General features: G+C 40.8%; 4 protein-coding genes across 5 annotated transcripts in view; 1 reads left to right on the forward strand and 3 right to left on the reverse strand.

Moving 5' to 3' along the window:
• Positions 1–6,388, reverse strand: part of LOC117822070 — a 9,599-nt gene extending 3,211 nt beyond the window's left edge. The window contains exon 1 of the mRNA XM_034696696.1: positions 6,067–6,388. Coding sequence (XP_034552587.1) covers positions 6,067–6,388 — 322 coding nt within the window. The remainder of the gene's footprint in view (positions 1–6,066) is intronic.
• Positions 6,389–84,094: 77,706 nt separating this feature from the next.
• nphp4 (nephronophthisis 4) lies at positions 84,095–427,908 on the reverse strand. 2 transcript variants are annotated; one of them, XM_034696560.1, is made up of 30 exons: positions 427,736–427,908; positions 427,358–427,546; positions 423,713–423,850; positions 377,449–377,618; positions 376,828–376,892; positions 348,176–348,325; positions 338,104–338,240; positions 298,009–298,184; positions 290,004–290,133; positions 248,470–248,688; positions 243,077–243,215; positions 232,736–232,788; positions 208,908–209,045; positions 199,998–200,155; positions 197,735–197,926; positions 191,693–191,880; positions 164,040–164,200; positions 162,860–163,043; positions 143,001–143,135; positions 137,499–137,698; positions 135,030–135,253; positions 114,881–115,070; positions 112,173–112,256; positions 101,444–101,600; positions 101,269–101,345; positions 101,041–101,126; positions 98,466–98,637; positions 95,520–95,699; positions 91,621–91,764; positions 84,098–84,423 (listed from the first exon to the last, which is right to left on the reverse strand). In XM_034696560.1, exons 2-30 carry the CDS (start codon positions 427,532–427,534, stop codon positions 84,283–84,285), a joined length of 4,365 nt encoding a protein of 1,454 aa, XP_034552451.1. In that variant the 5' UTR covers positions 427,535–427,546; positions 427,736–427,908; the 3' UTR covers positions 84,098–84,282. The 2 variants fall into 2 exon arrangements, with proteins under 2 accessions (XP_034552452.1, XP_034552451.1); XM_034696561.1 differs by lacking the exon at positions 427,736–427,908 and having other exon boundaries at positions 84,095–84,423; positions 427,358–427,534.
• An 8,368-nt stretch (positions 427,909–436,276) lies between these two features.
• On the forward strand, positions 436,277–447,163 carry dffb (DNA fragmentation factor, beta polypeptide (caspase-activated DNase)). The gene is made up of 7 exons (XM_034696200.1): positions 436,277–436,446; positions 439,818–439,944; positions 440,028–440,213; positions 442,745–442,824; positions 442,902–443,075; positions 443,159–443,259; positions 446,117–447,163. Exons 1-7 carry the CDS (start codon positions 436,324–436,326, stop codon positions 446,364–446,366), a joined length of 1,041 nt encoding a protein of 346 aa, XP_034552091.1. The 5' UTR covers positions 436,277–436,323; the 3' UTR covers positions 446,367–447,163.
• On the reverse strand, positions 446,515–452,609 carry c11h1orf174 (chromosome 11 C1orf174 homolog). The gene is made up of 4 exons (XM_034696201.1): positions 452,471–452,609; positions 449,761–449,835; positions 449,251–449,667; positions 446,515–448,946 (listed from the first exon to the last, which is right to left on the reverse strand). Exons 1-4 carry the CDS (start codon positions 452,480–452,482, stop codon positions 448,803–448,805), a joined length of 648 nt encoding a protein of 215 aa, XP_034552092.1. The 5' UTR covers positions 452,483–452,609; the 3' UTR covers positions 446,515–448,802.
• Between the last annotated feature and the right edge of the window lie 1,988 nt (positions 452,610–454,597).

Genomic DNA, 454,597 nt, shown 5'->3' on the forward strand with positions numbered 1-454,597 from the left:
TGTTTGTGCCAATAAAGCAAAATTGAATTGAATTGAATTGATGACAATGAGATGAGTAGTAGTAGTAGCTGTTGCCGCTGGAGTCCAGTACGTCCGTATCAGCTGGAGTCTGGAACGTCCACAGCAGGAGGACGTCTACGGCAGCTCAGAGGAACCTACGAGACAAGGGAGCTCAGGGACTCCAGAAAGGTCTATGGTTAGTAACTTTCCCCCGGTAGTCTAAGCCTATAGCAGCATAACTAAGAGCTGGTCAAAGCCTGAGCCAGCTGTAACTATAAGCTTTATCAAATATACTGTTAGTTGTCAGTGTATGAACTTAAACAGTATAACATTTTGTTCACTCATTGTAAGACAGATACAGTGTGCACTCCATCATGTTTGGTGGCAGGGCATCCACTTGAGGGGGGGGGACAATCCTTTTCCCCAGCCTGCAAACATGTGGATTTTAAACTGCCATGCTAATGCTACCTAGCTGTCATGTCCTACATTGAGTCTCTGACAAAGACACTGAGAAACTTAACAGAATAGGATCAGATTGTTGGGCATGTGTTATGAAAGACTGGAAGAATGATCCCTCTCACAGAACCCAAAGATAACAATTGCTGCCTGGTTGAATCACCTGGTGAGAGAGATCACATTTGCAAAAGATACCAAGAATTAAACAAAACTAGCATGTTTAGAGTAGCATGTTGAGAGTAGCATGTTAGTAGCATGTTTAGATTCAGATGTTTGTAGGTTTTCAGCAGCCCTTTAGTGTTGTTGCTCGTGGTTTGTTTTCCCCTCAGCGTGAACTGGATGTGATGTGTTCTGGGATGTTGACTGCATCTGTATGCACTGATATATTGATAAGCTGCTGTAAGGGGTTTGAAAGGTACCTTTTAATTTAGTCTTTTTCTTTTCTTTTACTTTTTTTTTAACCAATGAGATCTACCCTCTGCTGAGACCCACTTCTTTAATCCCCAGCCCCTGCTGTCAACGTGTCCTTGGGCAGGACACTGACCTCCCGTCTTCAAGACTGTCTTTGTAGTGGAGGTATGAGGTGTTGCACTGAGTGGTTGTTCGACAAGAAAAAGAGGTATAATCCATTTAACAAAACCTTGCATTTAGTTCAATTGATATCAAATATGTTTTAAATACGCAATTTCTTTGCTATAAGATAATGGAATGTGAAAAAGAAGAAAATGAAATATGAAAAGTAGTAAACATTTGGCATAGACTCCTCATATGCAGCTTTAGCTGCTTCAAAATTCTGCTACTAGAATGCTGACAAAGACCAGACAGAGAGCCCACATCACACCAATATTTAAGTCTCTGCATGGCTTCCAGTATCTTTTAGAAGATTTTAAGATTATTTTGGTTTTCAAATCTCTTAATGGTCTTTATCAGATTTGCTTTTATAATAGGAGCCTTTGAGAGCCCTCAGGTCTTCAGGTAGTGGACTTTTAATTGTGCCAAAAGTAAGAACAGAGACTCACAGTGAGGCAGCTTTTAATCATCACGGCCCACGCCTGTGGAACACCCTACCTGAAGATCTGAGGGCTGCACAGAGCATCAACATTTTTAAAAGCAAACTCAAGACCAACATTTTTAGTCTCACTTTAACTGAGTTTTATTCTTATAACAATTTTATTTCCCCTTACTTACTTACTTACTTTTTTATTTATTATCTAGTTCAAATTTGTGTCACTTTTTATTTTATTCTATTTATCTATTTATTTATTTTAAATTTAGTATCTTATGTTCTTTTAATGGTTCAATATTTTAGTGTTTTATTATCTTAGAAGTGTATTTTATTTTGGTGAGTTTAATTTCCTGTGTTGAGTTTTAACATCTTATATTTCCTCCAGTGTTTCCTCATCACGATATCATGAGTGTTTCCTCAGTTTGTTCAGCAACTTCTTTTTTATTTTTTATTTTTTTATTTTATTTTATTTTCATTATTATTATTATTATTATTATTATTATTATTATTATTATTATTATTATTATTATTGCATATATTGTGTTCTTAACCTTAGGATTGTGGGGTGGGTTTGGGATCGGGGCTAGGGTTCGGATTAGGATGGGGGGTCTTTTAATTTTTATTTCTAAATGCTTTTGTTTTTTATTTATATTTTTTTGAAGTTGTTTTTATGTACAGCAATTTGTGTTCAATCAATCAATCAATCAATCTTTATTTGTATAGCGCCAAATCACAACAAACGTTATCTCAAGACGCTTTTACAAACAGAGCAGGTCTAGACCACTCTATGTCAAATTATGAACAGAGACCCAACACCAAGACAGGGTAAGACTCAGTCTGACCCCACCTTAATCCATCATGAGCATTGCACATCGCAGTATTTAGCTAGTTACAGTGGTGAGGAAAAACTTCCTTTAACAGGCAGAAACCTCGAGCAGAACCAGACTCATGTTAGACAGACATCATGCCTCGACTGAGTTGGGTCTGGAAAGAGGGAGAGAGGGGAGTAAGAGAGAGAGGTGACAGTGATGAGACGAGTAGTAGAAGCTGTTGCCGCTGGAGTCCAGCACGTCCGTATCAGCTGGAGTCCAGATCGTCCACAGCAGGAGGACGTCTCCAACAAATCTACGAGACAAGGGAGCTCAGGGACTCCAGAAAGGTCTATGGTTAGTAACTTTAATGGGACAGGCAGAGTTAAAGTAAGTGATGAAGGGGTTGGGGGGAAGAAGGTGAGCTAGGATCCCAGTGTGTCAGTGTGCCAGTTCCCCCGGCAGTCTAGGCCTATAGCAGCATGACAAAAGCTGGTCCAAGCCTGATCCAGCTCTAACTATAAGCTTTATCAAAAAGGAAAGTTTTAAGTCTACTCTTAAAAGTGGAGAGGGTGTCTGCCTCCCGGACCCTGACTGGTAGATGATTCCAAAGGAGAGGGGCCTGATAACTGAAGGTTCTACCTCCCATACTACTTTTAGAGATTTTAGGTACAACTAGCAGGCCTGCATGTTGGGAGCGTAGAGTTCTAGAGGGGTAATAGGGCACTATGAGCTCTTTAAGATACGAGGGTGCCTGATTTTTAAGAGCTTTGTAGGTTAAAAGAAGGATTTTAAATTCTATTCTACATTTTATTGGGAGCCAGTAGAAGCTAACACTGGAGAGATGTGCTCCCTCTTCCTAGTTTTAGTCAATACTCGAGCTGCAGCGTTTTGAACTAGCTGAAGAATCTTTAGAGACTTATTGGGGCAGCCTGATAAGAGGGAGTTACAGTAATCTAACCTGGAGGTAACAAATGCATGGACTAGTTTTTCTGCGTCGCTCTGATGTTACATGTTACAATGTCATTGTATGAAAAGTGCTTTATGAATAGTCTGACTGATTGATTGATGTCTAGTTCATCTCATAAACACAAAATCTTTCCTCTTGCTTTGCCCACATGTTCAAACTCCTGCTGGTCTTAAAAAAAACCCTGTAATGTAATGACTATGTTATCACTGTAGCAATCTCTGAATACATTCCTGGATATTAAGGCAGAGCTCTTGACAATTGCATATTTTCATGCTGAGCATCGTAAAGGTGTTAGAGCCATCAAAGAGGTTTGAGGTTTTAACGTTAAATTGTTCTTGGATTATTATTTTTCCACCTGGCCTTGGATTTAAATCCCCTCCCCTATGGGCAGATAAACAGATTACAGCAGGCGGGATTATTAAGGATAACACTGTTGACTTTTGAGGAATTTACGGAAAAAGATTAACCTCACTGACTCCTATTCTTTTCTTTTTTTTTTTTTTTTACATATCTCCAGGCTGAGGATTTTTGTTTCATCTATTCTGGAACCCAGAGTGGATACATGTTTTATTTCAGCTCAAATAAAATGCCAGTGAAGTGATGAGATTTTACAATATACTGTAGGATGATGGAGAATATGAAAGAATGTGACGTTATGTAGTTTTATCTTACTTTTGTTCATGTTGTACTTCTTTCTTTCTTTTATCAGCTCAGTTTATGAAGAAATGGGTTGCACAGAATGGATGCATTACCTTCACAAAAGACAAAACAATTCTCATAACAGACTGCTTACCATAAAAATTGACTCTGCATCTCATAATGATGGGATTTCATAAAGACTTCACTGATCTCAGCCACAGAAATGAAGACAATCCAACCAATCAAACGTTCATTTTCTAGGGCTTATCCAGGCCAGGTAGCAGCAAACTGAGCAGGTTAACTAGACCGCTCTCTCCTCAGACCCAATTTGCAGCTACTCTTGGGGAATCAAGAGGCTCCAGACAGATGAGCTATTCAATTCCTTTCCCATGTTTCTATTCCCAGCATCTTCTACTAGTTATACATGCCTTGAAAACCTCAAAGTGAAGGCACACAGAAGGCATGCTAATCAGATGCATCACCTACCTCATGGAAAGAAGCACCTATCAGCCACCTCTGCTAAATACGTTACACTTAGCATTATTTTACTCATCCTATAATTAGAAGTGCTTCAAACTATCACTAAATTCATGCTCTCATACTTCCCTCATACTGCCACCTTTCATGCTTGAAAGTTTCAAGCAGTCCACTCTTTTCCTTCAAACAACCTCAGACTTGGAGTTTCTAAATCTAACCCCCACCATGTAACACCCAGTTGCAACCATTGCAGTGCATACTGGGAATAATGTTTTAATCCAGTAAAATAATGTAATGAAAATAAGAACCACTACCTGGGGCTGTAAACCAGCTGGAACCAGGAGCTAACTAGGATCATAATTCAGACTGAGTTTGGATCAAGCGGCAACCTCCGGTCTTAAAATATGAAGTCCATGCAGAAGTGTTATAAACTGCAATTCATCGAGAATCCACTAGAGGCTGGCTGCAGGAACACCAGAAACCACATACACACCCATCAAAGAAGACGATCTTTACAGCAGAAATAAACATGTTTACAGACTGGTTCAAAAAACAGCTTGGCTCTACATAGCTAATCTCTCTATCAGCACACACTGTACTGACTTGACTGACAGGCAGGAACACATAGCTGTTGGCTAGGAGGCTCAAACCCCGCCTCTTTACGTCACAGTCTTTTGGATGAGTTCAGCGTTTCCAATATGGCTCCCGCCAATGATCTCCTTCAAAACAGCGCTCAGGAACAGATGGGTGACGTCACGAATACTAGGTCCATTTTTTATGCAGTCTATGGTTTGGATCCATCACAGGCCAGTCTGTCCACATGAACCACTTTATGTGTGTGGGACGCTGCATAGCTGTTACTGGGCCAGTCATAATATTAAGGTGAGTGTGATCCATAAATTAGATGTAGGCTACTGTGTGTGCACTTTCATTAGCTTCTGCTATCTTTGACTGGTTGAAGCACACTGCCTCTGATGCTAGTTGATGACTCTGTTGCATTCATTGCTGTTATTTAATTTCCTCCACATAGACACATGCTCAGTCTGTGGCACACTGTTATTAGCAGGGCTCCACTCAAAGAAATAAATTGTTGGGTGAACTTTATAAAATTATTGAAAGAATTTCCACCTAATTAAAATGCTTTCATTTAGCAAGACACAATTTTGTTGAACCAACTAACTGTAAATATTTTAAGTGAACATAAAGTATTGACGTTACCATTACTTATTTACAATGTTTGGGTCCAACTTAATGTGTAAAGGTTGTTTCAACATATTTACTGAGGTAGGATCTGACTTCCTTGTCTTGGGTCACAATAACTTGTGTAGGGGAGAGTGGGGTAAGATCAGCCAATTTTTACTTATGTTGCTCTCTAGGCTAGAAATAAATAGACAGAAGTACACTTAAAACATATAATATATTTCAGGATGTTTCCTATCAATTGCAATTGTAAAAATGCTTCTAGTACAAAGAACCCTGAAAATATGACTTCCCAAAAAAAAGTGTAACTGTGGCTCAACTTGCCCCAGGTTAGGGGTAAGTTGATCCAAGTCAGTGGGTAAGTTGAGCCATCATGAGGTAAATTGACCTTCTGATTTTTTTAGTTTAAACCTGAGCCATCTCGACCTAAAACAATATAATTCATACTATCAAGATATAAGTTAGCCTTTGCAGACTTTCAGAATCATGTAATTTCATGCACACCCTACCTGCTAAACCCTTTTCGTTCCAGTTATTGGGTACAGGAATGTTGTTCCTCTCTGCTAGTTCTAATGCCAGTTCACAGCATTTCTTTGGAGTAAGGCCGTGGAACTGCTCAGCTAGCTTTTTTATGTGGTCTGCTAGATCCTTCTCCACCTCCTTTGTGAAGACCCTCTTTGCTTCTGCTGTTCCACTGTACCCTACTGATTTTACTTCCTTTACCTCCTTCTTTTTTATGTATCTCCGCAGGGTTGACCTGTCAACATTTCTGTCTTTAGCCACTGATCTGATGGATTTTCCACCCTTGACATCAGCTGCTGCTCTCTCCATCTCTTCAAGGGGTGTTGAGCCCCAGTTGATCTTTCTTTTGTAGCTCCTTGGAATGATAGCTTTTCTAAAATGTTTAAAACCAAATCAGGTGTGTCATTCTACACTGAAATACAGTTTTATACTTCAGAGACTTTACTTAACTTCAGTGCATGGTGGCGAGGTAAATTGAACCAGTGGCTCAATTTACCCCACAGCATATGGCTCATTTTGCCCCATAGACGCCATTTTGGAAAAAACAGCCTAGCTAAGCCATTTGGGCTAATCTTTAGCTAAATGCTTCACTTGGTTTTATACGTTAGCAAATCACCAACATGCATAATATGCATTTTTAGACCTATATACATTTGCTTTGAAATAATATTCATTATAGCTGACATGCAGAAAATGTACTTCGACTAGTAAAAACATGTTTTTTGTGAAAAAAAATACCAACCAATTGTCCCATGTGCTTCTCTTGAACAGTGCCAGGTACAAATGATGGGTGCTTCCTGAATTTATGGTCACATGACAACAAATGTACACAGTTGCCTAGAAACAAGGGGTGGGTCAACTTACCCACTGGCTCATCTTACCCCACTCTCCCCTACTATGATTATAGATAGCTTATTATTTTATTTTTTTGTAAGTTATATTTTTGGGCTTTTTTGCCTTTATCGGACAGGACAGCTGAAGAGAGACAGGAAACATGGGGAGTAGAGAGTGGGGGAAGACATGCGTGAAATGGTCGACCGGCCGGGAGTCAAACCGACAACCTCTGCAACAAGGACTATAGCATCGATACGCGGGGCGCTTAGACCGCTAGGCCACCAGCGCCCCAATTGCAGTCAGTCACAGCCGCCCTGTCCCAACTCCCCGTAATGGCTCTTCTTTGCCAGAGGCACGCGACCTTGGCTGATGAATAGGGCCTGTCGCACGTTACTGCCACCTTCTGCTCTGGAGAGGTATTGCAGATTGGATTCCTACCTAAACCCATTACGTTGTGTTGACATAAAGCAATCTTGTAGTTTGAAGGATTTTGCATGTCGTGTTAAAACTACATGATTTAAAAATGTTTCACCACTAAACATGAATTTATATAATAGAAGCTACATGTTATACTTATGTTGATAAAACAGACACCCAGGTTGCTTCTTTTTTTTTTTACTGTACTTAGCTAGTCATTCTGGGTACGTGTAGATTAACCCAGTCCCTCACTGGTGACATGTCACATGTCACTTATTTGGTTGCATTTCATTAAAGCACAAGCCTTCCTCTTATTAATTCTCTTCCTTTCTGCTCCACCTTTTTTCTTCTTTTCCATTTTAACTGGCGGTAACGTCATCTCTCTCTCTCTTCATCTCCCTTTATCCCTCTCTCCCACTCGGTCTCAGCAGATGTGTGTCTAACATGAGTCTGGTCCTGCTGGAGGTTTCTGCCTGTTAAAGGAAGTTTGTCCTTGCCACTGTAACTTGCTAAATGCTGCAAAGTGCTCTGCTCATGGTGGATTAAGATGAGATCAGACTGAGTCCTGTCTGGAAGATGGGACTGGATCTGATCCTGTCTTGATGTTGGGTCTTTGATAATAATAGAACATAGAGTACGGTCTAGACCTGGGGTCTCATTTATAAAACCGTTCGCACGCAAACTTTACGCAATGCTTTGTTTATAAATCACAAACCACCTGGAGATATGCTCACATAGTTCAGCCTTGTGTTCCGCCCTTTTCACACCCACATTCAACCATATACGGTCAATGCAAAGAGCTTTATGAATGAACATGCATACAGATGAGCCGGAAGATCACAGGTTCGTACGGTGAATCACGGCAACAACAGAGAGGAAGACGGAGAGAATAAAGTTTCTGACACACAAACCGTGGTCCTCCAGAATGAAGCAGAGGTCAGAGAGCACGCATTGTTTGTTTCTTACAGCAGCAGAGACACAATACCAATAAAGATAAAAATAAAAACATGGAGTGACTCCTCGTCGCTGCAGCTTTCATGTATCCGTCAGCAGTGCCAGAGCATCCATCATTCATCATTACCCACAGGTCTCGCTGCAGTGTTTCATGTTTACAGGACACACACTTTTATTTCACATTACAGAGAGCTCACGTCCTTCAGAGATCTCCTCTCTCTGATATTATCTGACAGAAGTTTGATCCATGGTATGTAAGTGTTAATGTGCTGGTTTCATTACCGGCAGCTTGACCTGCGCTCTGACTGAATATGATGATATGTAAGATAATAACTGGGAGAACCGGGCATGGCTTTACTCCACATTGTTCTCATTAACACAGTAAACACATGCAGGTGAGGAAGATGTGGTGAGAGTGTGAGGCAGCCAGGGCCGTGTCTCTGCTCTCCGTGTGCGTCGTACAGCAGTCTTTATTAAAAGTATAACTACACTCAGTGACTCTGTACAACAGTCTTTATTAAAAGTATAACTACACTCAGTGACTCTGTACAGCAGTCTTTATTAAAAGTATAACTACACTCAGTGACTCTGTACAGCAGTCTTTATTAAAAGTATAACTACACTCAGTGACTCTGTACAACAGTCTTTATTAAAAGTATAACTACACTCAGTGACTCTGTACAGCAGTCTTTATTGAAGTATAACTACACTCAGTGACTCTGCACAGCTTTAGAAACATTAAAACATGACTGTCACTTTGCTCCGTGGCTTGTTTACGTCTTCTGATGTTACTTTGGTTTCACCTCCAGACAAACACGTTAGGATACGGCCCGTTGTGTTCCTCTACACTTTGGAGAAATGTGAAGGTGAGACGAAGCTGATTGAATATTTGATGAAGTTTAAGACAGGCTGCCCCAATAAGTCTCTAAAGACTCTTCAGCTAGTTCAAAACGCTGCAGCTCGAGTATTGACTAGAACTAGGAAGAGGGAGCACATTTCTCCAGTGTTAGCTTCTCTACACTGACTCCCAATAAAATGTAGAATAGAATTTAAAATTCTTCTTTTAACCTACAAAGCCCTTAAAAATCAGACACCCTTGTATCTTAAAGAGCTCATAGTGTCCTATTACCCCTCTAGAACTCTACGCTCCCAACATGCAGGCTTGCTAGTTGTACCTAAAATCTCTAAAAGTAGTGTGGGAGGTAGAACCTTCAGTTATCAGGCCCCTCTCCTTTGGAATCATCTACCAGTCAGGGTCCGGGAGGCAGACACCCTCTCCACTTTTAAGAGTAGGCTTCAAACTTTCCTTTTTGATAAAGCTTATAGTTAGAGCTGGATCAGGCTTGGACCAGCTTTTGTTATGCTGCTATAGGCCTAGACTGCCGGGGGAACTGGTGCACTGACACACTGGGATCCTAGCTCACCCCCTTCCCCCCAACCCCTCTCATCACTTACTTTAACTCTGCCTGTCCCATTAAAGTTACTAACCATAGACCTTTCTGGAGTCCCTGAGCTCCCTTGTCTCGTAGATTTGTTGGAGACGTCCTCCTGCTGTGGACAATCTGGACTCCAGCTGATACGGACGTGCTGGACTCCAGAGGCAACAGCTTCTACTACTCGTCTCATCACTATCACCTCTCTCTCTTACTCCCCTCTCTCCCTCTTTCCAGACCCAACTCGGTCAAGGCAGATGGCTGTCTAACATGAGTCTGGTTCTGCTCGAGGTTTCTGCCTGTTAAAAGGAAGTTTGTCCTCTCCACTGTAACTAGCTAAACACTGCGATGTGCAATGCTCATGGTGGATTAAGGTGGGGTCAGACTGAGTCTTATCCTGTCTTGGTGTTGGGTCTCTGTTCATAATTTGACATAGAGTGGTCTAGACCTGCTCTGTTTGTAAAAGAGTCTTGAGATAATGTTTGTTGTGATTTGGCGCTATACAAATAAAGATTGATTGAGATTGATTGATTGACAAGCTTTTATCTTTTAATGACAGCTTATTGGAAACGACTCACCACAGACACATTCAAATAGAATATGTAGATTTTAGTGATGATGGTGCCGCGGGTCTGTTAATGTTGTTATTCAATAAATGAAATGTGTAAAAAGCATAGAGAATATAATCTGACTTCAGTTCTCCCTCTCACCAACTGCGTCACCAATTTCTCCCTGCCTCTAAAATTTATGTACGCCTGGGTCAGAGTTTGTTTACCTGTAGTCACATTTTCACGTCAAGTTTGTTTTTAGAAATCACAAACTTGGCTTGAAAACTGGCGTACGCCAATTTCAGGCCCCATTTTGTGCATAAGCAACCTTTATAAATGAGACCCCTGCTCTGTTTGGAAAGAGTCTGAGGATAACATTGGTTGGGATTTGGTGCTGTTTAAAAGGTATAAAGGGTATAAAGGTCAATTGATTGATGATAATTCTGTCCTGTGTTAATTGAGGAGCAGTGAGTAGACAGTTGCCATGAGCGTCTCTATGATTTCATATTTGGCAGATGGGACACTACAGCAACTGACTGGCTGAGCACAATAAACCAATGAGAGTCACACTCGCATGTGATGATGTGAGCTTACAGAGAGGTCTATTCTTGCCGTTCACACTGAGTGCTCATGGCAGGCCGAACAGACCCTGAGGCCACCAGGAAATGTCCTGGTGCTCCTGATGTACAATCTGTGTGCGGCTGGTATTGGATGCTGAAAATGATCAGCCGATACAGCCTGATCATTTACAGCATCTCAAAACAATCAACAGCTCTTCCTGCTCTGCAACGTTTCTGCATCCAACCCCCAGGGTCCACAGGTTGGCTGCTCCATGTGATTCTTTTGGGTTGTACCCAGCTGAGTGTGGGTGAGCCCCTGGCCTCCCACACAAAGCTGGCTAGGGGCAAGGTTTTTATGGTGTTTCTGTAGACTCACACGCCCCAACTCAACAAAAGAAAACACTATGAAGCTCTCACTTCCTCTGATGGTGAGATAATGATTCAGCACAGAACATTCAAAACCTAAGGTATAAATAAGCTCCCCACCCCTGGTCTTAATCAGGGCCAATTACACACACACATACACACCTGACCCCCTGCACTGAGACAATCCCCACACCTAACTCCAATGAGAGGCCAGTGGCTAATTTTGAAGTCAGTGTTTTTTTGTGACAGAGGGATGAAGCTGACAGGTTTGACTAGAACTCATGTCTTGTGTGCTTCTTTGTTCAGTCTCAGTGTTTCCTGTTTCATTTTGGATCACTTGTTCCTTGTGGGTCTGGTTTAGTTTTACTTCCTGCCTTTGTTTCCCTCAAGTTTCGATTGCACCCTGATTATCTTCACCTGTGTCTCATGTCACACCTGTGTTATATTACCCTGTGTGTATTTAGGCTCTGTTTCCCCCTTGTGTTGTCAGTTCATTGAAAGTCTTACCTGAGTTTGTTTCCCTCCCTCTTCAGTGTCTTCAGTAGGTTTTCTTGTGGATTCTTATTCTTTGGATTTTGATTTAGGTTTTCGTTGATCACCCGTTTCTTTTATTTATTAAAACCTCAATGCAGTTTGGGTCGTCCTTTTGTTTTCTTCAAATCATGAGAAAGGTCTTGAGAAATGAAGCCAACAAAGAGGTGCTAAAAAATGCCTTTCCTCATCAGCTTGACCAGGGATTTCCACCAGACCTGTGTCCGGTCCGTCTCCAATCCGCTGCAGTCTGGCTCCGTGCTCTCTCGTCCGTCAACGCCCACCGGTTGCGTTTTCAGAACGCATCACAGAGCAGAACCTCTGGACAGCTGGAATCATGTGACAGAGGTTTTCCCACAGTAATTACTGAATCAAGGATTCTCCTCCTCCTCTCCTCGCCTCATCCATGTTGTCTTTCTGGTCCTCTGAAAACCTCTGACCTGTTGACTCCAGGCCTGGCTCCGCTCATCATGACTTTGGTTTGTTGTTGTAGTTAAGTGAAATACGATCTGGTGATAACACAGAGTGTTTTATTCTGAAAATTAACCAGATGTTTTCATTTGTTTTGGTGAAACCTGACTTCCTGTCCCGCTCCATCTGCTCTGTTGAGATTGATGCGTCGTGCTCCGGCATCCAGCAGAAATAGAAGTCTTGTGTATCTGCTGCGACCTGCCGGATCAGAGACACAGCCGGAACGCGATGGAGCGGATCCAGTGGAAGTTAACACATTGACTAGAATAGAAACCTATCAGATCTGGTGCCGTGACAGATCAGAGACGGACTGGACACGGATCTGGTGGAATTTGGCGATGAGACTTACTGTAATAGCCTGACGATGGAATCTGACGATGGATAAGATACATGAAAATAAAACAGCATAGGTTGCACTGAGTTTTCACCTCATGTTCACGATGTAAACTGCAGACAAACTACTTAAAGGGCCAGTACAACGTTATACTAAAGGAACATGTTTATAACAAGAAAACACTTCTCTTTAATTACTTTTTATGAATATTTATATATTTGTTTTTCCTTTTATCTCATTTAAGCAGAAAACCTGTGTTTTTTTTTGTTTTTTTTAGTCATGGTGTATTTATTGAGTTTTCCATACAGACAGACAAATACAACAAAGACAATACAGAAATAATAAAGAGAAAACCTGACAAAATTAAATACAACTGGCTTCCAGTCACTGGACAGCCAAGACAAAATGATATTAGAAAACAAAAAGCAAAATAAAGACAATAACAATTTAAAGGAGAAATATATAAATAAATTACATAAAAATAAATTAAAAAGTGCACCAGATTGCAGAGTTGGAGATTTTTACAGAGCCATACCCCTTTTTATCCGTTAAGCGGCACTGTCAATCGTTCCACGTAGGAAATAAAAGGATACCATATTGTATCAAATTTCCCAGCTGATCCCCGTAGTGTGTGTCTTATCTTTTCGATTTTGAGAAAATACATCACCTCACAAATCCACCTGCTGAAAGTAGGAGGACGGTCACTCTTCCAATTCAAGAGAATGAGACGCCTCGCAAGAAGGGCTGAGTAGGCTATACGACTGTGGTTTTAAATGTTTTAGATGAAACTTAAATTACAAAAGGCTACATACTTACCAAGGGAATTTACAGCCATACTCCTTATTGCTGTTTACATTCCTCCGAGCTCCAATTGAAACCATGTCATTTTGACCAATTACTTGTCCACACATTGGACCAACAGGCATTGACATGTACGTCACATTATTCCTTTTTTCAATATTCTAAATATAGATCTCCTTAGTTCTGTAATGCTGTATAAACATTACTGGATTATTATGTCTGCTACATCTGTCACGTTACATACTAGAGACTTCCTTGTGTTTAGCTACGGATAGACAGCAGCTTTATCAACACTCTGAAGCCTGTACTACAAAGAGTGCTCCACATACCCTCTGGTATCTTTGTGTCATCTAGCTTCTACTTACCCTGACAAAGGGGGTCGCAGTAAACGGTCTAATGAAGCTGTTTAAAGACACAATAAATCAACCCGGAGCTGCTGTGAGCATGTTGACATGAAAGGGGAGGATACAGAAACATACAACCCATCACAAACATGATCAAGTTTGCCATCTGCAGATTATCATATTTATAAAGACGTGAAACACATGATCCAGATGAAAATCAACACAGCTGCGAAATGCAGGAAGGACTGGAAGAGAAGACGTGAAGATATCTCATTAAGGCTTAAAATATCACTTTCCTATCATTAATCAAACTGTCTATAATAACACTCATTACATCTTTTAATTGGTTGATTTGATTTATTCCTGTGTATGATGGTTTGGTGTGCATGACATTTTAAGATTCAGAAATACAGCACAGACAGAATCATATTCAGATACATACATGTTTAACTTCTAATAAGTACAACTCAAAGGCTCTGGTGTTAAAGCTGACATATCATGCAAAATGGACTTTTTAATGGTTCTCTACCTGACATATGTGTCCCTGTCTATAAACCTCCAGAGAATGAAAAAAATCCATTCTGCCCCTGTTCTGATTTCTCCACCTTTCTGTAAATGTGTGTGAAACCAGCCGTTTCAGACTTCCGTGTTTTCATACGTCATAACAATATCCGGTCTGTCACGGGGTCAGAGATCGGAGCTTGTTCAGCCCATAGACTGTATAAAATACAACTCAACCCCTCCTCTGTTTTTCATTACCTGCACATGTGTGCTAACAAGGAGCTTAGGAGGGAGACATGCTAGTTGTAGGCTGTCTTAATCAACACAAAGGTCGGTTTTACTCCCCACGTCTGCAGATTTGAAGATCTAGTGGATGATTTTTATTTATCATGGATAAGTGCTAGCGCTAGTTAGCATAGCTACATAGCTACATGTCGTAGCTGTAGCTGTGTACCAAGACACACGTCGACATACTGACAAATAAAACAACAAGAAACACTAAATCTGTGACCAATCCTTCATAAAGGTCCTGCTGCCTTTCTGGCAGAGGTCGGTTTTACTCCCCACGTCCCCAAAGACATGTTTTGGGGACCTCTTAGAAAAATATATATTGATGAAAAAAGCGTGATATGTCACCTTTAAATATTTTAGTCTGTCAAATAATGATTTCATGAAAGCACCAATAATAACTTTCACAAATATGTAAGATCATATAATTAAACAAAGTGTCCTGTCAGTCCCTCCCCACCTCCTCCCTCCATGGTTTATGTATTTAATCCCTGTGTTGAAAATGTTTAGGACTCCACATTAGAGACTCCGGTCTAAAAATATGAGTCCAATGCAGAAGTGCTAAAAACTGCAGTTGATTGAGAATCCACTTGAGGCTGGCTCCGGAAGTACCAGAAACCACAACACATCAATTCAAAGAAGCCGATCTTTACAGCAGAAATAAACATGTTTACAGCCTGGTTCAAAAGATGAGTGTAGTCTGGATAGCTCTTTTCTCGATCGACACACACTGTAGGGGGGGTGAATTTTTTCATAACGCGGTAATTTCAAAGATATTGAGATTACGAGTCTTCCAATGAGAGGCACAGCTGACTTGATTGACAGGCGGGATCACTGTAGTTGTGGCTAGGAGGCTCAAAGCCCGCCTCTTTGCGTCACAATCACTCAACAGAAGTAATGTTGAGTTCAACATTTCCAATATGGCTGCCGCAGCCGACTAGCCTCAAAACAGCGCTTCAGAAACAGATGGGTGACGTCACAGATACTACTTCCATTATTCTTACAGTCTATGGCTGTGTTGTGTCTATTGACCAATCGGAGGCTGTGTTTCAAAATTTCCATCAACTATAGGCTCTGAGTCATCGCTGATCTCAAATAGTGTTTGTATGCCATCAAGAGTTCCATTACAGGAATACCCAAGATAACTAGAAGTACAGTATTAACCTATATATATATATATATATATATACATACATACATACAGTGGGGCAAAAAAGTATTTAGTCAGCCACTGATTTCGCAAGTTCTCCTACTTAGAAAGATGAGAGAGGTCTGTAATTTTCATCAGAGGTACACTTCAACTATGAGAGACAACATGAGAAAAAAAATCCAGGAAATCACATTGTAGGATTTTTAAAGAATTTATTTGTAAATGATGGTGGAAAATAAGTATTTGGTCACCCACAAACAAGCAAGATTTCTGTCTCTCACAGACCTGTAACTTCTTCTTTAAGAAGCTCTTCTGTCCTCCACTCGTTACCTGTATTAATGGAACCTGTTTGAACTGGTTATCTGTATAAAAGACACCTGTCCACAGCCTCAAACAGTCAGACTCCAAACTCAACCATGGCCAAGACCAAAGAGCTGTCCAAGGACACCAGGAAGAAAATTGTGGACCTGCACCAGGCTGGGAAGAGTGAATCTACAATAGGCAAGCAGGTTGGTGTGAATAAATCAACTGTGGGAGCAATTGTAAGAAAATGGAAGACATACAAGACCATTGATCATCTCCCTCGATCTGGGGCCCCACGCAAGATCTCATTCCGTGGGGTCAAAATGATCATGAGAACGGTGAGCAACAATCCCAGAACTACACGGAGGGACCTGATGAATGACCTGCAGAGAGCTGGGACCAAAGTAACAAAGGCTACTATCAGTAACACACTACGCCGAGAGGGACTCAAATCCTGCAGCGCCAGGTGTGTCCCCCTGCTTAAGCCAGTACATGTCCAGGCCCGTCTGAAGTTTGCCAGAGAGCATATGGATGATCCAGAAGAGGATTGGGAGAATATCATGTGGTCAGATGAAACCAAAATAGAACTTTTTGGTAAAAACTCAACTCGTCGTGTTTGGAGGAAGAAGAATGCTGAGTTGCATCCCAAGAACACCATACCTACTGTGAAGCATGGGGGTGGAAACCTCATGCTTTGGGGCTGTTTTTCTGCAAAGGGGACAGGACGACTGATCCGTGTTAAGGGAAGAATGAACGGGGCCATGTATCGTGAGATTTTAAGCCAAACCCTCCTTCCATCAGTGAGAGCATTGAAGATGGAACGTGGCTGGGTCTTCCAGCATGACAATGATCCCAAACACACCGCTCGGGCAACGAAGGAGTGGCTCCGTAAAAAGCATTTCAAGGTCCTGGAGTGGCCTAGCCAGTCTCCAGACCTCAACCCCATAGAAAATATGTGGAAGGAGTTGAAAGTCCGTGTTGTCCAGCGACAGCCCCAAAACATCACTGCTCTAGAGGAGATCTGCATGGAGGAATGGGCCAAAATACCAGCTACAGTGTGTGCAAACCTGGTGAAGACTTACAGGAAACGTTTGACCTCTGTCATTGCCAACAAAGGTTATGTTACAAAGTATTGAGTTGAACTTTTGTTATTGACCAAATACTTATTTTCCACCATCATTTACAAATAAATTCTTTAAAAATCCTACAATGTGATTTCATGGATTTTTTTTTCTCATTTTGTCTCTCATAGTTGAAGTGTACCTCTGATGAAAATTACAGACCTCTCTCATCTTTCTAAGTGGGAGAACTTGCAAAATCAGTGGCTGACTAAATACTTTTTTGCCTTGGCTCACAGACCAGGCTTGGTGAAAATGTTATGGGTCTTGCCCACAACTTCACAAAAATGTCTCCATACAAACCTTGAGACAATTTGCCAGAAGAATTGAAAATCCTAATAGCTCTCATGCAAAATGTTTATTTGAATCCATCTGAAATTAACATGTAAAATAAGAGTCCCAAGATTTACACACTTACATGCAAACATTTACCTATCACCATGACCCCCATTGCCAACATGAAAATTACATTTTACACTCCTTCATGTAATTTTCTTCCTCTGTTGAACATATTTACTTCATATTTGGTCAGGAAAAACTTCACATCTTCATGGAGCATTAATGTTCAGAGTGATTTTGTGTAAAAGGTTGGGTCTCTGGCTGCGTATTAAACACTAAACTTATATATATTTCAGAGCACTCAATATCCAATACTCAATCACCAACTTACCCATTGACAATGGATAAAGAATGAGCAGGAACCCTTACAACATGCTTTGTGTTGGGGGCATAGAAACACGAGCTGCCTTCCTGTGTCCTGTTCAAGGCAAGGCAAGGCAAGGCAGCTTTATTTGTATAGTGCATTTCATACACGAGGGCAACTCAATGTGCTTCACATTAAAACATTAAAAGCATTGGAAACATTCAGACAGGCATAAAAGAACATAATTAAAATGACAAATATGATAAAACAGAAAAGAAAAGGAAAATTAGAAATATATTAAAAATTACATTAAAATTTTAATTTAAAGTGGGTTAAAATAATCTAAGATAGGAAGGCAGTGGTAAATAAAAAAGTCTTAGTCTTTGATTTAAAGTGGTGAGAGTTGGAGCAGACCTACAGCTTTCAGGGACTTTGTTCCAGATATGTGGTGCATAATGACTAAACACTGCTTCACCATGTTTCATTCTGACTCTTGGGACTGAAAGCAGACCAGTACCTGATGACCTCAGAGGTCGAGGTGGTTCATAAAGTAGTAGCAGACCAGCAATGTATTTTGGGCCTAAACCATTCAGTGCTTTATAAACCATCAGCAGGATTTTAAAGTCTATTCTCTGACAGACAGGAAGCCAGTGTAGAGATCTAAGAACTGGAGTGATGTGGTCTACTTTTTTGGTCCTTGTTAGGACTCGAGCAGCAGCATTCTGTATGAGCTGCAGTCGTCTGATGGACTTTTTAGGGAGTCCTGTAAAGACCCCGTTACAGTAGTCTAGTCTGCTAAAGATAAATGCATGGAGGAGTTTTTCTGCATCCTGCTGAGACATGAGTCCTTTAATCCTTGATATATTCTGAAGGTGATAGTAGGCTGACTTTGTAATTGTCTTGATGTGTCTGCTGAAATTAAGGTCTGAGTCTATGATTACACCAAGGTTTCTGGCTTGGTTTGAACATTTCATCATTGCAGATTGGAGCTGAGCAGTAACCTTTAACCTTTCTTCCTCCAAAAACAATCATTTCAGTTTTTTCTTTGTTTAACTGAAGAAAGTTCTGGCTCGTCCAGTCATTGATTTGTTCAATGCATTTACTCAGTGTTTGTATGGGACTATAATCCCCTGGTGATATGGTGATGTAAATGTGTGTGTCATCTGCATAGCTATGGTATTTTATTTGGTTGTTTCTTATTATCTGACCTAAGGGGAGCATGTAGATGTTGAATAGTAGAGGCCCCAGAATGGATCCTTGAGGTACTCCACATACGATTTTCATCCGCTCAGATGTGTATTTACCTATAGACACAAAATAGTCCCGGTCATTTAAATAGGACTTAAGCCAATTTAGTACTGCACCAGAGATTCCCACCCAGTTTTCAAGTCTGTCCAGTAGTACCTTGTGGTCAACTGTGTCAAAAGCAGCACTAAGATCAAGTGATACCAAAACTGAAATTTTGCCATTGTCTGTGTTTAAATGAATATCATTGAGGACCTTGACAAGGGCGGTCTCTGTGCTGTGATGTGATCGGAATCCTGATTGGAAGACATCAAAACAGTCATTTATCATTAGATAATTGTTCAGTTGTTGAAAAACAGCTTTTTCAATAATTTTACTTAAAAAAGGGAGGTTTGATATCGGCCTATAGTTGTTCATTTCTGATGCATCTAAATTGTTCTTCTTCAGGAGTGGTTTAATTACTGCTGTTTTCATGGCCTGGGGGAAGACACCTGTAAGAAGAGACATGTTGACAATTTGAGTTCAAATGTTGTTGTGTTTTTTCTTCAGATCTGTCTGAAGTGGAGGAATAAAAGAAATGTGGTCCGAGGGCGATCTGTGCAGACAAATCTTGAGCCTTCTCTAATTTTAACTGAGAAGGCAAAGGAGAAAAAAGTTAATGTATTCTTTTTACAAAATACAAAACCTTTTTAAAAAGTCAGAAATTAGAGAACTCCATCCAGATATCATGTCACAAGTCAAATGTGAATGAGTCATTTAGGGCTTTCTTGTTGTTATCAACTCATAACTATGCAGAACACATGTTTTATACCAAAGACAGTTTATTCATCCACACACCACCTTCAACCATGGCCATTAACAGAGCCGGAGCTAATCATCCTGCACACTCCATACTGCTCTAGTGTCTCCCTCCATCTCTGCCTCCTCCTTTCTCAGTACTTATACATTACTATTAATTAATAGTGTGTTGGATAAGTAGGGGTATGTAGTGCAGGTTGTCTTTGTAATTGCTACTCTGAGCATTCTGGGATTACAGCCACATGCTTCATCATGATGAGAGTGGTCTGACTGGAAGGATCAAAATTGGCATTGCACCCGTTCAATACTTTGTTTTTATCATGACCTGCCATAAACCCGCTCTACTTTAATACTGTATTGATTTGGAATCAGTCAAGAACCATTCTTGAACTTTCATTCGTAGCATGGACTCTATGGATTTGTTATATGCACTATAAAAGAACAATTTCCACATTATGTTAAGGTCCTTTTTCACTTCTCTGAATGGATTTGGCATTTTAAAGATAAAAATAACTAGACCCGCTATGACACAGTTTACATGATAGAGCATTCATTTCACCCAGGTGAACAATGCACATACACCAATGCATGCTTTTGCTGATATACATTTTGTTATATGCTGTGTTTATTCATAAAATGTGATAGAAATAGCATCAAACTAATCAAACGTTAGGTGCTTTAGCAAACATAGGACTGGGGCGGCAGTAGCTCAGTCCCTAGGGACCTGGCTTGGGAATCAGAGGGTCGCTGGCTCAAGTCTCAGAGTGGACAATGCTTGGCAAGTGGACTGGTGGCTGGAGAGGTGCTGGTCCATCTGCCAGGGCACTGCAGAGGTGTCCTTGAGCAAGGCACTAAACCCCCAACTGCTCGGGTGGCGCTAGTTTTCGCACATTTCTCCAGTGCTAGCTTCTCTACACTGGCTCCCAATAAAATGTAGAATAGAATTTAAAATCCTTCTGTAGGAAAGCCATTTAAACGTCCTCAGAAAGTCAGAATATATAACAGTTGTATCATTGTGTTTCTGTGTTGTTACTGGCATATATCTTTGTATTCATTCACTGGGAAGGTCACTGTCCCTTTAACAGAGCAGAGGGTTAACAAGCGGCTCCAGTAAGTCTGGGTCTGTGAGGCTCTCAGTGTGTTCATGACTGGTGAGCTACAGACTTCAGGGAAGATTTGTGTGTCATTGCCAGATGTAAGTACCTCAATTTAAGTATGTTGTGACAATTATTATGCCAACTTTGAAATGTGTTACAGTTTCTTTATTGTTGTGCTGTGAGCTGTTTTGTGGAGGCCTACAGATTTGATTACGTGTTTGATAACAGTATAGTTACGTGTGCAGTGTTTTTCTCTCGTTGTGAGCTATCGTTGCTAATCTAATTCTTATTGTAGTTGTTGTAAATTGTTTATTGTATCTCCCACAGATACCACATTCATCTCTGAATAAATCACCTGAACTAGAAGCTCAGCCTCCGCGAGTCTTTTACAGGATTCACACCACCATAGTGTTCACCGCTCTATTCCGCGCAACTGTAGAGGCCCTAGACCTCTGTTACACCTTCTTTTAACCAACAAAGCCCTTAAAAATCAGGCACCCTCGTATCTTAAAGAGCTCATAGTGTCCTATTACCCCTCTAGAACTCTACGCTCCCAACATGCAGGCTTGCTAGTTGTACCTAAAATCTCTAAAAGTAGTATGGGAGGTAGAACCTTCAGTTATCAGGCCCCTCTCCTTTGGAATCATCTACCAGTCCGGGTCCGGGAGGCAGACACCCTCTCCACTTTTAAGAGTAGGCTTAAAACTTTCCTTTTTGATAAAGCTTATAGTTAGAGCTGGATCAGGCTTGGACCAGCTTTTGTCATGCTGCTATAGGCCTAGGCTGCCGGGGGAACTGGCACACTGACACACTGGGATCCTAGCTCACCCCCTTACCCCCAACCCCTTCATCACTTACTTTAACTCTCCCTGTCCCATTAAAGTTACTAACCATAGACCTTTCTGGAGTCCCTGAGCTCCATTGTCTCGTAGATTCCTCTGAGCTGCCGTAGGCGTCCTCCTCCTGGACTCCAGCAGCAACAGCTTCTACGACTCGTCTCATCACTATCACTTCTTTCTCTTACTCCCCTCTATCCCTCTTTCCAGACCCAACTGGGTCGAGGCAGATGGCTGTCTAACATGAGTCTGGTTCTGCTCGAGGTTTCTGCCTGTTAAAAGGAAGTTTTTCCTCACCACTGTAACTAGCTAAATACTGCGATGTGCAATGCTCATGGTGGATTAAGGTGGGGTCAGACTGAGTCTTATCCTGTCTTGGTGTTGGGTCTCTGTTCATTATTTGACATAGAGTGGTCTAGACCTGCTCTGTTTGTAAAAGTTAATTTAGCTCCAAAACGTCATAAAAACGTAGAGTGATTTTTTAAAAGTCACTTTTTTTCATCACATTTAGAGAAATATTTGTGATCTTCTTCACATTTAATTTTGTTGTGAAAAATATATTAAGTTGAAATAATTGTTAAATCCAAATGCTAAATGTAAATCTAAATCTAAATATTAAATCTAAATGTTAAAACTAAATCTAAATATTAAATCTAAATCTAAATGTTAAATCTAAATCTAAATGTTAAATCTAAATCTAAATGCTAAATCTAAATCTAAATGTTAAATATAAATCTAAATGCTAAATCTAAATGTTAAATGTTAAATCTAAATGTTGCTCTGCGATCCTAAATATTTAGCTGATATGCAAATTCACACTGCAGCCCAGCGGAAATACCAAAATAAAAGCTTCAGAAAGAGATACAGACTTAGCAATAGCAACTTAGCTTGTTCGTACCTTAGACTGGGTTAGTTCTGTCTCTGAGTGTTGTGAAATCCCTTTATAGCCTCCAAAACTGCCTATGCAGCATTTTTACAGCGGGCAGTCCGGCTATAACCCGTAAGAGTCAGTACTGACAGACTATAGTTAGGATATATGTATACATTTTTGAAGCTTTTATTTTGGTACTAACAGCGCCCAATACAAATTCACACTGCCGCCCGGCGGAAGTACCAAAATAAAAGCTTCATAAAGCGATACATATATCCCAACCATAGTCTGTCAGTATGACTCCTACGGGTTACTAGCCGGACTGCCCACCATAAAAATGCCGCATAGGCCGTTTTGGAGGCTATAAAGGGATTTCACAACGCTCAGAGACAGAACTAACCCAGTCTAAGGTACGAACAAGCTAAGTTGCTATTGCTAAGTCTGTATCTCTTTCTGAAGCTTTTATTTTGGTATTTCCGCTGGGCTGCAGTGTGAATTTGCATATCAGCTAAATATTTAGGATCGCAGAGCAACATTTAGATTTAACATTTAACATTTAGATTTAGATTTAGCATTTAGATTTATATTTAACATTTAGATTTAGATTTAGCATTTAGATTTAGATTTAACATTTAGATTTACATTTAATATTTAGATTTACATTTAACATTTAGATTTACATTTAACATTTAGATTTACATTTAATATTTAGATTTACATTTAACATTTAGATTTATATTTAGCATTTGGATTTAACAATTATTTCAACTTAATATATTTTTCACAACAAAATTCAATGTGAAGAAGATCACAAATATTTCTCTAAATGTGATAAAAAAAAAGTGACTTTTAAAAAATCACTACGTTTTTATGACGTTTTGGAGTTAAATGTGGAGAAATGTTGCTGTTAATTTCGGTGTGCACAACTTTACAAACGGCGCCCCATATGAGATCACGTTTGTTGTGATTTGGCGCTATACAAATAAAGATTGATTGATTGATTTATTGATTGTTGATGGCAGCCCCCACACTCTGTCATCTCTCCTAAGTGCATGTCCATAGCATGTTTGTGCATGATTGTATGCATATCAAACTATGTGTGTATGTAGCACGATCAACAAAAGAACACAAGTGAAAAATTGAATTTCCCCATGGAGATTTACCTTTACCTTATCTAACACTGTTTTGTTTCCATTGCATTTACCTCTCAATGATGAGTGGAGTTCTCGTGAATCTCAATCAAAGAGTCAGTGTATAACACCGTAAAGAAGGCTTGTAACAACTTCAAGTCTCTGAAGCAGGTGTCTTACCATATGCTGCATTAATTACACTAAAATCTTTAATGACTTATAACGTAGCTCGTTACTGAGCTGTATGGCAGCATGCCCTCTATCCCTTTTCTCTGGCCCTGGTGTTATTTATAGCACACATTAAAGCCTTAATAGATGGGGAGAGACGTGAGTGCTCGGTATAAAGCAGAGAAGTGAAATTTCATGTTCAGGGAGGCCCAGGGAGGGTATGAGCTGGAGTAAATCCAATTGTATTAGAATTATTCCCATGTAGAACTGACTCAGAAGCAGACCAAAAAAAATAGTCCATAGGGATTACTTTCTCCGCCACTATGCACAGGCAGTGAGGAATTACAGTAACTTCAATTCAAGGATAAAGGAATGGTTACTGGTCCTGGTGCTGGCCATGCAATCACTAATATTCTCCCAGAAGAAGCAAACGTGTATTTCCGAGGTCTGATCAACCCACAGGTGATTAAAGAGTTGGTAGTGTAATAACACAGTACATGCTCAGTCCATTAAGAGGTCCTACTGCTCTCTTAAGGGGGGCTTTCAGCACCACAGACAGCAACACAGCAGGAGGCAGCTGAACCAGAGAGAAAGCAAACCCTGACCACAGCAGACCAGATCCCACACATTACCAATGTCTTAGAAGCCTGGACAACCGAATGTAGCAGATCAGTGAGATGCTTGGCAGTTTCATAACACAGTCACTCAGCTGTTGGAGTGATTGTTGTCCTGGTTTACCCATGGCTGAAAGACTCCCCCTGTGGAAAAAGTGTTACCTCCTCTCTCTGCAGATCTCTCTTGTTCATGTAAGAGGTGAATTCTGACAAAAATCACACCCTGCTGTCTTTTAATGATCACTGGTCTCACACACTGTAAATCTTTGCAGCCGAAATGTAACACGGGACGTCCACCAGATCCGTGTCTATTCTATCTTCAATCCGCTGCAGAGATGCTCTCTCATCCATCAACACCCATCGGTTGCGTTTTTGGCCCTACAGCTGGAGTCATGTGACCAAGGTGTGCCAGCAGTAATCACTGAATCAAGGATTCTCCTCCTCCTCTCCTCCTCCATGTTGTCTTTCTGGTCCTCTGAAAACCTCTGACCTGTTGACTCCAGGCCTGGCTCCGCTCATCATGACTTTGGTTTGTTGTTGTAGTTAAGTGAAATACGATCTGGTGATAACACAGAGTGTTTTATTCTGAAAATTAACCGGATGTTTTCATTTTGTTTTGGTGAAACCTGACTTCCTGTCCCGCTCCATCTGCTCTGTTGAGATTGAAAAAAAAATAGAAGTCTTGTGTATCTGATCCGGAGGGCTCCGACCTGCCGGATCAGAGACGCAGCCGGAACGCAACGGAGTGGATCCAGTGGAAGTTAACACATTGACTTGAATAGAAACCTATCAGATCCGGTGCTGTGATAGATCGGAGACAGACCTGGTCAAATTTGTCCATAAGTGAGGGCAATTTCTGCAGCATGTAGATAAACGCCTCATCTGACACCAGACTAATGGCAGCACTGCCTGGTTTTCAATTAACTTATAGAAATATCTATCTTATGCTTACTCTTGTTGGTCATGCATTCTTTTCAGTCCTCAAGCAGAGAAACACTCCTCACAGGTGCTGTGAAGTTCAATAAAAACAAAACAGAAGTTGTTTTTCTCTACATATGTCCTGTACTGTCACCTTTATACCAGTGACCAGCCCATCAGAGACTAAAACACAAATATCAACTCTGAATGAAATCGCAGAGGAGCAGAGTCATCCATGGACAGGCACTGTGATAGTGATTCAACAGTGAGAGATGACTTCAGGCGTGTGTGCCACAGGGTTTCCACCCTGTTTTATGTATTTTCTTTGTGCTTCTGTTCAAAACTTATAAAAGCTGAGGTTGTAAAGTGCTTGAGTGCTTTCTGAGTAAATGTAAACGCTAAGTGGTATCTAAGTCCTCATGATCATTCTGTATCCTCAGGAAAAGGTATAAGAAATAAGTCTTAAGAAGCATTAACATATTATTATTAACATCTTCTTAAAAGTAAGGCCTATTACAGAAGCAGAAACTGTGGGCAATGATAGAAACATTTGGAAGTGATCAATGGAAAGGAGTGGCCTGCTCAATCTGAGCCCAGTTGGTGTGTTGTTATTGTACTTTGATGCAGTCACAGATTAGCCGACACCACATTCAAGCATACGGTGAGTTATACTCACACACTTGGTCCCAGAACACCCTGGGTCAAAGATTGATGATCTATTTTGTTCACCACAGATTTGTTGTATCATCAAACCTTAATGTGTAGTGAAGGTGAACTGGGAACATCTGCTGTTCAGCTGCCACACTGAATAAAGAGGGTTCTCAGACTCAGTCAGCCAGGGCTCTACGAATGGAAGTAGAAAGGACCCGGGTGGCTGATTTGAAGCAAAAACTTGGTGAGAGGGGATTTAAGAGAAGCTACTGAGGAGGACTTTCAGTTCAAATAGGTTCTGATAGAGTTCTCAGAGGGGAGGGGGAGCGTGTTTTACTAACACAAATTTGGAAGAAGAGCACACTGAGGAACTCCAAAGCCAATCTGGCACATCTGCTGATTAAGTGTTTCCAAGGGAAGCTTAATCAATATCCTCGCTACAGGTAATGTAAGTAAGTAAAAACCTCCTCTGTGACAGGCAGTAGGTGAAGGTGAGATCCATCCTGAGGTGCTGAAGCCATATTCCAGGGAGCTGGAAAGCAGCCTCTGGACGATTGTACGGCCTTGATGCAGATGACGTCCTGATGGTGGATCACTGGACCAACTCTTTACCCTCACAGAGCAGCAGGGACGTTGGGTGGGTTATTAGAGTTTCTGTTATGTGAGCTTGGAGATAGTGATTGTGTCACTCTGGAGGTCCTGTGGGTGGTACTAGGGAAATATGGGGTACTGAGGCCACTCTATGAGCATCCCCCTTTTGTCTGTTGGTTGCATCAAACTGTGATCTCCTGCAGGTCAGGTACTGCAGCAGCTTGCAGCTCAGCATGAAGCAGTGGAAATGAGATCAACCTCTTGAAGTCTGGGGCTTGGCTCTCTGCTGGGACAGGGTCCATTCAGCTAAGGTGTGAGTTGTTGTAAGCAAGGGAGTTTTGGTAACTTGATCAGGGTTTTGTCCACTGAGGGTGAAATACAAGGCGAGATATGAGCAAGTTGGTGCAGAAATAAGAGGGACACGTGAGATTCAGTAAACTGTCATGATTAAGACGGAGCTGACACAGGAGTTTCAATTGATGAGCCAGTCTGTGTTCCAACCCTCAACTACGTACATGAAAATAAGCTTTGGGTAGTGACTAAAACTGAGTCTGGTTCTGCTCGAGGTTTCTGCCTGTTAAAGGAAGTTTTTCCTCTCCGCTGTAACTAGCTAAATACTGCGATGTGAAATGCTCATGATGGATTAAGGTGGGGTCAGACTGAGTCTTATGCTGTCTTGGTGTTGGGTCTCTGTTCATAATTTGACATAGAGTGGTCTAGACCTCCTATGTTTGTAAAAGCGTCTTGAGATAACATTTGTTGTGATTTGGCGCTATACAAATGAAGATGGAATGATTGATAAAACAATGAGACTGAGAAACTAAATGAGTTTCCTCTGCAGACTGGCTGGGCTCAGCCTTGGAGGTACAGAGCTCAGTCTTCCAGGGGAAGCTCAGAGCTGAGCTGCTATTCCTCTGCTTTAAAGGGGCCAGTAGAGATGGTTCAGGTATCTGATTGGGACGCCTCCTGGGTGCTGTACCCTGGAGTATTTCAGGGAACAACCAGCTGGGAGGAGACCCCGGAGTAGTCCCAGAGCTTGTTGGATGAGTTATATGGTAACGCCTCAGGACCCCAGAGGGAAAGATGTGTCTGGTTAGCTTTGATAGCCTGCTGCCAGAACAACTCAACTCGCTGTAAGCTGAAGTAAGTTATTAAATGAAGAGATTTCACCAAAGCTGTGAGAAACTTTGCAAATTCCACAGCCAATTCAGATCTGTCTTATCTTGTGATTATAGTCCCTTTGCCAATACTTTAAGATTGGTAGTAACTTCCTAGTTTCTAGAAGATTAGTGTGCTGGTGCAAGACCTAGTCTGCCATGTTATCGTTTGCTCTCTCCACATCCAGGAGCTGCAGCTGGCTAATGTGGCTAACTACCTGGCACCACTAGCTTCAAGCAACTAATACAACCATCACCAATCTGTCAAAGATAATTTGAAGTTTATCTTTGTCTTTTATAACATTTAAAAATTTGTACTATTGAGTTCTCAGCAAATAAACTGCATTACCATTTCATTTGAATTTGCGTGCAAATAATTATGGGATATGTTGGGCCATGATTATGTTGGGACTCCTGTTGTATCCTTCGCAGCTGGGAAAAGTAGGACACATTTGTCAGATGCATTCAGGGGGAACTTTCAAAGCAGCCATCGACGCGTTCGGTCTTCAAATCCAGCCTGGAACGGCTGCAGCCCCTGAATTGAGACACAGCTGCTGTCTTCTAAATCATGGCCTTGTGATGACTTATTGTCAGAACTGCAACCAAGATACACAAGAAGTGTTTCGTTTTATTGAAGGTGTGAACTTCCTTGGTTGCAAGTTATTGGCTCCGTCATTGGATGAGAATGGTAGCAGATTAGTCGAGCCATCTGGACATTAGCCTCCTGCTGCCATAGGTCTTTGTTGGTCTGGAAGAAAAAGGAAACTAAGCTGCTAAAGGGAAAGCAACCTTTGAAGTCTCATAAGAGAAAAAATGTTTTCATTTGGTCAGTTTCGGTCGAGAGACGACTGCCTTGACGGAAAGCCTATTTCAGAATACTGTGAAGAGTTGAAATGTTATTAGTCACACAGAAGGGTTGATCTGACTAAAGATGCTGCTGGGTGCTTTGTAGGAAATGTAGAACTCATTAACAGATATTAGATATCGAGATAAGTCACCACTGCAACTCATGGTTAAGTGCAACATGAAAACACTGGAGTACCCATTTACAGCTGGACTGTTAGTGTTTAATCATCTACACAAATACAGCTCCTGAAGGATTCAAACTCCCCTAAATAACAGTAACCTAATAATGAACCTGTTATCTTGTGGATGCAATCGACAACTCAATTAAGAGACTGATTCTACTCTAGATACAAAGAGTCTCGTCCCTAATGGGTGGATCCTTAACTGTGTGTGAGCGCTCTTATCTGTTGTAGCCAGAGTCAAATATAGTACAGTTAGCTCACTAAACCACAAGACTTCTATCTACAGTTGAGTCTCTGAGTCTTGTGTTTCAGTGTGGACAGGCCAACATTTATATGAACTGTGAGCCTGTCCGCACACATCAGATCATTGTCTGTCTTAGGGGTAGATGAACCTCCAATGACCCAGAGCTCTGGACCCTGAGTGAGGGTCTGTGGAAGGGGAAACTTGGCCGTGTGCCCAGAGCCAGGACACGGAGTTTCTGTGGTCTCAGGGCATAGAAACTCCACTGACCTTACGTAACATACAGTACTCTCAAGTCTGCAGAGCTAACAGATCAAATACAGGCTTGATTCCTGTTTTAGGATTGTGACATGCAGGGTTAATAAATTCAAGAATGAGAGATGCTGGGTAGTTAAGTAGTGTAATTAGAGGAAGTGTTTGAGATCACAAAGACGTCTGGAGCTTGTAAAAAGGAAATGACAACACCCACCGGCAGGAGGAAAATCAAAAGCTAAATAGGAAAGGACAGCTTGATGACAATACAGTCAGCAACGCTAACACAACTCACATTAGAGTCTATTCTGTAGATCCACAAGTCATACTCTGCCCTCCGGCATGCAGATTTCAGTTCCAGTAAAATGACATGAGCAGCCACATTTTGACTAGTCTTGAAAACATGTAACAGTTGACATGAGTTCTTCTTTCTTTCCTTTGTTCATCATACACTTTGAGGGCATATCCTTTCAAAATGAATTCAGGTAGCTGCTCAGGAGTTGACAATGTATGCAATTTTTCACATTTTGATGAATAATAACAAAAAGACCAGCTCCTTCTACAACTGTAACAACAAGGATATCTGAATGAAAAATACAAGACACAGTAGACCACAGCCTGCTGATACAAGCTTTACATCAAATTGGCTTATCTAAACATGCAGCTGCCTGGTTTGCCAACTACCTATCCAATAGAACACAATGTGTTCAGGTGGCGGGAACTAAAGGGGTGCCCCAAGGTTCAGTGCTGGGACCCATTTTATTTTCAATTTACATAAACAATCTCTGTAACAACTTGTCAAATGCAATGTATCATTTTTATGCAGACGACACCATTATTTATTGCTGTTCAACCTCATTTACTCAGGCGTTTGAGTCTTTACAGGCTGCTTTTAATGTTATCCAGTCTTGTCTGAATGATCTAAAACTGGTTTTAAATACAGATAAAACCAAGTTCATGGTTTTCTCTCACTCAAAGGCGCTACCACAGAACACTACAAACATTGTTACATCCAAAGGAAATCCTATAGAGCAGGTTTTAAATTACAAGTACTTGGGTTTTATCCTAGATCAGGAGATTTCATTTAAAGCCCATATTAATAATTTGCGTACTAAACTTCGTGTGAAGCTTGGGTTCTTTTTTAGAAACAGAACCTGCTTCTCTCTCAGGGTCAGAAAGAAACTAGTGACAGCGACCTTCTTACCCATTCTTGACTACGGGGACGTGCTTTATCTGAGTGCGTCATCCAAATGTCTCCAGTCTTTGGACACCGTTTTTCATTCGGCACTGAGATTTGTCACTGGCTGTAGTCGTCTCACCCACCATTGTGATTTGTATGTGAAATCAAATTTGCCTTCTCTGAGTGCACGTAGGTATAAACACTGGCTGACCCTAATCTATAAGGCTCTTTTAGGCTTGATTCCTCAATATTTGTGCGCTTTAGTGCAGAGAAAAATCAGTTCCTATACCCTGCGTTCCAACACTACTCTTGTTTTATCTGTTCCTCGGGTAAGGACTGAATTCGGAAAAAGAGCTTTCAGCTTTGCTGCCCCTATGGCATGGAACGCTCTACAGACTTCATTGAAACTCTCTGAACTTATGACTCTTGGAGCCTTCCGTTCTATCCTGAGGGACAGACAGCGTGAGAGCACTGAACAGTGCCTGTGTTTTAAACCTTAAATTATTGTTTGTTGTTTTGTTACAGCTTCCACTCCTCTTATTCATACTGTAAAACACTATGTATTTATAAAGTGTACGTTTTAATTTGTGCTGTCATTTTCGTGTGACTGTTTTGTGACATGTGCTGCTGACCTCTTGGCCAGGTCACCCTCGTGAAAGAGATCCTGATCTCAATGGGTTTTACCTGGTTAAATAAAGGTTCAATAAAACAAGGCCAATGGAAGAAGATGTCTACGCTAAGTTGGAAGGATTTTGGAGAGGGGGTTATTCTGAGAAGGATAGAGCTTAAAAAGATAATGATAAATAAATAAATACCTCAGGTAAGGTCTCTACGGGTAAGGGCTGACGCAGGTCTGTACGTTTTTTGTAAGATATCAGGGTGTGGACCAACCAGCAGGGGCAAAGGTCAGATTGGCAACAGGACATGACTGAGCAAACCGTAACAGGTCCTGAAGCAGCAAGTTTGTGTGCAGTTAATGTGGTTTGTTGAACAATTGCAGTGAAAGTAAGCAGGAACCTTGGCAAATAGATAACCATTAAGTCTGAGGGACAGGAGATCAAGAGTGAGGAGAGGGAGCACCATCAACGCTCCACGCCCCAAGTCTCGGTTCTGGCAGTTCCTCATACCTACCTCTATCCATGCTTTAACTGAGAGTCCCTGTGCTTTTATTTGGGAAGGTGCAGGCCAGATCTATGTGTTGTTGTGATTGTAACACCAGGGTTCGATGTGTGGTGGTTGGATCACTCTAATAATAAGAAACAGCAGGATGGAGATGGATAACTTTCTCTAGAGCACTTAACTGTTGCCACACTTGATTGGCATCACACCAACACTTCCTTGTTACTCAATCACATGTCACAAAACCAACCAATCAGAGGCTAGGATGACGAAGCTCCAGGTAAACGTGTAAACGAGGACGAAGAGTTCCAGGGTCTATTAGCCCAAGAACTACATTCCCTGGAACGTAAGTATTCCCCAGGTTCCTTTGCCCCCATTGTTGTCTGCGTTTCGACCGCGGGCTGAAGTCCCGGGTAGATTGTGCAAATCAGGCCAGTGACGTAAGGAGGGAAAAAAAGTAAATGCACTACACCACCAGACCAGTAGAGGGCAGTAACACAAAGAGGAATGCCATTCATCACATATGACACCATAGAAGCAGACGGACAGGCAGGTATCATTATGAGCAACACAACAGTTAGCCTGTTAGCATGAAGAGACTCAGCTGGTCTGTTTTAGATGGTGCTATATTTCATCACAGATGGATTCACTGAATCAACACGTGAGAGGAGATAAGCGCGAGTAGCAAAGACGTTTCAACACGGCTTTAAAATCCTTTTGAACTCAAAAAGCCGTGGCAGAGATGGACCGGTGTTTTGGTTTAAACAGCGTCCCTGTTAAATGGAGACTTTCAGTCGGATGCATCCCTGAACTAAATTTAGACCTTGGTTTCTCTGGTCGAAACGTAAGTAATTCCGGGGTAAAGTTCAAACATTGTAAATACACAAATAATAAGTTCTACATTTTGATGTAAATCTTTCACTGTATGAATAATGTAAACATATTTTATCCCTAACTCAAATTATGAAGTGACTTTGTTAAACCTTTATATTAACTACACACTTTTAAGCATTAGTTAAGCATTAATAAAGTATTAGTTTAGACTTAACTCATCATCTGTAAAGCATTGTTCATACATTAATACTCATTTGTATATGATGTACAAACACAGTTATAAATGTTTTATTATTGATGAATATGACTCTCTATAATGTGTTAACTAACTCTTTGATCATACTTTATAAATGATGGATTCACCAATTACAAATGAGCTGTTATGGTCATTATAAACCAGTTATAAACACATTTACAGATTATGATTCTAACATTTAGTAAGGGTTAGTGAACATCTTATTACACAGCAAATTATGATTAATTAAGGTAGTCACAAAGGACTTATAAGCTGTTTGTTCATTGTTTTGTGAGCTGATCTAAAGTGAGGACTTTTTATGCTTTACAAAGAATTCATTAATGAGATTTAAGACCAGCAGCACCTTAAAACACAGAGTATTAATGTATGAACAATGCTTTACAGATGATGAGTTAAGCATTAATTAATACTTAATTAATGCTTAACTAATGCTTAAAAGTGTGTAGTTAATATAAAGGTGTTACCGTGACTTTGTTGTTAAATTTTACACGTGAAAAAGGTACAAAAGCCCACTTTATGACTATGACACTTTCCTGCCTGGGTGAAAGGCCCAAAGTCAGTCACACGTGTCTCACTCCTAAGGTTTATATTCCAGATGTTTTCTGCATCACTGTAAGGGGAAATATTCTGTTTTAACTGAAGGGTTATACAAGACAAGGAGAGAAAACAACTTCATTTATCAGTTATTTCCGATGAAATTATGTTACTGATAGAATTAAACTAGAGACAGTAATAGAGCCAGTCTTCCGGCAAGAAACATTTTTACATCATTCATGCTCTTTTTGATTCGGTCACATGTAAGACTGATACATTCTGAATGCTGGGTTTGATATGTGTTCCATCTTTCATATTTTCACTGAAACATTCAGCCAGATGAATTATTGCCAGTGTTCAAAAGACACCGTTTTCAATTCTAGAGTAATAAGGAGAGATTTCACAAACAGATCATAAATACAGATGCAAAAAACACAGCGGCTCCCTATTAGTGGAAATGGTTTATTTGCCGGCATGACAGTGCATCAGTATCATTACTTCAGTATCAGTATCTTATTTATCAGATTTGTTTTTATCATATGAGCAAGTGAGAGCCCTCAGGTCTTCAGCTAGTGGACTTTTAATGGTACGAAAAGTAAGAACTAAGACCCACGGTGAAGCGGCTTTTTATTATCACGGCCCACATCTGTGGAACGCCCTACCTGAAGATCTGAGGGCTGCACAGAGCATCAACATTTTAAAGAAAACTCAAGACCGATCTTTTTAGTCTCACTTTAACTGAGTTTTATTATTCTTATATGTTTTAATTCACCTTACTTTATCTATCTATCTATCTATCTATCTATCTATCTATCTGTGGTGCACCCAAATATGTGCAACCACATTTGTTGTGTATTGAGTAACTGAACTTTGTTTAATAAGCACTTAGTGTTTACAAACATGCTCTGATAATCAAGACAGGTATTATTTTACATTTATGAGATGTAGTCCTGTGTGAATATTGATAAGTCAAAGAGAGAAACAGTAAACGGAACCTTTGTCACTGTAGTCACGCACCTCAGTTGCCTACTGTGGACGGACGTCACGCCCCCCTCAGACGGAATCTGAAGAAAGATACCAGTTCTTCTTGCTCTGAGACTTTGCTTTTATTCTACAGGTTAGTAGTGACTCAAAATCGCTATAAAATGAAAGCTTTAAGCTTTGTGTTACTTCTGTGAGTGACAGGCTGTAACGTTTGTATGAATGTGATGACTCTAGAGTTAAGTTTAAGTGAACCGCGGTAAGCTAACGGCCGCTAAGCTAACGGCGTTGCGCCGGAAGTCTCGCGTGATTTCGCGCCGTTATCGCGAGAGTTCGCCAGCTCACGCGAAATACTGTATAATCTCACAGTGCTATGTGTGTTAGTTTGTTTACACTTAGTAATGTGCTCCTGTTTATTTTGCAAGGCTCCTGATGTGACTTAATGTGTTTGATGATTACAGAATGTATATTTGTTTGATGTATTTGGTTAAGACAGTCATGTTAAGCCAATTAATTCACAGTCTAGTTGCAATGTCCATATATGATTAAGTTACAGCACTTATATAAGAGTATGGATGAGTAATCCTGAGTTTTTGCACTATGTTCATTGAAGTCAATGAAAGATTAAAGGTGCCATATGTGATTTGTAAGTCGAGTTTGTAAGTCCCCTTAAAAGTGTTTTAGGCAACAGTTTTGAGTATTTAAACATGCTTATTGTGACAAAGGGAACTTATTTAGTGTTTTTTTTAGAGTTTATATTTACAGGACAAGGAAATGCACTGACTGTGAAATGTAAATAGGTTTAAGAAATTAAAAGACGGAATCTGGAGAAAGATACGAGTGCTTCTGTTCTTCTTGCTCTGAGACTTTGCTTTTATTCTACAGATCCGTTCTTTTTGTTATTGTTGTCACCGTGCCCGGGACCTGTAACATATCTATCTATCTATCTATCTATCTATCTATCTATCTATCTATCTATCTATCTATTTATTCATTTATGCATTTTTTAATTATCTATTTAAAAATGTTTGTCACTTTTTATTTATTTTATTTTATTTATTTATTTTATTATTATATTATTATTTAAAGTATAGCATCTAATTTTCATTGAATGGTTTAATATTTTAGTGTTTTATTATCTTTTATATTTTGGTGAGTTTAATAAGAGTTTACAAAGTGCACATGTGTAGAGAAACAAACCTTAGAGCTTTAAATCCATGTGGCAGCTGTTCCAGCTGTGATCAGCTGCTGTAATTAATGGGTTCTGCTTCATGTGACGCTTCAGAGGAAAGGATGTCTCATTTCTCTTAAAGCATTTCTGTTGTTTCTCACATACACAGAACAGTATAAGCATTGTTTTGAGGCCATATTACTAAATCACCAAAAGTATGTATGTTTTTTCTTTCCTTTTTGATAAAGCTTGTAGTTAGATCTGGCTCAGGCTTGGACCAGCTCTTAGTTATGCTGCTATAGGCTTAAGGCTGATTTAAACTTCTGCGTCGAAACGACGACGTAGCCTACGTTGGGGGTCCACGTAGCTCCTGTACCTACGCAGAGGTCTACGGACGTGCACCTCCTCCAAAATGTAACTACCCGTAGAATCGACATGGACCTCAAGCCCCGTGATTGGTCCACTTGGTGGGATTGTGTTTCCCCCATTTACAGGATCCCGGGCATCGGCCGCACATCGGCCCTGTATTTCATCTCCTCTCTATTCTTCATGTAATCATGTCTGTATGATAAACAGCAACATGTATCAGCTGTAGATTAACAGAACACGCTCTGAATCTCTGTGGAAAAGTAAACAGATCGTAGCGGGGCCGGAAGCAGGAGACCGGCTATCAGAGAGACCACACTGCTTTCAAGCATTTCGGAGGTGAATTGCTGCGAGACACGGACACATCGACACACAAGTATGTGGTGTTCATGTCCGCGTCGGCCCCTGCTGTGTAGGGGAGACGCAGAAGTATAAATCAGCCTTTAGACATGCCGGGGGAACTGGCGCTCCGACACACTGGGATCCTAGCTCAACCCCTTCCCCCCAACCCCCTCATCACTTACTTTAACTCTACCTGTCCCATTAAAGTTACTAACCATAAACCTTTCTGGAGTCCCTGAGCTCCCTTGTCTCGTAGGTCAGTCCCTCCAGGATTTGGCAGGAGTTTTTTGTGATTGTTGCGTCCCAAAAAAGCCTGAATTTGCAACAGTTTTTTGAAAAAATTGCGGTGAAAGTTGCGTTGTTTTTTTTTTTTTTGCTTTTTTCCCCCAATAACATCTCAGGGGCAAGTAAATATGCTAAATTACAGTTGTTTTTAGAAAACATCCTTGATGTGGCCACTGACTATATTTTGATTCTCTTGATTCACAGAAAAATGCCATGAAAGGACTGTATTGCACATTTACGACAGTCCCTGAATGCACCTCACTGCGACTGATGCACAGTCAGTTCACGGCACTCTGAAATTAATCTACATCTTTGATGACAAGGAGTTGATCAAAACTTACTGAATGTGTCTGATGTTTCACCAAACTGGATTAAATCAAGCTGTAGATGAAGAGCTTTTTACGGTAACCACGGCAACAACGTCAAACATCAAATAGTAAACAGACGCCCCCCAGTTGTGTCTTTGTCACTAACGCACACCGGGGGTAAAAATCATCAATGAAGATGAGACAGATGCATGGAGGAGGGAGAGCTGGTTCATAAAGCACACCTGCTGCAGGTAGAGACCAAGCAAACACTGAGCCCCTCAATCTATAAATAATAACGTTGTCATGGTCACTTGTCCTGCCTGCTGTCCCCTCTTTTCACCTGTTCTCTCTGCGTGTTTTCAATCAATCAATCAATCTTTATTTGTATAGCGCCAAATCACAACAAACGTTATCTCTAGACCACACTATGTCAAATTATGAACAGAGACCCAACTTCAAGACAGGGTAAGACTCAGTCTGACCCCACCTTAATCCACCATGAGCATTGCACATCGCAGTATTTAGCTAGTTACAGTGGAGAGGACAAACTTCCTTTAACAGGCAGAAACCTCAGGCAGAACCAGACTCATGTTAGACAGACATCATGCCTCGACTGAGTTGGGTCTGGAAAGACAGATAGAGGGGAGTAAGAGAGAGAGGTGATAGTGATGAGACAAGTGTTTTGTTGCTGAAAAGTGGCGATCAAGTGAGGACTTGCGTTTTGTGTTCCAGGGATGTCAAATTGATGACGAAACCGATGACGCACAGGGGCTGAGATTGATGTAATTGGTCAAATTTGCGGGAAAGTTGCGGTGATTGTAAAAAAATTGCAGGGCCCCGAAAAAATTGCGCTGATTGGTTGAATTTGCGTTTATAGTTGCGATCGCGAAATCGCAACTTCCTGGAGGGACTGGTAGGTTCCTCTGAGCTGCCGTAGACGTCCTCCTGCTGTGGACGTTCCAGACTCCAGCTGATACGGACGTGCTGGACTCCAGCAGAAACAGCTACTACTACTCGTCTCATCACTATCACCGCTCCCTCTCTCTCTTATTCTCCTCTATCCCTCTCTCCAGACCCAACTCGGTCGAGGCAGATGGCTGTCTAACATGAGTCTGGTTCTGCTCGAGGTTTCTGCCTGTTAAAATAACGTGTTTGTAAAAGCGTCTTGAGATAACATTAATTGTGATTTTGCGCTATACAACTTTTGTGTGGATTGATGTTCAAAGTACATACTCCTTTTAGGTCTGTTGGGGTCTTAGCAAACTCCTAAAGGTGTAGTTTGGTCTGGAGTGGATAAAGGAATGCTCCTGTACTAGTTGCTAACTCCTGTTGTTTGGTGCTTGTCAGGTAGCACACAGTTGTTTCATGAGAGCTGTTTTCCAGATAGAACTGCCTGCTGCTGCTGCTGCTGGAAACCAAGTTGATTAAAGCTTGCTAAAACACTCCATGAGGCTGACAGGAGCCGCAGAGTTGGGTATAATTATTTGTTGTTTTATTGCTGTTGATTGTGACATTTTGTACTGTGAAAGCTGTGTCACAATGCAGACCTCTAACACCAGTTTTCAAACAGGAAAATGAGCAGAAACACAGTATGAGGATGAGTCCGCCAGGGGTGATCTGAATAAGGTGGAAAATAAGAGAGGAAATAATTCCGCTAACATGAATGTTGACAGCTAATTCTTATTGACAGGCGAACCTCCTGCCGGACTGGGTCAGTGAGGAAGCAGGAAAACCTCCAGGGGCCTCATTCTTTGCTTTAACGAGTCCCTGCTGACAGCGAGGGGCGGGGAATGATTTAAGGTGAGAGCTTTCCATTCGGTGTGGGATTTTATGGAAAGGTTTTGAACTGCCTCCATTCCGCTGTAAGAAATTACCTGAGCTCTGACCTCTCACTTGATAAGGTGGACACACAGGCGAGGGCCCAATTTATCTACCAGGGCCCTGCTGCTCACTCATGAATATTTACAATCTGTCTAATGCAGCGCACTTAGGTCAATTGGACTGCTCTAAATCAACAGTGAAGCTATAGGTTAATAACTTGTCGTTTATTTTTGTCTCCCTGACTAATCTGATTAGGTTACAATACATTTTCCTGCTGCAGTCGATCACAGGGATATGAATTGAAGTGCACAGAGTCCAGAGATAATCTTTGTGTCTTTCTGACACACAACGCTTTGACTTTAAATGCTATGTGTAAATGTAAAAGGACAAGGCAGAGGCAGGAGGCAGCTTCCAGTGTCTCTGATGTGACTGATAATGTTTCTGTACACCCTTGCCTCATTAAGTAGCTCGCCCTGGTGTGCAGTGCTTACAAAATGAGGCAAATCGGTCTCCAAAAGGTCTGAGCGTGTGAAGTCAAAGGAAAAATAAAGGGTATAGCTTGGGGCTTTGAGCACGGTGCTTACTGCTTCTATTTTCTTTTTTACTATCCGGCAGAAAGTACATGCCCAGTAATGCTGTCATGATTTGTCCTCTCCCTCCTTTCTTACAGTAAGTATTTTACACCAGAAATCCAGTGGCTGATTTTCTAAAGAGACTTGATTAAACCTGGGGCGTGGGGAATGATTTCACGCTTTAAATTCAAGTCAGGCTAACACTTTGGTAATTTAAATCCCTCTACCGTGGGTAAGGTAATCAGATTGAATAATTTCACTAAAGTGCATCAATTAATTTCAGTTCAATATGAGAGCAAGCAAACTCAATCTGAACATCCTTGTGTTTTTTTTTCTTTTATTATCTTGAAAAAAAAAAAAGGATTCCATGATGTAGTGCTGATCATAATTATTTTGTTCTGACCTTCCAGCTGCTTTAACTCCACATTAATGCTAAAAGATGCTTTTCCTATTACAGTGGTGAATATATGTTTTTGATACACCGCCGATTTAGCAAGTTTTCCCCCTTACAAAGAAAGGAGAGGTCTGTGATTGTTATCGTAGGTACACTTCAACTGTGAGAGACAGTATCTAAATGAAAATCCAGTAAATCACAATGCATGATTTTAAATAATTAATTTGCATTTTACTGCATGAAATAAGTATTTGATCACCTACCAACCTGCAAGAATCCTGGCTCTCACAGACCTGTTAGTATGTCTTTAAGAAGCCCTCCTATTCTCCCCTCATTACCTGTATGAATGTCACCTGTTTGAGCTGGTTACCTGTATAAAAGACACCTGCCACACACTCAATCATTCAGAACACAACCTCTCCACCATGGGCAAGACCAAAGAGCTGTCTATGGACACCAGGGACAAAATTGTAGACCTGCACAAGGCTGGGATGAGCTACAGGACAATAGGAAAGCAGCTTTTGGCTAGAAGGAAAAAAATGTTGCTGCATTTATTAGAAAATGGAAGAAGGCTTTTCTGCAAAGGGGACAGGACGACTGCACTGTATTGAGGGGAGGATGAGGGGGACATGTATCACAAGATTTTAGGCAACACCCTCCTTCCCTCAGTAAGAACACTGAAGATGGGTCGTAGCTGGGTCTTCTAGCATGACAATGACCTGAAACACACAGCCAGGGCAACAAAGGAGTGGCTCCGTAAGAAGCATTTCAAGGTCCTGGAGTGGCCCAGCAAGTCTCCAGACCTGTACCCAATAGAAAATCTTTGGAGGGAGCTGACACTCTGTGTTGCCCAGTGACAGCCCCTAAACCTGAAAGATCTGGAGAAGATCTGTTTGGAGGAGTGGGCCAGAATCCCTGCTGCAGTGTGTGCAAACCTGGTCAAGAACTACAGGAAACGTCTGACCTCTGTTATTGTGAACAAAGGTTTCTGTACCAAATATTAAGTTCTATTTTTCTGTTGTATCAAATACTTATTTCATGCACTGAAATACATATTATTTATTCAAAAATCATACAATGTGATTTTCTTTATAGATTCTGTCTCTCACAGTTGAAGTGTACCTACGATAAAAATAACAGACCTCTCCATTCTTTGTAAGTGGGAAAACTTGCTAAATCAGCAGTGTTTCAAATACGTCTTTTCCTCACTGTATTTAACCTGACTGCTTATGATTGGTGGAGCACAATGACCAGATTTGATTGATTCAAAGTAGAAGAGTATCATTTTCTACAACTCCTAAAATGAATGCTGTTTCTTGCTTCAATGCACAATCTGTTACCACAAGAGTGAAGCATCAATTAAATCATTGAAATGAAAGCATGATAAATCATGCTGCATGTGTGGAGACTCTGTAGGGACCACATTAAAGACAGGTGATCGACAGGAGGTTCAATATTTGATAGTGAAGTGGACTACCTCAGAGCCTCCCTGCATACTCCTTATTTTGATTTTTTTTTTTTTTTTATTAAATTTTAAAGGGACAGTGAATATTAATGAACATTTTGGTAACACTTCCCCATGCACTGCGATCGCCCCGTGAATGTTGATGCTTGTAAAGATATCAAACAGGAATATGTTAGACCCTCAGTGTTCCCTTTGATCCGAACCACTCATTTAATAAGCCTCAGCAAGCAATGTCTGTAACAGCATATTTTCATCTTAGATATATCTCCAGAATACGTAATTACCCTCCACCTCTCTAATGTATGGAGACAGAGCCATGCTTCAGTGCTACAGTCCTGTATTCTGCGTCAGTATTCACTTTGTGTAACCACTTCTCCTGTAAAATTGTTCAGAGGGCACTTGCTCAGAACAGAACTACAACGGCTTTATTGTTCTATAAACAAACATGGACTCCATCTTTAAATGACTGCAGGATCACTGTCTGCAAGAGAAGCACATGGCTATGGATGGAAGGAGTTGTAACACTGAGGTATTCTGAGTTTATGCTGCTCAACTTTTTGATCAACTCTTCCCGTTGCAGTGATTTCCAGTTCTTATTTATGAATTTAACTGACACTCAAACTAAAGATAATTAAGTGGTTTAAGAACATGTCACTAGCAACAGACACTAGCTACACTCATCACAATGAACCTGGCTGGGATGAGCTACAGGACAATAAGCAAGCAGCTTGGCGAGAAGGAAAAAAATGTTGCCACATTTATTAGAAAATGGAAGAAGGCTTTTCTGCAAAGGGGACAGGACCACTGCACTGTATTGAGGGGAGGATGAGGGGGACATGTATCGCAAGATTTTAGGCAACAACCTCCTTCCCTCAGTAAGAACACTGAAGATGGGTCGTAGCTGGGTCTTCAAGCATGACAATGACCTGAAACACACAGCCAGTGCAAATAAGGAGTGGCTCCTTAAGAAACATTTCAAGGTCCTGGAGTGGCCCAGCAAGTCTCCAGACCTGTACCTAATGGAAAATCTTTGGAGGGAGCTGTGTTGCCCAGCGACAGCCCCTAAACCTGAAAGATCTGGAGAAGATCTGTATGGAGGAGTGGGCCAGAATCCCTGCTGCAGTGTGTGCAAACCTGGTCAAGAACTACAGGAAACGTCTGACCTCTGTTATTGTGAACAAAGGTTTCTGTACCAAATATTAAGTTCTAGATTTTTTTCAAAAATCATACAATGTGATTTTCTGGATTTTCTTTATAGATTCTGTCTCTCACAGTTGAAGTGTACCTACGATAAAAAATAACAGACCTCTCCATTCTTAGTAAGTGGGAAAACTTGCTAAATCAGCGGTGTATCAAATACTTCTTTTCCTCACTGTATTTCACCTGACTGCTTATGATTGGTGGAGCACAATGGCCAGATTTGATTGATTCAAAGTAGAAGAGTGTCATTTTCTGCAACTCCTACCATGAATGCTGTTTCTTGCTTCAATGCACAATCTGTTACCACAAGAATGAAGCATCAATTAAATCATTGAAATGAAAGCATGATAAATCATGTTGCATGTGTGGAGACTCTGTAGGGACCACATTAAAGACAGGTGATCGACAGGAGGTTCAATATTTGATAGTGAAGTGGACTACCTCAGAGCCTCCCTGCATACTCATTTAGATTTTTTTTTTTTTTTAATAAAATTTTAAAGGGACAGTGCATGTTAATGAACATTTCAGCATTGCAGTAATGTAAATAAGCAAGAGTTAAATGGTAAATGGACTTGTACTTATATAGCACTTCTCTAGTCTGTCTGACCACTCAAAGCGCTTTTACACTACTCGTCACGTTCACCCATTCATACCCATTCACTCACTGATAGTAGAGGCTGCTATGTAGTGAGGAACCATCAGTATTACTCACACACCTCTAAACAACAGAGGGAGCAATTCGGGCTTCAGTGTCTTGCTCAAGGACACTTTGCCAACCTTCCGATTGATAGACAACCGACTCTACCCACTGAGCCACAGCCGCCCCCATAAGGCTAACTTTTATTTATAGTCCCTGTGAGGTCAAAACAGAGTTCATAACAAACGATCAACAGATGGAAACCGCACATCATGATAGCATGACAATGAAAACAAAAATACATCACAAGAGCATATAAGCTATACAAAAGTGCCAGTAAGTGCAATAAAGTGGCGTTCAGCGTAATCGGGAGATATGTCCAGAGTTGGACCAAATAAACATGGACCAACATATCAGAATATCACACAAGTAAAAATGTGATATTTAGTGTGTTACATTAAACCCGTAAAATAACACACACACACACACACACACACACACACACACACACACACAGACAGAGAGAGACAGAGACAGGTAGAGACAGAGACAGGGAGAGAGACAGCAATGGATACAGGTTGGTGATTACAAACCTGAGGGGTATACTATGAAGACGGATTTGTGGTTATCGAGGTAACTTCAGGGTTAACTCTGGATTTTCTGTACTACAAAGGTGGTTCCCGTTTTACCTGGGTAGATCACCATGGTTACTCATGCTGAACTCCTGTTCAGGATCAGAGATCAGTTTGGAGAAAACTCCGTCCACTGACCAATCAGCTCGCTCGATCACAGAGCTCTGTGGGCTGTCTACCTGTATGATTTTATATATAAATACTGATGACAGTTATATGCTTGTCTTTCCTGACATCATACTAAAACAGAGTGTGAAATAATAGTCAGATTAAGTTTTTGTCCTGGATTAAATACAAAATTGCGCGTGCTTATTACTTTGAATGATGTTCTCATTTTATTAGTCCTATAGGCTAACAGCAGCGCTCAGTTTGATATCGTCAGGGCTGCAGATGTAATTTTATGTCTAAAACTTACACACACGACACAAAATGAAATCAGAGAGAGAGAGATCACTGTCAGGGAACAAACAGAGTTATTATAGTCAGATATATCTAATGATGAACAAACAGAGTTATTATAGTCAGATATATCTAATGATGAACAAACAGAGTTATTATAGTCAGATATATCTAATGATCAATAAACAGAGTTATTATAGTCAGATATATCTAATGATCAATAAACAGAGTTATTATAGTCAGATATATCTAATGATCAATAAACAGAGTTATTATAGTCAGATATATCTGCACTAATGATAAGAAATAAGACGTCATTTTCACATTCAAACAGTTTTTGTCCTCTCTCTCAGTTCTTCCTTCATGTTTCAAACACAGCTGTGTTGAAGTTAATCTGGATTGTGTGTTTAACTCCTTCATATTTTCCTAATATCAGTGCAGTGTTTGAAAAACATGTGGATGTGCTGACGGCAGACTGTCCGTGTCTGCGATTGGTCACATGTTGCCTTCTCCGCCCCGTTCATGTGAACGCGCTCAGGGTGATTCTGGATTGACTCAACATGTTGATAACTAGCTTCGTGTGACAGATAAGCACGATCTCCTTTGTCAGGTTCAGTGAAGCCGGATCAGGAGAAGATATCTAGGAAATGCTGAACTCACTTCGTAGTATACCCCTCTGTGTCTTGAGCCGTCGTTTCAGATGGGTTGTGAATTTTTTGACGTAAATGGGGCATTCCCTTATTGTGACCTGCATTTTGTTCCAGACCTCACCTCCCTTAACAGACAGTGCAAGCTCTGGTCGCGGTTCTGTCACTAGATTCAAGTTTAATATATTCACAGAGAGGCGGTGGAGCAAGTCCATGTAAGATTTTATAAATCGAGCAGGAAACTTAAACTTTTTAAGATTTTCAAAATTGAGGAGGTGATGTTTCTGAAGTAGGACGCAGTGATGGAAACTCAATCAATCAATCAATCTCTATTTGTATAGCGCCAAATCACAACAAACGTTATCTCAAGATGCTTTTACAAACAGAGCAGGTCTAGACCACTCTATGTCAAATTATGAACAGAGACCCAACACCAAGACCGGATAAGACTCAGTCTGACCCCACCTTAATCCACCATGAGCATTGCACCTCACAGTATTTAGCTAGTTACAGTGCTGAGGACAAACTTCCTTTAACAGGCAGAAACCTCGAGCAGAACCAGACTCATGTTAGACCGCCATCTGCTGAGACGAGTTGGGTCTGGAAAGAAAGATAGAGGGGAGTAAGAGAGAGAGGTGATAGTGATGAGACGAGTAGTAGAAGCTGTTGCCGCTGGAGTCCAGATCGTCCGTATCAGCTGGAGTCCAGATCGTCCACAGCAGGAGGACGTCTACAGCAGCTCAGGGGAATCTACGAGACAATGGAGCTCAGGGACTCCAGAAAGGTCTATGGTTAGTAACTTTAATGGGACAGGAAGAGTTAAAGTAAGTGATGAAGGGGTTGGGGGGAAGGGGGTGAGCTAGGATCCCAGTGTGTCAGTGTACCAGTTCCCCCAGCAGTCTAGGCCTATAGCAGCATGACAAAAGCTGGTCCAAGTCTGAGCCAGCTCTAACTATAAGCTTTATCAAAAAGGAAAGTTTTAAGCCTACTCTTAAAAGTAGAGAGGGTGTCTGCCTCCCGGACCCTGACTGGTAGATGATTCCAAGGGAGAGGGGCCTGATAACTGAAGGTTCTACCTCCCATACTACTTTTAGAGATTTTAGGTACAACTAGCAAGCCTGCATGTTGGGAGCGTAGAGTTCTAGAGGGGTAATAGGGCACTATGAGCTCTTTAAGATACGAGGGTGTCTGATTTTTAAGAGCTTTGTAGGTTAAAAGAAGGATTTTAAATTCTATTCTACATTTTATTGGGAGCCAGTGTAGAGAAGCTAACACTGGAGAGATGTGCTCTCTCTTCCTGGTTCTAGTCAATACTCGAGCTGCGGCTAAACTAAGTGGCTTTCTGTCAAAGACTTTTAGTGCTTTTTTGAAAAGAGGTTCTATTGGTTTGAGTGTTGTTGCATTTGTTTGTTATACAGTATTCTATATGAGACTCCTGATTTTATCTTATTCTTTGCAAGAGCAAATTTCAACCTTACAACGTGAAGTTGTGCAGACAACACCAAATTACCATCTCAACCCTGATTAACATGTTCCTCCCTGTAAAGTTGAACCTTTGCCCTTTAAGCAGTCATTACTCATCTAGACTTCTCAACAAATCATCAAAGGCATGCTTCTCCCTCCGCTCTAACTTAAAGAGCATCGGTAATGTGACTTTTTTCCAGTCTATATGAAAACACTCGTTTACCCAGGCTTGATCGGGCCCTTTAATTTACCAGAGCAGCATGATGTACGGAGACTCTCTGTGCCTCTCATTTCACATATAAAAGGCTTCTATTCAAACACAGACAAGCAATTTATATAATACTCTATAATGAACTCTAGCTGCATGCGTCATCATAAACATCTAGAAATGCAAAAAACTAATTCCAAAGCAACTCCACTCACTCACACACCTGCAGCACACGCTCAGGATAACATGTTTCAACAGCACAAGGTAGAATGAGCTGAATGTGATGAATTGAAAAATATAAGAAAATAACATATATAACTGAATAAAAAATAAAGAAGCTCTTAATTTAAACAAATACAAGCAGCCCGCTGGGTAACACGTCCCCATGCACTGCGATCGCCCCGTGAATGTTGATGCTTGTACAGATATCAAACAGGAATATGTTAGACCCTCAGTGTTCCCTTTGATCTGAACCACTCATTTAATAAGCCTCAGCAAGCAATGTCTCTAACAGCATATTTTCATCTTAGATATATCTCCAGAATAAGTAATTACCCTCCACCTCTCTAATGTATGGAGGCTGAGCCATGCTTCAGTGCTACAGTCCTGTATTCTGCATCAGTATTCACTTTGTGTAACCACTTCTCTTGTAAAATTGTTCAGAGGGCACTTGCTCAGAACAGAACTACAACGGCTTTATTGTTCTATAAACAAACATGGACTCCATCTTTAAATGACTGCAGGATCACTGTCTGCAAGAGAAGCACATGGCTATGGATGGAAGGAGTTGTAACACTGAGGTATTCTGAATTTATGCTGCTCAACTTTTTGATCAACTCTTCCCGTTGCAGTGATTTCCAGTTCTTATTTATGAATTTAACTGACACTCAAACTAAAGATAATTAAGTGGTTTAAGAACATGTCACTAGCAACAGACACCAGCTACACTCATCACAATGAACCACTACAGATAAAGAATGATGTGTCTCTTGAGGACCATTATAAAATTGTTGAAGACATTTATCTCACACTATACAATCATTAAGTGTAATGAGCATGTACTGTTGAAATGATATACATCATCGGGGCACATAGGAAATGTTTAGAAGGGGTCTTTTATGCCTATTTCCATCTGGGATTCCATTTGAGTAGCTTTATTTGATTTACAGTTCTGCAACAAGCTGTTTCAGCTCTGGTCTCTTTAAAGCTGCTGTGAGGAACTTTTGGTTTGTATCGATTCTGGCGCCCCCTTGTGGACAACATGATACCTCTTATCTCTTATTCTGTACATGCAAAATTTGTATCATCAGACAATAACCTCATCCTGTTGTGTTTAACATACCAATGTATCACACGGTGTGATTATTTGCCATGAAAATAGACATAACGGGGTGTTTCTGAAGCGAGATGTCCATCATCTGATCTGACACCTACCCCCTCAGAGCGGTGTCAGGCATTAAAAATGACAACAGAGAAGCTGTCAGTGTTGTTGTGGATGGTCTTGTTTACTTTTGAAGGTCATAAAGAGGCATCAGTATCAGTTTCAGTCTGTTTCTCAACCACTTAAAAACTCCTCATAGTGCCTTTAAGCCCCTCCCCCAGATGACTACCTCATTCTGATTGGGCGGCTCTTTATTTGTTTTTATTTTTCATTTATAAGGACCGTGCATATTAATTAACACTTGTGTAAATATGCCAGAATTAGACAAAAGGCTAGTTTATTACATCCGTTGTCCCTTGCCAGATGTTAAAAAGGCTCCCTAAAAAAAATCAAGATTAAACAAAAAAATAAAAATAAAAGAAAGTCAAATAAAATAAAATAAGAAGATAGAGGAGAAACCAAAATACAAACAGAAAAATAAGAAAAGAAAAGTACAAATAGCACCATATGATTTAAACTGACTATAAGCTACATATATAGAGATGACATGACAGTTTTTGAGAAAGTGTCCATGGACATAAAATACACGGAGCAATCAATCAGAAAGCAGCAATGAGGAAATGTTAAAGAAGACACAAGCAGACACAACAGGACAACAGTTAACAGTGCTGTACATATGTGCATCAGACAGTGACTATCAATCATTAAACTAGCGGCATACAGTTCACATGGAGCAACGTATAGACTGAGCAACAGATGCACACAACAAATCCACAACACAAGCAAGTTGAAAAACACAGGACAGATTCACAACAGATACAAACACTGTTGATGGTGAATGTCTTCACTGGCTTTATCTGCAGACAATCCTTATTCCCAAAATCAACAAGTACATTAACTACTGTGTAAAAGTATGGGGGAAACATCAAGTGGCAACCTCCGGTCTAAAAATATGAGGCCAATGCGGAAGTGTTGAAAACTGCAGTTCATCAAGGATCCACTTGAGGCTGGCTCCAGCAGTACCGGAAAACACAGACACACCAATTCAAAGAAGCCGATCTTTACAGCAGAAATAAACATGTTTACAGCCTGGTTCAAAAGACCAGTGTAGTCTGGATAACTCATGTCTCTATCAGCACACACTGTACGGGGGTTGATTTTTTTCCTAATGCGGTAATTTCAAAGATATTTAGATTACGAGTCTTCCAATAAGAGGCACAGCTGACTTGATTGACAGACGGGAACACTGTAGCTGTTGGCTAGGAGGCTCAAAGCCCGCCTCTTTACGTTACAATCACTCAACAGCAGTTATGTTGAGTTCAACATTTCCATTATGGCTGCCGCCGCCGACTGGCCTCAAAACAGCGCTTCAGAAACAGATGGGTGATGTCACGGATACTACGTCCATTACTTATACAGTCTATGGGGAACATATACAAAGCTATCACAGACCCCATCTTCATCCTAAAAGAGCAATAAGAATTAAAGCCGCAAGCTGCGATGAACGGGCCCTCGCACACCTGCAGCCACCGCCTACGCGAGCCGCCGCCACATGTAAACCGCCGCCTGATATTTGCCATCACATGATGCGAAAGCAAGATCTGAGAGCATATGCAGCCTTAGGTGGTGCAAATGTTCCAAGTTTTTGGCAGATTGCCAAGAAAACCTCCAAACTTGACAGTGTGCCACGCCCACAATTTTAGTCTGAACAGAATTCCTTTTATCATTTTTACATTTTCACATTGAAATCTGTATGTATTTTCATGCACTGCCTGATAGTCAGCATCGCCTGTTCTGGCCACTGCCTGATGCTTTTTGGAGAATTTGGCATTTGAAAGTCTTAAAAAAACATTTCTTTGGTTTATGCAGAGACTTTCGCTTTAATTTGAATGCAAAGTTATTTGGAGAAGTGTTTCGGCGGTTTGATGTTAGTGTTTGGAAGTTTGTTTTTACTGTCCTGGTCAATAGAATGTAAAATACATATTATTCACATTCAAAGCTGTATGTGCGTTTGATGCCCCGCCTCAACACATGCCACGCCCACAATTTTGGTCAGAACAGAATTCCTTTAACACTAATTTAATCGTCAATATGTCTGCTATAGAATGTGTCTTGTTTGGACTGAATCGGAGAAAAACTCTAGGAGGAGCTCTCAAAAGTATGCACCCTTATTTAGGCGTCATTCTTCACATTCAAAGCTGTATGTGCGTTTGATGCCCCGCCTTAACACATGCCACGCCCACAATTTTTGTCTGATCAAAATTTGTTCTGATAATTTTTTTCTCGTCAAGGTGTCTACTATAGGTTGCCCTTGGTTTGGAAAGGATCGGAGAAATGCCTTTGGAGAAGATAACGAAAGTACCCTTATTTTGTGACCCCGTTTTTCCTGTTCAAAGCTAGGTGGCGCTCTTCCTGTTGAGTTTGGGATATGGGTGCAAGAGGCTTTTATGTGCGTCCTGATGCCATGAATATGCGTACAATTTTTCAAGCATGTAGCTCAAAAAACTCGATGCATAGGGTGTTATTTTTACCTCTAGGGGGCGCTACAGACATTTTTTTCTACAAGACCTATAATAACTTGCAGGCCTGATGAGTAACAACTAACCATAAGGGGGCGCCACATCCTCAGGTTTGAATCCACTGAGCCAGCACCTTGGTCAGCTGTTGCTGTTTTTAAAATGTGTTTTATAATGAAGTTAACTTTATTTGACTTCATTCATTTTTCCCTCCCAGTCCTTGATTCTCACTCTTGCACTCTATGCACTTTGCATATTATATGTGTGAGGTTTGATACCACATTTTATACAGTTCTCGTGTGTTATGTTGTTATTGTTTGAATTTGGCATATTTTGCTTTTTTTTTTTTGTTCTATGACATTTTTAAAAAAACACCAAAAAAAACCCATGTAATTCTTGAAGTGAGTCAGAGGCAAACGGAATGGAATGAGTACGCATTGTAAAGACAATGATGTACTCTGATGTCACAAAGGGCACTATGTAAACCAGCAGCTTTTCCTCAGTCTGATCATTTTGAATCTGTTGTAGGTGAGATTAGTGAGACGTCCACATTCAACCAAACGATCAAAATGCCGAAACAATCGCAGAAAACCACCAAGGCTGCTAAACGCAAACCGAGACATCAGGAGGAACCCATCGATGTTTCAACACTTCATCTGGACTTAAAAAAACATGATGAAGTCTTGAATGCAGAGCGGGAAATCTCTCCCAAAAAGAAGAACAAGAGACCCATACTCACGCAAGAGTTGAAGAATGAAAAGGAGTTCACTGCACGAAATCCACAGGACCAAGGGGACCAAGAGGAGCCGTGTAATTCCACTGGTGATGAAACTCCTGTCCTAGACGCTGAGTTGATTGAGTCCATCAAGAGAATGCCAAAAAAGCTACTTCAAGAGGAGTATCTGGAGCTGATGAAGGACTATATCATCACCAAGGGGAAGCTGGAAGCTTTTGACGCTGATATCCAAGGCCAGCAAGTTATCGTCAACCTAACGGCTGAACGGGATACCCTCAAAAAGAAAATGAAAGAGATCAACATCCAGAAGGGAGAGGCCATCAAGAAGCAGGAGAAACTCTTGGAGGAGGTGGATGAGCTGAAACAGAAACTCAGCCCCCAGGAATGTCCTTCCCAAGAGAACCCGGTGCTGAAGAACACACTCGAAAACATCCAGGAGGAGTTCAAAAACAAGCTCATCCAAGAGGTTCAGGGCACCCTTAGAGTCTCAAACCAAGAGTTCAGTGAGAGGTATCAAACAGAGGTCGCCACTTTCAGACATCAGGCTGAGATACTTAATAGTGAGCTGGAGAGGGAAGTCCAGGCAAATGCAGACAGGATGGTTGGAGACCAGCAATTCATCAAGAACTTACAAGTGGAACTGAACGCCCAGCATAGAAAAATGACAGAAACCAACATCTCCCTGCAAAACACCCTGGACAAGGAGAAAGATCACATGAGAGAGATAGAGGAGTTGAGAATTCAGCTCAACTCTCACAAACAACTTCTGAAAGAACATGAGGAGCTGAAAGAGGAACACAAAACCACCAAGGAGAAGTTTGACGCTGAGCTTCAGCTAGAAAAACAGAAATATATGCTTCTCCAAAAAGAACACAAGAGCCACAAGGCAATGGACGACCAACAAGACCAGATGAACCTGACAGCTGAGAAGGAAGACCTGATTAAGAGTATGAGTGAGAAGGAGGAAGAAGATAGAGAGATTACTGAAGCTGTCAAAGTCCAAGAGGAGGCTGAGGACTCAGAGGAGCAGATCCCCAAGCAGGAGTCGTCTATCACTGAGGGACCAGCCATCCAACTCCAGGAGGGGCCTGAGGACTCAGAGATCACCAGTGCTGAGACTTCTGAATCAAGTGCAACAACCCTCACCCCCCAGGAAGAGCCCCAAGATTTGACTGGAGTCACTGAGATAGCGCCTCAAGTCAAACCTTCATCCTGGAAAAGGTTTCGACATTTTATTGGATTGAGGAAGCCAAAGTCCTGGAAGAAGAAGAAGAAGAAAGAGCCTACAATAACTCCTCAGCCCCATCCCTCTGACCCCTAACTAACCTTCCTCCCCCATTTCCTCACCCCCATCTTCACCCTCTTCACCCTTTTCTGTCTTAGTGGGTTTCCCCCGGGTAACTCCGGTTTCCCCCACTAATCAAACAAATACAACAAACAATTAAATAAAACAACAACTAAACAAACAAATGTGGATTTTTAAAGTGTCTCTTTTATTACAGAGAAAAAGTATAAGTTTTTCCTAATTTACAAATGTGTGTCATGAGTCTTCATACAGTCAAGTTAATTATTATACTGTTGTCAGATAGGTATGAATTTAAAATCCTTAACCTACATGAATAAAGCATAACACTACCATTAGGTCTTTTTTTTGTTAAGAGTAATGTCAGAACCAGGCTCTGAAGGTTGATTCAAAAGTGTTTCAGTGTGTGGGGGAACAATGAACCACAATGTACATGCACATGTACATTATTCACATTAAAAGCTGTATGTGCATTTGATGCCCCGCCTCAACACATGCCACGCCCACAATTTTAGTCAGAAAAGAATTCCTTTAACACTAATTTAATCGTCAATATGTCTGCTATAGAATGTGTCTTGTTTGGACTGAATCGGAGAAAAACTCTAGGAGGAGCTCTCAAAAGTATGCACCCTTATTTAGGCGTCATTCTTCACATTCAAAGCTGTATGTGCGTTTGATGCCCCGCCTCAACACATGCCACGCCCACAATTTTTGTCTGATCAAATTTTTTTCTGATAATTTTTTCTCGTCAAGGTGTCTACTATAGGTTGTCCTTGGTTTGGAATGGATCGGAGAAATGCCTTTGGAGAAGATAACGAAAGTATGCACCCTTATTTTGTGACCCAGTTTTTCATGTTCAAAGCTAGGTGGCGCTCTTCCTGTTGAGTTTGGGATATGGGTGCAAGAGGCTTTTTTGTGTGTCCTGATGCCATGAATTTGCGTACAATTTTTCAAGCATGTAGCTCAAAATAACCCCTATAGGGAGGGGTTTTTGAAAACTGTAGGGGGCGCTAGTGAGCACATTTTTTCGACTTTTTTTGCGAAACCCATAAAATGTCGCAATTTTTCCCCAGGACTGATGAGTGTGTTGGATGAGGTGAGACTACGTGCATTTTCAAGTCACAAAAATCAATTTTCCGTCGTTTTTTTTTTATGCCCCGCCCCAAAGTCAGACACGCCCACAACTTTCGTCTAAACAAAATGCCTTTACTTTGTATTAATCGTCAATGGGTTTACTATAGAATTTGCCTAGTTTGGACTGAATCGGAGAAAAGCTCTAGGAGAAATTAGCAAAAGTATGCACCCTTGCACAGACCCATTTTGGCCCCATTTTTTCATGTTCAAAGCTAGGTGGCGCTCTTCCTGTTGAGTTTTGAATATGGGTGCCACTGACTTTTTTGTGCGTCCTGATGCCATAAATATGTGTAAGATTTTTCATGCATGTAGCTCAAAAAACTTGATGCGTAGGGTGTTATTTTTACCTCTAGGGGTCGCTACAGACTTTTTTTTACGAGACCTATAATAACTTGCAATTTTCACCAGGCCCGATGAGTGTGCAAAAATACTCGCACTTTCATTAACGTTCAGGGGTCCAAAACTGCAATCTCCTATAATATGAAACCCTTAGGGTTACAATAGGGCCTTCGCCACCATCGGTGCTCGGGCCCTAATTATATGTAAAAAATCTAACAGAGAACGCGCAAACCCACTATTCATCAAACTGAAAACACTGAAATGTAAGGATCTGGTTGACTTCGAAACAATCCAGATTATGTACAGAGACACAAATCAACAACTTTCTGACAGTATCCAAAGGTTTGTTACACATAGGGAAATTAAATACAACCTTAAAGGAGCATACATGTTTGAAAAACCAGCAGCGAGAACAAATTTAAACCTACATTGTGTCTGGACTAAAGGGGCAAACCTCAGGAACTTTATTGCTTTTAATTTGTCTTTCAAGATGTTTGAAATAAATTGAATTGAATTAAAACATGAGCCGAAATGAGCTTTCTCCGCAGGGTGTCTGGGCTCAGCCTTAGAGATGGGGTCAGGAGCTCAGACATCCAGGAGAGGCTCAAAGTAGAGCTACTGCTCCTCCGGATCAAGAGGAGCCAGATGAGGTGGTTCGGGCATCTGGTCAGGATGCCTCCCGGACGTCTCCCTGGGGAGGTGTTTCGGGCATGTCCGACTGGGAGGAGGCCACGGGGAAGGCCCAGGACACGCTGGCAAGACTATGTCTCTCAGCTGGCCTGGGAGCGCCTCGGTATCCTCCCAGAAGAGCTGGTGGAAGTGGCCGGGGAGAGGAGTGTCTGGGCTTCCCTGCTGAGACTGCTGCCCCCGCGACCCGGACCCGGATAAGTGGAGGAAGATGGATGAATTAAAACAAGTCAATCATCAATCAATCAATCAATCAATCTTTATTTGTATAGCGCCAAATCACAAAAAATGTTATCTCAAGACTCTTTTACAAACAGAGCAGGTCTAGACCACTCTATGTCAAATTATGAACAGAGACCCAACACCAAGACAGGATAAGACTCAGTCTGACCCCACCTTAATCCACCATGAGCATTGCACCTCACAGTATTTAGCTAGTTACAGCAGAGAGGACAAACTTCCTTTAACAGGCAGAAACCTCAAGCAGAACCAGACTCATGTTAGACAGACATCTGCCTCGACCGAGTTGGGTCTGGAAAGACAGATAGAGGAGAATAAGAGAGAGAGGGAGCGGTGTTAGTGATGAGACGAGTAGTAGTAGCTGTTACCGCTAGAGTCCAGCACGAGTCTGGAACGTCCACAGCAGGAGGACTTCTACAGCAGCTCAGAGGAACCTACGAGACAAGGGAGCTCAGGGACTCCAGAAAGGTCTATGGTTAGTAACTTTAAAGGGACAGGGAGAGTTAAAGTAAGTGATGGGGGGGGGTTGGGGGGAAGGGGGTGAGATAGGGTCCCGGTGTGTCAGTGCGCCAATTCCCACGCAGTCTAAGCCTATAGCAGCATAACTAAGAGCTGGAACAAGTGCAGGAGAAGACGATGTCCTGGTTGAGGTTGGGGCTGTTGCAGTGGAGGAATTCCCCCTGCCGTGATCCAAGCTTACATACCGTGGTTTTGCCACATCCATTTTTCTCTAGCAAAGAGTTTGTAAATGTAACCCTGCAGGTATCATTTTTAAACTCAGTACTAGTTTTCTTCTTAAACTTAACTTGTATGCATCTTTAAAAAGACAAACAGAACATTGTTTTATAAAATGTTCTGTTTATTAAACAGAGCTGGGCACAGGTCCATAAATTCTGTTAATAATTGGCGTTACTTTTCCAATAATGATGTTAGCTTCACGTCTCATGATAGTAGAGGGTGGAGGTGTATTTTCATTACAGATGCCACAAGTCTCAATATAATATAATATAAGGTCCACTGATCAGTATGCACTTTTGACTTGCTTTGTTTGTTTGTTTGTTTGTTTGTTTGTTTGTTTGTTTTGCTTTGCTCTCTCTAGCCTCCATGCATTATATTCCTCTCTAACTGACTGTGTGTGTTTGTCTGTGAGTCCATGCACTGCCTACCAAATGCTGCTCACTCAAGGCAGTGCAAATATCACCACTGCTATTAATGTTGTTTTTATGGATGTGTCATCAATTTTGACATTAGGTTATATTAAATAAGTCTGAAGCATTAATGTGCATTGTAGCTTTAACTCACCATCAGTGTACCCAGCTTCCACTGTCTCTAAAATGCAAGAAGAAGAAGAAGAAGAAGAAGAAGAAGAAGAAGAAGAAGAAGAAGAAGAAGAAGAAGAAGAAGAAGAAGAAGAAGAAGAAGAAGAAGAAGAAGACGACATACTTTAATAATCCTCAAGGGGAAAGTCATTTTTTACTGCATGTTCCCATCAAGTTTAAAGTAGTGAGACTCCAGCAATGTGAACTGCTGTCCTGGACACCAAATCAGGCCGTGGTAATTTAAAGAGGAGACAGCATTAATTTCAACATGTTCATCATTTTCTATGTGTCCCTGTTAAGAGGTGAACATGAGGGAAACACACAGAACTGCAGACTGAAGTGAAAAACATTTCCAGTCAGTTTCTGGCTGTAAGACCATTCAACATTGGAGAACATCACATTTGTAACAGGACTGAACTCGACAGTTTGGCTTGAATATATTAATCCAAGTATGAGGAAGTTTGGGTGTCTTGATAAATCACTCCTTAATGCTCAGGATGTCTGTACGCCCTGCACTGTGTGAACCTTGTGTCTCTTATTCCTGCAGGTGGTTCTGTTAGCTCAATTAGCCGCACCTGGTCTTAGAAACTCTGGTGCTGACAACAGTAGACCAGAGCCTCTGAAGTGGGACTGCTGTCTTGCAGCCTCTGAGTCATGCTTTCTGTGTTCTGTGTTCTGTTTTCTTCCTTTTTTCTAACTTGGTGTTAAATTAATGTTTTTTTTTGTAATAGTCCCATGGATTTGAGTTTTCATTTAAACTTGTTGATGTCTTGAAGCTAAGAGAACTTTAATTTCCCCTGACCTGTAAATGCACCTTAATCTGTTGAAACATTTGGTGTAATTCTGCTTCATTGAGGCTGTAAGAAGATTGAAACAGGAGCTGAACCCTTCAGCATGCATGACTGACCGTCCCTGCCTAACGGCCAAATTCCACCAGATCCGTCTCCAGTCCGTCTCCGATCCGTCACAGCACCAGATCTGATCGGTTTCATTCTAGTCAATGCGTTAACTTCCACTGGATCTGCTCCGTTGCGTTCCGGCTGCGTCTCTGATCAGGCAGGTCGGAGCCCTCCGGATCAGATACACAAGACTTCTGTTTGTGCCGGATGCCGGAGCACGACGCATCAATCTCAACAGAGCAGATGGAGCGGGACAGGAAGTCAGGTTTCACCAAAACAAAATGAAAACATCCGGTTAATTTTCAGAATAAAACACTCTGTGTTATCACCAGATCGTATTTCACTTAACTACAACAACAAACCAAAGTCATGATGAGCGGAGCCAGGCCTGGAGTCAACAGGTCAGAGGTTTTCAGAGGACCAGAAAGACAACATGGATGAGAAGAGGAGGAGGAGGAGAATCCTTGATTCAGTGATTATCCTGAGAAAACCTCGGTCACATGACTCCAGCTGTCTAGCGGTCCTGCTCAGTGCTGCGTTCTGAAAACACAACCAGTGGGTGTTGAAGGACGAGAGAGCAGGGAGCCAGATCGCAGCGGATCAGAGACGGACTGGTGGAAGTCCTGTGTAAAGCCAAACTGCCGAGGCCCATATGAACAAACCCTAAAATTATCAATAGGATCTACTGAGTCAGGGTTTTTCCTGCATGTTAACTTAGAAGATGTACAGCCCCTGCCTCCTGCAGAATCACATAGGTGTTTTCATGGAGGCCTCGTTTAGGACCTTACTTTGTGGATTTGTCATTTTTAACTGTAGTTAGAGCACAAGGCCTGCAGAGAGTCTTGTCTATGCATTAAAAACTATGCGTCCCACTGATTGTTGTGTCTGAAAATCTAAGATTAGTAGGAGGGTCTCTGGATTTACTCAGTACTGGATGACTCTGTGTACCATGATGCATTGCGGTTTGTGTCTGGTTTAGGATTCCGCACACATCACTGTATCTTGTATGTAAAGGTAGGCTTATCTTCCTTACACAACAGAAGAATGGAGCATTGGTATGACTTTCTTTAAAGGCTGTACTACAGGAACTGCCGTCTTATTTATGCTCCTTACTGACTCCTAAAGTTGTCAGTGGCTGTAATCTTCGGTCCCATGAACAAATTATTTTTGTTGTACCTCGGACTCGCTCTGTCTTTGGTAAAGCTACAGTTGACTCACACTGTCCTGCTCTACTCGGGGAATCTGTGTTCAGCTCTGGAGTGACCCAGCACTTGGTACTTTGGTCATTATTGTGCTACTTTCTTGCCTGTACTTGATTATGGCGATGTTGTGTACGTGTGTGCTTCATCCAGCTGCCTGCAGACCTTGGTTAGATGAATCGTTACACCCCTATTATCGTGGCGTTAAAGCTGACAGTTGTTGAGCAGAGGTTGATCAGTAAAGAGAAGTAGAGGAGACGTCAAAGCAGGTGGAATGCATGGCTGCTAAATCAGTGAAAGCAGAGAACGATGGCAGCGATACCAGAGACGTTGTAAAAGTAGAAATACAACACAGACTGAGTTGTTTCAACTTGTAGTTATATTTTTGAGGAGGTTTCTGCTTAGGCACAGGGCTAAATCACGCTTCAAGGGAAGCTTACACTCATATTCAAATATGTCCATGTTCAAATCTATCTGTCTGCCGCCCTCTCTCTCTCAGGCACCTTTTGAGTGTACGTGTATTCATTATCAACTAATTTAATATTCAGCGCCCTCACGTCTTGTTTACACAGTGTTAGCATGTCATTAAAAAGCTCTTACATGCAAACTATTGTAGAGGAATAGAGCTACTTGTTACTGATATATATATTCACAGAGGCAGAGAGACACAGAGGTAAGAGTTCATAATAGTAGGCTACAGGTCATGTTTACAACTTAGCATATCAATAGCTGTATTCCAGACCCTGGGGACTGCCTTGAAAAGAAGCATATACCTGTAGTGGATACATTCACAATAAAGTTTTCCCACTGCAATATATGTATATATATATATATATATATATATATATACAGTCATGGCCAAAAGTTTTGAGAATGACACAAATATTACATTTTCACAAAGTCTGCTGCTTCAGGGTTTTTAGGTGTTTTTGTCAGATGTTTCTATGGTATAATGAAATACAATTAGAAGCATTTCATAAGTATCAAAAGCTTTTATTGAGAATTACACAGAATTCATGCAATAAGTCAATATTTGCAGTGTTGACCCTTCTTTTTCAAGACCAAGACTGATGGCAGTCCATTCTTGCATAATCAATGCTTGGAGTTTGTCAGAATTTGTGGGTTTTTGATTGCCCACCCGCCTCTTGAGGATTGACCACAAGTTCTCAATGGGATTAAGATCTGGGGAGTTTCCTGAACAAGGGCCCAAAATCTTAATGTTTTGTTCCCCGAGCCATTTTGTTATGACTTTTGCTTTATGGCAAGGTGCTCCATCATGCTGGAAAAGGCATTCTTCATCACCAAACTGCCCTTGGATGGTTGGGAGAAGTTGCTCTCGGAGGACGTTCTGGTACCATTCTTTATTCATGGCTGTGTTTTTAGGCAAGATTGTGAGAGAGCCCACTCCCTTGACCGAAAAGCAACCCCACACATGAATGGTCTAAGGATGCTTCACTGTTGGCAAGAGACAGGACTGATGGTAGCGCTCACCTCGTCTTCTCCGAACAAGCCTTCCTCCAGATGCCCCAAACAATCAGAAAGGGAATTCATCAGAGAAAATGACTTTACCCCAGTCCTCAGCAGTCCAGTCCCTGTACCTTCTACAGAATATCAGTCTGTCCCTGATGTTTTTACTGGAGAGAAGTGGCTTCTTTGCTGCCCTCCTTGACACCAGGCCTTCCTCCAAAAGTCTTCGCCTCACTGTGCGTGCAGATGCACTCACACCTGCCTGCTGCCATTCCTGAGCAAGCTCTGCACTGGTGGTGGCGCGATCCTGCAGCTGTAACACCTTCAGGAGACGGTCCTGGCGCTTGCTGGACTTTCTTGGGCGCCCTGGAGCCTGTTTGGCAACAATTGAACCTCTCCCCTTGAAGTTCTTGATAATTGGATAGACGGTTGACTGAGGTGCAATCTTACTCGCTGCTATAAACTTCCCTGTTAGGCCCTTTTTGTGCAATGCAATGATGGCTGCACGTGTTTCCTTGCAGGTAACCATGGCTAACAGATGAGGAACAATGGTGTCATGCACCATCTTCCTTTTAAAGTGTCCAGTCACTCAATCATGACAGATTGATCGCCAGCCTTGTCCTCATCAACACCCACACCTGTGTTAATGTGTGTGACACCTGTGTGTCATTGAAATGATGTTAGCTGGTCCTTTTGTGGCAGGGCTGAAATGCAGTGGAAATGTGTTTTTGGTGATAAAGTTCATTTTCAAGGCAAAGAGGGACTTTGCAATTAATTGCAGTTGAGCTGATCACTCCTCATAACATTCTGGAGTATATGCAAATTGCCATTATAAAAACTGAAACAGCAGACTTTGTGAAAATGAATAGTTGTGTCATTCTCAAAACTTTTGGCCATGACTGTATATATGTGTGTGTGTGTGTGTGTGTATGGTTCAGGCTGTGAATGATGACACTTTAAACCATGCTAGAAGGAGACAATAATAACCAGCTATATAATGTTTCAATTGAATATTTTCACCTTAAAAAATGTAAGATAATCTCTTTTTTTTTTGGGTGCATTAAAATACACTTTAAAATCGTATTTCTTTTATTAAACAGGTTGCTTGTTAAAGTGTTTGCTTGAGCCTCTCTACACATGCACATGTGCACACAGGTTGAAGGTGTTAGCTCCTATTTAAGCCAGGAAAATACACTATGGGCCTGTTGGGAGCAGAACAGAGGAGGGTAAGGTTTTTCATATTAAAGTCGTGTCACACAGGAGCTCAGAATGAGTTTGCTGTTTCCTGTTTGCTTTGCAGCTTCTGCAGTTGTTGCTTGGTAGTGCTTTGGATTCTTGACAATTTGTATTTCAGCCAGATACAACATGGGAAAAAAAGCAAGAGCCTGTGTCTAAATAATATAATAATAGGCTGCAGAGGGACAAATAATTCAGGGGAGGATCCAGTGAAATATTGTGATATATGGTGAGGGATTAAAGTAGCATAGAGATTTTCAAAATGAAGATCTTATAATCAAAAAACATTTCATTTCTGTGACGCAAGATAGATACTCATTAGGGAAACCAAAAGGTATTATTACTAATCCATTGACTGTTTTACTTTCCAATATTCAGACAGGTTTTTTCAACATAAGTCCTTCACTTAAAAAATGGCCAGACTTACACAGGACTTCCACCAGATCCGACTCCGTGCTCTCTCGTCCGTAAACACCCACTGGTTGTGTTTTCAGAATGGAGCACGGAGTAGGATCTCCGGACATCTGGAGTCATGTGACCGAGGTTTTCCCACGGTAATCTTCTCCTCCTCTCCTCATCCATGTTGTCTTTCTGGTCCTCTGAAAACCTCTGACCTGTTGACTCCAGGCCTGGCTCCGCTCATCATGACTTTGGTTTGTTGTTGTAGTTAAGTGAAATACGATCTGGTGATAACACAGAGTGTTTGATTCTGAAAATAAACCGGATGTTTTCATTTTGTTTTGGTGATACCTCACTTCCTGTCCCGCTCCATCTGCTCTGTTGAGATTGTTGAGCAAGAAGTCTTGTGTATCTGATCTGGAGGACTCCGACCTGCCGGATCAGAGACGCAGTGGAAGTTAACACATTGACTTGAATAGATAACTATCAGATCCGGTGCTGTGACGGATCAGAGACGGACCGGACATGAATCTGGTGGAATTGGGCCGTTAAAGTTAGGACCACCTTTAATTTCTTTCTGCACACTATACATGAGTATAAGACATGGCTAATGTCTATCACATTATCAGCACATGGAATGCAGAATCAATCAATCAATCTTTATTTGTATAGCGCCAATTCACAACAAATGTTATCTCAAGACTCTTTTACAATCAGAGCAGGTCTAGACCACTCTATGTTTTATAATCAAAAAAAGAGCCAACATCCCATTATAATCTTTTTCACTATTACACCAGCAAAAAAATGCTGCCATTGAAGGTGCAGTATATTCAATAACAAGTCTCACGTCTCATTTGGCCTATTTATGATCAGGTATAACAATTGCAATGCAACAAGTGCAGCTTAATGTTTCTTTGTTAATAATGCCACACTTATTACCAATATGGTCAAAACAAAGTTTTATATCTAACTGCATGATACATGGCTGTATTTTGAGGCCTTTGTGCAAACTAGCTTCCTCAAAAACAGGCTAATGTAGCATTGAGTGCTTCAAAAGTGTAATCACAAGGTACACTACCAGTCAAAAGTTTGGAAACACCTTCTCATTCAAGGGTTTGTATTTATTGTAATGATTGTAAACACTGTAGATTAATACTGAAGACATCCAAACTATGAAAGAACATATATGGAATTATTGAATGAACCAAAAAGTGTTAAACAAAGCCGAATCTGTTTTATATTTTAGATTCTGTAAAGTAGCCCCCTTTTTCCTTCATGACAGCTTTGCACCCTCTTGGTATTCTCTCAGTCTGCTTCATGAAGTGGTCTCCTGGAATGGTTTCTATTCAAGGGGGAATATTTTGCTGACGTTAGTAATGACTGCTCGTAGTTGTTGCTCTTGAGTAAGGCCTTTCACAGGCTGAACAGACAGACTTTTTATGGAGTAGTAGCAGAGCTGCAAATCCAATATCATACTGGGCTCCGTTGAAGAAGGCACAGCCTATTAAGTGGTGTGAACAACAAGCACAGAGATAAAGTGTTGTTGAGAAAAGAAAACCGGTTTGCAATGTTGTCTGGTTCACTCTCCTTTTGAGAAGGAAAACAACTTAAACTCTCCTTCAGAGAAAAGGGGCACTCCACGAGATGGACCGAAGAACTCCAGGAGTGGTCCTGTGGAGGGTGGTCGAGCAGAAAATACCCCAGTGAAACCGAGCAGGTGGATGGGAAGGGCCTTTGACTTGGTGTGGTTCGGTGCCTGGGGCAGATGACTGTGACAGAAAGTATAATAGGTCCCCCCTTAGAGTAATACAGACATACGCTTTGGAATGGCAGCACAATGTGTGTATGCTCTCTGATGATGGCTGTAGCCTCTGCAGTGCTTTATTTGTCTTTAATGGTTTTATTGTGTAAACCTCTGATGTCTCTGAACCCACATGGCAATACAGACCTACGGCACCCATTAAAACACAGAAGTCAAAAGATTTCAGTGGTGTAAAAGCTTCAGGTCTCACAGTTTGAACATGGCAGACCATGAACTACCGTGGTTTCTTGCAGTTACTATTATGTTCTTGGAGTGGCTTAAATTTCAGGTTTTATTCCTCCCCTGTAGCAATCAGCCCACACCAGCACAAGCCCTCATATTTCTACAGTCTGAAGGTACCCTTAACATCAATCTTCTCAGTGGGCAGTCGGCCTCAGTTTAAACATAATCATAGGCTGCTGTGAAAAAAAAAAAAAGAAGAGGAAAAGAATTGACTTTTAAATTAGTCTGATGAAACGGACAAAATGTAAATAGTTGGTTTTGAGGCAGTTCCTCTAATTCTAAAGTACAACTATTTAAAACAAGACATGATGAGAAGCGTTGGCGGAAAATGTTCTACTGCAAGGTCCACAGGGCCATCTTAACCAGGGGGGGTATCACCTTGGGGACATAAACGTCCTTAGCAAACTGCATGTTTAAATCACCAGACCACACCGTCTGGAGACCATTCAATTCCACAGCACATTTCATGGGATTCTGGCAAGTGGCTGGCGGTAATTTGCTCTGGATTAAAATCATTATAAAATGGAGACACTCGGCTAGTCTATTCAGTCTATTCATATGATAATAACATAATAAAATACCTTTAAAAAAGCCAGATGAAATGGCATGCTGTGACGAGTAAATGATCTGCATATACAACAGTATTTCTAATGTCAGTGCAAGACATTACAATTCAGGCACAGTCACCATTACAGCTCAATTATTATCATTACAGCACTCTGCCAGTGCCTCTTATCTTCTGTGGGGGGGAATTTATCATCATTACCATTGTGTCAACATGAGTCCTGCATTATCTGCATCAGGGTGTTAGCTTAGCTGAAGTATGTTGTATGTACAAGCAGACCATAAACACAGGTAACCTAGTATACATTCTTAAAAGCAAACTCAAGGCTTAGTTGAGTTTAACAGTTTTATTTCACCTTACTTTATTCATTTGTTCATTTATTTATTATCTAGTACATTTTTTTGTCACTTCTTATTTATTTGAAGTATAACATCTTATTTACTTTTAATGGTTTAATATTTTGGTGTTTTATTCTTTTAGAAATGTATTTCATTTTGGTGAGTTTAATTTCCTGTGTTGAGTTTTGACATCTTATTTTTTCCTCCAGTGTTTCCTCATTAAGATATCATGAGAGCGTTTCCTTGGTTTGTTCAGAAACTTCTTTTTTATTTTTCACTTATTTCTTTATTTTATTTTCATTGTTATTATTATTGTTGTTGCATGTATTGTGTTCTTAACCTTAAGATTGTGTAGGTGGGTTTGGAGTTGGGGCTGGGGTTGGGATTAGGATGGGGGTCTTTTATTTTTATTTTTATGTGTTTTTTTTTTAAATTTATTCTATTTCCAGTTGTTTTTATGTACAGCACTTTGTGTTACAATGTCATTGTATGAAAATTGTTTTATAAATAAAGTCTGATTGATTGATTGATTGATTGATTGATTGATTGATTGATTGATTGATTGACTGAAATAAACTAAGACTGTAGCCGGTGTTGTAAGCTGCTGTAACAAAATAATTTCCTCCAATGGAGGACCAATAAAGTATATCTTATCTTATCTTCTTATCTAAACCACTTCACGTTCAGGCACCAATGATCCTGGTCCTTGGATTTATTCTCCGGGGTCTGGTTAGTTCTATGAGGATTGACTGTGTTACATTTTAGAGCAGACACACTGCTCTGACCCAGTGGTAGAGGAAGGTCAGGGGTCCGAGCTCAGGCCCTGCTGCCCATGTGCTGAAGTGTTGGGCAAGACACTTCACCCCAAAACTGTGGCTGTGCCAGTGTGTGTGAATGGGATTAGTTAATGTTGATGGGTTCTTTATATAGCAGCCTCTGTCATCAGTGTATGAATGTGGTGTGAATTGGTGAATGTGAAATGAAGTGAAATAAAAGCAATATGAGTATTCAGAAGACTAGATGAAGTGTTATATGAGCACAGTCCATTTACCAGGAAAATAAACAGTTATTTAGATAGATAGACAAAGACAAATGATCTTAGTTGTGTTATAATGATGGAACCCACAAATTGACTACAAATTCACAGTGGAGCACAAAGAACTCAGAGAAGGAAGACACTGCGTTAACAGGACAAAGACTGGTATGTGCCTAGCTAACTGACTTGGGGCCCGATCTACTAAAGGTTTGCGTGTATAAAAACACGTGCAAACTTGATAGCGAGCAAAGCTGACGTACTAACAGGGAGCACCGAGGATTGCGTCTGTCAAATGAGCAAAATAGCACTCGCAAATCATTTAGCGTGTTTGCCTTCATGAATATGCAGAATACATGTAGATCATCAGAACGTGCAAAATACTGGGAGGAGGAGATGCAAATGTAATCATTTAGCACACGCAATGGGATTTATCAAACCTGAAGCAGATAGCGGGCACTGTTTTTGCGTGCAAACTGGCACAGCGTTACACACACATGGCTGCGGTCACTGTAAAGCTCATCATAACTTTACAACATGCCCACAAAAGCTGGGCTTACAAGCATTACTAAATGTTTTAGTCAATCAAACCAAGAGATCAAAATAATAATAATAATAACAATAATAATAATAATAATAATAATAATAATAAAACAACACAAATTCAAAGCAGTTCAGCACCACGGATAGCGACCGCATCATTCTGACACCCACTTTAACTTGTTCATATAATGAGAGCACAGTAGGTCACTGTATCAACAGCTATACAGTTTAGTAAAATTGGCACAGCGGCTCACATCTTCACATACAAACAAAAAACAATATGAACTAGGCCTACTCACCACTGTTTGGACGAGCCTTAAGCTCCGTGGACTTGTCCACGATGCACTGTATGTCCATTTTCTTTGATCTGTCATTCTCAATAGATAACATGACATGTCCATTCAGTCTATTCTGTCCCATCGTGCTCATCAAGGGGTTTTTAGTTAGTTTTAACTTGGAGAATGAGCGCTCACTGAGCTGCGCCAGGCAGCTCTGCGTGACTCCTCATCTCGTGCTTGCAGCAGTGTGTTTGGGTGAATTGACTCAAATGTGTTCACAGTTCCATTTAAGCTGGTGAATCTCAGAATCAGAATCAGAATCAGCTTTATTCCCCAAGTATGCTTGAACACACAAGGAATTTGACTTTAGTAAACTGTGCTCTCTTTGTACAAGGCATAAGAATAAGAATAAGAACTACAATAAAAAATAAAATAAAAAATATAATAACAATAACCTTAGCTATAAATACAAAGAAACAACAAATAGGCATGACTAATATGTACAGGCTAAAATAGTATGATAAAGTGCAGTGGTAAGTAGCAGGGTGCAGTGGAGAGTAGCAGGGTGCAGTGGTGAGTAGCAGAGTGCAGTGGTGAGTAGCAAGGTGCAGTGGTGAGTAGCAGCTTTGGGATAGTTGCTGGATGATAATATCAGGCATTAAAAACGTTCACCCGAAAGTTGAGGCGACTGTCTTCATCCAAGTGACGCCTAACTTTTCTAGAGCAAGAGTGGCAGACTAAGCCTCATCAAATCGCTCTCTAAACTCCATCAAAACACTGATTGCATTTTGGAGTAGAGTAGATGTGTTTATTTCATCGGCAGATCTTTTTCTCACATCATTCACCTTTTCACAGATGGCCTCCCAAATCACGTTTCTAACGCTGAGATGTCTCTGCTGGTTTATTTCCCTCCTCCACAAAGACCTCCAACTCCATGGCTTCAAACTTCATTTATACATTTTAACTCTCCATGGTGACAGCCGATAGCACACGCAAAATCCTCATAAAATAGGGCGGTCCGCACCACTTTTGCACTCGTTATCATTTGCGCACGCAGTCTTAGTAGATCACCCGCAACACGCCCAGAAATAACACGTGCAAAATTATTATTTGCACACGCAAATTAGCGCTCGTTATTTGGGATCTTAATAGATCAGGCCCTTGGTGTTTATCTCTCTCTGGCTCTCTCCCTTTCTCTTCCATACACACACACACACACACACACACACACACAGCCACTCTCTCTCTCTCTCTCTCTCTCTCTCTGTCTCTCTCTCTCTCTCTCTCTCTCTCTCTCTCTCTCTCTCTTTCTCACACACACACACACACACACACACACACACACACACACACACACACACACACACACACACTTAAACACAACAAATATTGCCTGCAGGAGGTCAACAGTTCAATCACAGCACAGCACTGCGACCTGGTCAAAGAGGCTCACTGGGCTTTATGCTTTCCTAAAGGGTTCTGATAAAGCAGCAAACATCCAGCATGGAGAAATGAAGAGAATGCAGAAGCACAAAAAGCTGAAGTTCCTCGATGGTCCACTTGAGGCTGGCTCTGAAAGCCCAGGAATACCTGTTCACACCATAGACTGTATAAATAATGGACGTAGTGAGCTGAGTGTACGTCCATGTTTTCATACAGTCTAAGACGGTTATTGTGTTTCTCTAATATCTCCTGACGATTATTCCTCACTCGTTCAGTTTTTAAAGAGATTTAAATAAAAACCAATCACATGACTTATCACCAAGAATCTGTCGGTGTGTTTTTGTAACCCAGGCAAGAAAAAGATAATAAAAGAGGTGATAAAGCTGTAAAACTGTATTTTTGATTTACATGAAGATTGACCAATCAGTGTCATTCATTGTCTAGCTGATGGTGAACTCCCAGCATTAGCAATGTACCTGTGTTCACCTCAGCTAAGATTTAGTATGTATTTAAGTTAAGGAACAGTAGTTATATGTCACTTTTGATAAGTTTTCTTTATGTTTGAATCCATTTTGTTCTCCTGCTGTGGAGTTAGTTCCCGCTGTGGAGGTTGCTCTTCCACACAGAGCATCCTTGTTTCACAGTGGAGTTTTTGGAGAGAGGTATCACAATGTGCCTTATAAAGTGTAACAGTACAATTATTAGAGTTGCTTGTAACTTTAAAACAAGGTAATTTCTGTTATGAATACAGATACTGTTACGTAGTTATGAGTATTTAGATTGAGTTACAATGTATTTGAATTAAGAATGTATGATTTTAATGATAATTAAACCATAGGTTACACTGGTACTTGGTGCATGCTGAGTACTAGGAGTTAGGTGTAGCCTGTGTTGGACTGATGTGTGGATGTAATTTTCTTTGTATTGATGTGTGACCTGTCTATACAGGACTGTCTCAGAAAATTAGAATATTGTGATAAACGTCTTTATTTTCTGTAATGCAATTAAAAAAAACAAAAATGTCATACATTCTGGATTCATTACAAATCAACTGAAATATTGCAAGCCTTTTATTATTTTAATATTGCTGATTATGGCATACAGCTTAAGAAAACTCAAATATTCCTATCTCAAAATATTAGAATATCATGAAAAAGTATACTAGTAGGCTATTCAACTAATCACTTGAATCGTCTAATTAACTCGAAACACCTGCAAGGGTTTCCTGAGCCTTGAAAAACACTCAGCTTGGTTCAGTAAACTAAATCACAAGAATGGGGAAGACTACTGATCTGACTGCTGTCCAGAGGACCATCATTGTCACCCTCCATCAGGAGGGTAAGACACAAAAAGAAATTTCTCAAAGAGCAGGCTGTTCACAGAGTGCAGTTTCAAAGCACATTCACAAAAAGTCTGTTGGAAGGGGAAAATGTGGCAGGAAACGCTGCACAACCAAGAGAGATGACCGCAGCCTTAACAGCATTGTGAAGAAGAGCCGCTTCCAGAATTTGGGGGATCTTCAAAGACAGTGGACTGAAGCTGGAGTCCAGGTATCAAAAGCCACTGTTCACAGATGTGTCCGGGAAATGGGCTACAATAGCCGTATTCCCATGGTCAAGCCACTTCTGAACTCAAGACAACGGAAGAAGCGTCTGACTTGGGCTATGGAAAAGAAGCACTGGACAGTTGCAGAGTGGTCCAAAGTCCTCTTTTCAGATGAAAGCAAGTTTTGTATTTCATTTGGAAGTCAAGGCGCCAGAGTCTGGAGAAAGGCTGGAGAGGAGCAAAATCCAAGTTGCTTGAAATCCAGTGTGAAGTTCCCACAGTCAGCGATGGTTTGGGGAGCCATGTCAGCTGCTGGTGTTGGTCCACTGTGTTTCATCAAGTCCAGAGTAAATGCAGCTGTGTACCAAGAGATTTTAGAGCACTACATGCTTCCGTCTGCAGAAAAGCTCTATGGAGATGATGAATTCATTTTCCAGTATGATCTGGCACCTGCCCACAGTGCCAAAACCACCAGTAACTGGTGTACTGACCATGGCATTACTGTCCTCGATTGGCCTGCCAATTCCCCTGACCTGAACCCCATTGAGAATTTGTGGGGTATTTTGAAGAAGAAGCTCAAAGACACCAGACCCAACAATGCAAATGAGCTAAAGGCCGCTATTGAAGCATCCTGGGCATCCATAACACCTCAGCAATGCCACAGGCTGATTGCCTCCATGCCACGCCGCATTGATGCAGTAATCCGTGCAAAAGGATTCCCAACCAAGTACTGAGTGCATTAATGGACATTTTCAAATGTTTGATTTTGTTTTGCTGTTATACTTTTTTTTTTACTTGGTCTGAGGAAATATTCTAATATTTTGAGATAGGAATATTTGAGTTTTCTTAAGCTGTATGCCATAATCAGCAATATTAAAATAATAAAAGGCTTGCAATATTTCAGTTGATTTGTAATGAATCCAGAATGTATGACATTTTTGTTTTTTTAATTGCATTACAGAAAATAAAGAAGTTTATCACAATATTCTAATTTTCTGAGACAGTCCTGTAGGTCAGGTTTTGGTAAAGGGACGGAGTACTGAGGAGATTCGGCACCCCGAGTTCATCCATCGAACAAGGATCATCCACAGAAGAAAGAATTTCCAGTTAACTGGATGGCGAGCCAACCTACAGAACTCTGAAAGGAGATTGCAAAGACTACCTCATCTAAGACCGATTTCCTTCGGTGCTTCTCTTGGTGCGGTAGGACAGATATCGAAACACACACTCACCTGGATTGGGCCCCAACGATCGATCCAACGACTTAACAAAAAGACTAAAACAAACTGACACGACTGGACTCAAAACACTTTGAAAGGGGGGAAATTATTTTACGCGCGCACTTTATTTTTCTTTTGTTATTGTCATTTCTAAATTGTGCTCTGTTAACTTGACACTGCAGTTATTGTGTTAATACACGCATTGTCAAAAAGCCATCTTTGTGTTGTGCCTCTTTACTAATAATCAGGCCCTGGGCTCCAGGCGTCCCTAGACTTCTGATATTGGTCCACCTTTAATATTTTGTTGAAATTGTTCAACGTAACCAAAAATAGGGGAAGGGTTACATTTTCTTGACGGCAGGGTATAGAGGCCACTCATCTTTAAGATTTCAGAAGAGAAGAGCCAAGTTTGAAACTTTTGTTTATTTGTTGTTGGTGTTGTTTAATTTTTGTATTATTTGCATGCCACTGCTCTCCAGAGATAACTACTACTTGAATTTTCTTACCTCACATGAAGACCTATGTTTATATGATGAAGATGAAATGATTCAATCGTGGACTTTTATCAGGCTGAGCTGAATTTCTGAAATTAAATCAATTTTGCGAGGGTTGAGGTCAGTGGCGGTTTGTCAAAAAGGGGGCACTGGAACTACTTCTACTGTCCACTTTAATATAATCTAATGAGATAATCTGAAATTGATTTGCTAGTATACTGTGTGCCTGGTTACTCTGGTAGCTCTTGTCAGCCTTCAGTGAGAATGTATTCATCAATGGATTGGTTTCTTTCTGGGTGGTCTATCAGCTTTCCATACAGTGTGTGCACCTGTTCTCTAACGTGATTGGTCCTTTCTTTACACAGGCAATGTTAAATAGAGGCACAGCTGACCCCCTGCATGGCATCTTCAAGCGCACTGGCAGAGAATTCAATTGCTTCTTTGAAAAATGACCCTTTCACCAGGCATACACGTGAAGAAATAAAGAGGATAAAGGAGCTTGGCTGGACCGACCTGATTTACAAATTCGGCAGTAGACAGGTAACAAAGGACGATCTTACACACAGGGCTTCTCCCGCTCCTGCTATGAGACATGGAGTCGGCTAATTGGACGTGGTGTGAGTAATGCCCTTTACTGCTTTCCCTGTTTGCTGTTCCAAAGCGTCTGCACCACATTATTGTGGACAATGACGGGGGAATAAGAACTAAACAAACCTCCGTCTGAAAAATGTAAACGGTATGAAAGCAGTCGAGGCCATCCAAACACTTACACTTACACTTTTTGAGAGGAGGTAACATTTTGGCTGTGAGCACAAGGTACTGACTTAGTTATGACTGACCAGTGAAGCAAGACCTGCAAAATGCTGGCAACAGACTCGTACCCCTTTTGTCAAGCACACCAAGAGTAGGAAAGACACAGTTGTAGATTTATTTTCATGTATTAGATAGATAGATAGATAGATAGATAGATAGATAGATAGATAGATAGATAGATAGATAGATAGATAGATAGATAGATAGATAGATAGATCTTTATTTGTCCTTAATAAGGAGATTTGTTGCCACCGTCTGTACAGGAATACATGTATGAACACAATAACAATAAACATCCACCCAGCCTCACAGTAGTGGTGCACCTCATCCCACATATATACACACCGGACACATATAAACACACTAAACTCATATGAACACACAGGACACATATAAACACACTAAACTCATATGAACACACAGGACACATATAAACACACCGGACACATTACAGTGGCATTTTATTTAGCAGTGCTATTGCCGATGGGACGAAGCTTCTGCCAAACCCGGGCTCGCCTACAGTAAGGGGATCTGTATCTGCGACCGGAGGGGAGTAGTGTGAAGACCGAGTAGAGGGGGTGTTGGGGGTCCAGTGTTATAGTGCGGGCTCTGCATATGATGGCTCTGTTGCATTTCTTGCTAAATCTGGCATACTTACATCTTCTATTTCTTTACCAATATTAATTAACATGCTCTCTCAAATCAACAAACAAATGCATGCAGGCCTGCTCTTTGTACCAAAAGTCTCTAAAAGTAGTATGGGAGGTAGAACCTTCAGTCATCCGGCCCCTCTCCTTTGGAATCATCTACCAGTCAGGGTCCGGGAGGCAGACACCCTCTCTACTTTTAAGAGTAGGGTTAAATTTTCCTTTTTGATAAAGCTTATAGTTAGAGCTGGGTCAGGCTTGGACCAACTCTTGGTTATGCTGCTATAGGCTTAGACTGCCGGGGGAACGGGAGCACTGACACACTGGGATCCTGTCTCCCCAACCCCCTCATCCCTTACTTTAAAGCTGCTGTTGGTAGTCGTGATAGAAACATCAGTTCAGAGAGAGATTTTGAATGTTAACACTACCCCTCCCCTCTCTGCTCCCGTAACCCCGCCCACAAAAGATCATTGTGCGTGCTCTATGAGGAAGTAGTGGCTTCCCCGCTAATCAGGGCGACGTAGTGGGGCCGCCACTCGACCAATCAGGGCGAAGGAGTGGAGATTAGCTATGATTGGTCCATCATAACAGGAACAAGGGGACTAATAGCATTGCTTTATACTAGGGATGACCACAATTAATCGATTATGGATTAATTGATTGTTAAGAAATTACTCGAAACACACATTTTTGTTTTCAATTCTCCGTCACGTGGAACAAACATCATGTGGTCTCATATTACACTCATCTATCATGAAGGTGTTTTAAGTTTAAAGCATGTTTCGATGTGAATCAGCTGTTAAAGGTGTTGCGCACAGCGGAGACGCTCAGCTGGAGGCTGCGGCTGTGCGTCAGGTCTCCACGTTGCGCTTTTTTTAAAGAGGATCAATACAAAACTGCTGCCAACAACAACACGGACACAAAGAGTGACAGCTTTAAACAGGATATTTTAACCTTTGGATACGAAGGCAACAGACAGGTGGGAAATTCAGGTACGCTATGTTTGCAGACCAGCAGCATCAGATCCGTCTGAGCTTTTCTGCAGCTGGACTGATTCAATCAATCAATCAATCTTTATTTGTATAGCGCCAAATCACAACAAACGTTATCTCAAGACGCTTTTACAAACATAGGAGGTCTAGACCACTCTATGTCAAATTCTGATTATGACCCGGTTGCGCTCCCGGCTGACACCTGATTGAATACACATGATTATTTTTCTCAATAAGAACGAGTAGACAGAAAACTGGACACTGTGAGTCTGAAGTACTTTTCTGTTAGTAGTCTCAGCCTTCAGTTTATAAGATTATGTACACGTAGAATATTTTAATGAGCCTGATCGTTGATATTCTGCGTGTCAAACTTGTACCTGTATTCAATCCCGTCAGTGATATGCAATTTGTTGCTATAGAAAATATAATTTAGGGGGAAGACCCTAACCCAATTAATCGATAATTGATCATTAACATTTCCAAAGATGGATCACGGAAAATACTTAAAATGTACATCCCTACTTTATACATAGGCATTGGAAAACACAGAGATTTCACAATAGTCTCAAATTACAGATGGGTATCATGACCTTTTCTCCAAACCTAGCAGAAAAAAAAGTAACGTTTTTTTACACCATTTCTACCAACAGCAGCTTTAACTCTCCCTGTCCCATTAAAGTTACTAACCATAGACCTTTCTGGAGTCCCTGAGCTCCCTTGTCTCGTAGGTTCCTCTGAGCTGCCGTAGACGTCCTCCTGCTGTGGACGTTCCAGACTCCAGCTGATACGGACGTGCTGGACTCCAGCGGCAACGGCTACTACTACTGATCTCATCACTATCACCACTCCCTCTCTCTCTTACTCTCCTCTATCCCTCTTTCCAGACTCGGTCGAGGCAGATGGCTGTCTAACATGAGTCTGGTTCTGCTCAAGGTTTCTGCCTGTTTAAAGGACGTGTTTCACAGACATGTGGTGATGATTGAAGCATGTTAGTGATTATCCCCAGTGGCACAAGACATCTGTGTGACTGTGCCCCGTTCAACAGATCGTTTGGAGAGTCATTTTACAGTCAAATTTGAGTTACCCATGAAATTTTAACTTTGAAGGAGGCTAATCTAAAATATAACATGTGCCTGATCCTCAAACCACTTGTAAGTTAGAGCAGAAACATCAAACACAGCCAGGGAGCAAACGAGGAGAGGGAGGAGGAGACAGGCGGGAGAGGACCTGTGTTTTACCCTCCATTAGACATTAAACTACCTTACCATTAAACTCTTTCATTTGGCCTTTTCCAAATGGAAACACAGTCTGCTTTGTTTACTTGTTTCCAAACAAGTAATCAGAGCACACATGAGGGATCTATCCACCAAGAAAATATGAACTGAAGAAAGCTCTATCTAAAGCTCTCACTATACAGGCCAGGTTACTGGTGATTCAGGATCATTTGCCATCAGAGGTTATAGCTCATTACCTTTTTTGTTAGCTTGTGCTTTGTAGCATGGGTGGGTGGTGAAAACAGCTGTAGACATGTGCTGTGTGTGTAAGGCTGCCACCTACTGAGAGCTGTCTTCACACTGGATGTGTGTTTGCACTGAGAGGAACAGTAATGCTCCCTCACCCAAACACATTCCCTCGGTGCTCGGCAGTCATGGCTGAGGGAAGGTCCTGCTGTGACGGGTAACGAGGTAATTGAATTTCAATTTGTTAATAGCTCCTTCTTGCACTTCACATCTAATCTGACCCATTTCTCCCTCCCGAGATGAGATGAGACAACTGCTTTCACTTCATTTTGCCTTTCATTTTTCTCTCTTTCTTCTCCCTCTTTCATTGTAAGAGCAAAAGCACATTTTACATTAATTCCATGTAGAAATTTCAATGATGAGTTTAAAGAAGTTTGTTGGGACCTTCAGAGCATGTTGCAGCTCTAACCACCCCTCCTTCAGTGATGCCACAGCCTGTGTTTTGCTGTCTCCAGCTGTAGAAACATCAGCTGTGATATCACAGTTTAGAGCAGAGGTTCCCAAACTTTTTAGACCCAAAATATAGGTGCCAAAGACTGTGACCCCCACTGTCCCTCAAAGTGATTTAATGTGGCTTTATTTAGCTGGTCTGCAGAAAACCTATATAATAATAATAATAATAATAATAATAATAATAATAATAATAATAATAATAATAATACATTTTATTTTGGGCGCCTTTCAAGTCACCCATGGTCACCTTACAGATAATAAAAACAGTCATCATTAAAACATCATAGAGACAAACAAACAAACAAACAAACAAACAAACAAATGGAAAGAGTCATAAAAAAACAAAAAACTAGTGAAGTGCAGAGAGTCCAGTTAGAGGGAGTAAGCCAGTTTGAAAAGGTGAGTTTGGAGTTGGGATTTGAATGATGTTGTGGAGTCCGACTGTCTTATGTGTGGGGGGAGGGAGTTCCAGAGTCTGGGTGCTGAGCAGCTGAAGATCTCGGGCATTCATGGTACTGAGGCGTGATGGTGGGATGGTTAATAGTCCAGCAGAGGTTGAGCGGAGGGAGTGTATTCATGAAGGAGGTTGCAGAGGTAAGTGGGGGGCCAGATTGGTGAGAGCTTTGTAGGTGAGGAGAAGGTTTTTGTAATGGATGCGGTGTTGGACAGGGAGCCAGTGAAGTTGGATGAGAACAGGAGTGATGTGGTCAGATGATTTGGTGCTGTATGAGCATGTGGCTGTGTTTCCTGTGCTGTTATGAATTAACCTGCTGCTATTAGGGATGTAACGGTATTGTAAATATCACAGTATCTCGGGTTCAAAATGATCACAATAATGCCGTGGCATGTGACGGTATCAAACAGGAACTCGGGAGTACTCCCCCAAGTGTAGTTTTTTTCTGACGCTATTGAGTGGGTCGGTCTGAGAAGCAAACATCATCTCCCATGATCCCCTGCGCAGTGCAGGAAGAGATGGTGGAAAGCACAGAGGGGGAGCAGAGCGGAAAACTTTAACTAGTGGAACCTCCTGCAAAGTTTTTTTTTTTTTTTTTTTCTTTTCTTCTTTTTTTCTTTTTTTTTCTTTTCTTTCTTTTTTTTTCTTTCCTCTTGTCTGCATATATATTTCTGGTTTGTGTCATGTTTGTCACAAACTGTCAAATATTAATGCAATTTATTCTTGCAGCAAAAGAAAAGAAAGAAAACCTTTTTCTTCTGTGCTTGTGACTGTGTGCATGCAACCATCACCATCCCTCTTAGAACTCTGGCCTATCTTTTATTGGCAGCTAATATCATGTTCTGTAAAAGAGGGCGTGCACACCTAGGTGGGCCAAATAAAATAAAATAAGAGAAAGTAAAAGAAAGATTACATAAGGATATACAAAGGGACAGGGAGAGAGAAGGAGAGAGAGACCTAACACACTTAGATGGAGAGGGACCATCTCACCATGATGCCAAAAAAAATCCGTGGGGTGATACTAATGATTAAGCAACCCTTAGTGTCCACAATCATTACTGAAGCTTGGGTCGCAGAGGGTTGCCGCCATGCTGTGTTCTATTTGTGTAACGAGACCACCACTGGTGCAGATGACACCACTTGGGTCAGATGAAACCACTTGGGTCAGATCAGCCGAGCGGTACGGCCCGGCACCCGGGCCGCGAGAGCAGTCAGACCGAAGGACCCAACCCGCCGCGGGAGACCCAGGCCAGGGGACAAGCCAAGGACCCAGACCGGAAGCAAGCAGGTACCGCCGGAGCACCCAGGGCGACCCCCAGGTCACCCAGTAGGAGGAAAGGGGGGCGAGGGGGGAGAGATCCCGCAGCCCCCCCAAGGGACACCCCCACAAAACCGCCCCCACAGCCCCCCAAGACGGAGCCAAGGGAGCCACCAGGGCCGAGGGGGCCCAGCACCAGGAGCAGACAGCCAGGCAGATGGGCAGGACCAGGACCAGAGCCCGCCAACCGGCGCACCGGAGCGGTGGGAGGGCGGAGGCGGCAGGGCCAATCCCCCCCGCCCCCCCCCAGACGGCCCGACCACTCCCCCCAGCCACGCCTCCCACCCACGCCCTGCGACTGATGGACCAGGCCGCGGGGGCATGGAGGGACACCCCAATGGCTGCCGTAGTAACACCCCCCCAGCTGCGCGCCACCCCACCCCCCAAAGAGGACCGCGAGGGAACCCCGGGAAACCCGGCCCCAAAGGCAGCCGCGGACCAGGCCCCCACAGGGGAGGGGGCAGCAGGGGGACGGAGGGTGACAGGGACACCAGCCACCCACCCAGCCCCGATGGACCCCCTCCTGCGAAGTTTAAATCAGAAGTATGGACACATTTCGGTTTTGCAGTAAACAAAAACGATTGAGGAGAAAACATGATGGACATGCAAAAAGAACTGTATGCAGACACTGTCAGACCGCCATCGTCTACGAGTCGGGGAATACAAGTAATATGAGAAGGCACTTGATGGATCATCACCCTGCAGCTGTTTCAGTGGTGGACAATGAGGGATTTAAAAGGTTGGTGAACGCTATTGAGCCAAGGTACAAAATTCCAGTCAGTTTAAAGACACTCAACTGAAAGGTTTTATTTATTTTCTTGTTACTTGAAACACTGGATGTGCCTGCACTGTTCTTTGCACTTGAAAACACCTGTTGGTAATAATAACTGTGATTAGAACATCTGAGCATTATGTGTGTGTTCAATTACAGTAAGTGTGTTTATCCTTATCATTCCTGGCACTTCATTTTCAACACTATGACATTTTTTCAGTCATCTTATTTTTTTGACAATACCGCAATAATACCGTACCGTGGCCTTAATACTGTGACGATATCGTACTGTGAGATTTTGATATCATTGCACCCTTACTACTACTGATGCTTTTGATAATTAACTGTTCACTAACAAGAAACTTAGTTCAGTCAGACAACTCACGTTTAAATTGTTTATTGTAGCAGCAAATACATATTCATGTTTGGCGCCCAGGCTCCGGCCTCATCACTCCCTGCAGATAAGTTTACATGCAGACATTGAGGAGAGATGAGCAAAACATACTGAACACCCCCCGGAGCCTGCAGGTGGAAGCTGGGGAGGCGGCGGGGAAGAAGAAAATATCAGAAATATGCATGCAGCAGCAGAGGCGTTGACAGGCAGAGGGAGAGATGGGAGATTTTTCCCCAGTTTAAATAGACCGCCAATTTGAGAGGCAGAGGGCAGGATTGGATGATGGTTATGAGTGGGACATGTGACGTGTATGGCATTGCAGCTCGAGTTGTCTGCCTGAACTAGCTCGCAGGCGTCGCTCCATGAGTCATCTGGCAACAAAAAAAGACAGAAAACTCATTACATTTTCTATTTCCAAGGTTTTATTTCTAGTTTAGCAACTATTTTTGTCAATAGATTTTACTACGATGGGTAAAATTGACTATTTTTAGATACCTTTTGTTATCAATTTTGTTTCAGTATTTCTTTGTACACCACCAGTTTAAAAATTATATATAAGCAATATAAAACCAACAAAGAGAAGAAAAATAAATACAAAAATAAAATAATACTAATTATAAATAAATAACAATAATAATAAACAGTACAAATAAAAAGGAAGATTAACATAAGAAAACAAGGTAATAAACAAAAAGAAATAATAATACATATTTTCAGATAACTTTCAAAAAAACATTCTGGAAGACATCTCACGACCCCCCATTTGTGTCTTACGACCCCCCAGGGGTTCCCGACCCACATTTTGGGAACCCCTGGTTTAGAGCATGAGGAGCCATGAGCATGTTTTGACTTTCCTTTCAGAGATTTTTGAGCGGATTGCTGTAGAAACACTCTCCCCTCACTGTATGATTGCCAATCTAGGCCAGCGGTGCACATGAAGAGGAGGGCTGGTTGCTAGGTTGCATATTCCTTCAGTTACAAACCTCTTTGATACCTGTGTCGCTGTTTTCTCTCATGGACATGCACCCACTCAGATGGATCCGGCAAGGAGTGTACACACACAAAAGGCTGTTAAACACACAGACATGCACCAGCAGGTAGGCGTGGTTCACTCCAAATCAAGGCAATAACAGGTGGCCTTTCCACCTAACAAAATATCAAGGCAGCTTCTCCGCTGGGCAGCTACATGAGCCGTCTGAACACACTAACAAGGTGAGCAGACGATGTGAGCTGTTGTGGCTGGTGTCTGTGCTCCTTCAGGAGGAACCGACAACAACTGGACTGGCAGCGCTAATAAGGTGTCAGCGCAGCTCTGCCCCTCGCTGAGAAAACAACCATGCAGCTCACTCTGAAGGCTGCTGCTCCAACCACCATGCACATATCAAAACTGCTACGGGGGAGATTTTTCACACAATACAACCTGCCTCATCAGTCGACAGTGAGTCACATGGTAGGGCTCCAACAGAACGCAGCACCTCAGCCCTACCACAGAGACGCTGGTTCTTCTGCCCAAATTGGGGATGGATGGCAGCACAAGATGTTCTCCACACACAGGTAGTCAAGCATGGAAACATGACAGCTGTTCACCATCTCCATCCCGACAGACACAGAGAACATGCTGTAAAGACTGTGATCAAAATATTTAATACCTTGTGCTGCAGATTTTGGGACAGCTTTGGACATTTCAAATCCGTCTTGCTTGGAAATGTGCACAGTAGGCATGCATTAAAAAAAGGTTCTGTCATTTTAATAATTTGTCTTTGGGGCTGTGAATTCATACTTTCCTAAAATAACTAACACAATCTAAAGTCCTCATTTTGTACAAACATCCATAGGTGTGCTTTAGCTCAAAGGGAGGATACAGTTCAAGATTTCTGTGTCACTGCCAAAGGCTCACATTTGAGTTGAGTCCCCCAAGTTGCAAAAAGTCAGAACTTTCTGTGCAGACTGTATAAATAATGGACACAGTGTCCGTGATGTCATCCATCTGTTTCTGAAGCGCTGTTGTGAGGCCAACCGGCGGCGGCTGCCATATTGCTGCTGTCAAGTGATTGTGTTGTAAAGAGGCGGGCTTTGTAAAGAGTGTTCCCGCCTGTCAATCAAGTCAGCTGTGCCTCTCATTGGAAGACTTGTAATCTCAATATCTTTGAAATTGCCGCCTTAGAAAAAGATTCACCCCCTGTACAGTGTGTGCCGATAGATAAATGAGCTATCCAGACTACACTCGTCTTTTGAACCAGGCTGTAAACATGTTTATTTCTGCTGTAAAGATCAGCTGTTTTGAATTGGTGTGTATGTGGTTTCTGGTACTTCCAGGGCCAGCCTCAAGTGGATCCTCGATGAACTGCAGTTTTTAACACTTCCGCTTTGGACTCATATTTTTCGACCGGAGGTTGCCTCTTGGTGCAGAATGAAGCACGGAGGAGCCTCCTATAGAGCCAGGTCGCTACCTGAGTGCCAAATGTGCTGCACTTATACAGCTCCTTTCTTCTGACCACTCAGGGTGCTTTTCACTGTATTAACCAGCAACCTTTTCACCAGCATTAACCCCGAATCATCCATACAGGAGTCAAGTGCAATCACAGCCACTAATCACATGATCATTCACCTCCTATATACTCTGTAGGCAGTGCCACTGAGTGCAATCTTTGGTGCAGGACTTAATAAGAATGGTTTTAGGTCACACAGACAGAAGGAGCCAAGAACTGAACCACTGCTTTATAAAGTACCCACTCTACCTCTTAGCTATAAAGGGTCAAACAAAAGTGGACACAAAGACTGGGACTAACATGGATGCATTGATGAGACTGATGAAGTTAAATATATTTACAACTGTTTACAAATCTGAATAAAAGAACATTTTTCTCCTGGTTGGATCAAAACACAATTAACTCCTTCCAAAGAGAGACTGAGATTTCTTTTTAAAAATTGCTATATTTAAGGCCATCCACAACCTCGCCCCCTGTATGTCTGATCTCCTTGGCACTGCCACCCCCTCTCTCTCCCTCAGGTCTTCTTCCTCCCTCCACCTCTCTGTGCCCCCTGCCCCTCTCAGTGCCATGGGGAGCAGAGCTTTCAGTCCCTCTGCTCCCCAACTCTGGAACTCCCCCACCAGACATCAGAACAATTGATTCACTACCCCTCTTCAAATCAAGCCTCAAAACCCATACTAGCTGCATTCTCTGTATAATTTCACTACTTCATTTTAACTTGGTGTTACTTTTGGTTGTTGTCTTTATTTATTTTTAATAAAGGGTAACACTTTACAATAAGGGTCCCTTAATTAGCATTAGTTAATGCATTATAAAGCATTAATTAACAGTTTAATAATAGTTTAATAATCGTTACAATGTATTACCTAACATTAACTAACACATTAGTTAGTGCATTAATAAGCAGTTCATTAATGTCCACTGCTCAGAGTTAATTAATACATTATTAAGCATTAATAAAAGTTACAAAACTTAATTAGTTAACCATTAGTGAATGCTTTCTGGACCCTTATTGTAAAGTGTAACACATGCATCACTTAAGTAACACATTATAAATGCTAAACTGCCTCATAAGCATCAGCATAAGCATAAGCGTGTGCATCAATTTTAAGTGTCCTCTGGAAACACTTGTGTTGTGTTGCTGTCTATTTGCAGCACGTTTTTCTAATGTATTGTGTTGTGGTCTTTGCATCGCGTTTTCTAAATGCTGCGCATGTGTTGTCAAATTGATGAAGATGTTTTCTTAATTTTCTTGTGTTTTGTCTTTTTGCATGTGTTTTCTTAAGTTGCAGTGCTGTGAGCTCTCAGGGCCACCGTACTTCTCTGTGCCAGTTGAGATGTTATCTGTGATTATCTGTTTTATTCTAAATAAAATGTGTTCAATTCTTTATATGTGTTGCTTCAACTACATTTCAACTCATTTTGCTTCAGTGTATGTGTTACCTAAGGGATACATGTGTTACACTTTACAATAAGGGTCCAAAAAGCATTCACTAATAGTTAATTATGGTTAAGTAATGCTTATGAGGCAGTTTAGCATTTATAATGTGTTACCTAAGGGATACATGTGTTACACTTTACAATAAGGGTCCAGAAAGCATTCACTAATGGTTAACTAATTAAGTTTTGTAACTTTTATTAATGCTTAATAATGTATTTATTAACTCTGAGCAGTGGACATTAATTAACTGCTTATTAATGCATTAACTAATGTGTTAGTTAATGTTAGGTAATACATTATAACGATTATTAAACTATTATTACTTAATGCTTAATAATGCATTAACTAACGCTAATTAAGGGACCCTTATTGTAAAGTGTTACCTAATAAAGTAATAATAAAATAAAAATATCAAGTTATGGTGGCGTCCTTTTATTGACTGCTCAATCATAGTGCCAATCTACCAAAACGTAGCTTTTGGAATAAACGTTGGTGGAACAGGGGAGGACAGCAGAGCAGAACAGCGCTTTGTCTTCTGATTTCTAATTGGTCAACCCCTCTACCACCGCTACCGCTACCGCCCCCGCCCCCTACCACCGCCTTTCCCAGCAGCGCTAGCTCAAACTTTCACTCACAACAAAAAAACAATTGCGGACAACGGCAGCTTGTCTCCTCAGTCTCCCGCTGCTTTGCCTTGGAATCCATTAGTCTCTTTTATTTTTTCACTGCAGGACAATGGAGGAAACACGTTTGGTTTGTGTTTTTGATCACGGCGACCCCGCCCCTCGCCCCTCACGTGAGTGGTTCTAGACCAGCAAAGAGTTGGAGCCGCTCTGGAACCTGTTTTCCTGGCCGGGAGCCGGTTCACTCAGAGTCGAAACACGAAAAACCGGTTCTCAATTGAGCACCGGCCCCGAACCGGCCCTGAAACTGTCTCGCTCAAAAAGGGGTATTAGCGTCTACACAAGTATCAGAATTTAGCTAAACCAAGCAGGCTCACTCATTCAAGAAAGATATTTTTAATGCTTTGAGTCTGTACCTTGTGAAAAAATGTACATGGTCTAACTAACTAAAGCTGCAGAACCCTCATGTCAACTTAACCATCATTTCATTACACAGGATGAGGAACGTGTGTATATTGCCCTTTATCCATTACACACTATTCATGCTAGGAAAACATGTACTTCAGGGCCGGTGTGGAAAGAGGAAACCTAATAGCAACCACCTACTCTTTCAACATACATACAGCACATAGCAATCCTATTTAAAGTGAGTAAGATGCAAACTCATCCTTTAAGCTCAAGTGTCCCTGAGTACCTATTACTACAAGAACAAGGAAGTCCGAGGCGAGGAGGAACAAATTGAATGAATCAAGCTCGAACAAGAATCTCAGTAAGCTGTTAATATGTGAACATAAGAGGAGAAGACAATGAGGCTTCGGTGTAAGCCCAAATGTTACATGAAGTGCGAGTGCTCGGATGCGATCTTTTTATTAGCCTTTGCTGCTGTAGTGAAGCTTATTTTGCAGCCTGCATTCTAATGAGAGAGAAGGCGATGAGGGAGGGGATGGAGCATGAGGGGGGGGGGGGGGGCTTATGTAACTTGGTGTTATATAACCCAATGTGCACGGCCTTCTCTCTCTCTCTCTCTCTCTCTCTCTCTCTCCCTCTCTCTCTCTGTCTCACACAGCGAGACACACAGCGGGGCAAGCAGCAAGGAGAGGATGGAGGGGTTTAAAAGGGTGCTGGTGTTAATGAGGGCGATCTGAAGAGATATGCGCCTGGCTGCAGAGACATACCTCATTACAGCACTGTTTCTAATAATGATGGTGATGAGGATAAGTTGTTTTGGGATGCAAGGGGACCCAGAGAGTGGACCCCTAACTGGTCTTAGACCGAAAATCCAGCCATCAAGTGGCATTCAAGTGGGTGTGCTGGGTAATTAAAGTCGATAAAATGTTATTGCTTTCACCCTCGGCCCACCTGCCGACATTTTAGAAGAGGACAGATGACAATTGGGATTTAGCCTTGACACTGATGTTGCAGCTTTCCTGCTTTGCTGATTAAAACAAGAAGAAACAGAACCTTCTGATAATTTAGTCGATTTTTCTGTTTTCTTGTTACCTAATTTCCGCTGCTAGTCATCAAAGTCAGGTTCCCGCCTCTCTCTCGCGTGTAACTTGTGCTAGATTGTGTCTTCTAAGCTTTTTGGAGTTCGCTGATTCTCCTGCTTATTTTGAAACCATCATGTTTGATTCTTGAGATGTGACCTTATTTCAGTGAGGCCCAGCAGGCACAAAGCTTCTCATTCATTCATACAATACAGAGCTCGTACAAAAGACTCCAAATTTCAATTTCTGTGATAAAAAAAAGCATTTATTCTGTCTGACATCTGATCTTATACAAAATGACACACACTAAGTAGAAAAATTACAGCTCGTTTGTACTCATTCCAGTTCATTTGACACTGGGGAAATATATGTGAAGGACAGATCAGTCAGCGTTTTCAGGGAGCAAGCTGTTTGGAATGAACGTCATCAGTTTAGGAGTAGTTGACCTTCACGCAGAACGTCTCCTCCGTCTTCTCCTCCAGGTTGTTCACGTACACCAGTATCTCCACTGAACCGGGACTCTGGCTAGGGGCGAACCGTAGTCCAATGGTATAACTCTCTCCCCCGCTGATCTGAAGAACGTGAACACAATAAAACATACTTCATATTCATCTCCATACAACGGTGCTTTGTGGCGGTGAAATGTTAAAACTCTTTCTGCACCTCCAAACTCCACAGAGGGATGCTGAGGACCGACTCTGCATGAAATCATTTAGTATAATTGGAAGTGGAAAGGTTGATCAGATTCTGGATTTTAGATCTGCTGTTCAGTTTCAAACTGAGACAGTAAAATGTCATCAGTTGTTCCTTTTTGCCTGTGTTGAAGTGCTTCTTCTTGTAGCCGGAGGCGACTGCACCTTTGCTATCAGACCCTTTGGAATTACTGGGTGGAGACGTGTTGGAGGAAACCAGAGGAGCTGTGTGCTCTTACACCTCTTCTGTTTCTCCTTGTGTTAGTTCAATTAACCCTTTATTCTTTCTTGTTCTAATAAGATCCTACACAAAGCTGTAGATTATATATTCATCACGTCACTTTATCATACTCTGTTCTTATTCTGCTGTTGTAATGTGCACTCTGACAATGTGTTCATAGGTGGTATACATCTAAGTGTTAAATTGCTGTTGTTAACCAAGATACACAGCCATTTCCATCAGCATATTCTATGTGCACTGCATCAGAAGAATTTCAGGCCTATTGAGGTGCATTTCAAACAAGAGTTTCGGGGTCTTTTAGCCCCCAGAACTACTTTCCCCTGAACTAAAAGGTTCCTGTGCCCCCATTGTTGTCTGTGTTTCGACAGCGGGCTGCAGTCCCGGGCAGATTGTGTAAATCAGGCCAGTGACGTATGGAGGGGAAAAAAGTAACTGCACTACACCATCAGACCAGTAGAGGGCAGTAACACAAAGAGGAATGACATTCATCACAGATGACACCATAGAAGCAGACGGACAGGCAGGTATCATTATGAGCAACACAACAGTTAGCCTGTTAGCATGAAGAGACTCAGCTGGTCTGTTTTAGATGGTGCTATATTTCATCACAGATGGATTCACTGAATCAACACGTGAGAGGAGATAAGCGCGAGTAGCAAAGACGTTTCAACACGGCTTTAAAATCCTTTTGAACTCAAAAAGCCGTGGCAGAGATCGGACGGTGTTTTGGTTTAAACAGCGACCCTGTTAACTGGAGACTTTAAGCCAGATGCATCCCTCATAAACGTCTTTAGACCATCATTAAATATCTGATGAGGATATTTTGAAATCTTAATAAAAACTAAACTAGTTTGCATTCCCAGGACCTCCCTCTGTGTTTCAACAGCTGTGTAAACTCCACAAACACTGACACATTCAGCTGAAGGTCTCCAGTTTACAGGGTCACTTTTAAAACCGTAACACCGGGAGAGACGCATTCACGGTGGGCTGAGAGAAGACTACTGTTACAAGCTGCTAAATCAAGAGAATCACAGCTTCTTCTTTTGAAAAGTACACACACATACAAAAAAGATAGAACAAATCAAAACTAATGAAAGAAAGAGAAATCAAGAGAATCACAGATGGAAAAAAATGACTGTGAATGGTTTTTGGAAACATTTGAAAAAAAAAAAAATTGAAGGAAAAAATAAATAAATAAAAAATTTTGACAAAAAAAATTTTGAATTTTTTTTTTTTTGAAAAAACATTTTTGAAAAAAAAAAATTGGAAAAAAAATTGACAAAAAGAAAATTGAAAAAAAAAAATTTGAAAAAAAAAAAATTGACAAAAAGAAATTTGAAAGAAAAAATTTGAAAAAAAAATTTTGAAAAAAAAAAAATTGAAAAAAAAAATGGACAAAATAAAATATGCAAAAATGTATTTCCCTCAAATTTGAAATTGTGCTACAAAAACAGAAAAACTTGAAAAAAAGTGAAAATTTTGCGCCTGCGGTTAAAACATGTAAAAAGCAATGAATGAATCACATACACACACATACAAGAAAGATAGAACAAATAAAAACTAATGAAAGAAAGAGAAATCAAGAGAATCAAAGATGTGTGTGATGTTATTGTGGACAGAGGGAGGAATAAAAACACTGTGGTTAATCTACCAATCAGACCCTGCCCCCCAAAGTCCCGGGATCTTTGAAAAGTACTACCCCCCTAGCAGGGGCTTTTTAGGGGGGAGATTATTTACCCCTGAACTAAATTTAGACCCTGGTTCCTCAGGTCGAAAGACGTAGTTCTGGGGTAAAGTTCCTGCCATCGACAAATGCCTTTTGCAGCTATTAATTCCTTCAGCTTTGATGAGACGTGGCAAACCTGCGCTTGTGAGCTCAGAGTGGTCTGCCTTTGTGGAGTAAATTGGACTTCCTGTGCAGAGCTCATAAAAACTTGTGGGCCAAGGCCGAGCTGACCTTTGAAAACAAAGAGGCTCCTGGCCACATGACTTGAAAATACCATGTACACTGAGTGTTAGTCATTAGTCATGCTGCAACACTGTTTTTAGCATCCTCCCAAATATACTGAGCGCGCTAATGGAAACTGCAATGTGATGTAGTGAAGTGGTTGTGTGCCAATAGGTGGGAAGTTGAAGTTGTTTATCTCAAATATGACACATTTTTAAAGTTTTTTTGCTGATAAATGTTAAAAAAAGAATAAATATTAAGGGAGCATGACAACCTTACTGTCGGTCCTTTGTTTTCATTCTGCTGCATTATATAGTCAATCAATCAATCTTTATTTGTATAGCACCAAATCACAGCAAACGTTATCTCAAGACTCTTTTACAAACAGAGCAGGTCTAGACCACTAGACCCAACACCAAGACAGGATAAGACTCAGTGTGACCCCATCTTAATCCACCATGAGCATTGCACCTCACAGTATTTAGCTAGTTACAGTGGAGAGGACAAACTTCCTTTAACAGGCAGAAACCTCGAGCAGGACCAGACTCATGTTAGACAGCCATCTGCCTCGACCCACTTGGGTCTGGAAAGAGGGATAGAGGAGAATAAGAGAGAGAGGGAGCGGATAAAGAGAATCAGAAACTATAAAATGAAACAAGGAACCCTCCATTACCTTAACATTCATTCCTTAATTATATAACCTCTTGATATCAAATTTAACAGCTTTGTGTTGCCACCAGTTCTTCCCAGTGTTTTGAACAGATATATTGTGAAGCCAACAATGGATTCATTGATCAGTTTGGGGGATTTATGATGTAATCTCTCTCCAAAACATAGCAATATAGATATCTGCCTTGCCTGATATTATCCTAGCAGGGTAGTTACTTTAGAGAAGAAAAGAGTGTCTTCACATTTGCTTAATGCTGTGGGCACAGTAAATACTTTATAAGACACCTGCAGCCGTGCTGACAAGATGAAAAACACAATGGGCCTTTTTCAATCTCCCCACCTTCTTTTGTCTTATTGATGCAGTGTCTGCTGGACAGCAGCAGGGAGACTCCTAAATAGTTTATGTGGAAGCAGACTCCCATTGCATCTCATTCATTTATTTGCTCATTTAAAATGCTGCTTTTCCATTTGTTTTTCCCTTTTATCTACCTTAACTAATGAAATGCAGTGACAGTAGTGGCTTCTGTTCTTCAAGTCTATGTGTGTGAGAGTCAGCTATTAGAGACACTGAAGCTGACAACATAATAAAACATCAGCAGTAATGTCTTTGCTGTGTTCCCTCTGTTTCTGTCTGTAGGCTAATGAGAAAGTCATTCACTTGTCTAACAGCTGAGTTATAAGCAGTCAACACGTGAGGTCAGGAATCAGTAATGCTTTTTACTCTCCTGTCAAGATGACACAAAAGTCATAAACAGCTCTTCTCATCAGTCACAGCTGACACTTAAAGTTTATTTTCCTGTCATTAAGTCTTTTTTCACCTTCAGCGTATCAGGGGAAACTTTCTCCTCTGAGTCTAACACTGTCAGTCTAGAAGGTTCTTCATGGGGGTGCTGCAAAGTCAGTGGGGATGCAGCATAGCCAAATCATGATTTCAGCTGAGAGAGAACCAAATCTGATTCTGAGGCTGATACCAGACTAAATGTCAGTGAGTGACATTGCTGAAAAAAATGCAATCCTAAAAAGTCTATCACCTCAGGACCACCTCATCGGGCTCTGGCTGCTCTACAGCTCCATCATTACCCTGTCACAGTTGAAATTCCCAGTGGAATTAAGAGTTACGGTACAGTATGTCTGCACAGGAGGCAAAGCAGACACGTTGTTCAGTGGTCCATCTTCATGTTCCTTTGTAACACTCTGAGCATGGAAATAACACATTTCAAGTAATCGTGTTTTATGTTCCTTTTTAGTCTTGCTTTTAACTTAGTTTTATTCTTATAAAGTTTAATTCACCTTACTTTATTTATTTACTTATTATACAGGTTCAAATTTTAGTTACTTTTATTTATTTTATTTTGTTCTATTTATTTATTTAATCTATAACATATTGTTTTCTTTTAATGGTTTAATATTTTAGTGTTTTATTACCTTAGAAATGTATTTTATTTTGGTGAGTTTAATTTCCTGTGTTGAGTTTTAACTTCTTATTTTCACCTCCAGGTTTTCCTCATTAAGATGTTCAACTCAACTCAACTTTATTTATAAAGCACTTTAAGAACAACAGCAGTTGGACACAAAGTGCTGTACAGAAACATAATGGATAAAAACAAACAATAAAATCATAAAATCAATAAGAACAATAAGATAAAATAAAGTTGAAAAATAAAAATAAAAAGGCACTGAAACAAGAGCAGGGTCTCATGCTGAGTCGAAAGCCAGGGAATAAAAATGGGTTTTCAGACGACTTTTAAAAGTGGACAGTGAGGGGGCTTGTCTGACGGCTAAAGGAAGATCGTTCCACAGTTTGGGAGCAGCGACAGAAAAAGCCCTATCCCCCCCTGAGCTTCAGCTTGGACCTCGGTACCTCCAGGAGCAGCTGATCAGCTGACCTGAGGCACCGAGCAGGGGCGTAGAGATGGATCAGCTCAGAGAGGTAGGGCGAGGCGAGACCATTTCAAGATTTAAAAACAAATAAAATAATCTTAAAATGGACTCTAAAATGCACAGGCAACCAGTGGAGGGAGGCTAAAATGGGCGTTATGTGCTCCCTTTTACGTGCTCCAATTAAAAGGCGAGCGGCTGCATTCTGGACCAACTGGAGACGTGCGAGGGAGGACTGACTGATTCCTAAATAAAGTGCATTGCAGTAATCCAGCCGGGATGTGACAAAGGCATGGATTACTGTTTCAAAGTGCTGTCGTGCAAGGAAAGGCTTCACCTTTGCCAGCTGCCTAATGTGAAAAAAGCTGGACTTTACTACAGAGCTGATCTGCTGATCCATCTTAAAATCACTGTCAAGCTTAAAACCCAAGTTTGAGACTTTCGACTTAAAATAGACGGCCAAAGGGCCCAGATCAACCGGAGGGACTTCACAAGGGCCACTGGGACCAAACACCATTACTTCTGTCTTCAGCAACTTCTTTTTTAGTTTTCATTTGCTTATTTTCTTTTCTTTATTTATTCATTTATTTATTTCATTTATTTCATTTATTTCATTAGTTTCATTAATTTTATTTTTATTGTTATTATTTGTATTGTTGCATATATTGTGTTCTTAACCTTAGGATTGTGGGGTGGGTTGAGGTCAGGGCTGGGGTTGGGATTAGGATGGGGGGTCTTTTTATTTTTATTTTTATTTTTATATATGTATATATATATAGTTTAATTTATTCTATTTTAAGTTGTCTCTATGTACTGCACTTTGTGTTACAATGTCTTTGTATGAAAAGTGCTTTATAAATAAAGTCTGATTGATTGATTGATTGATTGATTGATTGATTGATTGATTGATTGATTGATTGATTGATTGATTGATATACTACGTCAGAATTTTAAGGATGTTAAAACATGCTTTTACTCCAATAATGCACCTGTGTACACATGTGAGGTATGAGTCATTTACTGTGGTGTTATTTGTGCTCCTTCTTCTGCCTGTGACAGATAATTTTAATATAAGCTAGTGCTCAACTCAAGGGATCGGTCTAAATATTTCCTGGTTGAAAATATCATCAGCCTGTAGGCTCCCATATGGATCCTTATTTGGCAGAACATGTGACAGAAAAATCACCAGACTGTAATGCTTGTGTTGTCACTGTGGAGACAGGAGCAGAGAATATGCAATAACTAATCATAAGCAACCTTGAAAAGCCTTTCCAGGTGTCACATACTTAGCCCTACAGCAGAAACAGATAATAAATAAAGGTCATCCTGTGAGGTAACTGAACCTTGCTGCAGAAAAGACTTCAAAGTTGTATTTATAGTCGAGCTCCCTTGTCTTGTAGGTTCCTCTGAGCTGCTGTAGACGTCCTCCTGCTGTGGACGTTCCAGACTCCAGCTGATACGGACGTGCTGGACTCCAGCGGCAACAGCTACTACTACTCGTCTCATCACTATAACCTCTCTCTCTCTCTCTCTTATTCTCCTCTATCCCTCTTTTCAGACCCAACTCGGTCGAGGCAGATGTCTGTCTAACATGAGTCTGGTTCTGCTGGAGGTTTCTGCCTGTTAAAGGAAGTTTGTCCTCTCCGCTGTAACTAGCTAAATACTGTGAGGTGCAATGCTCATGGTGGATTAAGGTGGGGTCAGACTGAGTCTTATCCTGTCTTGGTGTTGGGTTTCTGTTCATAATTTGACATAGAGTGGTCTAGACCACGTTTGTTGTGATTTGGCGCTATACAAATAAAGATTGATTGATTGATTGATTGACTGACTGATTGATTGATTGATTGATTGATTGATTGATTGATTGATTGATTGATTGATTGATTGATTGATTGATTGATTGATTGATTGATTTGAGTCAACTACATCACTCACATCATCAGTGACAGAAGCTGCGTCTGCACTGGGTTGAGCTTGAATAGTGTTGTTTGGTGGTACTGTGGTATCTCTCAATATATAACATTTATTTTGAGTTCATTATTTTTCCTTCTGTAGTTATTTTCTATCATTTTATCCAAAACTAGAATAAAAAAAGGACAAAAGGAAGTATCCGACCATTCAACAGGTCATTTTTCTGATCTCCTCTCATGCTGATTAATTAAGGGTTAATGACATCACATGGCAGCATTCATCCTATGAAACCATCTGTACTAATGCTGGTCTTCGTGTCCTCCAACAACAAAGATAAAGTGTAGTCAAGGAGAAATGTTCTCTCTGGTGTTATTCAAGCTATTGATTTTCTGAGAGAAAGAGAACTGCATGACTTCCTTCCTTATCTCACCTGGAACTGATCCTCTTTGAACTGGAGCAGGTCTGGATGGTCGGAGCGGAGCAGGAATGTGCGGCTGCGGGTGTAGGGGTTGGTGTAGGTGATTTTCCTGGAGCTGCCACGCCCGCCACCAACTGGGACGCTCACTTCAAATGCCTGCACACACACACACACACACACACACACCCACACACATCCACACACACACACAGAGAGAGCACAAACAGTCAGTTAGTGCAGTAACTGGAGTCACTTAACCACGAGGCTGTGCCAAGAGTGTCTCGCTGTGCTGCTAGTCTACTGTCAGTTAACTCTTGGTGCATTAGGACTTTTGTTGAACATGTTAAAGATGAAGACACTCCTTATATAGATCATTCACATGTAGAAAGGCTGCCCTAAGCTCTGCCCCATGAACCTTCATTCCTAAAACACTTAAAACTGTTATCTAATAGTCATATTTGGATGTCCTGAAGACTACCGTCGATACACTTTGAAGCTGTTTGATGTTACAGCTTTCACTTCCTTATCAAAAAAACAGAAAACAAAACAGTTATTTAAAGCTGGGGTTGGCAGTCTCAGAAAACTAGCATGAATTTGAATGTAGCATTTCCTCAGGACTCCGTCTAACCCCACCCCTCCTCCCTCAGAGCTCCTCCAAAACGACGCCCCCCCCCCCCCCCCGCTCACATGCACGAGCACCGCTGACTTGCGACCATATGATGGTGACTGATTCAAAACCGGTCCTCACCAAAACATTATCATAGAGAAAGTTAAAAACACAAACAAACATGGCTGCTGTTAGTACTCACAACTGTCATTCTAGCATTATCCAGTTGTACTGGTGACACGATATCAGGAGAAAAGTTATAACACATATATAATACTGTAACAACTCGACTGTTTGTTAAATATGTTCAGTGTAGATGTTCTTAATTCCTACAGTGTTGACAGTCAGTGAAGGCATCAGGAGAGGTGTAGAGTGTGTGAGCTGGAGAGAGGAGAGTCAAGAGGAGAAGTTCTTCATTCATTCAAACATTGGTTGTTGTTTTGTTGGTTGTCGTGATCACGGCCGACAGTGACCGGTTATTAAAACTCAACGTGTTCACGAATCGGCTCGTCATCACTACAGCGTCCGGACGGACGCTACAATAAATATACATTTTCTGTAGGACTTAGTAAATGTCATTCATTCTTCTGCTTGTCAGAGCCCCCATGGTGAGAGCTTTTTAGACTCTGATCCGGACTACAGTCCTGAGAAAAGCCCCTCATCGGGTCAGAGGGGACAGGCCCGAGGTGGAGCGAGAGGGGCAGTCAGTAGAGTCAGGGGAAGCAGAGGCAGGAGACGGATACTCAGAGTACACGCCGGGGAAATGTACGCGCAGGAGGCGGGCAGAACGGCAGGACAGGATTTGAATGGTTTAAAATTTTGGCACCCAAAAAAAGGTGATTGGTTGGTGTTTTCCCAGGTTTACTCCGGCTGTAGATAGCAGCTTTTCTTCACTCTTTTTTAAGAACACATTATGTATTGATTACCATCAGGACATGAAGATCATTTTAACCAGTATAACAAAAAGTGGATCTAAATCTGATTACCAACCCCAGCTTTAATAGTGACCAGCTGATGAAACTTAACAGGATCAGGACCTTGATGGAGAAGCTTTGTCCATATGCTGTCAATATGTTTCTATTTGAAACAACATCACAGGGTCCTTAACTGATAACACTGTTGACCAAAGTATAAGAAGACCCTGACTTTAAAGACCCCCCCCCCCCTTTCACGGCCCCCTGTAATGAAAAACTTTTGATGGAAAATAATGATGAAACAAACTCAGTAGATAAAAAGGTCAGTTTTTGGTTTTGTCACCTTTTGAATGAAATCATATCTTTGTTTCTTCTTCAATTAAATTGTCCCATTAAGATGGAATTAAATGTAATCCAGTGTCTCCTTTAACATTATCAATAATAATAATAACAATAATAATACATTTGGAATTTAAATTCCGTTAATATTAAAATGACCTGTAGCCTATGGCAGGGGTTCCCAAAGTGTGGGTCGGGACCCCCTGGGGGTCCCAAGACACAAGTGGGAGGTCGTGAGATGTCTTCCAGAATGTTTTTTTTAAGTTATCTAAAATATGTATTATTATTATTATTATTTATTTTTGCTTTGTATTTTTGTTTCTTTGTGAAGCACTTTGGGCTGCATGCTTGTATGTATGAACGGTGCAATCTAAATAAGATTAGATGAGTTTTTTCAACTCCTTCCATTTCCCCTTTTCTCAATAAAGGCTCAAAAAGCCTATAAAAAGGATCCCTATAAGATGCATTGAGAGTTGTTCCGACTGATAGCAGCCCCTGGAGTATGACCTGCATGCGCATGAATAAAAATGATGTAGACAGTTATCTTCAATGTGAAAATAACCTTTGACACTGTGTTTGGAAAGCAAAGTGGCAGTTCAAGTAAGGATTGATGAGTCTAATCCAGGATACAGCTGTGCTTAGCCTTTGATTGACACTTCCCATGTGAGGGGCAGGAAGGTTCAGCTGACCCAGCAGAGCACCAGTATGGTTCAATAGGCACTAAATGTGACTGAGTCACCAGTAGCTTCAAGGTAAAGAGACCTTTAGAGGAGCTGTCCATCATGTCACTGTACTCAAGAAGGGCCAAACTTGAGCTGCAGAGAGAAGTGAAGCTATAAAACCATGTTGTCATTGACCACACCGCAAATGGACTATAACGACCAAACGATTTGAGGTGCTGACACTGAAGTCATCACAAGAAGAAAAATGGCCATATGCGTTTATAGACCGCAGGAACTTTACCCTGGAACTACGTGCGTTTCGACCGGTGGACCCAGGGTCTAAATTTAGTTCAGGGGTAGATAATCTCCCACCTGAAAAGCCCCTGCTGGGGGGTAGTACTTTTCAAAGGTTCCAGGACTTTCAGGGGGCGGGGCCTGCAATGCTGATTGGTAGTTTAACCGTGTTTTTTTATTCCGCCTGCCGTCCACAATAACATCACACACATCTGTGATTCTCTTGATTTCTCTTTCTTTCATTCATTTTTATTTGTTCTATCTTTTTTGTATGTGTGTGTACTTTTCAAAAGAAGAAGCTGTGATTCTCTTGATTTAGCAGCTTGTAACAGTAGTCTTCTCTCAGCCCACCGTGAATGCGTCTCTCCCGGTGTTCTGGTTTTAAAAGTGACCCTGTAAACTGGAGACCTTCAGCTGAACGTGTCAGTGTTTGTGGAGTTTACACAGCTGTTGAAACACAGAGGGAGTTCCTGGGAATGCAAACTAGTTTAGTTTTTATTAAGATTTCAAAATATCCTCATCAGATATTTAATGATCGTCTAAAGACGTTTATGAGGGATGCATCCGGCTGAGAGTCTCCAGTTAACAGGGTCGCTGTTTAAACCAAAACACCGTCCGATCTCTGTCACAGCTTTTTGAGTTCAAAAGGATTTTAAAGCCGTGTTGAAACGTCTTTGCTACTCGTGCTTATCTCCTCTCACGTGTTGATTCAGTGAATCCATCTGTGATCAAATATAGCACCATCTAAAACAGACCAGCTGAGTCTCTTCATGCTAACAGGCTAACTGTTGTGTAGCTCATAATGATACCTGCCTGTCCGTCTGCTTCTATGGTGTCATTCTGCTGATTGGCATCCCTCTTTTTTACTGCCCTCTACTGGTCTGGTGGTGTAGTGCATTTACTTTTTTTCCCCTCCATACATCACTGGCCTGATTTACACAATCTACCCGGGACTTCAGTTGAAGTGGTTGAACACAGACAACAATTGGGGCACAGGAACTTTTTAGTTCAGGGGAAAGTAGTTCTGGGGGGTAAAAGACCCCGGAACTCTTGTTCGAAATGCACCTTATGTGTTTTCGGCAAACCTTCTCATACCTTGGACAGAACAGGCCGATGGGTGTTGAGACAGAGCAGCCAGGCTGTGACGATCTGTCGTTGCTCCACATCCACCGCGTTCACGTAGAAGAAGCGACTGCCTGCTTGCCATGGTTGCACCTTCAGCTGCAGCTCCTGAACTGCCGCAGGAGGCAAAAGGAACACGCTGTCCGGGTCCACCTTAAGAGAAGAGATTGAGGCTGGAGGTAAATTGATTGAGTTTGGCAGTAGGGTGTGAAGAAGTTGTGTATTGGGTGGAATGAAAAAGAGACAATAAAGAGAAATAGAGGCATTGAGCAAATGACACAAAGAATTCGACACAGTGTGGAAGAAAAAGGCATTTTATAAGTGGTAGAAAGAAGGTGTAGAAAAGGACAGAATTAATGGAAAAAGGTGGTTAACAGAGTCAGTGGAGAAAAAAGGAGGCGTACAGATTACAGGAGCGAGTGGGTGAGGGAGAGGGTGAATGAGGTATGTTGAAAAAGCAAAGAGAGGGGGCAGACAATGAAATGGGAGAAAGTAGAGGCTGGAAGTGACAGAGAGACAGAGGGATGTGAGAATGAGATTTACTGTGCAGCTCCTTTTCAATCTGTGGAGAAAAGCAGAGCTATTCTCTGGCGGTGAGCTTTATCCTATTTTATAAGACTCCTCCGATGCATTCCACAGTGAGCTAACCTGCCGAGAGTCAGATCAAAGCCGCAGCTGATGCATACAGTGAATTAAAAAAAAAGAAAAAGACATCTGTCACTCCTTCAGCCAGTCCCCCTTCTCTTTCATGGAGAATATGTTTATGCTGCAATGTGTAGCTTTGAAACGGTGACAGTCCATCACTCCTCTTTTTGTTTCTGGATATGAGAAAGTATTATTCAATGCTCTTTATTGCCGCTCTATGAGAAGCATCGTAAAACTCTCTCTCCTCTTGGGTCGGCTCATGAATAAGAAATGCTGTATTTTAAAAATACAGGGGTCTATCTGACACCCTGGAACATGGTTTATACGTTCAGGGTGCACAGGACCGTGCTAATGCTTTTGTATTGAGCTAACTTGTGTCACGACACGATCAGGCATGATTGTAGGAAGTCGTAGGGGATCCTATTAAAATGTGAAAAGACATGAAAAGAACATTATACAGTCTTGATAATGAGTCAAATATCAGCCTGGGGTTATAACCCACAGTATTGTCCCTATTTTATGGAACACTGCTGAAAGAAAGATGCGCAACAAAGTCTTTCTGATATCTGATCATAACACTGCCAGCACAGGAACGTCTAACATCTGTTTTGTATGATCTGAGCTGATTTGATTCATGTTCACTCTCCTCTTTATGTTGATCTAACGTGCGTCAGTCTTTCCAACTCATTAAGAAAAGACAATATGGAGGAGTAAAGAGCCACGTAAAAGGAAACAGCATCGACACTGCAAGAGATGTGTGCACATGTAGATCTGCCATGAACACCGACTTAACCACCAAAGATCAAAGAGTTCAATTTCAATTCAGTATCAGAAACATATCTTTAATCACAGAGCCAAACACTCTGTATGGACTCCTGCTGTTGTTGGCTGTCATTAGGAATCTCTATTAGAGGTCTTCACAGACACAAACTTTAAACCAGACCTGACACCAACTTGATCCTGAGGTTCATAAATGAATCTTAATACAAAAGAAAATGATCAGCAAGAAACCAGGGAAAGTTAGGCTGGATCCACACAGAGACAAGATTTACAAGATGTAATTCAAAATGTAGCTGTTGCAGGCAATGGAAATATAAAGAAAACAAAAAACATACACACAAAAAAACAAAACATGATGTTCCAATAATTAATGAGCTGCTTACATTCAAATACATGTAATCCCTGAGCACTTATAACCCACTACATGTACTTAAATAAGAACTATTTTATAACTGCCATCAGTGTCATGTAAACAAGAGAAGACCTTGAAGACGCTCTGTCCAGAGTCACTGCAATCAAACCAAGCAGCAACCTCTGGTCTCAAAATATGAAGCCCATACGGAAGTGTTATAAAATTCAATTTATCAAGAATCCACTTGAGGCTGGCTGCAGAAACACCAGAAACCACATACACACCCATTCAAAGAAGACGACCTTTACAGCAGAAATAAACATGTTTACAGCCTGGTTCAAAAACCGGCTTCGGTCTGAAGATATTAAGATTACTAGTTTTTGCCCAAATAAGGACATGACTGACTTGACTGACAGGTGGGAACACATAGCTGTTGGCGAGGAGGCTCAAACCCCGCCTCTTTACCTCACACTAAGTTTGGATGAGTTCAACATTTCCAATATGGCTCCCGCCGACAATTGGCTTCAAAACATCGCTCAGGAACAGACAGGTGAGGACACGGATACTATGTCCATTATTTATCCAGTCTATGATTCAAACCCACAGTAACACAGTAACACCCACCCTGACCTGTCCATTGATAAATATGAAATGGACCTGACATGACTCTCCAACTAGGTTGGGGTATGTGCCACAATATATAACATCAGTCGATTCACCGAGCCTCTGGTGGATTTAAATTGTAAAGTAAAAAAAAAGTTCACACACAAATGTCATGAAGTGTTTCCAGAGCAAAGGCTTTGCACAGGCGGCCACCCAGCCACACAACCTTGCCAAATATGCATACAGAGTGGCTGTGGTCGTAAATATGGCATTCAGTGGGCCAGGCCAGCAGTGACAGGGTCAGGAAGAGCCGGGTGACTGATTTTACTCTGATTGTACAGACTCGTGTCAACTTGATTGATTTATTGTTTGAAAGGGGAATTGCCTGAAATTGACTCTATCAATCTTCTAAAGATAAAAAGTCCTGGTGTTGAAGACTATCACTGGGCACCAACATCCTCTGAAAGGGAAAAGGTATTAGTGCAAACAACTGACACAAAAAACTTGGCTCAGGTTAAGTCACTCTAAAAGAAGCATACCTCGATCTCCTTAGGGTGCGATGAGAAACATTTGACCTTGCGGACAGCCTGCTTCCCCCTCAACACCAGGGATTGACAGCTTCGCTGGCCAGTCACACAGCTGACATCCACCCGCTCCAGGAAATGCACATAAATCTGCCAGATCTGGGAGGGTGCTGCCATCCACTTATCACTACAGAGAAAAACATCATCAGGAACAATTAAGCTGAGGCCCACTAGAGATGCAGCAGGAACAGCATGAGGTCGAATACGAGGAGGGCTGATCTAGTGCTGTGCTCGCATTTTAATAAGCACCAGCATCTCCATCACCCTTCTCCTCCTCCTCCTCCTCCTCCTCCTCGTCTCACTGCTGAGAAGAAGGGATTCAGTCTCAGTGGCCCTCTGAGTGCGGTGAGTGGGCGGCGATGAACCTCACCTGTCACTTATTCAGTCCTGCTCTGTGACAACAGCACTCAAGGAGCGTTTGGGGATATTAAGAACAGAATTCATGTGATGTGGGTTTTTGAAGGCAGAGAAAATCTCTGGTGTTTGATAGATGGAACCTATAAGTGCTATTTTCAGCTAATACTTGGCAATTTGAACATGTTGCACTGCCAAACCTCATACATTTCACTCTGGATTGGATGTTTCCTGTTTTAATCAAATCTTAATATGCTCCTCTAAAAGAAGGTTAAATGACCATTTAAAGGAAACACATGACTGAGCCTCACACCTCCAAAGACACCAGAACTCCCAGGTTTAGTCTGCATTGAATTATAGTGTAATTGGACTGTTGTTTGGTTATGGCTAAATAGTGAACATTAGGGGTGTAACGATTCATCTACTACATCGATGTATGGATTTATATTCCTATGATCCGACTACATCGATCTGTGCTCGGCAAGTGGGCCTTCCAGACGACATATATCAATTCAATTCAGGCTGCCTGTCTGTGGCATCATCGCCACGCACCAGCAGACAACCAATCATAGCATGGTGGATGGCAGAGGAGAAGCCGGCGAGCGAGAAATGATCAAGCCACCATTGCAGTCCAGCGTGTGGAAACACTTTGGCTTTTGCAAAGACAGAGATGTTCTAAATAAGTCGCTCTCTGTTTGTAGGATATGTAAAGGTCAAGTAAAGTTACCACGGCAACACTACAAATCTATCCAACCACCTACTACGGTGCCATGGGATTTCACACAACGCCAGCCGTCCAGACACCTCATGCAGCGTTCATCAAGGTAACATCAGGAGACTAGGACAAAACTCAGCTCGGGCCAAAAACATCACAACAACAACAACAGGAATCTAGGACTGTCCAGTATCAAGGGATTCACAGTCACACTGGTGGAACTTTTGGCTAAGAAGTTAGTAAGGACGATATTTGTTCATTTAGAACGATACGATCCGAATGGATTTCAAGTCACTTTTTGGATCGTATCGTTCTTAATGAACCAATATCGTCCTTTTTATCAGCAACCAGGAATCATGATACAAATCGAATCATTCTAAAAAAGAATCATTACACCCCTAGTGAATATGCTTCATTTTAAAATGACACAAAGTCCAGAGGAGCATGTTGTATGCCTTTATGGGACATTCATACATAATATGTAGTTATGAAATGATGAACAATTGTGAATAAGTTGAATTTACTCATAACACCCTGACCAACAAAGTGAAGAAAGGTTGTTTCACTGTGTATAACATTAATATTCTCACTGCATAGGGATCTAATGAAGCTGCCATGTGCAGTCAGTGTGCTCTGTATTTAACCTGTCATCATTAGCTGTGCACTTGATTCTCTCAATTTCCTGTACAGATTTTTCTTTGACTCTGATAAGGGGGAATCCTGTGAAGAAAAAGTTAAGATGCCGCAGTTTTTTACTCTTGTGCAGAAATGTTTTATGAGCATATTTCCATTTTGTTTGTCTTCAACCCACTTGCAATAGGATATACTTATGTGAACACAAGCTGGATGATGATGCAACCCTTCCGTCTGCAGACAAATTAGCAGGACAATATTTTTATAAAATGTCCTTGCACATTTCCAAAGATGAAAGAAGTGCATTCAGCACATTAGCCTCACCTCAAAGCCAGAGAATATTAACATGAATACCAGAAACTCATGAAGGTGACAGTGAAAAGTGCTTCCAGTAGAGAAGCAATCTAGTGCGGACCAGTTATGCAAGATATACGTAGCCAGTCAAAGCTCCTTCATACCCATTGTATCAGAGTCTAAAGGCTTTTTATTTGAGGCAGATGTGGGCCATGCATACAAAACAAATCTCATATAATGTTGCTCTTATCCTGATGGAGATAAGTGGATGGATTCTATAACTTCAGGCAGTCAGACCACCAAATCTCCATCTGATAAGTTAATTAATTCAAGCCTGCGTGAACAATTTAATTACTCCAAAATAGATTTCTCTTCAGGTTAAGCTCTGTGTGTGTGTGTGTGTGTGTGTGTGTGTGTGTGTGTGTGTGTGTGTGTGTGTGTGTGTGTGTGTGTGTGTGTGTGTGTGTGTGTGTGTGTGTGTGTGCGTGTGCGTGTGTGCGCGTTCATTGTGCTTTTTGGGTAGATAATACGTACGTAAAAACCATCACAAAGAACATTTTTATGTTTGGACTGGGACTCCCAGGCACTTTCAAGTACACATCCTGCGGCTCCCCTGGCACCTGGATAAAAAACAAAGAATTGAAGGATAAAAATTGCAGGAATCAAAGAGACTGCATGTCAGCACTTTCAAATAAAAGGCATAGTGTAAGTGCAAACTTTTTAGGTTTGATAATTTGCTGTTAAATTCCTTCATTCTCTTACCAGCATCCTTGTCTGGCAGATGACGTTTGGGTCACTGCAGCACACAGATATGTGATTCCTAGCATCTGGTTCTCCAGCTGGTCAAACCAGGGACAAGACAGAGATGAAACGGTTATGTACCAATAAAACAGGTTCCACCTCGTAAAACCCAAACTGTCAGACCCTCCCGTGCTACCTGTGGGGTTGTGCCATGGTGGCAGGCGGATGGCTTTCTTCAGGAAGCAGAGCTCAGGGTGGTAAAGCCGGAACGTCTGATCGACAACATGAGGCGTCGGCTCCACGTTGACTTGGCAGATGGCCATTGGTTTGCCATCTTCTCCTTTAAATGTAACCTGAGGGGGGAGGTGAAAAGTCAGCAGTGTTCACAATAGTGTTCACCTTGGGTCTTACCCAAGTGGCAACCTCTGGTCTCAAAATATGAAGCCCATGTGAAAGTGTTATCAACTGCAGTTCATCAAGAATCCGCTTGAGGCTGGCTGCAGAAACACTAGAAACCACATACACACTGTGGCATCACGAGGGGACAAGTTGTGGATGGGTGCTATATACCACTGTAACTAGCTAAATACTGCGAGGTGCAATGCTCATGATGGATTAAGGTGGGGTCAGACTGAGTCTTACCCTGTCTTGAAGTTGGGTCTCTGTTCATAATTTGACATAGAGTGGTCTAGACCTCCTATGTTTGTAAAAGCGTCTTGAGATAACGTTTGTTGTGATTTGGCGCTATACAAATAAAGATTGATTGATTGATTGATTGATGATGATATATGATCCATGGATATCAGCACCCAGACAAAATGGCCGCAAGTAAGCACACTACAACTCCCAGCGGCCACCACTACCTGGACAGCTGCAGGTGCTTAAGAGCCTTGATTGAGGCAGGACAAAGGAGCTGGAAATCAGACTGGGAGAGGGGAGCACACGGCTGGAAGAGGAGAAGGAACACTGAGAAATGACCACAGGAAAGTGACTAAAAGGAACCTTGTTTTTTTCATAACAGAGACTTTAAGTTGAATGGACTAATTTTTTGATTACTTTCAAAAGGAACTATTTTCTCCTGCTTTAAGTTACCATTGAGACCTTGTTTGAAGATTACCTGAGTTACCTTTTTGTTTCGTGTGATTATACCTGTGGTTGAATAAACCCTTCCTTTTTGTTGAACCTGACCTGAGACTGTTTTGGATTGATTTTACACTTTCCCACCTCATACCGCCCTAGAAACCTCTCATGATGTCACAGCACCCATTCAAAGAAGACGACCTTTACAGCAGAAATAAACATGTTTACAGTCTGGTTTAAAAAAACGACTTGGGTCTATGTAGTTCATTTCTCTATCAGCACACACTGTACGGGGGTGAATTTATTTCTAATGCAACGGTTCAGAAGATATTAAGATTACAAGTTTTTGCCCATATAAGGACGTGACTGACTTGACTGACAGATGGGAACCATAGACTGTATAAAATATGGACGTAGTATCTGTGGCGTCACCCATCTGTTCCTGAGAGCTGTTTTGAAGCCAATCGACGGCAGCATCCATATTGGAAATGCGGAACTCAACCAGGCAGACTGTGACGAAGTGTGAGCCTCCTAGCCAACAGCTACAGTTGAAACCAGAAGTTTACATACACTGTATAAAAAGACACATCATCTTTTTTTTTTCTCACTGTCTGACATTAAATTAGACTAAACGTTTCTTGTTTTAAGTCAGTTAGGATCACCAAAATTATTTTTATTTGCTAAATGTCAGCATAATGAGAGAGATCATTTATTAGAGATTTTAGTATTGCTTTCTTCAAAGTCAAAAGTTTACATACATTTCCTGAGTATTTGGTTGGATTGCCTTTAAACTGTATGACTTGGGTCAAATGTTTTGGGTAACCTTCCACAAGCCTCTTACAATGGTTAGCTGGAGTTTTGTCCCATTCCTCCTGACAGAACTGGTCTAACTGAATCAGGTTTGTAAGCCGTCTTGCTCGCATACGCCTTTTCAGATCTGCCCACAAATTTTCTCTAGGATTGAGATCAGGGCTTTGTGATGGCCACTCCAAAACATTGACTGTTGTCCTTAATCACTTTGTTACTAATTTGGCAGTATGCTTAGGGCCATTGTCCATTTGGAAGACCCATTTGCTCCCAAGCGATAATTTCCTGGCTGATGTCTTCAGATGTTGCTTCAATATTTTCACATAATGTTCTTTCTTCATGATGCCATCTATTTTGTGAAGTGCACCAGTTCCTCCTGCAGCAAAATACCCCCACAACATGATGCTGCCACCCCCATACTTCACAGTTGGGATGGTGTTCTCAGGCTTGCAAGCTTCCCCCTTTTACCTCCAAATGTAACGATGGTCATTACGGCCAAACAGTTCAGTTTTTGTTTCATCAGACCACAGGACATGTCTCCAAAAATTAAGGTCTGAATTTCCCATGATGTCTCACAAGGAAGCAGTGTGTTTGAGTTTAGTGCCTTTAAAACACATCCACAGGTGTGCCTCCAGTTAACTCAATAGTTGTCAATAAACCTATCAAATGCTTCCAGAGCCATGACACCATCATCTGGGCTTTCCCAAATTGTTTAAAGGTGACATATCATGCAAAATTGACTTTTTAATGGTTCTTTACCTGAAATATGTTTCCCTGGCATGTCTACAAACCCCCCGAGAATGAAAAAAATCCATTCTGCCCCTGTTCTGATTTCTCCACCTTTCTGTAAATGTGTGTGAAACGAGCCGTTTCAGACTTCAGTGTTTTTGTTACGTAACAACAATATCCGGTCTGTCACGGAGTCAGAGCTCGGAGCTTGTTCAGCCCATAGACTGTATAAAATAATACTGAATCCCTCCCCCGTTTTTCATTACCTGCAAAAATGTGTGCTAACAAGGAGCTTAGGAGGGAGGCATGCTAGTTGTAGGCTGTCTTAATAAACACAAAGGTCGGTTTTACTCCCCACATCTGCAGATTTGAAGATCTAGTGGATGATTTTTATTTATCATGGATAAGTGCTAGTGCTAATTGGCATAGCCACATAGCTACATGTTCATAGCTGTAGCTGTCTACCAAGACACACGTCGACATACTGACAAACAAAACAACAAGAAACACAGAATCTGTGACCAATCCTTCAGAAAAGGTCCTGCTGCCTTTCTGGCAGAGGTCGGTTTTACTCCCCACGTCTGCAGAATTGAAGATCTAGTGGATGATTTTTATTTATCATGGATAAGTGTTAGCGCTAGTTAGCATAGCCACATAGCTACATGTTCGTAGCTGTGTACCAAGACACACGTCTACATACTGATAAATAAAACAACAAGAAACACTAAATCTGTGACCAATGGTTCAGAAAGGTCCTGCTACAGGCGCCTCTCCGTCAGGATCAGATTCTGGATCAGATTCAGAGGGTTGAAGTAACGCAGGTCTGTGAGCAGCCGTGTATATTCAGCCAACATGTAAACATTAGATCAACGTGTAGGACAGCCGAGGCACATCCACTTCCTGAGGGGGCGTGGTCAGAGGGAAAACAGAGTGTTCTGATGAGGAATGAAGAAGAGGACTTTTCAGGCAGACCAAAATCTGATTTCAAAGTGTTTTTTTGAGCATAAACTTTAAAGACATGTTTTGGGGACCTCTTAGACCAATATATATTGATGAAAAAAGCGTGATATGTCACCTTTAAAGGCACAGTAATCACAGTGTATGTAAACTTTTGACTTTGAAGAAAATAATACTAAAACCTCTAATAAATCATCTCTCATTATTCTGACATTTAGCAAATAGAAATAATTTTGGTGATCCTAACTGACCTAAAACAAGAATCGTTTAGTCTGATTTGAGGTCAGACAGTGAGACAAAAAAGATGATGTGTCTTTTTATACAGTGTATGTAAACTTCTGGTTTCAACTGTATGTGTTCCCGACCGGGAGTCACGTCAGTCATGTCCTTATTTGGGCGAAAACTCTTAATCTTAATATCTTCTGAACTGTCACATTAGAAAAAAATCCCCCCCCCCCCCCGTACAGTGTGTGCTGATAGAGAGATTAGCTTGAACCAGGCTGTAAACATGTTTATTAATGCTGCAAAGATCGTCTTTTTCCCATTCATGTCTATGTGGTTTCTGGTGTTTCTGCAGCCAGCATCAAGCGGATTCTCAATGTATTGCAGTTTATAACACTTCCGCATGGGCTTCATCGTTTGAGACTGGAGGTTGCCGAGGAACACATAGCTGTAGGCTAGGAGGCTCAAACCCCGCCTCTTTACGTCACACTAAGTTAGGTTGAGTTCAGCATTTCAAATATGGCACCCGCCAATGATTGGCCTCAAAACAGCTCTCAAGAACAGATGGGTGACAGATACTACATCAATTATTTATACAGTCTATGGTCTTACCTTCGGCCACTACACTCAGTTCAGCAACAATAACCAACAAACCAGTAACAACATAGTGTGAGGTTCAAAACAAGATTATGACCAGGGCAATGAAAACAAGACATTATCCTAACCAATCTAACAAAAAACATTGGCTTGCAACCCCATTATGTAATCCTCTACATATTTTAACCCCTTGTCAAAACTCTATGGTCTTACTGTCCACTTACTCTGCATAGGAGCTTGTATTACTTTTACAAACAAAAGGAGGATGCAGAAATGAAAAAAAAAGTATAAATTGTACACCAGAAAAAATTCTAACTGCAGGGTTTCATCTCTAAGTATGGATGATTTTTTTTAACTCCTAGCACATCATGGCCCACAGCTTGGGACAGACTGATCCAAAGGTAAACATTTCCTTTTATATTGAACTTTCCAACAAAAAACTGCACTCACAAACTCCAAGTACAGAAGATCAAGGCTGACTGTGAGGGATGTCAGCTATGGTTTGGTATCAATACTGCATGTGTACTTGTTTGTTTTGTAATGTGCCTTATTATTAGTGCTGCTGTTGGCATGCTCCATGATATCAACATTGAACATGTTGAGAAGAATAAATAATTTGAACAGATTACAAATGAAGTCATTTGATGGAAATACAAACTGAGGTTGAGATAGTTTGATATGAGTACAGCTTGAGGTTTGTGCTGGCACCAGTACAAACCTATTTCTTGAGCTCATTATTGCTTTTCTTTACAGCTTCTGTTTGTGTTTGTGTTAGAAGAGGAAAGAGAGAGAGAGAAAAAGAGAGATACACACACAGAGAGAAAAAGAGAGGGTGTCCGTATGTAACTCAACAACAGTATTGGTCCTGTGTCATTAGACAGAATATACCTACCGATTCATTAGCTCTGTTTAGTGACATAAAGAGACTCTTCAGTGGTGTATGAAAACTGGGCTTTTCTTCTTGGGGCACTATAGCTCTAAACAACATATGCAACTAAGAAAAAAAGCAACCTTTCAGAAGATGTATTTAAAAATTCACTAGAGAGTACGATGGTGATGGAGAACGCTGTTTGCTAGTTTTGAAAGTTGGCTTCAATCCGACTTCTTAAACCCCCACAGACCATCTGAATGTGCTTTGAAGTTTGCTGCATTCAAATCGCCCTCAGGATCTGTGCAAATCAACACAAATGTGTTCATACATATACATCATTTACATATGCTTACATATGATAGCTGACATATACTCAAACATATTGGAATTGCTAACCATCTCACGCACCAATCAGATGGGTACATGCTTCTGATGATATGTTACACATAGCTAGGATTCATTTTAGATATTATACTTTACATTAAAAATAAATGTCAGGATATGAATTATGAAATAGCATTGACTCTGAAACACCACAGAAGCCAAATTACAAGCAACAGAACCAAGTTTTTATGGAGCATTTCAGACAATTATTAGCTTTAGAGCTTCAACAACTAAGGTTAGTAATGTCTCTTAATCCTGTAAAGCCTGAACCTTCAAATCAGTGTTTATTGGACCTTCTGAAGAATAAAAAAAAAAGAAAAGAAAGATCAATTTTCATATATGAGTTTTAATTTGTATAATATTTGATAAATCAGGCATCTTGGTGCACATTTGTTGCTCAAAGTTTCTTCTTTTTTAAACAAATTGAAACATATAAAAACAACATTGTTAGTCTATTAAACTTTAAATTCCTTCAAATTTTTCCCAAAGTAATTTCAAACATAGAACTTTTTTTTTTTCCATATTGCACGACAACCTCATACATATTCTGTATCTACTACACAGCAAAAAAGAATTGTTCAGTTTTTAGTGGAATTCAATGAGCAAAAGATAATTATTTACTAGGGAGCCATAGCAACATTCAACCAGTCATCAATCATCATGATGCAGCAAGTTGTATATATAAAAATACAATATACTAGTTTATACTCTAAATATACCTCATTATGTCATTTAAACATGTTCTTAAATAATAAAAAGACTGTATGTTGCTTTATGGAACGCATAATGTATGACATTTAATGAATTGATGATTGACAGGTCTGCATATAAATGACCTTATATACCTGCTGTATTAATTTTATACACACATTTTCAATACGGTTTGTCTATAAATGAATTAATGAAATATTAATTAGTTTAACAATGCATCAATCCAGTAACTATTCCTCTTGAAGTTTCAGGAACAATTTGAAAGTTTTTTTTAATCCAAACTTTTTCAAACTTGGTAAAAATATCCCTGAAAAATCTGGGGTGGGTCTCTGATCCACAGCTGACATTTTGGATGTCTCAAGCGACGTCCTTCTGGTGCATGAATTACTCACACCTGGTGGATTATCCGTGCACTGCATGTATCTGATCATATACATCAGGTTTTTTCTGAAAACATATATCACACTGATGATGTAGAGGTCTCAGAAACTGATGCATCAAATATGATATGCTTGGTGTTATAGGGTTTAAGATAGCATCGTTAGCTTGATGGTGAAGCTGTCTGACATTGTGAGTCTAATACCCCAGCGACTACATTGTATGAGACTGTGGGGCCATCACGGTATGAATGTGGTGTGAATGGGTGAATGTGACATGTAATGTAAAAGCTCTCTGAGCAGTCAAAAGATAGGAGAGAGAGCTATATAAACACAGTCCATTTACCATCTATTAGACTTTCTGTGGATGTTCATGGCACTGAGAAGATTGTTTTTTGGTGAGCTCCTGACATTATCTCATATCACTTATTCTGTCATTATAAGGTCAACTTGAATTTTATGTAACACCTAAATCAAGGAGAGACAGAATCTGCTGTGCATATTCATATATCCAGTCTCAAGCCTCCAAGGAGATTCAAGCTTGGCAGTTGGTGGAATTATTTTGTGCATTAGTTTGTAGAAATAAGGAGACTGAGAGGACTGAGACGAGTGAGAGAGAGAAAGAGGAGAAAAGGAAATACTTTATCAATGGAAACACAAAACCTCAAGTCAAAATCTAAATCTTAATCTTTGGTGCTTAAATGTAATGAAGGCAGATATCTTGTAAATGTTAATACATTCAAATACCTAAGTGTGTGGTTAGACTCTGAACTGAATTATAAAACACATAATGAGAATATTATTAAAAAGTTAATTATTGTAGCGGTGTCCTGCATCGATCCAGGCAGGGCTTTACATTCAATGTTCGAAAAAGACTTGTCACAACTCATTTCCTATCATGGATTATGCTGACATTGTTTATAAAAATGCAACTAAAATGAATCTTCATCCTCTCAATGTTGTTTAAAATAACAATTTATTTTTATAACGATTTTCATTATTATTATTTTATGTGTTTAATCAATGCTCCTTTAGTTTATTGTATTCTATTTTTCTCTTGTTGATTGTAGCTTGTTTAAGGTTGTACCAACCCCTGTTTTGTTGTTGTTGTTATTGTTGTTGTTGTTGTTGTTGTTATTGTTGTTGTTGTTGTTGTTGTAACTGTCGTCGTCAAGTTGGTTGATTGTTTGACTGTCCGTGTTTTTTTTGTTTTTGTTTGTTTGTTTTGAAGGATTCATGTTTTGTTATTTTTACATCTATTATTATTATTATTATTTTGTGTGTTTAGTCAATGCTCCTTTAGTTTATTGTATTCTATTTTTCTCTTGTTGATTGTAGCTTGTTTAAGGTTGTACCAACCCGTTTTGTTGTTGTTGTTGTTGTTGTTGTTGTTGTTATAGTTGTTATTGTTGTTGTTGTAACTGTCGTCGTCAAGTTGGTTGATTGTTTGACTGTCCGTGTTTTTTTTTTGTTTGTTTGTTTGTTTTGAAAGATTCATGTTTTGTTATTTTTGTATCTATTATTATTATTATTTTGTGTGTTTAATCAATGCTCCTTTAGTTTATTGTATTCTATTTTTCTCTTGTTGATTGTAGCTTGTTTAAGGTTGTACCAACCCCTGTTTTGTTGTTGTTGTTGTTGTTGTTGTTGTTGTTATTGTTGTTGTTGTTGTTGTTACTGTCGTCGTCAAGTTGGTTGATTGTTTGACTGTCTGTGTTTTTTTTTTTTGTTTATTTTTTTTTTGAAGGATTCATGTTTTGTTATTTTCATAACGATTATTATTATTTTGTGTGTTTAGTCAATGCTCCTTTAGTTTATTGTATTCTATTTTTCTCTTGTTGATTGTAGCTTGTTTAAGGTTGTACCAACCCCTGTTTTGTTGATGTTGTTGTTTTTGTTGTTGTTGTTGTTGTTGTTGTTGTAACTGTCGTCGTCAAGTTGGTTGATTGTTTGACTGTCCGTGTTGTTTTTTTTTGTTTGTTTGTTTTGAAGGAGTCATGTTTTGTTATTTTTATATCTATTATTATTATTATTATTATTATTATTTTGTGTGTTTTTTATCAATGCTCCTTTAGTTTATTGTATTCTATTTTTCTCTTGTCGATTGTAGCTTGTTTAAGGTTGTACCAACCCCTGTTTTGTTGTTGTTGTTGTTGTTGTTGTTGTTGTTGTTGTTGTGGTTGTTGTTACTGTCGTCTTCAAGTCAGTTGATTGTTTGACTGTCCGTGTTTTTTTTATTTTGTTTGTTTGTTTGTTTTGAAGGGTTCATGTTTTGTTGTATATTTTGTATAGTATTGTTTTCTATTTGTCATTGTCTGTCTGGGACCCCCTCTAAAACAAGATGGCACATCTCAAGGGGTTTTTCCCAATAAATAAATTTCTTTCACGTGCACTTAAAGGATTCTAAGAACACCCACCAATGGACAATGTCAGAGTGTGGGGGCTGCACACTAACAAGCAGCTCCAGCAGTTGGGGGGCCCTGTACTGTGCTCAAGGGCACTTTGGTAGTACCCAGGAAGTGAACTGGAACCTATTCAGCAGCCGGCTCAATTTCCGTACTTGGACTGTTCTGGGACTTGAAGCAGCAACCCTCCACTTCCCAAGCCAAGTCCATACAGTCTGAGCTTCTGCTGCCCCAAAGCATGGGTGTAAGTATATATATATATATATATATATATATATATATATATATATATATATATATAAATAACACGCAAAAAGATGAACAAGAAGTGGAGATTTGTACAACTGATCTAAATCTCTAGTTATGAGTAATGAGCTACAGTCTGAAGTTAACTTTCATTTTGGTATCCGTTTCACGGTCTCAGACGTTGATCCCTGCCAATCAGCAGCAGTCCATTATGTCAATAGGTCATAATAGTGGGCCCATGCTGTCCTGCAAGAGTGGCCCATATCCCGCTCTGATGATGTGTGCTGACTGACAGCCGTGCCAGGGCTGGCATCCTGACAGCTCTGCTGTTGGGGCTTGTCAGTTTTAGCGGGACACAGATTTGATCCAGACCCCACCCCTTTGACCTCTTGACAGGATTTTTGCTCAGAGCAGCAGTGCTGACACTGACGCGCAAACACACACACATACTGTAGGCAGACACACACAGGCTTGGCAGACTGGCAAATATTTCATCACTCTGTGCAATGGGAGAGCTTCAGGGTACTGTACTCAACACGAACAACAGGATTATTGCGAGCTACTGCAGGTTAGCACATACACCATCTGATATATTTTTTTAGCAGCATAAATCTGACAGTAATATAAGCCCAGATGTAAGCTCACACGTGGAGAGAAAAGAGCCCAAATTTCAATTTGAAAGGATTCACGAGGAACAGAAGTTAATGTTGCTGACAGCTGTAGCACACAGGGGCTGCTGAGCACATTACATCAAATGGAGACACGGAGCACGTCGACTTATCTTTACATGTGAACAAGCACATTCTCATTGTTACTCCCCTTCATAAACTCTTCCATATCATGAACGGTTGAACAAGTGCATGATGTGAGAAAGTAACTTCAGCGTAATGCCATGTATGCATGCTTCATTTAAAGTAGATTAGCCAGGCGTGTCGAGCTGTCCTCCAATTAGAGATAGTTTAACTCCCCAGCCTGACATTTGCCAGTTTGAGAAGATAAACAATGTTCGCGTAAGATAAAAGTAATTTTCAGCATATAATTTTGCTTGACAATCTTGTCTGGCTAGTGTAACTTTTTAAATAGTTGACACTTCAAAGGGTTCTTTGTGTCTGAGCTGTGACTGTGTGGGAGTGGAGAGGAGGGAGGAGGCGGTGCACTGCCACTTCGCACAGAGTTGTCTGAGCGTGTGTGTACACTAGATGTTTTTGGACTTGGGGATGTTAACCCTACTAAATACTAATTCCAAGCTTCAAACTGTATGCTTAGTTTTGATGGCTTAATGACTCCTACTCATCTGAATCTTACAATTAGTTTAGATACACCAGGATGCTAAAAATGTTACAAACAGACCACATTAAAGCTCTTTTCATGGCAGAAAAACATAGTGTACATTCACATTGTAACTCAAATCCATAGCTTACTATAATTCCAGCCTGGAGACAAACTGCTAAGGGATTAAGAGGCAGAAGAATACAGGAGATAAACATGGTTCAATACACAGAAACAGTATTGAACCATCATAAGACGCACATGCTGTACCTTGATAGTCTTGGCAGCAACAATATTGGACAGATTCTTCTTGGCCACACGAAAACCTTTGCCTGTGGGGAGGAAGCTCGGCCCCTGTGAGGATTTGGTTAGAGATACAACTGTTATCAAAATTGATCATCAGTCAAAAGCAGCATATGACTGTAGAGGAAATATTATACAAACTGTAAATGATCACAGATGCATAAAAAGAATCAGAAGGAGATATATGACTGCTCTTTTGGTATCACATACATTCTCAAGCCTGAGCTTCTGTTACCTGCGTATGACTTTCTTAGATCAGATCATTAGTTAATATTTCTTAAGGTCTGAATTTCAACATCTTATTCTCACAGTGCTTTCATACCAGCAACACTTCTGTGGACCACTCAAGGCCAATCTATTGTTGAACGATTTTCTTGAAATGGAATCAATGAGACAGACGTGGGAAATACTGTTTTATCTAAAGACTTTGATTTGATCTTTTAAAAATGGTAATTGAAGTACGTGACGTCTACATCTGAACACAACCCGCTCAACAATCTTCCTGGGATTAGAGCAAAACATGTGACTGATGAAACACATTAATGTTTGACAAAAACCAACTGACTCTAAATGTGGTTTTAAAAGCTATAGAATTCATATGGAGCTATTTTTGTTGCAAAAGTATTTGTAAATGTGTATTATGATCCACAAATGCGAACACAGATTCACAAATGTGTACATGAATCCACAAACCTGTACACAGATCTGTAAATGTAGAAGTTACAAATGAAACTAGTGATGACTCTCTTAAAAGTCTAAGTGTTTTTCAGCAATGACCTAAAAAAACACACAAGTCCTCGCTTACAACTGAAGCGTTCCTCTCATTGGCTGTCTGTCTGCACATGACTTTTGCTACAGTTCTGCCATGTGTCATCCACAAATGCGTACACAGATCCACAAATGTGTAATAAGATCCACAAATGTATAATAAGATCCACAAATGTGTAATAAGAACCACAAATACGTACACAGATTCACAAATGCACACAGATTCACAAATGTGTAATAAGAGCCACAAATGTGTAATAAGATCCACAAATGTGTAATAAGATCCAGAAATGTGTAATAAGATCCACAAATGTGTAATAAGAACCACAAATACGTACACAGATTCACAAATGTGTAATAAGATCCTCAAATGTGTAATAAGATCCACAAATGCACACAGATTCACAAATGTGTAATAAGAGCCACAAATGTGTAATAAGATCCACAAATGCACACAGATTCACAAATATGTATTAAGAACCACAAATACGTACACAGAATTACAAATGTGTAATAAGAGCCACAAATACGTACACAGATTCACAAATGTGTAATAAGATCCACAAATGTGTAATAAGAACCACAAATGCGTACAAAGATTCACAAATGTGTAATAAGATCCTCAAATGTGTAATAAGATCCTCAAATGTGTAATAAGAACCAGAAATACGTACAAAGATTCACAAATGTGTAATAAGATCCTCAAATGTGTAATAAGATCCACAAATGTGTAATAAGAACCACAAATATGTACAAAGATTCACAAATGTGTAATAAGATCCTCAAATGTGTAATAAGATCCACAAATGTGTAATAAGAACCAGAAATACGTACAAAGATCCACAAATGTGTAATAAGAACCACAAATACGTACAGATTCACAAATGTGTAATAAGAGCCACAAATGTGTAATAAGATCCTCAAATGTGTAATAAGATCCACAAATGTGTAATAAGAACCACAAATACGTACAAAGATTCACAAATGTGTATTATGATCCACAAATGCGAACACAGATTCACAAATGTGTACATGAATCCACAAACCTGTACACAGATCTGTAAATGTATAAGTTACAAATTGCAAACTAGTGATGACTCTCTTAAAAGTCTAAGTGTTTTTCAGCAATGACATAAAAACCCACACAAGTCCTCGCTTACAACTGAAGCGTTCCTTTCATTGGCTGTCTGTCTACACGTGACTTTTGCTACAGTTCTGCCATGTGTCATCCACAAATGCTTAAAAACACACTTGTGTGAGGCGACGGTTTTAATGCCCCGAACTCAGGCTCACAGGCGCCGGCTGCCGTGCTGTGTCCCACTTTGCTCTCACTAAAGACGTACCACTTGTTGTAATGTGGGCTTCACTGCTCTTTGTCTGGAAGGAAGACCTTGATGGATCGTCCGCCACCTGCTGGAAGTACTAGTTTGTGGTTTTGAATCAGGTTTCAGTGGTAGTATTACCTGTCTTGTAAAAGGAAACTTAAAACAGCGTAATATTAGGTAAATGTTAAAATTATACGCTTGTTCAGCTGTTACAGCCCAAAAGCTGGCGCCTGTGAGCCTGAGCTCGGGGCATTAAAACTGTCGCCTCATACAAGTGTATTTCTATGCATTTGTGGATGACACATGGCAGAACTGTATGAGTGTATGCATTTGTGAATCAGTTCATGCATTTGTGGATCTTTGTACACATTTGTGGATCTTTGTACACATTTGTGGATCTTTGTACACATTTGTGGATCTTTGTACACATTTGTGGATCTTTGTACACATTTGTGGATCTTTGTACACATTTGTGGATCTTTGTACACATTTGTGGATCATAATAAACATTTACGAATACTTTTGCAACAATAATAGCTCCATAAGTTCAGCAGTCCTATCCAACACTGACATTCACTTTACCTGGACAGCCATGGTGTGGTCACAGAGAAAGCTCTGGTATTTCAGGGGAATATGAATGCTCTCTTTTGGCCGGAGGTAAACTCTGGGTCCTGGGGCATCCTCCTCCAAGTGGAACATGTTGTCCTCCAGTGGGGTCGGAGTTTTGGTTAGCGCTTTGAAGTACCCCCACTCCTCTGTGTTAGTGAGAACACTAGATAGAAAGATAAAAGGACGTAAGTGAGATGAAAAGAAACCCTCTCTCTTTAAGGGATCCATCAAGGATTAGAGTTGGACTTGTTACACGATCAGAGAAGAGGGAAATGTTCTCTTCATCCGACTGTCTAAAAAGACGGTGCTGAGTGGAGCAAGAAACATATTGATGTCTTAGTTTTATTTCAGTCTAGCTAAAAGAAATAATAATAATAATAGCGGCACAAGAAAGGCCATGGGATTATAGTATAAAAAATGAAATATATACGGAAGCACTCATCATTGTTTTGTGTGTGCAGAAGGGAAGTAGGCTGACGGTCTACACTTTGATGTATAACTGAATATTCACAAAACACTTTGTGGTGAATTGAGTTTTATATTTTTGAGTTGAAAACCCAACAGACACCAGCATGCTTTAAAATAAACACAATGTATGACAGAAATAAAATAAGTATCCTTGAAATCTAGTAAGGCACACATTCTTAAAGCTGTGAGTCAATGGAGAGCTACAAAAAGGGAATGCTTGAATGAAACGCTGCAAAAGAGGTTGAGACGGTCTGACTTAAAATGTGCTTTGAAGAGTTTTTAAGTGGTTATGAAACAGACTGAAATGAATACTAATGCCTCCACATGACCTAAAAAAGCAAAACAGAAGAAGATAATGTTTAGATAGTTCTTGAAATGTCCATCAAGCTTCCACCAGGCTAGGCTAGGCTGTTTACAACAAGCTGCTGAATGAGTCTCTACTGACACTTTCAACGGCAGAGCTTCACCAGAACTGATATGTTGCACGGTTAAAAAAGAGATGGACTGAGATGTTTCTGCAGATAAATCTCTTTGCTGACTCTGTACAGGACAGAGAGATCAGCGAAGAGATGAGGTCTGAAGCTTTGACCACATGGGCCGACAGTACCATAAAATTAAAGTTCCACACAGCTGCTTTAAGTTAAAGTTAGACTTAGTAGAACGCATGGGTCTCTTCCTGTCCCATTAAAGTTACTAAGCATAGACCTTTCTGGAGTCCCTGAGCTCCCTTGTCTCGTAGGTTCCTCTGAGCTGCAGTAGACGTCCTCCTGCTGTGGACGTTCCAGACTCCAGCTGATACGGACGTGCTGGACTCCAGCGGCAACAGCTACTACTACTCGTCTCATCACTATCACCACTCCCTCTCTCTCTTACTCCCCTCTACCTGTCTTTCCAGACCCAACTGGGTCGAGGCAGATGGCTGTCTAACATGAGTCTGGTTCTGCTCGAGGTTTCTGCCTGTTAAAAGGAAGTTTTTCCTCTCCACTGTAACTAGCTAAATACTGCGAGGTGCAATGCTCATGGTGGATTAAGGTGGGGTCAGACTGAGTCTTATCCTGTCTTGGTGTTGGGTCTCTGTTCATAATTTGACATAGAGGGGTCTAGACCTGCTCTGTTTGTAAAAGAGTCTTGAGAGAACGTTTGTTGTGATTTGGCGCTATACAAATAAAGATTGATTGATTGATTGAATGATGGGTCAAGCTGCAAGATCACTGTTGGCTATACTCCCACAGTGTAGCTGTAATGGGGTGTTCACACCAAACGCGAATAACATCATTTGTGCGAATGAATTACATGTAAAGACAATGTAGAGACGCCAAAGAGTAGTGTACTGGCGACGCAAGAGTGCCCTCTTACTGATCTCCAGACAGACCACCAGAGTGCCCTCTTCTTGATCTCCAGACAGACCACCAGAGTGCCCTCTTCCTGATATCCAGACAGACCACCAGAGTGCCCTCTTCCTGATATCCAGACAGACCACCAGAGTGCCCTCTTCTTGATCTCCAGACAGACAACCAGAGTGCCCTCTTCTTGATCTCCAGACAGACCACCAGAGAGCCCTCTTCCTGATATCCAGACAGACCACCAGAGTGCCCTCTTGCTGATATCCAAACAGACCACCAGAGTGCCCTCTTCCTGATCTCCAGACAGACCACCAGAGTGCCCTCTTCCTGATCTCCAGACAGACCACCAGAGTGCCCTCTTCCTGATCTCCAGACAGACCACCAGAGTGCCCTCTTTCTGATATCCAGACAGACCACCAGAGTGCCCTCTTCTTGATCTCCAGACACACCACCAGAGTGCCCTCTTCCTGACATCCAGACAGACCACCAGAGTGCCCTCTTCCTGATCTCCAGACAGACCACCAGAGTGCCCTCTTCCTGATCTCCAGACAGACCACCAGAGTTCCCTCTTCCTGATCTCCAGACAGACCACCAGAGTGCCCTCTCCCTGATCTCCAGACAGACCACCAGAGTGCCCTCTTCCTGATCTCCAGACAGACCACCAGAGTGCCCTCTTCTTGATCTCCAGACAGACCACCAGAGAGCCCTCTTCCTGATATCCAGACAGACCACCAGAGTGCCCTCTTGCTGATATCCAAACAGACCACCAGAGTGCCCTCTTCCTGATCTCCAGACAGACCACCAGAGTGCCCTCTTCCTGATCTCCAGACAGACCACCAGAGTGCCCTCTTCCTGATCTCCAGACAGACCACCAGAGTGCCCTCTTTCTGATATCCAGACAGACCACCAGAGTGCCCTCTTCTTGATCTCCAGACACACCACCAGAGTGCCCTCTTCCTGACATCCAGACAGACCACCAGAGTGCCCTCTTCCTGATCTCCAAGGACTTCAACCATGTATTTTTTTTCTACAAAGCTTATAATTGTATTTATATAACTTATTGTGTATAGAGCAACTATATGACCGAATCCCCCCCTCCTCCTTAGGAGAAATAAAGTATTTCTGATTCTGGTTTCCTTGATGTGTCCACGGGAAGCCTTAAAAAAGAACTTAGATAACCAACCTGATCTTTTCAAGGTATCCAGCAAAGCATACAAAACAATACAATCCACTTTGGTACTGAAAACAATACTGACCTTCCATTCTAACAAACCAATGCAATGTTTAAGCATGCTGTATGGTCAAGAATTGAACAATTGAAGTGAGCTAATTCCACGGTCTAGCAGTCAACACACAAACACAAAGCTTTCTTGTTCTCTTTTTTTCTAAAGGCTTTCAGAGAGGTATATAAAGGTCACTGATCCTGCCCCCCTTTTCATTCCTTTCCACAACAAATGGATTTCCAGGGAGAGAGCAACAGGAACATATAACAGGTTTCAACAGAGGGAGGTCTTGTTTGCTTTTTTTCTTTTCCATGCACAAGTACATAAATGGAGAGCTGCTTCAAACATCAAAGGAGTCAAACAATAGGCATGGAGAGGGGAATTTCTCTCAAAATGAGAGCAAAGGTGTATGAATCTTTCAGGGGCATATCTCACTCACATTAGAGTTTGAGGCAACAGTCAATTCCATGAAACTTATTTTAGGATTCTTAGCTGTTAACGGGGATATAAAATATTTTGCCTGTGGCTTATCACGACAACAAAGAGCCTATGATTGTGTTTCATCTGAGCCTCAATGAAAAAACAAGGGTTGGTTCATTTTTACAGAAAGAAAACAAAACAAGGTAGGAAGTGAAAAGAACAAACAGAACGGGGCACATGGGGAAAAACAGAGAACAAATGATGATGATTAAAAAGATATCAAGAGAAAGGATTGAATGCATGTAGAGTTGAGGAAGCACAGAGGAGAAGACAGATAATGAGAAGGAGAAACCCTGAGAGAGAGAGAGAACAGGAGCAAAGCTGTGTGGAGCTGTTGTCTCCTGTCTCTTTATAACCAGCAGCTGTCACGGCTCACACTGGGCTCTGCTGGGCTGTGTGTAAAGGTAGCCTCGTAAAGTGAATAAAGAAACCTGACACTGAATTATCAGGCTGAGGGTCAGACTGTTCTTTTTTCTTCATGTGGAACAAAGAGCTAACCCAAGGCTTTGCTTGTGTGAAAAAAACAGCCTCTGTCAAACACTGCTTTAAATATTTACAACGCGATAACAGCACAGTTGCCTTGGTGCACTGACCAAACCAGGTTCATGCAGCGCTGAACGAGAGAGGTAGGAAGACAGGTTTGTTGTGTGTGTAGATATTCTCTTTTAATTTAAAGACTCAGACGCTTAGAATGAAATATATGACAGGCCCTTATTAAAAGTATTATATCAGACGTATGGACTGCTTTGTAATGCCAATGTGTGAGCATATGGTGCTCCCAGAATGCAGCATGCTTGTGGTACCTATAGTCTCATAAAGTAGTACGGAGTAAAACCTGCAATCATCAGGCCTGACTCCTTTGAAAACATTCACCAGTGGAAATCTGGGGCGCATATGCCCGGTCTACTTCAGAGAGTAGTCTTCAAACTCTTCTTTCTGAGGAAGCTTTTTAAAGCTTACCTCTGACCAGCCTCTGGCTATGCTGCTATATGCTTATGCCAGGGGACATGACGCACACAGGTCCAGACACCTTATAATACTCTCCCACTGTTCTCATTCATGCCAAGTAACGTGTGCAGGTAGCTCTATATCCTGAAGTAGGTTTTGGTGCTACCATGTCTGTAGATAATGGTCGTTTTATTTAAACTGCTTCAGCCTGCCTTCCCTTGCTGCTTCCTCATACGAACCACTTTACAACCCTCCTCCATCCCAACTCCTCCTTCCTGCTGTGTCATTTTAACAGGGTCATATGTATTGTCGCTGATGCTCGCTCTGGTCTGTAATTGTGGGGGTCTTTGCTGCTGCTCTCCCTGCCTTTGTTTTTGCGCTTGAAAGAGAGGGGAGGTGTTCTCTCCCCACCTCAGGCTTTGGCATTCCACGTAGGCACATGGAAGGGCAGGAAGTGGTCGTTGTAATTTTGACTATACTATGCTGAGAGTAAGTGTGCCCCTCCTCAGCAACCAATCTGCATTACAAATCCAACCATGTGAAACATTAGCTCAAACAAAGCACATAAAAACAAAGTTAAAAAGGGGTATTATGCTTTTTTTGTTCAAGCTTTCTGCTGTCCCTCTGGTACCTCTGTTGTAATGTTATATGGTTTACAGCTAAAAATAAATCTTATTCTTCTCAAACTGGTGTTTAAAAAAAACTAATTTCAGCCTCCATGTGAAACACTTTGTTTTAGCTACTGTCTCTTTAAGGCCCCCTGCTCCACAAACCCCCTTTACTCTGATTGGTTAGCCCTCTGGAGGCCTGTTGGAGGCGGAGCTACGGGCAGAACTTTTCCATTGATATTGCCAGGGGAATGCTGTTCCCCGTATTGCCAACATAGGCCTGATTTACGCCGAGGCTACTTCCGTGTACAGTATTTCATCTCCTCCTCTCTATTCTTCATGTAATCATGTCTGTATGATAAACAGCAACATGTATCAGCTGTAGATTAACATAACACGCTCTGAATCTCTGCGGAAAAGGAAACAGAGATCGTAGCGGGGCCAGAAGCAGGGGACCGGCTATCAGAGAGACCACACTGCCCTCAAGTGTTTCGTCGTAGGTTCCTATGTGTAGTTATAAACATATTTGGAGTGTTTTTTAACCTCTTTTTGTCTCTCCCTCAACATAACACGTCTCTCCACAGCATCCATTACAATTTAAATTATGTAAATTAAGTGATGACATCATTTAGTGACTTCTAGCGACTTTGAGGACAGCCAATAGCTACTTTCCTCACTGAGGAGTTGGCCACACTGGGTGTTTCACTGTGCCTGTAACACACACGAACCAGTTAGGAGATCCTAATGTGATGACCTCATCATCTTAGAAAGTCTCATGAAGATCTCGTGGTATCTTAAGAACTGTTACAGACAAATTCAGATATTACTTCAACATTAGCATTCATAGACATTTAAAAATGTGCACACGTTCAGTATGGACTTCAAACATTGCTACTTCATATCTGTTTTAGATATAAGAAAGTGTAATACCCCCTCTTTAAGTCAAGTTCCCCTGCTAGACATACACTTGAGGTCAAAATTATTAGCCCCCCCAGGAATTCTGGAACATTTTCCTTAAATTCTGCCCAATGTTTGAATCATTGATAAAACTTAATATAAGCAAACATTCACCAGTGTTCTTTAGTTGCTTTGGTACATTTGGGAATGTAAAATACATTTTTAGGATAACTTTATATCAAATATAGTGAAAAATGGGATGGTCAAAATTATTAGCCCCCCTGTGAATTTTTACTTTTAAAACACCTGAGCAGTCAGCTGGTTTCCTAACAACACCTGTAGGTCTGTTGGCTTCCTAGCAACACTTGAGCATTCAAACAGCATTGAGATTTACTTAAGGGACTCCAAACAGGGCACTTGAACACGTTAATGTTATGCCAAAGACAATAGAAATCAGTCTTGAGCTCAGAAAGAAGATAATGGAGGCTCATAATAAGGGGGAAGGCTATACTGTAATTTCCAGGTGTTTTACAGTGTCTAGAACAGCTGTATGTTGCATCATTGCAAAGTACAAGGAGACAAACTCTGTTAGAAACAAACCTAGGCGTGGTAGAAAACACAAGATTTCAAGAACTTTGGAGAGGAAAGTAGTCAAAGATGTCAGCAAGAAGCCCCGGACATCTGCCAAGGTGATTGTTGCTGACCTGACCTCCTCTGGAGTTGATGTTTGAAGGAGCACAGTTGTGAGGGATCTTCATCATAGTGGGCTTCAGGACCATCGTCCCAGAAGAACCCCTTTACTCAAAGAGCGGCACATCAGAGCCAGACTGAGGTTTACCCGAGAACATTTGAAAGGTAGAGATGAGTTTTGGAAGTCCATCCTTTGATCTGATGGAACTTTTTGGGCATATGGATGTTGTTCATGTTTGGCCAAGAAAGGGAGAGTCCTTCAACCCTTAGAACACGGTCCTCAGAATTAAACATGGTGGAGGGAGCATCTTACTGTGGGGCTGTTTTGCAGCCTCAGGCACAGGAAACCTTGTTTGGGTGCATGGCATCATGAAAAAAGAAAGTTATGTTGACATTTTGAGGGATAATGTGAAGAACTCTGCTCTTAGTCTAGGCTTTGGTCGGTGCAGGGTCTTCCAGCAAGACAATGATCCAAAGCTTACGTCAAAATTGGTCAAACAGTTCTTAAAGGACACCAAAACCAAGGTCCTGGAGTGGCCCGTACAGAGCCCAGATCTAAATCCTGTGGAGAATCTGTGTGCTCAAAGTGAATGTCCATGCTCAGAAACCATGTATTTTGGACCAGCTGGAACAATTTGCATTGGAAAAATGGTCCAAAATCCCTCCAGAGACATGTGCCAACCTTGTAAAGAACTACTTGAAGAGGTTGTTGTCAGGTGTGGCTCAGAACGGGCGCACTATTGACTACTTAGGGTGAGGGGGCTCATCATTTTGGACATGCCATTTTTACCTTTTCTTGTTTCAATTCATTGCATCAACAAAATATCCCAGTCAAACATAGTGAACATTTTGTCTTTGTTATTTTGTAAACACATAAACTATAAACACTTGTTTTTAATGCTCATTTTCATGGAGAAATCAAGGGTTTATCTGATTTCACAAGGGGGGCTAATCATTTTGACCTCAACTGTAAGTGTGGTTAACATGGAGGTAAACTTAATGTCGGACTGTGTTGATGAACTTGACATGAGGCCTGGACTAAAAAGTAGATCATCAGTTAGCAAGGTAACAGTGGTTCACTTCTTACCTGTGTACACCATGATAATAACTAAAGCTGCCCTCCAAACCTGCTTTGGAGCTGTTCGAGATTAGAGATGAAACCCGTATAGACGAACAACCCACTGACTTATCAATTCTCTTGATCCCAGAGCTCAATGAGTGGATCAAGAGGGGAGGGAAAGAGTGTTCAGAGACCAGCACAATCCTAGCTCTCCTGGTTGTTGTTTTTTTTTAACATAAAGAGATAATCATTTTTACTTCATATAATTTACCCTCTCATAAAGTCCAATTGAAGCACTAAAGCTGTGTCCTTGTATTTTTAGGATAGAGAGGGTTTTGTCTGCCTAACACCCAAGTATTTTTTGTGTTGTGGATTTGAAATGGCCGGTGTAGTGGTTTAAAGATTAACCCAACACTCTTACATGTCAACATAGTCAAGCAACAGTTTTGGGTTGATGACCGGTCTATTTGACCTGTTACTTTGAATCCTTCTGTTAGGCTATGTGAGACCAGGTCATAAAAACACATCTGTGGAATGTGGAACTCAGTTCATAGTTCATTTCTCAGCTGCTCTGTTGTGCAGCTACTATGATGACATCTCCTTTGAAACAGCGAAACATCATCATCGACGTGTGAAAGTTGCCTGCCATCAAATCAAATCTCTTCACACTGGGCTCTTCTTGTTGTAGTCAGTCCACCAGGTCTTAGACTCTGTCACATGAGGATGTCACTCTCCACTAATCTGATTCTATCTCTCAGGTGAGCGGGGCAGTGAACCGTGTAGTCATATAAGGGCTCTAAGGCTGTCATACTGTCCATCCTTAGGCTAAAGTCTCAAGCATGTTATACTCCACACACCTTTATGTCAGACGAAGCAGTTCAAACTAGTCAGTGGATCTGGATGAGGAGGGGTAATATCAGCTGGGGGCCAAAACAGAATAAGAGAAATACCCCCCCCCCCCCCTTCCCCCTTTAGATGGTTTGATCCAAAAGACGCTGCATGAGATGTTTTTTGACAGCAGGTGTCACAGACATCGAGCGACAGGTAGATCTGTGACACCGGTAGCTGGAGTGTTTATTAGACAAATTGTTATGATTTCAACAAACTTCTGCACCTTCCTTTATAGTGTATAACCAGTGTGTGTTTCTGTGTCTGTGTGTACTGATGCATTTTGATTCCAAAAACTCATGTTTGAACTAAAAGTAAACAAACACTTCAATCAGAGTGGAAATGTGATTAAATGGTTATAACCACAGAAATCTCTGGGCTGCAGTTGTTTAAAATATACAAAATCTGAAAGACAAACTTTGCAGGGAGTTCAGGAGAAGAGATAAATCAGTGTTGCAGGCCTCACTGTTGAATCAGAGCAGAACTTTCCTTAAATGTAAAAATTCTATCCTGAGAAATACTGAGCACTCGGTGTGTAATCCAAGGAAATCTAGGGAGGTGAACATGAACAATAACTGTCCTACTACAAACCAACGTATAGACTTCTCAGCCATAGTATGGCTTCATATCCTCTATAGCTATAAATAGTATGTAACAATAGCTACATAAAAGTACTGTGGAGCTTCAATAAAACACCAGTGTCATAAAAATCTGCTGTGGTCACTGCTGTGCCAAGTCAACTGTTTCCACCTCCACACTGACCTGCGTTTGACTCTTAAAAACCCACAGTCTTGCAGCACAAAGATATGCTTAAGCTTTCTTGTTAATTTCTGTATCTCTGGCTCTTAGTGGGGGCGGCAGGCGGCTCGGTGTGAAGAGTGACGCCGCCTCTTCAAGAATGAAATAAATAAAGGAACAGGGTGCAGGGCTGACGAGAGGACAGATGCAGGGATTGATGACTTTCAATTATATCTGCTAGGCCTGGTGGCTGGGCTAATGCCATAATGATTCATCCATGGCGCACTCCAGCCTTTGTTGATCAACATGATATATGCTAATCCAAAGCAAAGGCGTGAGCAGAATCCATAACAAAGGATCTGTACTGGGGGATTAACGACAATGCTAACTTAAGGAAACAAACACAACATTGATACCAAGAACGGGTGATTCAGGAAACGTCAGCCATAATGGCTGCTATACGTGGATTAAAGGGGGTATTTAGTATCTCACAAGCATGCAAGAATGTCCGCATTTGTGTCAAGGACAGTTCTTTTTGCTGCTGAAGGAGCGAGAAGCTACTTTGTGTATGAGCCTTCAGCATGTGTTTAAATAGTGGAGTGAACTACAGCTACAGAGTGCTGAGGAGGTTAACAGAGCTGAAGATTCTCAGTGTTTTCTACTTATTCATGCAGATACACACATGCAAACTGTGCTTTAATGTTGCAGACACTTGTACAAACAGTTCTTCAAATTGTGTACTGAAGTTGGATGTATGGGGCATGCAAACAACATACACATATTCTTCAGATTTCAATAAACACTGAACCAATGACATGCAAACAAGATGTGTCTAAACACTGCACACATGCATACGAACACATGAATACATGTTTTTACATAATGTCACAAACAAACACGTGCATCATAAAACAGCAAGCAGGCAGTGAAGAGGACTCCCACAGCCATTCACTGCACATACACAAGTACAGACATAGACTTCAGGTTTTCTGTGCTGGTGTTTCATTACCTCTATAAACCGACTGAAAGTACTTTTTATAAAGAAATACAATTAATATTATGCAGAATTGAGTTCAGCCTTTTGGCCCGGCCCTCCACAATATTTTCAGTTTCTCATGTGGCCCCATGGAAAAAATAATTGCCCAGCCCTGCATTAGTTGGTCCCAAGATGTGATACAGTTCTGGAGTGAAATATAAAGTTACTTCAGTAATCTGCACACAACTGTTTCATCAGGGCGACTATTAATAGGCTGCTTGTAACATTACTGCCAGTGGAAAACTTCAGCTGTTCGCCATGAATGAAGTCATTTCTTGTTCTTGCTGACTTTGAAATTGTTCAGTTGATAGATTCTAATAGTGAGAAATAATTAACATTTTAAATTCATTGACTGCTCCTCCAATTATGAAATGAATTTGATTGATTTTTACCCAAATTGCTGGGATATTAAAAAGTACCAAAAATGATACAATGAGAATATGGAGAACACAGAAGCACATAAAAAAAGTGTAAGTGATGCAAAGTCATTAAAAAAACAACAGGAACAACTGACAGGTAATAAAAACCCAACTCAGGAAAAGCAGTTTCTCTGTTCTGTTGCAGCATTTCTTTTAAGAGCCTTGAACTCTCCAAGAACAAAAAAAATCATTACGCTGTAGAGTGTTAGGGAGGTTACTCCATGACCAGGGTGCAAAGTAGGGGAAAACTGCTCAACCAAGTCCTGAACCAATCCTGGGTACTTGTTAGTCCAGAGAAATCCTAACAGCTGTTGGATATCAATATGAGATTACACAGATATTAAGGTGAGAGATCCCAGTGTGGCTTTGTAAATACAAACATATCACTGCTGATGCCCTTGAAAGCTTAGGGAAGGCCAGGAGACCAGAGGAACACAGACATGTGGATGTGCCATTGAGCTTGAAACAAAACAGACTGGAGTAAATAAGAAATATCTTTTAGTAAAGATATTGAAACTGTAAAATATATAAGTTACTTAATTATATCTTAACTAAAGCAGGACTTCTTATCAGATCATGCATAGTTACATTTCATTCATGATTGACAATGTCGTAGAAGTGAATTCTGGGTAATTTGATGATTTTCAGATGTTAGATTTCAGGTTTTCAGGAAGATCTGAATCCCTTTATCATCACTTCCTTTCACTCTTTTCATAGAGATACCCTCTTGAGAATTAAAGGTGACATATCATGCAAAATGGACTTTTTAATGGTTCTCTACCTGAAATATGTGTCCCTGGCATGTCTACAAACCCCCCGAGAATGAAAAAAATCCATTCTGCCCCTGTTCTGATTTCTCCACCTTTCTGTAAATGTGTGTGAAACCAGCCGTTTCAGACTTCAGTGTTTTTGTTACGTAACAACAATATCCGGTCTGTCACGGAGTCAGAGCTCGGAGCTTGTTCAGCCCATAGACTGTATAAAATAATACTGAATCCCCCCTCCGTTTTTCATTACCTGCACAAATGTGTGCTAACAAGGAGCTTAGGAGGGAGGCATGCTAGTTGTAGGCTGTCTTAATAAACACAAAGGTCGGTTTTACTCCCCACGTCTGCAGATTTGAAGATCTAGTGGATGATTTTTATTTATCATGGATAAGTGCTAGAGCTAGTTAGCATAGCCACATAGCTACATGTTCGTAGCTGTAGCTGTAGCTGTGTACCAAGACACACGTCGACATACTGACAAATAAAACAACAAGAAACACTAAATCTGTGACCAATCCTTCAAAAAGGTCCTGCTGCCTCTCTGGCAGAGGTCGGTTTTACTCCCCACGTCTGCAGATTTGAAGATCTAGTGGATGATTTTTATTTATCATGGATAAGTGCTAGCGCTAGTTAGCATAGCCACATAGCTACATGTTCGTAGCTGTGTACCAAGACACACGTCTACATACTGATAAATAAAACAACAAGAAACACTAAATCTGTGACCAATCGTTCAGAAAGGTCCTGCTACAGGCGCCTCTCCGTCAGGATCAGATTCAGAGGGTTGAAGTAACGTGATCTCTGAGCAGCCGTGTATATTCAGCCAACATGTAAACATTAGATCAACGTGCTGGAGAGCCGAGGCACATCCACTTCCGGAGGGGGCGTGGTCAGAGGGAAAACAGACTGTTCTGATGAGGAATGAAGAAGAGGACTTTTCAGGCATGCCAAAATCTGATTTCAAAGTGTTTTTTTGAGCATAAACTTTAAAGACATGTTTTGGGGACCTCTTAGACCAATATATATTGATGAAAAAAGCGTGATATGTCCCCTTTAAAGCATTTCAGACCCTAAAATGAAGTCACCTGATCCTAAATGTTCAAGGTTCAAAGTTCAAGGTTTTATGGTTCACTTTATTGTCACTTGATCATATCAAAACCAAGTGGCAACCTCCGGCTGAGAGAATTGAAGCCAATGTGGAACTGTTAAAAACTGCAGTTCATCGAGGATCCACTTGAGGCTGGCTCCAGAAGTACCAGAAACCACATACACACCAATTCAAAGAAGACAATCTTTACAGCAGAAATAAACATGTTTACAGCCTGGTTCAAAAGACGAGTGTAGTCTGGTTAGCTCATTTCTCTATCAGCACACACTGTACGTAGGGTGATTTTCTTCAATTTCGAAGATATTAAAGCTGCTGTGAGGAACTTTTGTTTTGTATTGATTCTGGCACCCCTTGTGGACAAATTGATACCTCTTATCTCTTGTCCTAAACATACAAAAGTAGTGTTTTCAACAAAACACTCATCCTGTTGTTTTTTAACAGTCAACTTTATCAGGCAATGTGATTATTTTCCATGAAAACAGTCAAATAAAGGCTGTTTCTGAAGCAAGATGTCCATCATCTGGTCTGGCACCTACCCCCCCAGGGCGGTTTCAGGCATTAAAAATTACAACAGAGAAGGTGTCAGTGTTGCTGCTGATGGTCTTGTTTGCTATTGAAGGTCATAAAGAGGCATCAATATCATTTTCAGTCGCTTTCTCAGCCAGTTCAAAACTCCTCACAGGGCCTTTAAGATTATGAGTTTTCCATTACAAGAGGCACAGCTGACTTGATTGACAGGCGGGAACACTGCAGTTGTTGGCTAGGAGGCTCAAAGCCCGCCTCTTTACGTCACAGCAGTTATGTTGAGTTCAGCATTTCCAATATGGCTGTCCTCGACGATTGGCTTCAAAACAGCGCTTCAGAAACAGATGGGTGACGTCACAGATACTACGTCCATTATTTATACAGACTATGGTTAAAACATTAAGAAGGAAAACGTTACTCAGGTCCAGCAGTGCACCAAATACCTAACAAGCTATAAATAAACCCGTTAAATCAGGGGTTCCCAAACTTTTCAGCCCGCGACCCCAAAAATATATGTGCCAAAGACTTGTGACCCCCACTGTCCCTCCAAGTGGTTAAATGTTGCTTCATAATTTATTTACTTCATGCTTCAAAATTAGTTCAAAACATGTGGCTGTGTTTCCTGTGCTAATGTGAATGAACCTGCTGCGACTGATCCTTTTGTTAATTATCTGTTAGTTATCCCTAACCCTAACTTTAGGAGTCATCTGGCAACAAAGAAAGGCAGGAAACTCATGAAAAGTACTTATTTGCATGGTTTTATTTCAAATGTTACTTCTTTATGTGTCTAAATTTGTACAATAATGGGTAAAATAAGCAAATTTAGATTACTTAAAAAAAATACAAAATCTGGAAGATATCTTACGACCCCCCCAGGGGGTCCTGACCCATACTTTGGGAACCCCTGCTATAAATAACTAAATAAATAACTTAAAAACCTAAAAACCTATCATAAATGAATAAAAAAACATAGTTAAAAACCAGCATTTTAAAAAGAAACGTTTCTGTCTACCTTATGAACCAGCCTCATTTAAATGCTGAGGTCGGGGAATCAATGAAACACCTTGAAATCAGTGTCCTGGCGAGCCCGAATGACTGTTTCTCACTTCTACCTCATTTCTACATCAGATCTAATAAGACCTGCAGAGATGGAATAAACCCCCACTCTCTTTAATTGGTCGTATTTCCACTGACAAAGTCAATGTTCTCCTGAAAATAATCTATTTGCCATGACCCCTGTTAATCCACCCCTGGGCTGGCTCTCCTCCCTTAATCAATAAAGTCAATACATTTCACTGGGAAGAAAAAAAGGGCCCAAATAACTACACTCCATAATTCCCAAACAAAACGTCCCGTCACTGAAAGTGCCTCAGACCTAGCCAATAACTGGAGTTCTGCCTGATACTGGACAGCCTATCTGTAAGGCTGTGTTATTCATGGAGACATCAGTCAGAGCCGCTGGCTGAGCAAACTTTAACACTATTATTCCGCCTCTACCCCGGAAAGTAAACAAAGTACTTAACTGTGCCAGTTGTGTTTCCCTATCATGCTCAGCATACACAGTTAAAAGGGGCCAAAAGATATCAAAACCTCACACTGTTTCAATAGGCTTCAACTATCCTGTCCCACCACACCTCAAAAAAAAGTCTAATCGATGCACTCAATTTGTTCTTTAAAGGTAGAGATGGGAATATTTAACGATACTGCTCACCCCTCCTGTCTATGAAGTAAGTGGCCGTTAAGTAAAGAAGCTCCTGTGATGCATGATAAGTATGATCCTCCATTTGTCAAGTGTATACCATTACAAATGTGTATCAATGCAAAATGCACACAACAACAACCACTCTCTTCTTCCTACTCTATTAGAGCGTTCACACATCTGTGCAAATTAATTACATGTAAGTTCTACACAAGTTTTGGTCTGGTGGTGCAGGAAACACTGATTGTTTGCACAAATGAAGCAAATTATGCTTATACTAATTTGCGTGAAATGAAAAACCTGAACTCCAGCGAATCTATCACGCCGCAAGAGCCAATTAGCGTGTATCTTCGGTGACGTTTGGTGTGAGGTACGGACCGGTGGAGGTTCATTCATCTGGAATATATGGGATACATTGATCTCTGTGCAGCTTCTCTGAGCTCTGTGACTCTACCTGTTTTTATGGGATCAGGAATAAACAGGAGCTGACTGTGAGGACAGAGAGGGAGGAGGATTATCTGCTGAGTTGTGAAAACCTTTATCTGTCACTAGATTCTAGCTATCGGTCGTAATAGGAAGTTAGCTCCGCCCCTTTAGCATAACTGGCTTTACCATTCAGAGTAGTCAAGCTCAACCTTGTTTGATGACAACAGACTGGTGTGGCGTGGGAACCCCTCCCCTCTCGCGCAAATTTGGACCGTGTGCACTCGTGTACACGTGATTATGACATACGAATTGAGCGAGTCGTTAGCACAAATTAAGCAAGTACACACAAAACACGTTGGTTTTGACGCTACGGTGTGAACGTGACATAACATATTTTTGGCAGAATAAAACAAAATGCTGTATAGTATGTCCGTTCTGTGCTACTGTAGAAACATGGCGGTGCAAGATGGCGGCCTCAGTGGAAGTGGACCCGCCCCTTATCTAAATATAAAGGGCTCCCTTTAAGTTAACAAAAACAAAATAACTTACAGTATATACTGTGGTAATTATACACTAATTTAAACATATTTATGAATATTATATTCCATTTCTGAGAAGTCTTTTCTGCTATATGTTGCTTAATTCTACACACTGCACCTTTAAAAAGTTAAAGGTAGTCTTTGTGTTGGTTTAAAGTAAAATCAAATATTACATAAAAGAGTTTGATGATATTTTAGGACCCTGCCCATAAACACGGATTCTAAACAGACTCACAGTTGGACAACTTTGAGTTTATGTAAGTTATATTTTCAGGGCTTTTGTTCCTTTTTTCTAAAACAATTGCGAAATAATGGACATAGTATCCGTGACGTCACCCATCTGTTTCTGAAGCGCTGCTTCGAATCCAATCGGCGGCAGCAGTCATATTTGAAATGCAGAACACAACCAAACTTTGTTCAAGCTAGTGTGAGGTAAAAAGGCAGGCCTGTAGCCTCCTCACTAACAGTTATAGTGTTCCCACTTATCTTTAAAGTCAGTCATGCCCTTATTTGGGCAAAACTCGTAACTTTAATATCTTAAAAAATGAGTAAAAAAAAAAAATGAGAGAGAAATGAGCTCTTCAGACCTAAACTGTTTTTGAACCAGGCTGTAAACATGTTTCTTTCTGCTGTAAAGATCGTCTTCTTTGAATGGGTGTGTATGTGGTCTCTGGTGTTTCTGCGGCCAGCCTCTAGTGGACGCTCGATGAACTGCAGTTTATAACACTTCTGCATTGGCAAGACCGGAGGTTGCCGCCCTATTTTAAAAGAACAGGACCGTCAAAAGAGCAGGAAACTGGGGGAGAGGATCGGCAGTGACATGTGGAAAAGAGCCGCAGGTTGGAATGGAAGCCAGACATCTCCCACATGAGGTCATAGCCTCTGTACACGGGGCGCACCACTAAACCACCAGGCAAACCATCGCCTTGGAGAATTATGAATATTTTGAATCGTAAATCTTGTACATGTGTTGATCATATCTGCTGCTATTCTCCCACTATGACTTTAACTTTGACTATTAAAGGTGACATATCAGGCTTTTTTCATCAATATATATTGGTCTAAGAGGTCCCCAAAACATGTCTTTAAAGTTTATGCTCAAAAAAACACTTTGAAATCAGATTTTGGTCTGCCTGAAAATCCCTCTTCTTCAGTCCTCCTCCTTTGGTACACAGCTACCAACATGTAGCTATGTGGCTATGCTAACTAGCGCAAGCACTTATCCATGATAAATAAAAATCATCCACTAGATCTTCAAATCTGCAGACGTGGGGAGTAAAATCGACCTCTACCAGAAAGGCAGCAGGACATTTCTGAAGGATTGGTCACAGATTTAGTGTTTCTTGTTGTTTTACTTGTCAGTGTGTCGACGTGTGTCTTGGTACACAGCTACAGCTACAGCTAGAGCTAGAGCTACAGCTACAGCTACAGCTACAGCTACAGCTACAGCTAGAGCTAGAGCTACAGCTATATAGCTGTAGCTATGTAGCTGTAGCTGTAGCTACGAACATGTAGCTATGTGGCTATGCTTATTAGCGCTAGCACTTTTCCATGACAAATAAAAATCATCCACTAGATCTTCAAATCTGCAGACGTGGGGAGTAAAACCGACCTTTGTGTTTATTAAGACAGCCTACAACTAGCATGCCTCCCTCCTAAGCTCCTTGTTAGCACACATGTGTGCAGGGAATGAAAAACAGAGGAGGGGTTGAGTTGTATTTTATACAGTCTATGGGCTGAACAAGCTCCGAGCTCTGACTCCGTGACAGACCGGATATTGTTGTTACGTAACAAAAACACTGAAGTCTGAAACGGCTCGTTTCACACACATTTACAGAAAGGTGGAGAAATCAGAACAGGGGCAGAATGGATTTTTTTCATTCTCGGGGGGTTTGTAGACATGCCAGGGACACATATTTCAGGTAAAGAACCATTAAAAAGTCCATTTTGCATGATATGTAACCTTTAAAGGTAACTCCTCATAAGAAATAGAGCAGCTGTTTTGGAACAGAGAAGGAGCTCAACCATAGTTGAAAGAACAGAGTTACACATGGATATGTCTCATAGTGCAGGAGGTGAAACAGTGTAAATGTTTGTTATGCCACAGAGAGGAAGTTGCGTGACCCTGTGCCGTGAAAGCCTATCAGCACTTAGATATTCTTGGGGTATTTTGGTTGCATCAGAAATGGCTTGTTTGCTTGTCCCTGTGTACAAATCTGCATCATTACAAAGTTATTCCTGCATCTTTGATTCATTCCTTGCTAAAACAAGTTTATCTGTTTATTCTGGGCTCATACTTCTGCAGTAAACTCGAGCACAGCCTCTGTGTGACTTATTGCTTAGAAAATCTGAAGCCTGCTACAGACAGATGAGCAGGCGTTCCCCGGCTGAAACAAGACGCCATTACTCCTGGAAACACATTCAGGATGTGTGAACACAATGTCATGGTGGGGCTAAAGTCCAGGAGATGCTGTCAGATGCCCCTTTTCGACCAAGGCAGTTTTAGGGATGGCGCTCAATTGAGATCCGTTTTTTTGTGTTTCGACTGTGAGTGAACCGGCTCCCGGCTAGGAAAACCAGTTCCAGAGCAGCACCAACTCTCTGCTGGTCTAGAACCGTGAACTGCTTCTGTCAGGGGGGAGAGGGGAAGGGCGGGGTTGACATGTTACAATGTTACAATGTCATTTAGCAGACGCTTTTATCCAAAGCGACGTACATACGAGAACAAGAACAACACAAGCAAAGATCTAGACAAGAGGAAACAAGATCAGTAAGAGTAACAAAGTGCTTCAAGTCCATTTGGGTGCAGGTACTGCCAAGCAGTGTAAAGGCAATGCACAAAAGTAAGTTTGTAAAATAAGGAACATCTACAATGAAGCAACCAAACAATTTAAGACCTTCCATTATCATCATCAACAATTAACATCACCACAATAATGACCAAAGTACCAAGTGCTGGGTCCCTCAAGAGCTGAACACAGATTCCCAGAGTAGAGCAGGACAGTGTGAGTCCACTGTAGCTGGAAGACATGATCTGCCACTGGGGACAACAGTGGAGAACAGTCTAGCTAAGTGCGCAGTGCTTCCTAAAGAGCAGGGTCTTTAGCTGTCTTTGGAAAGTAGAGAGGGACTCTGCAGATCGAATGGAGTTGGCCAATTCATTCCACCATTTAGGAACAACAGAAGAGAAGAGTTGAGCTAGTGATTTTGAGGCCTTGTGTGGTGGAAGCACTAGGCTCCTTTCAGAGGCTGAGCGTAGCGGGCGAGAAGGGCAGTAGACCTGGATGAGGGGTTCCAGGTAAACTGGAGCGGTTTTGGTTACTGCTTTGTAAGTAATGATTAGAGTTTTGTATCTGATGCGAGCTGCAACTGGAAGCCAGTGTAGCGAGATGAGCAGGGGAGTGACATGAGCTGTCTTAGGCTGGTTGAAGACCAGACGTGCTGCTGCGTTCTGGATCATTTGCAGAGGTTTAACTGTGCATGCAGGGAGGCCTGCCAGTAGAGAGTTGCAGTAGTCAATGCGTGACATTACAAGAGCTTGAACCAGGAGCTGTGTTGCGTGTTCTGTCAGGTAGGGTCTGATCCTCTTGATGTTATAGAGGGAAAAACGGCAGGACTGAGCAATCGAGGCAACATGAACCCTGAAGGTTAGCTGGTCATCAATCATGACACCCAGATTTTCGGGCAGACTTAGTGGGCATGAGGTTTTGTGATCCAAACTGGATATTGATCTGTGGGTCCATAGTGGGACTGGCTGGAATGATAATAAGCTCAGTCTTGGACAGGTTGAGCTGTAGGTGACGTGACATGATCAAAAACACAAACCAAACATGTTTCCTCCATTGTCCTGCAGCGACTAAATAAAAGAGACTAATGGATTCCAAGGCAAAGCAGTGAGCGGCCGAAGAGACAAGCTGCCACTGTCCTCCATTGTTGTTGTTGTGAGAGAAAGTTCGTGCTAGCACTGCTGGTAAAAGCGGTCACGTAAATCTGACCTCATGACGTTCCTCTTCCACGGGCTCAAGCGGGCGGAAAAACAAACGGGTGCTGTGTTGGTTCACGAGTTCATCCAGCTCTGAACCAGCGCAATCACCAGCCCGGAAATACAACCCGGTTCGTGTTGGTCGAAAAGAGGTAAGAGAGGTTGTGTCATACAAACCTGTAGAAACCGCCCTACTCTTAAAACGTTACACATAACTCAAACATGAACACTTTTCCAAGATGAACCCTTTGAAGCTCATTACAGAGCGATGGTCTTACCTGAGCTCAGGGTCGTCGCTGTGGATGGTGACAGTCTGAGGGATGTTATAGGGATTCTTCAGGACATACTCCATGTACTCTGCAGAGCCCAGGCTGGCATAGAGCAGGTGCTGGGTGGTGATGGCCTGGCTCAGCATGTTGGCGATGCCTTCTGCCTTGCTGCGCTCTTGGTTGGGTTTGCTCTGATCCTGCTCTCTGGCTAACTGGGCTTCCTTACTCCAATCCTAAACCCCAAAGAACAAAGGTATGTACCGTCAGAGTCAATCCAGTGTTAATCAGATAAAACATCTTAAACTAATGTAAGATATGTTATTACAAACTTTTTTGGTGTATTCACTCTCCATTAGGGATGTCAACAATTAATCGGCTATCGATTAAATGAGGCTAGACTGACATCTGTTAGTTGTGTTGCTGTGTTCCCACATCTCAGCACTAACTTTGTTATTAGGCATGAAAGTTGAGGTCAAATCAAAGAAAATAAAATGTAAGTTTTTTCTCTGTGACATATAACTGACTGTTTGAGGCATTGTAGGAACATGCATTTAATTGGAGCAATCCCTCTACAGTGTATGCTCTCAGCTCAGCAGTAAAGCATTGCAAACATAAACTGATTTTTAAAATCTGCTGAGCCATTTGTGTAACAAATTTACCTTCATATAAAAGCTTCAAATTCACTTTGTTGTTAAACTGACCTGACTAATAGGGAAGTGATTTATCTCTTCTCAGTTAGTTTTGGAATACTTCACTTTACACAAAATAAAATAAATATCTGTGTAGTTCAAGACAGCATTGAGAGTGTGCAGCATTTAAACAGTCTTTTTATTCTGAGCAGAAGGATGGAGAGAAGGATTATTATTATTCCAAACACCCCTTTCTGTAATCTGTACATGCATTGAGGGAGCTCTGATTTGATTGGAGGAGGGAAGCAAGTCTTTGTGTAAGGAAGCCCTGAAAGGTAAATTCCTCCAGTCTGGCTGTCTCAACAATTTTTCAATATGAGCCACATGTTTTCATGTGATTGTCCAAGAGACCAATCATTTCAGTACAGGAAACAAAAACAGCACAATGCCAGGGATTCTGGCCTGTAAACACACCTGACTTTAAATTCATGAAACATCTCAAATCAGGTTTCATAATCTTATAGTTAGAGCTGGATCAGGCTTGGACCGGCTCTTAGTTATGCTGATATAGGCTTAGACTGCCGGGGTAACTGGCACACTGACACACTGGGATCCTATCTCACCCCCTTCCCCCCCAACCCCCTCATCACTTACTTTAACTCTCCCTGTCCCATTAAAGTTACTAACCATAGACCTTTCTGGAGTCCCTGAGCTCCCTTGTCTCGTAGGTTCCTCTGAGCTGCCGTAGACGTCCTCCTGCTGTGGACGTTCTGGACTCCAGCTGATACAGACGTGCTGGACTCCAGCGGCAACAGCTACTACTACTCATCTCATCACTATCACCGCTCCCTCTCTCTCTTATTCTCCTCTATCCCTCTTTCCAGACCCAACTCGGTCGAGGCAGATGTATGTCTAACATGAGTCTGGTTCTGCTCGAGGTTTCTGCCTGTTAAAGGAAGTTTGTCCTCTCCGCTGTAACTAGCTAAATACTGTGATGTGCAATGCTCATGGTGGATTAAGGTGGGGTCAGACTGAGTCTTATCCTGTCTTGGTGTTGGGTCTCTGTTCATAATTTGACATAGAGTGGTCTAGACCTGCTCTGTTTGTGAAAGAGTCTTGAGATAACGTTTGTTGTTATTTTGGCGCTATACAAATAAAGATTGATTGATTGATTGATTGATTGATTGATTGATTGATTGATTGATTGATTGATTGATTGATTGATTGATTGATGATCAAAGTATCAGAGGTAAGAGTGTAAAATTGTGAAGCACATGCTTAATTTGTGGTCTAGCATGCTAATACAGTGGGATGGGGATATTCCTAGACTCAGTTATATTGGATTTACCATAAAGTCAAATGTTCAGATCAACATTATAATCCTGAGTGTTACAATATTCACCACAGTACTGGCTGGTACAGTGGTGTTTAATAGCTGAAACACAGTTCTTCATAAGTGGAATTGTAATGTGTAAAAGTCTGAGACAGACATGCACACCAGCCAAATTACATTTAACATGTGCACCCAAGGGTGAAAGTACAAGATGTGCCTTCAGGTAGAAGAACAATTAACGCCTCCTCCTGCAGTCACTAAAACACAGAGGGTTGAAGGGCACATTGCTACGAGAACTGTAACAACCCCAGGTTGTCTCGGAGAGGCTTCACACGTCTATAAAAGCTCCCTCATGGAACAGTTTCAAGCTGAATGAAAGCTGCTGCTCTGCTTTAGTCGTGCGCTTGAGATGTAAGGAAAAAAGACACGCAGGGAAAGACCATTGTGTTCCTGCTTCAGAGATAAGCTGCTATTCTTGTCCCCCCCCCATTGGCTATGTGCAAAGTTTGACCTTACCATGACCTTAGCTGCTTTAGCATCTTCCTTGCCCTCCCGATGATGCACAGCAGCCATGCAGTCGAGCTTGCGACTCGCACCGTCAGTCTCGTTTAGGTTGTGCTCTCTGGGCATGATGATGTTGCCTCTGATCCCATGTTTGTGCAACGGCACACGATCCCCATCTATCTCCAGTCTGTGTGCTTGTGCAGTGTTCCTTGCTGTGAAAACGGAACAAGCCATACTCATGAATGTATTTACTGAACAGAGTGGAATCTAATCTCTTTGCCATTTTGACCATATGTTCTAAAAACCCTCCAAATGTCCAAGGGAGAGAGGCACTGACAGATTAAAGTATTGTTGGAGCAAGAGAAACAACAGCTTGTACACAGACAACGGTCCAGTAAAACAACTGGCATCGCTACAACTGAGAGGAAGCCTTACTGATGGAAAAACAGACTTGCTCTCTCCCAAATTATGCTTCACCCTCCATCCTCTGCACGTACCAAAATGTCCAATTAAAATTTCTGGTTCATCTACTTGTCGCTAAACAATTTATCCTTATTTGGAAAGCCATTTTATTCAAATCTCCACAGAGAGTGCCCACCAATGATGGAGTTTACAGACATCCAACACCCACCCAGTTTCAAGAAGCGCACAAACTGCACATTATCTATCAGGAGTTACGATAGATCCCTGAGCAGTCAATTTGTGCTGGCAGCTGGTAAAGAAATGCAGTGCTACTTACTGTGGTTTTAGAAAGACTGATGTTTTGGGCATGACTTTATCTTTAGAATAGATTTTAAGATTCTTTTATTGGTTTTTAAGTCTCTTAATGGTCTTGCTCCTTCTTATTTATCAGATTTGCTTTTATAATAGGAGCCAGTGAGAGCCCTCAGGTCTTCAGGTAGTGGACTTTTAATTGTGCCAAAAGTAAGAACAAAGACTCACAGTGAGGCAGCTTTTAATCATCACGGCCCACGCCTGTGGAACATCCTACCTGAAGATCTGAGGGCTGCACAGAGCATCAACATTTTTAAAAGCAAACTCAAGACCAACATTTTCAGTCTCACTTTTAACTAAGTTTTATTCTTGGAACAATTTTATTTCACCTTACTTTATTTATTTATTATCTAGTTCAAATTTCCGTCACTTTTAATTAAATTAAATCAATTAATTTATGTTAAGTATAGCATCTTCTTTTATTTTAATGTTTTAATATTTTAGTGTTGTATTATCTTAGAAGAGTATTTTATTTTGGTGAGTTTAATTTCCTGTGTTGAGTTTTAACATCTTATTTTTCCTCCAGTGTTTCCTCATTAAGATATCATGAGAGTGTTTCCTCAGTTCATTCAGCAACTTCTTTTTTATTTTTCATATATTTATTTATTATTATTATTATTATTATTATTATTATTATTATTATTAGTAGTAGTAGTAGTAGTAGTAGTAGTAGTAGTAGTAGTAGTAGTATTATCAATGTTGTTGCATATATTGTGTTCTTAACCTTAGGAATGTGGGGTGGGTTTGGAGTCAGGGCTGGGGTTGGGATTAGGATGGGGGGGTCTTTCTTTTTATATATAGAATCTTTCTTTTTTAAAATCTATTCTATTTAAGTTGTTTTTATGTACAGCACTTTGTGTTACAACGTCATTGTATGAAAAACGCTTTATAAATAAACTCTGATTGATTGATTAAGTTAATTGAGTCACATATAGACTGACTGAATTTCCCTCCACGGGATAAATAAAGTATTCCTGATTCTGATTTATCGATTCATTTTCAATTTTTTCAGTCAACATTGATAAACCTTGGCCTCCCATTTGAAGGTCCTGTGTTTGATAATCAAACATACTGGACTTAGTCACTCTCTATACTCTACACTCGTACATTATAACTCCCTGAAGCCATCCAGAAACCCCAGGAGACTAACTTCTTCCAATGTTCTGGGCTGTTCAGCTGAGCGGTGTCACATGTCCAGGGGGGTCACATGTTTGATGCACTGATCGGTGCAACAGAATGATGAGTTGGGTGCTTTTTGGTAAATGAATGGTTGGTGGTAGTTTTGTCCTCGCCACTGTTGCCAAATGTTGCAGAAGGCAAGTTAAAGTAATACTGGGTCCCTCTAAGGATAATAACATAATGATTGATGCACTGAGTTTGTGCAGTTTGTGTCTAGTTTCTGAAAAGATGATGTCTGGAAACTGAAAAGTTAGTGTCTAGTTTCAAAAAGCTGGTGTCTGGTTGCTGTAAAGTTGGTGTCTAGAAACAGGTAGTTGGTGACTGATTTCTAAAGTTGGTGCATGGTTTCTAAAAACTTGGAGTCTAGAATCTGAATAGTTGGTTTGCAGTTTTGATGGGGATTTGAATAAAATGGCTGTCTATAAGATCATGCAAATTCCCGCAGCCATTAAAAGACTTTGACAAGAGAATTTGCGTAATCCCATACTTTGAACAACACTCAATTCAGCTCTGCTCACATTATATGTTTGTCATCTTAAAACAGCTTTACCCTAATATGATAGAGCACGCTTTGCAGCATGAAACCAGATAAACCTGGACTTACTAAAAGTGGCCACCAATCTTACTGAAAGGAGCAGAGCAGATAAGTTAAATGAGTTCTACGTTGATGAACACAAAGATGATTAGATAGAACAGACACAGACGGACATAATTAGAGCGAATGTGTTTAAGCTTGATTTTAATCTTCTTAAACACATTACCAACCTTAGTATGACAACAGATTTATCATATAACAGCCACTGCCATTTTTCTTACCTACTAATACCAATGTAGTTATATTAGAGGCTGCATATGGGGCCATGATACTTTTCTAGGCATGACAGAAAAGTGTCTGAAGTCATTTACTGAAACTGTCATGTACCAAAAGCAGATATCAGATTATGTAGCAAACTTAGAAGCTGTGAACTGATTCATGGATGAACAAAGATTTTATAAGGCAGCCTAGATTTAGATGTTGGGCTGCACGGTGGTGCAGTGGGTAGTGCTGTTGCCTCACACCAAGAAGGTTCCTGGTCTGAGTCCCCGGTCAGGCAGGTGCACTTCTGTGTGGAGTTTGCATGTTCTCTCTGTGCATGTGTGGGTTCTCCGGCTTCCTCCCACAGTCCAAAAACATGCTCTTCAGGTTAATTGGTCACTCTAGATTGCTTTTAAGTGTGTGTGTAAATGGTTGTCTGTCTCTCTGTGTTAGCCCTGTGATAGGTTGGCGACCTGTCCAGGGTGTACCCTACCTTCTGCCCGAAGTCAGCTGGGTTTGGCTCCAGCCCCCCGTGACCCCGAATAGGTTAAGCGGTCAAGATAATGGATGGATGGACATTTAACAACCTAAGCTTGTTAATGTAAAGTACACTACCAGTCAAAAGTTTGGAAACACCTTCTCATTCAATGTTTGTATTTAGTGTAATGATTGTAAACACTGTAGATTAATACTGAAGACATCCAAACTATGAAAGAACATATATGGAATTATTGAATTTTTAAAAAAAAGTGTTAAACAAAGCAGAATCTGTTTAATATTTTAGATTCTGTAAAGTAGCCCCCTTTTTCCTTCATGACAGCTTTGCACACTCTTGGTATTCTCTCAGTCTGCTTCATGAAGTGGTCTCCTGGAATGGTTTCTAATGAACATGAGCCTTGTCAAGAGTTCATTTGTAGAATGACTTGCCTTCTTAATGTGTTTGAGACCATCAGTTGTGTTGATCAGAGGTAGGGTTAGTACACAATGGATAACCCTATTTGACTACTGTTGTAATCCAGATTATGGTAAAACCAGATTATTTCATAGTTTTGATGTCTTCAGTATTAATCTACAATGTTGAAGATAATTACAATAACTAAAAACCATTGGATGAGAAGGTGTGTCCAAACTTTGGACTGGTAGTGTGATAAAGAAAAGTATTGTCTTAAGATATTAAGACATTATAAGTGGTTGAGGATCCTGATACAGCTGATACTTGCTTCAAACAAGACCACTTGTGACTTCCTCATGTGTTTCTTCCCCATGAAGCTTATGTTTTGTTGAATAGTATATGTGTATTTGCTTGTGTCTTCCTTTCTGCAGATTGGGCACAGTGGGAATGGCGTTTCCTTCCTTTTGCTTGTGTTTTGCCAATTAGCATTATTTATTTCTGCAGCTTCGGGGAGTTGAGCATTATGCACTGGTAGAATGAAAAAGAGGCATTTCTAACCAACTAGACGCAATCATCAATTACCATCATCACATTATGAACACACAGAAATACATGTAGAGGGGAAATGATCACTGATTACTTACGTTTTTTTTTCTTTAACTGTGGCAACAATGTGATACCTAAAATTTCCCTTTTACTTTTCTAACACATTAATCCCTGAAAACACCTTTATCTCATTGTTTCCCTCTCCCAGTGTCACTCTTAATCCCTGGACATTTTTCCAAAGTCACCTTATCACAGAGGCATTGGAGCAACTGCCAATCACCTGACCAGATAGTGTCTGGCTACACCGCTTAGTTTGGTGTCAGACAGACGGGAGTGTGACCGAGTGCACACACACTCACACACACATACATAAACACACACACACACACACACACACACACACACAGCATAGTCTCAGTGTGGCTTACTGTTGCAACTAGACTCCAGTGAAAGCAATTAAGTACAGTGTATGTTCAAATGCTACGGGATGCTGTGGTGCAGAGAGGAGTGGGTTTGGTGTGTTAGAGACATAACAACAGTGGAGAAGGGTAGGTGGTGGGAGGAGCTGAGATAGGCAAGTAACAAAGCAAACAGTGGAGGGGACCTGTTTGCACTGTAATAAGAGCAATGAATAAATAATGGCAACAGTTGAGGGAAAGCATTTGGATTGAACGTATGCATGTATTCATTAAGTACATGTTTGTTTGGTCATACTCCTATATGCAGATTTTATATCAGTGGGCTGAGCAAATGTTTGTGAATGTAATTACACAGCATTATAAAGGCCCTTTCTACTCAGGGTGTGATATAATTCTAGACCTGCCAGACTTTCTTTCTAACAAGCAATTATCCCCTTATTTGCAAATTCTTCTAATGTGATGCTTACTCTTTGTGTGTGTGAGTGTGTTTGAGTTGTAGTCTATATTTTAAGGACAAATTCAAAAATAAACACAAGTTGACTGGTGGTGGCTTCCCTAATTGAAGAAAAAAAATGTTTCCCCCAGTGTGTGCATCTCTGCTTGGACTCTGTATGCATGCAAGAACACACTGCCACACACACACACTGCCACACACACACCAAAATGCAAACAGGGCTGTGGCTAGCCACCAGAGATGCTTCTGCAAGCTCAATTAGGCTGAAAATTGAGTGGTTCAGCAGTGCAGCCAACAGAAGGATGGGGAATGGATCGGGTTGGGTTGATTAAGTCAGGAGCAAGGTCCCCGCCCAAATGTAGACACTAATTGCTCCATGTGCTGGAACATGCATATGCACCTGTGTGCTGAGAAACACATCAGACACCCTGACGTGGAAAGGGAAAGTGCTTGCCGTTAAGTTGGAGGATGTTTCTGGAAGACAGGCTTCCTCCTCTGAATCCACCCGTGACCTCTCGAGGTGTGATGATGTGAGAAGGAGCTGGCATTGCGTCTGCTGCTCTCCTCTTGCCGGGGTCTACGGGGCACCCTGTGGAGGAATGATAGAGTTTTTAATACAGTTTATAAAAGTCATTCAAAAACAAAAATACACATTTTAAACAGGCTGAAGGTCGTCTTTCACAAGATGCCTCTATTTTTATCACTGTCACGTCACTTCTGCACATCACGCAACCAGCTCCACTTACAGGTACTTTAGGAAATAACTGCTGATATATGCTGTCTTTGGTCCAGCCTGTAGAAAGATCTACTAGAAGAGTTAAGTGCACCTGTCAACAACCTTTAAATGAAGTCTGAGTAATACCTTTTTGGATCAGCTCATAACCCCTCAAATTTCAACCTGCCCTCTTTCACTCTGCTACAGTTCCCTCTCTGTCCAACCATGTTTCAAGTTCTAATATTTCTGCTCTTCACTCATTTTTAGTTCCACAATATTGTTTAATTATATTAAATAGTTGCATGTTTTAATCATTGACTGTATATGAATATGGATGATGTTTCTTCATCTCTTTCCACTGTAAAAAATGAAGCAAATATACTGCAGCAAAGTGCACTGGCATAATGCACTTGCAATGTTTTTTGAAGCCAAGGCATGCATGTGCAGAAGCGAGCTGGCAGGTGGAGCCGTGGGATTGATGTCACACCCCTTCAGTCAGCAAAACCTTCAAATTTCACCAATAAACATAAAACAGATCCTTCAGGTCAGTGGAGTCAACAGCAGGATAGATTCTTAAGGTGGTTTGAATCATAGACTGTATAAATAATGGATTATCCGTGACGTCACCCATTCTGTTTTGAGGCCAATCTGCAGCGGTTGCCAACAGCTACCACTTGTCCCACTTGCCAATCAAGTCAGCTGTGCCTCTCATTGGAAGACTCATAATCTCAATATCATTGAAATTGCCGCTTTATGAAAAAATTCACCCCCCGTACAGTGTGTGCCGATCAAGAAATGAGCTATCCAGACTACATTCGTCTTTAGAAACAAGCTGTGAACATGTTTATTTCTGCTGTAAAGATCGGCTTCTTTGAATTGGTGTGTATGTGGTTTCCAGTACTTCCGTAGCCAGCCTCAAGTGGATCCTCGCTCCAGTTTTTAGCACTCCCGCATTGGACTCATATTTTTGACTGGAGGTAGCCGCTTGGTTTGAATCAGATGCTCATGGTCATGGAAAGCTTAATGACGCTGAAGTACGCTACAGGATCACGCATTTGTCAACAGAGCTGTAAATCATGATGTCATATCCACTCTTTATGGCCTCAAACACTCAAAGAAACTTCTCCAAAAATGGACACTTAACATAAATCTGCATGATACAAACTAACTGTCATGACATAAAGAAAGTTTGAGAAAAATGTATTCGGCTTGTGTTTTATTTTTCTAGTTTGGCCCATGTCTCATCTGTTACAATGGAGGAGGCAGGGCTTTATGACCTATTGTGCAGGCACAGTCACAGAGGGAGCAAATGTGATATAAATCTTCTTATTACCCGGCTTTCTTACTGATCTTCCAGAAGGGTAAGAAGCTTGCTTCTGATTGGTCAAAACCCCTTGACAACAGTTATGAACTTTCACTAACATGAGCACCACCAGAGAGAAACTGATCACACGTCATGTCAAATCAATCCACAGAAAAGAGTTCAGACACATTTAGCTTCTGCTTGTTGACACCATAGACCGTAAGGTGAGGGGAAACCGTTAGCTTACATTAGCATCATATTGGTAAACAATGTGGCTAAAGCGTTAGCTTCGTTTAGCAAGCTAAATCAGCAGGCTACGGACATTTTCATCTTGGATCCTGTCCATCAGTCTGATGAAGGAGTGGAGCAGGTGAGAGAAACTTTAGGTTAGTGATCTCTCCAAAGAAAGTTAAACCATGAGCAGTGGTGATGATAGCAGCAGGGTTCAAAGTTGTGACATTAGTTTCTTTTTAAAGGTGTGTGAACCACAGAGCTCAGAGAAGAAGGAGAGCTGAATGAGGACAGTTTCATGTTCAATCCACCGCAACAGGCAGAGAAGAATCCATCACCATGGAACGATCACTGACGAGGAATCACTGGGACTATTTTTAAAAACTGTAAACAGAAATCATTTAAATCAATTAAATCATCTTTAATCAATGATTTTAACAGTGTTTGTATTTTAAGTCAGTAGCTGGGTAATAAGAGGGATAATGTGTGGTTAGCAGGTTGTTATGGGAAAAAGAACCCCGACAGGGTGAGACAAGACGAAAAGAGGAGGGGTCTTAAACCCCCTGACTTATACAGTCTTTGGTTTTCAATTTTAAGTTTTGAACGACTGTTGCTAAAGCTGCTGTTTTGTATTTGTTTCTGCAGATTAAAACATCAACACTGAATGGGGGTTTAATATAATATTTAGTAGAACCTATCCAGTGTTTATACTTCAGGACATTTGAATAAATGTGTAAAACTTGTATTATTCAAGGATGCCTCACAACACCAGGGAATGGGTCTTTTGATGAAGACCGGCCTGTCGGCTCACTCTGATGAATTTCCACCTGATTAATGTACATTGTGCCTTTTCAAATAAAGACATGTAATAGTTTTAGGTGCTTAGCTTTTTGACAATAGTGTCCTATTTATTACAAAGAAGAATAAATATTGAGAGAGGCTCCACATCTGACTAAAACACAATTTCCTTTGTGATAAATGGGAATAAAAGAGAATTGGTTAACAAGGCGAATAATAAGCCAGTGACCAGGGGAGCGTTCAGAGAGGAATAAAACCCTTGTTTCATCTTCAGTTTCAGGATCATAATAAGAGACGCTTACAAACTCTGCAGGTTTTGTGTTGATTCACTGTATTTAAAGACTCATTCTGTGCACCTCCAGCAGAGGCTGGTGACATGGGTGTTTGCCACTACTTGAACTCACATGCCAGACAAAGATCCAAAGCCTGATCTGGCCTGTTTCCTAAAGAAACAACAGCTTTTTGGCCAAAGATCTCTTTGAAGTCACATGAGAAACAATACATTTTCAGTGTAGACAGCGCCAAAGTGGACAGTTTCCAGGTTAAACCCTGGATTAGGAAACTTGAGGCACGATCAATACATGAGTACGAGCCTGCAGTGGTTAATTAGTGGTCTGAAATTGCCAGAGAAGTCTGGACACAGAAAGCCTGCCACGCTCTGAGTGTTACGCTGATTGATGGTAAGTGTTGGCTTCTGCCCGGTTTGGCTGTGTGCTTGGCTTCAGGGATTCAGAGGGACAATTAAACATTAAGATACATAAATATCTGCTGCAAACGGTCACAAACATATGCAGAGCGGGAGACTGACCACATCATTACAGAGCTTTGGATATTCAGATTGTTCTGCACATAATAAGTTTAGTCGGTACAAAAGCTTTATGTCATTGTTAAGATGGCTGAGCTGACAGTTTGGGGTTATTCTGCAAAGCCTGCCGCTTTACAACCAGACTGCCTTCTGTTTTCAGGCTTATTTGTCTCCCCTTCTGTTCCTAAATGGCAAAATCATCATTTTCCCTCTCTTTTTAAAGGCAAGTGGATAAGTAAACACTCCAGGGTGTGCTTGTACACAGACAGTGAATGATGGTCGATATTAGGTTTGCTTCGAACATTAATTCTCCCTGCGCCGAGCCCCTATGGATAGTAGCTCTGGGAGAAAGTTGCTTATTCTTTTGAACAACGCTTCATACACAGAAAGCCCAGCAATGGAAGTGTGACAGATAATTGCTCACAGGGTCAACACAGCCTACAGCCTACAGACATGTACCATCTCCACAGAAGCACTTGCTAAGAGAATACTTGTAGATCCATTGCACATCCTTTACTCTGAGTATGAACTTTTACCGTCTGGAAGACGGTACAGAGTCCCCAAGTGTAAATTGAATCATTTTAAAAACTCCTTTGTGCCGATCTGCATCAGAGTTTTAAATAGTAAATAGCCTGATGTAGCTCTAGTGAAAGTTCAGACAGGAAGACTATAAAAGCAATCACAGCAGTTGTTTAACTCTCCTCTTCCTTTGTTCAATAGCTCACCTGCTTCCACGGAGCTGTCATTGGTTAATCAGCGGCGGCTGTCATCCAATAGCTCAGTGGCATGCCCTTATCGTCAGCCTATCAACTTTCTGCTGTCTCTTTAAATGTGTCTCTCTCTCCAGCTTGGTCCTTCTTGCATTGATGGTGCGCACCCCTCCTCCTCCCCATCTCCACCTGGTCCCTGCAAAGTCTTCAATTCCTAGGATTCATCAACCACCACCACCAGTGTCTGGACTATAGGGGGATTTCTTCTGCTGCCAAACTCACACATCCTGCGCTCACAAAATGAGTCCTCACGCCAAAGATTTCTGTCAAGTTTCATTATTCATTAAGTTGTTATAAATAACATTTAATCTTCAAACTGTGTCTCTCCTGATTGAACTATGGTTGAGACAGTGTTATGGTGTTCTCACTGTGTGCTGTATGAATGTGTATTATTTATTGTGTTTTTCTTATTTTTATTTATGTGTTCTTGTGTCATTGTGGGGATTTTTTTAAAGGGCAGATAACATGTGCAGCACTGATGTCAAAGACAAATTTCCCTACGGGGACAATAAAGGACATTGTATCAAATCCTATTGTATCGTATTGTATCGTATTGTATCGTATTGTATTGTATCGTATCGTATTGTATCGTATCGTATTTTATCGTATCGTATTGTATCGTATCGTATTGTATTGTATCGTATTGCATTGTATCATATCGTATCGTATTGTATCGTATTTTATCGTATCGTATTGTATCGTATCGTATTGTATCGTATTGTATCGTATTTTATCGTATCGTATTGTATCGTTTTGTATCGTATCGTACCGTATCGTATTGTATCGTATGTTATCGTATCGTATTGTATCGTATTTTATCGTATCGTATTGTATCGTATTTTATCGTATCGTATTGTATCGTATTTTATCGTATCGTATTGTATCGTATTGTATCGTATTTTATCGTATCGTATTGTATCGTATTGTATCGTATTTTATCGTATTTTATCGTATTGTATCGTATTTTATCGTATCGTATTGTATCGTATTGTATCGTATTTTATCGTATCGTATTGTATCGTATCGTATTGTATCGTATTGTATCGTATTGTATCGTATCGTATTGCATCGTATTTTATCATATCGTATTGTATCGTACCGTATTATATTGTATCGTATTTTATCGTATTGTATCGTATTTTATTGTTTCGTATTGTATCGTACCGTATTGTATCGTATTGCATCGTATTGTATCGTATTGTATCGTAATTTATTGTATCGTATTGTATCGTACCGTATTGTATCGTACCGTATCGTATTGTATCGTATTGTATCGTATTTTATCGTATCATATCGTATTGTATCGTATCGTATTGTATCATATCATATCGTATTGTATCGTATTTTATCGTATCGTATTGTATTGTATCATATCATATCGTATTGTATCGGATTTTAGCGTATCGTATTGTATCGTATCGTACCGTATCGCATGTTATCGTATCGTATTGTATCGTATTGTAGCGTATTTTATCGTATCGTATTGTATCGTATTGTATCATATTTTATCGTATCGTATTTTAACGTATCGTATTTTATCGTATCGTATTGTATCGTATTGTATCGTATCGTATTGTATCGTATTGTATTGTATTGTATCATATCGTATTGTATTGCATCGTATCATATTGTATCTTATCGTATCGTATTGTATAGTATCGTATCGTATTGTATTGTATCATATCGTATTGTATCGTATTGTATCGTATTGTATCATATCGTATCGTATTGTATCATATCATATCATATCGTATCGTATCGTATTGTATCATATCGTATTGTATCGTATTGTATCGTATTGTATCATATCGTATCGTATTGTATCATATCATATCATATCGTATCGTATCGTATTGTATCATATCGTATTGTATCGTATTGTATCGTATTGTATCATATCGTATCGTATTGTATCATATCATATCGTATTGTATCATATCATATCATATCGTATCGTATCGTATTGTATCGTATTGTATCATATCGTATCGTATTGTATCATATCATATCATATCGTATCGTATCGTATTGCATCGTATTGTATTTTATCGTATTGTATCGTATCATATCGTATCGTATCGTATCGTATCGCATCGTATCGTGTCGTGTCGTTTCGTATCGCATCGCATTGCATCGTATTGTATCGTATCATAAATACCACAGGTCAAAGGATTGTTTGGCTCCTTGGTTGTCTGTTACACCGAGGCCAGTGCTCACAATACACTTCAAAACAGTTGACTGAAGAAGAAATTAAAACTAAAGTTTACAGCTCTTAAAATTACAGTGTACTTTGACACAGTGCTTCCATTACTGCCACCGGTTACTAAGCTTTGGAACATCACAACATCCCCAACTGAAGTGCTTAATTGTAGTGTGAGAAGTTTCAGAGTTTTCTAAGAGGCTCTAGGATACCTCACTTGGGATGCTTTTATTTGAAAAATGGTGAGTGCAGCAATTTAGTGGCTTTACTGCCAAGAACTGACACCTCAGTGAGCTTGTGAGAGTCTGAGAAGGGGAGGCTAAAGTACCATCCAAATCTTTTAGAGGCAGAGTCCCTCATAAACAAACTGATAATGGGTGGCAGCTAAATGAGTAATGGGGGGGCTGATGTTGCCATGCAAACAGACACAGACAGCGCAGCTCTGCAGATTAATGGGAGAGGTGTGTGCCGTCCCAATGCATTCCTCATATCATCCATCACCCTTCCCTGGCCACACTTCTCAGGCGAATGTATTTGTTTGAGTAATATTTCCTAATTATTACCATGAAGACAATACTTCAGCTGTTACATAAACATCTCCAATCAATAAGAAAGCCATTGAGATCTCATTGCCAAAGTCTCATTATAGGCCTTTCAGCCAGCTTTCTTTGTGTGGAGAAATGCTCTGATGATGAATCTATCTCAACCAAACGGCTGCGAGGGGGAGATAAGATGAACCCCTGGTGCTACTGCCCAGAGTAAAAACAAATGATGAACCTGATGTTGACCCTCTGATTTAATCATTTCATCATTTTAATTAATCAGCTATCACTAGAGCCATCATTAGCATCACCAGATAATAGGCACAGTAGTGCTAATCCAGGTTGACGTGTATGTCTTGCTCTGTGTAACACTATCCATCCCTAACTGCACTGGCATGTTGTTAAGACACAGCTGATGATCCTCATCACTGAAATGAGAGCTGATACTCCGGGTTTGTGTTGCAGAGAGAAAGCCACTGCTGATGCGTGTTGTCTGTGTGGAGAAGAGTAATTGTGAACAAAGTGCCAGGGGGCTGAACTCTATCACATTTATTGACTACCTCTCTCTGTTGCATGACAATAACACTACTCGGCACTGCCCCCACCTGCCCGCCTTCTTTGCTCTGCTGGCAGTTCTTGAGGTTAAGGCCACAACAAACCACTGATTTACTGGCCCCAAGAACAAATGGGAGCAAGCACCTGGGGGTTTCAAAGCAGTCTGCAATATTCGATTTCTCCTGCCTCCCTGTTCCAGGCCACTGACCTTTCAGAATAAGCAGAATCCCCTCACCTCAGGGCTCAAAGCAAGGTTGATAAAGTCGGGCCTTAATGCCTCAACAGCTAGACCTTTTTAATGAGCGAGGCATACTGTCCCTCTCTAAAGGCTGATTTATACTTCTGCGTTGAATCAACGGCGTACCCTACGCCGGGGGTCCGCGTAGCTCCCGTACCTACGCCGAGGCCTCGGCACGTAGCTGACGTGCACCTCCTCCAAAATGTAACTCCCCGTAGAGCCGACGCGGACCGCAAGCTCTGTGATTGGTCCGCTCGGCGGCTTTGTCTTTCCCGCATTTACAACACTTCCGGGATCCCGGACATCGGCCGCACATCGTCCGTGTATTTCATCTCCTCCTCTCTATTCTTCATGTAATCATGTCTATATGATAAACAGCAACATGTATCAGCTGTAGATTAACATAACACGCTCTGAATCTCTGTGGAAAAGGAAACAGAGATCGTAGCGGGACCGGAAGCAGGCGGCCGGCTATCAGAGAGACCGCACTGCCCTCAGGCGAATTGCTGCGCGACACGGACACACCGACGCACAAGTATGTGGGGCTCATGTCTGCGTCAGCCCCTGCTGCGTAGCGGAGACGCAGAAGTATAAATCAGCCTTAAATGTGTTCTGGTCTGAGGTATTTGGAACGTTGACTATTGTAACTGGGGTAAGACTGGTCCCTAATGCTTGTACTGTTTTGTTTGGTGTGTCTCCTCCTCTATCTAATCTTTCATGTTAGCCTATATGACTTTGTGGGCCAGATGGTTGAAACTGTTGAAATGGAAGTCCTCTGAATTAAGAGTGTGCTTTATTTTCTCAAGCTTGTAAAGATTAGGCTGACCCTAAGTGGCAAAGCTCATATCTTTTTTTTTTTTTTTTTTTTTTCCTCTTGTCTGCATATATATTTCTGGTTTGTATCATGTTTGTCACAAACTGTCAAATATTCATGCAATTTATTCTTGCAGCAAAAGAAAAGAAAGAAATCCTTTTTCTTCTGTGCTTGTGACTGTGTGCATGTGACCATCACCATCCCTCTTAGAACTCTGGCCTATCTTTTATTGGCAGCTAATATCATGTTCTGTAAAAGAGGGCGTGCACACCTAGGTGGACTAAAAATATATATATAAGAGAAAGTAAAAGAAAGATTCCATAAGGATATACAAAGGGACAGGGAGAGAGAAGGAGAGAGAGACCTAACACACTTAGATGGAGAGGGACCATCTCACCATGATGCCAAAAAAAAAATCCGTGGGGTGATTCTAATGATTAAGCAACCCTTAGTGTCCACAATCATTACTGAAGCTTGGGTCGCAGAGGGTTGCCGCCGTGCTGTGCTTATTTGTGTAACAAGACCACCACTGGTGCAGATGAAACCACTTGGGTCAGACCAGCCGAGCGGTACGGCCCGGCACCCGGGCCGCGAGAGCAGTCAGACCGAAGGACCCAACCCGCCGCGGGAGACCCAGGCCAGGGGACAAGCCAAGGACCCAGACCGGAAGCAAGCAGGTACCGCCGGAGCACCCAGGGCGACCCCCAGGTCACCCAGTAGGAGGAAAGGGGGGCGAGGGGGGAGAGATCCCGCAGCCCCCCCAAGGGACACCCCCACAACACCGCCCCCACAGCCCCCCAAGACGGAGCCAAAGGAGCCACTAGGGCCGAGGGGGCCCGGCACCAGGAGCAGACAGCCAGGCAGACGGGCAGGACCAGGACCAGAGCCCGCCAACCGGCGCGCCGGAGCGGGGGGAGGGCGGAGGTGGCAGGGCCAATCCCCCCTGCCCCCCCCAGACGGCCCGACCACTCCCCCCCGCCACGCCCCCCCACCCACGCCCTGCGACTGATGGACCAGGCCGCGGGGGCATGGAGGGACACCCCAATGGCTGCCGTAGTAACACCCCCCCAGCTGCGCACCACCCCACCCCCCCAAGAGGACCGCGAGGGAACCTCGGGAAACCCGTCCCTGAGGGCAGCCGCGGACCAGGCCCCCACAGGGGAGGGGGCAGCAGGGGGACGGAGGGTGACAGGGACACCAGCCACCCACCCAGCCCCGATGGACCCCCAACGAGTAGGGCCGAGCCAAACACTAAGGCCCCGCCAAACCTGATCTGTGTGTGTGAGATATGATTTGAATTTTGTTTTGTTTGTTTTTTTGTTGTATGTATGTTTGCTAGTGAGGTGGATTAAAATAGGGGGGGCAGGAAGGGAGGCGGGAGAGAGGGGGGAGAGCCGCAGTGCACTACTGCATCACAATCCGCCCCCCCCCCCGTGTATAAAACCCGCCCCCCCGACCCTATATCTTTACCTATATCAGTATCTAGTGAGGTGCATTAAAATAGGGGGGGGGGGCTTTAAAACAATCTGGGATCCTTTCTTATCTTATGTAGATAGCTCAGCTTGCTGTATGTCTTCAGATTGAGCATCACCATGGTATGTCTTAGTATGTTTAGATTATTGCTTTCATTGGTTTATTTTTAATATACTTGCCTTTTGTCTTGTGTTCTCCATTTCTGAAGTTCTATTTAGTTAATCTGGAGGCAGTATGTGTCGGGGGGGGGTTAATTGTTGTTTTGTATTTAGTATGTCGTCTGTGTTTTTCTTTGTTCCAAAAAAAAAGGAAAATGTACGAACCTCTAATTTTGGATGTGATCATTTTTTTATGTGAAAATCAATAAACAAAGTTAAAAAAAAAAAATCATAGAAATGAGCGAGACATGCTGTATGTGTTCCCTCAGGGAGGTCACCGAACAAACTAATTGTTTGGTAAATTTCACTCATATTTTGTTCCAGCAGTGGCAGCTTTAAGGCAGGATTCTCTTTACTCTCCTCTGCTGCGGCAGTCAGTCTCTCCAGAGTCTCTTATCAGGCTGCTGCAGATGAAGAGCACTGTGAGGTTTGGAGAAGGTTCTAATCTGTCTTCTCAAAGCCATAGCAGAAACATGTGTTCTGTTGAGTGTGAGAGAGCGTGCATGTGTGTGGACAGACTACTCGAGACAGCAAGAGAAAGTGAGAGTTATTTCAAAATGATACAAACAGTGAAGTCAGCAAAACTATTTATATCCACGGGTTTGCCTTTTTTTGCCCCTTGATGAGTCTATTAATCGGTTGGCAGCTATGACAATAATGATTTGTGTTACTTATTAAAGACATAATGTTTACGATCCCAATCTCTGCAGAGCCTCATACAGGATTTCCACCAGATCCATGTCCGTTCAGCCTCCAATCCGCTGTGGTCCGGCTCCGTGCTCTCTCGTCCGTCAACACCCACCGGTTGTGTTTTCAGAACACAGCATGGAGCAGGACCTCCAGACAGCTGGAGTCATGTGACCGAGGTTTTCCCACAGTAATCACTGAATCAAGGATTCTCCTCCTCCTCTCCTCATCCATGTTGTCTTTCTGGTCCTCTGACAACCTCTGACCTGTTGACTCCAGGCCTGGCTCCGCTCATCATGACTTTGGTTTGTTGTTGTAGTTAAGTGAAATACGATCTGGTGATAACACAGAGTGTTTTATTCTGAAAATGAACCGGATGTTTTCATTTTGTTTTGGTGAAACCTGACTTCCTGTCCCGCTCCATCTGCTCTGTTGAGATTGATGCGTCGTGCTCCGGCATCCGGCACAATTAGAAGTCCTGCGTAAGCGCCGCACGAGTGTCTGCTTGTTGCAGCAGCTCTCTCTTCATTGTTCTTTTTTCATATCTGATTAGTTCTCTTTGTATTTGGAGCCTGTCAGGACTTTTAATGACTCATTTGTTGGCCATAGACACCAAACTGTCTACGTTTGCAGTAGTGTTTTTACTCTTTTTGTTCCTGTGTGTGTCCTGAGATCCTGCGTGTAACCATGGTAACATTGTTTACATACGAGCTCAGCTGTTAGCAGCCCGTAGCATGTCGATGCTAAACGATGCTAGGCTCGATGTTCCCTGCGAGCTGAGGAGAAGGAGGCAAGGACGACGTGCTGGTACTGAGGTGCAAGCTAAAGAAGACGACATGGACCTGTCCTTCCACCCACCGTTATGGGGAATGTAAGATCTATCTACGATAAGGTGGATGAGCTAACCCAGCACCAGAGGGAATACTGGCAGAGTAGCATCATGCTAACAGAGCTAACACCGGACACGAACGCCACATTGGAAGGACTTCACCTGCTGTGGGTGGACAGGATACAGGAGAGCAAGACTGAACTAACTGGTGAAGAAGGCCAGCTCAGTCCTGGACCCTGTGGAGGTGGTGGCTGACAGGAGGATTATGGCCAAGCTGTCGTCTCTGATGGACATATTTTTTTATATATATATATTCTTGTTGAAATTCTTGTACTGTACTCTTTTTTGTTTGCTGCTGTAACTCCATGAATTTCCCCGTTGTGGGACGAATAAAGGAGGATCTTATCTTATCTTATCTGATATGTTGCATTCCGATCTGCCGGATCAGAGACGCAGCCGGATCACAACGGAGCGGATCCAGTGCTCCGTCCAAGTCAACACATTGACTAGAATAGAAACCTATCAGATCCAGTGCTGTGACAGATCAGAGATGGACCGGGTATGGATCTTGTGGAAGTCCTGTGTTAGTCTATGTCAAAGGTTCTGATGACTCATAGGAACTCAATGTAAAATGTCACAGCGCCTGAAAAAGAACCCACGGCTGTTCAAGAGGGAGCAAAGCCACGTTGTCAGTATTCATGTTTGTGATTTTATCGAGTCACCACACTTTGAGCACTACAGCATGTCAGGAAAGCCACGAACACACCTAAATCCTAAACATATATTCTACTTCAATCCATGCTTGGTTCTGACTGCGCATTAATCAGCGTCTGATGGGGACACTGGCTGATGATGATGACTCCACAGAGAACAAACACCAAACTCTGCAGCTCCCCCATCTTTATGCAACATTTAACATTGAACATGTTGTAGGGCCATGTTTTGTTTTTCTGCCATAAAGTTTCTGCTGTTAGAAAGATGCTTCACATCATCTGCTTGTAGTTCTTATCATTGCATAGGTCTGATTCACTTTCTGAATCTCTGTTCGGTGTTAAAACTGAGCAATAAATAAAACATGTACAAATATCCAAAATCAAATTTTCAAATAAATGTGATGTTGGTCTATGCCTGCTGCATGCACTCGCTGGCACTGTTGTTGTACCCTTTTTGATAGGACAGCCTACGGTGACCCTGAAGGCCAATAGTAATAAATATTTCAAAAGCACAAAAAAATAAAAAAATCACTGCACAAAAATACATTTCATACATCACAAAATAAATTTCAAGAAAACAGAAAGGGTAGGACCATGGTACTTGTTTGTGATTGGCTAAACCCAAGTCTGTCCGGCATCAATCATTTATCATTTCATTTTTACACTGGATACATAGCAGAGCCAGCGCAAAATCACAAGTGTCTACCAGGATGGAAGAACAGCTTGAGTTGAGCGCAATACCTCAATCAATCAATCAATCAATCAATCAATCAATCAATCAATCAATCAATCAATCAATCACTCACTCACTCACTCACTCACTCAATCAATCAATCAATCAATCATTCAATCAATCAATCAATCAATCAATCAATCAATCAATTAATCAATTAATCAATTAATCAATTAATCAATCAATCAATCAATCTTTATTTGTATAGCGCCAAATCACAACAAACATTATCGCAGGAAGCTTTTACAAACATAGGAGGTCTACCCACTCTATGTCAAATTATGAACAGAGACCCAACACCAAGACAGGATAAGACTCAGTCTGACCCCACCTTAATCCACCATGAGCATTGCACCTCACAGTATTTAGCTAGTTACAGTGGAGAGGACAAACTTCCTTTAACAGGCAGAAACCTCAAGCAGAACCAGACTCATGTTAGACAGCCATCATGCCTCGACCGAGTTGGGTCTGGAAAGACAGATAGAGGGGAGTAAGAGAGAGAGGTGATAGTGATGAGATGAGTTGTAGAAGCTGCTGGAGTCCAGCACGTCCGTATCAGCTGGAGTCCAGATCGTCTGCAGCATGAGGACGTCTACGGCAGCTCAGAGGAACCTCAACATCCAAACAGTTGTCCAGGTCCCAGCAGAGCAGATCTGATGATAATGTAACAGCTCTACTGTTTGTTAAATGTGTTCAGTGCAGATGTTAATAATTCCTACAGTGTTGACAGTCAGGGAAGGAGGGAGGGGCGGAGGTGTGAGAGCATGAGAGAGGAGAGGCAGCGCAGGAAAAGTTATTCCTTCATTTAAAGATTCTTGTTTGCTTTGTTGGTTGGCGTGATCACGACCGACAGTGACCGGTTAATAAAGCTCTTGTGTTCACGAACCGACTCTTCCATCCTGATTGACACAGCACAGAGCTGGAGCTGACATATAGAGGAATGCACAGCTCATTAAAATTTGAGCATAACAGAAGGGTTAAAGCTTTCTCTTCAGGTCTTGAATGACCAGGGGGACCAGGGAGTTATCTGGCTTCCCCGACTCGAGTCGGGGAAGCCAGATAACTTTTTATGACCTTCAGCTGCAGAGAGACGTGAAGCCACGTCTGTCTCAGAGAAGGAGATGAAGCTGCACCTTCGACCTCCTGAACTGTTTTACAGATCTGTATCACAATGTCTGAGCTGGGCGTGAAGCTGTCTGACCTTCCTGACAGAACTTCAGCCTGGTGTCCAAAAACAGCAGCTCACCAGAGCTACCTTGGAGCACTACAGGTGTTACAACAGAATGCAATCAGCTTCCAAAGACTGAACTCTTGTGCAGCTTTCAGCGGGTCAAACAGCCTCGCTTCGATGTTTCTTTTCTCTTGCCTTCCTCTTTATTTACTGCTCAGCTCATGTGGATGTAACAGATGAAATCGATAGAGCAGTGCAGATTTTCACTGCATTCGCCAGCCGATCAGTTTCGTGGGACGAGCATCACCTCCTCCAAAATGTAACTACGCGTAGAGCCGACGCGGACCGCAAGCTCTGTGATTGGTCCGCTCGACGGCTTTGTCTTTCCTGCATTCACAGCACTTCCGGGATCCCGGACATCGGCCGCACATCGACCGTGTATTTCATCTCCTCCTCTCTATTCTTCATGTAATCATGTCTGTATGATAAACAGCAACATGTATCAGCTGTAGATTAACAGAACACGCTCTGAATCTCTGTGGAAAAGGAAACAGAGATCGCAGCGGGACCGGAAGCAGGCGACCGGGTATCAGAGAGACCGCACTGCCCTCAGGCTTATCGGAGGAGAATTGCTGCACGACACGGACACACCCACGCACAAGTATGTGGGGCTCATGTCCGCGTCAGCCCCTGCTGCGTAGGGGAGATGCAGAAGTATAAATCAGCCTTAAGAGAGAGAGGTGATAGTGATGAGACGAGTTGTAGAAGCCGCTGGAGTCCAGCACGTCCGTATCAGCTGGAGTCCAGATCGTCTGCAGCATGAGGACGTCTACGGCAGCTCAGAGGAACCTCAACATCCAAACAGTGGTCCAGGTCCCAGCAGAGCAGATCTGATGATAATGTAACAGCTCTACTGTTTGTTAAATGTGTTCAGTGCAGATGTTAATAATTCCTACAGTGTTGACAGTGAGGGAAGGAGGGAGGGGCAGAGGTGTGAGAGCATGAGAAAGGAGAGGCAGCGCAGGAAAAGTTATTCCTTCATTTAAAGATTCTTGTTTGCTTTGTTGGTTGGCGTGATCACGACCGACAGTGACCGGTTAATAAAGCTCTTGTGTTCACGAACCGACTCTTCCATCCTGATTGACACAGCACAGAGCTGGAGCTGACATATGGAGGAATGCACAGCTCATTAAAATTTGAGCATAACAGAAGGGTTAAAGCTTTCTCTTCAGGTCTTGAATGACCAGGGGGACCAGGGAGTTATCTGGCTTCCCCGGCTCGAGTCAGGGAAGCCAGATAACTTTTTATGACCTTCAGCTGCAGAGAGACGTGAAGCCACGTCTGTCTCAGAGAAGGAGATGAAGCTGCACCTTCGACCTCCTGAACTGTTTTACAGATCTGTATCACAATGTCTGAGCTGGGCGTGAAGCTGTCTGACCTTCCTGACAGAACTTCAGCCTGGTGTCCAAAAACAGCAGCTCACCAGAGCTACCTTGGAGCATTACAGGTGTTACAACAGAATGCAATCAGCTTCCAAAGACTGAACTCTTGTGCAGCTTTCAGCGGGTCAAACAGCCTCGCTTCGATGTCTCTTTTCTCTTGCCTTCCTCTTTATTTACTGCTCAGCTCATGTGGATGTAACAGATGAAATCGATAGAGCAGTGTAGATTTTCACTGCATTCGCCAGCCGATCAGTTTCGTGGGACGAGCAGGCATTCGTCACGGTTTTATACTCCCCTCATCTGCTGCTGCAGCTCTCTGCGTGGGAGTGCTGTTTCCTTCCTCATCACCTCACATGGCAGCAAAACTAAAAACCTCTGTGTTCTCGACACACATTTACAGCTCTCAATTACTCTGATTAAGCCCCCTGCTTTAGTCCTTTACGAAGAAAATTAATAAAAGCAGCTGCACAGATTGATTAAAAGAGCCTGACAGCATATACAGCCCGGCCATTTATTGAATTACTTGTCAATCCCACCTCGAGGTGATTAAAGAAGATATCTTTTTGTGTTTCGCTCTTTTTCATCTTGCAAATGCAGTCTGCCACTCACATTCAGCAGGACAGCGTTACTCTGAGGAGCTCCTGACAGGGAGAGTGGAGAGCAACATTAACGATATGCCGGAGAGAGAGAGAGAGAGAGAGAGAGAGAGAGAGAGAGGAAAGAGAGAAAACCGAGGCATAGTGTGTTGTCAAGGTTGCACTGCTTGTGAAACATAATGGCATAGGGAGACACATCATGACTACATAATTATATAACCTAACACGCAGCATACTGTGTGTTTTATAAGCATTATGTGACTGATACAGTTTATTAAACGTCAAACTGGAGGGGTTTATTAACTTGAAGTCCTTCTGTTGCAGAGAAAGTAGGTTACAAATATTCAAAGCAGCCTACATTAGATCAGCAGGAGTCAGAGGAAGATTTAAGGCGTTTTTCCATCGAGGGAACTTTACCCTGGAAAGACGTGCGCTTCGACCGGTGGACCCAGGGTCTACATTTAGTTCAGGGGTAGATAATCTCCCCCCTAAAAAGCCCCTACTAGGGGGGTAGTACTTTCAAAGGTCCTGGGACTTTCTCGGGGCAGGGCCTGCAATGCTGAACGTGTCTGATTGGTAGATTAACCGCAGTGTTTTTATTCCACCCTCCGTCCACAATAACATCACACACATCTGTGATTCTCTTGATTTCTCTTTCTTTCATTAGTTTTGATTTGTTCTATCTTTTTTGTATGTGTGTGTACTTTTCAGAAGAAGAAGCTGTGATTCTCTTGATTTAGCAGCTTGTAACAGTAGTCTTCTCTCAGCCCACCGTGAATGCGTCTCTCCCGGTGTTCCGGTTTTAAAAGTGACCCTGTAAACTGGAGACCTTCAGCTGAACGTGTCAGTGTTTGTGGAGTTTACACAGCTGTGGAAACACAGAGGGAGTTCCTGGGAATGCAAACTAGTTTAGTTTTTATTAAGATTTAAAAATATCCTCATCAGATATTTAATGATCGTCTAAAGACGTTTATGAGGGATGCATCCGGCTGAAAGTCTCCAGTTAACAGGGTCGCTGTTTAAACCAAAACACCGGCCGATCTCTGCGATCACGGCTTTTTGAGTTCAAAAGGATTTTAAAGCCGTGTTGAAACGTCTTTGCTACTCGTGCTTATCTCCTCTCACGTGTTGATTCAGTGAATCCATCTGTGATGAAATATAGCACCATCTAAAACAGACCAGCTGAGTCTCTTCATGCTAACAGGCTAACTGTTGTGTTGCTCATAGTGATACCTGCCTGTCCGTCTGCTTCTATGGTGTCATCTGTGATGAATGGCCTTCCTCTTTGTTTTACTGCCCTCTACTGGTCTGGTGGTGTAGTGCATTTACTTTTTTTTTCTCCATACGTCACTGGCCTGATTTGCACAATCTACCCTGTTGTTGTCTACTTCAGCCCGCAGACAACAATGGGGGCACAGGAACCTTTTAGTTCAGGGGAAAGTAGTTCTGGGGGCTAAAAGACCCTGCAACTCTTGGTTGAAATGCACCTTTAGAGCAAATCAAGAGCAAATTAAAAGGGAATTAGATTAGAATCTTATGACAAACAGGAAGAGGGTATATGACAAACCTGCCTGTTTCACACACATGAGGAAATGAAATGCCCTGGTCATTCAAGACTTTATTGATCTCATTAAAGAGTATTTTCATACAATAATGCTTTGCTTAATTAAATTAGCACATTAATTAAAATGACAAGAGCCTTTCAAAATACAAGTTTAGCCTCAGAGAAAGCGCTCTGCTTCTTTAACTAATCCTGTCACACTGCCAGAAACTCCCTCTCATTCTCACTGTCTGTGTCACGGAGCATTTTCAAGCAACCTTCCTTCACCTCTCAATTTGAAATCCAGAAGCTGTTCCTGCACAGTGTCAACACAGAAATACAGCCTGCCTTTCAGCACGGACTGTCTGCATTTTTGTGTCCATCCACCAAGGATTTAGGAGTCCTAGAATTTTTCCAATCCATAGAAAATCCATGTAATCCCTCTATTGAACTTCAAAACCACCAAAATGTCAGTTACAGGCTTCTGGCATGATGTCATTGATATACTCTACCTGTCCACCTCTCAAATCTGTCACCCTGCCTCATCACACACCCTGTCCACGCTCGGCTACACCAGACTGTCTGTACGTCTGCGTGAGCACATGCCTCTTTTGGAATGTGTGACAATTTGACGTGCACACGTGAATGCGCGCGTGTCTCTGCCTGCATGTCTCGCTGCATCAAATCTCTGTCAGAGTCTTAATACAGGAAATCCATCTGTCTGTGGGTGTGTTCCCCCTAAGGCATTAATGACCCAGCTTCACATCCTTTACCACCTACCAAATTAGAGCGCTGATTTATTATAGCTTAATGAAAGACGCAGAGAAAGAAAGAGAAACACAGAGAATACAGGAAGAAAACAAACAGCCAGATAGACAGCGAGGGAGAGAGTAATGAGATAGAATGGCAAGAGGTAAATAGATGAAAAGGAGAAAACAGGAAGACAGTGATAAACAGCAAAGCGAGAAGTGGGAATGTGAGGAAGGCAGCGACAGATGGAAGCAGAAACAAAGAAAAGTGCTTGCGAGTCCTTCTTCCACAAATTGATTCTGACTGTCTGCCAGGGCGCTTGATGGATATCTGGGCCTTGATTGGAATTTACATGCCAGACACAAACCTCTCCCTTCCATCTCAAGCACTACCAATAACCTAGTGTGCTCTCAACCTGCTTTGAGTGATAAGTGCTGGCATATTTAGCCTCAACAATGGCAACTGAGTTCCCGAGGCCTGTCGAGTGATGTATTGTCTATGAGAGAAAGCATCGTTTCAACAGTTGATAAATGGCAAGGAAGCTATCGTCAGCTGCCATCGCGCCGCAGGGGCACGCCAGACCCAAATTGGATGAGTGCAGTGGAAGAGGAAAGGTGCTCAGTTGCTAGACGGAGTGGAACTATCACATCAAGATATTTCATTTTGGCACAGTGTTTGCTTTGCATGCCTGCACACCTCCTGAAAAAAAAGGTAACTTTCAACAACAGCAGCTCAGCTCAGGGGATTCACTGTCATCTCCCAACTCTACACATCAATAAGGGTAAACAGACAACATTACTTCATAATCTGAGGCGCCAAATGGAATATGACCTGAATATGAGAAAAGTCTTGTACATTTTTCAGGAGTAGACAAGATTTAGGTGATAATGAAAACAGGATTTTCTCCTGACAGTCAAACAAACACAAGTTATTCTTCCCCTGGCTTATCCAACATTTATCGTCCCTTTTTTGGTGATGCAATTACTTTGCCATTCCCCACAGCTCTTATCCCAGGATTTTACACTAAACCATGTTCAATCCCAGCAAGCACTGGACCAGATTTAGTCTATTTGATTCTCAGGTTTCATCACAGGAGTGTGTACAAACTACAACTTCTACATAGAATACAGAATGTAATGCTCACTCTCCAGCTGCTGCATCAAAGTGGATCTTCACAAAAGTCTTGATATAAATGTTAATAAGTCATTTCACCATTATCAAAATCAGGGACAGCGTCTGACAGTACTTGCCTATGTTGCCCGTGCGTATGTGCAGATGGCCTCTGACGATGGTGTGAACCGTGACAGGGCTGATGGTGGACTGTTGGCCTAAATTTGCACTCGTCAGCAGGGGGTCCTCTCCCACATAATCGGTGGTCAGCACCTCCACCTCATGCAGGGCCTGCACTGCTGCTTTCCCCTGACGCAGGAGATACTGGTGGATGTAAAAGAGGGGCACGAGAAAAGGGAAAAGATGTGTTTTACACGCAAATATAAAAAACAAAAACAATAAGAGACGACACACGCGTGAGGAAATTAAAACAGATTTAAGCTTGGAATGGTTAGGACACTTCTAAAAGGTTGTAAATATCTTCTTTTGTTATTTATTTTTAAGTGCCTTAAAAATTTTAAGACACTAAACAAACAGATTTTTCACCAAGGCTGTTAAATCAGGTTTCTGGCTGATAAATAAATAGCAGGGCTGAAGAGATCAACACTGAACAAGCCCTCGTCTCTGGTTCTTTTTTTCCCTCAGACGTGAAATTAGAATGCTTGCATGGATTTCCTGAACACAGAGCACACAGGAAGAAACACTTCATAGTTTGGGTTTCTTATCAACATCAACTAATAAAGAAGCACTTTTTAAAAGCACGTCTGTTCTTTCCTTAATAAATGAGGTGAAGTAAAGTTTGTATAAATCATCAGAACATAAAAAGGATGAGTTGTACCTTGTCTGGTGCTGCCTATCACTTTAACATCTGTTCAGTGTTTTAAGGAAACGTATCACCCGGCTTTCTTACTGATCTTCCAGAAGGGTAAGATGCTTGATTCTGATTGGTTGACGATTATTAACTTTCACTAACATGATCAACATCAGAGACAAACTGATCACACGTCATGTCAAATCAATCCACGGAAAAGAGTTCAGACACATTTAGCTTCTGCTTGTTGACACCATAGACCGTAAGGTGAGGGGAAACCGTTAGCTGAGGTTAGCATTAAAACAAGCACGTCTTGTCAACCAAGTCAGGATTCTATTTTCCCTCACTACCTGCTAACCATTCATTATCCCTTAATTAATGATTGTATAGTTAATGAATTTTCTATTTGACATTCAGTTGTAAGTATTAGTTCTCTGCAGGACCTGGTTCACCCTTTAAAATGTCTTCAAAGCATCACATTGCAATGGAAAGAAACCTCAGTCCTCTACCTTGAGCTCGATGGCCGTCGAGCCGATGAGGAGCAGTGAGTTGCTGTCCCAGATGTCGATGTGCATGGTGTGGAGAGCCAGGTAGCGCAGGAACCAGCGCTTCTCTCCCGGCCTCAGGAAACCCTCATCAACTCTGAACTGCACCTGTAGGCCTGGAGAGTCTGAACAAGGAGAGAGGAGACTTCAATATGAAGGGCTGCAGAGAGTGTATACTGTTCAAAACCCTGAACTAAATATAAGAGGGATTACACTGTTAATCCTGGATACATGTGAACACCTTGAGCACTGAAACAAAGAGTAAACAAACAAAATGTGTCCTTTTCTATATTATTGGATGGCAATGTCTATAACACCATTAAAGGGGACATATCACGCTTTTTTCATCAACATATATTGGTCTAAGAGGTCCCCAAAACATGTCTTTAAAGTTTATGCTCAAAAAAACACTTTGAAATCAGATTTTGGTCTGCCTGAAAAACCCTCTTCTTCAGCCCTCCTCAGAACACTCTGTTTTCTCTCTGACCACGCCCCCTCAGGAAGTGGATGTGCCTCGGCTCTCCAGCACGTTGATCTAATGTTTACATGTTGGCTGAATATACACGGCTGCTCAGAGATCGCGTTACTTCAACCCTCTGAATCTGATCCAGAATCTGATCCTGACGGAGAGGCGCCTGCAGCAGGACCTTTCTGAAGGATTGGTCACAGATTTAGTGTTTCTTGTTGTTTTATTTATCAGTATGTCGACGTGTGTCTTGGTACACAGCTACGAACATGTAGCTATGTGGCTATGCTAACTAGCGCTAGCACTTATCCATGATAAATAAAAATCATCCACTAGATCTTCAAATCTGCAGACGTGGGGAGTAAAACCGACCTCTGCCAGAAAGGCAGCAGGACCTTTCTGAAGGATTGGTCACAGATTCTGTGTTTCTTGTTGTTTTGTTTTTCAGTATGTAGACGTGTGTCTTGGTACACAGCTACAGCTAGGACATGTAGCTATGTAGCTATGCTAACTAGGGCTAGCACTTATCCATGATAAATAAAAATCATCCACTAGATCTTCAAATCTGCAGACGTGGGGAGTAAAACCAACCTTTGTGTTTATTAAGACAGCCTACAACTAGCATGCCTCCCTCCTAAGCTCCTTGTTAGCACACATTTGTGCAGGTAATGAAAAACGGGGGAGGGATTCAGTATTATTTTATACAGTCTATGGGCTGAACAAGCTCCGAGCTCTGACTCCGTGACAGACCGGATATTGTTGTTACGTAACAAAAACACTGAAGTCTGAAACGGCTGGTTTCACACACATTTACAGAAAGGTGGAGAAATCAGAACAGGGGCAGAATGGATTCTTTTCATTCTCGGGGGGTTTGTAGACATGCCAGGGACACATATTTCAGGTAAAGAACCATTAAAAAGTCCATTTTGCATGATATGTCATCTTTAAAAGACTGATTAGGGAGTGCAGTTTCGCTTTGATGTCTTTTTTTCCAACATGTCAATAAAAATAAAATAAAACAACTAAGATAAAAAAAAAAATTAAAAAAAATCCCTCAGCAAGCATTTACACATTTTAACTTACATCTGTGTAAAGGAGTTAAAAAAAGATTTAATCCTACCCATTTATAAATAAATAAACAAATAATCAAATTTTAATTTTATTGTAAAAGTAAAAAATCACTGTTAACTTTGTATTTTTCTGTATCTGATAAAGAATATCATCTGATCCATAGATTCATTTGAAATTCAAGGTGCAATGTGACATGCAGTGGCAACCTTAGCAGAAACCTTCTTGGCCACTTCTGCAGCACGTGATATTTTTGACTCAAGCTTTCTAAAACAGGTTTACTCCGAAACAGATGGCGTATAAAATTAAACAAACTGAGAATTTATCAAAAATATATATAATATACAGGGGTGTAACGATTCATCTACTACATCAATGTATTGATTTATATTCCTATGATCTGACTACATGGATCTGTGGTCGGCAAGTTGCCCTTCCAGACGACATATATGGATCTAACATCGTTTTAAAAGGTAATAAATGGATTGTATCCATACTAGGAAATAACACATTGGATTTAAGCACGGCACTCCAAACGTTACCCAATTCAGGCTGCCTGTCTGTGATGTCATCGCCACACGCCAGCAGATAACAAAACAGAGTGCAGAGGAGAAGCCGGCGACCGAGAAATGATCAAGCCACCATTGCGGTCCAGGCACCTCCTGCAGCGTTCATCAAGGTAACATCAGCTCTGCAGAAGCCTCAGACCTCTCCAGCATGTTTAGTCAGAGACGAGGACAAAACTCAGCTCGGGCCAAAAACATCACAACAACAACAGGAGTCTAGGACTGTCCAGTATCAAGGGATTTATCTCACAGTCACACTGGTGGAATTTTTGGCTAAAAAGTTACTGAATCGATTTCAAGTCACTGAATCGTTTTAGATCGTATCGTTCTAAATGAACCAATATCGTCCTTTAATCGTATCGGCAACCACGAATCATGATCCGAATCGAATCATTGTTAAAAAGAATCATTACACCCCTATTAATATACAGTATATACAAACATAAATCACTTCTCTAGTCACTAATAACTTCTATTTCCACAAGCGACCATACTATAGAAAACTAAACAAAGCTACGGTTAGAAAATATGTTGCTCCTTGTCCTGCTCAGATTAAAGCACACACTGCAGTGCACATGCTCAGTTGCTCCCACTTAGCAGCACCAATTGCCTGCAGCATGACAATTACAGGGACATACACTCAAATGACTCTACGGCTCTAACATGACATAAGAAATCACAAGAAGTTGCAATGGACAACCATTACTACACAACGGAACTAAGCCATCTTACTACTGACAAATCATCCACTAAACCTTATAAACATATAACTTAAAACATTTCACTCATGTTCTACACAAACTAATGTTTCCAAAACAGTCCCTACTTTATAAATAATACCTCATTTAACCCTTAGTGCAACAGAAACAGCCTGGTTTGGGATGAGTTGTGTGTTGAGAGGCAGGTGAAGAGGACAGACAGCTGCAGAGCATGGAGGAGCTCTGGAGGAGATATAAGGGGGTCGGTTTCTGGAGGAATATTTACACAGAGCCACCCGGGACTCTGCTCTGACCTGGAGCCATTCACCAACCAAGTTCATTTTGTCAAACTTTTAGGATTAAAAAGTGGAGATATGTTCAATCTCACTCCACAACCCATCTGCAGGAGTGAGCCGCAGAGGTGCCAGTCGGTTGTTATAATGTAATTAGTCTCTCTTGGTCCATGTTGACTGCTAACTGGAGTAGCAATTTTAGCCTACCCTACTTCATGAACATACAGCGAGGTGAGGAGGAAATGAAGAGAGACTGCAGGGAAATAACAGAATGAACCACAGTCTCCAGTGAGTGATGAGTTCACTCAGAGGCTGAACTGAACACAAACTCAGACACACACACCGTCTGACAGTCGCTGCCTGCCGCTGCTGGCGAGGAGCTATTTCTTCAATCTGCTGAGTGACCTTAATCCATGTTACATAATTATTTGCTTGATAGCTCCCCTGTCAGTGGATGCTTCCTAAAACACCAAGTTAAATACGCTGCAGGTAGCTGAAGTCTGAAGGATTTGACTGAATTTGAAGACTGAACTCTGCCATCTTGCTTTTGCAATGCTGCGTGGGAGGGTGCTTGTCTTTATAAAACAGTGGGCAAAGGGCAACAACCTCCATGCTGGAGCTCGGGTGTAAGGCTGAAAGGTTTAGTTGGTTTATTTATTACTTGCCTAAAGGTGCTGTAGGTAGTTGTGATATAAACATCAGTTCAGAGAGAGATTTTGAATGTCAACACTACCCCTCCCATCTCTGCTGTCATAAAACAGCAGAGATTATTGTGCGTGTTCTATGAGGAAGTAGTGGCTTCCTAACCAATCAGGGTGACTGACGTAGTGAGGCCACCACTCGACCAATCAGGACAAAGGGTCGGGGAGTAGCTCTGATTGGTCCGTGATAAAGGGAATGAGGGGAATAATAACATCGCTTAATACAAAGGCATTGGAAAACACAGAGTTTTCGCCATAATCTCAAATTACTCCACTTACTTATGAGTACCGATGGCTGTTATGTTCTTTTCTCCAAACCAAGCAGAAAAAAATATTTTTTTACACCATTCCTACCAACAGCAGCTTTAACTGGACAACAGTTTCTATGGGACAATGATCTGTTGATGTATGAACACTGGTTATTTCAGCCCTTCTGCAGATGACACACACATTTACATCACCATATCACCAGGGGATTATAGTCCCATACAAACACTGAGTAAATGCATTGAACAAATCAATGACTGGACGAGACAGAACTTTCTTCAGTTAAACAAAGAAAAAACTGAAATGATTGTTTTTGGAGGAAGAAAGGTTAAAGGTTACTGCTCAGCTCCAATCTGCAACGATGAAATGTTCAAACCAAGCCAGAAACCTTGGTGTAGTCTTAGACTCAGACCTTAATTTCAGCAGCCACATTAAGACAATTACAAAGTCAGCCTACTATCACTTTAAGAATATATCGAGGGTTAAAGGACTCATGTCTCAGCAGGATGCAGAAAAACTCCTCCATGCATTTATCTTTAGCAGACTAGACTACTGTAACGGGGTCTTTACAGGACTCCCTAAAAAGTCCATCAGACGGCTGCAGCTCATACAGAATGCTGCTGCTGGAGTCCTAACAAGGACCAACAAAGTAGACCACATCACTCCAGTTCTTAGATCTCTACACTGGCTTCCTGTCTGTCAGAGAATAGACTTTAAAATCCTGCTGATGGTTTATAAAGACCTGAATGGTTTAGGCCCAAAATACATTGCTGATCTGCTACTACTTTATGAACCACCTCGACCTCTGAGGTCATCAGGTACTGGTCTGCTTTCAGTCCCTAGAGTCAGAATGAAACATGGTGAAGCAGCGTTTAGTCATTATGCACCACATATCTGGAACACACTCCCTGAAAGCTGTAGGTCTGCTCCAACTCTCACCTCTTTTAAATCAAAGACTAAGACTTTTTTATTTACCACTGCCTTCCTATCTTAGATTATTTTAACCCACTTTAAATTAAAATTTTAATGTGATTTTTAATATATTTCTAATTTTCCTTTTCTTTTCTGTTTTATCATATTTGTCATTTTAATTGTGTTCTTTTATGCCTGTCTGAATGTCTCCAATGCTTTTAATGTTTTAATGTAAAGCACATTGAGTTGCCCTCGTGTATGAAATGCGCTATACAAATAAAGCTGCCTTGCCTTGCCAAAGCTGCCTTCTGTAAACTGAGGCGTGGACATTCGTATTAAAATCCAGGGGTTTGCATCTGAAAGTGATGTTTCCTCTGTATTTTGAAATGTGACCAGTTCCATGGAATATTAAGCTCACAGCTTTCCTGCATTAGTTTTGATGATTCTTTTGAAATGTCGGCCTCTGAAAGTCTTAATTGTGGAACTTTAGCACTTCTCTAGTTTTTGAAATGCCACTCTCCATTGATGTGAATAGCAAGACGATATAACAACACCATGGACACAGACAGATGAACGACCCGACTGTGGAGTCACAGATCCGATCGCTATTCCAGCCTTTCCTCCCATCCAGATGGCTTTAAATTTGGTGGAAGAGCTATAATCTGCACCCAGCTGTCAACTTTTGTGGACAAATCTGAACTGGTGCAGCAGCAGTCTACTCGGAGTCATTAGGTCTGATGATTGCACTGCAGGGGAGTACAATAACAATGTAGTGCAATGAGGGTGTATGAGGCCATTCCAGGAAATCAGAAGCCCCCTAGGGTTCCCATAATTCAGGTTGATAATGGTGCCCAAAATACCATCCAGAAACCTCAAGAGTGATTTTATTAATGGTGGGATAAAGTCGTGGCTTTAATCAGCAAATCCACACTCTTTTTTTTTTCTTTAGGAGTGGATTCCCCTCTTTATCCCAAATAAGCAAATACTAAGCACACCAACTGGAAACTAAAGGAAAGGAATCAAAGACTGGTTTAAAATGGGGGAGACAATGACAAACCTATGACCTGCCATGTAGGGGGTAAGGACTGGCTCAGGAGAAACACTGAAAAACCTGAAACCAGGTGAGTTTTGTTGTTCTTCTATTGACAGACATTCGCTTTAAAAAGCACTTAAAGGGTTATATATGGTCGTCACATGAATGACTGGTCAGTGCAACTAATTATTGATATTAACTATCAATAATTACTGATGTTTTTATTATGTAGGCCCATAGTGTGGATTAATTGTTGAGTACAAGCTGTAATGCATGAACCTGACACCGGCCAGGTATGTGGCTGTTGTTGATGCGCCTGCTCTCGCTGCTCCACGGCCCAGGTCTACAGTCATGGCCAAAAGTTTTGAGAATGACACAAATATTGCATTTTCACAAAGTCTGCTGTTTCAGTTTTTATAATGGCAATTTGCATATACTCCAGAATGTTATGAAGAGTGATCAGCTCAACTGCAAATAATTGCAAAGTCCCTCTTTGCCTTGAAAATGAACTTCATCACCAAAACACATTTCCACTGCATTTCAGCCCTGCCACAAAAGGACCAGCTAACATCATTTCAATGACACACAGGTGTCACACACATTAACACAGGTGTGGGTGTTGATGAGGACAAGGCTGGCGATCAATCTGTCATGATTGAGTGACTGGACACTTTAAAGGAAGATGGTGCATGACACCATTGTTCCTCATCTGTTAGCCATGGTTACCTGCAAGGAAACACGTGCAGCCATCATTGCATTGCACAAAAAGGGCCTAACAGGGAAGTTTATAGCAGCCAGTAAGATTGCACCTCAGTCAACCGTCTATCCAATTATCAAGAACTTCAAGGAGAGAGGTTCAATTGTTGCCAAACAGGCTCCAGGGCGCCCAAGAAAGTCCAGCAAGCGCCAGGACCGTCTCCTGAAGGTGTTACAGCTGCGGGATCGGGCCACCACCAGTGCAGAGCTTGCTCAGGAATGGCAGCAGGCAGGTGTGAGTGCATCTGCACGCACAGTGAGGCGAAGACTTTTGGAGGAAGGCCTGGTGTCAAGGAGGGCAGCAAAGAAGCCACTTCTCTCCAGTAAAAACATCAGGGACAGACTGATATTCTGCAGAAGGTACAGGGACTGGACTGCTGAGGACTGGGGTAAAGTCATTTTCTCTGATGAATCCCCTTTCCCATTGTTTGGGGCATCTGGAGGAAGGCTTGTTCGGAGAAGACGAGGTGAGCGCTACCATCAGTCCTGTCTCTTGCCAACAGTGAAGCATCCTGAGACCATTCATGTGTGGGGTTGCTTTTCAGTCAAGGGAGTGGGCTCTCTCACAATCTTGCCTAAAAACACAGCCATGAATAAAGAATGGTACCAGAACTTCCTTCGAGAGCAACTCCTCCCAACCATCCAAGGGCAGTTTGGTGATGAAGAATGTCTTTTCCAGCATGATGGAGCACCTTGCCATAAAGCAAAAGTCAAAGCAAAATGGCTCGGGGAACACAACATTAAGATTTTGGGCCTTTGGCCAGGAAACTCCCCAGATCTTAATCCCATTGAGAACTTGTGGTCAATCCTCAAGAGGCGGGTGGACAATCAAAAACCCACAAATTCTGACAAACTCCAAGCATTGATTATGCAAGAATGGACTGCCATCAGTCAGGATTTGGTCCAGAAGTTGATTGACAGCATGCCAGGGAGAATTGCAGAGGTCTTGAAAAAGAAGGGTCAACACTGCAAATATTGACTTATTGCATGAATTCTGTGTAATTCTCAATAAAAGCTTTTGATACTTATGAAATGCTTCTAATTGTATTTCATTATACCATAGAAACATCTGACAAAAACACCTAAAAACCCTGAAGCAGCAGACTTTGTGAAAATGTAATATTTGTGTCATTCTCAAAACTTTTGGCCATGACTGTACACCAGCACAGTGCACAGATGGAGTAGGAGCTGTGAGGCAGTATCTTGATCTTGAAATATAGAGTTCGTTAGAGAAGTCACAGTTAACGATGGAGGTCTCAACTTTAACCAAATGTTCAATAACCCAAGTAAGTACACCTTTACAGTACATGTGTGTGTGCTGTGGCCTACTGTTTAAAGTTGACTGACGACAATAAAACAGAGATTCTTCTCATTGGTTCCACATCCACTCTAGCCAAAACTAACAGCTTCACTCTAACTATCGACAACTCCAAAGTCCCTCTCTCCCCCAAAGTCAAGAGTCTGGGTGTCATCTTGGACAGTACACTCTCCTTTGAAGTCCATATCAATAATGTCACCCAGTCTACTTACTTTCACCTGCATAATATCAACTGCCTCTGCCCATCCCTCACACCTAACAACACCGCTATTCTCCTCAACTCCCTGGTCTCCTCCTGTATTGATTATTGCAACTCCCTCCTCTTCGGTCTTCCCCACAAACTTCTCCATAAACTTCAACTGGTCCAGAATTCAGCTGCCCGGATCCTAACCAGAACCCCTTCCATCGAACACATTACCCCTGTCCATAGACTTTAAGACCCTTCTGCTCACATTCAAAGCTCTCCATAACCTCTCAACTCTAAACCTCTATGATCCCCTTCAAACATGCACGTCTACCTGCACTCTCAGATCCTCTTCCTCCATGCTCCTCACTGTACCCCATGCTTGCCTAACCACCATGGGGCCTCAAGCTTTCAGCCGTGCAGCCCCTAGTCTCTGGAACTCCTTAGCACTAACCATCCATAACTCAGACTCTCTTCCAAATTTCAAATCTCACATCAAAACCCAGCTTTTCAGAACAGCATACTCTCTGTAAACTCCTCACATGCATCTTTTTTATTGCATTCACCCTCCATTAATTGTCTCATCACTATCACCTCTCTCTCTTACTCCCCTCTATCTGTCTTTCCAGACTCAAATCAGTCGAGGCATGACTGTCTAACATGAGTCTGGTTCTGCTCGAGGTGTCTGCCTGTTAAAAGGAAGTTTGTCCTCTCTGCTGTAACTAGCTAAATACTGCGAGGTGCAATGCTCATGATGGATTAAGGTGGGGTCAGACTGAGTCTTATCCTGTCTTGGTGTTGGGTCTCTGTTCATAATTTGACATAGAGTGGTCTAGACCTGCTCTGTTTGTAAAAGCGTCCTGAGATAACGTTTGTTGTGATTTGGTGCTATACAAATAAAGATTGATTGATTGATTGATTGATTGATTGATTGATTGGATTGATTGATTGATTGATTGATTGATTGATTGATTGATTGATTGATTGATTGATTGTGTTCTTTTCATATTGTATTGTTTGTTTTATCCAGTGCTTTTTTTGTCATATTGTGTTTTTATTATTGTTACATTTGTAAGGTGATCTTGCGTGTCCTGAGAGGCGCCCATAAATAAAATGTATTATTATTATTAACAGCACGACGCCGTTCATCAGCCTTAAAATGTCAATCTAGGCGTAGGTTCATCCACAGAGTGACTGTAGCTCAGCGGTGAAGCTGGACATCTCTTAATTGGAAAGTTGAAATCTGAAAATGAAACACTCAAACAACGCCGGTTTGTCTTTGTGAGCTTTATTTAGGCCTTCAGTGAGCTTTGCAAAGCGGTCAGCTGGCAGAGTGATCTAACAGGCGAGACAAGGTCTGCACAACGGACCCAGAGTGAAGATTCAGCATGGTATTTATCGTCTCCAGAGTAGATGATGATCTCATCGTTAAACATGAACTTTGTTTTGACCTGCCGGGGACTATGGAGGATAATTAGCCTTATGGCTAACTGGCTTATTTACATGGATGCTATGCTGAAATGTTCAATAATATGCACTGTCCCTTTAAATAAAAAAATAAACATTAAGAGCTGTGAGACAAACCAGAGAGCTTTTGGCGACCTTACCCTTCCTGGTCACCTTCTTGACCTCTCACATACTATCTCCTACTATCATGTCTGTATTTCTCCCATCACACACCACATTCATACACTGCTGGCAGAGGCTGCTATCATAAAGAGCCTGCTAATATTAACTAATCCAGTTCACACACTCCTGGCACAGCCACCGGGGGCAGTTTGAGGTCAAGTGGATTGAACCCTTAACCTTCTGATTGAGAGACGACTGACATAACCACTGAGCCACAGCCGCAAACAGCAAACCCTCTCATCAGGAAGAATATCATCTAACTACTTCTGTTCAGTTTAACTCTCCTCACTACTGCCACAGTTTAAACACAGCAGGATGATTTTGAGCATGTGGGAACTCTTCTTATATTTAACAGGACAAGGACATCAAATATTCTGTCAACTATGATGTCACCATGTCATTTCTGAGCCAGTCACCCTGAAGTCTGTTTACTGCTGTACTGCAGTCACATGTCCATTGTCAGAATGACATGACTGCTGTTATCAGTGATTAGTAATAGGTGTAATATCAGAATGTTCATTATAAAATGTACTGATGTTAGGTTTAATGTACTGTAAGTCCTTCTCTCATGCAAACTAGATCTGGAACTGCAATTCAAAAAATCAAGCAGATCAGGAACGACCCAACAAACGCAGCCTTCTAAACACTGTGAATTTAGGAAGTGGCTAACAGTTCCCACTGGATCAGTCTCAAACAATGTCATCAGACACACCATCATTGTCCCAACAAAGAAAGTATGCTAGCTTTAGCAGCCTTAAAGTTTTGAATGTAGAGTGGTAGTCAACACTCTGTACTGGGCATAGGGTTGCCACCTTGGATTTGTGAAAAAAAAGGGACACTGGACCAATTGTTTGGGGCGGAGGGCTCGGCCACTATGACCAGTTTAGACTGACCAAATGAACATTAAATTGGGACATAGGACACTGGTAAGCTCTGCCGCTGCAATCTTGTCTTCTTCTGGTGAACCTTTTTTGGTCATAAAGTTGCAATGGCTGCCTGTTTTTGTTTGTTTCATTCCACAGCTTGATGCTTTTTTGTTTTTGCATGGATTTCCAATGTGTTTTTCTCCTCATATTTAGGAGATTTTCGCCGGATAACAAAACACGTGGCAGAAAAATAGTCTCACTGGGTCGTCCTTACCCATTCGCCCAGTCAGGATTGTAACTAGTATATGGTTTATTCACACTCTGACAGTGTCACCCAGTCAGGATTGTAACTAGTATATGGTTTATTCACACTCTGACAGTGTCACCCAGTCAGGATTGTAACTAGTATATGGTTTATTCACACTCTGACAGTGTCACCCAGTCAGGATTGTAACTAGTATATGGTTTATTCACACTCTGACAGTGTCACCCAGTCAGGATTGTAACTAGTATATGGTTTATTCAAACTCTGACAGTGTCACCCAGTCAGGATTGTAACTAGTATATGGTTTATTCACACTCTGACAGTGTCACCCAGTCAGGATTGTAACTAGTATATGGTTTATTCACACTCTGACAGGGTCACCCAGTATGGATTGTAACTAGTATATGGTTTATTCACACTCTGACAGTGTCACCCAGTCAGGATTGTAACTAGTATATGGTTTATTCACACTCTGACAGTGTCACCCAGTCAGGATTGTAACTAGTATATGGTTTATTCACACTCTGACAGTGTCACCCAGTCAGGATTGTAACTAGTATATGGTTTATTCACACTCTGACAGTGTCACCCAGTCAGGATTGTAACTAGTATATGGTTTATTCACACTCTGACAGTGTCACCCAGTCAGGATTGTAACTAGTATATGGTTTATTCACGCTCTGACAGTGTCGTCCAGTCAGGATTGTAACTAGTATATGGTTTATTCACACTCTGACAGTGTCACCCAGTCAGGATTGTAACTAGTATATGGTTTATTCACACTCTGACAGTGTCACCCAGTCAGGATTGTAACTAGTATATGGTTTATTCACACTCTGACAGTGTCACCCAGTCAGGATTGTAACTAGTATATGGTTTATTCACACTCTGACAGTGTCGTCCAGTCAGGATTGTAACTAGTATATAGTTTATTCACACTCTGACAGTGTCACCCAGTCAGGATTGTAACTAGTATATGGTTTATTCAAACTCTGACAGTGTCGCCCAGTCAGGATTGTAACTAGTATATGGTTTATTCACCCTTTGACAGTGTCGTCCAGTCAGGATTGTAACTAGTATATGGTTTATTCAAACTCTGACATCGTCGTCCAGTCAGGATTGTAACTAGTATATGGTTTATTCACACTCTGACAGTGTTGCCCAGTCAGGATTGTAACTAGTATATGGTTTATTCACACTCTGACAGTGTCGCCCAGTCTGGATTGTAACTAGTATATGGTTTATTCAAACTCTGACAGTGTCACCCAGTCAGGATTGTAACTAGTATAGGTTTTTTTGTGCTGGTGTCTTGCATGTATTTGCTCCATCTCCTTCCTCGTCAGTCGTCTCTCCTTCCGTTTCAAAAGGAGACACCAAAAGCTAGTGAAAAGAAGACCTCAGCGTGGAGTACGTCGTTCAATTCAGCTTGCTGTCTCTCTCTGGTCAAGTTTCCCGCCCTGTTTGGGCTGCTTTGAGGTATAGGGCCCGAGCGTGTGACATACGCATAGACGGGGAAGAATGTTTAAATAGCCGCAGAAGCACGGGGGACCTTTCTAGACTACAGAACGAAGGAAATCAAATGAGGTTTTTGAAGGGACAGCTGGTGAAAAACAGGACGGGTGGTAACTCTAACTGGACACACTGGAACCCTTAAGGCTGATTTATACTTCTGCGTCGAATCGACGGCGTAGCCTACACCGGAGGTCGGCGTAGCTCCCGTACTCACACAGAGGCCTACACACATAGCAGACGTGCACCTCCTCCAAAATGTAACTATGCATAAAATCGACACTGACCGCAAGCCCTGTGATTGGTCCGCTCGGCTGCATTGTATTTCCCACATTTACAGCACTTCCCGGATCCCTGCTCATTGGCTGGACATCGTCCGTGTATTTCATCTCCTCCTCTCTATTCTTCATGTAATAATGTCTGTATGATAAACAGCAACATGTATCAGCTGTAGATTAACAGAACACGCTCTGAATCTCTGTGGAAAAGTAAACAGAGATCATAGCGGGGCAGGAAACAGGTGACCGGCTATCAGAGAGACCGCACTGCTTTCAAGCATTTCGGGGGAGAATTGCTGCACGACACGAACACATCGACACACAAGTATGTGGTGCTCATGTCCGCGTCAGCCCCTGCTGCATAGGGGAGACGCAGAAGTATACATTATTCTTTAGTTAGCCATGAGTACCATTTCTGCTGTTTTGACCGAATTTAACTGACATTACACAATGTTTATTTATGGGAAAGAGCCACTAAGGCATAATGCATGCTGAAGTTAGTGACAGCACTTTGTTATCTTTATTTGTCACTTCCCTTATTTAATGCATACCTGCCTACATTTGCTGTGGATAGGGAGCACGAGTGATCTACACTGATGTGGTTTCTCTGGGTGTCTGTCATGTACATCGCCATGCAAGCCTTATGTGACTCACAGGTGTGAACACCCTTTTCATTTTTGCAGGACTGTCTCACATCATAAGTGCTGGAGCTGCAGATATCTAAGATTTTGTGTGCAGTCCTTGCATTCCCACGCCCCAAAGCCCTGTATACAATATTACACTGTTTCTAATAACAGTAGAAAAAAGTCTACTTTGATTGCTTTGTAAGTGTTGTCTTAACTTGAGATTTGTCTGCTCCTCTGAATTGAAGTTTCTGTTGAATCAACAGGGAAATGAGTCATTAGGAACATCCTGATATATTTCTGCTGGCGTGTCCCTCTTACTTAAGAATTGAAGCGTTTTAGGCTTCAGAAGTGGCACAAAAGCAAAGTGAGTCGCTCAGAGTTGCCTTGTGACCTGCTAATACTCGATATCAGTACCTTTATAATGACCCCATCACTTGTAAACTAACAGTTATTAAACGACCCTTCATAAAATGTGACCTCAAAATCCCATTGATGCACATTCTTACAACTGCTGCTGCTCTGAGGGCGACGGCTGGGCATAAATCTAATAGCCTTTTACTATCTATAGTACCCCATTTGTTATTTTGTCCACTCCAGCAAGGTCACATGCAGGGACACAGACACCATCCATTTCATTTTGATCAAATCAGTTCTAAGTAAAAGCCCAGATTCATTTTTAGAATGTAAAACGAGCGCCCTGTGACTCTCTGATGACAGTTCTGTAATGTAATGACTTGGAATCTGACTCAGCCTCTGACTCTCAGCGGTTGAAATGAAACTGACCCCCTCAGTGATCCAGCTCAGCTGGTGAGTGGGTACAATGTACGGTCAGCAGCAGACCAAACCCAACCTGCTGCAGCATGGTAATGTTATTGCATGTGTGTATTAAAGGTGTGAGTGTGCTTTGACTCCCAGAATTCTATCCTCGCAGCATCCCTCCAGCTCTGTATCAAAGCCCCCATGCTGTCTTTATTCCCTCAAGCTGAATGTGCTGAGAAGCAGCTGGATGGATAGAAGTGGAGTAATGAGGACCTTTAGGTGACAACCCTGCTGCGTTAAAGAGACCAGCTACCCCCTCTGATTCTCTTCACACGTGAATTGATACAGAACTCTTTGCTGTTTTTCAAATACACACACTAATAGTATATCCATAATGCATGTTGTCAGAACTGCAGCATATTGTGAGGCCACTGTGATACCACCAGGTGCTTTTTAGGGTTCAATTATAAAGGTTTGATGAGGGCATATGATAACTGTTAAGTAAGGGTTATATTAAATCAGGCTGTGCATATTTGTGAAGCTCTTAGCAGGTAGCTTTCACTAGCACCATTCCAAGTGACGGAGATGAAAATGAATATGTGTTTAGTGTATGAGAAGTCTTACCAGTTGCACCACATGTTATGGAGCTTTTTATAGCAAATGAACTTCATCAGCTGTAAGTGCTGTGACTTTATTTTTTTCCAATATTTGTAAGTAATAAATAATTTCATGTTTTGAATACATAAATAAGAGTTACCATGAGAAAAGTCAAAAGGTTGAAAGCACTGAACAATTACCTTTTAAAAGTGGAACTAAAGTTCTGGGTTTTTGATTCCGCTATGACAGAGTTCAGGGACGGACTGCATGCAAAGGCAGATGCTCCTTAACTCCCATGCTTAGCAAGACAGTCATGCAGCATGATCGCAACAGCTCATGGTTACAGCTAAGAAGACTTTAAGGACATTGCAAAGGATCAAGAATGGCTTCTATACCTCTTTGCTTTCTGAGCACTCAAAGCGCTTTTATACTACTCGTCACACTCACCCATTCACACCACATTCACTCTCTGATGGTAGAGGCTGCTAATAGGAAGGGACCATCAGTGTTAATCTCATTCATACCCCAAACTTGGGGGTTCAGGGTCTTGCTCAAGGACACTTTGGCATGAGACTGCAGGAGCTGGGATCGAACTGCCAACCTTCTGATTGAGAGACAACCCACTCTACCCACAGTCGCCCCTGATTAAAAGAGCCTCTTTTCACTACAAGAAGCCAACGATGTATTTTATTTTAGATTATGAAAACGCACTTTAATTTATGATTGTACTAAAAACCTTTTATTACTTTTATACTGATGTTTATAATGTACAATGTGATGATGCAATTTTGATTTGTTCATGTTAACTGCAGGTCTCACGGCGTCTTGATGCTCCACAGAATTAAACGTCCACTTAAAAGAACTAACCTGTGTCTGTGTTGTTTTGATGAGAGCTACATTAGCTTTGCTGACTCAAGGGATTTGATGATTATCTTTATTTCTGGGTACTTATAAAACTCTCTCTTCTCTTAAATTTAACTGATTCCGTTTAAAATAAATTAGAGTTTTTTCTTGTTGAAACTAATGCTCAAGAGCATTAGTTTCCACCAACTGGAAGATCAGGGCTTATAACTCCCACCTTTCACATGTCACATGTCCAAAATTGCATGTATCCTTTAGGAACATGGGGACCAACTAGAAGGATAAAAAAGACTAAATAAGTGTGCATCCATTTCATCTGCTGTTTATGTAATGTTGTTTGAAATAAATTCAGCTCAATACCTCAATAAATGACAGCATCAGTCATGCTAACACAGGTGATAGTGCACAGTGAGTGGGTAGTTATGTAAACTAGAATCCCAACAAGGTGAGACAGGACACCAGCGAGAGGCAGAGTGGTATGTCTCACCCTGATGAGTTTATAATTTACATAACTACCTGTTCACCATGCATTATCCATTACCCAGGTACTGACTAAGGTCAAACACTAATCCACCTTCCTGCAGCACACACATCAAACAAAGCATTTCAATGAGCTGGCAAGCTAAAGCATTAGCATGCTAATAAGAATCATTGAACTGAGCATGTCCGTTGAAGGTTAGGTGAAACAAGGTGAACAGGACTTCTGCAGGAATATTTGTACCCTGCTTATTTGTCCTAATAATTCACATTAAACTGAACATTTCAATTCACGGTCAAGTCATGGTCAAACATTAGTCTGCTTATTAGTCATTATTCACATTGAATTGAACATTTCACCAGTGGTTACTTTGGAGGAGGTGAATGGACCTTCTGCAAGATTATAAATGTTGACCTCTGTCCTCATTCAGCTCTCCTTCCTCTCGGAGCTTTGCAGTTGGCACATCTTTAAGAATAAAGGAGGCGGAAGTCACGACACTCTCGCTATCATCACTACCGCTCATGTTTTAAGTTTCTTGAAATCGGTAACGGCAGCTTGGCTGCCTACGCCGGGATTGACAAGCAGATATTCTGAGCTCTTTTCCATGGATTGATTTGACATGCTTTTTGTGATCTGGTTTTCTCTAGCGTTGCTCTTGCTGTTCAATGTTAATCAGTGTTGTGAAGGGGTTCTGACCAATTAGAACCCAGTATTTAACCCAGCTGTGTGATCAGTAAGAAGGCCGGGTAATAACATGATTGTGGGTACACGACTTGTTTGGTGATGTTCATGGCTTTTTTGAGATGCAGCAGGAAGGAGAGAGGATTGTGATGTTCTTGTTATTAATTAAGAGAAGCCTCCACAATGGTTATAATAAGCAAAAACTCTGCACTGATAGGAGAAATACATTTCATGAAGCCGGCTGCAGCTCCTTAAACGGGTTAAAGCAGGTTACAGTGAAGGTTTTTACAGAGTGAAATCCTCCCACACTGGAATGTTTTTTCTAATGAGATATCTGAAAAGGAAAAAAGACACACTGCCAAGGGTAAACACATTTCATCCAAAGTAGACAAAAGCACACGGCAATGATAGAAGATATTTACCAAAAGGCCATCACACTCTTGTTCGGCAGTATTCATGGAATGATAAAGAGAGCAGAAAGACCAAAGCAGTCTTTAGATTTCTGATCTGCTCCAGAACTCCTTTTCCTTTAAAAGAACCTAGACTCATGCGCACCCCCCTCTCTCCCTCCCTACTCCCTAGCCACCCGCCAACTCTCTCCCCTTGGCCCATTAATTCTCCCAGCATGCTTTGGGCTTGTGTGCAGTGGACGGGTTGCAATGAGAACACAGAGGGAGAGTGGGAGAGGGAGAGAGAGCGTGAGTGTGTGTGTGTGCTGTGTGTATTTGTGCTCACAAGCAGGGAAGAGCTGACAGATCTGGCCCAAGGGTTCTAAAGGGTTGTGTTCGTGTGTGTAGTTAGGTCTGCAGACAAGGAGTGGCACCAAGCAGACACCCCCCACCACCCCCCTCCCTAACCTGAATGGCCTGCATGGTGTGTACACAGCAGACGAGGCTGGCTGAGAATCCTGCTGGGGATCAACAACTCTCAACAACGCTGTGAAGGCTGCAGGCGGAGAAAAAAGCAGCAAGGATGCACAGAGCGGAGAGACAGATGTAGAGGCTGACGCAAACCACAGCATCACGGTAGACAAAGGCTATATTTACCAATGTATCTGCAGGAACAAATGTTGGTCACTGAGGGTGTCTCTCTGCTTTTCCAGGGATGTGATGCACTTCATTGGATTCATGTTTTTTTCTAAATTAGTCACATGTCTCATGGATTTCTACAGGTGCTCCTAAAATAAGCTGAACATGAGGTGAGTGCATTCACATTTGGCATCGCCTCGAGTTAGCAGCCCACGTATTTGGATTTTAAAGGTACAGGATACAATAGCCAGTGAGTACATAAAACATGATATAGATTCTGAAGAGAGGCTTTATCCTTTAGAAGCCTCAACCTAACCAAGCCCTATTAGAACCGTAGCGTTATCATATGATGAATTGCATTTAATTTTGTTTCAGCAAAAACAGCAGACTGACTGAGACTTTCCATCAGGGGCATTAACAGGAGGTCAGATAAGAGTAATTAAATCGTATCATCTTGGGGATATCTGGATTAAGAGGAGGAAAAAAAATGCAAAAAAAGTCAAATTATTGTTGCTTCACTGAATGCATATGTCATAGACAGTGCATATGTTTTCTAATATAATATAGGAAGAGGGAGCACATTTCTCCAGTGTTAGCTTCTCTACACTGGCTCCCAATAAAATGTAGAATAGAATTTAAAATCCTTCTTTTAACCTACAAAGCCCTTAAAAATCAGGCACCCTCGTATCTTAAAGAGCTCATAGTGCCCTATTACCCCTCTAGAACTCTACGCTCCCAACATGCAGGCTTGCTAGTTGTACCTAAAATCTCTAAAAGTAGTGTGGGAGGTAGAACCTTCAGTTATCAGGCCCCTCTCCTTTGGAATCATCTACCAGTCAGGGTCCGGGAGGCAGACACCCTCTCCACTTTTAAGAGTAGACTTAAAACTTTCCTTTTTGATAAAGCTTATAGTTAGAGCTGGATCAGGCTTGGACCAGCTTTTGTCATGCTGCTATAGGCCTAGACTGCCGGGGGAACTGGCACACTGACACACTGGGATCCTAGCTCACCTTCTTCCCCCCAACCCCTTCATCACTTACTTTAACTCTGCCTGTCCCATTAAAGTTACTAACCATAGACCTTTCTGGAGTCCCTGAGCTCCATTGTCTCGTAGATTCCTCTGAGCTGCCGTAGACGTCCTCCTGCTGCGGACGATCTGGACTCCAGCTGATACGGACGTGCTGGACTCCAGCGGCAACAGCTTCTACGACTCATCTCATCACTATCACTTCTCTCTCTTTTACTCCCCTCTATCTGTCTTTCCAGACCCAACTCGGTCGAGGCATGATGTCTGTCTAACATGAGTCTGGTTCTGCCTGAGGTTTCTGCCTGTTAAAAGGAAGTTTTTCCTCACCACTGTAACTAGCTAAATACTGCGATGTTCAATGCTCATGATGGATTAAGGTGGGGTCAGACTGAGTCTTACCCTGTCTTGGTGTTGGGTCTCTGTTCATAATTTGACATAGTGTGGTGTAGACCTCCTATGTTTGTAAAAGCGTCTTGAGATAACGTTTGTTGTGATTTGGCGCTATACAAATAAAGATTGATTGATTGATTGATTGATAATATGGTGATACCTCACTTTGGTAGTGCTCAAATAATACGCCTCTGTTCCCTGATGTCTGAAACATATGGCATTTTAATTTCCTTGAAATAAGACTGATGAGGTCAGATCAGAGCTGTGTGATATGTATGAGACCTGTTGGCTCTAACGGCTAAAATCCACCAGATCCGTGTCCGGTCCGTCTCTGATCCGCCGTAGCACCGGATCTGATAGGTTTCTATTCTAGTCCATGTGTTAACTTCCACTGGATCCACTCCATTGCGTTCCGGCTGCATCTTTGATCTGGCAGGTCGAAGCCCTCCGGATCAGATACACAAGACGTGCCGAAGCACTATGCATCAATCTCAACAGAGCAGATGGAGCGGGGCAGGAAGTCAGGCACCAAAACAAAATGAGAACATCCGGTTCATTTTCAGAATCAAACACTCTGTGTTATCACCAGATCGTATTTCACTTAACTACAGCAACAAACCAAAGTCATGATGAGCGGAGCCAGGCCTGGAGTCAACAGGTCAGAGGTTTTTTAGAGGACCAGAAAGACAACATGGATGAGGTGAGGAGGAGGAGAATCCTTGATACAGTAATTACTGGTGGTGTTGACGGACGAAAGAGCACGGAGCCAGACCGCAGTGGATCGGATACGGACCGGACACGGATCTGGTGGAAGTCGTGTGTTACTGCCTTAAGTATTAAGATCAGTCTATTATGATTCCCTAGGACCGGTTCAATAACTTTCCCCAGGACCAGTTCACTAACTTTCCCCAGGACCGGTTCACTAACTTTCCCCAGGACCGGTTCACTAACTTTCCCCAGGACCAGTTCACTAACTTTCCCCAGGACCGGTTCACTAACTTTCCCCTGGACCAGTTCACTTACTTTCCCAAGGACCGGTTCACTAACTTTCCCCAGGACTGGTCCACTAACTTTCCCCAGGACCAGTTTACTAACTTTCCCCAGGACCGGTTCACTAACTTTCCCCAGGAACAGTTCACTAACTTTCCCCTGGACCAGTTCACTTACTTTCCCCAGGACTGGTCCACTAACTTTCCCCAGGACCAGTTTACTAACTTTCCCTAGGACCGGTTTACTAACTTTCCCCAAGGCTGGTTCCGTCTGACACACAGAGCTGAGCTCCTCTGCGTTCACATACTCCACTTCAGCCTCCTCTGCTCCGGGCGTCCCATGGTCCTGATGCCCCGGAGACTACGGAGTGATAAAACTAATAAATGATAGAAGTCCTGATAATAATAATTTTCAGATTCTGGAGTTTTGATGTCTTTAGATTCAGAGTCAGACGGCTCAAACATGCAGGCTGTGAACTCTCTCTTGACCTGTCAATCAAAGAGTTAGGCCACGCCCACACAGTCCTGAGAAATGCTCTGACCTGTAAAAGAAGCTGTTTTTGAACAGAGTGACTTCAGAGTTGTGGATGTTTATTTTCACTCAGATTTTTGTTGAAGCTTGATTACACATTACATTTTGATATTCTATGAATTTTAATATTCCATTTACGTTTCCAGAGGCTTTAACGCCGTCATGTAAACAGGAGCTACAGCTCATTTTTAATTGTGCAACAAAGACAAAAACATTGAGGCAGGGTCCCATCCTTAAAAACTTTTGTTAGCTTGGACTTCAGGGGATAATTTGTGCAGATCTCAGCTGTCAGTGGCACAACATCAATGGAGAACTTGAACCCCTGGTAGGTTTCACAGCATTACGAGTGAACTGGTTCAATTTTAAAAACAATAGACGGCTTCCCTTCAAACTGAGTTCATCTTTGCAGATCCATCAGAAAACAAAAGGGAAGTTACGAGCATGTCAGTCAAGCACTGTCTGTACACACCCACGCAGTCCTGAGAAAAGTTCTAGTCACGAAGCAAATTAAAACAGCTGTGTGGGTGGAACCTGGCTGAGTGGGACATAAACAGGATTATTCCTATCCCTGGCCAATAATTGCTAAAAATAACACAGTTCGTGTATTGATCTGCTCACTATTCACAAAGTCCAGTGTTCAACTGTTCTCTTTGAAGAAAAACAGTCCTATTGCATCAAAAAAAAAAGGCTTTTTCCATTGCTCTCTGGTGAATTCTTATAATTGTTACTACCAACAACAGAGCATTTTAACTGCCTGCACCTAATTGGAAAAATGAGCTAACTCACTTGAGGTAAACAGCAGGATGTAGAGAGTTAGGTAGTAAAGGGGCTGATTGTGTGCTGTTATATGAGTCATAAAATGTTGGGGGGAAACATATCAGTGGTGGGAAGAAATTACAAAAGTTGGAAATGCATTTAATGCTTCTGAAGGAAACCAACAACTGAAGTGGGCTGTCAGAGAAGTAGGATTTAAACATGCTCTCATTAAACGAACAGCAGACCTTCAAGTGTATTGTTAAAGGTCATTGAGTTGAACGGGGCTTCTGTGTCATTTGCAGATTGAGACAAGACTAAATGAGGAGAGGATGACACCATGCAGGGAAACAAAACAAAGAGGAAACAGAAAATGACAGCTTGTTTTTAAAAAGGCCAAACTGACTGCCAATGGTTCACCTCATTAATAAAGTACAGAGGAAGAAGCAGACAGAACCGTCTCCAGGTATGTCAACTGCAGACCACCGAGAAGAAGACAACAAACACAGAGTTTCCTTCTGTGTGATTGTTGGGTCACATGTCTTCACAGTGACCCAGAGCACAGTGACAGAATGGCTTTAAGTGTGCAGGAGAAGAGCTCAGAGGATTGACATTTTGCAGTGTGTTATATATAAAAAAGGAAATCGTGACCTTAAGTCTGTTAAGGTACCAAGACTTGAGCTTAACCATTCATAAACAAATCCAACACGTGAAAAGAACCAAAACTGCACACCCCCAATGGGCTGTCTATGCTGCTACACATGGGTTGTATCTCTGCTTTTTAGCATGACCAGTTTGTTTGGAATAGGACATTTATTAAAGTTATTTTTTCCCAGACCAGTGCCGTGGTTTGGTCACGTTTATGGATTTTTGTACTCGTCACCAAAGAGCACCTTTGCAATACTTTGTTTGGATTTCAAATCGCTTTAAACTCTCTACTTTTACAAGAACTAACACTGCACTTGAAGAAGGAAAAATTGCCCTTGACTACAAAACCTCTTTATAGTATTATTCGGTTGTTATGTTTTATCGGCATATCAACAGGCTAAAAACCCTCCACTTTTAGCCCCCAGAACTACTTTCCCCTGAACTAAAAGGTTCCTGTGCCCCCATTGTTGTCTAAGTCCCGGGTAGATTGTGCAAATCAGGCCAGTGACGTATGGAGGAAACAAAAGTAGATGCACTACACCACCAGACCAGTAGAGGGCAGTAAAACAAAGAGGAATGCCATTCATCACAGATGACACCATAGAAGCAGACGGACAGGCAGGTATCATAATGAGCAACACAACAGTTAGCCTGTTAGCATGAAGAGACTCAGCTGGTCTGTTTTAGATGGTGCTATATTTCATCACAGATGGATTCACTGAATCAACACGTGAGAGGAGATAAGCGCGAGTAGCAAAGACGTTTCAACACGGCTTTAAAATCCTTTTGAACTCAAAAAGCCGTGGCAGAGATCGGACAGTGTTTTGGTTTAAACAGCGACCCTGTTAACTGGAGACTTTCAGCCGGATGCATCCCTCATAAACGTCTTTAGACCATCATTAAATATCTGATGAGGATATTTTGAAATCTTAATAAAAACTGAACTAGTTTGCATTCCCAGGAACTCCCTCTGTGTTTCAACAGCTGTGTAAACTCCACAAACACTGACACGTTCAGCTGAAGGTCTCCAGTTTACAGGGTCACTTTTAAACCGTAACACCAGGAGGAGAGACGCATTCACGGTGGGCTGAGAGAAGACTACTGTTACAAGCTGCTAAATCAAGAGAATCACAGCTTCTTCTTTTGAAAAGTACACACACGTACAAAAAAGATAGAACAAATAAAAACTAATGAAAGAAAGAGAAATCAAGAGAATCACAGATGTGTGTGATGTTATTGTGGACGGAGGGAGGAATAAAAACACTGAGGTTAATCTACCAATCAGACACGTTCAGCATTGCAGGCCCTGCCCCCCGAAAGTCCCGGGACCTTTGAAAAGTACTTCCCCCCTAGCAGGGGCTTTTTAGGGGGGAGATTAACTACCCCTGAACTAAATTTAGACCCTGGGTCCACTGGTTGAAACGCACATAGTTCCAGGGTAAAGTCCCTAGTACTAGGGTAAAGTTCCTCTGGTCAAAAACGCCTCTTTATTTGGAAATGGGAGGGGTTCTATAAGAAGAGTGCCCCTTCAGCCTTTTCATAGACAACCAACATGGCAGCTTCCACTGCAGGGACGTCTGCTTGATTCCACTAGTCCAGCTAATTTAAAGGAACTGGGTGACGCATTTTCATTAAAAGAACAAATATTCTGCCACTCTCCACTATGTCACACATTGCGGCGCTCTGATTGTAGGTCTGTCCAGTCACTTCCAGAGGCACTTCAGCATGCAGCTGTTGCTAAGTTACTGTGCCCACTGGAAAAAGGAAATGACTTGAACGGATCCAGATCCATTCAGCAAGGTGAACTGGTCTGTTGATTTCAGGGGATATGAGTTCAGTCAAAAGATAAGACACAGACAGGCATTGAGGAGGAGAGGGACAGGACACGGTGTGCAGTGTAGTAAGAGAGGAGAGGTGCAGGTTTCAGGGTGGTGAAACCTGATTGGACACCTCAAAATGAAATGCAGAAAGTGACTTTTGGTAGCAATCATTGTGGACACTCAAAGTTAAAAGATACAGCGACACAAATATTCTTACAACCTCTCTAGGTGTTCATGATGCTCTTAATGGGTTTGTTTTTTGGAGCCTAAGTGGTTAATTGATGATGACCTGCTGATCATAGCTGATTAGAAAAGTAAAGGATGATGCATAGTGAACAACTGTTTACTAAAGACTGTATGAAATGATTTCCTAGGATTAGATTTCTTCTGTTGAAAATAATCTGGCATGCTCATGCTTTGATCTGAGAGGAGCTGATGGAGATATTGAGACTTTTAAACGTAAACTAAAAACGTATTTATTCAGTCTGGCTTTTATGTAGGGTTTAACAATTTTATTACCTACCTTTTACTATAATATTGATTTAAATGTTGCTTTATTATTTTAGTAATTTTAACTGTTATCTTATTCTATTTTTATGTATTTATTCATTCATTTATTTAATTTTATTTATCTACTCAGTTTTATTGATATTTTTCAGCCTTAGTTTTATTTTTCAACTCTTATCCTTACCTTTTAAATCTATTTATTTTAACTATTTTTATTTCTTAATTTTGATGCTTTAACTTATTTTAATTACACATATTTTATTTTGGTGTGCATTGGTCTCTATTTCATTTTATTTTTATGTTGTTCTTATTTTTAATTTGTATTTTTATTAGTTTTATTATTATCATTATTATTATCTTCCACTAAAATGTCTTAGCATTGTTTCATTTCTGCTTCTTTCTTGTTTTCAATCGCTGTAAAGCACTTTGGGTTGCATTTTATTTGTATGAAAGGTGCTATGTAAATAAAGCTTGATTGATTGATTGATTGAAATGGGTGCACAGCAGGGGTTAACTCTTCAGCCTCCCGAAATGAAGCTAGTTGTCAGTACTGACATTAAACTGAACATTTCTTAAAGTGAGCAAACTTGGCTGTTTTTATTAAATTGAACTTTTCCACTCAATGTGAAGTACAACAGGTAAAAAGGTCATTATCATATCACACACTTTGTTCTCTTAAGTTAATAATTCATGCCCCATCTTCAACCTTGTAGATGTCTCAGTCCCTGTCTCTGTGTCTCTAACCTCTCTAACCTTTCTCTGCTGTTTGTGTCACTTTGTTTTGCCAGAGGAAACTTTACCTGAGGGTCTATTTCTTAATAAAGAACTGTTTTCTAAACAAGAATTTTTAATTAGAAAAGTTCAATTGGATAATGTTAATGCTAATATATAGCTATTGAATCAGGGTGACAGAAGCAAATGGAAACAGGTACATGTCCTGGATGTGTACACGTGCTTCCCCTGTGTTTAAGTGTAGTGGTGAAATGATTTTAAAGTGCTTATGTGATGCTGAAGGTAACAGCTGCACGAGTAAAGAGTCAAAAGACATATGTGTAAGTTAAAGAGCAACATCTGTAATGTTTGTGAATGTAAACTAACATTATCCAATTCCAGCTATGGATCATTTTAAAGCAGGTAAAGCTGCAGTGAGACACCCCAGAGTGAGAGGAAGTCACTTGTTTTTATTGTGTTGCTTTTTGTTCCACTCTATTTAACCGTGGAAGTCAGTAATTGTGTTTTAAAATGTGCAAAGTCTCACTTTAAATAACGTCTAGTGCAGCTCTGTGATGTTTCAGGAGAAAAACTAGATGTAAAAACAAGTGGTGTCCTTGGTGTTCTGTCTGCAGTCTTCTCTGATTCAGTAAGTAACTGCATAGAAATGAGACTTTCACTTTTTATTATTCCTTCTTTTGTGCTCTCTGTTAATTACCTCCCAACTTTAATGAATGATCATCCTTGCACACCCGCATTGATCCAGAGAACTGTTTCTGTAAATGTTTGTGCAGACTGAGTTTATGATCTCATTTCTAATTGATGGAACTTGTATTTTTGGTCGCATCCAAAACAAAAACTTCTAGTTTTCAAATGTTCACAGACCTCTCTCAGACAGCACCTTCCTGCAATGCAGAAGAACTAAAGAAGGTTGTTTGTGTGCAGAATCTCCTCTGAACAGAGTCACTTCTCAAGTTAACTAACTCAATTAAAATCCTGTGTCCTCCTTTAGGAAACCCATTTTTCAACTTTTTATTCAGTAAGATTTCCAAAATAAATGTGTCAGATTTTTATACCTGAACAAACAATCACCTAGTAAAACACTGAGAACAGCTGAGAGTGAACACTCAAATCATAACCCAGGTCTAATCAGTAAATAGGTGGAAGGACATATAGCTTTACAATTTATAGAGGGATTTGTCTGGGTGCAGGAGGGATTTGTGGAAATGCACCCAGGATGATATAGATTTAGAGAGAGACACAGAGACAGACAGAGAAATATTGACTGAGCCAGACTGGGGTGTCTATCTGGGGAATGTAGAATATGGGTAGGCGTAGGTAAGGGTTTGGTGGTGTGGGTGGTGGTGTGGGAGGTGGTGGGCTGTTTGTGTGTTCAATATAACACTCTGTCAGAAGCTGTAATATCTCTTCCATTTCATTAGCTGCTACATGACGAGTCCTGACATCAATCAGCACCCTATCAGCTGATTGAAAGGGAAGTGTCTGAGTATCAGAGATCACGTGGAGCATCATGGAGAAGCTTTGCAGTAAACCTGGAGAGCAGAAACTCAATACCAGTAAAGCTTATGCAAAACTAAAAATGAGTATGATGTTTTTAATCAATGACAGGAAGTCAGTTTGGGCATGGCTATGTTGCTTTTCTATATGTTTAAATTTTCCAGCATTCAGGCATGAACCATAGACTGTAGAAATAATGGACGTAGAATGCGTAATGTCACCCATCTGTTCTGAAGAGCTGTTTTGTAGCCAATCGTTGGCGGGAGCCATATTGGAAATGTTGAACACAACATAACTGCTGAAGAGTGATTGTGACCTAAAGAGGTGGGCTTTGAGCCTCCTAGCCAACAGCTACAGTGTTCCTGCCTGTCAATGGAGTCAGCTGTGCCTCTCATTGGAAGACTCATAATCTCAATATCTTTGAAATTACAGCGTTATTACCAGTACAGTGTGTGCCAATAGAGAAATGAGCTATCCAGAGTACACTCGTCTTTTGTACCAGGCTGGAAACATGTTTATTTCTGCTGTAAAGATCGGCTTCTTTGAATTGGTGTGTATGTGGTTTCTGGTACTTCCGGAGCCAGCCTCAAGCGGCCTTACATTTTTAGACCAGAGGTTCCTGCTTGGCATGAACCCAAAACAGCCTGGATTTAAACATGTCTTTACTTGATTGTATACAAGTGTGACAGAAAAGTAATCTCAAGCAGGAGGAAATGTATATCAAAAACCTGTTACCCACTAAGATGCTCAACATGCATCAGAGTTGAAGGTAAGGACTCATGTAACATGGTCTATGTGGGGCCACACTCAGAGGCGAACTAATGGCATGACTCTCCGTCTCAGGAAATGATCTGAGTTTTGTTTTGCACCCGTGGATCCTTACCCGAGTTGACAGTGCCATCTTTGTTGATGGAGGCCAGGACACAGGGCAGCAGATTGCCAGCTTTCTGTTGAACTTTTCCACTGGTCAGCAGTTTGAGCTGCTGCGATGTGACTGGCGGGAAGCGATAAAACTGGAAGGTGAAATAGATGTTGTCCGGCCAGTCAGGACCGACGCCCGCTGTTGGTGTTCTGTCAAGAAACAGAGGTCAGTGATTACTGTAATAACCAATCATAGAGGAGAAAAAGGCAACGCAGCAATGCAGCGTGCAAATAAATGTACAAGTGATTGAACACTAACTGTGATAGCTTTACTACAAAATCTATGTGGGGAGTAGAGTGGTACAGATTTTAGAAAATTAATGATTGAAAATGTCATAAAAAATATGGGTATGCTAATTCAGGACATCATTTACTTCAGACAGCTCCAGGAAAGTAAAAACCAAATATGCATGCTCTGCATGTCCTATCAGAGATGACAATTCAGATTTATAGCTACTTGAAATATAAAACCCACTAATCCAAATAAGGATAAGAAAGAAGGGAATAAATCATGTCTTAAAAGTGGCCATAAATTGTCTCGCTGATTGAGTAGGTACACACTCAGCAATACTCTTTTTATTCACAATAAGAGGACAGTTTGGCTCCATTCAAAAATCCCTTAATACATCTCTGAAGGTTACAAGACAAATGTTATTGGTCGAGGTAAAGATGTGTATGAATATGGCTGTACTGCGCCAATCAATCAATCAATCAATCAATCAATCAATCAATCAATCAATCAATCAATCAATCAATCAATCAATCAATCAATCAATCAATCAATCAATCAATCAATCTTTATAAAGCACCAAATCCAAACAAACGTTCTTCTCAGACTCTTTCCAAACAGAGCAGGTCTAGACTGTACTCCATGTTCTATTATGAACAAAGACCCAACATCAAGACAGGATAAGATCCAGTCCCATCTTACAGACAGGACTCAGTCTGATCTCATCTTAATCCACCATGAGCAGAGCACTTTGCAGAATTTAGCAAGTTACAGTGGCAAGGACAAACTTCCTTTAACAGGCAGAAACCTCCAGCAGGACCAGACTCATGTTAGACACACATCTGCTGAGACCGTGTTGGAGAGAGGGATAGAGGGAGATGAAGAGAGAGAGAGAGAGATGATAAGAAAGAAGGTGTAGTTTTGTTTCACTGAGGAGAAACAATCTTTGTGACGAGGGGAAACGTCTGGTGTTGGTTACGTTTTTCACACTATCATCACCCTCTGAGTGTGATTTCACACACGGATATGGATCCAAACACACATGTTGAACAGCTGACGGCTCTCAAGAAGTCCCGGTGAGCCTGCAAACCATGAAAAAAATGAGCAAGCATATATAAATAATACTGAGCATTAATTAATGAGCAAGTCTCAGGGTGAGCTGCTTCCTGTATCACACTGGTGAACTGATTAGCAATCATTCACCTGGTTTTCAATAATGAGGGGGTAGAAAAGTACTTGAAAGCCAGCAGGGAGTCCTGGGGGGTTCCAGAAAAACCACAGACAGACTATCAGAGGAAAGATTTCAAAGTGGAATCTAATAAAAGGGATGTGCGACCTCCCAGTCAATCACAGCATTTGATAGTCTGCTGGTAACAATTCTATTCTACATCGTTGCAGACGAGCTGGCATTAATATTCATTCTGTAAACAGACAATATGGATAATTATGGCACCCGGGTGAGCGGTAGAAATTACATTGCCATGCACATACTCTCTGCTTGCCTAAGTGCTGCTGCTGTCTAAATTCCTGCCTGCCCTACCTGTTTGTCATAATTATGAGGCAACCTCCCACCCACACTACAGCAGCCACAGGGAGACACAATGTATGTTTACATACAAACTGTGTCAGGTTGTGCTTCAGATTGCCTTGGGGTAGACATAAAAAAACAGAACAATAAAATAACCTTTCAGGCCTCCACAGCACACAGATTAATGTGAAATCCCACACTTTCTGATATTAAAAAATATGCCTTTTTCTTCCCCGTGTTCATCTGATGCATTGGAGTTTAAAGTCACCCAGAGGCTGTGAATGTTTGTTGTTTTCATCTTATATGTTGTTATAACTAGCTTCCATTGCTGCGTTTCCTTGCAGGAAGGAAATGATATAATTCCCTGAATGGAATAAACAGGAAAGTGATGCTGTGCTCGAGAAAGCTTGTGATTGGAAAAATAGAGCCATAGCTGAGTGCTGAAGAAAACAGTTTTGTGCATGACTTCAATGTCTTTTCATGATGTGAACACCCACAACTACAACAGTACATTAGGTTGAACCAGGACACCAGTCTGTGAAACTAAAATGCCAATGTTTATGATGTTTGTTGATGTTTTTGCCTGCAACAAAATGTGATTGTCACTGTTTATCCATGATGTGCCTCTTTACTGACACTTTTAGTAGCTCAACATGGTTTTTATGCTCCCGGTTCCCTCTCTACTGCAAAAAGAAACAGCAGGACGTTTAATTTGATAGAATCATATAACATTGTATCATATAATCAAATTTGGATCACATCAGACGGACAAAACCAGGGCGTAAAATTAACTTTTTACCTCAGCTGCCATTGGCTAGTGACCTCCAAAAAAGAACCAGCCAAAAATATTTTTCCCGGTCCAATTAAAAAATGCCTTATTTGATTTAAAATAATAACCATACGTTTTTATTATGAAAATCCAACTTAAGCATCACATAAAGAATACAGACAGCTGTCACTGACTTGATGACATGGGTTGAGCTCACAGGCTGCAAGGTTTTTAAGCTGTCACTGTGGCATTTTGACTTTTCATGGTCCCTAATACCAATGAATTGGTTGTGCTTCTGTTTGCCCTTCGTATGTTTGCTGCAAAGACTGCAGCTCATGCTGTGGTTTGTCGGGTCATAAGTCAGCCAGGACAGAGGTTGACCAGCCTCGTCAGTGTTCCAGTTTTCTTAGAAACATGGTATAGTGACATTACTCCGTTTAGCTGTCTGTTCCTCTTCTTGATCGTCTCCTGCCTCTTTGTTTATCCTTAGTGTTTGTGGTGGCTTCACACCGGGAATGTTTCACCACATCTTCCTCCAAACGCTCTTTTCCGCCGTGCTTCTTCAAGCAAAGGGAATGAATAGAACTCCAGTAGCTGATGTGACGCTGTTCCCTCCGTACCAAATCACAACACAAGTACAGCGCGCCGCAAGGGTCAAAATAGCCTGACAGTCTGCAGAAATGGGCAAAAGTATGAAAACAAAACCTCACATGCAATACAACATTTTCCATCTGCCACTGGTGGGTGTGTGTTTTTGTTTTACACGCAAAACAAAGTTTTTTACCCGCCATTGGCGCTTGGCGGGTGTAACTTTACGCCCTGGACATACAAACTGAACAAGTACAGTCATGGCCAAAAGTTTTGAGAATGACACAACTATTAATTTTCACAAAGTCTGCTGTTTCAGTTTTTATAATGGCAATTTGCATATACTCCAGAATGTTATGAGGAGTGATCAGCTCAACTGCAATTAATTGCAAAGTCCCTCTTTGCCTTGAAAATGAACTTTATCACCAAAAGCACATTTCCACTGCATTTCAGCCCTGCCACAAAAGGACCAGCTAACATCATTTCAATGACACACAGGTGTCACACACATTAACACAGGTGTGGGTGTTGATGAGGACAAGGCTGGCGATCAATCTGTCATGATTGAGTGACTGGACACTTTAAAAGGAAGATGGTGCATGACACCATTGTTCCTCATCTGTTAGCCATGGTTACCTGCAAGGAAACACGTGCAGCCATCATTGCATTGCACAAAAAGGGCCTAACAGGGAAGTTTATAGCAGCGAGTAAGATTGCACCTCAGTCAACCGTCTATCGAATCATCAAGAACTTCAAGGAGAGAGGTTCAATTGTTGCCAAACAGGCTCCAGGGCGCCCAAGAAAGTCCAGCAAGCGCCAGGACCGTCTCCTGAAGGTGTTACAGCTGCAGGATCGGGCCACCACCAGTGCAGAGCTTGCTCAGGAATGGCAGCAGGCAGGTGTGAGTGCATCTGCACGCACAGTGAGGCCAAGACTTTTGGAGGAAGGCCTGGTGTCAAGGAGGGCAGCAAAGAAGCCACTTCTCTCCAGTAAAAACATCAGGGACAGACTGATATTCTGCAGAAGGTACAGGGACTGGACTGCTGAGGACTGGGGTAAAGTCATTTTCTCTGATGAATCCCCTTTCCGATTGTTTGGGGCATCTGGAGGAAGGCTTGTTCGGAGAAGACGAGGTGAGCGCTATGTTCGGTCCTGTCTCTTGCCAACAGTGAAGCATCCTGAGACCATTCATGTGTGGGGTTGCTTTTCGGTTAAGGGAGTGGGCTCTCTCACAATCTTGCCTAAAAACACAGCCATGAATAAAGAATGGTACAAGAACGTCCTCCCAGAGCAACTTCTCCCAACCATCCAAGGGCAGTTTGGTGATGAAGAATGCCTTTTCCAGCATGATGGAGCACCTTGCCATAAAGCAAAAGTCATAACAAAATGGCTCGGGGAACAAAACATTAAGATGTTGGGCCCTTGGCCAGGAAACTCCCCAGATCTTAATCCCATTGAGAACTTGTGGTCAATCCTCAAGAGGCGGGTGGACAATCAAAAACCCACAAATTCTGACAAACTCCAAGCATTGATTATGCAAGAATGGACTGCCATCAGTCAGGATTGGGTCCAGAAGTTGATTGACAGCATGCCAGGGAGAATTGCAGAGGTCTTGAAAAAGAAGGGTCAACACTGCAAATATTGACTTATTGCATGAATTCTGTGTAATTCTCAATAAAAGCTTTTGATACTTATGAAATGCTTCTAATTGTATTTCATTATACCATAGAAACATCTGACAAAAACACCTAAAAACCCTGAAGCAGCAGACTTTGTGAAAATGTAATATTTGTGTCATTCTCAAAACTTTTGGCCATGACTGTAGAGCGACTGTCATGTGGGATATTCTGCCAAGCTACCATAAAGCCCTGTGAGATCAGGACACAACGTTAGTTTTCATTAAAATAACTGCTAATTTGATCCTTTAGGGTTACCTGGAATCATGTGGAATATCAAATATAAATCCAAATCACTGTTTTGAGTCTGTTATCTTTTCTCTGATTCAAAGGATTAAAGTACCCTGATGTGAATCTATGGGAAGTCTATATTTATTCATAAAGAACCTAATATTTTGACCTACATACAGCGGAAAAAGAAAAAAAAACCCAAGCAGATTTTTCTATTCTCACATAATATTGAATAATTATGCATTATGTCTTTTTACATGGAGAAACGACAGAGTTTTGAGGCTGACACATAAGAAGTCAGCAGTACGGTGCCGAGTCTATGATGAACACCATAGAGTTGGGTGTATCAAACTGCTGACAGTGCTGATGACAAGATAGAAGGACAAAAAGAGTTGTGTGTTTTGTACCCATCCTTCAGCAGCCTCCTCCACTGTCAGCCCCTGACAGAGGGGACGCTGGCTCCAGGGCTTTTGTGATGAGCCACTGACAGAAGCACTATTCAGCCTGTGCTGACGGGAAATGTGTTTATGTGTTTTTCAGCAATTGTGAGCGTATGCCTCATGCTGTGTTTGGATACGTACTTGACATGTGTGTAAAGTGTAACTGGCAGGACTTTAAGCATGCGTGGCTTAAGTGCATTGAAGATTTGGCTGCAGTTCATAAGAAAAAGTAGAAATTTCAAGGCAGGTTGGGCTTTGTCCTTGACTGTGAACCAAAATGCATAAAGGATGTATCTATTCCTTCAGACCGTTAAATGGCCAGTGGCTCTGTGCACACTGAAATGCAACTCAAATGCTGTCATATCAGTGACTGCAATGGCAGTAGTTCTGACAGTTCTTGAGACACAGATTATTATATCCACAGTAATGCTTAAGGAGCATGTAATCACATACAATCTATCCTGCTCAGCCATTGTGCAGCTGAGCCACTATCAGTCAAAGGCAACACTGAAGCCTCATGTGGCCCAGCACGGCAGGTCTCACCTGGTAAAGGCCAGAAACTGGAACACCAGCAGGTTGCCCTGCAGAAGGTCAGCCTCCTCACGTTGGGGGTCAAAGGGCATGGGCTCAGTTGGGTCCAGGACTTCTGCTACCTGCCCACTGTGATCCACAATGTTGGGGAAGCCAGCAGAGTAAAGGTGAGCCAGTGAACTCCTGGAGCTGACTGTGCAGGAACTAAAGGAAAAGGGTTGAATTAGAGGAAAGTCACAGAATCATGAAAGCACATCCATCACTCCCCAAAGCTCAAAGACTCCTGACTCTTTATGAGCAGCAGGAGGTAATGCGTTTAGTCCCCCATGCACCAGCCTCACTCGGGTGATTTGTGGTTTTAAATGAGGCAGAAGAAATGTTTGGGTCTAATTTGAATACTGCGCTGTTTTATCATTTCAGACCCAGCTCACTTTATCTTGGATCAGTTCCATTCTAACTCATGCAAAATGTTATATCTTTTGGGAGATAATTTCAGTGTACTCACTTTATCCTGTTAAACAGACTTCACAAAATTGCAGTGAAACACTGATTAGACAGCATGAGGTTGTCAGCAATATTCGTCAAGCAGTGGCTTGAAGAGTATGCGTACAGGGGAGACGGAACCAGTGCCAAAGCGCTCCCTCAGGATTTTCAAGCATAATTGGAAGTTATCTCTAATCATGATGGCCACCTGTTTTTCCACAACTGTGGATACATTCATAACTTATACTTTAAATGCTGACACCGACCGCGTTGTGCAGGATAAACACAGTGCACAGATGGCTGGCAAAAGTGCAAGCACAGGAAAATAAACACCAATATTTGAACTTATCATAACTTTCTGTGTCCAGCTGATGAACACAGGAACTCACAATGTCACATTTGTGAAAGGAGGAAGTCTTGATCAAACCAATTAAGGCAACAGCAGTTGAATAGACAGTTTATTGGTTTCCCCTTCTTTACAATTTCATGCTTTCCCTCTCTCCACTATCGCTCAAAGTTGTATCTCAATTTAGCTCAGTAGATTAATATTTAAGCCATCATTTTTGTATTTCAAATAAGATACATCAGACACGCAGAGCAACTTCAATTAAAGTTCTTTAGACTTCATTGTTCTTTTCAAAGAAGTGGGTCATTCCACGCTGAAAACAGTCAAAAAGATGTTTTGGCTCCGAGTGAAAAGGCATGGATGTTTCAGACCAGTGAACTGAACAGTATCGTGTCTGGATCCAAATGCTGGGATTGGGAAACTGTTTCAATGCCAGCTGTTTATGAACCGACTCTCTTCACACATGTAATGCCTTGTTTCTGAGATCCTGTGCCCATTATTTCCAGGGTTTACTTCCTCTTTAGGGGCACCCACCTTAAAAAGTTTGCCTGCATTACAACTGCCGTTATGATACTCTCCAAAGTCTGTTATGAGCTGCATTGTAGGCTGCGAGCTCAGTTCATTGCAGTCTTAACAATAAATCAACTTCCAAACCTCTCCCGTACTGCTGGATTTAATAATGACATTTAATGCCGAGAACATCACCCGAAGTGGGATGTAAAGGCTGACAAAATGACTCCTTTAAATTGGCTCTGAGCTGAAGTTTTCTACCAAGCCAACACATGCTGCCAATTAGTGTGCCGATCGATTCCCTCTGTATACAGCCAGACAGTGAAGCATTGTGGTAATGAAGGACTGTACCGGGGTTCACATACCAGGCTAGATAAGACTACAGCATTTTCAAAGGATGCTAAAAGTGGATTCATTTCATCGTGTCTTGTGTCACTCTCGTCACCCACCCATAATGCATTGGGGGGGGGTTAGCCCCTGTGGTGAGGTGCGGATCAAACTAAATTAAATGAGGACAAAAAGAAAAATGTGCTGTCAAAAACTCAAGCGCCACATGTAATAATCTCTGGAAGCCAGTTGGAAAAATCCTGCTGAAAAGAATGTCCTTTTCAAAGATAGCTGCTGACTACCAATTTAGTGTAATTCAAAGCACTGATTGATTTACGACGCTATAGACCTTGAGGATCCATCATTATATTGGCCGGGGTTTAGCGTTTCACAAATAACAGCTGGCCTTTTTATGGCGATTTATGTTTCCCAGCTGATTCCAACTCCAAAATAGCAGAAGTGGTGCTTTTCCTGCTTCTCATTCACAATCAGAGATAGAGACGAGGATAAGAGAACAAAATGGACTCTGGGTTTGAGTCCAGTTTATGCAAATACTAACCTTCTTTGTCCATGCCTGGAGCAGACAATAGAGAATAGAAGGGGGCTCACCTGGGCTCATTCATCCCCACAGTGATGACAGGGGCATGGACAGGGGTGAAGGGCAGCTCTTCAAGTTGGTCCCCTTCATCCAGAGCTGAAGGTGAAACATCCCCTCTTGGCTGAAGGGCCGCTTCCATGTGGGTGATGTTGCCGACACTTACTGCTGCCTGGACCAATAAGGGATTATACAGACACAGGGAATGATTATTCACTCGGCGATATATAACAGTGATAGAAAATGTACGATAACAATGCTGAGGTGCTGAGGTTCAAAGTTAAAGAGATTGTGAAGGGTGAAGGTGTCTGGATTGAATGGTGAGGTTTAGGTTTGATGGCCTAATGCACATGGTGAAGTTAAGAATTTTTTTTTTTTTATTCTTAATCGAACATTTATGTCAGTTTCTTTCAATCAATCAATCAATCAATCAATCAATCAATCAATCAATCAATCAATCAATCAATCAATCAATCAATCAGACTTTATCGATAAAGCGCTTTTCATGCAATGACATTGTATCACAAAGTCACTGTACATAAAAACAACTTCAAATAGAATACACTAAAAACGATATAAAAAGACCTGACCCCAAACCCACCCCACAATCCTAAGGATAAGAACACAATACAAGCAACAATAATAAAAATAACAATACAAATAAAATAAATAAATACAATTTAAAAAAAGTTTCTGAACGAACTGAGGAAACACTCTCATGATATCTTAATGAGGAAACACTGGAGGAAAAATATGATGTTAAAACTCAACATAGGAAATGAAACTCACCAAAATAAAATACATTTCTAAGATAATAAAACATTAAAATGTTAAACCATTAAAAGAAAATTTTAAGTACATAAATAAATAAAATAGAATAAAAGTGGCCAAAATTTGAACAAGATAATAAAAAATGAATAAATAAATAAGCAAATAAATAAATATATAAATGAATAAATAAAACTATTATAAGAATGAATGAAACTCCGTTAAAAGCGAGACTAAAAAGGTAGGTCTTGAGTTTGCTTTTAAAAATGTTTATGCTCTGATCAGCCCTCACAGGGGGCTCACAAAGTGCTGCTCAGTACAGCAGTGCTGCCACTGGTGGCAGGAATGTATAGTAGCTAGCTAACTGAGTTGAATTGAATAACCCTTTACAGCAGTATACATTTGTTTTACTTTACACATATTATTATTTTTTTATTTAAATTTGACTCTCCATTGTCTATAACCAGAGACGGTAATGGACGTAGTCTCTGTGACTTCACCCATCTGTCTCTGAATCAGAGTTTTGAAGCCTATTGTCAGCGGCCGCCATATTGGAAATGCTGACTCAACTTCACTTCTGCCGAGCTAGTCTGACGCAAAGACATGGAGTTGAGGCGGTTTATTTAGCCTCTTTGCTAACAGCTGCAGTGTGCCTGCCAGTCTAGTTAGCCATGCCCTCATTTGGGCAAAACACTTGGTTTAAATATCTTCTAAACTACTGAGTTATATCAAAATGTTCCCCCCTTGTGTGTGCCGATAGAGAAATGAGCTCTACAGACATAAACAGTTTTTTGAACCAGGCTGTAAACATGTTTATTTCTGCTGTCAAGATCGTCTTCTTTGAATGGGTGTGTATGTGGTTTCTGGTGTTTCTGCAGCCAGCCTCAAATGGACACTTCATGAACTGCAGTTTATAACACTTCTGGATAGAATTCATATTTAGAGGCTTGAGGTTGCCACTTGCCTATAACCTAAAGACTTTATATCCATATGCATCATACAGATGTATAAACTATGCATCTATGAAATAACTAGTTTACTACACAGTAACAACATGAACTGTCATTAAAGTTACACTCAGAAAGGATTTCAAAAAATGACTTTATTCAACATCATTTTTGTCAGTACGCATGAAAATAACTGGAAAAAGTGGTGTATGTAATAAAGTCTCTTAACAAAGCTCCGCAGTGGTGTGAATAAAGCCACTGATAGGGTTGTTAGAATTGATTCTGAAAATGGTCCACCACTCTGGCTGCTCCAAGCCCACACTTACACTTAAATCACATGTTTTCCTAACAACACGGCCATATGTCACAGAAGTCACAAAGTGCTGCCTGTTACATGTTTACGCTGACCCTGTGAATGCCTGCATTGATTCTGAGTGCCCATCTGTGCATGGTGTTGAAAAGCCGTTTTCATTGACAAACAAACGTGAAGATAGGCCATCTATCCTCCCCTCTCAGCGGTCTACTCAGTACAGGAGCACAGTTATGGCTTTCACTCGGATATGCGTCAGAGTTAAACGCTGCAGGAAGACATGTTCTTGGTATTTTTAAAATAACATGAGTGGATGTCTTGTCTCATCACTATCACCTCTCTCTCTCTCTCTTATTCTCCTCTATCCCTCTTTCCAGACCCAGCTCGGTCGAGGCAGATGTCTGTCTAACATGAGTCTGGTTCAGCTCGAGGTTTCTGCCTGTTAAAGGAAGTTTGTCCTCTCTGCTGTAACTAGCTAAATACTGTGAGGTGCAATGCTCATGGTGGATTAAGGTGGGGTCAGACTGAGTCTTATCCTGTCTTGGTGTTGGGTCTCTGTTCATAATTTGACATAGAGTGGTCTAGACCTGCTCTGTTTGTAAAAGAGTCTTGGGATAATGTTTGTTGTGATTTGGCGCTATACAAATAAAGATTGATTGATTGGATAACCAGGGAATGTTTGAGTCAGAGGGGATCACTTTATGTACAAAGCTCAGTGGCCGATTTGATTTTACCTGATGTTTTTTACCCTCTGTTAAACTGTCTTTCTTTCCTTTCTTTTGTTTTAAGACCACTGTGTGACTACACAGTGATCCTCGTTACCTGCAAAGACCTTGATAGCACACTTGAGCACAAGTTATCTTGACATGACGCCAATACATCACCAGGGGAAAGTGCAGCATGTGTCAATGCATTTTCTGAAGCTAAACAAAGGCAATATCTGAGAACGATCGTGAAGACTTGAGTCAGCACAGAAAGTATAACGCATGAAAACACAAAATATAAGGTAAGCACATTCACTCGGGCAAACTTTAAAAGCACCTTTTCAAAGCTTCCAATACTTGCTCTCATTTATTCCTTACCCAAACGATAAAATCAAGTTCTATTTCATTCTATTTCAGACAATCTGGTAAAAACACTAAAACCAAAAGTGTGTCAGATCCTGTCTCGATGCTCAAACGCCATCAGCTTTTAGGATTTAGATCTTCTAACAACTGTCAACAGACTTGCATTCATTTCTCAACATCTTTATTTCCAAAATGAAGACTGCTGATCACATATTTGTTGCTGGAGGAAATGAATCCTGGCTCACGTTTGTAATGTTTTATATTTTAGCATATGTATTTCAGAAACCGTCACCACAAGGGGAGACTCTTCTCTTCTTCACTTTCCCCAGGTTACCCCAGGTGAGATTACATCCTACACAAAATGAAAGACAATACTGGAAATGTTCAGGGATGTGAAAGTGGTGATCAAAGTGTTAAGTCACACCGTGCAAAAGAGGGCAGATCTGTTGAAAAAGCAGGAAGCGTGCAGATAAACATGTCAGGAGAAAATAAACTGAACACGGTAGTCTTTGTTTGACCTTGAATGATGACATTCTTGTTTTCATATAATTACTACACCATTATAGTCAGGTATAAAACTACAACATTATTTGAAGGGAGCTTCCAAAGAACCATGAAATTAATTGTTGACTTTCTTTTATTTATTGTTTGAAGATGATGTTTAAAGTGTCCTGGCATGAAAAAAAGGACCACAAGTGTGGCAACTTTTAATTCAGGCAAAGTGCCACTGACAGTCAATTTCTCATTTTAATTAAGGTAGAGGAAACAGGGAGGCATCAACAACACCATTCCTACGTGATTAGTTAAATGTCAACCACTCGAGGCGGTCGGCTTTTAATCTGCATTTCAGTTACCCACTTTCTTCTTTTTGACTCTACTTTCTTTTTCATTTTCTTTGTTCTTCACAATATCATCTATTTGGGAGAAGAAAAAAAGAACTGTTAATGCCTGTGGATCAATTTAACTTTTCACATTTTTTTGAGGCAAACATTAATCCCCCTCTCATTGTCATTGACAGATACGGAGCTACAGGGGTATTAGCACAGATAATTAGCTGAGGAGTGCTAATGGTGTCATTTTCCAGTCAAGTGTTTTTATTTTTCTGAGTCTTCAAAATATGAGCATGGCTCCATTGGCCTATCAAAAGACACGCATGGCTGTGCATTATTGAGCTTTCCATCAAACATGTTGGTAATAACCTCAGCCAAAGTCGTGCTCCAACATACACATCCATGTTCCTGCAATGATCCAACAGCAGCCTGCTTTATAATAACCTCAGAGGAAGCCCAGGCGTGGTTAAGATTGCATGTTTGAAAGGTTAGAAGTAATAGCTTTGAGCCTGCTGCCATTAAACCTACACCATGTCATGGAATATGAGAAACTGCTTTTGATAAGCAGGTGTTCAGATTATGAACAAGGACAAATGGAGGTTTAAACAATAAATTCAGTAAGCTGGTTTAATAGCTCAATTTATGGACAGAGAGTGACACAGAAACTCACTCTCAGCAGCAGAACTGAAAACTAATGGCGGCCAGTGGACACAGGAAATAATACATAATCCATGACTTTAATGTTGATGTTGGCAGCAATTCAGTCACCAACTGAGCATCGTGTTGTATCATTTACACAGTGTGAGGCAGCTACCACTTTCAAGTCACTGTCACCTGAGTTTAGAGGAGAAAAGAATCTAAACTGTGCCAGGATGTGACTTTAACACAAGTTTATTGAAGTTCTGATATTCTGGAAAAACCTTAGTCATCTGTAAACAGATAAAACTTCAATTAACTAACACTGACTCTGTACTCTGTGCCATATGGTCAATAAGCAATGTTTGCTGATGTTAGCCAGGTTTAGATAAATGTCACTGAGTAACTGATATTCAGTCTTTATGTTCGTCTGCCACACTTTGTTTTGTCATTCACCATTATGCCACATTATCCACTTGTAGCGACAGAGGCAGATGTTCAGCAGAAGGTAAAGAGGCTTTAACTCTAATAGCTTCCAGATGAATTCCCCGAGCTCTTGGCATCATAATATCTACACATCCCCAAAGGCCAATCAGAGCAAAATGGATTCCACTGTTTCCCTTCAGTCCAGGATTTTACCCTCCAGCTAAAAACCAGGGATACAAATACACGTATATAAAAGGAGGATGAAAAGGAATAAACTCCTTCATGTGCAGTCATTCTTAAATCCCAGCATACCAAAACATCAGCTTTTAAAGGTGACATATCATGCAAAATTGACTTTTTAATGGTTCTTTACCTGAAATATGTTTCCCTGGCATGTCTACAAACCCCCCAAGAATGAAAAAAATCCATTCTGCCCCTGTTCTGATTTCTCCACCTTTCTGTAAATGTGTGTGAAACCAGCCGTTTCAGACTTCAGTGTTTTTGTTACGTCACAACAATATCCGGTCTGTCACGGAGTCAGAGCTCGGAGCTTGTTCAGCCCATAGACTGTATAAAATAATACTGAATCCCTCCTCCGTTTTTCATTACCTGCACAAATGTGTGCTAACAAGGAGCTTAGGAGGGAGGCATGCTAGTTGTAGGCTGTCTTAATAAACACAAAGGTCGGTTTGACTCCCCACGTCTGCAGATTTGAATATCTAGTGGATGATTTGTATTTGTCATGGATAAGTGCTAGCGCTAATTAGCATAGCCACATAGCTATATGTTCATAGCTGTAGCTGTAGCTGTAGCTGTAGCTCTAGCTCTAGCTGTAGCTGTAGCTGTAGCTGTGTACCAAGACACACGTCGACATACTGACAAATAAAACAACAAGAAACACTAAATCTGTGACCAATCCTTCATAAAAGGTCCTGCTGCCTTCCTGGCAGAGGTCGGTTTTACTCCCCACGTCTGCAGATTTGAAGATCTAGTGGATGATTTTTATTTATCATGGATAAGTGCTAGCGCTAGTTAGCATAGCCACATAGCTACATGTTCGTAGCTGTGTACCAAGACACACGTCGACATACTGATAAATAAAACAACAAGAAACACTAAATCTGTGACCAATGGTTCAGAAAGGTCCTGCTACAGGCGCCTCTCCGTCAGGATCAGATTCAGAGGGTTGAAGTAACGCGATCTCTGAGCAGCCGTGTATATTCAGCCAACATGTAAACATTAGATCAACGTGCTGGAGAGCCGAGGCACATCCACTTCCGGAGGGGGCGTGGTCAGAGGGAAAACAGAGTGTTCTGATGAGGAATGAAGAAGAGGACTTTTCAGGCAGACCAAAATCTGATTTCAAAGTGTTTTTTTGAGCATAAACTTTAAAGACATGTTTTGGGGACCTCTTAGACCAATATATATTGATGAAAAAAGCGTGATATGTCCCCTTTAAAGCAAAAGCTTATCCATAAATGGTGAATCAGAATAAACCCCAGAGGAGAAGTTCAATTGTTAATTCTTCAGTCACTGTAATCACTGGTGGTATTGAATTATTCTATCAGCCTGTAATCCCAGGCAGAGTCCAATAAAGAAACAAACCAACACAACATCTCCAGCAGCAGAACAGTCTTTAGAGTGTTGGGGAAAAGAACATCAATACATTTTGATGACATTTCTAATTGAAAACTTCTTCAGCTCTGATCTCTGAAGTTACTGGATCTGCTCAACTGACCTCTACATGTGGATGGTTCAATACGTTTTCTACACAGATTTAAATGACAAAGTAACCAACCTATGGTCCTAAATAACTGCTACTAACCAGTTTCATTTTACTTAAAGCTGCTGTTGGTAGTCGTGATAGAAACATCAGTTCAGAGAGAGATTTCGACTACTACCGTCCCCTCTCTGCTCCCGTAACCCCGCCCACAAAAGACTGTGTGCGCGCTCTATGAGAAGTAGTGGCTTCCCAGCTAATCAGGGCGACATAGTGGGGCCGCCACTCGACCAATCAAGACGGAGGATTAGAGTTTAGCTATGATTGGTCCGTCATAACGGGAACAAGGGGAATAATAACATTACTTTATACATAGGCATCGGAAAACGCAGAGATTTCACCATAATCTCAAATGACTTCACTTACAGATGAGTACAGATTGGTATTATGACCATTTCTCCAAACCCAGCAGAAAAAAGTAAGGTTTTTGACACCACTCCTACCAACAGCAGCTTTAAATTCTATCTTTATGTAAACAATTCAGCTCGAAATTGCTTTTTTAAGTAAATTTTGTGCGTTTCTTGGACTACAGAGAGACGGGAGATGTGATGAGCTTTGCCACGCTGTAAACCCGAACAGGCCTTCTAACTCATATCCATTAAGGGTACAGCACTCAAAACCAGATATTTAGTTGAACCAACAATGAATTATTGAGTTATCTGAACGATTAATGTTGTTTTAATTATGTGTGGATTTGTTTTATTGAGTTAATATTCATGTCCAAATCACAGCTTTTGAGTGTACAGAGGGACGCTGCGTATGATGTCATCAACGTCACCACATAAGTCTTCACACACTTGAAAAACCACAATGGCTGTATAAATCAGCCTTTAGAAGTACTTTTCAGGTTTACAGGGCAGCTTTCTTCTGACCTTTAAAGAGTCTAAGGTCTAAAATCCACTTTCATGTGTAGCATACAAATTCAGAAAACTGCTTCAACATGAGGGCAAACATAGTGTTTGAAACAATAGCACCACGCTTCATATACATTCAGGTTTAGCCCAGGCATGACAACATTCAGATTTTGTCTCAGCTCAGTGAGATTTAACCACAGCTCTTATTGTGCAGCATGCTGGAGCCTTAATATATGCATCTTTGTGGGCGTACATAGTCTAAATTAGCAAAGACAAGGTGGCTTTCAAAGGCAAAATGACTGTGCCTGCTGATTCACAGCAGCAAACACCTACGACTGGGGGAACAGGTTAGCCTCACATTATTCCAGGAAATTATTCAGCAGAGCTATTAAAACCATCACAATACAGCTGACTGTCTCATCTTTGCTATCCCCTGGCTGCTGTGACTGGGACTTGTTAATATGCATTAAGCTCGGGAACAAGTGGAGACAGTTTCTAACACTATATATTAATCTGTACATGCATGACTTTGTACAGATGATGGGGACAGATTCACAGTCCGAGACTGGTTTTTACACTTACAGAGGTACCATGAACTGGGATTGGTGGTTCATAGAAAGACCAGTAGATCATTTAAAAAATAACTTTTAACAGGTTTAAACTGCAGTCTACAATAACAGGCTGCAGCTGTTGTGCCCCACAAAGGTCAAGAATAACTGTCCACAATGTGAGCTGATCCTCAAATGAGCCAGAAAAAAAAGTGGGGGGAAAAAAAAAGAGAGAAGCATTTTTTAAAGCGGTGCCGGACAAAGCAGATTAAACACATTCTCCCATAGGGCAAAACACAAGGTTACGCAGGATACCGGCTACTTTTGGAAAATTGAAGTAGCCTTTGTGGAAAGATTTGAAAAGCCAAGTCAAAGAATATTGTTTCTTTTGATTATAAAGATGAAAAGGAGTAGCTCCAGCACCTCCAGCAGGTCCAAAGACAAAGCCTGTGCAGTCTGGAGTTCAGTTTAGAGGTTGTGTGCGTGTGTGTGTGTGTGTGTGTGTGTGTGTGTGTGTGTGTGTGTGTGTGCCCAGATGATGATGAGCAGAGTGCAGACTAAAGGTGAGTGTGTCTTTGAACTCTTCTGAGTGACTCTCCTCATAACCTTGGAGATTAAATAAAGGCTCACCATGCTCTGTGTTATTCTTGCTGGTTTTTTTTTTTTAACCCTTGTGTATTTTCCTCTGCATGCGCCTGTGTTTGTGTGCGTGTGTGTGTGCTTGCGTGTGGTTGAGTGTACAGGGGTGGAAATCTTACGACATGTGACAGCTGGTGGGCCGGTGCCGATGGGGAAGGATGAAGCAGAGAAGGAAACGACTGTTGCCATGGTAACACCTTGCTGGAGCGGCTGCCGGTCGGGCGGTGTGAAGTCGCTGCCAGCTGAGACAGAGAGAGCTGCAGAGAAACAATGCAAATGATTTGCTTTTATTGTTATGATTATGAACAACGGGGCTCAGGAACACTTTACCATGAACGTGTCGCCTCAGATGACATCAGCAGACGATTACACCGCCTTACATCCTCGCTCCACCCACCACCCTTCAACACCGTCAACACTCAGCAGGTCCGACTGTTTGTCTGTTTCTTGTTTCTGAAGCCTTTTGACTGGAGACAGAGTAAAGCTAATAAATGGAGCGCTGCCATTGGCCCCTACAGTTTACTGATGGGTTATATAAGTCGGGTAAACAGACGGGTCCCGGTATGTGAAGAGATAACTTATTTAAACGCTGAAATCTTTCTCAAAGACTTGTGAGCACCGCTGCCTCTTCACTCACCCTCCACAGAAAATGAAGAATGTTCCAGCCTGGAGTGCACTACCAGCGCCACTTACATACAAGAGCCCGCAAGTACAGACCACTTGTATAACAATCACCAGGGACAGATGAACTGCTAATACTTCGGAGTTACAACATGTTTACCTGAACTGCACAGAATCTCTGGAAACTGTGGAAACAAATAGTTACCTAAATTAAAATGAAAAAGCACATTTGAAAATTCAAAAACGCTTATTGATTTTCCAAATATGGATGCATTATGTAACTCATTACTAAAATTAATATTCAATAATCATATTTGCATTTAAATTTTAACCTGCAACACTGCTAATTATTGCACACAATTAAAAAGAAAATGATATTTGCTTTTTAATTTTCCAAAAAGTGCACGGCTAAATTATTAGCATAAATCAAAAGTTAAAAAGAAAATTTGAAAATTAAAATGCATTCACACAAATTATATTTATCAACAAACTATTTCTGTTAATGCAATTTAATTTTCAAATTTTCTTTTTCATTTTAATTTTGGTACCTCTTTGCTTCCTGTGCCTCCATGGAAAAAACAGCTGCTGTCACCAAAATGATTTTAACTACACAACTTTTGAAATAAGAAATATTAAAGCCAAACTTCTATTTGACGTTTGATACAACATAAAACAAACTGCACAAGATATCAATGTCGTGGTTAAAATGTGATGTTACATGAATTCTCCCATACCTCTATTTATTACCCGGCTTTCTTACTGAACTTCCTGTTGTGTAAGAAGCTTGATTCTGATTGGTCAAAACCCCTTGACTACGGTTATTAACTTTCACTAACATGAGCAACACCAGAGACAAACTGATCACACGTCATGTCAAATCAATCCACAGAAAAGAGTTCAGACACATTTAGCTTCTGCTTGTTGACACCATAGACTGTAAGGTGAGGGGAAACCGTTAGCTTCAGTTAGCATCATATTGGTAAACAATGTGATAAATCAGCAGGCTACAGACATTTTCATGTTGGATCCTGTCCATCAATCTGATGAAGGAGTGGAGCAGGTGAGAGAAACTTTAGGTTAGTGATCTCTCCAAAGAAAGTTAAACCATGAGCGGTGGTGATGATAGCAGCAGGGTTCAAAGTTGTGACATTAGTTTCTTTTTAAAGGTGTGTGAACCACAGAGCTCAGAGAAGGAGAGCTGAATGAGGACAGTTTCATGTTCAATCCACCACAACAGGCAGAGAAGAATCCATCACCATGGAACGATCACTGACGAGGAATCACTGGGACTATTTTTAAAAACTGTAAACAGAAATCAATTAAATCAAAGAAATCATCTTTAATCAATGTCCGCCCGCCGTCTACAGAGAGAGACACTCTATATATGTATTTTCATGTACCCTCTATCGCACATGCCTCGAATCACCCCCCTGAAAAGCCCCTGCTAGTGTGGTAGTACTTTTCAATGGTACCGGGAGTTTCTCGGGGCAGGGCCTGCAATGCTGCAGGTGTCTGACTGGTAGATTGACTGCAGTGTTTTTATTCCTCCCTCCGTCCACAATAACATCACACACATCTGTGATTCTCTTGATTTCTCTTTCTTTCATTAGTTTTTATTTGTTCTATCTTTTTTGTATGTGTGTGTACTTTTCAAAAGAAGAAGCTGTGATTCTCTTGATTTAGCAGCTTGTAACAGTAGTCTTCTCTCAGCCCACCGTGAATGCGTCTCTCCTCCCGGTGTTATGGTTTTAAAAGTGACCCTGTAAACTGGAGACCTTCAGCTGAAGTGTCAGTGTTTGTGGAGTTTACACAGCTGTTGAAACACAGAGGGAGTTCCTGGGAATGCAAACTAGTTTAGTTTTTATTAAGATTTCAAAATATCCTCATCAGATATTTAATGATCGTCTAAAGACGTTTATGAGGGATGCATCCGGCTGAAAGTCTCCAGTTAACAGGGTCGCTGTTTAAACCAAAACACCGGCCGATCTCTGCCACAGCTAACTGTCGTGTTGCTCATCATGATACCTGCCTGTCCGTCTGCTTCTATGGTGTCATCTGTGATGAATGGCATTCATCATTGTTTTACTGCCCTCTACTGGTCTGGTGGTGTAGTGCATTTACTTTTTTTTTTTCTCCATACGTCACTGGCCTGATTTGAATAATCTACCTGGGACTTCAGCCCATGGTCGAAACACAGACAATAATGGGGGCACATAAACCTTTGAGTTCAGGGTAAAGTTGGTCAAAATGCACCTCAAGACGTTTGGTTGGTTAAAATTCTGATTAACAGCCGATGAGCTGCAGATATTTTTGAGTTTATTGGACTTCTGCAGTGTGCATTTACACAGTGCTGTAACTTCAGTGATAATTGAAATGTTCAGTCATGTTGACAGGATTTTGTAAGTCCAAGTTCAGACAGTCAATAGTTTGGACTAAAACAGCCACCCTCCTCGTGATAAATAATAATATTAATAAAGAGAACTCGACTCGGACTCGGACTCAGGTAGTGGGAACTCTCTTCTGATGACTCTTTCTTGAACACTGAGGACTCGAGACTGGACTACAACACTGCAGTACTAGCAAAAAGAGATGTGATTGTCATTGTGGCCTTGATTTCAATTGTACTGCATAGCCCTATTGACTTATTGCTGAATTTTACACACAACAAATGAAAGTAGACAGTGCACCAAACAAATGTCCTCTGACTTATTCAAACACACGGCCCACTTATCTACAATTTATTCCAGAACTGATTGAAGTTTATAAGATAAGAGACATTTCCCTGAATAGGCATCATCTCTCTGCAGAATAAGAAATGTCAGCACAGTAAGTAGAGTTTCAGCCTAATCACAGACTGCACTCACCAAGCAGTGAAGAGTGAACGTAAAAACCTTATTATGACTTTAACTTCCTCTTGATTAGATCTGATCATCTTCTCTGCTTTGTCTTTTCAATCAAGACTTCTTCTGCGATGACAGCTTTGCATGAATTTCTTAACTTCCTCTGTTTTCAAATGCCAATAATCCAGACACCTTATTCTAAAGAGTCACTCAGGCATTGCAGCATAAGAAAGCCATGTGAGCATGGGGTTTGATTCTAGCTGGGAATTTGACATGTGGAATTTTCACATCTGCATTCCTCTCATCTTCATCGTCTTCTGCTCTAGTTTCCATTAGCATCGGCAGCAAAGGAGGTAGATGAGTTCAGACAGCTACAACCACCTGAAGATCCTCTTGGGGGACCCTGAGGCTTCCCAAGGCTCCACAGGATATTTAAAACCTCTGGCATGAGTCTGCCCTTGGGTTCCCTCTCAGATGGATTTTCCCAGGGAGGTGTCTAGGAGCCATCATTACCAGATACAAGAACTACATCTATTAGTGCTTTACACAAAAGGAGCAGGAGTTCTGCCCTGAGATTAGGCCGAGTTTCTAGATATCTTAGCGTTTTTAGCCTTTTGATGATGGGAATGTCTCATTTCAACTGCTGAACAAGGCTAACCAGTACTCCCTAGTTCCTCCTGCTTTATATTCATAGCTGCACTGTTTCACCTGAAGTGGGAGTGAAAGCTGAGCAATTTGAGTTGTAAAGACTGCTTACTGCTTTTGTAGAGTGCTATTTAGATAAAAGTCCCAAGATTTGTCTCTCACCACAGGGAAATATTCCACCAAAAGAGGAGGTTTGTTGGGCAAATGGCGGCTGAAACACTGATTCCACTATGGTCTTCAGGACATTACATTTATTTAGATTACTCTCTTTTCTAGCGGTGTAACGATTCATCTACTACATCGATGTATGGATTTATATTCCTATGATCCGACTGCATCCATCTGTGCTCGGCAAGTTGGCCTTCCAGACGACGTATATCAATCTAACATTGTTTTAAAAGGTAATAAATCGATTGTATCCAGACTAGGAAATAACACATTGGATTTAAGCACGGCAGACTTTATATGGATGTGTTGTTTTTGCACTTTTAATGATAAAGATGTTAAAAGTTACTCAAATCCACCCTTTCAAAAACAAACAACCTCTCCATCCTCATTGACAACTCATTGAGAGCCTTCAGCCGCTCTGCCCCCCCCCTCTGGAACTCTCTCCCCCAGGACTTACAAAATTCCATCTTTCCCACCACCTTCAAATCGCGCCTCAAAACTCACCTTTTCCGCCAAGCCTACTTGTTTTAATCTGTCTGTATGGGACTGGAATGACTTTTGGAATGTCATTTTTCTAGTGTTTCATTGTTTTTCTATTGTATTTATGTATTTATTTAGTGTTAAGTGTTGTTTTTACTGTTGGTATGTTGTAAGGTGACCTTGAGTGTCCAGAAAGGTACCTATAATTAAAATGTATTATTACTATTATCATTATAGACATTCTGCATAAACTTGCTCCAAATCTACATTAAAGATATTCTATATGATGGTGGCTGAGCTGAGTTGACTAAGATTTAAAGGTGACATATCACGCTTTTTTCATCAATATATATTGGTCTAAGAGGTCCCCAAAACATGTCTTTAAAGTTTATGCTCAAAAAAACACTTTGAAATCAGATTTTGGCATGCCTGAAAAGTCCTCTTCTTCATTCCTCATCAGAACACTCTGTTCTCTCTCTGACCACGCCCCCTCAGGAAGTGGATGTGCCTCGGCTCTCCAGCACGTTGATCTAATGTTTACATGTTGGCTGAATATACACGGCTGCTCACAGACCCGCGTTACTTCAACCCTCTGAATCTGATCCAGAATCTGATCCTGACGGAGAGGCGCCTGCAGCAGGACCTTTCTGAACCATTGGTCACAGATTTAGTGTTTCTTGTTGTTTTATTTATCAGTATGTCGACGTGTGTCTTGGTACACAGCTACGAACATGTAGCTATGTGGCTATGCTAACTAGCGCTAGCACTTATCCATGATAAATAAAAATCATCCACTAGATCTTCAAATCTGCAGACGTGGGGAGTAAAACCGACCTCTGCCAGAAAGGCAGCAGGACCTTTCTGAAGGATTGGTCACAGATTCTGTGTTTCTTGTTGTTTTATTTGTCAGTATGTAGACGTGTGTTTGGTACACAGCTACAGCTACAAACATGTAGCTATGTGGCTATGCTAACTAGCGCTAGCACTTATCCATGATAAATAAAAATCATCCACTAGATCTTCAAATCTGCAGACGTGGGGAGTAAAACCGACCTTTGTGTTTATTAAGACAGCCTACAACTAGCATGCCTCCCTCCTAAGCTCCTTGTTAGCACACATTTGTGCAGGTAATGAAAAACAGAGGAGGGGTTGAGTTGTATTTTATACAGTCTATGGGCTGAACAAGCTCCGAGCTCTGACTCCGTGACAGACCGGATATTGTTGTTACGTAACAAAAACACGGAAGTCTGAAACGGCTGGTTTCACACACATTTACAGAAAGGTGGAGAAATCAGAACAGGGGCAGAATGGATTTTTTTCATTCTCGGGGGGTTTGTAGACATGCCAGGGAAACATATTTCAGGTAGAGAACCATTAAAAAGTCCATTTTGCATGATATGTCACCTTTAAATGAAGGACTCCACATTTCTGATGACTGCACCACCCCATCAAATGGAAATAATCAAGGGTTCTTGTGACTCATTTTATGCACATTTTCCCAAATGTACCCTGAAAATTGTACGTCCTTGGGAACGTTTGAATCTGTCCTGGAGTTAAAGATAAAGTTGCATGGGCTTGGGCAATGTTAGACTGCACAGCTTTAGCGTGTAATGACTGACCCCAGGCAGGTCAGTAGAGGTTGTGCTAAAAGTAGCCACTGATCAAAAGACAGGCCGGGTCACCCCACAGGAAGCTGGGGCACAATCACAGAACTGTGTCAAAGTAAATATTGCTCGTCCTCTGTTTTCTATGAAATGCAGAAGAGGAGTATTTGAAGTGCACAACTTCTTCAATCAATCAATCAATCAAGCTTTATAGCACCTTTCATACAAGTTAAATGCAATTCAAAGTGCTTTACAGTGATGAAAACAAGAAAGAAGCAGAAATAAAATAATGGCATGACATACAGAATTAAAAACACAAAAACAGATTTTAAAATAAAGACTAATGCACACCTACAACAATAAAATATGTGTAATTAAAAGAAGTTAAAGCATCAGATTAATATCAAGAATTTAAATAGTTAAAATAAATAATTAAAAAAGGGTAAGGATAAGAGTTGAAAATAAAATGAAGGCTAAAAATGTCAATAAAACTGAGTAGATAAATTAAAAGATATGAATAAATAAATAAAAGCAAAATAGTGAAAATGAATGAAATAATAAAACAACTTTAAATCATAGTAAAAAGTAAGTAATACAATTGTCTGTCCGTCTACCTCTCTGTATGTCTGTCAATACATCCATCCATGTGAGAGTCAGTCAGGACTGTAGCTAACTACTATTTTGATAGTTGACTATAGTCATCAAGTGTTCAAATGATTCATTGGATAATGAATTAAACTAACTCTCAAGGCTCTTAGCTGTTAGTTCTTAAATTTAGGATTACTCTTTCAAACTCAAAAAAATACTGTTAAAAGTCTTGATCTGAGCCGCATTTTTATCTTCACTTTAAACACAACTGGTATTAATCTGAGACATGATTTTGTTTGAAAGTATTACTCTAGGAATAAGGTAGGAGCTCCATTGTTTAGTGGTAGGAGAGAAAAAGAGGTGAGAAAAACAGATAACGTGTTCTAGGGAAAGGTTTTGAGGTGAGAGACTGGGAATATAGAGTAGAGGAAATCAAAGAACACCTAACGTGTGTGTTTAGTTGAATGTGATAGTTGATGTTTCAAAGAGAGACGTTCAGTGTGCCTTCTCTCACTAATTACCAATGTGTTCCAATCATAAGCAGGGTGCGCTTTCACATTTTGCAAGAAGTTTTTCTTTTTTAAGTTTTAGGACACAATTTTGCTCTCTTTCATTGTCCTTCCTGGTCTCTTTTTGCATGTACACCTCTCAGCTGAGATAGTAAGGATGTGAAATGGCTTACTTGTTAGAAACCCTGTCTTGCAAATGATGTCAAGTCTGCTCACGAGCATGAAAAATATGGGCATGATGTGGCTGACAGATTAAAGGTGACATATCATGCAAAATGGACTTTTTAATGGTTCTCTACCTGAAATATGTGTCCCTGGCATGTCTACAAACCCCCCGAGAATGAAAAAAATCCATTCTGCCCCTGTTCTGATTTCTACACCTTTCTGTAAATGTGTGTGAAACCAGCCGTTTCAGACTTCAGTGTTTTTGTTACGTAACAACAATATCCGGTCTGTCACGGAGTCAGAGCTCGGAGCTTGTTCAGCCCATAGACTGTATAAAATAATACTGAATCCCTCCTCCGTTTTTCATTCCCTGCACACATGTGTGCTAACAAGGAGCTTAGGAGGGAGGCATGCTAGTTGTAGGCTGTCTTAATAAACACAAAGGTCGGTTTTACTCCCCACGTCTGCAGATTTGAAGATCTAGTGGATGATTTTTATTTATCATGGATAAGTGCTAGCGCTAGTTAGCATAGCTACATAGCTACATGTTCGTAGCTGTGTACCAAGACACATGTCGACATACTGACAAATAAAACAACAAGAAACACTAAATCTGTGACCAATGGTTCAGAAAGGTCCTGCTGCAGGCGCCTCTCCATCAGGATCAGATTCTGGATCAGATTCAGAGGGTTGAAGTAACGCGGGTCTGTGAGCAGCCGTGTATATTCAGCCAACATGTAAACATTAGATCAACGTGCTGGACAGCCGAGGCACATCCACTTCCTGAGGGGGCGTGGTCAGAGAGAAAACTGACATTTCTGAGGAGGACTGAAGAAGAGGGTTTTTCAGGCAGACCAAAATCTCTGATTTCAAAGTGTTTTTTTGAGCATAAATTCTAAAGACATGTTTTGGGGACCTTCTTAGACCAATATATATTAATGAAAAAAGCGTGGTATGTCACCTTTAATGACGGTTAAATTTGCAGATAACCAATTTTGTCATCACTTTTTGTCAACTAATTGTTGCATCCCTAATGTCTGACTTTTCATCTATCAGTCCATCTACACTCACCAGCCACTTCATTAGGTACACTTGTTCAATTGCTTGTTATCACAAATAGCTAATCAGCCAATCACATGGCCGCAACTCAATGCATTTCGGCTTGTAGACGTGGTCAAGGCAACTTGCTGCAGCCTACCTGAGTATTGTTGAACATGACGCTGAGTTCACTGTACTCCAATGGCCTCCAGAGTCACCAGATCTCAATCCAGTAGAGCTCCTTTGGGATGTGGTGGAATGGGAGACTAGGAAGGTGTGCCTAATGAAGTGTATTTGTGAGTGTATTTGTCTGTCTGTCATTCTATCCAACTGAAGCTATCTATCTGTGTATATATTCATTAATCCATTCACCTGTTTGTATGTATCTCTGAGTGTGTCAATACTCATTAAGTAGAAGATAAGAGAGTAAACAGCAATGGTACAGTCTCAAATCACTGAACTAGATATTTAAAAGCAGAGTGGTTTGACTCATAACACAGGGAGTAGATATATTCAGATATATTCACAGAGCTGGTCATTCTTCAGTTTACTGGCTTGCCAATCCTATATTATGTGTAGGCGTGATTCTGAAATGAGCTGTGTTGGCCGTTAGGATTGTTCCAAGTGTCCTCGCTGTTAAAATGTCCTAAAATGTCAACACCAGTGGGCTGTCACAAGTCAGTCCTCACAAGTATTTCAAAGCCATTTCACATTCTTCACACACACACACACACACACACACACAAGCACACACAAGCACACGCACACACAAACACATACACAAACACACGCACACATGTTATCTCACATTGAGTCACTACGTCCTGCACACAGTGTGAAAGACACCACACTCCTCTGCATGTGTGATTTGCGCGCACACACACGCTCACACACGCACACGCAAACACACACACACACACACACACACAGATAATAGGAAGAGCAGGGCAATTAGAGGTGGCACAGCTTTGTCTGCCAATGTTCTGAACCCAGCCTGTTTGCCCTGACAGCCAAGCAGATCATCTGTTCATATTCTGGCATCATGGGACCTGCATGTGTGTAAGTGTGTGAATGTGTTAATGTGTCAGAGTCACTATATAAAACTGAATTTACAATAGATGTTATCCTTAATATTATCTTTCCCTTTTTGCGTGTACGTTGTGGTTTTATGTGTGCTTCACAAAAGAACCTCATAAATGTTCATTTGGCTTCTGCTCGTGACTCTATGTGGCAGAGAGAGAGAAGACCATGACATGAGGTTAAGCTCATCATGTTTCTCAAAGACAGAAAGTGAGAGACAGGTATTGTGTGAAAGGGAGGAGGATTAAGAAGGACATCGAGTGAAAGAGATGGGGAGATTACTGGGATGCAATATTGGGAACAAAAGGTGGAGGGAAGAGGAAAATATTAGAGATTCATGAGAAAGGAGGAGCACTGAGGCGGAAGAGGGAGACGGGAGCTGTTAATGCAATCAATAAGGAGTGATAATTGTGTAGTGAGTGTGTGACGAGAGGAAATACAAAGTGAGGGCATTCAGGACACGGGGAAGTAGTACAATCGCACATGGGTGATAGATATGAGCAACGAAACACTGAAAGTAAGAGATCAAGGGAGGGGCTGTCTTCAGGCACACTAGCTTGAGTCAAGGAATAAGGTTAAAAAGCCTTTAAGTGTTCAGAGCATATTTAATTAAATCACTACAATCAGGTAAAACACACAGACAGGTTTTGACCCTCAGAGAAACTACATCAGCTCCCTTGTCTCGTAGGTTCCTCTGGATCTCTGCTGCTGTGGACATGCCAGACTCCAGCTGCTACAACTACTACTATCCGTCTCCCCACTATCATCTCTCTCTCTCTCTTCATCTCCCTCTATCCCTCTCTCCAACACGGTCTCAGCAGATGTGTGTCTAACTTGAGTCTGGTCCTGCTGGAGGTTTCTGCCTGTTAAAGGAAGTTTGTCCTTGCCACTGTAACTTGCTAAATGCTGCAAAGTGCTCTGCTCATGGTGGATTAAGATGAGATCAGACTGAGTCCTGTCTGTAAAATGGGACTGGATCTGATCCTGTCTTGATGTTGGGTCTTTGTTAATAATAGAACATAGAGTACGGTCTAGACCTGCTCTGTGTGGAAAGAGTCTGAGGAGAACATTTGTTGTGATTTAGTGCTATATAAATAAATAAAGATTGATAGATAGATAGATAGATAGATAGATAGATAGATAGATAGATAGATAGATAGATAGATAGATAGATAGATAGATAGATAGATAGATAGATAGATAGATAGATAGATAGATAGATAGATAGATAGATAGATAGATAGATAGATAGATAGATAGATAGATAGATAGATAGATTGATTGATTGATTGATTGATTGATTGATTGATTGATGTTGAAAGAAGAAGTGGAAAGACAGAAATAGACTACATGATACCATAAAGATTAACATAATAAATGTGAATAATGTGAATATTATTAAATGTCAGAATGAACAATACTGTTTTCATAAAATAAATAAAGCCACATCCTTTTATAAATTACAAAATCAAAGACATTAATAGTCACTTTGATAACTGAATAGATAAACTGTAATATATAAATAAAGAGGGTGAAGGGACAGTGGGTTGATTGATTTATAGAATGGTAGATTTATTTATGTATGTTTACATCTATGTCTGTATTTATTATGTATGTGTTTATTATGTATTTATTTATCCATCTATTATTTATTATTTATTTATAGATGTGGTTTGAAATCTAACTCCTCATTAAGACTTAGATAAACCATGGCATCAAATGTAAAGATTCAATAAGCCTCTCATGGAAGCAGTTTGTTTGCATATAACAGACAGCTCTCTCTGATTGCAGTAATTTTATTAGATATGCCCCTGAACAATTAAAGGCTTTTTAAGTGTATCCTCCACTGTGCAGCTGTGAATTTATAATATGTCCTGTATCACCACCATCCTCAAATTTTCTCAGTAGAAGTAATGGAGCAAGTCTCGAGAGACTCTGCGAAGAAGTCAGAAGATATGACTCTTCATTGTACGACTCTTTCTCACCAAACTACAAAGACTACCGTATGCTACCAAACTCTTGGAGCACGATGTCCACTAACATTGACATGGAGGGATCCAATTCAGCAATGTCCTTCAAGAACACCTGGCTTTAATATGGAGTTTACCGCACTATCAACATAATACATTATAATACATTTTATCTATATAGCACCTTTCAAAACACAGTTACATAGTGCTTTACACCAAGGGTACAAATGCACGGGCAGATTAAAATAGCATTAAAAGTATGGAAAAACACTAGATACAGGACCTGAACTTGTCCTCCCACCCTTCTTGGTTCTATCTGGGGATGTCTGGGATCCATCCCTTGAGGGGGGGGGGGGGGGGGGGGTTATGTCATGAGTTGCTTTTCTTTTGTGTTTTATTTGTTCTTTTCTGTCATTTTCTGTTTTCATTCTGTGTTGGTTGTGTGATCTTTGGCTTGTGTTTTTTCCTCCTTGTTGATTGTCCTCACCCGTGCCTTGTTGGTCTCACCTGTGTCCTGCTACTCGTTACCCAGTGTGTATATAGTCTCTGGCTATTTTTGAAACCGCCTACTATACTAGCAGTAAGTACTGATTTGGCCAAAATTCAGTATGTAGTATGTGAACAAGAGCAAAATCTGCAGTACGCCAAAACTCCCCGGATGTCTACTGATTGGGGAAAATTTCACAGTATGCATCGGACCAGTCTGCCTCACGTACTGTTTCCCACAATGCACAGCGCTTGTTCTGCTTTTTATTCCTTCTATTCTGACGGGGGGAATCCGTTTTTGGGTAATGTGAAAGTTATCAAATTCCATATAAACCACTTCTTAACTTTTTAAATCATCAGTGGATGCTAAATAAGCAGTTTCTCTATCGGCTTCGCAGTTGTTTACTTCTGCTGTTTGAAACCTGAAATCCAGTGACGTCTGGCCCAGCATGATGCATGACAGATCCAACAGAACAGTCAGACTACACATTTTGGGTCCTCTACTTTTCTGGTTGCTGCACCGTGACAGAACTGTTAAAAGTGTGTGAAAAATACAGTCAGGTTGTGCTGAAGTTACAGTGAGTAAAACAATTGAGCCAATAAATCAGGTAAACTGGATTCACAAAAAACAAACAAATTAAAATCTACACAAACAATACAATTTAAAAAGGCAATCAGCAAATTTACTCTAAAAATGCCTTTCTATAAAAGTGACTTTTGAGGAGTGATTTAAAGCAAGGTATTGAGTGAGCATGAGCACAGGGTAGATAGGTAGGTACTTTCCCCACAGTAAAAACATTACTGATATAATATTTACATGGTAGCTACAGGCATTGGGATAAACAAGGTTATAAAGGCTGATTCAGAAAAATCTTTAAACGTCAGAGTGCCAGCATCAATTAGATGCGTAATCCAAGATTATACTGCCTCTGTTATCAGTAATATAAAGAAGCTCAGTATACAATGCGACCATGTGTTTTTAAAGCACTAATTATCTGTTGTTCTTTGTCAAAGAGCTCAAACTGTGGCAACCAGAGTGCATATATCCACATAGAAGAAGTGTTTGACATGACTGGGCTCTAAAAGAAGAACCAGCCCTCTCTGAACTTTGCAAAGGTCTGATGTAAGAATGTTTACAAGTACAAATATGACTCTGACTTCAAAGTACTGTTTATATTTAAACCTCTTATATAAGACATTAAAGGTGACATATCATGCAAAATTGACTTTTTAATGGTTCTCTACCTGAAATATGTTTCCCTGGCATGTCTACAAACCCCCCGAGAATGAAAAAAATCCATTCTGCCCCTGTTCTGATTTCTCCACCTTTCTGTAAATGTGTGTGAAACCAGCCGTTTCAGACTTCAGTGTTTTTGTTACGTAACAACAATATCCGGTCTGTCACGGAGTCAGAGCTCGGAGCTTGTTCAGCCCATAGACTGTATAAAATACAACTCAATCCCTCCTCTGTTTTTCATTCCCTGCACAAATGTGTGCTAACAAGGAGCTTAGGAGGGAGGCATGCTAGTTGTAGGCTGTCTTAATAAACACAAAGGTCGGTTTTACTCCCCACGTCTGCAGATTTGAAGATCTAGTGGATGATTTTTATTTGTCATGGATAAGTGCTAGCGCTAATTGGCATAGCCACATAGCTACATGTTCATAGCTGTAGCTGTAGCTGTGTACCAAGACAAACGTCGACATACTGACAAATAAAACAACAAGAAACACTAAATCTGTGACCAATCCTTCATAAAAGGTCCTGCTGCCTTTCTGGCAGAGGTCGGTTTTACTCCCCACGTCTGCAGATTTGAAGATCTAGTGGATGATTTTTATTTATCATGGATAAGTGCTAGCACTAGTTAGCATAGCCACATAGCTACATGTTCATAGCTGTAGCTGTGTACCAAGACACACGTCTACATACTTATAAATAAAACAACAAGAAACACTAAATCTGTGACCAATCCTTCAGAAAGGTCCTGCTACAGGCGCCTCTCCGTCAGGATCAGATTCTGGATCAGATTCAGAGGGTTGAAGTAACGTGATCTCTGAGCAGCCGTGTATATTCAGCCAACATGTAAACATTAGATCAACGTGCTGGAGAGCCGAGGCACATCCACTTCCTGAGGGGGCGTGGTCAGAGAGAAAACAGAGTGTTCTGAGGAGGAACGAAGAAGAGGACTTTTCAGGCAGACCAAAATCTGATTTCAAAGTGTTTTTTTGAGCATAAACTTTAAAGACATGTTTTGGGGACCTCTTAGACCAATATATATTGATGAAAAAAGCGTGATATGTCACCTTTAATAGAATTTGCTTCAATAACACAAAGTACAAACTATTTAAGCACCAAAGAAATCATATCCCTCTTAACGGCTGCTTTTCAGACTGGTTATCAGAGTAAGTTGGACATTTTCCTCTTTCAATAACAAAATAAGAATAGGTGCAGTAACACCTCCTCATCCTGTAAAACTGTTTGCTATCTAACACTTCCAAATGGTTTGGCAGCACTTAGAGCAGCTTTAGAGTTTCCATTCAGGATTTTCAAAACTTAACTCCAAGGCCTCTGCACTGATATAAATGTACAGAATGTAGCTGAAACCCATAATGCCAATATGCCCTCACAAACATCTGAAGGCTCCATTATAAAGATTACTTAACAATGAATGTTTGGCAGCACGCTGGACCTTTCACCAAATAATTAAAGGCGAAAAGCTCCAAAGCGTGGGACACACACCAACATTAATGGAAATCATCATAATTTCAATGAAGATAATTTATTTTTCCTTCATATAAAATCAATATACACCACCAGTAAGTAATGGGTTTGGCTTTCAGTGACACACATTGCTGGAAGCCGCACATTCTGTCCAGCAGACGACCAACAAGAATTCAGTACGGATCACAAAGAGCTCAGTGACGTTAAACTCTACAGTGTCACAGGATGGCAGATGGTGAATTTTGGGGTTCTCCTAGATCTTCTGAGGTCAACTGTAAGTGTCATTATCGTGGAGTTGAAGCCCCTAAGAACAACAATAGCTTAGCCACAAAGCATTAAACTATGCAAGGTCAATGAATTAGCAACTGCTGATTCTTGCAACTCATGAAAAAACATTGTCATCAGTCATATTTGTATCTATAGAGTTGACGATTTCACTCGATCCTGCTGATTGTCTGCTGGGTCAACCGAGCTGCTGAATGGAAGTCCTGTGTCCGGTCCGTCTCCGATCTGCTGCAGTCCGACAGCTGGAGTCATGTGACCGAGGTTTTCCCACAGTAATCACTGAATCAAGGATTCTCCTCCTCCTCTCCTCATCCATGTTGTCTTTCTGGTCCTCTGAAAACCTCTGACCTGTTGACTCCAGGCCTGGCTCCGCTCATCATGACTTTGGTTTGTTGTTGTAGTTAAGTGAAATACGATCTGGTGATAACACAGAGTGTTTGATTCTGAAAATTAACCGGATGTTTTCATTTTGTTTTGGTGAAACCTGACTTCCTGTCCTGCTCCATCTGCTCTGTTGAGATTGATGCGTCGTGCTCCAGCATCCAGCAAAAATAGAAGTCTTGTGTATCTGATCCAGAGGACTCCGACCTGCCAGATCAGAGACGCAGCCGGAACGCAACAGAGTGGATCCAGTGGAAGTTAACACATTGACTAAAATAGAAACCTATCAGAACTGGTGCTGTGACGGATTGGAGACGAACCGGACACGGATCTGGTGGAATTTGGCCGTTATGTCACCATGTGGGACGCCAGTGTGTTGGTTGGAGTTGTGTAAAGCATGCCTCATACATACATTTAAATTGCATGAATGCCCTTACAGTAATCTTTGGTGCTCTGACTGATGGCCCTGTTGTGGATCACTGGCCTTAGCATGAAAATGAGGTTCTGCTAAAGGGTTAAAATGTAGGGGTGTAACGATTCATCTACTACATCAATGAATGGATTTATATTCCTATGATCCGACTACATGGATCTGTGCTCGGCAAGTTGGCCTTCCAGACGACATATATGGATCTAACATCGTTTTAAAAGGTAATAAATCGATTGTATCTATACTAGGAAATAACACATTGGATTTAAGCACGGCAGACTTTATATGGATGTGTTTTTTTTACACTTTTAATGATAAAGACCTTAAACGTTACTCAATTCAGGCTGCCTGTCTGTGATGTCATCACCACGCCAGCAGACAACAAAACATAGCATGGCGGACGGCAGAGGAGAAGCCAGTGAGCGAGAAATGATCAAGCCACCATTGTGGTCCAGTGAGAGGAAACACTTTGGCTTTTGCAAAGACAGAGATGTTCTAAATAAGTCGCTCACTGTTTGTAGGATATGTAAAGGTCAAGTAAAGTTACCACGGCAACACCACAGATCTATCCAACCACCTACTAAGGCGCCATGGGATTTCACACAACGCCGGCCGTCCAGGCACCTCTTGCAGCGTTCATCAAGGTAACATCAGCTCTGCAGAAGCCTCAGACCTCTCCAGCATGTTTAGTCAGAGACTAGGACAAAACTCAAAAACATCACAACAACAACAGGAATCTAGGACTGTCCAGTATCAAGGGATTTATCTCACAGTCACACTGGTTGAATTTTTGGCAAAAAAGTTACTGAATCAATTTCAAGTCACTGAATCGTTTCAGATCGTATCGTTCTACATGAACCAATATCATCCTTTAATCGTATCAGCAACCACAAATCATGATATGAATCGAATCATTGTTAAAAAGAATCATTACACCCCTATTAAAATGATATAACCTCTCTCATTTTCTAGTGACAGAAGGATGACACAACAATGGAATCTGTGGAGTCATTCAAAAAACACTGGTCAGAAATCTTCAATCCTTTTCTTTAAAAAGACATCAGAAATGAGAACAACCCACTACCTCATGTGTGAGAGAGAGCTGTGAAAATGTAGTGTGACTGAGTCATCACCAGCTGCCAAACAGCCCTCTGCCAGCAACTAACTAAAACATGGCCTAACCTCTTGCCCGCGGACTACAAGACCACCTGGGTCAACAGAGCAGGAGCACGACCCTGAAACACGACCGCAGCCCGATGCGAGAAATCATCATCAAAGACAAACAGACTCAGCTGCTTTCCCAAATGTTGGCTATAAATACCACAGGATCCTTAGCATTCTCCACCACCACAAACTGAGAGAGTCAAGGATCAATAATTTATGCGCGCAAGAGAAGTCAGATCCAACAAAGCCTACAGACAGAACGGGAGCGTAGGGTTTGTTTACAGAGCCATTTCAGAGAGGGATGCCATTGATTAATCAGCCCTTGACAGGCATGTTGAAGAGGAGAGAAACATTTTGTCGAACAGGAGAAAGCGTTTTTAAAGACTGCAATGGGGGTATTTTTATAACAGCGTTTTTGAAACCATGGGAGACAGAGATAGAGAGACACAGAGAGACTGTATTTATGAATTTTGCAGCAACACCAGAGTCGTGATGAATTGTCGGGTGACTGCCAACAGCAGTGGCATGGCTTCACATGCCATTTTTGTTTATTTCTCTATGCAGATTCACGGATGGCCATCAGATTTACCTCAATGTGATAAACACAGAGCAGACAGGTCGCTAATGATTGCTCTCTTACCCTCTTGTGTACGAAGAAGTGTTTGTGTGTGTGTGTGTGTGTGTGTGTGTGTGTGTGTGTGTGCGTGTGTGTGTGTGTGTGTGTGTGTGTGTGTGTGTGTGTGTGTGTGTGTGTGTGTGTGTGTGTGTGTGTGTGTGTGTTGGACCATATTATTCAGTTGCAATACACTGTGCAAATAACACATCATTAAAATCCTTGTATATATATCTCCTTCATTCGCAGCAATTTTGTACATAGGTAATTCTAACTATTCTGGGGTTCTGTATATACTTTATTCTTATTATTTTATCATAATTTAATTTTATCTTGTGTTTTTATTTTATTCGTATATATATATATCTTATTTTTTTATTTTTTTATTCTATTTTAATGATCTTTATCTTATTTTGTTTTATCCGTATTTATATATTTTTTTATTTATTTTATTTTTTATTTGATTCTATTTTATTGATCTTTATTTTATTTCATTTTATTAGTATATATATATCTAATTTTTTTATTTTATTTTTATTTTATTCTGTTTTATTGATCTTTATCTTATTTCATTTTATTAATATACATATCTTATTTTATCTTTTTTTTTATTGATCTTTATCTTTTTTTTATTTATTATTTTCATTTGATTCTTTTTTATTGATCTTTATCTTATTTCATTCTTATTTATATCTTTTTTTATTTATTTTATTTTTTATTTGATTCTATTTTATTGATATTTATCTTATTTCATTTTATTAGTATACATATCTTATTTTATCTCTTTATTTTTTTTAATTGATCTTTATCTTTTTTTTTATTTATTCTTTTCATTTGATTCTTTTTTATTGATCTTTATCTTATTTCATTCTTATTTATATCTTTTTTTATTTTATTATATTTTTTCCGATCTTTATCTTATTTTGTTTGATTCGTATTTATATATATATTTTTTAAATTCTATTTTATGGATCTTTATCTTGTTTTATTTTATTGGTATTTATATCTTATTGTATTCCTTCTTCTATTAATATTTTGGCTTTCTTTCATACTGTTTTTAAGAGCTCTGTAATGACCAAATTTTACTCCCCAGGATAAATAAAGTATTTCTGATTCTGATTTACTTTAAGCTTCTGTAGAGGATTTTTCCAGGTTATTTAGATATGGTGGGACAAGCTGAAAGCACCATTACTCCATCGCAGTTAGCCGTTATATTTAATTGTTAGAAAATCATTGTTTTCCAATAACCAGCAGACAGAGGAACTCAAGCATTCATCTGTAATTGTGTTTCTCTATTCGGTGTTTGAATATTAATTTCAGTTTTGTTACGCTTGGACTTCACCACATCCCGAGGAACGCATTAAGCTTTTAAGTTGGACCTTCAACATTTATCTGCAGGTCTTTCAGAACAGATGCTTCAATGAATTAGGAATTGAAAAAACAAACTGTTCATGCAGAGGGTTATAAACAATCCAGCACCACCATCTTCCAGTGTCATCTCCTAAGAGATGCCTGGTATGATCACAGTCATCTCTTGTTACCCACTGGGAGCTGCCCACTTACAGGCTTCCACCGCCCTCGCTGCGTAATCAGAATGAAGGTCGATTTGTAGAGTTCATGGGTGCAGCGCTCCCACAGCTCCGAGCCCCCGTTGGTTCAATTTAAAATGAGTCGACAATACAGACTGAGGCTCATTTTGGCCCAGTGAGCGAACACTGAAACAGAGCTGATCTCGCCTCCTACTCTGCACTGCACTGCACTGCTTGTGTGTGTGTGTGTGTGTTTGTGTGTGTGTGTGTGTGTGTGTGTGTGTGTGTGTGTGTGTGTGTGTGTGTGTGCATCTGTGTTTTTGTGTGTCCCTGGCCTCGTCCTGACAGAAAGCAGCATCCATCACAACTCCCCGTCTCCACTGGCACATTCACTCAGGCTGAGGGATGACGGTAACGCCCCGTAGCTAAGCCACAGACACACAAAATACACACACAGCAACACACAATTTTTGGTATGTGTTACATATGGTTGATGTGTGATATCTTACTTAGAATGGGATATGAGTCAGTCATCATCGCCCACCTCATATCTGAAGGACGGATGATTATGGTGCAGTTAAATTTATTATCATAGGACTGATCAGCACTATATCAGCCGCCTGTGGGAAGCTTCCAACATACACTGATGCTAATGTGACATTTAATCTGATTCGATGCAGCTAAGCATGATAATTATCATCAGAACTGTGCCGGTTTCCCAGGTTTATGTGGTGATTTAAGCGCTCTTTGATTGACATGCAGATATTTTGTTGTCTTTCCCCAAGAAAAATACATTTCCACAAGAGACACATCCACTCATCTCCGTTTCCCTCTGCCAAGACAGCTGCATACATATTCAGCTAAACTCTAGCTCCGGGATATTTTGATAGATCCAATCTATAGGGGATCTAACACCAGAGAGTCCAAAGATTAAAAGAAACGTCACATTGTTGTCAAGAGATCTAGGACAGATACTGCATTCCTCCCAACAACTGAAGTTTACAAACCTGACTTAAAATCTCTGCCATAAAGCAGACAGGGTGGCTGTGAGTTAGTCTGAGTTATGATCTTTGTCCAAACAGCTTGAAAGTGCTGTCGACTGGAAATGACTCCAGGTGACTCTTAACTGGAATTTAATTGTGTAATGTTTGTAATGTTCTCCTTTGAAAATTACAGACAGGAGCCTTTGTAACCTCAATAAACACCCTGATATACCCTGAATGTGTCACTATTAGATGGTCATCAGGTTTAAACACAAAGATCAGACTTTGTGGGTTAAGACTAAACTGCATGTGATGAAAGTGTAACCATCTTTTGATTTGTACCAAGAAGTGCTGTGCCGTTTAAAATGCATCATATTATCAAACAGAATATATGTACAGTCCAAAGAGGTTCATCAGGTCTCACATCATGTATTGTTACTGGACCAGTGTGTTTTCTTTTTACCTTGACATGTTTTGACTACACACTTCCTGCAGTCTTCTTCAGAAGAGTCAGGTGATGTTGTTGTGATGTTGTCCGTCAGCTGATTTATAGAGGCTTGGTCTTCCTACCTGAACCGGCAGGACGACCACCCCCCCCCTGTTGTCCAATAGTCTAAGTACAGTATCCCAGGTGTGCGACAGCATGTAGACCCCCTCATCCCGGTTTACCGTCCTCTGGGGCCGCTTCCTGATCTCTACAGCCTCCCTTATCCAGCACTGGTATCTGTTGCTCTCAAGGCTGATTTACATTTCGGTGTCTCCCCTACACAGCAGGGGCTGACGCGGACATGAGCTCTACATACTCGTGCGTCAATGTGTCTGTGTCGCGCAGCAATTCTCCGCCGAAACGCTTGAGGGCAGTGTGGTCTCTCTGATAGCCGGTCGCCTGCTTCCGGTCCGCTACGATCTCTGTTTACTGCAACTCTCTACTGGCAGGCCTCCCTGCATGCACAGTTAAACCTCTGCAAATGATCCAGAACGCAGCAGCACGTCTGGTCTTCAACCAGCCTAAGACAGCTCATGTCACTCCCCTGCTCATCTCACTACACTGGCTTCCAGTTGCAGCTCGCATCAGATACAAAACTCTAATCATGACTTACAAAGCAGTCACCAAAACCGCTCCAGTTTACCTGGAACCCCTCATCCAGGTCTACTGCCCTTCTCGCCCGCTACGCTCAGCCTCTGAAAAGCGCCTAGTGCTTCCAGCACACAAGGTCTCAAAATGACTAGCTGGACTCTTCTCTTCTGTTGTTCCTAAATGGTGGAATGAATTGGCCAACTCCATTCGATCTGCAGAGTCCCTCTCTACTTTCAAAAGACAGCTAAAGACCCAGCTCTTTAGGAAGCACTATGCACTTAGCTAGACTGTTCTCCACTGTTGTCCCCAGTGGCAGATCATGTCTTCCAGCTACAGTTGACTCACACTGTCCTGCTCTACTCTGGGAATCTGTGTTCAGGTCTTGAGTGACCCAGCACTTGGTACTTTGGTCATTATTGTGGTGATGTTAATTGTTGATGATGATAATGGAAGGTCTTAAATGGTTTGGTTGCCTCGTTGTAGATGTTCTTTATTTTGCATAAAAAAATAAAATAAAAAAAAATCCTTATTTATTTTTGTGCATTGCCTTTACACTGCTTGGCAGTACCTGCACCCAAATGGACTTGAAGCACTTTGTTACCCGTACTGATCTTGTTTCCTCTTGTCTAGATCTTTGCTTGTGTTGTTCTTGTTCTCGTATGTACGTCACTTTGGATAAAAGCGTCTGATAAATGACATTGTAACATTGTAACTTTGTAACATTGTAACATTGTAACATTGTAACTTTGTAACATTGTAACATTGTAACATTGTAACTTTTCCACAGAGATTCAGAGCGTGTTCTGTTAATCTACAGCTGATACATGTTGCTGTTTATCATACAGACATGATTACATGAAGAATACAGAGGAGGAGATGAAATACACGGACGATGTGTGGGGATCCCTGAAGTGCTGTAAATGCAGGAAATACAATGCCCCCGAGCGGACCAATCACAGGGCTCGATTCTACGTGTAGTTATATTTTGGAGGAGGTGCGCGTCAGCTACATGGACCTCCAGCGTGGACTACACCGTCGATTCTACGCAGAAGTATGAATCAGGCTTCAGAGTGGATGACCTCCACCTTTCCCAGTCCATGATGTCATTCTCTCTGGTGCAGTGTTTGAGATGGTTGATTTTGAATTTACTTAATCCGCTTTTGTTTACGACTAAACCTCTATAAATCAGCTGACAGACAACGTCACGACAAGACTGAAGACTGCAGGAAGTCTGTAGTCGAAGTCAAGGTAAAAAGAAAAAACACCGGTGTAGTAAACAGAAGTGTCTTACTGTATCGATATAGTTCTGTAGGATTAATGTAACGCTAAACAACCCTTGGCCCCCAGTTAGCATATTTCTCTTGTCACCGCCTGTTCCTCTTCACTCTGCCTCGCCTCTCTCAATGAGCAAACCCCAAACTAAAGAGCCCGCATCTTCCCCTGCTCATCACAACAAGTCCTGTGTGCAGCCACAACAGGAAGACAGATAAAGATTGGAAGCAAGGCTACCAAAGAGGGGCCAGCCGGTAAAATGAAATCATATCCAGTATGTAAAATCATTAAAAGATTGAGAATTCAGAGAAATCTATGTACAAAAGAGACAAGGCCAAAATCCAGTACTGGATGGCCATGATCTTCTGCCTTCAGGCAGCACTGTATTAAAAACAGACATGACTCTGTAGTAGAAGTCCCCACATGGGCTCAAAATCACATCCAAAAACCGTCATCTGCAAGTTCAGACACTGGTTTCATTTGTTCCCAGAATTTTAGAGTACTGGGAAAAGAAGAGGGAAACTTTTCTAAAATATGTTGCTGGGATCAAATCTAACATTTGATATGTTGTCTTTGCACTACTTTCAATCAGAGTTTAAATGATTTGCTGACAATCAGATTCCTTTCTTAAACAGTGTACCCACTTTTTGGGAATCAGGGTTGTATATAGAAAAGTCCACACTGTGAAAAATACATTGTTCTGGGGAGGGATACTGATGTTGAGTATAAGGACAAATTGTCACCTAACTCTACTGTTCTCTGCTCCTCAACAGAACACTTTAGACTGTTTTGGCTACATGTCATTCTCCTTTTAATAACTCTGTTTCCCGCCGTATAAGGAAACTATTCCCAACAAAAAACCCGTCAATCAAACCATTGAACAATGGGCTGCCGATGGCAATGGCACCAGTGGCAGTCAAATAAAGCTGGGGAGGATTGTCTGACAGTCAGTAGTGAAGGAGTGTTTTTCTTTTGTTGGGTAAGAAAGCAGACAACAAAGAGAATTCTTGATTTACTAAATGTATTGAAACACAAATAAATGCTGCTAGTGTACTTTGTTTAAATGAGTTGATAGTGTCTCAGATTGCTTTCCAGGTATCATAAGTCTACAACCTGATACCAATAAATACATAAAAAATGTATTTGGAGATTAAATGTTTATTATAAGGACTTAGACAGGTGGAACATCACACAGAACCTTTCTGACACAGAACTATCTGTGCTTTTTGGCACAGTACTATGTGTTTAAGGCCTAGAGTTTAGCTGGCTGTATAATTTAGTAGGGGCAAGGTGTCTTACCCCGGGGCCTTGAGGAGATTCTGGAGGAGAAGCTGCTGGAATGTATTTTCGACCTGGAAACACAAGAAACAGAAAAACACTATATAAAATACAACAAGCATTTACAATGTGTGGACATTAGGGATGGGCAATGATATTCGAATATTCGTTCACTTAGTAAAAACTGACGATTTACTTTGAATATTTTCTCATTTTAAAAGTACAATTTTTCATTGTTTTTACCGGTGCCTGGTTGTAATACAGTACTCCCTCCAGATGGTGGGTACAGAGCGTCTTAAAGCTGTTGGCTAACCACATTAAGTAACAGAAGAAGAAGAAGAACGCTAACTGCATTAAATAGCAAAAGAAGAAAACATTAGTGACAGTCAGCGATGTTCTCTGTTTCTGAATCTCAAAATACTACAAACGTATTTCTAGAGACTGAGCATGACTGTAACATGTAAACACACACGCCATGCTACGTCACAGAAACACAGACATAAAGATAGAGACAGACGCTGACAGTGCAGTGTGTGTGTGTGTGTGCGTGTGTGTGTGATTATGATTATTTGAATAATCGTTGAATAGATGCCAATGATTATCGAATAGTATTTTGGCTTGAAATGCCCATCCTTAGTGGACAATGTAATCATTTGCATCTGATTGAAGTTATGTACAACCATCTGAAGTTGAATGATTTACAGGCAGTGATAGGAACAGTCACTGTACTGTTCTGTTAATTATACAGTGTGGTTAGTCATTGATGGAGCATCAGCTCGTGAGAGGGAATGGGAAATGACAGTTAAATGTCACCGTCTCAGAGTGCTCTCCTGGTGATTAGACTTGTAATCAGGTGGCATCCTGAGAATAAACTGTAACACTGTTTAATGAGTGACTTTGGAAAAGTAAAATACCTTCAGTCAACACTGGGACATCCCATTACCTATCATCAGAAACAGATCTATCCAGATTCGAACAGAGCAGGAGACAGGGATGGATGTCACGCTGAGTCTAAAGCCTCACAATGCTTCCTGTAGTTTTGGTTGGTAGCCATGGTAATGGTGAACTGAAAGGCTCTCGCGGCATCGCTTTGTCCTCATCTCCCACTCTCTCTCGCTCTCTGTGCTGGGCTTGACTGGCCTTTTGGATATTGCTTCGGTTGCCTCGGGGTGTCTTACTGTAGCTCCCATCTGTTCACAGAACATGCACACAGAGTGGACACGATGCAGGACTGCCCCCTCACTGTGAAACATCTCGAGCTGCTAGGAAATGTGTTGCACCTCATTAGCAGGACTGATGGCATTTGGCAGTTTACTTGTAATCAGTTACCCTGCTCATACCCGGTACCAACATCCTGCCTCCTGAGGGATGGGATCACAAGTGGACCGCCTTGACTGCAAGTGCAAACACACTCAGGACGCAGATCTGATCACTCAGGTCTCATAGGAACGGGTTCTCTGTCCACGGTGGTGTTGCAGCTTGCACCCACATGCGTACTGGACCACATTAGGGACTCTCCTCATACCCAAGGAAACAATTATGTAGACTAACAGAACACTCTCCTCTCATATTTGGCATATTTAGTTTTTTTCCACTGTGAAAATCAGATTTTGTATATACTTCCCATGTGATTGATTCCAAGCATGTACGATAGAGGGTACATGGAAATACATATATAGAGTGTCTCTATTTATTCAGTAGGGGGACAGCATTTCATTAGGTGCATTTAGACCTAGACCTTTTAGCCCCCAGAACTACTTTACCCTGAACTAAAAGGTTTCTGTGCCCCCATTGTTGTCTGTGTTTCGACCGCTTCAACTGAAGTCCCGGGTAGATTGTGCAAATCAGGCCAGTGACGTATGGAGAAAAAAAAGTAAATGCACTACACCACCAGACCAGTAGAGGGCAGTAAACCAAAGACCAATGCCATTGAGCAACACAACAGTTAGCCTGTTAGCATGAAGAGACTCAGCTGGTCTGTTTTAGATGGTGCTATATTTCATCACAGATGGATTCACTGAATCAACACGTGAGAGGAGATAAGAGCGAGTAGCAAAGACGTTTCAACACGACTTTAAAATCCTTTTCAACTCAAAAAGCCGTGGCAGAGATCGGACGGTGTTTTGGTTTAAACAGCGACCCTGTTAACTGGAGACTTTCAGCCGGATGCATCCCTCATAAACGTCTTTAGACCATCATTAAATATCTGATGAGGATATTTTGAAATCTTAATAAAAACTAAACTAGTTTGCATTCCCAGGAACTCCCTCTGTGTTTCAACAGCTGTGTAAACTCCACAAACACTGACACGTTCAGCTGAAGGTCTCCAGTTTACAGGGTCACTTTTAAAACTGGAACACCGGGAGGAGAGACGCATTCACAGTGGGCTGAGAGAAGACTACTGTTACAAGCTGCTAAATCAAGAGAATCACAGCTTCTTCTTTTGAAAAGTACACACACATACAAAACAGATAGAACAAATAAAAACTAATGAAAGAAAGAGAAATCAAGAGAATCACAGATGTGTGTGATGTTATTGTGGACGGCGGGAGGAATAAAAACACTGCGGTTAATCTACCAATCAGACACGTTCAGCATTGCAGGCCCTGCTCCCCAAAAGTCCCGGGACCATTGAAAAGTACTACCACCTTAGCAGGGGTTTTTCAGGGGGGAGATTATCTACCCCTGAACTAAATTTAGACCCTGGGTCCACCAGTCGAAACGCACGTAGTTCAGGGGTAAAGTTCCTCCGGTCGAAAAACGCCTATTTTTGAATGTGTGCTGGTCCTGTGCTGATGCAGGGAGAGGGTGAGACAGTGAGTTAGAGGTGTGACTATAGAGCACTTTATCAACGTTAAAACAGTGCAGTGAAGATATAGATGATTTTAAGGAGACAAGCAGATGTTAACGGATCTGTGTGTGTGTGTTTGTGTTTGTGTGTGTGTGTGTGTGTGTGTGTGTGAGTGTGTGTTTGTGTGTGTTTGTGTGTGTGTGTGTGTGTGTGTGTGTGTGTGTGTGTGTGTGTGTGTGTGTGTCTGTGTCTGTGTGTGTGTTCGTCATGCTCTGTCCAATGCTGAATAAGGAAGGCATTTGCTTGTGTGTTTTCACAGCCCACTATAACGCATGACCTACATTTCAATATGCTTTTATTGACACGACTGGGAGATGAGACTCACGAGTGGTTCATCTGAGTTTATAATAAAGCAGCCGTGAAGACCCAGACCATTCTCAATGTGGATCACTATTAACAAAGATTAAAGGATGAAGTGGAGTTTTATTCTTATAACAGTTTTATGTCACCTGACTTTATTTATTTATTTATCATTATTTATTATTATTTGTAATTATTTATTTATATATTTATATATTTATATATATATGTATTTATTTATTTATTTATTTATCTATTTATTTATTTATATATGTATATATTTATTTACTTATTTACTTATTTACTTATTTATTTATGTATCTATGTAGTATTTATTTATTTATTTACTTATTTATTTACTTATTTATTTACTTATTTATTTATATATGTATTATTTATTTACTTATTTATTTACTTATTTATTTATTTATTTATTTATATATTTATTATTTATTTACTTATTTATTTATTTATTTATTTATATATTTATTATTTATTTATTTACTTATTTATTTATTTCTATTCATTATCTAGTTCAAATTTTAGTCACTTATCATTTATTTCATCTTGTTTTATTTTATTGATTTTAAGAATAGCATCTTATTTTATTTCAATGGTTTAATATTTCAGTCTTTTATTATCTGGAAATGTTTTTTATTTTGGTGATAATTTATTTCTTCTTTTGTATTTTTCATTTATTTATTTATTTATTTATTTATTTATTTATTTATTTATTTATTTTTGTTATTATTATTGTTGTTGCATATATTGTGATCTTAGGATTGTGGATTGGGTCTTTTTATTTTTATTTTTATTTATATATCTCTTCTTCTTTTAATTTATTCTACTTTAAGTTTTTTATGTAAAGCACTTTGTGTTACAATGTCATTGAATAAAAAACGCATTATAAATAAAGTCTGATTGATTGATTGATTATCTTTCACCAATAATCCACAGACCTGGAGGAACTTCAGGTTACATGTTCCAACTGTTTTTATATGACATCAACACTTCCCCTGCTTGTCCCTGCAGCTCACGATCACAGCTTTAGTATTTATTATTTTCTTGTCTCTTTTTTTAGCTGGATGGTTTTCATGGTGAATGAAATTCGATGTCATAGATGAGTAATTTTGCGCAGTCTGAATGTTCAAACTGAGAGCTGACCACTTGTGATCAGATCACCCAGGGGGCATGATAGTACTGCTAATGAGAGGCCTTCATACCTGCTCAGAAGATTAGTATATGTGTAAGTGGCAGATTCCATCATCTATACATGCACATGATTTCTTCCAGCTTCATCCTTGAAGCACAGATTGATGTTTCATGGTCATGTACACACAAAGGGATTCCCCATCTGAGTTAGAGATCAAAACAATGTAGACTTAATAAAAATGTCTACCCCTCTGACTGACACGTCAATGAATCATGAATACTTCGTGGTTCATTCTGTAAACACAGGATAACAAAGGGAACACATTGGAACACAATGTTACAAATGTCACTGACCTCTTTCTGAATGAGTAAATATGTATGCATCAAAGACAAACCCTACAGAATTTCATGTTCGTTATAAAATCTACCTGCAAGGGAGCGCAGTACATTTGAGGGCATGTTCACACACCCACACACACACACTCTTGGAAACTCAAAGTAAAGGATGATTAAGGTGCTAAAATCAAAGAGTGACAGAGATTCATTATAGCAGTCTCCTCTGAACACCAGCCCAAATCATTCAAGCAATCCTGCGAGGACGTGAGCGCTGATTAAAATATCATTAATAGTCTCTGCCAAAGGCCTTCTCTATACAGCCGTGAAGTAGACCCTGATCAGCGTTATTCTTCTCTCCAAAAATACGTTAACAACATCATTAGCGGCAAAATCAGCAAAAGTACTACTGGGGTCCACTTAAGTTCTTCCTGCTGTCACTGGGATTGAGTGTCTGTGTGTAGTGTTTACTACACTTTAAATTAATTCACTGACAGGCACAGGGCAAATCAGCAGTTTGGGTTTCAATAAGAGATGCAGACAGTGGCACATCGTTTATCATGGGCTGTGTGCAGGATGGAGAATATTTAATCAGAACTTTGTTTCAGCGGGAGGCCTTTAAAAGCTACGATTGGAGGAGTTATTTTCGGAGGGATATTCTGGAACGGTCATGCTTAATTGGGACCCGTGGAATAAAGAAGCCTCTGTTCAGAGATTCAGCAGCATGCACTGATAACCTCCTTAATATCAGAGGGAAAATATAAAATGAGGACATGGTTGGGTTTATTTTTTCTCTCCTAATCACTGCACTTATAGAAGCAAAGAAGAGCCGATATGCGTGGTGGCACGATTTGTGGATGTATGATGTTTAAAGGTGGTTTCAAAGCACACTGAAGCTTTCCTGCAGACTTATAAAGGACGCTGTGTACCATTACCACTGCAACCTATGTAATTGAGTCTAAAGAGTATATTACGATTTTTTAAAAGTTCAAGCAGGCTTAGAGGGATTTATTGGAGACTAAAATAAAGTTGGTTAAAGCATTAAAAAGGACAGCATGGCTATGCGTGGTAATACTCCAAAATACAGATTATTCTTTAAACAAATATAATTACATTTATTTACACAAGGGGGGACTGGAGTTGTCCCACAAAGCTGGATTATGACATCAGCTGGATGGGTAAAATATTAAACCTGCATAAATCCCTAATTCTTATGCCTTTTAATCCAAAATAGTCAAACCTTTTTTTTTTTCCCCAGGCTGGATGGAAGGGTGGCCTTTTTTAATAAATGTACACAGCAGGAACAGACTGTTTCTGTTTAAAACAAATCAAATCATTATAATAGAAAAAATTAGCTTTCGGCTGCAGCTGATAATCAGATAAAAAACCTCTGAATGTGCATCTTTATCAGCTTAAACACAAAACAGTTACCAAAATCAACACAACCTGAACGTTCCTCACAGGAGCTCCAATAACTGCAAAAACTAGTGAAAAATGATACTCTTATGGTTTAAATCATTCACTGTGAAGCTTTTATGAAATGGCTTATCGACACACAAATGCTTCAACTACATTTATTGCATTAAAACCTAATCACAGAAACTTGTTAATTGTGCTGTCTTACTCAAAAAGAGAAGAATAGAGCTTGCATGAAATGAGCAGAAATTAAATATCACTATATATCGATGATGTACATCAAAGATACGGTTAACTTATCACAGCAAAAACAAACAGGCACTCTGTTGGCAAAGTAAAGTGCTGAAAAATGTCTCGTACACTTAAACCGAGATGAGTGCTCGGGTCAGAGTCTTTCAAAATGAGCTGAACTACGCAGCAGAACTGACCCCTGAGACTGTAGCCTAGCTTACGTTCTGTTTCTCCCTGCAGTTTCTCATTAAAGGGGAAGAGCTGATTACCATCCATGGCTAGTGCAGTTATTAGTTACATACAACTCATACAACCTTACTTAAAAAAAAATTCATACACCTTTAAAGCAGTGTTGTAGTACTCGAGTCCAGGACTCAGACTCCGAGTCGAGTCACGTTTTGCAGGACTCATGACTTGACTTGGACTCGAGCACTGATGACTCATGACTTGACTTGGACTCGAGCACTGATGACTCGTGACTTGACCTGGACTGGAGCGCTGATGACTTGGACTTGGGGTCAGACTCGAGCATTGACTGCAAAAGGACCCGGATGATAGAGAGGAGGACTCGGGCTTCTATATTGATCCAGACTGTTTTAATGTTCATGTTAGATTTTGTATGTTTCATAGGATGTATTCCGTTCAGAACGAGGGCTGACAGGAGCGTTCACTTGCATGCACGTGCACGTGACGTCTGCCAGGATTAAAAGACGCTACCAGCCGTGCGTTCTTCTTTCAAAGATTTCACAGTAAATGCAGCGAGAGCAGAGAGACATGTTGGAGATTTAAGAGACCCATCAAGGAAAGAGACCAGCTCAAACTTTAACAGACATCTGTCCAGGATGAACCCAAAAGTGAGAGAGATGCTAAAGTTACTGAGACCGTTCATCACTTTACTGTGTTAGTATAACGGTAATATTAGAGACTAAAATAACTAAACCAAAGTTATTAAGTTGATTGGTGAGTTAGAATTCTGATTAATAGTGTTAGGGCAGAGTTTATTGGACACCAGCAGTGATGCCAGTGCAGCAGAATCTCTGAGCGCGTCCCCTCATCAACAGAAGGGCGGCGCGCATTTACGCACGTCACACAGCGCTGTGACTTCATTTATAAATTCATCTCCAGACACACCTGCAGGATCTCATTAGAATCTCACTGCAGTGGCAGTCAGACCTCGTCAATTTACTAAAATCAAAACTGAAAATCAAACCGGCCACAGCGCTGGGGGAGAGCGGATCGTACAGGATCAGACACATTTTAAATGTCCAGTAAAAACTTTAGATTCTCTGAAGTCTTATTAAACAAGATACATTCTCATTAAACAGTCTGTAGCGTCCTCGTGCTCTAACGTCTTCTGGTAAGAAAAACCCCCAACAACATTCACCTCTCCCTGTGTCCGCCCCTCCTATCTTACCTGCCCATCCAGGTGAAAACCATCAAACTATCAAAATAAGACTAAAATAAAATCATAATAATGCACATGACATTGCCCTTAATATAAACAACAACATATAAATGACATAAAGTACAATGATTAGGAATATATAAGAATAATTCATATTTATGGCATAAAATGATGGAAATAGCACCAACACTAATGTTAATGAAATACATGTGTTTCCTACACATCCAAAAGGTCCCACACAGCCAGACCAGGTCCACACAGCCAGTCCAGGTCCACTCAGCCAGTCTAACAGTCAGTAGTTTGGATTCAAACGGCTGTCCTCCTTGTAACATATGATATTACCGGTGAGGACTCGACTTGGACTCAGACTCAAGTAATGAGGACTCGACTCGGACTCTGATTTTTTCTCTGATGACTTGGACTCGACTCAGACTCGGATTTGGGGACTCGACTACAACACTGCTTTAAAGAACAAGTCAGGTTTTAACAACTTAGCTCCTCAGAGGAACTGTTGTCTTTGCTGATGTTATTCTGTACATGTGTAACTTTCACCCTGCTGTCTTTAACAGTCAGATTTACCACTCACCATGAAGCTTTGCTGTTGGAAACGTAGTGATTGTAAACATTTAATCAGTATCAGAATACAGAAAGAAAGAAAGGATCAATCTTGCCGCTGGTGATCTTGTATGCTTTTGTGGGTCATATAAAGCAGGGGTTCCCAAAGTGTGGGTCAGGAGCCCCTGGGGGGTCGTGAGGCAACAATGGGGGGGGTCGCAAGACGTCATCCAAATTTTTTGTTATTTTAAAGCAATCTTAATTTGCTTATTTTACCCATTATTGTACAAATATAGACAAAAATAGTAGTTGCATTTGAAATAAAACCCTGCAAATAAGTACATTATATGAGTTTTCTGCCTTTCTTTGTTGCCAAATGACTCCTAAAGTTAGGGTCAGGGTTAGCTAACAGTTCATTAACAACAGGATCAGTAGAGGAAGTAGAAGTCACAGCCTGAGGGACGCACCATCCCATAATTTTTTATTTTAGGTGAAGGTTTTATGAGCATACCGCATCAAGTGAGGACACTGAGATATGCTGTATGGGTGACACCATCGTTCAATGCATATAAAATATGTTATATATATAATATGTAATTAATATATATGTAATTAATATAATATGTAATACATACAATATGTAATTAATATAATATGTAATGAATATATATGTAATTAATATAATATGTAATATATATAATATGTAATGAATATATATGTAATTAATATATATGTAATTAATATAATATGTAAAACATACAATATGTAATTAATATAATATGTAATGAATATATATGTAATGAATATAATATGTAATATATATAATATGTAATGAATATATATGTAATTAATATAATATGTAATTAATATAATATGTAAAACATACAATATGTAATGAATATAATATGTAATGAATATATATGTAATGAATATAATATGTAATATATATAATATGTAATGAATATATATGTAATTAATATAATATGTAATTAATATAATATGTAAAACATACAATATGTAATTAATATAATATGTAATGAATATATATGTAATTAATATAATATGTAAAACATACAATATGTAATTAATATATATGTAATGAATATATATGTAATGAATATAATATGTAATATATAATATGTAATATATATAATATGTAATTAATATAATATGTAATTAATATAATATGTAATTAATATAATATGTTATGAATATATATGTAATGAATATAATATGTAATATATATAATATGTAATGAATATAATATGTAATATATATAATATGTAATATATATAATATGTAATTAATATAATATGTAATTAATATAATATGTAATTAATATATATGTAATGAGTATAATATGTAATATAGTATGTTATGAATATATATGTATGTGTATGAATTGTATGTGCTTTGGCAATAACATGTCTTTGTTCACGCCAATAAAGCAAAATTGAATTGAACTGAATTGAATAGAAGCAGGTTAATTCACAGCAGCACAGGAAACACACCTACCTGTGCATGTAGGTAAACTCATTTTGAAGTATGAAGTAAATGAAGTATGGAGCAACATTTATCCACTTCGAGGGACAGTGGGGGTCGCTAGTCTTTGGCACCTATATTTTGGGGGTCCTGGCCTAAAAAGTTTGGGAACCCCTGATATAGAGACATCAGTGTTAACTTCAATCTGTCTCAACCAGCTGAAAAGTCCTCATAGGAGCACCATTCCAGGTGCTGGTATTAATCACAGGTATATTGTATTAACTGGAATAACTTCTAAGGTCTCATTAAGGACATGCAAAGTCGAGCTACTGGTCTTGAACGACCTTTACCTATAAAGTGGACCATTAAAGTCTTCTCCGAACACTTTGAGCTGTTTATTGTATGAAGCATGCTAATCATGAGATGAGCTAGGATAACACTGCTCAGGTGGGGATTAATTATAACTGTGTCTGATTAAACCTGACTGTGTCTCTGGTTTAAGGTGCACCAACATACTGTAACAAGTGCAGAACTCTTACTGGTCAAACAAACAGACAAAACTTGAGGGGAAAAGGAAACTCATTCTAGCTTGCTCTGACTCAGTTCTTCAGAAAATAATGGACATGACAGTGTTTACCTTGAGCAGGTGATGTAGGTGACTTTCTCTGACTTGACACATCCTTCTGCTTTCTCCTCAGAGACGCCTTCGGGCTGAATTCTTTCTTCTCCATACCAGAAGACAGCCAAAATGATATCATGTCTCTGGCCTCTGGGATCTTCATGAGAAGGAAAAAGAAATGTTTGAGATAATTCCTGAGCACATAAACAGAATACAAACGGAGTTACAGCCTCTCATGTGTGTGCCTGCAACAAATACATGAGATGCAGGCTACGGAGGTAAGTGTTCACCACAAAAAAATTTAAATAAGTTGGAGTCTTGGCAAAATTGTACTTTTGTTTTCAATTTTGAGAATAAAGACGAAAGATCATTTTTACTTTATTCTTAGAATTCTTAGTTCAACCTCAAAATTCTAATTTAGATCTCTAAATTCTGACTGTTTTTCAGAGTTCTTAGATTAACTTCAAATTTCTTAATTGAATCATTAAACCAGAATTCTGACAATAATCTAAGCATCCTGGGAAAAGTCTGTATTCTGATTCTGATTTTAATCTCAGAATAAAAAAGGAAAAAATGTACCTTAAAAACTGTTGTTTGGGGGCAAAGCTTCAGCCTAATGGTTAAGATGCACATAGCAATAGAGGGCAGCCAGGGTTCAATTCCAGCCTGCGCCCCCCTCCTGAATGTTATTCCACCACACCCTCTCTCCTGGTTTCCTGCTCTATCCTCTGTCCTCTCCTCTATAGATAAAGGTGTAAAAGCCACCAAAATGGAACTTCAAAAATGTTGTTGGCTTGCATGGCCTCAAAAAAAGTGTTTTCAACTGCTCTAAAAGAAAGACTGGAAAGGGGCATCATGGCTGCGCCGCGCAGGTCGCAGCCGATACGTTCCCATTCTAGGCAATGCTCTAGTGTACACAGGGCGCACTGCAGTGCTTCTCAGCTCCGTCTCGGGAGCGCCGCTCCGCCAGAGATACGCATTGAGTCTATTTTCGACCGAGGATCGCATACAACATCCGCCGATCTCAAAATAAAACATCACGCAACAGGACTTTAAGATGATCACTGTGTCTGAAGGTAACAGGACTTTAAGATGATCACTGTGTCTGAAGGTAACAGGACTTTAAGATGATCACTGTGTCAGAAGGTAACAGGACTTTAAGATGATCACTGTGTCTGAAGGTAACAGGACTTTAAGATGATCACTGTGTCTGAAGGTAACAGGACTTTAAGATGATCACTGTGTCAGAAGGTAACAGGACTTTAAGATGATCACTGTGTCTGAAGGTAACAGGACTTTAAGATGATCACTGTGTCAGAAGGTAACAGGACTTTAAGATGATCACTGTGTCTGAAGGTAACAGGACTTTAAGATGATCACTGTGTCTGAAGGTAACAGGACTTTAAGATGATCACTGTGTCAGAAGGTAACAGGACTTTAAGATGATCACTGTGTCAGAAGGTAACAGGACTTTAAGATGATCACTGTGTCTGAAGGTAACAGGACTTTAAGATGATCATTGTGTCAGAAGGTAACAGGACTTTAAGATGATCACTGTGTCAGAAGGTAACAGGACAACAAAGTAGAGTAGAATTATTCATATTAAACTCATCTAAACCTGCAAAAACTAAACTTTATAGTCATGCAGAAAACTCAGTGATGATTGAAGCACAAAGTAACAGAATACTTTCCAAATGATTGAACCACAGATAGGCTCTGTAACCTGTTGTTTGAATGTAGTTCTCTCTATGCTGGACCCAGCTGATCCTGGCTGCTCTACGCTTCAAACACACATCCTGGGGATCAGGGCACAAGACCCCGGGCGGACCAAACTCAGCCGCAATGCAACGCGGCGCATCCTATGTAGATTGGGGGTTAGTGAGTGAACTACACTGCAGGCTGGAGGATTTGTTTACAGTGGAAAAACAAACAAACACATTAACAGAAAGGTGTCTGCACCCTCACTGTGCTACTTGTGCACTATGAAAAACTGCCAGCTGGTCAGATCTCCTGTGAGTCCAGATGCTGTCTCACTACCTCCCATAGTATTTAAAAATAACCCCCTGCCCTGACTGATTCAATACAGGACTAAATGTGTCCTAGCACAAACTACTTCAATAAACATGTTTCCAGACAGATTTCCACATGACACAGCAGAGAAGTATAAAACCTGAGCAGAAAACCAGGCCATGCCATCGTTGCCCTGGATACAGAGAACAGTCTCCATCACTGTGGCCAAGACACATTAGTGAACACGCTGCAAAACAAACAGGGACAAACGAGGAGAGGGAGGCTCCATGCTATTTCAGAGCTGCACTTAACAATGTCCATTTGTGATCCGCTCACTTAAGATGCATGTTAATCCCACGTGCAAGAACGCCCTCTCTCTCTCTCTCTCTCTCTCTCTCTCTCTCTCCATCCTAGCACGTGATTGTCAGTTGACCCTTTGTGCGACAGGAGAACAAACAGAAGCACGAGCAGCAGAGTCAGAGGAGATTTTCTGCTATTGATTGCGGATTAGTCTGCTGATGTTTCAAACACAGGAATGGAATGGATCTGAGGTCACGGTGACCCTGACCTTAAACAACCGTGTCCAATCAGTGAATCCTGCACTCAAAGTCAGTCACAACCCTGCAGGCGTTCCTTTGCTATCATGTTCATTAACCTTTTCATACCTTCTGTGTAAAATCACATTACAAACTCATCCTACCGAGCATTCACAGGAAACAGGATCGGAATTAGCGGAATTAAGAATTCCTGACTTAGGACAAAAAGTTAGTGCAAAACAAAACTAGAATAAACAAAAACAAACAGGAATAGAGACATGTGGAAAAGGTGCACGGAGGTAGGTGGCTACAAGATGACAGCCTCTGAGATATTTGACATTTTAGACATGTAGTCAAGAGTTGGTGGTAAACTGTGAAGAAGGGCATTTTGTTGTACTCTGATCTCGTGTAAGATCTGCATTGTATGTAGGGCTGGGCGATAATTCAATAACCATAATTATCGTGATATAATTTCTCAATATAAGTATAACAAATATTCAATACAATTTTGATATAAATAAACCTGTAATTACACCAACCAACCACTGAAATGGGGGTGCTAACGAGCCTTAAACGCTAGTTGCCACCCATTAGACAGAAAAAGAAGACGGCTTTGAACAGCCAATCATGTTGCCGGGTTAGAGGTAGGCGGAGCTTAAAGACGTTTGGAGCGGAATGTAACACAGCTGAGACGAAGGACAGAGACACTGAAGAAAACTCAAAACCTAGCAGCTCAAAGCAGAGTCGTTAGTCTGACACTGAGTCGACTCTGAGTTAACTATTAAAGGGGACATATCATGCTTTTTTCATCAATATATATTGGTCTAAGAGGTCACCAAAACATGTCTTTAAAGTTTATGCTCAAAAAAACACTTTGAAATCAGATTTTGGCATGCCTGAAAAGTCCTCTTCTTCATTCCTCCTCAGAACACTCTGTTTTCCCTCTGACCACGCCCCCTCAGGAAGTGGATGTGCCTCGGCTCTCCAGCACGTTGATCTAATGTTTACATGTTGGCTGAATATACACGGCTGCTCAGAGATCACGTTACTTCAACCCTCTGAATCTGATCCTGACGGAGAGGCGCCTGTAGCAGGACCTTTCTGAAGGATTGGTCACAGATTTAGTGTTTCTTGTTGTTTTATTTATCAGTATGTAGACGTGTGTCTTGGTACACAGCTACGAACATGTAGCTATGTGGCTATGCTAACTAGCGCTAGCACTTATCCATGATAAATAAAAATCATCCACTAGATCTTCAAATCTGCAGACGTGGGGAGTAAAACCGACCTCTACCAGAAAGGCAGCAGGACCTTTTTTGAAGGATTGGTCACAGATTTAGTGTTTCTTGTTGTTTTATTTGTCAGTATGTCGACGTGTGTCTTGGTACACAGCTATAGCTACAGCTATGAACATATAGCTATGTGGCTATGCTAATTAGCGCTAGCACTTATCCATGACAAATAAAAATCATCCACTAGATCTTCAAATCTGCAGACGTGGGGAGTAAACCCGACCTTTGTGTTTATTAAGACAGCCTACAACTAGCATGCCTCCCTCCTAAGCTCCTTGTTAGCACACATTTGTGCAGGTAATGAAAAACAGAGGAGGGATTCAGTATTATTTTATACAGTCTATGAGCTGAACAAGCTCCGAGCTCTGACTCCGTGACAGACCGGATATTGTTGTTACGTAACAAAAACACTGAAGTCTGAAACGGCTGGTTTCACACACATTTACAGAAAGGTGGAGAAATCAGAACAGGGGCAGAATGGATTCTTTACATTCTCGGGGGGTTTGTAGACATGCCAGAAAAGAACCATTAAAAAGTCAATTTTGCATGATATGTCACCTTTAACTTCATACACTTCATACACTTCATTAAATCTACTTTCAGGATGTGGGTAAAGGAAGAACACAGAGACTACTTCTACTGTGAACACGTTTAATGTCCACCACGACCGTAGGACAACTGAACACTGAATAACCATGATGCCTTCACTGCACTTCAGTTTATTTTATTTTCCTTATTCTTTCTTTCTCTTTACTTTCTCTTTATCTATTTACCTCTTTATTTTCTCTACTTTCTTATTTCTTTCTGTATTTCTTTTGGTGCCTTGGTCCACAGTATCCTGTAACATCTTGAGTCCTCTGCCTCCCTGCCTCCCTCCTCCTTCCACCAAAGATCAACAATGGACAGAAAAGGGTAAAAACACCCTGAGCTGTCCCACCAGGCTCAAGAACAACCGTACCGTACACTGTGGGAAGCAACATCACTCTGCCCGTAACCCTTAGTAATCTTAAAGGGAGAGCACAACTCAAACAATACTCTATAAACTAATACACAGTTTGATATATCTCTGTATATATCTCCTGAGAAAAATAAGAATGTACAAACTAAAACTTCACATAAATCTCATCTTACATTAAAGACCTGCTTCCTGTTAGCACCATCAGAAATGATGGATTCAAGAAGTTCATCAGAAACTAAATCCAGATACAAACTAACAAACTGTCTTCAACTTTCACTCAGGAGCAAAAATCTGACTTTACATTTAAATGAAATAAAGATTTGATATTTATTGTGATAATTATTGATATCTATTGATATTAAATATGCTATTGTGATATCATTTTAATATCACCCAGCACTTATACGGCATTCTATAAATAGAGAGATTCTATAATATGTGAATGTGCCACACTGCTAAAAATACATTTAGGAAACCATGAATTTCTGTGTCTTCTGGGAAACATCTGTGTGACTATTAAAGTTTCTGGAAACAGCATCTTGTCTCAACACCTCTCAGCACGCTCTTCACATGTTGTTCCTTTGACAAAGACGTCCCTGTGTGGTGTTGTGTTACCTGAGCTGTGCCTGCGGCTCTGAGTGGCACCGGGCTCTGAGTCTTGGCAGTCATCTCTGTGCTGTAGACCATGACTCCGTGAGGGTTTGGCTTTGCACCTCCTTGCAGAACGAGCTGCGTCTCTTCCCCATTCCAGTCAGCCGGCTCCTGGAAGGGGCACCACACCCCCCAACGAAGGCTCTGCAGGAAGGCCGCTCGGGACGTGGATGTGGTAGAGAGCTGCGTGATGGGAACAGTGACAACATGAGGAGACACGACGGCGGCGACATGATAATTACTGTTTGCATATATAATGACAACTTTGATTAACCTATCTATAACTCCACAGAGGAAATCCTGTCTTTGAAGTCTGTCTGCGGCATCCGCCTGTATAATGTTGCTTTACTAACAGCCCCTCTTATTTTCTCATAACCATCCATCTTCTATATGTTAGACTGTTTTATGATTCTGCAGATTTTTTTATAGAACGTTACTTCAAAATGAATAATAGGACCAAAAGGCTTCCTCTGTGAGCCGTCTTATTGGAGCTGACGTTGTGTGCATTGCGCTCCAAACAGAATAATACCTGATTGGTGGTGTCTTTTTCCTCCTACATTTCTATAACCAAGAATACAACATCAGTGTTATCCCAAAGGAGTGACACATCTGTGTGTGAGAGACAGTTTCAAATCGTGACGGCTTTATTGGAATCTGATTTGTGCATGCAGTGTGCGTATCGAAATGCTTCTTCAACCCACAAAACATGCAGCGAGAGCTTGGATTTGAGCTCTGAGGTTTCCCTTCACACCAGGGTACAAAGACTGAGTTGGTCCTTCATTGACCAGACTGTCATAACTCACAAATAAGTAAATGACAAACTTTATAGAGCAAGCTTTCAAGACTACAAAGAGTCACTGTGCGACATTGGAAAGAGAACATATAGTTGTCTCTTAATCCCCTTCAGAAATAGCTACACATGGAAGCATGTTTGATGCTGTATACTGCATGGCACTAGAGATTATGATGACAGGTGCTCAAATAATTGCATAGCAGCAGTTTTCAGCCTAATGTAAACCTACCATAAGACAACAGATCAGTGTTAAATTTTTTTCTTGGGTTTATTCTAGGGATAAGTGATGATTTTTGAATATTTGAATACTCAATCATTTATACAAAATAAAGAGGAGTTCATGAGACTATCATCTCATCCTAGAGATACATTTTCCTTTATATCATTTCACCAGACCTAGCTTTAATGCAGTACAACCAGCACAGGGTGGCCTATCTGGAAGCTATCTGGGTGCTCACAGACAATAAATAACAAAAGAGGAAGAAAGAGTTAAAATGCCAGGAACCATAGAAAACAGAAGACACTGTCAGCCAATTAAGTTCTGTGAGAAACCTTCTTGAAAAACATAAATGAATGAATGGATGGATGGATGGATGGATGGATGGATGGATGGATGGATGGATGGATGGATGGATGGATGGATGGATGGATGGATGGATGGATGGATGGATGGATGGATGGATGGATGGATGGATGGATGGATGGATGGATGGATGGATGGATGGATGAATAAATAAATAAATAAAAATGAAATCATGAGTAAACTTTTTAAAGTTAGATTTTAGATAGTTCAGCTGCAGAGAGATGGAAAATGTGGGGAGCAGAGAGCTGGGCAAGATATGTGGCAAATGGTCTAGGCTGGGAGTTGAACCCGCAACCATGGCGCCCCCAAGTGCAAACTTTACAAGGTGTAGTTAGCAAACCATAAGTCTCCAAAGACTAGTCTGCACAGAGACAATCGTTTATACAAAATAAAGAGGAGTTCATGAGACTATCATCTCATCCTAGAGATACATTTTCCTTTATCATTTCACCAGACCTAGCTTTAATGTAGTACAACCAGCACAGGGTGGCCTACCTGGAAGCTATCTCGGTGCTCACAGCCAATAAATAACAAAAGAGGAAGAAAGCTTTAAAATGCCAGGAACCATAGAAAACAGAAGACACTGTCAGCCAATTAAGTTCTGTGAGTAACCTTCTTGAAAAACATAAATGAATGAATGGATGAATGGATGGATGGATGGATGGATGGATGGATGGATGGATGGATGGATGGATGGATGGATGGATGGATGGATGGATGGATGGATGGATGGATGGATGGATGGATGGATGGATGAATGAATGAATGAATAAATAAATAAATAAATAAAATGAAATCATGAGTAAACTTTTTAAAGTTATATTTTAGATAGTTCAGCTGCAGAGAGATGGAAAATGTGGGGAGCAGAGAGCTGGGCAAGATATGTGGCAAATGGTCTAGGCTGGGAGTTGAACCTGCAACCATGGCGCCCCCAAGTGCAAACTTTACAAGGTGTAGTTAGCAAACCATAAGTCTCCAAAGTCTAGTCTGCACAGAGAGCAAGGCACCCAGCTGAAGGAGGGCAGACTATTCGATTAGTCGTCCCAGTGACACTCAAATAGTGTTTTTGCTTGAAATGCCAATCCCCAGTTTATTCAGACAGTTGAGAGAAATGATGTATTCTATTACCTGCTCAGTGTTAAATAATCAATAACAACATTAACGTTTAAACCGAGCAGCAACATAAAAAAAAGTATTCTCAGTAATTAAGAAAGCTCTATAAAACAGGTCACATTTTCTTAAAAGCTTAGAGCTAATGAACTGCAGAGGGTCTGCCTGTTCTCACAGCTGACTGCTCTATACGGTCTATTCAACGTGTCACTGAACACTAACCCAGTGTTTTATGTACATTTCTTTTAAGAGTAGCTTTGTTGTGTTTGAACATGATTTACAATCAGTCCCATTGCACCTCCACTTCAGCCAACTCAGAATAAAACTCCCTTAGTCTGAAATCATCCACAGGGGACTGTGAGGTTCTGCTGAATCCATTAATAAGCCGGTCACTCTCAGACTACTGTGATCAATCATATGTAGTGCAGTAAAGAATACAAAAGCAGTGTGATAGTACACACAGTTTAAAGACACACTGGAGCATATAATGGTTCACTCAATGCTTACATTTCCCCTGAGCATGTTTATTACATGTAATACCATAAACCTACAGTGTGGGTCATTATTCAATTAAGAACAATCTCTATTCTAAATGTCAAGCCGTGTCCGCTGGGGGGAATCATGGAAACCAGGACTGCATGCAGAGGCCTTAAAGCAGACTATAACAACAGAGATGCTCTTCATGTGCTTTCTGACACTAACAGAGCAGCCTTTCTCTATAAAACAGGATCATCTGGTCACATGGGTATGAGCTGCTCTATTATGGGTTTTTCAAAAGGGACAATTATTACACTCAACTGAGAGTCAACTGTTCAGATTCTGGGGTTATCTAAGTTTGTATACAGGACATGGTCTTTTCATGTATGACTCACTAACAGAAGTACAATAAGTCACAGAGAATACTCACATCTGATTTAAACACTATAGTCAGCTGTTATAATAACAACCCATCTCTCAGGCTTGAGAAACAGTGGAAAAAGTCCTTACCATGCCGAATACTGAAAAGTTGTTGTATCTATTTCAATTACTTTTCTACTATTCTAATTATTATTAAAAAATATTATTTATACAATTATTTTTTACTATTTTTATTTATTGGTATGTATGTATTTATTTTTCAAAGGAATATATTATATTATATTTTTTTATGAAATATTTGATCATTAGATCACACAGTAGATCTGTGTTACTTATATTAATAGAGTTAATGGCTGAATTTTTGTTTATATTATTTAGATTTATTCATTTTTTAAATATTTATTTTTTCATTTTTCATTTTATTTTAAATTTATAAAATTTGGCTTTGGGCTATGGACTATTTTTTTTTTTCTTTTTTTGTTAAATTATATATTTGTGCATTAGACCTGCCTCTGAGTCTAATTGCTGCATTGTTGTTAATACAATTTTTATTTTTACTTATACAATAATTGTTTTTATAGTTTATTATTGTTATTTTAATTTCTACAATTACTAAATATAATTATTTGTTACTCAAATAGTTATTTCAATTTATTAATTTAACTTTTTATTATTTAGATTGAATTATTTTGTATGTTATTTTTTATTTTTCCTTATGCATTGTATTTTTTATTTTTCTATTTTCTCTTCTTTCTTCTAGGGACTTTTTTTTCTCTTTTTTTTCAAATGAAATATTTGTGCATGAGATCTGCCTCTGAGTCTAATGGCTGCATTCTTGTTTTGTATTGTTTTGACTGAGTCTCAGAATGAAAGTTTAAAAAAAAAGCTACGATGTTACAGCAGCTTTAAGAACCAACCACCTTCAGCAGCTTTAAGGGACAGCTGAAAAAGTCCTCCCCACGCTGAATGCCATCAAACATTCAAAAGAGAAAAAAAAGATCCCCAGTAACCTCCACAAGGAGCACACAGGATGAAAACATTGTTTTTCTTTATTGATTTATTTATTCTATTTCCTCCTGCAGCCACAGCTCTTTATTCCCACAGAAACTGAACAGTTCATAGTGACACACTAGTTCATTGGCAGAGCTTTAGTAGTCTCTCCCAGGAGAGGAGAACCGGGGTGGTGTATGACATTGCATGAAACAACTAAAGAAGGAAGAAACACAAAGGTAAAACAACAGGAACTCTGAAAAATGGGTTAGAATCTCCCCTCCAGGTACGACTGCTATCATCATACTGATTTCATACTCATGTGAAAGCAAGTTAACTCCATCCACAAAGGACCACTGAGGAATTTTAAAGCTTATAATCACAAGGTTTGTTTTTTTTTGTTGTTAGTGTCATTTTTCTCATTCTACAAACACTTTGAGTCCATTCAAAGCCATGAATCTACAAAGGAATCATATAATCCGAACGCTGAATAGAAAAGGTTTCTGCCTATTACAAGACCTTTCTGAACATCACCTACGATCAGTACAGGCAGAGTGCAGAAGACACATCTGGTTCAATCCCAGCAAAATGTCATGTCACAGCCCATCATATTACTACAGGTGTACAACATGGGTACTTGAAACTGTTACTGCAATGATGAGAGTGATCTATTTTTGTGTTGTTGATTAATAAAATAATCTGCTTGTTTTAAGAAGAATCTGGTTTACAGAGACTGCTCTCTGATAAAGTCAGATAAAGTGAATAAATACTCCTTTGAATGTTGTAATCTGTATAAATATTCCTTCAAATAGTGAAATCCTTGATGTTTCAGAGAAATGTTGGTGTAAACTGGCCGTTAAGACTAAAAGACTCCAGAGCTCGCCTCTCATTCATCCAATCACACTGAGATTGCTGTAGAGCTGCTATTCAAAGGCCCATTCTGGCTACGGAGAGCAATTTGACCAAAGTCCTCCAGACTTAAAGACAAAGCAGGTTTGTAAGTCTTACCTTTCACAATATATGTTTAAGGTTGATTCAGTGAAAGTGCACAATAACAGGGTTTGGAATCTGAACAAGCATCTGGTCAAAGGAATGAATGCTGATAGTTGGTAGAAAGTGTTTATCTGAAGTACCTCCACCAAAAGAGGTTTTGCCATAATTCGCACTGCCACAAGAGGTCCTTGTCAGGTAAACAAAAACATGGATAACTTTTTGACAAAAAGAAATATTGCTGCCTTTTGGTCTCTGTTGGGGACATTTTCAAAATGTCAAATTATCATACATTATGCAGAGCCACTTTGCCGTCCAGTTAGCTTGCTATCAAAGCACAAAGTCAAGTGTTCAGACAGGTTAATGGAACTGGCATTCTGAAAATCACAACTGCTTGTGCAATTTAACTAAGAGTGGGGCTGAGAGTGCTGGAGGTATAAAGGTTAAAGACGTGTCAGCCCCATTGTACAGTTCCCAAACAGAATAAACAAACCCGAGCACACACGGCAAACATTTTGTCAAGCCATTCCTCGCCTTTATCAGATCTCCACAGTCTGTTTGATTTGTGCACCACCTTTAAGGAATAATGTTAAATCAGGGCTGTCGAAGAATATTCAACGTTTGTCTATAAACGGACATTCAAATGAGAAAATTCATATTTGATCCGTGGAAAAAGAAAAAAAAAACACTTCCATGCAGCTCTGTGAAGTTCTGTTGTGGGCTTGGTCGCAGCCCTGATAGCTCTGCATGAGAGAAGATCACAGGAGTCACAACCTTTCTAATGAGGGTAGAGACTTTACAACGTAACTGGGCAACAGAGAGAGGGATTTGAGCTCCGAGCCGGGTTTACGTTAATTACCAGCTTTGGACAGTTTCACGTGCAGATGTCAAGCAAATAAAGATACCTTTGCCCAAAAGACCCCATCAATAATAACCACTGTCTGATGCCTGCACACATTAACTACAGAGCAGTATCTGATTTTTTACTTTCACCCTAACCCCACCAATCATGTTTGGTATAGCGCTAAAGGAAAAACTGTAGACCCTGAATCCTGTTAGGTTGTAAAGAGTGCTCAACAAAAGCAGCAGGCAACACGTCTCTGCCTTTTTTAAAGGATGAGAGGAAACATAACTGATCTTAAACTCCCGTTCAGGGAAGAGGGTAAAAGGTGACTCCCATTTTGGGGCAAGAGAAAGGATTGATGGTCAGCCTGCACAATATGAGCGGATGAATCAACAGCTCTTGAGCGCGGTGCCGATCGGCATTACAGGCTCCCAAATGTTGATCAGGATCAAGTTTGGAGAGATTTACACCAGGAGGATCTGCTCTGCTTGTGCTGGATTTGAAGAAGGAAACATATTACTGAAGGTCGACAAAACGGACATCAGACATAGTATATCACACAGTATGATTAAAGTAATATATCAACAGTAACACATATGGTGGAATGATGAGCTCCTCTCAGTACAGCAGGTTGGCATTGACACTCTGTCTCTCAGTGCATTGCCTAGTTGACAATTAAATTAATATATTCACATGTTTGCCTGAGTTGAATTTGTTGGATCTAGACTAGAATTTAAAATCCTTCTTCTGACCTACAAAGCTCTTAATGATCAGACACCTTCATATCTTAAAGCTGGGGTTGGTAATCAGATTTAGATCCACTTTTTGTCATTCTGGTTAAAATGATCTTTATGTCCTGATGGCAATCATTACATGATGTGTTCCTAAAAAAGAGGTAAAAAAAACCTGCTATCTACAGCCGGAGTAAACCTGGGAAAACACCAACCAATCACCGTTTTTTGGCTCCCCAAATTTTAAACCAATCAAATCCCGTCCTGCCGTTCTGCCCTCCTCCTGCGCGTACATTTCCCCGGCATGCACTCCTCCGAGTCCCCGTCTCCTGCCTCTGTTTCCCCTGACTCTATTTACTGCCCCTCTCGCTCGTCCTCGGGCCTGTCCCCTCTGACCTGATGAGGTGCTTTGCTCAGGACTGTAGTCCGGATCAGAGTCTAAAAAGCTCTCACCAACAAACAGAATAATTAATGATGTTCAGTAAGTCCTACAGAAATGTAGATGTACTGTAGCGTCCGTCCGGATGCTGTAGGGACGACGAGCCGATTCGTGAACATGTTGAGCTTTAATAACCGGTCACTGTCGGCCGTGATCACGACAACCAACAAAACAACAATCAATGTTTGAATGAATGAAGAACTTCTCCTCTCCTCTCTCCCGCTCACACACTCTACACCTCTCCTGATGCCTTCACTGACTGTCAACACTGTAGGAATTAAGAACATCTACACTGAACATGTTTAACAAACAGTAGAGCTGTTACAGTATTATATATGTGTTATAACTTTTCTCCTGATATCGTGTCACCAGTACAACTGGATAATGCTAGAATGACAGTTGTGAGTACTAACAGCAGCCATGTTTGTTTGTGTTTTTAACTTTCACTATGAGAATGTTTTGGTGAGGACCGGTTTTGAATCAGTCACCATCAGATGGTCGAGAATCAGCGGCGCTTGTGCATGTGATCAGGGGGGGCGTCGTTTTGGAGGAGCTCTGAGGGAGGAGGGGAGGGGTTAGACGGAGTCCTGAGGAAAAGCTACATTCAAATTCATGCTGTTTTTTTCCGAGACTACCAACCCTAGCTTTAAAGAGCTCATAGTGCCCTATTACCCCTCTAGAACACCACGCTCCAACATGCAAGCCTGCTGGTCATACCTACAGTCTCTAAAAGTAGTATGGGAGGTAGAACCTTCAGTTATCAGGCCCCTCTCCTTTGGAATCATCTACCAGTCAGGGTCCGGGAGGCAGACACCCTCTCTATTTTTAAGAGTAGGCTTCAAACTTTCCTTTTTGATAAAGTTTATAGTTAGAGCTGGATCAGGCTGGGACCAGCTCTTAGTTATGCTGCTATAGGCTTAGACTGCTGGGGGAACTGACACACTGGGATCCTATCTCACCCCCTTCCCCCCAACCCCCTCGTCACTTACTTTAACTCTCCCTGTCCCCTTAAAGTTACTAACCATAGACCTTTCTGGAGTCCCTGAGCTCCCTTGTCTCGTAGGTTCCTCTGAGCTGCCGTAGACGTCCTCCTGCTGTGGACGTTCCAGACTCCAGCTGCTACTACTCGTCTCATCACTATCACCGCTCCCTCTCTCTCTTATTCTCCTCTATCCCTCTTTCCAGACCCAACTCGGTTGAGGCAGATGTCTGTCTAACATGAGTCTGGTTCTGCTCGAGGTTTCTGCCTGTTAAAGGAAGTTTGTCCTCTCCGCTGTAACTAGCTAAATACTGCGAGGTGCAATGCTCATGGTGGATTAAGGTGGGGTCAGACTGAGTCTTATCCTGTCTTGGTGTTGGGTCTCTGTTCATAATTTGACATAGAGTGGTCTAGACCTGCTCTGTTTGTAAAAGAGTCTTGAGATAACGTTTGTTGTGATTTGGAGCTATACAAATAAAGATTGATTGATTGATCATAGCGTTAGTGTTTTATTTTTTATTAAGTGAGGCTTATAAAGCATGTTTGGCTTCAGAGCTTATATGTAATAGTTGTTCTATTGGCTGGCAGAAACCAGTCTTCAGTAAACTCTAACCCGAACAAATGAGCAGTCATGAGTAGTTGTAATGGTTTATCCATAAAGAGAGAGAGACTCATATACACTACTGTAGTGTTATTGCTATGACATACAATATAACCCACACAGCAGGTAGAGGGAACCAGTCCACAGAGTATCTGGTCCTTGCATCAAATGTAATATTTTAAACATCTAAAGAAGACCTCTACAAAACTTCAGATCAATATTTAATTACTGTCAAGAAGGAGTTTGTTTCATACTCTAATTTTACCCCTACAGTCATTAAAAGCATTTTTTTATTGTTAGTCCAGAAATGTACAGCTGCCATAAACCAGATATCATCATTTTTTCCCCATTAAGGCGCTGCCTGTTCTCCATGTAATGGGGTTGAATTTGTACCGTTCTTAATATATAAAAAAACACATTCAATCCTGGATGTCTACTTTTAAAGCAGTGAGTTTGTACAAATAATCTAACTAGGGTAGGATCATTTACAGGCGCAGGCAGCAGTGAAAATAGTGTGGCAATTTATTCTATCTGTCACTTTTGTTCAAGCACTCACTGTCGCTAACATGTCTGTGTTCCCATAGAGCATGAGTAAAAAGAGCAAAACGAGTGTCGGGAACATGCTCACCACTCACTCCTTGTATTATTTAATGAATATTCGGTTGCAGAGCTGATTCTGGAACAGCCCGCCGCCTGAGCTCTGAGAGAATGAGGGAGACAAAGGACCAATCAGAGGCCTCTTCTGCAGGGACGCCTATAGCCTGGGAAAAAAGCTTTTATCTGTTCCACTGCAACGCTTATCACAGACTGAAAGTCTTCCAATCATAGGAAACTGAGAATAACTCTGCACTGAGCAACTGGATTAAAAAGGAGGAGAAAAAACATGAGCCAAACTGCCATTGAGACGTAAATGTTAAAAAAGAAAAATTACATATATTTAAATGCAAGTGAAGTGAACTTGGATCAAATAAGTATGAATTTAACCATTAAAATATTGAATTTAAAATACTGAATACCATCAACACAAACAGGGCACTTTAGGAATGAACATTGTACAAAATGAATCACTTTTAAGATGCAAAGCTGCAAGTGACATGAATCACTATCATAGCTCAGTGCCATGCTTTTTAAGGGCTTTGCAACAGTTTCATCTACATATAAACTGCATGAAGCGCTGACAGCTTGAGCTGGCAGACAATAAGACTACAGACATCTCAAAGAGATTTTTGCAGCTGTTCTCTGAGTGAACAAACAGTGACAATAGTTTCTAAGCCAGGGAGGAAATTCACATTATACATAATCCTTGTACAAAAACACTGCTGATCACTCTGCAGAATACATAAGCTTAAGAACAACAGTATGTAGTTTGTTGATCATATGACAGCAGCATCAAGTGTTACATCAGCACGCGGGTGAGTCAGTGTGACGGCATTGTGGCGAGGATATGGAGCTGTAGGAGGCGGTTAGCTGATGTATGCATGTGTGGAAGGCCTCCAGTGAGAGGAGCGTTGCCCACAGGGTCAGACACATTGACTCATTTCGAGCACCACAGTAACTCAGTGAGTCTTCGTCAATTGCAGAGCCTGCGAGTGACACAAAGGAGACATCAAATCAATTACATTTGATTTCAGTGCAAATAAAGTATGCCTCCTTGCACTTGCACTGTTTTGGGCAGGAAATATTTCAGTTCATCAGGGAATGTGCCATTTGAATTAAAAGTTGCTTTTAAAACCATTTGCTGTGGCGCTTGTCATTATGTCAGACAAGGCAGGATGATCAATAGACAATTTCCCTCAAGTGATTACACTGCTGATTTAAGTGTTAAGGGCTATATATAAAACAGAAGTCATCAACTTTCACGCAGAAAGCAACAAAGCACTTGTTTCAGTCGTGAACTTGGGTGGAAAAAGAAACTCTAGCCTAAAGCAAAAACATAGAACATCTTCATAAAGTGGTATTGAAAACAATAACAGGGGATGTCACTGCACACATAATTGCTTCAACTGGTAAAGTGTTTTCAGAGGGAAGAATCCATCAACCCTGTTTGGAAGTGCAAAAATACATTATACTGCAGCATCTGTAGAGAGAGAAAACAAATGTCTCTGCTTCAAACATATAACACAGTGGAAATAAGGGCTCCCATGTCTGTAACCAGGAGCGAAAAAAGTAATCATCCATTTTTTGGGGGGGACATAGAGGAGAGGAAACGAGGGGAAAACCACAAGGTAACGCATACTGAGACAAAGACAGCTGCAACCCCATTTTCAGCAGATGAAAAGAATTGGAAGCAGAGACACAACAAGTTAAATTCAACACTCACTGATACTTCTGTGCGTCAAAATATTCCCCCAGATATTAAAAAAAGACAGCTTGGTGTTAAACTAGACGCTACATAAAGCTGCACGAACATGGTTTTGGCGAGACTGAAATAAAATGGCAAGTCATTCAGTATCTTTGGCCTTTCCGAAGCACAGCATAAATTAATCCTAAATTAGGGAAATGTGAGCATTGATGGGAGACAGAGTCTGACAGTTATTTCTATTACTTCAGTCTGTTGTGCTGCTCAAGTCATTATTTCAACCAAGACCCTGTGACAGGCAGCGGCCCTCAGCTCCAGCTACTTATTCTCTCCAATGAGATGCCCCAGGGAAAGTGAGGGAACATGCACTGAGATCATTAACTTAAGAACACTAAACCACTCACACTTTCATCCATCTGCAAAAGTAGACCAAATTGACCCAGCAGGCGGCTATGCTCTATTGGGCTCACCAAAGCCAAAAAGGCTCGGAAAGACTCACTCCAAGCTTTGGATCCAGCTTTCATCAATGGCAAAACTTTAAGATGTTCATGAATGGCATGTTCCCAGCTCAGTCCAATTTACTGTGAATATGCACATGTTTTATCAGCAGCTGGTGCTCTTCTTCAAAAAATCCTGAGAGAACTTATTGGCAGATTTTCCTCTCACTTTAAAGACAGTAACAGCATAGACAAACACCAAAAACCTGCTCTGGGCTCTTCAGCAGAGCTCAGAGAGTGAGTCCATGTGTGTTAAGAATTTCAATTCATAGGGTTTTATATATTATATTCATATATATGAATATCTCAATCAATACTAAAGGATAACAATTCAACTCTACACATAAGGCCAAATGAGTCCGGTGATCATGAAATCCCAAAGCAGAACAACATGAACAGGGTAACAATCATGGACTATCATATACCTGTTTGACAAAGAAGCAAATGTAATTCAGTTTAAAAGGAAAATAATCAACTCCCATCATTTGTATGGGAGGTAGGATCTTCAGTTATCAGGCCCCTCTCCTTTGGAATCATCTACCAGTCAGGGTCCGGGAGGCAGACACCCTCTCAACTTTTAAGAGTAGGCTTCAAACTTTCCTTTTTGATAAAGCTTATAGTTAGAGCTGGATCAGGCTTGGACCAGCTCTTAGTTATGCTGCTATAGGCTTAGACTGCGGGGAGAACTGATACACTGGTATCCTGTCTTTCCCTCTCTCTCCTCTGTCTGTCTGTCTGTCTCTAACTCTACCTGTCCCATTAAAGTTACTAACCATAGACCTTTCTGGAGTTCCTGAGCTCCCTTGTCTCGTAGGTTCCTCTGGATCTCTGCTGCTGTGGACGTGTCAGACTCCAGCTGCTACAACTACTACTATCCGTCTCCCCACTATCATCTCTCTCTCTCTCTTCATCTCCCTCTATCCCTCTCTCCAACACGGTCTCAGCAGATGTGTGTCTAACATGAGTCTGGTCATGCTGGAGGTTTCTGCCTGTTAAAGGAAGTTTGTCCTTGCCACTGTAACTTGCTAAATGCTGCAAAGTGCTCTGCTCATGGTGGATTAAGATGAGATCAGACTGAGTCCTGTCTGTAAGATGGGACTGGATCTGATCCTGTCTTGATGTTGAGTCTTTTTTAATAATAGAACATAGAGTACGGTCTAGACCTGCTCTGTTTTTAACACATCTTGGGATAGCATTTGTTGTGATTTGGTGCTATATAAATAAAGATTGATTGATTGATTTGTTCTTTACTGCAGGCATGTAGGGTAAAAATGAATGATTTTATAAATGTGTTTATTTTAACAAGCATCACAGCCTCACAGAGCCCAAGAGAAGAAGGACTAGGGATATGGGTTTTTGATTTTTATTGATACTGATTCCATTATCAAAGCTCGTTAAAGATCCTAGTCTTTATTGATTACATTATCAATACTTGTTCCAACATTTGATGAGGAGACAAGACGACAACACATTTCTAGAGCTGACCTTGAACACATCGTAATGTAACCTTATGTCACCTCATAAAGCAGCTAACTAGCTTTGAGTGGAGGAGGAGAATGACTGACCTGCAGCAGCAGCAGCAGCAGCCAGAGTTGATGGAGATTTTTCCACCACAATTGTGTGACAGTTGAAGGTGCATTTTGGTTCAGTTTGATGCACAATACTGATGTGCTTGGCTTTGGAAGTCGTCTCCACAAGAAATTATAAGAAAAATAAAATGTATTTCAGTTGCTCATTATCTTTTGCTTTGGACAAACTTAATCCTCTTTCCATGTTCAGTCATCCTTGCAAGACAGTGACCACCAGAATTCTACTTCATGTAGTTTAATACCCACTGGCTGGCAATTCAGTTTTATTTAAAAACTTTAAGAAACAATCGATGGATGTTTGTGCACCAGTGATTTGATCTGAATGATGTGACTCGACCTGACATATCACGTTATGATGTAGGACTATGGGACGCAATAGAAAAATTGATAATCTCAGATTTTCAGGTTTTGACAGATGCAAACCCGGGACCTTCAAAGGACTCATTTTCGATCCCTATCCCTGGAGGATAGAAGAGGGGGGGGGGGATTTGTCTTCACCACACATGTTATAATATGTTCCTTAGATGACAAAAATACATGTTAGGGTCTGGTCAGGTCTTTAATACAATACATCTTTTATTTAGGAAATATGTAGCCATCCAACTTTTATCTGCTTGTATGCTTGATTATTGTTTCAGAGATGGCTCCTCAGTATTCTACATTTTCAGAGAGCTCTGTCAACAGTGGATGCTCAAGGTGCTTCAGAAATGTTCCAAAACACTGCTGTTGATTCTGTTGCTCTTGGTTACCTAGCATATATAAAACTGTGTGAAACCGTTTATGAGAGCAGATCGGCCTATTAAATGTTGCTAATGGGTGTTTTAATTCCTATAGTATAACAATTGATAGTTTTTATCAGTACATAGTAAAACAACTAATAGTCCTTTAATTTTCATGCCATGTGGTGTTCACTGTAGCCTGTAGGAGGAAGAGGAAAAAGAGGCTTCACAGCAAGGGATGGCAAGGACTCCACCAAACTAACCCCTTAGCTAGTTTAGACCCCGGTTTATAGCATTCACACCGTTTAAAGGATCTGAGAGCTCTGCAGCCAGATCATCATCTGAGATTATTTATGCAGTTTAATCAAAAAATTCTTCCTCAGCTATTTTTCTAATTTAAAATTATATGAAAGAAGATCAGGTAATTATTAGGGATGGACATTTGGCAGTCTTGTTAACCAGCAGCAGGACGAGGTGCTGCTAGTAGCGGGCACTGTCAGCGTCTGTCTCGATCTTTATGTCAGTGTTTCTGTGACACAGCGTGGAGTGTGTGTTTACATGTTACAGTCATGCTCAGTCTCTGGAAATACGTGTGTAGTAGTGTGAGATTCAGAAACTGTCACTAATGTTTTCTTCTTCTTTTGCTATTTAATGCAGTTAGCATTCTTCTTCTTCTGTTACCTAATGGGGTTAGCAAAGATGCTCTATAGCATCCATCTGGAGGGAATACTGTATTACAACCACGCATGGGTAAAAACAATAAAGTTTTACTTTTAATATGAGAAAATCAAAGTATGTCTTCAGTTTTTAATAAGTGAACGGATATTCGAATATTCAAATATCATTGCCCATCCCTAGTAATTATCTGCTCTTTGTAGGTATCAGAATGAAAATGTACCACTCCAAACATATTGTGGTTTCAAACTGCAGAGGGAGTCTAATTAGATGGAAGATAGGATCTAATTCAGGAGGCTTTGTCCTGGGCAGTTATTGTGTTCACCAGATTCGCCATCAGATTATCTCCAGCAAATGGTGAAATAGTACATATAGCTTCCACTAGTGGGGAAAAACAATCTCAGGTTGAGCATGTGTCTGAAGACTGTCCTAAGTTTGAGATGTTCCCTGGATGTTCACATCTGGCTCAGCTTCAACACTAACTATTCTCCTGATTAAGTCCTCCACTTTTCCCTGAGAGCAGTGATCATAACCAAGAACCAGAGACGATTAAAGCATGATTGCTATTTTTATCTGTGATGCGTTTCATAAAACATCAAAGCCCACCGAGTTAAAGGCTGCAGATACTTATCAGGTCTGAACAGGCAATCTGACTTGATGCTTGATGCAAATAGAGTAAGCAGTGGGAAAATAAAAACCAAAGATGAGAGTCTGTGGGTAGTAATACACATTCTTCTAAATAAATAAATAAAGGAATACATAAAGGATATTAAGGTCTAAACTTAATGTTCAAGTATATTGCTGCCCGATTTGAAATGAAACCTTTTAAATTACACCATTTCCCTGGGATAGAGTTGACGCCAGAGGGCAGAAAGAGCCGCTGTGTTACCGACAGGTAAACGACAAAAGTGTAATGACTTTGGGCACCATCAGGAGAACAAATACAGCGTTCAAGTCAAATGCCATCTCCAAGTACAGCATGGGGAAAGCATCGCTAATATGTTCACAGTTCAACATTTTTTATGGCCACTTACTACCAAAATATCTGGATGTGGTCTCTGAGGAGTCGTGATTTAGAATGTGCAGCAGTGAATCACAAGAGCTGACTCTTTGCTGCTGCTGCTGCTGCGGCTGCTGCTTGGGTTTCAAATGTCTCCGAAATTCCACTGACCTCTTTAAACGACTGCTGTGCTGAATGGAAATGTCTCCGTGCTGAAACCCCTCAATGTGAGAAGCAGGGCCTAAGTCTGAGGTGGCCAACCATTATATGTGCAAACATCATCTCCACTGCCTCTGTGGCTGCTGCCAGGGCCATGCATCCGTCTGGAGAAGGATAGCACTGCTGGCAGGCACTGACAGGGTAAGACTCACTGTGGGCCTGTCGCAGGGGGAGATTGATGCACTTCTCAGTGGGGGGAGGGATGACATTCATTTTAATTAGGCGGGTGAAATAATGTCTCTGCGGCATGTAGCCTCCCTCACCATGTCCTAAACTTTCCTTCTCGTCGAGAGAAAGGGAAATGGACCTCCAGGGTGGAATGACCTCCAGAATAGGCCACAAATCAGCTAAATATATCACATCAAATCCCAATGACATTACTTTGCTTAAGATGTTTGATTAACATTTAATTAACATTTGTATGACATTTCAGATCAGAACCAAACAGAAATCCGACTGGTATCTTTGAGGACAGGGTCTGCACCAGAGGGAGGACTTCGTGTTCACATGACATGTAAAGTAAGTAGTCAAGGAAACAAAAACCCAGGGAGGGGTTTATGGATTCAGGGGATAGTGTCACTGTAAAGAGGCCGTTTTAATGAGCATGTGATTGGGGAAGAGCTTCACGAGACGCTTTTCATTCAGCAAACATCATTAAAGCCTGCAGGGGCCTGCAGTAACACTGGAAATGTGCACATACACACATGAGCTGCACACATCAACACACGGCCACTTAAGGGAAGTCACAGGAAAAACACACAACAATCTATACTGCATGTACCTGTCGGTGAGCCAATTAAAATCCAAACAAGAGGCTCAGCGGCACAGAGGAGAAGCTGTACACCAACACCTTTAATAAACCCAGCCGCTAGCCATGTCACTGTTTCTGCTGCACATACTGTTTATCTTCTTTCCCCCGCAGTGACATCTGAGACAGAGCAAGGAAGAAATAGATAATTAGGAGTGAGGTATTTGTAATGTATCCCATCTAATGGAAAGCTTATCTAACACCAACACAAACACATTCTCACTGTGATTCTTACTTACAATTACTAAGCCTTCAGTTTAGAGTCCACAGCAAGCGTGACACACATTTGATGCATATCCAACAGTGGATTGTTTTCTACACTCAGCTACTTTGAGTCTTCACTATGCTGTTTCTACAAGATTATACATCACTTCTAAATGTTGGAAACGAGGACTAACACTGGCAAGAGGTGGGGAATAAATCATGTTCTATTGGATTATGATGTTGGCTTTAAGTTATTATGGAAACTTATTACCGGGCTTTCTGACTGATCTTCTGGTTTTGTAAGATGCTTGATTCTGATTGGTCCAAATTAGGGATGTAAATTTCAAGTATTTTCTAGGGATGCACCGAATATTCGGTCACCGTAAATTTTGGGCCAAAAATGGCCCTAAAGTGCATTTTTAGGTTTTCGGCCGAAACACTTTTTTCACCGAAACAGACTGTTGTGATGACGCAAGCAAAAACCACGTATGGATTACTTTGTGCAACAGCGAGTCCTGCAGTGCAGATCACGAGTTCCATGCGACATTCACTTCACACCAGTGGGTCTTAAAGAGAACCCCTGCCCTTTACAGCAGTCTCCAAACCCAGAAGCCCCAACTCATGTTGCATTCAAATAGATTAGATAGTAGACCACAGATAGACACCTTCTGAAGCAGGGTAAGATAAGAGAACTGATCTGATATAGGGAAATATTCCTTTGTAACAGTGACTCAAAGAGTTAGAGAAGAGAAGAAAGAGGGATCGAGACAACATTAAAAAAAGATTAGTAACAACAATAAAAACCTTAGAAACTTTGTGCACACAATGCTTATAAAGACACAGTGTGTAACATCATATTATGATGAAGTATTGAAGTGGGATAGCACAAAATCGAACAGAAATAATGATCAGGAAAATTGCCTGTTCTGAATTTATGATATCGACAGGGCAGTAACAGAAAACAAACACAGAGACAGGGAGAAAGGCAACTCAATGAAACCGTCATCCCCTGGTGAGTCTCTTCCTGGCTGAGGGAGCTAAATCACATGTGATTATAAATATTTAATCATGTCAATGAAGATAATTCCATAAGTAAGGGATAATGTATGGTTAGCAGTTTGTTATGGGAAAAATAATCCTGACAGGGTGAGACAAAACCCTGACGCAGGTCTTTGGCGTCCCTGTCGGGATTAAAAAACATCTTGGCTCTACGTAGCTCATTTCTCTCTCAGCACACACCATGTACGGGGGTGAATTATTTTCTAACGTGACGGTTCAGAAGATACTAAGATTACAAGTTTTTGCCCAAATAAGGACATGACTGACTTGACTGACAGGCAGGAACACATAGCTGTTGGCTAGGAGGCTCACACTCCGCCTCTTTACCTCACACTAAGCTTGGATCAGTTCAACATTTGCAATAAGGCTCCCAGTGATGACCGGCTTCAAAACAGCGCTCAGGAACAGATGGGTGATGTCACGGACTCTACATCCATTATATATACAGTCTATGGGCTAACCATATCTGATGCTGTGTTCACCCAGAGGTCATCAGAGTTTATAATAACGCAGTGAAGATACAGATGATATATGGAGGAAACCAGCAGATCTAGCGTGGATCTGCCCGTGTATTGGTCATGCTTTGTACCTCACTCAATCAGGGGCGCAATTTGTCTGGTAATTCCTCATCCAGCCCACTCTGATCTATGATCTATGTTCTCACATGCTGTGACTGATATTGACAAGTTTGGGAGATGAGCCCCATGAGCAGTTCATCAGAAATGCTAATCATACATGGTGGTGAGATTATAAATGTTTTACAACTTGGATCTTTAGTAGTGTTTCCACAGTTAACAGGAACTCAAGTCTACAGTGAAGTTCTTATGTCACTAATAATCCACAGAGAAACATCAGACTTCATAAATAAAATCAATAAACTACAAAAACCTACAAGATATAATACAACATTTGAAATCCTCATCCTGCTGCCTTGATATTCTACCATCACCATTTTTCAAAAAGGTTTCAGACTGCATGACCTCAGATCTGCTTCAAATTGTCAACATGTCTCTTCTTTCAGGTGTCTTCCCCCAGGCCATGAAAACAGCAGTAATTAAACCCCTCCTGAAGAAGAACAATTTAGATGCATCAGAAATGAACAACTATAGGCCGATATCAAACCTCCCTTTTTTAAGTAAAATTATTGAAAAAGCTGTTTTTCAACAATTGAACAATTATCTAATGATAAATGACTGTTTTGATGTCTTCTAATCAGGATTCTGATCACATCACAGCACAGAGACCGCTCTAGTCAAGGTCCTCAATGATATTCATTTAAACACAGACAATGGCAAAATTTCAGTTTTAGGATCACTTGATCTTAGTGCTGCTTTTGACACAGTTGACCACAATATACTACTGGACAGACTTGAAAACTGGGTGGGACTCTCTGGTGCAGTACTAAATTGGCTTAAGTCCTATTTAAATGACCGGGACTATTTTGTGTCTATAGGTAAATACACATCTGAGCGGATGAAAATCGTATGTGGAGTACCTCAGGGATCCATTCTGGGGCCTCTGCTATCCAACATCTACATGCTCCCCTTAGGTCAGATAATAAGAAACAACAAAATAAAATACCACAGCTATGCAGATGACACACACATTTACATCACCATATCACCAGGGGATTATAGTCCCATACAAACACTGAGTAAATACATTGAACAAATCAATGACTGGACGAGACAGAACTTTCTTCAGTTAAACAAAGAAAAAACTGAAATGATTGTTTTTGGAGGAAGAAAGGTTAAAGGTTACTGCTCAGCTCCAATCTGCACAGATGAAATGTTCAAACCAAGCCAGAAACCTTGGTGTAGTCTTAGACTCAGACCTTAATTTCAGCAGCCACATGAAGACAATTACAAAGTCCGCCTACTATCACCTTAAGAATATATCAAGGATTAAAGGACTTATGTCTCAGCAGGATGCAGAAAAACTCCTCCATGCACTTATCTTTAGCAGACTAGACTACTGTAACGGGGTCTTTACAGGACTCCCTAAAAAGTCCATCAGACGGCTGCAGCTCATACAGAATGCTGCTGCTCGAGTCCTAACAAGGACCAGAACAGTAGACCACATCACTCCAGTTCTTAGATCCCTATAGTAATATAATAGACTTTAAAATCCTGCTGATGGTTTATAAAGCACTGAATGGTTTAGGCCCAAAATACATTGCTGATCTGCTACTACTTTATGAACCACCTCGACCTCTGAGGTCATCAGGTACTGGTCTGCTTTCAGTCCCTAGAGTCAGAATGAAACATGGTGAAGCAGTGTTTAGTCATTATGCACCACATATCTGAACACACTCCCTGAAAGCTGTAGGTCTGCTCCAACTCTCACCTCTTTTAAATCAAAGACTAAGACTTTTTTATTTGCCACTGCCTTCCTATCTTAGATTATTTTAAACCACTTTAAATCAAAATTTTAATGTAATTTTTAATATATTTTTATTTTCATTTTCTTTTCTGTTTTATCATATTTGTCATTTTAATTGTGCTCTTTTATGCTTGTCTGAATGTCTCCAATGCTTTTAATGTTTTAATGTAAAGCACATTGAGTTGTCCTCGTGTATGAAATGTGCTATACAAATAAAGCTGCCTTGCCTTGCCTTGCCTTCATGTTCAAACAACGTTTCCAGATCATGTCTGCATCATCATTGTGTTGCTGTTGTTGTATGTGATGTGTTTTTTTACAGGTTAATGAAAGTGAATGGGTTCTGTCTTTTATTGCATTCAGAGCTGGAAGGTGGAATCTGATCACAGGTGGTCACTGGAGATTCATATGGAAGCGCGTGATAATACAAAGTGTGAAGATTTGATCACCCAGGACCCCCTGTGGGAGAGAGACACACAGAGGGAGAGGCAGAGAGTGATACAAATGTCCTGATACTTCCTTGATGTTTACTTGTGTGGGAAATGTCAACCCATAGTTTTATTTCACTACCGAAAAAATGGGTGTATAAGATGCACTTTTAATACCTGTTTCTGCATCTGAAGAGTGAGCTGTGTCTTATACACTGTTGAACCAATATAACAGTGTAGAATGGAGATGAAGGTATGTTATTGTTAGCTTTTTTTTCTATAGAAGCACCTCAAAAACAGATAAATACCAGTGCAACTTATATTATTAGGATGTTGTGGTATTTCTGCACGTTAGGCTGAGATCTTTCAGAGTCCTTTTTGTTGGGTAGTATGATGCCAAAGTGTGGTCATAGCAGCTTAGCTGACAATGACCACTTTTCCTCTAAATTGGTGTCCTGATACACTACCAGTCAAAAGTTCACACACACGTTCTCATTCAAGGGTTTGTATTTATTTTAAATACAATTGTAAACACTGTAGATTAATACTGAAGACATCCAAACTATGAAAGAACATATATGGAATTATTGAATTTTTAAAAAAGTGTTAAACAAAGCAGAAACTGTTTTATATTTTAGATTCTGTAAAGTAGCCCCCTTTTTCCTTCATGACAGCTTTGCACACTCTTGGTATTCTCTCAGTCTGCTTCATGAAGTGGTCTCCTGGAATGGTTTCTAATGAACATGAGCCTTGTCAAGAGTTCATTTGTAGAATGACTTGCCTTCTTAATGTGTTTGAGACCATCAGTTGTGTTGTTCAGAGGTAGGGTTAGTACACAATGGATAGCCCTATTTGACTACTGTTGTAATCCAGATTATGGCAAAACCAGATTATTTCATAGTTTTGATGTCTTCAGTATTTATTTATTTTTTATCCTTTATTTAACCAGGTAAAACCCATTGAGATCAGGATCTCTTTCACGAGGGTGACCTGGCCAAGAGGTCAGCAGCACATGTCACAAAAACAGTATTAATCTACAATGTTGAAAATAATTGAAATAAATAAAAACCATTGAATGAGAAGGTGTGTCCAAACTTTGGACTGGTAGTGTATATCGTAAAACATGAAATCAAGGATCAACAGCTACTTTCCAGTCAAGTTCAGTATTTTTGTGGTCACCTGCAAGTTGCCCCTTAATGTAAACCCTCAAAGATTTGGTTTGTGAATGTGTCTTAACTATTAAATCAACAAAACTTCACAAAAAAACAAGCGGCAACCTCCAGTGTAAAAATCTGAGGCCAGTGCGGAAGTGCTAAAAACTGCAGTTCATCGAGGATCCACTAGAGGCTGGCTCCAGAAACACCAGAAACCACATACACACCCATTCAAAGAAGACGATCTTTACAGCAGAAATAAACATGTTTACAGCCTGGTTCAAAAAAAGAGTGTAGTCTGGAAAGCTAATTTCTCGATCGGCACACACTGTAAGGGGGGGGTAAATTTTTTCTAAAGTGGCAATTTTGAAGATATTAAGATTACCATTTTTTCCATTATGAGAGGCACAGCTGACTTGATTGACAGGTGGGAACACTGTAGCTGTTGGCGAGGAGGCTCAAAGCCCGCCTCTTTACCTCACACTAGCTCTACAGCAGTTAGGTTGAGTTCAATATTTCCAATATGGCTGCTGCCGCCAATTGGCCTCAAAACAGCGCTTCAGAAACAGATGGGTGACATCACGGATACTACATCCATTATTTATACAGTCTATTAAAAAAAACATTCTTAAAATAGTAACTTTTTCCTTTTTTAAGAGTCTAATATCCATGTTGATATAGCAGCCAGGTCACATTTGAATGCTTTCAGATGATTTGGTCGATGCATTAAATCCCAGCTGGCAAACATTCCCTCTGTATATACAGAAAGTGACAGAATATTTCCCAGTGCTACAAACTTTCTGTTCAGTCACAATTGTCGCCAAGTAGAAATGCAAAGTCTCCCTGAGTTCTGTATCCTCTAATCAGTCTCAGTTTGTTCTGTTTTTTTAATTATTCTCTCTGGCAGCTCTGACAGCCGACAGATGTTTTTGTTTTTTATAGTTTTAGATCAAACCACAGACAGAAAACAACACAACATTCATGAAAGCTGTCCAATGTGCTTTGTTGGTGACCACCACATCAAACATGTTGGGTATAATGATGACTTTTGTCTTTCAGTTTTCCTTTCAGAATGATGCTTTATATAATATATGAGAAACGGGCATGCTGCCAACTTCAGTCCTGTGTGTCTGCATATATCCAGATGAAGGCTCAGTAAAGGGCAAACTACTGAGTATGTTTAAAGGTCATGCGTTAATGGTTACACTTTTTCCGCCGCGCAGTAATCGACTGTGCCACTCACACAGCCCAGCCAGGGTCAAAGGTGGCACAACCTGAACACATGGTGCGGTTGACACATTCATTACTGGTTTTTGCTGTCTCAGTTACTCAAACAGAGAACCCATTTTAGTACATGACTCAAATCAAAGCTGTCAACATCTCTCTCCAGCAGCACGAGTTTGCTGTAGTGTAACAGCTCAAGAGTCGCCAATTACTGTTCCGAGGACGTGATTCTCTTCTGACAGTCTCTTAGAAACGTAACAGCGGTTAGCAAGAAGATGAAATCAAGCATCACTCCTCTACATGTCCCTCCCCTCCCCTCTGCCTATCCATCTATCAGTTTCCCCTCCATCTCTTTGAAGCTCTGACCCATGAGCAGGCACTCATTCCCTGTGTCAGTGATTTGGATGACTGCAGCTGTCACACCTCTCAACAAATTGTTTCCTGGCAAAAAGACAAAGTCGAACGAGTCAGCAGCGCCCTCCTGCCTCCTCTCTCCCTGGACCAGCCCCTCCATTAGCAATGAGCTAGTGCTTGTCAGCCGGAGAAGGCAGACCACAATAAGTCCCATCATTTTGCATTAAGCCGTATGCAACTGTATTACATGGCTCAATTGATGAGCAGTGCCGAACTAGCAGTGGTTGCACAGAGGAAGCAATCTACCAGGAGGAACAGGCTAAAAGTCTCCGATGAAGTTACGACGGGGATAAATTGATGCTGACAGACCATAATTAGGGGAGCTGTCGTCGCTTGGCGTCAGCTCTCAGTGACCCAAGTATACTCACAGTGAGTAAATCATGTACTGCGGAAGGCGTACACTAACACTTCGGAGATGATAACTGAATACATCATGTGTTATGAAGGGTGCTATTGTTTTTTACTTCTTAAACAGATGAGTACATCAAAGAGCTGCAAGTTAAGCAATTAAAAGTGTCAAGCTATTATGAAATTATGGGCTGTAATAAATGATTTGGTCAAATTCATTCATGGTAATCTTTGTGTTTTAATGAGCAGGGATAAAATAGAGTTTAATACTGGAATCTAATTATAAACACTAGAACACTTCTCTCTGACCGGCCCTCTGGACTATCTTATAGTTCTCTGCTTTAAGTCCAAAGCTGGTTCTTGAACCAATGTAAAACGTGGCTTCACTTGACATATGAAGTGTCAGTTGTAGCCCCTGTCCCAGTTCAGTGATGGTCTTATTGGATGACCAGGAGTTTTAGCTTCATACAAGAACAAGTCATCTCATTAACTCCAGCTGCTGACTGGCTCAAGAGTCCTGACGCATAAAAGTCTGTGAAGGTTGAAGGCTAAAACTTTACACACAAGACGAAGGTCAGAACTCCAGCCAGCCTTGTGGCACACAGGATATATTTATTGTCAGACCAATGTGTTCCAGCTTGTGGTTTTTGTCAGATCATCAAAGAAGACCTCTGATGCACCTATCAAGTTCAAGACCAATTACAGTGTCACCCGTACCCGTTATGACGACTCATCCTGTGCTGTCATTTTGGGAATGTGACTGGCTGTAAGCCATGTGGCCACATCCCAAGCCGATCTGCATGCAGGTGACCCATTGACTGAGGTGTATTTGACTGCACATGATTTGTAGGACAAGTTCTCCAAACATAGAGACATATCATTAGTGATAAGCCTTCATGTGCACAGTTTCACTTTGTGAACTGTGCACACATTCAAAAGCCTCTCCTCAACCGTCAGCTTTTTTTGGAGGTTGCAAAGAAACCGTTAATCACTTGTTTGAATTTCTACTTTTGACTGCTCAGACAAAAGAATAACAGAGGAATTAGCACAATCTCACAATTGCGTCTTGCTGGAGTAGTTTTACAACAATGCAGAGAAGCTGTAATTACAAATGATCATTGTTCACAGCTGTGTCTATTTACTGCACCTGTATCATCATCATTAACTCATTAGATGCATCTGCAAACTGTCACTGACAGTCATTGTCATGTTCACACATCAGATGGGACGTAAGTGAACTATGCTTCAGCATTTCACAATAAAGGATCGAGTGCAAAGACGATCAAATTATCCTTGGAATATTGTTGAAATAATTCTATAAAAAAGAATCACACAGTAGCTTTATTGGCCTTTGTTTTTTTTTCATATGTGAACTGCAAAAATCAGAGAACAAGTTAAAATGGTGAAGAATTTGTTCCCATAAAATGTGCTGACAGGAGCATCAATTCTATGTGGAAGTACTCCATTCATTTTTACAATGTCGTGGAAACAGAAGTGAGTACCAAGGGCGTGGATTTAGTCTAATGGCTAAATCCCGCGCAGATGACATGGTTGGCCCGGGTTCAGCTCTATTCACTGTCCTCCCCTCTCCAATAAAGGTGCAAAAGCCCCAAAAATATAACTTGAGTACCAATAAACTGTTTCACCCCATGGTTCTGCTTATTATCTGTATGAACTGATACAAGTGTTGACTTTTCATTCCTTGTGGACTCAAATGTTACACTGATCAGCCATAATATTATGACCACCGGCCAAAGATTACATAGGTCCCCCTCTTCCCCACTTAGTGCCCAAACAGCCCTGACCTGATGAGCCATGGACTCCGCTAGACCTCTGAAGGTGTGCTGCAGGATCTGGTACCAGGACATTTCAGCATCCTTCAAAAGAAAAAACTGAAGTGATTGTTTTTGGAGCCAAGGAAGAAAGGTTAAAGGTTACTGCTCAGCTCCAATCTGCAACGATGAAATGTTCAAACCAAGCCAGAAACCTTGGTGTAGTCTTAGACTCAGACCTTAATTTCAGCAGACACATCAAGACAATTACAAAGTCAGCCTACTATCACCTTAAGAATATATCAAGGATTAAAGTACAGGGGCGCTGGTGGCCTAGCGGTCTAAGCGCCCCACATAAAGAGGCTATAGTCCTCGTCACAGGGGTCGCGGTTCGATTCCCGGCTGGTCGACCATTTCCTGCATGTCTTCCCCCACTCTCTACTCCCCACATTTCCTGTCTCTCTTCACTTTCCTATCAAATAAAAAAAATAAATAAAAAGGATTAAAGGACTTATGTCTCAGCAGGATGCAGAAAAACTCCTCCATGCATTTATCTTTAGCAGACTAGACTACTGTAACGGGGTCTTTACAGGACTCCCTAAAAAGTCCATCAGACGGCTGCAGCTCATACAGAATGCTGCTGCTCGAGTCCTAACAAGGACCAGAACAGTAGACCACATCACTCCAGTTCTTAGATCCACTGGCTTCCTGTCTGTCAGAGAATAGACTTTAAAATCCTGCTGATGGTTTATAAAGACCTGAATGGTTTAGGCCCAAAATACATTGCTGATCTGCTACTACTTTATGAACCACCTCGACCTCTGAGGTCATCAGGTACTGGTCTGCTTTCAGTCCCAAGAGTCAGAATGAAACATGGTGAAGCAGCGTTTAGTCATTATGCACCACATATCTGGAACACACTCCCTGAAAGCTGTAGGTCTGCTCCAACTCTCACCTCTTTTAAATCCAAGATTAAGACTTTTTTATTTACCTCTGCCTTCCTATCTTAGATTATTTTAACTCACTTTACATTAAAATTTTAATGTAATTTTTAATATATTTCTAATTTTCCTTTTCTTTTCTGTTTTATTGTATTTGTCATTTTAATTGTGTTCTTTTATGCCTGTCTGAATGTCTCCAATGCTTTTGATGTTTTAATGTAAAGCACATTGAGTTGCCCTCGTGTATGAAATGCACTATACAAATAAAGTTGCCTTGCCTTCAAATCCTGTAAGTAGCAGGTGTAGAAGCTGGGGCAGTCTTGGATCATACTTGGTTCTCCAACACATCCCACAGATACTGGATTGAGCAGAGATCTGGGGAAATGGAAGCCGGGTCAACCCCTTAAACTTGTTTTGTGTCTCCAGGCTTCTTCTCTCTATTGCTCCATTGTTCTTATTTTAATTTGCAAATTGAAGGATTTTTTCAGCAGTGGGCACCCTGGCCAGTCTGTGACACAAACTTCAACACACCATCGTGTGTCTGTTGACACCTTTCTGTCAAAACCAGCATTATCTTTTTTGGCAGTTTCAGCTCCAGTAGCTTTTCTATTGGATCAGACCACATCCTTCAGCCTTCATTCCCCACAGGCACCAGTGAGCCTTGGCTGTCAATAACATTGTCACCACTTCACTGGTTTTTGTGTTGGATCACTTTTGGTAGGTACAGTTATCTAGCCATCACAATTTGGCCCTTGTCAAAGGCACTCACATCCTTACACTTGCCCTTTTTTCCTGTTTCCAATGTTCAATTTTCAGGACCAACTGTTCACTAACGTACCCCGTCCACTGACAGGTTCAGTTTTTACAATATAATCAGACTATTCACTTTACCTGTCAGCGCTCATAATATTATGGCTGATCTGTTGAAGTCTACAAAGAAAATTCCAAGTTATGTCAACTGCATGGGACTTTACCAAGCAACATCTGTTTGATTCTTCATAAGGGAGACCTGAGCTATGTCTGTGGTGTAAAAGTTCAACTATGATGTTGTATCTTCTTTACTCATTTATACCAGGCTTAATGCCACTAAATAATCCAGTAAACTAACAAGTAGTTGCAGTAATGAAACTGCAGAGGAAGCAGGGACTCTAGCCATCGATTAGGCAGTGATGTTGCAAGGTGAGCGTTTTGGATCTCTGGTGCATTGAAATCTGAAAACTCATTACCCATGCGTCCTGGGAAAGCACCTCATCTCTACCATGGGAAAGGATATTGTGATCAAGGAGCGATGGTTCAGCTACTTGGGCTCAAGCGCTGAATGTTTCCTCATGGGCCCAAATCTTTCAGGCTATTAATGAAGCTATAACTCTGAGTCAACCCCCGACGGTCTCTGTGGCTTACCTGCCTTATACATAAAGAACTATTGCTAATGTGTAAATATTAGGGCTGTCGAAATTGACGCCATAATAACGAGTTAATTCAAATTCTCCTTAACGCCAATAATGTGTTTGACGCACGTTCTGTGTATGACCTTCGGCCCGCCCCGTTGTTTGGGAAATCAGGAATGGATACAGCAGTAAGATGACATTGTGGATGACTAGAAGAAATGAATTAAGAGGGTGTTTTGAATGTTCAGCTTTAAAGCACTGCTAGATGGTTCTCTGGACAAGACCAAAGTTATCTGCCTGTACTGTCGATGTGACGGAGGCGCATGGACAATGCTTCTGTTGTTGTGATGCATGAGCTCAATCACTTTGTGTTGAGCTGCTTATAAAAACAGGATGTTTAGTTAGTTGGATGCTACATGGTGGTAGTGTAACGCCGTAACTTGTTTAAACTCTTCAGAACTGTTAAACTTCAACAGCGTTAACTAGAAACTAGATGAATTATACTGAAGGGCTGTGGGGAAGAAAGAGCACGGGATAACTTCTGCTGTGCATCGTGATGCCTTTAATGACTCATCCTCAACATAGGACAACAGCACATCGAACTCATGGGACATCTTCACTTCAACTCGAAACCATATCACCCTGAGCAACCTTAAAGAGGCAGTGCAATATATGAAATAGAAGTATTTTGAACTTCATTAAAGACCAAAATAAATCTCATCTTACAGTAGTATTACTAAGTAATGTTACATTCAGGTCAAAATGCCCTTTCAGCATATTTTGTGAGCATGCAGTACCTCTGATGTTGTGTGGCAATTGTTCTGGACAGTATTTGTCATTGTTTTGGAATGCTGCAATAATAATAAACATGCATTTGCATAAAGCAAGCATATTTGTCCACTCCCATGTTGATAAGAGTATTAACAACTTGAACATTTTCCCTTTAACCCATTTAGACCGGATGCAACGTATACGTGTATTTACCTTTAAGGCCGGATGCAACATATACGCGGTTATCCCTTTAAGGCCGGATGCAACGTGTAGGTCATTTCAGACGGTGTCATCATTTTCAAGAGATGTGACTAATGAAATGCACTGTGATTCGCTGAAATACACATAGTGGAATGACGTGCATGTTTTGGGAGTTTTTTTCAAAGACATGTGACCAATGAAATGCGCTTGCAGGAAAATATATTTTGTAATCATTTTAATTTATATTTTTAATATTTTTGTTGTTGTATGATTTTTTTGAACATTTTGAATGCACATAAGAGCAAAGTAATGATGTTCCAATTAAAGCCCAATCTCTAAACTATCAAATGGTTTTCATGTCATGTTTCTCTCTGCTCCAGAGGCTGAGATAGAAAGGTTTTAGTGAAATTTGACAACTCAGATTTTTTTCCAGAAAATCTTCAGGTTTTTCAGAGGTTGTGTACAATTTATGCGTAGGTTTTTAAAGGCGTTTTTAGCAGTCGTTTTAGGTCTTAATGGGTTAAGGTACATTTAGAACAGATAAAAAAATGTGCGATCAATTTGAGATTAATCGCCAGTTAACTATGGACATCATACGATTAATTCTGATTAAATATTTGAATCGACTGACAGTCCTAGTAAATATTGGCATCTGTTCTTTCATCTTAACTTAAAACGAGTTGTTGACTTGTGTGAATGTGTGAATGTGGGTGTTCAATTCCGTACAACAGTTTCCCCTTGGTCTGCACGAGGATAGATTGATACCTAGTTAGCTGAAGGATTGATACACATCAAAAGGACAGGAAGTGGATCGCATTTTGACAACATTTGGATTCAGTAAATCATGATCATTTTATATGTTAATGAATGTGCTCATAACAGAAAGACTGAGGTGTTAACGGTTCAATGTTAGCCCACTATCATTAGCTCCCTAGTCTTAGCCACGTTTAGTTTGCACACTACATTTAGTTTTTGTAAAGCTGTTCCCCATGAGAAGAGAGCTCACTTGAGTACCCAGTGAAAAAGTGTTGCACCGTCTCTTTCAGGGCCCTTCGAGTGATGGGCCTAGGTTTAGCTGTTAGCTATTACTGGATCATCTCAGCCTGTACTGTTCAGCAACGTAATGGTGTTGCCTCTCCAGCCAGCCAATCATATACTACATGGGTCAGGACTGGTCATCCAAGTAACCAGGAAACAATATGCTTGTCAGATGGATCATCACAGAAACAGGTAAGCCCATTTCTGGGATAGTTTGAATGTTGGTTGCTGCTGAGTGCTGCGATAAATAGTAAGTCTACAAGTTATGTTACCTTAAATCAGAAACTTCAGGCTGCTTCTGCCTAGATGAACATACTTCATTGTTAACATGCTGCATTTTTATTTTAGATCCTGGAAACAGAGAAATGACACAAAATAGTGTCGGCTCTAAAGTTAAATTCAATTATTCAGTTGTCTTTTATTTTCAACCTAATTCAAGTACAGTTTATTTGGCATTCTTTATCTCTATTGTGTCTAAAATAGATTGAAAATAGTGCAAACACCTGGGCATGCTATTTTTCTAACACTCAGACGTCCTCCATCCATCCATCCATCCATCCATCCATCCATCCATCCATCCATCCATCCATCCATCCATCCATCCATCCATCCATCCATCCATCCATCCATCCATCCATCCATCCATCCCATTGCCAGTGAGTTCATTTTCTTTTATAGGAAGCAGCAAAACAACACGTTAACAATGCCAACAGAGTAAATGGTAAAACATATTGCTATCAGACTATTTAATCAATCTTACCTGAATATATACATACATTATAAATATTTTTACACTACAATTTCTCAGGACACAAACCATTGGGGAACCATTATATTTCCCAGGGGCCATCTTAAATCCCTACCTGTGGGTCCCGGGGACTCACTACATTGGAAATCTATCAACATCACTGAGTGGGCTGTAACAACTAGGTTAATGGTGGAGTGGGAAGATATTTGGAATAGGCAAAGTGGTAAAACCATTTACTCAATTTAGTCAGTGAATCAGTTTCTTTGACCTTCTGTAACGATTTCTCAGCCTCCATGCATATATAATGTGCATTTATCTTAAAGGTGTTGTGTTTAGAACTGCCAGCTAGAAGGGTGGGGAAACGTTTTGCATGGCAAGGCTATGATTGTCTCAGTATTTTGGGGTGTTGAAGTAAATGAGCAAAGCAGAGAGTAGAGAAACTAATTAAAACTCTCAAATATGCTTCCAGGAAAGGTTCTTTTCCCTTCACAGCCTCTCTGGGTTTGTTCTTCAACAGCAAGCGGAGTAATGGGAAAAGTTGGGTTAGAAGGAAAATGGGACGACAGACCATTACAGCACATGTACTTAGAGAGCTGCTCCTTTAATGACGGAGTTAGTAGAGAAAAGACAGACACTTCAACGACATACAGCAAACCGAGAAGACCGAGAGTGGACATCACATGTTGGACTGAGAGAAAAGATGATTATTTAAAGTTCAATGACCCCAGACACTCGCAGAGAACAGCATATAAGACCAATTCCCCGCTTCCTTCTTTTCCCCTGCCTTCTTAATTTAAATCGTTATCTCCATCCCTCCGACTGCTGCTAAAGAGCATGAAAGAAGCCGCTCAAAGGCTGAGAGAGACAGAATGTTACACAGAGAGACAAGACAAAAAGAGCAACCCAATCATAACTAAAATCAAAAATACCAAAGAGAACAAATGACGACACAGCATGATTTTCTTTCTTCATAACCAAAGGCATTCGGTTGAATTCTGTAAAAGGAGGCCATTCTCGCTCATGCGGTGAGATGGGCTGGCTTTTCAACGCAGCGAGGATGAGACAGGCAGTCTCAGAGCGCAGAGTGATTGCCTCTGGATTGCAGTGGTTCTGTTTTTAAGAGAAAAGGATTTCAACAAAAATGTTTTACTCATTTCACCCACCTTAGCCCCCTCCGAATACATCAAAAGACATAATTCTATTTAATCAGAAGAAAGAATTACTGTAAAACTGCATGTTCCTGCCTTCCATCCAGTGAGGCACCGCCTCACAGCAGAGGATGCTCTCTCAAGTTGTGCTACACAGTACCATCTAGTGGCACCAGCAGAGGCAGGGAAACATAGGACACAATGGTAAACAGCTTTTGTACACCATTATAGTGGACTCACAAATACAGAATCGCAGTATATGTGTCACTCATGAGTGCATCCACATATACAATGAAAGATACTGCTGTGCTGTTGTTTGTGTCATCTGCCTTTAGACTGCACAACAAAGCATGGCTGCAGCACTGACTCCATGAAGGTTATTCACTTCATATGTAGTTAAGTAAATAACCTTCATGGAGGGTGAAGTTGAACACTTAACATCTAACTTAATGTCTTTTTGACATTTACAGTTAAAATGTCTTCAACTATCTCTGTCAGGTCTCAGCTTCAAATGCAATTATTAATGTTCTTGTTATTTTAGCTGTAACATCCACTAAATACCCAGCATGTTCACACACTGGTACAATTTAAAATGTTTTACCAGTGAAGAATAAGCATTTAAAAAAAAGATCATCTTTTTATATTATTTTATTTAGATACAGTAAATTGGTTTGAACGGGGCGGCAGCATTTCTCCTGGATTGCCAGACCTGGGAGGGAAGGTTGCTCTGACAGTCTCCTGGCTGACTCTGATCAAAGGGCTTCGGCTGAGCACAGCCTAGAAAAAGAGAGTTACAGGAGGCATGGTGGAGGGTTCTGGAAATTGCGTTGGCTATATAAGGAATCTTTTATTTTGTTCCACTGTTTCATCAAGAGGAATTCAATGCTGCTGTGGGCAATAATGAAGAAACATGGAGGGGGTGACTGGGTCTCATCTAGACCTGATGGGTGTTTTGTTAGTCTCTATTTATAGATTCTGCACAAGATTAAAGGATTGTAGGCACGAGTCTAGATTTAGTGTGGAATAGCAGTTCAAGTAGCAGGCTTTGGCCGTACACAGGAAGACAGTCTGTGTGGAAATCAAAAGACAACAAATGCAATCAGCTGTACAGCAATCCTGGAACCAATCCTACATAGCGCAATGACAAATTCACTTTAATCAAGGCTCCACACCCCCTGTAATGATTTTATCTCAATACTAACTTTTTTTTTTTTTGGCTATCAAGTTGCTAGTCGAACTGTTAACATTGGTGACACACCACCTGAAGTCCTGGCCACGAGTTTTTCATAAAGAACCGCTGACTAGCAGAAGCATTGGAAAGTTGGCCGTTGTTCCCAGAGGCATGAATGCCAGACAGTCGATGGGTTCCGAGATCGGTGTAGTGTGGTGTGACGTTGGTGGACACATTTGCCTATCTTTGATGCCATTCAAAATAATAATCAGCAATCGTCAATAATCAACTTCGTTGTATCATTAAAGTGCAGTTTTTTTGGGACACTGGGACAGCTTTCAGGAATTCCTTGTACAATGTTGTAGAAAGTTGGACACGTGGATTCAAAGTCACCAAAGTGAAATTGGTTGGACGTTGGCAGTGAAGGAGGCCTTTATGCTAAAGAAAGAGGCCTCGTGTGACCGCTATAAAGGACTTCTGTTTGACTCTGGGCAAGTTCTGGAAAAGACAAAGCCCTGATCATGCTGTTCTTGAGGTAGAAGAGACCAACGTGCCCAGTCTGGGTCTCTGTCTGGGCAGAGTCTGAAGATCTAGAGATCACTGAAGTAGTTAAGAAGCCCCTTGGTTGCAAGGCACCAGATAAGACTGACGGTAACAGTAAAACTAAAGACACATATGCATGATACATTCTAAAAACAACACTGTATCCGTTCATTAGACATGTAGACGTTAATGTATGGCTCTTTCACTTCATCTGTATTGTAATTGTCCGGTGTTCTCTCACTCCCCTCCTACTTGTTGTATCCCATTGCATGTTTGTCATTTAGTGTGTGGTTCTAAATGTGTCCTCCGTCACTCAGCCGAATAAATGGTGTCTTAAAACTGATGTTTTTTTTCCTCCACTGCAATAAATGAAGGAATGTCCTCTATTGGAATCAATAGTGTTATCTTAACTACCTGAATCCTGAATAACAATCTAGCTGTACAAAATGAAGTGAGAACACACAGACAGTGCAATCAATAGCCATAATCACAGCACTGACATGTTTTGTTAGGACAGAATAGCCTCTGGGACTACAGTAAGGTCAAAGGCCAGGTCTCTGGTGCATCCAAACTGTCTTAAGACTTGATTTCATTCAGAGCCACTTGATTGATTTTAGAAGGGTCAGGTAAGTTCCACAAAGTGCTGTCGTCAGTCAGAAGCCTTGACTCGTGACGGCTGTGGCTCAGGGGCAGAGTAGGTTGTCTTTCAATAAGAAGGATGAAGGTTTTGATCTCAGGTCCTGATTTCCATTTTCCAAAGTGTCCTCGAGCAAGACACTTAACCCCTGAAAACTTGCTCTAGTGGCTGTGCCAGTGGTATGTAAATAGTATTAGCTCTCAGCCTCTACCGTCAGTCATTAACATGCATTGTTATATTGAGCTTCAGTTATAGCTCAATTAAGCAAATGTAATTGGAACACTGTCCTGGTCCCAGTATGTAAGCACTGATTTATTGACAAACATATGTCTGCCTCCACAACAGTGGGTGGTATTATGCTCTTTAGTAGCTAGAAACTATTGGACCTTTTCCGGTTCACCTATTACTCCACACACCAAAACATTTGATCAACACATTTGTCATTTGGGAGAACTGGCGCACTGACACACTGGGATCCTATCTCACCCCCTTCCCTCTAACCCCCTCATCACTTACTTTAACTCTACCTGACCCATTAAAGTTACTAACCATAGACCTTTCTGGAGTCCCTGAGCTCCCTTGTCTCGTAGGTTCCTCTGAGCTGCTGTAGACGTCCTCCTGCTGAGGGCGTTCCAGACTCCAGCAGCAACAGCTACTACTACTCGTCTCATCACTTTCACCGCTCCCTCTCTCTCTTATTCTCCTCTATCCCTCTTTCCAGACCCAACTCGGTCTCAGCAGATGGCTGTCCAACATGAGTCTGGTTCTGCTCGAGGTTTCTGCCTGTTAAAGGAAGTTTGTCCTCTCCACTGTAACTAGCTAAATACTGTGAGGTGCAATGCTCATGGTGGATTAAGGTGGGGTCAGACTGAGTCTTATCCTGTCTTGGTGTTGGGTCTCTGTTCATAATTTGACATAGAGTGGTCTAGACCTGCTCTGTTTGTAAAAGAGTCTTGAGATAATGTTTGTTGTGATTTGGCGCTATACAAATAAAGATTGATTGATTGATTGATTTGTCATTAGGGTGGCAGTAGTCCGGTCCTAGTTTGTTTCTAAGGCACTGCCGGGATGCCCCTGGGCACGGCACCAGACCCCCAACTGGCAGCCCCCTCACTATGACATCTCTTCGTGAGTGCATGTCCACAGGCTCCAGTTTGAGCATGAATGTGTTTATCGGACTATGTGTGTGTTGAATGATCTAACACCAGAGTGAAAACAGCGATTAATAAAGTATATCTTTGAGTTAGCCAGAGGCTAACTGTTGGTATGTTGAACAGTGAAGACATGGATAACTTAACAGCTCTGTTCGTACGAAACAGCGTTGTTTACTTCCTTCTTCTTCTGTTGAGGTTTTGTGGACTTGCCTGCTTCAGTCTCCTCATGTATGCTGTTTGACTTCCAGCAGAGAATGCCTTGGCCAGTTTGGGTCAGATTGTGGTGAATACCAGCGGTGTGAAATGGGAAGTGTTTCTGACAGTGGACACCTGCTTTGTATGAAGGCTTACATCAGCTCAATACAGCCACAACACTTCAAAGCATCACATCTCTGGACATCTCTGAGGGACATGTGCATTGTCCTTTCACAGAGAGAACAGAGAGACTGAGTTTAGCATTCAGCTGATAACACGGAGGCTTTTTGCGAGATGCAGTGAGACATGGGTAGAGGTTTACAGTGTCGTGGCAGCTGCTCTCTTCAAAGGAGTATGTATCTACCTTTATCAGTCACCACCTAAGACAGATCCGGCTCTACATCAAGATTGTAACACATACACACATCATCAGAACACAAACACACACTCCACTCCCACACTTAAGACAGAAATTACTCTCCACCTGCTAAACATCTCAAACATCATCAAACATTCATGCCAGTGAAGGGCAAAGGTCTTTTTCTGCCACCCACACAGCGGGTTTTTTAAAGCTATTTTGAGATGATCTCTCAACTTGAATGAACTTTTTTTTTTCTTTCATTATAAGTGTAAGGAAAGTTTAACTCATTGGCAGCATGACTACTGAGAATACATGCCACAGCAATATCTATCAGATTAAGATATGTGTTTGCTGAGATTACATTTTGGAAAGATGTAGAAAGAGCTAAAAGACTCATAACACACACTTGGTGAATCAATTAAGCTACATTTCTTTCTTTAGATTATACTTTAAGAACTTCTTTCTCCTCTATGACAGAGATCTTATCTTATCGTCCTTGCGCCAACCCTGCATGCAGCCTGTTACAGTTGCTCCTCTTCGTTCATTCTTCTTTCTGATTTTTCTTTTCTTTCTTCATCAATCTTTGTCAGATTTTTCTCTGGCAGTTTGCTGAAGTTGTGACCTCTTTTGGCCTTCCGTTGGGGAGAGTTGGGGACTGTTTTTCACAATGAAATCACCCCGCTTTGTTTTTGTTTTTACTCATACTCAGCTGGTTGAGCTGAAGCCGGCCGGCTCACCGGCTCTGGATGTTCCTGCAGAGCTCTGGAGATTTGGGACACATGGCAGAGGACACATAGAGCTACGAGGGGGAAAGCTGGTATAAGAAGCGGGCGGTTTATGGAGAGGAGATAGAAGACGGTCTTTCCTCTCTCACCATGGGCAACGTGAGATCTCTGGATAATAAGACGGACTTCCAGACCGTCTGGGCAGACCGGGATAGCAGTGAGAGCGCTGTGGGCCTCCGACCATATTATCTGCACAGGGAGATCTCACATGTCACAATGGTAGCTGTTTACATCCCCCCTCTGCCAACCCGACTACGGCGTCCAACGTTCTCAACGCTGCCATAGCCAGACTCCAGAGAGACCGCCAGAGTGCCCTCTTTCTGATCTCCAGACAGACCACTAGAGTGTCCTCTTCCTGATCTCCGGGGACTTCAACCATGTATTTATTTATACAAAGCTTATTATTGTATTTATATAACTTATTGTGGATAGAGCAACTGTAATGACTGAATCCCCTCTGGAATAAATTAAGTATTTCTGATTCTGATTCTGATTTTTACCATAGAGTGCAGCCATTTGGGGGGAAAAGTACATCTTGGTTTGTTTGACACTTTGTTGTGAAACCTTGTTCCCTTTGGTGCTTTTATCAGTCTTCATAAAATATTAAAAAGAGGGGCAGATTTGAAGGACAAACTTAATGCTACATCCACTGGACAGTGACAAGCCCCTCTCCCCTTTAGTCGTGGTATATTTCCTGCTCTGGAATATGCTCATCTGCTCTTTCCAATACACGTCAGAAGGTCCATAGAATAATTATTATCATCTCTGGCATAAAAAAGGCCTAAAAGCATCCATCAACAGTAGACTGATTGGCTGTCAAGTGGTTGTATAGGTAGGGATCGGTGAATTACAACATGAATGCAACTGTTCCATGATTTCTCCTGCTTTTAATTGGTGATCTGGTGACCTCTGCTTGTGTAACGCACAACACACAGAACCAGCCAGGCTTTGGCATGCATTAAGTGTTAAAGGCTCACCCACACACATAATTATCACAGTCTTTCTGAGGTTTTCTGTGCCATGAGTGGTTGTTAAGTGGTGCTGCTCCAATTTAGAAATGACATCCCGCTGACTGTGTTGACTGTGTCAGTCTGTAACAGGCGTCAGTGACTGGTCAGTGTAGTTCATGGAGACATGACATGACAGCACAAAATGTTCTTTGAAGAGGAAAAGTTTTGTGGACACAAGCTCCAGATATGACGTGTCCTGATTTAATAATTTGATGTAAACAATAACCGCTGTTATGTTGCAAAACATTTCGGAGTGCTTCTGCTTTACCAATAATGGCATCACATAAAACGTATTAAAAATGTCATAGGTAATTAGCTTCCAGAATAAGAAAAAATAATTATTAATGTGCTCTGCAAAAAAAAAAAATTCAATTCAATCTCCATCTTGTCCATAATGACCATATTAGCACTGAACAACAATAATTGGTAGTTATTCCAGGATTTACTGATGCCTGCTCTCTGCCTTTACACAGATAAATCAACATGATGAATTGTTCACATTTTAAATACAAGCCCCTCAACATACTGATTACTGATTACTGTCAACTGTTGCAGATAGCAGCCTAGTGAAGAGAGATTGTGTCTCAGCCTTTCTAATTTATGTACACAGACTCTGAAAATGCAAAGTGTGTAACCAAGAACCAAATGAAAGCATCGTATTTGGTATTGAACATCTACTTCTTCCATAGACTGTATAAATAATGGACGTAGTATCCGTGACGTCACCCATCTGTTTCTGAAGTGTTGTTTTGAAGCCAATCGTCTGAGGCAGCCATATTGAAAAAGTTTAATTCATCATAGCTTCTGTCGAGGGAGTGTGAAAGAGGCGGGATTTGACGCTCCTCGCTAACAGCTACAGTGTTCCCACCTGTCCATCAAGTCAGCTGTGCCTCTCAGAATGGAAAACTTGCAACCTCAATATCTTTGAAATTACTGCGTAATGAAAAAGTTCACCCCCATACAGTGTGTGCTGATAGAGAAATGAGCTATCCAGACTACACTCATATTTTTGAACCAGGCTGTAAACATGTTTATTTCTGCTGTAAAGATTGTCGTCTCTGAATTGGTGTGTATGTGGTTTCTGGTACTTCCGGAGCCTGCCTCAAGTGGACACTCAATGAACTGCAGTTTTTAACACTTCCGCCACTTGGCTTCAATTCTCACGGTCGGATGTTGCCACTTGACTTCTAATAAGGCATTCATTTTCCAACATGTGCTTCTGTTGCTTATTGTCCAAAGTGCATGTTATGAATAGATTATCAGTTAGGCTCAAGTGGAGTTAATCTTGGGTTTCACGTGTTATCACATGACTGCCTTCACTGCGCCATCTTTAGGACTCTTTTCTCATAAATGTATGACTTTATTCTTGTAACTTTACGTGTTTATATTTTTGTAAATTTATCACACTTTTAGTTTATCCTTAATGTGGCCATAATCCTCCGCTGCAGCGATGTATTGTAGCAACAGTAAAGCAACAAAGACTGGACTGACTTCATTCTTATATGAACACATATCAAAAAAGTCACGTGATGTAAACCCTTGAGAAGAACCCGTCAAATCAAGATTCCTTCCTTCACCACAATGTCTGAACAACACTGTGCAGTGTGTAGAGGAGGTGAGTGAAGAGTAGACTGACGCCGTTTGTTTTTCCATGGAGCAATTTGAGTCACAGCCAAATGCTGCGTATACAATCTCAATGAGATCAGCGGTCACCAATGCAGTACTTTAGAGCCAGTACCTGGGCTCTGAGTTTGAGAAGTCGTAGCATTTCTAAACTGAGCCAAATCCTACTGCACATGAAAGGTTAGGATAAAACCTACAGAAACCACTGACACACTTGAGAATGATATGCTGAAACTCTGCTCACTGATGATGGCTGAGGAGTTTTTGGTGTCTGATAGCTTTATGGATTTTGTAAAATTCTTCTTGTTCCACTTGTCCACAGGTTGCAGACATGGAGAGGAACGGGAAGTGTAGCAAAGGCAAAGGAATAAAAGACTACAACAGCGCTCCAACACAGAAAAGTTAACCATGCTGGATTTTAAATACTATCCATTCATTTTAAATCTCCGCTTAAAACCCATTTTTACAGACCTGCTTTTCTGTGACTTCATTCTTCTAACTGCTTTTACCTCTATTTTATTAAGTGTTTTAGCTTTTACGGGGCTCTCAAGTTTTGAACTCAGTTCAGAGTGAGATTTTGAGACTCTTTAGCTCTCATTATATGAATCAAGTTCTTGTATATAGGCTGTATTTTATTCCTTTACCATAACAATTTTGACTGCCCTCTCTCCTACTCTCTCCCTAGCTCTCTTTATTTTTCTGTAAAAGTAGTCATGTCGTTCAGTAAGTATCCTACAAAATCTATTGATGAGATGACTTACTGTCCACATTTAATACGGGGCTCCAGCGTCTTCCTATCTGCGTGGGTCAGTCTGCATTGCGCATGTGCATCCTTTATTTGGCACGTTACGTTGTTGCGTTGTTTTACCCGGATACAATGATGCTATTTTTGGATTGGCTGTTGGGTAGCTATATTCCTTTCTTTGTTTTTTATAAGCTGGTGCGTGGCAAGCTCATTCTGAACTCTACAGGAAACAAATGTAATTCCTACCTGTTCCACAGTTTAAAGAAAAGCGGCACAGCTTGGTGGGCATCGACCTTGTAATTATTCTGTGTGAGAAATACAAGGTGTGGCATGTGAGTGTGTGAACAGGTTGAAATGTGTGTCTCACGCCCAATGCCTGAGACTTGAGAGCCCTGCTTTTCTCCAACTTATTAATTGTTTTAAATTGTATTTGATTATGTATTGTTTGAATTTATTTATTTTTTCATTTATTATGTTGATGTTCTTAATTTATTCTTTTCACTTTTTCTAATTTTCCCGATGTGATGTCGTCCTCTTATTCTGAAAACCTCTTTTATTGTCCTTTTAATGCTTTTATTTACTTATCCATTTTATGTATTTATTTATTTATTTATCTATCCTTGAAAAACCTCTTAAACAAAGATGTATTGGTGTACTGTCACACCACTTCTTTCTGATTAATATACGTGTATTCTTTTTAACCTCACGTTGTATTCTGTTCTGCATTGATTGAATTCCTCCTCCCTGTCTGTCAAAAGGTTTACTTTGTTTGTCAAAGCACTCTGTAAATATTTGTTTTTAAAGGTGCTATATAAATAAAGTAATTATTATAATTATTTAAAAAATCAAGAATAATTTGGTGCCAAAATGCACTTAACGTCTCCCCTGTAGTTCAGGAGTATGCTCAGTAACACTGACTATAAACACATCCTAAACAAAGAGAACACTCAGTGTTTTTCTCAAACCGTCCTCCATTAGATATGTGGATAAAATGTTGAGATACAAAGCAAGCTGCAGCTCAGGGAAGTCACCATGACTGTATTTGTTTCCTCACTATAAGCCGTCTCTCCATACCTCTTCATTCTTGTTTGTTTACTTGTAGCCCAGGATGCCTGCAGTGATTTTCTTCAGGATACACCAGCAAGACATGGATGGAGTGATATTCAAAGGACAGGAGGTGGTATGAGAACACAGGCTGAATGAAGAGAGGGCAGCGGGTTGTGTCGAGCTTGTTCGAGTTTCATTCAGAGGTTGATTTCAGGATCTTTGTTTCTGATTCAAATGAGGTAAGGTGTGATTCGTATAACATTTACTCATTTCGCATTTCTCCTACCATCGTCTCTGGGCCAATTGGAGCAGAGAAGACGTACTCCAGCTGGAAGACGATTGCCAAAGCATGATGATTGGCCAGCCTGAGCTCCAAGCTGCTGCGAAGACCCAGCGTCTCAGGAAGAGTTGATGAGCTGAGGAGAGAGCAAAGAGACACATAGAGAAGGTGTGACGGGTGTGTTAATAGAGAGAGGCGAGGGAATGAGCTAAAATAGCAGCGACATAAAGAGGAATCGTGACTTATATGCTTCGAAGACGTCTAGAGAAAATGATAATGCCTCATTAGGATCTAGAGTCCCCTTATTTCCTTAAATACAGTTTTATGTTTCCGATCCAAAGAAAATAAATTCATGAGCTGGAGGAGTTACACCCGCTTGCTAAATTTTCCCTGGCAAGCTCCGGCCTCCTGTGTGAGCAGCAGAACAGCACCCTTGGTATTCGTCATTCACAGTTTGCATACACCATAGGCGGGAGCATACTGTGGAGTGCTGGCGTGTCACAAGGTGGGGCCGAGTGCCTTTTCTTTTTGCGCTTCATGAGCTCTCTAGAGATTGGAACAGGCCAGCACTTCAGACTAGTTCTCTTTTTTCCTCTCTTCTTTCTGTGCTGTCTGGGAGCAGCAGGCAGAACACAAGCCAGACAGACTGTCAGCTTTCACTGGCAGCATGCAAAGGAGTGGTAAACATCGCACTTATAGGCTTTATTTGACGTTATCATAAAAGAAAAATCACTTTCACAGGAAACACAAAGGGCAGAATATTTGATATAAAGCATTATTTTGATTAAGGCAGTAATTACAGTAATTCGATGTTTAGTGGGCTAGCATGCAGTTGTGTTTATAACACACTTGGCATAATTTCCCCCATAATCCTGTGCTTATAAGTCTCTGTAATTATCTAATTAATCTCCAGATCTGCTAGTGTTTCATTTGAGGGAGCAAAAAGGAGCATTTGATTCAGATAGACATTGAAAGAGGAGCTCAGCTCAATGTCTGCATTTCATCTGTTAAGTTTACAGAGAACATAAGAGCATGTTTGACTTAAGCCTTTTTAATTCTGTTCATAGGTTCTCATTCTGATATTTTAGGGGTGTTTTGGCTTTATTGATAGGACAGCTGTAGTTAGACAGGAAATGTGGGGAGTAGAGTGGGGGAAGACATGCAGCAAATGGTCGCGGCCGGGAATCGGACCTGCCACCTCTACGAAAAGGACTATATGTGGGGTGCTTAGACCGTTAGGCCACCAGCTCCCCCTGTTCATTGGTTCTATCCATCACTTTTACAGCAAACTTCAAAAACCATCCCTCTAATGACAGTGGAGACTACTGCTTACAAAAGCAACCTTACACAGACAGAGTATAATAAAACACATCCAGTGTAATCAGTGGCTTCTTCCACTGATGGCAGCTGACAGCATGTGTTTGCACGTCATTATGGTTTCAATCAGTCAGGTGTTTTGAAGACAACACTGTCTTCATTGGACAAACCAAGGCACATAAAGTGTAGTGCTCTCAGGAAAACTTTGAACTTTTGTTACTAAAGATCATTATCATGCTGTCATACACCCGGCTATCACATGATGTTTGAATATTGGATCCTGTCCTGACATCAAGGCCACAGAAGCAGAGCTGGTGAGATGTCTAACTTGTCTAACTTTACCTTTGTTGGAAATGTTCAGTACATTTTAAATAATACAAATCAAGCAGGCTACTATCTGATGGGCCTTCACAGTGTATTGAGACATCCAGCTAAATGTAAATTATAGCCACTAGTAGGCAGATAACAATCCATTACAGTTGAAGCCTCAGTGCCTGTGGAACGAGAAACTATTTTTCAAGCTGTTTACATGTATCATTCATAAAGGTGCTCTCACACCTGTTACTGGTTGCTGGTTACATTTGTCCCTTTGTTTTTTTTGTGTTCACACTACAACATTGTAAAGAGGGCAGGAGCACACACTATCACAGGTCTGTCCTGATGTCATTATGTCACTCTTTTTCTCATCACGTATGTAAAACCATGCTATGCATACTGGTCAAACTTTGCATTGTGGGAAGCTGACCTGCTTCAAGACCATAGACTGTATAAGTAATGGACGTAGTATCCGTGATGTCACCCATCTGTTCCTGAAGCGCTGTTTTGAAGCTGATGGTCAGTGGAGGCCATATTGGAAATGCTGAACTCAACATAACTTACTGTGAGGTAAAGAAGCGGGCCTTTAGCCTCCTAGCTAACAGCTACATTGTTCCTGTACTTTACAGTGTCTTAATATCTTCTGAACCGTCACATTAGAAAAAAATTCACCTCGTACAGTGTGTGCTGGTAGAGAAATGAACTATTCACACTAAACTCATTTTTTTGTGCCAGGCTGTAAACATGTTTATTTCTGCTGTAAAGATCGTCTCCTTTGAATTGGTGTGTATGTGGTTTCCGGTGTTTCTGCAGCCAGCCTCTAGTGGATGCTTGATGAACTGCAGTTTATAACACAACATGGGCTTCATATTTTGAGACTGGAGGTTGCCACTTGTTCAAGACGCTAACTAACATTAGCCTGCTAACCTATCAACAAATGAGGAGACAGACTAAGTGTAAAACATAGATGCAGTCCCAGTGACGGCACCCACTGGTTTCTGAAGCAGTGTTTTGATGGTGGCTGTTGTCATATTAAAATGTTGCCTCAACCTAACTTACAGTCAACCTAACTTACAGTCAACTTAACTTACAGTCAACCTAACTTACAGTCAATCTAACTTACAGTCAACCTAACTTACAGTCAACTTAACTTACAGTCAACCTAACTTACAGTCAACTTAACTTACAGTCAACCTAACTTACAGTCAACCTAACTTACAGTCAACCTAACTTACAGTCAACCTAACTTACAGTCAATCTAACTTACAGTCAACCTAACTTACAGTCAACCTAACTTACAGTCAATCTAACTTACAGTCAACCTAACTTACAGTCAACTTAACTTACAGTCAACTTAACTTACAGTCAACTTAACTTACAGTCAACCTAACTTACAGTCAACCTAACTTACAGTCAACCTAACTTACAGTCAATCTAACTTACAGTCAACCTAACTTACAGTCAACTTAACTTACAGTCAACTTAACTTACAGTCAATCTAACTTACAGTCAACCTAACTTACAGTCAACTTAACTTACAGTCAACCTAACTTACAGTCAACTTAACTTACAGTCAACCTAACTTACAGTCAACCTAACTTACAGTCAACCTAACTTACAGTCAACCTAACTTACAGTCAACCTAACTTACAGTCAACCTAACTTACAGTCAATCTAACTTACAGTCAACCTAACTTACAGTCAACTTAACTTACAGTCAACTTAACTTACAGTCAACTTAACTTACAGTCAACCTAACTTACAGTCAACCTAACTTACAGTCAACCTAACTTACAGTCAACTTAACTTACAGTCAACTTAACTTACAGTCAACTTAACTTACAGTCAACCTAACTTACAGTCAACCTAACTTACAGTCAACCTAACTTACAGTCAACTTAACTTACAGTCAACCTAACTTACAGTCAACTTAACTTACAGTCAACTTAACTTACAGTCAACCTAACTTACAGTCAACTTAACTTACAGTCAACTTAACTTACAGTCAACTTAACTTACAGTCAACTTAACTTACAGTCAACCTAACGAGAGACAGAGCAGTGATGTCGAGGTGGGCCTTTAATCTTAAACAATAAAAACAAGTAAAAGTATCAAAACTAATGAGTTATAATTCAACCCCTATATAGTGTATGGGTTACTACGAAATGAAATCGAATATGGTGATATCTAAAACACTTCTTATCATTCTTTTAGAATAGGTCGCAAAAAAAGTTCCTCAATCTAAAATTGTCCTTGATTTTTAATTATAAGACTGAAACTGTACTGAATTATCAAAAACACCATCCATCTCAGCTTCACCTGGACATTCTTGGTGATATTTTGAACTGTTTTATAGCCTGTGCATATTATCTGACAATAAAAGGAGGCAGCGTGGATATATATTGGTAGGATTTGTATAAACATCTTCATAGCTTGCAGGAACAAAATGTTGGAGATACAGGCATGACACACTCGCACAGTGTCACAGAAATAGACAGAAAGCCCTGTTTATTTAGCCAAAACAGTTCTGCTCAATAGCTCACTGATGCATCCTGACAACTCATTAACTGAAACTGCAGGCAGTTGTTTACTGGAGCTGGTCAAAGGTTCACCTATTCAAAACATTTATGTTGTATTACAATCCCCTCAGGTGCAATGGGGTGTCTGTGACACCTGGTGAACCCAAACCCTTTTGGACTTTAAATGTTACCAATAGACATGTTTTTTCTTTTGCAGTGTACGGATCAGCCGGGGTCCTGAATCCTGGTTCCTGAATGTGTTCAGATGTAAAGGTTCAGATGTATGAGAGTCTCTTTCACAGTGATTCTAATTAACGGTACTTTAATGCTTACATTAAAATTCTATGAGGGTCTCTATGTCACAGTACAATTACTCCTTTTACCTTCACCTATGGCTTCAGCTGGCTGTTGCTCTGTTTCTCAGGCTTTGTTGTTTATGACTTGCCAAAACCATTCAATACACATTCTTTACTGCTGATATAAGGCTGACTGGAGTGACCTTACACCAGCAGATACACTCCGACATGGTTTGCATTCAGAGTCATCTTGACTCAATAAAACCCAGGGGAGCAGGGGAGAAGCAGCAAGGAGCTATATCTCCTTGATTGGATAAAATAAAAGTTCTTATATGCAAAGGAATTCATTTCAAGGCTGTTTTATGAGAGTGGAAGTCTGTATGGCGTGGATTACTGTGTAAATTATGAGGCTGCTGTGAAGTTAGGACGAATGGGTCCATATAAAGCATACAGGACTTTTTCTTTGACTTTGGGTTAATTGACTACCAGCAAACTCACCAGCATCTCAGTGCTAACCTGTATCATTAAAGGCAGAGAAGCTTTAATTCTTCTTTTAATTTCACCATGGCCACTGTCTACTGTCTACCGTCTAACGTGTGGGGCTTGAAAATGAAGCCAATGTTGAAATGCAAACTCAGCTGTTTCTTCGTGAACACTTAAAGCTGGGGTTGGTAGTCTCAGAAAACTAGCATGAATTTGAATGTAGCATTTACGTCAAGCCCCCCCCCCGCCTTCACTCAGAGCTCCCCCAAAACGACGCCCCCGCTCACATGCACGAGCGCCGCTGATCACGACCATATGATGGTGACTGATTCAAAACCGGTCCTCAGCACATGGTTTGTGTTTTGCACTACGTCAACTCATGTCTCACTCAGCGGTAAGAAAACAGTAAAACATTGTCATAGTGAAAGTTAAAAACACAAACAAACATGAAATGTACGCTCTGCAGGAGGCGGGCAGAACGGCAGGACAGGATTTGATTGGTTTCATCATTTGGCTCCTGATGGCAGGGATTGGTTGGTGTTTTCCCAGGTTTACTCTGGCTGTAGATAGCAGCTTTTTTTTACCTCTTTTTAAAGAACACATTATGTATTGATTACCATCGGGTAGTGGTGCAACGGATCATCGTTGATCCGTGATCCGTACGGATGCCTCTCCACGGTTCGGCACGGACGTGGTCCGCGGATTGGTTGATGGAAAAAAAAAGGTTGCGCGTCAATTCACTCGTCAAGCGCAGTGGTAGTCATGGCAAGTGAAGGAGCAGAGGAACATTATAACCCTCCTGCATCTTGGAAGTCACATGTATTGGAGCATTTTGGTCTCCCTGTGAAATACAGCGAATGCTGAATGTGATTGAGCCACGTTATGAAATTCCGTCGCGCACCCACTAGACCAGAGGCCGTCAATACACGGCCCACGGGCCGCATCCGGCCGCCTATTTGTGGCCCCCGAACTGTTACTCCTTCACTCTGTGTTTTGGTCGGGTCACCGCATGTTTACCGGGATTTTTTCCTCCATGTCAACGATACGCAGACAGGCTGTTACTGGGTCACGTAGAGTCCAATGCTGCGAGTGCAATTTTTAACTTTCACTTTCGTTTATGGAGCAGTTCACATGTTGGCACTTTGCCAGCTGTAGGACCCTAGAATGCATGAAAACGGTGTGTTCAGTTTGCTGCTCAAAGAAAAGTGGACGGTGAAAATCAGCAAATGAAAGAAGAATGGAGTGAATTGAAGTTCCTCTGCTCCTTCACTTGCCATGCCTTGAAATGCAGTGAATGAGGCAGGACTGGCCCACAGATAGGGTGCTTTGCACATGCAGTACATTTTGAGTTGAATGTTGTTTTTATTTCATGGGCAAAGAGTTTTACAAAATAAATAGAGGGACAAAGTTGTATTTGTCTTGTCTTCTTTCTTTTTTTTTTTTTTTGTTGATCCGAAAAATGATCCGATCCGTGACTCAAATCCGTGATACGATCCGAACCGTGAGTTTTTTGATCCGTTGCACCCCTACCATTGGGACATAAAGATCATTTTAACCAGTAGAACAAAAAGTGGATCTAAATCTGACTACCAACCCCAGCTTTAATAACTGGTCTTTAATTTACATATGAAATACTGTTAGCTGTATACCTTTGTTCCTTTATTCCTTTATTCAGATCCCCATTAGCTGCCACTAAAGCAGCAGCTACTCTTCCTGGGGTCCGCATAAAACAAACATAACATACAAAATATACATGAAATACAAAAACAGAAAATGTTAGGAACATGAAATAGAAAAACTGGAACCTAGCTAAGTGCACGGACACACACGTGGACACACCAAGCAGCAACCTCTGGTCTGAAAATATGAAGCATCATATCTAAATCTGACTACCAACTCCAGCTTTAAGGCTGATGTTCTGTATTTAAATACCTAACTTACAAACTTAAATCTCTTCCCACAGGAAATATGATGGCTTACTTGTTGATGAACCAGTTAACGACTTAGCTTTGATCGTTAAGCTTTGAAAACTCTAGCTTTTGTCTTCACATCTTATCACTGAAAACTAACATGGCCATGTCCAAAGCACTAGACCTGAGGCTCGCACTAAACACTCAACAAACCATTGTGTGATGTCATGTGGGCTACATCCATTACATGTACAGCCTGAGCTTCTAACCCAATAGAAGTTCAGTTAATTGAATGAAATTTGATTGACAGATATCCTTTGACCCATGGGGCAACAATTGTTCAGTGTAAAGATTATCTATTAGAGGCGGCTGTGGCTCAGTGGGTAGAGTGGCTGGTCTATCAATCTGAAGGTTGGCGGTTCGATGCTGAAGTGTGTGAATGAGTATGAAAGAGATTAGCTAAAACTGAAGGTCCCTTACTATAGCAACATCTACCATCAGTGAGTGAATGATGTATGGATGGGTGAATATACGTACTAGTCCATGTACCATTTATTGTGAGTATGTAGCTGTTTTGGATGGATGAAATTGTCTCACTTAAAATGATGATGTGTTATTTACAGAGACCCAACATTAATCCGCCATGAGCGAGCACTTCTAAAATGACTAATCCAAATTACCTCTAGGGATTGTTGTGAGTGGACAGCCCAATGTTAAGAATAGATAGCACAAAAGTCTTGAACAGAGCTGGGCAGAGACTTTTTTTTATCTAAAATATTATAAAAAAATACTTTTGGTCAGATTCAGAATGAGGACTCTCAAAGAATGATGAAGAGTGTATCCGTGTAATAACTGGAATTCGATTGTATTTGAGAGGAGAGTCTGATTGCTGTATCCTTAGATGCAGAGCATGTTGAAACCTTTGGTAGACTTGTAGACTTAGACAACCAAATCCTTTTTAATGCTCAGCATCTAAAGCTGGTAATGTAATAATGAACTACTGCGCTGAATATTAAAAGTACAAATACATTCATTAATGTAACAGGATATTTTGTGTCTCTAAATGTTCAATACACGTTTTCTGTTCGACTGTAAACTCCCTGGACTCTTATTGTATTGAAAACATTTCTGCAGACATGGATTTCAAACACTGCACCATCTTGTTCATTACCTCTCCTTGCTCTGCTTTGAGGTGCTGTCCGATCTGCTCCTGGCGCCTGAGGAGAGGAGCTCCAGCACCACCACTTGGGGCTTTTCCAGAAAACACCAGCCATTGTGGACCCCGACATGGAGCCTCCTTTCCTGGATGACAACCGTCCTCAGTGTATCCTCAGGTCCTGGCTGTTTCTGAAAATCAGAGAGAGGAAGGTTGAGCTTGTCACAAAGAGACACAATGACAATATACATTCCTATCTATTACTTTGATCAGGGCATGATGTTTCAGGGTGAGTCACAAAGACAGAAAACCTTCTGACAGCAGAGGTGGATAACATTAAGATGCTGGAGCTGCTCTGTTGTTGGTATGTTATTTACTGCTTTAATATCATACTCTTGTGCAGAGAGCCTGGAAAACCATTTGTTTTCCAGGATTTGTGCAGAACAACTTAGTACTGAGTAAGTATTAAAGGTGACATATCATGCAAAATGGACTTTTTAATGGTTCTCTACCTGAAATATGTTTCCCTGGCATGTCTACAAACCCCCCGAGAATGAAAAAAATCCATTCTGCCCCTGTTCTGATTTCTCCACCTTTCTGTAAATGTGTGTGAAACCAGCCGTTTCAGACTTCAGTGTTTTTGTTACGTAACAACAATATCCGGTCTGTCACGGAGTCAGAGCTCGGAGCTTGTTCAGCCCATAGACTGTATAAAATAATACTGAATCCCCCCTCCGTTTTTCATTACCTGCACAAATGTGTGCTAACAAGGAGCTTAGGAGGGAGGCATGCTAGTTGTAGGCTGTCTTAATAAACACAAAGGTCGGTTTTACTCCCCACGTCTGCAGATTTGAAGATCTAGTTGATGATTTTTATTTACCATGGATAAGTGCTAGCGCTAGTTAGCATAGCTACATAGCTACATGTCGTAGCTGTAGCTGTGTACCAAGACACACGTCCACATACTGATAAATAAAACAACAAGAAACACTAAATCTGTGACCAATGGTTCAGAAAAGGTCCCGCTGCCTTTCTGGCAGAGGTCGGTTTTACTCCACACGTCTGCAGATTTGAAGATCTAGTGGATGATTTTTATTTGTCATGGATAAGTGCTAGCACTAATTAGCATAGCCACATAGCTACATCTTCAGAGCTGTAGCTGTAGCTGTGTACCAAGACATACATCGACATACTGACAAATAAAAGAACAAGAAACACTAAATCTGTGACCAATCCTTCAGAAAGGTCCTGCTACAGGCACCTCTCCGTCAGGATCAGATTCTGGATCAGATTCAGAGGGTTGAAGTAACGCGATCTCTGAGCAGCCGTGTATATTCAGCCAACATGTAAACATTAGATCAACGTGCTGGAGAGCCGAGGCACATCCACTTCCTGAGGGGGCGTGGTCAGAGAGAAAACAGAGTGTATTGAGGAGGACTGAAGAAGAGGGCTTTTCAGGCAGACCAAAATCTGATTTCAAAGTGTTTTTTTGAGCATAAACTTTAAAGACATGTTTTGGGGACCTCTTAGACCAATATATATTGATGAAAAAAGCGTGATATGTCACCTTTAACCACACCATGTTTTACACCAAAGTGTAAAGGAAATCACTTCAAAACCCTGAAATGTCTTCAGCTCATTAGTTCATACTTAAATATGAGGAAATCTTGAAGGAATATCAACTGACTTTAGAAATAAAGAACAAGTGAAACACATGAGTAATTCAAATCTCATGTTGGAAACAAGAGAGAATAATGGCATCTCTCATTGATCTCTATGGAAATCACAAGGACTATATCAAAGAGTGTCTTAATGATCTCTCTTTGTATTGTCCTCAGGTCATTCTGCATCCTTGTGGACTGGCAGTCAAACAATCCTCTGGAAGTCATCCATAGCTTATTGCTACATTATTGGTGAGTTACAATTTACAAGAGTTTTAATCTGGATATTCTTTCAGGGACAATTAGTCAGGTTTTGACAATGTTAGTGACTCATTAAGTACCTGCAATAAAATGATCACATTTCTACCAAAGGAGCAGACTCAGGATTTAAAACAAGAACAGACCAAGATAAGATGTTAACAATAGAGATGGTCAATGATTTTAGAATATTCAAATATTGGTAAAAAAAACAAACATTTAAATTGAAGTGTTACTTTGAATATTTTCTCATTTTAAAAGTACAATTTTTCATAGTTTTTACCGGTGCCTGGTTGTAATGCAGTATTCCCTCCAGACGGTGGGTATAGAGAGCATTAAGAACTTACTGCATTAAATAGCTAAAGAAGAAGAAAACATTAGCGACAGTCGCTGCGATTTTCTCTGTTTCTGAATCTCACACTACTACACACATATTTCCAGAGACTGAGTTGCTAGCACTTCTGCATGGGCTTCACATTTTCAGACCAGAGGTTGCCGCTTGGTGTGTCCGCGTGTGTGTCCGTGCACTTAGCTAGTTCCAGTTTTTCTATTTCATGTTCCTAACATTCTCTGTTTTTGTATTTCATGTATATTTTGTATGTTATGTTTGTTTTATGTGGACCCCAGGAAGAGTAGCTGCTGCTTTAGTGGCAGCTAATGGGGATCTGAATCAAGGAATAAAGGAACAAAGGTATACAGCTAACAGTATTTCATATGTAAATTAAAGACCAGTTATTAAAGCTGGGGTTGGTAGTCAGATTTAGATCCACTTTTTGTTCTACTGGTTAAAATGATCTTTATGTCCTGATGGTAATCAATAAATAATGTGTTCTTAAAAAAGAGTGAAGAAAAGCTGCTATCTACAGCCGGAGTAAACCTGGGAAAACACCAACCAATCCCTGCCATCAGGAGCCAAATGATGAAACCAATCAAATCCCGTCCTGCCGTTCTGCCCGCCTCCTGCAGAGCGTACAGAGTGCAAAACAAACCATGTACTGAGGACCGGTTTAGAATCAGTCACCATCATATGGTCGTGAATCAGCAGCGCTCGTGCATGTGAGCGGGGGCGTCGTTTTGGAGGAGCTCCGAGGGGAGGGGGGGAGGGGTTAGACGGAGTCCTGAAGAAATGCTACATTCAAAGTCATGCTAGTTTTCTGTGACTACCAACCCTAGCTTTAATGTATGAGATCATTTCAGACAGCTTTAACCCCAGCGCCCTTTTGTTTAGGTATTGATCCTGGTGACTCTTATATAGACAAGATATGAAGAGTTCATTTGCAAAAACCGTTAACTTACTTTTGAAAAATTATAAAAATGTTTAAAAAAACATAATTTTTCTAATACTAGCTTTTGGTATGATCAATCAACTGAGGTTGGGTGGCTTTGACTAAGTCAGAATGACTTTACTAATCAGAGATAACTTGAAAATGTAACTTTATTAGGAATCTATATCATAAAGAAATATGTTTATTGAAAATGTATAAAAACAGAGTTATCTGGTTTTGAAAATGAACTCTTCATATTTTGTTAATATGGTTTATGGCCTTATTAGAAAGTATGGGACAGATCAGGCTTACGCAGCTAACATGCAACCAACACGCAGCCTGTGTGAATACCACGGCACAAATCAGAATCATCACACTCCACAGCCGTCACGTAACCGACACACACCCTGCCTGAAGCCAGGATTAGAAGACAATAACTGAGCACTGAGCCCTCAGCCCATCACTAATAATATGTCTGAACCGGTCAGTAAAATGAACACTCAGACAATGCCCAAGGTCGTTAACAGTTCCAGTCTTAGTCAGACGTATTGAGCAGTGACACATTGAAACATGACAATGTGGTAATGATTGAATTCAACCTCCTGGATCATGTTCGGATTATTACCAAAGTCAGGGGGTCTCACTCTGGGTTTTCATAGGAAGGAGAGACAATCATCTAAGTGAAGTGTTGGCCTGTTTATCAATCATCTGTTGTCTCATGTTTCCATGTTCTCTGATCTAAGTAGCTCCTTTAAGAGAGAACAATGTTGTATTATGTAATATAAATTATAGGGTGAATGATGACAGGAGGAGCAACGTTGTAATTAACTTGAATACTCTGATAAAACAACTGTATGTCACATTCTATGGACACCATGATTACTTTCTTTTTCATTATAAACTGTGCTGATTAACAAATGTATTAGCCAACATTTCCCCAGGCGTAGGTGGAGCCTATACCACCACCTTGAAGCTGCTGTCATTAGCAATGCACAGCTGACTGACAACTGCTGGATGATTGACTGTAAACTCTCACACTCCAAAGTGCAGAGCCGCGCTGTGCTCACCTCTCTTCCCACTCCTTCCATTTGTTTCATTTCATTCTTTCCCCTCTCTCCATCACAGCTCTCACTCCCACTCTCCCTTTCTCTCCCTCTCTTTTCTTGTCATTCTCGCTCTCTGTCCCTCTCACTGCTTAAAACCTTCTCCATATCCACCCACACCTTCTCGATCAAATTAGCATATCAATTCAGCTTTGGGTTTTTTCTTTTTTCCGTTTTTTTTTTTCTTTTTCAAGCAGCAGCAGCAGCAGCAGGAGCAGGAGCAGGAGCAGCCGGCCAGCCTGCCTAGATACTGTACAGCCCACATACACAAACACTGCTAACTGCTCTCCTCATGTTACATCTCTGCACTGACTGACTCCTTCCCCCTCTCTGTCTGCCTGTTTACCATCTTCTATCCTCTTGTTGTCGTCGCTCGTTCCCTCATGGACAACAACAGCCGTGCTCCGTGATGTGACATGTTTTCCTTCTTGTATTGGAGCTTGAATATGAGGGTTCTTATCATAACCTTGAGTGATTCCTTAAACTCCCCCCCTCTCCTCTCAAGTGTGCTATTACATGGCAAGAGAGATTTATGTTGGTTACACATAAGGTGCATTTCGACCAAGAGTTCCGGGGTCTTTAAGCCCCCAGAACTACTTTCCCCTGAACTAAAAGGTTCCTGTGCCCCCATTGTTGTCTGCGTTTCGACCACGGGCTGAAGTCCCGGGTAGATTGTGCAAATCAGACCAGTGACGTATGGAGAAAATAGAAAGTAAATGCACTACACCACCAGACCAGTAGAGGGCAGTAAAACAAAGCTGAATGCCATTCATCACAGATGACACCATAGAAGCAGACGGACAGGCAGGTATCATTATGAGCAACACAACAGTTAGCCTGTTAGCATGAAGAGACTCAGCTGGTCTGTTTTAGATGGTGCTATATTTCATCACAGATGGATTCACTGAATCAACACGTGAGAGGAGATAAGCGCGAGTAGCAAAGACGTTTCAACACGCCTTTAAAATCCTTTTGAACTCAAAAAGCCGTGGCAGAGATCGACCGGTGTTTTGGTTTAAACAGCGACCCTGTTAACTGGAGACTTTCAGCCGGATGCATCCCTCATAAACGTCTTTAGACGATCATTAAATATCTGATGAGGATATTTTGAAATCTTAATAAAAACTAAACTAGTTTGTATTCCCAGGAACTCCCTCTGTGTTTCAACAGCTGTGTAAACTCCACATATACTGGGTCACTTCTAAAAATGTAACACCGGGAGAGACACATTCACAGTGGGCTGAGAGAAGACTACTGTTACAAGCTGCTAAATCAAGAGAATCACAGATGTGTGTGATGTTATTGTGGACGGCAGGCAGAATAAAAACACTGCTGTTAATCTACCAATCAGACACGTTCAGCATTGCAGGCCCTGCCCCCCAAAAGCCCCGGGACCTTTGAAAAGTACTACCCCACCAGCAGGGACTTTTTAGGGGGGAGATTGTCTAACCCTGAACTAAATTTAGACCCTGGGTCCACTGATCGAAACACACGTAGTTTAGGGCTTAAGTCCCTCTGGTCACAAAACGCCTATAGGAGCAGTTCTGCTTGAGAACAGCAGCATGAAGCTCTGACTTGATAGACTTGGTATTGATGACTTAGAAATGAATTCCCACAGAGCCACATCTACAGGTCCATTGTGGAGTGTTTTGTGGAAGTTTACTTTGTATCTACCTCTAACAGGAACTGGTGACTCACTAATGCAATGCTCTATCTATAGTTTGTTTTGAATCATGTCAGCTCTCACTTGGCTTTGGAGGTGGTTATATAACCGTCTTCCAGCTGGATCACATAGGCTAAAGCTCCATTCAATTAAGGATTGCTGTCTGAGTGCCAAGACTAAGATGTGCCCTCACAGAGGAGCAAACATCACATATTGCAATCCTCGTACTTGGATGCTTGCGCTGTGACATTTGGGATAATAACAAACTACCGCAGAAAATTAGGAGAAAGCATCCATCAGATTCCTGTGTGCAGTATGTGGTTCAGGACCAAATGGAAATGTGAAGGACCTAGACCTTGAACACCATTTTAAAGCTACTGTGATGCGTTGTTGTCTGGTTATGAAACAGACTAAAATGTATCCTGATGAGCGAGGGTGACCGTCAGCGTGGAGGAGGACATTTTCTACAATTATTTTCATGCCTGAAATGACTGCTGCTGTGTAGACAAAGTGAGTGACTACACTCAGCTGGAAAAGCCTTGTCTTTATATGTTTAAGCACACAGACAAGCAGAGAGTGACACATTCAAGTGTAACAAGAAAGCAGGGCTTCCTTTGTTGTTCATAACACAATGTTCAGATCCTGCTTTGTCCACAGGGGGGCGCCAAAATCAGGCTATTTATATTTGGTTAATTTGCGACTGATTTCTCAGTCTGATAAATACACATGTAGATCACTTATCATCTGGTCTTTCTTGTAAATAAAAAAGAGTTCATCTCTAAAAATACTTAATAAGTCATCAATTACTGATACAATGATGTTGCTCGGTATGTGTCCTGTATATCTGATGCATTCAAATCTAAAAGGACGCAGTGAGCTCACCACCCTTTGTAAACACAAAGACAGCTGGGAAAGATGCTTTTCATTTAAAGTGCCTTGTTTGTTGAATAGAGATTCCAGATGTAGATCACGAGGACAGGAGTTGAACACTTAATATTAATAAGTTATACAACTCAAATGTAGTATAAATTCTAATTCAGCGTGTTTTGTGTTGTATTGTACCGTATAGTATCATTGTATCATTGTGTCGTATCATTGTATCGTACAGTATCATCATATCGTAACATCCTATTGTATTGTATCATTGTATTGTATTGTATTGTATTGTATTGTATAGTATTGTATAATCATATCGTATAGTAACACGGTATCGTATTGTAGCGTATGGTGTGCTAACCCATGGTATTGTATAGTATCCTCGTATTGTATCATCATATTGCATCATATCCTATCATATCATTGTATCATATATTATCATTTTTATATCGTATCTAATTGTAAAGTATTATCGTATCATATCATTGAAGCGTATAGTATTGTATCATTTCAACGTATTGTATCGTATTGAATTGTACAGTATTATCATATAGTATCATCGTATTGTATCGTATCCTACCGTATTTTATCCTGTCTAGTATCATTGTAATGTATTTTAGCATTGAATAGAATTCTATTGTATAGTATTATAGTATTGTATCATCCTATCCTATTGTATTGTATTGTTTTATCTATCATATTAAGTATCATTGTATTGTATTGTATCATTGTATCGTATCATTGTATCATATTGTATCATCGTATCGTATCATTGTATCAATGTATTGTACCATCGTATTGTTTTGAATGATTGTATATTGCTATTGATTATATTGTTCTGTATCATATCACATTGTATCATTGTATTGTATCATATCATCATGTAGTATCATTGTTTTGTATAATATCATCATACTGTATCATTGTATTGTACCATATCATCATATTGTATCATTGTTTTGTATCATATCATCATATTGTATCATTGTATTGTATCATATCATCATACTGTATCATTGTATTGTATCATATCATCATATAGTATCATTGTCTTGTATCATATCATCATACTGTATCATTGTATTGTATCATATCATCATACTGTATCATTGTATTGTATCATATCATCATATAGTATCATTGTCTTGTATCATATCATCATACTGTATCATTGTATTGTATCATATCATGTAGTATCATTGTATTGTATCATATCATCATACTGTATCATTGTATTGTATCATATCATCATATTGTATCATTGTACTGTATCATATCATCATGTAGTATCATTGTATTGTATCATATCATCATACTGTATCATTGTATTGTATCATATCATGTAGTATCTTTGTATTGTATCATATCATCATGTAGTATCATTGTTTTGTATCATATCATCATATAGTATCATTGTATTGTATCACATCATCATGTAGTATCATTGTATTGTATCATATCATCATACTGTATCATTGTATTGTATCATATCATCATGTAGTATCATTGTATTGTATCATATCATCATGTAGTATCATTGTATTGTATCATATCATCATGTAGTATCATTGTATTGTATCATATCATCATGTAGTATCATTGTATTGTATCATATCATCATGTAGTATCATTGTATTGTATCATATCATCATGTAGTATCATTGTATTGTATCATATCATCATGTAGTATCATTGTATTGTATCATATCATCATACTGTATCATTGTATTGTATCATATCATCATGTAGTATCATTGTATTGTATCATATCATCATACTGTATCATTGTATTGTATCATATCATCATGTAGTATCATTGTATTGTATCATATCATCATGTAGTATCATTGTATTGTATCATATCATCATGTAGTATCATTGTATTGTATCATATCATCATGTAGTATCATTGTATTGTATCATATCATCATACTGTATCATTGTATTGTATCTTATCATCATGTAGTATCATTGTATTGTATCATATCATCATGTAGTATCATTGTATTGTATCATATCATCATACTGTATCATTGTATTGTATCATATCATCATGTAGTATCATTGTATTGTATCATATCATCATGTAGTATAATTGTTTTGTATCATATCATCATATAGTATCATTGTTTTGTATCATGGAATCCCACCTCAATATAACTGACACCGCCCTTTCCTGTTTAAAATCACACCTCTCCGACAGACAACAGTTCATCCATATCAACAACTGCTCCTCCTCCACTGCCCCTCTGTCACAAGGCGTCCCCCAGGGTTCGGTGCTTGGTCCTCTGCTATTCATTCTCTACATGCTCCCCCTTGGTCACATCATACGCAAACACGGTTTCCGTTTTCACAGTTATGCCGACGACGTCCAAATTTACATCTCCACCAAATCCATCACCTCCGAAACCCTCACCACACTCACTGACTGTCTTACCGGACTTAAAACCTGGATGCAAAAAAACTTCCTTCAACTAAACTGCGACAAATCAGATATCATCATCATCGGCCTCAAATCCCTCACCACAACCACCCAAAACTTCTCCCTCACATTTGATAACACCACTCTGACTCCATCAACCCTGTCTTTTGTTGTGTGCTATTTGTGAAGTGTCTTTGAGTTCTGTGAAAAGCGCTATATAAATAAAATGTATTATTATTATTATTATTATTATTATTATTATTATTATTATTATATTGTATCATTGTATTGTATCATATCATCATATTGTATCCTTGTATCGTATTATCGTGTTATTCTGTTGCTTAGCGCCGCTCTAGTGGCTGCTTGTTGCAGCAGCTCTCTCTTCATTGTTCTTTTTTCATATCTGTTTAGTTCTCTTTGTATTTGGAGCCTGTCAGGACTTTTAATGACTCATTTGTTGGCCATCTACACCTAACTGGCTACGTTTGCAGTAGTGTTTTTACTATTTTTGTTCCTGTGTGTCCGGAGATCCTGTGTAACCATGGTAACATTGTTCACGAGATCAGCTGTTAGCAGCCCGTAGCATGTCGATGCTAAACGATGCTAGGCCCGATGATCCCTGTGAGCTGAGGAGAAGGAGGCTAGGACGATGTGCTGGTACTGAGGTGCAGGCTAAAGAAGACGACATGGACCTGTCCTTCCACCCACCGTTATGAGGAATGTAAGATCTATCTACGATAAGGTGGAGGAGCTAAACCAGCACCAGAGGGAATACTGGCAGAGTAGCATCATGCTAACAGAGCTAACACCGGACACGAACGCCACATTGGAAGGATTTCACCTGCTGTGGGCGGACAGGATACAGGAGAGCAAGACTGAACTAACTGGTGAAGAAGGCCAGCTCAGTCCTGGACCCTGTGGAGGTGGTAGCTGACAGGAGAATTATGGCCAAGCTGTCGTCTCTGATGGACATTTCTTTTCTATATATATTCTTGTTAGATTCTTGTTCTGTACACCTTCTTGTTTGCTGCTGTAACGCCATGATTTTCCCCATTGTGGGACGAATAAAGGAGGATCTTATCTTATCTTATGGTATCATCTAATTGTATCCTTGTATCGTATCATTGTATCGTATGGTATCATCATATCGTTTTGTATCCTATCGGGAGGATAAAAACATTTTGGGGGGACCCGTTCAGTTTCCTACAGACCCAATTAAGTCACCAATCATGCATCACTACACTGAAAACTCTGAACATCCTGAACCTAAAAGATTAATGTGTTTTTAAACAGCCATTTCTACTTGATGCCTGAAATGATCCTCTTCAACATTTGTAATCTACATTGACACTTCTGTGTATTTTTGTATATGATAAAGATGCATATTATACATAGCTCCTTTTTTATTTTAAATCAGTGTACTCTATTTTAGCGCTCACATATGGTGTATGCAGTCAATGTATGCATGAAAAATGTAGCTTTCAGAGAGTGGCAGCCAGCAGTGAGAGGAAAACAAGATATCTGTAAATAACTGCTTTCAGGGACATCCAGATTATAATTATGATTATGTCACTTCCTACACTGTCTGTCTGCGCTTGCTTTTTTTTCTCCAGCACAGCCAGAGCCAGGGAGGAGGACAAAAGAAACAGCTTTGTCTCTTGTTGGACAGGTCTGCCAGGACGTGTTGCAGGGTGGAAATAAAGGAAAGACAGAGAAGTTGTTTATAAGAGAACATCACTTAAATTGCTGCTTTCTGTTCTCTGCATCTCCGTCCTCACTCCCCTTCTCCACATTTCTTTCATTTATTTCATTGCTCCTTTTTCTCACTCTGTCAGTTTCTCTCCCTCTCTTCCTCTCCTGCTTGCTATCGTCTTTCTTCTCCCTCTTGCCTCTGTCTGCTGCCGTCACAGATTTCTTCCTCCCTTGACTGAAATATGAATATTTTAGAGCTAAGGAGCTTAAAGGGAACAATGAAATGGTCTCCGAGTTAAATTATACTCCATTTCCAGAGTAACAGAAGAGGGACTTTACTGAGATGAGCTCACCGCTGCCACGTGGGTGTGTCTTTCTCTATTTCACACACACCCATAAGCTTGTTGTCTCCTGCTTTTATGTCATACTTCTGAAATGTCCACAGATCTCTCTCCTGTAAAACCAGGAAGCAGTATTGGTCTGATTTAGTGCTGCACAATGTATCTTAAATTTACCGTCATCACGATATCAACATGAGCGATATACATATTGCAAAAGACTGCTTCAACAGCGATAAATTTAACTCTGTGTGCCACGCATTCCACATCTGCATGACAATGTATTTGGCCAATCAGATTGAGTCCTACTGCCCTATATGCCCGCCCCGTACGCCACAACAATAAACGTTCGTCAACGACTCATTTTTTCTTGACGAAGAAGAGACTATGATGAGCTAACTTATAAACGAAAACTTTAGTGGCGGACTGTCGGACATTAAGAATCCATGTTTCCCCCTGTGCTGTGCGTCTTTAAAAATGTTGTGATGACTTCCTGTGACAGGCTGAGTTATTATCTGAGGGGCTCAGTGTTAGCTTGGTCTCTACCTGCAGCAGGTGTGCTTTATGAACCAGCTCTCCTCACCTCCATGCATCTGTCTCATCTTCACTGAGGATGTTTACCCCCGGTGTGTGTTAGTGACAAAGACACAACCGGGGGATGTCTGTTTAATATTTGATGTTGTTGCCGCTCTCACCGTAAAAAGCTCTGTGTCTACAGCTTGATTTAATCCAGTTTGGTGAGACATCAGACACATTTAGTAAGTTGGATCAACTCCTCATCATCAAAGATGCAGATGCATTTCAGAGTGCCGGGAACTGACTGTCTGTCCAGTGCGCCTGTCACTGCAGGTACATTCAGGGACCGTTGTAAAGTGCAATGCAGTCCTTATATTGTCTTCATGGCATTTTTAATTAGAATCAAGAGAATCAAAATATCTTCACAGTGGTCACAACAAGAATTTTTCTTTTTCCTTTTTAGCAGTGAGAGGCTGAATTATGTTACTGAAGATATTACACAAAAGTGTTAGAAGAGAGAAATATTGACTCTTTGAACACTTGGTACAACCCTGATACTGATATCTGATCGACAATAAAACCATGTTGTTTGAATTGAAATAATGCTTATCTTTTTTCCCCAGTGTCTGTATAAGCTACTCACTGGCTGGGGTCTATGTTAGCAGCAAATCTAAAGCAGAAATACATTAACATTGTATTCTTAAGTATTTGTTTATTTATCACAAGTCATACCGTCATTGTAATATTCAATAACGTTATGGTATATTGCATGTTTTCCTAATATGGTGCAGCCCTAATCTGATTCAGAATTTACACTGGACGGTAAGACGAAGAGGAAGTCTTCTAACATGCCTAAATGCTGTTTGTATCATTAAAGAAAATGGAAGGGGAGGCAGAATGAGACTAATTTGCATGCTTTTGGAGGCCGTTTGTTTTAGAGCTTTGTTAACAGAGTAAACAAAAGCAGTGCTTTGTAGGAGAACAGTCGAAACTTGAAGTGTCGTTGGTGGGTTTTTGTCCCACAATTACAAGAGTCACCACAGAGTGGGTGGTGAAACCAAACATTCTGCAAAACCATTTAATCTCCCGTTGAGGAAATAAACGGGAGGAAAATGAAGTGAAGCCTGCCGCACACTTTTATCTGAGAGGGTTACCACCAGTAAGACTGTTAGTCTGCAGTAAATCAAGAGCAGGCTAAAGCCAACTTTATACCACACAGCCTCAAGGGCTCAACTCAAATGTTTCTTCAACAGCAAAACCCACTTTTTAATGTGTCTGCAATCTCCAGGAAAAATGACCATATTCCTTTGAAATCTGTGTTGGGGATAAAGTGCTCGCCAGCGAGTCAAAGATAACTCTGGCAGAAAAACACATCTTATCTTGGAGAGAAGAACTGCACAGAAAATACAGGCGATACATTTTCTGGAGAGGATTGTAGAGCATAATGTTTGCTGAAGAGGGTTGCATTTGATTCCAGTCCACATGAATGGTATTAACTTTGCCTGTTTTATTTTGCAGGATGTGATTCTTTATCCTCCTCGCCTCATCGGAATTTCAATCCACAATGAAATGACAAAACTCAGTAGTACTCAGAAGTGGAACATTATTTCCTCACTTGAGTCTTCACACCTAAAAATGGCAATATCAGCGTACGATATTAACAACAAAGATTCCCTTAAATTCAATTTACTGCTCCGATTGTGCTCGGGGGGAGGCGTGAGAGAAAGACAGGATGAGGATGAGAAATTAGTAAGCAAAATTGATTTAGCCGGGGACACTGTCGTTTGTATAAAATGAAACTCCTGCCAAAGAAAGAAAGTCATTTAGAGCAAGTTTAGAAATAATAGCAGCGGGGAGAGAAATGTAAAGTAGGCGGCAGCTGCCTCATTGTGCGTGTTTGAGGGAAATGAGTGTAGATTTTCAGAGGAGAATAAATGAGTTTCTGAAGGTTATTTCTTTGTGCTCAAAGGGCAGGAGATGAAGTGAGAGAGCAAGCTCCGTTTATTAGCTTCAGCTGGGACACAGAAAGCTCCAGACAGCAAATGGGACTTGACCCGGTAATCACTGACTAGGGACTTCATAAACGGCCTTGACAGGGCTTAGTAAAACTGATCAATAGCAGGGTCACAAGTCCCAAAATAGGCTTCTGAAACCTGTCACCCACTACAAGGAGTCCAATATCATGTCATTCACATCCCACGACACAGAGCTGTTCAAACTGTCAGTAACCGATAAGGACTGCTAGAGGGAGGGACGACAACAGCAAGATATGATGACTGGGAATATTCATGAATGTGAAAATGCCACCTTTGACTTTGGGAACAGGATATACACACCTGATGTAGTTTCTTCCCATAACAACCTGCTAACCATACATTATCCCTCTTATTACCCAGCTACTAACTTAAAATACAAACACTGTTAAAATCATTGATTAAAGATGATTTTATTGATTTCAATGATTTCTGTTTACAGTTTTTAAAAAATAGTCCCAGTGATTCCTCGTCAGTGATCGTTCCATGCTGGATTCTTCTCTGCCTGTTGCGGTGGATTGAACATGAAACTGTCCTCATTCAGCTCTCCTTCTTCTCTGAGCTCTGTGGTTCACACACCTTTAAAAAGAAACTAATGTCACAACTTTGAACCCTGCTGCTATCATCACCACCACTCATGGTTTAACTTTCTTTGGAGAGATCATTAACCTAAAGTTTCTCTCACCTGCTCCACTCCTTCATCAGATTGATGGACAGGATCCAATATGGAAACGTCTGTAGCCTGCTGACTTAGCATGCTAACCGAAGCTAACGCTTTATACAGATTATTTTGATGCTAATGTAAGCTAACGGTTTCCCCTCACCTTACGGTCTATGGTGTCAACAAGCAGAAGCTAAATGTGTCTGAACTCTTCTCTGTGGATTGATTTGACATGACGTGTGATCAGTTTGTCTCTGGTGTTGATCATGTTAGTGAAAGTTAATAACCGTAGTCAAGGGGTTTTGACCACTCAGAATCAAGCTTGTTGCACAACTGGAAGTTCAGTAAGAGAGCCGGGTAATAAAGTCAAATAAGGAAGAGGAGGAGGAGGAGGAAGGCAGTGACAAGTGCCCCGTACCCCGCCACAGGTAGCTCCTGCATTAGCTGATGATATCAAGGTGCAGACGGGTCATGTGGATTTCTCCATTCTGCGGCCACAGCACTGCACCGCAACGGTGTGGGAAGACAGAAGAGGCCAAAAACAGAAGAACCAAGCAACTCTCATTCCATTCAAATGGTTCAGAAATAAACAGCAGCTCTGAGAAACAAACGTTTCGTCTGTGTATCACCTCCTGGGGGGTGTGTAACCAATTTATAAGCATTGAACGCCAGGTGACAAACCAACCAAAAAGCAGAGTGAAACATATCAATACAAAATTAAATTGATAATCGAATCAACTGGAGGTGAAAAAAAAAGTAAATAATCTTGCTGTCAACATGAAGACTCACCAGCCAACAGTCACACCCAGAGTACACAGATGTGGAACAGCTGATATGTAATATAAGCAGGCCTGCTGGTCGTACCCAGAGTCTCTAAAAGTAGTATGGGTGGTAGAACCTTCAGTTATCAGGCCCCTCTCCTTTGGAATCATCTACCAGTCAGGGTCCGGGAGGCAGACACCCTCTCTACTTTTAAGAGTAGGCTTAAAACTTTCCTTTTTGAAAAAGCTTATAGTTAGAGCTGGATCAGTCTTGGACCTGCTCTTAGTTAGACAGCTATAGGCTTAGCCTGCCTGGGGGAACCGGCACACTGACACACTGGGATCCTATCTCACCCCCTTCCCCCCAACCCCCTCATCACTTACTTTTACTTCCCCTGTCCCATTAAAGTTACTAACCATAGACCTTTCTGGAGTCTCGTAGGTTCCTCTGAGCTGCCGTAGACGTCCTCCTACTGTGGACGTTCCAGACTCCAGCTGATACGGACGTGCTGGACTCCAGCGGCAACAGCTACTACTACTCGTCTCATCACTATCACCATTCCCTCTCTCTCTTATTCTCCTCTATCCCTCTTTCCAGACCCAACTGGGTCGAGGCAGATGGCTGTCTAACATGAGTCTGGTCCTGCTCGAGGTTTCTGCCTGTTAAAGGAAGTTTTTCCTCACCACTGTAACTAGCTAAATACTGCGATGTGCAATGCTCATGATGGATTAAGGTGGGGTCAGACTGAGTCTTATCCTGTCTTGGTGTTGGGTCTCTGTTCATAATTTGACATAGAGTGGTCTAGACCTGCTCTGTTTGTAAAAGCGTCTTGAGATAACATTTGTTGTGATTTGGCGCTATACAAATAAAGATTGATTGATATAAGATGTTAGAGGCTACTTCCATTGAGATGCTTTTCTAATTCTTCACAGGAGAGAAGATGAATTCAGACGTACGTGGTCAAAAACAACAGGAAGGACGTGTCATCATTATGTCTGTCTCTGTGCTCTCTCCATGTGAAACAGCAGTCAAAGCAGAGTTCAGTTAAAATGTTAAACTTAAACAATGTATGACTCAGAGGCTAATTATGTCTCCTCTCACTTATCTAGACAACATAATTACTGATCTCCCCTCTCTTTTCTGAATATCCATATTATCTCACAATATATCTGATAATGTGTTGGCCCCAGCTTATATAGCTGCTTATTTGTGTATGAATGCACACAAACACGAATACACACAACAAACAGAGGGTGGGCAGTGTGTGTTGATACCATGTTTATCATGTAGGACGCCCATAACGTCAGTCCATTTCAATACAACACGGTTAGATGTGTTCGAGTCTGGCAGTGGTCGTATGCATTCACATCATAGACTGTATAAATAATGGACGTAGTATCCGTGACGTCACTCATCTGTTTCTGAAGAGCTGCTTTGAGGCCAATCGGTGGCAGCAGCCATATTGGAAATGTTGAGCTCAACATAACTTGTGTTCAGCGAGTGTGAGGTAAAGAGGCGGGCTTTGAGCCTCCTAGCCAACAGCTACAGTGTTCCCTCCTGTCAATCAAGTCAGCTGTGCCTCTTATTGGAAGACTCGTAATCTTAATATCTTCAAAATTGCTGTTATGAATAAATTCACCCCCCGTACAGTGTGAGCTGATCAAGAAATGAGCTATCCAGACTACACTCGTTTTTTGAACCAGACTGTAAACATGTTTATTTCTGCTGTAAAGATCGGCTTCTTTGAATTGGTGTGTATGTGGTTTCCGTTTTTTCCGGAGCCAAGTGGATCCTCGATGAACTGCAGTTTTTAACACCTCCACATTGGACCGGAGGTTGCCGCTTGGTTCACATATAATTGGTTGTGTAGCATCATGTAGCATCTACCCGCAGCTTGATGGCCTGTTTTTCAAACCAAGTGCTTACTATAATATCGGAGGAATAAGAATTTAAACACAGTCCAGGCTAAAAGCCACACAGCTGCAGTTTTAAGATGCAGAAAGGACAGCTGGCACACAATCACAGACTTTGTGAAGGCGTATGTTGAGGCTTATGTGATAACTGCCTCTAAGGGCACAAGGAGATCAACAATTATTTGTGTGTAGCTCACTCTGTTCAATGATAATGTACTGTCAGGGCCTGACAGTCAGATGGACTTTGAATCTTATACAAAATAACAATGAAAAGTACAATGCAAATAGTGAGGAGTTACGTTTTCGACCTTGCAATTACAACAGGGAAGGTAAAAGTCACTGTTGTGCATCAATAAAAAGCACTCCCTAAATACATAAATAATAAGAAGCCTACGGGAAATGGAAAGCTGGTTTGTGATGGTCCTTGCCCCATCACCTTTAATTATCTGCACACCAGAAGAGAGGATTTGTATTTAAAATCTTAAGACTAAACAATCAGTCATTTCACCATGCGCATGCAGATAGTAACATCACAGGATGTTAGATGTCGACCCCCTCCCCTCGGAGCTCCTCCAAAACCACGCCCCCGCTCACATGCACGAGCGCCACTGATCACAACCATATGATGGTGACTGATTCAAAACCAGTCCTCAGCACATGGTTTGTGTTTTGCACTACATCAACTCATGTCTCACTCAGCGGTAAGAAAACACCAAAACATTCTCATAGTGAAAGTTAAAAACACAAACAAACATGAAATGTACGCTCTGCAGGAGGCAGGCAGAACGGCAGGACAGGATTTGATTGGTTTCATCATTTGGCTCCTGATGGCAGGGATTGGTTGGTGTTTTCCCAGGTTTACTCCGGCTGTAGATAGCAGCTTTTTTTACCTCTTTTTTAAGAACACATTATGTATTGATTACCATCAGGACATAAAGATCATTTTAACCAGTATAACAAAAAGTGGATCTAAATCTGACTACCATCCCCAGCTTTAATGCAAAACCAAAACTGCACAGTTTCCCCTGTTTGATGATTAATCTACAATAAAGGCCTGACTGATATCACTTCAGCCCCTCTCTTGAGCACAAAGAGGACTGACTGCTGTGCACATTCTGTGTCTGCTGCCTGTAAAAAGCCATCATTCATGCGACGCCCCTGCCGTCTCTGATACCCCGGCATGATGCTCACGGCAGACACTCAGCAAAGAGAGGCAGCGTGTAAGTGTTTCCCCGCCATCAGCAGCACCTTCTCCCAGCGCTCATTAATGCTGAGGTTACAGACAGAGTGTTCACTTACAGTGCTCACACCTGCAGCGCACATACACAACGTGGCATGAGAGTCGCATGCAGCATGAGACGGTAATACTTTGTTTGATTAGAAGTATCTATTGCGGAGCTGGAGCCACAAGTTTAAATCAGGTGGCAACCTGGGCATGAGGAATGAAGCCCATGTGGAAGTGTTATAAACTGCAGTTCATGGAGCGTCCACTAGAGGCTGGCTCCAGAAACACAGAAACCACATACACACCATTCAAAGAAGACTATCTTTACAGCAGAAATAAACATGTTTACAGTCTGGTTCAAAAAACAGTTCAGGTCTGAATAGTTCATTTCAGAATAGGTACACTGTACAAATAGGGAACACTGTAGCTGTTGGCTAGGAGGCTAAAGGCCCACCTCTTTACCTCACACTAGCTCGACAGAAGTTATGTTGAGTTCAACATTTCCAATGTGGCACCCGCTGACGATTGGCTTCAAAACAGCGCTTCAGAAACAGATGGGTGACGTATATACTGTGGAATAGGGAGCATATAGAATAAACATTTCTTTGATCATTGTTAGAAATGATCCATAAACAGAGGGAAGCTGCATTTATGTGCAAAGTTTATGAAGTAATATGACTTTCTACCTGTGGTCTCTGTGTCTCCATGCAGGCGTCAGAGGTCTGAACCCAGAGTGATTACATCAGGAGTGTTTATTTTAAAGCAGACCCAACGAGTGGAGAGTGTGATCATATTCAATATTTGAATGGTATACAGTGTATGTACCAGTGTTGGAGTCGAGTCACCAAGCCTCATGACGAGTCGAGTCTCAAGTCCTCAGTGTTTAAGTCTGAGTCACCACAGAAGAATCTGAGTCCAGTCCACATTTTTAATATTATTATTCATTACAAGGAAGGCGGCTGCTTTACTTCAAACTATTGTCTGTATGAACCTGGACTGACTGTTTTTTTGTATAAAGAATTTAACATTAAGTGCAGATTTAGACTAATGGTTATAACCAGCACCCATACAGTGGACGGCCTGGGTTGGATTCTAGCCTGCGGCCCCTTTCCCGCATGTCATCGCCCCATTCTCTCTCCTGGTTTCCTGCTCTGTCTACTTTACTATCCTCTATAATCAGAATCAGAAATACTTTATTTATCCCAGGGAGGGAAATTCGGTCATTACAGAGCTCTTATAAACAGTATGTAGGAAAGTCAAAATATTAATAGAAGAAGGAATAAAATAAGATATAAATAAGAATAAAATAAAAAAAAGATCAAATAAAATAGAATAAAATAAAAAATTAAATAAGATAACATAAAATAATAATAATTAAGTATATATAGAAGTGCAGAATAGCTAGTTTACCTTTTTAAAGGTGTAAAAGACCAACAAATATAACATAATAAACAAATAAGATAAATAAATAAAAATACAAATAAAAACATTACGACTGTAGGTTCCTCTGAGCTGCCGTAGACGTCCTCCTGCTGTGGACGTTCCAGACTCCAGCTGATACGGACGTGCTGGACTCCAGCGGCAACAGCTACTACTACTCGTCTCATCACTATCAATCAATCAATCAATCAATCTTTATTTGTATAGCGCCAAATCACAACAAACGTTCTCTTAAGACTCTTTTACAAACAGAGCAGGTCTAGACCACTCTATGTCAAATTATGAACAGAGACCCAACACCAAGACAGGATAAGACTCAGTCTGACCCCACCTTAATCCATCATGAGCATTGCACCTTGCAGTGTTTAGCTAGTTACAGCGGAGAGAACAAACTTCCTTTAACAGGCAGAAACCTCGAGCAGAACCAGACTCATGTTAGACAGACATCTGCCTTGACCGAGTTGGGTCTGGAAAGAGGGATAGAGGGGAGTAAGAGAGAGAAGTGATAGTGATGAGACAAGTAGTAGAAGCTGTTGCCGCTGGAGTCCAGCACGTCAGTATCAGCTGGAGTCCAGATTGTCCGCAGCAGGAGGACGTCTACGGCAGCTCAGAGGAATCTACGAGACAAGGGAGCTCAGGGACTCCAGAAAGGTCTATGGTTAGTAACTTTAATGGGACAGGGAGAGTTAAAGTAAGTGATGAGGGGGTTGGGGGGAAGGGGGTGAGCTAGGATCCCAGTGTGTCAGTGTGCCAGTTCCCCCGGCAGTCTAGGCCTATAGCAGCATGACAAAAGCTGGTCCAAGCCTGATACAGCTCTAACTATAAGCTTTATCAAAAAGGAAAGTTTGAAGCCTACTCTTAAAAGTGGAGAGGGTGTCTGCCTCCCGGACCCTGACTGGTAGATGATTCCAAAGGAGAGGGGCCTGATAACTGAAGGTTCTACCTCCCATACTACTTTTAGAGATTTTAGGTACAACTAGCAAGCCTGCATGTTGGGAGCGTAGAGTTCTAGAGGGGTAATAGGGCACTATGAGCTCTTTAAGATATGAAGGTGTCTGATTTTTAAGGGCTTTGTAGGTTAAAAGAAGGATTTTAAATTCTATTCTACATTTTATCACCGCTACCTCTCTCTCTTATTCTCCTCTATCTGTCTTTCAAGACCCAACTGGGTCTCAGCAGATGTCTGTCTAACATGAGTCTGGTTCTGCTCGAGGTTTCTGCCTGTTAAAGGAAGTTTGTCCTCTCCGCTGTAACTAGCTACACCGTGTTCCAAATAATTACGCAAGTTGCATTGCATAAATTAAGTAACTACATTATTAGTGTTTTTTAATACAGTGCAGCCCTTACACAGTCCAGTTTAAAGAAGGGGAACAAATGCTGCTTTGATTACACACTTGTGTTATTGTTACCATGATGACTAAGGCAGGGTGAAGGTGAAGTCCTGGTTTGTTGTGTAGAACTGTCTCACCTCCTGGTAAATACAGCTGCCCTTCATGTGTGACTCTGTTAAAACAAACCTTCATGAAATACAGTCAGAAGTTAGACTCAGTGTTTAGTAAGCAGTCTAAAAACATCTGGTTCAGTCCACCGGAGCTGTTCCAGAGCCTTTTTTTTAGCACCTTCAAAAGTCATCAACTTTTTGTCAGGAAGTTTTTTCCTGTCAGAACTTTGCGAAATGAACGTGTAGGCAGTTGTAAAAGGTAATAATAACTCTACAGATGGTAACTGTCATCTCAAGGGGTGTGTGTGAGAGCACAGAGAGAGTGAGTGTGAGAGAGAAAGACAGCAGGTGAAATTATGTCCCACGTGAGTTTTGTATAAGCCAATTACCAAGTGAGTTACACAACTCCGACATGTTTGTGGTACCTTTGAAAACCAGCAAACACAAGACAAACGCCTCTCGAAGTTTTGTCTGTTTTTGACAATCACACGTCTGTCGTGCAGGCACAAAGAAGATGCTAGTCGACTGTTAACATGTTGTTTTCCACAAATTACTGACACATTTGTCAGGGCGTTTGACTACACATCTGCATCTATGTTAATAAAGTCCATGTGCATGAGTGTGTGTGTTTGTGTGTGCGCGCGTGTGAGTGTGTCAGATGTGCTGCTACCCACACAGTGGATGTTAGCTCCCCCATATTGAGGGTGAGTCATCCATGGCAAGAAACAGTGGCAGCTTCATTAGCATGCCGCTCTCATCCTCCCACTCCTCTACTCCTTAACAGATTTTAACTGGCACAGCACTTCCACCGATAAATCACAGTTGCCCTACTGCTGAAAAACCAAAAATATTAAGGCAGAAACACAGTCACACTGCTGCCTTCCCATTTCCCAGGCTTTTCCATACCTCTCTCGTATCTCTGCACGACTTATCTCATGTTACTTTCATCCCCAGAGAATCGCTGCTTCAACTTGGAGTGAAACCTTTAATGCTGTGACGTTCCAATCAGCTGGAAACGGGAATGCAATGTCAGAACCCTACGGATAAATGTGGCATTATTTTATATTTTATAAGCCTAAACAGATCCCAGGAGGTACTAAAAATAAATAATTAAATAGCTGTAAATAAATAATTAGATAACTAAATTAACTATTTATTATTACCAATAAATAAAAAATAAATATACACACTTACAGATAGAAAGAGAGTGAGCGCACGAGAGAGAGAGAGAGAGAGAGAGAGAGAGAGAGAGAGGGAGTCAGTGAGAGGGAGAGAAAGAGAAAACACTGGTTTGTGATGTGCAAACATCCTTAGTAACAGGCAGAGGGATAAGATAAAACATTTAGAGGAGTCGTGGGGCCCAATGTGACATTTTTCATAGGGCCCAAATTTGTGATAGAGCTCCCAGTAAAAAGTCACAGATCTGGAGTTGATCTTTTAAAAGGGCTCCTCAAAAATAGAACGCAGCTGCTCACTATAATCAAAAGCTACTTCACTGAGAATATCATGATAACATGATGCATTCATTTCACATAATGAGCCACATATTCACTTTAGTTTTGCTGTATGAAGTATTTACAGCAGCAGGATAGTGTGTGTGTGATTGACTAAATATTTAGAAATTAAATTCATTATAAAAAAACAACAACAACAAGAAGTAGGCACATGTTCACAGTAATGAACAAACATCACTCAGTGGCAGATTTTTGGAAAGCATTAAGTGCTATGGCACATTACACAGGACTTCCACCAGATCCACTGCAGTCTGGCTCCATGCTCTCTCGTCCATCAACACCCACCGGTTACGTTTTCAGAACGCAGCACGGAGCAGGACCTCCGGCAGTAGGTACTGCCTACTACATACTGCATGTGAAGGTAGTCTGTAGTCTGACTGTTCTGTTGGGTCTGTTATGCAGCATGCTGAGCCAGACATCGCTGGATTTCCGGTTTCAGGAAAGTTGAAGAAAACAACGACCAGGCTGTTAGATAAACTGCTTCTTTAGCATCACTTATGATTTAAAAAGTTAAGAAGTGGTTTAAATGGAATTTAATAATTGCCACAGCACCTATGGAGTTCCCCCATCAAAAAAGAAGAGAAAAGAAAAAGCGGAAAGAGCGCTGTGCATTGTGGGAAACAGTACATGAGGCAGACTAGTCCGATGCATGCTGAGAAATTTTCCCGAATCAGTACGACATCCGGGGAGTTTTGGCATACTGCATACTGCATACTGCATACTGCATACTACACACTGAATTTTGGCCAAATCAGTACGTACTGCTAGTATAGTTAGCGGTTTCGAAAACAGCCCAGGATTCTCCTCCTCCTCTCCTCATCCATGTTGTCTTTCTGGTCCTCTGAAAACCTCTGACCTGTTGACTCCAGGTCTGGCTCCGCTCATCATGACTTTGGTTTGTTGTTGTAGTTAAGTGAAATACGATCTGGTGATAACACAGAGTGTTTTATTCTGAAAATTAACCTGATGTTTTCATTTTGTTTTGGTGAAACCTGACTTCCTGTCCCGCTCCATCTGCTCTGTTGAGATTGATGCGTTGTTCTCCGGCATCCGGCAAAAACAGAAGTCTTGTGTTTCTGATCCGGAGGACTCCGACCTACCGGATCAGAGACTCAGCCAGAACGCAACGGAGCGGATCCAGTGGAAGTTAACACATTGACTATAATAGAAACCTATCAGATCTGGTTCTGTGACGGATCAGAGAGGGACCGGACCTGGTGGAATTTGGCCATTGTCTTTAGCTTCACATCTAATTCACAAAATTAGAGGACTGAACTTTTCTCTGTTGTTAGCCCTGTAATGGGATTTGTTAATAGAATTGATAGAAAAGATTTAATTTTCCAAAAGGGTCCAAACATGCTTTTGATGCATCAATTGTTCAGTGAGTGTTTGAGTGTGTTAATGTAATTCATACCTGGGTCATCTTCCCAATCAGCATTGCTTTTCTTGTTGGTAATAAATGTTTTCTTTAGTGACATTCATTCTGTGTGAACAGTGAGGTAATGTTTTTAAAGGAGTGCTTGCTTCCAAACAGGCAGATTGGTAGGAAGATACAGTTTGTGCCAGTTGATTGAAGTCAGTGCATGAGCTATAGAAGACATCACAATCTGTGGAATCAAAGCAAGCTCACAAGCTGTTTCCAATCCAGCATTCACTGTTTTTACTGTCCATCCTGTCGCTCGCAGAGAGCCTTATATATTCGCAGACGTACAGTACTACGGTCTAATGCCCAGAAGGGAGCAGAGACAGGAATTACAATGTAAGGCACCAAACATCGCACAAGTCAATAGTAGAAATGTTAGATGTAGTTTCAGTGATGACACTTTTGGGTGCAACGGGTCGTAAAATCTCATAGTTCGGACATATCATGGATCTGTGTCACAGATTGGATCGTTTCTGGATCGGTTCAACCCCTCCTCACTTAGCCATGACTATCACTGTGCACTTAAAGGCACAACACATTACAATGCATCCCCATACTTCTCAATAATGTACCACATCCTCAACTTTCACTATAGACACATTGCCTTAAGTCCACAGCCGCCTTTAACACAGTATTTGTTTCCCCTCAGTGAAATATAGCAACATTACAAACACAAACAAAATATTTCTTTGAAGAAGTTTAGTATGAGCTTGAATGTTGAAAACATAAGCTGTCCTCATTGTGCAGAAATGTGTGTATCTTTCTCCCAGGTGTTTTTGCAGCACATGATGTGTGAGTAAGACGACACATTTAGAGACTTCATAAAACTTCAGGTTTTGGATCAAGTACGTCTCAAAGACGGTTGAAAAACATGTTATTGTATCACGCACAGGGCTGCATGGTATGATGGAGTTTGTATAATGTGGATAGGGAGCCTTTCCTACAATGATTAAGTTTACAGATACACACTACAGTAAGATGTGGGATAACACGACTGACATTGAGCTACTGATTGTCGTCACAACCCACCACCAGTTTGTGTTGTTCTTATAAAAAGCAGACTTAATGAAATCGAGAGAAGTCAAACTGCATGTGATACCAAGTATTTCTTCCTTCCACACTGAAACATCAACACTTTACCTCTTCTGTGTGCAAGGTCACACAAAACCTGCATCCCAACATTTATCGAAATAAAAAGCAGAGTGGTCTGAACACTCCGGCAGCAGATCTTTCTTTAAATTCTTGGATTGGATTGTAAGATTGTAAATGGACTGTTTATAAGGTGGCAGAGGCTGCTGTGCAAAGAGCCCATCAGTATTAATTAGGGATGGGCATTTCAAGCCAAAATACTATTCGATAATCATTGGCATCTATTCGACGATTATTCTAATAATCACCCCCCCACCCCTGTCCCATTAACTCCTCGTTTGTGTGGCAGTCTCGTTAACCAGCAGCAGGACGAGGTGCTGCTAGTAGTGGGCACTGTCAGCGTCTGTCTCTTTATGTCAGTGTTTCTGTGACGCAGAGTGGCGTGTGTGTTTACATTTTACAGCCATTCTCAGTCTCTAGAAAAGCGTGTGTAGTAGTGTGAGATTCAGAAACGGAGAAAATCTCTGTGACTGTCGCTAATGTTTTCTTCTTCTTTTTAATGCAGTTAGCATTCTTCTTCTTCTGTTTGTTAACGCAGTCAGCTAACAGCTTTAAGATGCTTAGTAGCCACCGTCTGGAGGGAATACTGTATTACAACCAGGCAGCGGTAAAAACAATGAAAAATTGTACTTTTAAAATGAGAAAATATTCAAAGTAAATCTTCCCCACTGAGCCAAATAGTCCCCCACCGCCCCCATTGTACACCATGATGACTAACTGTCCATCAATCTCCGGATCACATGCACTGGAAACTCTGGGGACATGAATCCATGGATCAGCTGTCACCTGTACCCCCACCAGTTAGAAATGCTTTGTCAGTTATCTAAATCCCTTTAACTGATCTATATTTGGAGGCCTCCTGTGTATTGGTTACATCTGTAATCAGCTGAGTGGCTGAGGTTCATCTATGGATTCAAAGGCAAAAAAAGGAACTGAGGAAACTCCCCTGAGAAGTAAAACGGTCAAAGCAAGCGGCAACCTTGAAAATATGAGTCCAATGCAAAAGTGTTAAAAACTGCAGTACATCGAGGATCCACTTGAGGCTGGCTCCGGAAGTACAGGAAACCACATACACACCAATTCAAAGAAGCCGATCTTTACAGCAGAAATAAACATGTTTACAGCCTGGTTCAAAAGACGAGTGGAGTCTGGATAGCTCATTTCTGGATCAGCACACACTGTGAGGGGGGTGAATTATTTCATAACACCGCCATTTCGAAGATATTAAGATTACAAATTTTCCATTGTGACAGGAGTTCCCAAACATTTCAGCCCCCAAAATATAGGTGCCAAAGACTCAGGACCCCCATGTGTGTCCCTCAAAGTGATTTAATGTGGCTTCATTTAGCTGGTCTGCAGAAAATGACCCTATATGAGCATGTGTCTGTATTTCCTGTGCTGTTATGAATGAACCTGCTGCTACTGATGCTTTTGATCATTAACTGTTCACTAACTCTAAACTTAGGAGTCATCTGGAAACAAAGAAAGGCAGAAAACTCATTACATTTTCTATTTTCAAGGTTTTATTTCAAGGTTAGCTACTATACTTGTCGATAATTTTTACTTTAAAGGGTAAAACGTACTTTTTTTGGATAACTTAAAAAATAAAAAATTCTGGAAAACATCTCACGACCCCCCATTTGTGTCTCACGACCCCCAAGGGGGTCCCGACCCACACTTTGGGAACCCCCTGCATTATAAGAGAGACAGCTGGCTTGACTGACAGGCGGAAACACTGCAGTTGTTGGCTAGGAGACTCAAAGCCCGCCTCTTTACCTCACACTCACTCTACAGCAGTTAGGTCGAGTTCAACATTTCCAATATGGCCGCCGCCGCTGCCGATTGGCTTCAAAACAGTGCTTCAGGAGCAGATGGGTGACGTCACAGATACTACGTCCATTATTTATACAGTCTATGGGTCAAAGTCAAATGGACAGAAGCTGAAGATGTAAGTATTTATCCCTGAACACCACAGGTGTACCTGAGGTCATTCATGATGAAGCAAACCCATCCATTAAAACATGGTCCTCAAAGCGCCTAATGTTAAGAACCTTATGTGATCTGTTTCGATCAAAGCAAGCAGCATATTTTTTTATCTATCTACTCAGATTTGTTCCCCCTTACATCTGGCATAGGCCTTTAGTTATCTATCTGTTGGGAGACAGATCATACGTTTTGGAGAAAAATAGTTGGGAGTGGCATCTATTACCTAATCCATATAACATCAGTCTGTGAGGAAGGCACCCTCCTTTCCTCTCTCCCACCGGTGCTTTTTTGACAGTATTCCACTCACAGCATTAAAGCTGGTACTTCAAAGTGTTTGGTAAAGTGCAGTAGATTATCACTAAATGCCAGTGGTCTAAGGCAAAGAAGTTACTCTTGTCTTTAGGTGCTCCTGTTGACAACCATGCCGCTGCCATCATGGTTACCACGGGCAAATTGGCTTAAAAGAGTCTTAAGTATGGGGGGGAGACAAGCAGACTCCGCTCATGTTTAAAAACATTTCCATATACACTCTGAGGCGATGAAGTTTAGAAGTTAAAAGGTGAACGCTAAGTGTTTACAGCAGATAAACATTAGGAACAAACACTCTCCAGATGCACTAATGTAAAGGATATCAGTATTAGAGGCTGATTTTAGAATCAGTGTTAATCACTCATACTGATTCAAATGTGGTTTTAGGTATCAGCAGGTACGCCAGTCAAGGTCTGATCCAGAAGCAAAACTAAAGGTGCTGTTCGACTGCAGGAACTTTCCTCAGGAACTAGGGACCTTATGAGGAACTCTGCATGGGAGGAGCAGTTCTGGGGGAGCACTTTTTAAAGGTCCAGGAATTTCTGGGGGGGGTGGGGGCTGCATTGCTGAAGGTTTCTGATTGGTAGAGTAGCCTCAGTGTTTTTATTTCACCCTCTGTCCACAATAACCTCACACACACCTGTGATTCACTTGGTTTAATAACTCCTGAGCATTGGTCTTCTCTGAACCTGATAATGTGAATGCGTCTCTGTCAGCTCCCGGTGTTACAGTCTGAAGTGTGATCCTGTGAACTGGAGACCTTCAGCTGAACGTGTCAGTGTTTGTGGAGTTTACAACAGCTGTTAGAAAAAGAAGGAGTCCTCTGGAATGCATCCTAGTTTAGTTTTTATTACATATTGGTTGGTAGTCAGATTTAGATCCACTTTTTGTTATACTGGTTAAAATGATCTTTATGTCCTGATGGTAATCAATACATAATGTGTTCTTAAAAAAGAGCGAAGAAAAGCTGCTACAGCCGGAGTAAACCTGGGAAAACACCAACCAATCCCTGCCATCAGGAGCCAAATGATGAAACCAATCAAATCCCGTCCTGCCGTTCTGCCCGCCTCCTGCAGAGCGTACATTTCCTGTTTGTTTGTGTTTTGAACTTTCACTATGAGAATGTTTTGGTGTTTTCTTACCGCTGAGTGAGACATGAGTTGATGTAGTACAAAACACAAACCATGTGCTGAGGACCGGTTTTGAATCAGTCACCATCATATGGTCCTGAATCAGCGGCGCTCGTGCATTCTATGTTGTCACCTTTGTTACATGGCCTCTGTCTTTTTCTTTTTGCCCTCTGCTGGTCTGGTGGTGTAGTGCAATTACTTTTATATTTTCCCCATACCTCACATGACTGATTTGACTAATCTCCCGGGGACTTCAGGCCTTGCAAGTGGGCCACAGGAACTATTTAGTTCCTTGAAGAGTAGTTCCTGGCATTGAAAGTTCCTGGTACTTTTTTACTGGTTTGCCCAAAAAATCTCTGAGAAAACTGTGGCTAGTTAAGAACGCTGCTGCCAGAGTTTTAACACAAAAAAAGAAAACAGATCACATAACTTAAAACTCTGCACTGGTTACCTGTTTTATATTTTAAAGTTATTTTATTTGTTTTTAAAACTCCTAACAGCCTCACTACTCCATACATTACAGCTCTCCTATCACTGAGGTCCTCGAATGCTTCCCTTTTAAATGTTCCTCATGTCTCCCTCACACAGAGAGATAGAGAGAGAGAGAGAGAGAGAGAGAGAGAGAGGAAGATGAGGAGGAGAGAGAGAGAGAGATAAGAACAAACTTCAAGAGAAAACGATAAAATAACCTATAAGATTATACATGCCTTAACACAAAAAATCCAGACGAGAGAGAGAGAGAGAGAGAGAGAGAGAGAGAGAGAGAGAGAGAGAGAGAGAGAAAGAGAGAGAGAGAGAGAGAGAGAGAGAGAGAGAGTCTGAACTCTGCCTCTGGACATCAGAACAGCGAGCTCTCTAGATGTTTTTAAAAGTAAACTTAAGACTCATATTTTGAATCTAGCTTTTGATTTGGACTAATTTATTTGTATCCCTAGACTGCATTATTAGAATAATTATTGGTTATTATTGTTTTACTGAGTTGTTTATTTCATGTGTTTTTATTGTGTGCTTTTATGATTTTAAGAGATTGTATTATTACATTTCGACTACATTGGCTACAAGCTGTTGCCTATTTTTAGCAACACCTATATGTGAAACCACAGGACTTCATAGACAATCCATTTCTAGGCTGATAGAATACAATCACTCTGGAGTGCTCCATTCTTGCATTCTAATTATACTGTGTAGAATCAATTAGGTCCATCTCTGTCTTTTTACAGTCAATAAGGTGTGCCTTAGAGACCAGTTGGATCACCAGACAAGTCATGTTTTTATCTACGATTTCTTCGATTTCTTGACAAATATCATCGTGTTATACACACAAGTCATTTTAAAGACCCGGTCATGAAGAGATGAATGAGCAGCATAAAGTTTCTTTGATCAGATGACATTCTTTCTTAAACAAAAATCTGTATTGTAAGTGATGGAATATACACTGTTTGTTCTTATAAAGAGTCCAATGTAAGGCTGTGCATCTCTCCTTTTCAAGACGATCAGACTCAGGGTTCATTCATTCAAATATAGAAGGATTTTGTCCAATTACAATACATTACTTACTTTTTACTGCTATAGTGATTTAAATGTTGCTTTATTGTTTTATTAATTGTAACAGTTTATTTTATTTCATTTTTATTTATTTATTTATTCATTCATTCATTCATTCATTTGTATATATCTACAGTTTTATTGATATTTTCAGCCTTAATTTTATTTTCAACTCTTACCCTTACCCTTTTTTAATTTATTTATTTTAACTATTTATATTCTTAATATTAATTTGACGCGCTAACTTATTTTAATTACACATGTTTTATTGTTGGTGTGTGTGCATTAGTCTCTATTTTATAATCCGTTTTTGTTTTTTTCTAACTCGACTGTTCAGAAGATATTAAGATTACGAGTTTTTGCCCAAATAAGGACATGACTCACTTGATTGACAGGTGGGAACACATAGCTGTTGGCTAGGAGGCTCAGACCCCGCCTCTTTACCTCACATTAAGTTTGGTTGAGTTCAATATTTCCAATATGGCTGCCACCGATGATTGGCCTCAAAACAGCGCTCAGGAACAGACGGGTGACGTCACGGATACTACGTCCATTATTCATACAGGCTATGAGTGAGACACAGTCCTCTTTAGATATGATGAAGAATAAATAATGATAATGAACGACATCAACAATGAGGAGAGTTGAACACTGCAGACTGGACACTCGACTCGAGCTTGAGGTTTGGTGACTGGTCTACAGCACTACACTAGGTCAGATTCTAGTGGCTGCTGATGATTCGCAATCAGGACTGTGTTAAAGTGGTCTTAAGTTGACCTTTGACAGCATGGTATCAAAGCAGTCAAGCCATCACCATCCTTTAATACGTCTAGATCAATCCTGCAACAGTTTGAGACTTCACATTGCATTACAGTCTAACACAATACATAATAAAAGGGCTGTTCCACCTGCTGACATCAACACTTTATATTGATCTCGCTTCAACTCTGTACTGCCTCCCGTACTACTTTTGATGCAGTCTAGGACAACCTGGTCCCACCATCACACCTCTGTGACATTTGCACTGAAGGTGTGATGTTACAGAGGCATAAATATCCCGCCTTGAAGCGGTGATATAATGGGGCCGGTGTCTCAGAGAGGTCACTTTGTTCACCTTTGTCATATCCTCTAAATTTGCTGCTTTTGAAAGTAAAAACTGAGCAGAAGGAAAAAAGCAGTGTCAGTCAGACTTTGAAAGTTTATAAATCTACTTCTTCTCATGCAACTGCTTTGTATTCTGTCTTGTGTGGCTTAAAGGGTCCATTACTAGTAGCAGTTTACTTCATCTAATCATTGGATTGTCAAGCATTACGAAGGCCTGCATCTCATGAATATTTGATGTGAGCCAAGTGCATTAAACCTATTCCTCTGCGCTGCATCAGTTCCAGTGGTTACAGGTCTAATTATGACACGGTGCAGGCGCTCAGCTGGCACCTTCAGAGCTGCAGCCAAACTTTCTGTCCTCAGAGAACAATGTACAAGACACCTCCTTATTTTTCCAAAATGCTCAGCCTTCCGTGGTTTTTATAGTATGGCGTCCACAGGGGCAGCCCTGCTTTGAGGGAGCTTTCTTCTTTTAGGACAAATGAAAACTTCCTGGAGCTTTTGTTGCCACAGTCTTTCTCCATTCATTAAATCAGCCTACGGCGTTTTGTTCTGCCTGCGGCGGGGCTTCGGTCCTCGCCTGCTCCTCTCCCCCTCTTCATTGTCTTCTGTTCTCCTGAGTCTTTTGATCACAAGCCAAGATGTTACATAATTTCTGACACGATCCCAGGCCCTTTGTTGGAGAGTGATTCTCAATGAAGATGTAGGTAAGCAGTCGCTAAAGGTCATTTGAGGTGATATACCCTCTTAGCTTCATTCAAGCTAACGGGAGGAAGACGGAGGAAGATGAAGAGTGTTAGTTTTTCATGCTGACTTCAGAGTGTGTATGAAATGTTCAAGAATGCAGTGTAAATTAGCCTGGTGCTCATTAAAGCGAAGCTATAGCTACAGTAGTTCACATGACAAGCACATCAACGAGCGTACGGGCTGGATAATAAATTGGAAAGTGGACTGTAAAAAGAAGTCACTCTGTGATAGTTTGTTGGGCTAAAAATAGAAATACTTAGGGGGAGATTATGTGAAGACAGTATGTCAGACTAGCAGCCAGCATAAAGGATTCATCTCATGCTGCACTGTACATTCATCCGCAACCCCATTCCTCTTCATTTTCCTCACCCTGCTTTATGCTTCCATACCAATTTAAGCAAAGACACACTGGCACAGAGGCAGAAACACACACACACACACACACACACACACACACACACACACACACACACACACACACACACACACACACACACACACACATATTCACTCCCACATCGGTATAACTGAGTTGGCGGGTGAGGTGTCAGCATCACTTCAGAGACAGCTTGATGACAATCCAGCTGGAGTCACACTTTTAAAGGTCACACAGATCTCTCTCTCACACACACATACACACACACACACACACACACACACACACACACACACACACACACACACACACACACTCATTTTCAGCTCTGTCTGTCTGACTTTCACGCACACATCGAGCACACACACACACACACACACACACACACACACACACACACAAAGGTGTACTTTAATTAAAAGCTGCAATCAAGCCGACTTCTGGGTGTAATAACACCTCTCACAGACATGAGAATGTCGTCATACCAGTTATAAAAGTCTCGAACATTTAACTACTGCACACAACTTCAGCAAGCTGTGAAAGTCTTCAAAAAATAACTTCTCACGTACACGAAAAAAGCAGAACATGTCAATGACATCATAGAGGGAGAGGAGGACAAAGCTGTAATTTTCTTTCTGCTGTTTGTAGTTACTAAGGATTACTCAGGTCACTCTTTTCCAGAGGTTATTTTCCAGGACATTTCCAGGACATTTTCAGCGATGATCAAGCTGGTATGACAGTCTAAATTTAATTCCTAAATAACCAAGTAAATATTATGGGCTACTCTCATCACAGCTTTCTCTTTTCTCAAAAAATATAAAATTAGCTAAATAAAAAAGACAAGCACCAGCAAAGGAATCTGGAAGCTGCCTTTAGTTGAGTTTTTACCAAAAAGTTCTATTTTGGTTTCACCTGACCACATGATATTCTCCCAATCCTCTTCTGGATCATCCATATGCTCTGTGGCAAACTTCAGACGGGCCTGGACATGTACTGGCTTAAGCAGGGGGTCACGCCTGGCGCTGCAGGATTTGAGTCCCTCTCGGCGTAGTGTGTTACTGATGGTAGCCTTTGTTACTTTGGTCCCAGCTCTCTGCAGGTCATTCATCAGGTCCCTCCGTGTAGTTCTGGGACTTTTGCTCACCGTTCTCATGATCATTTTGACCCCACGGGATGAGATCTTGCGTGGGGCCCCAGATCGAGGGAGATGATCAGTGGACTTGTATGTCTTCCATTTTCTTACAATTGCTCCCACAGTTGATTTATTCACACCAACCTGCTTGCCTATTGTAGATTCACTCTTCCCAGCCTGGTGCAGGTCCACAATTTTCTTCCTGGTGTCCTTGGACAGGTCTTTGGTCTTGGCCATGGTTGAGTTTGGAGTCTGACTGTTTGAGGCTGTGGACAGGTGTCTTTATACAGATAACCAGTTCAAACAGGTTCCATTAATACAGGTAACGAGTGGAGGACAGAAGAGCTTCTTAAAGAAGAAGTTACAGGTCTGTGAGAGACAGAAATACTTAATTTCCACCATCATTTACAAATAAATTCTTTAAAAATCCTACAATGTGATTTCCTGGATTTTTGTTCTCATGTTGTCTCTCATAGTTGAAGTGTACCTCTGATTAAAATTACAGACCTCTCTCATCTTTCTAAGTGGGAGAACTTGCAAAATCAGTGGCTGACTAAATACTTTTTTGCCCCACTGTATGTGAGTTGATTTCTTGTTGTGAAAACTGCATCATCACAGAAGCTTCTAAAACTCTGGTGAGTCTATATTTAAACCTTGCAAACTGCCATGACCCTCGGGTACTGACTGAAAATGAAATTCCAAATTTGGGATATATGAGCAGCTTCATTTCAGCGAGATAAGACACCCTGTATCAGCCTCTAAATTCAAACGGATTGTTTTTGATTCAAGGGCGTAGGTTTGTATGCGGTATTGACCTGACCAATCGATATTTTGGGTGGACTGAGTTGTCCCAATAAATCTTCAAGCTCCCTTTGTACTATGTTCTTGGAAAGAGGGAGAAAGAGAAAGAGCAGTCACTTTTTGGCTCCTCCTGCCAACTTTAAACAAGAACTGCTTGGTTCATTATGAGCTTCATGCTCATGATAACAACAGAGACAATGTATTGTAAGCAGGTATTAAGGAACTGTCTTCTATATGAAGTACATTCACTATGCATTATCCTGCTTATTACCCAGCTACCAATTAACCAGGTTGAAACCATAGACTGTATAAATGGATGGAAGGAAATGGATGTAGTCTTGTTAGCAAAACTCGTTATTTTAACATCTTCAAAAATAACAAGTTATATAAAATTCACACCCACACAGTGTGTGCTGATCAAGCGGCAACCTCCAGTCTCAAAATATGAAGCCCATGGGGAGGTGTTATAAACTGCAGTTCACTGAGGATCCACTAGAGGCTGGCTATCAGAGACACCACACTGCCCTCAAGCGTTTCAGAGTAGAATTGCTGCGCGACACGAACACATCGACGCAGAAGTATGTGGTGCTCACGTCCGCGTCAGCCCATGCTGCGTAGAGGAGACGCAGAAGTATAAATCAGCCTTTAGTATTTCTGCAAAGTGTAGCACATGCAAAACAACGATCGGGAAGTGACAGGTGAAGAAAACATTGCAACATGGCAGCGACTGATGCAGCCCCTTCACATTGTAAAATCTCTAAAGTCGCAGAGCATTTTACTCAATTCATTTTACTCAATGCTGCAAAGACAGAGCGGATTGCAACATCAGTTTACTAGAACCTCCTTTTTCATGGGAGCACGTTGGAAATTCACAAGAATTTGAGGAGAAGACGCAATGACATTCAAATTAACGGCCCACAAAGTGTGTGTGTGATTCTTTCATTTTCACTCCCTCACCTTCAAATCTCTACCTTACAACACTTCATCTCTTCTCTCCTTCTTCACTCTTTCTCTTCTTCTTCCTCTCAGTGGAGCAAACTTTTACCATGCTACACATTCAAATTTAAATGACTTGTCTTACATGTACTGAGATTTTTTATGGCAGTTTTGGAGTTTAAAAGAGTTATTTTAAGAAGCTGATCGCTAAATAAGAACCATTAAAGCTGGGGTTGGTAATCAGATTTAGATCCACTTTTTGTTATAATGGTTAAAATGATCTTTATGTCCTGATGGTAATCAATACATAATGTGTTCTTAAAAAAGAGTGAAGAAAAGCTGCTATCTACAGCCGGAGTAAACCTGGGAAAACACCAACCAATCAGCCTTTTTTGGGTGCCAAAATTTTAAACCATTCAAATCCTGTCTTGCCGTTCTGCCCGCCTCCTGTGCGTACATTTCCCCAGCGTGCACTCTGAGTCCCCGTCTCCTGCCTCTGCTTCCCCTGACTCTACTGACTGCCCCTCTCGCTCGACCTCGGGCCTGTCCCCTCTGACCCGATGAGGTGCTTTGCTCAGGACTGTAGTCCGGATCAGAGTCTAAAAAGCTCTCACCACGGGGGCTCTGACAAGCAGAAGAATTAATGACATTCAGTAAGTCCTACAGAAAATGTATATTTATTGTAGCGTCCGTCCGGACTCTGTAGGGATGACGAGCCGATTGGTGAACACGTTGATCTTTAATAACCGGTCACTGTCGGCCGTGATCACGCCAACCAACAAAACAACAATCAATGTTTGAATGAATGAAGAACTTCTCCTCTTGTCTCTCCTCTCTCCAGCTCACACACTCTACACCTCTCCTGATGCCTTCACTGACTGTCAACACTGTAGGAATTAAGAGCATCTACACTGAACATGTTTAACAAACAGTAGAGCTGTTACAGTATTATATATGTGTTATAACTTTTCTCCTGATATCGTGTCACCAGTACAACTGGATAATGCTAGCATGATAGTTGTGAGTACTAACAGCAGCCATGTTTGTTTGTGTTTTTAACTTTCACTATGAGAATGTTTTGGTGAGGACTGGTTTTGAATCAGTCACCATCATATGGTCGCAAGTCAGCGGCGCTCGTGCATGTGAGCGGGGGGGGGGGGGCGTTTTGGAGGAGCTCTGAGGGAGGAGGGGAGGGGTTAGACGGAGTCATGAGGAAATGCTACATTCAAATTCATGCTAGTTTTCCGAGACTGCCAACCCCAGCTTGAAGTGATTGTGCAAGTCAAAGTCCGATTGGTCGAGTAATCATTTGGATAATGGATGACTAGTCCAGAGAGTCAGTTTCAGCCAGAGTGTGCGATCTGCTTGTTCCAGACATTGCTTTTGCTGTTCAGGATTAATCACTGTTGTAATAGGGTTTTGACCAATCAGAATCCATTACTTAACACATCTGGGTAATAAGATTCATTAGTGTATTATTTGATTAGCCTTAGATCTTGTGTCCACGTTGTCTGACAGTGCACCACACCTCACCTTACCCTCCCCTCTATCCTTCCTGCTTTCTTCAGCTAGACACTCTTGTTTTGAAGTTGCTAAGTTTTGTCTGGTATTGCATGTAAGTCTGTTTAGATTGCTGTAATGATCATAGTCTTGACAGCGGGGCTGCCAGTGGAGCCAATATATGTGCCTTGGTAAATTTTATGTAGATTCAATGTCAATCTGACAATTAAATTAGGATTCTTTTTTAGTCCATCTATAAAGTCATGCATTAACAGAGTTCACGCCAGTCCTCATTTGGTCACATAATCCGTCCCTTCCAGTGACTTTAATTGCTGCTTCTTCCCATGACGGGAATCTTGGAGTGACTGTACTCAAGCAGGATAGGAAAGAAACTTGGGGAGGGCTGATCCTCCATAAAGACTCCCTTTATGTATGACCAAATTTAAATTGGCTTGCTTGTCCCTGCAGAACTGACTTCCTCTTGTGGTTCTGTCAGCAGTTCTCTAAGGGAAGCAAAGCTGGACTCATAAAAGATGCCACCCTCACACATGGGTCTGATGGTGGCCCTGGGCAAGGTCACATTGTAGGCTCCATATTTTATTAAAGGGGAAAGAAGAAAGAAGAAAAAAGCTAAACAGCCTTCATTGGCGCCCTCCATTTGTACTCTTTTTAATTCTCAACTTAAATCGAGTTATGTTAGCAAAGGTTATGTGTACTCCAACGTTTCCTCTGCACATCAGGGATATGAGCATTAAACACAGTGCTGCCAATGATGTCATTTTAATCCATGGACCAAGAGGTGACAGTAACACTAAGATACGATTCAGAAGGCAAGCAAAGCCAGTGGTGAATAAATGCTCGAAGACATGAGTGTAAACAATGATGGATTTAAAATACCAGCTACACAACAAGTAAGGACATGCACCACGCGCCTTTCTCAGACCTCCAGGACATGGGCGAAGCATTTGGGTGACTAACTCTGCATGTCAGCATAATTAGTGTTTGTTTAAAAGAAAATGCCAGGGAACCTCATCCACACTACAGCACACAAATCCAGCTATCGTCATGACCAGAGACTAGTATACTACATTAGCATGTAGCAGCATAAACTGAACAAATATATAGACATAGAAGAAGCCCTGGCATCCATTGGCTATTCAACTGTGGTTTAGACTCTCTGCATTCAGCAGTTTGACGGCTGCATTGTCTGCTTCCCAGAGTCAGATGTAAACACACTTGGAGGGTAAGAGGGTAAGGTGGGTAAGGAGCTGAGGGTTAGTGCCAAGTTATCAAAGCTGACTGACTGACTGACTGATTTACTGACTGACTGACTGACTGATTTACTGACTGACTGACTGACTGACTGACTGGCTGACTGACTGACTGACTGATTTACTGACTGACTGACTGACTGGATGACTGACTGACTGGCTGACTGACTGACTGACTGACTGACTGACTGACTGACTGACTGACTGACTGATAAATTTACTGACTGACTGACTGACTGACTGATTGACTGATAGATTTACTGACTGACTGACTGACTGACTGACTGACTGACTGACTGACTGACTGACTGACTGATAGATTTACTGACTGACTGACTGACTGCTAGATTTACTGACTGACTGGCTGACTGACGGACTGACTGATAGATTTACTGACTGACTGGCTGACTGATAGATTTACTGACTGACTGACTGACTGACTGACTGACTGACTGACTGACTGACTGACTGACTGATGATTTACTGACTGACTGACTGATAGATTTACTGACTGACTGACTGACTGACTGACTGACTGACTGACTGACTGACTGATAGATTTACTGACTGACTGACTGACTGATAAATTTACTGACTGACTGACTGACTGACTGACTGACTGATAAATTTACTGACTGACTGACTGACTGACTGACTGACTGACTGATAAATTTACTGACTGACTGACTGACTGACTGATAGATTTACTGACTGACTGACTGACTGACTGACTGACTGACTGACTGACTGACTGACTGACTGACTGATAAATTTACTGACTGACTGACTGACTGACTGACTGACTGACTGACTGACTGGCTGATAGATTTACTGACTGCCTGACTGACTGCCTGACTGACTGACTGACTGACTGACTGACTGACTGACTGACTGGCTGATAGATTTACTGACTGCCTAACTGACTGCCTGACTGCCTGACTGCCTGACTGCCTGACTGACTGACTGACTGACTGACTGACTGACTGATAGATTTACTGACTGGCTGGCTTGCTGGCTGGCTGGCTGGCTGGCTGGTGTCCAGATAGGACAGTAAACAGCACAGTAACAGTGATTTCCGTCACACCCCTTCATGACAGAGTCCCTGAGAGGCTGAGGCTGGAGGGTTGAGTCCAGTGAACAAACAGAATGATTACAAGGCTTTTCTTAAAAACAATGTATGGACTATGTCAGCTACCGTTTGCTCCATTTAACAAAGTCTAAACATTCCCTGGAGGCCCTGCATTTGAGTTTGAGGATCTGGCCCTGCAGTAACCAAACACAGCAGGAAAGAAATACAGAGTGACAGCATTGTCATATCAATTCTCATCCCTACCAAAGACACATCTCACTTAGGCTGAAGTGAACAGATAGGCCCATGCAAAGCCACTGTACAAATAATTGCTAGTCAGTAGCTACACCTGTCATATACGGTTAACCATCTGGGTTTCAGGAGACAAGGGAAAGGAAAGAGAACAGATAAGCTCCATTTAGTTTGGGAGGTGATGTGCCTTAAATTGTAGTGGCAGCTGTAAAATGGCTTGTGCCTGCACACTAAAGAAATGGAAAGTGAGATAAAGGAAAGCATAGGGCTGGAGAAAATAATCTTGGCAGCGGTGCATCAAGGCCATTGTGGCAATCTTTAATTTGAGGGGTGTAGTGAACTGTTATCCCCAAAGGGTGAAATGTTATCAGGATAATGAATGTGCATCCATAGAAACCACAAGGCCATTTGTTGATTCCTCTCTGTGCATCATATACATCTCAAAGGTAGAGGCTGTCCATACTGTGGACTCTATGTGGATCAAAAGACAATTCAAAATGTTGGAGGAACTCTCATGACAGACTCCACACTGTCCTCAATGTGTCATGAGCATGAACTATCAAGGCTGTGTGTGTCATGGAAGACTGGCCTTACTGTGTTATGGCAGTCAGCATTGATCAGCTGCAGCAGCTGGCTCTCAAACTTCTCCAGGGACGGCTGCAGGGAGACGGTCACTCTGTTTAGGGTGAAAGGCAGCATCTTGAGCAGCTGAGGCTTCAGCAGAGCATCACCTGGTGACAGTGTGAACATAACAAATACATCATGATGTTGTGACATTAGTATGATTATTGAACAGAAGCCTTTTCGGTAACACTTTATATTAACTACACACTTTTAAGCATTAATTAAGCATTAATTATTGCTTAACTCATCATCTGTAAAGCATTGTTCATACATTAATACTCATTTATATATCATGTACAAACACAGTTATAAATGTTTTATTATTCATGAATATGACTCTATAATGTGTTAACTAACTCTTTGTTCATACTTTATAAATGATGGATTCACCAATTACAAATGAGCTATTATGGTCATTATAAACCAGTTATAAACACATTTACAGGTTATGATTCTAACATTTAGTAAGGGTTAGTGAACACCTTATTACATAGAAAATTATGATTAATTAAGGTAGTAACAAAGGACTTATAAGCAGCTTGTTCATGGTTTTGTGAGCTGATCTAAAGTGAGGACTTTTTATGCTTTACAAAGAATTCTTAATGAGATTTAAGACCAGCAGCACCTTAAAACACAGAAGTCACAGATATTGATTCAACAGAATAAGGAAACAGACACAACACATGGACTTAAACTTGTATTCATTAAAAGGAAACAACCTCTGTATAAAACCACGTTTATCAAAATAACTCTTCATATGAACTTAAAATACTCTGCAACTGAAAAAGAAAATCTCTCAAACTTAAAGTGCTCACAGTGGAAAAACTCAAATAAAATATGACATATCAAATATATAAAAAGACACAGTAACATTTAAACGCTGGCTGTATAAAACCATTTGTAAACACAAGTTAAAATGCAGCTGCAAAACTGAACAATATCTGTGACTTCTGTGTTGCAAGGTGCTGCTGGTCTTAAATCTCATTAATGAATTATTTTTAAAGCGTATAAAGTCCTCACTTTAGATCAGCTCACAAAACCATGAACAAGCTGCTTATAAGTCCTTTGTGACTACCTTGATTAATCATAATTTGCTATGTAATTAGATGTTCACTAACCCTTACTAAATGTTAGAATCATAACCTGTAAATGTGTTTATAACTGTTTTTTAATGACCATAATAGCTCATCTGTAATTGGTGAATCCATCATTTATAAAGTATGAACAAAGAGTTAGTTAACACATTATAGTCATATTCATAAATAATAAAACATGTATAACTGTGTTTGTACATGATATATAAATGAGTATTAATGTATGAACAATGTTTTACAGATGATGAGTTAAGTATTAATTAATGCTTAACTAATGCTTAAAAGTGTGTAGTTAATATAAAGTGTTACCGACTTTTCTAAGTGGGGCGAGCGATTCTTATCAGAGATGCCACACTGAGGTCATTTCTCACCTGTAAATATAATGTATTTAGAATGTTTGCAGAGTGCTGTGACACTGCCGCAGCTGGTGTTTATAGTTGCGTTGCAGTAGTCCAACAAAGAATTGTCAACACACTTTTAATACAGCAAAACAACAAAAAGGGTGATCTGCTTTTTGGATTTATCTGTGTTTTTAAAGCTCATAACTTCATTCTGCCTTCATCTCTGATGTTTTGTGAAATGACAATAAAGGAAAATGGAATCTTGAATATATGCTTTGTCATTGCACAAATAGAGATTAACTATGTTCTAACTGACATATGGAGCAGAAATAACATTTTATCAGCACTATTATTGTTATAATTTACATCATTATTGGCCTAATCCATGTGTAATCTGTGTGTACCATGAAACACCTGGATCACTGGCTAATCCAACAAGTTTGGTTGTTAAGTGTGCTTTGTGTAAAATACAGTTTATTTTTTACAGTTTATTTATTTTATTTATTTTATTTATTTTATTGTATCTATGTTATCTTATTTATATTAATTTAATTATATTCTATTCTATTTTATTTGATCTTATTTATTCTATTTTTATTTATATCTTATCTTATTCCTTTCTTACATACTGTTCATAAGAACTCTGTAATGACCCGGATAAATAAAGAATGTGTGATTTCTGATTCAGATTTTTCTGATGCAGTATCCTCATTACATGCTAGCTGTGCATTCCTTTAGTCCAATGAAAGAAATGTGTTTTTTACTCAAAGCCCTGTCTTTTTAAATTGGAAACAAACAACATGTCATGGAAACACCCACACAATAGCTTGGCTGCAGATATTCGGCTTATTTTCAACATTGCCAATTATGTTGGTTTGTTTTGTTATCTTTACAGGGGAGCTGTGAGAAGTGTTTTTCTGGAGCTGGGGGCTGTTCTGTCCTCTTTGCACGTTGGCTCCACCAACAGTAGCAGCAGTTTGCTAACCCACAACCTAACTAACAAAGGTTAGATTACTTGCTATGTTGTTGTTGTTTGCTCTGCTGCTACACCGCAGTATTGCTCAGTGCAGTGTTTGCAAAGGGTTTTCAGACCACCATGATTTTAACTATACAATATCAAAAATCTCTCTGAGATGTTCTGTACCTGAGTCCATGTCAGAACATAGAAGAAGCTCAGAATAAATACAAATATATATTTCAAGTTAATACTTCGATTGCAAGGCAGGTGAGACACCATTATCAGAAACTTTACACAATGCAAGAGTGTGTAAATCCCACAACACTGAACCAAGCTGGATGTTTTCCCCTCTGCTGACAGCTCTGCCCTGTGCAATATGTTTGACATTGCATTGATTGTGAAGGAGCAGCTGTTGGACACTATATGTTAGAGTCTCTTATTCGCCATTCAATTTGACAAGGCCATCAATGCAGCCAACTGCTCACAGCTAATTATTTATGTGAGCTACATCAAAGAGCTAAATGTCCAGGTGGAGTTTTTGTTTTGTCATTTTGTGCCAGCTCACACCTCAGCCTGGAATTACTTCATTAAAAGATAACCACATTGACTAGAAGCAAGGGCAATAAAGGGTTGCCATCATCTATTTTCTCTCCTTTGTAATTAGATTTGTGCACTTTCTTTCTTCTTTCTGTTTGTCCCGTGAAATGGTTCTCAATGCGTCTGTGCACCGGCATGAGGGGGTCATGAATTTCTCACCCAAACAAACTCTTCTTTGATTATGAAGTACAGGACGGGGTGATCGCGTTGGGCTTTCTGTCTGATTCATGATGCACAACTATGAATACACTCAGGAAAAGTTGAATCTGTGGTGTGCTTCTTTGGACAGGGCTCAGTGGAAATGTTAAAAAGTTGCAACCTTGTTGGGTGATTCTGAGAAAGTGGCTGGCCTTTGCCTCTGCATATCAGGTGGCCCCTGTGAATTTCAAGTGGCTGCAGGAGCAGTTTGGCAATCACTTTGGAGAGGAAATTGTAGGGATTCAGTGGGCGAAAAATCCATTCAGCTTAGCGGCAGAGCCCTGTGATGAACCGATCATCCAAGAGGAGGCCCTACTCGACCTAAGCTCTAATGTGGAGTTACAACTCAGGATGCTTGACGGGTTGCTCACACACTTTTGGCTGTTTTTGGAGAGGAAGTTCCCATCTTTTTCAATAATAGCTATAGATGCACTTATCCCTATGCACTGTATCTCGCAACCCACGGATGGGTTGAGAAGTATTGGCAATATGTGTTTTTATAAGTGATTCATTCATCCATTAGTGTGTTTAGTTTCCAGGGGAAACTAAAATTTAGCTCCACAGGTCAGAATAACCCTTCTTCAAAGTATGCACTGCATACTATACGGTTTAGAATATTTTCCCTTTTTAACATTTTGACTTTTTCCTTGATTTCCACACTAGAAAAATAAACCAACAGAGCTGTAATGTTAATAATTAATCACTTCATGAGATGTAATTGAATTGTGGTGGACACTCATTGGACTGATGGTTCAAAACAAGCGTTTCGAACCTTTTAAGGCCGCCCCCCTTCACATTGAGGACTCTTGTGAGTTGATGTTCTCTGAAGGGAGAGTCACTGCTCTACCCTTTGAAGACTTCTGCTGCCGAAGATGAAAACTGAAAACACTGTCAAGTAAAATTAATGTGTGAAGAAAGTTGTGCGACATTTGTGAAATTTATCAGAGTGACCCATTTCTTTAAATTTCCCCTAACATTCCCCATCATCCTATGAAAATGCATCATGGCATCCCAGATGTTCTGAAGTGAGGAGGAGAGAGGTCAAGTGGAAAATGCATGATACAGTGTTTTTATGCCATGAGCCATGCTGAAGCTCTGTATGTGTGTGTGTGTGTGTGTGTCTTATCTTAGAATGTGAGCTGAGCTTCTTCAGATTTCTTTATTGGTAGTGTCAACTCGGTGCCAAAGGGCTGGTTTCCAGAAACACTTGCTGCTCATGGCAGCTTATTAACGCTCTGCCTCACCCCAGACTTAATAGATGCTCCACTTCAAAATGTTACACACTCCTAAAATGTCTGTATTTTTAACAAGGTCAACAGCTTCCTCCATGTATGGCATTGTAAATCTGTCAGTCAATAAGTCACCCAGTCAGTCGACCACTTCATGGATCTGTTTACTTCCCCTCCGATGCCATCAGCTGAGGCATACTTGGTGAATGAAATGATTGAACATCTGTTTTAAACCTAAAGATGTAATCTGATGAACCGAAGGGATCCCTTGATTCTTTACACAGCTCTACTATCCGAGGAGAATTTATCCATGATTGGTTTATGCAGTTTGGTTTTCTTAATGTGCATTACAACATCACAGAGGTCAGGGGCTCACATTTTAGGACGGTGTATTCTTTCAGATTAAGCTTGGTAATTACTAAGACTACAGAGATAAATGAGCCCAGCTGCAGCACCCTCATTTTCATAAAGAGCCACCAAATAGGATCTGATGCTGCATCGCTCAGGATGTCTGGAAAGTGACTGAGCAGAAAGAGAAAATGTTTTACTTTGCAGTGTGGATTCATCCCCAAGGATAAGACCTGGTGGTAATGAAATACTGAATAACCACAGCTGTCAGTCCAACAGACAGAGCGGTGGAGGAACACCTAAGAAAGCTTGAATGACCTGTGTTGTGCTGTTCAGCAGATTCGTATAGAAACCTGCATCCTTTAACTCACACTTCTCTTTCTTTTTTAACATCCCCTGAAAAAAGCTGGAGTGTTACACAACCTCTGTTCTGAAACCTAAAACCATGCAGTGGTTTTTACGCCTGTTTCTCTGAAGCATTGCATTTCAAACACAGTTTCAATCCTGCAGGGAGAAACGGGTGTTATCACAGTTGTGCTACCTTTTGAGCCGAGGTCTAAGTTCATATGGGCGCTGCAGAGTCCTCTTTGGCCTTCAATACCCCAGACTAAGAAAGAGACAGCTCGGCACCACAGGTAGGGAAGGGGCGGGGCGCTTACTGACAGTCAAGTGCTTGGTCTAGCTGGATTTTGTTTTGCTGAGTTTGCTGTTTAAACTGGAGGCTCAGGACATATAAGGGGGAACTGGAGGTGGGTTCACAGCTTCTGGAGGACAACATCAGACCATATGATTGTTTTGTAGGTGTAAAATACGCTTTCCTTACCAGAACAGCAATAGGAGGAGGGATGTTTGAATAAAAAGCAACATATTGAACCGCTGAGATTAATCCTTTCAGGAGAGGACTGAGTTTATTGGATGTACTTTTGCTTGCTAGGACACATGAATGATTCAACTGACTTCAGACTTGCTTACAGAGATTCTTGGTGTATTTTTCTGGCTCCATTATTTTTCTATTGAAGGATTTTCAACCAAGTGTTGGAGTCCGGAGTCACCTTCTGTCCTGGATTTGGAATTTCAGAACTTTATACATAAAACTTGAGGCGACCCACATGAAAATGTCTCTTTATCTTTAAGGTATATTTCCTGGCTTCATTCAGAGAGGATAGGACAGTAGATTGAGCATGGGACTGGGAGAGAGTGGGGAGTGGTGTGCAGGAAAGAGGCCGCAGGTTGTAATCAAACCCTGGCCACCCGCTTGAGCACTATAGCCACTGTAGACTTTAGACTTTATTGTCCCCTTGGGGAAATTATTTTCCACAGCACCTTCTGCGTTTCCACACATAGACATTCACAGTACATACACCGCAAGCTCAACAAACTATCCACAGAGGCATCAACAGTCAAACAGAGAAAGTGGTATCATTCAGCGAGGCCTGTTGTTCAGGGTCACTATAACAGCAGAGATCAGGCTCTTGCCAAGGCGAGCCATTCTGCACCTCTGTACGATAAGGTGGGTGTTTAGTGGATGTGTGATGTCCTGTTCTTTCGAGGTTGCAATGCGTCTGATGTCCCTGTGGTTTAAGTCTGTGAGGTTTGGTGTATTTTAGAGGCTGTGGTGGTTATGTGTGTGAGTTTGGCCTTGTTTTTAACAGACAACATGTTGTAGAAGCAGGTGTACATGGGGCGCATCTTAACCACTTGGCCAAACTAGTGCCCCTACGATGGCACTCAAAGAAGCAAGTTGCTTTTTCTAAAGCAGGGATACACAGCAGTCTAGTGGGGTCACTTTTTAATTCTCTTCTCCTTCATTAGCTTATGATCATGCATTTATAGAAAACTATGGTATACTTTTAAGGAGTTAAAACTTGGGGAGTGCTGGTTGAATAACTCCCTAATCGAAGAATAACACCTGTGGGGGGATGTAGCTCAACTCTTTGAAAGTTGGTTGTAGGTGTCCTAATCCTTACAACTGTCAACGCTAACATAGGCTGACCTCAACTACCAGACAGGTAGCTGGAATGGTGGTAATACCAGGTACTGCAAGGAGCTACACTGACTTATATATTCTGGATTTGACTGTACTTCGAGCTACCAGCCTCATAGGGCTTATGCTGAAGAAGGCAGTCCGTGGCTGAATGAGGGGTCTGACTGGTATTTCAAGAACGCATATTTTTCTATACAAACAATGTATTTCAAAGTCAGCCTACTATCACCTTAAGAATATATCAAGGATTGAAGGACGTATGTCTCAGCAGGATGCAGAAAAACTCCTCCATGCATTTATCTTTAGCAGACTAGACTACTGTAACGAGGTCTTTACAGGACTCCCTAAAAAGTCCATCAGACGGCTGCAGCTCATACAGAATGCTGCTGCTGGAGTCCTAACAAGGACCAACAAAGTAGACCACATCACTCTAGTTCTTAGATCCCTACACTGGCTTCCTGTCTGTCAGAGAATAGACTTTAAAATCCTGCTGATGGTTTATAAAGACCTGAATGGTTTAGGCCCAAAATACATTGCTGATCTGCTACTACTTTATGAACCACCTCGACCTCTGAGGTCATCAGGTACTGGTCTGCTTTCAGTCCCTAGAGTCAGAGGGAAACATGGTGAAGCAGCGTTTAGTCATTATGCACCACATATCTGGAACACACTCCCTGAAAGCTGCAGGTCTGCTCCAACTCTCACCTCTTTTAAATCAAAGATTAAGACTTTTTTATTTAACACTGCCTTCCTATCTTATCTTATTTTAACTCACCTCAAATTTTAATTTTATTTTAAACTTATTTCTAATTTTCCTTTTCTTTTCAATGTTAATTATATCTGTCATTTTAATTATGCTCTTTTATGCCTGTCTGAATGTCTCCAATGCTTTTAATGTTTTAATGTAAAGCACATTGAGTTGCCCTCGTATATGAAATGCGCTATACAAATAAAGCTGCCTTGCCTTGCCTTGCCTCTTCCAACTAGATATATAAATTTTAAGTTTTTTCCATGATCAATTTTTGGAAATGTTAACGATCAATTATTGACTAATCAATAAATAAAAACATTGTTATTCTTCTGTTAAAAATAATGCCATATACGTTGTTTTCCCCCTACATTATATTTTCCACAGCAACAAAATGCATATCACTGACAGTACTGAATACAGGTCCACGTTCAACACCCTGAATATCAACAAGCAGGCTCATAAAAATAAAAGATTCCCAGTGGACATAGCTTTATAAAGTGAAGGCTCGTGATACTAACAGAAACATACTTCAGACTCACAGTGTTCAGTTTTCTGTCTACTCTATCTTATTGAGTAAAATGAGCATGTGTACGTGGTCAGGTGTCAGCCGGGAGCGCCACCGGGTTAGAATCAGTCCAGCAGCAGAGAAGCCCAGACAGCTCTGATGCTGCTGGTCTGTAAACACAGCATACCAGCAATTCCCACCAGTCTGTTGGCTTTTTATCCAAAGGATAAAATGTCCTGTTTAAAGTCGTCAACCTTCGTGTCCGTGTTGTTGTTGGCAGCAGTTTTGTATTGATCCTCTTTAAAAAGCGCTCGTGGAGACCTGTCACTCAGCCGCAGCCCCAGCTGAGCGTCTCCGCAGTGGGCAACACCTTAAAGCTTTAACTTGTGCTTGTTTCCTGTTATCCCTGAACCTTTACCCCTCATGAGGCTGTGCCTTTCTCCAGGTCTTCACTGTACATAATCATTTGTTCTTAATGACTTACCTGATGAAATAAAATAAATACAATAAAAACCAGCTGATTCACTGAAACATGCTTTAACTTAAACACCTCCCTGATAGCTGAATGTGATATGAGACCACATGACGTTTGTTCCACGTGACGCAGAATTACAAACAAAAATGGGTGTTTCGAGTCATTTCTTAACAATCAATTGAGCGATATTTGATTAATTGTTTAAATCCCTAAATCCAAGAAGAGTTGAACTATCTTTTGTCATATGTTGTATTCCCTCCTGGATATATCCATATGCTTGGTGATGAATCCACCTCTGCTATGCAGCAAATGTTAAAAAGGTCAACATTGCCTCTTTAACTGTGAATATATTTGATCAGAGGTTCTCTGAGAGAAAGCAGCTCTGTTTAAAATAAAGCTTCAATGATCAAAGCTGCCAAATGCCGATCCCTGGACCCACAGAGAGATGCCAGTGCATGTGTCAAACAATGTAACAAAAAAACACTTTCAATTTGGATACTTGGTGTAAACTGGATCAGAATGGATGGAAGAGTGAATTGCAGCCGATGGATGATGCAGGATAGGCTGTGAAGTCCACAATCACCCCTCTCAGACACAACAAAGAAAAATAGCCTTTGTGATAGTAATCTCTGCAAGAGTAATGCAGCCATCAAGCGTTTCATTGCTTTCCTTGTCTCTGGAGCGCAGAGTTGGACTGTTCTGAATGTGGCGTGAATATCAAACTGGTGGCTGTGGTCTTAAAAGGCAGCTTAGGTCTCTGCTGCTCACAGCCCCAGAACATGAAGAGGATTAGCCGGCTACCATACCTCCCACTGACTCCCAATGATTATAGCTCTGCTCTGTCAAACTTCATTACATTCCCCCTTAGAAACTTACTTTCTAAGTACTGCAGACATTTTAACTTCTGATGGGACTAAGTTCCCAGAAAATGCCACTATCAGCTGCCATGATGACAGTCGTGTGTTATTCTGACAGTCGGAAAAAGGAAAGTGAGTTTTGGGGGAAGCATGTTACGTATGTTATGTAACCTGATGTGTGCCAAAGGTGTTGGGTTGAGCCGTGTCATATTTGGATTCATCTAGTTGAGTTCAGTGGGCCTTTTTGTCTTGTTCCTCTACTTCAACTCTTGTTGACAGCTGAAAAGGAGTATCTGTAGTGTTTGAATCAAGGCAGCGCCACTGTTTTTTCTAAATATTATACAACCCCTCAGTTGCATAAACAGAAACAGCACAACAACGTATGGCTGGTTTCACTAACATAGATTTCTTGGTTAAGTTTGAAAGAGTACATGTTGAATGAAAAAGAGCCTATAACCCTGCAGGAACAGGAAAACTGGGTGAAAAATGCAGACAGAGAATATTTACCATGTAAAGCCATTCTGCAGTTTAGCTCACGAGGAACGGAAATGAAGGAAACAACTATGTTTCTTCCAATAACAGTCTTCCTACCTTGTTGAATAATGAAATGGGTCAAAGATCTTTGAGAGCTGTTCTTTCTCTTTATTTAATGTAATAACTGTGTAATAACTCATCGACCCTACACTGTCCTTGTATGATGTTTACCTGTTGGAGAAGCAGCAAGCCCAGGGATGTCGTCATCTCCAGATACCAGGACATTCTCTGGAAGGAGGTGCATCATGGAAACCAGGGCAGGGTGGTTTTTTATCACACAGTCCATACGTGCTCCTTCCATAGTCTTCAGTAGACTGCCATCTGCAAAAACAGACAGAAAGATTTGTGCAACATTGTACTTCACATGCAAACTGCAAAGCTGAACAGTAATAAGTTGCAGATATTAAACCCCACCACCATTCCATAAAAAAAACAAATCATCTATCTCCCAGGGGCATCCGAGTCAAATATTTCCCAAGAGGCAATAAGTCACCGTAGAACCTGACACCCCATAAGTAGACACTTCCATTTTTCTATATTCCATTTGGGTGTTTGTGACCTAGGTGCAATGTTCCATTACACTGCGAACATCGTTTTCAAGGGCCTGAACTGAAATGACAACCATTCAAGTTGGAAAACATGCTCCTCCAGAGCACTGCAGCGTGGACGAGAGGCGCGCCGTATGAGCAATGAGGTAGATATTGTCATCCTTCAAGCGGGTCATCCAATGACAAGTGATGACTCACATTTCATGCCATCAACACAAAGCGCACTGCATGTGGAAGGTGAGCAAAGTGGAGTTTGATGTGCTACGTATGTTGGCTTCCTTCAAGCCTGAGCAGCGTCATGATCCTTCACAATGACAGGGTTAATGATTGCACCTTCAACATCATCAGTGACAATCAATACAAGGAGCTCAATTCAATCCCAAAGCCCATGTCAACAAGCTGACAGTGAGCAATCTGGAGGGGGTGGTTATGGATAGAAAGTGGTGGTGACGGTATGAATCACGTGTGTGCTGGCATGTGTTTAAGTTCATAACTATCATGGGAAACCATCTTTGTGATGACAGTGATGGCAGTTTGTTTGTTGTTGTTTCCTTCATGTATTTAATGACATGGTTTAGGATAATGGTTTACATGTTCAAAATGAAAATGTGAAATATTCTGAAACTAAGAATGGATTTATGACTTCCAATGAGAAAACAGAAATGGCGAGACATTTGGACTTTTTCATCTTGCTGTCAGAGCTTGTTGTGTGCCTGGTTTGGATGTTATCTAAAGAGTCTAAAGGAACAATGATCAACCATGGTTTGATGACATCATTTACAATGCATTACAATTTTTGTGAAACAACAACTGTTTACAAAACTTAATGTAACTGATGGGTTCTTGTGCTGCTTAGGTTCTCTTCTCCTGCTGTTGGGTCCTTAAACTTTATCTTATGATTTACATTTTGATGAATAAAGCTGATTTAGTTCTTCTTTGATCTGGTTTTTATATTGAATGGTTAATGGCTGGTTGGACCGGTGGAGACTTTTGTCTTCCCTGTTATTCTGTTGTAAGACTTTTCTGCTTTTGGGTTGTTTACATTTTCCTTGTTTGTCTAAGCACTTTGTAAACCTATGTTTTCAAAAGGTGCTATATAAATGATGTTATAATGCTAATAATACTAATAATAATGCTAAATTATTGTTGTTATATTAACAATAATGATAATAATTAAAAATTAAATAAATAAATAATGATAATAATAATTATAGTACTATTAAAAATAACAAATGATAGTAGATAGTAGTAGAAGTACAATTATAATTATCATTGTTATCATTATTAATAATAATATTGTATTATTACCATTATAATATTATTATGATCAGCATCATTACCCTAATAATTATTATCAATAATAATAATAATAATAATAATGTTCTTGCTATTGTTTATTATTATTATTATTAATAGTATTAATATTATTAATAGTAATATTAATATTATTGTTATTATTTTCATTATTATTATTAATATCATCATTACTTTTATTATTATTCTCATTATTTTTATTATTATTATTACGATCATTATGAAAAGTATCTGTTATATCGGTACTATTATTATTATTATTATTATTATCATTATCATTATTTATTATGTTGGTATCAATAACAATAGTAGTGACGATAATAACAATAGCAATCATAATAATAATAATATATTTTTTATTTATCATTTTTGTTATAATAATAATAATAATAATAATAACAATAATAATAGTTATTATTATTATTATTATTATTTTTTTTTTTTTTTTATTATAATGACAATTATATGTTATATCATTATTGAATATTCTTATTTGTATTGCTATTGTTATTTATTTTTTTATATCATCATTATCATTGACCATGTCTTTCGTGAACATCAATACAGTGATTATCCAAAGATTAAGATAATTGCTTATTAGAAGTGCACAGCTTGACCAGCTGGTTACCACAATCAGATGATTTCCAGCCTGTCTGGCTGCAGGTGTCCAGCTGATCCTCTTAAATACAGCAGTCCTGAGCCAATTTCAGATTTATCCACATAAGCCGTAAGTTTAATACCATGCTCTCAGTGACACAAACACTGATGAGACAGCTACACACAGAAGCTAACATGTGAGGCCATGAGGTGTCCATCAGATTATTCTGTACTGAAAGCCCAGTTAGAACCCATCAGATATCAGATTCTGTTTGTTATTATAGTTGTCTAAGTCCTCACAGAATTCAAACTCTGCATTAAGTAAAGTTATTGCCTGGGTTTGTTACGCACAGAGGACGCAAACACAGTCAACACACAGCTATATTTATTATACGTCCTCAGACATCCATCAGGAGTGAAAAATAGAGGACAAAAAGAAGGAGCATCCGTCCCAAGCGAGCAGAGTGAAGTGCAGCCAATACCATGATTTATGTAAAAACAGCCAACAGCTTCATGCCTGGCACTTCATGTCAGAGGACATTTCAGATGAGGAAATCGTTGAGATGTGACATCCAGAGGATCACATTAACTAAAGAGAGCAGCGACAGAAAGTTGCTCCAAGTTGTGTGAGAAACGATTAATTTCCAGCAGGACAATCACCCTGAGCAACATCAAAGTGGTGTCAGGTCTGTTTGAAGTCCAGGGAGAAGCCAGGAGGGCTGAGAGGAGAGGCTCGTCCTGCGCCGTCACCATACCTAAAGCTTAAAACATTTTAGGGAAAATGTGAAATGAGAAAAGATGAGACACACTGTAACTTCACAAGACTCTGCTGGATCCTCTGAAAGAGCGCTGGATTAAAGTGAATTTTAAAATTCTCCAAAATCACAGAGAATCGATCCTGGGTTTCAAGCTTTGACTCCCGAAATGATAGGAGCTAAATGTAAGACCACAGACTGTGATAGACAGACAGAGAGTACAACTTTAACTCACATATCCAGTGTGTTTTACCTGTGACATGATACACAAGCAGTAACATCATACTTTGGATTGATCTGTCCAACTTCTCTTCATTAAGATCTGAGGTTTTTACTGAACAGGATCATTCCTGACATTAAAACCTGACATGTTTAAAACTATTAGTCAACAAAGCTCAAATTATAAGTGTTTAAAACACCAATGCATATGCTGCACGACTAAAGCAGAGAAGATTGGGGCTCAGGTACATGAGGTATTTTGCTTGCTTGACTTCTCAACAAAAACCTCTTTAAAATATTGAAATGTGGTTACATTAATATATGCTGATATTTTTGTAGTTATTTTCATAAACATCTGATAGCTCAGGACCTTCAAGGAAGACTCGGGGCATCATGATTCTCCGTCTTTTATCTGATCTTTAATAAGGAGCCGTCTTGGCAGTTGGTGGATTTATTTTGTGCATTCATTTACAGAAATAGACACAGGAGCCTGAGAGGATGGAAAAGAAGAGGGAGAAGAAGAAGCAGAAAAATGAGTACAAGAACAAGAAGTAGAATAATTAAATGAAGAAGAAGAAGAAGAAGAAGCAGAAGAACAAACAAAGAAAGCAGCACCCTCAGGTCTTGAGAAATAAAGAAGTGCAAAAAGCTCTAGTTCTCAGAGTCCACTTGAGGCCGGCTAGAAAAGCCCCAGACACCCCACGCCCACAAAGCCCCTCTTTAAAACAAAGATTCACAAGTTTACAGCCTGGTACAAACAAATATATGTATTTTGGTCTGAATAGCTCATTTTTCTAACCGCTGTAGGGGAGGGGAATTTCTTTTATTTTATCACTATTTTGATTTGTAGACATAAAGGTGACGAGTTTTGCAAAATTAGGAGCAGCTGACTTGACATATGGCTAGGCACATTGTAGCTGTTAGCAAGTAAGCTAAAGGCCTCAATTTCATCTTTTTGCCTCTTACTATCCAATATGGCGACCACAGACGATCCAAAACTCCACTTTAGAAATGAATAGGTGATGTCACCGAGACTACATGCATGATTCTATGATATGATGTGGAGACATGCGATAAACAAATCTTTCTTTTTGGAGGGGGGTATTTTTGTTTATGTTTTGGCTAGGGATGTCAACAATTAATCATGTAACGATGAATAGATTATTAAGAACTTACTTGAAGACATGTTTTTGTTTTGATTTTCCATCACGTGGAACAAACATCATGTGGTCTCATACTTGGTTCAGCTATCAGGGAGGTGTTTGAAGTTTAAAGCATGTTTCAGAATCATTTGACTGAAGGTGTTGCTCACAGCAGAGACGCTCAGCTGGGGGCTGCAGCTGAGTGACAGGTCTCCACGAGCGCTTTTTGTCTCCACCGCCCGACTGATTCTGACCCGGTTGCGCTCCCGGCTGACACCTGACCACGTTCACATGCTTATTTTTCTCAGTAAGAAGGAGTAGACAGAAAACTGGACACTGTGAGTCTGAAATATGTTTCTGTTCAGTTCCCTTGTTGAAGTCTGAGCCTTCACAGAGATTATGAGCCTGCTCCACACGTTGATATTCAGTGTGTTTAACATTTTGAACTCCTCAATACGATCTGTAGATATCTAATACTATCAGTTATATACACTGGGTCATGAAGGAAAATTAGATTCAGGGGAAAACCTATTTGGCATTGTTTTGGACATGGAAAACGTTTACATTTTTTTAATGATTAATCGATAATTGATCATTTAATTTCCAAAGATCAATACGGAAAAACCTTGAAATTGACATCCCTAGTTGTGGCTGCAGTTTACATAATTGACCCAAACAGATCCCTCCCCTCGTCTCCTCTTTTTGCTGCACATGTGGAAACCTTATCACTTGAACCAAAAACACATCTAGAACGTGAGGAAATGTTTTTCTCACATTAGAGCAGGTAATGATTAATCTCTTGGTTGATGCTTGATTTAAATCACTCAGAGAGAGTTGATGAGTCCTAACCTCTCTGCATGTTTGAACTGTAACTGTTAGGGTTTCTGACACAGAGGTATTTTCAGGGTTAAAAAGAGAAGAGGGAAACTTTTTCAGAAAATGCTGAAAACGGTCTAAAGATTCAGCAGAATCTGATAGATTGGGGAAAATGATTCCTCAGGGTTTGGAGCAGAACATCAAAGGCAGGTTCACCTTTGGTTTTACAGTTGAAATGAGGACAGGATAAAAGGCCAAGATTTCAGGATCAAAGTGGTCAAGAAGTGAAATGTAAGAACAGAAGTAATGTGGGACTAAAGGCCAGAGTGAGTTAACAAACTGAGGAGAAGGAATAACAACTCTTTACAGGAGAGAAGAGGAGGCTGTGTTCATGTACGCCAAATTTACCAAGGAAGCATCTTTAGACAATGACCTTATTGGAAATAGTTTAAACTGAAGAAACTTAAGAGCGAGGGGCATTTCTTTTTTATTTTTTAATAAACTAAAACATAAATATGGAAAGCTTGTGGGTTCAGAGAAAGGTTGGGTAGACATTTCAGCAGAAGGCAGCTTTCATCCGTTTTCAGGGCAGAGCCAGCGCCTTTATCTCTAAAGTCAATGATAGGGGATTGAGAAGGAAAGCAGATGATGGAGTATATTGCCGTATATCCTTCCCTCCCTGTCCATGAGTCATGCCAGCAAAACCCTCCAACTCTGTCTAACACATAACTCACTACAAAAAAAGCTTATGTCCAAAATCCTAAAGGGGAAAATGACTTGAAATCTCTGAGGCTGCAGCCCAACTTTAACTCTGTTTCACAAACATTTTCAGTGTGGACAGCATCTCTCATTGGAAAGTTCTCTCACCATAAAACACAGCTGCAAACAAGGTCTGAAATAAGGGGCTAGAACGGGAGGGAGAAACCAAACATAGAACCTTCTTGACACAGATGGTGGCCAGGTGTCTCCAACTTTTTCATCATTTATTTCTTGTTATTCATTATGCATCCAGCTTGGGCTTCAGTCAGATGCTGTGCATAGATTAGAAAACTAGACCAAAATGTCCTTACAGCGGTAGTCTGGTACCTCAGAGTCAGTTGAGCAACAACTTGGCAAGAGATGTGAAACCAAGGAAGTGGGGAGAGAAACCCAAAAATGGCTCAGCATCAGTCAAACAGAGGCAGTGGTTTGGGGAGACGGCTCAGTGGGAAAGAAGAAATGATAAAGATGAATGCCATTGGGGTGATTTTTGAGAGGAGGCTTTACTGCCAACTTAGCTTAGAGTTAAGAGATTTAAAGTGATGACTTGCAGAATTAATTTGTTCCTATGTTTGGAGCTAAGTATGAAATACTTAAACGTCTCATTTAGACCCCTGTGTCATCTGTCAAGAAGTTTGAACTGATGAACCAACTGATACAAAACTGCACATTTACACCTTCAAGATTCTTCGGTTCAAGTGTCGGCTGCTAAAGACTGATAAAACATTTACCATGTCATCCATACAAAGAATGTGATTATCTGTTCAGGGTGGCCTGAACTAGGGATTGGCAAAGATTTTCAAATATTTGAATATTCGTTCATTTTGTAAAAATCAAAGAGTTACTTTGAATATTTTCTCATCTTAAAAGTAGAATTTTTCAGCGTTTTCGCTGTGCCTGGTTGTAATACAGTATTCCTGACAGACGGTGGCTATAGAGCGTCTTAAAGCTGTTTGCTTACCGCATTAGCAAACAGAAGAAGAAGAATGCTAACTGCATTAAATAGCAAAAGAAGAAGAAAACATTAGTGACAATCGCAGCAATTTTTTCCCCGTCTGCAGAAAATGAGCCAACCTATATGAGCATGTGGCTGTGTTTCCTGTACTGCTACTGAGGCTTTTGATAATGAACTGTTTACTAACCCTAAACTTAGGAGTCATCTGGAGAAAAGAAAGGCAGAAAACTCATTACATTTACTATTTTCAAGGTTTTATTTCAAGGTTAGCTACTTTTTGTGGATATTTTTACTGTAATGGGTAAAATGTACTATTTTTAGATAACTTTGAAAAAAAAAAAGACATCTCACGACCCCCCATTTGTGTCCCCCCCCCCAGAGGGTCCCGACCCACACTTTGGGAACCCCTGCTCTACACCATGGAACACACACCTTGATCCACAACCACTGTGACACTTTCTTGGCCGCACTAATGTTCCTAGTGGCTTTTCTCTCTGACATCCCTCTGATGCCAGTGAGGAGGACTGCCCTGGAATTTAACTGCCGCCAACCCAAATAGATTCACAGTGGGCCTTTCACTCGTTCCCTCTGCAGGCTTCAATCAGCTCAAGGTGTTTGGCCCTCTTTCGTTCATGGTCCTCCTCCATCTGGTCTTCCCAGGGGACGGTAAGTTCCAAAAGCACCACTTGCTTTGAACAGTCAGATGATAAGACCCAACTGGCCTTAGTGATGTTCTTGCATCATGCTGTGGAAACTCAAGCTGCCTCCTAAGGTCCACTTTCAGCTGCCAGTCACTAGGCCCAGGATAGCTGCCTCTGCCTGAGGTTTCTCCCCTGCTCTGACGAAGGCGATGTTATGCCTTGCTGTGACCTGATGTTTGCTCTGTTGGATCCGAGTACAGATGGTATCAGCTTCTGCCTTCAGCACCTATTCATGGCATCATGTGTACCTCCCTTCTCCCACTGCTTCAGGGCAGCAGCTCAAGATGTGCTCCAAGGAACCTCTTGCCTGGAACAGCGGGCATGTGACATAACACTCCCCAAAGGTAAGCAGCAGAACACCACACATGCAGTAACACGATCAGTTTGTAAAAAAACTCCTGAAAAACGCCTGATGGCCCTGGACCAAAGGAGGTTAGAGTAAAAGAACGGGGCTCACAGGATGACGGACCAGAGGAGGCTCAGGTTAGAGTAAAAGTGTGAGGCTCACAGGATGATGGACCAGAGGAGGCTCAGGTTAGAGTAAAAGTGTGGGGCTCACAGGATGACAGACCAGAGGAGGCTCAGGTTAGAGTAAAAGTGTGGGGCTCACAGGATGATGGACCAGAGGAGGCTCAGGTTAGAGTAAAAGTGTGAGGCTCACAGGATGACGGACCAGAGGAGGCTCAGGTAAGGGTAAAAGAACGGGGCTCACAGGATGATGGACCAGAGGAAGCTCAGGTTAGAGTAAAAGCTTGGGGCTCACAGGATGATGGACCAGAGGAGGCTCAGGTTAGAGTAAAAGTGTGGGGCTAACAGGATGATGGACCAGAGGAGGCTCAGGTTAGAGTAAAAGTGTGGGGCTCACATCATGATGGACCAGAGGAGGCTCAGGTTAGAGTAAAAGTGTGGGGCTCACAGGATGATGGACCAGAGGAGGCTCAGGTTAGAGTAAAAGTGTGGGGCTCACAGGATGATGGACCAGAGGAGGCTCAGGTTAGAGTAAAAGTGTGGGGCTCACAGGATGATGGACCAGAGGAGGCTCAGGTTAGAGTAAAAGTGTGGGGCTCACAGGATGATGGATCAGAGGAGGCTCAAGTTAGAGTAAAAGTGTGGGGCTCACAGGATGATGGAACAGAGGAGGCTCAGGTTAGAGTAAAAGTGAGGGGCTCACAGGATGACGGACCAGAGGAGGCTCAGGTTAGAGTAAAGTGTGGGGCTCACAGGATGATGGACCAGAGGAGGCTCAGGTTAGAGTAAAAGTGTGGGGCTCACAGGATTACGGACCAGAGGAGGACGGACCTTTTCTATTCTTTACATGTGGATTTTTTTCCTGGCTTCTGGCTGGGAACCGGTGGTTTTAAATACTAGCTTTAGAGAAAAACCTGTGCTAAAGTCTGTGTCCAAGTGTACATCTCGAGTGGGGTGAGGATGCATACAGGAGTGACAGCAGTGAAGCTGTCTCCTTACAGCTATGACACACGTGTGCACAGGCGCTTATGAAATGTTGCTGCCGTAGCAGTAATTAATGTAATGACAAGACTCACAGACAAAACCCTGATAAACCAGGAAAATGATGTGAAAGTATGTGACATGATCTCTTGGCAACATGATCTCTTGAGACAGTATTTTAACAGGCCTGATTGCCAGTGAGACATCCAATCAACTGGCCCTGAGTCTGTCAATCATGCTTGCGGGCCAGTGGGCCAGTTATAATGTCCAGTAATGATTGAAACAATTCCTTTAATAAAGGTGAGCTCGCTGAAAATTTCTCCATTTGCCACAACATGAAGTCATTTTGGTACGTGTTGTGCATCAGCTATCTATGATCTGTAGCTGGGCTGAGCCACACTGCTCTCTGTTATCCTACTGAAGCACTCAGCAGACCTCTCTGTTAATGTTCGGAACATCGATTGATGGAGAGAGCATGATGCTCAGCCTCAGCTACTCTATACCTTACTGAGCATTTTAAATACAGATGGACACAATCAGTTCAACTGATCAACATTAAGGAAAAGTTATATTAGCCTGATTATAAAAATAATACATTTTAAGAATATTTTCCCAAGCCTACGTACGGGAACATCTACTTAGTATAGAAGTAGCCTCGCTGCTGTATCAGAGGCTGGAGGCAGTCAACAACTGACAGTCAAATCAAGTAAAGTAGGATTTAATAGCACTATGAAATGCTAATTTGAACTGGAGGATACTCTAATATTAAATCATATGAATAAAACATTAAAATAAAAGTTCGGTCCTAGTTACATGTGAATAACAAAAAGGCATAATAAAATAAAGTGCTTAATTCTAGAAAAACATAAATATTTTGTCCGTGTTGTTTCGGTGATAAAAGTCTTTTGGCTTGAAATGCCCATCCCTAGAGAATACCTGGACCCCAATGACTGGTCCAGGTCCTGATTGTGGCTCGCAAATCAGTGACAGAGACATTGCACAGTTAAATGAATTGCTTCTATAGTCGGTTTTGATAATTTTTTATACCTTTAACAGATACAGTTTTTCACATAAAGCATGTATTAAAGGCCTGTTTGGACTCTGCTGTTAAAGTTGTTCAGTTGTTGAGTTTGCCCTTGCTGAATTCCATAAAGATAACTGCTGAAGTTTTAAAACAACACTTGCGTGGGACGCTTTAGACCTCGATGTGCAGTGAAGAGTCATTTGAAGACACTAACACCTCTTTGTCTGCAGACAGAGAGGCTTTTAAGTATATCAGTGACTAAATTTGTTACGGCACTACCTTTCTATCTCCCCTCTCACAGACTTGTACACAATAAATTAATGCATCATGGTGTTACTTCAAATTAAGATATGCTAATGTGGACACAATGTACCATCTGTTTGTCCTCTCATCACACTAAGAGGGCCCCAGAGCAGCTCTTTACCCACCCTCCACCCTTCTCTCCACTCCTTCCCCATCTCTCCCAGTTGCTTAGGAAGAGAAGCTTAGATCAAGCCAAAGGGCTCTCTACCTCCTTGAGTGCTTGTTACCACCCCTCTTCTTTTCCCTCCCATCCTTCAAGACAGTCAAAAGCCCCGAGGCAACTTCCTTTCCTCTATCTTCTCTCCTATTCCTATTTCCTGCCTCTTGACCCTGACTCCAGCTCTGGAAAATAGAGAAGTTTTGACTGCCCTGTCATGGCACTGTTGTTTTTCTTCTTCTCAAGTTTCCCTGCTTCTTTTCATTTTCTAAATCCAACTGACTTATCTCAGGTGTATTCAGATTATCTATAACAATCGAAAGGTCTGGGTCAAATTTGCATCTCATTAAGTACAAACATAGTAATCTGAGGCAGGAGTTCCTAAAGTGTGGGTCGAGACACTAAAGAGGGGTTGCAAGGATTTTTCTACATAATCTAAAATGTAATGCTTTGGATGTGTGTGAGCCGCGTTACGGCTGTGCAGCGTGCTTGCTCTGTCTGATGGCTCGCGCCCTGGTCTACAGGACGAGTGTTTGGAGCGTAGTGCAGCTCAGAGCAGGCAGGATCAGCTGGGTCCAGCATAGAGAGAACCACATATAAACAACAGGTCACAGAGCCTTTCTGTGGTTGAATTTCTGCTCATTTGGAGAGTATTCTGTTACGTTGTGCTTCTATCATCACTGAGTATGCTGCAGAACTGTTGAGTTTAGTTTTTGCAAGTTCTAAAGCTGCAAAAACAAAACTTAACAGTATAAAAGTGAGTTTAATAATAATTAATAGACGTCCTCCTGCTGTGGACGTTCCAGACTCCAGCTGATACGGACGTGCTGGACTCCAGCGACAACAGCTACTACTACTCGTCTCATCGCTATCACCTCTCCCTCTCTCTCTTATTCTCCTCTATCCCTCTTTTCAGACCCAACTGGGTCGAGGCAGATGTCTGTCTAACATGAGTCTGGTCCTGCTCGAGGTTTCTGCCTGTTAAAGGAAGTTTGTCCTCTCCCCTGTAACTAGCTAAATACTGTGAGGTGCAATGCTCATAAGGTCGGGTCAGACTGAGTCTTATCCTGTCTTGGTGTTTTCTTTTAATATACTTTCAGTTAAATTATAGCAATGATATAATCATTGTTGTGAGAATATGTTCATCCATCCTGCCTTTCGATGTTTCTATAGAATCGCTGTTCTTCTCTTCTGTATTTTCTTCTCTTTTCATGTATTCATCTTTTCTTTCTCCCTAGCTCTATCCATTAATGAGCTTATTCCAGAAGGAAAAGCATGTGTGTGTGTGTGTGTGTGTGTGTGTGTGTGTGTGTGTGTGTGTGTGTGTGTGTGTGTGTGTGTGTGTGTGTGTGTGTGTGTGTGTGTGTTTGTGTGTGTCTCAGCCAGTGGCAGAGAGCCTGGCAAGGCAGTAGAACATAGAAACACACCGTTTTTGGCAGCCACCTACAGTATATACTCTGCATGTCACTGCTTACTCTGGCACCCAATTAAATCCCCCTACACACACACATACACACACAGTAGTTCATATATATACAAAAACATTGGTCCTTTTTTGCTCTGAGTTAATATTTCCAAAGGGGTTGTTTGTTAAGGCTAACATTGACATCCCCAAAGTGGAATAAATGGACTTCATTTTAACAGAATTGGAAGATCTCAAAGAATGAATACATGATGATTAAAATAGTGCATTCATAATTGAGAGCTGTATTGAAGTGTGAGCCCTGGGCGTCTGTGCCAAATCAACCCTTAATAACAGGTCACAAACCTCCCCTTCAAAAGAGCTCAGTGTGTTCCATCTGAACAGCTGAGCACAACAAGCATCTTCGTTAGGAGAGGTAAAATTCATCACTCATGTTGAGGTCAATAAATATCTGGAGTAGGGCTGGGCGATAATTCAATAACGATAATTATTGTGATATATGTTTTTTTTATATAAATATGACGAATGTTCGATAAAAAAATTGATATACATAAACCTGTAATTACACCCCCCATCCACTAAAAATGGAAGGGGCGCTAGTGAGCCTTAAGTTGCAACCCAACATTAGCAGAAGAAGATGACGGCATTGAACAGCCAATCATGTTGCAGGGTGAGAGGTAAGCGGGGCTTAAAGACATTTGGAGAGGAATGTAAACAGCTGAAACAAGCAACAGCAACACTGAAGAAACTTAAAACCTAGCAGATCAAAGCAGAGTCGTTAGTCTGACACTGAGTCGACTCTGAGTTAACTATTAACTTCATACACTTCATTAAATCTACTTTCAGAGTGTGGGTAAAGGAAGAGCACAGAGACAACTCCTGCTGTGCATTTCTAACACGTTTAATGTCCACCACGACCGTAGGACAACTGAACACTGAATAACCATGATGCATTCACTGCACTGTGGGAAACGACATCACTTTGCCCGTCAGCCTTAAGGCTGGCACACATTACAGGATTCTTCAAACCTTCACACATTTAGAGACCACACACTTGATGACAACCAAAGACAGATCGCACAAGATCTCTGTCTTCTGATTTTATAGTGTGTGGTGTGCACTACAGAGCACACCACACACTAACCCATTCTTCAGCAGAGTATCAGGTTCTTCACACTCAATACTCCAAATCTCACGTAGTAAAACGTGACTTCGGTGTAAACAAACATGGCGGACCAACAGGAAGAGGCAATGATGATTGTTTTCAGCCTCTTACTTTCTGAAAAAACACAAAAAAAAGAAAAACAATTATGGAAAAAGTCATGGAGACGGCGGGAATGTGGGCTGTACAGCGCAAGTTGTATTCATCACAGCGGTGAGTTTTCACCGGCGCCATGTTTGTTTGTTTTTACTTCCTCTTTCGTCAGTCAGCTGAGTCAGCTCGCGTCTTGATTGGCTTTTGCTCCGGTACACGTGACATTACACACTGTGCGTGCTCGGCTCCTCTCGGAGCATCCCACACACTACAGGATTTCTAGTCGCAAATATTAAACATGTTCATTATTTACGTTCACTCTGAACACACCCCACACCACAGGAAAATAACACACCATGTCGTTTGCAAACATCAGAAAATTGGGCCTTTGTTGGCTTTGATCGTAAGGGGGAGATCGGGACAAAAATCAGCCCAACTATCCTGTAGTGCATATGTGTCAAACTCAAGACCCGTGGGTGGCATTATCTCCCTCTCCCCCAAAAATGGCTAAACGAAAGGTGGACTTTGAAAACAGGGGGGTTCAAGACAGGTAGGAGGCAGAGTATTATGCATGTGCGTAACAGAGGAACTTTTGGGATTAAGATCAATGCATGGCACAACTACGGGGAAAGATCTCTTTGAAGAGGTATCCAGATGTGTACATGAAATGAGGCTGCCTTTGGATAAACGTGTGGGACTGACAACGGATGGAGCGCCCGCGAAGTACAGGCAAAAGAGTGGACTAGTGGGCAGGATCCGGGAGAAGATGCGGGAGGAAAACAGCGCAGGTGAGCTGACAGCTGATCACTGCATCAAACACCATGAATCACTGTGTGGCAAAGCCTTGAAAATGGACCATGTGATGAGCACCATAACACGAGCAGTTAACTTCATAAGAGCCATATGTTTAAATCAGCGCCAGTTCAAGTCTTTTCTGGAGGAGCTAGGTTCAGAATATGGTGACTTGCCCCATCACACAGAGGTGGAATATGGTGACTTGCCCCATCACACAGAGGTGCGATGGCTAAGCCAAGGAAAAGTGCTGTAAAGGTGTTTCAAGTTGCGTGAGGAGATCTGTCAGTTCATGGAGAGCAAAGGGAAAGACACAGCAGAGCTCCGTGATACAAAGTTTCTGTGTGAAGAAGCGTTTCTGTGTGACATCACGAGCCATCTCAACGTGCTCAACCTGCAGCTTCAGGGGCGGGGCCGTGTGATCACAGACATGTATTGTACGCTGCAGTGAGGGCTTTTAAAACCAAGCTGCGCCTGTGAGAGACGCAGATGCTGCAAGAAAACTTGAGCCATTTTCCGTGCTGCCGAACTACCTGTGTGAACAACTGTTCTCTTTGATGAAGTTAAACAAAACATCTCACAGGAGTCGTCTTACTGATGAACACCTTCTCAGCTCAGAGCCTGACCCCAAACATTGATAAACTTGCATCCAAGATGAGATGCTGAGTATCTGGTTGAGACTAGTGTGCATCACAGAGCAGCCGACGGAGCTGAAATATGTTTCCTTTTTGCACTTTTTCTCACTACCACAGGGCATTTTTGGTTTTTCTTTGCAGAATTTTTTTTGCTTATGTTGTTGGCCTGTGGAAAAATATTTTCAAAAGAAATTAGTAAAGCTCGTTCATTAGATAAGCTGCAGATTGAGCAATAAGAAATGAATGCAACATATTTTTCATTTTTTAAATGTTTATAGGCAATAACTAAAGCTTTGCTAGTTCAATGTTCAATATGTGCAATAAGTTCATTTCAATAAGTTTTGCAATAAACATTAAACCAGTCCGGCCCTTGACTTGCACCGATTTTTTTATTTTGGCCCTCTGTGTATTTGAGTTTGACACGCCTGCTGTAGTGTGTACCCGCCCATGGTAATCTTAAAGGGGAGAGCAAAACTCAAAACAATACTCTATAAACTGATACACAGTACACAATTGTATATATATTTGTTGTAAATTTAAATCAATTTATGCAAATAACCTCAATCTGAGGAAAATAAGAATCTACAAACTAAAACTTCACATAAATCTCATCTTCCATTAAAGACCTGCTTCCTGTTAGCACCGTCAGAAATGATGGATTCAGGAAGTTCATCAGAAACTAAATCCAGATACAAACTAACAAACTGTCTTCAACTTTCACTCAGGAGCAAAAATCTGACTTCACATTTAAATGAAATAAAGATTTGATATTTATCCTGATAATTATCAATATCCACTGATAGGAAATGTTTTATCGTGATAACATCATTTTCAATATCGCCCAGCACTAATCTAAAGCTCTGTTTTTTAGGGGACAGGTAGATCTACTCGTCTCTTCATAGGAAGTTTATATTTAGTACACAACTGTGAGCACTGTTATTATAAAAAACATAGCTTTTGCCTGAGTCCCAACCATGCTGTCAACCATTCAGTCACAACTACAAGAGGGAACACTGCTTGGACCGTATCCTTGTCTGGTCCTGTTAAAGGCAATGCAGGTAACCAACATCCAACGGTTCTGTCTATGTTCCAGGAGGCCGGCACTCAACTTATCATCAAAAAAACTGGCCATAACATAAAAATCATATACATCTTGCTGCATGCCAAGTCTTCAGCTGGCCACGACATCAGGCACCACTATGGTTCAGATGGTCAGCTGTTTTTTTGAGTCTTTAGCTGACTGGGATTTCGTATCCAATATTTGATTTGCCTTAGTGCTGGCATACCATTCCCTTAACATGAAACATACTTTCATAGAGATATGGGTCCAAAGAGGAGGTTCAAAGAAAACTCAAGGGCATATTAAGAACTAAAGATATTTAAAATGTTGTAATAGCTTACTTTGTATGTCCTGAAAACTGAAATAATGTTCCCTACAAAGATAGAAATTATTTAGATTTTATTTTATTATTTATTTATCTATGTAGTCATATATTTTAGGTGGGTTGGGTGAGTTACTCATCAACCATAAGTGAACTACCAATTATAGATAAGTTAACGCTCTTCCTGTATTTGTGGATATCTAATCACTACTTCATATAAACAGGCCTTTTCCTCTGGTACTCTGGTGTTACCTGTTCTGGACCTTGACCCTGTATGTTTCCACACACAGTGCATGGTTTCAGATCAGCTCTTTGCTAAATAGAAGATACCACATGAAAGAACAACATGCTATATATGGTGAAGGATACTCTTTTGAACCAGAGGACATAGAGTTTCAAAGACGAGATTGACCAACAGAGACCAGGAAAAAATGTCATGATCTCATTGTTGATATTATATTCCCTGCAGCTCACCTCCACTGGCTGTATAAAACATGGACCTAGTCTTGGTGATGTCACCTATTGGTTTCTGAAGTGGAGTTTCGTAAGCTCTCAACAGCAGTACCTGTATTGGAAGGAACCAGGGACTGGTCTGACTGTTGTTTACTCTATATACGGTCATACATTTATTACAGATGAGTACCCCACATCACCACTTGAAAAATTTAACTTGTAACCCTTGGCAGATTGATTGGCATTGTGTTTTGACTATTATAACAATAATAATTTTAAAAAATGATAATAATAATCTTTATTTCTATGGCACTTTTCTAAACAAAGTTACAAAGTGCTCCACAGAAAAACAAAATAAACAAAGAAAAGAAAGAAAGAACAAAACAAATACATATATATAAAATAATAGTAATACATTTCAAACATACATTTTAAGAACATAGGAACTCCAAAGTACTAGAACACATAACAAGACATCAAGAGCAGAATAACATGTTTACATAGTTATGAAAGCCTTTAAAAATATATGTTTTAAGAAGTGATTTAAAGTTGCATACAGAAGTAGCATGCCTTATTTCAGCTGGTAGGACGTTCAACAGTTTAGCGGTCCTTGGACTTCAAACAGGCTCTGGGAACAACCAACAAGTCCATGTCAGCTGATCTGAGAGGACGGGCAGGCTTATATCAAGTGAGAAGGTCTGTGATGTACTGTGGAGCCAGATTAGAGCTTTGTAAATTAGTAATAACATTTCGTAATGTGGAATTTAACAGGAAGCCAATGTAAAGAAGCCAGAATTTGAGCTATGTGATCTGATTTTCTTGATCCAGTGATTAATCAGGCGGCTGCATTTTGAGTTAATTGAAGGCGGTGAACAGAGGTATGAGATAAACCAGAATAAAGGGCATTGCAAAAATCCAATCCAGACAAGGTAAAGGCATGGACAACCATGTGCAAGTCGTTCAATGATAAAAATAATTTGAAATCATTATTATGCAAATTGAAACTAATGGAAACAAAGTTAATGTAATACAGTTTGCACCAAAATCATTTAAGAGCTTATATGTATGTATTTGTTTTTTACTTATTTCATTTTTTTATGTTGTGTTTTTGGGCATTTTAACCTTGAGTGGATAGGTCAGCTGAAGAGACAGGAAATGTTGGGGAGTAGAGAGTGGGGGAAGACATGCAGCAAATGGTCGAGGCCGGGAGTCGAACCTGTAACCGCTGTGACGAGGACCATAGCCTCACATACACCTCTAGGCCAACGGCGCCCCTTATGTATGCATATGTGATACTTAATGTAATGCATTATTTACTCTTTAGCTTGTATTGGGGGTCAAGTTTGAACATGGGAGGAAGAACTGGAAACATATCAGATGATGTATTTGTTTAAAAGAATGGGCTGTGTAGATGTACTGTTTGAACCTGGACAAAGGTGGAATTCTTTAATGTGCCATATCAGCTTTATTGTTCTTAGTGTACATGCATTAATATAACTACAGTTTATGTTTCATTGTGTTTTTTCCTTCCTTTGTCGTCTCATGTGGTTAAAGAAGTTTGCTTCGTTGCTTTCGGGCACACTCTTATGCATATGGTTAGCTCTTACTTAACATCATTTACCATAAATCAAAATTATTCACAAACAACAGATGCTGATTCTGTCCTAAGAGCAGACCCTTAGCTTCTGTTCCAGAGACTTAACTTCTGTTTTCCACTTGTATGTTATTCTTCTCCTATAGAATTCAGCCACAATGAAGTCGTTTCTGAACATGTTAATTATGGATCGTCCATGTCTTGATTAATAGTTGGAAGTCAAGTCGTTGTATCGCCTTAAACCAAAACCCTTTTAAAACATGGAGTTCTTTAGACTGAGAATAAAGAATATGTGCTGGTGTTAAAAGGCTGTTCACTCAGTATGAATGTTGTGTCAGCCACAGATGAACCATGATGGCCTTTGAGATATGGTTGTTTGGGCATCCATTGTACAGAGCATCTGGAGTGGAAAGGTTTGGAATATGTTTTATGTAGGCAGCTGTGATGGATCCCGCCTTTCTTTAGAGAGAGTCTTGACTGGGGGGCATGTTGGCACCAGTACTCCTTTTTCTTTTTTTGCAGGCCTGACCGCTCATTGCATTGTGTTCCTGTCTGAATTAGCAGCCAATCCAAACCAGACAGTGAAGGATGCAAGACTATTCGACATTGATTTGTTTAGCACAGCAGCAGGTTGTGTGGTCTAAGGGCTTTTTATTTTTTTGCAAACTACTTCATTTTTTCTAACACATATTAACTGAAGAGGACCATCTTCTCCACTACACACAGTGAAACAGATAAAAACTGCACTTTCTGCAGCTCAATTTTACGGCTGTCTTTGGCATCTCATGCAAAGGCTTACTGTCGGCTGGCACAAGCCTGGATTGTCCCTTTGGATGGCTGCCCTACGTCTCTTGCTGGAAAGGACAGTCCAACATAAGTGCATTTTAGTGTTAAACAAGAAGCAACTAGCACAATGAAGAAAAAATGTTGATGTGGCTTGGCACCCTCCATGCGTGGGTTGCCAGCAGTGGGGTATTGCAATATTGTTATCAGGACAGCCTTGGAGCAGGCTGGATTATTATCTGCAGAGCTGGATTAGCAGCTCCAGTGGAAGAGTAACTCCTTGAGATGGCACAGGAAGTATGTCCTGATATCATGGGTGTTCAATGCCTAGCCTGCTGCCTCCTGTCCGTCAATGAGCCTTTGTTTAACATTTGGTCTGAATGTGAGCGGCCTGCCTGAGTTCAGTGTGACAAATGTCTTGGATGGTAGTCTTGAGTGCTGATCTCAAGCACACAAGATTCACACATTTGTCTTCAGGGAGTCACGGTGCTGCAAGATGTAGTGCAGACCAGTGTTGTGTTGTGACCTGTTATACCCCTGTGTAGTGCTCCAGCAAGGTCAACATCAGTCTTCTGGGGGATTTCATGACTACAGATATCAAGACAATGAGCCTGTGGTAATACCAGACTGTAATGGATTGTTTTTTGGAGACTTGGATACTTATGGAGTATTTTACAGCACAGAGGGACACACAGCTCCAGTTATTCATTGTAGATATTTGTCAGCATGTGGGCGAGGAGGTCAGCTTCCATTGGCTACTTTAATCTCCTTGTCAGTGTATCCTTGGCCTGGATGTATAGGACACTGTTTCCACTTAAAAGTCCTCTTTTAGATTTACAAGGATACACTGTGAACCTAGGTGTGTTGTTATTGTATTTGCAGAAGGTTTAAGTTGGTACACACATGTTGACCAAAAACTGATGTCAAACTGTTCAGTCCCAAATTTCAAAAGGGACAAACCAACAGTCAATCTTAGCAAATTTGGACTTTTATACCTGTACTAAATTTAGTGTCACAATCCTGAAACAATAAAAACTCATATTATTAACATATTAACCACTTTCCCTTTCACAAATTATTAATCTCACGTTCAAACAGGTGCATCTATACTTGACCACAGACAGTCTGACTTGCCGCCTAGTGAAGATGCAAATATTAGTATTTCATCCTTTCAGTCCAGAACATGATATTTTTTCAGACACTAACACCAGAGCATCTTTTGACCTACAAGTACCCTAAATTGGGAAATTCCAATACCTAAGAGTTTTGATGAAAAGTATTGAACAGTATCTTAATTTCATTTTACCATGCAACACTGGTTTGTGTGTTTTTTCTTGATGGGGTTAAATGTAATACCCTGTGTTTTGTTACTTTAGTTCCTCAGACAATGGATGGCTCTGTTAAGGGGCCTTTCAACCAAGAGTCCCGGGGTCTTTTAGCCCTCAAAACTTCTTTCCCCAGAACTAAAAGGTTCCTGTGCCCCCATTGTTGTCTGCGCTTCAACCGCGGGCTGAAGTCCCGGGTAGATTGGGCAAATCAGGCCAGTGACGTATGGAGAAAACAAAAGTAAATGCACTACACCACCAGACCAGTAGAGGGCAGTAAAACAAAGACAAATCCCATTCATCACAGATGACCAAATAGAGACAGACTGACAGGCAGGTATCATTATGAGCAACACAACAGTTAGCCTGTTAGCATGAAGAGACTCAGCTGGTCTGTTTTAGATGGTGCTATATTTCATCACAGATGGATTCACTGAATCAACACGTGAGAGGAGATAAGCGCGAGTAACAAAGACGTTTCAACACGGCTTTAAAATCCTTTTGAACTCAAAAAGCCGTGGCAGAGATCGGCCGGTGTTTTGATTTAAACAGCTACCCTGTTAGCTGGAGACTTTCAGCCGGATGCATCCCTCATAAACGTCTTTAGACCATCATTAAATATCTGATGAGGATATTTTGAAATCTTAATAAAAACTAAACTAGTTTGCATTCCCAGGAACTCCCTCTGTGTTTCCACAGCTGTGTAAACTCGACAAACACTGACACGTTCAGCTGAAGGTCTCCAGTTTACAGGGTCACTTTTAAAACCGTAACACCGGGAGAGACGCATTCACGGTGGGCTGAGAGAAGACTACTGTTACAAGCTGCTAAATCAAGAGAATCACAGCTTCTTCTTTTGAAAAGTACACACACATACAAAAAAGATAGAACAAATAAAAACTAATGAAAGAAAGAGAAATCAAGTGAATCACAGATGCGTGTGATGTTATTGTGGACGGAGGGAGGAATAAAAACACTGAGGTTAATCTACCAATCATCAATCAATCAATCTTTATTTGTATAGCACCGAATCACAATAAACATTATCTCAAGACGCTTTTACAAACATAGGCGGTCTAACCCACTCTATGTCAAATCTACCAATCAGACACGTTCAGCATTGCAGGCCCTGCCCCCTGAAAGTCCCGGGACCTTTGAAATGTACTACCCTCCAAGCAGGGGCTTTTCAGGGGGGGGATTAACTACCCCTGAACTAAATTAAGACCCTGAGTCCACCGGTAAAAACGCATGTATTTCCGGGGTAATTCCTTTGGTCAAAAAACGCCTTTAAAGATTCTAAAACTTAAAGCAGGGAAGATGCTGATTTAGAGCTGCTCTTTTACAACTTTTGTAAACCTTACAACCTTTCAAGATGTTTAAAAAGTTTGACCACTGGGTAGTCGGATGTTTGAAATGTCCTCCCTGGTGGTTGTGAAATCGCAACACAAGACTAAGCAGGATTTTGCCATCTGGTATAAGCCAAGAATGTGTTAATAATACTGGTTCCCTGAGGTACCAAGAACCATGTGCTCACTCCATTGTAGCATCTAGTGTTTAATTTGCAGGATGCATATTCACAGGACACAAAATATAATTTGATTGGTAGCAAAACTTCAAGAGACTAGCAAGTCTTAAAAACTATAAACCATCTTGAAGGCAGACCCCAAAGAATAAAGAAGCAGAAAAGGGTACAATCTGTTTGACAATAACCATACTCTCTTCAGTATTTTTGCTTGGTTTCCTTCTGACTCTGTTTGTTCACCTAAATGAACTGAAACCTGCCAAACTCAGCAAAGTGAAGAACTGAAGAGAGAGCCAGAGCAGGACAGCTCTGCGGCACCGTCGGCTGAGAAACTCAAGACGGAACAAGTTTAAATCCAGTCGAAAGCTCGCTGCTTTCACTGGAATTATGTTTGTCCTAGCATTTATGATGTAGAACTTAAATATCTGATTTTACCACTGCCTTCACCACTGTGTGAATATCTGTTTAAACAATCGCTGAGAAAAAGTGGAGAAATCAAAAAAGGGATGTTTGCATAGACTTTGTGGTCTGTTTACAACTAAAACCTCCAATCATTTGACACCACAAAGGCACTTCTCTCTAAAAGGGAGTTGTGAAATTCACTACACAATAAAAGTATCTTTAATCTATGCAAACAAGCGCCAAAACGGGTTCTGAAACTGGGTATCTATTGGTTCCCAGAGGCTAAAGCATTAAAGCCTGTTGTATCCGACAGCCCCGACATTAGTGCTTCTTTTATCTGTGCTTTTCAATATTTTGGTGTAATGTATTATCACACTGAAGCTTCCCCTCTGCTCTCGATGCCTGGGCTGAGCTTCACACACACATGGGCACAAACACCCACATGCACACAGACCTTAAGTGGTAAGTGAAGAGCAGAGAGGCCGTGGTGGAAACAGGAAAGTGGTGAAGATAGCACAAAGGAAAAGATGGCCTTAGAGGAAAGTTTGAGGCTAGATCCTCATACCTGGTGTAGATTACTCTTCTTTATGACTCAGCTGTGCTAAATACTTGATCCTGATAGGTTGAAACCGCACTGTGGTTATTTCACATGGGGAAGTGTTACTTGATCCCACATGTCAAATCAAACCATAGAAAGGGGTCTGGCACATTTCAGCTCTGCATGTTGACACTTAAGCAAAAACATTGGTTTCCAATAGCATTCTTAACTGGTTAACAACATGAAGGATGCTTTACATATTCCTTTGAATATTTTTAGAGAGTATACAAATCTAGATTCATGGTCGATTGCTGACCAGACACCAATAGAGAAAGGAAGAAGAGAGGAAGACAACAAGGCAGGAACAAGAGACATCAATTTGATAGAAGTAGACAAACAGGAAACAGAACACGATATGGGCTTTGGCAGGTTGAGTAAAAAGTAAATGTCAACAGACTTAAAAAGTTATGGGACAGAAGACCTCAATCAGGTGCTGTGGTCGTTTTATGCATCAGTTCGAAATGCCAGCAGATTAAAGGAATATTTCAGCTTTTTAAAGTGTGCTGCATGCAGAACAGCAAGTCTGTGTTGCGCCCACAAATACTACAAATAAAAAGTGCTTTCTGATGGCAAATTAAAGTGCTAAACAATGTCTCAGTTCAGCGTACACTTAAGCCAAAATGAGTGCTTGGGTCGGAGTCCCTCAGAATTAGCTAAATGACACAGATTGGACTCCATCTGCAGATAACTGTAGCCTAGCTTGGGGGCTGTTTCTCCTGACAGCTTCTCATTACAGAGTTATTACATTATACAATTACAAATGTCATGTAACTCATACAACCCTATTTTTAAAATGGAAATATCCCTTTTAACCTTTATGTTTTGTCTTTATTGTGAATGCAAATGCTAAGTTTAATGTTAATTTAAGCTGTAAGTAAGGCTGTTTGGAACAGACTGTTGACATGTAGAGAAACCAGTTAGAAGTCAGGTTATAAGTGGTATTTAGTATAATGAGCAGGTTGTTGTAGCAGATTGGAAACCAGCAGAATAACACAAGATAAGACCTTCTCGTCTGTGTCCTGCTCAACTCAGCAGCAAACTCTGGACGCCAGAAATTAAGCCAATGTGGAAGTGCTAACTGCAGTTCCTCGAGTGTCCACTTGAGGCTAGCTCAACAAACACACCAATTCAAAAAAGTCGATTTTTACAGCAGAAATAAATATAATTACAGCCTGGTACAAAAAAAAATCTGCTTTTAGCCTGAATAGCTCACACTAGGGGTGTAAACAATTAATCGATTATCGATTAATTGATTGTTAAGAAATGACTCGAAAAACCCATTTTTGTTTTCAATTCTGCGTCACGTGGAACAAACATCATGTGGTCTCATATTACATTCAGCTATCAGTGAGGTGTTTAAGTTAAAGCATGTTTCCATGTGAATCAGCTGTTAAAGGTGTTGCGCACAGAGACGCTCAGCTGGCAGCGGCGGCTGTGTGTCAGGTCTCCACGAGCGCTTTTTAAAGAGGATCAGGGGTACAATCTGTTTGACAATAACCATACTCTCTTCAGTATTTTTGCTTGGTTTCCTTCTGACTCTGTTGGTTCACCTAAATGAACTGAAACCTGCCAAACTCAGCAAAGTGAAGAACTGAAGAGAGAGCCAGAGCAGGACAGCTCAGCGGCACCGTCAGCTGAGAAACTCAAGAGGGAACAAGTTTCAATCCAGTCGAAAGCTCGCTGCTTTACGCAACTGCTGCAAACCACGACACGGACACGAAGGTTGACGACTTTAAACAAGACATATTAACCTTTGAATACAAAGCCAACAGACTGGTGGGAATTGCTATAACTATGTTTGCAGAGCAGCAGCATCAGAGCCCGGTTGCGCTCCCGGCTAACACAAGACCAAATACACATGCTCATTTTACTCAATGAGATTGAGTAGACAGAAAACTGGACACTGTGAGTCAGCAGTTCTTTTCTGTTAGTATTATGGTCCTTCACTTTATAAGACTATGTCCACGGATGATATTTTTTTATGAGCCTGGTTGTTGATATTCAGTGTTAAACATGTACCCGTATTCAATAGGGATGGGCAGTGATTTCCAAATAGTCGTTCACTTTGTAAAAACCGAAGAATTACTTTGAATATTTTCTCATTTCAAAAGTAAAATCTTTCATTGTTTTCACCGGTGCCTGGTTGTAATACAGTATTCCTGCCAGACGGTGGCTACAGAGCATCTTAAAGCTGTTTACTGACTGCATTAAATAGCAAAAGAAGAAGAAAACATTAGCGACAGTCATGGCTATTTTCTCCGTTCCTGAATCTCACACTACTACACACGTATTTCTAGAGACTGAGCATGGCTGTAAAATGTAAACACACACTCCACGCTGCGTCACAGAAACACTGACATAAAGAGACAGACGCTGACAGTGCTGGCTACTAGCAGCACCGAATGCTGGTTGATGCGACTGCCACACAAACGGGCTGTTAATGGGATGTTTGTGTGTGTGTGTGTGTGTGTGTGTGTGTGTGTGTGTGTGTGTGTGTGTGTGTGTGTGTGTGTGTGTGTTGCAGGGCGATTATTTGAATAATCGTGGTATAGATGCCAATGATTATCTAATAGTATTTTGGCTTGAAATGCCCATCCCTAGTATTCAATCCCATCAGTTATAAATTTTGTTGCTGTGGAAAATATAATTTGGGGGGGGGGGGGGGGGCGCATTTGGCATTGTTTTTGACGTAAGAATAACAATGTTTATTTTATTGATTAATTGAGAATTGATCATTAACATTCCCAAAAATTGATCATGGAAAACACTTCAAGTTTACATCCCTAGCACACACTGTATGGGGGGGGGGGGATTTTTTCATAACTCAGCAGTTTAGAAGATATTGAGATTATGATTTTTCCATTATGAGAGGCACAGCTGACTTGACTGACAGGCGGGAAAACTGTAGCTGTTAGCGAGGAGGCTCAAGGCCCGCCTCTTTACCTCACACTAGCTCGACAGAAGTTAGGTTGAGTTCAACATTTCAAATGTGGCACCCGCTTATGATTGGCTTCAAAACAGATGGGTGACATCACGGAGACTACGTCCATTTATTATACAGTCTATGTTCTCAACCTGTCGGGATTCCAATCCACTAACCTTCTCTCTTAATTATCCCTTTGGTGTTCTGCTGTGTTGAAATAGTCCATGTGACCCTATCCACCATGTTCCTGTGTTAGGCAGCTGCATGTATCATATGTGCAGATGAAGTATAATGAAAACATCTATACATGCATACACCCAGTAGAGTACAAACAAACACATTACATGTTGCCTGTCTGTGTTCACTGCTGAAATGTAATTGAACCTACAGCCGGCAGCTTCTGGGATTATCATTCAGTGTTTGATGCTTCCCATCATGTTAACTTGGTAGGCATTTGGAAAAATAGCATTTCTATTTTACTATTATTGGATTCAACTTTTAACCCTAACTTAATTTGCAACACATCAAGAAGTAATGAAGATATTATTCTTATCTGAAGACACGGTATTTTACAAAACAAAGTCTGGGAAACTGAATAATGTGGAATTTGTTATGAATGGAGAACAAAAATAAAGTCAGGCTGCTGGGCATGTTTTCTCATTAAATTTCTTCCTCACTATCAAACATGAGTGACCCTTGAAAGAAGTTGTCCTTTTTTTTCGTTCCAGCACAGAGAAGTTTTATACTAAACTCTAGTTTCTCTCCACAACTTTACAAATTTAAAATGCTCCACATCAAACAGCTGAAACACAGAGTATCTGTCCCTGTCACAGCGGATGAGAATAAAAGTGATAGAAAGAAAAAAAGAAAAGAGTTCTGACCATAAAAGAGCATCAGGAAGAGTGGCAGCGCTATGGCCCATGAAACAAAATAGCAACGTTCCGCTAAACAACAGGCATGTGGTTAATAATTCAGTGAGCATAAAAGTCTGTTTGAGGGAAGGTTTTCTAATATTCATGTGACATGATAGCCAAGACAGGAACTCTGGCTCTCACTGGGCACCGTGTTATTCATACTGTGAAGCACTACAGTGTTTTGTAATTCATAGCTTTGGTTTTTAGGCCAAGCTAGAACATATCTAGACCAACACAGAGTTTCAGTACCATGATAAATAATTCAAGAAGAGTTGTTCTCCCATGCATCACTTATGTTAGACTAATATTCCAGGAAAATCCATCAAATAGTTGAGTTTCTCCAAACAAGTGACATCAAAAGCCTGAAGAATAAGCACATGGATGGAGGATACGTAAGAAAACCTAACATGGCAGCTGACCCAGTTTTCTGTGATGGTACCAGGCGAACGTGAGATCCTTGACAGAAAATCTTTGGGTTGTTTCCCTCAGAGGTAGACTCATGTGATGCCTACTGATCAGAGCCGGACTCTGGATGTTTAGCTCACTATCTCACAGTGTTCTTCCTCACATTGCATTTCACACTGCTCCTTTTAATGTTTTCTCAAAGCACGCAGCGTGCTTGGTAGGGGGCGTCTCTTCTTGAGTTTCCACACTACATATTGATTTTGTTATTTGTTCTAATAATCTACTCATTCTACATCATATTGCAAAAAATCAGCCATAACATAAACATGCATGCTGATGTTTTCCCAGTTTGACTTTGAGAGTGTGCTGTTTGTGTGCTGCTTCATTCTCTCACAAGCTAAATTGTCACAGCAGATGCCCTCCTCTAAGGATTACAGTCCCCAAAGATTACACCTGAAGACTTAATCCCTTCCAGCTCTATGAAGTGTGAGTGAATCACCGGTATGATATTACATTTCTGGACAGCTCTGCTTGCTGTAACATAGCCAAGAACAGAACTGAGTGGAGGTACTGCACCCATTGTTGTTGACAGTGTTGCCATGTTTAGGTGTTTAAGGTGTTCTTATCACCTCAGATACCCCTTTTCAACTGAGGCACTTTCCGGGCCGGTTTGGAGCCGGCGCTCAATTGGGAACCGTGTTTCGACTGTGAGTGAACCGGCTCCTGGCCAGGAAAACAAGTTCCAGAGCAACTCCAACTCTTTGCTGGTCTAGAACAGCTAACTGCTTATGTCAGGCTGAAGGGCGAGGGGCGGGGATGCCTTGATCAAAAACACAAACCAAATGTCTTTCCTCCATTGTCCTGTAGTGAAAAAATCAAAGAGACTAATGGATTCCAAGGCAAAGCAGCGATCAGCCGAGGTCCGCCATTGTTTTTGTTGTGAGGGAAGGTTCGCGCTAGAGCTGCAGGGAAAAGCGGTCACATAAATCTGACATCATGACGTGCCTCTAACGGGTGCCATGTTGGTTCATATCAGCTCCGAATCAGCCCGGAAATACAACCCGGTTCGCTTTGGTCAAAAAGAGGACAGAGATGTTTCTAAAATGTGGTTCATTTTAACTTTAACAGACATAGATGCGACTTTACATGCTTTTAGAATTGATTTTAAGATTTTACTCATTACTTTTAAAGCTCTCCCCGGACTTTCTCCCAACTTTATAGCAGACCTGTAAGAACTCGAGCCAACACTGACATTGAGATCCTCGAGCAGAGGTTTAATAAAGTGTCTGAAAGGCCAAAATGAAAATAAAGGAGACAGAACTTTTTGCAGGGAGGGGTCCAAAATTCTGAAACGACCTACCCGAGGAGATCAGGTCTGCTGGGTCAGTGGTCTCTTTTAAATCCTTTCTTAAACATACTTCAATCGCAGAGCCTTTGCAAGTTTGAGTTAAATGGTTTAAAAATATACATCTAAAGATAATTATCTTCCTTGAGAGAACTTTATGTCTTTTCAAATATTCCTTTATCCTACCATGTGAGATTTTATGACCTGCTGTTTTATTTTGCTGCTCACATAAATAAACACCATTATATTTATTACCTGGAAAATACAGGTAACGTCCCGATTAGATTTGCAGAACAAATACTGGTAAGATATGATATACAAAAAGGTTCTTACAGTCAGTTGTGTCCTTTAGCAGGGGGTGGAGGAGGTTTCTTGGAGATCCATGGTATAGATTCAACCTAGGAGATAAAATGACAGCACTCTGAATCAGTGACCGCATAAATAGCTGGATGGATCTATGGATAGATGGATGGATGGATTCATGCATGAATGGATTAACTGATGGATGCATGGAGCGATGGATGGATGCATGGCTGTATGGATGTATGGATGGATGCATGGATGGATGGATGTATGGATGAGCAAATGAATGACTGAAGCTGCTGTACATGCTCTGCTCATAAAATTGGGTGTATTTTCTGAAACTAGTGTCATTTAACCAAAATAGCTCCCTGAACATCCCTTCTTAATCCTGACTGCTGCAGAAGAGCAAATCCAAAACAGCTTACACAAAGTAGTAGTTCTGCAAGCATGCAAGAAATGTAAAATTAGTACAGCTGTGCTACAGTTTGCTGCAAAAAGCTTAGCATGTTTAGAATATACCAAACAAGCTTGCAGTCCCCTGGGTGATACTCCAGCAGTGACTCCTTCACCACATCGATACATGTCCTTCAACAATCTCCTCATGAGGAACCTCATTAATGCAAGGCTGGTGTAATTAAGAATGCTAATCACCTTCTGTCCCCATCAGCAGGCTGAGCCTCTGGCCTGTTGATAAAGAGCTCCAGGACAGTGAAGCCTCGCCCCAAGGCCTGCTGGGAGCCGTCTGGCCTGGGTGACAGGGATACCAGCTCCAGAACCATAACCATGCTGGGGAACCGCAGAGACGTATGGAAGTACAGGACCTACAGAATAATAAAACACATGTGAAGAAGAAATTATTATTCTGCATCTCTCATTCGTTCAGCTTCGATCGGATCTTCAGCCAGCGTTCCAAACAGAGGCTATTGTTGATTTCAAACTTCGTCCAGAGAGTCCATTGAATTTAGCTGTATCTGTGAGTCAGAGCAACTTTAAAGTTGGCAACCTATAAATGATATCTTTACAAAAAAGTATCATCATACCACAAAACATTGGTGTTGTATCTGTTAACACAGGGTTAAAACAAGTGTGTGTTCTGTTAAAACTAAGAGTGAAAAAACAAGCACTCCACATCAAAGAGACTTTTGGATGTATCCCCTGTCCACCCTCATTACAGGCAGTATCAATAATTCAACATTTCAAATATGAAATGTAAAATTGGAGGAACATATCCTACAAATAAAACCAAAATGTCAAATTAATGGGGAGAAAAAAACATTTGGGATTCTATTTATTGCATTCGTACACTGTCACATGGACCTGCACATTTCTGCACAATCCTTCAATAAATGTAGATTATAGTCATCAACCAAAGCTTTTACATGTGTTCCCTGTTTATGTATCTTGGGGAGGGGTGTTACCCAAACATATGTATGCTGTTAAAGCTAGGGTTGGTAGTCACAGAAAACTAGCATGAATTTGAATGTAGCATTTCCTCAGGACTCCGTCTAACTCCTCCCCCCCTCCCCTCGGAGCTCCTCCAAAACGACGCCCCCGCTCACATGCACGAGCGCCGCTGATTCATGACCATATGATGGTGACTGATTCAAAACCGGTCCTCAGTACATGGTTTGTGTTTTGCACTACGTCAACTCATGTCTCACTCAGCAGTAAGAAAACACCAAAACATTCTCATAGTGAAAGTTAAAAACACAAACAAACAGGAAATGTACGCTCTGCAGGAGGCGGGCAGAACGGCAGGACAGGATTTGATTGGTTTCATCATTTGACTCCTGATGGCAGGGATTGGTTGGTGTTTTCCCAGGTTTATCAATCAATCAATCAATCTTTATTTGTATAGCGCCAAATCACAACAAACGTTATCTCAAGACGCTTTTACAAACATAGGAGGTCTAGACCACTCTATGTCAAATTATGAACAGAGACCCAACATCAAGACAGGGTAAGACTCAGTCTGACCCCACCTTAATCCATCATGAGCATTGCACCTCACAGTATTTAGCTAGTTACAGCGGAGAGGACAAACTTCCTTTAACAGGCAGAAACCTCAAGCAGAACCAGACTCATGTTAGACAGCCATCATGCCTCGACCCAGTTGGGTCTGGAAAGACAGATAGAGGGGAGTAAGAGAGAGAAGTGATAGTGATGAGAAGAGTAGTAGAAGCTGTTGCCGCTGGAGTCCAGCACATCCGTATCAGCTGGAGTCCAGAACGTGTGCAGCAGGAGGACGTCTACAGCAGCTCAGAGGAACCTACGAGACAAGGGAGCTCAGGGACTCCAGAAAGGTCTATGGTTAGTAACTTTAATGGGACAGGGAGAGTTAAAGTAAGTGATGAGGGGGTTGGGGGGAAGGGGGTGAGATAGGATCCCAGTGTGTCAGTGTGCCAGTTCCCCCAGCAGTCTAAGCCTATAGCAGCATGACAAAATCTGGTCCAAGCCTGATCCAGCTCTAACTATAAGCTTTATCAAAAAGGAAAGTTTGAAGCCTACTCTTAAAAGTGGAGAGGGTGTCTGCCTCCCGGACCCTGACTGGTAGATGATTCCAAAGGAGAGGGGCCTGATTACTGAAGGCTCTACCTCCCACACTACTTTTAGAGATTTTAGGTACAACTAGCAAGCCTGCATGTTGGGAGCGTAGAGTTCTAGAGGGGTAATAGGGCACTATGAGCTCTTTAAGATACGAGGGTGCCTGATTTTTAAGGGCTTTGTAGGTTAAAAGAAGGATTTTAAATTCTATTCTACATTTTATTGGGAGCCAGTAGAAGCTAACACTGGAGAGATGTGCTCTCTCTTCCCAGTTCTAGTCAATACTCGAGCTGCAGCGTTTTGAACTAGCTGAAGAATCTTTAGAGACTTTACTCCGGCTGTAGTCTTTATGAACAAACTAAGACTTTGTAAAGCCGTATATATGTTAGGGATGATCAAGTTTATACCACTACATGATCAAACGTTGCCACCACCCCTAGTCGACACCAGAATAACAAGTCAGTTAATCAAGTTATTGTTGTGCTGATCATCTGAAGTGTCTGAGCTGTTGGGCTGCCACACACGACTAGCTGGAGCTTTAGCTGGCTGCTATCAGCTGGCACAGTGTGGTTTGGCATATTTGGATTTTAGTAAATGGAGGGTAAGTTGTATGTAGGCTGTGTTCGGTTTACTCAACCAGAGTGAAAAGTAACCAACACAGTGATGAGGATATTATCATGCAGGGAGGACCGCAGGCTGGTGCTTCCAGTAGGGATGGGTAATAACTTTTGAATATTCAAATAGTCATCCACTTTGTAATACAGTATTCCCGCCAGGCGGTGGCTACAGAGCGTCTTGAAGCGGTTTGCTAATCACTTTAAGTGACAAAAGAAGAAGAAGAATGCTAACTGCATTAAATAGCAAAAGAAGAAGAAGACATTAGTGACAGTCTCTGTGATTTTCTCTGTTTCTGAATCTCACACTACTACACATGTATTTCCAGAGACTGAGCATGGCTGTAACATGTAAACACACACGCCACACTGCGTCACAGAAGCACCGACGTAGAGATCGAGACAGACGCAGTAAAGGCTGATTTATACTTCTGCGTCTCCCCTACGCAGCAGGGGCTGACGCGGACATGAGCCCCACATACTTGTGCATCGATGTGTCCGTGTCGCGCAGCAATTCTCCGCCGAAACGCCTGAGGGCAGTGTGGTCTCTCTGATAGCCGGTCGCCTGCTTGCGGTCCCGCTACGATCTCTGTTTACTTTTCCACAGAGATTCAGAGCGTGTTCTGTTAATCTACAGCTGATACATGTTGCTGTTTATCATACAGACATGATTACATGAAGAATAGAGAGGAGGAGATGAAATACACGGACGATGTGCGGCCGATGTCCGGGATCCCGGAAGTGATATGAATGCGGGAAAGACAAAGCTGCCGAGCGAACCAATCACAGAGCTTGCGGTCCGCGTCGGCTCCACGCGTTGTTACATTTTGGAGGAGGTGCACGTCAGCTACGTGCGTAGGCCTCGGCGTAGGTACGGAAGCTACGCGGACCCCCGGCGTAGGGTACGCCGTCGATTCAACGCAGAAGTATAAATCAGCCTTAAGTGCCCGCTCTACTACTAGTAACTGCTCGTCCTGCTGCCATATTTACCTGCAGACTCTGCGATCCCATCTTTTATTTTTACAGTGTTACATATGTTGTGCTCATTTTTGACTTTTCTCAGAGTTTTTCTCAGCATCACTCTTGTCGAGTAGTCGGAATCAAAGTTTCTGTTTAAATAACAAGCAAATGAGTGGCTTCAGACCATCCTCCATATGTAAATGCAGTCTATGTATTTATTTATGTTGAAACCACACTTCACTACAATGAAAGACTGCTTCAGAGACCTGCGATCTGGAGGAGTTAAAGGGTTTTTAAATAGCATTCTGAGAGCCACACCAGGGACTTGCACTAAAAGTTGACACATCTGAATGAATCTCCATTTTGCAGATTTTAAAATGATGGGCCTGGGTGACCGCTGGAGACACTTATAATCTCCTATTGAAGAGGGGAGTGTGTCACCTTGATGAGGAGACTCTTCAGTATTATGTGGGAGTGCGACCTCACTATTTTTAGCCAAGTTCAGAGGAAGAATGAAAGCCTGCTGAGAGTTTGTTTGTAGTCAGTGCCAGGTAGGTGCAATTGTTTATGGGCTCTGATCTGCCACTAAAACAGGGAATAATAGCCTACCTACAGCAGAGCTGCACTGATTTACATGCACAAAGGGCTGAATATGATAAAGAGACACACAAATTCTCTGTGATCCACTGGTCCCTGTGCACAATAAAGCCTGTTATTTTTTCTAAACCATAAAGACGAACATGACACTGTCAACAGGAAAATGGAATAAGTAGGCATGAGCTGCCTTGAAATACAGAGGCAGTGTTTCCGAGCCCACTGTGGCAGAGCCTGTTCATCTTTAGACCCAGCTCCCCGCCACCAGATAGCTGTATATTCAAATTCTAAACCTCTGGGACCTTCCTATTTCAGCTACAGCAGTGTTTTATCTCTGTGCACTGTGAGTTTAAATTGCTAGTTTTCCAAATACAGACACTCCTGAATACAAATGGAAAACGTGGGAGGCAGAAACAAAAACGTCTAGCCATTGTTTGATTTACTTATTCGTTGATTTTATCCTTTGTCCTCACACATTCGCTGGACTTTGCCTCGCTGACATGATGGTTGAATTGCTAAATAGCTAACAAAGCAGGGTCTGCTAAGATAAAAGTGGTGTTGATACAACATTAGAAATAATGATCAAGGCTTTGTTCAAATGAAATGATGAAAGGACGAGTAATAATGATTAAACACAGAGGCATTTTATTTGGAAGGAAATGTTTTATGATGAGCTGTCAGAGGAGACTTTGAAATGAAAGTATGTTATAACTATCTCTGATATCTGATCACATTATTAATAAAGGGAATGCAAACACTTTCAGGTCAGAAGCATTTACTCTGCATGTTGGCCGAGTTGGAGTTCAGTCAGATCCTCCAGCAGCACAAAAAAAAGACAGTGTGAGATCATAGGGTAAAAATATCCCTCTTCCCAAGATGCATGTCATCTACTTTTCATGGACTGAAAACTTTACTTTTACCGACTTTATTTATTTATTTCCCTACAACCTTATCTCCAAAATCAAAGCCTCCTCTTTGAATGAACTTTCCCTGAACCTATCCAAATCTGTGAAAACAAGATTGAGGGAGGGAATCCATATTTTATGTCATGTTCAGTCAAACCCCCCCACCTCCTCCTTTGATCATTTGCATCGTGGTCAAAGACGCAGTCCCCGTACTCTCAGTGATCCGAATGTGGACATTGTTTGTGACCGATTTCCAATTCAAAGGTAGAATTCCTTTTTCATCTCGGCTAGCGCTTTGATGCACCTCCAAATTGATTCTGTTCCAATCTCAGGGAGAAAAAAAACAGAAGAGAGATAAATAAAGAAACGCTCTGTCTCCCAGAGGAGTAAATATCTCCCTTGTTTGATTTGCAATGATTCAGAAACACAACAGCCAGGACTGATAAAAAACGGTTTGAAAAAGGCAAGCTGAAGTCAGGTTAAACACTGTCAAGGATTTTGGATTGATATGTTTTACTTTAATTTATCTCCTGCCTGCTCTGTGTGTTAGAAAGGAAGATCCTGCTGAATCATAGACTGTATAAAAAATGGACATAGTATCTGTGACATCACCCATCTGTTTCTGAAGCGCTGTTTTGAAGCCAATCGTCGACGGCAGCCATATTGCTGCTGTCGAGCTAGTGTGACTTTAAGAGGCGGGCTTTGAGCCTCCTAGCCAACAGCTACAGTGTTCCCGCCTGTCAATCAAGTCAGCTGTGCCTCTCATAATGGAAAAATTGTAATCTTGATACCTTCGAAATTGCCGCTGTTAGAGCCATATGTGTGTCAATATTATGTGTGGACTGTTTGTGTGTTTGATGCACTTGTGTGGACACTAGGTGGCGGGTGTGTCAAACCAGGTGTTAGAAAGCATATAGGGAAGAAGACCCAATCAGTGGCAGGTGAGCTGCCTACCGGGTAGCAAACAGTTTTTGACCGTCTCGATCGTCTCGATCGTCTCGATCGTCTCGAACGTCTCGTTCCGTCTTGTTCCATCTTTGTCATCGTATTGTCTACAATAGACGTAAGCCTGTAATTCTACAAGTTCGATTAGATGCAAGTGTGGATTGATCGGCTGTGCGTGTATTGTGTGTCTAATAAACCCGTTGATGTCAATGCACGAGCGGACTTCATTCATTCATCCTGACGAGGAGGACGAGTCAACTGAGTCCCGGTAAAGCAGCCCCTCAGTGGCTTATAGGTGTTTGTTTTGTTTGGCGAAAGCAAGCCACTACAGCCGCGTTATGAAAAACTGATTGGTTGCATTATAAAAATGACTTCAGATGAGCAGAGGATTTATTGCTGGGCCGCACCATAGCCTGTATTAATAATTGACGTAGTATCCGTGACGTCACCCATCTGTTTCTGAAGAGCTGCTTTAAGGCCAGGCGGCGGCGGCAGCAGCCATATTGGTAATGCTGAACTCAACATAACTGCTGTCAAGCTAGTGTGAAGTAAAGAGGCGGGCTTTGAGCCTCCGAGCCAACATCTTCAGTGTTCCCGCCTGTCAATCAAGTCAGCTGTGCCTCTCATAATGAAAAAATTGTAATGATCTTCAAAATACCTTCAAAATTGCCGCATTAGAAAAAAATGTACGCCCCGTACAGTGTGTGCCGATAGATAAATGAGCTATCCAGACTACACTTGTTTTTTGAGTCAGGCTGTAAACATGTTTATTTCTGCTGTAAAGATCAGCTTCTTTGAATTGGTGTGTATGTGGTTTCTGGTACTTCAGGAGCCAGCCTCTAGTGGATCCTCGATCAACTGCAGTTTTTAACACTTCCGCATTGGACTCATATTTTTAGACCGGAGGTTGCCGCTTGTGCTGAATAGATCAAGTTATTCAGATAAAAACCAGAAGAGTGCAAAGCTAAGGCTGGTTCAGTGCGGCCGGAGCGGGAGCCACCAGCCGCGGGAATTAAGGCCAATGCGGGAGTGTTAAAAACTGCAGTTCATCCTGTGTCCACTTGAGGCTGGCTCCGGAAGTACTGGAAGTCACATACACACCAATTCAAAGAAGACGATCTTTACAGCAGAAATAAACATGTTTACAGCCTGGTTCAAAGAACGAGTGTAGTCTGGATGGCTCATTTCTTGATCAGCACACACTGTGAGGGGTGAATTTATTCATAACACAGCAATTTTGAAGATATTGAGATTACGAGTTTTCCATAACCAAAGGCACAGCTGACTTGATTGACAGGCGGGAACACTGTGGCTGTTGGCTAGGAGGCTCAAACCCCGCCTCTTTACGTCACACTTTCTCAACAGCAGTTAGGTTGAGTCCAATATGGCTGCCGCCGCCGCTTGGCCTCAAGACAGTGCATCAGAAACAGATGGGTGACGTCATGGATACTACATCCATTATTACGTAGATTATTTCTACAGGTTATGATGCGGCCCAGCGATAAATCCTCTGCTCATCTGAAGTCATTTTCTAAAGCAACCATCAATAACTCTCCTGCGAGGGTACAGTATGTTCCAGATTCTTTATATCTCTCAACAGTGAGCTACCTCAGCTGACCTGTACTGCTCAGATGCTGCTTCACACATAGCAGGGCGGGAGGATGATGGCGCTCTGGCATGGACCACCTCTCCTCGCCATAGTAAACATAATGTTCAGTTATGAAGGTGGCAGGAAGACGGAAGCCAGAGTCACCTTCATCTCTCAGCGGTGAAGAATCCTGCGATGTTTCTGTTCTCACTATTGATCAGGTACAAAGAGCCCCACTATTCTATTATCCACACAGCTTCCTGTTCCTGCCAGGAATGCAATTTTTCCCTACTATAAAGCTCCTGAGAGGAGTTTGTAGCTGGTTATAAAACAGACTGGAATCAATACTGATGCCTCTATATGAGCTACAAAAGCAATTGAGATCATCACTGACAAGACAAGACTGATTATCTCTATACTGTTTTTATTCACGCCTGAAATCACTGCCGGGGGGTGGATGTCAGGTGAGGTGAATTACTACAAACTGCCCAAACAGCTGTTTATTTAGTGATTCTATTTACGCTTTTCACACCTAAGGTCTGTATATGATCATTTCACTGTTAAAATGAAGTCGTAGAAGATTTTTTGGGGGTCAAATATTCCTACTAGGAAACAATCAGTATAAAGATGAGCATTAGGGCAGCAGTAGCTCAGTCTGTGGAGACCCAACTACCCTGGGACAGCTGTTTCATACCATGATAGTAAAGGTTTTAATTGTCCCTCATGATCTTGTTTGTCTTTGCAGGTCAGAGCCTTCAGTATAAAAATCAGCCTGTTTCAAACCCTGTTAAAACTCCTCATTGAAGCTTTAACAGTATTCATTCAAACTCTATGTACAGCCATCTAAGCTGGATACACTGATTCCCCTCTGCCAACACACGTAATCAAAGTCCTGGTTTATTGATGGTTGTTTAAGAGTGCTCTCACACCATTAGCTTGATTGCTTTGTTCCAATTTGGATCATAAAATTATTCATTGTTGCATTTTCCCCTCGTTTTGTGTTCACACTGCATTATTGTAAAGCAGGCCAAAGCACACACCACCACAGCGACGTTCTTACATCATCATCTTGACCGCTTATCCCATACAGGGTCGTGGGGGGCTGGAGCCTACCCCAGCTGACACTGGGCGGAAGGCGGGGTACACCCTGGACAGGGCACCAACCTATCACAGAGCTAACATGACAACAGGAAACCGTTCACGCACACACTCACACCTACGGGCAATTTAGAGTGAGCAATTAACCGAGTGAGCATGTTTTAGGAATGTAGGAGGAAGAGAAGTGGGAGAGACTACCCACTGCAGAGAGACTACCCACTGCACCACCATGTAGCCCTGTCCTTATCCTATCAAACATTAGCAAGTTAACCCACCAACAAATTGATTCCTGTGTTGACTAGATTGATTTAGAATATCTGATTTTCAGCATTTTTACCTGTTGTAATACAGTATTCCCTCCAGATGGTGGATATAGAGCGTCTTAAAGGTGACATATCATGCAAAATGAACTTTTTAATGGTTCTCTACCTGAAATCTGTGTCCCTGTCTACAAACCCCCCGAAAATGAAGAAAATCCATTCTGCCCCTGTTCTGATTTCTCCACCTTTCTGTAAATGTGTGCTGAAACCAGCCGTTTCAGTTTTCAGTGTTTTTCATACGTCATAACAATATTCGGTCTGTAACAGGAAGTCGGAGCTCGGAGCTTGTTCAGACCATAGACTGTATAAAATACAACTCAACTCCTCCTCCATTTTTCATTCCCTGCACACGTGTGTTAACAAGGAGCTTAGGAGGGAGGCATGCTAGTTGTAGGCTGTCTTAATAAACACAAAGGTCGGTTTTACTCCCCACGTCTGCAGATTTGAAGATCTAGTGGATGATTTTTAGTTTTCATGGAAAAGTGCTAGCGCTAGTTAGCATAGCCACATAGCTACATGTTCGTAGCTGTGTACCAAGACACACGTCGACATACTGACAAGTAAAACAACAAGAAACACTAAATCTGTGACCGGTAGTTCAGAAAGGTCCTGCTGCAGGCGCCTCTCCATCAGGATCAAATTCTGGATCAGATTCAGAGGGTTGAAGTAACGCAGGTCTGTGAACAGCCAACATGTAAACATTAGATCAACGTGCTGGACAGCCGAGGGCACATCCACTTCCTGAGGGGGCGTGGTCAGAGAGCTCATTCTCATTTAAAGGCACAGACACAGAAAACAGCATGTTCTGAGCAGGGCTGAAAAAGAGGGGTTTACAGGCAGACCAAAATCTGATTTCAAAGTGGGTTTTTTTAGCAATAAACTTCAAAGACACGCTGAAGGTCTCCAGTTTACAGGGTCACTTTTAAAACCGTAACACCGGGAGAAGAGACGCATTCACGGTGGGCTGAGAGAAGACTACTGTTACAAGCTGCTAAATCAAGAGAATCACAGCTTCTTCTTTTGAAAAGTACACACACATACAAAAAAGATAGAACAAATCAAAACTAACGAAAGAAAGAGAAATCAAGAGAATCACAGATGTGTGTGATGTTATTGTGGACGGAGGGAGAAATAAAAACACTGCGGTCAATCTACCAATCAGACACGTTCAGCAGGTCCTGCCCCCCATAAGTCCTGGGACCTTTGAAAAGTACTACCCCCATAGCAGGGGCTTTTCAGGGGGGAGATTATCTACCCCTGAACTAAATTTAGACCCTTGGTCCTCCGGTCGAAATGCACATAGTTCCGGGGTAAAGTTCCTGCGGTAGAAAAGTGGCTTATGTTCTGTACACCACAAAATGAAAGAGTAATCTGCATCCTGCATTATATGTCTTGGATTTTTCAGGATCTAGTTGTATTGCTTGTCTTTTTTTTTCTATTTTGAATAAAAAAAGTATCATGTCTCTGTCCTGCACTCTTTTTGTAGCTCAATGTATGTAAATGGCGTCTGAATGAAAAAGCTCTTGAAACTTGAGGAAGGAATAAAGATGGAGCTCCAGCATTCCCTGTGAGGTTTAACACACAGTGTGTCAAAACATCACACTGCATGACATTTCACTTATCTATTTTTATATTGTTCTGGGAAGTGATACTGCACACCAGGAATGTACCATAATGTGATGTGTAGTATTTTGTTGGAACAGGAAACAAGGCGAGTAAGTTCTGACAGATGTTGACTGTGTTTGTTGTTGTTTTGTTTTGTTTTGTTTTGTTGCAGAGTACATGACTTATTGAAGGACTTCTATGAATTGGGGATTTATGAATTCTGCATACTTTTACACCCCAAGCTATGGAAACATATTTTGTTCTCACATTTAAATATTTAACAGACAATTACTTCACTTTGCCTAACAAACTTCCACATTTTCACTTTTTCAAGACTAACATATGCGCTACTGTTTTCCCCCAGAACTGAACATTGAGGCGATGTTATGAGATCCCGCTCCTTCCCGACGCCACAGGAGGACTGAATGATGTCATTGAGAAAACAGCTTGCATCTGCAGCAGTGCCAGGCACAACATATGTCGAACCTAATGAGAGGTTATACTCCGCAGTGACTGTCAACAAAGCACTAATCGATTCTCGCAGGGGTAAATATCCTCCCCCCTACACGAGGAGCACAGAGGGGCGAATGGCAATGGGGTGACATTAAAACATCATCAGCACAGAGGCATGTAGCCCGAAGTGACTGTCACTCCCATCAACCAGCCTGTCTGCTGCTGCTTCTGAAAATCTACTCAGGCCCCTGTGTGAGAGACGGAGAAGTGAACCAAGGAAGGAGAGGGACAGATAAGCATGACAGAGCTGTGTGGTGAGATGTGCAGCTAAAAAAAAAAAAAAAACAAGCGACAGAGATAAAGAAAAAAGCTGCTAACCGTGGTTACAGATGCATGGAATTACAACAACAAATAGAAATAAGTACGTGTGTATTTAATCAATACAACATTTTATTGCAAATTGTGTGCGAACAGGTTGATTGGGTTTAGCTGAGCGCCGACTGTCTAAATCAGCTGTCTGGACAATTACTGGAGATTAGTGCATGCACAGCTAAGCAAGTTACGAGCAAGTCATTATACAGGATCCAAATGAAGCTCTCCTGGGAGGCACGAGGCTCTGCCTTCAGTGTTTTAGATTTGTCTCATAAACTGTTTTAATGAATTAGGCAGGAGGAAGCAGGAGAGCAGAGGCTATCAAAGGTAATCTGAGGTTTATACTGTACTTCATGTACGGGAGAATATGAGATCATTTCATCTTTGGTGACACACATTTGTTAGAGTTTTCAACACGCCCAGCTTTCAGTGGTACATTAAATAATCTCCCACTTGTTACTCTGCTGCTGTATCAAATCAATTCATACTCTTTAAGCAGATAAAATAAAGTCAGCTCATAGGCTTCAATTAGCTCACATACCTGGATCTGAAAAAAATCATTTTAGATTTTAACATGAAATTCTTAATGCAGTGTTCTTACATTTAAAGGTACTGTGTGTACTAAAGGGAATATGAAGGGATTTCTAGCAGCTAGATTATAGATTGAAACTAGGGATGGGCATTTAGGGCAAGAATACCATTTGAAAGTCAGTGCCAACTTCCCCAGAGTACATTTGAATGGTCCCCCGATCGCCAAGCAAATATAAGGGGAAAGAGGAATATAAGAGGAATTATATGCTGCTAGGCTTCAGCTTGAATCACTTTTTTTAAGAATCAGAATCAATAATGTGTTCAATTAACTGTCTTAAAAACACAAGTAGAATTACTATTATTATTGTTTATTTACTTTTTATTATTATTATTATTATTTTATTTTTTATTGTTATTCTTATTGCTTTTTTTCCTTTTGCATTTTTTTATGTTTTAAATATTACCCTATTTATCTTCTTGTAGTTTCACTATTTTTTATATTCCTTTCTATTTATTCATCTTTTATTTAAACCATTATCATTTATTATTATTGGTTGCTTTTTCATGCATTCACTTATTGTGTTTCTTATACCAAAAACATCACTTGCTTTAATTGTTTACATTCATCTTTTGTAACGAATGTGTAAAAATTCGAATGAACATAAAAGTAGAGATGTGATGAGTTTCATCTTTTAGAGGCAGCCCTTAACTGACTTCATTAACTACATTTTACTCACAGCTCTATACCTCTTTATTCTCCTTTCATAGCTGGTTTAGTACAGCCACTAGAACTGCTATGTATTCTGCTGAAAGGTGAAACTGAAAACTTTATTGCAGCAATAATCAGTAACTTGGTTTTGCATAATATCAACAAAAAAACTTTTGTAATAGCTTCATAGAGTCCTATTACAGGCTGTTGGTGCTAAACAAGCACAATGCTCCTCTCAGAGAGCTATTTGAGGGTAAAAGCTGAAGCAAAAATCTTCCTGTCCTCTCGGGGTGGTCATTCAAATGTTCCATCTGTGGGCAACTGGGCAAGCCCTGAAGGAGAAATCACGGGCATTTGAAAAAACAAAGAGGATGCAAATGGGCAATGGTTCTGCATAGAGAGGTCCAGAGCAACTGGAGAGTAATTGACAGGGCCCCGTTGTTCAACCCCTGGCGTCTTTCCAAAAGAAAAGCAAACAGGGCATTTCCATTTAGCCGACACGCTGGCTGGGAGGCCGAGAGCAGGAGTGTTTGCTACCTGGGATTTAGATAATGTGCCAGCTCCACGTGTCTGCATGCATGCATTAACTATTCACATGGTATGCATGTACCTGTATGAATAGATACTGCATGTTCTATACGAACAAAGATAGCTTTCATACAGCTCTGAAAAGCACATGAATACTTCATCAAGCTTAAATGCAGTATATAGATGTACATGTCACTGTGATCTCCATGTTTCCACCACATATGTGATCAGCACGTCCCTTCATCCAGACAATGGGTGCACGATAAATGAGCAAAGTCGAAGCTGAGCTCATGAAGAGTGGTAAAAACCACACGAGAACACTCAGAAAGCTCCTTGGCTGTAACGCTTTGAAACTTGTTTTGGCAGCTTGGAGGTGAAGGGGAGAAAGAGAGAGAGGGGAAAGGGAAGAGAGAGAGATACAGTAAGTTACTTGACAGGCACAGAACCAGCGGGTATCAGCATCACAAATCCTCTCGGTGTGAAATTCTATGACTGTCAGCAGCACAGGAGAGATGAGAGATGGCGGTGCGGATGATAGAGAGGCAGAGAAAATGACAGGGATGCGGGCTTCAGGGTTCCCTGGAGCCAATAATATCACTGGAACACATCTGCAGCGATGTGGGGCTGGCTTTGCATATATGTGACAGTTTAATCGAATATGCTTTTAGGAAGTTTCAACACATTTTTTGGACTTGATGTGAAACTGGCCCTTTGAAAACGCTGGCTAAACACACCCAGTCCACTGGCACTGCATTAGAGTGAAGGCTAATTAATCCCAAACAAAGACAAAACTGCAACAGTGGCAGCAGAGTGATGCACCACCAATGAATGAACAGATTAGTAATGCATGTCCCATGAGTCAATGTCAAGTCATAGAAAGGAAATCCAAAAATAAATCCAAATTAGTCAGGATGTAATATAGATTTGCTGACGTGCTCATTAGGGTTTTGTAGGTGGGATTAAGCAATGAGGCGTTGTGTCTTCACTCCTGAGTCAGATGCAGATTATAGAACACTTAAAAAGCAACAACACAGACCAATGTTAGAGCAGGAGTCAGACTGATGCAGCAAAGTCAAAATAACAGCTCTTGGAATTACACTTTTGAAGAGTCTGTGAGTCTTCATACTGACTCAGGCGAATCCAGTGTCGATTAAGTGATTGTTAAGAACTTACTCCAACACTCATCTTTGTTTCCTAAACAAACATGTTGTCTAGGGATGTAAGGATGTGACAGGGCCACATGATAAGAGGTGTTAGGAAACACTCAACTCACGATTCCATTGGAATCCCGATTTTTGGCTCACGATACGATTCACTCATGATTCTTCTCGCCCAGGTCGTTGAGAATGTGTAATGAGAATTCTCAATTAACTCACCTGGTTAAATAAAGGTTGAATCAAATAAATAACGATTCTCAAGAAAACTGGATTGAACTCAAAATGTAAATAACTTATTTTATTTCAGTCCTCAGATATGGACAGTTGAAATGTATATTTGTTCTCTTATATTTCTTTGTAAACAAAGTCATCCTTTTTAATTTTGAAGGTGTGTTGTAACTCAAATTAAACCACTGCACACTTTTTTTCCCCCAACTTGCGAAAAAAACTAAAATGAGCGTACAAAAATACCTTGTTGGAAAATTTAAGAACAATTCTAGAGAAATGGAAAGTGAACGATTCCCAAATGAAAGTATTAAATATTAAAAGAAATAAGGTCAATCTCTTTAAATTAGGGATGTAAATTTCAAGTACTCTCCATGATCGATCTTTGGAAATGTTAACGATCAATTATCGTTTAATCATTAAAAAAACGTTTTCCATGTCAAAATAATGACAAATGTGTTTTTTCCCCCTAAATCAATTTTTCCTGCAGGACACAGTGAATACTACTGACAGTATTAAACAGCTACAGATCATATTGAGGTGTTCAACATGTTAACACTCTAAATATAAACGTGAGGAGCAGGCTTATAAATAATCTCTGTGGACTCATGGTCATAGAGTGAAGACTCAGACTACAACATGTGGATTTACTGCAACAGGACAACTGAACAGGATCAGATTTCAGACTCAGTGTCCAGTTTTCTCCTTCTTATTGATAAAGATAAGCATTTAAACGTGGTCATGTGTCAGCCAGGAGTGCAACCAGATCAGAATCAGTCCGGCGGTGGAGAAAGAAAGCGCTCATGGAGACCTGTCACTCAGCTGCAGCCCCCAGCTGAGTGTCTCCGCTGTGAGCAACACCTTCAGTCAGCTGATTCTGAAACATGCTTTAAAGTTAAAACACCTCCACTCAGAGAGTGATGAGAGAGCAGACAAGAGACTTCATGATGTTGAACAAGCGGAGTATAATGCAGATAGAACCTTCTACTGTTTAAAAATAATATTCAGATACAAATTTTATTGAATCAATTTTAATCCACCCTTATTTGTATCGATTTTTTACCGTCTTGTGATATATCCTTACATCCCTAATGTTGCCTCATGTAACATTCAGCTGTCAGGGAGGTGTTTTAAGTTTGAAGCATGTTTCAATGGGAATCAGCTAGCGAGGGTCCTGCAGCTGTGCACCAGGTCTCCACAAGCCCCTTTTTTCGGGGGTAGCAATAAACACACAACAGCCGGCAACAAAAACACGGACATAAAGGTTGATGAGATTTCCCCATCCCTGGATACAAAGCCAGCAGACTGGTGGGATGGCACTGATGGTGCTGGCATGATAGTATGTCTGCAGGCCAGCAATATCACTGCTGTCTGAGCATGTTCTCTGGCGCTGGACTGATTATGACCCGGTTGGGCTTCAATTGACACCTGACCACGTTGACATGCTTATTCTACTCAATAAGAACGAGTATGGAGAAAAGTGGACACTGAGTCTGAAATATGTTTCTGTTCAGTTCTCAAATCCACTGACCCCTTTTCTTCTAAAGTAGTCCTGCTGCTGGGACTCGGGCAAGTAGTTGGTACAACTTGAGAACCTCCGGAAATACTGCTTGCTTTTCCACAAGGACCACAAGCTCACGATAACCCTGCCTCCACCCCCTGCTGTAAGCGGTTCTTTATTCTAGCCCGGCAAGGAGTTGGTGCTACTCTGGTTTAGAGCCAGTTCTTAGGTGGTCGAAACACAAAGAACTGGTTCCAGATTAGGCACTGGCTCCGAACCAGCCCTGGAACTGACTTGGTGGAAAAGGGCACCAACCAGATCTGATAGGTTTCTATTCTAGTCAATATGTTAACTTCCACTGGATCCACTCCATTGTGTTCCGGCTGCGTCTCTGATCCGGCAGGTCGGAGTCCTCCGGATCAGATACACAAGACTTCTATTTGTGCCGGATGCCGGAGCACGACGCATCAATCTCAACAGAGCAGATGGAGCGGGACAGGAAGTCAGGTTTCACCAAAACAAAATGAAAACATCCGGTTAATTTTCAGAATAAAACACTCTGTGTTATCACCAGATCGTATTTCACTTAACTACAACAACAAACCAAAGTCATGATGAGCGGAGCCAGGCCTGGAGTCAACAGGTCAGAGGTTTTCAGAGGACCAGAAAGACAACATGGATGAGGAGAGGAGGAGGAGAATCCTTGATTCAGTGATTACCACGGGAAAACCTTGGTCACATGACTCCAGCTGTCCATACAAGAGAGCACAGAACCGGACCGCAGTGGATCGGAGACGGATCTGAAGCAGATCTGTTGGAAGTTTGACATAAGTCTACCTAGGTGAAGAACTGGGTTTCAGCTATTTCTAACCAAGTCTGTTTTCCTCATCCGATCTCGTAGAGTCAAAAGGTCCTCCTCCATCATTAAATATATTTGTACTGTGTCTCCCTCACAAAGGCTCTTGTTCCTGAATACTTCCAAAGAAATAAAGTTACTCTGAGCAGAGAAACATCCTCATGTTTAAGCACTGCCTCAACTCTGCAGAAGTTTTCCTTCCTGTTGAACGCAGCAAATAGACCTGGAGCTTTTTTAAAATAATCACCACATGCCCACATACCATTATCCTAATGCACTCTTGAACCTTTATATCAATATGAGAAGAGTAATTCTGCAGCATCAGAGATGGAGAAGTGAAGGAGGCTGCAAGTAAAACCCTGAAGCATGACAGGCAGAAAAGGAACAGGCGGTGTAATGGAGCTGATTGAGAAGTTGGAGTCAGGAAGGGTGTTCTTTTCAATCACCTGAGTGACTGCTGTAGAGAGAAAAGGGAGCTTGGACTGAATTAATGGAGGCAGTCAATTTTGTGTCCCCTGAGACGTGCACTGAGTCTCAGGGAAGAGAAAATGTGGTTTGAAATAAAAGTTTATGTCATAAGGACAAAACAGATAGAAAAAAAAGTGTAGAAAAAAGAACAGGTGGAGAAGAGGGAGAAGCTGATTTATCAGCTGAAGATGAAAGGGCTGCAGCAATTACTGGAAAAACAGCCCAATTAAGTGGAATCCCTCGAAGGAATGAGGGTGACAGTGATGGGATATCTATTCAGCAGGGCTTTCATCAAGCACTGACTCCTCTTTAAACAAAATCTCCTTCCCATGCTTTTTGGGACAAAAGAGAATTTTAAATAGTGAAGCCACTTAGAAGTGACCAACTTTGCACATTCTGTAGTAATTAGGATGTCTGGCCAGTGTGTTTAAATCTGAACCTCAGCTTGGTGGTGACGTTGATGATGAATGTCAGATTCATGTGCTAGCTTATTTGTTTTTTGAGCTCATGATTCAAACTGAAATTTCAAATATCCTTAAATGAGAGCATAAGACATCAAACAGAGAGTAGTTGAATTATGTACAATGGTGTTCAATGTCAACATTTTTAGAAGCAAACTCAATACCGACCTTTTTAGTCTCGCTTTTAAAAGAGTTTCATTCTTAAAACAGTTTTATTTATTTATTTATTTATTTGTTTGTTTGTTTGTTTGTTTATTTATTTATTATCTAGTTCAAATTTAAGTCACTTTATTCTATTTTATTTATTTATTTACTTATTTTCTTTATTTTTTAAGTATATCATCTTATATTCTTTTAATGGTTTAATATTTTAATGTTTTATAATCTTAGAAAAAAAATGTTTTGGTGAGTTCAATTTCACCATTATCATTTTTATGTACAGCACTTTGTTACAATTGGAAGAAAAGTGCTTTACAAATACAGTCTAAGCGATTGATTGATTGATTGATTGATTGATTGATTGATTGATTGATTGATTGATTGATTGATTGATTGATTGATTGATTGATTGATTGATTGATTGATTGATTGATTGATTGATTGATTGATTCATTCATTCATTCATTCATTCATTCATTCATTCATTCATTCATTCATTCATTCATTCATTCATTCATTCATTCATATCCTGATATATTTATTTGGACATTTCTTTTCACTATAACACTGTGTTGTTACTAGGGATGTCAACAATTAAACACGTATCGATTCATTGATTGTAAAGAATTTACTCAAACACATTTTCTGTTTGTATTTTCCATCACGTGGAACAAACATCATGTGTTCTCATATTTGGTTCAGCTATCAGGGAGGTGTTTGAAGTTTAAAGCATGTTTCCATGTGAATCAGCTGACTGAAGGTGTTGCTCACACCCATAGACTGTATAATATGGATGTAGTGTCTGTGACGTCACCCATCTGTTCCTGAGAGCTGTTTTGAAGCCAATTGATGGAGACAGCCATATTGGAAATGCAGAACTCAGCCAGGCAGAGTGTGACGTAAAGAGGCAGGGTTTGAGCCTCCTAGCCAGCAGCTATGTGTTCCTGACCGGGAGTCACGTCAGTCATGTCCTTATTTGGGCAAAAACTCTTAATCTTAATATCTTCTGAACCGTTGCGTACAATGTGTGCAGATAGAGAAATTAGCTTCGTAGAGCCAAGCTGTTTTTTGAACCAGGCCGTAAACATGTTTATTTCTGCTGTAAAGATCGTCTTTTTCCCATTCATGTCTATGTGGTTTCTGGTGTTCCTGCAGCCAGCCTCAAGCGGATTCTCGAGGAATTGCAGTTTATAACACTTCCGCATGGGCTTCATTGTTTGAGACCGGAGGTTGACGCTTGCTCACAGCGGAGACGCTCAGCTGGGGGCTGCAGCTGAGTGACAGGTCTCCACGAGCGCTTTTTTTCTCTGCCGCCCAACTGATTCTGTCTCGGTTATCCTCCCCGCTGACACCTGACCACGTTCACATGCTTATTTTTCCCAATAAGAACGAGTAGACAGAAAACTGGACACTGTGAGTCTGAAATATGTTTCTGTTCAGTTCCCTTGTTGAAGTCTGAGCCTTCACTTTTATGACTGTATGTCTGCAGAGATTATGAGCCTGCTCCACACGTTTATATCCAGTGTGTTTAACATTTTGAACTCCTCAATATGATCCGTAGATATCTAATACTATCAGTAATATACAGTACATTGTGTTGTAGCTAAATTAGATTCAGGGGAAAAATGCATTTGGCAAAACGTTTACATATTTTTTAAGGATTAATTGATAATTGATTCTTAACATTTTCAAAGATCGATCACGGAAAATACTTGAAATTTACATCCCTAGTTGTAACATGTTGTTCAAAGTGTGTCCTCTCATTTCACAGCAGACAATAACACACAGTCAGAATGAGCTCTGGCCATGCTACACAGGCTCTCTCTGCACTGTGTGGCAGCAGTAGATCATTGACCAGTATCGTCTCTGCCTATCTTGCTGCACTGCAGCAGCATCACTTTCACATCAATGTCACACCTTCTGTCATTCACTGAGCATTTTAAACCTTTTGCTTCTATTTGCTCCAACAAAGTGAATCTTAATCATTAGCTAGTTCATGTTTTTGTATGAATCCATCCACCTGTCTAAAGTATTAAGGTTTTTTAGCTGTTTTTGGTTGTCTGGACCGGAGTTTCCCAAACTATTCAGCCCACGAACCCCAAAATATAGGTGCCAAAAAGTCCCGACCCTGACTGTCTCTCAAAGTGATTTAATATGTCTTCATTTAGCTGGTCTGCAGAAAATGACCCTACCTATATGAGCATTTGTCTGTGTTTCCTGTGCTGTTATGAATGAACCTGCTGCTACTGATGCTTTAGATCAGGGGTGTCCAAAGTACGGCCCGGGGGCCAATTGCGGCCCAATGTCCATTTAATTATGGCCCCAAGCTTCCATCTTAAAATGTGTTATTATAGCAAAGAAATTAATCACCTTCTGAATCACCTGTACATTTGCAGTTTCTTTCAAGCGCACAAACAAAACTAAAGTTAATCCAGAAACGTCTCAAAAAGCTTCATATGGACTACTTTTATAAATGCAAAGCTCTGGATATTCTGCAGGAATATAATTAGGAGGAAACACAAGAATTGACAGTTTTTTTTCAAATTAATGTTTTTATCATGATGTGAAAATGTTCTTGATGAACACTAAAAGTTCAGAAGACACAAGACAAGATCAAAATTAGGAAATTGTGCAGAAAAGGCAAAATTTGGTGCAGAAAAAATAGTTCAGAATGTAGGACAAGAATTATTTAGTTCTTAAAATGTTGTCTGCTGGTCTGAAAAGTCTTAAAAACAACATGAAATAGAAGTGTGATGAAATCCAGATCGTGATCCTGCCATAGAAAAATAACAAGACAATATTTTTTCCCACATTGCCAGACCCGAATGAAAAACATTCTACAGAAGAAGATAAAGTTTGCTCATCTTTAAGTGGCTTGTGGAGAACTGGGGACTTCCTAGTTACTGATTTATTGAGAAAAAAATGTAAAATAATTGTTATTAAATAGAGATTTCATATAGAACTGTTCCTAAGTCACCTAAGTCTCAGTAGGAGACACTGGCCCTGAAGTATTCTGACAACATCAAATGTGGCCCTCTTTGAAAAAAGTTTGGACACCCCTGCTTTAGATAATGAACTGTTCACTAACCCTAAACTTAGGAGTCATCTGGAAACAAAGAAAGGCAGAAAACTCATTACATTTTCTATTTTCAAGGTTTTATTTCAGGGTTAGCGACTATTTTTGTCGATATTATTTACTATGATGGGTAAAATGTACCATTTCTAGAAAAAAAAACATTCTGGAAGACATATCACGACCCCCCAATTGGGAACCCCTGGTCTGGACAACGACAAGAAAAGAGTATGATAAAACAGAAAGACTTGATATTAAAGTTTTACTCAAGGAAATTAAAAGAGAAAGAGATAATAAAAAAGAAAACCTTAGTCACCAGTGAAGTTGAAGGTGACAGAACTTAAAGAGGAGGAAACATTTTGAGCAGACTTGGCCTAATGGTGATGTTGCCTGCCCATATAGCTGGAAGCCCATGTCCAACTCCAGCCTTGGGGTGTGCGATATGAAAAAGAAATCATAATGCAATTTTTTTTTTGGCAAAACCATGATCACGATTTTATCACGATTCTTTCATTTAGATTATTCTGACTATTTTACAAGTAATTTACCATTAAAACAAACCAATGTACCTGTTTCAAATCCTAGCCTTAAACAGATAAAAGGATCAAAGATCATTAAGACAGGATAATGTTCCAACACTGTTTTAATTTAGTTAAAGGTGACATATCATGCAAAATGGACTTTTTAATGGTTCTCTACCTGAAATATGTTTCCCTGGCATGTCTACAAACCCCCCGAAAATGAAAAGAATCCATTCTGCCCCTGTTCTGATTTCTCCACCTTTCTGTAAATGTGTGTGAAACCAGCCGTTTCAGTTTTCAGTGTTTTTGTTACGTAACAACAATATCCGGCCTGTAACGTCAGTCAGAGCTCGGAGCTTGTTCAGCCCATAGACTGTATAAAATACAACTCAACCCCTCCTCTGTTTTTCATTCCCTGCACTCATGTGTGCTAACAAGGAGCTTAGGAGGGAGGCATGCTAGTTGTAGGCTGTCTTAATAAACACAAAGGTCGGTTTTACTCCCCACGTCTGCAGATTTGAAGATCTAGTGGATGATTTTTATTTATCATGGAAAAGTGCTAGCACTAGTTAGCATAGCTACATGTTTGTAGCTGTGTATCAAGACACACGTCGACATGCTGACAAATAAAACAACAAGAAACACTAAATCTGTGACCAATGGTTCAGAAAGGTCCTGCTGCAGGCGCCTCTCCATCAGGATCAGATTCTGGATCAGATTCAGAGGGTTGAAGTAACGCGGGTCTGTGAGCAGCCGTGTATATTCAGCCAACATGTAAACATTAGATCAACGTGCTGGAGAGCCGAGGCCACATCCACTTCCTGAGGGGGCGTGGTCAAAGAGCTCATTCTCATTTAAAGGCACAGACACAGAAAACAGCCTGTTCTGAGCAGGTCTGAAAAAGAGGGGTTTACAGGCAGACCAAAATCTGATTTCAAAGTGTTTTTTGAGCATAAACTTCAAAGACATGTTTTGGGGACCTCTTAGACCAATATATTTTGATGAAAAAGAGCATAATATGTCACCTTTAAGCAATTTAGAAAACTTGTGCCAAGTACAATTAACATCAAACAAAAGTATTGACATGCATAACTTCTACTTATTTTAGTCTTTTTCTTTTCTTAACTCCAAATGAAAAACAACTGAAACACAACATTAAAGTAAGCTGCACACTTGCTGGGGGATCATGTCCTTTGCAAGATAAAACATTACTGCTTCAGTTCCATCTTTCCAGTGCTTTCTTGTTTTCTCATACGGAGTGCCCTTATCAAACTCCTGTGTCAAAGTTGTTTGTGTTGTTGGCCGCACGACACCGGTCTCCTCGCCTTTTGACTTTCTGCATACTGATTCAGGTGCTGTCTCTTCAGGTGGTTAAATAAGGTTAGTAGTTTGTGTTGTGTCGCTTTGTGAAAATCCAAACCAGTTCCATATTACTGAGGTAGAGTTTCTTTTAGGGACCAACTCCTCACTTTCACTTTCATTAGCAGCCATACTTTCTCTCATGTAGTTGGGGCAAATGGGGGGGGGGGGGGGGGGGGGGGGGGGTAAACAAACTAACACACGCTCTGATTGGTTCATCTGTGTGTCTGTAGTGCTTACATGAAGCGGACTAACACATGGTGTGATTCGGCAGAGAAAAAAAACTTTGGATGCGGCTGAGCATGGGCACACAGACTTAAGGCACAACGAGGGATAGAATGTTCACTACAGCCGGTTCTACGATCTCTGTGCTTCGGCAGATCGTCGTCACATTCTAATCCTTCACGATCTAAGATCGTCACATCACACGCCCCTACTCCAGCCTCCACCCCCTTTCCCAGCATGTCATTCCCCCACTCTCTTCCAGTTTCCTCCTCTATCCACTATCCCCTCCTCTCTTACATAAAAGCAGAAAGCGCAAAAAACGCAGCTTAAAAGAATCTAAATACATATTGGTTATTCCTTTAGGACGGGTAAAAAAGCCTCTCCAGAAATAATCAAAGAAAAGTCATTTTTAGATTTACAGTAAGTCAAATGTTGTGATCTCTGACTGAATGATAGTAGAACAAAGAAATCTGAAGAGGTGTAAATGAAATCTTTGAATATCGCCATCAAGGCCACACACTGTATAACCTTTAAAGTTTCATTTTGATCTGAGAAGCGGCAGTCCAAACAGATATCACTGCCTGACCTGATAACAGAATATGAAAGAGAAGGAAGGTAAATGTTCAAAAAACCATTCCAGCTGAAAGAAATGAGAAGAATACATCTCTGTGGCGACTGTAAGGGGGACAGGCACTGACAAGAATGTATAATGGCTCGCAACAGACTTATCTATAACTGATGGAGTCCAAAACTGACTAACGCCCTGAAAGCAGACAGAATGTGGACTCTGAGTTTCATGTGTCCTGACAGGTTATGTGCCCTGGATCATAGCCGAGGCCAGACCAAGGCAGCTGAGAAATTAACAGCAAGGAGCAGCTGTGTTGGTTTAGAAAATCTGCTATTTCCCTCCACTGACAGTAGAGCCTATTGTCAGCATCCACATTGACTCCATTTCCTATAATACATCCCTGAACACAATCAAAAGCTCTTAATCAGCACAACTCAAACTGCATTTTCCTCAAGTCCCTGTTCCTCATTTTGAGCTTCAGTGCTGTTGTTATTTTGCCTCTTTCTCCCTGACTCCAAGGATATCCACTGGTCTACAAAGGCACCAGCCTGGGCCAAAGACTGATCTCAGCTCCCACTGGGTAAAGTCTCAGTTTGTCACCCAGATTTTGTTCTCCTGACATTCTGTAAATCCTGTCTAAAATTCCTCAGAGAGAAACTGTGGACTCCACCTGGGAATGCTGGAGATGCATCACATTGAGGTAAAGGTGCATTTGGACCAAGAGTTCCGGGGTCTTTTAGCCCTCAGAACTACTTTCCCCTGAACTAAAAGGTTCCTGTGCCCCAATTGTTGTCTGCGTTTCAACCGCGGGCTGAAGTCCCGGGTAGATTGTGTAAATCAGGCCAGTGACGTATGGAGGGAAAAAAAGTAACTGCACTACACCACCAGACCAGTAGAGGGCAGTAACACAAAGAGGAATGCCATATATCACAGATGACACCATAGAAGCAGACGGACAGGCAGGTATCATTATGAGCAACACAACAGTTAGCCTGTTAGCATGAAGAGACTCAGCTGGTCTGTTTTAGATGGTTCTATATTTCATCACAGATGGATTCACTGAATCAACACGTGAGAGGAGATAAGGGCGAGTAGCAAAGACGTTTCAACACGCCTTTAAAATCCTTTTGAACTCAAAAAGCCGTGGCAGAGATCGGCCGGTGTTTTGGTTTAAACAGCGACCCTGTTAACTGGAGACTTTCAGCCGGATGCATCCCTCATAAACGTCTTTAGACCATCATTAAATATCTGATGAGGATATTTTGAAATCTTAATAAAAACTAAACTAGTTTGCATTCCCAGGAACTCCCTCTGTGTTTCAACAGCTGTGTAAACTCCACAAACACTGACACGTTCAGCTGAAGGTCTCCAGTTTACAGGGTCACTTTTAAAACCGTAACACCGGGAGAGACGCATTCACGGTGGGCTGAGAGAAGACTACTGTTACAAGCTGCTAAATCAAGAGAATCACAGCTTCTTCTTTTGAAAAGTACACACACATACAAAACAGATAGAACAAATAAAAACTAATGAAAGAAAGAGAAATCAAGAGAATCACAGATGTGTGTGATGTTATTGTGGACGGAGGGCAGAATAAAAACACTGTGGTTAATCTACCAATCAGACACGTATAATATACCTATATATACAACAAAGGAAGGGTTTGAGGGAAACTGCCTAACTTGAGCTTTAAAAAGGTAAAGTTGGATCCGACACGTCAACGTCTGGAACAACAAATAATAAAAAGAATGTCTTTATTTCTCCCTGTCTCAATGTTTTCCTCTCCAGCACACACACAGCAATAAAAGCTCCCAGAGTGATGAGAGCAGAATTATTGGTACTCTGTGTTTGATGGTGTGTGTGCTTTTGTGTGTTTTTGCATTTGTGTCAGTATAAGACAGGTGGATGACAGAAAGAGAAATGAGATTTGGATGGAGAAAGAGAAGTTAAGTAAGACTCAAGTCAATATACAGCACACAGAGTACATAAAAGTCTCACATATCCCCACCTAACAGCTCCTAAAGGCATCTCAGCCGCATGTCTCCCTACTGTCACCTCCACAGTAGCTCTTGTGCTCCTTGATTTTCCCTTTTTTTTTTTACGCACACACACACTTTCATGCACACCCTCACACATTTGACACACACACATATCTACAGTACACAGCTTTGTATTGCAGGGTGTGCCATTCCAGTGTGTAAAGCTGTTAAGCAGCAGCTGCTCCGCTAGATGTTTGGTCCCCTTGGAGCTGAAATATTGATCAGTTCTCAGGCAAGGCAGCGGAGTCCTCGCCCCCACCATGGCCATGTATAATTGAAGTGTATATCTCTTAGTGTGGCATGCCAGTTGGGAGAAGGAATTAAGCCTAGAGGTAGGCTGAAGGCCTGTCTGTGCTGCCATAGCCGCTCCTTTGTCCATCAATCATATGGCTTTTCACACAAGTGGGTTTCAGGCTCGCCACATTTCGCTGTAGGAAGTGCCATGTCTTATAAAAGACAATAAAAAAATGAAATATAGAACATAACAAGACTCAATATGGGTCATGTATTACTGCTGGCCATTTATCCGAGCACTTACCAGTTCAAAGAAGGTGTACAAGACTCCTTTGGGTAATTTTGTGCAAAGGGGTATTCATACAGGAGCAAAATGCAGTATGTGTAAGGATAAGGCTGAGGTCATGTTGTCAAAAATCTCCAATAAGAGAGCAAAAGCTAACGATGTTCTAGTCTGTGTGTAGTTTGACTTCCTTACCCTGTCTGTGGCACTCAGCCCCGAGCCTGCTTTTCTTCTTCTGAGGGAATAAAGCTTGAAAACAGTTCCTTCCACATTAGAGGTGCACAGGCAGGAAGCCTTACTCAAACAGAAATAAACTGTCTGTTTGTTGGGAACTATTTACTGTGGGGGATTAATACAGATTTGTTGCGCAAGTATTTACAGCAGCAGGACTGTGTGTGGGCTCGACTCAAAATAAACTACAGTCAGTTTTGGACAACAATGGAGCTCTATGGCCCAGAGTAATAATCTCAATCATACATACAAACACATCGTCTATTGTTAAGGTCTTATTGCTGCTCAGTGGTTGCTCTATGGTCTCTTTACTGCACAGTGTGTAACAACCAGACCCCCAGCTTCTTTTTGTTGTCTTCATAAAGACAATCATGTTGTGAATGGTCTTGTTTGTTTTTGAAGGTTCTAGAGAAGCATCTCTATAAATTTCAGCCTGATTCAAGCTTGGGACAGGAAGTCAGGTTTCACCAAAACAAAATGAAAACATCTGGTTAATTTTCAGAATAAAACACTCTGTGTTATCACCAGATCGTATTTCACTTAACTACAACAACAACAAACCATCATGATGAGCGGAGCCAGGCCTGGAGTCAACAGGTCAGAGGTTTCACCAGAAAGACAACATGGATGAGGAGAGGAGGAGGAGGAGAATCCTTGATTCAGTGATTACTGCAAGAAAACCTCAGTCACATGACTCTAGCTGTCCGGAGGTCCTGCTCTGTGCTGCGTTCTGAAAACACAACCGCTGGGTGTTGATGGACGAGAGAGCAGGGAGCCGGACCGCAGCGGATTGGAGACGTACCGGACACGGATCTGGAAGTCCCGTGTCAGTGTTAATCCACCATGAGCATTGCACCTCACACTGTAGCACTTTGAGATTTCTGGAAATGAAAAGTGCGTTATAAATAAAATGTATTATTATTATTATTATTATTATTTAGCTAGTTACAGCGGAGAGGAAAAACTTCCTTTAACAGGCAGAAACCTCGAGCAGAACCAGACTCATGTTAGACAGACATCTGCCTCAACCGAGTTGGGTCTGGAAAGAGGGATAGAGAGAGAGGGAGCGGTAACAGTCAGCTAAAAGATCAGGCTGTTTCAGTCTCTCTATGTTACGTTAATCAAAAATGCTATTTTACAGCCTATATGCTACTTTAGAATTGAGATCCAAAACTGATAATCCCAATACATCTCTCTGATACCCCTTTTCAGCCGAGGCAGTTTCAGGGCTAGTTAGGAGCCGGCGCTCAATTGAGAACTGTTTTTTCATGTTTTGACTGCGAGTGAACAGGCAGGGGTTGCCGTGATCAAAAACACAAACCAAACGTGTTTCCTCCATCGTCCTGCAGTGAAAAAATAAGCGACTAATGGATTCCAAAGCAAAGCAGTGGTCGGCCGAGGAGACAAGCTGCTGTTGTCCTCCATCGTCCTGTAAATCTGACGTCATGATGTGCCTCTTCCACGGGCTCGAGCGGGAGGAAAAACAAACGGGTGCTGTGTTAGTTTGCGAGTTCCACCAGCTCCGAACCAGCATGAGCACCAGCCAGGAAATACAACCCAGTTCACGTTGTTCGAGAAGAGGTAAGAGTGAGGGCTCCATTCTGAAAATGAGTACACTGAAATGGATTATCAAATCTAATTCAGTATTTTGGCCCATATTTCCAGCAGATTTATGTGTTTGAAAGCATTAATTGAAACGGAGGATTGTCACAAAATAAGGACAAATGTCATTAAAGCATTTTCACTGAAAGAGGTCCACTACACATCATGCTATGTTGCCCATTAGCTGGAGAACAATTAGAGGAGCTGAATTATTTCCACAGCAGCTGAACTGAATGTGACAGGTTGAATCAGTGGGCCCCTCCCACCACAGATGTTTGCTTGTACTCAGCCAGAAACACCAGCAGCAGACGAATCAACAGAGACATGACTCATTCCATTTATTGTTTCTTCTTTTCTGATGGAATGAAATCAAGAGTCAACATGAAAGTTGAATAATCTCACCTTTCCTCTAAACGCTGGAGAAAAGGGCAGAGTTTCATCCTGTGTGACAGCTGAATGGACACGCTTGAATAGATGTGGATCATGTGTGCAATCATACGTGATGGGCTACAAAAACACTGTATAGAGCCCACAATAACAAATAAAAGAGTCAGAGGAAAGTTCTTCAGCTGAGCTAGCTTTTCTGGATGTCTCCTTATAGAGAGTACAGTAGAAATGCAGCTTCATTACAGCACTGACAGCTTCAATCTGGCACTCTATCGTACGTTCTGAGGGAAACGTGTGCTTTACAGGATGAATCTGGACGTATTTATTACTCCTAGACTAATATTCAACCATTTGGGACTCTCCGCTTTTAAACCAGTTTGCTCTTCAGAGAACAACTCAAGAAACAAAAGCAGAAGAATTGCATGACTGATGTTCAAATGTTTTCCCACCGGTGTAGCACTATCTTCCTCTGCTTTGAAGTCACATAATAAGCTGAGTGGGAGGGCGTTGCTGTTACAGTGGTGCTGGGGATAGTTTTCATCATACTGTAGCAATTCAAGACGTAGTAGTGGTTTTGGGGGTCCTTTGGTTAAGTGTAAGGTCAGGGGGGTTCTTCAGTTAAGGGTCAGAAGGTAAGCACTAGGGTCAGGGTTGATATACTGCAGTCAGAAGAAGAGGCAGAGAAATACACGGTGCGGAAATTAAATATGAATGTGTGTGTGCGTGCGTGTGTGTGTGTGTGTGAGTTTCCTCCAAGTTTATTGTGTGCAGTGCTGCCGACGTCACGCCGAACAGCATTTGGAGACCTTGAAACACAGAGGTTGCACGGACAGGAACAAAACTTGGCCTTTTCTCCTAAGCCCAGCTGTCGGCCTGATAATGTTGCACATATGAGAAGAAACCACTGGCTCCCTATGAAGGCAGGAAGTTCAAATGGAGCGATCACAGTGAGAGACAATACAGAAAGATGCACATTTCTCTTTGCCTCCTCTGGTTTCTCAGCTCCTCTGTCCACTCTTTCTGCAGCACAACATTGCCCTCTAGTGGCCACATTGTTCACTGCCTGAGACTGAGGAGGGGAGCTGTCCTCAGTGCTGTCAAACTATTTGAATCATGATGTGCAAAAAACAGCACCTGCAGTGAAAGTGTAAGTGGGGTGTGTGTGATTCTGGACTCACTGGACTTTGTACCAGAATAAAGATTGATATGAAAAAGCAAACTGAAGGGACATTAGTCCACAGGCTGCACAGGAAGCACACACATCGTTAGCTTCCATGTTTCCTGGTGGCAATGATTATACAAAGATGCTTTATATTATCCTGTATGTACAATGACACACATCTCACATCGGGCTCCCAAGCAATTAGTGGTGTAATAGTCCCAGCTTCACTTGCTGCATCCTGTACACAAAAGGAGCTTTCATAATGTCTATGGAGCTATTATTGTTTCAAAAGTATTTCTAAATGTGTATTATGATCCACAAATGTGTACAGACATACACAAATGCATACAAAGATACACAAATGCGTACAAAGATACACAAATGCATACAAAGATACACAAATGCATACAAAGATACACCAATGCGTACAAAGATACACAAATGCATACAAAGATACACAAATGCATACAAAGATACACAAATGCGTACAAAGATACACAAATGCATACAAAGATACACAAATGTGTACAAAGATACACAAATGCATACAAAGATACACAAATGCATACAAAGATACACAAATGCGTACAAAATGCATACAAAGATACACAAATGCGTACAAAATGCATACAAAGATACACAAATGTGTACAAAGATACACAAATGTGTACAAAGATACACAAATGTGTACGAGGATACACAAATGCGTACATATATACACAAATGTGTACAGAGATACACAAATGCGTAGAAATATATACAAATGTGTACAAAGATACACAAATGCGTACAGAGATACACAAATGTGTACAAAGATACACAAATGCGTACAGAGATACACAAATGTGTACAAATATACACAAATGCGTACAGAGATACACAAATGTGTACAAAGATACACAAATGCGTACAGAGATGAACAAATGTGTACAAATATACACAAATGCGTACAGAGATACACAAATGCGTATAGAGATACACAAATGCGTACGAAGATACACAAATGCGTACATATATACACAAATGTGTACAAAGATACACAAATGTGTACAAAGATACACAAATGCGTAGATATATACACAAATGTGTACAAAGATACACAAATGTGTACAAAGATACACAAATGCGTACAGAGATACACAAATGTGTACAAAGATACACAAATGCGTACAGAGATACACAAATGTGTACAAAGATACACAAATGCGTATAGAGATACACAAATGTGTACAAATATACACAAATGCGTACAAATATACACAAATGCGTACAGAGATACACAAATGTGTACAAAGATACACAAATGCGTACATATATACACAAATGCGTAGATATATACACAAATGTGACAAAGACACACAAATGCGTACAGAGATACACAAATGCGTACACACATCTACAAATATGTAAAAGTGTTCACAAATGCGAACACAGATTCACAAATGTGTACATGAATCCACAAACCTGTACACAGATCTGTTAATGTAGAAGTTACAAATGAAACTAGTGATGACTCTCTTAAAAGTCTAAGTGTTACAAGTCCTCGCTTACAACGGAAGCCTTCCTCTCATTGGCTGTCTGTCTACACATGACTTTTGCTACAGTTCTGCCATGTCTCATCCACAAATGCGTAAAAACCATAGACTGTATAAATAATGGACGTAGTATCCGCGAAGTCATGCAGGGAGACGTCAGATAGGAGTCAAGTTAGTCATGTCCTTATTTGGGCAAAAAATCATAATCTTAACATCTTCTGAAAAAATTCACCCCCCCCTATAGTGTGTGCCGATAGAGAGATTAGCTACGTAGAGTCAAGCCGTTTTTTGAACCAGGCTGTAAACATGTTCATTAATGCTGTAATTCTTCTTTGAATTGGTGTCTATGTGGTTTCTAGTGTTTCTGCAGCCAGCCTCAAGTGGACGCTCCATAAACTGCAGCTTATAACACTTCCACATGGGCTTCATACTTCTAGACCAGAGGTTGCGGCTTGGTAAAAACACACTTGTATGAGGCAACGGTTTTAATGCCCCGAGCTCAGGCTCACAGGCGCCAGCTGCTGGGCCGTAACAGCTGAACAAGCGTACAATTTTAACATTTACCTAATATTACGCTGTTTTAAGTTTCCTTTTACAAGACAGGTAATACTACCACTGAAACCTGATTCAAAACCACAAACTAGTACTTACAGCAGGTGGCGGATGATCCATCAAGGTCTTCCTTCCAGACAAAGAGCAGTGAAGCCCACATTACAACGAGTGGTACGTCTTTAGTGAGAGCAAAGTGGGACACAGCACGGCAGCCGGCGCCTGTGAGCCTGAGTTCGGGGCATTAAAACCGTCGCCTCACACAAGTGTGTTTTTAAGCATTTGTGGATGACACATGGCAGAACTGTTGCAAAAGTCATGTGTAGACAGACAGCCAATGAAAGGAATGCTTCAGTTGTAAGCGAGGACTTGTGTGTGTTTTTAGGTCATTGCTGAAAAACACTTAGACTTTTAAGAGAGTCATCACTAGTTTGCATTTGTAACTTCTACATTTACAGATCTGTGTACAGGTTTGTGGATTCATGTACACATTTGAGGATCTTATTACACATTTGTGGATCTTTGTACGTATTTCTGGTTCTTATTACACATTTGTGGATCTTATTACACATTTGAGGATCTTATTACACATTTGTGAATCTGTGTACATATTTGTGGTTCTTATTACACATTTGTGGATCTTATTACACATTTGTGGCTGTTATTACACACTTGTGGATCTTATTACACATTTGTGGATCTTATTACACATCTGTTAATCTGTGAACACATTTGTGGATCTTTGTATGTATTTGTAGATCTTATTACACATTTGTGGATCATAAAACACATTTACAAATACTTTTGAAACAATAACAGCTCCATAAATGTCCATTACAGCATTGACAAACATATCAAACTGTCCATAAGTGTGCACCAGCGTTTCAAAACAAAAGCAAAACACGTACGATTGGTCAACTGATAAACACAGCTCTCAAATAGGCAGATGCAAAAAGCAACACACATCTTCCCTGTCAACACGTCTTGTCTCTGCTGGGGAAGAAAGAACTGCAGATACAGAGCAAGAAAATAGATTCAGTGAGGGCCCGCTCTTTCTCTCTTTAATCACTATGCATCTTTGCTTTTCACACAATATTAAAACCAATCCATCATGGATGACTCGAGGAAGGTGGGGGCCTTGCCATCTCCCCATGCGCTACAGTAACACAGGAGAGGATCCCCCTCTGACATTATTTGGATATCAAACAGCAATTTGCCACTCATAAACACCAGCATGAATGCGAGTGCATCGGGCCAAATCCAATAAAAAGCTGGTGCAGCTCTTGCGGCATGACACAGAAGGGGCCAGGCCCACTTTATCATCCTGATAGGATATGATGTGGTGTATATTATTACCCTGGATGGATAATGGGATTAGGATGCTTATTGGGATACCAAGTGGGTTTTTATACAGGCTATGACTATTATGCAGGATCAAAGTAGAGTCTTACAGTGTGAGAGACCGTTCGATCAAAAGAATATCAAGCAGAAGAGAGGACAGAAAACAGATGGTGACAAAACTGGAAATCTGAATGTTACCGTAGCTGTGACTCATTGGTGTCTCTTTAAAAAGCCTTATGCAACACTGCATTTATCAGCCAGCCCCAGCTCGCTGCATTATTTCCATTAAAAAGAGTTGCTCAAATCGTGTACAGCAGCTCAGGCTGTAAGTAGATCAGGTATCTTTAACACTGCAAGCTGCACAGGAGCTCAGCAGGGCTCTGACGCAATCATAAAACAGAGGATAACTGGCCGCCAACCAGGATGAACAGAGACCTTCAGATGTTTGATGGAAGAGAACACAGATATCCAGCTGCTGCACAGATATGTGTTCAAAAACAACAGAATGGCTCAGAAGAGGTGGTGAATATGATGCTGGGAGACACATTTTCAGGGGGAAACTACAGAGCAGCATACGGTTTAGAGTTCACAATTGATGAGGCTTTCTCTGGTAGGTGCTGCAGACAGACCACACAGTTCAGGTATTCAACCATGATCCTAAAAACTCAGCAGGAAAGCTGCTCTGTGTTTGACTGAGATCACCTGGAATAGGAATAAAGACAGATCCTGGATGTTATCCTCTCAAACTGAGGGGGGCAGATGCTCATAGAAATGTCATGCTATAGCACGGCTGCCAGTGAGCTGTCATGTTTCAGCCTGTTGTGTTAACTCCTCAGGTCTCCCAGCTTTTGTTTGCAGCATTTAAGGCAAGGAGGAAATTGTTACAACTCCTCTTACAGGTTTTGAGGAATGTTTTTTTTTTCATTTGCCATTTCAGCAGACATATTGCTTGTGTGTTTACCGGCTGAAGGAGCTCACTACTACAAGAACCAGAACATGTATCTGTTGTCCATAGTATTTCATCCCTGGGGGGCTTTGGAAGGCCAAACATCAATTCTTCTTCAATCCAAAGTAATTCTACAACACAGGAGTGCTGTTCTTTTCCACTACAAGGTCTTGGACAACCATGTTTTCCTTGCACTCCTCTTCTTTCTCAGCCATCACTCTCGCTACCACCACCACGTGACAACTGAGAGAAAGTGAAATCTAGCTTGGGCTTCATCTGATAAGCTGTGTGATGTGAATGTGTGGCCCTGTTATATAGGACTCCATATAATAGAGCAGGTCTTCACATGCTGACTGTAAATGCATGGACAGTAATGGGTGTTAAATTAATCACAGGGAATCTTTTGATGTGTGTTTGCTGGACATTTCTCATATTCTGCGGGTGATGAAAATAAAATGTATGGTGCAGTCCTGCTGTGAAGTTCAGACTAACGACTACATGAAGCTTTCTCATTTGCATGCCAGTTACTTAACAAAACATGCCTGCTTGATCCAGGGGTGCAGCTCGCTCAGCTGGAGATGAAGCTTCCATAATAAACTCTTCCCCCTGGTGGCTGGCTGCAGTATAGATCAAAACTCTGTCTCCCCCATTCATTTGAATGGGGCTGCAGTCAAACTTTAAAGCTGCTGTGAGGAACTTTTGTTTTGTATCAATTCTGGCGCTCCCTGGTGTACAAAGTGATACCTCTTATCTCTTGTCCTACACATGCAAAAGTAGTGTTTTCAACAAAAGCCTCATCCTGTTGTGCTCAACTGTCAACTTTATCAGGCAATGTGATTATTTTCCATGAAAACAGTCAAATAAAGGCTGTTTCTGAAGCAAGATGTCCATCATCTGGTCTGGGACCTACCCCCCAGGGCGGTTTCAGGCATTAAAAATTACAACAGAGAATGCGTTAGTTTTTGCTGCTGATGGACTTCTTTGCTTTTGAAGGTTATAAAGAGGCATCAGTATCATTTTCAGTCTGTTTCTCAGCCAGTTCAAAACTCCTCACAGAGCCCTTAAAGGTGACATATCATGCAAAATTGACTTTTTAATGGTTCTCTACCTGAAATATGTTTCCCTGGCATGTCTACAAACCCCCCGAAAATGAAAATAATTCATTCAGCCCCTGTTTTGATTTCTCCACCTTTCTGTAAATGTGTGTGAAACCAGCCGTTTCAGTTTTTTTTTTCATACGTCATAACGACATCCGGTCTGTAACAGAAGTCAGAGCTCGGAGCTTGTTCAGCCCATAGACTGTATAAAATACAACTCAACCCCTCCTCTGTTTTTTATTACCTGCACACGTGTGCTAACAAGGAGCTTAGGAGGGAGGCATTAAACACAAAGGTCGGTTTTACTCCCCACGTCTGCAGATTTGAAGATCTAGTGGATGATTTTTATTTTTCATGGAAAAGTGCTAGCGCTAGTTAGCATAGCCACATAGCTACATGTTTGTAGCTGTGTACCAAGACACGTCGACATACTGACAAATAAAACAACGAGTAACACAGAATCTGTGACCAATCCTTCAGAAAAGTCCTGCTGCCTTTCTGGCAGAGGTCGGTTTTACTCCCCACGTCTGCAGATTTGAAGATCTAGTGGAAGATTTTTTTATTTATCATGGATAAGTGCTAGCGCTAGTTAGCATAGCCACATAGCTACATGTTAGTAGCTGTGTACCAAGACACAAGTCTACATACTGATAAATAAAACAACAAGAAACACTAAATCTGTGACCAATGGTTCAGACAGGTCCTGCTGCAGGCGCCTCTCCGTCAGGATCAGATTCTGGATCAGATTCAGAGGGTTGAAGTAACGCAGGTCTGTGAGCAGCCGTGTATATTCAGCCAACATGTAAACAGTAGATCAACGTGCTGGAGAGCCGAGGGGATAGCCACTTTCTGGGGGGGCGTGGTCAGAGAGAAAACCGACTGTTCTGAGGAGGGCTGAAGAAGAGGGCTTTTCAGACATGCCAAAATCTGATTTCAAAGTGTTTTTTTGAGCATAAACTTGAAAGACATGTTTTGGGGACCTCTTAGACCAATATATATTGATGAAAAAAGCGTGATATGTCACCTTTAAAATATAAATACACGTGGTACGAATGTTTCTCACATCCGTATGCTGTGGTCATATGTAGTTAGTATTTGACTGTTTGGGGTTCAAGGCCTCTTTTTTCACAACAGTTTATTTTTCGTTAGTTATTAGAGGTTAAAAAACTGGGTTTTACTTCTGGATTTACTTTGACAGCTGCCGTAGAGAGAAACTCCATAGTATCTTGTGACGTACCCTGTAGGGTGGAGCTCGTTACCGTGACAACCACAGAAATTCTCTACAGCGCAGACCCTGGCTGCACAATGTCTGTGCATTGGAACAGGGTTTTTTGGCTTCAGAACCGTACAACGGGAAAAGGTGGAGCAATGCTGTCCATTTTATATACAGTCTATGACTTGAACGAGCAACCATCAGATTTCTTTAGAGAGGAGATCAAACACATTACAAAACATAAGACAACCATCATATAATATATTATATAAATACTTATATTATAGGACTGCATACAGCAAAAGCTGGTGAGCCCCACCCTATCAGGCAAACACTTTGGCTGTTTTCAAACCCCCTACTATACTAGCAGTATATACTGATTCAGTCTAAATTCAGTACGTTGTAAGTGAATGAGAGCAAAATCTGCAGTATGCCAAAACTACCCAGATGTTGTACTGAGTCAGGAACATGTCTCAGTCTGCAGCGGACCAGTCTCCCTCACGTACTGTTTCCCACAATGCACAGCGCTAACTTCTTCTTTTTTCTGTATATGACGGGGGAACTCAGATTTTAGGTGCTGTGTAAATTATTAAATTCAATATAAACCACTTCTTAACTTTTTAAATCATAAGTGATGCTAAAGAAGCAGTTCATCTATCAGCTTGGTCGTTGTTTACTTCCGCTTCCTGAAACCAGAAATCCAGCGACGCCTGACCCAGCATCCTATAGACCAGATCCAACAGAACAGTCAGTCTAAACGCAGTATGTAGTGGGCAGTACGTACGGTATACTCCATTTGTAGGTAGTATGTAGCAGGCTGTTTCGAAAACAGCCTATGTCTACCCCAAGTGAAAGAGGTGACTCGCATCATGTTTACTGAAAAGGTCTGTAACAAGCTCCTGCATCACCAACGAAACAGTAGCTGGATGAATTTTGAATTTGGTAGATAAATAAGACCACAAATGTTTCTGTCAAGCTTATATGTGCTTCTTTACATCAAATAAAGTTTGATCAAGTTGGAAGAAAAATCTTTTGTTTTCTTCTACAAGCAGTGACAGACCAGGAAAGCTGGAGCACAGTCTTATTTTGGTCTTTGGCCAAGACTGTTTGACTTTTATCTCATCTTAGATATATATATTTGGTTTTGTATTATTTTTACCAGGCCCCGCTGTAATGCAGTACAACTGGTGCGCAGTGGCTGTTTGCTCACTGCCAATTAATAACAAAAGAAGAAGAAAGCATTAACACCAGGTGGTAATACAAAACGTGTTCAAAACCAGAGGAAACTGCAGAGCCTTAGTCATCCTTAAAAAAGGTCTCAGAGGACTTTCTGAAAAAGCGGAGGTCAAGTGCAAAATTTGCTAGGTCTAATTACCATACCATAAATCTACAGCAAATACTACAGTGTCCAAGTGCACAGAGAGCAAAGCACCCAGTGAGTGGAGGAGGGGGGAAGATATTTTTAATAGTGGAGGAGTTTCCAGTGACTTTTGAGTCGTATATTTGCTTGAAATGTTCGTTCCTAGTTTTGTACGGATGGAGCACGAGCCCCAGCTGAGAGATGATTCCATGTGGAGTCACAGATTTGATCAGACTGACAGCACCCTACAGCAGATGGAGCCATTGCAGCATATATTTGGCTTTAAAAAAGATCCAAGAGGGCATTAAGTACGCAAGACCCTGTAGTCAATGTTGTAACGCACCTTAAAGCTTGACCCGTGACCTGGCATCTGTTCATACTGCTCTTCTATAATGAAGCAGTGAAGACGTGCTGTCTCTGTTGCTTACTAAAGTTAGATGGCTATCATGAGGTCAATTGTTCACAAGGCTCTCTGACCTGACCTTTGAACTTAGTGAGCCTCAACAGTCTACTCTCTCTAACCTGCTCTGTGACCCACAGGGTCTGGCAGAATTAGTCCATCTAGCAGACATGTTTCACATATGTATGGGCACAGCATTGATTCACAGCAAGTCCACTTTGAAGTGCACAGCACAATCACAGCAGTGAGGAAAACACTGCTGCTGCTGCTGGACAGCAAGGTCAAAGCTAAGGGATGTGTCCCCTTTCCCAACTTTGGAGACCTTTCTGGAGCTGGGTTCATCTGACACATCACTCCCAGATGCAATAGCTCAGCAGCTCTTATCCATAGCAGACCGGTTCACAGGGTGCTTCCTTAGCCTGAAGCCAGGCCTGAGTGGATCAGAGACCCCTTTTCTGTTGACGTGACGAAAATGCCTGATGACCTGACAGTGCTGAACGGAGAAGCTGCTGTAATAATCAAGGACCAGCACTCCAGTTTGAAGCTGAAAATTCATCATTACTTGACTTAAGGATGCAACAAAAGAATGATTACGCAGCGCTCTCACTGAAGGCTGGACACTTTTTGATGTGTCCGTCACATCCTATCTTTGGAGGCTGTTCTGCTCACACTGCCAAAAAGACAATGTACTGTCAACATTTCACTTGAATATTATAATTATTATTATTATTAATAATAATGATAATAATTAATAATAGTAGTAGTAGTACTATTATTATCATTATCATTATTATCATTACTATTATTAGTAGTAGTAGTAGTAGTAGTAGTATCATAATCATGAGTAGTAGCAGTAGTAGTAGTAGTAGTAGTAGTAAGAGTTGTAGTTGCAGTAGTATTAGTAGGAGTATAAGTAGTGGTATTATAAATAGTAGTAGGAGTATTAGTAGTAGTATTATAAGTAGTAGGAGCTGTAGTAGTAGTATTATAAGTAGTAATAGTAAGTGTTGTAGTAGTGGTGTTATAAGTAGTAGCAGGAGTAGAAGAGTTGTAGTAGTAGTAGTATTATAAGGAGTAGGAGTTTTAGTAGTAGTATTATAACTAGCAGTATAGGAGTGGTAGTAGTGGTATTATATATAGTAGTAGGAGTAGTAGTGAGAGTTGTAGTGGTATTATAAGTAGTAGTAGTAGGAGTTGTAGTATTATAAGTAGTAGTAGGAGTTGTAGTAGTATCATAAGTGGTAGTAGTAGTAGTAGTAGTAGGAGTTCTAGTAGTAGTATCGTAAGTAGTAGGAGGAGTAGGAGTTGTAGTAGTAGTATCATAAGTAGTAGTAGGAGTAGTAGTAGTAGTAGGAGTAGTAGGAGTTGTAGTAGTAGTATCATAAGTAGTAGTAGGAGTAGTAGTAGTAGTATCATAAGTAGTAGTAGGAGTAGTAGAAGTAGTTGTAGGAGTTGTATTATTAGTATCATAAGTAGTAGTAGGACTAGTAGTAGTAGGACTAGTAGGAGTTGTAGTAGTAGTATCATAAGTAGTAGTAGGAGTAGTAGTAGTAGTAGTAGGAGGTGTAGTAGTAGTATCATAAGTAGTAGTAGGAGTAGTAGTAGTAGTAGTAGGAGTTGTAGTAGTAGTATCATAAGTAGTAGTAGGAGTAGTAGTAGTAGTAGTAGGAGTTGTAGTAGTAGTATCATAAGTAGTAGTAGGAGTGGTAGTAGTAGTAGTAGGAGTTGTAGTAGTAGTATCATAAGTAGTTGTAGGAGTAGTAGTAGTAGGAGTTGTAGTAGTAGTATCATAAGTAGTAGTAGGAGTGGTAGTAGTAGTAGTAGGAGTTGTAGTAGTGGTATCATAAGTAGTTGTAGGAGTAGGAGTTGCAGTAGTTGTATTATAAGTAGTAGTAGTATTAGAAGTATTATTTATTATTATCAATATTATAAAAAAGCAGTAGTAGTATTGTTGTTGTTTTTGTTATTATTATTGTATTAAAAATATTTTGATTATTATTGGTAATGTATAATAATTGTTATCATTATTATTATTGTTTATAAATACAGCTATTATTATTTTTATTATTAATACTGTTATTATAATTATTGTTATTATTATTTATATAATTATTACTAATATCATTATTATTTTTATCAGTATTTTTATTATTATCAATACTATCATCACTCTCATTCTCATTATTACTATGATTATTATCATTATTATCATTATTATTATCACTCTCATTATTGTTATTACTATTGTTATTATTATTAGTCAGCATGTGACACAGCCCACACACAACAGGGGCCACATCCTAGACTAAGTTATCTCCAAGGGTCTAAACATTTCCGAGGTTCTGGTATCTGATGTTGCTCTCTCTGATCACTGCTGTGTTTTCTTTGAAAGTGATTTATCTGTGAACACTAATGTTCAAACTGAGGTTATCTCAAAACGTTATATTACTGAAAGTACCAGTGATATATTTATTCAGGCTTTCTCTTCCACAACCCCCCTCTCTAGGTTCTCTGCAAATGAACTTGTAGAAGATTTCACTTCTTAAATTACAAACATTATTGATTCCATTGCACCAACTAAAGTAAAAGTGGTCTCCAATAAGAAAAAATCGCCTTGGAGGAATACCATGCAGGTCAAACATGAAAAAAAGGAATGTCGAAAAGCTGAGCGCAGGTGGCGTAAAACAAAGCTTCAGGTTCATGATGACATTTATAAAGAAAGACTTCACATGTTTAATCTACAACTAAAAAAGTAAAGGCAGACCTTCTTCTTAGACATTATCACCAAAAACAAAGATAATGCACGCGCCCTGTTTGCTACAGTCGACAGGCTAACAAACCCCCCTGTGCCAGTGGCCTCTGAACATTTATCTACCAGGGCCTGCAATGAATGTGCATTCTTCTTCACCGCCAAAATTCAGAAAATCAGACAAGCAGTCAGCACTACTGTACGAGGTACTGGGAATGTGTTATCTGTGTGTCCACCAAAAAACAACTCAATCACTATGACACAATTTAATCCAATAAATTACAAAAACCTACAAGATATAATACAACATTTAAAATCCTCATCCTGCTGCCTTGATATTCTACCATCACCATTTTTCAAAAAGGTTTCAGACTGCATGACCTCGGATCTGCTTCAAATTGTCAACATGTCTCTTCTTACAGGTGTCTTCCCCCAGGCCATGAAAACAGCAGTAATTAAACCCCTCCTGAAGAAGAACAATTTAGATACATCAGAAATGAACAACTATAGGCCGATATCAAACCTTCCTTTTTTAAGTAACATTATTGAAAAAGCTGTTTTTCAACAATTGAACAATTATCTAATGATAAATGACTGTTTTGATGTCTTCCAATCAGGATTCTGATCACAGCACAGCACAGAGACCGCTCTAGTCAAGGTCCTCAATGATATTCATTTAAACACAGACAATGGCAAAATTTCAGTTTTGGTATCACTTGATCTTAGTGCTGCTTTTGACACAGTTGACCACAAGATACTACTGGACAGACTTGAAAACTGGGTGGGACTATCTGGTGCAGTACTAAATTGGCTTAAGTCCTATTTAAATGACCGGGACTATTTTGTGTCTATAGGTAAATACACATCTGAGCGGATGAAAATCGTATGTGGAGTACCTCAGGGATCCATTCTGGGGCCTCTGCTATTCAACATCTACATGCTCCCCTTAGGTCAGATAATAAGAAACAACAAAATAAAATACCACAGCTATGCAGATGACACACACATTTACATCACCATATCACCAGGGGATTATAGTCCCATACAAACACTGAGTAAATGCATTGAACAAATCAATGACTGGACGAGACAGAACTTTCTTCAGTTAAACAAAGAAAAAACTGAAATGATTGTTTTTGGAGGAAGAAAGGTTAAAGGTTACTGCTCAGCTCCAATCTGCACGGATGAAATGTTCAAACCAAGCCAGAAACCTTGGTGTAGTCTTAGACTCAGACCTTAATTTCAGCAGACACATTAAGACAATTACAAAGTCAGCCTACTATCACCTTAAGAATATATCAAGGATTAAAGGACTCATGTCTCAGCAGGATGCAGAAAAACTCCTCCATGCATTTATCTTTAGCAGACTAGACTACTGTAACGGGGTCTTTACAGGACTCCCTAAAAAGTCCATCAGACGGCTGCAGCTCATACAGAATGCTGCTGGAGTCCTAACAAGGACCAGAACAGTAGACCACATCACTCCAGTTCTGAGATCCCTACACTGGCTTCCTGTCAGTCAGGGAATAGACTTTAAAATCCTGCTGATGGTTTATAAAGCTCTGAATGGTTTAGGCCCAAAATACATTGCTGATCTGCTACTACTTTATGAACCACCTCGACCTCTGAGGTCATCAGGTACTGGTCTGCTTTCAGTCCCAAGAGTCAGAACGAAACATGGTGAAGCAGTGTTTAGTCATTATGCTCCACATATCTGGAACACACTCCCTGAAAGCTGTAGGTCTGCTCCAACTCTCACCTCTTTAAATCAAAGACTAAGACTTTTTTATTTACCACTGCCTTCCTATCTTAGATTATTTTAACTCACCTCAAATTTTTATTTTATTTTTAACATATTTCTAATTTTCCTTTTCTCCAATGCTTTTAATGTTTTAATGTAAAGCACATTGAGTTGCCCTCGTGTATGAAATGCGCTATACAAACAAAGCTGCCTTGCATTGCCTTATTATGATGTTACATTGTTCCAGGCAAAAGTAGCACTGGTATTGCATGGTCTTAAAGTCTGGTAACCTCAGTCCAAGACTTATCTGAAGAAACTAGATTATAGAATTATATGTAGGTAGGTAAAATTGTGAATTTGAAGCCTTCACCTTTAACTTAGAGAACAGGAATCAAGCTGCCAAAGAGGCATGAACCTGCCAGAGGGTGCCTTGCTGTACAAAAGAAATCCTTTCAAGTTGATTGAGTTCTAAAAAAAAGATCTGATTTGTGGAATATGTCATTACCTCGTTCTCATGTTTTGTCTGGTCCTTGTATCTCAGGTCTACTTAGCTATGACATTCTTTTCAGCATTTTCAAGAAGTAATTGGAAATTTCATCATCAAAGCTTTAAAGAATACATTGCACATTTTGACATCAAACATTTTGTGTGTTCCTTTTATCTAATCATGGTTACAGAGAGGAGAAAGGGCCGAGGGTTCAACGGTTGGAGAAGAGGGAAGATATTTTTAAAAAGTGTAACAAAGTGGGACGGTACACTTGTTTCAAACTGTCATCCATGTTCCAATGAAATTGCAGGCCAGCTTCGTTCATTGACTTCCTAAGAGAGAGAAAAGTGCAGAAATAACAATCTCAAAATCAATAAACAAGAGAGTCTTTACTGTTGAACTAAAGTAGAAAAACGTACAAACAGGACAGTAAATACTCCAGTAAGTAAGTTAAATTGCTCCAGATGTACTTCCAATCCACAAAGTGTTTAAGCTCTTATGTCTAGAGTTCCCCGTTTATCATGATAATGTAGCCAGCAAACACTGCTTTCAGCACACACAGCTACAAGAGATGACAAGAGGAAAAAAGACTGAAGCCTATCCCATCAGGGGAAATACTTAACATCAAAAACAAGCAGATGACTTGTGGATAAGGAGGAAATAACAGCAATGTAAAATGATCCAAAACTACAACAAACAAGTGACTACTCTGTCTTACTTACAGTCCAGACTGTGGTGAGTCCCAGCAAATTGAACCATGCCTGCCTCCCTGTGCTGTAATCCAATCTAAAGCAAATGCAGATATAGCTCAAGGCTCCACATAACTAAGTGTTGCTGTTAAAGGTGATTGATGGATGCCGTTAAAACAACTGTTCCATTCTGAATTAACTGGGCTCCTCACAGGTTTATTGTATTGGCTGCTAACAAAGTGACACCCGTTCTTCGCAGGTCTGCCAAACCCCTTGGATGTGGCAGTCAAACCCTACAGCGACAGCAAGCTGGAGAGAAGTGTGTGTTGTAGTTCACTTGAGAGGAATTGTGGCACTAATAAATATGAAGTACACACTGTAAATTGTGAAAATGCTTGAACATATCTGTTCAGCAGCGGTGTGAAAAGTGAGGAGACTGAGTGAAGGGTGAAGGGTTCGACCAAGAGTCCCAGGTAAAAGGATCCTGGGCCCCCATTGTTGTCTGCGTTTCAACCGCGGGCTGAAGTCCCGGGTAGATTGTGCAAATCAGGCCAGTGACACATGGAGAAAAAAAAAGTAAATGCACTACACCACCAGACCAGTAGAGGGCAGTAACACAAAGAGGAATGCCATTCATCACAGATGACACCATAGAAGCAGACGGACAGGCAGGTATCATTATGAGCAACACAACAGTTAGCCTGTTAGCATGAAGTGACTCAGCTGGTCTGTTTTAGATGGTGCTATATTTCATCACAGATGGATTCACTGAATCAACACGTGAGAGGAGATAAGCGCGAGTAGCAAAGACGTTTCAACACGGCTTTAAAATCCTTTTGAACTCAAAAAGCCGTGGCAGAGATGGACCGGTGTTTTGGTTTAAACAGCGACCCTGTTAACTGGAGACTCTCAGCCGGATGCATCCGTCATAAACGTCTTTAGACCATCATTAAATATCTGATGAGGATATTTTGAAATCTTAATAAAAACTAAACTAGTTTGCATTCCCAGGAACTCCCTCTGTGTTTCAACAGCTGTGTAAACTCCACAAACACTGACACGTTCAGCTGAAGGTCTCCAGTTTACAGGGTCACTTTTAAAACCGTAACACCGGGAGAGACGCATTCACGGTGGGCTGAGAGAAGACTACTGTTACAAGCTGCTAAATCAAGAGAATCACAGCTTCTTCTTTTGAAAAGTACACACACATACAAAAAAGATAGAACAAATCAAAACTAATGAAAGAAAGAGAAATCAAGAGAATCACAGATGTGTGTGATTTTACTGTGGATGGCGGGCAGAATAAAAACACTGCGGTTAATCTACCAATCAGACACGTTCAGCATTGCAGGTCCTGCCCCCAACGGAGTCCTGAGGAAATGCTACATTCAAATTCATGCTAGTTCTCCGTGGCTACCAACCCTAGCTTTAAGACACCATACCTTTATGACTGGGCATGTGTGTGAGGACCGTTGCTGCCCATTTGTGTTAGATCTTCTAAACATGTAGCGAACAGCACAACCCCAACACGGTCTCAGCAGATGTGTGTCTAACATGAGTCTGGTCCTGCTGGAGGTTTCTGCCTGTTAAAGGAAGTTTGTCCTCGCCACTGTAACTTGCTAAATGCTGCAAAGTGTTCTGCTCATGGTGGATTAAGATGAGATCAGACATGTTCATGTTGATAAACCACTGTCAGGCTACTCTGAAAGAACTATGTCATTGTGGAGATATCTTTTCTTGGACTTGGTTATTTTTTATACACAAACAACAAATACAAGAGATGACAATGAGCGGTGATGACATCAATTCTTAGTGAAAATAAGAGGATGCCTTCCTAATGTTTACATCTTAACGTTTAATACCAGTCTGAGCTTGCCCAGCTCTTTGTGATCTGAACAGCTGACTCTGAGCTGCATGTGTCTGATCATGAGTCTTTAAAAGTGGGCTGTGAAGGCCTGTTTTATTTATAGTTGTTGACTACTCTTGACTACGCACACGGTAAGTTCCTCATAAAATCCCACTTCAAATCTGAACTGTTCCTTTAGACTGTAGAAATAACTGCCTCTACACATTGATTGTCTTAGTGTTTGTCCTCTCCAGTGATTTATTAGTGATTATGATTTATTTCTTCTGATGAACATGTGCTCTTTATCAACCTGCAGGGTGAAAAAGTGGACTACTTCTAACATTAAGCTCATTCGATGCCGGTAGAAAGACTTCTTGGCAATCAAGGTTTGTACTTGCTAAGTTTAGGCTTGCAGCATTCTCAAGAGCTTTGCAGAACCCGGTCCAATCATCACTGCTGATTTAACGTCTTGAGTGGTGGGGCAATTGAGCTGATTACATTAAATACATGCTGAGTTAAATTAATGTAATTAATGCTCGGATGTGACTTGATTTTACTATATATTCATCAAGCAAACAACATGACATGCAATCAAAACTCAGTCTAAAAACTAAGCATTGAGTAAATCATATGTCATCTTCAAGCCCTGCTTGTTTCAGTGGATCGTCCGGTGTGGTGGAGCTACCTGATTGAAGGAGATCTTGTTGTTTTTCATCCCCTGGGGTTGGCTCCTCCATGTTTTCCCAAAGAAGTGCTGATAACTTCTATCGAACAAGGTCACGCAGAGCTGGTAGTTCAAATCCTGTCCCCCCTCTGACACCTCCTGTGAACAAAAAGGGGGAGGAGCCAGATTATACTCACTATGAAATATCATGCTATAAAAAAATGAATTATTTGACCTCAATGATGAACCAATTATTGGAATACAACCAAAGCCTAAATACAGCAAACATTTGAATGACCTCAGAAGGGTCTCAAATGAACCAGCAGCTGAAGGGTTAAGTTCAAACATGTGGATTTCCCAAGAAGCAACCTCCAGTGTCAAACTATGAAGCCCATGCGGAAGTGTTATAAACTGCAATACATGGAGAATCCACTAGAGGCTGGCTGCAGGAACACAGGAAACCACATAGACATGAATGGGAAAAAGACGAAGCTAATCTCTCTATCGGCACACACTGTACGGGGTAGTGATGTGTCGGTCGCAAACGATCCGGCTCTAAGAGACGGCTCTTTGAAGTGAACGACGGGAGCCGGCTCCTGACAGGGAGCCGTTTTTGTTTTTTTTCCTCGTCTTTTTCTGTGAAAGCCTCACGTGATTGGTCAAGACATGGTGGCGTCTTGACCAATCACGTGTCTACATTGAGCAGAACGGGGAGGGGAGGGGTCAGAGACACAGACAGCACAGTGAGCACACCAACAGGAGGGAGACGAGAGGGAGAACATGCGCGACAGAGAGAACGCACTGGAAAGGTGAGAAAACAAGTGACTGCAGGAAACACAGAAAACTTTAGACACATTTAAAAGGCATTGACTGTTCAACGGCAGAGGGAAGACTGCAAGGTGAAAGTGTCATCAATCAGGCTCCACAAAAAACCTGCAAAGGCACATTAGAAGTGTCTGTGAAGGATCTTAGTCATCCAGGTCATGGACATTAGAAGTGTTTATCCATCAGTGCAATAAGTGAAGAATAAAGACAGTGAAGGGAACCTGCTGTTAATGAAGGTGTTTAAAAGTTTATAAATAATATACAGACAATCAGAGATTGGACCTTTTTGTCTAATTATGATGAGTCATGTTTTTGTACTTTATAATTTAATTTCTGTAGAACTCTGCTCCATGTTGAGAATATAAATAAAGCCTTTTAAATGATGCACATTTCATATAATGTATGATTTTTACATTAGTAATTCATTTGACATATAATTTAACATTATTTTAGGTAATACAGTCATTCAAACAAGAAAAAATCTGAGGAGTCACTTGGGAGCCGAAAGAGCCGGCTCTTTGTAGTGAGCCGAGCCAAAAGAACCGCCTCTCTAAAAAGAGCCGAAAATTCCCATCACTAGTACGGGGGTGAATTTTAACGTGACAGTTCAGAAGATATTAAGATTAAGATTTTGCTAGCTGTTTTTCCTAGCTGTTGGCTAGGAGGCTCACACTACGTCACACTCTGCCTGGTTGAGTTCTGCATTTCCAATATGGCTGCCGCCGTCGATTGGCTTCAAAACAGCTCTCAGGAACAGATGGGTGACGTCACGGATACTACGTCCATATTTTATACAGTCTATGGGATTTCCATTCACCCCATTGTCAAGTACAGGTCGAATTTAAAGGTACACAGTGTAGAATTTAGCAGTGTTTAGCAGAACAGACAGAAATGGAACATAATATTCATGAGTGTGTTTCAATGAGTTTATAATCACCTTATTAAAAAGGGATTTTGTATTTGTTAACTAAGAGCTTTTTATATTTACTTAAGGAGAAGAACCCCTTCCATGGAGGCCGCCATCTTGCTCTGCAACATTTCTACAGTAGCATAGAATGAACAAACTATACACATATATATGACCCACTGTACCTTTAAATAATACACACTGTACCTTTAAATACTACTGACTGTGCCTTTAAATAATACACACTGCACCTTTAAATACAACACATGGTTCCTTTAAATAATACACACTGCACCTTTAAATACTACACACTGCACCTGTAAATACTACACACAAGACTGAACTAACTGGTGAAGAAGGCCAGCTAAGTTCTGGACCCTGTGGAGGTGGTGGCTGACAGGAGAATTATGGCCAAGCTGTCGTCTCTGATGGACTTTATGTACATATTCTTGATGGAATTACTGTACTGTACACCTTTTTGTTTGCTGCTGTAACTCCATGAATTTCCCCATTGCGGGATGAATAAAGGAGTATCTTATCTTATCTTATCTTATCTTAAATACTACACAGTGCACCTTTAAATACTACACACTGTACCTTTAAATACTACATACTGTACCTTAAAATACTACACACTGTACCATTAAATACTACACACTGCACCTTTAAATACAACACACTGCACCTTTAAATACAACACACGGTACCTTTAAATACTACACACGGTACCTTAAAATTCTACACACTGCACCTTTAAATACAACACATGGTACCTTTAAATACTACACACTGCACCTTTAAATACTACACACTGTACCTGTACATACTACACACGGTACCTTTAAATACTACACACGGTACCTTTAAATTCTACACACTGCACCTTTAAATACAACACATGGTACCTTTAAATACTACACACGGTACCTTTAAATACTACACACTGCACCTTTAAATACAACACGTGGTACCTTTAAATTCTACACACTGCACCTTTAAATACAACACATGGTACCTTTAAATACTACACACAGTACCTTTAAATACAACACATGGTACCTTTAAATACTACACACAGTACCTTTAAATTCTACACACTGCACCTTTAAATACAACACATGGTACCTTTAAATACTACACACGGTACCTTTAAATTCTACACACTGCACCTTTAAATACAACACATGGTACCTTTAAATTCTACACACTGCACCTTTAAATACAACACATGGTACCTTTAAATACTACACACGGTACCTTTAAATTCTACACACTGCACCTTTAAATACAACACATGGTACCTTTAAATACTACACACGGTACCTTTAAATACAACACATGGTACCTTTAAATTCTACACACTGCACCTTTAAATACAACACATGGTACCTTTAAATACTACACATGGTACCTTTAAATTCTACACACTGCACCTTTAAATACAACACATGGTACCTTTAAATAATACACACAGTACCTTTAAATTCTACACACTGTACCTGTACATACTACACACGGTACCTTTAAATACAACACAAGGTACCTTTAAATACTACACACGGTACCTTTAAATACAACACACGGTACCTTTAAATACTACACACTGTACCTTTAAATAATGCACACGGTACCTTTAAATGCTACACACTGCACCTTTAAATACAATACAATATCAATACCTTTGACTGGTACACTGTATTTTTGAACTAAAAATGTAAACTACATACTAATTTGAGATGCTTGGCCTGTTTTAATAGGAGTTTCACTGAGTCATCTTCATACGCAGAGTAATGTATTTGATATTTCAAGGGTCTTAACCCTATTTTAATCGCTCTGTCTCATAAACAGCCCAAAGTTAGCAGGTAGGCTCTTTAAACTTTAACATGTGAGCTAATATATCTTTGGAGCATGTCTCGTTATCTTTAATGAGTCACCTGCGGGGGTTGAGGAACAGTGAGCCGGCTGAGGCAGAGCTGGAAGCCGTGGGACTGGGTGAAGTGGCTTTCCACGGCCAGTCGGGCTGCTTGGCATGGAGGGGGGACCAGCCGGCTTCTCTCAAACCCTTCCCTCCAGCTGTCCTCCATGGTGGGTACATGTCCCGTTTTAACCATACTCCTGAGTCACTGGAGCAATAAAACAAACAATACACTGGTAATGACAAACTGCTTCTACCCGACTTTTAACTGGAACTACTGTTTCCCTCAGAGTCCCTTCAGATTTTCAAACGTGCGACCGCCATGTTGGAAACGGACTCTACCACTTTTTTAAAGAGGGGGGGGGCGTAATGTGATATTTCCATTAAGTGTACTCACCACTGAATAAGGGGTTACTTCACAGGGAATACACGCAGAAGAGATATGTCTATGCAGTGAGTCGTTTTCAAACTACATATAAGCATTTAAACAAATATTCAAATGTTCGTCGTCAAATATCTCCCCTCTCATGTGGTAGCTCCCGTCGCCTTGCATCAGTTACTATGGTAATTTTGACGTTGCTATGGAAGGTTACTGCACAGTCCTCCAACTACAGACAGAAAACTATCTGTAGTCTGTACTGAATAAATACCTCCAGTTATTACCTTTTATACAAACTAACACCGAACTGTGTATTTACAATTATCAACATAATAATAATAACAATACTAATAATAATAATAATAATAATAATAATACAATTATTATTATTATTATTATTATTATTATTATTATTATTATTGTTGTTGTTGTTGTTGCTGTTGTTGTTGTTGTTGTTATTATTAATTATAATATTGTTGTTATTATTATTGTTATTATTATTATTATTAGTAGTAGTAGTAGTAGTAGTATTATTGTTATTATTATTATTATTATTATTAATAGTATTATTATTATCATTATTATTATTATTACATTACTATTATTATTATTATTATTATTATTATTATTATTATTATTATTATATTAAAGGTGACATATCATGCAAAATTGACTTTTTAATGGTTCTTTACCTGAAATATGTTTCCCTGGCATGTCTACAAACCCCCCGAGAATGTAAAAAATCCATTCTGCCCCTGTTCTGATTTCTCCACCTTTCTGTAAATGTGTGTGAAACCAGCCGTTTCAGACTTCCGTGTTTTTGTTACGTAACAACAATATCCGGTCTGTCACGGAGTCAGAGCTCGGAGCTTGTTCAGCCCATAGACTGTATAAAATAATACTGAATCCCTCCTCCGTTTTTCATTACCTGCACAAATGTGTGCTAACAAGGAGCTTAGGAGGGAGGCATGCTAGTTGTAGGCTGTCTTAATAAACACAAAGGTCGGTTTTACTCCCCACGTCTGCAGATTTGAAGATCTAGTGGAGGATTTTTATTTGTCATGGATAAGTGCTAGCGCTAATTAGCATAGCCACATAGCTATATGTTCATAGCTGTAGCTGTAGCTGTAGCTGTGTACCAAGACACACGTCGACATACTGACAAATAAAACAACAAGAAACACTAAATCTGTGACCAATCCTTCAGAAAGGTCCTGCTGCCTTTCTGGCAGAGGTCGGTTTTACTCCCCACGTCTGCAGATTTGAAGATCTAGTGGAGGATTTTTATTTATCATGGATAAGTGCTAGCGCTAGTTAGCATAGCCACATAGCTACATGTTCGTAGCTGTGTACCAAGACACACGTCTACATACTGATAAATAAAACAACAAGAAACACTAAATCTATGACCAATCCTTCAGAAAGGTCCTGCTACAGGCGCCTCTCCATCAGGATCAGATTCTGGATCAGATTCAGAGGGTTGAAGTAACGCGATCTCTGAGCAGCCGTGTATATTCAGCCAACATGTAAACATTAGATCAACGTGCTGGAGAGCCGAGGCACATCCACTTCCTGAGGGGGCGTGGTCAGAGAGAAAACAGAGTGTTCTGATGAGCAATGAAGAAGAGGACTTTTCAGGCAGGCCAAAATCTGATTTCAAAGTGTTTTTTTGAGCATAAACTTTAAAGACATGTTTTGGGGACCTCTTAGACCAATATATATTGATGAAAAAAGCGTGATATGTCCCCTTTAACTACTCTTCCTTAGTAGGCTCAAGTACAATCCTATTTGTATACCAACGACTGCATCTCCTAACACCCCTCTTTGAAGCTCCTGAAGTTCACAGACAACACCACTGCCATCGGACTCATCCAAGACGGTGAGGAGTCTGCTTACAGACAGGAGGTGGAGCAGCTGGCTGTCTGGTGCAGTCACAACAACTTGGAGATTAACACGCTAAAGACAGTTGGGATGACAATGGACTTTAGGAGGAACCCCCTGCGCCTTCCCCCCTCACGATCCTGAACAGCACTGTGGCCACTATGGAGTCCCTCAAGTTCCTGGGCACCATCATCTCCCAGGACCTGAAGTGGGAGACTCATATAGACTCTGTGGTGAAAAAGGCCCAGCAGAGACTTGACTTTCTCCACCAGCTGAAGAAGTTCATCCTGCCACAGGATCTGCTAAAACAGTTCTACTCTGCAGTCATTGAGTCTGTCCTGTGCTCTTCCCTCACTCTCTGGTTCGGTTCTGCTACCAAATCAGACATGAGGAGGCTGCAACTGACAGTCGTGACTGCAGACATGAGGAGGCTGCAACTGACAGTCGTGACTGCAGAGAGGATCATTGGCACCCCCCTGCCCTCCCTCCAGGACCTGTACTCCTCCAGGATGAGGAAAAGGGCAGGAAAAATCCTCACTGACCCCTCTCACCCGGGTCACCACCTCTTTGACCTGCTGCCCTCCGGCCGGCGCTTCAGAGCTCTGAGCACCAGATCATCCCGGCACCGGAGCAGCTTCTTACCTCAGGCTGTATCCCTCATGAACATCAGACAGTAAACTACTAAAGACTCCTGTGACTGATCACATACATGTGCAATACTTGATTTATGGTGCAATACCTCAATAACCATGTGCAATATTGTAACATATTCCATAACATATTTTATATATATACAGTAGATATCAGAAGTCTCCACACCCCTGTTAAAATACCAGGTTTTATGATGTAAAAAAATAAGACCAAGATAAATCGAGTCAGAACTTTTCCACCTTTAATGTGAACTATAACATGAACAAGTCAACTGACTTTTGTTTTTAATCTTTTATATATAAAAAATAAAATACTAAAATAATGTGGTTGCATAAGTGTACACACCCTCTTATAACTGGGGATGTGGCTGTGTTCAGAATTAACCAATCACATTCAAACTCATGACAAATAGTAGTCAGTATACACCTGTCATAATTTAAAGTGACTTTGATTAATCCCAATAAAGATCAGCTGTTCTAGGAGGAGTTTCATCACATTTCCTCAGTTTCATCTTACAGCAAAAGCCATGGTCCACAGAGAGCTTCCATAGCAGCAGAGGGATCTCATTGTTGAAAGGTATCAGTCAGGAGAAGGGTACAAACATGTTCCAAGGCATTAGATATACCATGGACCACAGTGAAGACCGTCGTCATCATCAAGTGGAGAAAATATGGAACAACAGTGACATTACCAAGAACTGGACATCCCTCCAAAACTGATGAAAAGACCAGAAGAAAACTGTTCAGGGAGGCTTCCAAGAGGCCTACAGCAACATTAAAGCAGCTGCAGGGATTTCTGACTAGTACTGGCTGTGTACTACATGTGACAACATCTCTCCTATTCTTCATATGTTTCAGATATGGGTAGGGGGGCAAGACGGAAGACTTTTCTTATGAAGAAAAACATCCAAGCCCGGCAACATGTTTCAAAAACACACATGAAGTCTCCCAAAAGCATCAAATGTTTTATGGTCTGATCAAACCAAGGGTGAACTTTTTGGCCATAATTCCAAAAGGCATGTTTGTCATAAAAACAACACTGCACATCACATAAAGAACACCAGACCCACAGAGAAGCATGGTGGGGGCAGAATCATGCTTTGGGGCTGTTTTTCTTCAGATGGAACCAGGGCCTTTAGTCAAGGTGGAGGGAAGTATGAACAGTTACAAACACCAGTCAGTTTAACACAAAACCTCCAGACCTCCGTTAGAAAGATGAAGATGAAGAGGAACTTCACCTTTCAACACGACAACAAACCAAAGCATACATCCAAATCAACAAAAGCATGGCTTCACCAGAAGAAGATTCAAGTTTTGGAATGGCCCAGCCAGAGTCCAGACCTGAATCCAGCTGAATATCTGTGGGGTGGTCTGTAGAGGGCTGTGCAGGAGATGCCCTCACTATCTGATGGATTTGGAGCTTTTTTGTAAAGAAGAATGGGCAAATATCACCAGGTCAAGATGTGCCATGGTAATAGACTCCTACAAAAACAGAGTGCTGTAATAAAATCAAAAGGTGCTTCAAACAATTATTAGTTTAAGGGTGTGTACACTTATGAAACCACATTATTTTTCTTTTTTTTTCTTTTCTTTTCATCATTGTTTTTAATATTAATCCCTCTTATCAACCCTTTTGTTTTGTTTTTAGTTGTAAGTAGATATTCTTCTCTAAATTGATGCTTTGTCTTTGTGTTGATTGTTTTCATTGGGAGGGCCACTAGACAAGCCTGTTAGGGTTTTTATTGGCTCCTCCTGCACATTACATGTCACTAAAGTTATTGGTTAGTTTTATTATTGAATGCACCTGTTATGTCTTGGCTCATGTTATTGAGCAGTGATGTTTTGTTTTGTTCTTTTGTATGTGCAATACAAATAAATAAATAAATAAATAAATAAATAAATAAATAAATAAATAAATAAATAAATAAATAAATAAAAGCAGGGGTAAACATTTTTAAAAAAGAATAAATTCACAAAATGAAAGCTTTACTATAAAGGTGCGTTTTGAGTAGTGAAACAAAATTAGGGACTGACTCTATGAGTCTGATTTCCTCTGGCAGGCTATATAAGGCTATATAAATGATTATTCCTGGCAGAAGTAGTATGTGATGACAAGAAACATCCAGTGTGCATTTATTTGATCTAGTAAAAACATTTAGACCAAACCTCTGCCCTTAATTTGTAAAGTTTGAGATGAGCCTGTGAAAGCTGTAAGAGTTTAGTTTTACATCAAACTTTCTCAGTCCCATTTTAAATGATTGTCTTTTGATTGACCTCTGTTTACTCCCGGGACGTGCAGAAACACAGGCAATAGCTTTTTGAAATTACTGGCCTATAGCTTCAGCTGAATGTATCCCTTTTAGTGACAATTTTATAAGAATGACAGAGCCAAGGTTAGGTTATGTGTAAGTATAAATCAACCTAAAAATATTTCAAAGATGATTCAAGAGGGCCCTTCTGACAGTAGAGAGTTTAAACAATAGGCAACAAGGCCGTTTTCATACGAGGCATACGACTCTTTTCTTTATATATGCTTCAACGGGGGTCAATTAAAAAACATGGTATCTCCTTCAACTGTTATGCAGATGATTTGCAAATATATCTGTCTTTTTATAACAAATGACTCCATGAAAGCCTTGTTGACCTGTCTCAGAGATGTGAAATCATGGATGGAGTTTAACTTTTTAAGAGTAAATGAAAAGAAAACTTTAATGATTGTTTTTGGTGATTCTGATCTGCTGGATGATATAGACAGTGTCTTTGATAAATCAGTGTCTCACAGTAGTCCTTCAGTCAGGAACCTTGGTGTCATCTTTGACAGTACTTTTAAATTTGACAAACAGATCAGCTCTCTTGTGAAGACAAGCTTCTTCCAGCTGAGTCTTCTGGGCAAAGTAAAGGCCTATCTCTCTCCTCAAGAGTTTGAGAAGGTTATCCTCATGTTTGTTAGTTCTCGGCTGGATTATTGTAACTCTTTGTACATTGGCATAGATCAGTCGTCTCTTCGTCATCTGCAGCAGGTACAAAATGCAGCTGCAGGCCTTCTGATTGGGAGGAGACGAGATCACATCACACTTGTGCTGGCTTCTCTTCACTGGCTTACTGTCAGTTTCAGGGTCCAGTTCAAAATACTGATGTTGGTTTTTATTTTTTCATAAAATATCTTTATTAGGGTTTTCTGCATCAATCAAAAAGTGCATGTTACCCAGTTTTAGAATTTTTTACAGACAAACAAAAACACCTCGAACAATGATAACCACTAGATTCCAATCCAATGTGTTATGATATAAGTTATCTTAAAAATAAGAAAACAGGACTCATGAATTAGAAAGAAAATATGATATATAAAATAAATAAATAAATAAAATAAAATAAAATAAAATAGAATAAAATAGAATAAAATAAATAAAATAGATAAAATAAATAAAATAAATAAAATAAATAAAATAAATAAAATAAAATAAAAATAATTTCTGACAAAAAAACCTTGAAATGAATTTTTACAACTTGGCCTATGAAACATATATTACATTAATCCTCAAGAGAGGGAATATAATTTACAAAAGACAGCACAGCACCCCAGGTCTTTTTAAGATCATATGAACAACCTCTAGAACTATACTTAATTTTCAGATGGCGGTTCATGATCCATCCATTGTAGAAGAATGCGTCTGTGGGCCACAAGAGAGGCAAAAGCAGTGATATTTCTTTACCTGACAGAAAAGTGAGTAAAGTCCTCAGGGACACCAAAGATGGAGAATAAGGGGCTGGGAGGTACAGGTTTACAAAAAACTTTTAATAATTTACGATGTTGGTTTTCAAAAGTTTACATGGGTTGGCACCACCATACCTGTGTGAGTGTTTGCACCTCCATACTCAAACCAGAGCACTCAGGTCAACGCACCAGCTGCTTTTAGATGTCTCAAGATCCAGACTGAGAACTAGAAGTGACAGAGCCTTTGCGGTGGCTGCTCACACACTCTGGAACAGTCTGCCTCTAAATATCAGGACTGCACAGACCATTGAGAGCTTTAAATCTTTACTTAAAACACATCTCTTTGTGTTGGCTTCAATACCTGTTGAGCGAGACATCCTGACATTTTATTTATAGTGTTTTTGTGTTATCCATTGTGTTTTTAATATCTATTCATTTTAAATAATATTTTGTTATTAGTGAGAGTATTTTGTTATGCTTGTTCAGCACGTTAGCCAACTGCAGTTGTTTTAAAATGTGCTATATAAACAGTGGTGGACAGTAACAAAGTTTTTGGGGGAACTTGTTACTTTGACTCCACTACACATCTATCAGTGCTCTAGTTACTCACTACTTTAGCTTTGAAGTCAGCTCATGAATTTCCTTCTCTTTTCTGAAATCTGATCCTAAGACAGTAAACTGTGTTTGTGTAGTTCTGTTCTCACCCATGGTCATATCTTCAGCCCGTGTTAGAGGTTTTTGAAATGAAGAATGATATGTATGGTTTGAAATGTTCTCCCTGTTTCCCACTCTGCCCAAACAAACAAACATTCACTGTCCAACCTGAGAAAGAGTGCTGAGCTACGTAACGTTTGTTTAACTCCAGATGAACATTTCAAACTAAGGTGTCTGTGCTTGGAGTAACTTAGTGTCTGTTTTTATTCCATGGTATAGTTTTTAGAGATTTAAGTAATGGTTTCTCAATAAACATAATGTAACTGAATGTACTCCTATGTATTCTTGACTGCACTCATGCTTTGTGAAAATACAATGTTGCAGATATTTTAAAAAGTACTTTGAATACTTCAGTATTTTTAAAAGCAGGCTCTGCAATCAGCTTTTTAACATTCGAGGGGTGGACATTGAGGTGGTGCCAACCTATAAATATCTAGGTGTACACCTGGACAATAAGTTGGACTGGTCCCTGAACACAGATGCACTCTACAGGAAAGGGCAGAGCCGCCACTTTTTCTTAAGGAGGCTCAGATCCTGAGACATCTACAGTAAGATGCTGCAGATGTTTTATCAGTCTGTGGTGGCAGGTGTGTTATTCTATGCTGCAGTCTGCTGGGGAAGCAGTATAAAGCACAAGGATGCGAGGCGACAGGACAAACTAGTGAAAAAAGCTGGCAGTGTTGTGGAGCCAGGTTGGACTCACTGGGGTCTGTGGTGGAGAGATGCAAACAGAAGAAGCTAGAGGCCATTCTAGATTACACGATCATCCACTTCACAACTTCTTTATGGACCAGAGAAACAGCAGCAGTGGACGACTCATCTCTCTGCGCTGCAGGACTGAGAGAGACAGAAAATCATTCATCCCTGCAGCCATTAGGCTTCACAACTCTTTAATGGGAGCTGACAGACACCTGAATTACATGTTTTATGTGATTTTTTATCATTTTATCTGCCAGACACAGGAATTTCCCTTCGAGGATGAATAAAGTACATTCTATTATTTCCTATTCTATTCTATTCTATTCTTTGGGGCGGCAGTAGCTCAGTCCATAGGGACTTGGCTTGGGAACTGAAAGATTGCCGGTTCGAGTCCCAGTATGGACGAAGTTTGGCAAGTTGAATGGTGGCTGGAGAGGTGCTGGTTCACTCCCGAGGTGCCCTTGAGCAAGGCACTGAACCCCCAACTGCTCGGGGTGCGCTGATTGAAGGCAGTATCCTCACTCTGACATCTCTCCCTAAGCATGTTCACTGCATGTGTGTGCATTTGTATGTATATACCAAAAAAAACAAAACTGTATGTGTAGCATGTCCAAAACAGCATGAGTGAAAAAATTGAATTTCCCCCCTGGGGATCAATAAAGTACCTTTCTTCTATTCTATTCAGTACTTTAACTGAAGTAATAATCTGACAGAGCAACATTCACTTGTATTGGAGTAATGTTTGACCAGGAGTATCTATACTTTGACTTCAGTATGTGTACTTTGTTTAACACTGTATATAAATACAGTTTGACTTGACTTTGTGTTTTTCCTGTTGCAGAGCTGAGCCGCTAGGGGGCAGCATCACACCACAGCTGCGTGACGTCAGTCAGAAGAAGAAGAAGACGGAAGCGGTAGTTATAAAACCATAGACTGAAACCAGTGAAATGTTTGGACTCTTCGGGAAACACAAACCTGTGAAAATAAGGTCTTTAAATGAAACTACAAAGTTCGGGGTTGCAGCCAAAGACCTGAAGGAGCTTCTTAAGAAAGGCTGCAAGTTGTTCCAGGTGAGCCGGACTCATTTCATCAGTTTGTACTGACCTTTCTTTAGAGAACATATGGTATAACACAGACAATCTCTCTCCTTAAGAAGGAACATACCACTTTAACATGACGTGTTGTAGTGGCTCTGAACATACTGTGAGTTTGTTAACACGTAACTGGAGCTGTTTGATTCAATGTTATCTGATAGTGACCGGGGCGGCGGTGCAGGAAGTTCCTCTCACATGATGTCCAGACAGAGTAATCCACATGAGAACCTCTAATCATTAGAGTCTAATGTGTCCCTGACATGGTCTTTAACATGTAGGATAAGATGAAAGCTCATATCATACCGAGATAAACCCAGTGTTACAGCAGCAGACTCTCTCAAGCTGTATCAAAGGAGTACTTTAGAGTTAGTTAGATAAATACAGACATGAAGCTCACATCTATAACCCTGGATAAGTGCCTAATGTGTCATAGATAGCACACAACAGATCTTCATCAGTTAAATAAACTAACTGTTCCAAAACAAAAGGTACACAAGATCAAGTGTAACGGTTCATGTTCATAGACCTTCACACGGTGAATGTTGGTAATACTTGAGAAATGCGTTTTAAGATAAGATATTACTTTATTGATCCCCCGGGGGGGAAATTCAGTTGTTACAGCAACCCAGACATAAGTACAATCAAGAAAGAAGTTTCAATAAGTACAAAATAAGATAAAAAAAAGAAGTACAAAATAAAAATAAAAAATAAAACAAAATAACATAAAATAAAAAAAATAATATAAAATAAAATAAAAATAAGTAAAATAAAATAGATAAATAAAGCTAGAATACAATTTAGATATATACAATGTTACAAATGGAATTTAAATTAAATAGCAGTAATTACAGGCAGTATTAAACAATGTTTCAGTAGTGACAGGTTGACATGGTGTGATTATGGTTGGTAATGACAAATTAAGTAATAAATAGAAGAATATTTGTATGTAATATGACCATGGGTTGTACTTAGAATAGTAATGTAATTTAACAAAATATAATATAGCAAGATAATTATATAATACAGTATATTATACATTATAATGCCAGCAGCAGTCAATAGAGAGTTCAGGATGGGATGATGGAGTGTGACAGACAGAGCAGGGATGTTATGGATCTGTTCATGGTCATGGGTCAGTGGTCAGCAGTGGTCAGCATGGTGCAGTCTGTGGCCTCCATTACTGTTCAACAGTCTGATGGCAGTGGGCACAAAGGAGCGCCTGAAGCGTTCAGTCTTGCACCGTGGTGGAATGATGCGCTGACTGAACGAGCTCCCCATCAGCCACAGCTCATCATGGAGAGGGTGAGAGGGGTTGTCCAGGATGGCACGCAGTTTGTCCATCAACCTCCTCTCAGCCACTGACTCCAGACTGTCCAGTTCTAGGCCAACCACAGAGCGGGTTTGAGAAGCTTTGTTCATTTAACCACGAGAAAGAAAATCAACACAAATATGCATTCCTTTAAGTTTAGTGTAAACATCATATATTAGTTTCAAGTTTGATTATTGTGTCATGCAATCATATGCCCAGCCCGCGTGGGCTTACAAGACACCATGAATACGCACAGTCCAGGGTCAGAGCGCACACACGATCATTCATTGTAAGGAAACTGAGGGGGGAAATGATAACAGAATCAGGGTTCCCACGCATCCTGGAAAACCTGGAAAACAGTTGACCAGTTTTCCAGTACTGGAAAACACCTGGAAAATGGGAGACAAAGTAAAAAGTCCTGGGAAATCACAGATTGTCCTTGAAAATTATTCTAACATGACTGCGTGCGACCTGACAAGGTTAAAAAAAACAAAACAATTTATGCTCTGATCCTCTGATTATTGTTATTTATTAATTTCAATAAGAAAGCTTCCAGAGTCCTTTGCTGGCTCTTTTGTTTTTTACTTAGCCAATTTTATATTTTTGAGAAAAGAGAAAGCTGAGATGAGAGTTGCCCATCATTGTTACTTGGTTGCACTAATAAAGTGCTTTTCATCTGTGGTTGCATTATTCTATAATCAATTTGCAATAAGCATGCAAGAGATGATTTCATATATAACCATACACTACACATCTTTTAATGTAGACTTCCACTGAGAGGAACATATTAGACTATTTAGGAACTAAATTAGGAACTACATTTAGACTGTCATACCAGCTTGATCATCACTGAAAAAGTCCTTGAAATGTCCTGGAAAATGATCTCTGGTAAAGAGTGGGATCCCTGAGAATAAAATAAATCATACAAATAAAAAAGCACTACTTAAAAAGGACCGTCTTGTCTTCTTTTCCCGGCTTTTGATACAAAATTAGAAAGTTTAAACACATCAAAATTAAACAACTAATTTAGTTTTTGTACATTAGTCCACCACAATATTTCAGGCTTTTTACAGGCAATTTCTTGAAACAATAACTCTGAGGTCATCATAGTTTGTACAGTATAAAATAAATCACACATCTCACAGAGTCTGTTTTCTTCTGGGATATTTTTGAATGGACCAACCTCAATGGCCAGAGGAAGAACACCAGATCTGAACTGTGCAACCAAAGATCATTGGCTTCTAGATAAACCAGACTTTACATATAAGTCTGGGATGAAACTATGCTTGATCTGCACACATGCCTTTTAGTTTTGGTTTGGACAGAACATTTTCAAACCATTTTACTTTCTGTTTCAACATGAGCTTATCTTTCACAGAGTTAACATCACAGCACAGATCATTCCTGTAGATATACAACATGTCCACCTCCTCAAGAGTCAAGTGCAGCTCTTTCATCCATGGAGAGTTATGTATTTTGCTCCAAATAAATACTTTCTTGTTTATTCTGTCATCTGACATTTTTATTAGCTGATTTCACAATCAGATCATTTCACATTTTGGCTGTACAGACTCTGGTACCCAGCCCAAATCTCCCTGAACTGCTGGGATTGGAGCAAATCTATGAACCCCCAGAAAACACCTAAAGGCTCTATTTTGTATAACATCTACATTTTTTGAGTCTTTTAAACCCCACACCCCTGCAGCAGAGTTCAAGACTGGAGACACACATGCATCATAAAGTTTAGTGTAGGCAGAGTGTCCAAGTTCATTACGTACATTTTATTGAGGACAAAGCCCTTTCAGCAGAATCAACCAGGCTCCCAATTCCAACATTATAGGTCATAAAGTCATCGAGAAAGAAACCCAGATATTTATATTCCCCGACATATTCTAAATCAACTGAACCAAAACAAATCATGTGTGTACTTCTTCTTATACCTTCTTTCTAAAGTGCATAACTTGTGTTTTGTTCAGATTTAATTTCAGTTCAGATTTAGTATTGTTATGATTTTTCTGTTTGTTTGTTTTACCTGCAGTTGCCCCTTCCTGGAGCACATGCTTGTTTGTATGTTGACGGGACAAAAGTGACAGATGAATTCTTCCCGACTCTGCCGGACAACACCGAGCTCGTTCTTCTCTCCAAACATCAGACATGGAGTGGAGGTAGGTGAATCAACACAACACCAAATATGAAATACTCTCGACTGATTTTCTAGCTCTCATTACTTCTTCACTTGTTGTTTCAGTCGTGTGTGACATCAGTCAGTTACTGAACACAGACCAGTATGCTGACGGCATCATCAAAGCAGCGAAAGGACTCCTCTCTGATCAGGAGTCTCCCAAAAGACGTAAAATCCTGAGTGACCTGCTGCAGAACCTGGAGGACCGGTCTGAGCTGGAGGACAGAGAGGAGGATGAGGACTGGTTCAAAGGTACAACAGAGACTCTGGATATTTGCGTTTGAGTTGACTGGAGAAGAAAGTAAACTCTTCATAAACTGATGACAATATTTTTCAATAAGCATCTGAACCACACAAATTATGACTGAAAAAAGGAACACACAAACACTATTGGATGCCCCAGGATTTGTTAGAGACTATAGTGTATTTAGGCGGTTCATAGTCTGGACATTTGTGGATTTGAAAGCCGACACTGATGACTTTAAAATGTTTGCATCTTCATGATTTTTCATTAGGCAAGGCAAGGCAAGGCAAGGCAAGGCAAGGCAAGGCAAGGCAAGGCAAGGCAAGGCAAGGCAAGGCAAGGCAAGGCAAGGCAAGGCAAGGCAAGGCAAGGCAAGGCAAGGCAAGGCAAGGCAGCTTTATTTGTATAGCACATTTCATACACGAGGGCAACTCAATGTGCTTTACATTAAAACATTAAGACATGGAGACATTCAGACAGGCATAAAAGAACACAATTAAAATGACAAATATGATAAAACAGAAAAGAAAAGGAAAATTAGAAATATATTAAAAATTACATTAAAATTCTAATTTAAAGTGAGTTAAAATAATCTAAGATAGGAAGGCAGAGGTAAATAAAAAAGTCTTAATCTTTGATTTAAAGAGGTGAGAGTTGGAGCAGACCTGCAGCTTTCAGGGAGTGTGTTCCAGATATGTGGTGCATAATGACTAAACACTGCTTCACCATGTTTCGTTCTGACTCTTGGGACTGAAAGCAGACCAGTACCTGATGACCTCAGAGGTCGAGGTGGTTCATAAAGTAGCAGCAGATCAGCAATGTATTTTGGGCCTAAACCATTCAGTACTTTATAAACCATCAGCAGGATTTTAAAGTCTATTCTCTGACAGACAGGAAGCCAGTGTAGAGATCTAAGAACTGGAGTGATGTGGTCTACTGTTCTGGTCCTTGTTAGGACTCGAGCAGCAGCATTCTGTATGAGCTGCAGCCGTCTGATGGACTTTTTAGGGAGTCCTGTAAAGACCCCGTTACAGTAGTCTAGTCTGCTAAAGATAAATGCATGGAGGAGTTTTTCTGCATCCTGCTGAGACATAAGTTCTTTAATCCTTGATATATTCTTAAAGTGATAGTAGGCGGACTTTGTAATTGTCTTGATGTGTCTGCTGAAATTAAGGTCTGAGTCTAAGACTACACCAAGGTTTCTGGCTTGGTTTGAACATTTCATCATTGCAGATTGGAGCTGAGCAGTAACCTTTAACCTTTCTTCCTCCAAAAACAATCATTTCAGTTTTTTCTTTGTTTAACTGAAGAAAGTTCTGTCTCGTCCAGTCATTGATTTGTTCAATGCATTTACTCAGTGTTTGTATGGGACTATAATCCCCTGGTGATATGGTGATGTAAATGTGTGTGTCATCTGCATAGCTATGGTATTTTATTTGGTTGTTTCTTATTATCTGACCTAAGGGGAGCATGTAGATGTTGGATAGCAGAGGCCCCAGAATGGATCCCTGAGGTACTCCACATACGATTTTCATCCGCTCAGATGTGTATTTACCTATAGACACAAAATAGTCCCGGTCATTTAAATAGGACTTAAGCCAATTTAGTACTGCACCAGAGAGTCCCACCCAGTTTTCAAGTCTGTCCAGTAGTATCTTGTGGTCAACTGTGTCAAAAGCTGCACTTCACACTTCACTAGTTTTTAGTTTTTATTTATCACTTTTGGGTTTTTTTTTATGATGTTTTTAATGATGAATGTTTTTTTTTATCTGTAAGGTGATCTGAAAGGTGCCCAAAATAAAATGTAGTATTATTATTATTATTATTATTATTATTATTATTATTATTATTATTATTAAGATCAAGTGATACCAAAACTGAAATTTTGCCATTGTCTGTGTTTAAATGAATATCATTGAGGACCTTGACTAGAGCGGTCTCTGTGCTGTGATGTGATCAGAATCCTGATTGGAAGACATCAAAACAGTCATTTATCATTAGATAATTGTTCAATTGTTGAAAAACAGCTTTTTCAATAATGTTACTTAATAAAGGGAGGTTTGATATCGGCCTATAGTTGTTCATTTCTGATGTATCTAAGTTGTTCATCTTCAGGAGGGGTTTAATTACTGCTGTTTTCATGGCCTGGGGGAAGACACACTAGAACATCCTGCACGAAAATCTGTCATCGACAAAGTCTATACATCACAATTTGGAGACCAGTCTACTTTGAATACATCACAATACGTTTAGACACAGGGCATAAAAGAAAATATTTAATTTTTCTTGTATAATTTTTTTTATTCATATTTAACATTATAAACATGAACAGCAAAAACAAACAAACAATAAAAAAAACAGGGGACAATTAAATGAACAGTAACGCAAAACAAAAAACAAACAAAAACCAGATCAACAAACAGAACAACGAAAAAAAGGACTTGTACAGACATGAACTGACTCCTCACAATCAGTATGACACCTTACAGTTGATATGACTACACATGTACCCCTGAGGTTGATGAAGTTTTCATTCCAGGTGTTGAGACTCGATTCAAGACAAAGTCTGCCTACATGAAGAACAACTGTGAAAGCAGGATACGAAGCTACTTTAAAGAAGTAAAGCCTTTTCCTACACTTGAATCCTTTATCAGGAGTGATCACTTTGATCTAGTATCTGTTATTCCTGTTCTTAGGTGGGTAATGCGACTAAAAGCATCCAGAAGGCCAAAGTCAGGGCTGAATTTCAGAAAGCAGCCGACTGCCTGGTGGAAATGTTGAAGAAGGCCAAATACAACGGCTGCTACTTTGACAGGACGGAAAAGGAGCCACGTCGCCTGTGCACGCAGGAGGGCTGGTTTACCTGCCAGGTATTATGGGTGAAGATTCATGTGTACGAGCTGAATGTACAAGAAAAGCATGGTTATCATCGTCTCCCCTGTTGCCTCCTCAGGGGTCATATGACCAGGAAGTGTGCCGGTCTCTCCACTCCATCAACCCATACGGCAGCCGGGAGAGCAGGATCATCTTCAGCACATGGAATCTGGACCACAGGTTTGATACTAATGCAGACTAAAACATCGCTAACATATTTCGTGGTCATAGAGTTAAGCCACTAAAAACACACTTTGGCCTTAACTAAAATTTGGGTGTGAGATTCTAGAGGGGAACTTCTGGCGTCCGATGCCTGTTTCCCAAATCCACGGCTCCACATGAACAGAGAAAAAAACCCGGACAAGCAAGATGTCAAAATCCAGAGCGAGCATCCATCTTTCACCCTGTTGTTCTAGCCTGACCCTCATCTGCACACCATGACAGTTTACACACACAAGTTGAATGATTAGATAAGTTTCACATGAAGGTCACATTTCACTTCATGTAATGACTTTATAAAGCTCCTTCTGTGGTGGCCCTGAAGAGCAAAACACAACAACAAATCACAACACACAACAACATTAACTTCTGACTGAAAAGGAAGGTATACACTGTGGCTGGATCACTGCTGATTGGACGAACACTGAAGTAGTGGTGGGCGATAGGACCTAAGATTTATATCACGGTATTTTTCCTTCATATCATGATAACGGTATTATATCAGGGTTTTCCAACATGAAACGGGGTCGTCTTTTCAAAACAGGATTCTGGCTCTGTTTGTTCTCTGTTGTAAGTGTACACAGTTTAATTGTGTTCTTTTATGCCTGTCTGAATGTCTCCAATGCTTTTAATGTTTTAATGTAAAGCACATTGAGTTGCCCTCATGTATGAAATGTGCTATACAAATGAAGTTGCCTTGCCTTGTACACATCCTAGCAGGTGGAAGAAGTCTACTAATGTGTTAGGAAAAGGTTTGGCCACATTGTGCTTTTGGAAGAGTTGCTATACTTTATTCATTTATTCATTTAATCTTTCAAGTCAAGTAGAACCAGGCAAAGACAGACTTAACAAATTGAGTAATAAAACTATGGTGTATAATCATTAAAGGTAGAGTAATTAAATTCACCCCTTTTTAAAGTAGTTCCAAAATGACCCCTGTATTTACCAGATACAAAGCATTAATGCATCACTAATTAAATGTTATAGCTTAACTGAAGAATACTATGATATCTTTATTTATTATGTTGCTTCAAAATGTTTATTTTGATGCCACTACTTCTGTTAAAGAATGTTCAGTACCTTTATCTAATATGAAATATATCTTCAAGGACTTGCCTTTGCCTATTTACCTGTTAGCCTTATTAATTAGGTTGTATCACACATTAGGCTTTGAGGTTTGACCATAGACACTTACCTATAGCGATGTGCAGCCTGTGTCCAAAACAGGGTAGCCTGTTGAGCTGCAGTGTTACAACGCTTTACCGCTGTAATTAAGGTATTGCAAAATCTATTTTGTGGCAACATATTATACCGGTGACGGTGATGATACCGGTGTACCGCACACCCCTACACTTAACCTAATGTCATTGTATTGATATATTTACTGATGTGTTTTTCCTTTTAACTGTCATGTTCTCTTATTTGTTGTTGTGTTTTGCACTTCAGGGCCACCGTACACGTGCAGCTAAAAGCTCACTTGAGCTTAACTTTATACCACACACGATTAGTTTTCCAGTACGTATCATACACCTTACAAAACGACTAAAATGAAGGTGACCTAGAGTGTAAGGCATTAAAGTGTCAGTGTTTGACTGATCTGACACCTCAGTCCTGATCCTGAAGCTCTGAGATAGATCAGGTTGAGGATTCATGCACTAACTGAATAAATCAAACGTATTCAATTCAGAAAGAAATAAAACAATAATACAGAAACCAAATACAATTCACATAAAAAGTAGTAATAAGGCCAACAACAAAAATGAAAAGAAAACAATACTAAACAAAAAATAATAATAAAAAAACAAAACAATAATCATTTCTCACAGGGAAAGCACCGGGCTCAGTGCACCGCGACCACTCACACACTCCCATCCCACTGATAAACATGTCAGAGTTAGTTATTCCATATTGTATTGTATCCATGAAGCGCCCCCATATGTCCAAAAACATCGCCTGTCTGTTATTAAGCTTTAAATGAGTTGTTCATATGTAGCTATTTTAGACATTTCTCCCAACCATTCATTAAAAGAGATGTTACTTTTAGTTTTCCAGTGTCTGAACACAATCCTACATCCTGTGGTAAGAGCCAATCTACACCACAGAGTCTGGCAGTGTGATAGTCTAACCCCCTGTTATTATACTTAAAATGCAAAGCGTAGGGCTCCACAGTAACTTGCTTCTCAGTACTTGATTGAGAAATGCTACTACATTTTTCCATAAGCTCCAAGTCATTTTGCATTCATAAAGCATGTGTATAAATGTGCCTCTGCTCCTATCACATCTCCAGCAAATGTCAGAACCCTGTAGCTTCAGTCTTGCCATCTTACAGGGAGTCCAGTACCCTCTATGAATGACCTTTTATATGTAATTAACTGAGCCTGAACTTCCCTTGACGTCCTACACCAGGACCCAACAGTTTCCCTCCATACCTCATTATTAATCTCCACCTAAATGTCCTCCTCCCAAGCCCTCTTGATTCCACTGAGTCTTGGTGGATTGGACCGGCTTTGTTAAGAGCAGGATGGTGGAGTGCCTGTGATTACTCTCTAAACATCAAACCGCTTAATCTACCCACAGAAGTAAATCAATAACTGTCCTGCTAGTGTTGACTTTGAAATGACTTTATTGATTGAAATAAACTGTGTGTTTAACTCACAAGGCTGCATCTGTAGTTATGGCTAACTCTGCAGTCTCCTTAAGATAAGCTAACTCTGTTCTTACTCACATGAAGCTGAACATTTCCTCTGATGGTGAAGGGAACTGCAGAGTCTGTGACATTTTGTATGAGTCCTTTCTAACCCATGTTCCTCTGGTCAAGGATTGAAAAGAAGAGGACGATCATTCCCGCTCTGCTGGATGTTCTCCAGAATCACAAGAGCACGGACGTCAACTTGGACTACTTCTACAGCCTGCTGTTCACCAGGGAAAACCTGAAACTGGTTCACATCGTGTGCCACAAGAAAGAAACTCACAACCTGCTGTGTGACACAAAGAAGATTTATAAACGAGTCAGAAACACAGAGAAGGAAGAAACGAAACCTAAAGGGAGGAAGAGGCGCCTGGTGTGAAGGTTTGATGAACAATATGTACCAGACTGATTGAATCTGTGAATGATCTCAGGTCTCCTGTAGTAAGCTCAAGTACAATCACATTTTATTACCACCCTGAAATCAGTGAAGCTTTCATGTAACGGGCAATAACAGCAGGACACCAAGCTGAAATCATGAAAAACATTTATTTTCCTCTGTTGGCACAACGATGTAAACTGCATGAGCTGATTACACAATGACTGCGTTATATATGAGGCACAACATTGCATAGGCGAATATGAAAAGCATTTTGCATAAATAAGGCAGTAAAAATATACAAAACATTTGATTGGGTGGTTAGAACAATCTGTTATATACAAAATACCAAAACTGTGAACAGTACTAGTGCAATCACTTTGACCTCCAAGGCTGAGCTCCAGCCAGCTTTAGTTTCTTACACACTGAAGACGTCTCTGTTTTTAGCCCATGATTTTTGATACATGTTTCTGTATGTTTGTAATGTTTACAAGTATGAAACAAATGGAAGGATCATCAGGGGAAATGATTAGCTGCATTGATTTGTATGTAAATATACAAATGTGTTGAGTTCTAACCAGCTGCCATTGAAACAAGTTTGATTCATTCGTCTGACCTGCTGAATTACTGCTGTAGGAAGGTCTCATTACAGGACTGCTCCACCCTCCTTCCTCACGCTGTCTGAAACCAGGACATTAAATCTCTCACTATACTTTAATCTATATTTAATGTTTGCATCTCTCATTTGAATGTTCTTTTAGACATGTGAAAAAATAAACTTTTAAAGTCTCTTATTTTGATCCTGCTCTATTTGGCATCCCTCAAGGCTGATCACACCCTGCACTCGAATAATGAAGCGTCATGTGTTGTGGACGGACTTCGTTTCAATAAAGTGCTTTGCAAACACACCCTCTAGATAAGCCCAAAGGTAAGTGAACCAGGGGGACGCTGTGGGCAGAATTAAACCACAGATATTAAATCATTACGACACATGCTCCTCATTGGTGTCTGTTTCAGTCCCATTACTGCAGCTGTGTTGAATAATGTCAAACAGCTGTTCAGAATGATGACATGTACAGCCTGATTTATACTTCTGCGTCAAATCGAGCACACCTCCTCCAAAATGTAACTACGCGTAGAATTGACACGGACCACAAGCCCTGTGATTGGTCCTCTCGGAGGCATTGTGTTTCCTGCATTTACAGCACTTCAGGGATCCTCGCTCATCGGCCGTGTATTTCATCTCCTCCTCTCTATTCTTCATGTAATCATGTCTGTATGATAAACAGCAACATGTATCAGCTGTAGATTAACAGAACACGCTCTGAATCTTTGTGGAAAAGGAAACAGAGATCATTGTGGGACCAGAAGCAGGCGACCGGACTATCAGATACCTATTTCGACATATGTGAACCGGGTTGTATTTCCACTGGATGAACTCGCCAACCAACACAGCACCCGTTTGTTTTTCTGCCCGCTCGAGTCTGTGGAAGAGGTATGTCATGACGTCAGATTTACATGACCGCTTTTCCCAGCAATGCTAACACGAACTTTCCCTCACAACAACAACAATGATGGAGGACAGAGGCAGCTTGTCTCCTCGGCGGACCACTGCTTTGCTTTGAATCCATTAGTCTCTTATGTTTTACTGCAGGACGATGGAGGAAACACGATTGGTTTGTGTTTTTGATCACGGCGACCCCGCCCCTCGCACCTGACGTAAGCGGTTTGCAGTTCTAGACCAACAAAGAGTTGGAGCCGCTCTGGAACCGGTTTTCCTGTCCAGGAGCCGGTTCACTCACAGTACAAACACGAAAAAACGGTTCTCAATTGAGCGCCTGCTCTGAACCCGCCCTGAAACTACCTCGCTCGAAAAGGAGTAAGAGAGACCACACTGCCCTCAAGCGGTTCGGTGGAGAATTGCTAAACGTCACGGACACATCAACGCCAACATGGTGCTCATGTCCGCTTTGACCACTGCTGCGTAGGGGAGATGCAGAAGTATAAATCAGGCTTTACAGGGTGGACACAACACAGGATTTTTGGTATTCAGGGAGTCCTCCTCAAACTGCTAACAGACATGCTGTTAATACTTGTGGTGAACTTAAGAGCTTCCAAGCTTGGGATTTGGAGTGCAACAAAACACACCTCACACATGGTGAGCTACTATAAACTAATGTGGGGTCAATACGCTGTAATAATGTCGCTCTGAAAGTCCACGTTCACTCCCCCCCCCACTGTGCAGTCTGCGACTTCATAAGCAGTGACTGATCAGCGTCACAGTGCAGGGTTTATCCAGACTGTGCTCTGATTTCAGGGCTGGTGGATTTCACCCTCTGAGAAGGTGTTTGAATTTGGCTGACCTCTCCTAGGTTTGAGGGGTTTAATGTCCTTCCACAGACCAGACTTTGAGTCCACTACAGTCAGAGCAGCTCTTTGTCACTGATGGCCCCCTCTGTCTTCTTGCTGTATGCTGCTGAAGTCCACCTCCTCTTCATCACTGTCTTCTAGTGCGTAGTATTGTCTCCTCCTGTTCTTCCTCTGAGCGTGGGCAGAGGACTCTGACGATCTCTGAGGGAAGTCCTGTGGGAGAGATCATAACAATGATTCCAAGTGTTCGAGTATTCAGGCTGCTCTTTCATGTCTCTGCGGGTGCAGGGCTAGAATCAGTATGTTGGAAGGTCTCATAATCACATGTGATAAAACCATGAGAATAATCAAAGTGTAGAACGTGTGCTGGACTTCAGACGGGGTGGGTGCTGCCTCATCTGTGTCATTCTACAACAGCCAACAGACACTGGCCTTCATTTGGTTCAGGGGACTAGAACTGTTTAAAGAAACTGATTCACATGTTTTAATATAAAGGGGATCAGCAGAAACGCCTTACCTGTACAGCATCCAAGTTCCCGAAGAACTGCTCCACAGGAAGAATCTGATTACTGTCGTCATCTGGGAACATGTTCCTGACGGGCTCGTCACAGTCCATGTCCTCAGACTCCTGTTTGTCACAGGTACTGTCCATTCTGCAGTTGTCCGTATCCAGCGCAGTCCTCAGCTCGTTCTCTTTGCCCTCCTGCCCCTCGAGCTCCGGCGAGGCCAGGCATCTCTGGCGGCCTGCAGTCAGCATGCATTCACAGCTGATGAGGGAGAGTCTCTCCTGAGGACTCTCTGCTTTACTGTGACCAAAAACCACTGACGCGCTCTCTGCTGCTGCTGCTGCTGCTGCTGCTGCTGCTGCTGCTGCTGCTGCTGCTGTTGAGTGCGTCTTTGGACTTTTCAGACATTTCCTCCTTGTTGCAGAAGCCTGGAGACAAATGTAAATAGAATAAGTAAATATATGTAATAAATAAACAGGAGCACACGCCGAGCTTCAATGTATCTACACCTGCTCACGTACCTTTCTGCTGGAGCTCTTGTGCTCAGAGTTGTTCTTCCTCTTTCTAGGTTTCAGGCCGCCATCTTGACCGGGCATCTGCAAAACCACGTAATGTCTCTTTAATGACATTTATTACACTTAAATAACAGTCATTGATATCAACAGCTTGAGGATGGTTGATTTGTATTATTGTGCACGTGTTCAGTGTTTGGTGAGAAAATAAATATATTTATCCACTCTCCAGACCTTCAGGGAGGATCAAAACAGAGACCACTGAAGGGGGATTTGACTCGTCTTTTTGGGACGGTAGAGGGATGTAGGAGAGACAATATTCCTACCATCATGCCACCACGCACACGCACACGCACACGCACTGTGTTTGATAGTTTGGCTCATGAGGAGGGGGCTGCTGTTTTCAGCCTGAGCCCTGGTTGTGTTCTGAGTCAGGAAACTTTCCACAACACAAACACGTTTTAAAGAGACGGTTAAATACAGTTTACAGGGATTCATCTTACATGAAGCAGCTTTGAAGTTTTCTTAGAAATAGACTCAGAATGTGGGTGAACTGTAAACAACATGTCAGGAACCAGAAATGATCCACACATGGTCTGTGTCAGTGCAGCAGCAGAGAGGTGGTCTCTGTAAATCACTGTCAGGGTGGAGTGATCTCAGCACTATCACAGCATGAGTGGAAGTGAAGAGCTCATCTGTATTGATCCCTGAACAATAACCTGTACTCTGTACGATACCCTCACCACTTTAACATCCTTGTTTATGTCACCTTCATTCACAGCGCATAGTACATAGATAATCCTAACTATTCTGCTTTATTTCATCTAACTTAACTTAATTGTTATTTTATTCATATTCACATCCGATTGTATTCCTTCTTTCTTTTAATATTTTGACTTTCTTACATACTGTGGATAAGAGAAACTGTAATGACTGAATTTCACCCCCGGGATAGATTAAGTATTTCTGACGTCCAGTTTGATGAAAAGGGGGCAGAAATGGAGCTGGACAAAATCTCTTTTTTTTTCTAATCTTTTTTGAAAATGCTATAGTAATACATGAAAAACACTACAGACATGTGGTGAAACAATCCCATATTGACAACATCTCACTCTATATAGATATTTTTTTCTAATTGAATTATTATTATTTAGATTATTTATTTCTGATTGTATTTTTAGATATACTTTTACAGCCTAATTTTATAAACACATTTATACTAATTATTTCATATATATAACTATGTTTTTCTAATATTATCAATATTGTTTATACATATTTTATTCTAATTTTAGCATTATTTTTTATATTTTTTTCTAATTCCATTATTGGTCTCATACATGTATTTTTTTCCTAATTTATGATTTTTTTTACACACACACACACACACACACACACATATATATATATATACTATTTCATTATCTTTATTTTTTTCTAATTGTATTATTATTTTTCACACATTTATCTTTTCTAATTGTATTATTAATTTTCGTTTATATAATCATATACATATATATATTTTTATTATTGAATATTTTTTAATAATACATTTACAAACACTACAGACATGTGCTCAAGCAATCCCGTATTGACAACATCTCACTTTATATAGATATTTTTCTCTAAATTGAGTTATTATTTAAATTATTTATTTCTTATTGTATTTTAAGATATACCTTTACACCCTAATTTTATAAATACATTTATACTCATTATTTCATATATATAACTATGTTTTTCTAATATTATCACTATTGTTTATACATATATTTCATTCTAATTTTAGCATTATTTTTTATATTTTTTCTAATTTCATTATAAGTTTCATACATGTATATTTTTTTCATACATATTTAATTTTTCTAATTGTATTATTAATTTTCGTTTATATAATCATATACATATATATATATATATTTTTGTGTGTGTGTATTATTTAACATTTTTTAATAATATATTTACAAACACTACAGACATGTGCTCAAGCAATCCCATACTGACACTTCTCTGCAACAAGGACTGCTGTCATCAACAAAGTCCCATGTTTCTGTGTCAGTGTTTTTAGATGACCTCAGAGACAGAGAGGCTTCAAGGTAGAAGTGTTTATATTTCCTGCTTTATACCAAACTACATGAGATGAATGTCTGAGTGGATATTTGAGGCATCAAGTGTAACTTCCCTCGTTGTTTGAGATCAGACATGTTTTCATCCCTCCGAGCCTCTCAAGGTCTCAGGACTGTGAACTCCTCCTGGATCCTCCACACAGACACACCTCTGAACACCTGACAAGAAGCTGGTTCTTCAACATCACGTTACTCATCACTCACACTTGGAGTAAACACTTCGATTTGTTCCTTTAAAAACACCTTTCTGAATGTTCCCTCTCCACACTGAGGGGATATTTAAAGTAAACATCCGATCCTTCAGCTGTCGTTGTTTTCACACTGAAGCTTATCCGACCGAAGCAGCCAACCTAACAAATCCAGGTCACATGATGGCAGAACAGCCACAGACTGTATCAATGATAACAGCACATGTAATGTAAACATGAAGTCACATGTAATGTTAAAGAGGGAGCTAACATCTATCTGGAGCTATCTAACAGTTCATCCAGCTTGATCTATTAGCATCAAGCTACACAAGCTAGCATGGTAGCGACCAGAAGGCTCCAAACATCACATTCAGCTGGTTCAGGAGCTGTTAGCTCAACACTCACCTTTTGGAGCATTAGCCGGTGAATAGTTCGTGTGTCTCAGGTGTGAACGTCTTCTTAGTTACCTTTAATCAGTCAGAGGCTGCGGAGGCTAATGTGACCTGATGACGTCGTCTCCTGTAACCCGATGACGTCGTCTCCTGTGCTGCTGTACTTCCGCATGGTGAGGTTCAGGGTTCAATCAGCGGTCAGAAGGACTTCCTCCACTTTTAGATCAGGGGTGTCAAACTCATTTCAGTTCAGGGGCCACATTCAGCACAAGTTGATCTGAAGTGGGCCAGACCAGTAAAATCAGAACATAATAACCTATAGAGAAGGACAACTCAAAATGTGTCCCTTTGTTTTAGTGCAAAAAAAGTACATTCTGAAAATGTTCACATTTAATGAACTATATTTTTTTTATAAAAACAGCTGTTTTATTTTTCTCTATGATGAGTCTCATAGTGGGGCCAAATATTTTACTCTGTAAGCCCTGAAACCTTCTGCAGACACACCAAACACACAGGTTACTCAGTCACCTGACACAGTGTGTAATGTTTACTGCAAAACAACAGATATTATAACAATGAAGAAGGTAAAGTGGACTATCATGGACCCCCCAGCTCCAGCATGAACAGTTTGCTTGCTGGACAGTGTTGTATGAGGGGGTGTAGTGCTAGTGTTAGTAGTGATGGAGCGCACCTATGACATACGCCCATGTATGGTAAGGATGCGCATGATATGTGGCTCCTCTCGAAAAAGGTGGATCCACCACTCCTGCTGTTACAAGCTTACATACACGAAAACTTTAGTGTTGATTGGACCTTGAAGTGCTCTAAAAAGTCTAAATTTCCAGGGGATTATGCCATCTGCAAATATTCTCCCGGAGCGTCGTTCAAAAAAGACTATGACTGTATGCGACCCCCAGAGAACAAATCTGAAATAAGAGACTCCTTTACTCGTCCCACAACGGGGAAATTCAAGTGTCACAGTAGCAAAGTAGACAAAGTGCAAAAGAAATATATAAAGCAAACAAGAGCCTATAAAGTAACAATTATTAAAAAGTTAAAATTAAAGAGGTACAAAATAAGCACATCTTACACACATGTATACAGTATATATATACAAACATATCTATAAATATATTATTGGTTATATAGTCTGACCACTGCAGGAAGAAAACCTCTGGCGGGCCAGTTTTGGCCCACGGGCCATATGTTTGGCACACCTGTTTTAGAGCAATTATGTAAAATGCAGACATGTCCAGCGGTCTTCAGTAGACCTGCATCCCGAGTCCCCTGAGTTATGTGGAAAGCGTTTATCTCTATGCCTCCATCATCTTTACTAGAAGTTCATGCTTGACATCAGAAATATTGACTCTCTACCCCTCTTCAAATCAAAACTTAACCCATCTGTTTCAGTCTGCATTCTCTGTTTAATTTCCAGTGCTTCATTTTTAACTTGCTGTTACTTTTCTTTGCTTATTTTCTTATTTATTACATCGTGTTATTTTATTTTATTGTGTTTTAATCTTTTTGTAAAGTAGCCTTGAGTGTTAAGAAAGGCGCTTTTAAATAAAATATATTATTATTATTATTATTATTATTATTATTATTATTATTATTATTATTATAATTATAATTATTATTTAGCCAATGCACATGAACATGCCAGCCATCTATTTCATTGATTATATTAATTAGAATTTTCAGTTATTGATTATTTATCTTGAGATATCAACTATTATCTGGCCACCTTTTAACTTTGTGCTCCTGTGTTCACGTTCCCAGAGTTGACATGCTTTTATTTTGAAGGCAAAGTCACCCATTTCCAAACTAATTACTATTATTATTCTTTTTCTTATTCTTATTAATATTAATATTTGTAATATTAATATTAATATTATTAATATTGTTAGTAGTAGTAGTTGTAGTATTATATCTCTTTATTTATACTAACTCAATTTCTTACTTGCCCACTGAACCAGTTTCCCTCTTCTTTTATTTTATATTATTATTATTTATTCATTTATTTATTTATTTATTTATTATATATTTATCTATTATTACAATTATTTAATGTTTGGTGTCTCCATTAATTTGTTTTCACTACCTTCTCCCACCCAGTTTATCTCAAACTACTCTTATTTGA

Source organism: Notolabrus celidotus, chromosome 11 (genome assembly GCF_009762535.1).
Source record: "Notolabrus celidotus isolate fNotCel1 chromosome 11, fNotCel1.pri, whole genome shotgun sequence".
NCBI classification, from domain to species: Eukaryota; Metazoa; Chordata; class Actinopteri; order Labriformes; family Labridae; genus Notolabrus; species Notolabrus celidotus.

Coding starts and splice junctions, on each gene's coding strand:
- nphp4 (XM_034696561.1), bottom strand. CDS start 427,534: ATGGTTAAAACGGGACATGTACCCACCATGGAGGACAGCTGGAGGGAA. Junction 423,851..427,357: donor CTGTTCCTCAACCCCCGCAG/GTGACTCATTAA, acceptor TTTTGTTCACAG/GAGGTGTCAGAGGGGGGACA. Junction 137,699..143,000: donor AAACATCCTCCAACTTAACG/GCAAGCACTTTC, acceptor CCGTTTTCACAG/CAAGGAACACTGCACAAGCA.
- dffb (XM_034696200.1), top strand. CDS start 436,324: ATGTTTGGACTCTTCGGGAAACACAAACCTGTGAAAATAAGGTCTTTA. Junction 442,825..442,901: donor TACGAAGCTACTTTAAAGAA/GTAAAGCCTTTT, acceptor TCCTGTTCTTAG/GTGGGTAATGCGACTAAAAG. Junction 443,076..443,158: donor AGGGCTGGTTTACCTGCCAG/GTATTATGGGTG, acceptor TTGCCTCCTCAG/GGGTCATATGACCAGGAAGT.
- c11h1orf174 (XM_034696201.1), bottom strand. Junction 449,668..449,760: donor ACAAGAGCTCCAGCAGAAAG/GTACGTGAGCAG, acceptor ATTTGTCTCCAG/GCTTCTGCAACAAGGAGGAA. Junction 448,947..449,250: donor GGAACTTGGATGCTGTACAG/GTAAGGCGTTTC, acceptor TCTCTCCCACAG/GACTTCCCTCAGAGATCGTC.